Raw genomic sequence first — 470070 nt, 5'->3', positions numbered from 1 at the left:
TCATAATAATAATAATAATAATAATAATAATAATAATAATAATAATAATAATAACATCGATAATATTGGTTAATCTTACAATGATTACGCGAAAAATCTGAGTAACAGTAACGATGATGATGATAATAATAATAATTACCTTAGCAGTGATATAAAACTCCTAAATTTATTGCTCTTTTTATGATAAAACGAGAAAGGGAGGAAGAGTAGATGAGTTTTTTTTTTTATCATCAGTTGCTTTTTTAATACAATCAACTTGTGATAAACTCAAATTGGCAACTACTCTTTGAATTTACAATTTTTATACGGCATTATACATAATAACGATGATCGTTTCGATCATTAATTTACAATTGTCTCCTCCTTACAAAGTTTTTCGTAGGATTTTTCAAAAAATGTTTGTTTTTAGTCTGGTAATTAAAAAAGCAATAACAACAACAGAGAGAGAAGTCGAGTCAATTAATGCGTTTTTTCACGACAGCAACTCAGCAAAAGGTCTCGGTTTTTTTGTTTTATTAATAATTTTTTTTTAGACGTTCCCAACAATACAAGTGTAATATTATAAACGTCGGAATAATCATATTTTCGAAGCCTTAAGATTATAATATCATGTGATTAGATAACATTGAATTCAACTGCCGTTAAAAATGGTCCTATGGGTGAAAATTACACTCAAACACGTAGTCTATAATATAATGAAGTGGTACATATTATTATTATTACTATGAACACTGTGAGTGTCCGTATGAGCGTTTTATAAAACGAAAAATCTAATGCAACAACGAAGCTGATGCTTGGGAGAACATGGCACTTGGGAAAATCTCTACGCGCTGAGAAGACTAAATTGTTGTCGTTTTCTTCTTTATGCTATCGCTAAGCTCTTTTTTTTTGTATATGAATACTATATACTTTAAATTCGAAAACTCACTGAAATCTCAAAAGTCAAACGAGTATATTTCGAAACTATGTTCATTTCAGCACTTAATCTATACTTTATTCAATATTGTTACGTCATTTCGAAAAAAAGATTTTGAGATTTCATTGAGACACAACTTATTGACATTAATTTCGCATTTGTTGAAAATACGTCTTCTTTTGTCACTTGAGATTAGCAAAGTTCTACCATAGTAAAATATTATCATTATTATTCCTGTTGTCAATGTCTGAGATTTAGAATATAGATATTTTCGACGCTATAACAATGATAGATATATTATGTGTAAGAAAATAAAATTATAAATATAGTGGAACTCGGACCAATTTTCTTATTGTTCATGTTTTCATTATTTCTCCTTCGTACATTTTTTAGGCTTTCAAACTTACTTATCTACACTGATTACTCGACATTATTGGCTGTTTGTAATAATATTCATTAGCATTGTACGGACCAATGTCCACTTTGATTTCAACGCTGCTTTTGCGTGCACTTTGTTCTTGTCCCATTTTACGTAATATACGTATTTAGTTTACACTTAAAGATTGATTTTTATTCGTTTTCTCTAAACACATCGTAAACGCTATTCCACCGATAAGAAAAGAAAAAGGGTACACATTGTATGGTTTGTATAATTTTTTGAAATGTATACAGACTCATTTTTCAATGTAATTTTCCTAAAGATAATTAATAATATCCACAAGTAGATTGGTAATTTACAGATAATTTTTTTTTTCCTAATTTTTCTTATTTATTTTTTTTTTATTTAATTTTTTTTTTTTTTTTTTTCTTTAAGCAAACGATATTTTTCACGGAATATTATAACAGTTTGGTTTAATTCAGTTCAAATTAACAATAACACAACCATGTACATGAATTATCTTTTTTACCTGCACATAGTAATGCTGACAACAACGTACGTAAATAGTTTCCTAACATATTCAAGGTTCATCTTTCCCAACAATCCTTCGTATCGTCAATTATTTTGTCAAACATCATAAATATAACGATAAATTTGTTCTTTTACTTATCACCGACACTAATGTAATAAATTTTAAATAATACATTTTTTATTAGTAATAATTTTAGTAAATAATTACTGATAAAAAAATACGAGCTAAACATATGCATTACTTTTGACTGCGTGGTTTTTAAAACCATTCAGTGTTTTCCCTATACGTATTTTTATAATTACGGAATGATCGTAATAACAATAGTATTGATAATATTGATTCCAAAGTTAGTTTTGGTAAGTGATTGTGACGTGTAAAATGTTGAATTTCTCCGTAGTTGTCTGTGACACAGAATCACGGCTCCCGGCGCACAAAATTCAATGCACTATTGCTAAGTAAAAATTTAATTGATACTTGTATTTTGTTTATACCTTCGGTGCACCTACGTAATTGCTGTGTTGTCTTATTTTTTAACTATCACACTTGTTTGATTAGCATTCTCTCGTTAATTTAAAAATACTGTAACAACTTGCTGTGCTTTCTAAACTCTCTTTTTGTGATGTCTACGTCGCCATCATCGCTTTTTCAACTTTATAATTTTTTCTTTTAAAAAATAAGGCTGGCTGCCATGTAACTTATATCCTTACTTATGGTCTTGTAGTTTTTTTTTTTTTTCTTCACATTTTATCCATACGTATATTTATATGTCGGTAATTTTTAAAATATTTTCAACACTTATGCTGTACTGATTGTTTATATATATGTTACAGTCTAAACTATTTTCAAAGTTTGCACATTTTTTTTTATTTAAAAAATTTTTCAGTATCGTCATCAATACATAAAGAAATTACGTGATCCAAAAAAAAACCAATCTGCAATTTTTGTTAGCTAGAAACTTTTTAGTTTACGATTTTCTTTATTGCAACTTTCCGCACCGTTTTAATAACTTATTATTTAACAATGTAAATAAGTTGCCGATATTACTTGTAACACCTGTACATGGTGAAACAGCATATTTTTTCAATTATTTTTTAAACTTATTTTTTCGTTAAAAAATGTACTTTATCCTTTATGAATTCTTCGAAACTCAACAAATTTATTGTTTTTCAATATTTATTTTGTTGTTCTAGTCAAACGGTGTTAAAGAGAAATGCAATATTGAGATACAATATTATGATAGATATTATTATTATAATGTAGGTATTTGTAAGTATGAATTTCGTGGGGGTTTCAAAGTTATTCGTTTATTTTATCCTGCCGTACAAATGTGAAACCAGATTTGTTTAAATTATCAAATTCTTGTTGACTATAAGTACACCCAAGTACATGTACAGGTACGTTTATTTGGATGCATGTAGGTATTAATGTTATATGTAACGTATTTAATAAATATCATACAAACTTAACAGTTGTGTGACAAAAACATTTCACTAACGTGCATCATATAGTTATTGGAATTTTAATTACTAATCATTTAACATTAATTTTTTATTCTTTCTTTTGTTTTTTACACTTTTTTAAACATATACCACATTTTATAACGATTGAATTACTTTGTTTTATTTGTAAAAATAAAAATGACATCAATATTAAAATGCTAAAGAATTTCTTTTGTCATCAAAATAATAAACAGTTAAGATGAACCGAACAAAAGTTTAATACAAGTTATAATTCTAAAAAAAACATTTTCTAATAAAGTATTATCAACTTGTACCTATTTATAAAAGTAAATATAAGTATATACTGTAAAATGTACACAAAGACAAAGAAAAAATTTATCAAAATAAAATTAGTTTCAGTAGGCCATTTCTTGTACAGAACAGTGAAACTTTACATAGTTCGATGCACGTTCTTTTTTTGCACACCTTTGTTTCACATGCTACACCTCTACCTTTTTGTTTAGCCACTTTTCTGTTTTCAACAATTTTTGATAACATAATTAAAATATTCGAAAAAAATTAACTTACCGCGAATACTTTACAAAAACGATTTTTTTTTTTTTTTGAACAACGCGAATAATGTATTTTTTTTGAAATCATACGAAATGAGGGTTCACAATACATCTCACAAAGATTGGCCTCTTTGACGTCTTAAAAAAGGGGCAGTCCGCTCTCTGAGAAAGCCTCTCTTCGTCGGTGGCAGTTTGATCTTTCATTTTGTCTGGTTTTGTTTATTTATTTATTAAATTTTCTCGTGAATTTACCGCAATATCATCGATTACAAAATACTCGCGACACGTATTTTTTGTGCATTAACCTTAAATTAGTTAGGCTGTAGCTCACGTCTCGAGGTTAAAAAAGTGCACACCCGTAAAATTGCAACCAAACAGTTAGGCCTCACCGTTAGAGAGCACCAGGTCAAACGAAAAGTCACCCTTTCGTTCGAAAAAAAAAAAAAAAAAAAAAAGTGAAACCAGCGATAATCGTAAAATAACGAGAAAACAAAAAAAAATTAAAAAATCTCGCGCAGCTTACATTGTAATCGAGAGATACCAAGAGTTTGCCGGTGGAATCACAATCACTCGTATTCAACGATACATAACGACGGAAACAATAGCGCGGTGTACATAAACACGCATCACGGCGTTAATCGATCGCTCGTCTCCCGCGCGGATTTTCAGCTCGAGAAAATGCCGGTGAGCTTTTTTTTTTGGCACTCAGCCCCGAAGGCCCTGTAAGTCGAATTTCCCGTGTTAGTCAAGACACACACGCGCACGCACATACACACACACACGCGTACAATCGATTGATTATTCCCGCTATACACCATCGCCTCGGAATCGCGCAAAAAAATGGCATGTCACGACCTCCCCCCCCCATCCCAGTAATGCCGTGCACCGCCCTATACTATCGTGTAATCGTCCTCGCTTCGCCGGGCGCAGCTTGCTTCGACCGACACGGATATCATTCCCTTCGACGCGCTCGGAGGTGCCGACGAGTGGCTGGACTCGGTCGAGCAATCACAAAACGACTTGAGCAGTAGTTTTCTCGGCCGGCGCCAATCCACGGTGTCCTCGTCAGCCAAAAGGAGCAAGCGCACGCGGGAGGTGGTTGTCGCGCGACGTGGAGCTGCGTTGTACTAGACGAGGATCGCGCGCGGTAGTTACGTCGAGTTTTGCAGATAATGCTCCGGCTGGTAGTAGTTCGTGCCGTTTATCTGTAACGAGCGGCAAGTGTTTGTTGATATGTTAAAATAATTGTGCTCTCGCAAATGTATACACGCAAATCGTGATTGTTACCGTCATGTCGTATTCCGTGACATAAGCGGGGACCTCGAGTTGATCGGGTGACATGATTTCAAAGAGGTACTCCATGCCCGGTAGATTGTGGACTTTTTCCTTGATCGCCGGAGCCATGAATGTCGTGAACCACCAGGTCATCATCTGAAGCATTATGAGGCAACTTTGTTACAGTGGGTCTAATATGTACGTATTGTATGGTATGAAAAAGTGTAGATATAGACGCGCAAACGGTGAAGGTTGAACCGAAGGAGGGAAAAAAAAAAAAAACGCTTGATGGACTGCTGATGGGAATGAGTTCAGGCTGGGAAGCCGGGAAGATAATTGTAAACTCGCGGCCGAGAAAAACGATTGTTGCAGAGCTCGTTGAATAATAGATCAGACCAGTGAGGTGAGAAAAGAAATAAGGCAAAGGATTTCAAGAGAAAATTAGGTACTCGCTCTACCAGGCCGAATCGTTACACAATATGTTACCAGTTTTTTCTATCCTTACCTTAGTCCAAATCGTCGGGTGAACAATGTAAAAGTGCTTCAGATTCTTTTTATACCTGAAACATTGGAGAAAAAGACGTCGAATGATCAATTGTTAGAATTGGGTGTCGCAGTTACAAAAAAAAAAAAAAAAAAAAAAAAATTCGCTCACTTGTAAGGAAGTATGTTGTAGACTTCTCTGAGCCACCTTAAGCTCGGATAATTACGACTGAGCGTCATAGTGTGGAAGTAAATAATGACATAGTCTCCTCGAACTATCGGATCCATCAAATGGATGAGATACAATAAGGCCTGGAAACAAACGAAATATACGTATACAGATACATCCTACTACAAAAAAAAAAAAAAAAAAAAAATATATGCGTATTTATAAGTGTACCCGAGGATTCGTGTTCAACAAAACAAATTAAGCTCTAGTGCCGATAAAAGACACGTTCCTCGATCTCTTATTATTCGGTGATTAATCATCGGGGAATTGGTGATTCGGGTAACAAAAAGCATTTAAAGATCAACCTCATAAGTACGAAAGCAACAAGCTTTGAAAAAAAAAAAAAAAAAAAAAAAAAAAAAAAAAAAAAAAATTTGCAATTCCAATGAAACAAATGCACGAGAATCGGTCGCGAGAGCCAACCTTGCGCAGACTGCTCTAGTTTCAAGGTAGCGGCGAATCGATCTGTGTGTTGGTACCTTCCCCCCCTCTCCCGGTCGCTTCTCGTCCATCCCCCTTTTTTTCACAAACGCAGCGCGCGCTTGCTCGCAATTATCTCGGTTATTTTCGCACTTGCACCGATGTATAGATACTCTGGATTTTTTTTTTTTTTTTTCACCCGAGCAACGCACGTCAGTGCATTACTTACTGTGGGTTTAAAAATATTTATTTGCCACGTAACAACGCGTAAGCGGCGAAAACCCGATCTATAGGCGAATCGTTGAAAACTCAAGAGTTGGTATCTTTCGCATCTTATCTTGAACTTGCAAAGCTTTCGAGGTAGCGGTAAACAACACAAACGACAATTGGCCCAGTTACCTTGTCGAGATTGAGGTCATTGGCTGGAAACCACTTGCCCAAGAACACAATGACTGGCCGTCCCTGGCGGTCGACTCCGCTCTGGTAGAGGCATCCGATACCCGAGACTTCCGTCAGATCCTCCACATTGGCACGTCTCAGTAGACGCTCGTACCTGTCGTAAAACAAAAAAAACAAAAAAAAAAAAACAATTCTCATTACAAGATCCACTTTTGCACCTGTATATAATACATGCGCATGCTGTGCATGACCATAAATAATGTCATTGAAGATCTTTTCGCTCAATTAAAACCTAGGGCCTGCGTACCACCTATTTTGTTACATCGCAGCATTTTTGTTTTTTCCTGTTTCTGAGCATTTGCTCGAGGATATCAGAAATTTTAAAAAATTACATCCACGCATCGCGGCCAATGACTCATACAGTCGGCGCAGCGCCTCTGAATATACCGCCAGCATTGCGGTGGTGCTAATATTTGGTTTTGATTATTACTCAAGGTAATAAGCGGATAAAACGAGTTGAGAAAAAAAAAAAAAAAAAAAAAAAAAAACTGAGAAAAATCAAGCTAATGGACGCTTTGGGGAGCAGTGGAGAACAAAGAGGAGCCGGTATAGACGATCTGTACGTGCTTTTTTGCGAGTTGATGCCGATGAAACTCGGGATATCAATGCATACATTGTACAAAGTAACTATACTGAGATGGCCTATAAATTCTTACGACGCCCCTTTAGTGTCGAGGCACGTACCTGTGCTCTCGATATAATCCTATACCTACACGGTAAATGAGTCACAACAGATGCTGCTGTTGTTAGGTCTGTAGAAAAAAGGATCTCAAAAGACGAAAACAAGTAGGTATAATTACAACAATACTTATTTAGTGCAGGGTAATTACGATTTCAAACTTTGCAGGACGTCGATTAATTTTTTTTTTTTTTTTCTAAATTATGTTTTCCAATTACATTATTACAACAATGTTATGTTGCGAACAACGTTAAAGTCATTAGAGCCCTCTAACTGTGATTAAACTTGCTATAAAAAACGCCACTCACGCGAATTTGGTTGTACATTGTTTGTGTGTGTAAAAAGAAGTGTACAATTATCCCGACTGTCACGAAAAGTAGACACTTCCTTGGGCTTTTGTACAGTTGAGAAAAAGTGTAGATCTCGAAGAAATACAATGTTTTATCAAATTAATAATAGTGGACTTTGTCACAACCCTAGCCAACATTTTTATGGTTTATTAATTGAAGAAAACCTTTTAATTGCATTGACAAAATTATGACAACCCACGCTCAATCTCTTATGTGATAAAAATTTACTTGTAGATTTCGATTTTTAACGTACAAATTTTTTCTATTCCATACTTTTTGTGTGCTAATCACGAAGAAAAGTAAATTATCCATTACTTCAGCATTTGTTTTGAAAAAAAAGCTCACTATATACATTTTAAAGAAAATTACCATTGAGATTACGGGAAAAAAAAAAGTAAATGACAAATTGATCGTGAATAACGACTAATGCAGTAAAACGTCTGTAATTCCATACACACGCGCGCGAGCATGCTATTACTGCCATGTCAACTTTGACAGGACGCGATATATTGTTACCGGAGTTATAACGATGCGGACTTTTTTTTTTTTGCATTTGCGTCGCTCGTGTGAGCACGAAACACTGGTAAGTACGTGCGTAATACGAGATTCTTGGGAAAAACAAACATTGTCAATCTGGTTATTTAACGTGAAATTTCTCGGAGAGGTTTAGCCACGTCAAAAATCACCAAATACCCACTTCCCTCTCTGCTCCCACAAGACAATATGGTACAAACCGTACTCAACGTTATCGATTCTTTTCCTCCTCCTCCTACCCCCCCGACCCCCAAGTTGTTATATACTCGGACACTCGCCCCTTTTCCCTTTCGAGCTCCACTTCGGCCAATCAATTATTCAAATTGCTTCCTCGTACAACCTACCCACCTTTCGAGCATCACGTTGTACGTTCACATCGATTATTCATAAGACATCGAATGATCGTAAAACCAGCATAACATATAATATGTTGATATATATATATATATGATCCAAAAAACACGTAACTCGCGGAACATCGAGAATAGATAAAATGTGTTAAAATGACGAATCAATAAGCCCGAGCAGGACAATGACGACATGCATCATAAAGTCGACAGTCAACAAAAGCGTATACGTGTGTATGACAGGCGAGCGAAGAAGATGTATGAGTAAGCATTTACTCAGTGACGCACGCACGTCTCGATGAGGGTAGGGTAGGGCAGTAAGGGGGGGGGGGTGTAGGGAGAGCTTGCAAAGCTCGTTCGGCCCCATACAATAGGTGTGCGGGCTGTTTTACAGCGGGAAAGTGTACATTTTATACAAACTCGGGCCAAATGGAGGACAACGCCTCTCGTCGCACGAGTGGCAAAAAATTGGTTCGTTCAATTCGACCGCGTGTGCTGCTGTTGCGACACAAGTACAGGAATATACTTTGGTTCCCCAGCAGCGCCAAGGAGGATGAAGTCGAAGGGTGGAAGGAAAGCAAATTTTTTTTTTAAATCTTACATATCCGCAAAAAAGGGGCATCTTATAGCAGCGATAACGAAACAACACGTATATACACGGTAATGTGGCATAAATACGCACTGGTCCTCCTCGTCGACAACGGCATCGGCCATGTCTATCATCACCATTCCGCTCTTCTGTTTTCTAGTCTAGCGAAAACACACAGACGCGGGGGCGCGCGCGCGCACACACTGCACCAACAGAGCTAGATTTATCCGGCTTCGATGTAAAAGCTCGTGGTTTTTGCGTTTGTATAATACGCTGGTTGTTGGTTGCAAGCGCTGTTTTGCCTCGTTTGCCGATAATTTGGTACAGACGAGATATAGAAAGCGTCAGGATGTACAAAGGAGCAAAAGTCGTATCGAGCGCGCGTCAAACGGTACAACCACGACGGTGACGGTGACACCGCGAGTCCTCGCGTGCGACTGACATACCCACACGCGGGCCTGAAATAGCCGCGCTTGCTTTCCGTACCCCCGCGCCCTCGCTCTCAGTGGTAGGTATACATATAGCGCGTTTTCCCCCTCGTGAGAGTCCCTCTATATATATATATATATATGTTGTGCTGTACTTGCAAGCTCGCGGAGGAACTTTTCCAAGCGACTACTGCTACCATCTATCAGCGGCGACTGATTCGACCCACCGCGCCTGCGAGTTTTTCTTAGCGCGCCGCGCCACCTACATCGGGCTTTTTTCCGATTTTTATTTTTTCCTCGTCATGTGATTGAGCTTTTTTTTGGGGGGGGGGGGGAAATTTTCCCTTGTCTGCTACTTTTGAACGTCGTTGGCTCTGCTTTACTCTGATTTTTCATTCGCCGGGGTGCATATTACAACGCCCTCTGGTCGAATTCGGTCCAAGTTCTACAGTTTTAAGAGTTGGTGGATAAAACAATTTTTTTTTTTTTGTTCTCGATCATTACGGAAAAATTACAGAACGGTCGGTTTGACTCGAACAATGCATGTAATAGTCTTTTTACCACGTATACATTGAAAAAAGAAGTAGGTGATGCTAATCGCTATTTTTTATTTTTTCATTGATAAGTAATTTTTTCTTTTTCTTCTTAAATTTTCGATACATTATATCGCGATCGGTAAAGATTACGCATGTTAAAAACGACTCTTTGCCGATTTACCGAATACCTCTTGTAGGTATACAACAATCCTGCACGTTGTTGCTAGATAAGTACGTATACTACCGTTCACGGAAGCTGACAAAGTTAGCGAACGGGGCCTCGGGCACCAGGTACTTTTCGTTCCGTGGTATGTGGTACACGTATAGGCTCTCTTTGTTAATAACATTGCTCCCCATTATCTCTCAGTTATAATGATCGTACAGTTATAACATTGTTACACCTCGACTCTACAACGTTCGCTCGTTTGCTCGCCAAACTTTCGGACCAGCGCTTGTAATCGAATTTTCGCGTGTACCACAATACACCTATACGTGTATATATACAGTAATGGCTCACTCGTGCATGAATGTACTCGAGGTAAAAGTATAATTGCGAAATCGAGCTTTTTCCACGTTTACTTTGCCCAATGGCAATTTCAACGGCGATCGGCTCGAATGGTAAAAATAACTCGACAGTTTTTCCAATTCCATTCGAGTTTTGTCAAGGCTAGGCTATTTCTGGTAAATTACCGACTATTTTCGTCGCGTGCCACTGTCCACCAGAATTTTTACGACTTTTTGCTGAATCGATACTTCATCAGCGAGCCCCGGATAACACCGTTGTCGGCTCGGGTATACGTGCACGAACCTATATATATATATGTCTATTGTATACGAGCTATCCACGGAAAACAAGTTAGCTCATTCCCAATATTGGAAAGAAAAATGATAGCACCTTCGTCGTAAAGATTTTTATTTTCCGTTTTCAGAAATATGTTTTCGTAAATATTTAACGAAAACTTTTGTCGATACTTGTTGGGATTTTTTGTTCAACTTTCCGCTAGTTTTAGGTAAAATTTTCAGTTTTTTTATAATTTCTAGAAAAATTAGAGACAAAATTGTTTTTCGTCGGTTTTTAATCTAAATAGAAAATGGATTTACTAATATTTTCCTTATATAAACTGTTGTTATTGACAAATCTCGCAGCTAAATAATTTTAAGAGCGCCTTAAGCAAAATTCTGCGATTGATTTTTCACTCAACACTTGGGTAAGTGAATTTCCAAGCTAACAAGGGTACAATTCTTACATACTCCCGGGACAACTCAGTTGAAAAAAAAAAAAAAAAAAAAAAAAAAAAAAGAAAGAAAGAAAGAAAGAAAAAAAGATCGAGATAATATTAATAAGCACGTAAGTAGACGAGGTCAGTGACTGCTCAAAGCCGTCGATAAGCCGTGCACAAGCCGAAACAAACACATCGTTGCAAGTTTGGTCGATAAGCAGCGAGAGTTAGCTGGCTATATATATACGACGAGCCGAACCCCACGAGGCTCGGGGTCGTCGAGAATGAGTGACGAAGCTGCAACAACTTACCGTTCCTTATGCTGCATCTGCTTGTACGCGTACTCCTCCTGGGGGTCGGTGGTGGTTCGTTCGCCGAGAAGCCGCTGCCGGTCGAGATCCCCTTGCATCTGGGTGAACGCGTGCTCCCCGAGATTCACCGACGCCTCCAGGTGGCTGCCTAAATCCACGCTCTCGTCGCCTACAAAATTTTTTTTTTCCAATCAGTTTTACTTCATTTCAATACGATTCCATCGTGGGCTATTTGCTAAACGTTTAAAGCATGTGTGTTTTGCCTTGCTCCATCGTTTTACAAGTTTCGTGATTTGTTTGTGGCAGAGTGAAAAAACAAAAACAAAAACAGTTAAAAACGTATTAAATACATCGGTAGGATTTCAAACATCGGTTTACGTATAACAATAATAACTATTGGTACTTGAAAAGTGGGACTATTGGAAAAAAAACCATTGGTTTCTTCGAAAGTGATTGAAAAACAATGTATTGCATGAAACTTTTTCAAAATGAGAATATTACTAATATAAGATCAGTTCTTTCCAAAACATTTACTGATAACTATATAAGTTCAATAGGTATAGCAAATGATTAAGTTTGAGACAAAATTGACCAGATTAAAATCGGAAAATAAAAATAAAAAATAGTTCCTTTCCAAACTGCTTCGTGGAAGGAAGCGATAACAAAAACTTTGAGCCTCAAATTATAAGAATTAGTCGTCGTGAGCTTGAGATGTAATTTGTTACGTATACGTAAATGACATAGACCTTCATTTTTTCTAAACGACGTATCGACAACTGCGAGTAAGAAAATACGAGTTCATATATTTTTTTTTTTTTTCAAGTTTCTAGTTCGGGTAATCTAGAGAGTATTTTTCTAAGCTTCACAGTGACAAATCCACGGTCCCTTGTATCATGGAAACAAAAAAAAAATTACTACCTGCTCTCATGTATTAATTGTCACTGTAAAATTTGTGAAAAAAAAAAAAGAATAAACACTTTTCTACCCACAGAGCCTGATTTCGAGTCCCTTTTAATAAAAGCCTAAAGCTTTCATATACCGGAAAACATTATGTTTCAGCAAAACGGTATTTTCAACAGATTTGTTTACGAGGAGGTAAAAAAAAAGAAAAAAAAGAAAAAAAAGGTAGTAAAGCAAAGCAACCGACCGAGCCAACACTCACCGTGCAAAGTGTGCTGGGGATTGTCGATGATGCGAATCTGTCTGTCGGGCAACTGAGGCTCGCCATCAATTCCACCGACGTCGCTCGGCAACTGCCAACACGCGTCGTCCTCCTCAGCCATGGTCCTCGGAAAGTACAACGGCAACAATAGCTGGTAGACCTCGAGGTCCCGCGGATCGAGCACGAATATCACGCAGCCGAACGATTCGCTGTACTGCTCCAAAAATCGGCGCACCGTCCCTGAAAAACCCGCCGTCGTCTTTCTGGTTATCACATCGTTATCACCACCGCCCATCAGATAATCCGTTTTATTATTATCTCGTGCAAGATTGCCTTTTTTTTTTTTTCATATCGCATATACGTTTTTGTTACGTCACTTTATCGATTGTTCATTCAGTTGATGGCTTTGCCGTTTCATACATTGCTTTTTCCTCGTTTCACTTTATATTGTATACTCTCGATCGGCAAAGCAATACAACAATGAAACAACTATCGAATGAGCGCGCAACATGCAAGCAGATTGGAAAAAAAAAAAAAAAAAAAAAATTACAAGTATATCAAGTTATGTTCGTACTTAGGGCTATGTGTGCTCCGGCTTCTGGTGGGTAACTGCGGCGAACGGAGTTGACGACGGGCAAGGCGACGCTTCGTAGTCCCAATTCTCGAGCCTTTTGCAAAATATTCCTGAAACGAAGAAAATTTTTGTTTGTCTCTCGCTCGTACGTACACACGCACACCCATCCATATATTATGCATCTTGTATTATCGCAGTTGGGCGAAAAAAAAAAATTTTTTACCATCACAATGTGCAGGTATATAGCTCATGACTAACCTGTAACAACAGTGGAGCGTATTCTCCGCCGCGGTCTGGTATTTAATGTTGTAAACGGGTCCGACGGTGTGGATGATGAAACGAGCGGGCAAATTGTGGCCTTGCGTCGTCTTCACCTCGCCGGTTTTACACTCTGCAAAATAAAATTTTTGTCGCTCGCATTATCTCTATTAAAAAAAAAAAATAATAATCACATTCTTTTACCATTTTACTGCTGTTTTTTTTTTTTTTTTTTTTTTTTTTTTTTCATACGTATTGGCGCGTTGTACAAATGACACACATTTATTTATCAAGGCATTATTCATCGCTCTTGCTCACTTATCGACGAGACTAGGAATTTAGTGCAGATAAGATAAACACACTCTTGAAACGTTTTACACATCGATCGCATCGAGCGAAGCCCTTACGCTTCGACGTTTCACGTAACCTGGATTTTCGCGAATCCTTACCTTATGCACTCACTGTGCGTATAGATGCCATATTTTTCACACACGATTTTCACACTTTGACAAAACGATTGCACTTCCTCACGGGCTATAGATATATATTTTCGTTCCCTGGATGATTATCTGCACACTTATCGCGACGACACAACGGACACGCGTTAATTGCTCGTTAAAAAATACGTACCTACACTCGTATATTATTTTTTAATTTTTTTTAATGACTCTGAAAAGAGCATACAAAGCCGTAAGTTATTTCAAAGTTTAATTACCACGTACGAGCAGTTGGTTTTTCATTTTTTTTCAAACAAAAATTTGTCGCGAATTCACCGGTAAGGATAAATAAAACAAGTATATTCAATTATTTCCTCCAAATCGTTACATTTTTCGATCGCCAGTTACGCGTTACCTAAATAATTGAGGGCTCTTTTTTTTTTTTATCAGTAACAGCGTCGAGTAAACAAAATGTAGATTTGGACGAATGTCGTACACCTACCCTTGATTTCGTTGTAAATTTCTTTGGTGAGGCCCGGCCCGGCGCGATGAAAAATTCTTTGGCACACAGGACTGTTGTCATCCATAGTCTCGTTCGTCGAATTGACGATCGCGTCGACTCGCAGAGACGTCAAATCCCCAGTCCTAGGAGAGAGAGAGAGGAGCATAAAAACAATTAAACCGACAATATTCACCGAGTGAAAAAAAGTAAAGGTATCTGTTAGGCTTACCATAACGCGATTTTATTGTTGAGCAGGGGCTGACACGGGAACGGACTGGCCGAGTATTGGGCCGCATTGCCAAGGGCCCTCGAGTAATCGCTGAATCGGTGCTGCGTCGGAAAATCGGCCCATCGTTTGAGCGCTGATACCTCGATTACCTCCAGATCGACCCCAAGCGGTTCCATCAGCCTCATTTAGCTGCAACAGGAGACATTATGCACTTTCCGCATATATGTACGATTCATTATATACCGATTTTTTTTTTTTTTTTTTTTTTTTTTCCAACATGCACACCTAGTACAAAGAACTACGAAGAATAACGATAAAAGTGTGTTGAGATATCGGGTGACAATGAAGAGATTATTAATAATAAATAACAAAGTGTCAATTGGACGGAGCGAGGGATCGTTCATGAACAAAGTACATTGGATAGGCATCATCATAGCCGGGGAAATCGGCAAAAGTGAATCACCGATGTCGCAACTTGAGCGGAGCAGAGGGGGAGGATAAGAGGCACGTCGAATGAAAGTTGCACATTTTATTCCGGCTCGTGATGTCACGCGTCCGAATCACGGATCGCGTGCATTGTATACATATACAATATGTATACGAAGAAAAAAGAAAAACTGTAAATTAATATGAGTTGCACATAGTTGTGTACAGCTACCACCAATTTGATTTAAATTTTGCGAGCCACCCGACATATATTATGTTAGTGTATCGTACGTTGGTCAATCGCCACTCGATCAAGTACCTACTTACAGCGAGTACACGTATAGGTGTATACACCTGTATTATAATTATGTCGATGACGAGATTGCGGTCGGATACCAATACAGCCCTATCGCGTGGACGAGGGTACCTGTACCTATAGGCTATATACACATTTGCGTGTGGGTGGGTGGACGGAGCGTGTATAACGTGGCGCATTCGCAAACAGGGCAGATATACAGGCCGCGATGATGTCAGGCAATCCTAGAGAAACGCTGATCAGGGGAAGCCTCTGCGGTACTCGATAGTAGGTGTGCCGGGGCTTTCCGAGCGAAGCCCAAGACAGCTGTGCCGGGAGATTTGCGCCGCGAAGAGGAGAAGACCGCCGTTACGAAAGATCCTAGCGGCGCAATGTATATATACATACGTATACATTATAATTATTGTAGAGGGCCGGTTGCGTGATTTGACCATCTCGTAGGTGACACCTCAATCGACGTTGCCGTGGTTAAATATCATAATCGTTGATACATCGGACGATGGGGTTCGAACAATTCGATGGGTGAAACACGCGTGACAAGCTACATATAATATCACATGGAGGGACTTTTTTTTTTTTTTACCCATACTTATATACGACATGGTTGAATATACCTACGGAGGTACGAGCGAATAAGATTCACCGACTCGCACCTTTACTTATTGAAATAAGACCGAAATGGGGTCATGCATCAGCGAATAAGCGAATAAAAAAAAAGGATAAAAAGTCTACGTAGCAATGGATCGGTAAATATTTGACCGCGGATGATCAGGGATGAAGCAAAAATCACCGAGACTAGTGAGAGTCACGTTAGTATCTGTAAAGAAAATAGGAACAACAAAAAAAAAGAAATCGCGAGACGCATGCAAATATATGTATACAGTCGATACGGTAGAGCAAGAGGAGATCGAGCAAAGAGCTGCAAAAGGAACGAGGGGGGTAATAAATCGGTGCCGTACCGGCGACGGACCAGCGTATATATATATAATTTAAAGTCGTTGACGTCGCACACCCATAATATGTATATACATACCTACACGTGTTCATGTAACGCACATGTATGTAAGCTCCCCCCCCCCGGAGAGAGAGAGAGAGAGAGAGAAGAGAGTCACCGGTCACGCGAGGTGCAGTCCGTAACGCGGCGTTAAGTATATAAAATCCGTCTATGTCCATCGTTACGAGGCTGCATGCGCCACGCTTGGGCTTCCTTCCAACATTTGGGATGCATATATACGAGCACCGGGGCCGTTCTCTCCTCTTCAAAGTAACGATTTAGTTTGGACCGCCGTTAACATATTACATACACCGACGAGCGTCCATGCACGCCCCAAGGGAAACGACCTTGACTCCCGTTGTTATAATTTTAATCGCTACTCTTGCCAAACACGTGCCTCTTTTAACGTTCGTTTCGTTGGCCCTTTTACTTTCCTCCCCTTTCCTCCACTCCGATCGACACTCGTATTACAGGTGTCCCGCCTCCGCGTGCACTTTGTGCCGTTGAAATCTTTGAAAAATGTATCTCTATACCCTGTATACGTTACTTCTCTCAAAATGGACGAATCATCAATTGCTCGTATAATATCGTCGTACATTTGGACATCGGCTCTACAATCTCTCTTTGGGTGCAACATTTTGTCGTATACGCCCCGGTGTACATGTATATCCGTACATTATCGAAAAACCCGATTGTTTTATCAATAACTCTTTTAATATAAATAGTCGTGTGTACATTACGCGGAGGTATACATTGAAATTAAGAGATTTCCACGCGATCTATTTTTTTTTTTTTTTCTTTTTCTTTTCGGTGCAATGTAAAAAAGAACAAAAAAAACAATGTGCGATGAAAAGAAAAAGGGCACCTGTACACACAGAACGCGATGAGGTAGAGGTTTTTTTTTTTTCACCAGTAAGTAAGTTTCAAGTTCCGCGCCAGCGGCTTACGGTATAGGTATATATGATACATACATGTATATCGGTAAGCAGAGATAGAGGTACAGGCCCTCGTGTGCAAGCTCTCGAGAAATACAGATAAAGGGCAAAAAAGCAGAAGAATGGAAGAAAAGATAAAAGACGCGATCGAGGCAAACGTCAAGGAGAAAGCGGATGACAGAGGGGGGTGGAGAAGGCATTATGCGCACACATAAAATATAAAAGAAAGAAAGTAAGTTGGGTCAGAAGAGAGTTTTTTGCGGCCATCGGGAGGAGGAGAACCGCACAGCACAGGTATAGGTATACATATATACATGTACGTATGTATGATAAACCACCGATGCCTGCAGGCACACCGGCAGTGAGCAGATCGATACGTAAAGTATAAGTATTGTGCATCGAGGACTGACTTGAACATGTAATATAAGTATATTATGTGCAGGTATATATGAAATGTCGCGTCGATCGGGTCTTCTTCTTGCCTCTCTTTTGATGATGTGCATCGTGCACCATCGCCGTGCGCGCCAATGCAATTAAGAGAGAAGAGCACACCGTCAAAGTTTTATATAAATATGTATATACTTGATTACCTTCTCTTTTTTTATAAATTCTCCGCTGCTGCATCTCGGGCTGGAATCTTTTTTTCCTCTTTTTTTTCATATCATCGCTCAACTCAAGATATACAGCGGCAACAACAAAATACCGATGCAATTGTTTTTTTTTTTTTTTTTTTTTTTTTTCTTGGGACTTTTTGTGCGCAAACAATACAATATACGCGACCATCCACATGCCCTCCCGTGCTAATAAGAATATGGATGTGAAGTAAATTCGACCACACCACCATATAGGGTTTAGCTGTGAGTTTTCGACTTGGACTGTCCTTCGGTACTCTTTCATGTGGGTAGTACATTTTTTTTCTCTTTACGGGCAAAAGATTGTACATACGCAATCGCACGCGAGAGACAACACACCGTTTTGTACACATATACGTATAGGGGATAAAGAGTTCACGGCTCGTGTGTAATGTTACAACACCGCCCCCGACCGCCGCGGCACAATTGCCTCATTGTTCTGCCTTTCTTTTTTTTTCCCTTCCTCTGATGCGTATAATATGCGTAGTTATACCTTGTACTCTCTCTCGCGCGCCAAACAGCGCCGCGATTCGTACTTATTTCTTTGTCAAATCTGCGTCGATTGTCCATTTCGTGCGAGACGCCCTTCCTTCGTGGACGTTTTTTTTTTTTTCTCTTTTGCTGCGCATGGAAAGGCAAAAAAAATAAAAATAAATTTTATATTTACCGTGCGACAAAAAAACCTAAAGAACAAAAGTACGGAGAGATAAAAAGGAAGGAGGAGCGGCTCGGGAGCTCTTCCGTACGGGGGTATCTATTATTTGTCAACCGACGCAACCGATCCTCTAGTCTCTATCTCTCTCTCTCGTCGTTGGGCGCATAATGAAACGAAGGCCGCGCGTGTGCATCCATACACGTGCATATATGTGCGTGATTCGGCACGATGACGGTGGGAAAAAAAAATAAAATAAAATAAAATTGCCCGAAACACTCTCGTGTGTGTGTTGTCACTTCCACCGTGACATTATACTTTTTTACGCAACGATATAAAATATATATACATGCAAGTACACACACATACGTGTCGAGTGTTTCATTGACGCGTGTCGCCGTGTGTATATGGCATCCTTCGTGTGAAAAATCAATGGGCTGTAGGCTTAAAATTGAATAAGTCATGGCGATTAAAATAAAAAGGAATATTTAATATAATATGATACTATAGCTGCCGCGAAGGTGTACATGGAACGCAAAAATCGATGCATCTTTTATGTATACATATAAGGGGATAGAGAAAAAAAAGAGGGTTCGTTACATGTGTAGCTACAAGCACTTCTCTCGGGCCTAAATAAAAAGATTGGCGGGTGCAAGGTACTTTGAATAATGCATAAAACGCAGACGGGAGCCACCAAAGCTCGTCGCTGATGTATAAATTGGTTTGACTCGATGATTGCGAACAAAGGGGAGAATGCATGATTTTTCGTGGTGATTGGACGGAAAAAAAAAGAAGAAGAAAAAGAAGATGATGTATCCAGTGGAGTACTTTATTGACTCATCGTTACAAGGCTCGAATTGTTTTTCTGAGAAAAATATAATTATCGAGGAAAGAAAAAAAATAATACAACAAGCACTGCAAGATCCCGCGCGTCGCTAATCGGCGCGCGGGTTATTGCGTCAGCGGCGATGGGCCGTTTTCTCTTATTGAAACGGCAAATAAAAGTGACGCACGCACGTTGTGTCGTTCCAGCGTTTTCTCCGCCGAGTACATAATATATTATTGTGCCTCGGCTCGAAAAAAAATTATCATAGCTGCATGTTTTGTAAATACGTACGCCCGATTGCGTGAAAAAAAAAAAATGTGATGTGCTACTTATTTTTAGGTATCAAAACGCACGTGTTCTATATTTACGCCTCTGTGGTTTATTAATTGTCGAATGTATGGTGAATATACTTATCCTCAAGTGAAACGAGAGTAGTTTATGTACATACTGAATAATAATTGTAATTATGATGATTATCGGCCAGTAGCAAGTATACGTATATAATATATATATATATAATTTACACAGCTTGGACGGGAGCAAATATCGCGATGGTATAAAGCTGACGAGACTAAACGTTCGATGTAATTGATTACTCGAATAATCAAACGCGCGTCCTCGTATACCTGATGAGCCGGTAATTCTCATAGCTAGTCTCTGTTTTGTATAGTAACCGACCCAACGCCACCATTGACGTTTATGGTTGATATATATATATCTCGTAGGATTCACTTATAGTTTCGGAGACTCGTAAGGAAAAAAAAAAAAGGTCCCACTCTCTCTGTCTTTATCGGAAAAAGTTGGCAATTGGCAAACTTGAAAGTAATGGGTATACGACTGCACGTATAGGCGACGAGATCGTAAAGCAATCAATTTATCGTCGTAAAAGGGAAATATCGGCCCGGCGGTGCTTTCAACGGGGGGAGGGAGGGATCGATTAAATTTCCCGCACGCGCTCCAACGCAATATACGTATACATCGCACGTGTACCGACGTGTACGTACACATTGGATGTGCAAGAAACAACAACGTATAATAAAGGGAAACAGCGGTGATGCAGGGGCATAAATAAATGGACACAAACAAATAAGCGGAACAATAAGTAAAGAGGACGAGGGGGAGAGAGAAAAAGGGAAAAAAAAAAAAAAACGAGTCCCGTGACTATAACATGTACACACGTAAACTTGGCGCGCGCGCGAGGATCCGTAAGGATTTCGTTCAGTGGATGAGGGAACGGAAGAGTTGTGGGCACTGCGGATAAACCACGAGCAAGGGGGGGGATGTATTTCTTTACGTCGAGTCGTACAAAAAAAAAAAAAAAAAAAAAAAAAAACACCTACCGTAAGTATGGTCTTCTCGCTCTCGCGAAGGAAAAAATAAAACTGCCAGGGTATATATACCCGAATGACGTACACTACTCCGCGGGCATGCACTTTTCCCAACTGCTAGGACCGGAGACTCTCTTACCGATATCTACCAACTGAACACCGACTCGGTTTTACCGCTTATATTATATATTATATACACCCACGCACGTATACGCACCCGATAAGTATAGTTATTTTGCGAGATAATATACGAAACGCAACTTGATATGATAATATGCTACTATCTGTTGACCGTTGACCAATTCAACCGTAAGACATACTACGCGGAGTCTATCAGTAGCGCATTAATCAGCGCGACGATGAAATTCGACACAGAGATTTAATCGTTGGAGGGAAGAGGGGGATGGGGGAGAGATAAATTTGTATACACGCTTGTGAGAGCACGCACCCGCATATATATATATATATACATATAGAATCAGTCATTTGCCAGGGGGGACTAATCGGTCGAGAGCTCGACACATGCATGTATAATATACAAATACACCTATCTATCCACCACATATACATATACACGTAGCACAGATAAAGATAAGAGAGGGAGAAAGTTGGTGCCGTATACATTGTTCCGTCGGTACGGTATGGAATATACATCTATAATAGCTGTGTCGGTCCATAATTCGAGGAAGAAAGACTTTGCTTCCGTGCCACACATCCGCTATACGTCTGGCTCTCTTGGGACTCACCGTATAGTAATTCGTGCTTATAGTTTTTCTGTGACCTCGTGTTTTGCTCACGTAGATTACGTTTAACCAACGCCGTGCTTTCTTGTGTGCTCTTTCTCAATCTCGGTTTCTGTGTGGCCCAGCCACCCGCGACATCGTCGCTCTCGCATCAGCGCGAACGACCAGGCGCTGACCACCAGGTCAGCGACGCGCCGTCAACGAGCAGCTCTGAGTTGCATTCACATACACACACGTTGGCTCACATCTTTGTATTGTATTTTTTGTTCTTAGTTTATTCAGTGTATCATTTAACGTTCGTAGTATTCAATTTTATTCAGTTGCATTTAAATCCGGATTGTATTTGTTTTCTATTTCATTAATAAATTGGGTTTTTTTTTTATGCCTCCCGGCTTTTTTCCCTAAGTGCAGTTTTTTTTTTTTTTTCTTTCTTTCTTTATCCTCTTCCCATGAAACATAACTACGAAGCCTAGTCAAACCGACAAGGTTTCGAGCGTACATACAATGTATACGTGTGTATATATTTATACGCATGCTTCGTAATTCTCTCGACGGGATGTATAATATACGCATGTGTAAGTATATAACGTACACCTACGAGGAAGTAATCGAAAAGCGAAAGCGAGGCCTGTAGGGTGTTTGTGTACAATGGGAGGGGGGGGGTTGAGAGATAATAGTACGTATGTATATAGGGGTAGTACACGAAGCGCGTCACGGCGTTGCTCGCTCGCCACGCATGTATAATGCATGAAATTTGCTCCTCGCAAATTAGTCCAATCTCGTGTATGTGTGTGTGTGCGTGTACGTTGGACACGTAGGTATATATGTTGGTGTATACCACGTATGCGTGGGCGTACGTAAAAGTATGTTCCAAGATATATCAGCCCCCCCCCTCTCAAAAAAAGGCCAGTTGCGTGGATGCTCCGAAAAAGGTGGTGGGTGGGCGCTTGCAATATGATCGACAGTGAGGTAATGACAGCTGCACTATAACGTGGGGCCTATGGCTGCGGATACAATGTAACACACATTATACGGGCCGATGGGACAAAGTCAGGGTGAGATAGCGTGGAAGAAGGGCTGCATCAGGATCGAGCGGTGACGATGAGAGCAAACTGATTATTCGACGGTGGTGGTGGTGGGGGATGGGGGAGGATGGTTGAAAAGGAACGAAGAAGAAAAGAAAAAAAAAAAAAAAAAAAAGGGGCGACACGGGCGTGTGTGGGAGGAAATAGAGAAATTGTCACCTGGATGTGTACTTGCTGCTCCGCGACTCCTAGTTTTTGTTGTCGTGGTGCGTTGGCTGGGGTTCATTCGTCGCTGGGCCTAGACAGCCGCTGCACACGAGCACACCTTCACGGGGCACGAGGGGACTCTTTTTCTCTGGCTGCACGGAGAAATAAATGCGTTCAAGGAGGAAAAGAAAAAAACAAAAAGTAGAAAAGAAAATACGAGAAATTGACTCTGGGGGGGGGGGGGGGAGAGACGAACGAAAACGCGCGAGAGGACACACTCAGCTCCCCTTTAGCTCCGTGCTCAACAGTACACTACCGAGCATATAAGCCTTGGCATCGGCGCGTCGGCCAATACAGCGAGTGCACTAGTCAGCCACTGCTGCTCCGCTCGCTCGATTTCCCTCGTCAGCTTTTGCCTCTCTCTCTCTGCTTTTCTTCCTTTTCTTGCGTATATACACGTTTGTTTTGACTCTCCAATGACGACGCGCTCGCTCCCCCTCTGCGTCGACGAGTTTGTGTTGCGCAAGCTTTCGCCGCGCCGCGGTTCCACCAATGGGGGCTGAGCGCTCGCGACTGGCGCCAAGCGGTTCGAACGGCCGAGCTTTACCGTCTGCTGGGACGAAAGCTTCCAGGTCCGTTTTTGGCCGTTTCGAGCTTTTACAACGACTTTTTCGTTGATTGTACGTTTTATTTTGGTGAAAAAAAAAAATAGCTGCCTCTCTCTGTGATGAACATACGAGGGATGTTTATTGAGTCAAGATAAACTTGTTCTTCTACAATGTGATTCGAAATTTTTCCTTGACTAGTCCACGCATTTGGTTCTTACGTCGTAAAGTTGCAAAAAACGTTCTCGAAAGTTTATCAATAGTCTTGCACTTGAATGTTTGAAAATCGTTTCAGGAGTGACAACAACACGAGCCTTGGAGGATCGCAGTGTGAAAAATGTGCGGGCATCTGGTGATGACGAATGAAAATATAAACGCGTGAAAAGCACTGCAGAGTTTTGACGAGGTAAGTTACCATCAACCGATAAAGCAGCGATTCCTTGGTCATTTTGCGGAAAATGTTAAAATTTATACTTATGTATACTTTTGTACAGATAAACAGAAATGGAATTAATCAATTTAAACAAAATGAACTTATTGATCATCGACACCTACGTTCGACACGGTAGGCACTTAATTTCAGTCAACCTGTTCCACCCTACGAATAAAAAGAAAGCTAAAAACTTGTTTGTTCATTAATCTTTATTTTTTTTTCCAATACATCGACGTACAAAATTAACGACCAATTCCTGCTAGAGTCCCTCAACGCGATTAAATACGACTTTCGGTCAACAAAGAAGAAACAAAGAAAGAAGGTGGATATACACAGGGAGAGGAGCTTTATTTTTAGAGCAAAAGCGAACGGTGGTGTCGGCGGCCGCGCCGAGCTTTTGGCCCTCGGCCAAGGGCCCATCAGTTTGCCGAGCGACTGGCTATCGTCAGCGTCGATCCCCCTTGTGCTTCCCTTCTTCTTCTTTGCTTTGGGCAAAAAAATTTGGAACAAAAGAATAACGAACAACAAAGAAAGCACCACCGGACACGCAACGGAGGAGGGGAATGACGAGGAAAACCGGGATACCAGGTAGGCAAAACGGCCCTTTGGCTCTTCCCGAGGGAGAAAGCTTCGATCCCCAGCTCGCGGTCCAGGCTATTTCGAGCGGAACACTACACGTATCGCACGCAAGCTCCTTTGTTTTCCTCCTCCCCGTGTCATCGTCTCCCGGCTAACGGACATTTTTCCATACGACATCTAATTACTTGGTTTCTCCACACGGGACTCGCGCATATTATATACAACTCGAGCTTTCGTTGAACGAGCCTATTTATAAATGCGCGTATCACAAACTCCGCGGTCCGTATTTTTTTGGTCGATTCAGCGCCACGCGCGAGTCGATGATTCGTGCGGTTCGGAATTGTATGGCCACCCCCTCCCCGCCGCGATTCCGCTTGCTTTCCGCGAAAAGTGCAATCGGCAAACTTTCCGGCTTTGTCTCGTACACGAGCCAAATATTAAAACTGGCGCATCGGGTATTACGACTAATTGTCTACGAGGCTGCAGCTGTGAAATTGAGTATTTACGATATTCTCCGCGTGTGTGATTTCAGTCGATCGAGCGAGTTTGGCCAAGAAGTATAACGAGGGAGCACCGGCGGGGAGTCATATACGCAGCAGCTCTGGCTATAGCCACCAGCAATATGGGACTCGTCAACGGTAGACCCTCGTCGAACCACGATCCCGACTCACCAGTGACCTGCGACTCGGCACATCTCGATGATTCACCGCAGGAGCCCGTGGAGCCTTACCGATCGCCGAGAAAATCGGCTCCCAGCCAGGCATGTATACATTTCAAACTCGACGCCAAAGTGACAAACCCGCGTTCGAAAGAAAAAAAAAAAAAAAAAAAAAAAAACAGAAAATCGCCACACTCCAACAAAAGAACGCATGCTACTCTTTGGCCGCGGTCCAGCTCCTCGGCGCTTTTGGCGCTCGTCTTTAAATCCCAAAGCTCGCGCGTCTCCATTGTGCGATGCACTTCACTCCCGGTCTTAAAATACACCCTTGGGCTTTGTTTTTTTTTTTTTTTTCTTTTTCCTCTCGCTAATTTTCCGATACCCCCCTGCGCTATTGCAGCGGCATATCTATTTATAAGCCCATCGCACACCGCATCATCGGCTCTCGCCCCCGATAAAACGCTCCGATCGGCGAACAAAGCAAAATAAGGCTCAGTCGATCGCGGACTCCAAAGCGCGTCCGTTTTTTTGTTTTTTTTTGCATACGTATACACCAGCGCGGGAAAAACCGAGCGTTGAGAAAAAATCCCTCAGATGCAGGCTCCGGACGATGATGGTGGTCAGCCAAAGGGCGCCTGGGACACGATATCTCAACTGGCGGTGGCCAACCGACAACTCGCTGCATCCCACGGCCTCGTCCTCGAGCAGTGCCGGGTCCTCGTGGCCGGGGCACTCGGCGGCACTGGTGAGGAATTACCTATTATTAATCGACGTGGTGGTGGTGGTGGTGGTTATTGACGCGTTTCTCCGACACACACACACAGGCAAACCGCAGAGTCGCAGAGTGTCGGGGAAGAGACCGAGAAGAGCGGCCACGAGACAGGGGGAGTCAAAGCCACGGGAGAGGAGGACGAGCGAGGGGCTGGCGCGGGACCTGGAGCACCAGAGGCTGCTCGTCGAGCGACTGACGCGGGACTTGGAGGTTGAGAGTATCACACGGAAAAAAAAAAAAAAAACCTTCGTCCATCCGGCGACTGACGTGTGCGACGTTTGTAGGAGTCGGAGCGGCAGTGCAGGGAGAAGGACGAGAGCTTGGAGGAGCTGAGGAGGTCGGGGCTCGAGAGGGCGAGGCTGCTCGAGACATTCCAATGCGAGGAGGAGAAGAGGCAGCGGGACGAGGAAGCTAGAAGCAACAGCGGCACAGCGAACGAGGAGTTCAGGAGGGAGCTGGCCCTGAAGCGCGAGGCGAGGCAACGCGCCATCGCCAAGATATCCTCGGACATGGAGGGCATCAGGAGCGAGTTGGAGGCCGAGAGGCAAGCCCACTCGGAGACCACGAGGCTACTCGAGCAGGCCAACTTGGCCGAGGCCGAGGCCACGGAGCACGTGGAAGTTCTCAGGCTACTCGACCTCCTGAAGGTAGGACCCAGTTGAGTCATCCTACGGATGAGCAGGTATACATATGATGAACGGTGTAGGTGTCGGACGAGGTGAGCTTGAACTTGCGTCTGCAGCTGGAGCGCACGGACGACCTGCGCTTCCGGTTGGAGAGCGATGCCGAGGGGAACGAGGATCGCATAGGGATTCTGGGCCGGATGGGGGAGGAGGGCCGGGAGAGGTTGCGGGAGCGCAGGCGTCAGACGGCAGGGCTGAAGGACCGGCTGGCACAGCTGCTCACCAGGTTGGCCGAGGCGCCGAGGTTGCGGCTGCTCGCCGAGACGGACGAGATACGCCGCGAGGCCGAGTCCCAATTGGGCGACATTGCCCGGGCGCGGCAGCTCTGCGACGAGAGGTCCCGCGTGCTCATGGACTTGAGGGAGGAGTGCTCGCGACAGGTGGCCGAGCTCAGGGCCGAGAACGCGAGTCTCGCCCAGGACAAACGAAGCCTGGAGGAGGAGCTCGGGAAGACCGAGGACAAGGTTCTTTCTTCTCTTATCCCATACGTTTTTTCTCCGTTAACACTCTCGTTATTTTAACAAAAAATAACAGGTCGACAGCCAGGACAGCGAGATACTGAGCCTCGAGTCCCAACTGGGGCTCGCAAAGGCCGACTGCCGGGACCTGCAGAACCAGATGACCCTCATAAACAGCCTCTTTAGCCAGATGCTGCTCGGCGCCTCGTCCCTCGACCTCGACCGGCTGACTCGTCTACTACAGGTACAACAACCCCCTTCCCTTTTATACAATATCACAAATCGGTAACCACGTCCCGCAGGAGAACCACGACCTGATAACCGGCATGGCCAAGGAAAAGGGCACCGAAGCCGCAGCCCTGCCCAAACTGCTGCTCGACATTGTCGAACAGGTGGACGGACGGGATCGCGACGACTGCGACGACGGGCGCAAGGGCGAGGACGAGCTGCAGGAGGAAAGCATCGCCGACAACCTCCCAAAGGTACACGTACCTTGCAACCCCATTATAATCTAATCTCGAGAAAAACACAAAAATGATGATAATCTCGGTCGATGTACTTACCGACAGGTGTGGCGCATCCTGCTGGAGTTGCTGAGCTGCCAGCAAGCCACGGACACCCCAGAGCACGGGGCGGCCAACTCGTTGTTGGAGTCGTCGCCCGACAGCTGCTACAAGTCCGTGGACACGCCGACCGGCCCGCAGCTCGTCATATCGGTCAGCAAGACATACATCCGGCTCAAGGAGCTCATACTCGAGAAGAAGCTCGTCGAGAAGGAGATGAACCGCATGAAGCAGCTCAACAGCCACCTCGAGACAAAGCTCTCCGAGCAGGTATACATATAAATATGCGCTTTATTGTACGTGATGTTTACCACACATCGTCCGACTATAAACCGATTTGAATGAAAAAAAAAAAAAAAAAAAAAGGAGCAAAGGCTGTCGATCGTGTCGTCCGAGCTGAGCAAGACGTGGAACGTGGTCGGGCGAATGCAGGCGCAGCACCAGCAGTTGCACACCCACGAGAAGATATTGCGCTACGAGCTCCAGCAAAAGAGGAAGATATTGCAGGAGTTGAAGCAAGAGCTCGAGTATTGCAGGGTCAAGTGGGAATCGGCCCGCCAAAAGAACACCAACACCGAGATCGAGTGGAACAGCTTGCGCAGGGAGTTTGCCGCAAGGAAGGCCCTGGTGTCGCACGCGAGCGCCTTCAGCAACAGGTAAACATGATAATTATTATATAGGTCGTGTACAACTTACCCGTTACGATTAACCCATCCCATGTATCTCGCAGCGGTGAGAGCGGATTCAGCGACGAGAGGGAGGAAGAGTCCGACGAGGAGGACGACAGAGATATGATCGGCAAGCGAGTCAGGCCGCGCAGGCGATCGAAAAAGGTTTTTTTTTTTTTTTTTTTCAGCGGCAGTACCGTCTGTTTTAACCACCGTGGGAAAGCAAAAATTAAAAATAAAGCAAAAGTTTTTACTAATTGCACAGGAACAAACGAAAGATCACCCGAACGAGCAGTAATGTGTATAAATCAACATCTTCAAAGTGCAATGAAACAGACGGTACTGCCCCTACAAAATTACAAGGAAAAAAGAAGGCGTCGATTTTACTTGAATATATATACATATGTATTAATTGTTCCACGATAAAGGACGGCGCGAGGGTCATGTCACCCGACACGGAGTCCGAGCTGCCAACCGACACGGAATTCTCCGAGTCCAAGGTAACTTCGCCGTCGACCACGTCGGGACAGCAGACCCCGGCACCCGCGGAGTCAGATCCCACTGGTGCTACGACGATCGGCGTAAGCGTCTGACTTTGAGCTCGGCTGGAAATTGCCAACGTACGTTATTTCTTTATTTACCGTGTAGACCGTAGATGCGCCGATCGACCCGCTGGACAAGGCCCTCGCCGAGGTGATAGAGGACCTCCTGGAGACGGACGAGGTGGCGACACCGGTGTTCAGCATAGGCCCGATTCCCGTGCGACCGGCAGTCGCGAGCGGTGAAACGTCCCAGTTTGGCTCGGCGCTGCCGGTGCGAGAGGGGACGACGGCACTCGACGCCAGGGCGGCTCGGCTCAAGAGCCTCGAGGAGCAGGCGGAGTGGCTGGTCAGGAAAGTTAACGACACGAACCGACGGGGCTCGGCTCTGAGTACGAGGCTGGAGGAGCTCCACGAGGCGTACGGGCCCGCCCCAGTGGCTCCCCCGATGCCGGACGTTCTGCCCGTCGTTAGGCTGCAGTCGGAGCTGGTGGACGCCGCTGCTCAAAACGGGGATGGCCCAAGGGAGGCTCCAGCCGACGATTGATATGATTTACCTCGCGATACGTTTTTCTTACTTGCATAGCCCTCCTTCCGTCCGACTTTACTGCGCGAGTAATGTGTGCGATCGATTTTTAACCGACTGTATTTTTTACATCGTACCATCGCCGCGACCCGTTGACGAAAGAACGAACCGATAATATTATCAATACCCGTTGCAGCGATGTTTTTCTGGAAACGAAGAAACAAATCGTTTCTCGCTGGGTACATTGTATTTAACGCATATTTGAATAAAAAAATCATCGAGCGATCATTGCTATTCAATTGGGTTTTTATTTGTTTGTCTTAACAATGTAGTACTCGTCTTATTTCCAAAGTAAATCGTTTGGATTGTAAAAAGGCACTCTTTATTGTTCAGCTTAAAAAATATTACAAACGCTGCGATCGAGCGATTCGTTCATTACAATTACAATAGTCAGTCGTATTCAATAATATCATGTACAAATATACTGCTGGTTCTCTTAATTTGTTTTTTTTTTTTTTTTAATTGTCAAAATACTAAGTGTCGAAAACGAAATACAGAACATAATACAATAATCTTCGTAACAAAACAAATACGTTAAATTTAAGTCCCTATAGGCGTTTTTTCGTTACTTACGAGAAATTTTCATCAGCCACCGCGTATATTATATAGCTTTTGTTGTACATACAGATCGAGTATATTAATTAAATTTCACTTAATGTCGATACAGCTATATGTACACGTATAATGCACAAACGAGTCTTTATTTTTACTTAAAATTATCATCGCTACATATGGACAGTTATCTACAAATTTTCTTAACAACTAATATTGGCCACTTTGAAGAAACTACTTGATTGCCTCTTCATTGATCGACTAATACTTACAATTATGTGCAGGCATCGCGCCGCTCTTGAGAAAAAAAAAAACAAAAAAAACAAAAAAAAACAAAAAAAAACACAAAAAAGAAACATCTATTTTTCAGCTATATCACAGTTTGTCTCGTCGCTTTATTAAAGGTAGTCCAAAAAATAGATATGATGACGACGGCAGTAGTAGTCGAAAACGACCCCCACTCGTCATCGTATACTTCTCGTTAATAATCGGTTCAACAATCTTTCCAAAAGACTTAACAATTAATCAACAGAGAAGTTACTTTACTTGATTAATCATAATTTCAACGATTTCCCTTAAAATACACATATACTCATTTATGTACATTATTATATACTTGTCTAATGTATACGTGAGATGCTTCTCCGTCTTGTTGTAAAACGCTTTTTTTCCTTTAAATTTATACTAAGTATGGACGAAAAATCATCAAATAGTCCCACAGCTGAATTTATTTCGTCGAGCGTTACAAAAACTATCGCAAAATTTGAACTTTGAATTAACAAGTTATACAGTTGCAAAGAGCACAGTCGAAGGTACTAGTAGTTGCGAAAGGCAATTGGCACTTGGGGGTGGGAGAAAAAAAAAAAAAAAAAAAAAAAAAAAAAAAAAAACCGACAGCTACGGTGCCGTTCTTGTATATTATATAGACTCAGTCTGGCGATCGATAAACTATACAAGTTATGGTGTTGGAGGAGAGTCCACAGTGAGACATATAATAAATAAACGCAATGAGATCACTGGATCATCTGAAGGTACCTGTTCTCCTCGAGCAACGAGCTCAAGGAGGAGGTCATGTCGTTGACGATCATATTGGCGCTGGCCGGCAGCGGTTGGGGCAAGGACAGCGGATGCGTCGAACTCGAGACGCTAGTCTCCGGCACCTGGGCTATACCACTGCCCGACCAATTTCTACACTGCTGCACGTACTCGAGCGTACGACGGTACGAGTCCTGGCGCATGCCCTGGGGCGGCTTGGCCGGCGAGCCTTGCGACTGGCTTATGTCCCGGCACTGGATTTCTAAAGGACTCGTCGGCCCGATCGCCGCAGCCGCCCCCGCTCCCACCGCGTTACAACACTGCTCGGCCCCGTAGGTCCACTGGCAATCGTTGCCACATCCGTTGAATCGCTGCTGTTGATGCTGGTGCTGGTGATGATGAAGAGGTTGTTGTTGCGTCTGCTGTGGCTGCTGCAACTGACAACAGTACTGGGAGCACGGCCTCGTCGTCGCCGTCGTCGTCGTCGTCGTCGTCGTCTCCTTCGAGATCGCGTTCTGCATGCTTTGTACGTTTTGCAGGTTGAGGTTGCAGTGGGGAGTTGGGTGGGTGCAGCCGGTGGATATTTGAGAGCACGGGCTCTGCACCTGCATGTCCATGGTCTTCTGGCTGGCGGGACTAGGCTGGGAGCAGTAGGAGGCCACCGAGCGCGGGCACTGATCGGCCACGAGGGGACTCAACAGTGGGCTCATCACGCCTGGTTTGACGGTGTTCATCTGCGCGCCGCACTGATTGTGCTGCATGACGTTCCCGGTGCCGAGGTGCCCTCCGGCAGGTGCCATTTGCTGCTGTTGACAGAGAGTTGGCTGTGCGAGGGCTTGGCAGGAGCCACCGCCCGGGCGCATGGCGTGCCCGGCGCTGCACGTCTGCTGCACGGGTTGCATTGGGTGCGCCGCGCAGTTGCCGGCGAGCTGGTTCGCCTGGCACGGGCCGTAGTTCGGATTGTAGTAATTGGCGTGGTCCAGCTGTTGAGGTTGCGCTTGGGCGCAGTTTCTGCTCATCTGAGCGCCATTTTGCTGGATGCCCTGCATGGGCTGAGCGAGAGCTACCGGGGCAAGGGCACCCGCTGCCGGTGAAGTCATGGGCTGCTCGCTAAAGTGTCCACTCGGGGCGAATTGCTGCTGCTGGGGCTGGTTGTAGTAGCCGGTGACGGTAGCCTGGGCCGGCCGGGCATTCGGACACTGTCCAAAGGACGGCTGGTTGTGCAAAGGCCCGTAATTTGCATCTTGCACCTGCTGGCCGTAACACTGGGCTTGGTGCTGTTGTGGCTGCTGCTGCAGAGGGGCGGAATTATTGTAGCCGCACTGGGCATTGGTGACGTTGGCGGCCGGCTTCTGGCTGCAGTGCTGGGGATTCGTGCAGATGGGCGAGTGGCAGCTGCTCAGCATGGGACTCGTTCGATAGCCAGTGATTCCTGCCTGCACCTGGTTCAGGTACTGCATCATCTCGTCGGGAATGACGAGCTTGTTCTCGACCATTTCGCCCTCCCCGACCTCGTCGAGGACTACCTCCTGGTTAGGATGGAACTCGGGCAGCTGAGCGGACCTAGGCCGAGGTGGCATGGGCGGCGAGCCCCGTTGGCCGTGCAGCGCCCGCGCCGGCTCGGACATACGTCGGTCACCTGCCGCCGCGAGCTCCGGGCACTGGCTCACCAGATCCGACCAATCGTTAGCCGTGAGGCCGTGAGCTCCCTGCAAAGTAACAGCACAAAATTCATCATTGGTACGGAACGTGATAGGCACCCGCGGAGCTGAACGCGCAATTGCATCGGTGACGTTACCCACCTGTAGGGACATGTTTTGCGTTTGGACAACGAGATTGCTCGAGTAGGGAACTTGCAGCGCGCCTGAAACATTAACCCGTGCTGAGGCAGTGCTCATTTGGCTGCTTCGCCGGGACGTACCGGGACTTATGGGATCGTAGAAGCTGCCCGGGCCAAGGGGCCCGATCCTCGGGGCCCCGACGGCACTCGCCTGACTGCTGCGCCGGCTACTGCCAAAGTCCGTGGACTTCATGCTGCCGTAGTAAGTGCTGACGGTACTGTTGCTGTCGCGCCTCGGCTCGCTAAGCGGCTGTAGCCGCAGCTGGAGATCCGCGAGGCTGGTCTGCCGGGGCTGCGAGCTCACGCCACTCTCCATCTTGAGATCGGTGATGCGCCGATTTATCTCGCCGATGTTGCCCGCCTGGGACGAGGGCGCGGCCCTTCCGAGGCGCCCGGACAGCGGCGACAAGCTCGGGCCTAGCTGCTGCTTGCCGGACAACCGGTTCTTCAAGCGGCCACGGGAACCGGCAGGCATCTGTTGTAGCTGCGGCTGTTGCTGCTGCGCGTCCATACCACCGACCTGTGGACGAGGAAGGAATGTCATATACACAAAAGGACTCATCGTTGCTGTTAACTGCCGGGCGCTCGAAGCTCGGGGCATACCATGGCACGGATGGCGACCGGCAGATCGGCGATGTCAAGGTCGTCGGGCTCTTCGGGCCAGGCCTCGTCCGCGAGTGCAACACCGATGTCGCCGGTGACGCTCATGGCCGTGGGCTCGTCCGAGCAGCCGGCCGTCGCGTGCAGGGGACTGCCCTGCTGGTTCATTATCATGCCCGGTGGACTGTTGGCCTCGCTCTCCGACTTGATGCTCGGGCTCGAGAGGCTGGGCGTCTTCGGGTGCATGTCCTCGCTGCGGCTGGGACTGCTCTGGCCGCCGTGACCGGCTTCGTCGCTGCCGTCGTGGCCGGTGCCGGGCCCGTTGTGGCCACCGCCTCCGCTGCCGCCCTTGTGCTTCTTGTTCGCGTAGAACTCGGCGCCGTGGACCGTCTTGACGTGCTTGCGCAACGAGGACGGATCGGTGTACCTCTTGGTGCAGCCTGGCGCCTTGCACACGTACGGTTTCTGCGAAAATCGACCAAATACTTGTACGTCCCGTCCAAATGATATATATGGAAATATACGAAACTCACCTCGTTCGAGTGCGTCCTGTTCTGGTGTTTGGCCCGATCGCTGGCGTTGCTGAAGGCCTTGCTGCAGCCCGGGTACTCGCACGTGTACGGTTTTTCGCCGGTGTGCGATCGCAAGTGCGTCTTTAGGTTCTCCAATCTCGAGTAAGCTTTGAAGCAGCCCTCGAACTACAAAGTAGGCGAAACCACTTGATTTATGCATTTATGATACATATTATATTGAATGATCGAATGGAAGGAAGATAACATCAACTGACCGTGCACTTGTGGGGCTTTTCACCGGTGTGCCTGCGCATGTGCACGACGAGCATGTACTGGGCCTTGAACGGCTTTTCCTCGCGCGAGCACTGCTCCCAACCGCAAACGAAGCTCTTCTTGTTCGCGTGGATGTGGTCGTTGTTGATGTGCTTGACGAGATCGTCCTGTGGGGAAAAAAAGATGGAATACGTGAGAGCGTGTATTATGTACTCGAAGAAAGAATGAAAAAAAATAAAAAAAATAAAAATAGGAAAAACGATGTAAGCCAATAAGAAACGTACCTGGGTCGGAAACTCGAGGCCGCACTCTTTCCAGTGGCAATTGGTCTCGATAAAGTCGCCGGGCTCGTCGCGCATATCCTCGCTCGGACTGAGGCCCTGTGGATGGTGGTGGCTGGCCGGTGTCGTGCTACTCGCCAGGGCCGTCGTGCTCGCCGGCTCGCGCTTCACCTTGTTCGAGCCACGGCGCGTCGAGGTGTCCGCCTCCGCGGTTACCGATCTCCTCGACGACTCCTCGGCCTTCCTACACGAGCCCTCGGTCGTCGTCGTCTGTTGTTGCTGCTGTGCAGTCTGGATCGCTGCTGCTGTCTGTTGTTGGTGTTGGTGCAGCTGCTGCACAAGTGTCGATTGTGTTTAGTTTCGTGGGTGATGGGCAAATCGGCAAGGGCATCGGTATAACATCATATATCAGAGGGAACCCGCGGGTGTCGAGTAAACAGTTACATAGGTATACATTGAAAGGCACATAATATAGACACGGTGCAAGGATATCGTATACAGCGAGGCATATATATGCATCACGGGTATATATAGAAGAAGAAGAGGAGGACAGTCGCGGGGAGGGGGATCAGGTGAGCTCTGCGGGTGGGAGCTTGGTCGCGGGGGGACTGCCCTTCTCCGGCCGGTGGGGCTCCCACTCGGTTTCCGGCACCCCTCCACGCGGGATGACCTATCAGGGCTCGGTGCCCAGCGGCCGGCCGCGAGAGAACGAGCCAACTACAGCGGCCCGAGCGCGCGGGAGGACTTGCGCGCAGGGTTTATAGGTGGACCCCTTACGTTTATATATATATATCTGGATCATCGGAGTCTGGGATGGATGCTGCGTCCACCACCCCACGCCACGCGATTACTTCGTCCGGAGATGCCATTTTGGTGAATTCGTATACTAACCGGATTAACGGAGCACTAGTAACCGTATATACATATTATATAGGTGTACGTATGGATAACGTTTTCAGTCCCGAGATGACGGATCATCGAGTCTCGAGTCAGTTTTTTCAGGGATATGAAGTTGTCCAATAATGGCCAGGTGCCTATATACACTACCTACCTATTCGATATCGGCTAACTTTCACGGTTCGTACAATGTGTGAAAAACGGCTCCATCAAACGTGCCCGTGTACTTATTTCTCAATCGTCGAATTTCACGTTCGCTAAACGGCTCGATTGAAACTTGTCCCGCCTCGGGCCTAAGGGACAAGGTTACTCCGAGACCTCGATGTTCGTGTGAAATCCTTTCTTTGCAAATATACCTAAGGTCCAAGTCTTGGAGAAAAGGGGAGAGACGAGAAACGATGGAATCGTCGGATCGACTGCTCCAGACACGGGAAACGACCGCATCCTCGACTCGGCAAGTATAATCAGTTTCAGGGAGAAAAGAAAGAAGCGAAGCAAAGTATTATAGAGGGAACGAGGAATGAAAAGGTAGGTATAAACAAAACAACAACGTACCTCTGATTTGGATGCCGGGAGGGCCGCTGGATGGTCCAGGTGGGCGGCTGCCGCAGCGGCAGCGGTGGCGTGCGGCGAGACCGGGTAGACTAGGCCGTGCGCGTGCACGTGCGCGTGGGAATGGCCGTGAGTGTGCGCGTGGGGGTGGGCCAAGGGGTGGGCCTCCGATTGCTGTTGGGGCTGCTGCAGGGGATGAGGCGCTGGCGGGGCGTGCGGCAGGAGGCCAGCAGCGGCCGCCGCGGCACTGCGCAACAGGTGGGCCTGGAGCTGCTGCAGATGCGGCGGCATGCCCGGGTGCATACCGAGGGCCGGGCTCATCGCTGAAACGCGCAAACCGATTGTTTTTGTAAGTAACATGCATGTACTTATATACATACATCTTACATATATATTTTTGTATCTATGTGGTAAATTGAACGAGCCACGATTATATAAAAGGCTCCGGTCTTGAATGATAATAGACGCTGCAGTAGTTGCTCTTCTCATTTGGCAAACGAGTCGCGCACGGCTCGCGCCTCACTTCCGCCAGATCGGCGCGGCTTGCATGCTGATGATGACGCATCCATTCGGTAATTTTAGTACCAATAAGTAAGTATAGGTAAGATACGCGGCTACTGTGCAAATTTCTCAAGCTCACGAGTTGACAACATTTCTTTTCGCCCAGCCAACATCACAGAACAGTATACCCTAAGTACTCCGAACGCAACAACGAGCGAGACTCCTGCAGTGAATGACAATAGTACATGGTTTTGTTGGCGCCCGTGCGGTATGTATAAGAGTATGTGATTGTTTTTAAAGTGACTAATTAGAAACGCTACAGCGTGTGTGTACGCATAGTATAGTCTTGAATAGAGACATTATTAATAGGAGCGAATAACCCTACAACTTGAATTGAGGTTATGGCACGGCGAGAGTATAGTAATCGTAGGATTAGTCGGATTTATCGATTCGCGAAGCTTGTGCTTACACGTTTGGATTACAAATCGTCTGCTCAACGCGGCATTAACTTTTTCGCGTCGCCGGAGACAGAACTATACATATACATACACGCGCGCATCAGGAAAAAAGCATCAGATAAACGATAATATACCTATGGAATAACAATATAAATGTCATTAAATACCTGCAGATAGATGGCCGTAGCTGCCGCTGGCGCTGCTGCTCCTGGACCCGTTGACGATGGAGGCCAGGCTGTTGGGACTGAAGCGTATCATGCTGTCGATGTCGAGCCGGTCCGAGTAGGGCGAGCTGCTCAGAGCCCGCTTGCGGCTCGCCCTGATTGCCGACGCCCGGGGACTTCCCAACCGAGAACCTGCAAACAATTCGATGGATGACCCCGTGAAAATCTTCATATTATATGCATTGCCGACGATTTTCAAGCTGACGAGGTATGTACATCTCGCTGTTTAAGTTATACCGATAATCCTAACAGTTGCCCACCAAGTAGGTATACATGAATCCCTGAAAGGGTGAAGGTAAATAAAGAGGGGGGAAAAAAAGCGTACTTGTTCGGTGTACAAGTGCCGCGGTCGACGTTGCTGCTGCTGCGGTAACATCGTTTTGGGCGCCGATTTGCTAGAAACCGCAGCTCTTGGGTCTCAACTTCCCCCTATATGGAGTTTCTCCCCTATACACCACGTTCTCTACTCGAGTTGCACTTGGCTTGCGCGCCGGTACAAATGGCCCGTCAGGGCTCGTCTGCCCTTCGCATTTTTTTTACTCTGTGCGTTTTCAAGTTTTTTTTTTTTTTTTTTCCTTCCTTCCTTCTCCCTCTCCCCTCGCGATTCCAACTAAATAAGAGAGTAAGTATGTATACACGAGGGTGGAGCACGTCGCTTGGTTCATCGTTCTCCAAAAGTATTTGGTATACGTCGCGAGGAGAGAGAAGAAAAAAAAAAAGATTAGAGAGGATGTCGAGAGGACGGCGGCTGTACGATAAAATCTCGGCTTTCATGCGGTCCGTCGAGCCGAGTATAAGGTTACTCGTACATATTATATACGTACACACACGTATTGTATATAATACGCATAATCTCGAATGACAGGACTAATTTGCGGTAGTCTGTACAATTTATTCCCCTTTTTGTTTGACGACTCGTGGCAAATTCGTCACTTGCACCTGATACGTCTGCACCACGTTCTTTCTTTCTTTTTTTTCCCTCTCTCTTCACGACATGCTTGACAATGTTACTACTACTGGTCGCTGTCAAAGGTGTTTTTTGGTAGTTTTTCACGTATATACCAAAATCCAAAGAGTATACCCCTATATAACCCCTTAGGTTCGCCAATTTCGCGGCGAGCGAAGCCAGAATCGAAAAGACCAAGTGATCGAGGGTCGCTTAAGCCGTGAGGAGCTTAACTCGGAGGGGGGGAGAGACTTTGGTGCTAGAGTGCGAATCAAGGATCAAGCGGCCTTATAAGAAGCAGCCTTAGGGTGAGGGGGGGTGGGTGTAGGAGAAGAAAAGTGACGGAGCGCCAATTTTTACGGCTGCCGGATTATACTCGGATTTCACGAAATTACGCCGCAACGGGCCATTTATATTCCCTCCACCCCCCCCCCTTATAAACGATGTTCCTTCGTTTTTCAAGCTCTCGCGCCCGCATCCACATGCACAACCTACGACTCGTCACAAGCGCAGCATAAAAAAAAGGAGGAAAAAGAAAAAAGAAAAAGAGTCACGCAACCAAGGAAGGTACCAATTCTCGCGAATAAAGGACGGGCGCGTGGGGGTGCCTCGAATGAAAATGCAAATCTCGACATGTCGCGGCAGGCGCCCCGGTTAATCCAATTCGTTAGAGAGCGAGGGGCTTCTTCATTTTGTTTATTTTTCTCGGACGCGTATACGCGTTATAATTGTGTACATGTATGGCTCGAGGCTCTAGTTTCCGACGCGCGAGACGAGGAAAAGAAAAAAACAAAGAGAGACACCACGAGAGGGTGGATGGTCCGCGGAAAGCTGTTGCTGCGCTCTCGATGCTCGCATGGGACATGTAAATTGCCATAGAGTATATCGCGAGGCCCGATCGCATCGAGAAGAAGAGGGGGGGACTCGAGCGACTTGAATGAGCGTGAGACGACGTAGGCCACCTTATATATATATATGTATATATGCATACACCCGTGCAAAAGAGGTCTCGGTGGTGCTGGTCCGAGGTGTTAATGAGGTCGTGTCGCTCTATCGAGCCAGTCGATTCAATTATGCGCGCCAGAGTGCTCTAACGAGCTGTTTTCTCCCTCTTTGTCCGGCCCTCCTCTCTCTCTCTCTCCCTCGCTACACCACCAGACTTTTGCTGCGCCTGCAGATGCCGTCTCTCTCTCTCTCTCTCTCTCTCTCTCTGGACCGACCATGCACCTATAATATACTCCTTGTACTTCTCACCCGTGCGTTGCAGCGCATGTATACATATACACACACATATATATATATTGTGGCTCCCGTTGTTGTTCCTGAGCTTATCGCGATGCTTTACCTCCCACCCCCTTCGATGCTCTCTCTCTCTCTCTCAAACTCTCTTACCCAACACATGTATACCTTTACCACGTTTTTCTCGGTCTCTCTCTCTCATATTCTTCCTGGCCATCTCTCAATCCAAGCCCGAGACAAACAGAGAGAAAAACAAGGCTACACGGGATATTATAATGGGGAAAAGCTGTTCCACTTCCCCATGCATACAACTATACCCTTAGCAGCGATGCATGTACCATCGAATGCCAAATTATAATTACTTCCTTGAAATTAAGTGAGGAAAAAGTTTTAGTCTTCATATTTGATGGGTATAATTAGACTTTCAGTTTCATTTTTTCGCATCCTTATAAATATGTAAACCTCGTGGACGCGAACGAAGGATAAAATTAGAGGAAAAAAAAAAAGAAAAATCGTGTAAAGTAACTCACCATCTATCGAGAAGGGCAACTCGGCCGAGGCGAGGGTGCTCCCGGGGCCAGCCGTGTGCAGTAGGTACTCCGGCCCCAAGCCTGAAACACGAAACGATAATACATATATAAATTTCCCCGTGCGAGCTACCGATCAACGATGCCAGATAAGTGTTTGCAAGGTATAATAACAAAAAAAAAAAAAAAAAAAAAATATTGCGTAATCGGTATATACTTGCACACCGCAGGGCGTGCAGTGATACTTATATAAATGTGCATGCAGTGCGCGGCGATACACGATACACTCCACCACCCCCTCGTCAGGTATATACACCATATATCTATTATACTGCGGGGGTTATATTATATACATATTGTATACACGCGTGTAACACTTATACCTAGCGCGAAGAGAGGAAATACGGGCGCTCTGTCGCTCTCGTATGAGGTACCTATACGTATATAATATATATATGTACACGTTGTATATCCGCCCGCATGGGGGGTTTGTTATACGAATGGATCCCACACTCACCGTGCAAGGATGCGCTGGGGCTGTGAGTCGAGGCCTGGAGCTGGTGGTACAAGTGATCCATGTAGTTGAGCCGATAGGCAGGATGTAGGGCAGCGGCGGATAGCTGGCTCCTCCTGAGGAAGTCGTTGGTGGCCGCAGCCGCCGCCGCCGCCGCTGCCGCAGCTGCGCTACTCTCGGCACCGCTTTGCTGTTGTTGCTGGACCGCCTCCGGGTCGCTCGTACTGCCGCTGCTCGCGCTACTGCTCCCGTTGCTCACGCCGTTTGCACCCGGGCTACCGAGGCTCGTGCTACCAGCTGGCAACCTGTGACAAAAAAAAAAAAAAAAAACAAGCCGCATCGTGTGAATATATACGTTGTACACGTTCAAGTACTATTGTGAATGTGATATATATGGATAAGAGTGAACGAGTAGACATGCACCGGGGGATATATTATAAGTGCTGAGGATGACGGTGAGAGATTGCACATGGTGAGGAAGATGGAGGAGGAAGAGGCCAATAAGCGAAAATTGGGCGCCAGCGACTATACCGGCGCGCCGTTCTATTTTAGACAAAAGCCAGAAGAACAGATGGGATCCGGGAGTATATATATATATTCCTATAGGAGGACGAGAGATGTGTACCAGCCCTTCTTTGTGGTATATACGTATATCATAGCTGCGCTCGAACAGACAAAAAAAAAAACCCCACTGTATCTTTATATATGTACACGCGTATGTATATTATTGTTGTGTTGATGGTGTGCAAATTAACGATGATCGAGTGATGCACTCGCTCATATATATATATATATGTATGTATATAGGTACACCTCGTATACCCAACAATGTCGAAAATTAAAACTAGCCAGGGTCTCGGCTTCTGCACCGATGACTCGAGTTTCGAGGCACTCGACTATTTTCAGCGCGCACGTTCATACACTCCCCGCGTTTCTCCGTAACAATTAATCGAGCTTTCCTATTGGGATCGCGGAGCTTGCAGGCATATACATTATAACACCGATGTATGTGCACCTTGTACCCTCGTGGGTGGGTATCCTTGGGGGAGGGGGGCTCGGTGTGAGAAAAGGAGGAGGAAAAAAAAAAAAGTAAAAATGCGGGGTATAGGTGTATGGCAGTCAAGTGTTTTTTTTTTACACGCCGATCTCGCCGGGAGGAAGGACGATGATAATATTTGGGCGCGGCTAAAAGTGGCGCAAGTGGCCGAGAAAATAAGCGAGCCCAGCAGAATGGAAGAGAAAAAAAAAAAAAGAAATCGTACACGCTCGTAGGGAGACAGTGCACAGACAGACAGTGTGTATATATACATGATGGCAAAAGTGTCGACTCTTGAGCTGCAGGAAATGAAACTGCAGGCAGTGCGGTATGGGAACGCTCGCGCGAACCATCTGGCGGAGGATACACCATGACGACGCGGATACACGTATATACTATACTCACATGTGCGCGCCACGACGCGAGTTTTTCCTCCTCGTCCCTATATACATGCGATGGCTCCTGTACCCGCGTCGAGATGATAGATCCTAAATACTTGTGTGTGCTGATGCGACATCGGGGCGGACAGCACAGGGAGCATGTTTATATACACAACAGCGCAGAGGGAAAAACTTGGGGGAAACGAAAGGCGGGCCAGAGTCTTTTGAAAACCGATACCCGATGGATAGTACGGCCGAGTCGGCGATAACTCTATAAGCGACTGTATAATATACACACGCGAGAAGCCCAACAGCTAAGCGGAAGAAAAGACGTTTCCCTCCTCTTCCTCCTTTGAAAAACAGTAGCAGCAGTAAAAGCCAGCGAACGTACCGGCAGTAAAATCCATCGGACAAACGCGTAAAGCTCGGCAAAAAAAAAAAAAAAAAAAAAAAAAAAAAATCGCGGGGGCCAAAGTTAAATGAGAGAGAGAAACGCGTATACATGCATATATATACCGATGATGATTGCGAGACGAGAGGAAAAAAAAAAGGCTGGCCCGAGAGTCCTCCTCTCTATACGGAGCCGGCTCTGGCGTCTTTAATGTCGCGCGTCGCCTCGTTTTCCAATGCTCCCTTTGCCGGCGCGCGATCGTATAACTTTATATATAGCGTTTCGTATATACATCACCATCAGGTCTGGGAGGCTGATGTGCGTGCGGATATACGTACACACGCGTAATAGTCCTGGGACTGTGTGTTTTTTACACGTGTATATATATATATTATGTATATACGAATAACGCCTCTGCGCGCGGTAGAGGGACATTAACGACAGCAGCAGCTCTTTGATCGCCAAAGCTGAAAAGCCAGCCCTTTTCTTTTCCTTCTTTTTTTCTTTTTTTTTTTTTTTCTCAGATTTTTCTGCCTTTGTCTCTCTTCTCTTTCGCGCCGAGTGTGTTCGCTACGGCTATATATGTGTGCAGTGCAACTATTTTTAAAACCCCGCGGTGGAAGGTTTAAGCCTAATTTACCATCGGCTAGCTGATGCGAAACTGCACCGACGCGACTCGCCGAGTTTTATTTCGCGAGCCCCCTCCCCGTGTACCTATATATCCATGCCGATGTGCGCGTGTCCGTCACGGTGCTTTTGGCACCTTGTACGTGAATATACGTGTATACTTTTAGTTGGGGAATTTCGTTCATCTGGGGTGGTATCTTTCGTACATCGAGCCTTGGAATATTTCAATTTACCTACAAGCTTTTTAGTTTGGTTCCAACCCCCTCTTTGGGCTCTACTCGTGTGCACGTACACGTGATTAGCTTGAAAAAGCTCTCGAGATGTGCTTTTCGGCCAATCGAGATATATTCCTACGAATTCACAAGTATTTTTAGGTATCCTCACTCGACTCTAACTTCGGAGGACTGGTTTCATCCCTCGATCGATTTCAAATCGGGTTATCGGGACAAATCATACTTACTAATAAGCAAAATTTTACACATTGTTCTCGTATCTTTGTACAAACGATTGTTGTGAAAAACTGTTGTCAACGCTGATGTCTTTTGAGCAAAAAAAATCTACAAAGATCTACAAGGATGAAGCGAGTCTATATATGATAATTTCGATTAAAATCAAACAAATGACATGTGGATTTGTAAGACATTTTTATAAGAGTTGAATTAACATTTTACCAAACCAACAAAAAAAAAACTTTCTATCTTTTTGATGATTATGAAACAAATAAACTCATGGAAGCACCTTAATTTTGGAATCATTTGTGTCACACAGTGGCGCAGCATTTTTTATTCACAGAAAATAAAATCATTTTCGTTTGATAACGGAATTTACCTGTACATCACTGTTACTTTATCTGTAAAGTTTTCGTAGATCTTTGTGATTTTTTTTTTTTTTTTTTTTTTTTGAAAATATCAAAATCGGCTACGTATAGAAAAAACAATCTTTGCATAATAGCGTTCATAGTATTGACCAAATAATCAAACAACGCAACTTTTCACCTCGAAAGTAACTATTCAATTTGCCAGTGCCCACCAACAGACTGCATTACATACTTTAGTGTTCAATCACCGGCAGCTACTTGGAAACTTTGTGTATAAGCACAATTTTTAGAATGAAAATCACGTATGTACAAATTATTTCGTGTATTCTATATTTTTGCTCACCACTTGGATTCTATATACATGCGCATATAATATAATAGTGAGAAACACGATCTTCGCAGGTGATGCGTAATGTAACGCGATTGATGCCAAACAGTGCTAATTACTTGTTAAAAAATCCGTCAAATAACGTGTTGATTGAAGTAAAAAAAAAAAAAAAAAAAAAAAAAAAAAAGCAAGTCATCTTCACTGTAAATATATGCTTTTCGCGATCAATCACGAAACCAGTAATTTTCACGTATTGCTTCAAACTCTTGGTCAATTTATTATTATTTTTTTTCTTCAACAGCGATGTGTCGACACGCTCCCACAGATGTATAAATGTTGTATATACATAGGCACAAAAGATACATCGTTCACGAGCGTAAAACTCGAAAAGTATCACATGTGTAGGTAGCCCCAAAGCACCGAAGCGCCACAGCACCGGGCGCGTATATATTCCGTTAATGAAGTTATTTACAGGTCCCTCTATATACTCTCTCTCTCGATGCTCGACCTCTCTCTCCTCTTTCTTCCAGTGCTTCTTTTTTGCCACCCTCCCCCCCCCCTTCCTTTCCTTTCTCTTTGCCCACCTTCCGCCCATGTACACACACATAAATCCACGCACCGCGAAACTCGTAACGCGTAAAAGACGAGTCGGCCAACTACCGAGTCCCCGATGGGCAATCCGATCTTCTTTCTTCGCCGCGTGACCAAATAAACGTGTATATATATACGGCCAACAACCATCGGGCCATCGCTGACGTGTTAATGCCCCACGCTGGATTTATTTTCGCTCCGTCGTAAAAGTTGCCGATTTTCGGAGCCTCGCATATACATATTTATATACCCATTACCCGAGAAACTCTCCCTGTTACGGCACAAACGTATATATACCCACGTGCAACAATCCCCTTTTACAATACAAAACGACTCAAACGGCTGTATGCACGAAATTTAAAAAAAAATAAATAAATAATCCTCGTGTGTTGTGTCACGTTTTCGAGTGCACCAAAAGGCTGTGCTGCTGTATAGTATACAGGGTCCCTGTCTTATTTTTTTTTATACTCTTGCGCTCCCGGTCGGCTGGTAGGTAGCCATCTACGTTAAACCTGTTTGCTCCCCGAGCCGGCACGCAGGATTGGTCGGTCGCATCAATTGCCTTTTGAAGTCGATTTTCTCTCTCAATTCCTTCCTTCCTCCTCCTCCTCCTCTTTTTCAACGCAATCGTCAATGGTCTCGTTTTTTCGGTTTTTTTTTTCTCTTCTCCAGGACTCGGGCAACGCCAGCCTATGGACAGCACACATACGCGAGCGATCGGATGAACAAATCGTCACCTGCATATTACCTATGGATTGCGCTAAATACAGTCAAATAATGCCTACCCGTAAAATAATATCAAAAGGTTACAATATCGCGTACACAGAGAGGGACGAATACGTATGGTATGCACGTATAGGTACACGGGTGTGTGTACACATTGTATACACGCATGCATGCATGATCGTCTCGCGGCAAAAGCTCGCGGGGCGGCTTTAAAATTCGAGACGATAGAGATGAAAGAGGAGAGGAGGAAAATAAAGGGAGCGAAGGTGGAAGAGAGTCGTCCGAGGAGGTGGAGACCCGCAGGATTTATGAAGGACTGCGAAAAAGGAACAGGAGTAGAGAGAGAGAGCGAGCGCAGCCGGCCTCAATCTTGTGTACATATATTATATACATGTATTCACGCATACACATTCTCTCACATGTATACACGTTTTACTTACAGGGGCAACAGCAGCATCCACACATACAGGGCTCGCCTCTCTCTCTCTCTGACTCGTTTTATTTTATTTTTTCCAACTTTTCGTCCTTCCCTGCCGTTCCCTTCTCTATGCCGATTTTTCTCTCCCTCTGTCTCAATTTATCTAAGATACAAAGGGAGCTATACCCCCAGCTGACCCACCACATGCAGGAGCAGCATTGCCCAGCTTTCGAAAAGCACGCCAATATATATATATATATATAGGTGCAATGCGAAGCGATGATTGTTAACAACCGGTAATACGCGCGATCGAGCGCGCGAAGAGCAAGTTGGCGCGTTGCGTGCAGCCCGATGAGCTGATAAAATCGAGGAAACACTTTGTACGTGTACATAATACATGTATATACGTGTGTGTGTGTGTGTGTGTGTGTACGTATAAGGTTAAAAGAGAGAGAGAGAAAGAGATCGCAGAACAAGAAAAGAAAAGCACTGCGGGGATAAATAAAGGACGAGGGGACGCGCGCGTTCCTCCCACCGTAATGTAACTGCATTGCGTGCATCTTGCATATACCTGCAGGTATATATATACGTGTGTGTGTGTGTACATGTGTGGATATCGGGTCGCGATAGTGCAATGCGCACACACGTGTAAGAGAGAGGCCCTTGGGGGATAAAGACGCGAGAATCGCACGAGGTGGGTACAACACACACACACACATACACACAACATGGGCAAGCTCGCCCGGTTATAAGCAGCGAAACTGCGGGGAGACGGAATGAGCCTGTACCGAGACGCCCACGTGTATATTATTATAATCTTGTTCCTTTCTTTCCTCCTCCTCCTCCTCCTCTTCTACCTTTTACTCTTTCTCCAGCAATACCAATACCACTTCACCGGCTATACATAGATCCTGCCCGACTCTCTTCTTCCTCTCTCCTCCACTTTATCATCATCATCATCATCATCATCATCTTCGTCTCTTCTTTTGCTCCTCCTTCTTATATTCCTTTTCCTCTTCTCGTTCGTCGTCGTTTCGGGCGCTTTCTTCCCGCAAACAGATATTATACAGTTGTGTGCATACACGTATAATGTATGTATATATATACATATAGGGTATATACGTGCAGTAAGTCTTCCAGGCAGCTCATCGTCGATTGCCCCGCGCGCGCAACCCAGCGCACCCCGATTAAGTTATTACCGCGCAAAGATAACATCGATGAGTCGTCCTTCGCATGCGATGCGGCCCTCCAGCGTGTGTACGTATATGTATGTACCATTATAATGCGCTTTTTTATTTATATATATATATATATACATACATTAAAGCTTGCAATTATACAACACGTTCGGGGGTGAGTTTTGTGCTGACTTTTCTCTGAAAAATAATAGCTTTGTTTTCTTGCTTTTATACCGGGGAAACGCGAAATGTTTTCTTTCTTTTCAAGTGCCAAATAAATATTTATCATATCGATGCAAATGAAATGGTTTGTTTGTTCGTTAGTCAAAAAGATCGAGCTTTTATATAATTGTCGTTTGGCGCCGTCGAGGCTAAGGTAAAAAATAAAAAGAAAAGAAAAACGAAAAGTGCATGTAGCTCGATGTATCGACTCGATAATTGAGTATTTATAAGGAAGCAGGAGCAAAAAAAAAGAAGAAAAAAGAATTGGAAGGTGCACAACAAAAATGATGCACGTGGGTTCAGTGTGTATTATATATATACGCATACGTACGCAGTGGGCGAAAAAGAAGAAGAGAGGAGCAATGCAAGAGAGAACGAGAGAAGGGAAGAGCCCTGCCAGGCGTATATGTATAGATGAAAAAAAGTCTTCGCATCGAGCGAAATAATCATCCTGTTTCTTTCGTTCCGTTGGTGGTGCTGTTGTTGCTGCTGGCGAGAGGTCTTTATTCCATTGTGAAGGCGAATCACGTCCACACGGGGCATAGGAGAGGCAGACAGCGCCCCGTAACAAATATGTAACTTCCCTCGATCGGAGTGCATGCGCGCTCTTTAGCCGGACACAAGTCTTTTTTACCTCCCCCCCTCCCCCCGCCTATTCTTATTCCATTCCTTTCTTTCTTTCTCGTCTGTCCATCTCTCTCTTCCTCCCTTTTCGTGTTCTTTTTCGCCTTCATTCCTCCAGTTTGCTCAGCCGCAGCGTCTCTTCTTCTTCTTCTTCTTCTTCTCGACTCTTCCTTGTACCTATGTAGGTAGGTATGTATATAATGTACACGCAAGCAAGTAGGTATACAAACGAAATGAACAAAAACCGTATACGTGTTTTCCCCCATTATTTTCCCTTTTTGCTCTCTCCCTTGGCGCATTCCTTGCCCTCGAGTGTGTATACACGCAACCCCCCTATACCTCCATTTCCAATAAGTAGCCGCAATAACAGTGACAATAATAGTACAGCGACGTTGATTGTACGGCATATTGATTCATGGAAAGCGATGATGACAGAGGCGATCGGTTAATTTAATGATTGGAGCCTTGTTTTTTTTTTTTTTTTTTCTCTCTCTCTCTCTCTCCTCCCCGGGATTCCCCTGTAATGAAACGAGTTTCTGCGGGGCCCGGGATTGATTGGACGTTGTGTGTGTGCGTGTGTATAAATGCAAGCGTATAGGTAGCGCATCGGTGAAAAATTGAGCGGCGCATCTGCTTCGAATATCAAAAAGATAGGATACATATGTATATATGCTGACAAATGGCATTTTAGTGAGTTCATTCGGTTTTTTCGAAAGAAGACGGGAGTCCGATCGAGTGAGTCGCCACGGCACTTTTTGCGCCCCGTTTATTTTCATTTTTTTTTCTCTCCCCTTTTTTCCTCAATATCATCACCGCCTCGCATATAACATATACACCTATATACGTGCAGTGTATACGCGCACCGCAGAGTCCCCAAAGTTGTTATTCCCATATGGATCTCCGCAGCGCCGTCGACTCGGGCCGTTTAGTTGCGAATGCCGTTCCGTCGTCGTCGCGAAGGGCGCGCGGCCAATGCGGGTATTTTTTTGCCGCCTCCTGCGGCCGGCTCCCTCCTTCAATTAGCGACGAAATCTCGTCGTCGAGTTTAATTGTTTCGATTATTGCCGCTGTCGTCGCTGCAGCCGCGCACACTATACAGTGACGATAATAACTTTCTTTTTTCTTTTTTTTTTTTTTTTTCCCAAGGTATAATATCTATCCATGTACGTGTAACATACAATTGGTGTACATGAGCATCGATACAAAGCTCGCGAGTATGAGCTTGCAACGTCGTACAGTTTGGCTCTCCTTCGTTTCTCGCGACCCCCGGTATATTATGTCGGCAACGAACGAGGAGAGGAGAGAGCGCGCCACCATAAGAGAGAGAGAGAGGAGAAGAAGAAGAAAACTGGTCGTGGCTAACAAAGAGATGTCTGCAGCGAGTCCCGGGATACATATACACGGGCACACACACACACACCTAGGGAGGGGGAGGGGGGGAAAGGCCGAGAGAGAGACGTTGTCCTCGTGACCGCGGTGTGTGCTCGCTTTCTTTTCGCCCTCTCTCTCTCTCTCTCGCGTGTGTGCATACAACATATTTTTATGTGTAACGCGTGCACATGGTTATTGTTCCGGACTCTGTGTATATGCTGAACGACAAAAGCCCTTACTTACATATATTATGTGGTCTCTCGGGGCATACGAGTGCGCTGGCCGTGGGTGAATTTTCAAATTTACCGCTCCGGTTGATACGTCGGTGTGGATTAATACCCGCAAATTGAAGCCAAGTACCCTCTCGAATCAATTGTGTTCAACATCACGCCTCGATATACAAATTACAAGCACAGCACGAGAGCAGAAAGGGGTGGGACCGTACCAAAGTCGCAAGGGTTGACTTTTCATTTGATTATATGTGTACACACACAGGGGCTTTGTCTCTTTTTTTTTCCCCCCCTCCACTGTTTACCCTCGTAGGACCCCCACTTGATTCGACAAGCTATATCATATCATGTGAAAGAAGTGGGTATATACGTATATATGTTATTATTCCGCGGGCAGGCCGAACAACGCCGATGATGAATTGCTCGTTCGTGCGTGACAAGTCGTTGTGGGTCGCCCGGCACTGCCCCGATCGGGAGAGTCGCCGCCTCAACTGCTGCGGCACACGACAGCTTTATTACATTGGCAGCGAAATTTGTATTTTGTCAACTCGGGCTTGACAGTCGGATAAGTATATACATACACACGGCAACACAGGGTGAAACTGCGGTGTACGTGTATACAATTATATCCGGTCGCCAGGTGACAAATACTCCACCGCACATCATATCGGTTTTCATTTGTGTTGTAGGTATGGGTTCGGCGAAGCGCGAAATCGGCACTACGTGCTATATATAGGGGGGGACAAAGGAGAAACACCGATGGGCTGAAGGAATCAAGCTCGAGTAAAAGAGTCAACTCGGATCGGGACACGCACCGGTGAGCCCTTTATTTCCCTATTAAGCACAATAATGTACTTCTTCGGGATCGTTACACCGAGTATATAGGTATATACCATACCGCTGTGGTTATGCGAGCTCACGCGCCCGCAGCCCCTCCGTGTACACGTATATACAAGACAATCGTCCCGGCACGAACAATACGCATATGTATTTCTTTCGCTCCCTTCTTGATCCTTATTCGCTGTTACAATTATTTTATTCTTGTACCGTATATCTGTACATGTAAACACAAGTCCTTTATGATATAGATAGGACACGTACTAAAAATTGTTTTTCTTTTCTATGATTTTTTTTTGAATCGTTTCGCGTTCAACTCGATCGCGTGTCTTGTCTATATAGTCTAGCGTTGCGTTGGGTGGGGGGAGGGGGGGCTGGCTCTTTTACATTTATAAACGTGTATTTGCATACAATCAGGAGGTATCACTGTGGCCCTATAGCTTCGCCCTTTCGTCGCTCGAGCTCATTGTACAACAAAAGCGTCGATTTCGTAACTCGTTGCGTCGATCGGTTCGTGAGATTTTTCACAACTGTGGTTTTTGCACGTATACATATGACCAAAGACTCGTGCGTTTGATCGGCAAACCCCTGAAAATCGCCTGTTCAAAGATCTATACGTGTAGCCCGATAAGTGCATACATATACGCACGAGAGAAAAATGAGGCTGGAAGCTGTACGAGCAAAATATTCTATTCGCAGTTCTCTTTTCCGGCATATGTCGCGTCGAGCTATATATATAAATGTACAACACACGCGTATATGGTTCTCTGGAGGATCGGCGATGATCGGCCGTGGCGCGCTTAGCGGATCATTATCGGACAACGAACGCAACGAAACGAGGGAACTGGTTCTCTCTCCGACCGGCCGGCCGGCGCAGTTCGTGTTAGTTCCCTCTTGATCGCTTGTTTGCCCGCTTGTTCGGCACCCCCTCCTCCATCCCTCCCTTTGCTCCGTCCTCCTCCGCTCCTTGGTCGTTTTCTCGAGTTTGTTCAGTCTCACATGGCCACTCAATCGTACCGATCTGTCGGCGACATTCCTGCCGCCGCCTCTCCTCCTCGACACGCACGCTTATCGGCCTTTTTACGCTCTTTTCCTCCTCGACCGAGCGCACATCGGATCCCTACGGGCGCTGTTGTTTTTTTTTTTTTTTTTTTTTTTTTTTTCCTTTCCCCATACCTCCGATCTATCTTTGCGCTCTGCTCGTTCCTACGCGCGTGCACTCGTAATTCAATTGCGTGGCAAACATTGACCCGACAACCATAAAACCGACCTTGCTTTTGCACGATTAGCGAAAAAAAAAAAAAAAAAAAAAAAAGATAAAATCACGGCAGGATACCCACGGCTGATTGTCCACGCGGTAAATTGTAACGTGAATACTTTTCAGCGAATTTTCAACACGAGTCGTTTGGGCAGGATAATAAAATGAACGCGAATGAAGGAGAGAGAGGGAGAGAAAAAAAAGGAAAGAAAGAGAGAGTCAAAAGAACGAGCGAAGGAGCAGGTTCAGTAAACTTGGCGAGGTGGAGGGGAGTGAGAGAGAAATCATCTCCATAAGAATAATAGAGATATTTTGTGGAACTCCGCCTCGTGAATTTAAAGGTCGCGAAGGGAGAGATAGAGGGAATGCGCGCGAGACAAGCGGACCGTATCTATATATGTGTGTACCTATTGGGGGAGGGGGGCCCCAACTCTCCCATGTACATGCTGCGTCGTAGTCTTCGTGATGGTCCGAAAGTCCAGGGGAATCCCGTGCACACGCGGCGCGCGAGGAGAATGAAAAGAGGATACGCTGGACCATCTCTCTCTCTCTCTCTCTTTTCTGCCTGCCTGGCCGCCAGCCTCTTTTTTTTTTTTCTCCTCTGCAGCTCCGAGGAAATATTCGAAGCCCTCGTTCGCGTCTCTTCCTTTCACACAGTCCGCAAGTATATTTACACACACAGGTACGCGATGTGTATATATTTATATATAAATACACGTACAGGCAAAACGCGCGCGCGCGAGAAAAAGAGGGAGACACAGCAGCCGAGAGAGAGAGAGAGCGGGCGCTGAGAATGGGAATTAGGAATTTCGAGCCCCCGTCGATCCGAGCGAAGAGGGCCCCTTGGGCCCTTCCTTTTCTTTCTCGCTCGGTCGCTTGGGCACGCCACACGGGGCCCCCAAAAGCCTCGGAGAACGAGAAAAAACACTCTCCCTCGTTCGCTCGCTTGTTCCCTCTCTCTCGGCTTGGCAGTGTGTGTCTCTATATCTCCTCTCGCTCGTTGTCTGCAGGATAGTTCCTTTCTTTCCCCGTGTGCCTTTCTTTATACATACGTCTCTCTTTTTTTTCCTTTTCTCCATTTATACACACACACACACACACACACACGACTGAGCGAGAGTGTTGGTTGTTCCATGGGTATTGCGTGTATACGTGTATAAACATACACTGCGACAAGCATAGGTATCTCACCGTACCTGCGAAAGAAAGAAAAAGAAGAAAGAAAAAAAAAGGAAGAAAAGGGAACGTCGACGTGCCACTTGGTCCCGACGTTAACAAGCCCTCTGCGGCCAGCGCAGCTTCTCTCTTTTTGTACCCGTATAGTGTATATGTTGTAGGCACCTATGTGTCCTGCATTGTATAAAGATATATATATATATATATATATACCCCATGCACGATCCAGTTGTATATAATACACACATACTTACGGCTATTAGGCATCGCCACATGTTGTGTACACACGAGTTTATTATTATGATTGTTGGTGTACAAGTTGTACGAGCTGCTCCGATTTTCGCGCGAGTCTCCTGCTACGAAGCCGATCCTTTCAGTCGCCCTGTACCTACTTATTTCGTTATTATATACACTCACGAGGCGTGCGTGCGTGCTCGCGTGCACGCGAGATGAATGAAAAGTAACAAAAGCCGTGTAGCCAGCAACAAAATACATCCTCGTTTGCGGAGGAGCCTCATCGTGCTGGGGTGTATTGAGAGGTTCGTCCTCTCTTTTCGCATCTTTGTCGACAACAACGACGAGAATCGGTAATCGGCTGGCTTACCGATCTCACGCCGGAAATACAACCACACGATACTAACAAAACAACTCTCTCTCTCTCGAAAAAAACATATTCGCTTAGCGACAGCACTCAGAAATCGTGGTCTTACCGATCTTGCCAACGCTCCAACTTTTAATTATCAAACAAGTATTGCGATCAACCGTTTGGATTCATTATTGGGTGATGGTGGTGGTGGTGGTGGTGGTTGGAGGATAGTAAAACCCAGCTCGGCTGAATAATAGACAGTGTTGCAGATGGGGAAGAAGGAAAGAAGGAAAAAGAACAAGGGTCGATTGAGCGATCGAAGGTGAAAAAAAGATAAAGAAGAAGAAGAGGAAGACACTCACACGAATGAGAACCAGCGGCATCAGTTCACGTGACAAGATAGGTGTGTAACACCCAGTGCAGGAGCCGAGAAGAGCCACGTAGAGAGGGGCGTATACAATGGGAATCACAGAGTTCCTCGCGATCGATTGAATCGTTGTCGGCATGAGCGGTGGCGGCGTCGGGTGCGCACGTGCGTGCATCGGCAGCGATCGTTCTCCTCTTCTCCCCGTCCGTTGCGCACACCGGCCGGCCGGCGGCTTGGCTGGCCGCCAGCTGCCCCACCACCCCCTCTCCTTCCTTCGTGGCCGCTGATTTCTCTCTGATGTGTAGATATACTGTATCCAACTGCACTATTAGGTACACAATGTATATATACGGGTGTTGCACGCGGTTGACCGGTAGCGAAGATCGGTACTGCTCGCGGCTCGTTACAACTACCACCCGCGATTTTTGTTATCCTCCACTGGCATCACTGTCACGATCACCTATTATCACTTTGATGATTAGCACCAACACAGGCAACACTCGTTATCTTATCTCCTTCTCGGTCTGCGCTCGGCTGTGTGTGTGTGTGTGTTGCACCTCGCGTATGGCACAGCAGACGACGCGGCGAATTACCGATTTTTAGGCACTTTTCCGGCGTGTTCTCGCGACCGCGCGAACGTGTGCCGTATCGTCTTTGCCAGGGACGCGCCGGAGAAGAACTGAGGCAGGGTATATGTACGTATAACGATCGGGCACAGCAGCCGGGGACCACCCAAGAGTGCGAGTGAGAGAAAGAGAGCGTGTATATGCGAGAAGAAGGCTCGCCTGGCTGTAAGGTATATAAATATATGAGCAGCTTTGTAGTTGGTTGGTAGGTACCACGACACGGGGCACCATGGAAACAGAGAACTCGTCGCGAGGAGCCAGCAGGGGAAGGACTGACTGCTCGCTTAGCTCCTCGCTCGCTAGCTCGCCTGCCTGCCTGCTTGCTCCCACTACCCACTACCTACCTACCTACCTACCTACCATATACTCTCCGTGGAACACGAGAGCCATGTGGTGGACCCCGCGCGCGTCCAACATAATATATATATATATACACGTAGCTGCAACAGCCAGGTTGGTTGTTGGTAGGTGTATATATATATATACTTACGTTTATATACCTGTATACGCGTAATACCGATCTCAGCCTCAACTCGCGCGCTCTGTTGCTGCTGTACAGGTGTAACCCTCCCTTTTCCTCCCTCTATCCGTTCTTCCTTCCAATGTCTCACTTACTCACTTGTTTATCCTCCTCGGCTCCCATTCCTCAATCCTCCCTGTCTCGACGCGCGACTTTGTATCGTGTGAACACGTACATTGGCCCAATGGATGAGCTCGACCTGCATCGTCGAATCTTTTGCTCGTCTATATTTCTGCGTTTGCTCGTGTGGTAAACGAAAAAAAAAAAAAAAAAAAAAAAAAAAAAAAAAAAAAAAAAAAAAAAAGAGGTTTTGTTCTACTAATCGATACCTATACCAACTGCGAAGGGTGGAAACGGAAAAAAAAGTCATCAATCGAGGCTCGGAGAACAGCTGCAGCAACTTTCGCTCTATTCGTGCCTAATTGTCGCACTTACGCTGTGTGAAACAAGAGCACATCGTATAAGGATGTTTGGAAGAAGCTCAGAGAAAGGGAGATCGGTAAGGCCGATAAGCCGATTATTCTGTTTCGCGGCGATCTATTAACGAATAGCGTCAGTCGGTCAGCGGCTTTTTTCATCGCTCAACGTGGTGTTTACACCAACACATGCTTATACAGAGGTGTGTCGACAGGACGCGTATACACACATATATATGCATATGTACAGGTATATCTGCGATGGCGCGTTGCAAGCGGCGAGGGGTCGAGATGAGAGGAGAGAAAGAGATTGAGCAAAAGAGGAGTCGCTCACGGTCCCCCTGTGAGTGTATGTATATACGTATAGCAAACCACCCTCCTTCCCCCCCCCCGCCTTCCTCGAGTCTTTTCGTCCCAATCGAGGGCCCGGAGAGGATAATTGAGTTATTACTGCAATTGTAGACCACCTTGGAGGCCGCGAGCAAGCAAAACTTCTCGGTCCTCTCTCTCTCTCTCTCTCTCTCCCCCGAGAGCATAACAGGTTCTTGAAAATCACCCTGATGCGGTGTGCCTCTCTCTCTCTCTCTCTGTTCTCCGAGCCATTCACAGCTTCCTCACCCCCCTGCACCTCTCGCGTACACACCGCCTCCTTAGCCGATAAAAGATTATCGTAAACGCGTACGCGCGGCGAAAAACAGCTTGTGTGTGTGTGTTGTCTGATGCCTCTCTTTTCTCTCACCCCCCCCCCCCCAGCCCCTTCTTTCGACGCCTCAATCGGCCGCAAATTGTAAACAACCGCAACTTTTACCGCGATCTCCCCTCGATCGCTTTATTCGCGTGCTATGCATAATATATGATCGAAGGTATGTATATACATATATGTCTTACAGGACGAAGGTACATTATAATATGTGAAATCATAATTGAAATTACGAAAAATCGCGATGATCGGTAGATTGGCGTAACATCACGATGATGACTCAATTATATCATATTATTATGTATACCCCTTTGCGAGCGAAGAAACTGGCGCGCGCGTGCGGAAACGTCAAAAGTGCGACGATAATTAACAAGCTCGTGTACGTTATACACTCGATATATATATATTTATGAGGTGGATTGTAAGCGAAGCTCATCACCACCTGCAGGAGTTGCGATATAACGATGATAATAAAGTGTGCATACACACACGGGTATGTATATAATATGAGGGAAAAGGTGAAGCACCGCTGAGAAGAGGGAAGTGCGGAAAAAACTGCTCAATCGAAAGTAAACGGGGGAAGGGTGGGAGGGATGTACAGCCTCGCGAGACAAACGCGTAATGGAGCTGTAATACGGAGGCGCGTACACCTCGGTAATTATTCCGTTGGGCGTCGGTGGTGGCGGCAATAGCTCTATACACCACAACCGATGTACACATATATTATATAGGTATGAGTATACGGGTGCCCTCTGTGTGTTTATGTATACCTATGTGTAGTAAGGGGGAGGGGGCCCTTCATCGCGATTCTCTGGAGTTTGAAGGTCGCGGAGGAGCAAACGAGTCCTTCCAAGGACAGAGCGCGTGCATGCGCCGAGTGTTTCTCTCCCTCGTGCCCCTATGTTCACTGTGTACGTATGGCTCCTCTATATACGTTTATTTTCTGGCCAGAACCCCCCGCCATCGCTATATACATGCCCACAGAGTTCATCCTCGCGCGAGAGCCGTAGGGCCATATATAGGCGGGAAAAAGGATCTCATATATATATATATATTATATGGTCGTCGTATATATACAAGCTTTTCTGCACTTTAGTTTTTTGTTTTTTTTTGCAGCTTTCCGATGGGTATGTAATATGGTCCCGTGTTCCCGGAATCGGCGCTCCCGGTGCACACACTCGGCTCCCCCTCTGCAGTCTTAATTTCACCACCGGTCCCCCTGCAACTTTCGGCCACCTCCTCCTTCTCTTCTCATCTCTTCCTCGGCGCTCCTCCTGCACTTCTTCCTCTTCTCCTTTCTCCTCGTCGTTGTCGTCCTCGTCTCTCGATCTCGCTTCGGGGCCTCTAGCCGCGAATTAAGTCGTTATTTCGGCAGGTGGCTGGCACGCTCGTCTCGAAAGAGAGACGGAAGGAGCTCCGATGGAGCGTCGACCCTTTGCATCATCGTACCCACACCCATATACGCGTGCGTGTGCAAGAAACTCGGGGTAAAAAATACACGCTTTACCCCTCGCACCTGATTTCGGCCCTGGCAATCACGCACCCCCATCCACTCGCCGGCTTGTTCAGGTGGCCCCAAGTGCATGCATATATATATATACCTCTCAACTTTTGCAATTAGATCAAGTTATAGGTCGTTATGTACGTATACGCGTCTTAAACGAGGCGGTTGCAGGTCCGTCGGCTAATCAGTCACGGGGCCGCTGCTGCCCTGGTTTACCCGAAATTGGCCGCGGGAAACGAGTTCCGCGAAGATGCAACAAATTGGGAAGCTTCATAATATACGTATCTCGGAGGTGCAGTTTTTTACGGGTTGTACATATATATGTATACAACACGCACACACGTATTATAATTATATTGTGTAGAGCCGTATGGAAACAGAAGGAGAAAGGGCGATATGAGTACTCGTGAGTATAATATACAAGTGCCCGTGTCTCATCCCCGGTGTGGATTATACTTGAGGAGGAAAGGGAGCAAAACGAGGATATACTCGAATGCAGAAATGGAGGAGGTGAAAGAGGCGCAGCTAGCCCCCGTTGTGCATATGCGTGCATATATTTCGAGCACGGACACTCCACTGGTGATATACAGGTATATACATTCATATATACACACGTGGGCCCTCCGATGCTCGGGATCGTATAAGAGGGGCAAGTAAGTTACACGTTGGCTGCTGCTCTTATCTGTAAAGATCGAAAAAGAGAGAGAGAGAGAGAGAGTTGGGTTGGAGGGCCCACGCCATATTATACACCTCTATACGTATATAGGTATACGAGGTACCCAACACATGCATCGCAACAACGTCCCCGGGCCTGCCTCCTCCCCTTCGCATGCACGATACCTAACTCGAATGCCCAGCTCTTTCGAATAACTTTACTACCGGTTTCCACCACCCCTCCCTTGGCCCCTTACTCCTGCAGCTCCTCTCGTATACACGGCCCTTTTCTCTCTCTCTCTCTCTCACTTCTGATATGATTCTCTCGTTGCTCTGCTGACTCTCTCTCTCTGTATGTATGTGTACAGCATGACCATCCGAGCATTCGGATAACTCACCTCCCACGCCTGATGCGCATGCATGTACACCAGTATGTGTAATATGAGCACCGGTGCAACTGCTCTGCAACCCCGTTCCTTTCCTCCCCCGACTTGCGGGCACTTGCGTTATATTCGCATTAAGTATTTGGTGTATGCATATGCACAAAACTACACCGTACTGCTCTCTGCACCAGCTTAGCGAGGAATTTCCTAGGGATTGAGTTATTTGCGCCGCAGAAGGGGGCAAGAGAGTTACGAAGGAGAAAAGAAGAAGAGGAGGAGGAGGTGGAGGCCCCGCAAGGCATTAAGCTCGGCTTAATTTCTCCCGAGTTGTTGCTCCTTGGCTTTTTTTCCTTTTTTTCCTTCTTTTTTCCCGTCCCTGATGTGCGTGTTGCGCTCTGCCACCGTTGAGTTACACTGCTACTGCTTTTGCTGCCGATGATGATTACAGGGAAGAACCGCAAGGGTAAAAAAGATAGCCGCCGCTGCAGCCGCTCGCTCATCGCATATATTGATTTAATGATTCGTGTAAAACGAGCAATCATTTGCGTGCCGGCCACATTTTTCCACCTTTTTACAACCTTACGTGTATACATATATTATATACTAGGTACACGCGTGATGCCGAACCCTTGGATCATACATGCCGCGTGTATACATCTCCTCTTCCACGGCCCCTTTACTTTTTAGCTTCTTCCTCGACGACTCGCTATTTGCTTCGGGAATAATTAAAGAGCCAACAGCTTATTTATCATACACGTACATATAAGTACACGTATGCATGTGCTCACTTGTAATCCAATTCAACGGTGACATAACAACGCGACGGTACAACGACTCCGTTTTTTTTTTGTATTCTTAAAAAAATGGCACATAATGGCACGATGCGAAGATAAGACGAAAAAAAGGAAAAATTACTAAAAATACCGTGGGTTAACGAGTGTCCAATATACAGTATAGTACTTCACAGAAGGAAAATATGTTGTGATGAAGAAGCACAGCACGGGACATCAAGTGGATTGCACAAACAAATGTGCGGGCGCTGCTTCGCGCATCGTAAGTACTTGGGCCTGTTGCAATAAGTATCTTATACATATATATGTATTTATACACCATCAGTCAATGAAGAGACCGATTGAACTCGTCTCCTCCCTCGTCATCGGGCATCATTGGGTCATTGACCATCGGCTGTTTGTCCACCACCGCTATGATATCTATACGTACATACATATGTGTGGCATAATCTGCCACTACAGCGAGATTTATACCGCCTAATACTCGAAGAGACGAGAGGCAAATTTTTCTCGAGAACAACGACTCTGCTTGTTCGAATTTGACGCTCGTGCGATCCATCGATTTTTTTTTCTTTTTTTTCTTTTCGTGACCGTTGATAATTATTTTCATTGCGCCTATACGCCGAACAATTTAATTACCGTCCCCGGAATCGTCGTTTGCCCCGCTTTCTGCGGCTATTACGAGAGTTGAAATTCTTCATCATCGTCGGGGCATGAGGGGCGCTCGATTGGTAGGTAATAATCGTAACTGACAATAGCGACGTTTTAAACGAACGATGTCAATGTGCGCAAGTACCTTTTTTTTTTTTCTCTCTCTCTCTTCCTTTTGCGCGTCCAACTGCAGCGTATTCAATTTCAACAGTGATTGAGAGAAAAAGAGGGAGGAAAAAAAAGAAAAGAAAAAAAGAGAGTGATAAAAAGCAAAACAAACGCCGGCAGCTGATTGATAGCACATATTGAAATTAGCACGTCGAAGGGAGCGAGAAGATGGAGGGGAGGCTGCATTATTGGGAGTTTGTTAGCGGCTCTCTCGGCGAGGAAGAACGAGGAGAACGAGGAAGATTCTCTCTCGGTGTGGTGTGTGTGTGTGTGTGTTTGCACGCAGCAGCAACATCGACCGGACTACAGCTCAATCACTCTTCGTCTCTCTCTTCTCTTCTCTTCCTCCTTTGAGCTCTTCTTTCCTTCTTCCTTTTTTTGTTTCTCCACTCCTCCTCCTCCTCCTCCTCTTTCTTCGTTGTCTCTCTACCCCTCGACTTTATCATGGTCCTCTGGTGCTGTGTTGCTTCCTCTCCTTCTTTGTCGTCGTCGTCGTCGACTCTTTCTTTTATTTCGTCTTGGTGCAGTTTTCTTTTTCTCATTTTTTCATCGGCAATCGATGTCCCTCGTCGCTCCGGGCGAGTTTTATCTTGCATGATCTTGGCCTCTCCTCCCGGCTGCTGCTCCCGCAGGCCTCATGTGGCGTGCTCTAATGACGTCGGGCCCCAAACTCTTGGCACTGCGCTGATGCACAAGTCGACGACGACGCAAGGACAGGCAGCAAGAAGGAGTCGTCTAACAAGAAGAGCTGCCCTTTTCTACATGTATATTTATGCTTCTCCTTGCCTCCAATCTTCCTTCGTTTGTGCTTCGGTTCAGCTAAGGGTACCCCGTGCTCTTTTATTTTCTGATTTGCGTCGGAGCCCGCTTGTGTTTCACCTTGTACGTATACCTATACGTGTACATTGGTGTGGCGTGTTGTTAATTCGCGCGCGCAAAAGTTACTTCAACACTTATTACCATGTGGCCGCTCGATTGATACTTGTTGCGTCGACGACTGCGTCTGTATAATATATATATATATAGGCTCGGTCGGACGATTCAATTTCATTTTATACATGGAATATTTTACGCATCGGTTATGGGTGGGTATACGAAGCAAACTTTTGTCGCTTTGTACATTTAAAAAAATTGTTGCTCCGTTCTCAGAGGGAGACAATGTTGCCACAAGGATAACAATGCCTTACGACATGTATATTTATTTATTTGGTTTAAAATTTTTTGCAACTAATGTTGATTGTTATTTTGCCTCAAATTCAATGTTCAATCATATTTTTTAATATTATTTAATTACATAAGTGATTCGTTGTTAACTCTACAAAAACTAAGGGGACGAGACACAGTCGATTGTGAAAAAATCGGTAGACCAAATTCTGATAACATGCCTTTATTTATAAACTCTTATTATGCGGGCAGTGTAGTTAAGAAAATTGAAGTACTCTCAAATGCTTCGCTTCAATATCAATGCAAGTTATTTCATTTAAATAAATAGACTCGAGTCAACAATCACTCAATCAATCGAGTATAACATGTTTCGGTATAGTATCGATAAAAAATCAAAGTCTGGTGATCTGAAATATCAGCAGGTATTTTGTTTCAAACATTGTATTTAAATTAAAAATATAATTTTTCTATCTTGTAGCAAAATCTATACATCCATCAAAAATAAAGATTTTCAGAAAAATGTTCGTTCCTGTTAGTACGTGTGTGTGTGTATGTGCGCAGGCAATCAATCATGCCCTCAAGTTCCCTCCTTCAACGAATTTATTTCATTCGGATAACTATTTTTCCTTCGTAATTGTATCGCATCGAGCGTACTATATGTAAATTTACAGATTCGTAAGAAAAATTTTTATTGTTAACCTGATTTTTCTTTTCACTTACGATGGACACAATTTACAAATAGACATACTTGAAAAATCAACTTGAAATAATTTAACTGTAAAATAATTTTTTTCTATTACTCATCGTAGGTTTAAAATCTATTTAAGCATCGTAAGAATACATTATTCAAAAAAATGATTCTTTATAAAACATAATTACTTGTCAACTGCCGAATAACGGTTGCAACGTATTTTCGAACGAAACAAGATTCTACTGATCATATCCCAACATTTGAAGTGAAAAAAAAAAAACCCAATAACCTATACTAAAATTCCCCCATTGAGTCAAGTGTTTCCATTCTTATTGAATAAGTTTTATCGAATTGTCTCTGAGACAAGCGAACTACCAGAAAACCCCGAGAGAAAAAAAAAGGCCGGCGAAGGTCGCGGAGGGGAGACGCAGGGGATGATACTTCCCCTCCGGTGTCTGTATAGGCGCGCAGCTATAGAGAGAAGAGATGCAACAGGTACACATTAGTAACGCCCCTGCGAGCTCGAACCACCTGTTCTTGGCCTATCAAAACACACATATATGTGGAGCTGTGTAGCCCGGCACCGGCCCTAATAAAACGCCTGGTTTATTGCGCACCGCCGCCACGCTACTCACCCACGGCAGTCAAACAACTGTATTTAGGCGCGTTTTCGGTAATGGCCCAACGATTGACTCTTTTACCTGTCAATCTCTTGAAAAGGGGAAAAAAAGGCGAGAGCTTGCGACCTCCGAAACAATCGATGAGGATCCACACGCGTTCCCGAAATCACGAGCTTTCGGCCCCGAAATGATCGTACAGGTACGCGACCCTTCGTCTGTGACGTATACATATATACACTATTATCTCGGGGCTGAATAAAAGATAGTGCTGGCTCCGTGAGTGGCTGCATCTCCCTTCTCGACTTCCAAGGAGGCTGCAGCCAGAGAGTAGAGAGCCGATCTATACCTTCATCTTTCATTCGTTATCGGGCGGGCATCTTCCCCCGGATCTGGCTCCTCTTTCTCTCTCAATCGCCTCGCATCTCCCACAGCTCACACCATCGCCTTCCTCACCACCCTCCTCCTCCACTGCAGTCGATGCCTGTATTCCGTGCATACTTATATATATATAACGTGTGCTGGCTATTATTGGCTGGATGAGAGAGAAAGAAGACGCCTTCCGTCTATGTGTACTTAGTTATACATAACTTGTTGTCGCGCCAAAACACTCTCTCGAGGGCTCCGGTTGCTCAATGCGGCCGAGTGATCGGTAAATTACGGCACACGGGCGCCCATACTGTGAGATTGAAAAATTGACTTTCGAGAAGAAGAAGAAGTTGTTCGACATCCGCTGTATGGTTTTCCCGACAGCTTTCTCTCTCTCTCTCTCTCTCTCTCTCTCTCGGTGTCGGTTGCTGGCGTGGTTGTACAAATTACAGATAACACGTCCACGCGCTTCGAGCACTGCTCGCGTGTCTCCGGAATTCGTACGCCCTATACTACCCATATTTTTGTTTCCCCGATGTCATATATACATATACTTTTTATCAGGGGCGTTGTGTGTACGCGCTATTCCATCGCCTCCTCCGATGGAGTAACATCTCGGCGTGTGTGTACATATTTATACACATAAATGCGCTCCGAGCTGTCAAACACTTGAGATTTCGAGCTGCGCGTACCTTATAATATTAACCCAAGCGTCAATATTTTCGTACCCCAGGTCTCTCTCGCGCGCCTCGTACATCACTGCAGTGTACGCCTTGTTATTTCAATCTTGTTTTTTTTTTTTTCCATCTCATCATCGTTGTCTCGTCTAGCGTCTACTGCTACTGCCCGGCACGTTAAACCGTACGTTTTGGGCATTGCTTCTTCTTCTGTTTTTTTCATACTCCCGATCGTCCACGTATATATACGCCGGTGTTTATCTTGGCGATGCCAGGGCTTTTTAAAATTTTTTTATTTTTCGGGTGGCCCTGATTGTTCCGTTTGGAAACGAATGTACCTCCTCCCTCTCTGCGTATATAGCACATGAGTGTGATGGACCACTGGAACGAGAGCATGATTTTCTCTCGGTTTTAACGTTACAATATTTTGACCGCGTCGTGACTTACCCAACGGCTCGAAGCTAAAACAGCGTGTGTATATTATGTACACGGACAATAGCCCCGAAAATATATTACGCGTATTTTCCCCCAATGAAATGTTGAACCTCGGAATATTTCAGTCGAAAGTGGGCTCGAGGAGAAAAAAAAGGTGTACCTGTCGTAAGAAAAAGTAGCCGAAGTAAGAAAAAAAAACAAAAAAAAAAAAAAAACGGAGAAAACCCAAAAAGAAAAAAGAAATAAAAGAGAGATAAGTCGCGTGGGAGAAGCGAGGAGAGAGAGAGAGAGCGAACAAGCGAGCATAGAAAAATGATCGAGCGAGAAGGTATATAGAGGGGGAGAGGTGGAGGGGAGAAAAAAAAGGAGTAAGTATGGATCCGCGAGCTTAATCCTGATTAATAATATAACTGCGGGAGTCATGCCGAGCTAAAGGGGGACAACCGCCTCCTCCTTTTTCTATACGCTTACCTGTATATACATAATATAGGTGCGCGTGTTGGCCGGGCAACAATTTGAGTGACCGCTCTGCCGCAGTTTTGTGGGTTGTTTTGTTGCTGCATGCATTACAATGTGGTCGCATAGGCAATCGCATGAAAAAAAAAAAGGTGCGCGCGCGAGGCTCGGGTGAAAAATAAGGCGCATCTGTTGCACGTATGTTATGTACAGCTGCAACTTGTGTGTGGAAGAACACGACGCGGAATGCCTAAGCAGCTTAGCTTGGCGTGCATTATATATACGCATGTATGTATGCACCTGTGTGGTGTATAACAGGGGCCCATGATGCCCCGATGCCTAGATTGTATATACATATATGACTCTGCTGCTGGCCGAGAGACAGAGGCGCGACACTAATTCCTCAACTCAACTCCCCGTCGGCGACACTACTCCCGCGCGACGCTTGTCACATATTAACTTAACTTCTTAATACCCGAGCGTGTGTGTCCGCACGCTTATACGTCTGCCTACATCGTGTATTATATTGTAACGTTTAGACGCGCAAAGTCCCTCCTCCCCGGAGCCCTCTTCACTCTATATACACGATGTATGTATATATATATATATATGTATGTATGTATACGCGCATTCCTCTTTATCGCGCCCTGCTCTTGGGGTTATTTTTGGCCTCGTGCACCGCGAAACTGGTCGTCAGCGACCCGGTAGTCGTCATAATCTTTGGTAATCTCGTCCCAAAGTCATCCAAAACACGGCTCATGTTTTTTTTTTTTTTTTTCTTCCAACGGAATGAAGAAAAAAAAACAAAAAAAGTTTTGGCACGGATTAAAATTGCCAAAGCCATTTGTACGACACGTGCGTGAGAAAGAGATCGAGTTTCGATCGAGGTCTGGCCCTGGCGAATCCTTGCCCTCGGCCAAATAAATCTGCGTGCACGTATAACGAGAATCCAAGTGATACCGGTTAAAAGCGCAGCAGAGATGAAGCTAAAAGCTGCCGGCTGCCCTGTATACATATATACATACCTCCTCCTCTCTTCCTCCTCCCTCGTAAAGCACGCGAAACCGAGCAAATATAACCGAGGCTCCGGGGGCCCTCCCTTTTTTAGTGTAGATAAGTAAATATAGCAGCAGAAAAGGGAAAAGACGAAGCAGAAGAGGCAGCACTTTGTCAATGAGTCCTTTGCGTTGCTGCTGGCTTCCTCTCGGACCGGCAACCCCGATTACATATGGTATTATAAAGCTTGTTTGTCCAAGATAAACACATTTCGTTTACACGCGAGAGAAGGTAATCGCCGTGTCCTGCCTCTCTTTAACAAGCTACTGGCGATGCTTGTGTATGTACATACACCTACCGAAACTCATACGCCTACTTGATTGCTTGCTTGCTTTTTCAACCCCGCAGTGCAAATAATGTAATTAGGTATGCGCGTATACGGGGTCGGGGAAATAAACAAACTCTTTTATTCGCTCGCGATTCTAGTGCCATCGGTTAATCGCAGCTCCGGTAGAATCGGTCGCGGGGAAGAACTACTCGCTTGGAGGGGCGCTTGGGAATATTTGAGAGGGGGAAAAGGGGGGCGAGCTCGAGTAACCCGAGATGATGTTTGCGCGAGGACAACATTTGTCGTGTGTGTGACATCTCGTTGTTCGCGGATACTATATATATATGGCGCGTAGGTTACATTATATTATATATACACACACCGCGTGATGTGTACCTACTTTGGAAAAGGAGTAAGGTATACATGTGTGATACACGAGCAGGTGCAAAATCGGACACGTGGCGAGAGTATATAATGTATATATATAGTGTGTACAATATATATACAAATATACCATACACGGGGTGCGTGTGTGTGTTGGCCTTCGATCAACATTGCCACGTCGGTGCAGGCGCTTCCGAGGGAGCGCCGCCACTTGTTTCGCGCTGCCGTGTCTTTTGCCTCCTCTTTTTTCACTTCCCTGCCTCTGGTGTTGCACCAACGCCACCTTGTCCCTTCCTTCCGTCTCCCCCTTTGCTACCCTTCCCCGGACGACCTGCAGCCCCTTTGTACCTATATACTTTTATATAGCCTCTCTCGCTTCTCTCTAATAACTGTATTAACAGTGAGCTCGGGCGCGTCTTAACCATTGCTCCGACTTTGCGGCAATAATTGTGTTCTCCGACCCGAGGCTGACAATCGTGAATTTTTTTTCTTTTTTTTTCTTTCTTTTCAGGTTCAAGACAAGAGGGTCGATTGATCGAGTTGCCGAAAAACAATAGTCAACTTTTATTACATATAATAATCATTTTAGTTGACCTTCGTTGTTTCTGTATCAATAAGAACATCGCGAGTATCATTTTTTTTTTCTTTCGTTACGCGTGTCTCTGATGTTCACGTGAGTATATTCACCACATTTTTCCGTAAATGTTTACGTGCAGGACCTTTTTCACCCCCACACGATTTTTTTGAAGAGCAATTCTCAATTTCAAGCATACGAAAACGGGCCAACGATGCCTTCATAATGGCACTCTGTTGCATTTTCTTTTGGCCGTTTAATGGGTTGTTTCTTTTTCGTCTCTTTCCCACGACTTATTGTACAGATAGAATTTTTCTCTCAAAATTCCTAGTGGATTACCGTCATTATTGTTTTTTCAGCCATATTTTCCCTTTGCAATCAGTACATAATTATTCTCATTTCCATTTCAGGGTTTCTTTTTTTTCTTTCACTTTCCCCTACTTTGCAGTTTTCTTTGTCTTTTTTTTTTTTACCGTATAGCTACGGGAGGATTATCCGCTTGTCCCCTATTCAACTTTTTCGTCGTTCTACCCGTGCGCCAAGATTTCACCTGTAGAACCGAGGAAAAAGATTGCGAGGAAAATTCCGAGAAAACCCCGCCCTCAAACAGCTGGCGTCAAGGTTGCATTTTCCAGCGAAAACAGAGTGTATATATATATACGCACAGCAGAGAGATCGTGACCTTTTGAGCGAAATGCTTCCGTCACCACCACTCGGCTATAACGACTGTTTTGCCATTTTTTCTTTCTTTTTCCTTACTCTTCTTTTAAAGATTGTAACAGCGTAAAAATTATCATTGACAATTTTTTTTCTTCCTAGATTTCTTGCACACTGCAAGACACAACACTGCATCAATCATGCTCACAACTGTGTTACATTATAATTGCTTGTTTTACACGTTTGAGAAAATTAGTGGCCATTCAACATCGTAAATCAAACGAAAGCTTGAATCGTAGTAGTAGACGATAAAAAAAAATGTGTGAAAACCCATGAAAAGTTGACATTTAGTGTCAAAGCCACAATCACCGGGTCGACGATTGGTGGAGTTTCCGATTCGTCTTTGGTTTCAAAGTAAGGAGACGAAGATCGCCAAGCGAGAGAAGGAGGACGGAAAATGGGTATACCGCGCGCAGCTCGTGTCGCGTGTTTATAGCACCGTCGAGTATCCCTTTCCCCATAACAATACCGCATCGGGCGACGTTGCGTACGAGAGATAAAAATAGACGGTATCGAATGAAAGGCGATCAAACGAAGCGACATCGGAAACGCCAAAGCGAGACAAAACACAATTTCGCGGCTTCATCAACGACTGCTACATTCATTCCCGTCTGACTTTGGCTGCTCCGCAAAGCTCCGCGCACAAAAACGATCGACCTACCGATATACATGTACCCATGCCCACGAGCTCGCAAAATTATTGCCAATTGCAGCAAAAGGGGGGTAGGGGGCACCAGTGCTACACATACACAGAAGAACGGAATTTGAATGGCCGGGAGGTAAAATTGATGCTAGCGTCGCTGATTATCTCGGCGCGGGTATCTTATTACCCGCAGCTTATAATTCACTGATAGCGAACTACGGAGCTCTCGAGCGTGTGTGCATATACATAGACACGCATGCAGCGGCGGCGGACAATTAAAAAACCAAAGAAACCCGCGGGTTTTTCATTCTTTCCTTCCCGGCCACATGCACACATTGGAGCTTTTTTGCTCGATGAGCTTTCAGCCGCGGGTTCGAATTTGGGGGGGGGGGATGGAATGGGAGGTATTTTATTTTACAAGGAAGAGAAAAAAAGCGTTGTACTCACGAGTGGTGGTGTCCCGGGTGATGGTGGTGGTGGTGGTGGAGTTGCTGCTGCTGCGGCTGGTGGTGGTGGTGGTGGTGGGGCGGCGGTGGCGGTGGCGGGCCGAGGCTCTGGTGCGGGGGGTGGGCGGCGTGGAAGCCGGCAGCCAGAGCCGCGGCGGCGGCGTGGTGCTCCCAGGCGAGGGCGGCCGCGTGGTGGTGCGGGTGGAAAGCCGAGGCGGCCGGCTGGTGCGGGTGAAAGCCGGCCGCCGCGTGAAAGTGCGGATGCGGTCCCGGGTGGTGGGGCGGTGGGGGCGGCGGCGCCAATAGGGAGAACACCTCCTGGTGGTAAGCCACTTCCTTCTCCGGCATGGCGCTCCTGTTCGGCGCTCTTCGATCAGGACCCCCTCCGACGGTGGCTCCACATAACAACTATGTACTTACATGTACAACAACTGCGCGGATCGAAACGATTGATTGAGTATCACGCGGAACCCCACGTCGATCGTATAGCACTTTTTTCACCGATTGCCGATCTCTCACTGCTTTTTGACGATTAAATGACGATACCCCCTACGGATCTCTCTCGTACGCGAGTACACCACCGTATTATATTTATACGTATAACAATGTACAATAATATTTTGCACTTGACGGTCCAGGCTCGCTTGCTCAACGCGAAATAAGTACCAATGTAAATCTCACTATAATATTATTCGATGGAAAAAAATCGTCTAAGGTATGAAGAACAGAAATGGAAACGACGATGGTAACGGGCACTAAGTACTTATTGCTGGTCCCGCGATCGCCGACGACTATATTGCGGCTGCTGGGGCGCTACTGAGGCGAAAACACACAAGAGCGACATAGAGCGCGAGTGCGCGCCGCTCTCTCTCTCTCACTCACTTTGTGTGAGCTTGAGCTTACCCTCCCCTCCCTTAGCGCTGCTGGTGGTGGTGCTGCTGGTGGGCGTGCAATTGCCGCGGTGGCGGCAGCATGGAGGAGAGTCGAGACGAGAGGCTTGGTGATGCAGCCGGGGCCGGCCATCGCTGAGCCTCTCCCTCGAGGGTGCGGGTAAAGGTGGGGCGGAGGAGAGGGCGATCGGAGGACTCTGGACTCCCACGTGTATAGTTATACTCGGTGTGGGTACCCCGGAGTAAGCGAGGCGAGGGGAAGAGCGCGTGTCAGTTCGACAACTCAACTAGCCGCCAGAGGAGGCTATCCCCACCGCTATGTCGCTTTTACCGCCCCTCCCGCGCTCTCGCACGCTCGGTGTATACACAATGTATACGTATATATATGTGCCAATGGAGTCCTCCGTGCACCTTAAAATCCTTGCCGATCTAGCTTCGCGACCCTGCGTGCACACAGTCACGAAGCTCCTATACCGATCAACCGATATATATATATAGGATGATCGGTGGTACAAGGTGTACCTATATAAATATTCTCTCTCTCTCTCTCTCTTTTTTTCTTTCCCTCCGTATTACATATACCTGATGTCTACCTGATGTAAGCTTATATATACATAGCTCCCTCGGAGGTGTAATCGTGTAGGCATTATATTATATTATGCACAGACTCGCCGTGTTTTTCACAGTTGTTCTACCTGCTAATAGCCCCCCGAGACCGCGGAGCGCTGTAAAAGTGTAATTAAAAGCGATTATCTGAGCCGTAAAAATTCCAACGGCTTCTCCGTCGTTAAGTCATATATATTATATATACATCAGTATTCCCATCAAAGTAACACTTTCGTCAAAATAAAAAAATGTCTTTCAACAGCGGTAATACGTTGCACGAATATACGTACAAATATATTTACCCGGAGGGTAACGTTTCGTTATGTTTGGAGACAAAAATGTTAAACAAACAATCGGATTATTCGAGCAACGACAAAGACGCACGCGAAAAGTATGCGCGTTGGATTTACAACCGGCGAGAAGAATGAAGCCGATTAGCAACATTTACCTGTTAAGCCGTGGCCTGAGAGTACTTGTATTATATTGTCGGAGTGACGATTTTTCGGTAAGCCGTGCATAGGTACACGGGATATAAGGACGGTTATTGTTTCGCAGAATTCGAAAGTATAGACGCGAAACCTATGTATAATACATTCTGCTGCATAATGTATACCTGCGCATAGGGATGCAAACGCCGAGAGTGTATGTATATACACGGGGATGCCCCCGCTGGGTTCGGGGGTATTGTTCCCTTCTCCTCGGCCCTTTTGGAAGGTAGATTTTTGAATACCCAATATATGGGCGTGCACCCGTAACCGGGTATATACCTTGTAAAGGAGCGCATTGTCGCGTTAAAAAGGTGCGTCAATCGGATTTGCCTCGAATTTTCCGGTGCTCCATTGTTGGTGGTAATCGGCACGATCATTGCCAGTTGACGCGTCGATTTTTTTTTTTTTTTTTTTTTTTTTTTCCCTACATTTGGGGGAAAAGCGAAAAATCAGAGAAATCCGAACCCCCACACATGTGGCTCATCCGCGCAACCCACCGCTAGTTATAATATTACACTTACGAGCAATGTGGCGATGGGCATGATGTTATTACTTCCCCCCTCGATGCCACCCGAGATTTTGAGGCCCCGAAAGCCCTTAAGTAGCAACTTCCGTTCCCCCCCCCTCCCACCCCCGGTCCTCGACGAGCTTTCTACGAAGCGCAGCGAAGACAGCCAGAATCTCGGTAAGTGTACCCATCACGCGCATCCCTCCTTGCACCGACGACCGGTCGCTGTCACTTGGTTGTATTTTTTCTTCTTTTTTTAATCTCATTTGTTTTTTCCTCCCTCCCCCGATTCTTCCTACTCCCGTTTCTCACGACACCATCGACTCTCGTTGCTCGAGCGGATTTATCAATTTGTATATACATATTATATACTCGTGTACCATTGCAATGGACACTAAGTTTGACGAGCGCACTGTATGTAAGTACAAGAGCAAACAGAAGAAGGACAAAGGAAGAAGAAAAAGAAGAAGAAGAAGGGATGAAATTAAGAAAAGGAGGAAGTACGAATTGCTACGTGGGAGGGAGGGAGGGAGCTTTGCTGGAGTTCGCATTATAGAGCCATTAAGTGGTCGCTGGCTCGTTGCGGTTGTCCTCGGCGGCGGCCGAGATATCTTCCCCTACTTTTCTCTCTCTCTCTCTCTCGACTCCCATGCAGAGTCCCATCAGCCGAGCCGATGCTCCCTCTCGTCGGCGCCTATATAGCACCTAATTACTCTATCCCGGCGACGACACACGTCCACACGTACGCACCTACCCCTCCGCAGCGCTTCTTCTATATATTATCTATACGTATACCTCGTACGTGTATATTTTTTACACGTATATATACCCACAATTCCCTCCCCGAAGCTGACGTTGGGCTTGCTTTTTTTTTTTTTTTTTTTTTTTTCATCGCGCGCGGACAGCATCGATTGGCCGGTCGGGCCGATCAAAGCGAATAGCTAAACCGCAGCTAAATCACACCCAGTTCGGACGATCATTATTCCTTTCTTTCTTCCTTACCCTCCCACCTCCGCACCCCCTTGGCTGCTCATCTTTTTTCATATATACACACACGGGAACTGTCCGCGCGTGCGATGCTTTTGGGTTTCGAGAATTCAAATCTATACGCGACTCTCTTTCGTGTATACGATGCGACGTACCCCGCGTAAGAGTAAAATGAACGAAAAATGAATAGACGAAAGAAGAAAAAAAAAAAAAAAAAAAAAAAAATCGGCCCGTAGTGCCCCCACATCGCACGAAGCCGTTAATTTCGCCGATATGCTCCGTTTTGCATATATAAGTGTGTGTGTATATAATATAAATATATAGACATGCCAAAAATACCATATATAGACGCCGGATGAGTTCTCGGAAACAACTGCTCGGCAGCACATAAATTAGCAGTCACCATCACCGGGCAACCCGGTTTTATTTCGACTATATATATATACATGTGTACGTAGGTATATGCTTGCGCGCGTGTATAGAGTTACCCCTCGAGAAGGAGAGCTTAGATCGTGAAAGCGACCGATGAGCGTTTCGCGGATATGTCCCGAAACCGCGCTCTCCCGTCCCATACTCCCGCGTATACATGGTACAATATAATACTGTCGTCGCAATAGCTGTATCCTGATGTATGTACGTAGTGTAACCTCGTATGGGTCCTTTTCTCTTTTGGTTTTATTCCGTTTGGTGTATATTATATAAGTATATACAAGACAAGCCATGATGCGACCGCGCGAGAAAACGTCCGGGCTTGTAATACTCTACCACCGTAGTCGTCGAGAACTCATCAACCCCGAGGCCGGTGGACTCGGCAAAAAGTGCTCGGGTACTTATAAGTACTTACCTGATGGGTGTGCACACAGGCATCATAGGTGATGCTTGTGTATATATATACGTATCAAGCGCGCTCGGGTCCGGCGTGCCGGGAGCACAAAAAAAAAAGCGCAAGATGCTGTGTCTCTGATGTGCAGTGTACGTATATACACATATATATATATATGTATACGCCGAAGCAACGCTCGGTACATACTTACACAGGGGTACTTATATATGTACTCAAGATGATGATGCTGCTGCACTACATGTGCGCACGTGTGTAATATGTGTGTGTACGTAGATATATATGTACGGGAGGCCAAGGGCCACGACATTATTATATATACCTACCCGAGGAGCATCAGCGACAGCCGAGCTGGCAACATCGCGCTTTTTCTCTTTTCTCCGTCTCTCATCTTCTTCTTGAGCTCGAGCTCCCGATGCTGATGGTGCAGCTTCTCCTTTGCTCCGTGTGGCTTGTACGCGATCATGCCGTGTATACAGCGGCACGGTAGGTACCTCTACGTATATGTAAGATACTTGCACAGCATCCAAACCCTCTCTCTCCCTCTCTCTCTCTCTCGATCGCGTGTAGGTACGCGCGATTCTCTTCACGCGAGAGTGCCTCTTATCTTTATCCTCCTCCTCCTCCTTTACTTCCTACTCCTTTTACTTCCTCTTTGCTACGTGTACATATACACAGATATATATATATATATATATATATATATATATATATATATATATATATATATATATGTGTACATATACTTAAACCTTACAACATCCCTGTACCAGCATATGTGCGTATATATATGGTGTATAGGCGTGTACTTACACGATCATGCCCTGCTATACCTACAAGCGCGATCGGCAAGCCGCACGCATCTTGTTCCCATCCTCTCCTCCTCTCGATATAAATTAAGTCGTCCCCCTGGTTATACGCTTATACATATACATATATATATATACGCGTTACCGTGTTTATATTCGTATAATATACAATTCGATTGCATTTTACCCTGGGTGTGTTTATTATTTATTGTTTATTTGCCTTTCGTGCAGGAGTATAATATTCATGATCGAAGCGCCGATTTATTTACCGATCCGACTACCGATTTTTCACGCTCAAAGTGGAGGGAACGTGGCCGTAACGAGCAAAGCGGTACTTTATGTATGTGTATACTTTCGTCGAGAGTAACTCAAATCTCTACACGAAATATCCTCGGCTGCCGTGTGTATCGTTGTTGTATACGGTGTCGCTCGTGCGTGAGGCGCGAACGAGGCCCGTCCAAGCAAGAGAGAAGACGATTTCGGAGGAGACCCCCCCCCCCACCCTTTTATACTTTCAGCTTTACTTGCAAATGAAGACATTATATCGAGCCCGAGACTTTTTTTTTTTTTTTCATCTCTTCCTCTCGCTCTCTGCCCCTCCCCCGCGTCCTTCCCTGCGCGTTCAACTCGTTCGCGCGCGGCTGCCTCAGACGAGATCTCTCCTTTTTTTTCTTTCTTTCTTCTTTCTCTCATTCCTCTGCTTCCTCCGATTCAACGCCACCTTTGGCATACCCGTGCTCACACACGCGCGCACTTTATGAATATTTATTTATACACCCATACATTTTACCCAACACCCATACACGTGTATATATGTATGAGTCGGGAGGCGCGATTGCTTGAACGCGCGCCGCTCTCGTCTCTGCGTTTTTCGTCGCCCAGTTGCCGTTATTCGGTTAGTGTGGGATTTTAGGAGCGAAAGAAGGACCCAAAAGGGGGGAGATGAGAGCCGAAGCAGGTTGCCGGTGTGTATCATCTCATCTCGGCCGGCCATGGTATATGCACACACACATGTATATAAATATATATATATAGAGAGGGACGGCCGAGAGTGAGTTAGCAAGTTCCCCTCTCGCTCCCTCCCCCCCCCTTGGTCCATTGGGTGGAAAAAATAATTGATGCTAGGATGACTTTATGGCTTTTCGATACTCACGCACAAAACAGACCGGATGACTTGTTAATTTAGATATTCTTCTCGCTGCCGCTGCCTCGCTCGCTCCCACTGGAATGTCGGAACGCCTCGATTATTTAAACACGTCTCTCGGTTTTTTTTTTTTTTTTTTCCTCTCTCTCTCTCTTTCACCGCGCACGCGAGCGCGTCCCAAAGTTTTCGTTCGCCACATTTTTTTTTATACAGGTATGGCCGTACATATACCGGTCCAGGGGGGCTTTCCTAAATGTATATATATCTACGCTTTTTACCGATTGCGTGCCGAGTAATTTGGTTTTCGGACAATACAAGCGTCTGACTGCCATTGAAGGATCGATCGACTGCGGCATCGATTCGTCACAACTCCTTGCGAGAACACATGACCCAGACAATCGCTTTTATTTCGTTTCGTTGGACCGTCATTATCTATGGTTATGGGAGATCAGGCAGATAATAGGAGTGAGGTATACGAGTACTCGAGTGCTCAAAAGATGGATGATGATTTTTCCACGTGTAATGTCGGTTCATGGCTGCATGACTGGTGTACGCAAAGTAAAAAGGTTCAAGTGTACGTAAAATATGATTTATAGTTTCGGTTTTCGTTTTTAAGTATAATTTTCGATAGTTACGTTGATGATTATGAATGGAGTGAGCCAACAGTGTACTAATGAGGCCTGGGTGACATTAGCAAGTTAAAATTGGCGAGATAAAATTACAACTGATCGATTGGCGCGTCTTTGGAAATCAAAGCTTTTTAGTGTGCGAGTGCCTTCGATCGCTTCAAAATTTTTAAGGTGCATTGATTTCGATTTTAAAGTCAAGTGGACGAACGAGAGTGAATGGTTACTTGACGATTAGTGGAAAAAAAAACGCATCGAAAAAAATTAAGAGAAATTCTCATAAATTTTCCATGGGATTTCAGCCCATCGGCGATCCCTTGAAAGTCTCTTTGGCTTAAAAGCTAGCGCAGTAACTTATGCGCCATCTAATTAATGCTTTCTTGGAACGATGAGATGATAAAAATTTAACGGAAAGGTTTCTTTCACGAAAAAAAGATTTGCATGTATTACAGAAATTGTGAATTCTTCTGAAACTTTGCAGACATCTTGTTCAAATCACCGAGTAGCCACTCATATTTTATGGAAAAAAAAGTATTAAAGTCTACTTGAAAACTTCATAATCAACTAGAGAGAAAATCAGTTAAAATAATTTATTTGTCGGACAAACTCTATTTTTCGTGGGAAACAACAATTTTTTGTGAATGTTCAGATGATTAGTTTTGTAATCGTATAGTCGTGGCTATGTGGATGCCATAAATTTGAAAGATCATATAGTTTTAACTGATATTCATAAAGTTTTTATACTCAACGTTATTTGGGGTATGCATTACAATTCTTTAACACCATAATATTTTTCATCCAAATTTTGCAGAGTTTTTAGTTGTAGGACTGTAAGGAATTGATCTATATTTTAAAAATTAGGTTCGTAAAAAAAAATTCATGGACTGAACGATAATTTTTGAGAGAAAATACTTGTGAAGCCTTAATTCGATGAAGAAAATTCGAGAAAAAATTTTTTGTTCTACTATCGTGTGCCCCCTTTACTCATCTTAGCTACTTGATGTATAAATAATTTTTTTAATGTTAAAACTTTGAAAACTCCAATTTTTATTTATCCACTCGACGATTATTTATTATTAGAATACAAAAACTGTATGGAATTCAAATGAGTATTTCTTTAAGAAAGTATACTACTTAGTAGCGTATTTTTAAGTGTGTTCGTAACGGGTCTTGTGTAAGCAGATAAAAAATTACTATGTCTATAAAATACAGAAAATTTCGAAGTAATTTTAATAACAATAATTAAAATTTGTGCTTTAATTTGTCGAATGAACAATGAACAAAAGTAAATTATTCATATTGTTTATTTATTGCCGCATACTACTTTGTACATATAAAAAAATAACATACTTTTCATTTTTATTTTTTCTAAAGTTATGCATGTACCCATTCGTTATAAATATATAAAAAACAAAAAAATTCTTATGAAATTCTTATTGCTGTTACTTTAGTCCCAGCCACAGTTGGAACGGTTTTTATTTTTTTCCACTCAAATACGTATTTACAATTCACCTTATCTATACCTGACTATCTGCCACACAATTTCAAGCAAACATTTAATGGCACCTTATTAAAATATTCATCCTAAAATGATTTATCACTATTTTTATAAATTAACATTTCGATATTCGCTCAAAAGTTTTATCAGATTTCAGTTAAGGCCATAATTTAAAATCTCTATAATTGGATTTTGCAAAATTCTCTCTCGAATAACACTCGTGCGATTTAAATAATCAGATTCCACTCGATTATTTCGTAACGTTAGTTTCATAGCCATAGCGCTACGTGAATAACGGAAATAAAAAAAGTTTCAGCACATATGAGCTCATGTCATTCAATATGACCATAATGTACGCCAAATGGTTAAATATGTATTGTTTTTGAATTTGTCGGTACTCGATGATTGTAGGTAATACATAGATATTATATAAATATGTAATATACTTATAGTTCCAATGTGGGCCAGGGGTTCTTTGAAATAGACTCATCATCGTGCAAAATAGAGTAAGAGGGGGAGAGAAGTGATGCTGGACAAAGAGGATGGAGGAGGTAGGCAGCGGCAGGAGGGAGGAGAAGAGATGAAAGGGAGAAGTGGGAGGAAAAAAAGGAATAAAGAAATGGACGGCCGGGCGAAATGAAACGAATAAGGGAAAGGGCGGTCGGTCGCGGCAGCTTTACTTGCAGCCTCCCGGGAGGGCTCTGGTGGGCATGAGCGCGGTGGGATGCTGCGCCACAACCGAGCGAGAGGTGCAAAAAGAGCGCAAAAAACGCCCGAGAGAGAGAGAGAGAGAAGGAAAAAAAAAAAAAAAAAAAAAGACGCGAAAGGAAACCCTTTCTCTCTCTCTCTCTCGCTCTTTCTGAATTTCCGTACCACCAGTAGGCACCTATAACCACCTGCAGTGGGGGTCCAACCAATAAGAGCGCCCTTTTCTTCTCTCTACAGACCTTTTATTCTCTTCAACATGGTGGTACTCTTTATACAACAACCTACATGCATACACATACAGCGCGTTGCTCAGGTGTGCTCTCCCCCACTCTGCGTTTCTCTTCTCATTCTACTCCTCCTTGCCCCTCCTGCTCTGATGGTCTCCTTCTCTCCCCTGTACTACCATATACCTTGAGCTTTTTTTTTTTTTTTTTTTTTTCTTTCATTTATTTTTATGTCTTTTTACTCGCTGCTTTGCGCAAGCAAGCCTGTCTTTGCCTCTCATCCTCCTCCTCTCTTCATCTTTTTCTTCACTCTTCAACGCCCATACGTCTCTATCGCCTATACCTAGCCATATTATAGGCTGCCCGCGTCTCTCTCTAGCTCTCGCAGCCCCGAGCCGGATATACACGAGAAATTGTTGTGTCTCCTCTTTTTTTTTCAAATTTATCGCTTCTTCTCATTTTTTTTTTTTTTTTTTGTGAGGGAATCACCAAGATTTCGGATATGCGCATATACATTGACGTTACTTTTTCCAGCAACTTTTCGATTCCCAGCTCTGCGGGAGCTATCGTATGTACGGTGGGGACGTTTCTTCCTTCAATTTGTTGGTATGGATACACGGGCAAAAGTCACGATTATTGCGCGTTAATTTGTCAGGGGGTTATTTTCGAGTGGACACGCGCAGGCTTAGGACGTCCCCGGGGGAGGGCGACAACGAGCAGAGGGTCTCGGCGGAGAATTAGCCAGGACAAATAGCGGCGGCAAACTTGGCACGTTGCGCGGCGCCTCTTGGTAATAGCCGTACAACACAACCTTCGTCGCTTCGGCGGGCCTCCCTCTTTCGTCCCCTCACTCGTGGACGGGTAAGCTCTCCCGAGCGCCCGTGGGAAAAAGGACACTTAGCCCCGTGCCGTTGGTTATACCTGTATATGTATATATACATACTGCCTCTCACCCACATCATCGCCGGTATAACCACCGAAGCATCATCCGTCTAATGCGTTATACGCTCTCTCTCTCTCTCTTTGATTTATCTACCTTAAAAATCGATTCGACTCTATCTTTCACGTTTTCGTTGGGTCGAAGTCACTTTTAATACGGGTGTACGAGTGTGATATTCTACGAAGAGATTCTTGGTTTCCACGCATGCTTTTGGGAATACTTTGATATTATAATTGAGTAGGTAACGCGCGACACACTTTTTTTTTTTTTTTTTAAGTATTTTCAAGTTTTTCGACGCATAATTTCACGCAAATGGCCGGATGTCTGGTTTTTTTTTTTTTTTGTTTTTCCCGAATTTCTGGACGGATTAATTATTTCACAGCGTTTGGCTCAACATGGGTTTTCTCCTTGGTTCGAGTTTAGAAAGGTTTGAATTAAGAAAGGTGTCGTTTCTACGGCCAACTTGTTGGCCGTTGAGCAAGAGTTCAACCGAGTACCAAAACAGCAGTGCGGATAACACCATTCAAATCAAATGAAGCGATGATTTACATATGATTGCATTTACATTGTTTTAAACACGTAGCAATCATCATTATTATAGTGCATCAATCTTCATCGTAGGCTTTATAAGTAGTTGTTTTGTTAACGGTTTTCAAATCTTTTTTACCACCTGTATATGTTTAGAAGATCGAAACCCTGTTTTCTTTTTCTTTTTCACCTTCTTTCTTTTTCTATAATAATACTAATCGATTTTTGTACAAAAATGATACTATGACTAAAGTAAATCTTCTTGACTAAAAAAACTCCTCTTCCAAGTTATACGAGTATTCCTCTACAGGATAGAAATGATTGGGAATTTTTTTTTTTTTAATAAGTAGTGGAAATAAGAGTATTTCATCAATTTTCTTTCACTTCTGAAATACATTTTTCTACTAAAAATTAAAGTACATCTATTTTCTACCAACAATTGAAACGCAATCTCATTGTACTCATAATTTAGGTCCCTACTAATTTTTTCACGGAAATTGAGATACCTGCTACTTTTTTCTTATAAAAATTACATACTTTTATTTTAAATCTAAGGTACGTTTGGGAATTGAAAAATAATGTAAATATATTTATAAATACTGTGTTTTTTGACTTCAAGTATCCTATAATATACACGTGAGTATCCTGTAACTCACATGTAACTAATAAAGTTCAATAAGAAAAATAGATAAAAAAATTTTCAGATAACCTCAAAAATATATTTTTACGATAAGTTAAGTAAAACATCAAAAGTGTTAGTTCTCACCTTCGTATGAAATAAACAGTTTTCTGTGTGAACTACCGCTTATAAAAAAATCTTTTTCTCCTCATGATTTATCGATTTACAAAAAATCGACTTAATTTGTAATCCCATATTTAAACAATTCAATTTTTTAATAAAAAAAAACTTGAATTCCAGAATTCCCTGGCCCCACATCGAAAGAAAACTGTTAAGTAGCCAATAATTGCCCTCAGCATCCATCATTCCAGGGAAACCTCCTCTACATCACCTGTTTCGAAGTTTATATTAATTTCCCCGAATTCCATGAAATAACTTCACACCATTTTTTTTTTCTTTTCCATAAGTAAATCACGCATCAATCTCCCCGAAAATCTCCTTTCTCTCGCTCGCCGTATCGTAATTTATCCCTAATCATTGAAGCAATAAAACCTTTTTTAAGTATACACCCGTATCTGATCGACGCAGAGTCATCCGAAATGGAGAGGCCAGCTCGGGATCTACCTTTACTCAATTCGTTCTCGCTTACATACACACACAAACACACACACTCGCGCGTTAACTCGGCTCACCCGAAACGAAGATAGAAGAGGGGGGAAGGGGGGTGGAACCAAACGTGTAAAGAAGAAGAAGAAGAAAATTGTACGCGGCGCGGAAAAGGCAGCTACAAACAACACACTGTTGCCCAAATAGATGGAACAGATTTCAGAGAATCGACGACGACAAGGCTGTATAGTATTGAAGGGAGAGAAAAATCGGTGGCAACAACAGCACGTTATACGAATGCGTGTGCCGTGGCACTTTTTCCCTCCGATCTCGTTTCGGCGTCGATTTTTCGGGGCCCCCGTAAAGGGCGTTACACACGGGGCCTGCACTGTATAGCTGTCGGTGCCGGCGCTGCTTTGGGCCCCTTGCTTTGCACGCGCGTATACACCCATAGGTGTGTGTGTGTGTGTATACTGAAAAACTGGACCGATTCGTCTTGGTCGAAAAATATAGAGAGGCCGTGCAGGGGGGCGGCGGCGTCTGCCTTTTTTCTTTTCGGCCCGACCGCGTTGGTTCTTCGCGCGCCCGCTTGCGGACGGGAAGTCAAAAACGGGCGAGTACACGGCACGTCCAAAGGAATTTCCAACTTTTTCGCAGAAGGGACCAACAACACCGACCGGCGGCTAACTGACTTGCACCGACAGCGCGTCTCGACACTTTTACACAAACGATTTTCTCGAATTTGCTCGCATTGTCCTCCCCTACTACACGCGCGGCTTTTGTCGTTTTTTTTCATCTTCTTCTTTTTACCCATACACACACACCATCGCACATACGTATAATACACTTAACTCCCGTCTCCTTTGCCAGATTAACTTTTTACGTTACACTCGACACAGGCCGCGCCATAATCGGTTCGAAAAATCTCAACGCGTATACACTATGCGTGCGCGTGTGTGTATATTGTTACACGTTCCATTCGCTACGCTCCTTTGGCTTTCATTTATGGACGGACACGAGTCGGAAACATTTTCCATCCCCATTGTCCCACATTTTTTCGTGTTTACGCGCATGCCTAATCGGTCACGCACATGCTTTATCGCCGTATTATAATACGTACCATGGGTGCGTGTGTATACTAGCCGCCGTATCTTTTTGAAACAGAAGCGACGCAAGGGGATGATTCAGTCGTATATGTGCGTGCACTATCATCGCCGCGTGCACCCCCTCAACTCATCGGCATCAACAACGATTATTGCAAAAGAGGAGTCGACGCTAATGACACGCCAGTCCGATGCGCCGACGAGGTTTACGTGTAATATAAATATACGCGCGATCGGCTGGGGAGTTTGAGGAACCTCGCTAATGAAGACATCTACAGCCTCGTGCGAAGAATCCCGAGAAGGAAGAAGAAACGAGGGGGAGATGGCCCAAGATCGCGTGGAGGGAGAAATCGTGGTGTGCCGATCGATCGAGCCAAATACCGCGATACTTTAGAGTGCACATGCGTACAGTTTAATAGCCCGAGATTTGTGTGTATAATACACGTGCATCACGCATTTCGGGGTACACCGGTCGGTTTATGGTTCACCCCAACTTGTACAACACGGGGCGCGCACAATGCGGCCTTGCCTTTTAAAAGTCGAAGCATTATACTTATTGTCCGGTCCGTCTCTGGCCGATCGCCGTTGTCGCACTACCTATTGCACAATGGAAATCGATGTCGACCTCGATGGCCCATCCCTCGGCAAGCTGCAGTAGCCCTCATATATATACATATATATACTCATCCTGACTCCCTAAACCAAAAATCCCCGGCATTGATCGTCGTCCTGAGAGTGCGCGCTTTTTTTTTCCCTCCCTCTCTCTCTTTGGGCCTTTTTCTTCACCTTTTCCTCTCCCCCGCCCGTGTACACCATGGGCGCTTTCTTCTTTTTCGTGCGCATGGGTGTGCGTCCCGGCTTTTCTTGGCTTTCCCATTTTTTTTTTTTTTTTTTCCTTCTTCCCAGCCCTGGCCGCCTTTCTGTCGGAAGGATTTCAAGGAAGGACGAACGCCGAGCCCGACGATATATAGGCCTCTGCGGCTGTATACCTGTTTTCTCGCCAACACATGATGCGAGAATGGAATCGTCCCCGACAACGAATAATACCTACACATAAAGACTGGCTTTCTTCTGCGTCTCCGTCGTGTACCTGCACTGTACCCTATACAGCTCGTTACTAGCATTTTCGGCCGCTGCATATCGGGTCAGGCCCCCTTTTCTCTCTGACTCGGCTAACACGGGCTTTCTCCGATTCTCTGCAGGCCCTCCCCGGTCTCTCCTCCTGACCTCTCTGCCAACAGTTGTACCAGCGTACAATGGCACTGTCGCTCTATTCTTTCGAAAAAAATCGTCCCTTCGTACGTATATATGTGCAAGTACAGCGAGGCTATTCGGTCTCTGCTCTCATCCGTTGCGGGGCCACGTTTTCACCTTTCATCTCGATAATCTCCGGCTCCTGCTTTCCTTTTTGGCTCCGTCACCAAATTGACCGGGGGGGCCCATTCATCGGCAACAACTGTACGTCTCACTTCGGCATCCACCTCGGTAAATACCTTCCGATACAATAATACATATATTTGTTTCTACGTTTCGTTGAATGGCCTTTCAATGTGTACAACTATGTGGCCTTTTTTTTTTTTTTTTTTTTTTTTTTTTCAACTGTGTATACAACCGAGCGTCTCTGGTTTTTTGTTTCTACACGAGTGAATTTAATTGAATTGTCGATTCAGTGCCCCCGGGTGCACGCGAAATAACTGAAGCTTGTTTGTGTATCAATCGGGGATTTCTTCAGTGCCGTGAAAGATTTTTTGATGTATTCAATTTACGTCAAAGCAACATGTCTCGGCGAGTCTCATTCATTTAGTCACGAAAAAATCGGAATCGACGAAATTTCGGAATGAGATGTTTCATTGATTATGATTACATGAGTCCATATATAATACGCGTGTTTGTTGACTTGTGCAAATATTGAATCGTTGAATTTTTCCAAATATTTTTTGTCCCATCTACATAAAAAATACCTGAGACTTGTAGAGTAGAGCATATATGATAAAAGTAATCCCTTTGAATTTTTACCACGATATATTTTACGATGGAAGGGTGGGTGGCGCTGACGTCAAAGGGTCTAGTTTCACGGCTTCTCAAATTGAACACGTTCAGTATATTTACATCAACATTTTTTGCTTCAACTAAGTAAAATCTCGATCCTACATTCACGACAGTGTTGTAGTAATAAATAACTCAAGAGTTATATGTTCATCAGATCAGATTTTATCATTCGAGCTGGAACGAAAACTCCGCTGCTAGCAACATAGGTAGCTGTAATAAAGTTCCCTTACAATGGTAGCAAAGAACACTGTATGTACATACTTGCGTAAGAATTACGAAATATATTGTAAAACATTTTAACATTAAGACTTGGGAGTTTAAATGAATTAGACTACCACATTAATTTTTTTTTTTTTTTCTAAGGTTGTGATTAAAATACAAAGATGAAACAGAATTTTGTTATATATATATATTTTTTTTTTTATTATTAAATTTATGTACGAAAGTACAAAGGCACTAAACCATAAACACTTATGAATACAAAAATATTGTATCTTAAAATATTATACTTGAGTAGGTTCTTAAAAAATAAATTTTATGTACAAAACTATGCTAGAATATAAAATTACACACTAATCGTGTTATATGAAACGATCGTTATTTTAAGGAAATACATATTATAAATACGTTTAATTTTTTCTAACAAACACTAAAAGTCTTTCATTAATTCATGGATGAAGAAAAAAATATTACGATATTTTTTCAAGAATAAATTCCCTCGTCATCGTGGCATTTGATTGTAACAATAAAACAACCTACGCATAAATCCTTTAAATTAAAAATCTGTTAATGAAACCAGTCCATTGTTACGCTTATCTTTTAACTAAAATAAAACTTGAACGATGATTTTTAACCGACACTAAACAGCGTGCCTCTTTTACTTATCATCTAAATCTTATTACCTCGAGTGAGAAATTTCACGACGTCGCGCAGCTTTGCTGCAAATAATCACTGCAACGGCATTTATACTAATTTAAATTGCACCGATTGTTCGTCAAATTTCTTCAAAAAGACAATCATTGTATAGACGAGTGTAGGCCTTTGTTACCCTGAATCCCAGCGATCACTGTGCACACCCAAAGCTGAGCGACGTGGCCTTGCGTACTTCCGGATTTCACGTTACTTATGACATTTATACTTTATAAACAAATAAACAACAACAACAATGGTAATAATAGTAATTATTTTTTTTACACGAGTAACGGTTAATCGTCACTTTTTTTTTTTTTTTTGTTTTTTTTTTTTTGTTTAATACGCAAGCAATAAAAAAGAAATTCGGAAAAGTTTGTTGCTCACGGTGCACGTGTTATCATTTGTGAGTACATGTATCTCCGTAAATGTTATCGATCTACAACTTGTATCGAATGGGTCGGATAACTATGTATAAATAAGTATACGTATGATCGTACAAAGGAAAAAAAGTAAAAAAGATGCGAAGAAAAGTTGTGGATGGGTCTCGGAACGACATGGTTTTTTTTTGCTTTGTTTTTTTTTTATCATTGGCTACATTTTGGCACGTTGAATGATGCGTGGAGTGAGTCCGAAGCTCGGAACATCCCGGCCGAGCTGCCGATCGGTAGGCATACCTCACAGCGAGTCGAAGTTTGATTCCCTGTCGGTGCTTGTCTGCGAAAAAATAAATAAAAAAGACGGGTGTACACGAAGAAATTTGCGATCATGAAATAAAACGTGACTTTTTTTTTATAATAATAATACTTTTACTTAAATCATTAAAAAAATACTGTGACTACGAAGGAGCTTCCGGCAAAAAATAAAAAATGTTAGAAATCGCTGGAAAAAAAACTTTTTTAAATATTTTTTCCAGGCGTATTTTCAAGAAAAAAAAAAAAAAATCATTTGATTCCACAATTTTAACATAGACTCTTATGGGGTGTTGGTAATTAAATTAGATCCAATCTACTATTTAAATAAATCAAAACTTTAATTAATAATAAATAGTCTGTAAAAAAAAGGATAAACGAGTAAAAAAAATCACGCGAGAAAAATCTTCAAAGAAATAAAATTTAATAAGTGACCCCTACATAAAAGCATATGTTAAATTGTGGGCGTAAATGATTTTTTTGTCCCCAAAAACATACGTATAATTTTTTCTCAGCGTCACTCACCCTATCCGGATGGTAGAGCGGGGCGTGTTGGGCTGGCAGCCGTAGCGTGCTCCCAAGCTCGCGCTCGGCCATGGTGTGCCCCTCGCTCGCGCTGTCGGGCACGAGTTTACTGGCCGTCTGGACGCTCGTCTCGGCGCACGACCTCGCCAGACTCGAGCTCGCCAACTCCACCAGCTCGAGCCGCAGGTGCTGCTGCTTCGTCGAGGCCTGCACGCTCGTCTCGGCGCACGAACGCACCAGGCTCGCCGTAGTCTCCTCGGGCGCGCTCTCTGCCCCACCGAGCGTCGACTCGGCGTCCAGTCCCCTCCTAACCTGCGCCGACACCTGCAATCATTTTTTTTTTTTTTTTTTTTACAACAACGATCGACCACGTATATGTAATCGTGCTTTTTGTTACGTGTGTGTACCTGAAAGCCCGCGCTAACGAGGGCCCCGCCCCCGGCGTAGGAGCCCTGCTGGTGCACCTTGTCCTCGGGCCCGGTAAGCCCAGCCTCCAGGTACTCCATCAATTTGTGCTCCTCCATGGCGAACGAGGGCCGGTAGTTCGCGGGGCCGGCCGGCTGGCCGCTCGACCGGTACTTTGCCCGGGGTATCATGACCGTGAGAGACCTATCCCGCTGCTCGCCTCCCCCCGACGCCGGACAGACTTTGGTCACCAGCATCGCTGCCGAAACAACCCCGAAATCAAAGATTATCGCCCAACTCGGAGTATACATGTATTATATCTTGGCAAGAGAAAGGTATTATACCTGGAGCGATGACGGGAGCCGGCTTCTTGGTGGGGCGCCTCGGTTTGCCCGACCTGGTTGGCTGGGGTTGTTGCTTCTTGCAGAGGGCGGGTGGTACGGGGGCGAGCATCTGCGGCGGCGGGGGCAGTACGTGCGGCACATGGTGGGGAATGGCGAGCTCCGCGAGGCTGCCCTCGCTGCTCGTGTCACCCGCGTTGCCCGGGATCATGGCCCTTCGGTCGGCCGAGGCGCGCCTCGTGATCCGCCTGGCTCTCCTCGGGCTCCTCAGGCAGGCCAAGCACAGGCACACCGACAATCCCCCGAGCACGCCCACCGCCAGCAGGGTGCTCACTATCAGGTAGGCTGCCGATCGTCAGTTTATTCACACGGTTAAACAGTCATAAACGGCGGTTGGAAGGGAGAAGCCGGGGATGTCATGTTATATGTATATGATGTACCTTTCAAGTTGACTTGGCAGTATTTGCCGCTGTGCCAGGGGAAGCACTCGCACGCGTCCTGCCCGTGGGTATTGGTCACGCAGTGGCCCCTGTTGTTGCACTGGGCGCAGCCGATGGGCGCCTGTGAGCACAGCCTGCCCGGGTAGGCCGGGTTCTCCGAGAGATCGGCCCAGCCCTCCTTGCACGAGCACTGGTAGGTGCCCCGCAGATTGAAGCACGCCGCGTGTTGGGAACAGTCGTGGTAGGGACCCCCCACCGAGCTGCACTCGTCGAAATCCGAGGCCTCTATCTGAAAGCGCCGACGTTGATCACACAAATTCCATGTATACTCGAGATCGGTGGATGGAGAGTGGACCTACCTGGGAGTGGTCGGTCGAGGCGAAGACTTCGGTGCCCCCTAGACTGTAGTTGCCCATGATGAGGTACTTGCGGATGACGCTCTTCAGGGTAGCCTCGTCCGTGTTGGAGCTGAATTGGACGTTGAAGAAAACTCGGATCGGCTTTGGCAGGAATTTGACGATGTTCAGGCCCCGATAGGCGTCGCGCAGGTCACTCTGCATCAGCGTGCGGTCCAGGGCTTCCTTGACCGGCTGGGCGGCGCGCTTGAAGGCCACGGATTCGGTGTCGTTCATCGAGGCCTCGTAGACGAAACGATCCCGCCCGAGCCTGTCCAGTCCAAGGCCCACGGTGAAAGTGTACGTCGCTGCAAATCATCATTGTGAACACACGTATACATGCACATATGCGATTGATTAAATATGTTTAACTTACGTTTGCACGGGCGCTCGGGGAATAGTCGCGCGAAGCCCGGCCTGCAGACGCAGAGGGTCTCGCCGTTCGTTTCGGCGCACACTTCGGACTTGGAGGCCTTGCACTCGGGGACGCACTGGATATGTGGAGGTCTCAGTGGGACCGAAGGGGCTCCCAGTATGCCACCCGAGAGCACGCGGTGGATCTCGTTGCCGCTCGTGTTCTGCTCGTCCCGGGAGACCACCTCCTCCACCTCCTCCTCCTCTTCTCCGTACTCGGCTTCGACCTTCAAAGTACGCGACGTGTCACCACATTGCTCATGGGGAAGAGTTTTATAGTTGGCACCTACCTCTTCGGCTCCCTCGGTCGGTGGCTTCTGGTCGCTCATCACCACGAATATCGACTCGTTGTCGTTGCTGTTTTCGTAAGTAGGGCCCCGGCTGACTGGCTGAAGGATCGTCGAGGTGATGGTCGAAATCACGCTTGTCGGATGCACCAGGGTTTCCGTCACCGTTTCAACTTGCAACGTTGTCAGGGTGCGCGTTATCAGGAGAGTCCGCGTGGTCGGTGGCGAGCCCAGTACCGACGTCTCGGTTCTCGTCACCGTCATCGTCTCGTAATGCGTCACCTGCGAATCGAACAATACTTTTAACCTTTTTTTTATTTTTTTTCATCCGTATGCATGTATATTTTTTAGCTACCTCCTGCGGCTTGGTCTTTGCTCTTTCGTTCGTCGAGTTTTGTATGAACTCGTGCACCACCGTGCCGATGATCTCCATCATCTTGGATGCCGATTCCTTGAACTTTGAGTCGTTGGTCCTACGCGAACCCCCACTTTTCACGCTTACGTCGACGATCGAACTCTCAACTGGTTTCGGTCTGCCGACATCCGAGGTCTTCAAAACCCTCACCGGCGCAGTTCTCAGCTTGGTTCTCCTGACGCTGCTACCGTTACCAGTTCCAGTAGAGGTTCTTCTGCCACTGCTGATACTGCTGCTCTCAACTTCGATGGTTAGCAGTTCCGTCGGTTCGATCATCGTGGTGGTAGCAACAGATACTTCAGAGCTCGGTTCGAGCACTACCACGGAATCGCGCAAGTCGCTCCTTGAACCGACTGTCTCGGATGATGTGGACCTGGTCGGGGAAATGGTGTTTGAGTGATGCTTCGAGTTTTGCGGTTCGTCGAGCTGCTGGTTGGCCAATGTCGAGCTTGATGCTCTCAAAGAGCTCGTGGGTTTTATGGAAATTCTGAAATCGATCGATTGAATGCTTAATAAAGGCTATACACGACAAAAGCACTTTCACACAAACTTACCTCTGTTTCGTTTCGAAAGGTCGAATGGTGTAGGTACTCGTGAGATCGGGTTTTTTAATGTCGATCGTTTTGATGAACAGAGGCACATCCACGGTCCCGTGAACTATCGGTATTTTAGATTCCACGTGATGTGCGACGGGTACGCGGGACGTGGTGAATTCCGTGCCGATTTGTATGGATCCGGACACGGCCACTCCCGGCCTAATGGTCGCTATTTCTATGGTTTGTCGATTTGTCTCTGCATCTCGAAGAGGTGGCACCATATCCTGGCAAAACAAACGCAGACATTCATAACGGTCATCGATCGAATTTCAAGAGAATAATAGTTGTAAGCGTATACCTGTGACAGGATATCGGCCAAGTACGGTCGGATGACTGATGCCTTCAAACTAGGTGGAACCATATTTGTACTCGGCAAAGGAAGCGTCGCGTTAGGTTCCTTCAAAGGAACGTAAATAGGCGGTGGTTTGAGTCCTGAAACGTTTGCCGTCGGTTTGGACAAGTTGACCACCGGTGAGGTTGGGGCTGTTGTCGTTATGTCGATCGGAGGTGGCGACAGTCCAAGCACGTCGGTCGGTAGAGGTGGTGGTTTTAGCCTGTTACTTATTTGTCCGGCTGTTTGAGTTGTCAACTTGTGCACTCGCTCCGACGAGAATGAGGTATCCGCCGTTGAATCAGCTTCGATGTTTTTTTCGTCGTTTATTTCGCCCTCGTAACTTGCGAAGTTGGTTTGGAAAGCGGTATCGAGGGCTTCCGTTCGATCGGTCGTTTTTTCATACTTGTTCATGCTACCTATACTGGGAGGTCGTTCGGTCTGCGTTTTACTCACATTTTCCTCACCCTTTGAATCTATGGGCAAGGAAAATTGTATCGAGGGAGTTTTGTGCTTTGGAATGTTACTATTTTTGTTGTTGTTGTTTTGTCTGTGTGCACCGACAGTCGAAATAACCACCGATTCCGCTGGTAGTTGGAATTTCGATTTAGTCACGATTTGAGGATTACGAGATATGGGAATGTCCTTGTGCAAATGTGTGCCAAACTCGTAAGTGATACCATCTTGACCTGGATTTTTTTTCTCGTTCAATTTGAACGCCACGTGATTAGCGTCCACTTTGTCTCGGCCGTATTGGTTGCCAAGACTTTCCTTTTGAGATCCAACCTTTGATAAATCCATTATACTATCCGTGGATGGCTTGGAAAATGGTCGGCTGTGGCCGTTTAGCTCGGAAAGCGAAATTTTTCCATGCGGCTTTGAATTATTCGTTTCGTCCAAGTTTGCGGATTCTTTTTCCTCATTCTTACCACTGTGGTCAGCTGCGTGATTATATTCATCAAAGTCATTTGCCGTGGAATTCTGGTTTCCAGCATCGTGACTGTCGTGATAAGTCGAGTCCTTTGATTTGTTCGAAGAATCATAGCTATCTTTTTTCGGATCAACGATGAAAGTCTGCGAGTCATGTTTGTCCTGCGACTCTGATATTATTTTAATGTCCTCCGAAGCATCAACAACGGAATCATAATTTTCATTGTTGGCAGATGGATGATTTTTATTTTCCGAATCAACTCTTGAGTGGTAATCGTTGGCCGCGTAATTTCCACCGACTTGCATTGTGTTGTTCTTCGTATTTTGTAGATAAAATGAATTTTCGTAATTCCCGTGGTTAAATATCTTATCCTTGCTGGGTCCCGTCTAGAATGGGAAAAAAAAAATCATTAAATTTCTTAGCGACTGTTCTGTATTTCTTATTGACGATTTATTTAAAACAAAGCGAGTAAAAAAATGTCTTAATATTGGGTGTATTTTCCAAGATATATTCTAGTCCGACTCACCTGCAGAGTATAAGTATCCGATGAATATATCTGATGTGGCAAGTCTGCGAAAGGAGGTGACGTTGGCGGCAACCTTACGGGCTTGTTATTAAACTCATTTTGATAAATATTGGAGGTTGTAACGTATGCGTGACCGAGCTGTGGCTGTCTAACCGGTTGCAGACCAAGAGGTCGTAAGGGCCTACCGTAAGAATGTCCTGGTGGTTGTTGAGGCCTTATTGGATACCGAGGCTTCAATGTCGGTCTTGATCGGCGCAATTGAGGAATTTGTAATGGTTTCTTTTCGTTTTTTCCATTGATGTCAAAGCTCGGCGAACCACCAATATTCAACGAGTGCCGATACGAGTGATCAGTCAAGGATGGCACTTCGGTTCTTCGCGGGGGCGTCGATGATTTTTGTGGAACATAGCCTTTCGCACGCTCCGTCGATGCAGCATCGGATAGCAATGGGTTCTGGTAATTTTGCAAAGGAATAGCCGGACGAGGCTGATTTTTCAAACCAATACCATCCACGCCCTGATGAACGAGTATTTCGGAATGAACGTGGCCTTGACCGGACGACGTCAAATCCAAATCGTCGTAGTATTTGTTTGGCTCTTTTGCATCGGGTTTGGACGAATCACCAAGTTTCTTATTGTTGTTGAAATTTTGAATAAATGTTATTTGTGATGCCTGACTGCTGGGAGCTATGAAAGTTGAACTTGGGGTCAACTTATAATTGAGAATTGGCGCTGATGGTGGGGTCATGTAGTCTGCAATATTCGCGTCGTTTTTCGAGTACTGAGAAATATGTTCCACCTAAAAGTAAATAGTTATATGAAAAATCGGTACAATTTATGATTTTTTAATTTGATCGGTGTATGAAATATCATACCTTATCGATTCCTATAAACCCAGGGCCAACTTCCGGTTCGGGGTAGGGCGAAGGATCGTCAAAGTACTGTCCGCTTATGTGCGGCTCGTTGGTATCTCCAAAGATCAGAGCTTGAGTACCTCCTTGAGGTATGACGACGTTGGCCACTTGACTAGGCTGTATGTTAACTAGAAGGGGCTGGCCCGTCGATCTGTCTATGACATGAGGCACTTGGTGAACGATAGGCTCTGGTACGCGCGATTTTATAAACGAATTTTTAATATTGGTGGAGCCGTGACTTTTCGTGTGCACAAATTCCTTTTGAAAATTGGCAACTCTGTTCTTGTCCCCGTCCAAAATATTGGGCAACGCGACACGAGGATCCTTTTGACTCCACGGGAATCTGTTGCTTTTATCGACATTGCGAATATTGGAATCGATCGTGCTTATTCTCGACGATATCGAAGGAGGCGTAAGTAGTGGATCGTTTTCTAAAATATCTTGTTTCGAGCTAATTTTTTTCGGCAGAAAACCCAAAACCGTCTGTTGCTGTTGGTGTTGCCGATTATGGTGGTTATGGTGATAATTTTTGACAGGTTGAACTTTTATGTGCTCCTCGTAAATTTGATGAGCTGGAATCAGCTCCAAATGTTGGGCACCTTTTTGAATTTTTACTACACCCTTCGGATAATCCTTCTCGACAGACTCGGAAATCGGGTGAGTAGGTACGTTAGGCACCGATACCGGTGGAGGCTTCATACCGATATTTTTATCATCGTTTAAAAAAGTTTGCGGTGGTCTAGGACCCATTTTTCCGGGCTTGCCGATAATAACGTCACTGTTGGCCGTTATCACTTCTCCCGGGGATATTGGTATTCCATCTGCCAAGCTTGAAGTTACTTTGTGCCTAGTTTCAAGCAGGTTGTTGTTGTTCGCTACCTGTTGGGCTGAAAAATTAAAATACTGTTGACAATTTTCTCTAAAGTAAATAACACATGATAAAAAAAAATTGCAGTTTCTATTACTGTATTACCAATATTTTGGCTTTCCGCAGTTTCAATGTCACCATCAACAAATTCTCCAACAGGTATGTAGATGGGTGATCTTTGCGTTGTTGTTGTCGTTAAGGAAGATTCAGTTACCGATTCTGTGTCGTTTCTACGAGCAGCTGAGGCCTTGCCTTGAAGTAAACCAGCCATTGCAGTTATAACTGGACCCAAGGCTGTCAAACTGTTTATACCCAAAGAGCCGAGGCTCAACAAATTGCTCACTTGCGAGGGCTTTTTGTTCAGAGGAGCATCCGTAGTATCTTTATTTGCTCCTTCCTAATAAAATAAAATTTTTTTTTTATCAGTCCATCTCATTGTTCCATGTAATATACATTCATTGAATATTCAATATACCTCACTGTACGAATTATCCGGCTCGACTGGTGGTGAGGTAGAATCGTTGCTTTCCGATCCCACAGAATCAGGCACCGACGACGCGGAAGAATTTTCATTCGCGTCTATTTTGTCGTTGATCGTTGTTGGAGCTGCATCGGCTGAACTTGTCGCCGTTGGACTTATCGATTCTTCATCGTCAAAAAAAATAATTGTCGATCCCGTGACGACGTTTTTCAACGAATCGGAATGATGAGAAGTTGTAAGTAACGCGTTCATATATCCGGCATCCAACAAACTCGGAGCAATAGATTCTGTTATTATGTTCTCTACTACTTGCGTACGCGACGAGATAGTTGTTGCAGTTTCTCCATCTGCCCCTGCCTTTAATACGATTCAATTTTAAATACTCATTTTATGTAGCACATAGATTCAATATCACCCTAATCGTTACATCACAAAAGAATGCACTAAAACAATTGATCAAACAACAATAGTACCTGCAGAAGCGTAGTGAAATACGTAAATGTAGTCAAGAAGGTTTTCGTTGCGAAAATTTGTATTGGCTCTGGCGTAGCACTCACGGAAGTTGGCAATGTGCTAGTTTTTTTAACAGGCGCTTTTTCATACACGATGTCGGATGAAGTCGCAATGTTGGTTTTGATGACAGTGCTGTCCTTTTCCAGATACGTATTGTAATAAGTATAGGTAACATAATAAGTTTTAGCTACGTCTGTGATCGACGTGACAGCGTCATCCGTTGCTGTTTTAGGTGGCGTCGTCACACTTGTAGGTCGCGACGGCTGAGCAGATTGTGTAATTATCAACTAAAACAAACATCAAGATATTTTAAAAAATAATTTGGATGAAAATTGACATTTTCGCGTTAAATGTATTTGCATTACTTGAGTGATTATATCGTTGGCCGTTTCTATTTTCGTTTTGCCATCTTCCAAGTAAGTTTTCTCGAGGAATCTTGTACTCAAATACGTATTTGTCTCGGGTCTTTGAGTCTCGGACGGCTCAATGATCATATCGAGATAATATTGCGGAGCAGTAACTGTATTTGCAATCACTCTTGTGCTGCTTCCCAATGCATGGTTTTCGTCCGGATGATCGGTGTTCAATGTTAAATAAGTATACGTGGTTTTGAAAATTTCCGTCTGCAATGTTGGCGACGCTTCGAGTATCACGGATGCAGCTTCAGGAACTGGTTTTCTATGCCTTTCTTCGGTTGCCGTGTTAGCAATCACCTATTGAAAATTAAGTGTATGTCACGTCTCAAATCCAGTGGTTCAATTTGTGCAAAAAAGCTACGGTTTTTGCATGTATGGCACGATCGTTGCACAATACGAAAAAAAAATTTTGTATTATCATGTTTAAGTTTTCGAATGATAATAAGTAAATGCAATTATTAATGAAAACAAAAAAAATGAGAAAATTCCGGTAAAACTTAGATAATTCTTTCAAAACTGTTAAATTGCACAAGTTGATTCATTTATAGGCAGTTAGAGGCATATTAGCCGATACTTGACTTCATTCTTTTGAAAACTATTTACTGAGTTACCTGTTGATCAGTGGATACGATTGTCGTTCCATCGCGTGTAATGGTATTGAGATAGGTGAAAGTTGTAGTGCAAGTTTTTGTGACAAATTCGTTTGGCTTGTCTTGTGGTAAAAGCATTAAAACTGCTTCCGAGAGTGTCAGGGTGGGCTGTGAATTTGAATTTTCCCATCTGTAGGCAGGTGTAGTGCCAGCGACAATGACCTCGACTCCATTAGACATCACTCTCGTGGCAAGATTGAACCTTCGTCCCTCATCTTCTCCTTCGTTGTTACTAACTAAATGCCCTGCTGCTTTGAAATATCGTTATATATTATTGAATTAAATTATTCGATATTCTAAATTTGTTTGAAACATTTACAAAACAATACGGATATGACAACATAGAGTTATAAATAAAAAAAATTTTTTTTTATCTAATCTCAAATTTTTCAACACTCTTACTAAATATACACAGAAATATCCATGCATCAATTTATTAATAACATTTGTAATTCAATTATGATATAATTTTTATTTACAATCGATATAATGATTCGACATGATATTAATTTAGAGTTTACCTAACATCTGATTGAAGATGTTATGCACTATAAAGAAAATCAGCAATTTTAGTTGGAAAAATATTTGCAATAAAAATATTTACACAAGATAATTAATAGAATGCAATATGTATATGTATTTACATGTTATACAATGAGAAATAATTTTTACAAATTACGTAAAAGTTTTCAATTTTGTACACGTAAGAAGCCAAAAACCATTTATGAAAATTAAACGTATTTCAACGAGTTCAGAAGGACTTAAAGTTTCGGTTAGAAAGATACTTACCTAAGGAAGAACTAAATACAACTGAAGATGAAGACTGTGTAGGAGACACAGTTACCGTTACAGGAATAGTTACTGTCAAAGTTGTTACCCTCGGTCTCACTGTCGTAGACGATGTTACTTCGGTTTCTTGACCGTTGAATTTAGTCACAACATACGTGTAAGTACGTAATCGTGTAGATGTTACAACTTGTTCGGAATAAACTATGCTAGTCAGAAGTGCGGGAGTTAATTGGTGAGAATCTACAGTTGATGAGATTTTTTCATCCTCCTCAACTTTTGATGGAATTATTGGTAAAAAATCAGGTCGAGATAACGACAGGTATACGTCATCTGCTAATCCAGCTTCAATATCTTCAGGCGTTAACGATGGAGTAGATGTATTTATTAATACGCTTGAAGTAGATGACTGCGTTGTTGTCCCAATCGTCTCCTCGTGTTTTAACGATATTTTCGTTTCCAAAGGTATGACTGTTGGTATTGAATTTTCATTCAATGGTACTGTACCATTCACGGAATTAGTGTGCGTTTTATTTAATGTTGCACTTTGCATGATATTTGTCATGGACGTTACAATAGGAGTAACTTTTAAATTATCTTCGTTTGCAGTATTCGGTTTTTCTGTAATTCTTTTGACATTTTGCACATGTGAGCTTGTAGTACTATTAATTAGATTGGAATTGTCCGTGTGTTGATTTTTGATTGCGTTCCTATCATTATTATAGAACTCGTTATTTTTTATAGTTTGAGTTTCATTTTCCAGTATTTGATTTTCGAGTGGAGTCATTAATTTTTTATTGACTGGATTTGTAGTTGTTTCGGTAACACTGGTTAAATCAGTGGTTAACACATCCATCTCCTTTTCCATTTCTAGTAAACTCGGAGTGGTCTCACTTTGGTCTTCCATTCTTTGCTCACTCGAGTCGTAATTTTCTAACTCATTTGGAGTGGTATTGAATTCGTAGGTAAAATTATTTATGTTATGATTTGTGCTAGATTCTTCGTCGCTTGCAGGTAAAAAGAAATTATCAGTTATAATAATTGGGTCATAAGCATTAGTACTTTTTTGGTGGATTTCAAAGTTCTCGTATGTTTCAAACGAAGAAGAAATTAATGAATTATGGTCGATAAACTGCGATCCTTGTAATAGTGGAGTAGGCAAAACGTTACTGTCACTGTCATCATATTCTTCACTTTCTTCGATGACAGGAGCTGTGTAAAATCCCGTTGTGATAATAGCCACCGTTGACGTCGGTTCAGGAATGGGTCTTACATTAACTAGTTTCTTGCGTGTTATCCTTTCTCTGAGATTGGACGAAGCCGTTTTGGTAGGTTTTATTCTTCTTCTACGAGTAACTGTGACCTTGTGAGCGTTTGTTTTAATTAGAAAATCATTTGGAACACTATTGGTGATGTTATAATTTATCGCATCACTTAAATCGATACTCCTGATTCTTGTTCGAATTATGGTTTTTCGTCTCTTTGAGGAAAATGTAGACTCAAGCGGTTGATCAGGCTCTGAATTTGTATGTGAAATTAGAGGGCGTCGTCTTACAACTGTATAAGCATGTCCCTTTGGAGTTCGCGTTCTCGTAATCGGTACCCTAATACGCACTCTCTTCCTACTGACATTGTCATTTACCACCGAATAATCATCGAATCCTTGTTTTTCATCGTCACGAATATGAGAATTTCTACTGGCATCAAAATAAGTTTCACTTGGATCCCAGGAAATTTCACCTGAAAGGCCATTTATATTTTTTTCTTGTTTTCGTTTGCTCTTTTTCGTTTGTTTTTTTTTTTTTTTCATTTCTTGTTCCTTGCTACCATCGCACAATACTCATATTTTATGATTCTATTTTCTTAATAAACAATTAAATCTTTGGAACCATTTTCAGCGTGTGGGCGCGCGTGCGACTCTTTCCGAAAGTGTTAGTTGGATACTTCAGGAAAGGAAATTCGGTGAGGGACAAGTAAACTAAATAAAAAAAAAAAAAAAAAAAATAGATTAAACAACAAAATTTACTAAATTATCTTAGTTATCATAAATATTTTTAAGTGTATCCGTTTTGTTAGATTATTCTGTGTATTATTGTTTAAGACTAGCACCTAAATTCTATGACTTGTTCGATACAATTAAAATAATTTTAAAGCAATAAAAAAAAAGAAAAATAATAAAAATTAAAAAAAAAAACTAATGACGAATGGAAAACAAATTTGAAAAATTTTATTTTCATACTTATAAACTAAAAAATAAAAAGTCTTAATGGACTTGTTGTTTTGTATCTATCATTAGGGTTATTTACTTCAATTAAAAATGAAAGATTTGCAATTGTATATAATAAAAACGTTTAAAACTCTTTTCAAGATAAGTAGAAAAAGTGAAGATGAGAATTTGAAGGGGCTGTATCGTGAAAATGGAATTAATGAAGAAAAACGGATGTGGAAATGTGCCGTCCGACATCGCCCACTACGCTCTCGAGACTCTGAGTAGGTGCGTGCGCGCCGATTGGCTCTTCACTCCCGTCCAACACAACCAACACTGGCTCGGAAGCTGCTTGCTGATAGAAAGATGGAGAGAGGGACGCAGTCACTGTTACTTCGTCTGCATGTCTTTTGACTCTAGTACTCGTAGCTTCCTCTTCAAGTGTAACGGTGCTGAGAATTGTACTGAATTCACCAGGTCTGCGCCCTGAGACGTATAAAGTTATGACACTCGATTCTGAGGACTCTGATGATCCTTTTCCTTTTGATGATTTTTCGACTTCTTCATCCGATAAATCTTCATAACTGTCTGGCTTGTAATCGGAATCTACGGGTTGGTTTCTTCTTTCAACCTCTCCAGGTAAAGTGTTACTTTGTGAAAAAAATGGAGCTGCTGCAAGTAATGGATCCAACAAAGGATTTGGTTGTTGCGGAGCTTGTGGTTGTTGGAGAAGAAGTAAAAGTGAATTGAGGTTTGCTGCTGGTAAAGCAAGAGTGGGCGTTGAAACAATTGTATCGGTGATGAATTCGGTAGCAGTAACTACATCGGTTGTAGTATCGACAAGAGTTGTTAAAATTTCTTTACCACGGAAAGTCAAGGGAATAATTGTACTTTGATGCTTAGTGATTGTAGTGACGTACGTTGTTGCGCGAGTATCATACCGCGTTGACGGTGTGGCAGTAGAGCCTGAGACTAATGGGTTTGGCTGTCCAAACTGGCCCCGCAACAATTGAGAGAGTATTATGTTCGCCAATGGTGCACTGTCCGATAAACGAGCCATTGAGGTAGAAACGACGTTCTCGATTGAATAGACTGTGGAAGGAACTACAATAGGCTGGGAAAATCGACGACCACCCGAAGATGTTAACACATGCGAAACTTTTGTCGTTGGAGTTTCATGAATGAAAAAACGAGTAACTTCTAGCTGGCCATGGAAATTGGTGCCTGATTTTTCACTTGCCAGAACAACTACATCCCGACCATCCGAATTCATAATGGTACTGTAACGATCGGGACCTATAACCTCCGTGCTTGCTTGAGCTGTGATAATATTTCGTTTTTCTGTAATACCATTGTTAACGACCGGAATTGTGACTTCAGTGGGTACGTAATGAGTAACAGTTATCGTACCATCAAAATCACTGTCATCACGATAATCCTCGTGAGAGCTCAATCTTCCTCTGGATGGTGTTATTCTACGATTACTATTTCTAGCTCCTCCTCTAGAGCCAGTTCGCGAGGAAGTCCGCCGAGAGTTGGTTGAGTCTTGATATCTATTTGTCCCAGTTCTCGATCTTGAAGTATTTCTCGTCCTAATGCTAGTTCCTCTCGTGGGTGTACTATTTCTTTTGTAACTTGGCTTTGCCGTTGCACCTTCTTTCTCCCGAAGTGTAAATTGTCTATTGGAATTATTTACATGCGATGGCTTTACTCGAGAACCTCTAACAGGACTAGTTGCTTTTGATCTTGTTCTTATTTGCGAGTTATCAAAATACTCTTCGGATGACTTGTCTTCTTTATTAGCACTATGATTCGGACGAGATGTCGCAGTCAAAATTCTGGCGCGAGTATTATATCTAGCATCGTTATTTGATACTTTGGAAATATCTTCTTTACTTGAAATTGAGTCACTATCCACTTCGTCTTCTACATTTGAAGTTTGAGAAATCGGTCTTCGAAAGCGAGAATTTAAAGGTCGTGTTTGGTTAGTTTGTCGACGTACTCTTCTGCCTCTCCCAACTCTAGTGAATGGCTTAATTTGCGTTGAATTTTTCGTTTCATTAGGAATAGTCTTCTGATTGGTCAATGGAGCATTTTCTTGCTGCTCAGATCCTTCATAGTCATTATCTGTTATTTCTTTAACTGGCTCGTCCTCAAAATTTTCATCTTCGACACTTTCGTTTTTAGTTTCTACGGGTGGCTCCGTTACGTCCGGCTTTCTGCCAAATAAGGTTCTTGGTGGAAAAAGATTGGATTGGCTTTGTCGTGATTTTGTCGTATGAGTAGCCACCGTAGGTCTTGCTCTGACGTTTGTAGTACGATTATTCACAGCCGGTCTTGATACGTTATTTGTTCGTTTTGGTGCCGTTGTAGTAGTCACTTTTGGAGTCGATGATTTTACTCCACTGCCAAAGGCATGTGGCCTTCTGAACCTCAAAAGTGGATTGTTCGATTTTCTTGATGACTCTGTTGTTGTTGAAGGAGGTGCAGTTTCATCTTCTGATTCCTCTTGGATGACTGGAGTTTCTTCGGTTATTAAAGTGGCAGTGGTATATTCATTTGCGTTATCTTCTTGGTCATCTTGTCGAATAGTCGATGTAACTTTCAAAAGGATGGAAGAAGGACGTATTCCTGGTCTATATCTAGTCGACTGCAATGTTGGAATTGTAGAACTACCTCGACTTGTTGGTCGTATCGAAGATCCTCTTACAGATGTAGATCCACGACGGCTTCCTGCATAAGTAGATGATGAAGTTCCTCTGATCGATCCTCTACTCCGTGCAGTACCAGACACTTGACTTGATGGTGATAAAGGCGTAGACGATAGAGAACTTTTTCTACCAGAAAAGCGCCTAGAACTTGAAGGATTAAGAGCTGCGGAACCCAAAGTAGGTATACTCCTGCCCCTGGAAGATGAAAATCGACTTCCTTTTCCTGCCAATGTAGCTGTTACCGTTGGAGTAATGTCACTTCTCGTAATAGTTGTCGCACCTTGAGGTTTTCTTTTCGGATTGAATGTTGGCCTGCTTCTTGATGCAAATGGCCTTATTGGGGGAGTGCTTGAAGTTCTTTTTCTGGAAGAAAATGTCAGCCTTGATTTTTTTTTCAATTTTTGTTCATCACTTTCATCATCCTCTTCATGATCCTCTTGTTCTGAATCATTGCTCAAGGTATCTTCGGATATTGATGATTGTATAACTGCAGGAGAAGGGGAAATATTTGTAATATCTGTCGCTGCATTTGGTGGTAACGTAGATGTCGGGTTTACATTCATAACTAATGTTGGTTTGGAAATAAGATAACTAGATGTACTTTCTATTATTTGAGCATATCTTCCATTTATACTCGTACCAATGACCTTTGATTCATAGTAAGTCGTTGTATCATTAGTTTCAATTAGACCCTTAATCAATCTCACGAGGCCAGTTTTGTGTCCTATAACTGGTGTATAGGTTATCAATTTATCATTATCGATTTCTGTTGAAGAGGTACTTTCTATAACCTTGACATAAAGATCATTTATCGAAGAACCAATTTGTTTGGTAGTATAATACACTGTTGTAATCTCGTCAGCATCTATTATGCTGCCTTTGTTCAGAGACAAAATACCAGTTGGCAGTACTGGAGTGGCTGATGGTGCGTATATAGGGGTTGGTTGTTCAACTTGCGTCGAAGTTTCAACAACTTGAGCATAAAGACCATCTATGTATGTACCATAAATATCAGTCATAAAATGAGTTGTGGTCCCATCGTTTACCTGACTTAAGCGAATAGTTGATAACAATCCAGTTTTAGGAGATTCGTCAACTTTACTTGGTTCAATTACTTTTTCCTCGGTATTCAATACTTGAGTCGAAGGCGGTTGTTTCCCGATGGCTCTAGGTGTAGCCTTGACTATAAAATCGTCTGGATAAGATACACTAGTTATTGTCTCTAATCTACTGTTTAATATTGTTGAATTTCCAACGTAAGAAGTTGTAAAATAAGTGTATGTGGTATAAAGAGTGACAGGTTCCGGTGATAGTGTCGAACGTAATTCGTTAACTTTGATGGTTGGAATTTCTTTCAATAAAACATTTTGCGATGTTGTTACTTCATTATCAGATGTGGCTTTTGACTGCTTTATTTCTGTAATACTATTGTGAACTGGAGTCGCCACCACGAAAGGTCTGTAAGTTTTCACAACATCTAATTGCACTGCTGAACTTTCTGACACACCAGGAGTCACAACATTACTCACAGTTTCTTCTCTACTTGTTGTCGCAGTTTCATCTCCTTTAATAAAAGTAGTCCAATACGTAAAAGTAGTAAAATACGTCAACGGTTGAAGAGTTTTCGATTCTGGCTGCAACACAGCTGTTGGCTTAATAGTTTCAGTCACTATATTTGTAACTGTATCTAAGCGACTAACAACATCAGTTGCGTCTCCATTATACATGGTTGTAAAATATGTGTAAGTAGTATAAGAAGTTTGCAACAGTAGAGTTGGCGCCGGTTCTACATCATGATGATTTGTCTCTGACAATTCTTGATCTTCTGGTACGCCGTTTCTTTTCTCTGCTACATCAATCACAGTACTTCCACCTGAGCTCGAAGAAAAGATGACATCTGTTTTCATTGATCCCAAAACTTCTCCATCATTGAGAATTTTTTCGGTACTACTTAGATCATCTAACATCGTCGTTGGCTCATCAGTATAAGATAATGGCAAATCTTCAGTTGTAATTTCATTCGCGATTTCTGTTGTACTTTTTGTTTGTTCTTGAACTTGTTTGGCGAGCAAACGAGCTTCCTCGGAAGATTTTTGATTTTTAAGCGCATTTAAATACGCTAAAATTTCAGGAGGTGGTTGTGACTGAGAAACCGTTGAACTGGTCGTTGGAGTGATAGACGATGCACTTGTAGGCTGAATGTCATCAGTCACAAAATTACTAAACACTTCAGTTCTTGTTTCAATTTCCGTTTCATCGTCGACAATTATTGTTGTGAAATAGGTATAAGTTGTATAATAAGTTTTTAATTGTTCACTTTGTGACTTTGCTGGTTCATTTATCATCGAGCTTGGCTCAAGTACGACTAATAACGAATCATCGGTAATTTCTTCAGGCTCTGGTGGCTCTGTAGTCGATTGTTCTTCTATCGTTGTCAACTGATCCGGAATATCAGTTGGTATATTTTCAGTTGTATCTTCGGTAACTGTAGTATAATAATCATCCTGAGCATCAGAGACAGCAGTGCTGGAAGTTATGAATGAAGTATCTGATACTTTGGTTGGTACTATTGTAGTTGATGTATCTTTTTCAATGTATCCATCTGTATCGACTAAAGTGCTAAAGGGGTCGATCGTTTGCGTAATCACGTTAGTGGCTGTTACTTTTCGGCTAGAAACGCTAGTTGTTGATTCATCATAAAACGTAGTCAAATAGGTAAAAGTTGTAAATATAGTTTTGAATATTAGCTGTATCTCTTCAACTTCTTGATGATTCTGATTATTTGTATTTTCGATCATTTTTGTATTGGACGAAATTTCAGTCTTATCACTTAGATCGGGAGTATTTGTTGTAGCAAGGGGTGTTGTTTGTGTACTTGTTGGTAATATTAATTCTGTTAAGTATGTTATTTCAGAAGAAACAACTTCCCTTGATTTCACGGACGTACTAGTTTCAGATTTGTTAGGAATAAAAAATGTTGTAAAATAGGTAAAAGTTTTGTAAATAGTCGATGGTAAAAGTCTCGTAGCTAATGATAATTTGTCATCGGAGTGGAGAACTTTTTGTTCTTTTATAACTGAAAACTGGTTTTTCGGAGATAAACCTTTGATGCTACGACCTCGATTCAAAGGAATCACGTCATTTCCGAGTTCATTTTCCGTTGGTTCTTCCGTGGTGCTGCTTTTACTTGGATGTCTCAAATTATTTTTTACCACAGAATCCTGAACTTCCTCGTTATTTGGCGGTACATTTTCATATAAAGATGTACTATCATCCGGATAAAAGTAGACGTTTGACGACGTGATTGTAATCTGGGCATAGTTAGTGCCAACGTAAGTACCGTAAATGGAGCTCATGTAATGTGTTGTCGTTCCTTTCGACGAAGTTGTAGAATCAATAACTTTGATCAATCCAGTTTTCTCGTCTGAAGTTAGAAGCAGAGGGCTAGTCGATTTATCAGAATGAGGAGCTTCTGGTTCCCCAATCGTACTCGGCTGAAGATCGAAAATGCTACTTAATTTTTCAGTATCCTTAACCTGCTCTTTATCGAGATACTGACTACGAGCTTGAGTTGTCGCGGTCGGTTTGTCTCCAGAATGAACACTAGTTGGCTTAATTTTCAAAATAGCAACCCCGTCGTCTGGGCGAAGCGTTGCATCACCTTTAATCGTTGTTGCCGGGCGTCCAACTGGTGCTGGAGCTGTACTTGGAGAAAAAACAATTACTGTATCGCTCACTGTTGTAGTGAAATCAGCGAATCCACGATACGTGACCGTAGATAATGGTTTAAGGTCCTGTTTTTTTGACGAAACTTTGGGCTGGGGTTTAAAAATCTTTGGCACTCGTGGACGATATGCCTTGTGCTGTTCGTCATCGAGAGCAATAATATCGACGTCTTTTGTTACGTAATCTTGCTTGACCGTATACGTCGGGAGATCTTCGTTTCTGACCTTGGCTGGCTTAAAATGTATCTCATTTTCAACTTTGCCGAAAATATCGTTGTTTTTTAGATCATTCAAATCTTCCTTCAAGCCTACAGATTGTTTGACACTTTCATCCTTTTTCCCGATTCCATCTGCCGAATTTTTGAGAAACGGATCATTTTGGATAGGTTTTGGATTTCTGTTTCCTTCGTACGGCGCTGATGGATAAACAACGAAAGGTGCTGACTCATCTGGCGATATGTCCTTGTCGTAAAAAACTCTGCTCGACGTGGACAAAATTTTAGCATAATAACGACCGTTGTCCAAAGTTGTACCCACCACTTGCGTGGCATATTCTGTACTTGCGCCATCTTGAACGAAAGTTCGTGCAGTTTTTGATAAAATTCCAACCGGGGGAGCAGATTTACCGGAACGAGCGGGTACCAACAGAAGAGTCGTAATATTTTCTAATCAAAAAAACGTTGTTCCATAAATCATTTTTAGAAATTCATTGTTTAATTAAAGGGGATTTTTTTTTTTTAATTATTCGTGATTATGTTAAAATAAAAATGCGTGTTACACCCAAAATGAGGCAGTGTTAAAAGTATCGAGATGTGTCAATGTTAAACAAAAAATGAATAGTTGGTTGTCCGTGTCGTTGAAGTTTGTCGTCAGTTTATTTAAAAATGTAGATTGTCAGAGAGACGAAGTGGCGAACGGACGTTGAAGGCAGACGGCATCCAGTTGTTCAGAAGAGTTGAAGGCAGGGAGCAGACGGGAGCAGTAACAGAAACAGAAAAAAAAGACAGAAACAATCTTAGTAGACTCTAAAATTAGTTGCTTGCTTGCGACTTGAGTTGCACCGCGAAAAAGCCTTCCTTACGTTAATAAACCCTTGTTTCAATTAACAATGTGGTTTGATTGTTGCAAAGATTTATAAAAGCCATTCAAATCGTGGTGAAGAAACACATTTGTTTTAAATATACACTTTAGAGAGCAAATGAATGTGCAAAGTTTTACAGTATTCCATAACACAGTGCAGTTTTTAATGTCAATAAAGAAGCATTAAGTGATTATGATAGTCGAGAAATTTATTGTTATTATTCTTTAAATTAGTAAAATGAAATTTTGCTGTCCAAATCAAAATTTCGCATGATAGTTATTAAGCATATGTGATTTAATTTGTTGTTGCAAAAGTAATTTTATCGTGCTGAATAAATCAATTTAATATGTTCAAAGAGCTAGCGATGAATAATCACTAGCTCGCAATATTATAGCATAATTTGGATTCCAATGATTTGAAAAGGCGTCTTCAAGTTGCTGGTAATGTGAGTATAAAATACAGCAATTTGTACAATGTGAAAAGAGTATATGTGATTAATAGTATATTTAAGCGTATGAATAACAATCATAATGATAATTAAAATAATCATAATAATGATAATAAAATTAAAGCACGATAAAAAAGCGTGAGTTTACTTTGAGTTCACGTGTAAGGCCGCACATCGCGTCAACTCGTGAAAATGTAAGGCTCCAGAAAAATTGTGAAACAGAACAAAGAAAGAAGAAGAATAATGATAAGGCTAGCTTTGTAATTACTGTACATGATTATGTTGTCGTTAAACATGCTTTTAATACATAGTTGCAGTGTGTCTTGTTACACTTTTTTTTCATCATGATAGCGTAAGTTGCACACGTTGTTATTTGTAAAATTAATACTTATAATGAAGACTATACAATATATTACAATTGCGAGACACACACAGACACACGTTTGTTATTTTATGAAAAGTGATTGATAATGTATGTACATAGACGCATAATGTTATTTTTGAATTACTTTGAAACTCAATTGGTTTCTTTTTGTTTTTTTTTGTTTTTTTTTTTTATTTTTTACAAGCAAAGCAACGAGCTTTGTAATATTTATCAGCAGCAGCGTTTATGTAGCAAATAAAATTTATTCTTTTTTTTCTTCTTTAAACTGCTAATAATCAAGACTTACCGTCCAAGTCCCTTCGAGTTCTCGAAGCCTTGAGTTCCTTTTGTAAAAAGTTTTTCTCTGAAATACAAACAAAAAGATCATCTCGAAAACTGAAAAATCGTCCTTTGCTAAAACCCTTATAAATGTAAAATTTAAAAAAAAAAAAAAAAACTAAACTATGTCTCCCGAAGGAGGTCAAACGTGCGATGATGAACCAAGGGACTGTATAAACAAACAAATTTAAAGAAATATACATCCGCGTGCGCGTATAACATAATTTAGAGATGTAAAAGAATCGTAAAATCGCGTACTTATGAACAGGCGCGCGCGGCCGAGCTGAGCATGTGGGGATTTTGTTTCGAGTTGACAAAATAATGGTCAACTAGCACATTTTACCGGTATACGGGTACGTGACGCAAGTGTTGAAATAAAACGTGTCAAGAGGATAAACACTATAGATCGTAGTAACTGGTGTGTATAAGTATACGGACGAGTAAAGGAAGAAGAAGAAGAAGTGCGTGCATAAGTACACAAATACGTATAAGTAAGTAGTCGCGATACTCTGACGCGAGCTGGAAACGTCGTTCACGGCCTCCGTGTATACAGTTATTTGACCGACTCTCTGAACCAGACGACGAGACTCCCAGTTCTTCCTCTCCTCCTCCTATATACTTCTTCCTTTCTGCGTCAAGCGACGCGCAGACATATCCTTCCATTCGCAACGTTCACCTGATGCAGCTATACTTATCCGTCGCGCATATGACCATACGTATATTCTCGCGAATGGTTTTTCTTCGATCCCCGAGTGTATCGAAGATGAGCAGGGGAGGAAAAAAAAAAAACTGTCGAGACCTACCGGTGCCACGAAACAAATAGAACAATGTAGCGCGGCATCCGGTAATTTGACCGCGATTGCAGACACAAGGGCTCGGGAAGAAGATACGAGGAAGAAAATCGGCTGGAGAATTAGAATCTGATGGCATGAGCGAGCGAGTCCACAGCAGGAGGTGACTGTCGCTTTCGCTACACCTACAAGTGCGTGCAGAACTCGGCATCGGTCGTAACAACTACCTGTAAGTGCAGAGTTGTAAAGTGCACATGTGGATATAACATACGTACTGCAAAACGCCTCATTGGCGTCGAATCGTTCGACTATGAAGTATCATATATTATATAGGTGCATAACGCGTGTGTAACAACCAACTTTCGCGTTGGCGGAAGAGAAATATACGGCCAGCGGCGGCTAAGGTTGTTGTCGCGAGGAGTCGACAGCGTACTATAAGCACGCGACCACACGGCAACAACCCACCTATCGCTCAATACACTCGTTCGGAGGTATCGGTATCTACAATATTAGTGCCTATATGTATTGTGCGATCGATGCGAAGGCTGCACCAGACGGTGAGGATGCTGGATGGGCCCGGAGCTGCTATGGTATATATACACGTATGTGCACATATGTATAAGAGATTCGAGCCGAGGGAGAAAGTTGGGAAACGTGGGAAAGAGCGATCGTCGATCGGCATTCGGCTCGGCCGCTCCGTATTGCATGCACATGGGGCCGCGCCACATGCATATATACATATAACACACACGTATAGCCGGCCCGACCTCTTCTTTATATATGTGTGCAGCTCTCTCGCGCGCGGGTCTCCTTGAAACCGAGACCCGACGAGGCACCTGCCGCTACACTGTCGCTTTTGCGAATAATTTGCCCCGAAACTATATACTCACCCGCGCCGATCGGCAACGATCTTTGGTGTGAGACTTTAACCGATCGCTCAGGTATGTAGCAATGATCGATCGAGGATCAAAAATAATGCGAGAGAGAACGAACGGAAGCTCATAATGCCTAATGTGCTCCATTACAATATAATAGCCGAGAAGTACCTCCATAATGTACATATACGACGGCCGAGCGAAATTAATATAAGAAAGTCGATCTCTCCAGAAGTTTGGTTTGGCGAGCTCGGCGGGATTTCACGCGCAAGCGTCGGGGGGGGAGGGCACACGCGCCAAGTGAGAGTTTATTCGAAAAGTCGCGGCTGGTCTCTCTTGTGTGTGCGTCTCGGGTGGTGGTGCCGGTGCAGATCCGGAATCCGGAAAAGAAGGAGCGTTTGGAATGTGGCACATAATGGTTGTGTGTTTGCCAGTACGTATAGCCCCCCCCCCCTCCTTCTCATCGGTATAGGTTCGCCGCTTTGCGTGTTTATTACATGTATATGTAAGTGGCCACGCATCGATACACACACACACACACTTGGCACGAGGAGTAAAAGTATCGAGGGTGAAAGCGCTGGCGCTTCTTTGAGGCTCCCCCCGATGCCTGGATACATAGCTATAGGATCGCCGACATCATTATCGTCGTCATCATCATCATCTCGGTAATGACGTAGGATGTACCTGATGTACACGCGACGCTCTGTGCGCTCTCGACACTGATTTTTGCTCTCGAATTGTAATTTCGCGAGGCTCGCTTCGACGACGAAACCCCGAGACACTTTTTTTTTTTTTCGCGGATTTCTCTGCTCCCGCATTTTGTTGGGGTGTCGCGTGTATAATCATATATATACAACGAGCGGAGCTTACTCGCCTTGATCGACTGATTGGCTTTACTCCCTTGAACGTTTGCACTCAAGGTATTCAACAATCACATTTTGTAGGAAAAAAAAAAAAAAGCATAACTTGTATATCCACGACACGCCTTTTTTGGCTCTGTCGATTAACATGGACACCGTACCGGGTGACGTTTATTGAGTTATTTCGTGGATTATGATGATGATGGTCCAAGAATAATCACGGAGTTTTTAAAATATCACGCGCTCGTTGGAGTAACCTGGAAATTATATGCGAGAACGAAATCGAATTTCTTTTTTCGTATGCTTCGTTGGAATGTGGCTCAAGTATAATTCGAGACTCAAGGAAACGTATGCGGCACCTATAAGCCCCTCATTTTTATACAGCGACAAACCCGGAAAGTATAATTTTGAGGAAAGAAAAAAAAAAGGGGGGGGAGAGAAATATTGAAGCGCGCAAGTGAAACTTTTTCACGGATCGTCGGACGTTTACGCAACGGGCGAAGCGTCGAAATCACCGCAGCTCTTCGAATTGGTATACCCTGCATGCGCCGGGTAACTTACACGCTCGCGTTGTTTGCACGCATGGTGAGAGCAAAAAGGAGAGGACTCGGGCAAAAAGGCAAAGCAGAGGGAATATAAGAAAGTACCGAGAGAGAGAGAAAAAAAATAAGGAAACAAGAAAAAACGAAGCATTATTGCTACAAGGCTCGGCGACATATTCAAATATACAACGTGTATTATTGCAAGTCAGTATAGGTATGATAAACCCATGCAAGAGCACGCTTGGGCGCTCTGCTAGCCAACTAGAACATTGCACGTAGGTATACCTATAATACACCCACTTATGCATGTGACCAAAAGTATAATGCTATACGTAGGCAGGCGCGTCGAGAACACAGTCCATATGTTGTACGAACACCATATAAATATCTGCATGGTTAGTCTATTAGGCTACTCGCGTTCGCATTATCAATTGATATATATATATATATATATATATATATGTATATACGCATTGCACGCGCGTTTGCACAACTATAAATATATGCGCCTATATATGCGTTTGAGTTTGCTTGACAAAAGCTCCTGCACTGACTCACCGCCATTGACTGCATTATTTATGCTCCTTATTTCTTTGCTACGTAAATATATATATATTATGTACATACGCATCTCCGATTCGTGCAGCGAGCAGTAATAACTCTCCTGCGCTTTTTTGCAGTCCCCTCGTGCGTAAAAAACCACTCAACCCCCCCGAAACTTTTTATTTTTCATCGCTAATATACTACGTTCAATCCCTGCAACTGTATATATACCATACGCATTATTTGATTGGTCAATCAGGCTATCGGCAAAACAATCATCTTGTTTTTTTTTTTTTCCTTTTTTTCTAGCAATCGCCTTGAAAAAAAAAAAAAAGATAAAAGCTCTCTTTCCCTCTAAGTTGGGATCTGTTGAGTTGCAGTCTATACTTATGCATATGTAGGCAGTGCGGTGACACAGCGGCATCAGTCAATCGCCTACTCTGTCTCCACCACTACCTATATACCCCTTCTAAACTACAATGTTACGTGTATGTATACACACGCATGTTATGTACATAATACCTGTTTCGCAAGAAGCTAGACCGCAGCATTGTCTAGTATTATTATACGGTAGCCGTATAGGCACATGGTGTCCTACGCCTTTCGAGCTCCCTGTGTCAGATATGTACTTTTTAAGCTTTGCTTTGTATGCACAACAACGCACGCATCGGCACACGCTATTTTACACATTATTATACGAGCTGATTGTGCAGACAGTCGCTATTAAATGCCTATGTATACGCATCCGAGCAGGTGAATTCTTATGTATGGCACAAAAGTGCCATTTGTCGCAGTTATGCGGGACGACACCTGTGTCAATTAAATCAGCGCGTATTGTACTTTAGCCCGATACTTACTTGGCTCACCGTATGCTAAACAATAACAACAATACGCGCAAGCCGAGCGTTCGTCCGTTCGCTGTTTAATTCACTTTCGCAAAGACTCGCGGCGTGCCAATTGGAGCACCACTTGCTCGCTGGAAGCTATATGATCTATTGTTCACAAGACACACCTACCGAAAAGATTCTCGAGTGCTGGTACTTTTTTTTTTTTTTTCCATACCGATTTTTCGATTCAAGGAGTTCGAAACCATTTCTGTAACGCATATATTATATTGTATGCCTACTTTATTCGTCCGTACGTGATGACGACGATAACGATCACCGAGACGACGAGATAATCAGGTACCCACCAATAGAGAAACTACGTACATAAGAAGAATCGCAAAGAGAGAGAGAGATAATAATAATATGTGGGCCAGCGGATCAACGAATTTCGAATGGCCTTCGGCTCACATAACGGACTGGCGGCACACACCGGCTACATGCTCCACTCAACTCTCACCCACTTTGGTAAATATACGTGGCCGGCCAAGGTGCAAGGTGAGAGCGGAAAGTGTATTATTATGATGTATAAGTGCGGGTGCTCCCGTGGAGTATACGTATATACATTGCAAAAGTGCCTATAGCCCGCGGGACCCGCGTACACAACACGTTGGCCCTCTTCTGGTGTTTTGTTAATTAACGCGGTATTAGCAGCGCTTAAGTGCTTTTACTTTGTAATCAAGGATTCGAGATTTTCCCAACTCCACTACTTAGTCCGAGAGAGCCGAGATTCAGGTTTCGGCAGTCGAAATCTTAGCGCCAAGCACTGCACGTGCGTATATAGTCCGAGGGTCGATGCTACTTTGCACGTGTAAGTGTGTTGCACCGAGAGGTAAGTACGCGTATATATATATATACCAGAGATAGGTAAGTTATATACTTGCCGTTGGAAGCTGGGGAATCGGGGGGGCGCAAAGCGAGAAGAGATGAGGCAAAGTAGAAAGGCGCGAGTCGCGGTATTCGTGCCAGTAGGCCGTCCGATAGACCAAGCCCTCTTCTTTCTCTTTCTGTATATAAGTATAAGTGTACACCTTGTGGATGGTGTGTAAGTGTATCCCCCATCCTCCTCAACCCCCTCCCCTTCACTTTTTGCGTCCAACAACCTGGCCAACTCTCGGCTCCTCTCTTTTGGTATACACCTACTCCCTGCCGATATATATATATTTATATTTGTACATTGTACTCGACGAAAATCGGTAAGTATACCTGAAGATTTCGCGCTGCGACACCAAAGACAGGCTTACATGACTTTTTGCGCATTCGCACGTACAATCCATGTTCCATACGAGGTAGGTACAGCGTGTTTGCATTTACATATGCCGTATATACACGAGCATGAGTACGTCTTCACCGAGAGGAATGGTACTATGGCCCGTGTACACCTTGAATAATTATACCCATCCGCTTTGCGATGTATAAGTGCTTGTACAACCTGCCGATGAAGCGCGCGGATACTTTCTCCAGCTAATGAATTTACTTTTTTTTTTTTTTTTTCTTTTCGCCCTTAGGCCATATCACGTGGATTTCGAGGAAGCGAGTTGCTCGCAACGTGTGTACCCATATATTACCTGCTGGACCATCCGTACGTGGGTACATTACATGTGTGTTCGCGGATACTGAAACGGCTTTCGAAATATCTTTCGGAGAAAAAAATAATAATAATAATAATAATTACAATTACTCCCATGGGTTGTAAACATAGATTTCGGATTAACATTGGCGGTATCAAATGTCGCTTTTACGCCCAATGATGATTATTGTCTCTGTCCTCGTCACTGCGCCTACATTGGTACCTATACATTATATCTGTATATATATATTTTGGTATCTGAAAACGAAGAGGGAAAGCCGAAGGTTATTACGTTGGCTCTTACGCACTCGCTCTCCCTGGGGTGTGTGGTGGTGCATTTTCTCATGCCACTTTCTAATGACTTTTTTTTTATCGGTAATTTTTTTTTTTTTTTTTTCTTCGTCTTCCTCTCAAACTCATAAGCCATTAAACCATTATATCTTATGAAATGTAATTAATCGCGATCTGTTAGAGGGTTGGGAAAAAACACTTGTTCCAACAGTATAATGGAGAAACGGGGATTCTATACGAAACCCATTGAATTCCAACGAGTAATTGGGATATTTGAACTTTGGAGGACGCAATCAATGTTATCTGATGTGTTTTATTGAAATATTTTAAGCTTTAGTGCCATGTACATTCGGAAGTATTAATTTCACAATCCACACGTATCAGTGTCGTTGTAAAAAAAGAAGAAGAAAAAAAGATTTTAAAATACACTCGGAGCGATTAGTACATATATTTATCGCGGAAACGAAACGAGAGAGACAACGAGTCGAATCGGCAAAATGATTAGATTTTGCGGCCAACCGATTGTCCGTTTGAGCCCAACAGATGTTGTACACCCAAACAAACACACCACAATGAAACGGGAGATGAAGATAACGGCAATAGGATAGATGTAATCCATGTAAGTATATAATTTGTACCTTATTTGTATAATATGTATTATGTTATGAGCCAATGATGGAGAATGAGAAATAAACGCTGCATCGTCAATCGAGAGGCAAGTTTACAATATACCCATGCAGGTACATCTAAATTATTGCTCGCCACCACCGAGTTTTTCCTGTATATACCTATACAGCAAGTATAAGTAAGTAAGAAGCCAAACGAGCGCGTCGACGTGTGCAAGTTAGCTTGCGTGTAAAGTCGCGTTTACATGGTTGGCGGGGCTCTCACTTGCAAAAGCGAGTATACAGCGTATGTACAACGGGCGATAATCATCTGCCGCTGGCTGCGTGCACTTCGTCATTATTATCATCATCATCAAACTAACGAACAGTGCAGGCAGCGCGTAACTTCTCTCTTTCTCTCTCTCCCTGTGTTGTGTATATTGTGGCGTGCCTGCCACTCTTCTTTTTTTTTTTCCTCCTTGTTGTTACCGCTGTTGGTATGCGCGTGAAGAATTTCACACGAAAAAAACACCGACAATCAGCGATGCGCGCGTTACCCTGATTTTTATTAATTATATTATTACGACTCGCGTGACATAACAGCAAATCTCTCTTTCTCTCTCTCAACCTGTACACCAACTCTTACATCCTCGTGATTTGTGTTGTAATGCAATTCTCTTCGCTAATTCAAGTCTGGTTCAAATGCGCATAGGTTTTTTTTTCGTTTTGGTAATGCGCGTGCCATTTGTTCACACTTTAATGGCTCGATAGAAGAATCAAAACAATAATTGAGCTGACGGGGATTTGGGTCGAAGGAGAACGATTATCAGCGAGTTATTTATTCCTTGTCGAAAACAACGAAGCGAATGAGATATGATGAATAAGCTAAAGAACTCACTTAACGACGGCTCAAAAAGAAAGTATAGGTGCCCGTGCACGCAGAAAACGCGCAAGCAGTTGAGCACACGCTGCCGGAGGAGGAGAGGAAGTGGAAGCAAAAAAAAAAAAAAAAAAAAAAATCAGCGCTTGGCCAAATATACCCTGAAATAAGGATGTTGGAACGATACCACATTACGTTAGTTTAGCACACGTGTACGCGAGTATACGAATGCACTCCGGTGTGCAGGTATAATAGATATATACGTGCGGCTGCAATGACCTCGTACGCGGTGCTCCTCATAGATGATGGGAAACACTTAACATTTTGGCCTGGTTCTCAGTACTGTCTCCCGGGGAGTGCATAGAACAGAACGTTGCTCGAGTTACGTGAACAGAGAGCATCATGCACGTATAGGTATACATAGATCCATACATATACACGTGTACATGGGGGAAAAGGTATACGTCAAGCAGCAAAGTGATGAGCATTTGATTTATAACATTTATAGCATCATACATCCCTGAATTTGTGAGTACAGTGTAATTACTGAGCGCATCCGATTTTGTAGCACCGATGATCGAATCGGCCCGTTACGTGTGTATTCTTCTCGAATGGTAAATAACCGTGTCTTTTGCACCGATATGGAAAAACCTCAGCGATCCCATCCATTAAAATAAAAATCTTTCGATCAAAAGCTACGGCTATACTATGACCGAGGATGCGAGTAGAAAAGTTTCGTTGGGTACGACGAGGCTCCAGTTTTGCGGAGGGTTGGTTTTTACTTCCGTACACGCATACCCGATGCCACGGACGACGAGTGCGAGTTAACGAAAAAAACAAGATCTGGAGAAGGAGACGGTGTGTACAAATACGTAGGGTGTCGTGGAAAGGACGGGAGGCCAAAAGAGAGAAAGATACAAGTACTCACTGGAGTACATCCATACATACAATATGTACAAGTATATATATAGGTACTGCACGTATAGCGCTTGGAGAGTTACAGTTAGATTAAACTCGAGCAGGTCGAGCAGCTCCGCGACTAGGTAGCGCAATTCAATCTTTTTCCTTGCTCGCTCTTTTTCAGCGTGTGTATCTCATGTACACGTGTGGGGAATCTCTGTATCTCTCGCGCTTACTGGGTCTCTAGCGGCAAACCGATCTTCTCGGATCTTGCGCCCCCCCCCCCTTTTTTTTTTCCTCCATACACCCATACCTGCACCGGCAGAAGCAGCACCGTCACAACAAACAACTATCATCCTCCTCGTTCTTTTTATGCTCGTTTCCCGTTTTCCTGCTCCCGATCGCGAGTCGCGATCATGCCCTTACGCATGCACCTGCGTCGCCGGCTCGTAACCGATTCTCTTTTGCTGCTCATTTTTATCCATACAGCTATCCCGTGTTCGTCACACAGGTACATAAGTATGTCTCAAATTCGATCAGAAACGAGGTCACCATGTACCGTGGATCGGTAAATCGTCCGATGCGATGAATGGCGATCGGTAAATGGAGACGACAAAAACCAACCGATTTTCCAACGATTCGACGATTACGTTACTACGATTCCTCAAAACGCGCTCGAAAGTACATCAGATCTGTAGTCTGTACCGCGTTTCTCGCTCTCTTACGAGCAACTCCATCAGGTGGAATTCTCCAACAAATGAGTACGATTTTTCTCGTCAAGTTATCCAACCCGAGTAGGTATACACACACATACCTAAACTTTTTCCAGAAGAAGAAGAATCAAAGTTCACCGAGTGTACCCACCTCGCAAGACATTCGCAACATCTTTTCTTCTTCTTCTTCTTGTCTCCCTCGGCTGAGGCAAGGATTGCGCTCGCTCATTAGCGTGCTCGAGTTTAGCGAAATTTCGAAAAGACAAAGAAAATTAAAGCCGCAATTTGCATGGTCGGGTGGTCTAGATTGCCAACACCACAGTGCATAGGGTACGTATAACGAGCGAACTAGGGTCCGAGAGGGAGAATGCATACGTATACAGATGGCGAGGACGAAAAGATGAAGAAGTGGCAGTATATATTATAATGTATACATACGTGTGGTATAGGTATATACAAGTACAACAGCCGCTGCAGCCGCAGGGAGAAGAAAAGAGAAGGGAAAAGAAGAGATAGGCGCATGCATGCATGCATGGGTAATATATAATAGAAGTGAAGGAAGACTTTCTAATATTGCATCACTCACGTAAGGGAACGACTTGTGTGTGCCTGTATTAATATATATATGTACTGGGGTACAAAACTCGCGAGTACTGCACACACACTTTTGGAAGGTATATACATTATGTATATATATGTGTATAATGTTATAACATTTGTGCTCTCCGCTCGGCTCTCCGAAGAAACTGCATCAGCCTCTCGCTGTACCTTCACATCTTGCGTTTCATCCAACAGCAGAGAGCGACCGGCGGCTCCTCCTCCGCCTTCTATTGTACATTATGATTTCATCCTCTCTATGCAAACTAATTCCATCCGCGAGTTCGGAAAATCTGTACTTGCGGTTCCCAGAACCCAGTGATGCCCCTTTTTGCCTCATCGACTTGCAATTAAACAACGAGTGGACCTTGGAGGGATGGAAACTGCGAGCACTCGATGCGTGGGATTTTTACTCGACAGTTGAAAAATAGGCCTCCCAGCGCAGTTGAACGATACGTATACGCGTCGAGAATTTCTGGTTGGGTATTATATATTTACGGACGAATCGTAAAAACGTAAACGCTCGCGTACTCCTATAACAAGTCGTAAGTATTCCGTACGTGTAAGCGCAAAGGAAGAAAATACATCGGAGCCTTGTCATGGTAATTTGACCACTTTGTTTTTCTTTTTTTTTTCCCCCCCCTCGCATCATACGTACATATGTATTTCTCAACTCGTCCCACGCGGATAATCATCGATAAATCCAAAGTTGAATGATATTCGGAGTGAGAGAGGGATCGTCCATTGGGATACATCTCGGGAAATTACTACCGCGAGACCTTTCACGGATATCGAACGTAAGTCCCGCCAATTAATCACGGTTTGCGCTGATGACGATCATTAATGAAAAAAACAAACTATTATACATCGATTCTCTGGTAGTTTATTGGAAAAGGGGGAAAAAAAACGAAAATTTTTCTTATTTTCTGGTTCGGAAGCCGAGATAATTTTTTTTTTTTTTTTACCCGAGTTCAAATTAAATCTCGAGAGATATACGTATATGTATTAAGGCAGGGAGGGTGTTTCGCAAGCGTATATACGGCGACCCAAACCGCCGGCTGGTTCTTCAATTAAGGCGGGATTTCGCAAAAGTGACTTTTTCAGGTTCTCCCATCACTACGATTAAAAGTACCCACGTTTATGCCAACGCGGGTTATCCATTCTTGGATTTTGACAAAAAATTCCTATTTTTCTTTTCTTTTTTTTTTTTTTTTACTCGCGGAGAGTTTAACTTTCTACGCGTTCTTCCTCTTCTTGTTTTTATTTTATTTTTTTTTTTTTTGGTAACCATCGCTCCTTCGTCCATCCAACTTGTATATAGGCCTACACTTTACGGCAGGCGCTTTCGTCCACGGCTATAATTTCATTATTGTCTTCTAACGGTTACGCGGGGAAAATTACACGCTCCGCGCACAGCGGTCGCCCGAGTAAACACTGGGATGTGCCCCTCGAACGTAAAACCATCGATATAAAAATTATTTATTATTATTTTCTTTCCGGCGGAAGATGTAAATACACATCGAGGAGCGCGTTGGCTTTTACCGCGGCGTTAAATTAAAATCAACGATCGCGATCAAAATGAATTGTTGCGCCAGCAAAAAAGTAGGCGCCCCCCCGTGGGAGGATATAAAATACAACCATCATCGGCAGCGATAAAATTACATCAAGGAGAATGGGAACGTTGATTTTTTTTTTTTTTTTTTTTTTTTTCATGACGAAAGTGAAGGTGTAAAAGGAAGATTGCTCACCTACCGCGGATTTGCTTGGGTCAAAGTGTTAACTTATACATGTATCTTTTCTCCCCTCCCTTATGCCCCAGCCCGCATACAGCAACGCGCCTTTGGAGTTTCGTATTTTCCCATGTCAATCAAATCGTTTGCTATTATTATTCCTCTTCAAAATGGTAATTCTCCTAGGCTTGGAATCGTACACGAATTACAATTCTCCTTTTTTTTTTTAACCATCGCTTTCCCAAAGTACAGCTGAATGGTTTAATTATTAGCGCGGTAATGAATTCACGGTCCAAGTTACGATCTGGACGATGAAAATGATTTCTTTTTTTTTTTTTCCCTTTTATTGATTAATTATTCATCGCTTGACCTCAAATTCGACAGAGGCGGCATATTTTTGGTGAAAGTAACCGCTATCGGATCACGGATTTTCGATGGAACCGGCGGATAAAACGTACGCTCCTTCTCGTTTTCGAGCCGTGGCGAAACCCAACGTGTTAGATCCCCGCGCGGACTTTCAAAAATTATATGGCCCATTAACTCATTAGTTTTCAAAAAAAAAATAAAAAAAAAAAGGCCAAATCAGTGGGTTCGGCATAAAGATACGACATAAAAGAGAAAGTTTCATCGAACCATGTACGACACTGCCGGAGGGCTATGTACGTACCATTGCTCGTCTCCCGATCGACAAAATGATTTACCTCAGCTTTTTATCCTCCGGCTGAGTTACACACCCCCGCTCTTTTCCACTCGGATAAACTTTCAGAAAAGCGTATACGTCTTGGGGAAAATTATTCAAACAATATCCAACGACACTCGGCGGACTTTCAATTTGCAGTATCGCCGCGGCGAGTGGGTAAAGGGGGTGGGGGGTGGAAAAAACCAGATTTCGGCTTTCTAATGGTGCGAAAACAGCGCCGCGAGGGAAATCGCAATGCCGTTGCGATGGAAAAGCTCAATCGCTTTGGTATACATAGATGTGCTCTGTAACCGATAGACAGATGTTTCCCGAAACGCGAGAAAAGAGGGGCCAGTGATACCTGAAATAATCGAGAGACGGTCGCAATTTTGCACGCACGCGCGCCCGTAACAGCTGTTATAGTTGGAAAGCCCACGCCTCGCATGGAGCTCAGCCGCGTACGAGTAAAAGTAAAAGTGGAAAATCGAATTGCGCGTGGTTGACCCCCGCGGGAGCATGTGGACGACGTGCAAAAGTCGCGTCGAACAGGTAAGCGTATACATTTATGTATCATATTGTATGTATATGTGGGTACGAGGGTTGGTAACTTACCGCGATCGGTGGGATCGGTAGTGGTAGCCGCGGAGACAGCGGCAAAGGCGAGGACGAGCAGGACGAGCCTGGCTGGCCCCGTCTTGGCACCCATGCCGAGGGCTGTGGAGCACGCGATAAGCGAATCAACTCTGGCTGCTGTCATGTAGCGCGGGGGCCCGGTTTTTGCAGCATGTGTCGGCCAGCCTGTGACCCTCAATCGTGCGGGTAACGAGCCTCGACGAGCATCTGAGACGGGCTTTTTTTTCTTTCTTTCTCTCACTGTATCGGTATGGATTTGTTTTTTTTTTTTTTTTTTTTTTTTTGTCCTTTTATTGCAATTTATCGGTGCACACTATTAACAATAACAACAATAACGGTAACAACAATAACAGTAACAACAACAGCAACAACAACAACAACAACAACAATAGTAACAACAGCAACAACAACGACTATAAAGACCGGTTGTACCGATTGTATGTATTTCACTCCCTTTTTTTTTTTTCTCTTTTAGCCGGTTCGATTTTTTTGTTTTCGTTATTCCCGATTGTCTCTTTAGCGATCGGCAACGAGCGTGGGTAAATTGGGCGGGCAAAGCTGCAGTGGATTATCGCGAGTCTCCCGGAGAAATGAAAATAAAGCTTTCTCCTGTGGACCGCGGGGGCTGTCTCTCGTTGGCTTCCCTCGGGTGTTGCACTGCGAACTGACTGGTTATCCGCGACGGCTCGCGACAGGCCGCCACCGCGCGAACCTCTTTCAGGTATACCGGGAGAAAGGTCCCTCTCTCTCTTTTGCCGTGAAGCCACGGCTAACTCGCTCCTGTGTGTACCACCACCTCCTACTTTTCCTCCTTTTACTTCTCCCTCTACTGGGTGCAGTGTGTGTGTGTACACGGGGTCTTCGAAGGTACGTCTCAAGCTCGACGCCGCTCGTCGTCGGACATCCAGGAGCCGACAGTGTTTGCGCTGATTTTTTTTTTCTCTTTTTAGGTGCACCGGCGATTAAACTTAATATTCAAACGCGTTCAGGAATCCCGGCTGATTTGTCGCTCGACCGACTATTTCAATGTATACTCTGGCGGGACTCGGTTTATTCTATTTTCGAAGCTCTTTTTTTTTTTGCTCGCAACAATATTTCGTTTGAAAAGAAAAAAAAGGAACTATTGAACGAGCGACCCCATATTAAAGGCGCATTAAAATTCATAGGCGACGCACCGAGCCGTTCAACATTGCATTATTCGTTCGTCGAACAGAGCCGTGTGAGTTGGAAAAAAAAAAAAAAAAAAAAAAAACTAGCCAACGGGCACTTAAAACCGTACAAAGTATGCGGTAATTAAAAAAAAATAAAACCCCGAGAAATGCGAAAAACGCTTAGAATGTGTGCAGTAGTCCGTAGTAGTATAGTACGCGGGGGGGATGCTGAAAGAACTCGAAACTAGGTATGTATATGATATATACGGTGGAGCGGCGACGGTGCAAATAATACACACTTGACTCGATCGAGCAACCTGTTGGACGTTAGAATCCCTCTCGAGTGTGTCCGCGTATATTCCGTATACCTACGGCTAAATTCCGAGGTCACACGCGCACGTGTACATACACCTTGTATACCCATGCACATGTGCATGTGTAAAACGATCGGTATCTCGCAGCGAGCCCGCAGATCGGTATAATTAAGCATTAAGGTTCTTAATTATGCGACACGACTCGCGTACAAAGTTGGCAGACAAGATACATCTATAATGTGTAACGATTGGTACGTGTATACCGAGCCGAGCCGATTTAGCTACAAGTACGGAAAATGGCCCGACAAGCGCTAAGTATCATCTACTGTACAAATTGACGAAACGCGAGATGATTTGCACAACCGATCCCCAACCGGTCATATGGACCAAACACCGGTAGCAGGTGCCGGGCCATGAGCTGTACTAAAAATAATTAACGATACATCGTTTGCACGATCGCGCGGTGTAAAAGACATCGGACTCGAAGAAAGAAACGAATCCAAAGACCCGGCGAGGATCAGTGGGTCGCCGTCGCATCGTACAAGCGCACGGGGGGACACAGGTGGATACGACCCGGGAACCTACATTCGCGGCGCTCGTCGCGATGCAGACTTTACGTACGTATATATATATACACACACTGAGAGCAAATGCCGCGAGCCATAGCCACTCTCCGCTCTCCTTTTCGTACGGTCGCCGTCACACCGGGTAAAAAGGGTACACGCGAGCGTGTAGGTATTATAAGCGAGCCATCGCGGACTCGTTGGAATTCCCGGTGGTAAAACGTTTTGCACCACATACCCGTAAGCTACTCGATCTCTTTTTCCGCGCTCCGCCTTTAATCCTCGATTTCTTGTGTATATACACGCGTATATGTACATACATTATATATTATATACTCTCGTGGTGTGCCTACTTACTTATTTGCGCTTTGCCGTGCCAGAGACGCGCGACCGCGAGGCTTGGCTCTCCCGAATTTCAACGTGCCGTCGCGCGGGCGCTTTTGTGGCCTGCGGCTACCGGATTTTTCAACCGTACCTATACATTTATATAGGCATTTACACTTTTATATATATACACGTATGCTTACCGTCGCCTCTGACCTACATTCATTCACCATTACCGCCACCTTTTTCTTCTCCTTCTTCTTCTTTGTTTTTTCATATTCTTTACTATTTTTATGTTCACACACTTACCGAGTACATGTACTGTGATTTTATTACGATATTATTTAAGTTCATCGCTTGAAAATCGACCGTTAAACTCTTTAGTGATGTACATGTATAATGATGGGGTTCATCACTGTAGGTATATATGTGTGGCATCAAACTTTATTAACCATTTTTGCGCTTCAGTATTTAATACGTAGGCAAAATTCTACGTAATACGTATACTATACAGTGAATTACCAGATCCATTCCCACATTAATAAACATTAAATTGAAGTATCGATGTGAAAGTCATAAGAGCGAATATTAGCAACCCCATTTTGAGGAATGCAATAAAAAAAAAAATATCCAAGTACTTACCAATTTGTATTGGGTGAATATTCATCAAAGCTCTAATTGAAACATTTTTATTTTATTTTCAAATCAATAAGAGTTTTTGTTTACTGGAGTAGTTAGATCTAGTCCAAACGGGTCAATCTATGGATTATTAGACAAAATTCATTTCATAAATTCACAATAATTGTGACACATATAATAGTGGAACTTTCAATTTAAAACATCGGTATGTACAGTCGGTATTGTCGGAAAGTTACTAAATTGGTAAGTAGCCAAGGGAGCAAACAATTGTGACAGCTGATATTGCAGATTCCGATCGTACCCAACTAACCCAACCTGTGACAAGCAACATAGTCACTGGCATTTGAGTAAAATCAAAACAACAGAACACGTGCATCAAGTCCGTTTCCCGCGAGTGTTAATAATTAATCAATCAATTAATAGGCTCGTTCGTTTAACCAGGTAAATATAATGTTCATCTCTTAATTCACGCAATAAGTATATCAAAACCTGTCAGGTATACATTATATACACAAGTTTTTTCCACATATCTCTATTTTTTATACTTTTTCGATTTACTTTACTTTACAAGTATACGATTATTCGGTTTTACATATCATTTGTAGGACTACTGTCAGCACGAGCTGAAAATTTGCTTTGGCTTGCTACAGCATGGGTGACTTTATACCAACTCTTGGCTCCAAAAACAAAAAAAATGCAGACCAGTTGGTCGAGGTTGTCAACTATGAAGAGCCCAAATGGGGTAAATCCGACAAACCAATGAAAATAGAGACAAATAATAACGGTGGTGGTGATCAGGACAGTGTACAAAGTGCAAAAAAACGACAAGAAAGTGAAATGAGAAAATTTAAACATGATATCATAAAGTTTAGTATGACTGGTTTTGAAAAGAGCAAGGCTCGCAAGGCTAAGGTTGCACTAGCTGTAAGCTTAGGTGCTGAGCCACCAAAAAATAAAAGGAAACACTACAAAAAATTGCTACGACAGAAAAAACAAGAAAAATTAAGGGAAACCGCATCTAAAGAATTACCATCTGGTTTTACATCCACTCAACTGGATAAGTTTAAAAGTAACATTAAGAAAAACAAAAAAGTTAAAAAGACGAAGGGAATCCTTGGAGTTTACGGTAAAGTGACTAAGAATCAATGAAAACTGTTTAATAGCTATTAAAAACCGTATTTAATAAATTTTACATATGTACAGTTACAACTTGTTTTGTGAATGAAAAATAAAGAAAATGTAATGAATGTTAATAACTTGCTGATACTTCAACTTTTATGCATCAACCTATCTCTTTACAAATTCATTCAACATCCATTTTATCTTCAGTTGTCTGACTAATACTGGTTGAAATTTCTGCATCAACAACTTTGCTTACATCACTTTGATTTTGAGTGGTAGCTTCTCCTGTACAATCATTTTGTGGCTCCTTACGACCTTTTTTGTGATTTGATTCTTGTTTTTTTTTCAATTTATCCTCAAGTTGTCTTTTTTTGAAATGACAGAATTTAAAAGCTGGTATAAGTTTCAAGTCTCCATTCCATTTTTGGAGCATACTGCATTGACTTATGTTTAAAATATCTGGAATTTCTAAAGAAAATGTAAAAATTATTTTCAGATTTCAATCAATGAACATTTTTTTTAGATTCTTACCTAATCCACAGCTTTCAAAATCATTTCTTTCTCTTTCCCTAGTCATATTAATAGCCTGTTCTCGACCAATGTGCTGCTTATTTCTGTGGACTCCGATGGAACGCTTTATATTGATTTGCTCCAATTCTTCATCATTACGTGCCATGTACCTTATTAACAAGTATAATTACAACTGCTGTTAATAATTAATATTTATTTTAATAATCTTTTAATATATATTTTCTACAGTACACCTACTTTTCAACTAATGCAGTAGTTAGTTCAACTGTGTATGGACATACACTTGAGTCCATGTTTTTCTGAAACCAAAGTAATTTGTCGGCAATCAGAGACTGTTTCAGTTTCGTTTCTTGTTTATTCCTTTCTTTCTTCGTATCTCTAAAACGAATTAATTCAAATTTGTTACAAGCACTAAATTACAATTAAGTAGTTGTTTATTTAAATGTTATTCAATACATCTTACTTGCGTAACTTTTTCACCACTGCTCGACATTTTCTGCTTTTGGGATGCAACAATAATGTTTCTTCAACACGTGCCGATTTACCTTTTGCCGATTTTTCAGAAGCTGAAGGCTAAAACATATTGACGTACCAACTCTTATTGAAAATCTTGCAAATGAATTAGCTTAAATGTAACAAAATATAAATAAACGTAAAATGAAACTAACCATTTTAATGATTTATCGACACAATAAAATATAATTATAACGGTACCCCTATTTGTTTCTCTGCTTCTTATAAATATACTCTTATTTATCCACCATCTGTATAAATGTCAAATAACGCGTGTATAAACGCTGAGGTTAGAGGGGACTGACACACCTATATAACACACACGTGCGCGCGCGCATACTTCCATAAATTTATAGTATGCGGTTTTCCTTTTTGAAATATCCTTATAATTTTAATAACATTTTTACGTTCCATTAGGTACTAACAATAGTACAGGAGGACACTAATACACCACACAATGATATATAATATTTTCTGATGATTATGTTTTATTTTTAATTAAAATTTTAGCTATTACATTCTCGAAAGTTGCATAAACTATCCGAAGACATTGCGTTTGTTAGGAGATGGTTTATCTTTCGAAATATGCGCAAGTTTCCGAAAAGTTTCATTTTTCCTGTACTTATTGCTTCTGGTACTTGCAAAATATCCCAATCACGTTCCTATGAGGAAAAAAAGAGTCACCTTCCCTGTTAGAGCTTAATCAGTTGAAAACTATGCTTGAGCTGATCTAAAAATTTACTCTCGATAAAATTAATTAGATTACATACCATACCCTTAACTTCTAATGACTTGAAAAAAAAAAATTGAATTTATTTGTGCTGACAATTTTTCTCATAATAAAAATCCTGCGGAACATTCGTGTTGAGCAATAATACTGTTTTTTCTTTCAATGTCTCTACGCACGCAAGTGTACATGCAAATAAAAAAATTTTCATACATGTATACATATTTGTGAAATTGTGAATGATTGAAAATTTGTCCACACATAGGTTTCGGTTCAAAAACAATTACGTTACAACATTTACAACGTTTGAAATTGTATCTGTACGTAAAAGCAATTATTTGAAATTTGTTACATTAAATTAAATTTATCAGTGTGTATCGACTAATTGTTTTTGAAAAATTATCATCCATTTAAGGTAACGAATTTATTAAACTTGAAACTGTTTTTCAAATTATTATCAAACAGCCAATTTACCTTGTAGATAATACTTAATTACGACCTTGCCAATTTGAAAATGATATTCTTGACAAACTTGGAAGACAATTTTTTTTTTTTACGAGCAAGAGGAAAAAAGTTGATTGTGGATATTTATGAGCAATTCCACGCAAAAACCCCTTTAACGAATTCTTTAAAATTAAATTAAATTTTGTTTCAGGTTTAAACTTTAAAGCCAACAATCTCCACCTACCGAATACTGTGAAGAATTCGTTACCACGAAATACATCACATGCATATATATTTGGCGTCAAATCGCGATTCGAGACCAAAAAATTTTTTATTATTACTCTGCTGTTTCATAAGAAAAAGGGTTCAAGAAGTTGAAAAAAAATTAAAATTTACTCAACTTATGTTCACAAATTGCTCTCCTTTTTAGCAAACATTCGTAAGATAAAACTCTGTATTCCAAAAACGGGCTAGAAAAAAAAAAGGTTTTTTTGCGGAATCGCTGACAGTATAATACACTTTTCGAGTAAAGTGCCTCAATTAAAAGTACACTTATCGCAGTTATCGGTAAAAACGTACCGCGTTTGAGTTTCGTGGAAACTCGTGCAAAATAAAATGATACATATCGCGCCGGTAAATAAAACAACTTCGGAAAATGTCGATCTATCGCGCCAACACGATTCCGGTGCTCACCAACAAAAAAAAAACCAAATAATCAAAATAAAATTGGGCAATACTATAAGAAACAAAGTAACATAAGAAATAGAAAAAAAATAGTAAAGCTGCACACAATTAAAGTATATACCTATGAGGAAAGTAGTGGGTGTCGTTGGTGTATTGCGCACAAACTCAGGTAAGTGCAAATATTTGTGATAACAAATAACGCAAAATAATGAGCTATGCGAGGTGGGGCGAGGGAAACGGAGGTGAGCCGTGAAATGTAATATGTGCTGATAGGGCATTTTAAGCGCGGAATGCCGAGTCGCCAGGAGACGTTTGCCAGTTTGGCAAAAACCATCGGCACTTTGGTGCACGAACAAAGCAGTTTTGCCAATTACTTACAACCCACTTGGTTGCATGTATACTCGGTGCCCGAAATAAATGTTGTGACTATGATAGCGCAATTGTTACGATAAATCCATCCGAACGAACATATTTTTGTTCGAGGGGAAAGTGAAGCTATTACGTATTGGTCAAAGTAACCACGTATCTTACACTTTACCGTAAACTGGAATCGCGATGCCGCCCAACGCCACCTGTGCCGATCCCGATTTGCGCACCAGACCCGGTGAAGCCGAGCTGACCGCGCGAAAGGCCCGCGAAGATGAGCCCGAGGACGGTGCAGTCCTCGCCGGAGACGACAAATACAATAGCCGCGAAAAGACTCGAGGACCCTTTGGCTTTAAAACGAGCATCAAGTGGTCCAACACGTTTTACCTGGTGGTACTGCACTCGCTGGGGTGCTACTACCTGCTGACCTTTCCATATCTCAGCCACTGGAGAACAGTAATGTGGGGTGAGTCCAGAGTATCAAATTTAGTTATGGCTTAACTTGTACAGAGCCCAGGTTGTACTCGAAATATCGTTGTTCCTCTCTCGGGGACAGGTATGCTTTTAGGTTTGGTGGGTGGATTCGGGGTGACCGGTGGCGCCCATCGCTACTGGACCCACCGATCGTACAAGGCCAATCTACCGATGCGCGTGCTGTTGATGCTCTGCTACTGCTCTGCCGGACAGGTGACTATATTATTATTCTTTTTTCTTTTTTCTTCCATTATTCACAATATATCACAATCGAATGCCATAATGGCACTTTTGTGTCGAGCATCGGCCAAAAACGAGTTCAACTTGTATAATTGTATTAATACAACAATGGACCCGTTGTGCGAAACGCTTGACACGCGCGTTCTCAAGAGCAATGATGTTTGTTGCAGAATAGCATTTACGATTGGGTGAGGGACCATCGCGTGCACCACCGATACAGCGAGACGGACGCCGATCCGCACAACAGCAACCGAGGCTTCTTCTTCGCTCACGTGGGCTGGCTCATGCTCCGAAAGCACCCCGAAGTCATCAGAAGGGGCAACGAGGTCGACATGAGCGACATCACCGGAGATCCCGTAGTCAAATTCGCACAAAAGTAAAGCGCCCCCCCGTTACGTATACGCACACATGTGTACACCCTCCTGTATGCTCCCCTGCGTGACTTTTTTTTTTTTTTTTTCAGGTATTTCGTGCCGTTGAAGTTACTTTTGGCCTTCGTGCTGCCGGTCGCCATACCGGTGTACCTATGGAACGAGAGCTGGTACCTGGCAGCCGTGTCGCAGTGCTTTATGCGCTACATGCTGTCGCTGAACTTCACGTGGAGCGTCAACAGCGCGGCCCACCTCTGGGGCAACAAGCCCTACGACAAGTAACAACGGCCGTTATTTTATTTACTTTTTTTTTTTTTTTTTTTCCTCATATGCATCACCGCACGCGTAAATGCGTGTATATACTAAAAAAAAAGGGGGGGTGGGTGTCGTTGATTGACGCAGGAGTATAGGGCCCGCGGAGAACAGGCTCGTGTCGTTCTTCGCCGTGGGGGAGGGCTGGCACAACTACCACCACGTTTTTCCCTGGGACTACAAGGCGGCGGAGGTGGGCTACGATTTCAACCTGACCACGGGGATCATTGATTTTTTCGCCCTCGTCGGCTGGGCCTACGACAGGAAGCAGCCGTCACGGGAGCTCGTCGAGTCCGTCGTGCAAAAGAGAGGTGACGGCTCGCAACGCGCCGGCACGAAGCATCGTTGATTGCGTGCATTGGTCTGCTGTTCACGCGCGCCGTTGTACCAACCAGTGGGTCATTTGTTTAATATTATGTATGACGTTCCTTTTTTTTTTTTTTTTTTTTTTTTTTTTTTCAATCGATTCGATACCCCTTTTTTTTCAAACAAAAAAATTGATAATAGTCATCATCTTTTGCTAGATTTTGTGATTAGAGAGGAAAAGTATTATTTTTTTTTTTTTATCACGTGTTCGGTCAAAAAGAGCAGTTATCCGCTTTAATGGCCAAGGTCTCATGACAAACCAGACGCGCTTCGGGGGAAGAGGTGTATAATCTCGCGATAAGATGTAGTCTTTATTTTCTTCTTTCTCCACAGTTTTATTTATTTCGTCCTAGTTAACAATTTCAAAAGCATGTTTTACTTATTACTTGGCTTTTTGCAATTTCATATCAAGTGCAGGTACAAATAATGACATATTATGTGTGGACATATGAAGAAAAAAAAAAAGAAAAAGAAAAGATTTTAATAAAGTTGAATTGTCTCATTATTTTTGCCTTTGGAAAAATAATCATTCCCGGAATTTTCATGAAATTTGTTAATTTCAGCATCGTTCGTCCTAGTTGTTACTCCGACCACTGCGATACTTACTGAATCACCAATGCCACGTGTTCGTAAAAAAACTATCGGATGCAGCTGAATTTCTACCATTCGAGCATCACGTGATCAGTACGAATTCGACTATTTTTTTTATTCACTTGCCAAATGGTATACCCCGTGATAACGATGTCCTTCTGCACTGCTTAAAAAAATATCTCCCGGAATTCGTCAAATGATTAAATATAAAATGAAATCGGCAAAAACAAGTTAACACATGACTCTCAAGATAGCTTTTTTCAAAACATTTTACAATTTTACGTAATCTTAGAGATTTCGCGATCACGTGAGTGAAAAGAGAAAGAAAAAACTCGCCGAGCGGAAAAGTTGGCGCGTGTGTCATCCAAACGCGGATAGCGTCAAAAAGTGACGCGCGACCTAAGCCAGTGCACGGGGTATGTATGTTTTATTCAAAGAAAGAAAAGGAAAAAAAAAAAAAAGTGGTACCCCGTATACGTAAACAAAACTCACGCAAGAAGAGAAGCAGCCCCGGAGTTAAGTATATGCTCACCGCAAAATTGCACACTGCAGCGCAAACGCGCGGATGTCGAAACGCGTCTTTAGCTCTCGCGAAGTGCAAGTATGAATGTATATATATGTATATATGCGCACGGAAAAGCGAAGAACGCACGACGATAATCGTGAGAACGCATCGACACCGGAGGAGTACATTATAACTGAGGAAGCGCCGACACGAGCGGGACACGTGCCGCTGGGTGTTGTTAATTTTTTTGTGTGCACGGATAAGACGCTCGCGTCTTCCACGATATTACATATCGTTGAGCATGTACATATACGATGGCCGTTATAATAATTATAATAATTTTTAACATGTAGAGTGTAAGCGTCTAGGTGGTTATCGTCAATTACAAGTACGGATCGGTGATTTATCGTGGGTGTGATACGTGCGGAGGGGGGAGAGGGTGGCTCATTCGAGTGGCGCGGCTATGTGTCCGATCACGCGACCACGTGGAGCACTTTGAGTCATATTCCCGTCCGCCACAGCCCCTCTCGCTGATTTTTTTTTTTTTTTTTTTCCCTCGCCATTCGTCATCTGACGATCGACCTCACGCGAATACCTTGCGTTTCGATTGACGTGGTATATTTTGGTTGCTTTATTGCGGGATGGACTTTTCTTACGTGTACATACGTGTGTGGGCACGTGTCACGCTACACATCGTTCGACCGATTGATTTTCAAACAAGAGTACTTTTCTAGATAAATCCGTCTCCGCCACAAGATAATATACTTACCGATACTCGGATAAAAAAAATCCTTCACCCCGTACTTCGTCTGATGAGTTTTTTTTTTTTTTTTTTTGATTTTTCGTTTCGGACGTTAAACATTCCAGCTCGAAAGTTGTAGGAATTACATACTTATCTCCTTTGCAATGATAATCGCGGTTTATCATAGAATCGCCTATTATAAGTTCTGAATATGCATGTGTGTACTTGCGTCTTCGGTAGCTCGAGGGACAAACAAAAATCACTCGGTCATAATTTATTGCATATTTTGATACATCCAGTGAATTATACGAAAAAAATACTCCAATGCCCCTGGTAATGTCACAGTACAATGGTATCAATAATACGAATTAATTTGGAATAATCAGTACATTTTATTATCTAGCAATATAGTGAGCGGGACCTTGACATTCGAGGTAAATTATTAAAATCGTATTTATTGAAATGAAAATTATAAGTATAATAACAACCCTCTCGTCACGTGTAGTGACATTTGAAATCGATGGCAATTTAAATGAGCTTTTATCCGTACGAAGAAGGTTAAAAGAAATGCGAAATGAAAGCTTAAAAAGTGGTTGAATTGTTCATGCAAAGTACCACGGGTTTTCCTGTACAAAGCACGATGCTATATTGTGCAAAAAGTATCATTAGTTAGTTGGTAACTGACGCTATGATATTTTTACAAATTCGTTTCGATTCTTATCGATTGATCATGTAATTTTTTTTTTTTTTTAAACTTCCGCATATACTGAACATCTTGTCCTAAAATTTCGAATAAGACTATCTCTACTGCACTATACCATTGAGGTCAACATCTTTATTTTTTAGGGTGAATGTAGTATGTATAAAATGTAGGCTATGTATTACATAAAACTGTTTTTATGTTTTTTTGAACGCTGTATTGTAAAAAAAATATTGCACGATGTCTAATGATGTGAGCTACTATAGTCCCCATTAGAAACTCAAAGTTACTCTCCAAATAATAATAGTCCGCAAACTAGTTGTGTATACATACATACACATTTATCAATTACAATAAATTATGTTATACGAGACCATCTCGGACTACACTAATTTTCGGTCGAAAAATTATTTTTACACTAGAAATAGTATTTCTACTATGGTTTAAGTACATACACTTTAACTGTGAGGCGCTTCCAACTACATTGACCGTGTCTAAAAAAAATAGTTACATCAGTTTGTGATAAGAAGTAATCTCTCAAATGTCGTTGACATATACAATGCAGTATCTCCGTGACAATGCGTGACTAATCTCTAGATAAAAAAAATTGAGGCTATTCCATATACCTACTAACATAATCTATTCTTATCACCGATTGATTTAGTTTTTTTTTTGTTTTGTTTTTTTTTTCACTTGGAAGAAAAAAACCGGCACGTAAGTATACAGTCAAGGAAAAAACATACACATAGGGGAACCATTCAGAGATAAATCCATGCTAATGTAAGTATGTTGGTACAAAGGCAAAAGCTAAGTAAAAGTAGTCAGAGTTGGAGGAGCAGGTTAAAAATATTGAATATTCAATGTACCATCGACTACAAGTGTGTAAGAAGATACCACGATTCTACAATTCTGTGGAGTATATGGGGAACATGAAGTGTATCTAGAAATGTACAGGCACACGTTGAAATCTACAAAAAAATCTCGTGACATTTATAAGCGAGGAGCGAAAATTTAGACAATTGTTTTGCCATTCACATCTACGGATAGTGTTACCGATAGTATCGTCTCTAGCTTTAATTCAATTATATACCCATTGAGAAAGAGTGCAAATGACACTTTGTTATTTTTTTATTTACAAAAGTTACGTGACCAATAGTTACTGTAATAATAATAAAAACAATCATGGAATATGTTGATCATTGCCGATTTCATAGGATAATAACGAAGTTTCTAAACAATCAGAGAACATTGCATTTGCTTGAAAATTTCGAGAAAAAACTACGTGTATATCTTACATCACATCGTGAAAAATAACTATTATTTTTTGAAAGGGAAAAAAGTAGGTACATTCACCTGTACAATGTATAATATGTGTAATGTAAAAAGGTACAATTATACATGTCACGCACAACCGCCGTGCGTTTACGAAAGTGTCTTTACTCATGTACACCGTATACAATTATTTGCGACAATTTAGTAAGTAATTTGGTTGTTTTTTTTTTTTTTTTTTTTTTTCGTACCGCGTTATATTTTACAGTAGAGTTACAAAGAGTTATTTTACAGTTAGAGTGAACAAACACTTTTCAAATCCGAATTAGAAAAAAAAAAAAAAAAAAAAAAAAAAAAAATCGTTTGTGCCTTTGCAAATTCATGAAAAGTATCTATGGTAGTTTGATTCATCATCGATGAAATCATCAAATTATCATACAGAAGGTAATTTTGAAATCGCCTTCTGAACTGATTAATTCAATAAAAATCATGCATATACACCACAAATATACACCACATCAAAGTACATATTATACGAGCTTTCGGGGTGATCTTGAGAACACATTTTTCGCAATTACAGTAACTAGTGGATTTTTCAAAGATTTTTACGTATAAAAATAGACTCGTATACACATGATGTATATTTTGTGGGGTATACCTTTTGCGTGCGTGTGTAGACGTAGATGTGGAAGTACGGATGGAGCATAGATATATTACATTATAAGCTCTCGCAGCGACGGCGCATAGCGACAGAAAACGCGTGGTGGGAGCATCTCTCTCCCGGACGAACGGAAAATTGATCCGCCGGTTCCATTGCTCTTTAGTATACATCCATACATACGTGTTGCGTGAAAACAGATTTCTTTTTTTTTTTCTTTTTTTTTTCCTCATTAACAACTTGAGTATATACATACGTACACGAATCGCGTACAGTGCCATTGATGCAGCTCTCTCGCGACTCTTTTACCTGTACGTATATACATACATATACATATATATATGTTGGCGCATGTTTACAGTATATAGGTGAACGCGTTCCGCAAGCGCGCGTTAGTTGTACCTACACCACCGAGTAGTGTACAAGTGCCGCTTAGTTGCTCTCTGCAGCTGCTGTTGTCGTTAAAGTATACACATATATATTTAATATTGTCGTGCGGTGCTCGTCAACGTTTCCATACAAAAGGAGTTTCCACGAGCAGCTATACATAATATATACCATCGCAGCTCCGATTTCAATTGGATTTCCTCTCAACTGCCCAACAATAATACTCCAAGTCTTTCCCGACAAGGTAATTTTTGGTTATTTTTACGCGCAGCTCACTTCCTTTGGACACCTCTTGGCTCCGCATCCTTTTTCTTCTCGTTCTCGTCTACCTCCTATCATTTCCCGACAATTTAAAGCTCCCCTGCACATCATGATGTATACAAGCATCTTTTAACAACGTTCGCACTGTATGACAATACATTCTACGTTAAACAAAATACGCGTGTATACCTGCATAGACAAAGCATACTTTACCCCCATCAATGTGAATATACATACATACTCAATCAAAATCACGATAAATGTATCATCTACTTTACAGGCTCTTTCGTGTATGCACATTTACGCACATAAAATACATTTTCACGGGTGTTGTACCTATATATATTTATGGAGATTAAGGTTTTCGCTATCGTATATACATACATATACGTGTGTTATTGTTTTCGTCGCGACTCATTTGCTCTGGCGTGCTCTTATAGATAATAGTTAATACGCATGAATCATTCACGGTGTGAACATTTCGATTAATTCGCATTAAAATCAATCCATTGCGTTATTGGGTTATAAAAACAATTGTTATTATTTTTATTATTTTTTTTTTTTCATGAACGAAGTATACTTAAGTTATAATAATTTAAATTTATGATTCAATAAATGCATGATAGTGTTCAACACACATGATGATGATAATTGCTTACTTGCGTTTTTGCGCGCATGCGAGCCCGACAGATGCACGGTGCACGGTGTATATATAATAATATATATGTCTATCAATCTACGCACATGTCCCCTGGCTCGTCCGCTTTTAAATTTACTAAGTATAATATGATACCTATTGCGTGTACCTCAGCTGTTCCGTCTAAGCTGCCACGTGAGCAATCTGGACCTAATAATACTATTAATCGACGCTCGTATATATAATTAACACGAATGATCCGTGGCCGAATTACGCGGATACTGCGTCTTTTCAACTCTGGTATATTGGTGTTTTCTGTCGCGTTAACGTAACAAGGGTATCATGTGTACCTATGGATTCGTCATTAAGAATATACCATGTTCTCAACTTGGGGAGGACAAACTTGCAACAAATTCACCATAGAAGCGCAGGTACTTCGCTGCGAAATTAACTTTTTTTTTTTTTTTTTTTTTTTTCATCACAAAGGGTGCAAACGGTTATTTACAACAATAACATGAATAATAATTGTATAAAAACAATGATGGAATATGTTGCTTATTACAGAGTTTATCGGAATACAACGAAATTTCTAAATAGAATTGCATCTAAAGAAAATTGCATTTGCTTGAAAATTTCGAGAAAAAACTACGTGTATATCTTACATCACATCGTGAAAAATAACTATTATTTTTTGAAAGGGAAAAAAGTAGGTACATTCACCTGTACAATGTATAATATGTGTAATGTAAAAAGGTACAATTATACATGTCACGCACAACCGCCGTGCGTTTACGAAAGTGTCTTTACTCATGTACACCGTAAGATCACTTATACAATTAGTTGCGACAATTTAGTAAGTAATTTGGTTGTTTTTTTTTTTTTTTTTTTTTTTTCGTACCGCGTTATATTTTACAGTAGAGTTTCTCCAGAAGTGAACAAATAATTTTCGAACCGGATTTGTCAATAATTTACGAGCGCATGTGTACATAATATAGTGTCGCATCTCTTTATACATGTATACGTGTAATGTATACTTTACTTCGACGACATAATACGTGTATTCGCTTGTAGTTGTTGGGTTATTTAAAGTACGTGTCGTATAGGTCTATAAGTGGTGTAAATTTGAGAACCAGAACCATCTGCTCCAATATTAATGATAATTTCACATACCCTTTTTTTTTTTTTTCCTCAATAATAGATGTGAACATGACATTAAAATAATTATTTAGAAGCATGAATTTAATAAAAAAGACTACTTTAGCCACTCCAACTTAATTTAGCTGTTGAAATGAATTTGTGAGAAAATAAAATGTACTGGTATAGGAAAAGTCTGGAAGGAGCAAGAGTATACAGTGAAAAATGGTATAGGCTGATATTCGGGAGGAAAAAAAAAAGTAAGGGGAAAAGCACGAAGGCGTGATGGGAAGCCTATATACAGCTTCTGCTTCTCTTAACTGTATACCACCATTAGATTTTGTACAAACGTGAGTGTTGTCACGTATAGGCACGATGGTTTCAAAATCTCGTGTAAATTCTTATCTGCATTAGATTTTAAAACCTATTTATAAATACAAAGCGGCTTTTCCGCGTAAGGAAATCATAGTTTGTATAAAATTCGATTGAACAGTTCATCGATTTTAGTAAATTGTGTCTCCGAGCCATTTCGAACGTTGATAACGCGTCGTTTCGGTCCGCGTATACAGAGGAATACAAAATTTTTATTTAATTAAAATCGATCGTTCGGTTTTATGATGTGAAACCCTGGAGGACACGTCAATCGAATAAATTTTAATGTTTAAATCCTTGGCTAGCCCGACACAACATTAATCGAATTTAGTGCTGAATTTCAATCGACCACAGCAGGCTTCGTACATTGATACTATCGCATTTGAATGCCAAAACCGGAATTAAAATTCACATTTGAATTGATCAATTTTGAAACCGTCACTTTTTTTTTTTTTTTTTTTTTTTTTTTTTTTTTTCTTAGCAGCGGATTCGCGGGTCATGAATAAACCATCACCAAAAATAAGTACACACGTGTAAAGGTTGTACATGCACAAGGACGTAAAATTCAACATTTCGAGTTTATAGGTATATAAGTACTGCTGATGTGTGAAAAATTAACCAAGTTCCTGTACAGTCGTATGCAGGTATATGACAAGCGAATCGTGTAAAACACAGAACCTGCAGTCTCTCGTAAACTTATTTTTATCACACGCGCGTATTGTGTAAATAATTATATATACGATAATATAGCCGCTTCATAGTGAAATGTTGCATTGAATTATTAGTGCCGATGCAAGCTCGCGAGCGCCGAAAGCACCAAAACTCTTTTTTTTTTTTTAAATGTTAAATTCAACATCCGAAAAATAATTCTTTAACAGTAGGTACATTTCCACGACGACTTGTACCCTCGAAACATGGGGATTTTCGTTGGTGACGCAATTTTTTTTGTACGTAAATGTATACATGTAGCGATACATTAGAGAACTACGTTGTGGAAAGGAAAGAGAAGAGAGAGGGGAAGGAACACGTGCTCGTGGCAAACGGGAATAAGGAATAGCTGGTTTCAGGTGGCGCGAGGGGCAACGGTGCCTCGCAATTGGTCGGAAGCGCCTCAGCTGACATAACGCGCCTAGAGCTAGGAGAGAGAATAGCGTCGACAACCGCCACCGGCTATACGTATATATACACATTATAGGTACTGCCACCACCACCAACTCACCGCGTTGCCTTTACCTCGCTGCCTCGGTTCTCTTTCATTCTTTTTTTCTCCATCAATCGCTAATTGCCAGCCCGGCTGAGTAGCCTCCGACAGCTTTTTCTTCCACCAAGTACGTTTTTTTTTTTTTTTTTATTCCTCTTCCGTGATGCAACAATTATACTAGTGTACGCGTGTTTCACACTTCAGTGCCGTGATAATTTTTTTAATACAAAAGTTTCTCTGTGTACGAACAATAACTGTCTAAAACGTTACTCGAAAATAAACTACCGAATCAATTGCGCGGATCAACAAATTGTTTGTAACGCCTGTCAAAGTCAGTATACCTCGCTAACTGTCTAACTCCGCATTGTCATGATGATAAAAAGTAAACAATGGATTTAGTAATTGTAATAATTTTTTTTTTTTTTTTTTTTTTTTTTTTTTCAGATTGGAGAGAAGCCATGGCACCAAATATTACGAGTGCACCGACAGGTGTGCTTTTCGAGGGTGAAAATCCGGATGAAACTCAAAGACCTGAATTGGTTAATGGAAAAATCATAAACGAAAAAAAGGAGTACAAATTGCAACTTGTTTGGAGGAATATCATTCTTTTCGCTGTACTTCACACTGGAGCTCTTTATGGTGTTTACCTCGCGTTTACATCAGCTAAAATAGCCACAACGATATTCGGTGAGTTCTTATTTATTTATTCTTTTCATTTGAACATTCAATCGACAATTTAAGTGTGTATAGCTGGACAAATAATAAATCATGTGTTGCACGAGTATTGCACATTCTGATGCGACTTTTTTATTTTCAGCGTTTTTACTCTATCAAATCAGTGGCTTTGGCATTACAGCTGGTGCACATAGACTTTGGGCTCACAGGTCGTACAAAGCAACTTGGCAACTTCGATTGCTTCTCGTCATTTTCAATACGCTGGCATTTCAGGTACGTAAAATAAAAACAATAAATGAAAACTATAACTGAATCAAGTTGTTATTGTTAACAAATGATTGTAGGATTCAGCCATTGATTGGGCTAGAGATCACCGGATGCACCATAAATACAGCGAAACAGATGCTGATCCACACAACGCAACAAGAGGCTTCTTTTTTTCGCATGTTGGCTGGTTGCTTTGCCGTAAGCATCCTCAAGTTAGAGAAAAAGGCAAAGGCCTTGATATGTCTGACCTTTACAGCGATCCCATCCTCCACTTTCAAAAAAAGTTTGTATTGAATATGATTGTATAGCACTTTATAGTTTATACGTTATTTTATTTTATTTTTTTAACGTTTTGTTGTAATGATTATATAGATACTACATCTATCTCATGCCGATAGTGTGCTTCGTTATCCCAATGCTGATTCCTGTCTACTTTTGGAACGAAACATGGACCAATGCTTACTTTATACCAACGATTCTCCGATATACGTTTACGCTTAATATGACGTGGTTGGTCAACTCTGCGGCTCATCTGTTTGGAAATAAACCATATGATAAGTAAGTCATCTCAATACAAGCGACAATATTATCGCAAAAGGTTTAAAACCTGCATCAAACGAATCATAAAATACTTTGCACTTTCGAGAGATAATAGATTATAGTCATTATGTAGTTATTATCTCTGAGGATTTTCCTGTATTATTTTATCCAATAACTTTTTTGTAAAACTTGATTTGAAAAATCATCACAAATAACAATGAAAATGAAAACGATTTCTTACAGATTTATTAACCCTGCGCAAAATAGAGGCGTTGCGATATTTGCTCTTGGTGAGGGATGGCACAACTATCATCACGTTTTTCCCTGGGATTATAAAACTTCTGAACTCGGTACCTACGGTTTCAACTTCACGACTGCTTTTATCGACTTCTTCTCACGCATTGGTTGGGCCTATGATCTCAAAACAGTTTCCATGGATATGGTGAAAAAACGAGTAGAGCGAACGGGCGATGGCAGTCACGAACTCTGGGGTTGGGGCGACAAAGATCAAACGCAAGAAGATCGTGAATCAGCCGTGATAATAAATCACAAAGATCAGTAGGTACAAACTGCCGTTAGCCATGTAAATTCCTCGTTTGTGACCGTTCTACACAAAAAATCGACTGAATTTACGTATTCACATGAGCTTTACTCTTGAACAAGAAATTGTTTGGAATTTTTTACCACTCAAACTGTTAAACCCATTACATCATTTAATAACATTACATGCTGGCCATTCTCAATTACCACAAAAGCCTGTTAAATATTAATTTTCATAAAGTATATCATGTGCTAAAAATTAGTTTTATCAATTTCATGGTTGTGTACACGAGCATTCCTATTTAAATAGCAAAGAATTATTGTTTTTACAATTGCACAAACAGTGTTAGTTATGAATGGAAAAATTTACTTGACTGTCATTTGTACAACAGTCAAGTTATCTTTACATTTTATTTACGCTAGTTACCGTTCCAACTTTCAATAAGTATCTTTCATTCACTACTTTTGGCCAATGCAACTGCTCAGTTAAAAAAAAAAGTTATATAATATAGAATAATCAATGAATAGTGGAACTTGATTTACCAGAAATTTTTATTACCATAATTTTAAAAAATTATTTAAATTTGTAATCAATTTTTCAAGTAATTTTTTAAGAAAAAAAAAAAAAAAAAAAAAAAAAAAAAAAATAAATAAAAATGATTCAAGTACTATAATATTCAAACCTATTTTTCACTGTTTAGTTAGATACGTAGATTTTTTAAAATAATTAACATTTTAATGTAAGGAATACGAGTGATTAAGTTCCTAAGATAAATAATTATTAATACTAAAGAGATAATACAAATCAAGTGAGAAATTGACTTTTTTACTTGTAATGTTAGCAAATTAAAGCAGATGCTTTTGATTGCAGGTATTAAAAAATAATGTTATTTCTATGCATTCATTAGTATAACTTAAACTACTAGGGACCTGTGTCAAGTATCAATTGATTAATTTATTTAAAGAAAACTTGCTGATGTAGTGCTCATTCATGAGAATTACAATAGAATTTTATAAGGTACAAACATTCAATGTATGTATACTAATTAGATATTGTTAATAACATTGTGTGGAAAAATAACAAAATTTTGCTATGCAATATAATTTTTACTGTATTTCAATACACAATGCAGTGCAGTGTTGTTTATAGACTTAAATATTTTTCATAAGTGTTTTTAAAATAATTCATCATGTGTAAATAAAATTAAAAAAATGCTGAATGATAATTATAATAAATATTAAAAAGTCTACAACTGATTATTTATTTGTATAACCTAATCCTTTGGAGCAGCAAAATATTTTTGTCTGTTTATTATATTTATTTATTGTGATGCAATTGTAGGTGCAAGTTGTGACAAAATAGAGAAATCTAGAATGTGTTGAACATTAATTGCCTGAATAATAAAAATCATTTATTTGATACATGTTTGTATATATAATACAGTATAGTTTACGAGCTTAGGGATGTAATTTACTTTAAATAACTTTCTTGAAAAGAGCCTCTTTCCATTATAAATATGACATAAACATGATTTTACTTAACATGACAGTATAAATAAAACCACAGTCACGCCGATTACAATATTATCTTTATCTCCAATCAAACTTAATTATCCCGAATAGAGTTAAGCAGATATGGAGCTGTTATATTAATATAGTATCTAATGAAAACAAGTGTAGCAAATGTAACTTGAGATGAGAGATGAGATATGTATGTACATACAAAAAAATAGCTTAGGTTGCATCGGAGGACGGTTCCAGGCCAAAGGCATCCCTCAACTTGGCATTTCTGTCTAGCTGGGCCTCGGCACTTTGGTGCGAGTCCCGCACGACCGGGCGTCCAAACTCGTTAAGCTCTGGCTGCTGCTGCTGACCACGCGATTTTTCGTAGGTTTCAAGCAGAATCTGCCGGTAGGAGTTCACCTTGGACTCGATCTCTTCCTCGTTTTCGTAACCCTGTTCCTCAAGAGTGTCCTGGTACATCAGGCACTTGACCTCGATTTCTCGCTTCCTGTTGTGCTCAAGTATTTCCTGATTAGGCTGGCGATTAATCTCGAGTTTGCTGTCATCAGAGTTTTGGTGCTTGGGTTTCTCCTTCTTGTAGAGCGCAGCGCAGTTACGCTGTACGTGTCCACTGGTACCCGAGCCCCGAGGAGTCTGCAAACCCACGCCGTTGTACATGATGTTTTTTTCTTCTTTATCACTTCCTCAGTACTTATCACTTCGCAAACAAACGAGAGACCACAAGACTTTTGATGATAAGCTACGGTTTCACTACTGCATCATTCTGTTGAAGTAAAGAGCAAAATAAAATCTTTGTAATTTTTTTCGTACTGCTCTCTGCATCAGTTCGGACTGTTTGATGCATAAGCACGTAAACTTTATTAATAATTATCAACATAAATACTCACGTACAAATATTCAATGATTGGTGTGATTATACTGTTGTTATAGTTTTTGACGCTGTTATGGCAGTTTTTCCTTTAACTAAAAACTGTAGATTCTCCTTACTTACATCAATTTTTACCTTATGTGTAAATTTGCAACTGTACCTACAATGCACACAACATGAAAATAAACATGTCAATTCATTGAAATGGATTAGCTGTGTTCAATTTACGAATCCTGTCCAAGTGGTCTAACCCCGGCTGTTCCGAAGTTCCGATCCTCTCACTATAAACAGTATGAACAGAACCATTTTACCACAATATTTCTTAATAAGTTAATAATTCAGCGATTTAGCATTGGATTGGATTTTGTTACTGCAAAAACATCAAAATTTTATTTTTCACAACGATTCGTTTATTTATTTATTAATGTTACGTTCAGGTTCCGTTTGTTCGGTACTTGGTTAACTGAACACACCTATTGAAAATATTAGATTCACACCTCTACTTTACCGACAAAATGTTCTGACCCGATGCAGGTTTTGTTTTGAGAATTTGGACTATTTGGAGAATGCATAAGTATGTTTACAGTCCGAAATCCGGAGTCATAGTTATATGCTTACTCATTAAACTTAATGATAAGAGATCATAATTTTTTTTCAATACTTTTAGGACAAACTGCTCTTAGCATGAAAATGAAAGACTGTTTGTAATATTTATCGACTATAATCGTTGAGCAAGTAAGAAAGTTATGACAAGCGTTAAGTTAGAAGTTCAGTGGTCTCCGATACATCCGAATAAGTTTATCACTTGGGGGACAGAAATATACCTCTACGAAATAGCACAGCTCAAGGAGAGCGTCAGACCATCGTGTAAGTCCTTTTAATTTCACATTTGATTGGCTCTTTGAAATTTGATCACTTAGTATATAACCATTTAATTATGTTCATGAGATCGTTGTTTACTTCATTTAAATAGGTATTAAAGTATCGGATGAAACAGTTGCACATCTCCTAGCGAGTAGTACAAGTTACCCTTATGTCAAGTGCATTGACATCTATCCTCATCCTGAGCCAGATATTTTGTTAGCTGTTGGACAGGCCAATGGAAAAATTGCACTAGCAACTTTTGGCCCCACTATTTTTGACGCCTTGGGTATAGCGGGCAAAGAATTTGGTACGTTTTAATTAAGAATAATAAGTTTTATAAAATTGCTGTGAATTCATGAATTGATTTTTCAGTTCCTAAACATGCTAGGCAGTGCAACGCTGTTGCTTGGAATCCTGTAGATACTAATATATTGGTCTCTGGGCTGGACAAGTATCGTACCGATCAGTCTTTACTTTTGTGGGATGTTTCAAAAAGTCCACTCAGCACAGAGAAAGCACACCATTACAATGCCAGTCAAGTGGAAATGCCTAAACCAATTGCCGAAACTGGCAATTCCGAGACAATACATTCACTATCTTGGTTCAAGAATGAGCCAAAGTGTTTGGTTGCTGGGGCCAACAATAAGCAGCTTAAAATCGTTGACTTTCGGGGTAAGATGTACAATTCGAGTCAATTTTTACTGACAATCAAGATGATGAAAAATCTAATCACAAAAAATTTACAGATTCGGTAAAAGTAGTAAATACAACGTCGACAAAGGCTGTCTTTAGTTTAGCAGTAAATCCCCACAATGATCATTATTTGGTGTCACAAGTTGACAATCAAATCATCATTTGGGATACACGTTCTTTTGAAAAACCACTTCTTACCCTCCTTCAGCAAAAACCAGTAACTAAAGTTTTGTGGTGCCCTACCAGACAAAGTTTACTAGGTTCACTACAAAAAGACTCTGGTATTTAAATTAGTCAATTATTTCTTTTTCATTGTAACACTACCATTTTTATTAATACTATCCTCTACATTTGTAAAGGATCTCTATATCTCCATGATATACAGCATTACGGAACTGTCAGAGAGGATGCAGAGCCTGGGGCTCTTGAGAGAACCATTGCACCTTCATGGGCCAATCCAACTAGTTTCTCATGGCATCCCACACATGTAAATAGATTTTTAGGAATTTCTCAACAAGGTATACTTTTGCCAATGCTTATGTATTTACAATTTATTTTTGTAGTATTTAATTAACAACTTTAATATTTCAGGTTTGACTGATTATACTGTTAATGAGAGAATAACTTTAAATTGGTCTGCCAGATCTCATCTTGTATGGAATCATTCTTCCAAAACTTTTAAATATATTTGTAGTAGCGATAAAATTTACAAAGACTTGGGTGATATTTCAATATTAACGAAGAAACGTGCAATGGCAGGCTATGGTCTATTGGTGAATATTTAAAAAATGTAAGTTACTTTAATGATTCAATTATATTTATTTTTTATTTAACCGTCTCAGCCTGAATTAGCACAAAACGGAGAACTAGCTGAAGACGAGACTTTAAAAAATTTGTGGCAATGGTTATACCTCAGTCGTTCTTTAGTAGAAGATGGCACAATAGCAACTGGAGTACTGAAACATCCTGGTATCAGGTTGGTAGTAAGATTAATCATTTCAAACTTTGAATGTCTATAATTCGTTATTTTATTGTAGGACTGTTCTCAAACTAGATGGACAAACAGGAGGTTTTGTAAAGTCGGAAATTGTCCACAGACCATGGGCAGATATTGGCTCCAATCACACTGCCAAAACTTATAGGTGAGCTTAATTATTTGTCACTGCAAATCACAAAACATAATATAACTTGTGCAGTTAATTAACGTTTGTAAAATTGTACAGATCACCTGATCGCGATAAGGCTCTACAATTATGCGGTTGGAGATTTGAGAAAGATTCAAATATGCCTTACAATAATTTATTTATAGAACGTCTAGAAAGAGAAGGCACTTATTCCAGAGCATCGGCAATATCTGTCTTCAATTTAGGTTTGCGACAAGCAATTGAAATTTTAAATAGAGGTGCTAGTAAAATGTCCCTAGCATCGAATTTACATATTGTTGCAATGGCACTATCTGGATTCTCGGAAGAAAAAAGTAGTATGTGGAGAGAATTGTGTTTAAAGTCACGAGCTCAACTGACTGATCCCTATCTCAGAGCGACTTTTGCGTTCCTCACTGCTGACAGTGATTCCTATGAAAATGTTCTTGTAAGTATACAAAATTTATATTATGCGATTTGTTAATTTTTAATTTTAGTTTCCTGATAATGACTTGAATTTCTTAGAATGAAAGTGGCGTGGCTGTGGAAGACAGAGTAGCATTTGCATTGATGTTTTTATCAGATGCAAAATTGTGTGATTACATAAATAAACTGACTCAAAGTTTACTCGATGAGGGATACTTGGCTGGATTTTTATTAACTGGTAAAACTATTCAACTATATAATTTTCTGAACAAAATGAATACTCACAGCAAACCATTTATTTATCTATAGGAGCCAACTCGGAAGGTATTCGGTTACTTCACAGATACTTGGATATCACTGGAGATGTACAAAGTTGTAGTTTAATTGCAGTGAGAGCTTTGGAAGAAAATCTATTGAAAGAGCCAGAAGTTCTACTTTGGATCGAAAGGTAAGTCAAAAGAAAAATTAATCAACTTTTTTCAATATAAATATCTAACAAAATTTTTATTTAGTTATAGGAATCTTTTAGATTCTTGGAAAATGTGGAATCAGAGAGCTCATTTCGACATAATAAGGGGAACAACAAAATCAGAAAAACCATCGCATCAAATGTACATTTCCTGTCATTTTTGTGGAAAGAGTATATCCACGTTTATGCAAGGATTCGCTCGAGTGAGAAATTATGGAAAACAAGGAAGTCAAGTTAAAGTGAGCCATATTTAAATTTTCTTGACAACTATTTTTGCTAAACTTCAAAAATCTCTAGTAATTTAAAATTAATTCTTCTTCTTTGCAGTCTACTTGTATAAATTGCAGAAAACCATTACCACGATGTGCTATTTGTTTAATGCACATGGGAACTATAACTGACTTACCATCTGGAAATAAAAATGACGACGAAAATAAAATAACAGAATTTAGCAGTTGGTTCACATGGTGTCAAACGTGTAGACATGGTGGTCATGCAAATCACATTATACATTGGTTTCAGTAAGTGAATGCAGGATCGATTTTTTACATCAAAGGCTTGAAAAATTATTAATTTTTTGTATAATGTTTACAGACAACATTCGGAATGTCCAGTGACTTCTTGTACTTGTAGATGTTTTTCTTTGGATGCGTCTTGTAAAACAGGTGCTGTGTAAATCATGAAGTATGAATTTTGTGTTTTTTTTATTGGAAAAGTGTCCTCATTTTAATAGAACTTTTTTATATTAATAAAATGATCTATACAATCAGATTTATAAAAATACCTAATATATTTACCAGCAGTGTGTAAAATACACTCTTATAAATACAAAAAAAAAAAAACTTACGGTTTATTGAACATTTAAAAAAAATACGGAGTAACAATGAGTGTTTAGTACGGTTCATCATCTGCACTTATTTTCCATTTTTTGCTGCCCATCATGTGTAGAGTAAGAAGAAATGAATTGTACTTTTCTGATTCTAAAATAAAATTTTTTTTTTTTTTTTTTTTTTTATCAAATAGTTATAATATTAAAATTCATTCACAAAGATGACAAACAACATTTACCAAAGTTATCAGATAATTCAGGTGGAAAATGCACGTATGATTTTCCTGAGACAGTTGATTTTGACACTGCAGTTCCGTGAACTTCTATGATACCTTCACAATTTCCGTCAATTGGTTCTGGAAGGTTGACATTGACAGAAACATTGTCTGTGGTCAACAGTTCAACACCCGTTCCATTTGAATTTACCTGAAAAAAATGAAGTACAGTTTTATATTAACAAGGTACAATAAAATGCCTAAAAATTACATTAAATACCTATGATGCCCCTAAAACTACATGGTAAAAACTTAATGTACCCATAAAACACTGGATAAAAAATCCATCACACATCAAGCAAATGTAGAATTACCTGATTTGAAAATTTATAAGAATTATGATATAAAATAAACAACGATTTGAATAAATTAAATGAAAATTAAAAAATGGTACAACAACCGTACCAACAGATATAAGGTTAAGAAACCAGATAATTGAAAAACTCACCTTTTTTACTTGACCGAGAAGAATTACATCTGAATTAATGTGCTGGGACAGATGCTGGCCGACAATACGTTTTGCTGGCATGATGCTTACTACCATTGTTTTCTTACAAATGTTATTGTTTGTTGCGACGTGACGATTCGAAACAAAATCCAAACCTCAATGACATTGCGCGCGAAAAGGCGGCAGGAAGTAAAGGAGAGACGATAAATTCAGGGATCTACATTATCGGAAAAGCCGCCTCGGGGAGAGAGAGGGCAATTTAAAAAAGAACTTTAATTTATTAAACAGTTTCGTATACCTAGTTTTATAGAGCGATGTACTATTGATTCACAAATAGTAACATTAAAGATAATTAATCTAAAAATTAAAAAAAAATTTCGAATTTCACAAATTCAATTTGAAAAAAAAAAAAAAAAAAAAAAATTAACAAAAATCATTATAGTTACTCGTTTTACTGTAATTCATCTCAAGGTATTAGCATCATAATGGTCTATTTCACTTAAACTCTAATCACTTGGAACTCGGTCGATGTAGACCTAGCTATTAACCAATTATTGTAAGTTACAGTGATGGATGATAATGGTTGAATGGCAGCTGTTAGTTTTTCAAACGATATTTACTGAAAACTAGTAATTCTTTCTGTATACAGTCGTGGACTTGTTTATAATAATTTTAAGTAGCACTTGAACAAGACACATTTTTTACTAAATTTTTTTACATATAATATGTATGTACAAACATAATAATTGTATTAAAATAACATTTTTTCACGAGTGATAAAAATATATGTATGCACGAATGACGATTTTAAATTTTTCTTCATTAAAATACGTTACAAAAATATATAGGTATTGGATTTGCACAATTGATTTTAAGTGATTGTAAATATTCACTAGCCATTGATAAATTTAACGGAGTTAAAAATTAATTTTCTTTCTTGTCAGCATTTTCTTCTACCGGAGTAGAAGGATATATTGCAAATAAAGATAATTGAGTAAAAGATAAGACAAAACCAACTGCGTTCTGGAACTGTAAATACAAAGATGATATAATACATTTTAGGTAATAATATTGGTTTCAGCAATAATATTGGAAGAAACTTACAATAATAAAAGCGTTGTTTATTATGAGCCCATACAAGAGCCATTGGAATGAAACAATTGTTCCCATAAAAATAAGCGGGAATGGAAGCATTGCGGTACTTTTGGTTCTAATGATTTCGCCCTAAAACACAAATTTAATTAGTAAAATTAGATTTAAACTTATGCGTGTTGAACAAATCTATAAGCCCTACCAAATTAAAGAGCGGTGATGCAATTAAAAGTAAAAATAATACTGTCGTTACGATTCCAAATCTGTATTCAATGTGTTCTTGGCTTTCAATTTTCGTATATCCTAAAACTACAGCAACAAAAGCCACTGCTTTGCTCAGAGTTATCAGACAGCTTATCTGAAAAGAAAAAGAAAAACGATGATAAGACATTTCCAACAATTTTAGTCCATTAGGATAACAATAATCGTAAATTCATTGACGATTTCGACATAATGACAGTTAATTACCTTGTCAGGCGAGTAAAAGTAATATATCAACGTGTAAACAAAATTTACGAAAAAACCAAACAAATTAATGTTAATCATTGTCGAATCTTGGACCAGATATCCATACTGCAACATGATAACGCCCCTGGAAAATTCAAAGGAATTCGCATTATAATTTAATTAAACGACTCAAGGTACTTGGAAAATTAAAATTCTGTCGATAGTAGTGCTACACCCATTAGAGATATAGAGATGAATGAATTCACATCAAGTAAGTATACCTATACGTGAATGGAACTTACATGGACAAGCCACCGATAAAAGGCATCGGATCGACTCCTTTCGCCGTTCCTTTTTTGCAAATGTCTTTGCACATCAACCTACGATGCAAAAAGCAATAAATTAACCAATGTTGCGGTAAACCGTCTAGTTTTTCAGTCAAGTCTAATTTATAATATTTACTCACGATGGAGACAGCATGTGGGCCATTGTTGTCACGAAGGCACAAGTGCCAACGATGTCTTTGTAATCCTCCATAGGCATGACGAGGAAAATAAACAAACAAACGAAAAAATAAGAACGAAGAAATGAAAAAAAAAAAAAAAAAAAAGTTAAAACACCGCGCCCGCACGAGAGATGTTAGAAGTGCGTGAAATCCTGGGTGAACTAACGTGCTCCACGTATAGTGGCCACGCCGACACTAAATTGCATTTGAAAGACCCTCTCTCGAGCAGCCGATCGACCCTGAAATATATATTCCTCCTCAGGCAGAGGGGGGGGGGAGGCCACCGTCGTGTGTGTGCAATGACGACAGAGAGACGCAGAGGATCGTGCTGGACGATAAGTATGTAATGAGATGACGGGGATTACTATATACGCGATTACAGCGAATCCCAACTCCGCAGAATGACTAATATAAATTATACTTATACGCTGCTCTTTTTTTTTTCTTCACTCCGTAATGTTTGTTTCTTCCTTTATTAGTAAACATTGCCGCTCCGCTTCGTTGCAATCACGAGGCACGTACTGCTTCCCTTGATTAATTTTGATCAGATTGCGTAAATTACTTAATTGCGGGAACTGAGCTGAGCATGAATTTATCACATTCGACAAAGCAAATAACTTTATTTATCTTATTTTTCAAAACGCAAGTTTTTTCAACTTTGAATATCATAAAAAAAAACTTAAACTCGATTAAAATTTGTAATAATAATTTATTTTTGACAGTAAAAAGTTTATGTTCAAGCTTTGCAGTGCTGTTTAGCGATAGTGTAAAATTAATAGTATTCGTTAAACAAAACTTTTTGATACGTTTTATGCTCACAACATTGAAAAATACAATATTTATGTCATAAAATTTGGGTACTTATTATCATTGCAAGGTAATTTGACTATTTGAACTATCACTCAAAAATACTAGTTTACAATAGTTTACTTAGTAGAAACGTTGCATCAATAAACGTGCGATTATTTAAATATTTTTCCTCAACCTTAAACCTCATCTGCTACAAATATAACTATATAAAGTAGCCGTCCCTTTTGCTTAACAGGAAGCTCTTGTTAAAGAGAGCTATAAATTGTTCTATTAAAAATATCTACGCAGCTTATGGTTTTGTCATCAACAGCGGTACCTTGTTTTCTTTTTATAGGAAAATGTAGATTTACCAATGTTAAAACACTAACAAAACAATAGGTTAAAGTTTTTTTTTTGTGATAAAATTGAAAGAAACTGATTTTATTGTATTGCTTCGAGTTACAGCTTACGATGAATATAAATTATGTATGTACACTGTGATAATTTCTGCATTTTTACAGAGGCAATATTATGCCATTTAATACAAATTTAACTAGTCATTATCAATTAACAATTATAAATTTTCACTTTGACCTAACGTTTTCCTGATTTTTCTGTGGTGGATGGTTTACTGCTTGCTGCTGATACATTTTGGGTGACTATGGAGTTAATTTCTTTTTGACAATTTGAATATGCCATACCTAAACCAAAACCTGCCCCTGTCACTATAGGCCATTTTTCTGCAAAGAAAATAAGCAATCTTTAAACAAAATTTTCTCATAATGCAAAACTTAAGATTAGAATATTAAATTCTCTAATCTGTGATGGTATATCTCAATCATGAATTGATTAAATTTAGTTCTCAAATCAATGGGTATGTATGTATATGCAAATGATGAAATGAAGATAAAAATAAAAGTTTTTTAATTTATCATATTAATTATATCATTAGCAGTGAACTACTTATCCCAAGATTTTACCAATGAGCTACAAGTTGTGTACGTATAATTAAGTACGTAGTTCAAGAGAAAATTTATTGCGAATTCATAAAAATATTCAAAAATCGTAAGTACCTTGTTTGGTTTTTACAAGGATTTTCGTGAAACAAATAAATTTTCGAGTAAGTAAATAAAATGTGAAAGATTTTTTAAACGCGTACGCCCACGTATCAATTAAAAAAAGGCCACGGTTCATTCATCGTTATCATCAGCATGAAAAAAATAAACATGAAACATCAGCTGTTGACAGTGTTGAGTTAACTCTAAAGAAAAGCTGTGAGGTTAAACACATACCACACACACACACTGTTTAAATAAAATAAAAAAATTCAAGTAAGAATAGTCAGCTGTATCTACTGTCTACTGATGACAAGAAATTAATATACACATGCACAAACATCAGCAGCAAAATAATCAAGCCAACTTACTCCTGAAGAAGAGCAGCGAGATGACGGAGCCGAGAAAAATGCCACCTCCTGAAAAACGTCAAAAATTAAAGCTATGGGTTAACACGCGACTCGGGGATGCAGGGTAAAGGAGGAGAAGGAAGTGGTGGTGGTAAAAAAAGCCAGATATAGCGTTGAAATCAAAGGGCACAGCGGGTACTTGGCACTTATACCTGCTTGATCTGATTCAACTCACCTAATTTAAAGACCGCGTCCGCAAAGCACCTGTCCCATTTTCTCCCAACTTCCTCCTCTGTCCAGACAGTAGGGGCCATTTTTCTGCAAAAACAAGGGCAAAAACGCGTGGCTCGTTACGTCACAAAATAGACAGACAGCTGCACCAAAACCAAAGCACTAATAGGACTATACACACTGCTGCAGGTCAGAGACGCGCCGGGTCTTGGATGTCTGCCCTGGTCTATCGTTTTAAATCGATCGCGTGACGCGTCACCTCGTTAACTTATTTTATGGGATGCATTATACTTTGCGGACTAATGGCTCGATTATTCACTGTCCGTCGAAGTGGATACGACTGATTTCGATGATTTTTAAGTTGCTTCCATTTGCTACTTTATCTCTTTTTTTGCTACACTAACAATTTTAGATGTGACACTGCGCGTGCGATACGGATGTATAAGTCGGAGTACTAAAATTGTCGTCTGCTGCTCTTGTTTGTGATGGTTGTCGGCAGTTTTGTTTATATAGAGTGACTATTGCGGTGTACGTTCATAGCAAGGTATTTTTTTAAATCATTACCAATAAACCGTATATTTATCATCATTATTTATACATAAGATAGTAACATGTACCTATGGCTATATACTCTCATAATTTAGTGTAAATACTTTAGATGAAATGGTAAATTTTTTCCTATGTGAATTACATAAGACGCGCTTGTAAATATTTTCCAAACATTACTAACTTCTTTAAATTCTTTTTTTTTCATTATTAAATGTATTTAAGTGATATAATATATGTTATGTCAGTTTTATGTGAATAAATTTCAAATTTTAGGTTTCATCCAAGAGCAAGGACATAGAAATCAATGACAAATCTAACCTGTTGTTTCGAATGTCATGATTGATTTTATGAAAACATAAACATTGAGATATTGCCAAATAATCATTTAATGTGTTCGATATGGCACATCGTGCACTCATGAGGCTAGGTAAACAATTACCCAAAAGAGTCAAGGAGTATAAACCATTTCAAAACTTTCTAGTATTGGATTTTGAAGCAACTTGTGAGGCCAACAAAATATTAAAACCACAAGAAATCATTGAAATCCCGTGTTTTGCCGTGTCTTCCGAAGATTGGCACATAACAGATGTTTTTCATGAGTACGTCAAACCTAGAGTGCATCCACAATTGTCTACATACTGCAGTACATTAACAGGACTAATGCAAGAGACGTTGGATGATGAAGACTTTTTTCCAGTAGTGTTTTCCAAATTTTGCGAGTGGATAAAAAATGGAAATTATTTTGATGAAGAGGGTAAAAGTGCTTTTGTGACTTGTGGTGATTGGGATTTGAAAGTAATGCTTCCAGAACAGTGCAAGCTCGATAACATTGAAGTGCCAAGTTATTTTAAAGAGTGGATTAACTTGAAAACAACATTTTGTTCAGCCACCAATTATTATCCACGTGGTATAAACGATATGTTGAAGCACTTTAACATGAAATTCCAAGGAAGAAACCATTGCGGTCTTGATGATGCTCATAATATTACTAGATTAATGAGAGTTTTAGCCGAGAGGAATAGGCCGCAATTCATTATTACATCAAATGTTAAGGACAAAAAATTTGACGTTAGTGTTGGTTTGTAATTTTGTTTATTAAAAATATAAAATATTTTACACTAATACTGTTGTATTCAATAAAACTCATTTATATTAGAAAAGTATAAAATCATTAAAACTTTTACACAAAATAATATAAATCTATACTCTTTTTCTTCACACAAGGCATCATGAGTTCATTGAAATATATATATGTAAATACAGTAGAATGATGTGCTTTATGTACACTTTAATTTTATATATGTATATATTCCTCTTTATTACTAGAGCACGTAAAAATCATTCAGGTGGTAAAAAACTTTCCCCACCAAAATACAATGTATTGTCTTGATTACTGCACAATGAATAAAACGTTTGAGAATCTTCCATATTATCTTGGAACATAGACATAGTTTCATCTGCTGGAATTTCTATAGTCATCTTTATATCATTTTGTACTATCCCCTTACACAAATCACCAAGATTTTGCTGAGTAACCAAAAAGTATTTTTATTAACGATTGTTCATGGAGCGTTAAAATTGATCAATTCAAAATTCTTACCTCTGAATCTTTAATTAGTTTTAGATCTTGAGTAAATGATTCATTAGGAAAGGCCTTAGATATTTGATGAACAACTTCTTTAAATTCATTGGCCAAATAGTCTATTTTAGGATTTAGTTGATCACTATCAGCTAACTTTTTGTACAACCTGTGATTTGTAATATGAATTTTAAATAGTTAGCTTGGTACAAAATAAATATCTGTGAATCTATATTATCAGTATCATGATTTACCTCCTTATTCGTAATCTTGTTGGTTCATCGCCATGTATAAGTCTTAATGTTCCTACATGTATTACACCAATTCGATGTGCATGGGGAAAATCATCCTTTTTCGGGCGAAACTCTATTAAAACTGATTGAGTTTGTTTTGGTGGAAGCAGAATTTCATTAGGTTTGACATACCAACTGGATATTGCAGATGGACACAGAGCTACGTAAAAATATTGTTAGTTTATTATTAATTTGAGTAAAAACAATATGTATGCATATAAAAACCTTTTGGAATAATTTTTGCTTTCACAAAACATGTCAAATCTCCTCTATTCATTAATCTGATTTTTGAGTGAAGAATTCCATCTGAATTTAAATGTCCCAGAGAAAGCCACATTTGTTCACTTATGTCTTTGATAGCTTCATAAATTTCAATTTTTCCGTATCCACCGTATCCAAACAGTGGCATCTAAATTAAGGACATAATAAAATTTTTTCGGTGCTATATACCATAAATAAAAGTTTTCAATAAACGACACTTACCGATTTCACGTAACCACTAATTGCGCTATTTTCTTTCACCGAGTTGTAGTGAGAAAAAAATATCTTTCCAGCCGCAGCTTTTGCAAAAGCAGGTGTAAAAACAACAAACAGTGTTTTGCTTTCCATGGCTTGAAGACATATTATCATTGACGTTGATAGTGAGCCTCTTTCTTTGGAAAACTAAAAGTTTCCGTATGATTTTAAAATGTAATCAACCAAAATCTCAAATAACACAAATTACCCTCCTACCTTGAAACACCGACCCTCTGATTTGATAGAAACAAAAAGTTTCAATTTGCTGTTACCAGTATTTCGAACTGTGAACTGTTGTGTGTCCGATTTCCCGATTTTAACACTGCCCCATACTAAAGACACGTGAGTAGCTCTAAGTGTTATGTTTTCTTTCACCACTGCAGAACTACCTGAAGCCGTACTGCATGGCGATTGCCGTCCTGAAGTACCAGACCTGTTGTAGTATGAACTCTGTGGTGACGTTGAAGAACCAACAGATTTTAAGTGCTGTGGAGTTTCGGAGCTTTGAAGGTGGTGTGAACTACTAATGGAGTCACAGTCATCTGAAAGTACTTTTTCTCCGATTACAGGATAAAATGAAGCTTTATTTCCTATCACGATCTTAATCATGGCTTGTCTGAAATTCATTAAAATGTGACAAATCCTGCATTTAAAACTGAAAACTTAATAGATTGTGAAAAATATTTTTTGATTACCTTTCAACGTCAGTCTTATTATCTTCAGGGCTATACGTAATTTGTAAAGCTAACTTATCACCTTCATTAAGTATAATGTTATTAGGATATATACAAAAGTCCCGGCATTCATTTTGATTTTCTTTAGATTTTACAACATTTATAATAGCTGTCACAACGATATTTCCTGAGTTTTTTATAATTATTGATTTTACTACTTTGGGTTGTAGAAGTAAAGGAAATTCAGTATCAATAATATCAAGTTTACAAGAACCTAGGAAACCCTTTAGTTTTATTTCCTTGATAGGATATTCCTCATTTTCTTTGAAGCAGACTGAGACACTTAACTTAGCTTCAGCACTGTATACACCTTTTTGATGTATTTTCTCTGTAAATATAAGAAAAAATGAGTAATATTTTTTCGCAAAATTTATTTTAAATGTTTATATGCTGTACCTATAAAAGATTCAAGAGATGTTCCTCTAAAATCAATATCTATTGTTGATGGCACTTTTGGCTTCAGTAGTAATTGTACTTGTTTCCTCGGATTATTTAGAGATTCGTTAAAACTACCATTAAAACTAAATAATTCAGGTTCATCCTGTTTAATAAGCAAAAACCATATTTTCACGATAAACCAGAATTTTTAATATCATTTTTAGATCTTTATGCAAATACCTACTTGATTTAAGCGCATTAAAACAGGTACATTGATACTATTTCTGTTTTCCAAAGTAATAGATACGCTATTACTTGTATCTTCTGTTATCATTTGAAAATTTACAACGTTGTCCTCTGACGGAGTAGATATTCTGATATCTGGTTCTTCTGGCATAAAGCACATTACATGCTTTAACAACCAATTATTTTTTGTTACCATATCTAAGCAAGGAATATGCAAGACTGAAACTATGAAGTTTCCTATACGCGGCATTTTCACACCAATCTAAATAATATTAAAACTGATAGTTAAAAGCTATTACTGGTGAAACGTGTTAGTTGACATTATATATACAATTACCTTGAAACATTTGTTTCCCTTGGGTTCAATTAATATGTCCTTGTTTGGTAGAGAAAGTTGAATATTATCCTTTTCTCCTTGAATTTGAAAAAGTTGTAATTTACAAACGATCCAACGATCTGTTCCATTACATAATTCAAAATCGGTTTCTTGCGGTATGCCTACCAAACAGGTACAGAGTTCTTGTGTCTTCTTCCCAACCTTTACTTTTCCTGCAAAAGCAATTCATTTGAAAAGTATTCAAATACTCGTTTGGAACAAAAATTGATTTAATTAAATTATGTACTTCTATCAAATGATTGGTCTTTTACTGGGGGTGATGTACGTAATGGTGTGAGTGTCTTTTCTTTCATTGATAAATCGTCCATTGCCAACGTTGGTTCACTATTATTAGGTTCGTTATTAAATGTCGCAGACTCTGTGTCATGAATCAAGCTCGATACTTCATTTCCAGAATTACTTTTAACAGAACCACTATTTGGGGTACATTGTAACTGTGATAGTTTCCATTTCAACGAAGGCATCCCACTACTGTCAGCACGAGGAATACTTAAATTTTCACCTAATAACACAACAAAATTTACAGGCTTAGAGCGTGTCGATGATTTTTGAGAGAAGAAAAAATTGTATACTTTTAGATGAATTTTGTTGTAATGAGAAACCATCGCTGCACTTTAAAGTAACGTCTTGTAAAACTTTGTAATCCTCCATTCCAAATAATTGTCTTAAGTTTTGATCCGTAACTTTTCTATTACTTAGTATGTCATCAAATATTTCATTGTCCATTTGTGAAACATTTTTACTGCCTAAAGATAATTTATGACCATAGTTTTGTCGTGTTTCAGTTGTGACGTTTAGGACAGGCAAAGATGGTCTATGATCCGGTAAAATATTATAAGTTTGACCAGCAGATGTTATTTTACCTTCCTGTTTCTTGGCTTTTTCATTTGCTTCCATGAGTTTATCAATTAATTTTGTTGGAGTTACATCTTCTTCTATATTCTGAAGTGCTTTAGCAATGCTGCTCAAACTCATAACACTCGGATCTTTAGTAGAATCAACAATGTTTTTTTCAGATTCATCTAAATTATTAACTAAAAATAAAATAAATGAGTAAGTGAAAATTAGTTGTTCATATGACGTTACTGTGATATTATATCACCTGCAGATGTTACTGTTTGGTCCACCAAGGCACGACATTTTCTTTGCTTCTTACAAGAATTTGTGTCTAAGCCAAGACTTGGCCTATCAGAAGCATTAATGGACAAGTGGCCCATAGTGCCGCATTTCCGTTGAAAAAATTCACCCACAGATATTCTCCCATCTTCTACCGTTAAATCACCAGATCCTATGACTCCAGAAAAACAAGAAAGTTCCAGTCTGTCATTTTCGATTTCACCAGTTGGCACGGATTCTAACTGATTTTTTCTCCAAGATATTTCATCAGCTAATATTTGATTGCCAACTTTTGATCCAGACATAAATTCTTCATTTCCAAACTGTTCCATCACTTCAGCTATATTACTATTATAACTGATACCACTGAAACTTTGTGCTGCAAATGTTTCATTTTTATCATTTTTAGATTTGTTTGGGCAATCCGACGTTATTTTATATGAATTTTGATATTCAGAAGACCGTCCAGTCATTTCACTTGGCTCAAAAATTATCTAAAAATTATATTCAATCTATAAGCAGTGCTACAAAAGTATTTTTTTAACATTTCATAAACTCACACTGGCACCATTAGTTGACTTTTTTTCATAATCTATTTTTCCATCCTTAGGTAGACTAGACCGGATGGTTTTAATACGTGCAAGATCATTATAATCAGGCAAATTTGTAGAATTCACATTATTTTCTTTGTCCGATTCTATAATGCAGCGTACGTATTATACAAGCGAAACTCGAAATCTAAAAGTTTCTTATGAGAAAATATAAATTATCTTACTTGAAAAAGTGCCAGCAAAAGGCTCAGCATATTTCTTTATCACCTTACGAGCAAGCTCGCGTTCGCAATTGCTGTCTAGAAAATCATTTTGGTTTTTCAACTGTGTCAAGGTAGAAGTAACGTCATTATCCAGCACTAAAAAAATAAAAAGTATAATCTTAGCCAATAGGTACAATTTTTCAACTTATAAATAGTATTGTCGGGTGATGACAGGAAATAATAATACTGACAATTTGTGCAATTGGACATATTATCAAATTGAAGAATCCCCAGTGAAGATTCATCATCGGTGTGACATTGTTTGAAATCATTGCTATTGTCGAAATTCAACTGTCTGTGCTTACTTGACGGTTCCTCGAGAGTCGATCTGCTGCTTTTCTCTACCATTCTAAACGTGAAAACATTATTTATATAAATGTATGTAAAAAAAAAAAAAAAAAAAATTACAACCGCATAGATCTGCGATTCACGATTCTCCGAATCGCAAGATAAAATTTGCGAGCGTAGAACAAAGGAAAGCGCGCTCGCTTTCTCTGTCACTCGCAACCGTAGGAGAAAAAAAAAAAAAACACAAGATACTTAAGAGCGGGAAAACTTACAAGGACCTCCGACCAACCGTCGAGGTGGCTTGGGGCAGGGGTGTGCTGACGATTGTCACATCCGTCATGTCGGCGACGAGGTCTGCAAGGAGCTTCTTGAGGTTGCTCGGCTCAACCGAGTCCTTGACGTTGTTGTTGTGATTCTTCCTGTTGTTATCCATGGCACCTCGCAGCAGCAGCTATACTTACTGCACGCCACCGTAACTCCGGCCAACTTCTTTGAGAAGGATCTCCTTATACGTATACACTTTTTTCACATCCAGAGTTCACTAATTCACTGTTCACTTAAACCTATTAAATAGTATAAACAAACGCTACCGATAAGTAACTTATACCTGCAGCGACTTTGAATTTGAAATTGTTCACGATCGAGCCTGAGATGATGTCCACAGGTGGGAAAGAGACGATATGGGAAAAGAGTTAAGTGCGACGTACACGACGCGCGGTTTTTCCAAGAGAGAATCACTGAAGATGAGATTGAGTAGGTACTTATGACTTTTTGCATGCGTTACCATTATAAGACGCCGCGCGTTGCGTCGCAAATACGAAAACAAACATTAAGTAACTGCGTTAATTATTGGGTATAAGTACAAACACCACTGACCATAAAACATAAGCAGGAGTTGCAGCAGACTCTCGAGCACAACAAAACACCCTAAGCCCCAATGCCCCCCAAACGTAACGCGCGCTCCGATACGTCCCTCTCCTCTCCCCTTCTCCCTCTCTTTTCTTTTCGTCCTATGTGTGCGGGGCGAGAGAGATCCCGAAATTCCCGACAGATTCGTTAAGGCTTTTTTTTTAGTTCAAGAGCCTGTTTGAAAAAATAGGGGTTTTTAAAAATAATCTATATTTACGGGAGGTTTTTTGGCATTGTAAACAAATAATAAATTAGTTATTTCCAAAACAAGTTTCGACGAGAAAATCGAGAAAAAACATGTTAAGTAAATCGGTTGAAAAGGAGTCAATGAAATGTCTACATGCAATTTTGAAAACCCCAAGTAAACTTTTATAATTACAGAAGAAATGCGTGGGTCCTTGCTCAATCGTGATCCGAGCAGTACCTGAATATAATCATACAGTTGATAACTTTCTATTGTGAAGAACACATATATTTTTATAGTGTAGCATCTACACATTTATCAATTATAATTTATTGAAATAATACAGTTAAGCACAGATTTTTATCGAATATTCACTCACGCACTGTTTTAAATTTATTGAAGTTTTTTAGCAACTGGAAATAAGTTCTTTTCTAAGGTATATATGTATACAGACACAAACTTTTTCAACTTACTAATTTATTTACTATTTTTTATATTAAAATAATTACAAATGTATCTTGAAAATATACTTGATCAGGTAAATACATAACTTCTTTTAAATAGTATATAAGGAACCCTTTATTTCTCAAAAATGTATATTTTCAGTGATAATTATACGGGTATTTAAGTATTTAAAAGTTTATTTTACGAGAAAAATACATTTGGTGTTAAGTATATATATATACAGAAGCAGAAAAATATATTATTATGCGTCTTTGCGGGATTGGATTGCGGGGCATAGAGAGCACATGTTTTTGATTGCAGAGTCGTCGTCAGAGTGTCGTCACTCTATTTGTCGGGGTTAAGTGCCTTGTAAATAACGCGATTTTCTAATAATTTTTAAATTAAAAACAATGAGCGAAACAGCTAGTGAAAAAATAGAAGAGAATAAAAAAGAGATAAAGGAAGTCAGTGTGGAGAATGAAGAACCAATAAATGTTGACTTTAAAGAAGATTTGAAGACGACAAATCAAAATAATGAAGCAGACCTCTATGCTTATTTGGATAGAGATGATAACACTACAGAAAAATTTAAAATCGAAGTCAGGGGGCTACCAAAGTTCTACGGTATTGGCGAGTTCAGGAGATTTTTAAATGAAAAGTTGCAATTGAATGCCAGTAAAATCAAGCCACCTAAAAAAGGAAGTGCCTGGGCATACGTTTCTTTTCATAATGAAGAAAATAGAGAGAAAGCCATTAGTATGCTTAATGGAGTGGAGTGGAAACGTGGCAAGTTGTCAGCTCACGTAAGTTGTTTAATTGCTTAGCTTGTTTTCTTTTTCAATTGTTTAAAACATACCAATTTTTTAATGTAGGTTGCCAGTCCTGCTCCTGATCCATTTGTGAAAAGGAAACTTGAAATGCAAAATGAATTAGATACCAAGAAAGCAAAAGTAGAAGTACAGGATGAATCTCTTTCTCCTGAAGAGAGAATAAGGATTATTACAATTCCACTTAACAACATGCCATATGAAGAACAAGTAAATGTGTAAAATGTTACTTTAAACGTTTATAGCTGTCAACTCACTCTGATTCAAATTTCTTACTTACAGTTGGAATTGAAACAAAAAGAAATGAAAAAAATCATTCATAAATTAGAAGAGCAAATTTCAAAAGTCAATAAAGAAGTTGGTCAGTGGATGAAAAAACAAAAAGACAAAAACAACGGGATTTCATGTGAATTAGGACAAATCATTCATACTGATGTGATAGAAGGGTACAGAAACAAGTGTGAATTCACTATTGGTAAGTAACATAATTACTTGCTTTTTACAATGAAAAAAAAAAAAATTTGTTTTCACTAGACAGTTGCCTTTAGGTCTCGATGTGTCTGGAAAAAAGAAAATGATTGGGTTTCGGCTTTCAAGTTATGCAGCTGGTTCTATTTCTGTAGGACCAATTGACCACCTCTGCCATATCCCCCAAAGAATGAAGACTGCTGTCAAGATTCTAGAAAAATTTGTTTGCGAATCAGAACTGGACACTTTCGATCCAGTGACTCACAAAGGTCACTGGAAGCAAGTAACCGCTAGGGCAACGACTTTGGATCATTTAATGTTGATAATAGGAATAAATCCTCAAAATATGAGTGATGAAGACCAAAAAAATTTGCAAAACAGTTTGAAAGAATATTTTCAACAAGAAAGTAATGCAGAAGCCAATGTGACTTCTTTGTACTTTCAAACTATTAAAAAAAAGTAAAAATAATCAACAACATTTATCATTAAATATCATATATAAAAACATATATCAAATCCGAAGTAATATTTATTACAGAGGAACAGGGGGAGAAGGTGGTGGTTCAATTGTACATCTCAGCGGAACTCCATATATAGAAGAAAAAATTCTCGGTATGACGTTCAGAATATCTCCAGAAGCATTTTTCCAAATAAATAGCCTAGGTGCTGAGGCCTTGTACAAAACGGCCATTGATTTAGCGAATCCTTCAAGCGATACGGCCTTGCTCGATGTTTGCTGTGGCACCGGAACCATAGGACTATCTTTTGCAAAAGTATGTCTTGTAGCTTAGAAAAAAAAAGACTACCATAAATATTTTTAATACTATTTAATTCAATTTATAGCACTGTGATGAAGTACTTGGCATTGAAATAGTGCCAAATGCAATCAAAGATGCCAAACAAAATGCCGAATTAAACGATGTAACGAATTGTGAATTTTTTACTGGAAAAGCAGAAGATATATTACAACCTGTCATTCATCGGACGACAAAGTCAAATATCATTGCAGTTGTTGATCCTCCAAGAGCTGGCCTACGTAAGTAATACTAATGTTGCTTTACTATCTTCAAAAAGTAATAACTGATATTTGTTTGCGTAGATCAAAAAGCCTTAGTATCGTTGCGTAAGGCCAAAAGGTTGAAAAAGTTGGTCTACATCTCCTGTGATCCAAACGCAGCAATAAAAAATCTAGTTGACTTGGCGAGACCAAATTCTAAGCAGTACTTTGGCGAGCCTCTAGTGCCCGTGAAAGCTGTTCCCGTGGATATGTTTCCCCACACAAAACACTGCGAACTGGTTTTGTATCTTGAAAGATTTTCTCTTTTGAAAGAGTCCAGCGATGCAACGTGATGTGTTTTACACGTGTAAAAAAAAAGATGTATAAAAATTTTTTATCGACATTAACTTGTTTTGATTTCATTTACAAATCCTGCTTAGTCAAACATTTTTTAAAGAGTTTAGACCGTTTGAGACAAAATTTAAACAAAACAACATTATTCATGCACGGATTTATGGACAAAAAAAAATCCGATAATCGAGCCCTCTCGGTGTAATGAAGCTATGTCTGGGCCATTTACCTCGCCTCGGGCACTTTGCCATTTAACTCTCGATCGCAACGATGGCGATTTAAAGGACGCAAGTATAGTAACGATCGCTCCGATATTTTGGCATCCGATTGTTAAAAGACTAAACATTTATGCAATGAGGACAAAAACGAACTTCCAAGTAATCCGATCTTTTCAGAAACGAGGAAAAAAATTGCGATCGCAACTCATGTGAATATTTTCCTTACAACGGACTCAATGAAGTAAAAAAAAAAAAAAAATATACAGCCAATGAAAACTTGAATAACTGTAATGTAACGTGTGCGAGAAAAGTACTAGGGGTGTTACAAATAAAGCAATAGAGACGATTCACGTAAAAATATAGAGAAAATGACCGATACTTATTATAGGTACTTATATATTGCTCATGTACAACCGCTGAGAATCTCTTACCGATTTTTCCCAAGCTAATCGCGGTAATATGTGACAACCGAACATGCGGCATGATTTTTTGCGCATAATGTATATATAATTGCTATAGTAGCCAACCGATCCTCCAAGTTAGCACACAGCTTGAGCTGCTTGAGTGTATATATACCATACAGAGGGGGATGGAACCGTTGCGACGACAATCGACAACCTGCACGTATGTGTATAAGCCAGAGAGAGGATCTCTCGCACACACAGCTGCACACCTGAGAGATGTATGTATATAGGTGTTCATATCTCCCTGCTGCCGGTGGTCCATATGCAGCAGCAGAGGGAGGTGAAAGAAGAGGAAGGGTCAGTAGAGGACCAAAGACGCTCGCCCGTGCACCATATCATATCGCTCACTCTCACCGCGGACTCTCTCGGGGGATCGATCTCTCCGTTCTCTCTCTTCCTTTCGCGCATATATAAATGTATACACACACACACAACAGTTTGGGTTGCTGCCGATGCTCTCCTCTTGTTGCGCGAACAAGTAAAGTACAGCTCGCAGAAAGTGGATAAAAAGGAGTAAAAAAATTTTTTTAAATAAGAAAAAAAAAAAGAAAAGAAAAAAGAGGCAGGAGGAGGAGAGGCCGCTGCTGCAGGAGCGCGGGTGTCGAGGGAAACGAGTTTGTACGTATAGGTACACACGCTACGAGTCGCGACAGGCTGCAGGCACGGCAAAAGGTGATCGGTCGGCAGGACACACGCGTATATACGTATATATTGCACGTATTATAATATAAACGTTGGTAAGGCACGGCAGCTTCGGACAGTACTGGATATCGTGGATGAGAATTTGTCGTTCCGGAGAGGTGATTGTTTTTTTTTTTTTTTTTTTTTTTTTTTACGGTGAAAACAAAGTGCCGCTGGGATGCGCTGAACAACGGGACCACCGACGCAAACTTCACCAGTAGTATACGATCTGCGACGTTGGCTGGATATCCCGAATTATTGGCGAGATGTAGGGGACATCAGAGAGTCGGTTTGTGCCAGGAGGACGACGAGCGGGATCATCGGCAGCCGCTGAGGGATGGCTTTCCTCTGCCCGGTGCGCATTCGCCGCGGCAGCAAGAAGAAACGTGAGTTTTCTCGTGAAAATTTACTTTATATTGTACATACTCGCAGTTATTGGAGCATTTTTTTTTTTTTTTTTTTCTTTTTTCCAATATAAATTCAACTCGTTTATTCGCATACACCTGTACCTGTGCTTTCAAAAATTTGATTCAAAGATCGTGATATTTGTAAAAAATATTATACCATTAATCAGCAGCTGGGTCGCACAACTTCGCCTTGGAGAAAGATGGCTTGGGTGGCTCGGGGATGGGTATGTCCTCGAGGGTGTCCCTGCCACCGGGTCGTATCACTGGGAGCGCCAGTATAGAGACCCTCGTCAGGGTCGGCATCGAGAAGGAAAACGGCCTTTCCCCTGACAGCAAAATGGTCATCATACACGACTTTACCCCTTGCGTTGACGACGAACTCCAGGTCAAGAGGGGCCAGGTATGATTTGATTATCGTGTATTTATATATTATGCCATGCAGTGTATCCTCTGTTGGATTCAAGTTGCAATCCCGTTTTGCAGATAGTCAACGTGCTGTACCGAGAAAACGACTGGGTGTACGTTATCGCAGCCGACACGCGGATGGAGGGTTTTGTTCCTCACTCGTATTGTGCGCCCTACACGTCCCAACTGGCGGAAACGACGCTGGCGCTCATGAACAACGTCAAGAAAAAATTGCCCCGATCGATGGATGACAACGACATCGTCAGCTTGAGAAGATCCCAGGGTATGGATCACCAGCAAATCGACACGGGCTCGGCATCCGATTGCGAAAGTTATGCCAGAAACGTCACGACTGCTGCCGATATAAACGTTAACCAGTCGAGTTCGCAGTCGCAGAACTCGATCCAAACCACGCAGTCACAGCAGCCGGATGTGCATCCGTTCTTTAAGGTAACTAACGCATATTTGACGGTTTATTTTTTTTTCTGTTGAGTACCAAGTATTTGAAAAGTATTGACTCGATTGTTGCGCGATTGGTGTTGAAGGATCCATCGGCTGGAAGGTACATCGTCTTGTACACCTTTGTGGCGAGAGACGAGAACGACGTCAGCGTGGAAAGGGGAGAATTCGTCACAGTGCTTAATCGAGACGACCCAGATTGGTTCTGGGTGCTTCGCCACTGTGACGGCAACGAGGGTTTTGTGCCATCTGGTTTCGTTTATCCAGGCCACGTTCTTCACTCGTACACGACTGCCGGCACAACGAACGCCTCGGTTTCCAGGGAATCTCACGATTTGGGTATTTTTTTGTGATTTCCCACAACTTTTGTGACTTTTGAATTTTTCCCCCAAATTCGATTCAAATTTTTGATGATAATTCGCAGGAATTGGCACTGGAAATCCGATGGGCAACGATCAGCTGCAGCAAAAAGACGCAAGAGACTTTCGAGACGATTTGACGGGGACGACGGAACTCGTGGTTTTATACGAATATAAAGCACAAGCACCGGACGACCTGTCGGTCAAAAGAGCCGATTGGATATACGCGGATCTCAGCAATCAAACTGTCGATGGATGGCTGTGGGCGTACGCTCCGAAAACGCGAAAATATGGCTTTATTCCTAAAGCGTACGCCCGTCCTCCCGCCATGACTAGCTTGTAACGCAGTCCTCGTAAATTTACAACTCATTAGCGTATAATATTTAACAAATGATAAGACGAAAGGTTTACACATGAAACGTTTGTTTTGCATACGAAATTTTACAATTGAGCACATGTGAATTTTTTTTATTCGAAAAGCGTGTATGCGTGTTTGTGTGTGTCGTCATAGTTGTTTGATAAATATCAGTGTATCGTAACGTTGACGTTTAAATTTTTACAACCGGAGGTAATGCGATTGATGAATCCGTCGTGTAGGATAACGCAATCTCCGATGACGAATACATCCCTGGGCTTCTGAGCTGTTCTCAAAGAATTAATCGGACCAGTGTACGTTAACGATCTGAAAGCCTCAGAGTCGATGCTGTCGATAGCCTAAACGATTGCGAAAATTTTTATTTGTTTCACTTTAAATGTACGATATTATTATTATAATAATTATTTTTTTATCCAATGTACAGTTTTTAAAATTATGAAATTTTATCGATTCGAATTTTTTATATTTTATAAATATATATATATATATATATATTATTGTAATAAATAAAAAATTTACAAGTTACTCGAGTGTTTGCAAATCATTCATCAATAAACCAAAACCAACGATACATAATAAACATTACTTCATGAGAGAAAAATGGAAAAAATTAAGTTTTTTAACCTGAATGCTGCAGCGAATAGGTTCAACATTGCCAATGTCCAAGCCTGCGACCCAGACGATAACGACGTCACGACTGGCCTCACCGTTCAATCGAGCTGACAGTATCGGCAGCGGCAGCCGATACTTGTACTGCGAGTTGCCGATGCTTCCATTAAACTTTTTAGCCGCTGGACCACTACCCGCATCACACACATACGTACGTTCATGATCAATGTATAATCTATCTATACACTCGGTAACTCCAAGTTAAGCAAAAATACACGCTCAGATGGGAACGAGTGAATAAAAAATAAAATGCACTAACGAGAGCTTGTCGGAAACGAGAAGAAGTCCCAGGCAGCGGCTCGAGTCGTAGACGAGACCATCAAAGTTGACGATGAATTTGCTCTTCTCACCGGGTTCGACGCTAAGTATCGGCACTTCCGGGTGATCGAATATAAAATGATTGGTGAGAGCGGAAAAGGCAACGTTGACCGCGCAATCCTGCCGAGGACACTGGATCGGCCGTCGCGAGCACTCGGCCATCAACATCGGGTCCTTTGCCTGCACCGCGACGATGCTGCAGTAACTGCGCTGCTTGTTACCTACGTGTGTACACATCGATCATCAGGTACCTATATATTATACACTTGCTGGTCATCCAGTCTCTTATAATTATTAGTCACACCACCCGGAATACGGTGCACGTGACCAACCAGAACGTCTCACGGGCCGTTTTTCCTCATCCCCCTCGTTGACGCGCCTGGTGTTCCATTCGTCGTCAGCTGAATTTTCGCCGCAACTCGTCGACGCGCCACTGGTGCAATCCGGGACTCGGTGGTAGTGCCGGTAGGGCTCGGCGGGGGTCGTATGCAGCTGTTGCCTTCGACGTTGCTCGATAGGTTCGTACCTGCACGGAACAGTGTCGGTAGTAGCCGGCGTCGGGGCTGCCGCTCGCCGGCTTCGTCGTTTAGTTCTCGCGTCGTTATGATAGTTGGGTACGCTGTTCGTCCTGGAGACGCTGGGAGTCGATTGCGAGGAATCGATCACCGCGCACAACACGCAGCTTGTGTCTGTGCAAAAACAAAAAAATCCACTACTTGTATTGTAAGCTGGTAAATTGATACAGGAATGTTTGTCAAACTTTTTGTCAAAATAAATAAAAAGCTAGCTAGGTCATAATAATGATAGCACATCACCTGACTTGACGGTAAACCGCTGAACGCAGCGATAACAGAGCAGATGGCCGTTGGCGCACAGGAGTGACCTCTCGAAATCGCTGGGGTCGGCGTCCTCGCCGGCCACGGGGCACTTGCACCCGCTGCAAATGCCCATCCTCGCGTCCGCGTAGCGCATCTCCTCCAAACGAAATTTACTCTCCTCCTCCTCACCATCGTCCTCGTTGTCCCCGTCGTCGTCGTCGTATTCTGCTCTCGTGTCGGTCGACGTGCAGCTGTGGTTGTCGCGAGCTTTCCCGCAGCTCAGCGGCTGATGGTTTATTTCTTTGCTGTCCGATTGCTGCTGCATACTGTAAAAATGTGATTCTCCGTCCTGTATGTGAGAGTATAACGCACATATAACTCCGGAAGGCAAAAAAAGAGTCGATAGGGCGGTTGTAGAGGGGTAATTATAACCTTTTTGTAACGAGAACTTCGGGGTATCGCGGCATCGCAATGGTCCAGCGCCTCGGAGTGGTCCATGCCGTCTGATCCTGATGGGGACTTTGATCGATCACGTACCGGAAACTTGGAGCCGAGACAGCACGCATTTTACTTACTCCAGCGGATCTCTGGCATGCATGTGGACCACGCTCTTATTTGTTTACCTCCTCTTTTTTTATACGTTGGAAAAGTGGCCAGAATCGAGAGTGTTGATATGGATACGCGCGAGAGGGGTTCGTGTGAAAAGTATAGATGGCCGATAGATTAATTTATTTGCGTGCGACGGCGGGGAAAGTTTTTTTTTATTTACGTATGTGTACATACACTGTGTGTTTTTAGGTGCAATTTGCAATATTGATATATTAAGACAGGTTTCGAGTGATGAAACAAAAAATTTGCGATCAGCTTCACGTTTATCACTTTAAGATTTCGGGCTAAGGTGATTTTTTTTGTTGCAGATTACGCGAAGAATAATCAAGCACCGATATTCGGGGCATCCACGTTTTACGTTTTTGCAATCGAGCCTTGATGTTTGTTTGTTTGTTTATTTTTAGCATAGGTAATTAGGTATAGGCTTAGATAATATGTATATTTTCTCTAAGGGTATACTTGAATAAAAAGGTTTACCAAAATTAGTCAAAAGAGATGTAATTGTTTATTTTTAACAGTTGTTAATGTTGTTATATCGATGAACCAAACATTGTATAGATATCGCCTGTCTCTCATGGAAAACTGCAAATCGACACCGAGTGAGACCTACTTGTATGTGATCTACATTAATTTATTCATCATTTGGTAATAAGTATATGGAATTTTTTAAATCTTGGTGGCAGAGGGGGTGGGTAAATGACACGCCATCGAATACATTTTATTTGTTGTATTTTCAAAAACCTACAAAAGTATAGTCATACACGTTTTAAAAGCACACTGACTGCTATTGCCTATTCACTAAAGTGTTTAAAATTAATACAATGAACATATCAAATTTCAAACCAAGTAAAAAATTCCTAGGAAATACGATCAACCTTAATTTTGTCATGTAAACTCTCCCGGTGCACTCAATAAATTTTTACAATTTTTTAATAAATAATAACCACGGGGTTAGAAAAAAAAGATATACAGTCTAATACATTAGTTAGTCTTTAAACGACTTATTCGAAAAATACTTTGTAGAAAACTTATTACATATTTGTAGTAGCATTACTTACATGAAAATTTGGCATTTTTCATTGAAAAATTCAAATTACGCGTTGATAAGCTAATTACATGGTTTTTTGTTTTTGTAACAGTAACAACATATTTTTTTATTAGTTCTTCTACGAGTATTTTTACTCATTTAGTCGTAAGGGTATTGTGAAGTAGTTATATTAAAATAAAAACAAAACAATGAAACTTAAAGCTAACTTTTCACAGTAATTTTGATTTTTTTACAGTGTTTCATTTTATCTACATGTAAAATCAATGTACATACATTACGTTTCCATACAACGATATAGTCACTCTTCCTGTACCGCCGTGGTGTGTATACATGATTTTACGCTTTGCTCGTGTACCGGTACTACCGGTAGTAAGTAATGACACACTTTTGGGTGTAGCGTAAATTTTTTAAATCTTCAATCAGTTCAATCTCTGTTGGAAAACATTTCTTAAATGTACTTACCAACTTTTATTCTGCAGAATATGCTTAAAAACGTTATGGGTTATTTTATTACATAATTACGTTAACTATAAAACATTAATGTTTTTTTTTTATAAATAATATTTTTGAAAAACTATTTCACCAAAAGTTGAACTTTTTACGTCGTTTTGATTACATAGTTTTTCAAACATGTACATAAAAAAAAAAAAAAAAAAAAAAAAAAAAAAAAAATTGATGCGGTGCCAAATATTTTAAGTTTATTAAACTAGTGTTTTAGACAAATTTTCTGAAAAAATATTCTATATTTTTACGTGGGTACAAAACACTAAAAACCTAATTTTCATTCATATTTTACAGAACTTAAATATTCGTTGCTAAAATGATAACACTATTGGCAAAGGAACTTTGTTTGCAATTTGTTCTTAATGAACACGATTAAATAAAAAATATTTATTCGGAAGAAATTCAGATAAATAGATTACTACTTTACAGTGCCATTGAAGCAGTTAATGTATTGGCAATAACGAAGTTATGAACTTTATACAAAAATTTTTGTTTAGAGATTAATTATATCACAATTCATGTCAAATTATTTATTCGAAAAATAAATTTAACTTAACCACCTCCAACTAATTTGTGCCTTGCATTTGCCAATTTCTCGATACTGACTGCTTGTATGTTACCCAAATCAGACTTATCAAGTAAAGTTTTCAAGTTTTGCTTTTCATTCAGATTTATCATGCTGCAGCTTTTATCCCTTGACGGTGTTGTATTTATTGATTTCTGAAAAAACGAGAGCAATGGCAGTTCCATTATTTTAGACGAGGAACAACTGGGTTGAATGTCGTTACACGCACTCTTCACTTTTCTATGTGAATCATTGCTTATAAAACTTGTGGACTTTGACGAAGGCAATGGCTTGGCTCTCACAGGCGTTGAATCTAAACTATGAGTTCCTTTAGGCATATTTCGTAAACGAGTATCGTCTACGGATGATCTGGAAGATCTATTTGGAGGTTCTATTGGTTTTAGAGAACTATCTCTCTTTTTTCGCTCTTTTTGAGTATTTTTTTGACCAGCTAAAATGTCACTTGTAGAATTCTTTTCATTTATACTTTTACTTACTTTTTGTTGTTCTTTGACTGCTGGCTCTTTCTCTAGTTGACTGATGGAATCATTTACCTTATTGCTATCAGTAGACTTTGGATCTTGTATACTACTAATACTTTGATCAGGTACAACTTGAGATTCTGTACTTTTAGATTTGCCAAATGAAAAAGCCCCCATATTAACAGGACTATTACTTAACGATTTGGAGAAACTGTCTCTCAAAGCTTTGGATTGACTTATTATCGAGTTAATAGGACTCTGAGTTAAAGATTGAGACCTTTGAAAAATGTTATCGAGCTTAATTAGCAGCTCATTCCGGTCGTTCTTTAAAATGTTTTCACCAGGTATGACTTTAACGTCATTTTCCATACACCTTGCCGTACCAGTGGACTTAACAGTAACATTATTTACACTATTAGTTTCATCACTTTCACACATTTTAAATGGTAAATGATTTAATTTTTCCACACTAGCTTGTAATTCCAACTCCCATTGATTAGAAGTGGACTCACTGCCGTCTACAGATCTCACACTCAAATGATCTACTCTTTCCTTTAAATTTTTCACATCCTGAAAAAGGCAAGTAAATTCATCAAACAAAGCTCTGGATGATTAAGAAATATGAACATGAATCAAGGTACATTCGTAACGCAAACTCACTTCAAAATCTTGAATCCTGTCTTCTAAGTCTTGGTCACTGCTTGCTATTGAATTCACTCTGCTAATTTTAAATTTATTCAGCTCTTCTTCATAATTAAAACACTCCTCTGGAGTTACAAGCTCAGCCCCTACACCAGGCTCTCGTGGTCCATTAGCTAAGATAGCTAGCATAATAAATTTTAATTTTAATTTAAAATCACTTTTACCACAAGTTTGATGTATAATGACTTATAATCACCATAATCTCTTCTTTTTTCATGAATCTCATTGCTGATATCTTCCAAGGCACGAAGACTCGCTGCGTAAGAACACTTTGTATCCTTGACTGCTTTTTTTAAACAATCAACAACCTCTTTCTGTATAGCTAACTTTTGATCAAATTGGGCTTTCAGATCGAAATAAGGCTGAGCCTTGTTTATTGATCTACGATATTTTTCTTCTAACTGCTGAACCTTTTTCTCTGCCTCGTGAAACAGGATTGTTGCTTTTTGGTGTTCTCTGGCACATTCTGTTTTTTGAGTTTCTGCTTCCATAACCTGTTGTCATACAATCAAATAATTCTTGAAGTAATTTTTGTAAAAAAAAATCACCCAGTGTTACCAAACGAATTGTTAGCCTAAAGCATTTCTCACCTTGAACGTTGCATGATTCAGCACGTCCTGCCATGCTTGGTCAAAGTTCCATTCATGCTGATGTGATATAAAACAGGCCTCTGCGAGGGCAACTGTTTCTTTGGCTGCTTCGTGCACTACATTCGCTCTCTGGTAAAGCTGAGCCTGCTGTTGACATTTGAGCTAAAAGTAAACAAAGGATGATTCTAAGATTCACAACAATACAGCTTTAAAGTTTTTAATTACTTCAAAGTGAAATATCTTACTCTGGCTTGATGCGCTACCCCACAGGCTTCAAAATAACATCTAGCTCTTTCTATGCAACTGCTGCCCAATTTGTTTACCAGCTCTTTAAGGCGGCTTGTAGTTTCAGATAACAGTTGGCCGTAGGCAGTATTTGCTTCCTGGTTATTTAAAAGAATTATATTGGTAAAAAATGTATTGTTTTGTTTTACCAAAAAAAGTTTGTAAGACAACTCACATCAAGCTCGATTTCAAGTTTATTTATATCATCTGTGGCATTGTTTAGATTCTCTAACTCGACCTGTAATGTACACATTGATTATTTTACTTGAATTGTATTTGTTTTCAGTGAGTGATTAAGGATTATCACAGTATTCATATAAAAAACGTGCCTCAAAATGCATAGACAAGTTAAAAAAAAGTTTTTAATCTTTAAACAATACATTCCGTACAGTCATGATTCACAAGTACACAACAAAACTCAATACTGCATTTTTAATCGTTGAATAACACAGTCCATTACTGGGAAATGAAACCGTAAGTGATTTCATACTTGGATTATATTTCAAGATAATGCATGTGTTGACTATACAGGTAAAAAAAATTTCAAAATACTGCAGTTGTAAATTAGATAATTCAAACAGAGTTGTTTTCGGTGAACCTATTAGAGATTACACTTGACCCAAATTAATTAGGTATAGAAATAAAACTTTGGTAAGGTAAGTTCAACTAACGCAGCAGATGTATCATTTGGAGAAAATTTATTTATTATTTAAATTAAGTGGGGCAATATATATAGAGTGGGGTCAAGTATATTATAAATGTATACGTATGTTTATATATACACACACAGAATCGGATGATCGTCGCTCGAACGAAAACAAGAATGGAATTCGACCCAACGCGTCGTCTGCATTGAATTACTCATAAGTGTCATAAATGTACAGGAGGCGGGGTGATGAAATAATACTTTCAAGACACGTTAAAGCGATTCTCATTTTTAAAAAATAAACTGAGTATTTATTAAATTTTTTACTGCATCGCAAAATGCACCGTTCGATTTTGAGTAATCATCCTGCATGTCCTCCTCGACAACTACAACTATACCCACGCCTTTTCATGTACATTTCGGCAGTTGTCATCCATTGACAAATAATTGTTAATAAGTAAAGGGAAGTTACCTGAATTCGGGGGTCCAGGGGCCCATCGGTGTCATCGACAATGTTCATGGTTTATTGTTACTCTATTCGACATCTAAGACGTGCAGTCCTTGTTTGCAAGTGCAGTTCTCTTCTCGCTCGAAATGAAGGCTCGGCACGAAGTTGTCCCAGCCAAGACAGGCCAAGAGCAGTGCAGCATCTCTTTGGCGTGATTCGGAAAGAAGATTTGCAGCGAGAAGCAGCATAACAACACTGGCTCTTGTTTGATGATTTATTACAGGCGAGTCGACTCCATTTTGATGTTTTTTTACAAGGAGAAAAGAAGGAACAGCTACAACATGCACACAACACCATCTACAGCCGAGTAGAGACTGTTGGGAGAGAGAGAGAGAGAGCAGTGTTTAGAGAGAGTCGAGAGAGAGAGTGTGTCAGGGAGGGGCGGGCAATATATGTGTGAACTGCGAAGGTGTGTAGGTGTGTGTAAATGCGCACGCGCAACTCATCGTTTCTAATTGCAATTCTTGCTATTTCAAATTTATTTATATTTTTGTGCAGCTCATTTTATGCACAAACCGTAGTCAGAGATAATAAATTAATTTTCAAAATATTTTAATCCCCAAATAACTTCATTGTCGTAGAATTTGGTAGATATAATTTATGGTAACGTAATCAATTTAACAAAAGCTACGACGGTCGAATTGGTAAACATTACATTTAACATACTTGGTGGCCAATTGCAATGGTGGTGTTGATATTGCAACACATTACAAAATATTTCAAATTCACTGACTTGTTCAAGTGTTCAAACTATTGTATAAAAATAATATTATGTACTTGTACCATTTTTTCTGGACCGAAACCGAAAAAATAAATTGTTATAAGAAAATTTTTACTTTCGTTTATAATTTTGATACAAATAACGTTGAAAAAAAAAAAAAAAAAATACCCACTTTATCACAAAAGACATTTAAATAAATTGACAAAGAGGAAAACTTTCAATTACAAATACAATTGAATTTACTGGCAATAATTTGGCAAACTTTCTTTCGTTTTTGGACTGACTTTCACGACGTGCTACCACTGTGGACCTATGCTAATGCGCGATCGACTTTACACTGGATACTCACTACTTACTTATACTTACTAAGTACGCATTCATGCAGATTTTAAGTCTCCAAAACTTTTCGCTATTGTTGAAGCTTGTGGGGCTCTGTGAGGATATTCATATTAGCGTTCAATCTTTTGCGGGATAATTTCAACATGAATAATTTAATTACATGGTTTTCGTATGACCAATAAATGTCAATGAAATCCATGACAAATGTTAATTAGATTTGAAAGTAAGAAAAATATTTTTAGCCAAACGTAAGACATGTGTTAAAAAATTAATTAATTGTGTATATTTTCTTAACGAAGGTCTACGTGAATTTGAAATAGTTAAAAGTAAAAATAGTACTTAATCGTTGAGAATGATGAAACTGAAATTAATTGCTCAGAGTGCAATTTTTTTCTCGTATTAAACGCAAAAAATTATATCGTGAAAGAGCGTCCATTTGAAGAATCGCCGATCAATCACTATACGAGGATTTTTACGATTTATTCCAGTGTCACAAAGTTTGCTCTGTCAAAATGAAGTACGGGCTTACTTTGTAACTGTCGCACCACTGGGTATTCATTTATATTTTTTTGCTGATAATCATACGTGCCAATCTTTAAAAAAATTTTTTTTTACAATGTGCCAGCTGTCGCGAGTTTTTCCTTTCTTTTTTTATTAAACTTTCTGAATAGCAAATGTACTTTAATACTGCTTGAACGCCCAAAATTTAAGCTGCAATTCGGAAAAGCATGAAAATACAACATCAAGCTTTAATAATCATTTTGCAACAAATAGGGAAGCTGCAGATACGATGCAAGAGACGAAATGCAAAACAAGAGCGTCTGTGACCTCGTTTTCTTCCTCTGTAGCCCACCAAAAGCGCCTTTATTTACCTCAGATAACAATCATCCTAATAACGAGTGTTTTCGTCGCATTTGTAATTCCTGACTCCGTTTGTTTGGGTCCAGGAATTTTTAAATGTCAATGGAGTCTTTGTATACGAGTAACCTCGCTGTTGTAGAATCGATTTCGCGTCGGTAAATATTGTACTCAAGTAATGGTATAGGTATCTTGTCAGATAGCTGATTTTTCTTTTTTTCTCTTCTTCTGAGCTCTATGTATAATACATGGCTTAGGTACACCGTAAAATTTTTTTTAGTAATTTTACTATTAGCGTTGGAAATATTGCGACATTCAACATTGGCTAATATATTTATACATACATTAGATTTTCCAACATCCAGTGTAGTAAAATTACAACAACTTTTTACTGTGTAGATGCAGTTACATATACACATACCTGTATACATTATATTTTTTCGCTCCCGCAAACTTTGCTGAAAATATTCACGTATGAGTAAAAAAAAATATTGTGCGTCTGCATCTCATTGCTGATGCACGATGCGATCTAGTACTACTTTGGATTGCAAAATTTTTTCATATTATTTATGGTAGATTATGTATAAGCTTTGCTTTTTTATATACGTGCAGTAGTGCGATGTATACCGTGATGTATCGTAAAGAAAGTTTGTGTGCAATAACTGTGCGATCAATATGTATACGATTTATGATATTTTAATGTTATTTGAAAAATTTGGGGAGTATGAATTTTCAGCTGAAAAAAAGTGTGAAGAAACTTTTTAATATAACATAATTTATTTCTTTCCCTTTTCGTAATAATTTTTACAATTTTTTTTCATGATTTCTCACTAAAACTAACTCTGAGTCGCTAATTTGTTGATATAATATCTAAAACGTAATATGCGTATCTCTAAATGAAACTTGACTACGTTACATAACAAAGTACTTAACGTCACTATACACTTTTTACTAAAAAATACAAATGATATAAATATTGTTCATCATTTAACGATACAAACATAATTTTTTTTTGGTTTTAGAAACAATATCGTTACTTGGTATTGAATCCTGTAAAAAGACATGGTACCAAAAAACTCTTATTGTTAACTTAGTTTGCATTTCTCGCGTCACTGGTAATCATTAAAAAAAAAAGTTGTACGACTATTTGCTTTTCATTGTACGACATGCTCATACGTCAATTTTACAAGTTTGTGTAAATTTCGCCACTTCCGTCGGATCGGTCATTGAGACGACTCCACTCGTTACAAAACAATTATATTTCATCTATACGTATGCAGTAATAACAATGATATAATTTGATTTCTTTTCGCACACACGCCGTATATTACTAATATTCGTATCATTGCTAATATATATCGTTCGTCCTTTAATTTTGCCCCTTTTCGGTATCACAATTATAATGTAAATTATAATCAATACACATGCACACATTAAATATTTATAAGAGTGATACATTAAGAATGTTATACAATTTAATATTGGTGTCCAACATCTCCGAGTATTAGTTATTATTATTATTATTATTATTTTATTCGCTAGTTTCAAACATACCACCAGATAAACCTTACGGAGAAAGATATATTTAAAAAATTGTCGCCTTATTCGATCCACGTTCGACATTTTTCGATGTTATTCAACAATCACACTTATCAATCGTGCATACATACATAGTGAATATTTTCGGACAAAAAAATTATTAGGAATAAAATTAAACGGGTCAATAAAATACAGGCACAATGTTCTGAAATGTTGTGTGATGAATCGCTCCGTCCTGAATTTTACTCTTCGAAAATTCAAACACTTCGTGTAAATTATCGATACAAAGAGAAAAAAAAATAGTAAAAATTACTGTGCCAGAATTGAGACTTTTTACTATTTGATAAATAATTTTTTTTTAAATGGAAATTACCATCCAGCCATAAAATGATAAAAATTAGGTTGGCCAAAGTAAAAAGTCCCTACCAAATTACCATTCTAGCACAGAAATTTTTATTATTTTTTTTCCTGCATCAAAGTATTCCGTTTCTCTCTAACTTTATTCAATAAAAATTTTAATACCCATGGATACATTAAGGATCTCTATTTCACCATGATCGATAAGTACATGAATAAGCAATGAAAAAAAAAAAAAAAAAAAAGAAAAAAAAATTACCTCACAGAGCCGAAAAGTGACTTTGTCATCACGCTCAGCAAAAAAAAGTACGTATATGTATACTCCGGGAAAACAAAATTGGAAAATCTCGCACAAGAAAAGTGCCGGGGAGGTGTTGGTTGCGCGAGTCGTTGATGTTGCGTATCGCGGCTCGAAATTAGAAAACGTCAAGCTGACGAGCGTGTCTAACGCAAGAGGCGCGCGATCGAGAAGAAACGGCCCGGGAATACCAGGCGAAAAGTGTCAAGGAGTGATCGAGAGAGTCGGACGGCGCGAGCGTATGCACAAACGGGATTACACGTGGAAATTCCTCGGGACGATATATATATGTACAGGGGGAGGGAGTTGTATCGAAGGGGAGTATCAAGTTTCCGGGCGAAATTGTATCTGTCTTGGGTATCGATGATCGAGTCGGTGGTGGAAAAAGAAGAGGAAGTAATTCAAATTTTTCCCATCCCTCTACTCGTGATTTCTATAGTTTTCTCGGTGATGTATTTTAAGTTTTATTCACGGGATGCATGAAACGGAGGAGATACTACGATGATCTTTTTTTTCTTCATTTTATCGTGTGTAGCTGATAACATGTGAAAAAAGTAATGACATATTACATTTTGGGGTGGATGAAAATTGACGCGCACACTCACACTACAAATGGACTTGGTCGTCTCACCTTGAGCCACTTTTATTTTTTTTTTAAAAAGCCTTTTCACATCAATCCATATTTTACATCCAACAGTGTAGTCAAATTGTATACCTAAACATGTAGATTCTGTTTGACTTTTTTGTCGAATCCATATATAGATCAGAGATTCAAGCGTGTAAAAATTTACATTATTTACATAGAGAATCATTTGATTTTGGATTTTTTTTTCTTTTATAAAGATATGCTTAATAAATTCATATGTATAATTGAACTATATAAATTTTATTTTCTTCAATATCCAAGTACGGGTATAAATTGCATTGTACGGTAGTTTTTTTTTTTTTTTTTTTGTTTTAATTATTTTTCTTCATAGAAAAAGTGTGAACAAGGGATGAACAAACGAACGAATTGACTTTTAATTTCGTAATGGCTTTGTCAAATTTTTGCTGGATTTTTTGTTTTTACATCTTTGAGATTGAAGTAATGGAAAAAGTGACACTAGTTTGTAATAAAAATACATCTCTACTTTGCAGTGAAGACATAAAGTGAGTGTATATTGTAAGTATAAATTTTACACACAGTGGGATAATCGTTATGTACATGTATGACGACGGTTATTGTAAGTAAATAGTAAGGCGCAGGTTTTTTTTTGAAGAACATCGTAGAAAAAACATCGATTGCCTTGCTTCGTTGCAAGTTTGTATTTTTTTTGTTTGACAATACAATATTTGATATACATAGGTACACGTTTTTGTTATGATTTATTAATGTACATTTATTTATTATTATTATTATTATTATTATTATTATTATCTACAGTGGAATACATTTACATCAGTCGTATCGGTGTGTATGCATTATTTATCGGCGTGTGATTCGAAATACGTAAAAGAAATTTTTTTTTGTTTTCTTCTTCTCCTCTTGTTTCGTACTGTCACGAGATAGTGAGATTGGCCAATGGTCACGCTCAACGAAATTTTTGGTTCGTGCTCTACGAGCTTTCGTTTTTATGTACACAATTTGGTATATAACTACTCTTTTGATTTTCTTTACAGCTACACAATGTGTCGATAATTCAACGTCTTCAATCAAAGTACACAATCGTTAAAAATACAATAAAAAATCTACTTAATGCACATAGATAATTATTAAAAATGAAAAAAAAAAGATACGGCAATAAAGGATACATTTGAAAGACACTGCTTTTGATTTTTCGACGATGACTCGCTACACTACACCTACAGCTCGTGCATACATATATATACCTACACGGGGTGGTTAGCGTTTGCTATTTTTATTTCCTCCATCAAATATTCATAACAAAACATTGTCTTTGTCACGTATAGTTTGGTATTCATATCTCAACCACCGGGAAGCACTTCTTTTTCTTCCCATCGACCCTTTAGCAATTTTTTATTTTAACGTCTCCGTGCACCGTGGAGTACTACAGTGAGTACACATACGTATGTATTCAAACTTCACTTTAATGCTGTGTTTTTTTTTTAGTTTTTCAAAAACCGGCGGAACTTGTGGAAAAAAAACAAAAAAAGAAAAAAAAGATGCAAAAACGTCAAAAGTCGAGAGAACGCAAAACGAAAATACACATACCTGTGCTTTAGACGCGTGGAGCAAAAGGAAGGAAACTCCGTCCGACTAATAGATTATTCTCGCGTACTATGTATAAGCACGCGCAACTGCGCGCAAGCGCGTTTCCGAATCACGACGTGCAAGTACCCATTTCTCTTTGGGACGAGTAAAAAGCGCCCATGCAAAGGCGTTTGAGGCACCGAGCGAGCGATGAGAGAGATGAGCCAAGAGAACGGCGTATATTATATAGTAACCCCACCGTGCTTTCCTCGTTACACAAAGTAAAGCTTGCGAGTCGAGTAAAAGGAATCTGGAATGAAAAAAAAAGAAAAAAAAAAAAAAAAAAACAACAACAACAATCCTTTCCCTCTTCTCCTTTTTGACTTATTTGCTGGTAAAACAAACTAGACGCGTACAAATGTTGAGTCTATGATTTCCCTTGTTATCTTTAGCTTTTGGGAGCACATAGCTGATAAGTAAGTCGCGTGCATGAAAAAACCTCGTGTCGCCATTCGGACATACGATGCAAGGCGGTATATTGCCACGAAAAAAAAAATGTAGGTACTTGACCGCAGTATGTATATGTATACACGAGTTGGATACGTAAGTTTGTGGGATACAGGGGCTGATACGATACATGGTACACAAAAAGGACGATAATTTTGTGACAGAAGCAGCTGCCGGGCTTAGACCCACTCCTACATGTGATGGCGAAGGCCTCGTCTGCGGTTAACGGCCCGCCGGTGCCTGCACAGCAGCTTTTTGAAGGCGTTTCGAAATTCCGGCGAAAATACCGTGTAAATCACTGGATTCAACGTCGAGTTGAAGTACCTGAAACACGTAAATTAATTTACATATACACGCATCGGGGTCGTGCTACACGTGGAAATAACTTACAACGGTTGTGCCAATATTTTGTAAATTCGGGGGTATACTTACATATAAGTAATCACGTTTAATGTGCCGCGTGTAATGTACGTACACATCGTTAGCTTATGTACTTTTTTTTATCGCGCGCGTAATTTAGTTTGCAATCAACACCTCCTCGACCGAGCAAATATAGAATCGTCCAACAAATGGTAATTGCGCTGCGCTGTTTAATTGAAACGAAATACAATTACCCAATACACCCTGCGCTGTTGGAAGTAAAACTCTTTTGTTGCACACGTGTCAAGGGTCGTTTCACGAATAATGAAACGTTTACGCGCGTAATGTACGCCATTTTCGACAAAACAAGCTGATGATACGACAGTATTTACTGAAAGTGCCATTTTTACTCATTTTCGCCGGATTTTTTTTGTTTTCGAAAAAAAAAGTTTCGATTCCAAAATAATGCAGTCCCTATGGTTTATTTAGCCGAAAAAAAAGTACCCAAGCCATTGGAAGAAGGCCACCAAGTAGTCGTTGACTTTGTAAACCGGTAGTACGACGGCGATGACGAAAAAGGGCAGCCAACATACGACAAAGGCACCGGTTATGATGACCAACGTTTTGGCGGCCTTGCGCTCGCGCTTCGAGTCGGCGGCGATTTTTTTCCGCCGCGTCGTTATCGGCCTCGGCGACGTCTCCATAGTCGACGGCTCGGGTTCCAGCCCGTTGTGGAACGACGTCTTCTCCGGCGACGTGTTGGTCGAGCTTACATTCGTGAACGCCGTCGTTGTGGTCTCTGTTGATATTGTAAAACATTTTGTTCATCAACAGACAGCAGCTTATACACGAGGTGTTGAAAAAAAAAAAAAACAACAACAATCGTTTAGTCGACAGCAAAGACGGACGAGATAATTTCCTCCATTGAGTAATAAATGGCAAAAGGGACACGACACACAAGCACGTACGTATATACACAAAGTGTGAAGCATGCACGGGGACAGCCACCAGCAACGGCAAGCAGCGTCGATTGCGTCAATGGGCGTGCAAGGCGTTTCTAAAGCACATTGTGTGCGTAATGTACTGTGCCATTACGAAGATGACGCGACGCACGTGCCCGGTGACGATGCAGGTACAAGTAATTAATGCATCAGAGTTTCGTCGGGAGAGGCTGCGGGCCCTCCAATTCATCCAATGTGGTAAGTATATGTATTTGTGAGGTATAGCGAATGACGCACGCGAATAGTACCTCCCGCTTGTGTATACACACACGGTATAGTTTTCGACTCAAAATTATTCACATTCACGGTATATAGTGTACAGGTGTACAATGGGTGCCGTAATACCACAATGACGACGGCACAGGAGGAATAATCGGCAAAGTGTGTATTGTGCATGCAGGCAATATATTGCGCGGAAGGGCAAAGGGGGTGTATGCCGAATTCAATTATAAAGTATAGACGCGGTGTCTATATTATGTAGTTCCGTATACAAGTATAGGTAAGTTCAATATTATTTTTCCTACAGGACCTCACGGCGAGCTTTGTCTATATTGAACTATATCAATAGAGGAGAAGAAAACGTCTGATCCAACGATAAAATTAAAATCTCGACTTGTGTAGAAAAAAAAAAAAAAAAAAAAAAAAAAAAAAAAAAAAAAGGGATATTTATAACGGTCGAGCAGTGCTGCTTCGTGCGCAATAAGGTTACATCGCACTTACCGGATATGGTGGGCAAGGGCCGGCCGATCACGGCGACGACGGCCGCGGCTATGCCACCGCTTACCTGGGCCTGGGCTAGCGCGCCTCCCACCGCGTGACTGCTGCCCATCTGTTTCGGCGGACCGCCCATCGGTCTCGTCGCTTTCAATCAGAGCAACACACGCTTTTACTCGCCATTTAGCGGTGCACGGCAACTGTGATGTACGAGCGTACATACCCGCAAAAAAACATCCCCACCCCCCCCCCCCCCCACAACCCTTCTTTCTCTCTCATTGAAAAAATAGTTATTTTTCGAGACCCAACGTAGGAAATATTTTGCCACGCGTCTCTTTACAAATATGGAGAATAAAGAGCTGCATGATTTTTTTCTTTTTTCTTTTAATTTTTAAAATTGTTAAAATTGTTATCCCGAAATTCGAGTAAATTGAACATTTTTCACTACCCGGGTGGAAAAAAAGTTATGGCAAAATAAAGCCCAATCAAGATGTAGACGAGAGGCACGATGTATGCGCATATAGATCCCTTATTAGACAAACAAAACACTTGCCGCGCTCGGGCCAGTTAAGTAGAACGATCAACGTATGGTCAGACGCTACATACCGCGTACAGGTGCGGGTAGCGTAGTCGAATCAAACGAACATATGTTGTGTAAAAGAGTTTTTTGAAATTGTAAATATAGGAGTGGTGGTGTCGTGTCTCACCTTGGGTATTGGCAGGCTGGCCCACTCTTTTTCGGATGCGTTTGCGGGCAGTTTGAAATATCCGCCAGTAGAGGATGATGATGACGAGAAACGGCAGGTAGAACGACGACACCGTAGCGAATACCTGGATCGAAAAAAAAAAAAGAAAAAAAAGATTACACCTCATGTAAAAAACCACAGCACTGTTAGCTATAGGTACATTAGATAGAATCAAAGTATTGGCCTTGTATAAATTTGCCACGTCCAGATTTATATACACTTTGAACCGGCGATGAAAACAAGTAGACCAAAGTATCAGTTGGGTGGAAAACAAAAAATAGTTGTTTCACGCAATGAAACTGAATTAAAAGCGCGGAGAGAGCTTTTTGCGGCTGGTGGTCAGGATCCCTCCAGCACAGACGGCAAACGTCGCTTTCGTGTTCCCGAAGGATTTCGCATATACGTATACATACGAACGAAAGAGACGAGGGAGGGCAACGAGAAGTTATACTCCGATTCCTGCAGCGCCGGCTGTTAACCCGCCCTCATAATTGGAATTTACGCGACAGCCTCTGCAAGTCTCCCCCTTCGGTTCTCGCGTGCGCGCGGCTGTTCCTGCCGTATACCCTCCACGCTGATGTTCAAGGCTGCGACCCATATTCAATACATGGTTTGTATGTGCACTTTTCACGAGTATATTTTAACAAAAACAACGTTGGGAGATAAATTTCCATCCCGATGGAATTTCGGGAGGCAGGATTTGCCTGCGATTATTAAAATGGATCCCCGTAAAAGGAGGGGGAAAGTGAAATAAATGTTTATGTCGAGGAGTGAGGGGAAAAAAACAAAAAATCACAGCGTCCCTAGATCAGCAGAGTACACGTGATATCTGTCTGTGTCCCTCATACAAAATTCACGGGTATCCCCGTGCACGTTGCGTTGTTACATCAAGACATGCCTACATGATAAGCCTCTCAAGATGCCCCATCCGCTATCGTATTAAGTGATATACGTGCGGTCCATAAAAATGTACATGGGCCAAAACTTCCCCGCACCCTCTTGTAATTACAGTGGCGGCTGTGACGGGCACGCCGTACACCCCGGCCGCGTCGGCGGCGTGCCAAAAACAAAGTCGGCCGGATCAAAAGTCGAAAAGTTGGAAATTGAAAGCGCAGCGGAAGCTGTCGAAATCGCGATTGTTGGAAAAGTTATATATACATGTATGTATACCCTCGCCGTATCGATTTCAAAGTGAAAAGTTATTACTGGTACCTGGTAGTAGATGTCCTGGCTGACGATGCAGTCCTGCTCGACGAGGACTCGGTCCTCCCAGTCTGGGTCCTTCCAGCCGAGTAGCGGGGCAATGCACACGAGGAGGGAGACAAGCCACACGACGGCTATCATCATTCCTATCCGCCTGGCCGTCCGGTGGTGGATGTAATCAATGTTCGTGACCGCCCAGTACCTGACAAACAATCGATTAGCTCAAACCCCTCGTGCTGATCAACCGATGCGTATAGTACACCCCCTTTTTTTATTATCCATTCGTTGCAAAATCGAAAAGCTTCAAGGAGACAAGTATTTCAGTCGGCAAGGGTGTCCCCCTTCCCCCCTCATCAGCGCACACATCTTCCCCGGCTTTAAGAGTGCAATTTGCGGGAACTACCAGTGCGGGGCAGTGGGGGATGCTCTCGGAAGTGTTTTCCCCCATTCGGCCCGTGATCACGTTTCCTCGGTCGCGCGTGACTTTGGATCCCTGGTGGTGGCGCGGTTCTCTTTTGGAGGGACCGGGGAGTAGACCCCCCCTATCGACTCCCAGTAGTGGTTGAACAGTCGTTTCGATACCCCTCGAATCGCGAGGTGGATGATGCACCACTGCCAAACTTTCGCGTGGACGACTCTAGCTGGTATAGGCCTCCCCTTGCCCCAGCGAGGAGCAAACTATCTACCCTTCCGGTCTACATACCCTACCAGTTCTCGTTTAGCGCGTGCCATTATAAATTATACACTGTCCTTTGAATCGATGATGCTTAGACGCCGGAGGAATAATGATTCTCTAAAATTTAATCACAGGATGAACGAGTGAAGAAAAAAAATATTCATTTGTAAAAGCAGCGAGAGAGTGGTCAAACGCACCTGTACACCTATGCATACATAATTGTATGAAACGACAGAGAGGATGGAAAATTCGTTTGTCGGCGAGCTTCTATAGCTCGTAAAATTCAAGGGTGAGGTGTATAGTACCTCATGTCAAACGGGGGTCGCAGGGGTGGGTCACGCCATAAGCTCGTGCCACTGAATATTTCCGTCATTATGCCGTGCGCCACGGGACTAAAACGCCTACGTATATTTCCAGTTTATAGATTCAAGTCCGAGGACCGTTAATCACCTTTTCTCCCATCCGCGTGCCGCTGAATTGAAATTGAATAGTCAGCTAGCCGAGCTCCATCACCGGGTATTATTATTATTATTATTATTATCCATGTATAATCGGATGGATCCCTCCCTTTGTGCGTTTTAGTTGTCCCGATCTCCTTCGCGCTATCGGGACCATTTATCGATACTGGTATTAATATTTTACCCCCCCCCCAGGCTGAAGGGGGGATCTGCACTCAATTATTTATTATATGTTGTTTCGGCGCGTGACTGAAGAGAAAAAACAAAAAAACAAAACAAAACAAAAATTTGATAACACCCCGAGCGAGCGTGTATAGTCGGCTCCTTTCATCCCGGGTATTATGACGTTTTTACGCGAAGTTCGCTTTACTGCCGCCCGCTGCTGCAGAACAGTATGGGTACACACGCGAGCAGAGTGATTGTTGTCTCCCCCCCCCCCGATGTGTTTTCGCCTCCTTTTTTTTTCTTTTGTTCTTTCTTTTCCGCTGCAGCTACGACGCAATCTCGCCTCCACTCGTACGTTGTCTAGGTACAATGATTCGGAAGCCCGCGGAGTAAGCGAGACGCGACAGGTGTTTCACTCTCCAGCCACCGAGATATCGTTTCTTTTTTTCCTGAGGTTGTGATTGTTTTTTTTTTTCCTTTTTCCTTTTTCATTCCTCTCGTGTACCAGCTCCTACATTTTGGGCAAGCATAATATACGCGATGGCATGTGCAACTGTATTTTGATTAAATCGCCGAAAAATTGTCGGTGGAGGGGCCGGAGGGAAATTGTGTGTTTTGTCAGCGAGTCTTTGTCATGCAAAACTATACCCCCCGTTGGAATTCAATTTCGTGTATAAATATGCATGTATACGTGTGTAACCTTTGCACGGGATAGATGATACGTTGAGAAAGGTCGTATACATTAGGTACACGTACACGAGAGAGAGAGAGCGTTGCGTAGCGTTGGTATATCGTCTTGTCTGCCTCGCGATTCGCGTAAAGAGCTGTTCTGTATGTATGGACCCAACAATGGAGTCACGGATGCGCGAACAAAGTTTTCACACGAGGACCCTTTATTTGCCTTCTCCGGTGTTGGTGCGTGCTATTTGACAACTCGACGTTTGTTGCAGGTGTTTTCGGCTCAATGACCTTCACCCGGATTATGTACTTGTTGTGCTTTATTTTATTTTTATTTTTTTTTCACTCGAAACGAAGGCAATATGTTGCCAAGTCGAGACTATGGCCTAATTTTGGACCTTAATGCCATCTATTTCGTATACAGCTGTAACTTGAAACTCAACTGTATAAGCTTTGTGTTGAAGTAACCCGACGCGCATCTCCATCGTCGGTAAATTAAACGAGAAAAGGGAGAGCGAAAACTCAATTCGAGGAGGATTTACTTGATCATCAAAATGAAAACGGCGGAATTGAATCGGCAATGAAACTTTTTCCATTGGCTCGGATCAATACTTACTCGAGCGGGGAGGGTAAGAGACCAGGACGGGACTAATCGAATGAAACGTCGCAAACCCTCCCCAACTTGCGTCAACTTATGGATTTTGGTAGCTTTTCCTTAGCCACGCGCGAACTCAATGCATCCCTCGCAATTACGCAATCTCAATCAAATCGAAGATAAAACTCATACAACCAACCTACATAGCACACAAGGTAGGGAAAAAATAGAGAATTAAATTCAACCCCCGATCTCATGTGAATTTCCCAGCAAAGTGTTTTTCCACTGCTCAAATGCCACCAAATAGTTTTCCGCAAACCCCGACCTGAGGGTACAATCCACCTTAGTGGACGTGGTAGGGGGTTACCCGCAGCCTGAGCGGGCAGGCTAATTTTATTACCGGGCCAAGGAAAATCAACCGGTGGCACGTTAAATTGAGTTAAACGCGCCCTTGGAAATTTATACACGCGCCTACGACCCGCATTAGGTAATTACCGTCGATGATTCGTCCTCTGGTCGGACCAACGTGGAAAAACCAACAAAGCCTTGCCCAACGGGGAGAGGGGGATACTCGATAATTTTCTAAACCCACGAATCCTCTAGCTATACACATTGCACCGTCGGCTCGTAACGCGCGTGGGCATGTATAAGCAATCAACACACACGGGCGCACGCGAGTCTTGTACGTATAACCAGCTTCGCGTTGTCCATGGTACATCATATCCCCCGAATCTCTGGGCGTTGATTAAGCTCTGACCCAGTTATCTCTCTCTCCCCCCCCCTTTCTATAATACACGGTTACACGCGAGAGAGAGAGCACTACCACTACCGTACACTTGGGGGGGGGGGGTGAGGGGTGGTCGTTGACGATGACACCGGACGTGTGAGCGACACCCCGGTGATTTCTTCTTATCGCATCTTGGCAGAATGGCAGAGGGGGTGTGGGTATTGAGCTATTTTTTTTTTTTTTTTTTTTTTTTTTTTCAACGGAGAGAAATGCGCATCCAGCGTCGTTGGCCAATCAAAGAGCGGAAATTAATGGATAAATCTCGTGGAGAGCGGACGACCCCTCCGCCTCTTTTTTTCCTCGCGCGTCCGTGCCATGTATATATGTGGAGGGAAAGGAAAAGTCGGACATTAATCTTTCGAAAGGATCGTCTCGCTATGTGTGTGTATATATTATAATGTCGAAGAAGGAGAAAGAAAAAATGCAGGAAAAGACTCGGTTCCGTCGTAAATTCACAGTTCTTTTTCTGCTTTAATTAAAGGGGATTTAGTTCCAGGGCACGTGTGTGTACATCAGCTGGGAAAAAGGGTATTAGGAGAAGCTTCATTTTGCCGGGGATCCTCTCGAACCGATGAGAAATTTATTAACGCTGAGTTGGATTTCCTCCCCCAGCTCTTTCTCTCTCTTTTGCTTCGATCGCTAACGAGAGAATTTCAGAGCCACCCTCTAACGAGTTATACATGTGTGTGTGTGTGTACGTAGTAAACTGGATACCCTTCGATCTCGGCGTGATGAATATTCGGAAAACTCAAGGGGCGAAAAGGGCTGGCTTTGACGCAAATTTCGCATTCATGAATATTAATTTCAATCTCGGGCTCCGGCGAGTCGTTTCTCCTTTTGAAAAACAAAAGCCATACGCAAAAGGGACCCTCGACGACAAATAACACATGGGCAGCGCACGGAACAAAAAAATAGATACGACGAGTTAGAATGTAGTAAAATAAAAATGAAGATACGCACATCGAGCGAAGCAAAGTACAGGTGTGTAAAAACGTTTGGAATGAAAACTGAAAAAAGTGGGCGCGTTGAATGAAAAATCGCAATGCCTGGAAAACATAAATCCCAGAACGTCAAACAACGACCAAATCGTTAGTAGTACGGGTGAAGAGAGAGAGAGAGGAAAAAAAACTCGCTCAAAGTGCGAATCGTCCAGTTGCCTGTACGACCCGTGTGCACCCCCCTCCCCTTTCGCCCCATGCTTTTAGAGAAAACCATACAGCTGTGTGTGTGTGTGTTTACTGCGGTGGCGCACGGCAGTAGGGGAGCGACGCGATTAACGCCGCATAAACAGCTCCGGGGTCTCGTAAAATTAATCGCGGGCTTCGCACTTGTACCCCGCCTGTGCTTTCTGCGCGATGAGCTTGCCCCCTGGCACGTTATATACTTATACGCGTGTGTTTTGCACACCCATTGGCTCTTTGGTTTTTTTTTTTTTTCCATCCTATTGAACTTTTAGAGTCGCTGGTACAGACTCGATGGTAAAAAAAAAGAAAAAAAAAACACTACTCGTGGCCTATATGTATGTATATACGTTCCCGCGGACACAGGATAATGAAGAAGGATATCACGCGTGTGTCTTTTGGGTAGCTAAAGGGTAGCACGGGTGAATGAAAAATTCATCCCCACGTAACGAGGACAAGATTTTCCTTTTGGCCCGCGCGGGACACCATCACCTACACGTGTACATGGAGGCTCTCTGGTGAAATTATTCATCGAGCTGACCGTCGGTCCATCCATCATATTGGACCCCCTCCCCCAGCCCTGAATCTTTGAGGGACTGACGTGAAAAAAGAATAAAATGAAAAAAAGTAAAGTGACAAATCTCCGCGCTTTTTTTCTCAACAACTTGAATTTAGCTGTACGTGTGTACAAATTCCAATCGTCCACACTCTCCTTTCATACCCTGGCCACGTGTATCAATTATATTTATGCTCTCAGGGGGGGGGGGTGGGAAACCCGTGCCGATGAAACTCAACACACGAGGAGGGATGATAATTGGCTATGATGTGTACATCTACGCCCTTAGCCTATACTCGTTCGCGGTCCGGTTACCCAAAACCTACGTACATACATGCAGCACGTATAAATCAATGTTCGCCCCCGTCAGGGCTGCCCGGGCCGATAACCGTGGTATATATACACACCGTAACGCAAACTTATTTGCAAAGCAAATACACCCCTCCCCCCTCCATGCACTCGCTTCGAGTGCTCCAAACTTGACTCTCTCTCTCTCTCGCGTACGCGCGCTCCCGTTGTCGAGTTGTTCAACTCGATAAATTAAAAGTTTCGCGCAGCCTTTCCCCCCCCATCCGCTTTTCAGCGCGTCCAACGTGTACACCAAGGGGGACGAGGAAGGAGGGGGCTCTCTCGCACAGCTCGCGGGAAAAACCTCAAAGCGCAACTTTTGCACTCAAAGTACGTATATAAATGCACCAGTAGCGGTACGCGGTGTAACCGGGGCAAAAATAATCTCGGCGAGTCAAACAAATCAAAACGGGAAGTGCATCTCGTATGAGTTGGGGTTGGGGGGGGGGGGGTGAGAGAAAGCCCTTGCAACAACGGATGCAGCACATATATACGTGCACAGGGGTGCGTATGTATATATATAGCTCGAGGATCATGCCCGGAAGTTTGGTGCATCTCGGGCCGGCAAACTTCTTCGAAGGAGGATTATTAAAGGTTGAATTATCCGGCTACGGGGAAGAGGAGGGACGAAGTGTACCGCTCGCCCCCTACTTGTATACACTCCAAGTATAGTTGTATAGTTTCGAGTACGTATCACATACATATATATATAATGTACTGCAGAGGAAAGGAGAGGGAGAGTTGAATTTCCACGCGCGCCTTCACGTCAAGTTCTCTCGTAACTGCTTATGTACGATGGGGGCCGAGGGGGGAGCATTTCAGTTTATCCGTTTTAAGCTTATACTCTTATATATATATATATATATATATATATATATATATATATATATGTATACCATCATCATCCTCCTTCTGTGCAGGAAAGACGCTGCTCAGTGTGTATCTACTATATATATATGTAGCCTTGGAGTTACCTAATGCGGATAATTCGCTCGATTATATATATATTATTTTTCTTCGGGAGGTAATTGATCGCGGCTCTAATTGGTTTCGCCGATCCGCTGCTTTGGCACTTGGGAATTCAGCGAAGGGGTCGAGCAGTGAACGACGGTGATAACTCGCGAAAAGGACGGGATCCATTGTTCTTTCAAGGGGAAATGTAAAAAAAAAAAAAAAAAAAAAAAAAAGAACTGTAGACGAAAGATCGACCGAAACTAATGTTGACGAGTCAAACGGTAAGTGATCATCGCATCAAACGTATTAACGTACGATTAATTAAACGCGTCATTTCTACTCCCATTGATTTATATTCCGTTTGTACTTTTCTCAATAAGCGAATGGGACGACACAGGGGGAATAACGAAACATTAATCCTTAATCCCATTTCAGTCGAGCCCAACACAAGTGCCGGTTTTGCGGGTGTCCATTACAACGTACGTATGAAAACAGACGCGTGCTCGAGAAACGGAAAACGCGGCTTTACTTTCCCTGGGTGCGCCTCTGCCTATACACAATATACATAGCCCCGGCTGTTGTTGGTACACACAGGATTCCTCACTATGCAGATTGTACGTATATATGGCCGTGGTAAATGAAGGAGTTGGAGGGTGGGGGTTGTAGCTCGTTACGGTTCCGCTGCGAGAGGATGGAATTTCGCGACGACGATACGCGGGGAATTCGTGGAGTCTTGTGTGCGGCGTATTATGTGTACGCGAATAGGTATAAATATATATATGTGTGGAGGATGGGGCCTCTCGATGTTGTTGTTGTGCAAATATTTTACTTCGCGCTCGGGTTATCGTGTACGGGAAGTCTCTGGAGTGCTCGTTTTCTCCGTCTCTGACGCGAGGAGGTTGTAGGAGGGAAGGGCAGGTGTAAAGCCTCTGTTGTTTTTTTTTATTTTTTTTTTTTGGAGTTGTAATCAACGCGATGCTCCAGAAAGATATTCATATCCGGGTGCTACCGAGCTCGAATTTTGCGGTGTTTTTTTCATTTGGTTAATTTTTTTTTTTGTTCTCAGGAACACATTGCAAAACGGTACACCTTTTTTTTTTTTTTTTATCTTTCAGCCTCGCGCTTTTTCGTATGGTGCACCGGAGCTTCTTTTATCTCTCTTTTTTCATTTGTGAAATTGAAAAAAATTTTTTTGTTTTTCAAAGTCTCTGAAAAATTGCATTTTTTTTCTTTTGTAGTTACGTTTTCATCGAAACGAAAAAATCGGTTGTGACGATTTTATGATAACTAACAAAAAGTTAGCTTTTAATGGAAAGACATATTGGTGATACACCATAGTATCACATACTTGGGAATTATACCAATATTTGTAAAATACACGAAATTGTTGTAAATCACATTGTTTCGTTCTAATTTTAGCCGGCCAATTTTACCAAGCGACTCTTTATTACATTCCTACTTACACTGCCAATAGGGGATAGATGGCCCAATCATCGAGGTTTTCTGTCAAAACTGTTAAACTAATAAGTAAAGTGTAATTTTGATTTTTCACTGGTTAAAGTACTAAACGACTCGATTTGTTGTTAAAAACATACATGTCTCATAGTTACACTGACTGAATTCATGTAATTATAATTAAGGACAGGGCTCGATAATCGGGTCGTTCACCCTGATTGAGCGGCAACACCACCGTGTGGATGTAATTTTTTTTTTTTTTTTTTTTTTGTCAAGCTCGATGAGACCTTTCATTCCGGTTAATGGCTAGATCGAGGGCGAAGCGACAGGGAATCAGGTGCAGATGGATCGAGACAAAAAAAAAAAAAAAAAAAAAAAAGAAAGTAGCTCGGAACAAAAGTAGCTGGGAAAGTAAAGCCGGCGCGTTACCCTCGGGAGTGGTGATCTGACGCGAGATGCGGAGAAATTTCCGAGTGACAGATAGCCGACTCGCAAAGGCAGCCGAGATGAGAAAGAAAGAGAACAAGGGCCTGCATTCATCAGAGATCATTTGCCAAATGAGCTTCGTCTTTGTCCTGCCTCGTCTTTTTTTTTTCTTCCCCCCCCCCCTCCCGACCTTTTATCCCTAATGGGCGGACTCATAAAGTGTACGGCCAATTTAGCGAGTGTCAAACGCTCTCGGGAGCTTTGTTTTTGCCGATGATGGATAAAAAAGCGCCTGCGATGATGATGATGATGATGGATCCTACAATTCCTACAATTAAACGACTGAGATCTGATTCTAAAATCAAGTGCGCGTTAAAGGACATTGAATTTCTTTTTGAAAGCTTCGACTTTTTTCATCTTCGTAACCCCACGTCTGACCATTCCTACCTTATACTACTTAAATGGGAGCAGACGCTCTCGGCAGAGGGACATGTAGAGATCAGGGGCGTGATAAATACGTAATATCGCGTGTGGGGCCCTGATGAGTTTTCTCCCTTGGGTGAATGCCATCACAGCATCAGCAGAGAGACCTAATTAACCGTTTCTTTCGCGTATCGTAGAATTGAACGTCCTCGGCGTGGGCGTCTGGTCTTGGACTGCGGTAAAAAGCGATGAATTAGCTGGACAAAAAATGTAAAGTTGGAATTTCACGCTTGGCATCATGCTCTCGTTGGTTAGATACTTTGTTAATAAATTAGGGTCGTCGCTTTGTTTGTTTTTGCGGTCGATTTTTTTTTTTTGTTTTTCTTTTTTTGTAAATAAAACAGCTGCACCAGATAACTCGTACACTCGAGTAAAGATGAAACAAATCGAAGGCACGACAGAAGGTATTCGAATTTCGTTTCTCCAATGTGTGCTTGATTCCTGCGCTCTTGGGGCCAATTTTATCCTTTTCTCGAGATTATATATAGCACACAATCGACGAATTCATCTCTTGTCAGGGTGTGTGCGTATGTATTAACCAAGTGTTGGATTAAAGTTGTTTTAACACTGTTTAACTGATTACTTTTATCAAGTTGTTGGAAAAAAGCAGAATCAAGAAAAAGAACAAGTTACCCACAGGCCAAGGTATCAAATTCCAACGCGAAGCGACATCGAGAGAGTTGAAGCCCTATATGCGGTTTCAATCCTGTACGTACGGAAAAGTCGCGTGGAGCGGATTATTTTTCACGGATCGAAAGCAAATATTTATTTGCAAAGAAAAAAAAAAAAAAAGAAAAATTGGTATCAAAGAAACACACGAAAGCAGCACGCGTGGGTCGTACACGTCGAAACAGCTTTTTTTTTTTCTTTTGTTTCTTCTGTCGAAAACCTATCAGATTCACCAAAGTAAGCCACGTGCGACCGTCACACCGCACCGGTCCTCGTTCACTTTCTTTGGGTACACACGGACTTATTTGATTGCACAGAAGGAAATTGAATCGTGGCTGGTTAGCTTACCCCCCCCCCCATACGTACGAGCCACAGGCTTATATGTATACTGACGAAACAAAAACGAAGATCCTTGTAATATGATACCCCGGGACAAGTCTTTTTTTTCAAAGGATCCTCTTGAGTAGGCGTAGTTGCTAACTTTTTGATAAAAAAAATTTCGCAGTATTTTTCTTTTTCTCCGTATCGATGATGACCAAAATGGATTTTTGTTGTTGTCACGGTTACTCGTGATTGTACGCATTTACAATGAGATTAACTTTGCTCGCTTCTACAAGATCTTCCAGTGGTTACACCTTCGCAAGTCACTGCTCATGAATTAGGGGCGGGGGGGCTTCGGGTGTCGTGATATATTACGCGCTTCCGAATCTACTTCCCGTGCGCAGTCATTAGGGGATGTGTTTTAGTCGCGAGCCGTGCACTGGTTCATTGTGATCGCGAGTCTTTGGAATTTGCTTTCCAGCTCTTGATTTTACTATTTTCAGGTACGCGCGAAATGGCCCGGGACAATTCATATTCCCGATTTTGATAATTTCAAAATGAATTGCTCGGCTATTGTGTTGCGCGCAAAGGTCTTTCCAAGCAATTTCGTTACGGGAAGTAATTTTCTTGGTCAAAGGGGCTCGTTTTATAGCGCGAGCATCCGCTTGGGACGGGGATTTAATTGCGAATTCACGGCGAAGAAGAGACGGACAACTTTTTTTTTTTTTTTTTTTTTTTGCTTATATTTATTTGCCATTTTGAATAGAACCTTCTCGTTGGTAAATATACGAAGGGATCTTCGGTTTGTAAAAAGCCAGTCTGTGAAATATACCAGCTATGGAGGAAAATGTCCTTGAGGACCTTCCTGTGGTAAGTACCTACGATAGCGGTGGAAAAGGAGCTATTGGACGAACGAAAACAGTAATGAGCTCGTTTATACACGCAAAGTAAATCTTCAAAGCGGACAAGTGTACGGCGGTAGAGGTAATTTTTTTTCTTATGGTGCTGAATATTATTACGGACAACTTTTCTTTACTCGAATCCCAAACAAAGTACGTACACCTCGAATCGATTCACCCGTAAGTGAAAAACTTTTCAAATCACGAAAATTCAAGTTTATGCGTATAATCCTGCCACGGGTCGTTTCGTTGGAAGTAACAAGGAGCCAGACTCTCGCTCAGCGCGGACAAACGAATTACGCAACGCTCGACTTTGACGCGTTTTTTCTCGTCCAACGACTCAAAGATACACACAAAGTATGAAAAAAAAAAAAATTTCATTTTTCCCCTATAATTCGGACACGGGCAAACGCACGGGCGTCCAATTGCTTACGCAAAGTCCCGAAGAAAGTTTGCGCGATATTGCGCGTAACAAGCGAGAAAAGCAAATTAAGATAATCAAAGCAAACGATGAACGCCCGTTAAAAGTTTGGGGCGCGTGTGCACTTTTTTTTCTTCTCACCCACACCCTATACATACCTTTGATTTTCATCCCTTCACCCCGTGTAAAACTTTTTCTTCGTCCCACGCGGAATAATGCGTCGCGGCGTTAAACAAATCACGCGCTACCGCTGTAACACACAATAGCTACAGCAAAGTTTTCGTCGCTCCACTTTTCCGTGTTTACCCCACACGCATATCTATTCTAGCCGTGGAAGTTTGACAAGGAGTTGTCGCGTACTCTTGTCTATACAAGTTATACCTTGCCCGTATTTGTACACATGGTACACAAAGCAGTAGCCGAGTCTACTACTTTGAACGTTCATGTAACGTATAAAGCAAGTATAATTTGAGTCCACGAAACAACTGTCGCGAGTCACGTTCAAGGTGCGCATAAAAACGTGATTTTGTTTATTATTGTAAAATGATGTATTCACCCTCCCACCTTTGCATTTAATGATTCCGTCCCTCTTCGTGCGATATCAGTTTAGGCTTAGGGACCCCTTAGCTCCAAAGTCTCGTACAAGCGACGATAACAGCAAGCAACCCTTCGAAATTACCGATCTTTTCGTTAACAGCCCGCATAGCTTGAATTCTATATGTCGTATCGACTAATTGAGCATCATTGTCTTTCTTTTTCCTTCCTTGTGGATAATAAACGTGTACCCGTAAACTGCGCTGCTGTTTTCCTTGAAACGTCAGCGATCGATGATGTATATACAATAGACGTCTTTCATCGCGACTCCTCCTCGTATGGACGGAAGCTCGTTAAGAGTTATCGATTGCCATCGGGCGGCAGGAGAAAAGAAGATTGCACAACCCGAGAGGGATGATAAGGCGCGGGGTCTGCTTATATTACGTGTCAACTACATCGGGGCGTTTATCGAAGATTCGGTGCTCTACTTTGGCGTCAACTCGTTATTATACCCTGATGCGCCAGCTTGAGTTTTTTTGCACTCGAGTATGCAAAAAAAAAAAAAAAAAAAAAAAATCCAACCAAATGACTGGCGAGAAGGGATCGGCTGTAACTTTTAAGGCACGGCTCTCGAGTGTCCGAAAAACGAAGGGGAGAAACAAGGAGGGCGAAGCCGGGAAGGGGAGCTTATACGCAAGTGCAGTGTATAAATATAGGGTGGAGGCGATGCCGGGTATTATTGGGCCAATGCATCTTTCGCGAGGTCGAGGCCAACGGCGCGGGATAAACAGGGGTAGGAGGGGATGATGGATTTCTCATACTCGCCGAGAATGAATTTTATCGAGTCGAGAGCAGTGAATAGATACAGCGAGAGAGAGGGAAGAAGAATAAAAAAACAAGTTTCGACTACTGCGTTCGGGGAATATACTGTGTATGACGCGCGACGCTGCTTCTTATTCCGCGTCAAGAGTCAGTGGATACGAATGTACGTTGTTACTCTCTCCCTCTCTCGTGGAGCTTCGAGTTTCACGGATTTTTGTATTCGCGGGTACACAATGCATAGGTTGTATATGTATACCTCGTTATTGTACCGATCGAACAAATGCCTCCCAATATTGGCGGCTTTTCAAAAATACCGAATAACCCGGCTCATCGGGATAGAGGGAACAAGTATACATATTGTTGTCATTGAAAAAGAGTAAATTTAGCAACTGCGTCTCTTGCGCTGGTAATATTTTTAAGACGTTAAACACCAAGTCACAGGCCGAACAGGCTTATTGCTCGTCTAACGTGTTCAACATACTATTTGAGAATGAAAATTTGTTAGCTTACCTCTGTTTGTTGGATCTCTTAAAGTTAGACTCTGAAGTGAAAAAAAAAAAAAAAAAATGAATAAATCGTCCTCCCTCCCCCAAGCATAACAGAAGCTACAGTGGAAAAAAATACAGTTAGGTCCGGCGCGTATCTCTTCACCGGGTAGAGCACGAGAACGACACACGCTACTACTTCCTATAGCAAAAAAAAAAAAAAAAAAAAAAAAAGAAACTTACTATGCGTATACAGAGGCAAGCCATTTTTTTTTTTTTTCGGGTCCACCGTTACCCCGCAGTCCTCGTACGGTGTACCAACAACACGTTATTCGAGCAACCCACGGCTGATCCGAAATCAAAACAACCGCGGCGGCCCGTGATTGCGGAATAATTCGCTGCTATGTGCACTGCTCGGCCGCGAATGGCCACCCATTAGCAATAAAATCCCTCCCTCTTGGCACTGTCGAGCTAATTACATCGGCTCGGTCGATTAGCCATCTGCTCCCGGCAACTTCCCGATCGGAGTCCGATGTACCCCTGGTCGCGTGGATACTCCGCCCACACGGCCAATTATCCGGCAGAGCTCCTCTTCTCCGACCCCCGCGATGGTCAGACACGTTCCGGTACAAAACAATAAGTAATCCAACTCCCTCGTTCTCGGCTCGTTCGATCGGTTTTTCCTCCCCACCCACCCTAAAAAAAGATAATCAGGAAATAAGACCGACAAGGGTCGTTGCGTCACCCGTTGGGGGGGTTTTTGCGACTGTAATTTGTGATACGCAACCGTAGCTCCGTTGACCACCTTTTCCATGTACACATACGTATTGCCATCGATTTCGCGTTTCGGAGCTCGAAAACTCGGGCGCGTTCCTTTACTGTTCACTCACACGTGCCCCCGTGTATTCTTGGAATCGCGCGAAAACGCTTATGGCGTTATATATGTGCACAATTTGCGGCGAGCGCGCACACCTTGTGTATCATACAACATATACACCCCACTTTGTCCCGAGTTATGGGTTCCTTTTACGAGTTGCCCTCTGCTGTCTTATGGCTTCTAACTTCCCACTGTCCCTTTCCCCCCTTGTAATAATCTTTGTGTGCCCTACACGGACATAATATATATGGGCCTCTCACTTAAAAACCGTTTCCTCCGAGCTTTCGAGGTGTACATGAAATAAAAGGCTCTTTGGCACTGATCTGCCAAGAGGGTGGGGGGGGGGGGTAAAAAGTAAGGAGAGTAAAAGTTGGTGCGAGGCAAGTGTGTACCAACCTGTCGAGCGCGATGGCCACCAAGTGGAGGATCGAAGCCGTACAGCACAGCACGTCGCTGCTGGTCCACATGTCACACAACTCCGGCCCGAGAGTCCATTTGTGGGCGACCTTGTACACGGCTCCTGCCAACAATGCCCCACTAAAACGTCTGGCCTCCTTATAATGTGTGTGTGTGTGTACGCGCGCGCTCCCGCATTCATAAATGCACGTATTGTGTAAGAGAGAGAGAGTTTGTGGATTCCGCGAGTGTGCGACCGAATTAAAGCTCGGAAAGCTCGAGCACTGGATCGGAGAGACGCGAGCACCGACCTTCCGCTCACTTGTCGAGTGGGCGCGGGTCTGAAAGGGCCGCTTTGAGTAACGCGTCAAAGAGTGTCTTATTCGCGCGTCGAGTGTTCTATTTTTTCCGTTTCTTTTGTTCCACCGGGGCTTACAGGTGCGAGCTCGTTTGGAGCCGATCGATTGCATTTAAGAAGAATGGGTAGCAGGTTATACCCGTTGATGCTCTATTGCAACGTGTTTCGAGCTCTCTCTCTCTCTCTCTAATTTTTTTAAATTTATTTTACGTTAGTGTGCGTGTAGATTGCGTGACACGGTGAGTCGAGGGAATTTACCCAGAGGCATGACGAGGCAGGCCACCAGGAGATCGGCGACGGCCAGCGAGAGGATCAGGTAGTTGGAGACGCTCTGCAGGGCGCGTTCCGACAGTATGGCCGCTATCACGAAGATGTTGCCTGGAACAGACGAAAAAAAAAAACATAAAAATTTATTGCTTCACATTTGGTTAGTTTTGTTCGTTTGTTGGAATATTCAAAGCCAGCTCGAACAAGATCTCCTTTGAAGACTAAACTATATGTAAAAGTCTCGAAAAGGTTTCTTGTAATAAAAATACTCCATAAATCTGAATGAAAGAATCTTGGTGTCCCTTAATTTTACCTCCATAGTTTTTCTTTACCGGTTAATTCGTTTATTTGACAGATCAACTGAACAATTCACCTTTCGGAGGGGAATAGGTACATAAATGCACACGTATACCTTTACTCTATATGTTTTTCATGAAATAGATTTCCACGAGCAAAGGGCGCGTCTTCTTCAAAGCCGTTCCAACCGCGTAATTTTCAAAAGGATTCACCGACAGGACGATGGTGTTGTTTTCTTTCTTTTTTCTCGATGCGCACGACGAAGAGTCAGACTTTTGCTCGACCGGGAGAAGAGGCAAAAGGGACGCTCTTGCGCCTCGGACGCGGGAGTTTTCGACCCAGCGATTTTCCCCATTGTCCGGGAGGGCGATGAAAAAACGCTCGGAGCGTGAACCCTGCACTCCCCTCCGCCGAGTTTTCGATCTTTTAGCTGCTACTGCTTTTTTTCGAGAGGGGCAGGTGAACACTTTTTCGTTGTTACACGTGTGCGATGCTACAGAGAATATAACGTGTTTAGAGTCAGTTGTTTTTCTTTTCGAGTTGATGGAAAATTTTCATCTCACCGTTGGATGTACTCGGCACCGCTCTATCCTTTTTATGGCTTTCATCTCGAAAAATCGACGCTTTTACCCAAGATTGTAATCGATTTTAACGGACTCGCAATTTTTTTTTTTTTTTTTTCATCCCAAGCTCGGCCGAGTGGTCGTTAATATTTCACAGCTCGATTTCATCAGTCCCCGAGAGTAATGATCGCAGAATCCAAGGGCTGCGCGGAGAGAAATAACCCATCGGGAAATGTATTATTTTTCGATTGCACGACGTTGGGGACTCCGTCACTTGGAATTTGATGTCGCACTGGTATAATTGAAGAGCTTTCCAAGCGCAGAGGCATCCATTCGAGTAGTATATATAATCCGTGGATAAGCGTTCGCCCTGATGAAGTAAAAAAAAAAAAAAAAAAAAAAGAGTACCACCAATTGGTACTTGCTTGAGTGAAACTGTGGAATGTGCTCATCGAACGGAGCTACCGAGGCCTCTTCTTGAGTACTCATATACTTAACTATACCCTCAAGTTTAAAGTGTGCGTGTTTCCGATGGTTCATTTAGTAGGTGCCTGCCCGCGGAGTCTTACCAACTGAGACGGCAATCGAGTCCGTTCCTAACGATGCAGATTGAAATGGTACGGTTATTAACTTTTGCCGAAATCGTTTGGTTGGTTTAGAACGATCTCGTTGAGGGGCAGGTCGGTATAGTGGGTATACGACCGTCTCTTTTATTTCTCCACAGTTGTACTAAGTGCCTTAAAAAAATCCGGAATCGCGGAACAGAAGGTACAATTTTTTTTCTTGGGCCTTTTCTAAAAACTGAAAAAGGCCGGAAAATAAGTATGTATCGCAGATAATAGTATATCGCGTAACGAGTGTCAAAAGCCTTGCGGTACTTATTTCAGAGAAGCAAGGCACAAGAAAATGAATTATACACACTTTTTTTTTAAAATTTTTTCATCCTCCTCTCGTTCCACGTCGGTATCTCTGGATGCACGCGTACAGCCAGCACCCCGATACTTCTCCTCGCAATTTTCGTCTTCATAAGCCGGCGTCTTCTTTTCATTTTGCATTCCCTCGCTCGCCGAGGAGTAATTTTCCACGTTCCTCCTCAACTGCGCAGCCGGCGCTTTCTCTCGATCCCTCCATTTTCACAGTTATATATATACATACAAGATCCGCTCTCGCTCTTTTTTCCCTCTTTCCTTTCTTCGGCTCAGCTCTCCCTTCCGCTCCTTTTTACGGTTATTTTCTCGGATATTCCCTCTCGGAACAAAGAAAGACCGAGGCGCGTGCGAATGCGCGATTTGTCGCCATCGTCGATCTCGCAGCGACTCACCCCGTGTTATCTCGAGATCGACTTTCTCTTCCGTTTCTTTTTTTTTTCCCCCTCCCCCTTCCGGGGAAAAACCTTACCCGGAAAAATCATCGTGAAATCCAACCGATTCCCGAGGACCGGTGAATTCCGATTGGAAAATTATAGCTATCGACGAGTGGTATCGGGAAACCTAAATAATACGGACGCGTCAACCCTTTTCTCCACTGTATCAAGCGATCCCAAAGACCATTCCTCGTCAGATTTAGTTTGGGAAACCTGATTACGTTGCTTTGCTCGCGTATTTGAATAAAAAACCAAACAATTAATCCCACCCACGTGTATTTTCCCCCCCCCTCTTGTTTCAGTAAAGTGTTTGAGCGTACAACGAAGCGATACAGAGGAGAAGGTTGTTTCTAACACTGCTTGTTTTTTTTTTTTTTTCCTTTCCTGCAAGACAAAGCCCGCAAAAAATAGATAGGAGAGACCGAGCGTGCAGTCATTTGCTAAAAGCCTCGGGTACGGAGGATATTAATGATGCTGTCGCGACTCGGTGCAAAGAGCCCTAAACTCATAAGCAATTACTCACGTGGGCTTAGACTCGTTACCCACACGCAGACCTACCTCCACGTAACACACGCGCTGCACTGTTATTATACCATGAATATTGCCAGCAATACTGTCGAGGAGGCCCTGCGGTGCTGGAGTTGACGGCCCCTATGTGAATGCACGCAGCGCTCGGTCTCGTAGGTATATACGGTGTACAAATTGGAAGAAAAAAGAGAAAAAAACTAGTTTAATCAACGAGAGACGAACGACTTATCCCCGGCTCAAGAGCGCAAATACGTATTTTGGTCGGAGGATGACACTCGTACCCGTGACCCAACGTATATGGGGGAGAACAAAGGTGTGTGTACCCTTCGCTCTCTCGTGTATAAGTACACAGGGTACCATCACCGGCTCGGGGATAATTCAATTGTTTGACCGATCGTCACGGGGGTAAAACTCGAGAGCCGCGGCGCTGGGCTAACGAGAAGAAAACAATTACAGGAGTAGAGGGGACGAGGAGGGAATACGAAGGAAATTCCACGCGACATCGTAACTTCGCGTCTTGCGGTCGGTGGGCCGAGAGCGATCATCCCTCCCCCTCCACTCAAGTTATATCCCATTCGAGGGTGGAAGGCAGTTCCAGGAGCAATTACAAGTTTCTCTCCCCCCATCTCTCTCTTCTGTATATATGTATGTGGCTTATTTTCATGCATATACCCCCCTTTTCTGCAATTGTACGGATGTGTGATTCTACCGGGGGTGCATGTCATATAAGTACCCATATAATGCGGTTCCAGCGAGGAATTTGAAAAATGTTGAGGGCCCTCTGCCGCGGAATCAGAGCACGTTCCGCGTATATATACTGCAGGCGTGGCCCTGGAATTAGCAAAGCTGCGATTATCGCGATTGCGACTAAACGTGACCGAGGAAGGTACGTATTTTTTTTTTTTTTTTTTTCGTTTTCGTGAATGAGTAAATGGTGGTTGCTACCGTAGTTCGGGCCAGCCGAGCAGTACTCGTGGATTGATTAATCACACATTAAATGGTTTTCTCGAAATGGTTTTGGTTATTAAAATTTTCACACCGATCGTCGCCCCCCAAAAAGTTTTTTACGCGTTGACGAAAGGAGCCACACACAAGAGTACATAATTATGTAGACAATTATGCACCGGATAGAGGGTTGGGCAGTGCATTAACAAAGGCCGTCACCGTAGCGGACAGTTGTCATCGGACAAAGAAGAAGAAGAGCCGTGGGAGGGATAATCGCACGAAAGCCGAGAGTCGAGGCGAACTGCCCCTCGGCGCTATACATCCCGTTATTGAAACATCCGGGCACGGCTGTATATTCATAGGTGTATGTGCGCTCTTGTGCGACGAGGCCGGGCTGAAGGTACGTATTTCGTGCAAAGGGCGTGGGACGTCAAGTCGACGCTGGTGCCGATAACACGGTTATATACGTGCACGTCGGCACGGGCACCCTATGAGGGATCGTCCCCGTCGATGTCACAATCATCGCTATTCGCTTTTTGCCCTCTGTCGAGTCTATGGGTGTCCGGGGGGGGGGGGCTTTAGATTTTTCGTTTTTTCGTGCTTCAATTTGACTTTCTGGAATATACACCTTATAGCGACTTTTACACGATGGAGGGCTGGAACGATAATTAACTCGTTTGGTAAGACAAAAGGGACGTTTGGTCCAACCTTTTTTTTTTCACAAAACGATGTTAGTACAGGTACGGCCAATTACAACGTGAATTCGTTATCTCTTGGAAAGTTGAAATGCGAAAGGGCCGGTGCTTGGGGGTGGATGTGTAAATTTTTGTTTGCTTTTGACTCTTCTATTTTTTTCAATTTATTCTGTACGTTAAATGTGCCGCTAACGGCGCGAATAACGAAAAGCACACACTTTTCAAAGCAAAGAGACATATTTCCTGGGCTGTGTGCGCGACTTTTTTAATAAAAAGCAAAAAAAAAAAGTGTACAAATTTTTTGAGCCAACTGGCAATCGTTGGATTGAATCAACGAGAGCTCCCAACCATACCGCGAATCACAAACCCTCGCACTTTTCAACGCGTCCAACACCCATCACCTCCAACCTCACATGTCATTATCTTTTGGACCTTGAGAAAACTGTCGCCGCAACAAAGCAATCCAGCATCGCGATGTACCCCATCGACTCCACGACCGCATTCGAATTACCGGCCCCGCAAATACATTCCGGAAGAAAAATCGCCAAACGGCTTCCCCTTCCCGAGAAAATGATTCAACCACATACAACAGAGGCGAAGGAAAAAAAAAGTCTCTATTTTATCAGACGTACGTGCCAGCGTCCCTGCCGCAGCTAATCTCGAGAAGGGACGCAAAGGTATTCCCGATCGAGCGCGCTTCCTGTCGTTAAAAAAGAACGCCGTAACTCGGAGCCTCGGGGAGGGGGGGAGGGGGTACATACTTCCTCCATCCTTTGACCAACGAACGTGACATCCGATTGTCGTGTTTCCGCGTATCGTACACAGGTACCCCGTGTTTTTACGTCCCCTCTGGAATTCTTCCTCCGCATCGCCGGACGTGATCGGTATTCCTCGGTTACCCTGCACCACCGACTTTTGATTTCCACTGTGCTTTTCTCTGTACGATTGCCAACAACCGAGTATTTCAATCGACCTACATCGTGTGGGTGGGGCTCGAGCTTGCGACTCACGCGTTTCCAACGCGAGACGCTGTTTGAGCTAACGAGCCTACATGTATACCTACGTGGGTACTCCTAATTTCCATACGCAACCGCTCGGTATACCCATCAGCGATTCTCTCGAGAAGACGTGTATACCATGACGTACAGCGCAGCTTAACCAAGAAACGCAAACACACGAGATAGTACAAGTGGAACAGCAGATTCTGCTGTTCTTTTTGAAGCTGAAACGGTAAATTGTGTTGTTTGAGTATGTACGTGAGACGCGAGGAGTTGGGTTCCTCCGACGCTTCGACGCGTGCAGAATCTTTCGTTTTCAGCAACTTATTTTATTTTATTTTTTTTTTGTTCACGAGTATATGTCGAAACGTCCGTCCCGGCTGGTCTCGCGCTTGAATATCCCATTTATATACACTTTGCCTCCCAATCGAATGAGGAGTCATCGCGCACTTTACTGCCGCTTGGTGATTTGATGTAAGTACACCTCCATTCGACAGGAGGGAAAACTTCCCAAAGTGCCGTTTATATCGTACCTAGACCCAACAACCGAGTTGAAATTTGTTTTTTACCCCCGGAAAACTTTACCCCCGGCAAATGATTAGCCCGTTCCTTCCTCTCTTCGGGACCGGGCTCAAATCACCCCCAAGTTTTATTATTTCTCTCTTCGATGTAGAAACTTCGTTGTGATCTTCTTTTAGTACTTAGTATGTTGATTTTCGGAAAAAGCTCTTCCGCCCGAGGATTCACCCCCCCCTTCCACCCGACCTTTCTTTTAAAACGTTATTAACTTTTTTTTTCTTTTCCCTTTACTCGCGGAAAATTGAAAAACGCATAGCAACGAGAGTTTGCTTCATCGAGAAAACTGAAAAAAGAAAAATAATAATAATAATAATATAGAGAATGGGGTATGAACCCCGCGAGCCCTTAATTAAAATGCGCTTCGCGGCTCTACAGCGCTTGAGCCATTTTAAGCGTTTGTTGGGGCAAGTCGAATCGTCCGCAAAGGTAAAATATACACTTCTTCCCAAATGTGATGCGTGAATTCTGCCATTCGAGTCACCTGCAGAGCCGAGGGAGAAAAAAAAAACTCTACCGGTTTTTGCGCGCTCATTAACGCAACCTTCTCCGTCTTTTGTCTTGGTATAGCACGGGGTTTCCGTTGTTGCAGAACTGGAGGCCAAGTTTTTAACGACCCCGCGGAATTTTTACACTGGGCCGACGTGAGAGGGGTACTCCTCTGCCACGCGTTGTGTGTACTTTTAATCAGTCACTACGATGCTTTTTTTTTTTTTTTTGTTCCCCTCTATAGCTCATTATTTTCCTCATCTTTTTTCTCCGATTTTTTTTTTCTCGCTTTTTCGACCTTGCGATAATGTGCGTGTGTATATGATATTCGTAACAACTATGTATTGAAATTTTTCAACTAAATCAAACCTTTAAAAAACCAAAATACAACTTTATCGCGCGTTTTGGAGAGACGAGAAAAATCGGCAATTCGAGCTCGAAATATACATTATATCCCGCGGGTTGGTAACGATCGGGCGCGCACAAAGAGAGCACCCAGTGTATACGGGAATCAGCAAAACTAATGAATCATCGTCAAAGAGGTGTATACGGCGTGCAGCGATTCTCATCAGCAAACAACAAGAACAAACTATGTACCGATGGACTCTTCGAGAGCCGAAACTTTGGTCCCATCGCGAGGGAGGAGGAAGGGGTGGATGATGGCCCGCCGCAACTCATACATACACGGAGCGTGCAATCAAATTCCAGAGGAACGTGGTTGGGACGACCCATTGGCCGTGGCTGGCTCGTTGGACGACACACCGTATGCACAAACTGAGTTGATTTGGTATGATTTTTACATGTTGCCAGTAACATTTTTTTTTTTTTTTTTTTTTTTTTTTTTTTTTTTTTCTAACCGAAAGTATGTGCTTGGTTTCCAGCGTGTAATAGTTCCCCTTGAAATACGCACCTCCAACATCTGTTATGGAAGAAAAAACAAAAAAAGGTAGGATCCAAAGAAACAGTATTCCACTCCTACACTCGATAGGTCTGCAAAAATTGTGGCCGAAACGACCGCGTCGACGCATCAAAACCTCGTTCCCACGTGAAAATAAGCTCATCGCGAAATTACCTCCACCACTCGGCCCGCGTATTATGTCGGCGGAGCTGTTCCAGAGGACGCGAGGAAACAAAATAAATAAAAAAAAAAAAAAAAAATGAAGAAGAGCCGGGGGTAAAAAAATTTTACGCGCCCCGAGAGAGAGGACATAAAGGGGTGGACGGGAAAAACCCACGCACGAGCCTAAAGTGGCCCATAAAACCCGGCGGAGAATCGCTTTTATGTACACGCGTCCAGAAAGCGGGGAAAAATAAGCTCCTCGCTCCTATACAGAGACGATGTTCAATTTCCATTTCGGTGCCGTTATCGCCACCGCGCGTCACACGGCTTTATTTCCATTATTGGCCATTTCTCTCTCTATTTCCAAAAAACACGTACTCCCCCCCCCCCGGCGAGTGATCCTTACCGCGGTGTCTTCGAAGTTTCAATTGGCTCCTCCCGCGGCCGAGCCCCACTTTAATCGGCACCTCCAATTAGTCTTCCGCCTCGATGGCACTTTGTAATCTGTTTCCCTGCGGTGCAGCTGTAGCCGTACAAGTCATACGCGTGCGTATGTATATAACATCCTCCGGATACCTAGTTGAAGCCGGTAGCGTCGTAATGGAGTAAGATTTTCGAGGGACGTCAACTCATTCTTCCTCCGACGGCGTGTCCTGTCCATCCCCACGTCATTAATCATCTCGTGAGATTTCGGGATCATCTGTAATATCGTCCTTCTCCGGCTATCGGGCATTCCGTGCGAGCAAAAAAAAGTCCTCGAGAGTTGACACCCGTACCTTCGTTCGTCTTTTTTTTTTTTTTTTTCATTTCCATCCCAGCCGGGTGCCATTTCGATATCGTACCTGTACACGATGGCTGTGTACCCCCCGATGGTGCTGGCACTCTGATTTATCCATCTTTCGCAGACCTTTGCGATAAATGAAAACCTGCACGCGCGCACAGTTGGAAGTGATGGTATTTCAAATAGTTGTTTGATTTTTTTTTTTTTTTTTTTTCTCTCTCCTCGCACTCGACGCGTCAGACTCCACGTTGTATTGTATGACGCGGTGTACTTTACTACGATCGATGGGATTTTGGCGTTGTCGAGTTTCCCAATAAAACTTTCCCGTCCGACGTCGAGGATGCAATAAACGGGTAAAAATACAGGAAAAAACGAAGAAAAAAAAAATGACGCCCACGACACTCGAGAATCAGGATGGATGGGGCAGGTGTGTCAGCGACAACAGAGCGCAGCATAAAGGAGGGATCAAAAGGGAATAGAAGAATAATAAATAAATAAATAAAAAGCACGCGATGAACTCGAGAGCGCCGATGTGAGAGTTTTTTTTTCTCCCACTGTAGTGTATACGCTATATGCGAGTTGATGAGGGTATATGTATATAGATACCGGAAACAGCAATAGGAATGATTATTATTGTATCTTTGTGTAAATATAGTATTTTCTTCCTCGTTGAAGAAGTTTTGCGATCACTTTCGAAAAAGGGGAGAAAAAAAAAAGAAGAAGAATTTTCTCAAATCGTAACAAGTACACCCGCGCGCGATGTAAGGAAGAAATAACGCTGCTACGGGACAAATATAGGAGCGAGTGACGCGCAAAGAACCCACAAAGCGGGTTGCAAGACTCGTCGACTCTCCCTGTACATGGTATGTATACGCCAAACAAAACACCAACAGCAATATAAATATATAAGCACAGGTATACCAGAGCGTCTCCCTCGGAAGAGCCACATCCAGCGCGAGACGAAGACAAACGCCGCAATTAAGGGAGCGTTGGTACATGTACATGTATATATATAATAATACACCCGTCGGGTGACTTTGCTGCGTAAACACACAGCGACTCTTCCGCGAAACGATGTACTTACGCGCGCGACTTTATACGTATTTTACCCTCGAGTTGACGCGTGGGACGGTGGATTTTTCCACGTTGTCCCTTTTATGCGTGAGAGCAATAAAGAAGCGGGGGTCGACTTACCTGAGAGATCGAGCATTTTTTCACGATACTTGCTACGTTTGGATCGACGATTCGTATGATAATGGTTAGTCGAGCGGCAAAAACAATCCCTCGGATATACCACCCCCCCAAGGAGCCAACAAAAATTTCACTCTCCGGCCGATTACAAACCCAAGTATATACACACCAGACACATGACCATTTGGCCGTATCGCCCGGTACACTCGGGCTCCAGCGCCGCTCTCCCATGAATCACTCGGTGCAAAAGATAGCGAATCTGCTAGCTCCCGTGCACGTATATATATATATAGGCCAAATTAATTACTCTCTCCTATCTCGCGTTGCACCGCTCGTTGTTTTTCGCTTATCGCCCCCTCCCCGTTCAACAACTATACGCCCCGTGCTTTTTCTTTGCTCGCACTTGGGGCCCTTCCACCCCACTTGGCCACCGAGTGATGTATATCATATGCTTTCGGCGTTACGGCCGCTCGTTAATTTTGCAAATTCAACCCCAAGGGCGTCCAAATGACTGTACTTCCCCAAACTATGTACACCTGCTACCTCTGTAAGTTTGCTGTACGAGTTATGTGTAGGAGCGATCTCGCATTTGCCATTCCATCGTAGGTATGACATTTTTTTTTCTTATAACACGCCCGAATAGAGAAACGAGGACGGGCCCGATGGTATATTATCATCTCTCGTTGCTTACGTATATGTACTGTGCATGGTTGTACACGTTGCACAAGTGTGACGAATACTTTCCCAAAGAGGAATATCAAATGGCTCTATCCTCCCTTTGTACACGCGAAAAACCCGCCGTTGCCGCGGTGTACCTTATACATATATACATGTACCGTACATCGATGACGAAAGAAATAAGCTACTGTGGTTGCTGCTGCGTGCAAGTAACGGCGGTCACGGATATATAAGGTATACGCGGATCCAAGAAGGGAGAGCCCCTGCTGTTATCGAGTACCACGTAAGAAGTTATTGACTTCTCTCTCTCTCTCTGTCTCTCTTGGGAAAAGCCAAGGGCGCGTAACTCCTCGTCCTTCCCCTTGCCTCGGATACTTTTGCGGTCCAAAAAAGACGAATCCAATATCCCCCTGCCGTCGTTTATTAAAAAAGCCCACCATTTTCCTACCGGGGGTGGTGTATATTTTTTTTTTTTTTTTTTTACTCCCTGGAGCCTGGTGTATGTGGTCCTCGCTCGGAAACAATAAAATAATAACTCGTCGCTCGCACTTATCGTGGGAGCCAAAAAAAAAAAAAAAAGAAAAAGTAACGTTTTTCTCTTCACTTCTCCAGCACCCGGACAACCGTAAAAAAAAAAAGGTTCCCCAAACCGAGCGCTGGTTCTTGATGACACATCTCTTATCGTCCAAAGGCGATCGCGGTTAAACACCCCGACGCGGCCATCAATTAACCAGAGCCCGAGGGGGAGGAAAAAAAGTCAGCCGCGCACTAGAGTGTATCCGACCTCTCGGAAGTGGGAGGGCGCGTTAGACGTGTCCGCTCTCGTTACGGCAGGTGTGCTCGCTCACCTCGGCAGTGACAAATGGCCACGCGCGTAGACACCCCGTGTAGTACAAACACGCTGCGGACCGGATGTCCTACCTGGACGTAAATACATGCAGGTTAGACGGATCCTTGTCCGGGTGGTGTGCATATATATATATATAAACTATACACCTGTCCCTGGTTTATCGATTCCTCCCAGAGGTAGGGGGTGTCGCGTGTAAATGGACGACCCGGCGACAATTGGCCCATAACGAAGGAGCTTTTTTCTCCTCGTTCGGAACCGCCAGGGACGGAGAATCAATCTCGCCACGGACGATCGGGAGTCCTATACATTGGCTCGGCAACTTTACGACTTGGCAAGGTCTCACCCCCGAACTCTCGCTGGAGTTTGCTTTCTTTTTCGTTTTACGGAGGCCTTTTTGTCGTCGGTAATTTCTCGGAAATTCCCGGAGCGCGAAAAGAGCATTTGTTTTATCGGTCCCCCCCCCCGTTATAGTTTTTTTTTTTTTTTTTTCCACGAAACATACCTGCACGGGTTACTTATTAATTTGTTTTTTTTTTTTTTTCTTACTCTCCCGAAGCGGAATCGCAGTTGGCAAGAAAGTAATGGCCGGCAATAAAAAATCAATTACAACGAAGGGCCACCGAGTTTCTAGATTGAAAAAAAAAACGAACAACTTAACCGGCAGGGATGTGTTTCACCCGCTCACGACTCTCTGTGATATTAATAACACACACACGAGGAACAAGAGAGAGGGTGGGGGGAGTTTTTCGTGGAAAAATCTCAGCTACTTTTGGGGGAAACGTAAAGATAAATAGCCCGTGACGTTCGGCCCTTCGTCAAAAAAAGAGATGAAAATCAGCGGCGTAACAAACGACGCCGCGCTCAATCTTCCCCGTATCTTTCCTCGTTCGAGTTGACTCGCTCGGCGAAAACGTTTAATACACCCTCTACCCGCAATATCGTGCCCCATATGAAAATTCTCGCTTTTTGTATTCCATAAAAATAGAAATTCGAGGGGGCAATATCACAACCTTTGTAAAAGTATAACCTCGAGTGCATATTATTTCATGAAGCATCGGCTGTATATACACAGCGAGCGTTGTACAGTGGCGTCAGTAGAGCAGCTCCGCGTACGGTCAGACGGGATGAGAAAAAGAGAGGCTCGCTCTGGTATATATAAACTGCTCGGGCACTCACCGCGAGAGCTGTATTTACATAGAGCGCGTCCGCATAATCTCGTGGTGAATGTATATACCTCGGAGGCGGCTCTCTGAGTTTACGCGCTCGTAGACGAGCGGCCCTTCTTCTTATTCTCTGACTTAACGAGCTGCTCGTCGCGTGGTGTGTGCGTATAAAGAGAACCAAAGGAGAAAAATAACGCCGTATACTTACGCGACCCAGTTGACGCAACCTCCGGCATTATCATTTTTGCGATTCATTGTTCCCGAGAGGTGCTTCTTCTTCTTCTTCCCCTCTGACATCTCGCGTGGCTCAAAAAAAACTGCTTTTTTACGCGCTTTCATTTATTCACCCTTTTTTTTTTTTTTTTTTTTTTTTTTTTTTTTTTTTTTTTTCCAAGCTTATATATTATGCGCGTTATCTTGTTATTAAATTTTTGGACCCTAACGTTTCGCTAATTTCTAATATATACACCGATGCATAATTCAAAGCATCACGTATATATACTCCCAAATCTTGACCCCATTCGCGTTTATATAGGTGCGTAGATGGAGAAATCCTCGGTACACACATAAATATACGTATATATTATGCGCCAACAAGGAACGAGCCAATAACAGCCGTTTATCATAACAAAGAAAATACGTGAGTCGATGTTTCTCCCCTCCCGGGGTCCCTCGTAATTTGTCAACGTATCTCGATTGTCCTGTTTCATACGCGCATTAAAGACCGTGGGGCTCATCGATAAGGCATCTTTTCCCGGACACTCGGACGCAAACGTCGCATTATTCATATCGATCGGGTGGGGGAATATCGGTGTACCTATATCACGGGAAGCCCGTGGCACAATGCGTAAGCGCCGCCCCAACAGATGGATAAACAAACGACTCCGGGAACGGCTGCTATTTGTTTTTACGATACAAGAAACGTGCACGGTTCATCCGTCGGAGCCAAGAGAGAAGAAATCGATGCTGCCGTAGGTGTATTGTCGGTGTGGCGGGTCTTACTTTTTTTCTTTTTTTTTTTTTTTCCTCTGCACGAATAACAAGCGTTCCTGGAACCACTTGTTTTTTTTTTTTTTTTTTTTTTTTTTTCCTGGTTCGATTACTTTGTGGCGTTGAACGATTCGTGGGGTTTTTCTTTTTTTTCGCTCAAATACACTGATCGACGCAATCACCCGTACAATTGAGTTCCCCCTTTGATTTTAATAAAAACGTGCAAAAAAAAAAAAAAAAAACAACAACTCCAATTCCCGGATTACCAGCTGAGATATCCGGATTTACTTATTCAATGCGCGGACATTATTCTCGAAAAAAGTAGGTATATACTACGAGCTTTCAACACCACGAAACGCAACATTATTACTTTTTAATGCAACAATTGGATTCGCAACTGTACTACCCGTACACGAACTTTATTTCACAAAATCCTTAAAAATACAATGCAGGATAAACAAAATACAAGTATACGCGTTCCAAGGCTATAAAAGCCACGCAAAAAGGTGTATATAGAGGAAAGACTGCGTGGCAGTGGTGATTTATCTGAGGGCGCGCGGTGGGGGTGGAAATAATAATTTCCGTGCGAGCGTGCAATCAAAGGGATACGCAAACAATAGGGAGGGGGGAAGACCAGTGGAGGAACGAAAGAGATTTATCCTGTCCGAGGGAAATAGCGTTACGAGGGGATGTAAAATTTCGCGTTCGGCCGCCCCTTTGTTGGTTGTACCTACAAATGCATACTGGGCGTGTAGCGCTTGACAATCGAATCAAGTTTCAAGAGTGAACGGATGAATGAAACAAAAGGAGAATATGAAAGGTAACAAGAACAAAAAAAAAAAAAAAAAAAAAAATAGGGGATAATGAAGGAGCTCCGGATCCGTGGATCCGATTTGAATTTGTGGAAAGTAGAGCAGAGCAAATTAACGGTCGCGGTCCTGAAACGAAGCTGGTATCGATATGGCATCGATCGATTGGGGCAATCTCTATATTACTTTGATTACCGAGAACTAAGGGAAAAGGTAAAAATGAAGCGGCAGCGGCTATGCACTTCTAGCGAGATTTGACTTATGTGTACGACAGCATCAGCTTAAATGGACAGCAATTCGAAAGGAGTTATTATGTATTTAAATATTTTTTTCTTCATTATTTTTTTTGTGTCGCGCTTAAAAGAGTCATTTAGTGGGCTCTGAGGAATTGGTCGTAAAACCTAAATTTATTTGCACGATGTAAAAAGTAAACTTTGCTCTTTAACTCGGCGCAATGGAAAATTCCGAACAAATTGCTGCAATACAATGATCCTCTTTGTAGTGAATTGGAGCACCGAAATTTAATTGCGTGCACATATATGTTTCGCGGTTCTATTGGATTTATTAGATTTCAGGGCCGCCGAGTTAACAGCACACAATTTTTATAAGAAATTGCTTTTTTTTCTCGATTCTCTAAAATATATAAAATCAATGGAGCAAAAGAAAAAAAAAAAAAAAAAATTGAAAAGCCTCATTTTACTTCCTGGTGTCGTGAAAAATGAAACTGTTGGGGTAGGACACAAGCTCGTAACACCAATTGAGCCACTTATTTTCCATGAAACACAAGGGAAACATCTTTTTCTGATTAAATTTTCACCGCAACATTGGCAAAAAAATCACTCTTCTTGATTAAAAAAAGTTTTAAAAACCTAATGCCTACAATTGGCGTTTCAATTAACTGGGCCATGGAAAATTCCGTTTCCAGCAAAATGATCCACATATATATATATACAGCTCGCTTTCACCGCTGACGCTTACTTCCGGTCAGCAGAGCGAGGCGTCTATGTGCATTCAAAGGCTGCCAGCTATGCTAATGTACCGCGGAGCGAAAGGGTGGCGGAAGGATATGATACCCAGAGCCGGCTGTGCGTTCGGTGAAATCTATTTGCTCGTCTAGTGGTGCGTTTTCCTCCGCCAAATACTCCATATAGGTATGCGATACCGATACCACAGGTATACCGGCTTCCGCAATGATTTTCTCCCATGTATACCTACACCCGACTGTTTCACGCTATTATCAGTGGGCCACGGGTGGCGGTGGACTTTGTATTACTCGCGGTCTAGTTTGACGGTCACTCTGCTCTTTATTTCCATGAAAATTCTCACTTACCCAGTAATCTTAAAAAAAAATCTGCGATTCGAGAACGGCGGTAATGTCTACGGATGAAAAAACATGCATATAGTATAAAAATAATCTGCATCACCTCCTCCCTTGTTTAGTCAACGACTACCGCTTGCCTGGACAAGAGGGCCACCTTTATTCGATTTTAAGCATCGGTGTTTTTTTTTGTTTTTTTTTTCCTCGCGCAATTTCGCAAGTAGATTTCGTGTCCGACTTTCGATCACCACGTATGTACTCACTATGGGTTCTCGCCCAAGTACAGTTTTTTTCCATCAACGTTTCGGACGCCGCTGCTTCGAAATCGACGACGGACTAGAGACAAAGAGGTACGGCACACCTCGTTGCACATTTAATTAAGCGATAAATCGCGTCGAACGGAGCCGTAGCCCAGAAAGGACAGATAATACACGAAACTCGATTGGGTGTGCATGCACAGGAGAGCCTACACGCAGATAACGGAGAGATTGATCGAGAGCGGCCTAGTTTGCGATTTTCTCGCCGATGCTCCCTCGCAGCCTTGTAGCTCGACGGGCAAAAGAGCAGGTTGGAAAGGCTTGGGTGGGGGTTCCAATATATCTTGAAATTTCATTATCTTTGTCTGGCGTGCACGTACGCCGGCTAATTCCGATACGGTGATGACGCCGCCGCGAGCAAAGTTTCGGGGGGGTGGGTTCGATCGTTAACCCTCCCGCTGTTGATTTGTTAATTTTGATGCTCGGCCGGGTCCCAAGAGTTTTTGGAGAAACGAGCCAACGGTTTTTTCGCACGCAGGTTCATCAAACCCGAGCTTACGAGAATAAGGGAGAAAAATGGGCGGGGGGTGGGGGGTGGGCACGTGACTCGGGAAAATAAACGCCGGCTCGTTTTTCTTTCTGGAGCGGCGCGCAATGTTTTTCATTAACCCAATATTCCTCCCGGGCTTACGTAATCATGAGCAATTTTTATCAAGATGAAAAAAACAATGTAACGCGACGACCCAGTTTAACAATAATATGGCGAGCGAGCTCGAGATATCGCCCAATTAGCCCTTGAACATTCATGAGAATTCCTGTTTTACTTTTTTTTTTTTTTTTTTTTTTTTTAATTGATAAACTCTGTACTTACCTTTACTTTTAAGATTTTTTTTTACCCCCCTATCTTTTCACCCCGATCTACATGTGGTGACTGGTGTGCGATTAATTGCTCGAGATCGGGTCGACCAGTATAAACAACGAGGGCTCTTTGAAGTTTTTGTAGTTTTTATACAATGTAAATTTTTTTTTTTTTTTTTTCATCTAGTGACTGTGGATCGCTGCAAAACAGAAACTTTGAACCGACATTCCCGCACTTTAAATTGAGTTTTAGTGCACGTCCGAACAAGTAGCAATCGGGGGAGCAGCCACAGGAGATAGAGTGTAGGTGACAAAGTATATGTTTTTCTTCCAACCTAAATCCTTTCCACGGAGTTTTTTTTTTTTTTCTGTTCCCTCGGCCCCTCGCGAAAATTGCATTTCCCCGCAGCAAAGAGACTCCAATTCGCGCGTTGACGCAAACTTGCCGTGAATAGACGCCTTTCGCGGTCGCCCCCCTTTGCAAGTACTCCAAGTGACGGCCCACAGTAGTGGCAGCGGGGGCAGCTCCGGGGAGATTTCGAATTGGCTTTTAAATGGTCTTCGTGACCGGACTGCAAGCGACGAGGCTGGTTATCCAACAGCCGGTCTCATTACCGTTGCATACGTATACATAAAACTCATCCTCCGGCTATCTCATTTAACCCCCGTTAAACGCGCCGTATACAGCCAACAACGTCGAACTTTCTTCCGTACCTACGAGGTCTTTAGGGGGGTGTGGAGTTATTGCTCAACTTGGCCCGGTCCTCCCACCCTATCCTAGAGTCGCACGATTTACGAACGATATGGGTATAGGTATACCATAGCTTTTACCACCGCAATCGTATACGTCTCCCTTTAAATTGCCCATCTCGTTAACCTCGCTCTTTTTTTTCCCCTTCCAAACGATTCGATGACAAATTAATTGCCCCTCAGCTCCGAAGCAATTGCAAATGACGCTGCAGATAACGCAATGGTGTATTTTCGTGGGAAAGTCCATATCTTGGGACTCAATTAACGGCGATCCCGCAGATTCGCGGAACTCGTGAAAAGATTAAAAGCTGCGGGGCAGTGCAACTCGAAGACGCTGGCAATGGCAAAGCTTTGTCGCGGGAGGGGGATACGATCGAGCTCCGTCGGGGCTGAGGGAAACTTGCTCGCACTCGATGAGATAAGCGGTGGTGCGGGGGGACACGAGCGCAACGCGAGAAAAACACACGAGCCGAGACGGCCTTGGAAATTAAAGTTCGATCTGCCCTCGACAATAACCCACGCTATATAACATCTCCCAAAGTTTGTCCCTCTTCTTTTTGGATATACATCTCATCCCCCGAGTTTCACCGGTTATTCTCATTTTTCTCTCGTCGTGGTGTCCCCCGAGCTTCTCTAGATTACGTTTCCAACTTTTTTAATTATTACGCCGCTCACCGAGGCATCGTCATTGTTAATGTCACTTTTTCTTTTTTTTTTTTTTTTTTTCTATTATGAAGCTTCTTACGACGAGCACCGCACCGACAAACTCCATGAAGCTGCAAACTACTCGAGTCCTCCGAAGAAAAGTTAATTACTGGTCCCAACATGTTGTGCCGACATAGCTTTCAAACTGGGCGAAACAACGTTCATTGAACGCACACGATGCACGCACGGAGCGTTAAACAGGAAAAAGCGAGAGTCGCAGTGAACGGGGAAGTCAAAAGAAGACGGTGGTGATTTGCACGCGCGACGGGATAAACCGTACGTACGTGCGCACCCCCGCTTGTAGTCTCGGGGAAATTCGGTAAAGTTGATGATGACGGGGAGGAGGACTTTTTAATGAGGAAAGTTGCTTCATCGCTCGCTCTACCGCGTCGTCATCTTAATTCTCCCGCTCTCGTCCGTGTACTTAATTTATCGCTCTTTCGGTGATGAACTCATCCACCCGCAGTCTTTTCTTCCCGTCAAAGATGAGACGTAGCTTTGGGTTGCGCGTGTCTCACCGCTCGCGCGTTAAATTGCAAAACTTGTCCCCATCGCGTTATATCCCGGGGGGCTGTGTAGAGTCCGGCCCCAATTTGGTAATACGCGTGTATGTAATGCCGTCATGCATTTTCCCAGAATTTGCATTGGTGGGTGATTCCTGGATGATTGTGATGACCTGATAGCTCCAAAGGGGATGAGAGAACCTTGTGAAAAATTTGGGAAGACTCGACGCGTGATCCGAGCTTAGCGATAAGTAAATTCAATGTCCAAGCACTTTTCTGCAAGACTTTGGTTTAAAAACGTAATTGCTGAAAGATTGAATAATAACGACCAATTTCATTTAACTGGTATAGGAAAAAAATGTATACAAAGCAGAGCATTGAAATGCGAGCTAGAGAAGGGTCATAAAAAAGTAGGTAGTAATTGATGAAGAAAACAACGGACAAAAAAGCGCACAAATTTAGTTTTCGTAAATTTTGTTAGATTTTTTTTCAAACTATATCAAGTTAATATCAAGAATTATACCGAAATACACGACCAAGCTGAAATTAATGTCGGTTAAATATTGAACCAATATTCAAGTCATTCTTTCAATGAAATTTTAATAACAGTACTAGAAATTTAATGATACATTGTTTCATCACCTGTAGATGTGTAAAGAAAAAAACCTTTGTTTATTTCTGTTCATACGTTGTTAATTACAATTTCGTCACTGATATTTTTACGCTACACAACTTCAGTTTTTCCTAGTTAGTAGCACAGGTGAGCTGCAGCTTTCATCTTCACTGTAAATACTCCGTTGGTACTTGTACTCAATCAATCAGTCTTTAAAGAATACAGTAACCTCTCCTACCTCGTAAAAATGTTTATCTTTAAAATTATTGCGGTGATTTTGGTGATTCAAGGTAAGAACTTTTAAATTTGATGTGAAATTTTGAAAACAATTTTTTAAAACTATTAACCATCATCATGTGGAAAATAACCCAAGTTTATGATCTACGGCTACTTCTATTTTAAAAAAATAATAATTTACAACAAAATTATAAAATCAATCTTATTGTATTTTTTAACAAGTTGCCAAGGCTTCATTGAAGATTGCTTCAAGAGGACAGTTTGCATTTCTTTCATTAATTGAAAGAACTAAAATTAAAATAGTAGTAATAGGTTGCCAAGCTGCTCTTATTAAGGAAGACTATCTCTTAGCAACTGCCAGTTGTCTAATGTACAGTGTTCGTGATCTGTCTCAGCTTAAGGCTTCGATTGGCCTTTATATCATCAACAAACGTACTAATATCAATCACGGGATTCCCATAAAAAACATTAAACTTCATGAAAAATTCAATGAACAGTAAGACATTTGTTTTTTATTTAAAGTACAATTTGTCATAAGTTAAGATCCAACTCTCAAATTACAAATACTTTCAGTGATACCAATTATGACGTGGCTCTTGTCCAGTTGGAGCGGAAAGTAGAGGTTAACGACGACATAAAGCTTGTGAAACTACCTGAGGCCAAGTCTATTGTGAACGAGGGAATGGAGTTAATAGATACTCGATATAGATGGATAACCGACGTTTTCAATGAGTTAGTAGTAAAGTATACGACGGTTCGTGTCATAAGCCAACAAACTTGTGCGGAGCAGTTGAACAAAACTAAATATCACAATGTCCTGCACAAGTCACAATTCTGCGTCAATACTGTTGGCAATGAAGATTCAGATTGGGTCAATATTGAAAATTACTAATAGTCTCGTGAAATTTCTAATAGAAACATTTACTAACATTTTTTTTACGTTTCGTAGACTCCTTGGTACGGTATTTTGGTTGAAAAAAACGGCTCTGATTTTGTGCTGAATGGATTCGTCACTGATAACAAACTTGCCGTCACTCGCGTTTCAGAGTATGTTGATTGGATAAAAATTAATATAAACAAGGACAACAAAACGAATGTATATAATATTGATCAACCATCAATAGCCACTGAGAATAAAACGATGACAAGCAACACCGACCAAGTGATGATGAACGAAGAAAATAAAACGGTGATAAATACTACCAATCAACCATTGATAGACATTGAAAATATAACAATGATAAAAAATACTGACCTTGTGATGATGAACAAGGAAAATAAGATGATAAATATTACCGATCTCACCAATGAACGGACGATGAAAAGTGACACTAAGATTGCAACGAATGGTAGTGTCGTACAGACAATAAATAGTGACAATAATCCAATCCTAAGCAATCCGAAGAATCAGGCATTGGGCAGTGCATTTAAAATCAAATGTTATGATTTCTTTCTTACTTTGGTAATTATTGTTGCAATACATTTTATACAATAGAAAATTATTGTAAAGAGTTATTACTTGAGATGGAAAAAAGTTGATTTCGTCACTCGTGGGCATCTCTTGTAATGCAACAGCGCTTAGTCCAAGGACCCTTTCATCAGTGGCGAACACTATTTTTCTTACCAATAACACAGTAACACAGCAAACTATTAAAGTCGAAAAAAATACTAACCTGCTACTTTAGTTGCTACAAAGTATGTACTTAAAAGTTCAGAGAAATACAAATCAAAGCATAAGCAACAAAATTACTATTTGAGTGAAAGCTCAAAGCTCATTTTGGTCCCTTCCTCCTGTATTATGAGAACCACACATTAATATAGTATCCGCATCAAGACAATTACTGGAAAAAAAAATTCTTTCAACCAGTATTTAAAATTACATTTGTCATCGACCTGCAATTATTTGAGCTAATATTTGCGATGCAAAAAGTACATGTGTGGATTAGAAACGTAAAATTTTCCATTTTTGCTTGATTTATTATTGTCGGGTATGTCACGAATGAAACGTAGCGAGTGCAAGGAAAAAAAAGTTCTCTCACTTTTGTTTAAAAATCACGAGCACCAGGTAAGCCTGACTGAAATTTTATGAAACGCGATTAATCGAGTTTCTTGAGCTAAGTATCGGGGAACAGGTAATACGATTCTTCTCTTTTTCTGTCTTGACTCAATTTCTGACTGGAAGCCAATCCTTTTATTTCCAACCAACTTTAGCATCGACGAATCAAATTGAATTTGTTTCATGGACTGAGAAGTCAGAGACGAGCTCAAAGGTTCTGTGGCTTGAAATAATTAAAACTCATAATACTGCGGAGGGCTAACGAATAACACACCCTTTACAACGAACCTCATATACACGGAGAATTCAACGTTAAAAAGGAGGGGCTAATAAAAGAGAGAAAGTGCAACACTTGAGTTTTTATTTATTTAATTTTTTTATTTTTCCCCGTCACCACCACTATTGGTCCACGCTCTGTTTTGCACCATCTTACCTCCACCATAACGTTCGAGAATTTTCTCGACGAATTAAAGGCAACCACATTACTTTAGCGCGCAGCAATTACCGAGCAGTTTTGAAAGCACATTAGGCAAGGCTTTCCATTGAGAGTGAGCAGAAAAAAGACAGCCAGAGGACAATAGACCCATGAGAAATCACGAGAAAGGGTGGAGTTCCCGGCTGAGGATTTTTCTAGCCCGATTAAGTACCCGAGAGAGAATTAAGCTTTTCCGGAAGCTTCATTACATTGTCGCGCATGGGCTGAATGACCTCTGTCTCCCTCAGTCTGCCATGCTCGGCGCAGCGCACCGCGAACTGTAAACGAAAGTTTCCTCCTCTCCACTTTCCTCGAGAAGGAAAAACCATGATCAAAATCGCGTTGCCAGGGCATACATGTGTGAGTAGAATTTTTTCTCTTTTCTTTACATTTCGAGTGCGTACTTTTCATTGCCGCTAAGGAAAATGATGGCCGCGTATCGATGCGTGGCTGCAGAGTACATATTGGGGTTAATGACGCCTTTTTACATACAGCGGCGATTAATTTGCGCGCGCTTATGTTGCACCACACATTTTATGGTATCTAAGATCGTTGAGAGAAAAAAAAAAAATAAAAAAAATAAAAAATAAGTGGAGCACAGGATACCTATATACGTACACCTCGTTGTACGGGTCAGAATTTATTCAGCTCTTTCTTGACTCGATCCAAACTACATCTGTTACTCCAAGGACTCGAGCCAGTACTGCACCACACAATTTCTCGAGAATTTTCGTAGTTTTTTTTTTTTTTTTTTTTCTTAATAACATCATAGCGTACGAGATCAGACCATCCCTCTCGCGCTCCGATAGTTTATGTCCTGCTTGTCAGGCTTGTTTTTTGTGCCACTTTGCTGCTAATTGCCTTTTTTTCATGCGACGTGGGGGACGAAATCTCCTGAATTCAGGTCTCAGCAACAAATAAGTTAAGCTTATTCAAAGAATTCTCTGATTGTTTTGGTAGTATTTAAACAAAGTACCGGAATTTATTTCGGTGCGAGCGTTATATTTTTCTTTTTCCTCCAAACGAGAGGCTCTGAATGAAAGCCCAAGGACTTTTATCACGAGGACAAAACACACGTATTTTTTGCTTCTCGTACGGTACGATTTCATTGAAATTTGAGATACGCCTCCGTTAACTCTCTCGCGGGGATACTTTGAAAAGACGCTCGGAAACTTTTCATTCCCTTAGCGTTGCATGTAAAGTAGAAACGCGCTGAAGTTCTTCACCATCTCGCTGTGTGTATTATATTCCAGCAGCAGCTCAAAATGTGGGCAACTTTTGGATACTTATACACGTACACGCGAAGCAAAAAGCAAAAAGATGCATCGGATCGACTGTATACCGTATGGCGAAAAGAATCTTTACGTCTCGACTGCACGCCCTGCAACCCTTCGTGTGTAATGTGCTGGGAACTTTCCCAACGGATTTCCTTTCGATTTTTTCTAACTTTGAAACTTACGGAGATGGCAAATGGTTGGCAGGAATGATTTTTCGTAACTTTTGCTCTTTTCCAAAATCGGAATATTATACCTTTCTCACGTGTATCGCGATACTATAGCTAAGCTTTTGCATGAACAAAAATTAAGTATCTTACTTATTCTACGCATGAATATAAAAGACGTATGTTTTCAAAAATCACCATAATATTTAAAATTCCACAAAAGATCTATGAGCATTGAATCACTCTTTTTTCGACGTTTACGAGCAAAAACAAATCGCTTGCTTGTCAATCCCAATTTTTATTGTCCTCTCTAAATTTTATTTCTCTGATGCATGTAAGCCTTACAATATGCCTCTGGCTAGCGCCGCCTGAAATTAGCAACTCGATACCTTAACAGTACAAAGCATTAAAGAAAAACGTGTTCAAAACCTTTTCAAGTCGTTTCAAACATTTTTCGCTGAAAATGACTAATTTATCACTTCAACTTATAAAATAAGCCTCGGTAAGTATTTATTACATTGCACAATCTACATACATAACGTTGACTTTTAAGGTCGAGTTAAAGCAGTAGTCAAGGTTGGTAAACGGCAAGAGTACATTGACGGGTAAAGGTAAAAAGTAGAACTTTGACACAGACACCGATACCACGGAGTTAAATTGGAAAAAAGTCACTGCACATTCCATGTTTCTTTGTTACGTATATGCATGCGAGTTTGTGCGTAACCGGTAGAAAAATCATTACGTTGACGATTAGCGTCAGGTAGCGGCAGTTTGGAGTATACGAGATTATAGGTAGATGGATCGTTCTGCCGATTAGGAGTGACGTGTGACAGAAAAAAATATTTCAAGATTCAGATACACCGTATATTATACTTGGTGTAACGATTTTTGACGAAACAACGATAATTGCGTACTTTTACTTTTGAATTTCCATTTCGTAAATACCCTTTGGCGAGAAAATACGATTAAAAAGCATATGCTGAACCCATAATAGACCAGCTGTCCGTGCCGTATGTAAATACTCTCTCAGTCGTACATTAGGTGGCCATTCAAACTCCCATTGTTCCTCGACGCAACGGGAATTGAAGAAAATTCGCGCGTCACGTGCCGCGCGCCGTATACATAACGTACACACATGCGTGTACGTAACAGCTCACGTACAGAAAAATATATGGGCGCACCACGTGCGCCCCAACTCAATCCGAGTTTACATGCAAATGTACAAAATATATACGTAAATATACGTGTACATGTGACCGTATACGGGCCATTACATTTGAATGAATGTCGGACCAAATTGTGCCGTATGCGCGCATTGTTTCATTTCGCGGCTGGACTGCTGAATTTAATTATTTGTGGATCGACGGAGCCAGAGAAACAAGGAAAGAAGATATGACATTTCATTCAATCTACCAATGTGGGACTATCATGCTTGGCTTCACCATTGCAGAAAAAAGAAATGCAGTATGGATGCTGCAGGAAGTTTCATGACGAAACTTAAGCTGTAAAAGTTTGATTAAACGTGCAAATCGTATACTTATGTCTATACGTATTTCGAGCTGATTGATACTTAGTGCTGTCAATAGCGTCAGGTTATTGATTCATCACAATATACATGTAAGTATATATTTGTCCAGACACGGAGTGATGGAAAAGTTACAAAATTTGTCAATAGTATACGCACAGTACATAATATACATATACACGTATAAACGATTTATGGCTTGGATGTATTCCAAATATATATTCTTCATTTATGCATACAAAGGTGGAGGGACGTCCTCTTGTAGACATATAGGCTTCAACTCCCTTGTTCGTACGAGTTTATTTGGTGGATGATTTATTTGTCTTGCCGTTGAGAGGAAGGGGAATAAAGTGGGTGCACTCTTTTACTCCCCTGGCTCGACATGTCGCATTGAATGTCCAGATTCATAAATTTATCGGGGAAAAAAAAGGGGGATTCCCCGAGTGGGAAAAACCCGCTGTGCATGAGAAGTCAAGCATTTTGGGCTCTCATTTTCAGCGGGAACGCTAATGATAATATAAATTTTTTCTGTGGTTTAATGATTTTTAAGCTTACCTCCTCTACAGATTGAGAATCTTTTCATGAAAACTTTATATTTCAAAAGGACATCAGGGGCACGTGAATTATAGCTCCAAAATTTCGAGGAAAAGAGAGCCATCGATCTTTTTTAAATCAAATTCAACGGTTCAGCCCTTATCTATAAATAAAATGGTCAGCTCTCGCTCTGACACACTCGCACTTTGAATTCACTTTGCACGTCACAAATCTTATGAATTTTTTATCAATCGATTTTTTTTTTTTTTTTTTTTTTTTCTTTCAATTTCGCACGCGCGTGTCTGTATTTCTGTTGTTGCCGTCACATAAAAACCCAGTGGAAAAACCCGCCCCAAGGCCCTTTGTGTCAGTGCTTTTTACAATCGACCCCCATTATCTTACAGGCTCCAAGGATTAAACTAAATATATTTTTTTTTATTTAGATGTAATCATTTGCAATCATTTTTTTATTGTAAAAAATACATCACTCCAACCACTGTTGTGACAAGACCAAAATTATAAGATTTTATTCGAAATGCACTGCCTATCGCGTGATTATCCTTATTGTTACTATGAATTGTACGTTCGATGCTACCATTTATTGCAATATTGTTGTCACTGTTCATCTTCCATTTATCAGTAAGGTTTACCATCGTTCTGTTGTCACTGTCCATCAATAGCTGATGAGTAGTTATTGTCACTGTTTTATTTTTCTTGTTCATCGCCCGTTCTTCAATATGATTTATTATCGTTATATTGTAACTGTTCACGATCTGGTGATTGGTAATTTTTATCAAAGTCTGATATTTCTTGTTGATCAGTTGATCGGAATTAGTTGTCATTGTTACATACTTACTGTTTATCAATAGCTGATCGGTAGTATTTATCATCGTTTTATTTCCGTTATTTATCATCAAGTGATCAGTGTCATTTATCATTGTCATATTTTCACTGTTTATCAACGATTGATCAGTATTGTACACAATCGTTTTGTTGTCACTGTTTATTTTGTTTTGTATCCAATTCACGTAGTCTGAAACACTAGTGGCTGCGAGATTATTTCGAGTAATAAATCCAATAAGCACAAAATCAGAATCTTTTCTTTCAACCAAAACATCTTGCCAACGAATCTATGGGACATAAATAAAAGTGTAAGTACACGTATTACTATTAGATCATTGAGGAAACCAACAGCCATTTTCAGTATTTACCAAATACGAATGTTCCTCTTTGACGCTTTCGACGCAGAATTGTGACTCGTGCAGTACTTTACGTTCATATTTTATTTTCAACATTTCTTCACAAGATCGTACATCTATGACACGAACTGTAAAGTATTGAAATTGCAAATATTGATTGTCATACTGTACATATAAAATATCCGTTAACTGCATTCCCTCGTTCACAATATAATTGGTCTCAGGCAGTTTTACGAATTTGGTATCGTCGTTAACCTCTACTTTCCGCTCCAATTGGACAAGAGCCACGTCATAATTAGTATCACTAAAAGTATTATTTGTAACATGAAGTTTAAATATTCATTAATAATAAATTATATTCAAAAAAGAAAAAAAAAACAAATGTCTTACTTTTCGACGAATTTTTCATGAATTGTAATAGTATTAATGGCAATCCCGTGATGGACATGATTATGTTCGTTGATGGTATGACTACCAATCAAAGCCTTGAGCTGAAGTCGATCATAAAAAATGTATTTTAGACAACTGGCAAGCGCTAGAAGGTAGTCTTCTCTAATAACTGCAGCTGGACAACCAGAATTTAGTACTATATTGTATTCAGTTTCTGTAATAAATGCAAAATACGGAAACTCTCCTTTTGACGCAATCTCCATCGAAGCCTTGGCAACTTGTTAAAAACAAAACAAAGTTGACTGTATAATGTCGTAGTACATTTGTATTTTAAAAGTATAGAATTAGCCATGGGTCATAATTTGGGATTATTTTCCACGACATGCTGACCGTTAACAGTTAAAAAAAAGTATCTTCAAAATTATACAGTAAAGTTGAATGTTCTAATACCTTGAATTGCCAATATCACCGAAAAAACTTTAACAATAACCATCTCAACAAGGAACAAGGTTAGTGTCCTTTTTGAAGTTTGTTTGTTCTTGTTTATGTACGACGAACGTATAAAAGTGAAGGTACGAGCTACAGCTTAACTAAGCTATAAACTAGGAATGAACGAAATCTAAAAACGACAGCGACAAAACTACAATGGACATCGCATGGACGGAAACTAAGTTTATTTTTTTCTTCTGCGCACGTACTGATGATGAAATAATCAGTCATTAAATTGAAATTATTGTTATTAAAATTTATTTTAAAAGCTAACGTCAACATTGCTTTGACATTTTTCTAGCGGCAGTTGCCGCTTGGCCGAGCATTCCAGTACAAATATCTAATGTTATTGTAGAGTTTCAAAAAATTCAATGTTTACGACTATTTAATCATCGCTCCTTCTTCGCTGCTCATGCGCGCATAATATTGTACATCCGTCAATAACATTTTTTACTGTCTTTCTTTGATTATTTTCATTCTTTAAATTATTACTCTAGGGTATTTAATCGTATCCATGCTGCCACCGAGCATTTGGAGTGGGCCACTTTTTTTGGAGTGACGTATCACATTAAACTATAGGACTGGTGAGAATCTTTGACACTAACAGCAGATATGTGTGTATTATATTCGGAACAAAGATTTTTAATCCAATTATACTTACCACTGAATCTCCTAAAAAACAATTTGACTGGGTACACAGTTACTCTTTAAACTTCCTTTTCGTAAATACTTTTCAGCAAAAAAATAAGATTTAAAAGCATACGTTAAACTCACGACGGACCAGCTGGCTGTGCCGCATGAAAATACTCTCTTAGTTGTATCTTATCTTTTTAAAATCAAATTCAACGGTTCAGCCCTTATCTATAAATAAAATGGTCAGCTCTCGCTCTGACACACTCGCACTTTGAATTCACTTTGCACGTCACAAATCTTATGAATTTTTTATCAATCGATTTTTTTTTTTTTTTTTTTTTCTTTCAATTTCGCACGCGCGTGTCTGTATTTCTGTTGTTGCCGTCACATAAAAACCCAGTGAAAAAACCCGCCCCAAGGCCCTTTGTGTAAGTGCTTTTTACAATCGACCCCCATTATCTTACAGGCTCCAAGGATTAAACTGAATGTATGCTTTTTTACTCAAGTTATGTAACTGCAAGAATATTCAAACCAACAAGACAATTTTTAATGCGTACTTACAAATTTTTAATTATAATCGTAACGATGAGACGGATTTTTTATATTTTTTTTAGTACAAAAGGTGCTCTATTCCAGAGGATGTCTGAAAGCAACTGTGTAGTTATTAGAACCGTATTGATTACTAGTATTTATTGCTTTCCAATAACTACAATGACTACACTTTTATAGTGATAATTGTAATTTATTGTATTCACTGCTTTTATTATTTTTTTTTCCTTTTTTTAACCGTCACCTAAATTATCAGGATGCAATTGGACGTGTCGATGTGGCTGCGGCCTCGGTGTTTAAGAAAGCTGACATCATGATTTACGGTGCAAATATCTTCCGTGATCAACTACCACCTCCTACTTACAGCCAATAACAAAGAGTTGGGTTGTTTTTTCTTTATTTTCTGATCTTCTCGATCGTTACATACTTATTGCCAATTATATATGTATACAGGTAATTATTTTTTTCTACTTTAAACGTTTGGTGGTAAAAATAGCAGTCGCCACTAATGCTCATCTGCTCGATCATAAAAGTCCTGAAGGTTATTGGCGGTATTCTCAGAGAAAATGTGTCGAAGAAAAGAAATTTCTTATTTATATCCTAATGATTAATTCTTTGCAACAATGTTTTTATTGCAAAAAGTACAATACTCCAACGATCATGAAGATAAGACCGAGATTAGCACATTTCAATCCAAATGCACCGCTGCTCATTTTTTTTTGTATCCAATCAACGTACTCCGAAATACGAGTTACCGCAACATTGTTTTCAGTGATAAATCCAATTAGCTCATAATCAGAGCCTTTTTTTTCAACCAAAACATCTTGCCAATAAATCTGTGGAACACGAAAAAAAGTAAGTAAATATTACTATGAAAAATTGTAAGAAACCAATCACCACTTTCAATGTTTACCAAATCTGAATCTTCATTGCCAACAGTATTGACGCAGAATTGTGACTCGTGCAGGACATCATTTTCAGTTTTATTTTTCAACAGTTCCTTACAAATTGGATGGCTTAAGACGTGGACCACCATATACTTTACTACTAACTCATTGACAACGTCGGTTATCCATCTATATTGAGTATCTATTAACTCCATTCCCTCGTTCACAATAGACTTGGCCTCGGGCAGTTTCACAAGCTTTATGTCGTCGTTAACCTCTACTTTCCGCTCCAACTGGACAAGAGCCACGTCATAATTGGTATCACTGGAGATATTATTTGTTACTTTAAGGTTACATCTTTACTTATGATGAATAACGTTTAAAATAAAAAAAAAGCAAATGTCTTACTTTTCGACGAATTTTTCATGAATTGTAATATTTTTGATGGGGATTCCATGATTGACATGATCATGTTCGTTGATGGTATGGACACCAACTAAAGCCTTGAGGTGCAACTCATTATTAAAATATAATTTTAGACAACTTGGACTCGTTAGAAGATAGTCCTCCTTGATGAGAGCAGCTGGACAACCAGACGTTAATTTATCGTTTCCAATGTTTGGAATGTAAGCCAAAAAAGGAAACTCCCCTTGTAATGCAACCTCTATTGCCTTGGCAACTAGTTAAAAACACGATAATATTGACTTTTTAATTTTGTTAGAAACTTGTCTATTAAAAATGTAGAAGTAGTCATAGATCACATCAATTTTGGATGTACTTAACGAAATAATGATGGATTTTTCAACGGAAGAAAGTTCGTAAAAGCTCATGTCAGTATTAAAAAAGTATATTCCAAATTTCACATCAAAAAAATTCTTACCTTGAATCACTAGAAGCACCGCAAGAACTTTAACAGTAAACATCTTGATCCAGGTACGACGTACTGTATTCTTTAGAGACTGATTGCTTTAGTTCACCTATCAATATAGTATTTATAGTGAGTATGAAGAGCACCTGTGCTACTGATTAGGAAAAACTGAAATCGTGTAGCGTAAAAATATCAGTGACGAAATTATAATCAACAGCGCATGAACAGAAATAAAGAAAGGTTTTTTTCTTCTACACATGTACAGATAAAAAAAAAAGTCATTAACTTCTCATTACCTCTATCAAAATTTATTTAAAATACTGACGCGAACGTAGTTTCAACATTTTTTCAGCGGCAATTGTATTTATTCATATCCGTGAATCTTCCATTTCGTGATTTATCGATGGCTCGCTGTTTATTTGCATTATTAACAAAATATCACGACCGCCCAGGTATGACTGTATTAAGTGTACCTACTCGCTTATAATATCTACAAACAATAATTGGTGAAATTTATGATCTCCACGTACTGTCATTCCATAATGTTTGTATTGTCTCTGTGCATCCCTACTAGCAAAAAAAAAAACCCGAAAATGTTGAATCTCTCCATTTGTTCCACTCGTTTTCTTTGCACTGTATCCTAGCACACTACGGTGGGTGTGAAACCTATGCCAACAAATGTATACAGCGTACCGAGAAAAAATTCATTCTCCTTCAACAGGATTTGAGCTAAAGTCCAGACATTAGTCCGCGAGGTGATGAAAAATAGTCGCAGCTGGTTTGGGAAGAATAGTGAGAGGAAAATTTTTTATCTTTCTCTCTCACTTTTGCAGGACTGATATTAGTCGAACAGGGGGGGGGGTACAACGATTCTCTTGCACATGAAAAAAAATAGCCATACCTGCGTGTCCGTGATACTTCGATCGATAAATAATTAACGAAGTATGGAAGATTCACGGATACGAATGGATACAATTGCCGCTGAAAAAATGTTGAAACTACTTTCGCATCAGTATTTTAAATAAATTTCGATAGAGGTAATGAGAAGTTAATGACTTTTTTTTTTATCTGTACATGTGTAGAAGAAAAAAACCTTTCCTTATTTCTGTTCATGCGCTGTTGATTATAATTTCGTCACTGATATTTTTAAGCTACACGATTTCAGTTTTTCCTGGTAAGTAGCATAGGTGAGCTGCAGCTTTCATCTTTACTGTAAATATTCCGTTGGTCCTTGTACTCAAGCAATTAGTCTTTAAAGAATACAGTAACGTCTCCTACCTCGTAAAAATGTTTATCTTTAAAGTTCTTGCGGTGCTTCTGGTGATTCAAGGTAAGAACTTTTAAATTTGATGTGAAATTTGGAAGATTTTTTTTCAATACTGTCATGAGCATTTACGGAGTTTCTTCCGTTGAAAAGACTATTATGAACCATTATTTCTTTAAGTACATCCAAAATTGATATGATCCAAAACTATTTTTACATTTTAAAATGCAAATGTAAAACGAAATTATATAGTCAATTTTATTGTGTTTTTAACTAGTTGCCAAAGCTTCGCTAAGTGTAGCTTCAGAAGGACAGTTCCCATTTTTTTCAGTAATTGCAAAAAGTCAATCCTCTCCAGGATTACCTTTGTTACAAGACAGTTGTACAGCTGTTTTGATTGGGGCAGACTATCTTCTAGCAACTGCAAGTTGTTTAAAAAAACTTTTGAGCCATCAACCTGGCCTCAAGGCTTTGATTGGTAATCATACCAACAACGTACGTGATCAAATCTACCATGGAATTTCTATCGATAACATTACAACTCACGAGAAATTCGTTGAAAAGTGAGATATTTGTTTTTAGTTTAAAACGAGTAATTTTTTATAAATTACTATGTATGTGACTCTAAAATTACTTATATTTCAGTGATACTAATTATGACGTGGGTCTTGTCAAACTGGAGCGAAAAGTACATCTTAATGACTATATCAAACTCGTGAAACTGCCTGAGGCTGATTCGGGAGTGAACGAGGGAACAAATTTAATGGAAATGGCATGTGTACATGAAAAAAATAACTTGAAATTTCAATACTTTACAGTTCACGTCATAGACGTAAAATCATGTATGGAGCAGTTACAGAGCAAAACTGAATATAAAGTACTACACAAGTCACAATTCTGCGTCGAAAGCGTCATAGAGGAACATTCGATTTTGGTAAATATTGAAAATTACTAATAATCTCGTAATATTTATAATAGAAACCTTTACTCACATTTATTTATCATCCATAGATTTCTTGGCAAGATGTTTTGGTTGAAAAAAAAGGCTCTGATTATGAGCTAATTGGATTTACCACTGAAAACGAAGTTGCGGTAACTCGTATTTCGGAGTACGTTGATTGGATACAAAAAAAAATGAGCAGCGGTGCATTTGGATTGAAATGTGCTAATCTCGGTCTTATCTTCATGATCGTTGGAGTATTGTACTTTTTGCAATAAAAACATCATTTTATCACTTGTTTAAGCATGTAACAGTCAAGAGAATAAAAAGTTACAGATAAAACAACACAACTCTTTGTTATTGGCTATAAGTGAGAGGTGGTAGTTGATCACGGAAAGATATTTGCACCGTAAAACAGAATGTCAGCCTTTTCATACTCTGAGATTTTAGACTACTATGTGCTAGACATGAAGATTCAATGTGTGCGCCTATAATTTTTCTATGTTTGTTCTTTTGGGTTTTAATATACGAATGAAAATACAAAAAAAAATAAAAAAAAAAAAAAAAAATCAGTGAATAAAATCAATTACAATTATCATCCCAAAAGATGTAAAAGTTTTCCATCATGTTGATGATTAAAAAAAAAATTGTTATCAAGTATTTAAAATTTTCTTGTTGGTTCCAATATTTTTGCAACTATCAAACTTGAGTAAAAAAAAAAAAAAAAACCGGCTCGTGAATCCTTCGACTTGCAATTGATTGTAAAAACGACGGTGACGGCATCAACATATATAATAATTGTATAGATGGATCGTTCACGGCATCTTCCTTTGGCCGCGAAAGATACGACTAATCGCAGTAATAGACGCAAGTAACGTTTTTTCGATTTGACATACACACACTACACAGTAGCAGTAGGTACAGCGTATGTTTTCGAGCAAAGGAGCATTGAAGGAAACCACGAAAAAAGGGCGGGGAAGATGTTTTTCCTCCATTTATTGAGACGAATGGGCCTTTTCGCGCGGAGAAACACACACTCTTCTGTTCCTTGGTAAACCGGCAAGAAGGTGTGTGATTAATGAAAGCAGTAGTCGACGACGATCAGCTGGAAAACGGAGGCATTCGCTTAGAGTGTACGTGGTATGGATAGTCCCTCTTCATTCCCATCAATGACTCTCGGCTTCGATCCTTTCGCCTCCCCGTTTGCCCTGCATTATCTGATTTACCGACGTGCCGTACTCTGCAGGGTGACGTTGCCTCCACTTTCTCGTATGTTTTTCCCCACTACACCTGACCATGTGTTACACGTACCTTTTCCTCCCATGGGCAGCCTCTTTTCATTACTTCTAGTTTCTCCCTCCTTTTCTCTTTCTTGTAGCTGCGCGATTGCCGAGAACATTTTCTACGGAAGAAAAGGACAGCCGGAGCTGCTTGTTTATTTACTTATTTTTCCATCAATTTTTTTTTTTACTCTCACGCACGACGACTCGAGGGAAATAGGTGTACCTACGTTGTACCGTCGACCCAGTCTCCGGTGGCTCTAGGCCGGTCTTTTTCCACCCCTGCGCCAAGAGTAAACATGATTTTTCCAACAATCGGCTTGGGACTTTACTCGGGAGAGCCCTACTTCTCTCGCGTGTTTTTACGGATTTATTAAATTTATACGTTGGTAATAGAGTTAAAAGCTCAACTTTAAAACCCTGTGATCATTTTTGCTTTAGTTTTTTTGCAAAAAAGTACGGGACAATTTACGTTGACTCGTACGTATGGTTCGAGTGGAAAAAAAAAAATGTGCTCGAGATTTCGGGCGAGAATGTCATCAAGGAAAAACATGCCTCTTACATGGGCAAACAGTTTAGCTGAAAAAGTAGCGCGTAATAGGAGGAAAGTTAGAAAAAAAAAAAAAAAAAAATCGAGGTTTTGTGACAAAGTGATTGGCCACGTTACCGATCACGTAATTTTTTTCTTTTTTTCCTCGTGAAGCCAATATCCCGAAATCAAATTAATACATTCATCACACAGAGAGAGAGATATATATCCATTACAAAGAAGAAGCAGCAACAGAAGTCGCTCGGTATTTTTTTTTCCTCTCTCACTTAAACATGAAAGCAGACAGAACCGACCTACCTGCTGGTACTTTTCGCTAATGACCCGCTCGACGTAATCAAAGGGAAGAAGAAGAAGAAGGTCGTACACACAAGGGAGAAGTGCGAGATGGAAGGGAAAGATCAAAGGGCCACAGGGGACGTCGTTCCCACATGGTCTGTCTATCAGAGTAAATATGGAGGGGTTCCACAGAGCGAGATGTTGCACAACAACTCGAGTTGAGTGGGAGAGAGAGGGAGTTCCGGAGCTTTGGCTCTGTATATGGCTTTGTTGTTGCGCCTTCGGTTGTCACTCACTCATATTTATCCTTGGGCTTTTAGTTTGTAGCCGCCAATGGTATTTCTTTGTAAACTTTTGGGAAAACTTTGTGGGACACCCGTAAAGTATACTCTCGATCCCGCGAAGAGAAAACAATCCATGCGAGTGTTTTCGGGCACCGTTTAATACAACCCCTCAAATTATCTCTTGTAGGAGCTACATACCTATCGGTGAATTTGTCATTGAACGCGACGCAAGTGTAGGAGGTCCACTCGCTTGTAAATTGAAAAATCCCATGACCAACGAAGGCATCAATCGTTGTTTGGAGCTCTGATTTATTCTTATTTTTTATTACCGAGACATAATCATAAGCTAAAGTAAGAGGTTAATATCAATTTGCCAACTTTTGGAGGAGCTGATTGGATAAATAGAGAAAAAAAATAATCGAATGATTAGAAAAAGGTAATCAAACAATGAGATTGACAAACTAGCGATTAGCTTATACGTGTGTGAGCATCGAAAATAGAGCGATGACTCGTTGTTCATTTTTATCTAGGTTTTTTGAAAATAAGTACCACTAGAAAAATGTCGAAACAATTTTAATATTATTTTTCCAAATAAATTTCGATAACAGTAATAGAAATTTAATGATCGATATTCGTCAGTACATGCGTAGATGGAAAAAAATTTTTATTTGTTTCCGTTCATGCGCTGTCCATTGTAGTTTCGTCACTTTTCAGATACCTAAGATTTCAGTTATTTCTAGTTCTTAGCATATAGTTGAGCTTAGCTAGTACCTTCACTTTTATACGTTCATCGCACATAAACAAGAGCTAACAAACTTAAAAAAAAATAGTAACCTCTTCTACCTTGTCAAGATGTTTACCTTTAAAATTATTGCAGTGCTTTTGTTGATTCAAGGTAAGAACTTTTGACTTTGATGTTAAATTTTAAAGAGATACTTTTTAGTGTTGTAAATAACTGTTACCACACATTTTTGAGTTGAGTATAAACTACAAACCGTCACACCATAATTGGTATCGTCTATTACTATTTTCACACATTTAATACACAAATTCACAACGCAACTAAATAATCCCTGTTGTGTTTTGAACAAGTTGCCAAGGCTTCCTGGAAATATGCTTCAGGAAGAGAGTTACCGTATCTTGCATACATTACAAAAATGGAAAACGGTACGTTAACGTACGGTTGTCAAGCTGCTCTTATTAGGGAAGACTATCTCTTATTACCTGCAAATTGTGTAAAAGATCTTTTGATTGATGAACTACAACTCAAAGCTTTGGTTGGTTACGATCTCGTCGACGAACCCAATTACGTCCATCATGCAATTCCCATAAAAAAAATTACGATTCACGAAAAATACGTCCAAAAGTGAGACATTTGTTTTTTTTATTTATAACTAAAAATTTGTTATAAATAAAGTACAATGTGCCCATCAAATTACAAATACTTTCAGAGATACTAATTATGACTTGGCTCTTGTCCAATTGGAGAGGAAAGTAGAGGTTAACGACGACATAAAGCTTGTGAAACTGCCTGAGGCCAATTCTGATGTCAACGAGGGAACTTATTTAAGGGACACTGCATACATATCGGACTGTGACAGTTGTTGGAAAGCAATGTATACGAGGGTTTTGGTCATAGACCGACAAGCTTGTGAAAAGGAGTTGGGAATATTCTATGGAGTACTGCACAAGTCACAATTCTGCGTCAAAAGCGTTGTGAATGTAAACGAGGTGAATAATATAAATAGCTATTGATCTTAAAATTTTTTCTAGTTACATTTACCTACATTTTTTTACGTCCCCTAGGTTTATCCGAATAGTATTTTGGTTGAAACAAATGGCTCAGACTTTGTGCTAATTGGATTGGTCACTAGAAACAATCTTGTGGCCGCTAGGATTTCAAACTACGTGGACTGGATACAAAACCAAATGAACAGTGACAACAAAACGATTGTGAACATAACCGATCACCCATTGATAAACAGTAAAAATATAACGATGATGAATCATACTGATCCCTTGATGATGCACAGGGACAAAGTACCGATGGTACATTATACCGATAAACAGACGATAAAAAGTCGCATCGAAGAGACAATAATTAGTAACAATAAGACAATCCCAAACAATTACTTGACAGGTGGTGGTGCTTCTGGAATGTGACAATTTCTTTTCTATTTTAGTGATTATTGAAACAATGTACTTAATAAAATGAAAAATTTAGAATAAAGAATCAGTTTCTGGTACTTATTCAACGATGACTCTATGATAAATTTATGCCTGAGAGAATTTCTGGAATCCCACAAGATCTCTTCGATTCGATGCAGTTGTTCAGTGCAGTCTCACTCGCAAACGCATGAAGAGAGATCATGTATTCTGGATTCTTTATTTGGAGCCTAAGAACTTGGAGTCCGTGATAGCCATGACCTTGGGCCAAACAGATAATTTTTCTTTAAAAAATCTTGTACGACTGTCTTACACCACGCGATCGGATAATACTTGAAACGTTGAATGATGCGAAATTAAATTTGGCCAAACAGGAGGAACCCCACACGGATTCCTATGCTAACCGCATACGTGTGCACTCAGTAAGGACCAAAGTGTAAAGCCGTTGTCTTTGTTTCGTTTTTCATCACAGATACACCGCCAGCCCAAGGAAAATACCGGAGATAGCTGTATAAAAGTTGAAAAAGAAACCTCTTCCTTTCGGCCGCAGCTTTTTACTTGTACACCTAGGGGAGGTGGGGACACACACCAAACAGTGGCCTCTGCTTTTTTAAGAGCCCTCGTATAGCGCTCCCGAGATTCCTCCGAGAGAAAAATTTAAAACAAAAGTCAGCAAACGAAAGTTCGCCATCGAGCGAAGTTAAAAAACTACTTTAACCGAGAGCTCGCTGGACTTCACGGAGTGGACAGTTTTTTTTTTTTTTTTTTTTTTTTTTTTTTTCTTTTCCCTCGTCGAGAGCTTCCAAAGTTCAGCCACGCAAAACTTGTTTTTAGATCGGATCGTCTATTTTATTGACCCCTCCCCCCTTCCACCCTGACCGGTATATTATAAAGATACGATCCGCGTCTATAATTTCGATTTACGTCTCCGATCGCCCGGAACTCCCACCCCATGCATATATACGTACAGAGGGGCAGATGTGAAAAAAAAAAAAAAAAAAAAAAAACCAAAAAGTTTTTTACAACCCATGCGCTCCGGAGGACACGCGCGTGCGTCCATCTGCCCGGAAAATGACATTCATAACGTTTCGTCCCCGCGGGGGTACAGTCGCAGCCGATCCGACCGGTTCGTATACACTCGAATGGCCCACGCGCCACACCCCCATATACACGCACATGTGTCAAGTTGCACACGCCAACGGAGGGACACAATCGTATACACACCGGGGCGTGAAACGTATCAAGCCTTGGTCGGACGAGTGGGGTCTGCGCTGATTGCCACTTGACGCGACACACGGTGTCGCGCACTTCGACCGTCTTGGTCCAATCGGACGTCAACCGCTGATGCCCCCGGACGCCCCTAATCAGCGTTGGCATGCAAATCTACGCTTCGGGTCTCAGCGGGGGTATCGAGGGCTCTGGTGCTCAACTGTATACGTATATCACTACTCGGTTCGATTTATTGTAGCCGTTGGGATTCGCGTTTTCGCGATTGAAGAATGAAAACAAATAAGAGAAGAAACTATTTCAAGTCTCGTGAATCCAATGGGCACTTTACTTTCTGCGTACGTAGATCACCTCGAGCTGGTAAGCCAGCGGCAGCCGTTTTCCCGTGAAATTTATGGTAATGCAGTTAGCAGCACGTACCTACCCCCCGGCGTAATGAATACCCGCGATCTTTCCGGATCAGACGGGATCGTTTGTTTCCGCGGAAGTTTTGGGTGCTTATCCGGTATTAATTGTTTTAAAGTGCCCGCGATTTTCGCCGACGGCCGGCGTATAAATTGCACCGATCGTTTGTCCCACCGAATGTCGATTAAAACTCCGGATGGCTAACGAGCGCCTCCCCCTCGTACGCTCGGGTTGATAACCCGCGGGAATGAAATATATATATACGTGTATCCAAACAAGTGCCATATCCTCCTTGTCCGTAATTTTTAACCCAAGTCCACGACTCAGTCGGAGGGTATACAATGGGCACATGAATCTATAGTTTATTTAAATACTGTAATTTTAGATAAAACATACCTTTAAGTGTACGTCTTATTCGATGTTTGTTTATTCATTTATTTACTTATTCCGTACAATCGTTGCGTGTGACATTTTCAAGGCTTCTTGCCGGTTTTTTTCGTCCGCCTTATTCGCGTGTAGCCGCCAGAATTAGCCGACGTGGCGTATACATAATTGCGGCTGTTTGAGCGTATGGTCTTTCTTTTCGTACACATGGTATAGAAACGATCGGATGGAAAAAAAAAAATAAAGAAAAAAATTTACACGCATCGCGGCTACTCGGCACAATGGTACGCCAGTGACAAATGACCATTAGCGCCCGCAATTAGCGTCCCTTTGTCCGTCATCGCGAGGATAAGTATACACATCTCGGCTTCGAGGCCTATATATATACGTGTGTATAGGCACACGCGTGCATTTTTGCTTTGAAATTCAAATTGAAAAAGGCTCGGACCGTTTAGCGTTGCCTTTTCGCACAGTCCGTGCAAAACGTTGTATCGCTCATACCTACCTACGCTCGGCTCCCCCACGGGACTATGTGTTATATGTGCGAACTTTTTCGGCACAGTAGCCAGTGTCGCTGGTCCTCCGGGGCTTCAGTGAATTCAGTGCTCGCGTTTGTTAAATTAGCGCGTCATCATATATAATCAGTGCAGGTATACGCGTGTCCCTTTGGCCGAGGTGGTGGATAAATAGCGTGTGAAAAGTAGGAGGAAACTGACCGACAATAGTCGCAATGATGAGGAAGACGAGGACGGTGCCCGTGACGATGGCGATGGCGAGCTCGTAGCCGTCCGAGTGGTCGGGCTCGGCGGGTCCGGGCCAACTGGCATTGCCGCTGGCGTTGAGGGCCTCGCGCACCACCGAGTCGTTCCAGCCGAAGGTGTACTCCGTCGTCGGGTCTATCGGGCTCGCGTCGGTCGCTGCGCCGCGGCTCGCCCACAGCCACCACAGCTTCTCGCTGGCCATCGACTCTGAAATTCATGGACACGGCTCGTGAGTACACCACAAATAGCTTTTTTTTTCACGCGATCACTCGATTTCCGCGATTCGGGCGCTTTGTAATCGTCAATAGTCCTTCGACCGAGGGAGTCTTCAGAGACAATAATAACGCTGTTAAAACTTTTCGCTCTGGAATACTTCAAAGTTGATCGTTATCGTCGGCATCATCGATTGCTTTGTCGTAAAAAAAAGTGTCGAGTGAATGTTCGTGGTTTTTTTTTCTCGCTGATCGCGTGGGGATTTAATTCGCGAAAGTGCACTCGAGCCAAAAGCTAAATCAAAGATTCAAATGGTGGAATGAGTTTCGCGACGACAATCCCACGGAGAGTCGAGCCGCGTGTCTCGAACAGTTCAACTACAACAAGCACCGGCGGAAATGACTTTGGATTAATGAGAACGGGGAGTTGAGTAAGTTTCTTTATTGGGAGTAAATTAAATTTCGAGGATGTAGCTGCGAAAGTAACAACAGGCTGCGACTGTCTCGTTCACAAACGCCTTTCCACTCGGACTTTGAAGAAAATTTCGTCTTACATTCAATTTAAGATTCAATTCAAAGAAAAAAAGAATCGAGCTCACGATAACTGTAAATTTGGGGTTTTTGATTTTTCGTGAATTTTAGATAAACCTTACCTTAAATGGTCCTGTGAAAATCCATGTGCGTTGACCACGCGGCCTTTAATTCTCTCTGATTATCTGTAACATAAATATTAAACGCATACAATGTGGAATATCATATATATTTTGATGTCGAATTTATTAAATCAAACATTAAAATCATGTTTTACGGTGTAATTATTCCGATTACGGCCTTCGATAAATATGATTGTAATTTTCAACACAAATATCAATGAAGCCATACGTTAAAAAACAACACATTATTAGTGAGCACCACCCGAACTTAAGCCACTATAATGAAATATCGATCCAATTGTTCCGATATTCGCGTGTCGTGGTACATTTGGAAGGATAATCCTCGAGATCCGTCGCTTCGCTTTTTCGACTATTCACATCCCGAATCCTCGCGCCCTTTTGGTATTGAAATCGATGCGATTGGGCAATCAAATTGATAGAATCTTTCCCATCGTCTTTTATCTTCGTAACTACTTGTGCTCGTGACTTTCGCGGAAAATTTTTTTAGCTCTCGCAGTATGACAGGCCAACTTCTCACGCGACGCACACGTACTAGATTTCAAAGCGATACATTTCCTGGATTCTCATTACATTTTTTTTTCAATCACTATCATCAAACAAAAAAAAAAATTTTTTTTACTTTCGTTACTTAAGCTCGTGAATATACACTTTGGTAGTGCTAAATGATTTCACATTCTCATAAATTACACTTTACATTTCAATGATAACTTTGTTGTTTTATTGTTCACGTGTGATCAACACCACGAATAAACATGACCGCTGTATTTGGGATTGGTGTTTGCTTTCCATGTACACGCGAGATAATAAACACACAAAAAACTGGCCATGATAAATATAGTTTTCATCAAACTGTAACTGCCCTCATAAATGTCAGCACCTAATGCGTCATGATTGTAAAAAGCAAATAAATCCCGCACCACCAACACGATAAAACTGTTGACAACAGCTTCGAATTAAACGAGCGCCGGTCACGATTTTATCAACGCCATGAAAAATGCGCCGCGGAAAGTTACTAACGCGGACATTGGCTCGCAAAACAGTGTACTTGTGGTTTTTTCATTACCCCCATCAACCTCTGATGAAAATATTAAAGCTTTATTAAACGAGAGACTGTATAGTTTGGTGTACAGCTGCAAACAATAAAACCTCTCGTGGTCCCGAACGAATTTCGCGTCGCAAATTTTTATGGATTCGGGCTCACACAAGGGGAAGCCCCTCGACGGTAATCACTCGCCATTGGGCGATATTCTCAGACTTGACCGTACATGTCGTGAAATTTTCCAATTTCGCGGGTTGGGTCTTACACATTGGCTGACTCGTTACTTATACCCCGTATCGGATCTGCTCTGATTAAAAATTTTCAGCATGGGAGGGGGGGATTGAAAACCATCTCGGATCGATACTACTTTCTTTTCCTTCCTTTCTTGTTGCCGTTATTAAATTTTTGTTTGAAACACTAAACTTCCAAAACTGCGGTACGATCAAAAAAGATTGCACGTAAAAAAAAAAAAAAAAAAAAAAGTCATTACTCGCGCATTGATTGAATTTAATCTCAGAAAGGACGGATTTCTCATTAACCCTGATTAATAGTGACAGCTGCACGCGCGCAAATCGCTCGATGAATTAAAGATGCACCAAAGAGTCATGCCCCTCGAGTAAAGAGCGGCATTTATTTAACAGAGCACACGCGATGGGCCAAACGTGTAAGTATACGTAGACGCAGCAACGCTCGACGATTGGTTCATTAGTATGGCTCGTCAATGAGGCTTTGATTGTGCGCTTGGGTCAGTTGTATAGCTACGGTAAGTATACACTCTCGGGTTTGGCTAACGAGGTGGTCCCAAATTCATTTTGCGCCATTGGTATACACTGTGTACACCGATGCCTGCGGTTCACCTTTTGCGCTGATGGTGGTATTGATTTTCCGTAAGGACCTCTACGAGGAAATCAACGCTTTTGTCGAAGGGAGTAAAGGGTGCTCCGCGCTTCGATGCACTCCTCCTGTTTTCCCAGGGGAATCCTCCACGTATCCTCGACAACTGCAGGTCATTTTATTCCTTTGTCAAAGTTGTACCTACGTCGGAAATTTTTTTTTTTTTTTTTTTTTTTTCTATTCGACAATACAATGATGAAGGATTTTCCGCTCAACCAACGATTATTTTTGGGCATTTTAATGGTTCAAGATATGGCAATATGATTGAAAGGGGGTGTTGATTCCCCATTGTGCGACGGAAAAGCGACGGAAAAGACGGGCTGGCGAGATGAAGAGACGCCGCGTCGAGGTAATTTCTCATCACCCCATCCCGAGCTCTGGCCGGCGCGTGAAATACGATTTTCGCGTTAATCCACTCCCAATGTATATCAAAGCGAGGCGTTAAAAGCGGGTGAGTAGGGATGGGCATTTAGGGTAATTTAATAAGATGTCGAGCGGGAGAATGGCATTATCTCGTTTAAACTTCATTGTGTTGTAATATGCATTATGATATCCCCGTGAATGGTGTAGCACTGAGCGAGCTCTGGGCTGGTCTATCTGTATATAATTATACTTGGTCTCGCAAAAACATCATGACGTATACAGCTTCAAAATCATGAATTTGTATTGTATATTATACGCGTCATCGATTACGTTCCCCGTGACGTGTAGCCGATATGCCTACCGCCTCCTATATACCTACAAATCGACGACGTCGCTGTACGTGACTTGCTGACTCTTTTTTTCAAGCGATCGCCTATAACAGCTCTTCACTTTTTTTTTCTAAACTTTATTTTGTATTTTCTGGCACGACGGAGAGAGGATGTGAAAATGTATCATTTTAAAGTTACACACGTATATATGTAAAGCTAAAAACGTAACATGAACGAATGCCATTGAATTATATGAGCCGGAGTTCACGAATATTGCCTTGAATGTCATCCTCGTAGTAATATCATACAATATCCGATCGTGTAGCTCTATGTGGTATAAATGTACGTAGCCCCTTGTTTTTCTTTGAATATTAGGCGATGACATACGTTTTCCTACGCACATTTAAAATTTTAAGGACTCGGTGCATCCACTTATAACTTTGGTGTACGAAAAAATGAAAAAAAAAAAAAAAAAAAAAAAAAAAAAAGAGTTCACCCCCAAAAAACGACTTCCGAAATCCGGAAATTCCGGCATCCGACTCGGTACACTCGGAGCGACCGGGAGAAAGGGCGCCAGGTGCGACAAGTGGCGAACCAAGTTTCCCCTTTCAATCTTTTTGGTCCTTTCTGCGGGGGTCGGGGGGGAAAAAAAAACCGACCTCGGCGGGAGTCGATTTTCGACTCCAATAGCAAAGAGGAGAAGCTCGTGAAACCAACATTACGGCGGAGAAGAGAGTGTTCTCGGGTCTCGTCCATACACATGATTTCCAGCTGCAACGGAAATAGGAGAAACATATCAGGTCGGGTCGTATTAGTCAGGTGGAACACACGTGACCGGATTTGGAGTCTCAGTGCAGTGTACGGTGCCTTTTTTACGCCGACATTGTGCACCACACGGGGTGTGTGATGTATTACATCGCCTTCCGAAAAGAAGCACACATCGGATGATTCATTTCGGCGAGATATTCGCCGAAACGCTATCGGATGTAACTTTAGGTATACGTATAGCAGCTCATCGTGGAACATCCACTTTAACGCCATTACGCTTTGGTATTCCGTAGCGTTGCGCGCATCAAATGGATCGCTAGGGTTTTATTCGTAAAGTTTATTCCACAGTAATACAACATATACCTCAAAGTTGAAGCTTTGCCTGTATGCTTTGTCGCTACGATTTTTACTCGCGTGTATTGTGAAAAGGAAAAAAAAAAAACGAGGTTCACTTTTTGCGCAGGACAACCGAGCAGCACTGATATTTTTTTTTTTATTTAAAACAAGATAAAGAAATTCCTCGCAAAACTATGTACAGCACTTTGAATTTCGTGTGGTAGGTATACGGGCGAATAAACAAGCAAGCTTATTGTACTTGCGTGAGTATTGAAAATTAATAAGGTCCAGACCACCCTTGTCCCCTGGTGCTTCAATACGAAGGTATGCTGCAAGCGGTGTTTCCCCTGTCGATACATTTTCCCCGAGGGGAAGTATATATAGTCGAGAGTATGCGCCGGCAGGAAAGTAACAATTTTGCGACGATACACATAGACGTCGGTGATTGCATTTCGCGGTTGACGCGAAGCTGCGTGATGTTACGTCCCCGCTAAAAGCCTCCCTTTCGCTATGTATGATGCGTGCAGTGTACAATATATGTATATACAGGCACGTGTAAGTGAGAAAACGCGTGGGTCGTATATATCTTTTATCGCGTGCTTCGATGTGGAAAATAGAGGTGAAAGATATAGATGCCCCGTTGGTTTGGTCAGGGGTATGGTATTGACCTTTTTTTTTTGCTTAAAGTGTTAGACGGGCAAGAAAAGGACTCAATTTTTTTGAGAAGATTATAAGGGTGTATGTTGGAGCCATCACGAGAGACGAGAGCTGATGGTCACATGAAAATTGAAAATTGCATACCGTAGTATCGTCTGCTCTCTCATCTGTGTAAATATACGCGCACGGGCGTGTGTCACAGGTAACAAGAGACTACTGTTGTCATTGTGCGGTTTTTCGCACTATTTCGAGGATTAATTTTGCTTGTTCCCCGGTCCGTTTGGATGGATGTGTAATTTTGTTTGGACGTTTTGTTCGTGGTTGGAGAATTTTTATCATTGAAGGAAAAAAAACCTTTTTTTTTCTCTCTGTAAACTCGACTCGATTGGTTTCCGGGATGTAAAAGAAAAAGGTCGTTGCGTGGGATGCACCGTGAAGTGTTGGAAAAATAAAATGTAAAATCAGCCGTAAAAATGACATCCGGGAAATATTATTAGTTTTCAGTTGGAGTAAGAAGAAAATCATCGAGCGAGCACTTTACGGTAAAGTCCATCGGGGGCACGATGAGTTGGCGCAAATGAGGTTTGCGAACGGGAGACATGTGCGCGTACGTGACCAAAGGACTTGGGAGCGCGACTCGAAAAGGACATACAATTTATTGAAAACTACGTGACAGTGGGAGTTTGGGTAATCCTTGATAAAATCGCAAGGTATACGTTTATTGAAGAAAAATGTCTGATGTACGTCATCAGTAGTAACAGACAAGTTGCCTCAGACAATAAGAGACTCTATGCTTGTTGAGCGGCTCATGAATACATTTTTTTTTGCACCCGTCACGATGAGAACTTTGGACGTACGAAAATACACAAATTCACAATATCGAGCAAATAAAAATTTCGTGCAAACAAAATACCATTAACCCCGCAAAGCTGCTGTTTTTTTCCGTTTAAATGTATATGTATATACTCGAACCTCGGTAAACACATATTCATTTGCATTTATCGGGAAATGTCAATACGCGTATAGAAGCAGGAAAATATTGCGAGATAAAGTGTGGCCAAATGATTGGTTAAGGCTTTTTTAGAATGTTATTAGTTTATTTGCAATATTATGGTTATTATTGTAACGTTATGATAAAAAGAAATTCGAAATACTTGATGCGCTCATTTTATTTTTTACTGTGAGAGAAAATTATTTTATATAAGTCATAAATTATCGATTTAAAATAAAGTTAAAAGTACAGTGAAATAAAATACGTATTTACCGCTCGAATGAAATACCACTGTTCATTTATCAATGTTTCAGAATGAAATCATGGTGATTGTTTTATTTTATTAATTTAAAAATAAGTATGATGAAGAAGCTCACTTGTAAGGCAATACTTGAAATTTTCGATTGCAATCGACCAATGGAAAAATTTAAGAAACCTACAGCTGTAACGTTAAAATAAAAGTATTTGTTCCAACCTCTTTTTTGTTTTTTCATTTGGGCTTGCCTGCAATTTTTCCTCACGTTCCACCCCAAACGTCAATCACACGTGGGCAGAGGATCCCCTCCGTAATGAGCTGTTGATTATTTGTCCAGAATAAATGAAAAAGCTTTGTCTATCGAGCGGAGTAATGAAGCTCAGCCGAGGGCAGCGATGGCCATGATAAAGAGAGAGAGAGAGAGAAAAAAAAGAAATAATAAATCACGCGCAGTAAGTAAAAAAACTGCCTCTCTCTCTCTCTCTCTATCTCCTCTTCCACTGCTCGTATAAATATATATTCATATTTTTCTTCCTTCTCCTCTGCATCCCGGCGCAAGCCCAAATGACAGCTTTTATCGGAAGAGAGAAGGCCTGCTGCTGCTTCGAAGGCCTCTTTTTGTGTTTGCGTGTTGGTGAAAATTTAGGTCGGGCGAGAATTATCGGCAAACTCTCGCGCACAGGGAGCTCCGGCCCAGGCAACCTCGACAGCACTTTTAAATATATTTTTCCAGCGTTTTGTTGCGCACTACTTCGGGCTTCCTCCGTCCCTCCTTCCCTCGCGGTCTTTTTTCCTTTTATTTTTTTCTCTTCACCAATAAAACTAATAAATCAAAGGTACTTTGCCATCCGGCGCTTCCTTCACCTCGACGGACGTACCATTATTCAAGTCTCATTGCTGCGCAACTACACCGGCCAATAACACTCACGCGAGGGGATATTACATTTTCCACTACTTTACGGACCTGCGCGCCCTGTGGCCCACTGTTCACAACATATGCGAAAGTTAATTAAAAAAAGTTCAAAATTCGCGTTTTTAATTAATTTTTCAAACAAACGTGACTCTCTCGCGCAAAGTTAAGGGGGGAAACAAAAAACGCGAGAACAATCAAATAACTTTAACAGCTCTCGAAAATTAATCAAGCCACACACCTGATACGCACAATCCCTATACATCCTTGGCGGAGAGCTCGAGTCGAAGCATATTTCGCAAATGCATCGCGCCGTGGTCGGTATACGGTAGATGTATGTGTATACGTAAAACACAAGCCCCCGGAAGTTTTGACGTCAAAAGCGAGCAGATGCGGGCAGGCCACGTGTATTATACACGTCGTGGGCACCAGAGGAACCATAGAGCCGCGGTGTAGGGGTGTGCGCGGTACACGTGCAATACACCCCATCAGCCAAAGTCGGTTGACGCCGGGCGTGCATGTACATCCCCCCCCCAACTTTGGCAGCTCGAGGAATCAGAAGCACCGGAAGGGAGGAGTATGTACATGGCACCGCTCGAACTCGCTTTACCCCTGCGATAAGGTCCTTCCAACGCAATGACCCCCGTATCTCCGCACGGGTCGAGTATAAGGCCGACCTGCATTAGGACGAGATCAGCTTAAAACGCCACGATCCTACCTTTGGGTGTATCGTCACCCAATCCGCTTTGGGGCCCCGAAGTATGGTTTCCCATGTACATATACCTGGGTGAAATTTGAATTAGTCAAAGCTGGAATTTTCTTTTGCTGCCAAATGACACCCCTATGGAGCCAAATCACGGATCAAAGCTCACGATCGGCAAGTATTTATTTATCTCGAGGCTCACCTGTGTAATTGTATGTATATGTATAATGTACCGTACGATGTTGTCGCGCTCGGGCCATTGGCTCGCTCGAGCCGTACATCAATCCCGCGACGCGACACGAGCAAATATTTGCCCGATCGGAAGGCGATACCGAACGTGATGGTATATATATATATATATGTATATGTACGTTGGCCTTTCGCGTGCAACCTATATATCAAATACCCGGGGAGATATCAGCCGTGCATTCATGTATACACGGGGTTTCCGACGTACCCCGATGGGAGGGTGCAGGTAAATATTTGGCCAACTATGCGATCCGATGGTAATTTACTGCCCTCTACAGTTTCCAAGGCTCAAGTATTTCCCTGGTCGAGCTGGCCGCGATAACTTGCATGCCAGTGATTTTTACGCCGATGCCCATCGTAATCGTCTTCGCCGGCGCGGACACGCGAATGGGTGGGTACCAAAGTGACCCCGCGAGGCCTCGGGATCTAAGGGAGGGTCCGTCCTCTCCGGATCAGGTAAAAGTTACGTCACCAGCTGGTGGCATGCAAATTGATCCTGCCATAGATCCCCGTGTCGAATTAGTATGCGGTATATATTATCCGGCTCTCGTCATGCGAACGGTTTGCGGATTTCCATAATCGCCGGGTACAGGGTAGATGTATATATATACGTATAGCGGTGTCGTAGTTGGTTGTGCCTGGAGGTACAAATACGCGAATGTAGGGAGACCTTAGCTGCTCTGGCCTTGAGTTTTGCATCGTTCGGTTGTCAAAGGGAAAAGTGAGGAGACGCATCGCAAGTGATTGTTTTTTTTCTCCGTCTCAAAGTTAATGAAAAAGAAGGACGAATCCCGTAGGAGGCAAAAGCTGTAGCGTAGTATTTTCTTACTCTTAGTTGTCTTTTTTTTTTTTTTTTCCCTCCCCCATGTTATTGCGTCTCCCGAGTATTGCATACATTTGAGTGTATGCGCGAGCTGGGAAAAGCTCGGTACTGCACACACGTCTCTCCCTTTGATGTTCCCTGTGCACGAACTTTTACACCATACAGGTATTACTCCGCACTCCAAAGCGAGAGAGAGCCAGTTTCTATAAATCACAGGGCACAAAGAGCCACCGCCGAAATTCATGAGCCGTGCATGCATTTACAGCGAGTGTACGTGTACTCGTCGCGTGGCAAAGCATACCATTTCACTTTTGGCACCGGGGAAACTCCGCAATTGCAGTGAAAAATTGAAAAAGAGGGAAAAAAAGGAACTTTTATCCAGTCTTCCACTGACAAGTGCATTTCAACGACTATACACTTTCCAAAAAAATGTATTTAGGATGCACAGCTTTAATCCGTGTGCAGTTGACCGCAGAGGGAAACTGTTTCAACGCTTCCATCATCGCGCGATGAGCGAAAGTGAACGCCAACGGAGAATTTGGTCGCGCGTGAAAAAAAAAAAAAAAAAAAAAAAAGACAAATAGACCCGTTCGTATATAGATGAGAGAGAGGGGTCGATTTGGCAGGGGTAAAAAGCGGGAGTGCTCGAGGCCGCGGGGGAGCAACAGGCGGAACGTATGCGCGAACACACGCTTGGAAGCTTAACCGTGGAGTGGGCCGTCAAATCCTCTCTCGGCGCGCGTTGATGCGTGGAAAAAGGGTCGCGAGACGGGGAAAGGCCGAGTGCGTCTCGGCGTCATCAATTACACTCTGGAATTTCGTTTAAAAACCCAGCGGTGCACTTGGGACTCCGTCCATCGTACACTCCTTCGCACTTTGGCCGAGAGAAAAGCCGGGGGCACATCCGATTTTATGAAAAGTCCATCGTAGCCGAGGTACGTGTGTGGAGCTAATGCTGCTTCTATACGTTTGACGCGATCCCTTCCCCCCCCCTTTTTCCATTTCCTCGACTGCAGCTGTATGGCCACGTGTATGTGTAACGTACCTATATCGCGAGGACACGCCGTATTCGAGAGATCGTCCTGCGAAACTACTTTCTCGAGAGACATTTTTTTTTTCTTCGCTCCCTCGCAGGTGTGCACACTGGAGTGCCGGTGACGTTGAGGGATATTTCAAGTGTCGATTGGTATCCATACAGTAGTCGCTGTGACGTCGATGAAATAAAAATCTGCGCAAGCTTTTACGGAGAGCACTTTTCGGGGGGTTTTTTTTTTCTTCCTTTTTTGGGCTAATTGATTTATTTTTGGATTTTTGGAACCGATGGCAGTATATTACTTTGCCACCAATAATTTGTTCGCTGAAAGTGATGTGCACAATTTGGGGCTATTTGTACCAGGGAACGTGTAAAAATCGTTGGGATATTTTTTGTTTCCAACATGTAAAATAGTTTGGGTAAAAATGTTTTTTCTTAGAGTCAATGATACCGTCTAAACGTCGAATATCCAGTTTGTCCGCAAAGTTGTTTGATGAAGCATGTAGGAATCGAGCATCACGCAAGTGGGTAACAACAACCACAACAGGGCAGCATCAGCAGCGGCAGAAGAGAGAAACGTGTGAGTTTTGCCTGCAGTGGTCGCGACAATGAGTCGATCGAGTATTGTGTCACGCAGCAGCGGTTGTGAGGCGTTTGTACCCGTTCATTTAGCGACTGTATCTCTGCGTGACGTACGTTTGGGATAAAGCGAACAATGCACGGTATATCGGGCATCCAGCGCAAATCGCCTTTTGGATGAAAGAGTTATAATACGTGCCGAAATCGAGTTTCTCTCACCACGAGTTTTTAATGATTTCAACTTTTAGATCTTTTCAGTTCTATACTAAAATATTTATTGTCACGTGACAGTGTCATTCGAAGGGATACAGTTGTAAATACTACGGAAGTGATCTAGATTAACACTTTTTCGTTCGTTTGTCCTTCCAAAAGAAACAACTAGATGAAAAAGTGTATTCATAATTTATTTATAAAAACTCGATTAAATGATCTGTTAGTGTTATGCCCGTTTTCTAAAACAAAAATAATTAGCGAAAAATTTTTAAAACTATTTTATTCTCTCTTACCAGCAAGGTGTGCTTAATGATGAATCATATAAATACATGTATAAGCGATTATGGCGATCACAATATAATGTTGATCGTCCAACATAACTGGTATCATTAAAACAAGAGGTGAGTGCGAGCAAATGCAACACGAAATATTATATTTGCAATGATGCTCGTCACCTCTGTTCGTTACCGTATACGGCACATTTAATTAAAAGTTATACCAAACAATGTCTGTTGGCTCAAAGGTTCGATCATACCGCGTTAAATGCATATTTGTTTCATAAGCGCGAATAAATGAAAATCAACTTTCCAAAGATATCCATCAAACACCTTGTCGATAAAAAGCACGAACAAATGCACCACCTCGTCAGACCAATACATATAGGTACATATCCAAAGAGATGATGAAATCAAGCAATTAATTAGATGTTAGTCGTCGAAACGATGATTGGGCAAACACGCAAGTGTGCATGTGAGACGGGGTTGATTAAACAACCCGGTATAGTTGGGCCAAATCAGATATGGGGTGCGTGAATATTATGTGCACAGCGTCTTTAATTAAAAGCAAGGCCAAAGCATACGCGCGTGGCTTGATTAAATTTCCAAATGCCAACTTGAATTTGCCCAACATCAGACCGTATAATGCACGTAATTACGTGTCGAGTGTTGCACCCCTCGGCACAACCTGTTACAATTGAAGATTAATTAACAAAGCGGCTCTCGATTGTTTAACAACCATTTTGTTAATCGTATGCCGAAACCGATGATTAATTTTGTAACAATTTATACGCCCACATTCTGTCACAATCATACAATTATTTATTAGCTCGTCAATTTTATTTTTTATTCTCAGATACTCCTGTATATGTATGTTTTTCCTTGTCCGTCTACGCTTCAGATAAACTGTAGGCAGTAAACTTCCAAAATCACCACAACACATTAACGTACGCATTAGCGTACCGATATATTTGTAGCCATTTCACATAAAAGTAAGCGCTGAAAAAAAAGGGTTCAACCAGAGTACAGCTGGATGCAGAATAGATAAAATGTCAATCGATGCGTTGAGGAAAAAAAGAAGATACGGAGGAAAAAAAAATGCATTAAACCTTTATCGCCAGCTGGATAACGTATTGGCTTTCCAAATGGATTTTGTTTGCATCTTGGTTTGGCGAAAGAGCGAGAGAAGAGGAAAAGAAAAGCACGCGTGTGTGTGTGTGTATACAGGGACTCTGCCTTCCCATAATCGGAGCACCGGATAATAGGAAAACGGAATCATCCCCTCGGCGTCTATTATCGACTTATCCGCACTGCGTTTTTCTCCTTCGCCTCGCCGCCACGAAAATCCAGTTTTCACGAGCTGCATGCGTTCGCGGGACAAACGATTTTTATCAAAATTATTGAAAGAGTCGAGGCACTCGATAAAATAGTATTCAAACGTATACTCGATTCAACGCGAGTAAAAATGTATCAGCTCTGCATACGTGCATACGGTAGGTACACATTGTAGATACCTTTTCAGCCCATCTTATCGTGCGAATGTTGCATTATTATTTTCATGACATTCAGAGCGAGCAAAGATACTGCGACGGCTTTAGGGTCGTCTCTGAATGAGCTTCGAATGAAATTTCTTTCCGCGAGTGCTGAAAAAAAAAAAAAAATTGCTCGGGCAAATTGAAAAAATGCCATTCACTCGAGATATTTCATTCCACAAATTGTGTTTCGCGCTCAATTTTCACGGGGGAAAATTTTTCACGCATCTTGAGCGGAATTTTTATCCATTTCGTAACTTATTCATTAAAAACTCTCTTTGGTGTACGTATACAAGCGCGATTGAGAAACTTATAAATGAATTTTGAATTTCCCGATAAGGTGGAGTTATAATTGAATAAGTTTGCCAAAGAAACAAAAATACGACGGATACTACAATGCACCTGCTGTCTCGACTCTGTTTTTTTAACTCCGTTGCCGTGCCAACGTTATCCCCGACTCTCGATGCGATTTTCATTTTATTTTTCTAGCCAAAGCTAACAACCGACATAAAGACGTGGCTATGGGGGCAAAAAATTCGAGTTTAAGAAAAAAAAAAAAAAAAAACCATGGAAGAGACGGCGGAAAAAAAAAATCAAATCTAGTGAGAACGCTTGCAGCGACCGGCTGCGCTTCGTCGGGACAGTTAAGACGAAAATTCGCCGTGAGCCTCGCAATGGAGACGTTTGTATTATAATTTGTTTTTCTGGTGGACCGCGTGCGCGCGTTACAGACATTGACCCAAATCGTCCCATTACCTTTATCCTTCTCTCTCCAAATTTTTTTTTTTTCCGTTCCATCCACTTCCCCCCCCCACACACCTCTCAATGCACACCCCACGATACTCGATATTCCATAGAAACTTTTTTATTCGGCTCCACGTACTTTTTAAAAAAAGCCCGTCTCTTTTTTTTCCCTCCTCCCCAACTCTTGCGACTCTTAAGCGCCCGTCATTTTTATCGGGTATTGGGTAATCCGTGCACGTCGAATACCCATTCATGGATAATTAATGACCATTTAATCAATCGCTCAAGGACGAATTTTGCTTTTTCCGCTCAACTGCAGCTCATGAGGGATCAAATTACTGAAATACTCGTGAGAACGAATGCAACGAGCCCCCTACATCAGATGTGGAAAAAGCAAAGGCTCCACCTCTCGTGGAAGCACATTCTCATTTTTTTCCATCAGTACTTGTAGTTGTACGAATGACTTAGTCAATCTGCTACGCATATATTTTTCCGTAAGAAAAGCCATGGTCCACCCCTCGCGTGCTCATCCGTGAGGGGGCCCAAACGAGAATCCCGGAAGGATATGGAGACGACAATTGTACACGAGCCGGCATTCCGGAAAATTCGACGCTCGTAATTTCTTCCGCCTACCGTATACGCACGTGTGTATCCATCCCTATTCTTATCGCTTTCCGCATTACCCGCGTGCTGACCCACGAGCACGTGTCATAATGCCTAACTTGTCGGACCGTACATGAGATAATGTGTAATCCATAAAAGTGCCCGTTAGCGTCAAAATCATAGCTTTATTTCCCGAGGAAAAAAACGCAAACGACAAAGAAGCAGGGAAATCACTGGACCACAGCGCCATCGGTGCGTATATGTGGGTTAGTTGAAACGTCCAACGCCGAAAGAGAAAACAAGCGCGTCCGCTCGCCCGTTAAAAGCTCAGGCACTAAAATCCGAAAAAGGGATGGGTATCGCGAAGCGCAACCTCCACGCCCGTACAATGCAGGAAGTCTCGCCACACCGGCCGTATGTGCTGATTTTACCTTTTTTTTTTTTTTTTTTTCCATTCAGCTGATTAATGGGTGCTACCGCGATGCTCGTGGTAAGAGGCGTGTGTAGTGGTGTTGTATGCATTGAAAGGGATGTAGGATTGAAAACACGAAAGGTTGGACCTGTTTGCGAAAGGGAGAGATGTATACGTGATTTATAGGACTGGTGATGTTTTTCAGACCACAAGCCTTGTTTCGCTGTTCCCAATCTTTTATCACTTCCTTTATCTATATATGTACCTACTTGTGTTAATTTACCGTGATGATGGTTTTCACGATTATGTATGCGAACGCATTACTGGGAAGTCTCGTCCGATTGGTCGTTCAAAGGCCCAGAAAGAACAAGAGCAAGTGCGCAAACCCCCTCTAAGCTCCGTTCTCGTTGACGATGCGACCAATAATCCACTCCAACGGTAACAACAACAAATGCACAGCGGTATAGATAAAATCGTAAATTTTTTACGTTGCACCCACCGCGCACTTCGCTTTGGCGTTTTATACCATCGCGAAATTTATGGACACCTGTTTCCATTAGTAATAAAAACCAGGGCACACAAGTTGCAGGCTGGGCTTCAAATTTATGTGTATACGCTCGCGCAAGCCCACCCCCCCGTGAAAGCGATAGATCCGCGTTGTAGTGCCCGAGCGTGCAGCCCAACAATTTACCGCGAATGGTATATCAAACGAGAGAGCCTGGATGTGTATCGCAACCCTCCCATCCCTCGCCCCGATCCTCGGTTATAAATAGGCACGCTGGGAGTGAGAGAGTTGCCCACGAGTGGACTCGTACGTAGGGCGAGATTAAACGCGCTTTCGGAAAATTCGCCCTCCCGTGGAACGCGTGAGCGGTACAGTATACGTATTCCATGCATTGGGAAGTTCCTTGGTCCGGCTTTGCAGGGCTTGCATCCGGCAGAAATGGAGTTTCGCCTTTTTCATTTTATTCTCGCGAGCCAATGACGTCGCTGGAAATTGCCAACAAGCCTTAGTACGCGTAGTTTCTTTTTTTCACCGTAAAATTTTATACTTTCATCGCACAACTGCCGCTACGAGTTTGAAAAATTCAACGGTCTCTCGTTACTGCCTTCGGTGCTCGTAAGGTGGATGAATTTTATTCGACGCTCCAAAAATAGCCGGCATGCGTACAGGCGGGGGGTGGCCTTTTACGCGCAAGTCGTGGTTTTACGGATGTGCCTTGGAATAACGTACCTTCGTTTTCTATAACTTTTATCCCGCGAAGCTGCGTATATATGACGAAAATCGCCCGGTAAACGATAAATTATACGGAGAGTAATAGAATGATGTACGCGTGGCACGTGAAAGTGGACGGCAAACTTTCCACCAACTCGGAATAAAAAATTAATCCCACGATATTTTGATGCGCGCCAACTTCACGAAAACAGGATTACGAGAAAACGACGTCAAATTAGTGACGCGGCTAATTGTTAATGATATTTTAACACCCCACATCCGAGTTTTACGGCGGACGCGGTCGCAGCGCTTTTAAAAACTTTTACGGTGAAACTATCTCGTGATTTTTCTCTCTCTCTCTCTCTCTCTCGTTCAAGAGTAATAAAAAACTGCGACGCTAACGTTGTTTTCATAGTTACGAAACACATGCTGCACACGACAAACGATACGGAGCGACATTTACGATGGCCAGTAGTGTAGGTCAACGTTACGTCAGACGCACCTACATAGAGGCGCTTGGATAAGTGGTATCGCCGAAAGAGTGAAAAAATCATCCAATCAAATTGATTCAAACAAAGTTGAATGATAAATGGCACCTGGCTCTTCTCAATTAACTGGTGTATAGACACAAAAAGGCCGAGCCGGAACAAAAGTAAAGGGCTCCGATGGCTCGCCGTGAAGTTGTCCCGTGTTGTACTAAACCGTGCTCCACTGGGGGGGGGGCGGGAAGTTGGGGGGTGATAGACGCGCTAGAGCTCCAAAGTCCCTGGGGCGTGAAGTTTTGAACTACTTTTGCTGCGAAGTTTGGGATGCGCGCAAAAGCATAGTTTCGCTTCCCCCGCTCACAAAAAGGGCTACTTCGAGTCGCGCCAAATGCGCTTGGATGCACGGGCTTGGTGATTAACATCCAAAGCCGGGGCACCCTTTGTTTACAATTGAAATTCGTATAGGCCAAAAGAATATGCCATTCGAAAGGGTTGAATCATCATTAATTTGAGTAAGAATATTTTTGATCAAACGCCGGATTGAATCCCAGAGCTGTCATCGCCAGCCAGAAAAGTAATAGCTGGTTGAGGTTTTCCGTTCCGTTGATAATAAATCTCGTTATCCGCGTGACTCGTAGTTCCGCCACCACACGTGTAGTTACCGGTTTCGGTCCGTGCAACGCCCGCGGCAAAGCATAAATCGCACGCGTGTCAATGTAGGGTGAGGGTCGACTCGAGAGGATGGAAAAGCGAAACGGGCATTTTTTTTTTCTTCAGGAACCCACTGGGTTGTTTTAAAGTACAAAGTGGGTCAAGTGCACGTGGGCTCGATGTAATATTGATGTACGTTTTAATTGTGGGATGATTAAAACGAGGTCTTCCCGGGAATAAAATACACGCGAGCTAAAACAGTACCGCATCGATTAATAATCCAATCCACTCTCCCGCTCCTCTAACGATGAAATAATGCACTCACGATCCCTTTTTTTAAATCATAAACTTGGCGAGCAAGAACAATTTTTTCCTTCTTTTTTCCAATTACACATTTAGACCCAACTGACTATAGATCGCCTCGTTTTTTCCATCTATTTTTCCCTTTCAATACGTTCCACCCGATGGTTATATTACACGTATCAGAGCGCGCCGTTGTGAAGTTGTAACCGAGAAATCGATGGAGAGCGAAACAACTCTCTCGAGCCTTTTTGCCGCGCGCTCGTTTGCCAATAACTGTTTTTCATCTCAACGCGCGCATCCCGTATCCGCTCGATGGGCCGCTGAAAAAGCCTGTTGCGTTTACCTCCCGGCACACACACGTGCACAAGTGCAACCCCTCCCTCCGTACCCGCGTGTAGGTGCATTGATTATTCCGGATATTTGAGCCCGAGTTACGAGTTTTGCTGCTTTTTTCGCGGCTGCTGAAAGTCACGGTGACGTAATAATACAACGCTCGTGGCTAAACAAGAGTGTACAAGATTCCACCTATTTTTCAGGGGAGAGGCAAACGCTAATCGTAAAATATATATCTTCCCCCGACTCCCCCATCCGTTATTTTGTTGCTATCTCTCGCGCTCAGCCGTTTAACGGGGGTGGTAATCCCCACCGCAAATTACTACCCTCGCTCTCATAAATACCGAATCGGGTGTTCGCCATGGGAGATAAAAAAAAAAAAAAACGTCGAGGTCGAATAAATTTTTCCAACCCACCCACCCTTGAATGGGAAACGAAACAAGAGACCGAAAGCTCATCGAAGGGCCATTTCTGTGGAGGGGCCAAAGCGGCATAACTTGGCTCTCGCTCGGAACTGAGCTGGCTTTTTGGGGTTAAACGAGGATCTTCGTGTCGCTTTTATCGCGTTATCACCTCTTCCTGCCACCCCCTCGTGAAAATACGCCATCCAAAGGAATTTAAAGAAATCTCGTGGAGGGCGACAACAGCGTCACCGCAAAGGATTCGAGATAGCGTTTTGTACGTACGATTTCGCGTTTAGTTTTTTTTCTTTATTAATACGCAGCTACCTCTGTCCATAAATACTCTCAACTCCAACACTTACCTACCACTCCACACGTGGATACACGACAAACCATATTTTCCTCCAGTTCCATACATGTTCACCCCAAAAGTGCTCGTCATCCCCTCGCAACAGCAGCACCTGTCACCCGGGGACAATTTAGTTAGCCGCTCGCGCCCCTGCTCAATTCACGCGCCGCATCCTCCCTCGGGGAAAAAAAAAAAACGGGTGGGGGGAAGAATCCATTTGTGGCGTACCCACAGCTGCAGAGAGAGAGAGAGAAAGGCGGTCAACGCGCGAGTGTAGTAAAACTCGTAAAACGCCGAGCCAGTGATTTACAACGGAACGAGCTGGTGTCCTTTTTTTTCTTCCTTTCCTCGGACAGCTGTTGTCTTCCCCTGGCTGCTGCTCCTCTACTTTTTCGTTGACTCGGAGAATAATTGCTCGAAACTGTTTCAGAGACGCGCACCCACTGACGAAAACAAAGAAGGAAGCTCTTTACGCCCGAGCACATAATTTACGGCCACTCCTACGGCTCGTTAACTCACTTTGCGGCTTGTTTTTCAAAAGGTCCTGCAACGGGGACGAGAGCTCGCGATGAATATTCACATGTTTCGCGTGTATAATGGGGAGCTGTTATTCTTTTTCAGGCACCGAAAGAGAGTATCAATCGGATGCTCGCACGCATAAGCCGAAACTTTGGGTAATTCCGAACTTTCCTCGGTGCCGACTTTATGATGGTTGAGCCGTGCCACGCGACGGAACCTCGGTCTCTCGTAATGCACGTGTATAATCTCTCGCTCCGGAGTTTACATGTCAAATGGCTGGGAAAAGTTGGGTAGAGTTTCCGAAGGTCGGAGGGGGCGATGCTTATGCTAAAATCTCGCGCGAGCAGCACGTAGCGTCGAAAAAAAAATCGTTGTTTTCGGTTGGGGAGGGGACCATTAAATAGAGATTCTTCGTCGGTGGATACGTGTTTTTCACAGCCACGATGGAAATGATAAGGATTTTCCGAGTCTCGGATGATTGATGGGCTCTGCCCGCTGAGGCCTCTCCATATATTTCGGTTACTCGATTGTCTTTGGCCGGCTACGGGAGGGATCATTTGAAAATGTTCGAATGATGACGGCACAATTTTGCTTCGGGCCATTATAATGTAGCTGCGATAATACCAACCAACGCGTTGTTGATTTGTATTATTTTCAAGAGACGATGAAATCGTGAGGGAATAAAATGATGAAACGTAAAAAAGACCCAAACAATTTTTTTCTTTTTTTTTCAAGCAACGTTTAACGCAAATCTGGCACTGTTCCCTGGTACCCTGTACGGTACGTCACACGCTCGATGAAACAAAAAAAAAATACTAGTGATGGACCACCCGAAAGTAAGCGATCGGTTCGAGCAAGAAACTCACGAGCAGGTCCCTCTCGCCCCCCATTCTCTCATCAACCAGCTGCTGAAATCAATAGACGCCCTCGTCACGTGCACGACGTCTCCACTACGTGCGCTCGCGTGAGCACACCGGATGTAAACAGACGGAAGAGTAGCAGCGGCAGCTGCTTCCCGAGCAAAGCTCGAAAATTGGATTTCTGGGCTGCTGCAGTGTACGTACGTGTACACGCGAGGAACCGCCCGCGTTTCCTTTGGATTCGATGCATAGAGATGAGCTGCTGGTGTCAACCTCCTCCCCCTCCTTTGAAATTCGTGGACTCTGGGATTTGCGGATCGGCCAAAAATCGGCGTTCATTTCCCGCTGAATGGGAAATAACTCGGCTCGTGATGGATCATTGTTGTTTTGAAAATCGATTTCAATGCGCTTGGCGGAAATTGAAGCGCGGCGTCCGACCAAATTTTGGTTCTACTACTCACGCGTTTCGATCGATTTTCCGGTTGGTATCGGTCTCGCAAAGTGCCCGTGACGCAAATACCAAGGGAAAAAAAAAAAAAAAAAGGGTCAATTTTTTTTCGGGTGCATCTCAAGCGTAAAACCGATCTACAACAATCCGTCTTCAGCGCTTTGCCTCTCAAAGTACCGAATCGCCAGCAAACCTGCTCCTTTAATCCTAAAAATTTCCAGCCCACGTAATTACTCCGTAAAAAAAAAAAAAAAAAAAAAAAAAAAAACATTCGGGACAAATGATGCGTCAAAGCTGGCATTGCAGCCCTGCATAAAAGCAAAGGTATATCTACACACACATAGAGGATTTTCCCACGAGTCACGGTGTATAGGTACTCGCCAGCTGGGCGCGAAGGGCACGCTCTTACTTTAGTGTGGTACAGAGGTGGAAGGGGGTGGTGTAGCTTTTACAAGCGCAGTCCTGGCCCCGGCACATACACGCGCGCCCATGCCATTGTCGAGGGCATTGACGTCATCGGGCGTGCGCATCTTCGCGAGAGGTGTTGCACTCCCGCCCTCCGACCTCCACGAGTGCGCGGTCGCTGCGATAGCCGAGAGCTTTTACGAACCCCTCTCGCCACTGCTCCCACGGGGGGGGGGGAGGCAAATGAAATCGCGTCAAGTTACGGGTCGAGCGCACCTTTGATCGGCTTTTATTTACCTATCCGATCACCAGCTATACGTTCTCGTGCGCAACAAAGGGTTGCTTTAGATGATCTGATTGTTTTTGCTTTTGTTTTCTGTTAGCATCGCTTCAAATATATTTATAATCCCTCAAAGCCAAAAGCTGTTGGGCGCAGATAGCCACGCTTGTGTGGTTGAAAGTTCGACGGTATACATGTATATGTATGGGCTACGCGTGCACTCGATAGCCCATGGGCGATCCATCACGGGACGGGGCTGGATTGTTTTCTCATTTTTCTCCCTCGACGTTGACGGTATTTTTACACATTGGGCAGAGAGTAGATTCCCCCCTTGCGCCCCCGTATACCCTCGTGTCAGAGACCGGAGCGGACGTGAAACTCAATCGCAGAGCTAAACCGTGGCGGCGCGCTTTCACGGGTCGTTAATCCTTCCTTATTTTTCTCTATTAATGGAAACACCGACGGACGTTGGGAAGGGAGTTACAAGTTTGTCAACAATAATCAACATCAAAAAAGGGTGTATGGAAAAAGCGTACCTCTACAGCAGTCGGACTGGGATGTCGAGCCCATCGTGGTCCCTATCGTGTAACGGAGACTGCGACCTGGGGTGTCTTGGCCGAACCGGGGAACCTCCAGCTCGTGCAGTCCAGCTCGATCTCGAATATCGGCAAGGCGCTTTGGTCATGCTTGTTCCTCGCGTGCACGTGTCTGCGAGTAATTCACGAAACTGTTTCGCCACGACGAGCCATCGAGGGGAAGAAAAACACCTGCAGCCACAAGAAATGGAGCATGGAAAAACAAAAAAAAAAAAAAACAAAAACAAAAGAACACGGGGATGTAGATCAAAAGGGGCGCGTGCGAAGGAAGGAGCGTGAGTTTCACGGCGCGTCTCGCGCTGAACAACTGAGCGAGCCGACCGAGAGCGGTTACAAGCTCCCGCGCACGCGCCTCGTTTGCCGCACGCAAGCCGGCCGACGACTGCCAAGCAGCCCTCGCTCCGCTCCTTGCTTCGGCCGGCCAAGCGCCGGCGAAATTCTTTCCCTCTATTGTATCAAGGGGGATGCAGGTGAGCGCCGCCCTTGTCCCTTCTTCGTGCGCGCGTCATAGAGCCCTTTCTCCTTCTTTCGTGTTGGCTCCTCTAATGGCTCGGGAGAGTCTCGACTGAGTGCACCTTTGTGTGTTTGGACAAGTTGGAAAGGGTCAGAGATAAATTGTTGGGTTTTTTTTTTTTTTTTTTTTTGTGGGTTAACGATTGAAAAATTCACTGAGCATTGGTTAATCCAATCGAGCGTGCCTTATCCTTCAAAGTGCTTGTTGAACGGTTTTTTTTTTTTTTTTTTTTTTCTACCAGTGGAAAATTAAATATCAAACTTGATTCCTTTTTCCGTTTCGAGCGAGTCCCAATTTCTGTTTGAGTTTTTTTACAGGGAAAGAAAGAAAAAAACGGGATGTACACATTAATATTGCAACGGACCGAAAGTACTTTTAGGTGGCAATATTACATTTTGAAAGGAACGAAGAAGTTTAATCACATCGGGTGTACGGTACGGAATTTCCAATAAATAGTATTTCGACAGAGAAATGAATGTACGCTCATCGAAATTATGCAACAGTAAAACATGCACTTCTGAAGATATCAATTTGCTAGAAAAAAAAAAAAAAAATACCTGAATTATTTATACGTTTGGAACATTTACGCCCACGTTCGAACCACCGAGCTCCAGCCAACATCCCTCGGTATAGGTATAAGAGCACTGAAACTTTAATCCTCTCTCTTTATTTTATTTTTTTCAATAAAAACGATATAAAAAATGCATCATCCCTTCCTTTTTTGTTCACCCTCTGCTCTTTCGGATCATCCCTAAAATCGAAGTACCTCCCCGAGCAGATGTTGTATGCCACTTCGTTCGAGCTCGACTGTCTAATTTATCGACGAGCCCCGGAGAATCGGCCAAGACCGATTTTTTGCACCCCCCGAAATCTACCGATTAAATCAAACGATCGTAAAAGGATGGGAAAACCCGGAGTTAAAAAAAAAAAAATGTACTGCAAGAGGAAAAATTTGCTCCTCTAATTACAACTTCGCACCCGTGAACCCCGAAATTCTCGAGTATACGCTGGTGTAATAATTCCCCGGCAGCTTCTTTTTTTCTTTTCCCTCCCCCCCTCGCCTATTCCCACCCAGTAGAGTGGAGTACGAGTGGCGTGCAATGGACACGAAATACATGATGCGACGTTTTTTCCCTACCCGGCTCGATGAAATTCCTCGCGTCATCGCGTACCAGTCACGTAGTAGCTGCTGCGCCGGCTGTGCGATACGTAGTTTTTTTTTTTTTTTTTTTTTTCTTCTCCGTCGAGAGGCGCCGTTTCAAAGGGACTCTTAATTGCACTCTATCTGGCCTGCTGATCGCGCGAATAACCAAGAGATCGGCTTCGTGCTTTATTTATGGAGGCTACTTTTGGTACAACGGCACGCTACTTTCGCCGGCTCGCCCTCCGATACACGCGTCGACTCTTTTTTTTTTTTTCCTCTCCCACATTTGCGATTAGAGTGCCCTCAACGAGGGAGTACATCATCTTTTGGGGGGGGGGGGGCGTCGGATTTTAATTACCCTGCAAAAAATTAATAACCTTTTTTGCACCTCGCTCCGTCGGCAAGTTATTAATTTTTTACGTGTCTTTTGGGCAAACAGTAGAGCAATTACGTGTTGTGTTGCGTTTACTTACCCAAAGCTGTAATTGCGAGCGATCGATAGCTCAGCTCTTAACGGGCGGAGAGATGATGTGTTTTCGGTCTCTACATTAATAATGATAAACTTGATCATTCAAGGCAATTTTTTTTTTGCGTACGATTCACCAAACTAATCATCATCCATGGAATTATTACCCGTGTAAAAAATCGTTAACAATTAAATCAGCCTGCACGGTCCACCTCAAGGATATACGTTTGCGAGTTTGGATAGGACAAGCAGGACGTATTTGTACTAATCATGCAGATGGATTCTGTTTAGCGTCTGATTGGGTCTCGGTCGATGCGAAATTCATACGGTTAATCGCCACGATAAATTCAATAGAGAACGACGAAGCCAGTCCAAATCAGAGTGGCGAGGAGATGGGTCAATTTTGATCTTTGGATCATCGTCATCATATGCCCTTCAACGAATATTACCAACCAAACACTTTGATTACCAAAAAAGTGGATGGGGGGGGGGGGGGATAAAACCCCCGAGAGTTTCGTTAAAATTCCGCAATATATCAAAAAAGCGCGTTTAGCTTTTAGTTGGACAAGCGGAAGAGCCACTCGATCGAGCTGTGGGTATACGGAGGAAGCAAACGCCGCGATGACACAGTCAACCAGCTTCCGGATAGATTAAAGAAAATAAGTGGCGAGAGGAAGGAGTGGCTAACAAATATTTGCCGTCCCCCGCTGAAAGTTTGGTTCTCCCTTGCTCTTCCACCCCCCGCTGTGACTCTGTTGCGCTGGCATGTGGTAAAAAATTCGCAAAGCGGGAGTCATCGTGCACCACGAGGGACTTTGCTTCCTCGGACCCGACCCTCCGTACAAGTGTGTGTATTTACGTCGGTGGGAACTTTTTTTACCCACCGTCCCGAGTTGGAGCGAGCAGATGAAAGCTCGTGGTTATTTAATGGAGGCCCCGACACGTACCGTCGTAAATTACACCAACTCGTTGATCGGTGCTTATCAATCGAAATAAACTTGACCCTCGTATTTGCGTGTCCGATCATTGATTTTTAATTCCCTGCCAGTTCGTAAAAAAATGGTGTTTCTTTTCAATGAAGAGAAAAAGAGAAAGAGCAAAAGAAGCCAGACAGGGATGGGTGTATTTTTTTTTTTTTTTTTTTTTTTACTCAATACCCTGCATCGCTTGATAGGTTCTATAGAACTAGGCAAATTGCTTTTTTCCCAATCAGACTGCGCACTTTTATTCCGCTCGCAGATTGTCCTCAGATTTTATAGGCGGGGAATATATATATATATGTGACTTACGAAGTATCATACGCGCGGAGCCTTGATTTACGCTTCGGAGAAATCAAACTGCTAAATGACGTCTTACAATCTAGTCTGTCTGATAAATTCTGGGGATTCCTGTACTGAGTTTTTTCGCTAAAAGCTTAGTTCACTTTATAAGCGTAAATCTCGTTTTTCGTATAACAAGGGGAAAAATGTCAATAAAAACTAAGTGGTACATATTGTAGGGGGCCCAAATTTTGTAATTAAATACATTTTTCATTTTATGCAGAAAAGAAAAAAAAATAAAGATATTAAATTACGTCCAACGCGGATCTTTGTACAAGCGAAAAGCTGAAAGTTCGTATTGTTTCTTTTTCACGGGACAATAAAAGTAGCTGCTCACTCGTCAACATCATAATCCCAAGCGTCCCCATATTACTGTCTCGTCAAAACAACTGGAACAAGAGTTGTTACCTCGACAAGTAAAACAAGACGAGTATTGAAAAAAAAAGCACGAGAAACTCGTGAAAATTAATTTGCACATGATGGTGCGTATAAAAATATGTCAAAGCTCCAAAAATGAGGGGTATAAACCGACCTTACAAGCAGGAATCCGACGTAAATATACGTGTAGCGCGACGGCGCCAAAGTCCAATACGAGGAAGCAATCAATTCATGACACAAGCTGCCCCTCGCATACATCCGCCAATTAATTCACGTCATGCCCGTCGTAACGGTATCGATGTCCCCTTGTATATATACACTTTTCCCCCAATCCCTTTGATCCCCCAAGATTTTATTAACCCCCGAGCTCTGCTCTATAATTGTTCTTTTTGGCTTATGCTGTACACAGTCACAGCAAGTGTAACAAAAGCGTGTGGCATCATCTCCCGAGTTTTATTGCCTCCCACGCCGAATGAACATATAGCTTGCTCTCTTTCATCCGGCTCGAGCCGATCGATTTCCTTTGAATCAATCTCGGTACGTGCGCACACGCTCGAGCGGAGCCCAACTTCGTAAATTATGCAGGACGCGTGCGTGCATCGGCTCTACCAAAAGAGAAACAGGCAGCTGGTGTACCTGACTCAGAAGCTAGGGGGGGGGTGTCTTTGCACTCCACCCTCCTGTACTTGTGTGGGCGGCCATTCCACGCGTGCTCTTTACGGGCCGACCTCACGGGATTGAAATGAGCTTGATGTACGGTGCTCCTGCATTACAGCCACTCCTCGCCTCTTTTGTCCTCCGGCGTCTCTTGTGTTGGATAACAATCGCGCTGGAACGTGTCAAAAAGCGATTCGACAACGTATTTTCCCTCCTACTTGTGGATTTCTCTGGTTATACGTACATGAGTACACCGTCGTGTTAGAATTTCACTTTCTTTCGACGAGCAGTTTAATTAATTCACCAGAAGGACGCGTTTGATCGATCGAGTCCATTATCGGGGTATTTATTGGCGAATGCCGAGTCATTGAGTAAAGCTAGCCAAGGACCCTCTGTGGCTTTGAAAATACATTCGTTGTGAAAATTTCTGTTGCGAAGCAACATTCAACGAAGCAATTAGTAGTTTTGCTTTATTATCATAACAAAACCTGTAATTGAAGTCGAGTATAATTTAGGAGTGATGGCAAGACCATACAAATTACGTATTTCGTTGTTTTTTGGGCGAAATTCCGAGAAACTTTCAGCCGAGGTTCTTTTAAAGTTCTTCGTGCATGCCCACTGCGTGTTGAAACAAGTATCGGCAATCAAGGAGGAACGCAAGGAAATCAAACAATACCGGGGCGTCGAAAAAACTTTCCGTTCGTACAACCACAGCGAAACAGATTTTTGGTTGGAATCTAAACGAATTACTGAAAAAAATGACTTGCCGAAAAAAGGTATTTAAACCACGTCTCAGTGCAATCGTGTTGGCTGTACAATCCACTGTTTGCACGAACATTGGGTATAAACCCGAGTAGTCGTTTTGCTTTACCTAAAATCATCCACGCCAGCAAAAAGGAAGCAAACAAAATTTCCCATTGTCGATCCGCCAAATAGTCTTGCAACGTGAAAATAAAACCGAGCAAAGGAAAATCGCGGCTGAATTGATTTTAGCAATGCGTTTTTCCCGAGTGCCGAGTGAATTTCATAAGTGGATTGTCCATCGCCGCTAAAAGCAAGCGCCGTCAATTTTCATCTGGTCATCGATCTACCAAAGTGCAGGAGGCAGCGAACGAGCCTCGAAAACACTGGTTTACCTCAGTTTTGCGGACGTAAAAGCTCTAGAGAAAAACGTCACGTCCTCGTAGAAATTGACGTCCAGCCCACGCTCGTGTGCATTTTATGCACATTGTTGATCTTAAACAGTGAAATCCTTTTTCCAATTTTTGTACATCACTCGTTGAGTACGTCATTTTTCAATACATTTGGCATACCATTGTAATTCCGAGAGTTAATAATACGATTCGCAAACGTGATGTGGCATAAAAACGAGCCAAAGTCAACGTTGCTGGGTGTGTCTGACCATTGGGTGACTTGTACTACTTAACCTCTTGCGTTTGATAATCACGACGCGTGACGAGTGAGACGATGTAAAGACCTTAATTTGAAGGTGATTTCGTGGTATCCACATTGGTATTTATGAATTTTATTCGATCTATCATTCCGAGAAAGAAATAATACGATGCAATGATAAGTGATGCATGCTAAGTCCATGGAAATCCAGATTAATTTGAGAGATCTCTTTTCTGACAAAAATGTACATCGTTCAATCATCATATAATTTCATGTTACCATTCACTATACCTTGTGTTTCTCCTTGCTTTGTCGTGTCCATACTCGAAACTGCCTTGTTCTAGATGTGTAACAGTACTCTTTTAGTGAAATGGCGCTTTCAATACGGAAGAACGAGTGTCGAATGTTCACGGTCGGCAAACCTGGTACCAACGTAAATAAAAAAAGCACGTCCTGCGGCTCTTACGAAATCCTTTGAAAAACTAACATCGACGTTTACTGGAAGTATTGCGTGTATTTTTTTTACCACTGTAAAAAATACAAATGGATTTTTCTGTTCTACGTACTACATAGCACGTTTACCGTGTCACAACAGTTGACTATGTGTTTTCTGGCATAATTACCCGAGAGCTGGCTTGTATCACCTACACGGTAAATTTATCACGAGAGCAGAGACGAAAAAGAAAGGGCTAACGTTTCCCGGGATGCATTTGGCGATTGTGTGTCACGTGCAAGAGGGCGAGAGCTTTACGCCTTTCCATTTAATCTTTGATTGCCCCTTGTTTTAAGCAGCCATTTACTTTATTTCTCTCTACTCCTCTGGTCTTGTATTTTCCGTTAACTGCACGCTCGCCTTTGTACAAATGGCTTTCCACTTCGCTTTTTACGGAGGAAGTAAAATAAAGGCTGATTGCGCTGTGCGAGATGTTGGGGGTTTAATGGGCATTTTTATGAATGATAAAGGATTTCGTTTTACAGATCAGTACTATCGTTGCGTATTAAATAACAATGGTCTTTTAAATACGTAATGTCACTACATATAAATTTTTCTTTCCTAAATTAATAATACAAAGTTAAAAAAAAAAATTAAAAAAAATTTTTTTGTGTCATTCTTTTGTGTGGTATAGTTCGTAAATGTACTCGTTTTTTTTTTCGCAATCAGCTCTGTTTCTGGCACGTCAGAGTAAAACCTTCCACGCAAAGTATGAACATCTTTTGGTATATCGTGTTTCAAACTGAATTTTCAAAGGGTTACCAGATGAAATGTTTTTTTTTCTCTCCAGCCACATAAATGCCATTTGCGCCATTTTATTCACGAAGGCCGACATTGTTCTGTAATCATGACAAATCAACAAAGATAATTTTCGAAAGTTTCTGGAAACTGCAACATTTTATTGAAAACTGCAGTTTTCCAATTTTCAAGTAAAGTGCCGTATATTCAATAATCTTTTTTTTTACGCCTCCCTAAAACTGTTCTTAAAAGACTTGATATTTTCGATAAACAGCTGGAAAAATGGTTGAAAATCTTCTTCGCTTTGTCAAATCCAAAAAAGATCTTGAAAGTATTGTAAGTCACGATGTACTATCTGCTTCAGGCTTTGCGAAAGGACATTATTATTCCTTTATTAGTACGTACAGGGCGGACATCTCAACTAATGTATCTGCCTCGCTAATTAAAATGGGTGTGCTTGCTAAGGTGAGCCGTGTCGAAATCGGTGTTAAATTCACTTTTATAACCTGTTGTGTTCCATTGTGCAATGAGATACACAGTGTTAATACCCCTTGATTCGACCAATGCAACCTGTTGGCAGCAAGGTAAGCTGTGCTCCGAAGCTTTACGGTTACCTGACTTTTGGCGAAAAAACATGTACTTGGGTGTTGTTGTTGTTCTTCTCGCCCTTCGCCAAGCGTCTCGAAAGATGTACCGCTTTATCGACTTGGGTTTCTTCGGTGGATCTGAAAAAAAAAAAAAAAATGTCTCTCCAGGGAAAAGACGCTTACGAAGACGTATGGCGCTAGAGTCGATAACGCCACCAGACGTAATGGAACGAGCATGTTCCCGCACTTTTTCAATAAAAACGCGTACCCTTCGATTCGCTTATTTTACAATAAATGGCTTATAGCCCATGTACCGATGCCATTGTTATCATTATACTGATAATTCTCACAAATATCTAAAAGCAAACCGACAATCCACTACTGCAGGGCATTAATTTGATTTACATCCGATGGGGCCACTACAGGACACACACTCCTAACTCCGCGTATACGCGTGTGCGATCGATTTATCAATGTACAGCAAGGCATCACTGAGAGGCGATTATGGGGGGGGGGGGGCACTTCGGTACTTACGCGTCAATCATACCTGAAATCCATTCGGAAGTCTCCTTGAGCGCTTCCAGCCAGTATAAGTTATCATTGCTGGAGTGTTGCAATTAAATTGTCCCCGAGTGCCCGGCTGCAAGTATCCGAAATCGATTTTCCGTTCTGCAGTTCGCAGAACCCACAGGATCGTGGGATTGATTACAATTCCATTTCCAATCTGGACAGTATTGGCCGCCAACTGGTCCCTCATTTGATGTAAATATCAATTGCCTTTTAAATGATCATTCGAATGAATTACAGTTATTTTTCAACCATACACATTCTCAAAGGTGCGAGTTTATTTACCCCAGATGTATTTATGTTGAGTGCGAGTATATCATAGGTATATACATATATATACGTGTGAGCTCCTTGGCTTCCTCAATGCATGTAGCTTGTGTTTATTTAGTCATATGCATACATTGAATCAAGACGCGCGTATTTACCAAGGACCAAAGTAAAATAATTATCACAGAACTTGCAACACGTACAAATTGGATATTTTTACTGTAAAGCGGAAAATATTTTTCATTTAATTATTTTTTCATACAATGCAAAAATAAGTAACTTTGATGCTGCATAAGTGTTGTACGAGTAGTTGCATGGTGGACAACAATCCCTGTAGAGCAGCTCTCGTTACCGAACTGATGAGGTCTTTGATTTTGCGTACCACCCTTGAAACTTATCTAGCCCCTTTTGTCTCTATGCCCCTCTGTCCTTCAACCCTTACTTGTGATAGTCGAGAACTCGCCCAAAGTTGACGCCCAAGCTGGATGCGAGCGAGCAAACAAGTTTGTTAATTTTCATAGCACCTACTCCACACCACCGTCGTCCCAAGATCATCAAACTGCGCGTGTAGTGCCACCTTGTCCCATTACACGGTGTGCTTGTACTGTCTTGTCTCGGTTATCCCTTATCTCGGCTCTCACTGCCGTATACAGGTTGAATATGATCCTTCGCTGTTTTGCGCTTACGATGATTATTGTTTCCCCTGTTCCATCCCTGACTTCCCTATGAATTTACCCCCCTACAATCAATCCGAATAAATTGAAAGTTTAAAAAAAGGCCCCATGGTACAAATGGGCCGTCTATACGACATTATTGGCCCATGAAAGCTCATATATGTACGTGGACGCGAAATGGATCGGCGATCGTGTGAAAACCACTGATTATACGGCGAATCTACTGCGCTGATCCTGGAAGGTCCCTTTTGGCTGGCTGCCAGTGCGTGTACTTGCTCGTCCCCTTCCTCCCGCAAAAAAAAAAAAAAAAAAAAAAAAATCTCCGAGAGGCAGTAAAAGTCCGCCTCTGCTGCCAATTATAACATGGCACGGTGCCATTTCCCGATAATACATCTCCGCAAGGACGGAATTTTGGGCCACTGGGGTTATTATTGTCTTTTATTAAATTTATTTCCCCCCCTCAGTCCTCGCTGATCGCGTTTTCAATGGGAGGAAAAACAATAACCACGCCGACTCGGGCCGTAAACAGCAAATTAGGTGCTCGTCCCTTCACCGTAATTGGGGGCGGGATCGCCACGGGGTAAAAGACTCGACGCAGCCCATTGTTGTACGTTTTTGCGATCGGAAATCGATTAGGCACACGTGCGATCGCCGAGCAGCGGAGCACACCCACGTTACATTACGCCCGGGGGAAAAAAAAACGAGACTGCAGCGGATGATGTATGGTCTTGTTAACGAGAGTACAGCGCAGCTGTAGGCTGTAGGATTTGCTCGGTGAGTGCACCCGAGGGCAAAGATTTGCGGCCGGGGTTTACCCGACAAAGTCGCAACAGCCGAGAGTCACGAGGAGGGGTAGGAAAAAGCGAATTCAAGAGGCAGCGGGTTCTTTTTTCGACGTTTCCAGTGCCGCATACTCTCGCGAGCACTTAAGCGTCGAGTGCAGTATCGCTTTTGACGCGCGGGATGCTTTTTTTGTCTTCCCACGTGTATAATTTGGTGGTGCTTCTGAACTTTGCTTTGATAAAAAAAAATGGGCATAACATATTACAGAGTATGCATTCATTTTTGGCTTGGAAACTAGTGGCGAGTAAACTCTTACTAAAATTGATACACAGGACCCGTGAAAGCATTGGGTTGATTCAATTATTTTTTATGGATGGTAATAATTTCACTTTTACTCATGGAGTTACTAATCCTAATGAAAGTGTTTTGAAATTATCTACGTTTAATTTGCTCGATTTTCCAATTTCTCGAGAGACATAGCTTGATGGGCTGTGAACAATGGAAATAACAGTCTGATAAAAAAATCATAGTGTTGAGATCAAAACTATTATTCTGTAAAATTAATAAAAAAAAAAAAAACACAATTTTATCTTCAAAGTCTTCTCTTTTCGTTTTGAACTTTATCAAGTGGAGGTCGTGAAAGTTCTTATTAGTATTTGTGAATTTCTCCTAATAATTTCTTACCAGTAGCCACTAAAAGCTGTTTTTACAACTATAACAATACGAATCTCATTGTCTGTGAGAAATCGACAAAATTAGCGGAATATCGAAATTTACGAGCATCTATGCGACCATCAAGCGAATTTATTAACTTTCTTCTGCTCTAAAAATTGCGCAGCAAAATTTATTCGAAAACACTTTTATCAGGATTTGAAATTGCGTCAGCGTGGAATAAACAAAAATTTTATATGTTCTAACGAAATATTGCAAATTGACCAAGTATATGAGGTATAAAAATGGCACCCTCTACAAAATGTCCACGTAATAGTATACGGTCACATAATTTTGTAAGGCACAAAGTTTCCCTGTAAAAATAACAATACCCCTCGAGATCAGAAAAAAACGTCTTAAAGAAATCGGTAGCGATCGCATACATCAGCCGAGCCATTTTCAAAGTGCTCGCGGCACGAGGAGAAAGACTTAGACACGGTCTTTGGCGGGCGTCTCCTCACGCGTATACACACCACGTATATCGTACCTTCGCCGTCGCGTCGAAAACTTTTTTTATCTCAAAAGTTCGTCCATCACAGCGGCACGTGTGCTCTCCGCGCGTCCCTCTTTTTTTTTCTTCCTTCTCCTGCGGTGCGTGATGTATACGCCACGCGCACATTCCCGCGCACTTCGGATTCCGGGGGTCCATCCTATTGTGCGAGTATAGTAACTGTACACCTACTTATGCGCCGCCACGTTGTTGTCCTTCGACCTCGAGAGAGTATTTGGGTCACGGTCGCACTGCCCTAAAAAACACTTCTCTGCGGCTATGCAGTGTATTAGCTGTCATTTACTGGTGACTTTTGTTCTTCCCAAACTAATTATTGCACGGAGCTCTAACGAGAGACACGTATCTAAACTTAATCAATAATTTGTTTTGGACCCCATGTTCGCAGCAAAAGTCACGTTTGGCTTGGAAAGTTTTTGCGATTAGGCACTCTCGCTGTCCTCTAAGCACTTGTACATACACGGGGTCCGATCGTGTCATTCGATACACTGGATTATAGTTGATTCTACTTATCGGAGCCCAAGCAAATTTTTTTTTCTTTTCACGAAGAAGGAAGAAAATGTGGAAAAGGTTTTTCATTCGCGAGGGGAAGGGACAAAACCGATAAGAGCGCGAGTAAAGGCGTTTCGCTCGAGCGGAGTGAGGGAATGAGAGGTCGACCACTATAACCGCGATGGGGAGGAAAAAAAAAAATAAAAGAGCCAAAGCCCGGTTGTTGGGACACTCTCGGGTGCCATGGACAACGGGAGGAGCGCGAACCGAGACAAGAGAGGATGAGCCCCACGTGTACATAGCCGAGAGGTAGAGGAGCCGGGAGACAGTGACGTGTATTTTTATAAGCCGCTGCAAGGGTGTGATGTGCGGGGGTGGGGGCGAAACAACCAGCCGGTAAGGGAAAAATCGCTCGGGAGTCGGTAATCGCGCGGGACTTACCGACGAGGCGAGAGAGGAGCGCCCGAGGATGCTTTGTCAGATATCTAATTCGACCTTTCTAAATGTAACACCGAGCGACGCTGCTGCTGCTACTCGGGGTTGGTTTTACTTTTCCAATAGCTTTTTTTTTTTTTTTTTTTTTTTTTTTTCTTTTTTTTTTTTTTTTTTCTTTTACCTCCATAGACCTACGATACTATAGTTGTTAATCCAAGTTAGGTACATCAGGCGAGTCATCCAAGTTTCCATCAATGATTTTTGGATGAGCGCGCAAGTACAGGGGATGCAAGAAGAGCTTGGCTAAGGGAATGATTAATGCACCCGTGCAATCTTCGCAAGTTGGGAGGCCCTTGCTTCGGTGGCTTGATCGGTGTTTCGCATGCATTTCCCGTCAACCAGATATACCGATCTTGTTGCCCATCGGCCTATACCTACCCGTTCTCCGTAACTTTGGTCAAACAAATACTGTCACATGATATGGGTAGCGTTGACACCACCATATACCCCTTTCCCCGAGGGTACCCCACCGTCTGCGTTGTTGTATACGAGCAGAGTGTGTTGTATGTGTACCTACACTCTGTCGTCGCGGCTTGCAGAAACAATACGTGTAGGTAGGCGTTAATGGCGTCTGTGTTTGACGATTTTGAAATTAATTTAATTCAACGAATCACCATGCAACGACGGTGCATTAAATATCGCTGCGAAAAGCATACATCACCTGATGGTGATCATGATATTGTGCTAATTTCAAGCTAATTCGAGATTTTTTGATGTGGATCCTGATGTAACATTGCGAATCATGAGGTGTCTTTCGTGAGGAAAGTTTCATTTTCAAATTGAAAAACATTTGGTAGTTTTTAGTTAACAACTCAATGAAAATGGAATCGTTTTGTTACCGAGTACAATGCGCCATCAGTGATTAACTTTTACAAAAAGTTATATCCGTATGGATAAATACATTTCACCTATAATCGTTGCACAATGGAATAAGTTGAATAATATAATCATCTTCCGCGTTTTCACTCTGCTCCACTTTATTCTGATGATTTTGTGTCCAATACTGCATGTACAACATTTTCGTTTATTTTTTTTTCTCTCTTAAGCTTGGGCACTTTTTTGTGCTGACACACAGTGAAGTAGATTTTTTTCCTCCACCAGCTTGCAGTGACAAGTATAATAGAGCACCTTTGGACACAATGACAATGCGTGACAAAAAAAAAAAAAAAAAAAAGAGGCATCAGCAGTTTTTTCGATGGGAAATTTGAATCGTGATCTATACGGCCCTCGAGTTTACCGCGCGTCGCTTTCGAGGACGGCGTTATCGATGGCGACGTGGTTTATTTTCTTCGCGCAGGGCTCGATGGCGATAAATATTTTGCCGGACTCGAGGACCCTTTTTTCCGTATTATAATTTTTCCCGAATCCATGCGAGTTACGGTCCGATAATTTTTAATCGTTTTATGGCGAAGAATCGGAGGTAGAGTACCAGCCGTTAATCTCGTCGTCAGTCCGCCCAATGTGCTTTTTTTCTCTGAAAAATTTGTGATAAATCTGAATTACGATTTCCGGAGCTATGCATAACTGTTTTTTCGAGCAATTCACTGCTGGCGAGAATGGCGTTTCCTGTTGTTTTTACTTGAGTAATATTTCAGAACACTTCATTTTATTAATCTTTCGATCCTCTAAACGGATGCGGGCTAATTGGTTTCGTTTCTCGTGATTAATTGCACCATCAATTAACGGCTAATCATCGACCGTGGAGGCGTTATTGATGAGAAAATCAGAAAAGATTGACATTAATATCACATTGCGAACAAGTTAACAATCCCTTTAATCTCGAAAATTGTTTTGAAAGGAAATACCTCAGGTGATAAGTAGTTACAGATCTTTGAAAATTCTCTAGATCCTTAAAATATTTATGAGACACATGCATGGCAATACATTATTGATAAAAAAATTTTTTTTTTATTATTATGAATGTCAATCTTCAAGTTTTTACCAAGATTCGTCATCTTGGCTTTGGAAATGTTTGAATATACCTATACTTTGAAAAATATGTTTTCAAACGAGCCTCGTTGTGTGACTTTTCAATAACAATAAAAAAAGGAATTCCAACTGCTGATGGCCAAGAGTCGAGCGCCGTTCTTTGTAAAACTGAAAAATAAACTAATTCCATATCTGAATGTCCGCGAGCTACGGTAAAATCAAACTTCCATCGAATTATACGAATTTGGTATACATTTTTTTAAATCAAATTACCCACAAGTGGCGAAAAAACCGGCTCATCATCCGATGCTCCATGCGTCTGTAGCACCGACAAAGCTCTCGAGGCCGTTCCCCTTTACTCTATAAAATCTAAATTTACCTTCCAGCCTATATACGCCACGTTTACCACCCCCGCACCTCTGCACTATAGCTTCTTTCGCCAAGGGTCACCCCCAATTGCCCTCTCGCGTCCAAGCATCTCTTTGTACTCCGTCGATGCAACCATCACGTTATACCTGTACTTTTCCGAGATCCCGAGTCCGTCCGGTCGCACCAACAAACTCCTAGCCGCCTCTTCGTTTGGGCATCTCAAATACATCCCGTATATGTATATTATATCCTCTTTTATCCAGTTATCTTTGCTGTTGGCTCTATTGCCCCTCTTCACGAGTAAATACGCTTCATGACTCTCATTCAACTTTTCACAATGTACATAAGTACGCGTACAAATATTTGTATGTACACATCATGGGTTCAAAGTAGTAACGGGCACGAGTTGGTACTCGCAAAAATTAATGCCATCGACAATTAACATTATCGTTGGTGCGTTTTAAATTTTCCACCCCAATTCCCATACTCTCGAGGGGCCGTGTGGAGATAAAAAATTAATCTCGTTGCAATGCACTTATCGTTCAAAGACGTATGGCTTATGCTAATTTGAATTTACATCCATACGCACGCGCCCTTGGTACACGCACATGTATTAGTTATGTACAACAAGTTAGCACCCCGAGAGTTGGATTCGTTTCCGAGCATCGATGGGACATTTGCGTATCTTCCGTGCCCTATATATTACCGCTATGGGGGGAGGCACACAAAGAGCAGAGACGTATCTGGATTACGATTGGCTATCTCGCATTATTATCGCGTTACACGACGCACACCGGCTACTGGTATACGACGGGCGTAATTCAAGATCGAAGTTATTTTTCTCTCTACTTCGCGGTGATCGTTTGCTCCGCTTTGTTTTTGTGCTCGTCTTTCATCCAAAGATTATATTTCAAGGAGATACCGTCCCTCTCGATTCTCCCGCTATTCCCTCGTTACACGGAGACGGATAAAAATCCTAATTGCCCCGGGAAATGATTTATTGCTACGAGCTTTTGATAACTGTATATACACACATACAACAAAATTGTATCATTTTCTCTGCGTCATCGATTTTTCCTCCTTCGTTACTTTTTTTTTTTTTTTTTTTTTTTTTTTCATTATTCTGGTGAGTACGTGGAAATCACTGTGTGTGTACCTCTGAATGTTGTATGTAATTATTTTGAAGAGGAATCAGTCTGATCCGGTAATTGAAAATTTATATTGATGAACTACCGGCTAATGAATCCGGAATATGAAAATTCATCAGATTGCGGTATTTCATGGGGTATAAAATTCATCTCGTAAAGCTTTCCTCGGGTACTACCCGTAATTTTTGCTTATCAGCGTTTCTTTGAGTTCGCGTGGCACCTCCGACTTCGTGCTGAGAATCATTACTCTCTGGATTAAGGAGGTGCAAGGCCGTTCGGAAGAGAAAAAAAATTTAAAATAGATAACCACGAAATTACGATTGAGAGCTCCCACGCCCGATAGTGATCAGACCTTAACTATACTTTTCATTGAATTATAGGTGTTTTTTAAAATTTTTTTAATTAGAAGATTAATCAATATGCTTACTCGATAACTTTACAAACTAATTACTATTTTTCTTTATTTTTTAACAAATCCTATTTATTTCGTAACCATCTCGTGCGTATAAAATCGAAATAACAAGAGTTAAGCGTCACACCACATTTCTCGAATACTTTTGAAAACAAACAACTCTAAAACAGTTTCACGTCCTTGACACATAACGAGTACACGTGTTTCATCAAAGTCCAAATTATAAATGCCAACTACAACTGACCCCCAAGAAGAAATATCCCCCAAATCTTTTTGCCAAGAATCGAGGTCTTCTTTAAAAATGTTTGCTCGAGTCAACGTACCATATAATATTTATAGTAAAAATAAAAGCTCAGGTACTAACAACACTCTCACAAATGGAAAATTCAATAAGCATTTTTCTTGTCGAAGGAATTTTTTCAAAATCCACCGAAAAAAACGAGATGCATATGTACACGCTATATTCTATATTATACTTGAACTTATTTTCATGGGTAACTTGTGGTGTGTGTGTGTGTTTGTGTGTGTGTGTGTGTGTGTGTGTGTGTCTGACTAATAATCAAAGGACAGTAAGAAATATGATTGCTGAGAAAACGACGGATACATTATGCGCGTATAAGCATAAAAATTGGAGCAATGGTTTAATGTTCATAAATTTTATTGGATTTTTTTGAATCTTTACGAAGAGAACAATCACACCACGTGCTGGAGTATGCGACCAATTAGTAATTGCTGTGATTGACAATGTCAACATTTTCCCAGTAAATTTAGATAGTTGTACTAGGAATTTAATCACTGATTGTTTCGTTATTTGTACATCCGTAGAAGAAACAAATGCTTAGTTTCTGTTCATGCGCTGTCGATTATCGTTTCCAAGCCGACTTTTTGAAGCCATTCGACATTAGTTGTTCCTAGTTAGAAGCACAGATAAGCTGCTGTAACTTTCTCCTTCACTATTAGTAACACGTTGCACGTAAGCAACGAATTTTACAGAAGACAGTACCTTTTTCCTCGTCAAGATGATTATTGCTAAAGTTTTTGCGGTTTTTTTGACTATTCAAGGTAAGAACTTTTGACTTTGGTGGAATTACTTTAAAGATACTTTTTTTTTTAACGCTGTAATTAGTTTTTATGTGATTACATCGTCATGTCGTTTAGTACAACTAAAGTTTACTATGTGACTTAACTTTTTTTTTACTTTTTTTAATACCAATGTACAACAAACCTATAACTAATCACTGTTGTTGTGTTTTGAACAAGTTGCCAGCGCGTGGCAGTATGCTTCTAAAGGCCAGTTTCCATATCTTGCATTTATTGCAAAATTTCTCAACGATGGAAAAGTAGTTGGTTGTGAAGCAACTCTTATTAGGGAAAACTATCTTTTAGCAACTTCAAGTTGTCTAGAAAGTCATTTGAGTGATAAACTTCAACTCAAGGTTTTGGTTGGTGACAATACTGTCAACAAACACATTTATGACGATTATGGAATTCCCATCAAAAACATAACAATTCACGAAAAATACGTCAAAAAGTGAGACATTTGTTTTTTATTTAAAATATAACTTATTGTCAACGAAGATTTAACTTTAATTTTACAAATGATACTTCTAGTGATACTAATTATGACGTGGCTCTTGTCCAATTGGAGTGGAAAATAGAGCTTAACGACAATACTAAACTCATAAAACTGCCTGAGGCCAATTCTGTTGTGAACGAGGGAACTTATTTAACGGACACTGCATTTGTATACAAAAAAAAAATCCATGTCAAATTAAATATGGAGGATTTAACAGTTCGCGTTTTAAACCATCAAACTTGTAAGGAGCAGTTGAAATATCAAACTAAATATAAAATCCTGCACGAGTCGTCACAATTCTGCGTCAAAAGTGTTGAAAAAGACGATTTACATGAGGTAAATATCGAAAATGGCTGTTAATCTCGTAAAACTTTTAATAGAAACATTGACTTACATTTTTTTATGTTCCGTAGATTATGTGGCAAAATGTTTTGGTTAAAAAAGACGGCTCTAATTTTGTGCTTGTTGGATATATTACTCGAAATCATCTTGTGGCCACTAGCATTTCAAACTACGTGGATTGGATAGAAAGAAATATAATTAGTGACAAAAAAACGATTATGTACAATATCGATCAACCATTGATAGACATTGACAACATAACGATGACAAGCAACGCTGACCAAGAGATGATAAACAACGGAGACAAAACGATAAAAAATACTACCGATCAACCATTAACAAAGAGTAATTATGAAACAATGACAATAAATCCCGATCAACTGATGACTAAAGAGAATAAAACTATGACAAATATTACCGATCACTTGATTATGAACAGTGACAATAAAACGATAGTATACAATACCGATCAACCATTGATAGACATTGACAACATAACGATGACAAGCAACGCTGACCAAGTGATGATAAACAACGGAGACAAAACGATAATAAATACTACCGATCAACCATCAACAAAGAGTAATTTTGAAACAATGACAATAAATCCCGATCAACTGATGACTAAAGAGAATAAAACTATGATAAATATTACCGATCACTCGATTATGAACAGTGACAACAGTGACAATAAAACGATAGTATACAATACCGATCAACCATTGATAGACATTGACAACATAACGATGACAAGCAACGCTGACCGAGTGATGATAAACAACGAAGACAAAACGATGAAAAATACTACCGATCAACCATTAACAAACAGTAATGATGAAACAATGACAATAAATCCCGATCAACTGATGACTAAAGAGAATAAAACTATGATAAATATTACCGATCACTTGATTATGAACAGTGACAATAAAACGATAGTATACAATACCGATCAACCATTGATAGACATTGAAAACATAACGACGACAAGCAACACTGACCAAGTAATGGTAAACAACGGAAACAAAACGATGAAAAATACTACCGATCAACCATTAACAAACATTAATGATGAAACAATGACAATAAATCCCGATCAACTGATGACTAAAGAGAATAAAACTATGATAAATATTACCGATCACTTGATTATGAACAGTGACAATAAAACGATAGTATACAATACCGATCAACCATTGATAGACATTGACAACATAACGATGACAAGCAACGCTGACCAAGTGATAATAAACAACGGAGACAAAACGATAAAAAATACTACCGATCAACCATTAACAAAGAGTAATTATGAAACAATGACAATAAATCCCGATCAACTGATGACTAAAGAGAATAAAACCATGATTAATATTACCGATCACTTGATTATGAACAGTGACAACAGTGACAATAAAACGATAGTATACAATACCGATCAACCATTGATAGGCATTGACAACATAACGATGACAAGCAACGCTGATCAAGTGATGATAAACAACGGAGACAAAACGATAGTAAATACTACCGATCAAACATTAACAAACAGTAATTATGAAACAATGACAATAAATCCCGATCAACTGATGACTAAAAAGAATAAAACTATGATAAATGTTACCGATCACTTGATTATGAACAGTGACAATAAAACGATAGTATACAATACCGATCAACCATTGATAGACATTGAAAACATAACGACGACAAGCAACACTGACCAAGTAATGGTAAACAACGGAAACAAAACGATGAAAAATACTACCGATCAACCATTAACAAACATTAATGATGAAACAATGACAATAAATCCCGATCAACTGATGACTAAAGAGAATAAAACTATGATAAATATTACCGATCACTTGATTATGAACAGTGACAATAAAACGATAGTATACAATACCGATCAACCATTGATAGACATTGACAACATAACGACGACAAGCATCACTGACCAAGTGATGGTAAACAACGGAGACAAAACGGTAATAAATACAACCGATCAACTATTAACAAACAGTAATTATAAAACAATGACAATAAATCCCGATCAACTGATGACCAAAAAGGATAAAACTATGATAAATATTACCGATCACTTGATTATGAACAGTGACAATAAAACGATAGTATACAATACCGATCAACCATTGATAGACATTGACAACATAACGATGACAAGCAACGCTGACCAAGTGATGATAAACAACGGAGACAAAACGATGAAAAATACTACCGATCAACCATTAACAAACAGTAATGATGAAACAATGACAATAAATCCCGATCAACTGATGACTAAAGAGAATAAAACTATGATAAATATTACCGATCACTTGATTATGAACAGTGACAATAAAACGATAGTATACAATACCGATCAACCATTGATAGACATTGACAACATAACGATGACAAGCAACGCTGACCAAGTGATGATAAACAACGGAGACAAAACGATAATAAATACTACCGATCAACCATCAACAAAGAGTAATTATGAAACAATGACAATCAATCCCGATCAACTGATGAACAAGGATAATAAAACTATGATAAATATTACCGATCACTTAATTATAAACAGTGACAATAAAACGATAGTATACAATACCGATCAACCATTGATAGACATTGACAATATAACGATGACAAGCAACGCTGACCAAATGATGATAAACAACGGAGACAAAACGATGAAAAATACTACCGATCAACCATTAACAAACAGTTATTATGAAACAATGACAATAAATCCTGATCTACTGATGACTAAAGAGAATAAAACTATGATAAATATTACCGATCACTTGATTATGAACAGTGACAATAAAACGATAGTATACAATACCAATCAACCATTGATAGACATTGACAACATAACGATGACAAGCAACGCTGACCAAGTGATAATAAACAACGGAGACAAAACGATAAAAAATACTACCGATCAACCATTAACAAACAGTAATTATGAAACAATGACAAAAAATCCCGATCAACTGATGACTAAAGAGAATAAAACTATGATAAATATTACCGATCACTTGATTATGAACAGTGACAATAAAACGATAGTATACAATACCGATCAACTATTGATAGACATTGACAACATAACGATGACAAGCAACGCTGACCAAGGGATGATAAACAACGGAGACAAAACGATGAAAAATACTACCGATCAACCATTAACAAAGAGTAATTATGAAACAATGACAATAAATCCCGATCAACTGATGACTAAAGAGAATAAAACCATGATTAATATTACCGATCACTTGATTATGAACAGTGACAACAGTGACAATAAAACGATAGTATACAATACCGATCAACCATTGATAGACATTGACAACATCACGATGACAAGCAACGCTGATCAAGTGATGATAAACAACGGAGACAAAACGATAGTAAATACTACCGATCAACCATTAACAAACATTAATTATGAAACAATGACAAAAAATTCCGATCAACTGATGACTAAAGAGAATAAAACTATGATAAATATTACCGATCACTTGATTATGAACAGTGACAATAAAACGATAGTATACAATACCGATCAACCATTGATAGACATTGACAACATAACGACGACAAGCATCACTGACCAAGTGATGGTAAACAACTTAGACAAAACGATAATAAATACTACCGATCAACTATTAACAAACAGTAATTATAAAACAATGACAATAAATCCCGATCAACTGATGACCAAAAAGGATAAAACTATGATAAATATTACCGATCACTTGATTATGAACAGTGACAATAAAACGATAGTATACAATACCGATCAACCATTGATAGACATTGACAACATAACGACGACAAGCAAAACTGACCAAGTGATGGTAAACAACGGAAATAAAACGATGATAAATACTACCGATCAACCATTAATAAACAGTAATTATGAAACAATGACAATCAATCCCGATCAACTGATGAACAAGGATAATAAAACTATGATAAATATTACCGATCACTTAATTATGAACAGTGACAATAAAACGATAGTATACAATACCGATCAACCATTGATAGACATTGACAACATTACGATGACAAGCAACGCTGATCAAGTGATGATAAACAAGGGAGACAAAACGATGAAAAATACTACCGATCAACCATTAACAAACAGTTATTATGAAACAATGACAATAAATCCTGATCAACTGATGACTAAAGAGAATAAAACTATGATAAATATTACCGATCACTTGATTATGAACAGTGACAATAAAACGATAGTATACAATACCAATCAACCATTGATAGACATTGACAACATAACGATGACAAGCAACGCTGACCAAGTGATGATAAACAACGGAGACAAAACGATAATAAATACTACCGATCAACCATTAACAAACAGTAATCATGAAACAATGACAATAAATCCCGATCAACTGATGACTAAAGAGAATAAAACTATGATAAATATTACCGATCACTTGATTATGAACAGTGACAATAAAACGATAGTATACAATACCGATCAACCATTGATAGACATTGACAACATAACGACGACAAGCATCACTGACCAAGTGATGGTAAATAACGGAGACAAAACGATAATAAATACTACCGATCAACCGTTAACAAACAGTAATTATGAAACAATGACAGTAAATCCCGATCAACTGATGAACAAGAAGTATAAAACTATGATAAATATTACCGATCACTTGATTATGAACAGTGACAATAAAACGATAGTATATAATACCGATCAACCATTGATAGACATTGACAACATAACGACGACAAGCAACACTGACCAAGTGATGATAAACAACGGAAATAAAACGATGATAAATACTACCGATCAACCATTAATAAACAGTAATTATGAAACAATGACAATCAATCCCGATCAACTGATGAATAAGGAAAATAAGACAGAGATAATATTTACTACCGATCAGCCATTAATGGAAAGTGACGATAGAACGATGGTAAACCATACCGATAAACAGACAATAAATAAAGAAAATAAAACAGTGATAATTACTACAGCTCAGCCATTGGCGGATAGTGACGATTATATTGTAACAAATAATAGCACCGAACAGACAAGTACTAATCGCGTGAATGGGACAATCGTAAACCATAAGCATAATCACGCGAAAGGCGGTGCTTTTGGAAACAGATGTGACAATTTCTTTTATATTTTAGTGATTGTTGAAATATTGTACTTAATAAAATGAAAAAGATAGTGAAAAGAATTATTTTTTGGGAAGGGAACAGTAGATTTTATTACTGGTGGGCATCTCTTGTAACGCAATAGCACTGCATCTGAGGACACTTGTACCAGTGGCGAACGCTATATTTTCCTTACCAATAACACAGCAAACTATAAAAACGAAAAAAATATAATAACTTGCTACTTTACCTAGTGAAAAGTGTGTACTTGACAGTCCAGAGAAATAAAAATTAAAGCATAACCAACAAAATTCTTTATTCTTTGAGTGAAAGCTCAAAGCTCATTTATGCCCCCTCCTCCCTTATTTCTAGGATATGTTATTGGTTCTGCGATTACGTGTATTATAAGTGCCACCAATAGTATCTGTTTCAAGATAAATACTTCGAAAAAAAAAAAATAAAAAAAAATAAAAAAAATCTCACGTCTAAATAAATAGTGCTACTAATGTAACTAAAAAATTACTCAGATAAGATCTTTTTCGGATCCGAAAGTGCGATTTCTCTTTCTTTCTATCTTGACTCAATTTCTGACTCTAAACTTATACATTTTTTTTTTTTTTTTTTAAACTAACTTTTGCATTGGCGACACTTACTCTTGTGACCTTCTCTGACAAGCTTTCAGCTGTTTTTTTTTTTTTTTTTTTTTTTTTTCCATGTACGCCCGCTCCCTCACTTCTATAGTCAGGAGTTATTTTTAAGAAACGTGAAAATTCCAAACTGAACAAAGTTAAGAAGTTTTCAGTTAACGATTTCAGAAAACTAGGATTATTTTTATCCCAAGTAAAATGTGCAAGTTTCATAAACCATCGTGTTTACTAACTAAAATTCGATAGGTATGTTTACCAATTATTTATTTCGAGATTTAAAAAATCAACAATTTAATGTAAACTGTTTGAAATACAAATAAAATTACAAGTTTCAAGTATCATCTTGAATTAGATTTATTAGTTTCACTCACTTGGCGGCGATCCAAGTTGAAATTGATAATAGTAAAACTTACGTAAATAGACGATCGATAAGAGCAAGAGTCAATGCACGAAATTATCAACAATAGAAGCAGAAAAATAGCCCCTGGGCAGGAGAGAAGGAGGGTTTGTTTTTACTTACTGCACTCGATATAAAAATCTTTTGCGGAATCACACGCGAAAGGACAAGGGAAAACGAAAAAGTTTTCTTAAACACATGACAAACACCTGCAAGCACTTCTTTCGTCGCTCGAACTTTTAATTGTTCCGTTCTCGACGCTTACTTTTCATGCAGTGTTTTTATAGCGCGTGCAAAAAGAGGCTTTTTTTATTTGTAGATATTATTAGCGTTCATTTTATCAACATTCACCTACCACGTTACAGCACACCCGAACCGGAATTTATGGTTTTCTCCCCTCAATTAAATACCAAGTAGCGAGCGAATACGGTAGCGTACACACATGGCGTGGAAAAAAAAGTCACGCGATCGAGAGGTCGCTGCTTCTCCGGCGCAATAAACTTTCTTCCCCCGCCCCCCATACACGTGCCTGTCCCTCGTGCCTAGTGTCCGCGTGTGACATAGAAAAACTCTCCCCGGGGGCTCCCGAGCTATTATACGATCACTGCCCGAGCGCCCCCCTCTGCAGTCGCTCGGGATCGTCTTTACAGATGAGAAGAACAAAGCTGGTCTTGCACGAGCTTCCGGCAACGTCTTTTTAATGAGGGTGGTAACGTGAGCTTGCAATTTCGAGGTTTACCACACGGACAGATTTTTGGGATTTATTGGCTTGTGCTGTACCAGTGTAGCCATCGATTGCACCTGCATCTCATGAATAACGCGCGAGTTCTTATTTGATTAACCAATTTTTCCACCTCCCGTGTGAAATTATCGCCCCACCAAAAATCTTCTTCGGTGCATCAGCTCCCAGAGCCAGGGAGGGGCTAATGAACGTAATGTCTTTTGTTTTTGTTTGACCTCTTTTTCCTCGCTCCGATACTTTCGATCAGTTTGACCTTCGGAGTGGCTGTTCGCCCTCGCGTTTTTCTTCCCTGCTCTCTTTAGCCATGGAACAAAGAATACGGGAACACGCCGAGGTGCCCTTTTTTTTTTTTCTTCCTTGGTCCAGTGAGTGGAAAGAAGAAAAGCAAGTGCCCCGAGGAAATTTAGACCACGCGTGGCTGTACTGCCCTTTCAAGTACCCATGAGCAAAAAGTTGGAGAAACTGTGCAAGAAAACGCCGCCACTGGACGTATAGCGCGCGTAGGAGAGTTTAAGAAAACATGATTCGCACGCGCATCGATAAAACACGCGAGGAAGGACGTGGCCCTTTTTTTTTCGTCCCTCGTAGGCTCAACATCGACTGTATCTCACGAAAAATTTACGACGCGTTTGTTGGAGCACATCAAGATCCTTCAGCCCTTACGTATCATCTCCTTGTGCTCTACCCGATGAGAAATAGGATTACTACGCGCAAGTTTTTACCGAGGACTGTACCAATCTAAATGAATAATCATCCTATTTTTCTTGTTTCGCTCGTCTGGGGATGTGTGTATCTCCGTCGCTGTGGATAAAACGTACGTGTCTTTGGTATGTGAAAAATTAGGATAAAGAGAAATTTTCGGGGAGGTTTTATCCATGGCAAGCCTGACTCAATTATTCCTATCGAGAGAAGGTAAGTGTTTATACGTGGGTGCAACGTTATTTTTGGGCGATCGGAGTCAGACGGGGCAAAAAGCGCTTCGAGATAAAAAAAAAAAACTAGAAAACACCACCGAAATAAAAAAAAGGGGGGGATACGTAAGCTGCGTCAAAGACGAGAACATTTGGAGTGAGAGAGAGAGAGAGAGGTATTCGACACGCGTTGCCGGGGAGAGAAAATTCAGCTGTCATGTGTAGCCGAAGAGGGATTTTCATCGTCTCGTAGGGCTCGATGATAAGGAGAGCAAGGTGGCTTGCTTGTTACCTCAGCCGCGATCTACCCTTACATGTGCGCCGGGTCGCAGCGTGAGCTGAATAAACTGGGCAATTTATCCGAGGCAACGAGTGGGATTCGACTCGCTCTTTCTCTCAATTTTCCACCCCCCCCCTTCAATGGGCTCTTATAAGCCAAGGTGTTATGAAAAGCGACCGGGTCAGGGCTTTTTAGCGATGATTCGCGCCCAAAAAAGTCTGTTGACTCGCGTTGGCGTGACAGTGGGTGAGTGTATTTTTAAAGGATTGCAAATTAGAACTTTTAATACAACTTTGTGTGAGATAAGGTATAACTGTGATACCGAAAGAGCTGGAACGCAGACTAAATACAACAAGCGAAGATTTATCAAAATTATACTTTGGTTCAGTCCAGGGGATAAACTTTTCTTCGAAAAGACACCCAGCTGTGGGGAGATACCCAAATTTCGAGTGGTGGCGTGGTCTTGTAGATTTCTTTTTTTTCCCTGATTCACCAGAACTTGTTTACACCAAAGTCGCGTCTCGTGAAAAACCCCAATTGCAGCAAAGTCACGATAGTTGAGCCGTACTCTAGCCTCGTTTGGCCGCCGGAGCTTTCAAAAGGCATGCATGACAATTAATTTCGTCCGAGTCGGCAAAACCAACAGCGACTAAAGTCTCCCTAGCTGGAATCCATTGTTTCCGGCTAAAGAGGCGAGCCGTGCCGAGGGTTCGAGTGGACCGGGGCGAGAGTAGGCCAGTGCGGCGTACAGTGGCCGATGGCACGCGTGGCTGAATCTCGAGGCTCTCTTCGGAATAGTTACAATTTTTTTTCCCCTTCCCCTTCCAAACGTTTCTGGTCTGAAGGAGCCCCGACGAAAATAAGAGCGAAGAGAACCCGAACGTGCCCCACTCCTCGGCTTGTCCGAGATACCGCCAAACCTCTTCCCGGCCCTTTCATTTGCTAATGGGGCATTCGTCTTTTTTTCCCCCCTCCCCGTTCTTACACTCATGCGAGTTTCATTTGGCTCTATTTTCGTGATAGCTTTTTTCTTCCATCCACCCCTTTTTTCTAGTGCGACTCTTGTGGGCAAATTCACTAATTCTATTTGGGTCGAAGGATTTTCCAGTTGGATTGTACGTTAAAGTTGGTTGCTTACCTGGACACTGAAAAAAAAAAAAAAAAGTTGACTGAGGGAAAATTGTACAAGGAGTGGGCGAGTAAATACACAACACTCTATTTTCATGGTGTATCTTCTTGATATTTGTTATTCTTTGAAACTCAACGATATATTATATATTACAATTTTTTGTTTTCACGCCCAGTCACTCGTTGTACACTTGCGCCATGCAGTAGCAAACACCATACGTGAGTTGGACGCCGTAAAATACTTAAATACAATATTTATAAGATTCAACGAAATGTCGTAATATTAAAATTCACGTCAATGCGGTACTGTTCGCGTACCTATAATAATTCAGTAACTCTTTCATTTAAAATTGTCCTCCAAAACAGCTCTTTCGTCTCGAGACTGATGAACACTTACTTTTGTTTTTTTTTGTCTCACTCCGCTTCGTGCGATTATTCTTTCACAAAATTGCTCTCCCTGGCTCGTCTGTTTAAAGCTTTTATAAATATTTATTCACTTGTACGTGTACTCATACATCATTGTATTACATAATTTACATAATAATAGCGTCGCTACATGTTTGATCATCACTTGAATCGCTACAACAATGCAATATTATCAACTAACTATTCCAACGATGCTTATCGCTTCAACAATTTTTCACTTTTTTTTTTTTTTTTTTTTTTTTGGTAAAAATAACGCTTGTCAATGTGTCTCACGTATTTATTATTTACAAGGAAATCACGACCCTGGCGTTGATGCTGCTACACATATTTTACGAACCTCTTATTTATATGCTTATACGCGTTAATCATTATTATTATGATTACTATTATTGTTATTATTATTATTATTATTATTATAATTATTATTATTATTATTATTATTATTATTATTATATAAAAAGCAACCCGTGACATTAACGGCTGATGTCTCATTAAAAGCGCTAATAAAATTACGCTCGATTACGTATGACATAATAATATATAGTACCAATCGGTGAATAATACAGTACCACGTCTGGCGTATGCATATAGTTACATTATTAATATTATTTTTTTTTTTTAATACTTTGCTCATTACGATAACAGTGGCATCGGGCGTGTTATATATATTTACACATTATTTTCTGCTAAACACTTTTTTGGCTATTTTTTTGTTAATAATTTAGGATTATTTAATAATACGTCGTCTGAATATCAGCAACGAAAAAGTTTGTTATTCTGACCACGCAGTCGTTTCGTTATTACTATTATTCAACAGTCATTTAATTCGAAACTAGCGATATCTATACATAGTCCCTGAAAATAATATTTACCTCTTTTTGCGTAGTTGTCGCGTAGCAGGTTTTGATAAAACTACGAGCTGTTCTTTGATATAAATTTTTTTTTTCCCTCACACTCGACATCTTTGTCCCACCCTCTCGACGTCTCGATCGATCGCGAAGCTCCTATATACCATCGCAGTGTTGTTGAACTGCTGTTTCATTTTCATTCTGGCACTTTACTTTGGAGTTAGTTTCGAAAAAACAAGCTATCTAAATAATTAATTATAACCGCTTATTTATGTATTTTTTGATCACACCTAAAGCATGACTTTCTTTTTCATCCAGATTTTTTTTCCATCACCAACTGCTCATCAAATATGTTTTCATTGATAATATTAATTACAGCTGGCCGTCGAGCGTTGGAAACGAGTAAACAAAAAAAAATCATAGCTGTTACTTTTTACAAAAAAGATAAGAAAATAAAAATAAAACACCAGCTTACGTTAATTTACGGCGTAAGAGCCAGTCAAAAATATGTTCTGGCTTCATTTTTAAAATAACAAAAAGTAAAAATTTACTTTTTAGGGTTGATACATACGTTACGAGATTGAAACTATGTGCTACAACAGCATACGGTTGGGTAAAAACTTTTAATTAATAATTTCAAATTCATCACGGCTGTAATAATTAGTCACGAACTTCTGCCGCACCATTCACGTGTTAATTCGGATAAAACCTGCGACGATTTTCAACAGAGATGCTGCAATGATGGCTCCAACAATTAATTACTTCAAGTTGAACTGTTGCTATGGTAATTTTTTTCATTTTACAAAATAGAATTTTTTTTTTACCTCATTTCTTCAAAAGCGCGAAGAAGACCTAAAAATTCTTCGAGTGACCGTCTTGTAGGTCTATCATGCCAAGGGTCATCGATCGGAACTTGGTGTAATTTTTATTTACAATCGCAACTTTCACAAAGAGGCAGTGCCGTGTAATACCTACGTCGCGAGTTTGAGTTACAAATTCACGCATCGCGGGCTCCACGTTACTTGGACAATTTTCTCGTCATAGGAGTACACTTCGTCGAGTACAACGAATCAATTTATTTTCACTTTCCTTTGTTCCGATGAGGTCCCACAGTGATATGTGTGAAAAATTTAAGTCGGCGTCAATCACACGTAGCCGATGCGATTAGGTATAGTAGAGTCTACTAATTGAAAATTTACTGCAAGTAGGTACATTACAAGAAGATGCACGCGTAATTCAATATTGGCGATGAATGTTATACTATCTTGTTTTTCATACCGTGAAAAATGTATCGGTCTCTTTTATGAGAATTTCCTTTCAATGACATCGTGCGTCACCTCGACTATCGATCGCCGTGTTTTTTTCTTCTCTTTCCCGCGGTATTTATTATCCGTCGCGTTAATATCCCCCGCGACTGCGCTTCATCTCCGATGAGTGAAAAAAAGAGGGGGGGCAAAAAAATTAAAGTGCAATGTAGACTCTACTTGAGCCCTATAGAAAAGTTTGTAGGGCACACTCGATGATGAGTAAAAATGAAAATCCGAACAAAAAAAAAAAAAAAAAATCAGGCCTCGGGATGATTTTTTATTTCTCACAAAAGAAAAAAAAAAAACACTATACGTATACTTAATGGCCAATCCCATGTCATTACACAGGAGCAAACTTACAAATTGAAAAAACAAAAAGCCCGAACAAGCGACAACTGTATGCGTATACAAGTAAAAGTGCATCCAAGCTGTAGCGCTCTACTCACCCGATCGATCAAAACGTCGAGAGGACTTCAGTATACCTGGACAAGAATATCAATAGTCCGCCTACCCTTGCACCACGGGGTAAGAAGGTGCACCAGTTTCTTACACTCAAACGCACCCGCGGGAGTGGCGCCGATTGAGCAGCATCCCCCGTTTGGCTCGTACACCCACCCGCGGCTCTTCGGTCCCGCAGTCGAGAGACTCACGGGAGATCAGCGCGCCGGCCGAGGAGGCGCGAGCCCGAGTATCCTCTTGAAGGCCTGGCGAAACTCGGGCGAGAAGACGGTGTAGATGACGGGGTTGAGGGTGCTGTTGAAGTAGCCCAGCCAGAGGAAGATACTGGCGACAAAGTCCGGGGGTGGCTGGCAGGGCTCGCAGAGGGCTTGTACGAGGGCGACGAGGAAGAAGGGCAGCCAACACGCGACGAAGGCCCCGGTTATTATGGCCAGGGTCTTGGCGGCCTTGCGCTCGCGCTTCGCCTCCATCGTCTCTCGGCCGCGGCGCGTCGACACCGACGTCTTGGCTGGCGCGGCTGTCGTCGTTGTCACAGCTGCCGAGGTCGCGCCACTCAGTGCGGTCACCAGGCCCACCGACGGTGGCTGGGCCCCGTTGTGCGAGGACGTCTTTTCCGGGGAGACGGACGAGGGCTCGGGCGTCGAACGGGTTATGGTGAAGGCGGTCGACTCCTCCCTCGGGCTGCGCGCCAGAACAACGGGATAACGTTACCTCGGATCATTCCAACCGCATCATCAGGAGTTTACCCGAGTTTAATAATAAAACAAAGTTTACCTAATACATATTTTGGAAATCGTCAATCATTGTTCGATTCATACGAATGTTAATTCGGTAATCCTCTGGTGGTCGATGATTAATTTCATTTTTCTTTTCGAGTTTTTTTTATGGCAAATTAATCAATGATTGGGAAAATACGTTTTTTGATTCATTTCTCAATCTTGTCCTCGTATTTATTGAATCGAGAATGTTCAGTGCGCTCCTCTGGATTCAATTAGTTAATAATCTCGAGAACGCGGTAGTTATTAATTTAATGCAAATCAATGCTTCTTTTGTGGTTTAATAATTACACGATATTCCGTAAAGATATTTCCGTTGCATAACTGTCCCCTCGAGTCTGTTGCCTAATCGTATCAGTGTAAAACCAGGGCAAGCGATGTTCCGGCGACTATTCACGGATGGAAACAGTATAAAATTAGTTTTTGAAGTTACAAGTGTCGCGGGCGCTTTGTTAGCGATTAATCGACACAAAAAGCAAACTCGCAATGAATGATAATAGATTCCACAACCGGCATAATGGAGTTCCTCCACCGAATGGTGTTGCAAAATCGACTGATCAAACGATTCTATGCAGGAACGAGCCGCTCGCGAATTTCGATGCGCGTCTGACCCAATACGGAGCTGTACTACTGAGACAGGCTAGACACGCGCGCGCTGACGATAATGACGTGGGGTGGGGTTTTCAAAAGGACTTACAACCTTCTCTGGACGAGCTTCAGGAGTCCCTTGCGCTCCCGGGGCGGCTGGATCGTCGTGCCGGGCCGCTTGCGAATCCGTCTCCTCGCGGCCTGGAATATCCTCCAGTAGAGGAAAAGGATGACCAGCAGCGGCAAGTAGAACGTCGCGCACGTCGCGAATATCTGTGGATTGGACAAGTGTTTTCTGTTAACTTTGTTATGCCTTACCAGCTGTTTTGATTGCTCCATCTCGTCTGATTGTGAAGCGCTTTGTCGGAAAATCGTAAACGCAACCGTGGATTACAAAAGCGTATGTTAATACAACGGAGGAAAAAAAAAAAATCGCCTCTCAGTCGAACTATCGTTTGGTTTTTCGATTTATTAACGATTTGTTCGGTATACTTGATGGTAATAAAGAAGCCAGAGACCAAACAATGTACTTTTTGCCACGCGATACTTTATCCTCAAAGTGCAGAATTTTGTTTCGTTTTTCCACGTTTGAAATCGGACAAAGCCAGAGAAAAATAAATCATTGCGAACAAAAATGTACAAAGAGTATACACGACGCTTCGTTACAACGAGGGAGAGTACCGTATAGTCGGGCCAGAGGCAACGGCCTCGAGAAACTCGGCAAAGTGGCAGAGAAAGAGGGGGAGGGCGAAGTAAGCCCAGATAGCGCTCAAACTCCCGCGAGTCGTCGACGTCACTTTGCGATCGAGATCTCGGGATTCGGAGCGCAGTGTCTCGCCAAACTCGATCTTCCATCACCGAACAAAAATCTAATTCACCCTTCCGTCACCCCCACCCGTTTCACCCCATTCACATGTACCTCTTCGTTTAGCTCCACTTTCCCTCTCCGCCAAAGCACTAGTTCTAACGCAGTTTGCTTTCTTTCGCTCCCTCTCCCCTCGATTAACAATTCAATTGGATCGGTCCTCCTTCCCGCTGTCTGCGTCTTATTCGCGCTCTCGTTTTAAACCTTGACACGCGATCCGTGTCCTCCCCTCCCTGCCCAAGATTTATTTCGACGATAGACAGTGGGTACATGTGTACGATAACCCACACCAGTGTTTTTAAACAAAACAAAAAAAAAAAGTTCCGACGCTAAGCGCGATACGGAAAACAAATCGGTAGAATTTTTTTTTCCTTTCATTTCGGGGAACAACCAAATCAAAGCTGTACAGCTCGTCCCCCTTGCATGTTTCTCCACCTTGGCCCCAATGGATGACAAATGTATCGAGTTTGGGCTCCCGCGTGAGATTTGTAAAACACCTACATTGCAACAGGTATCATAGGAAACCAGATCACCCGGTCGGGATCGCGATAACTCGATACCCCGGCGCGAGCGAGGCTCATATCGGGCGTAGTTACCCACGAGACTAATCCATTAGAGGCGCGGATGTATACGCGTACAGCACGAGAGAAAGGGGGTGGGTGGGGCCAATCAGGGAGTTTGTCCCAGGGAAGTAACCTCGTTTGCAGCCGCTTCGAAGGGGGAAAAACTTGGCGGGCGCCTTGATGCGATCTCAGCGTGCACGGGGGATATAGAGCGGAGCTGGTGCAAAATTAGCGGAGCGCGCGATTCGTATCGCGAGTCCATTGAATCGTGATTTCGAACTGCGCGAGGGCGGGCCTTTTTTTTCCCCCACGTATCTCGAGGCTGCTTGATAATTGAGTGGCAGGATTTGTCCATCTCCTTTTATTTTTCCTTCTTCTGTACTGATTGGAAATTCAATATCAGAGCGGAGGAATCCTGCTGTTCTGCGAGTGAAAGGAATAAGCGGCTTACGGGCGCCCGTCGCGATACAGGCGTTCATCGCGTCATTGGTGGGAAAAAGAAAAAGAAAAAAAAACAAAGTAGGCAGATTGATATAGCAAATTTTTCGAGCCCACGAGAATTTAGAGCGAGTCATATATATATGTACGTATGTTTGCAAAGCTTGGGTGAATACGAGCAGTGAGCCGTGTGTTTCTCTCCGCCGATGACGATAATACACAGCTTCGGGGAACAAAGCTTCAATCGGATTTTCCGGTACGCCGTGTGTACATATCCGTCAACTTTTCCCCCCAAAGCTTTGCCACGGTCGCTCGTTCCTCTGACGCGCTGGAGCTCCCCGCGTTGGGTACGGAAGTCTCGAGCAATACACAGAGACGTTTCCGATCGATGGGCGCTCCGGTACATTTTTTTTCCCCTTCGAATAATAATATATAGGGAAACAGTAAGGGAAAAAACAAAACGACTCGGTGGGCGCTTACCTGGTACGCCGAGTCTTGCGATACGAGGCACTTGCCCTCGGCGATGCGGTCCAGGTAGCCCGGGTCCTTCCAGCCGAGCTGAGGCGCCAAGGATACGCCGAGCGACACGACCCACACCGCAACCACAAGGAAGCCTATCCTCCGCGGATTGCGCGCCTGCAAGCAGAGCATAAATATTCATTCAAGGCCTTTGTACTGCAATGCAGTAAAACTTTCAATTTTTAATTTCCTCCTTTTATGGACCGTAGAGCCCAAGATAAACGTAAACGCGTGAGCAAGGGAGATTAGATTAGATTAGATTAATTCTTTATTCAAACCTTGTGGTATAACCACGTATGGTTCTCAAATAATTTACAGATAATTAATAGAATAATAGAATACATAACAATTAATCAACATAATTAATAACAATGGATTAAGAATACAGTGAAGTTGACAAAAGTAATAGTTCGCGATATACATATAATTAGAATTGACAAAATAATTAATAAAATTGGTTATAGTAATAATCGTGTAATTTGGCAGTAAATAAATTTAACGTTATTGATTAGACTTATTTTAACACTATTGTAAGATTGTATAAATTTGTTTTTATTAAAAATAATTTTAAAATGTTTTTAGAGTCGTGAGATAATGCCTTGTTAAATGGTAAATGACTACGAATAACAAGGTGTGCATATACCAGGCAATTTCGATAATTAAAAATTCAGGTGTGTTATCAAAAAATGAATCTGACTGAGCAAGCGATTTGACCTGGTAACAATTTCGTAAATAGATTCCGACGTCGCCACCTTTTTTGCCTAGACGATCGTTTCGAAGAAGTCGATGTCCAGCTATTTGAATGACTGAATCATCATCAAGATCCGAAAGAAATGTTTCTGTGATTGCTAATACATCAAAATCAGAATCGGTACACTTGAGTTCAATCTCATTAAAGTGCGTTTTTAAGTGGTTCGCATTAATATGTCCTATTTTTAAAAAGTTGGGGATAGGAATTTTGGTACTATTATTTAATTGGCGTCAATTTTGAGAATTATTCATACCATTAACGAGGGCCTTCAATTCAGAGCTCGCGGTGCAGTTTTATCTGTGGGCGTAGTGGATATGCGTACGTGAACTAGGGCTCCTGTGCGAGCACTGGCTGGCATATTATCGCATATTTTTTTTTTTTTTTTTTTTTTTTTTTTTTTTTTTTTTTTTTTTTTTTTCATCTCCCCTAGGATTGGTAGGAGCGAGAGTCCAGGGGATAAGTGTGTTTACTCGGGGGCGAGGATACGAGAAGAAAAAAAAGTGCTCGAGTGTAGATATTCGTGCAAGCACCGATGATTGGATACGCGCTTTAGATGTCACCGCGGATGAAACTGACGTGACGTCGAGGGTCGCTCTTTGCATGTTCGCTTGTACGACGGTCCCTCGGTCCTCGTGGCAGGAAAATTTTTCTTTTGCTTTTCTCGTGCTCAGCCAAGCTCTCGAATTCATCGGGCTGAGATTGAACGTGAATTCGAGTTTGTGTACAGAGCAAGCTTTGATGTCTCTAGATTATCAAGGCTTTGTTTTTATTTTCCTTCATGCGCAAAGAATCATTCAAGTCTTGTCTTTTGTAGGTAGTTTACATGAATTATTTTGGATAAAATACCGGATGCAGATGCCGATTTTTTATAAAAACAATAGCGATTCCGAGAAAATTTTACATTTACTTTGACAAATATTCTTTAACGGAATATGCAATGCCAAATGATAATGGGTCTCATTATCTCCACGTGCGTACAACTCATTCGTTTATTTTAAAAGTAAAAACATGAAACAAAAATATACTTGCTGAAAAAAAAAATAAAAAATAAATAACAGAGAAAAAAAAACACAGACACTATACATGTCTTGATCAAAGTTTACTCAACGCCAAGGCTCGAGGAGCGACGGGAAAAGGGACTTTTAACGAACTCCTTCGAACTTTTGCAGCCAGTGAAAACTAATTCAGCCGGCTCTTCCCGCGCCCTTTTCTCGTGATAATTCGACACGGCACTACCGAAGAGAAGAAGAGCAGCGTCGAATCGATTAACCCGTTGTGCTGCTCTCCAAAGCCGACACTGCAATTAAAGAGCGCGTCCTTCGGAAAACGGACCGATTCCGCGATCGACACCTTCCCTTTCCTGGGCGCCTCCACCCCTCTCTCTCTCTCTCTCTATTGAGCCGATCGAGGTCGACGTAATCATGCCTTTTGCCTGGCATTTCGTTTTTCTTTTCTCACGTAAAAAACTTTGAGCGCAAAAGAGTACGTATTCGCTTGCGGCGAAATTGGACATTTAACAAAAAAAAATCCACTCCTGTCACCTTATCGTAGCTCTGCATTTTGTTACTTTACTCTCCTCGACTCGTATTTTTCGTGCCCAAATAACCGATCAATTTTCACTTTTGTCCAAAGCTCATGGAAAAGTCATCTATTGCATCAATGTCGAATCAAAAAAATTATACAGCAATTATTTTTTAGCATCATCAACAACACTAACTTTTAAATGACCAACTAATTAACAAATCAAAAATAAAATTTCTAATTTTTTTCATTCTATTACCCAAGACTTTTTCTTTACTGTAGCAACATAACAAAGCATATTTGTAACGTGTTACTACATTCCTTAAAATAAATATTTTTATGTAACATTCAATTCAATTAAGTTACGAGCAGTCAAAATTACAGTCTCGGAAGGGCGGAGGGACGCGCTCCAAGGGCTTCGAGTTAATTAAACCTCGAGTTACATTTTTCGACCGTCGCCGGTGGAGGCGTCCGTGGTAATTTAATTTAAAATTTTGAATGTAAATTGCTCCCGGTGGGTATTACGCCGACTCTGGCAACGGAAAATTCAATTCATCGCGCGAATTTCAGTTGTTACTTGAAAAATAAATTGGTTTCCCGGCGATTCTTTCACAATGTACATATTTACAACTGTCGTGAAATGAATGCATTTTTCCCCACCCCCCTTCGATTTGAACTCGATAGGCATAGGGGAGGAAAACATAATTTCGCAGCACCCCGATTTTTTTACTCATTCGGCTATTGTTTGTTTATCCAATAAATAGCCGTTTAAAGCATCCCACGCCCATTTGTTGACCCGAAACAAACAAGTCCCGGGCGCCTCGTGTCCATTTTCTTTATCTTTTTTTATTTTTTCCTCTACTTTTTGTACAGCAGGTGTACAAGGTGGGCGCGCACGAGCCCGGTAAATGCAAGCAAATGCGCTCCGTTCGCGTGTATACATACGTCGGCGAAAAAAGCGATCGTCAATAAAAGAAATAAAACAAAAAGAAGAAAAAGTTATGTCCCCTTGTTAAGCTAGCTTCGGAAAGGACGTATAGTGCGCGTTCGAGGAAAGCCGGCCCCCTACGCTCTTATTTTCCCAGGGCGTCCAGATGCGGAGGTCCCCCGAGAAATGGATGTATTATATTATGAGCGATACCCTCTTTCGCTTAGACTCCGGCCTCGGCGTAAGGATCTCGTATACGTGTGTATTTTTTTCCTCTTTTCTTTCGTTCGGTCTCGCTCTGTGTATGGGTACGTCTAATCTTATTTCGTGATTTCTAGACGTATGTGTTCCCCGTGTCCAATTGTACACTATATACAGAGGAGAGGAAAGGAAAACAACTGAGGAGAGGAGATACACGTCGCTGCGCATTTATTCCATCTCGCCGTACTATTGGATTGTACGTAATGTGCAGTAAATTGTACTTCCATAATCGATAATTCGTGGCGAGAAGTTTCCCTGACAAAGCACATAAGATCTACGTGTGGGAGAAATGGAAGGAACGAGTGACCGACGGAAAACAAAGCCCGTATGGTATACACACTGTGAAAAATAATTATTATTCAATCGAGTAGGCGAATAATTTGTGTTACCAGGGAAGGAGTAAAAAAAAAAAAAAAAATGCACACGTAGAGTATCACTAGGGACGAGGGCATCACCTGTATGTAATTGATGTCCGTGACAGCCCAGTATCTGTCGACCGCGATGGCCACTAGGTGCAGTATCGAGGCCGTGCAGCAGAGTACGTCGAAGAAGGTCCACAGATCGCACAACATCGGCCCCAGCGTCCAACCGGACCTTATCTGCAACAGAGTTACGCACGTGTGTTGGTACATGTGTAAGCGAGTGACGAGTAAAGTTCAAACTTTGTTATTGTCTGGTCGCAAGCTTTTTCATATAAATATACATGTGTATGGTAGTATGTCCTAGATACAATGCCCGTAAAATACATTCAACAGTTTGTACCGCGTGTATATATAGCTTTCGCATGTGTGTCATTGGTTTCGTCATCGGTCCGCCGGATTTGCGGAAGTTTTTTGGTTGTCCTATCACGGATTACGCTGCAAAGCTCCATAATAGTCTGCATGTCCGACAGGCGTTGGCAAATTGACTTTTTCCAATTAGAAAAATCGGAGCCACCCGAACGCGGTGATTCTTGGCGCTACGGCGAAGGGCGTTTAATTTCGAGCAATTAAAATCACGCCACGGAAAAATTTATCTCGCGCGTCGTTCCGAAGTGATTAATTTCTCCAACTTTGTTTGTTTCACACGTTCAGGGTAGGGGGTGCCGATCAATCAGCTTGTATGAAAAAAAAAGAAAAAAAAAAAGAAAAAACTAGAGACTCGATTTGTGCAATAAACTAATTTATTGCTCCCATGGCACGATCGTTGTATTGCATAGAACTTGTGAGTGTTTATAATTTTACACAAATAACGATCTTGTTGGAAAGAAAAAAGCTGGTTGCGTGAAACGATTGAACAGATTTTGTTGCCAAAGTTTAGTAAAGCTATCCAACTCTACGTTTGTTCACATTTTATCGTAAAATTTATGCACTTCCGAGTGGTGGCACATTTTTCAACTAGACAAGCTACTTTACTTCACATACTTGGACGTAATTTTTTCACGCTATTTTCCACGTTATCTTTTTTTTTTGTACCATTGTAAAAACGTTGTTCTCTTCATGTCGCGTGAAAGTGTTAACGATCCCTCCATTAAAACCCAAGTAGCACCTCTTTCAACTTGAAAAAAAAAAAAAGGAAAAAAAAAAGTCAACCCCATACTTTACCCTTTTCCAAGGGGCCATTTTCAGCTCCAATCCCGTATCCCTGAACGAATAAACAACCGAGAGGAGATCGAAAGGAAAATCCAGCGCCAAGTCAGCGCTGCACCAAGCACCCGTAAATACCATCAACCACTTTCCACCACCATTCCTAAGCGCCACGGAGCACCTGCAACTACATATACTTGCACACCTCACGAATCTACGGCATTATTAATACGAGCTTCAGCAGCACATCCCCCGACATATATTACATCTACTCGTAGGAGCATAGGTGGGTAGAGTTATACCACCCCGCTGACTATCGATATCCACTTGGGGGTCCCTCCCTCCCAAACCTGGAAGCCGTCCAATAAGTTTTCTCGAGCGCCCTGAATAAGAGCACGCGGTTAATCAACACTCGAGAGCCCTGTAATAATAATCCCCGACTAATGTCTCCTCCTTTGTATAATATACTGCGGAAGAGCAGCCATCGTCTTACCTGTCTCGTGCACGTATGTGCGCGTAACTCGGCCGGGCGTGTCTTTAGCAGCCATCGAGTACGCGATGTACCTGCAAGTGCCCCCTCCCCCTAACCGAGGCCGCGGGTATTGATAACGGATACTCGTTAGCCCACGATCGCGAGAGTAGTTGAAAGAATGATTTTTCATGGGACTCGGCATCCACGTGGAATAATGTATGCATGCGAGTGACGTTGACTCCATATCCAACCAAATACACCAAGATGGGGTGGTAAAATATATCGATCGAGCGTGGGTGCGCATGTAACTGTAGTATAGGGGCCGTCAACCATGATGAGCCCGAAAGCTGCAGTTACATCCACGCGGACACGTGTAAAACTCTGGCGTCGTTGGATAATGATCAGCAAAATTCGGTCGATCTCGTATTGTTGCGCGAGCAATACGACCCTCGCTGGTGTGCGACTCCACCACCGTAGCACCCCAAAACGCGACATTCGCTACCGCGCAGCGTATATAGTTGGGCATGTTTCGCCGTATCGGGTTTTGCGCGAGCAAGTTCTTGCCGATACTCTGTACACGTCTCGGGATTTTCACCCCGTCCTACATACGTGTGCTCCCATATTTCCTTTTGGAGCTCGTGGTAATGGTCGTTTCGTCCTAATGCCCCGTCGACGCCTATACGTCGGACAAAGTGTATATACCTATACACGTTGTGTACAGGAAAGGACCAAATGGTTATTGTGATGGGATTTTCAATGCGGTACTTTTTACTCCTCCTCCCTACGGGCCTTTATGAAAATGGAGAATATTCGTGCTTACACGTACGTAACTATACCCTCCGCGCCCAGAAAAGTCGCTCATCTCTTGATAGCCAGCGGCAATCCAATCTATCGGATCAGCGGGACTTTCTCCACTCCCGGGGCCATTTGGCGCACTAATGTTGACGGTATCGCGCCTCCGCTAAACCATGGCACCTGAATTCTCGTTTTACGTGACTTTTTTTGCCAAACGAGTCTTTTATCCCCATTCACGCGAGACGATGATGATGATTACGCTATCGTCATCTTGTGGCTGTCATCAAGTGTTTGGGCCAATAGCTCGTCCCTTTTTTCCTTCTTCATTTTGTTTTACCATTTCATTTGGGATACAATTGTCGTCCATTGTATCTGTCACTCCCTAAAGCTCCCACCGATCCTTTGTCGATACCAATGCCCGAGTATTGTCAATGGGAGAATATTTATCAGAATGTGTGACTCATGAGTCGGATACCGAAGGAATACGTGGAGTACCATCGACCATGAAAAATGCATTTTCCCCTGTATGTACAATGCGATCGAGGTGTCTCCATCCAAGAGCAGTCAAGCAACCACACCGCGCCTCAATAATTCATCGAACAATTTACGGAGCCTACGTACAGTCACCTTGGACCTCTCGCTTACACGCGTCGTCGGCAAACTTTGCACTTGGATGAAAAGGCCTGCACCGGTCTAGTGATGACATCTGTCTACAACGCAATATGGACAGGAGATTTGCGGTGTTACTATACCCTGCGCGATCATCAAGATAACAAAAACAAATGTGAGGGACGACTCGGCGTGTCAAAATTAATACACGTTTCGGGTGGCCAACTCGCAATATCGTCGATGACCTCCGGATAAAGCTGCGGTCAGCGCCGTCAAATAGTCGAGTAAATAACAAGGAGAGGTGGAAAGGAAGAAAGAAAAAAAAAAGTCTTCTCCAAACCCTCTTCCACAGGCAGCATGTAATAATATAATACTTGTAGAATCTCCCTGGGGAGAAGCGCGTGCAAGGTAACGACATATTGTCCGCTCGTGCGATGTTTCCGTGCGATCGCTCGTCACAGTCCCCCGTGCGTATATACATAATATGTGTGTGTATTTATACACAGTCATGCAAGGATTGGATCCGTCCCCAGCACAAACAAGGAACAGTATAGTGATAGAGAGACACCCACATGTACCTCTATAAGCGCTCTCTGTGCGCGTTTCACGGATATACAGGTACCCCGTTCGCTCGTGTACCTATACCTTGGCTGAGTCGGGGGATGCCGCGTGCAGATTAATTTAGGCCTTTTTCACGTCTCGCTCGAGCCGAAATTCTTATATGTGTGGGTGTTTGTGTTGGCTTCGAGTGGAATGCCCCAAAGGATCGGCGCTTTTGACGCTCCGCTTGTTTCGCCGGTATTTATACACGTTAATGGACGAATTTTGAAAAAAACGTCCCCCCCCTCAGCCCCTATTTTTCAATATTATTATTGTTTTTTTTTTTTTTTGTTTTCGTTGGCAGTGAAACGAGAGGAGCCATGAACCGTGTGGGCCTGCAATTGGATAATCTTCATCAACCGGGGGGGTTGACGCGTTTATCATCACCCGAGAGAAAAACAAAGCCAAGCGACCCTGACAAATCGATTGTACGAACACATACACACACGCGCGCACCTTTAAAAACAGGCGGGGCGATTTCAAATTCAATTTGCCCCCGTGGCTATCCGGGAGGGAATTTAAATATTTATGAAAATTTAAGAACTGCGGGCGGTACGGTGAGCAGAGGAGGAGGAGAAGGGGTTTATCTCCCCGAGGGACGGTGCAGGGGCGAACGGAGGCCGCGCTGGTAATTTTCGCGACCCCGTACGTGCACTGGTGGCGGGGTCAATTGAAAACTCTGAATTTTGTACACCAAAGGAACGAGAGACTCTTTCCTGGGAGGCTATTGTTGTCAGGGGGTTGATACCAGCTGGGCACTGTGAATCGCCAGATGAAACACTCGAATTTTCTTTTTTTTTTTTAGAACTAGCCCAATGGACTTTGAAAAGAAAATCTAAATAATTCGCACGTTCCGGAGTAAAAGCTCGTGCCCCTAAAAATCTAATGTGCCCCAAGGAGATTTGTACTGATACCGGGCAAAACTGTGCTTCCGGCTGTGGGGGTAAAAATGGCTCGGTGGATTTGAAAAAAGTCGAGCCACCAATTACACGCCCTTTAGCTTCATAACTCTGCATATAGTTGTGAGAGGTATGTGTACATACCAAACGCACGAGTCCAAGTCACGAAGACGTCGTACATATACACGAGAAGAGATAAAGAGAAAAAGAAAAATTGCACGCACGTACGTAATAAATATCGTGCGCGTACGTAGGGCTGTAAAATATATGTAAGCGATTCCAGGTCCGAGCCGGAACCAACGTGACTCGATACGGGGAAACGAGCCCATATAAAAAGTGGACGTCCGGATAAAACGAAGCGCCCCCCCCCTTGGACAGGGACAAAAGAGCGACTAATGTACAAAACGGGCCATGAATGTCGTGGGGCACGTATAGGAGGAGGGAAGCAGCCGCGACAAAGAGACACGTGATGCTCTCATCCACTTGACTCGACGGAGCAGAAGAAGCGCGTTCCGAGGGGGAAAAAGTGACCACCAAAGAGGCTGTAAAGTAAAGCAGATGCGCCGAGGAGAGTTTGCAAAGTGGCTCCTTCGAGCCAGAGGGAGAATATATATACCGGAGGGTCGGCGGGGGAGAAGAGAAGGAACCAGTCCAATCCATGAATGGACTTTCAAGTAGGCGCGCATTCAAGGCCTCCGCCGTTGCTTCGTTTCCCCCTGTTCTTTCTTCCACTCGGCGTTGTCCACATATTTCACTTTCGCACGCGTATACATATATATGTGCTCCCATTTCTCGCTCCGTAGATATATATATATCCGGCTCTGTTATTTTTCATCATCACCCGATGCGTGCTCCTCTGCTCTTGTCATATTTTTATCGCGCCCTTGCCACTGTGCGGCTCATCACACGTGCACGAGGTTACACCGGTCCATGTGTCGTAGGATACGCAGGAAAGGAGCTATACGCAAAGGAGAAATAATGATGACAATCATCGTAGAGTACGGTCCCTTCGAGACTCGGAGCTCTAATGAGATTTGAGACCGGGGGCGTACACAATACATATGTAATTGTACTCGTTCCCCCATTCCCGGATCTCCGATGCCATTGAGTAAAATTATTGCTTGGGGAGTCGCGACGCACAATGCACCCCGTAATTCTCCCGTCCGCGGTCATTGGACACCAACGCGGTTTCGAATAACTGTTTTGGCTGCTCTGCACCTGTGTATACATATATATACGCTTAACCGCCGAGGATGTGGCGTCGAAAATATCTAAAGTTGGATCCCGCAAAACGGAAGGATGGAGTTTGGTTGTTAGGAGCGATCGGGTCTTCTTGTCGCGTTACACAAATAAATATCTCCGGGTTTATCCAATTTGGGGAGGTACATGGATCATTGGATTTGTTGAGAGGAAATTCGAAAATGAGCTTCGGTTGAGCCTCGCTCGGGATCGTCACGTATTGTATACGAGGCAGGGTGCAGCGCGTCCGAGTTTATTACGATGAATTGTCCTAGCTGGATCCAACGCAATTTTTTTTTCTCCCCCCCAAAAAAAAGCATGCGGTTTGATTTTTATTTGATTTATCTTCGTTACAACTGTACGTCAAAGTGTATTATATGGCTGCCCCGAGTGTATCAGGTGGCAAAAGCATCGCAACCTCGAGAAAAATGGCGCGCGTGAATATTACAGGCACGCGAGAGTCACAAGGTTGTAAAGGAATAGTATACACACGCGCGAGGTGCTTTACTTTCTCTTCTCCCGCAGTTGACTTCGGTGTATGTACGTATAGCATAGAATAGGGGGAGGGGTGGGATGGGGGTGGCTTCTGATGGGTGTCAGCTGTTCTGCTGCGAAAGTAGCAAAATTTGGCGAAAGAGCGTCCCCGTCGTCGAATAATCGCGCCAGCTACAAGACCGTGGCGCTTTCCATCCAACTTTGCAGCCTCCGTACTTTTTATCCCCCAAGAGCGTGTCTCTTTTTCTCCAACCCCTTTGTTTAACCTCTCTATATGTTGCTCCGCTTCAATTTTCTCGACGCTTTTGTTTTTCTCTCGTTTTGTCCGCTCGCGCCCATCCCCTCCCCCCCATCTGCGGGGTTCCTTTTTTTTCTTTCCTCTTCCTCTGCTACCGGCGTTTTCACCCTTTCTCGTTTTTACTTTTTTCTCCCCCCCCCCCCGCTGCCAACATACCTTCGCGTACTCATTCAACGAAATAACCCACTTTGGAGCGCGAAACACTGCGGGACCAACATCTTTTTTCGTGGTCGCCGTTCACCCACTTTTTTTTCTCTTTTCCCCCTTTGACTGCATGGAGGGGAGAAGGGCATTCGTACCTTTGATTTTCCAACGAATGGATCTTTCACTCGAGTAAATTCTTTCTTGTCGATTAATTAGGAGTTTGAAGAGGTCCAAGGGGGTCGCCTGCATATACGCAGTTCTCCAATAAATGCAAAGCTTTGCCAAATGGCAGTTTGTGCCAGCGAAAAGAGAAAAAATTCACGCACGAAGAAAAAAAAAAAAAAAATGGTAGCGAGAAAGCAATGCCGTAGAAGGGAAGAGTGAGAAGGTGAGATAAGTGCCCGAGTCCATCTGGTATAGTTCCTCGCAAGAGCGAGCACGCCGAGGGAAAAAAGGGGGGCACCGTGCGGCACTACTACACCGCAGATTGCGAGGCACAATGGGCCGTCTCTCCGCGACTCGGCGGGAGCTGACGCTCGCAAAAGTGTTTTATGCTCCAGCACAGCAGAAGCCTCCCCCTGGGCGATGACGAGGATAAAAGTACAGCAGCAGAACTAGACACCAAGACGCGCTCGCATCAAGAGTGAGCGGCCGAGCTTCTCAGTCCGATTCGGGCACACGCCAACCCCTCCCGACATATCAGTCGCATTACCCGGATAATTGCGATCGAGTCTATTAAGCACCGCCCTATGATGTGGGGCTTGCGTATAAGGAACACATCGGTGTCCATCCGTCGGTGAACTCTCACCAGTGGTTTTAATTGGCGCATTTCAATTTGCGGAACTTTGACCATTGAAAAACTGTATGGAGCTTCGTTTGGGCGTGCTCCGAGCAATGAGCTGCGCGTGTGCGAAAGGAATAAGTAGTATGGCTCTGAATTTAGTCAGACGTGACGTCACGACGTTGCCTCGTGCCGGGCCGTTTGTTTATACTTTCATGGGCTCGGGGGGATTAAGTTTGCTCGGCGCTCAATTTCCTTGACTTTGTTCCTCGTGTTACGACCTTTCGCGTCGCGGAAGAAACATCGGCTTTTACTTCCCTTGTGTCGCACACTTAGGTATTCGAGCTCAAAATATCGCGATCTTTTTTTTATTTTTTTCTTGTCGTTAAATATTTAAATGTAATTGATGTTTTTCCGCAAATGCACAATGTTTTACATTACCGATGTGAATTAGATTTTTTTAAAAAGATGTTTGTACACCGACGGATGGGGGGAGTAAAATTTGCTCCGTTGAAAAATGAAACGTCGTTTTCTTTCCAACACTTTTCGTAATACGATTACTTGACGCGTGAAACCGTACGTGTCTGAAAATACCAGAGTTGCGCAAAATTGTTGATTCATACCTTCGAAAGGGGGTAATGTGCTGTACTGTATTCAGGCCAAGTATCAACATAAACACGACGTTTATTCAGGTTACATCGTGTCCCCCCCCCCTCCCATTGTGCGCCGCAAGAGTGTTTTTTCCCATTCGGGGCACGAAACCGAATTCGTTGATATTAACACCCCGGCGATCCCCGTTATTTTATTTATTGCGCCCCACCACCGGAGCCCCGAAATATTATTGTCATTCGAAATTCAAACGAGCCCATTACACCCGAAAAACAATGAAATTTAATGGTCCGCGAGGGTTCCTCTTGTCGCTCGAGGACCGGCAAAAAGTTTCGTATCCCTACTGTGGGCCAATTTAATTGAAAACACCATCATTTTTATCGAGCGTAAAACTCTCGCTTGCAAACAAAAAGTTGTTTTTCCTCTACCAATATACTCACAAACGTACATGTCCTTTTTATTTTTACAGAAAAATGAAAGAGCGAGAGGGGCCTCCTTTATATCGCCTTTTACTTTCATGACGTGCTGTATACATATATACCCGTGAGCAGGCACTTTCTAGCGCCATAATATATATATACACGGGGGGGGGGTGTGAGGACACGATATTGGCTGCCGTTCGGTCTTTCCACGGGGGAAAAAAGAGAAGGACTAAAAAAAATAAAAGAGGGAATAAGAAGAAAGAGAGGGTTTTCCGAGTTTCGGTAGGGAGAAAGACAGAGGGACAATAAAAAAGGAGTTAATGAGAGAAAGGTCGCTCCGAGCAGCTGGGAAAAAGCGAAGGAAAAAATGAAGAAGGAATCTCTCCGGCGATATTGCGAGAGAGCCGGTAGGTATTTTTGATCTGTACGGCTTCCTATTCATTTCCCCTTCCCTTTCCGATCCCCACCCCCCATTGCCGTAAGCCTTAGCCCAGTAATTTACAATTTTATCTTGCACGTCGAATAAAATTAGACTCCCCACGGTCACCACTGATGCCGTAAATCTTGTTTTTTTTTTTCTTCCGCTCCTTTCCTTCGATACGACAGACACACATCTGGTTGTAATTTCCTGCGAATTTCCTCCTCGGCGGCGCACCACCCCCAAATGCAAGATCGACCCTTGCACGCGCAGTTTTAGTTTTTTTTTTTTTTTCCAATTCTTCCATCCACCTGGTTCCAATAACAAAACAAACACGGAACGGAGAGCGGCAATAATGGCGAAGCCGTGGGCAATCGGCGTTATTAATTTCCCAAAGTGTTGGTATCCGACTTACGTCCAGTTGGAAATGATTGGTCGCGCGCGTATACACGATCGGAACGTATATGGAAAGAATAATGGCCGGCGCGAGTGTCCTTTTTGTCCTGATGGTCTTGCGCGTGTACTTATTTTCTCGGGGCTGGCAAACGTTTCTAGGATATTTTAACGTGTTGGGAATGTTTTTGCAGTAACGAGATGAAAGAGCAAAAAGGAAGGTTTTTTTTTTTTTTTTTTTTTTTCAATGCGAAAAACATATGCATTTTTCATAACAAAAAGTGTATTTGGCTGTTGTAAAAACATGTAAGCTAAGTGTTACTTCGGTAGGAGAGAGAGAGAAAGAAAAAAAAAAAGGTAAAAGTTGAAAAAAAAAGTGGGGAGGAGAGGATAACTCTCACGCTCTTTCAGGCTTTTTACTCTCGCGAAGGCGCTTTTTTCTTACTTTTCAGGCACCAGCCGAGTGCTTTTAAGGTATGCATAATTTGCAAATATTTACTGGCTTATCGATAGCTTTTTGCGATGGCGTTAAAGAAAAGTATATGTACACACCTACATCGGGTGTCGGATGAAAAATAATATGCTAGTGTACCGTCACAAATTTGCCGATATTCAAGTTTCCAAGAAAGAGCTTGTATCATCTTCGGGTTTTAAAGTAATTTTCATGAGATTACTCCATTAGGTAATTTAGTTGAAACTTTTCATTTGTCGGCAAAAAATACTTAATTTCGAAAGTACAGTTTGTTCATTTTGACATAAATTTTGTTGAGATAGTTGAACGAAACATATGAGAAAATTTCACCATTTCAACCAATTTACCACAAGTTATCAAACGTTGTTTTTTCCAATCCGTAAATTACTTGGGTAATTTTTACGGGCACCCTCTACTGTCTCTGTTGGAAGGGTGTTGATTCTCATACCGCACTAGGACCCTCTTGCCCTATTTTCCATTACCCAACTAAACCCATTACCCCTGTCTCGACTACCCCAACTAACCATTCTAAACTTCTCTTTCCACCCATACACTGACCCTACAAGTTGAAAAAAGATATTCAAAAAATCTTACAAAGTAATTTTTCGGCCATTGCTGAAAAAGTTTAAGTCTTACAGTATACATTTGACTTTAGGAAAAATAATAATGGATCATAAAAAAATACATTTATTTGCTGGAAAAAAAAGAAAAAAACGTCGATCCTTACGCCTCAATAATTGGAAAAAAAATAACTTGAAAGTATCAGAAACTCCCTATTTTTCTTCAAAAGTTTTGCCGGAAGAACTTTTGCACCCAGGAGCGGTATAAAAAGAAATGTGGATCTCTGAAAAATAAAATATTTTTTTCTGTAACATAATCCTGATAGTCTGCACGACACAAAGTAGAACTTCACAACTTGATGAAATAAAACTTTTTTAGCGTTTGACTAAAGACAATTATTTGTCCCTCTCGATTCATCTCCTTTTCTCCACACTAGGACACCTCCAGTCGAGATAAGCATGAGCTATCCACCGCTCAGCTAAAACTTCGGGGAAGTTAATTTTTTCAATCACATTTAAAACGAACGAGAACACGTTCGATATCTTTAAAAAAAAAATGTACAAGACTATAAAAACGAAATTAAGTTAAAGTTTTTGTTTGGAAGCGCAAGACAGCGCTATAACAGTACATGCCCAAGGAGATAATCTCGAGGGAGGAGGAGTATGTCGATAAATTTCGACGGGACGCAATATACGTTTCGCATATTGACGTCGTATTTATTTATAATCGATTCCACCGCGGATAATATTCATCGGAATGAAATTACATTCCGTCACCCCCTCCTCCCCTCCTTTTTTCTTTCTCCCTCTTCCCGTGGAATCCGAATGAGTTATGGTTTCCAGATAATTTCCGGACGGAAAATCCACTTTGTAATAAAATTTCCGGGACGGACAAATAAAAGAAAATACGCCCCCGGAGATAAATGAAAGCGGGCCCCGTCGCTACAAGTAGCTCTGTTAAATGTACTGGATGGAACATACGAGAAGGGGGGGAAGTGCACACGCGTCGTCTTGACTTGAAGAAATTTCCTCGCGAGGAAAAAAAGTAGTCCAGGGGAAAAAAAAATAAAGGGGACAGCTCCGGATAGGATTCCTCTCTCGCTCTCTCCTTACCCGGTGAACTCACCGAGGGGTTGCTTAGCTGCGCCCACCCTCGTTTCCATATCTCTTTGTCTCCTGGGGTTCGAGTGGGAAACAATGCACATGCGTCATCTCAAAGTTAAAAAAAAAAAAAAAAAAAATGGGACTTTTTCCGATAAGAAGAGGATACAGCGCACAATTTTGTTCTGCCTAGGTACATAAAAACGCACGCGCAACATAAAGTCTACTCGCTCTTCTGCGTTTTAGATCCGTATCGGTGATTAAAGCGCCCCGAGTGTATTATGGAGCAGCTAAGCAGCAACTTTGTCGCCGATACTGCGGGAGTTACCGACTACATTATAACGGATATGTACAACCCCCCACGATCGCACAGTTCATTGGTACGTGTACATTAAACCGACATGAAATCAATATACATTTATAGACTTGTATTGATGGCGGTTCAATGATGGTTAGGTCGAGTTGATTTCCAGATAAAAAGTGACATTTTTTTTGCGTGAAAACTCGTTGAAAGAAGTCCTGCCAAACACCGGGCGTTCAAATTTTGTCGCACACTTCGCAACTTCAAAAAAAGCCGAATTAACTTCGGACCGCAGTTTTTTATAGATAGGACCCCGTGTATCATCACTTTATCGCCGGAGCTGCTCATTAATTTAATATGAATTTTCAAAGTTTCAAAGGACCACTTCGCTCGAAATCGACGCGATTCTTAACAACCCCTCCTCAAACGAATAGCTCGTGTGCCCTTGTAATTTAATTAGTACCAAACCAAACGAAATGCCGGGCGAATTCAGCCAAGAGCAGACCTAAAATTCCTCGGTTTTGGCTTGGCAAGAAATTTCCCGAAATTAACTCCCATCGTGCATCATCTTGAATGTTTGAAAATGCCAAACATAAAGATCCCCTCTCCTCTGTGTGGACTTACCTTTTGAAAGGGCACCGGCTGACAGCAGATCTTAAAAGCACGAAATACCTAACATTATATGCATGATTCTTAAAAAAAAAAAAACAGTAAATAAATGATGGAGAGAAGAAAAAAAAAAAAATCATTTTCAGTACATTTGGCGCTTTTCAGTGAATCCCCTTGGCCGAAGCTTGACCAACAGTACCGTCCTCAGCGTGTTTCGCCCACCCTCGAATAATCAATGCACGACTTGATCTACTCCTCCACGCCTGCATCGGAGAGCTTGCAAGCTCGCACACCGCGTCGCATAATATCCACAGGGAAGCGGTTCAATTGAGTGTCAACGGCAAGGGGGCAAGTGTAGTTGCAGAGCGGCGCTTTCGAATCCTGTGAATAACGGCGCGTCGCGAGCAAGGGGTGAGCCTGCGATTGTTGATGCACGAAACGACGCTGACCACCCAAGCTAATTACTCGGACAAAAGGGACGTGGAAGACCGCGAATCCCCTGGGGGAGGGGGGCATTAACTTTGTTCCGTGGAACTTTATAAGTGGTTTCCCGGTTTCAGGAGAAACAAAAGCCACGCCCCCCCCCCTCTTTCGTCCCTTTTTCCCCGACGGGGGTGGGTGGGGTATCGCCGTTTAGCCAACTTCCTTGTTTAGCCTTTCATTTCCCGTTCGGGTGCGGATGACTGCGAAATAAGATTTTCCCCTTCGCGCCCTCGTGGTTTTTCCAACGAGGAAGATTACCTTCGCCGCGTTGGGCGCCCAGTCATCGGATGGTTTTTTTCTTTCCTCGCTCGATCAGTGGAGTTCCTTTGTCTTCTTCTTCTTTGTTGTTAAATTATCTCGCGTTAATGGCTAATCGAGCAAAAAGTATGATCTAGACAAGTGGTACCGAAGTAAAAAAAAAAACAAAAAAATTATCAGGTCTGTAAGCCGTTAATCAGTTTTTTGTTTTAAATTTAAATGCTCGAGTTTCATTGTACTATCATTTGTGTTCCAAATTAGATTTTGTTGAGATGATTGAACGAAGTATGTGTGATTTCATGCTATTGGGTATTGCTTTTTATTTTACATGCTTTTCTTTAGGCAGTTGGAATAGTTTTTTTAACATTTTTATCCCTTGACCTTCGAGAGCTGTTAGGTACACACGGCTGCAGGTAATAATAAAAAAAAAAAAAAAAAAAAAAAAACGACACCCATTAAAAAACTCTCGTATGTATGATTATAGTCCCTAAAATTGTTAATCTCCCACTTGGATGTATTTAAAGAATGGAGCACGTGCAGGTGATGTCGCTCATAAAGTGATCACGTCGGTTTCGCAATTTTTCCAATAATTCACGGTAAAACGATTTCGAAGTACGCGAGGGATCATTTATAATGGTGTTGCAGGCTGCGGCCCCGTCTCCGCGTCGAAAATTGGTTCGAGCCGGCGCTTCGCAACATCCGCGCTGTAATGAAAAGCGAATCGTAAAATCGATATCCGAAATCGCTCGGCTACACGTGGCGCGTCGCGGACTCGTCACTCCATTATCCTGTTAAACCGAACGATATGCTGTCGCGTCGAATTTAACGACCAGCGCGTGTTGTATTATGTCACACGAAAATTTTACAATAGCCGAGCGCGCCCCTGTCTGTCTGTCTTTACACGCTCAACTGCAAAATATGCGAAACTCGGGTACGTGTTACGCACGAATCCGAGTTACTGACTTCATAGCCGTTGGGGAAAAAAAAATCACTTCAACCACCGGCTCGGGTACTTTTTTTTCGAAAATTGAGCACAGAGTGAAAAATAGTGACGGTAATTCGATTTTTGGTTGATAAGGGCACTCCAATGTTCATCCATACATCGGGGCAATGGTGTGCCCTACCACTGTCTACCTTCATACATATACCACCGAAACGACAGGCGTCTGACATTATCGCGCGATATGTAATTTGCCCGGGGTATATATACCTTATACGTTTCGCCAATTTAACCCGCGTAACGCGTAACGAGCTCGTGCAACATTGGCGCAGCCAGCCGTCTCGTAACGGCGCTCGGGAGGCTCGTTTGCCGCTTATTCGCCCAAATTGACACACATGCCCCCCTCGTTACTTTAAATTTCCCCGGACACGCGTACAATATGTGTATACAATATATATAGTATACGGATGTAAGGAGCAGCGTCCAGAAAGAGGAATGTGTATATATGGGGGTTTGTTTGTCCGTACGCACCTCGGAAACGGCTCCCAGGGGCATGACGAGACACGCCACCATGAGGTCGGCCACTGCTAGGCTCACAATCAGGTAGTTTGCCACCGACTGAAGATTTTTCTCCATCATTATTGCCACTATCACAAATATGTTGCCTGGAACATTAAGAAAAGTGTTAGTGAAAGAGGTAACTTGGGGGGGGACGAGCTGTTTTTCAAGTTACGAGCTGATTTTCGTGCACATCTCCATGAGCCCTGGCTAAAAACGCGCGACGAATTAATTTTGTAAGGTTTTTGTTTGTAAAAAATATATTTGCAATTCGATGTCAGAGGGAATGTAAATTTTGTTGAAACGGCTACTCAATTTCGTTTACTGCAAAAAAAAAAAAGACTGTATTACATTACCTTTGGACGAAAACGCAAAACGCCAGTCATCCATCTCGGTTCACGCAACAAAATTTGAATTACTCACCGTTTCGTTTATTATACAATTATAATACACTTTGCATACATCGTTCGCAGTAAATGGATAACTTGACGCAAATTATTTTCAACGAATGTCGAATAATGGTAACCCGAGCGAGTTAAATTAACATTAATACCAAGCAGTTTTCAAACGCAGGTGCATAAAATATTCATTGAAACACGCAATTTAACTTCGACTTGGTCCCATACTCGTTACTCATATACTTTATTTAACGATGCAATCGACTTACTTAATGTCATCACAAGCGACAGCCGTGAAATATTAATCGATGCCGGTAACTTGTTGCGTCCCTCTACTATGACATACTTATGTATATACAATACAAAATAATTTAATTTTGTAAAATCGACGTTCGTACGAAACAATGGAGAAGTTGAAAGCTAACGTGTTTCGCGACGTTGGGCGGAAAATCCCTGGCCTATATGTGAAAAAAAAAAAGAAAGAAAATGAGGGAGAAAGAAAACGTCGGGTTGACTGTGCGATACGTTATTACACTCGCGCATTCTTTTCTCATTAGTCTAAGTGATTTCCCTTGTTTCGGATGAAAGAAAAAAAAAAAGAAAAAACACAACCTGTTCCCCGCTTGCGATGGTAATGAAAAAACGCGGTAACTCATTTCGAAGGATAAATCAGTTTCACGTCGGTCTTTACGCTCGTGCCCCAACACGTGAAACGTATACTTAACAAAATACTTTTTTATTTATTTTTTTTTTTTATTTTTCATCGTAAAAGGCGCGCGTGCTCTTGTTCTACTCGAATTAACGCCGAGCCGTGCACTTCCGAACGCGATCCAATTCCCCATTCAAATCAAATTCCCGCGAAAAGGGAGTGTAAGAGTGGCGCGTGATTAAACTGTCGTTTTTGCCGAGCGTCGCCCTTTCATTCATTCCCTCCTGACCCGTTTTTTCTTTACGCAAAATAGCGCTGTATAGCATGTATATACACCAAGAGCCGCGGGCGGAAAAACAAAGGGATCCAAGCAGATGCTGGAGCAGATGGAGATAAGAGCCGTGTTTATCTCTAATCCGGGAGAACGCGATTCCAGGGTTTAAGGGCACACGTACGTACGTGAGCGCTGAAAACGTTATAACGAGGATTTTTTCTCGTTTCCAAGGGCTCGGAACGCTGTGGAAGCTTCATCCGATTATACCCGAGGGCCCTTTGCTACTGCGAATTACTTTTAATACTCGTCGGACAAGGAAACATTGTGTTTGGGTATTTTCTTCCACTTTTAGTCGGGAATTAGACCGGTTGTACTCGTAATTTCCTCTTGAATTTCAAGGTGTACCGTAACATTAGTTCATTAAAATAACGTGAAAAAGAAAAAAAAGGGGGGGAAAGTATGAGCTACTTCCAAGAGGAGCTACATGATCCGTAAATCACTCTCTCTCTTTTCCTGTATACAAGTCCTAGGGAGTTGCTCTCGCGCTATTCACCCCTTTTTAAAACCTTATTCCCAAAAGAACAGCGCGAGCGTGTGTTTTTCAAATTAAGCTCTGCGATTGATCACGCGCAGGGAGCGAAACATCCCAATGGCTGCACCATGTATTACGTAGTACCTATACCGGGGTAGCGAAGGGCCGTAAATGCGCCTTGGCAAAGTCATGCATCGTAAACTCCGAGTATATGCATCGTATAAGCGTATACTAAGTAGGCACATCAGGTAGTAGTACTAGACGGCTCATCGAGTCATCGAGAGCACCTCCCACGCCCTGCAATCGATTATATGCGACAGAGGGTCCTACTTCTCTTATACTAATATCCAGCCACGCGCATCCTCTCGAACCCTCTCTTCCTCTCCAATCAGAGCGCCGTCTTTCTTCCGATTTTTACCAACAAGTCGCACGAGTATCCATACAGTATATCGCGTCCAGGGACAACTTTTAAGTAGCTATAGCGGCATCAGCATCCTCGAGACATATTTGATGCCCGCCTATACGCGCGATCAGGTGGGAAAGATTATTGCTTGGATGGAAGGGGAAGGAGGTTTGATGGATGACAAGAGAGAATGAGCGCGTATAAATGCCAGAAGATCACTGCTGCGCCGCGTGAAATCGATGCGGAGGGAGGGGGAGGGGGGAGAAATTTCAATACCCCGGAAGCTTTTCGAATAACAGCGCGACACCGCGGCCTCTGCCGTGTTTCTCTCACTCTTTCCCTTCGCTGAGCCTATGTGTATATATGTTCGTGCGCGGTCTCCCGACCAATATTTGGAATCAAAGAAATTTCAATTTGTTACAATTTTATTTTCACTTTGTCTCTTTTTTTTCGTTTTTTGCATCCTGCGAATGCAACGGTAGAAAAAGATGTCAAGTAACGTTAGATCTCCAGTGTTTTTCCGGGACAAAGTAGAGGGAAAATATATATTTACGGACGTTACGATGATTTTTTTTTTCTAATTTTTTCATAAAAAAGCACATATATATCAGTTTTACGAATTATTTACCGAAAAACTGTAGTTTCTCGACGAGCATCATCATGCACATTTTTTGTACTCTACGTAAGGCTATAACAGATAAGTGGTTGTGCAGCAGGTTAGGCAGCAATTTCAGTACCAAACGAGGCCAACCCCTTCGTTTCCAATGTTACGGAAAAATTTTGGCAAAATGCAGACCGATTGCTTCTTCTTGGATGGTAACTTGTTTCGTCATCGGAGTCTTTAATTTGGCGTTCCAGGAAATATTGATGCCTAACTTATTTGAAACTTTCCGTATAGCGAGGGCTCGAATCTGATATTGGAAAATCGCTGGGATTCCGGCTTTCAAGTATTTAAATTATTTTCAAATGAGAAAAACCTTTCGATTATTTCAACTATGTACCACCAGCCTACAACTGTACACGTATTTATTCGTCATATACAATGTGTGTATATACTGTGGCCTGCAAATCGAGAAACTCGAGTTTTTTTTTAACTTTTACATTCATCTGAAGCCAAAAAAAAAAAAACGTTTTCATATCCAAACACAAATAATGCAAGGTTATTGTATGAAAGAAAAAAATCTTCTTAGAGGTTTTTACAAAAAAAAGCATGAAAAAGAAAAACGTTTCACAATTGAGATAATTGCCCATTTACCGCATGTAAATTTATAATCTAGAAACAACACAAAAGTCCATGCGACGGAATGTATTTGTCATCATTGGAGCGACATTGAGCTGTACTTATTACTTTCGATGTTTTTTTTTTTTTCGTCAAAAAAGCTGAATTGTATTTTTATTTTTTCATGCTAGAGTCTGCAAAGAAAAAGAGCAGCACAAAAAGTTGGAGTTCGCCCAAGGTCGATCGATGTTTTATTTCCAATGAAAATAGAACCCAAAGGGAATCTCACGGTTTGCGTACACACGAATGCAATTCCACTCGTAGAACTCGTAGAAAAAAAAAAGAGCAACAAGTGGGTTCGATTTGAATGGTAAACGAACGTATATTGTAAAACACCTGTTACCCACTATTCTGGTACAGTTCGCAGAACAGCTTCATTGGTCGAATAGAGTATAGCCTAGTATACATACGAAAAGCATATGCCCCCAAAAAAGAAACAAACTTCCCAAGTTTTACCGGAAAAAAAAAAAAAAAAGAAAAAAAAACTATATTCATCAGTAGTATAAGTGTATGACACAGCAGGCATGACGGTTAAGAAGAATAGGAGGGATGGAAACATCAGGCGCCGTGTAAAGTGTACGCGCTGGTACCAACAGTAGGGAGGGGGGGGGGGCAACACGAGAGGAGCAGAAGCCCGTGGAACCTGAAAACCCGAATACTCATACCACGCGAGCAAACACTTCGTTGCATATTTATACGTCAGGGTAGCAATCGCCTCCACCCTGTACCTTTTCATTTTTTGTTTTTGTTTTGTTTTCATGGCTCAGCCACGCCGAAGGTGTAGTTGTACACCGTATCGTGCGAGCGTACATGTAAGGCAGAGATGGTGTTACTGCCTTACCAATCATAATTTCAATTAAATTCAATTGGTATTCCGCAGTTGTAAAATGAGTGGAAAGCCTCGTAGAATGGAAGAAGAAGGAAAAACAGCTCGTCAATTAGTCAGACGACAATGAAAATACCCACCGACGACGGTGATGAGGATGAGAAAGCCGAGCACAAGGGCCGTGACGATGTCCGTAAAGTCTCGAAAAAAGGACGAGCCGTCAAGGCCAAAGTGGGCGGCGTCGGCCGGTTGTAGGCCATCACCGAGGCTCGCCGCGTCCATGATAAACGTCACGCCGAGAGCTCCTTGGATATTAGGGCTTCGGGGGCTCCCTTTGCGGGCCGCAGGGTATCTCCGCCCGCATCCCAAGCCCTCCACCCGCCACCTCCTCGATCCTCGTCCACCTCCTCTTCCTCCTCATCCCCGCATACCTCCTCCGTCGCTCCACCCTTGGATCGCTGCTCGGTGGACTGGTCGGCTGACTGAGTGCGACGCGGGGCCACCGAATCACGGACGATTAGCCCCAGCTGCAAAAATCATTGGGTTATTACGACTCCTCGTGCTCTGTACCTAAGATCTTTTTTTTTTTTTTTTTTTTTTTTTTTTTTTTTTTTCCAGGGACAGAGCTCTATGGTGTGCGAATTTATTGCCCACGATTTTTCTTAATCGCCAGATGGATGGTCTTGTTTTCCGGCCAACTGCTTGCCGAGCGGGTGTAGGAAAGTGTCTCCGATTCGGGGAGTTTACTGATTTTTATTTCCCTCGTCCCCCTCGTTTTCGTTTATCGCAATCTGCACACGGCCCTTTTTTTTTTTTTTTCATACTTCGAAGGATATTCTGTGTACAAATGACATATCCATAGGTGGCAAATGGTGTGGAAAAGGCCATTAGAGAAGTCTCGCGACAACACTCGTACAGCCAGTTGTTTTTGACTTTCAACGGGCGATAAATTACAGGTTTTGTCGTTACAATCGAGATAAGAGCAATGGGCTTTCGTGATCGCCTTTGTTTGCATAAGGTTTCACGACACCGATTATTGATCCTCGCCCTTAGTTATATTTTTTACCGTCTGGAAATCTCGAGCTGGACATGGAGGCTACCAATGATTTAAAAAAAATATTTTTTTTCTTTACGCGCCTAATATTAGTCCAGTTTTGCGAGACAAAAAATTGTTTATCCCCCGAAGCAAAAAGCATCACTGAAAAGTGTAGGTGCGCACAATCAATAACCACCTGTACCCGCACGACTGGCTGAAATTGTGAAAAATCATATCTCACGAAAAATTTTCCGTCCTTTCGACGCGTAGACGGACCCTTGGTATATCAGGAGGAAAAAAAAAACACCATCCTCTGGCTGGTGTTAAAAAGCCCTCGAAGCTCCATAAAAACTCCATAAATAACAGAGCACCCGAACCCAAGCGTGCCAACAAGATTAATCGTGCGCCCTTTGTTTACGCCCCAAGAAGGTCCAGACTCAGCCTCCGTTTAGCATGTCAGTGGGGTCCCCACGTGTCTCGACCCTCGCATCGAGGAAAAGAAAAAAAAAAAAAAAAGGATAATAAAAGAAAAAATAAAAAAAATCCAAAAACAAAACTCGAAGCGCCGCTCTCTGCTCGTTACCGGCTTCGCTTACCTCTGCGATCCACCTCCCCCCATAAATCCGCGAAATTAAAAGCTCTGTATCTCTTTTGCACCTGATTGTACGTGTGCCTGCGCGCGTGTGGCATCTATTTGAGAGCGAGATAGCGGAGCGCCGCTTCCCAGGAGTCATTCGATCAATGTCACGAGCCACCGCCCGCTGCTCTGTACTATATAGTCGACCGAGGGCAGATACTCTCTCTCTCCACCACGTCGTTTTGTCTCCCTTCGCTCGCCCTATTTTTTCCCCGACTCTGCTTCGGAAGAAGCTCGGTGGACGCTGTTCTCTATTGGATGGCTTTTTTTTTTTTTTTTTTTTTTAATTCGAGTGTTACATCTAAGCTCGTATCAACTGTCTGATCGTGTGTGAGGAGATCTTTCGATTCGAGGCTTGAATATGAAACGTCGCTGGAAATGTGTGACAAAAGTGTCTTAATTGTTTTATCCTCCTTCTCATTGCAATGCATTATTTTTGCTGCTTCAACAATTTTTTGCTAAGCACTGTGTGGTAATGAGTAATTGAAAAAAAATCATTCAAGCACAAATAATTAACTTTTCATCAAAAAATTACATTGCAAAAAATAAAAATTGAATTAAGTATCCGAGCCCAAGTTCGTATGTCAGTTAACGATATTGTTACAAACGGAAAATTCCACCAGAGCGAAAAAGAAAACGATATTTAATTATATCATTAACATGAACTGATATAAAAGATAAACTCCGTCTCTACAAGGTTGAGAGATACTTTGGTTGTGCTTATTGTAATTGTACGAGCGTAAGCTGTCCAAAGTATTCCGAGAAACGTATAATTGACATAAGTTTTTCTTCTCTTTATAAAGCTTTGCTGGCGTTGTTTTATCATCCCTTCTCTTTGCAAACTGACTTGCAAGTACTGTCCAATTAATGATCTCGTAATTAATTATCTCGTTTGACAATTAGCAGCATCGCCGGGTTTGACGAACGAAAAACACCAACGTAATCAAGATGCGCGACTCAAGGGGCAAAAAATTTTTGAAAAAAAGTCTACGGCAACGTGAAAAACTAAAAGCGCTGATTTAGCAAACAGGAGTCGCGCCTTATCGCACAGCCTGGCTCTTTCACTCGGAGCTCTCGTCGCGGCGACATTTCTCTCTCTCCCTCTTTCTCGTCGCCGGTCGTTTTCTCGTTCGCATACAATTCTGCACGAAACCACTCGTATCAAGGGCTTTTTATTTTCCTCTGTCCCTTCACCACCGGCTCATCTCTCACTCCCGTTTCGTGTCTCTATTTGCGCACGAGAATTTCATTCGGACGCGAAATCCGCGAAAGCTCTGGGCTTTCTCTCTTCCCCCCCCCCCCAAGATTCCTAAAGGGGAAATAAAATTCATTTTTGGCTTTCGTAACCAACGATAAACGCACGCCCATAAATATTCAAATATCTGGAAAGTGCCCTTTTTTGCATGGTCCGTCTGCTGTTTTTTTTTTTTTTTTTTTTTCTTTTTTTTTCACTCAATCATCCCACAAACGTTGCCTTCCATTTTTATTCCAACTTCTCACGCAGCCTCGGCAATTAAACTGTTTTCGGGGGTCGTTAGGGATTCACGAGCCTGTGAATATTTAAAAATGCTTATTACAATGTTGAAAAAGGCACATATAGTCTTCTTTTTTTTTTTTTACTATTATTTCAATAGCCATCTCGCCATGGTTTTGTTTTAAGGCCACAAAAAAAGTTTTCACTCTCTGTGGCCCAAAGTTAAAGCCCACCCTCGAACTTCCGAGATCCGTACTTTTGTAATATTGCTCGCTGAATGGAGGGCGCCCGGAGAAAAGTACAGAGGAAGACATGACAAATGGCTTGCTGATGACGGCATCTGGTGCTCTAGTAAGTACTTTTCCGACTTTCGCCAATAATGTTTACTAGGATACAGGATTGCCAGCGACCGAATTTCCTCGCTTGAAACACTTGAACTTTTGAGGAGCCTCTTGCTTTACGTAGTTATTTTCCTCAGTGAAATTGTCTTTCTATAAAAAATAACGTTGATTCTCGTACGTGTGTGCATTACCCAACAAGACTGTCGGCACAGTGAAGCTGGAGCATCCGCGTAATTGGCTCGACCTTTCGATGGACGCGTGTGCGTAGGTGAAATTACCTCCAAACGAAAACAATTTTCCAGCCAACGAAATAATTGAAGCAACTCGTTGGCTCGCAATCGCCCTCGCGAGTGGCGTAAAACCTGATTAAAATCGATAACTTTAAATTTTCAGGCCAAAGGCATCAAATTGCAACTCCCACCCCTGTGTTACCGCGCGCCTCGTAATTCTGTCTAGGATTTCCTCGTGCGCGTGAACGTATAGCCCATGGAACTGTCGAAGCTCCCGAGATATCGTATTCCCACCGATTTCCCCTGCATTACATCATTTAAACTAGCAACTGTTGGGACCATAAATTTCCTAAATCCGGATTAGTTTGTTGTTTATTTCGATCGCAATGTGGTACTTTATGGTTGGTCAAATACAATTTTACTACGTCAAAAGTGTCGTTGCAACAAAAAAAAGACAAGCCTGCGATGTAACCATTTCGATACCACCTGCACTACACCAGCGTGTATTCCGCCAGGTGCAGTGTGTGTATTGTTGTTGTTGCGCCATGATTTAAGAATATGGAGGCCGTAACTCTCGTAATCTGTTCTCAAATATTTGTTCTCACGTGCTCGGTCCGCCTTTGCTTTTCGGGGCTCGTAAACAATTCAGCGCGATCGCAAGGGGTTGGGGGGTGGGGGCTTTTGTGTTTTACGCGTGAGAGGTGGAATGAAAGTTTCAACAACAATCACTCGCGCAAATACGGGAAACAAATGAACAAAGTTTTCCTCTTGGCGCATTCACTAAACATTTCATGGTAGAAGGTTACCCCTTTCGAATACTGTGAGCGATAATCTATTATACCAAGGGTCCATACCCTTTTTGTTTTTTTTTTTTTTCAGAGAGTTTCACTGGATTATACAGAAAGCGAAATTTTTCCATCCTTTTTCTTCATCCACCTATTTTCTTTTACACAACGAAGCGGGCGCAGCGAAGGTCTGCTATTTTTTCGCGTCAGCTCCGGAGTAACGTTAATAAACGTGCTCTGCTGGGTTTTTTTTTTTTTTTTTTTTTTTTGTTTTTACCAAACGAAACAAACACACAGACGAAATTAGTTAGTTCAAGAAGAAAACTAATTCACACAGCGTTGAATAAACTCGTGGGATGATTTTGCTGGAATGTTTTTTTTGCGTCTGCAAAGCGATGGATTCAGTAGTACAAGCTGATGTTTGGTCAGACGGGCTTACTTATTTTGCTCGCAACAGGCAATTCCGAGTCAATGATTACAAGTGATCGTATAATTACGTCACCTGCCAAAGGTCAGTTGGTAGATGGTTTAGGTTCCAGAACTTAAAAATCATCTGGTCACGATTCCCAAGCAGTTGCATCTGAATGCAAAATGCAATGAAAATGGTTCGCATTGTCGAGCCCCACAAGATGACTCGAATAATTGAGAATTTGAAAAACTATGAGCTTAGTGAGTTATTAATCTATTTTTTTTTTTTTTTTTTTACTTTTAAGTCTCATTTTACTTGGAAAGTTTTCAAATCAACACCCCATCGATGGGCACGCAAACGGAATCTGCAGCATATAGACGCTGAATCCATTAAGCAGTGGATAAATGTTTGTCCGTATTATGTAAGCTTGCAGAAGCAAAGCGCCCGCTGCTACGTCATTATTATCTACGTACTAATGGAACTCGGATTAAATAATCAAACCATTGTTGCGTGAGAGGATTTTTCACAATCACCAGCGAACAATAGAAAAATATCATTGTCTCCCGTTGTCTGTTTTTTTCCCCCCCTACCCTTCATTAAAGCCTTGCAAAATAGTTGAACTCCCAGGAGGATATTATATAATGCATCGACGACGTATTAAATTCGTCCTTTTGTTTTCCACAACAATAATAAATCAACAATGGACCAACTCGACGTCGCGGGGGGAGTGTCATTGTGAAATTTTAATTGCCAAACCAAACAAGCCCGACGTAAACACAGCGATAAATGTACACGCCCCTGCTTGATCGTGAATAAAAAAAAAAAAATCTCATCTCGCAAAGAAAAAATGAGCTACAGCAAGACGAAAGTGGCCGGATCGTATTTTAAAGATAGCCTGGCATTCTGGGGCTTCCTCTTGGCACACAACTTATGCTAAGGAGCCTTGAGACGACGGCGACGAGGGACTCCCTCCCTTTTCCCGCCCTGCCTCGATTGAAATCGAAAAGTCACCGGGCAAACAGAGCCTCCTCAATGGACCGTCAATCCCTGCGCGGTCCTCTAAATGCTAAACAAAAGGATCCGAAGGATAAATGGAGGAGAGAGAGAGGGAGAGAAAAGAAGGTTCTTATTCTTTGCTCGTCCAGACATGGAGATCATTTATACGCGCGCAAACACGGAGCGGTGACTGAGCGACCAACGAAACAACAGCCGGGCAAATAAACACACGGGGCAATTTCCGAATGTTTGCTTTTGACGAGTTTTCACCCGCAAATGTAAATTTGCCGATCGCCAAGAGCACCATAATTTATACACACACGTATATAGGTATACGAAAGTGGCTCGGTTTCCCCGCGCGAGCGATCGCACGTGTCGATGGGCGAATAAATATCCGCGGTAACCGGCCGGAACACACAGAGAGACGGCCCCCTCGGCTTCGGAAAGGGAGGGTCCGAACACTTGTTGGTGCAAGTCTTTACTGGCACCGCGCCAAAGAGGGATGACGAGGTCTCTCGCCCACACCCCACGATACACTCGGAGGAGCACCAGCTTGGTGTACTTGCTCTCCCGATCGTACGATGCGGCGCGCCACGGGGAGCCTCGGAGGGGCTCTGCTGTCGCAAGCCAATCGCGCTAAACGGTTCCATCCCCGAGTTCGCTCCGAAGTTGCCAAGTAGGAGCAAACAGCAGCAATTGCCCGCTCTTGTTTTCCAAGTTTGGGTGTGCCGGTGGCTACAGGCAAAGTTGGCCACAATGCGTGTACACGGGAAAGTACTGCAAAACTCGGGCCGGCACTGGTCCCCAAGAGGGGGTGGGCTTATCCGGCGCGTATGCAAAACATCCGACTATCGCTTTCTCTCTTTTCTTTGCTCGGCTAATTTTCGCGGGAGGAACGGAAATAAATGTGCCGGCTAAACGAGCTCTGTATAATTAAATGTCACTCGTCGCCCTCCACCCCCTACTGCGTACATGTTCTGTTTTTTTTGTCTTACCCATGTTTTTTGGGGAGGGAGCCTTGTGTACACGTATCCTTTAGCCTCTTTATCGAGGGGCTATGAGCTGAATTGTTTGTTTGTCTGCCCCTTTTTTTGTGAAGGGGGGGGGGTGGGGTTGGCTCGATTCCTTCCACACGCTTAATTTCGTTTTCGTGGCTCGCATCAATACCGCTTATCCGGAGTGGAATCGACGGAGAGGGGGGGGGGGAAGAAAAAGTTTACTGTTGGAGGACAATTTAAGTGTACAGATGTATACCCTTCGTCGCGACGATTTTGTTGAAAGTACGAGTTGCGATGTGTATGTACGTGTAGGTTCAGTTTCGAGAATTCCGAGATTGATCCAATTTCGTGTTTGCGAAAGGTGATTCGAGGGGAGTTTTGTGCCTTGAATTTTAAGTGACAGGATTACATTCACTTCACCCCCCCCCCTTTCGCTCAGCAAATTTAACTAAAAGTTGTCCCAAGCGCATTGTTACTGCTTAATTCTCGAAAAATATAATTCCTCCCTCTCCGTTTCTCCAGACGTTCTCCCCAAATCTCAATCCAATTTGGAAGTTACGGCGTTAATCGCTTTCCGAAAAATTAAGTGGATTTTAAACTTTGTAATCTCAACGCGAAATGGTGAAACAAAAGTGCCATTTTTTTCTTGGCCCGGAGAGACCACTAGATTAAACACTTTTGGGGTGAAAGTCAACGGGAAGGAACGATAATCGTCAGCCTCCCGGATAATTAGAAAAATACAGTCCAAAGACAAAAAGCAGAGAACGGCCGAGAAGAGGCATCTACAGAGAGCAATCACACACCGTGTCATTTTCCAGGTACACTCCCGAAAGGTGGCAAAAAGCTGCAGGGACACTCGGGAATAGTCGTCGTTTGTCATTGGGTTTTTCGAACCATCTCTCGTGTGAGTCTGCCGCGATGTCCTGGATGCCACTTGGGAGCTGTACGCGGATGATAACGAGCCCCGGGATAAACAAGAGTTACGCAACAACCAAGGGAGAAGGACTTTGACGGTTCGAGTGGATAAAGAGAACGCGGTGTACCTTGTATTACGTATACGCAGGAGGGAAGGACCGTGTCCCGCAATAGACCAAAGTTGTCCTTGGGTACGTTGTCATCGTTGACACTGTATTGTTTTAATTGAAATAATTTATCGATCCCAGTTGATATCGATTTTTTTTTTTAGTAAAATACGTACTCACGAAGGAGTATGCAATTACCGGTAGAAAAATAACATGGTTATACATCTTATTTACTTTGAGCAGTGGGTATATACCCAAGCACGACTGAACGGAGCGCCCCTCAAAGTGGATTCAATTGCAGCCAACATATATACATATATATGTGGACCTGGTCACGTTGTACCGACAGACATGTGTACACATAATGTATTATGTTTGTGATGCTATCGCGTTTAAATACATGTATACCTACGACAGGTATGGAGTGAACGATAGGTGAGAAAAGTCAAATAATACAACCCTCGCGAAGTTAAGTGCATATAGGAGAGTCTTCGTTAAATTATACCAACAACAATACCTTGAGATGCAAGGAAAAAATGAGACAAAATCCTTTCATTAACGTAAAAAGCACTCCCATTAACCGCGAATTCGTCTTTTGAGCGCCTCGTTCCCGAGTCACACGAGTTGGTGTGAGCAAAGAGACAAGAGACAACAGTCTGTCGGGACAATGGGACCAATCCTCAAATGGTACAAACACGCAGTGATGAGTCCTGTTCATCCACTTTTCGGTATATACACGGCTCGCACTACGATTTCTCGCGTACCCTCCCATTTGGATTGTCTTGGCCAAGTTGCGGGGAGACAAACTTTTCATCACGGAGCTCTTGTTTCAACGGGTATTGCATTCCATGGAGTTTTTTAAATTTCCATTTATCTGATCAGTTATCCCCACCCCTGCCCCACTCGTCGCACCCCTTTCGCGCAGCCTCAAGTGTATTTGAGCGCAGTTTGTACATTAAATATTTGCTCGTCCCCCAAGCTGGCGGGGGGATGAATTATATTTTCTGTTTACTCGGTGTCTTCTCTTCGTTGTCTACCACGGAGTACGATGCTTGTTGAACTTTTTTCGTTTATTTTTCATAACTTTTTTGATTTCTTTCCACTCGCCGTTGCTTCGTTCGTTCGTCCTTTGACGTTTGACCAGTTGCGCTTTCTCTTCACCCGCTACTGTAAATATACTTTGTTCCCATCATTTTTATCCCAGATTTAATGTTTCGCATATTGTATCACTTTGAGAATAATTTGCCTTTGATGAGGTAGCTTCGATTGGGTTGCCGATAATTGGTCGACGCGCTAGCCCAACCGTCGTCCGTCTCAGCTGGCAACGAAGCGCGAACGAGCTTGTACACACTCGTGACGCGAAGTACAAATTTTGGCCAAACTTCCAATGTCCCGCTACTCGGGGAAAAATCTCGGGGTGCGAGAGGGTCCTCCGAGGGGCAATGGGGTCACTTTGTTCCGGACGACAAAGCTTCTTTGCCGTTCCAATTTCTAATGAATCCCTTGCCCCCGTCCATCGATGACCCTCCCGGAGAAATCGCCCGACAGCTCGCGCCCAAGGAAAACCTCTCCATTCTCGTGAGAAAGTGCCACCCGTGCCCCTCCCCGCCCCTTGAATTTCTCTTGCTTGGGCTGAAAATTTAATTTTCTTCCTCGGGAAAAAGTTCGTTCGGTCTTCCTTTTTTTTCAATTAAAAATTATCGATCGCCCACTGTATAATTTCGATTCGATTTCAATGAGCCATCTTTGATCAAGTTTTCACGAGTGGGAAAGGCGAGGCGTATATCATTTGCGAATAAACTTGCTCCAAGTGAACGAGTGAAATTATTGTTCGGCGAGAAATCCTCACGGGAATTCGTAAAATTTTAAGCTTCGGCTGCGAACCAAATTTTTTTGCCTCCTAACAATAGGTTCATTAAAATTAATTTTTCAAGATTACTTACGGTTCTTATACAAGTCACTCGTTTTATCTTATTTTGGGGCCTCTTTGAAAGTTATCTCTACAGAGTTCACGCACGTTCATGCGACTACATGGACGTAGATCGTCTCTCAAATTCGGTACTTCAAAAGGTTTTGTAAGTCTTTCAGCCATCCACCCCACGCGGACGAACATTAGCAAATTGGACTCTTACTGTAATGTCTACCATTAAAATGGCACAAGTACACCTAAAAATCCAGTTGTAATTTTGTAGATAGAACGACTCTTAATCCAAGTTTAATTTCAACTCATGGAATACAGCCACAATCATTTTAATAACAGCAGTGTAGAATACAAAGTCTCAGTCATTTCGGGATTGTGACTATTCTCATCCGATTCTGCTAACTACACTCTTTAGTCGACAGGAAGCTATAAGCGTTCCCGTAAATTAAAACTATGATAGCCTTTGCGAAATTTAATTTGCATTTGCTCGAATTTATAATACATGCACGAATCGCGATGAGTCTTGCGTTTGACGCTACAAAGCGAACCCTACTGGTATGACCCACGGCTTTTCTGATGAACCCTCCCTCTTTTTTTTTCTCTCCGAGCTCTAATGAATTTCCCATTCGTCATCGGGTGTATTGAGTTCCGTAAATACCGAGCGATTTATCGTCATTTCATCGCACTGCTTTGAATTACATTTTTTTTTTTTTTTTTTTTTTTTTTTCAACTCTCTACCCTCCATGCAACGGATATCCCGGGGGTTCATGAAATGTTTTTCAAAATATTCATTCGTGTGCGCATAGGTCGACAGAGTCTCGGTAAACGCGCTTTGAACCTTTGAATAAAAAAAAAAATTCCCTCTACATCTCCAAGCAAACACTCGGAAAATGTGTCAATTCGCGAAAAAGGAACCCTTTCACGCCCTCGACTATAAAACCCCGGGCACACCGGCAAATAGCACTTTTTTCCCTCCCCCAGTGCAGTTCCCTTACGTTGAAACCAGTAATTATTAACGTAACAAAAAAATCTAAAAAGAAAACTCACCTCTCAAGTGGAGGTGCCCGCTCGGTTCGCGGTTCACCGTGGCTCTCGGTAGGAAAAATCCCGACAAAAACAGCAGCACCACAACAACACGCCTCTGGAGCGCATTTTCGCCCTTTTCCTCTGCGACAGCATCTCACGGCACTCACAGGCCTCCTCGACGCATCCCTCGGCGATCATCCGGCCTGCACTCACCCCCACCAATACCTGCTAATGCATCCGCGTAATCTCGTTATTACCGAGATCAAGAGTACATAGGTGGTACAGGAAAAAGTACCCCTCCCCCCTTCTATGGGCCGGGTAATATTGCCATGCCACGACTGAACTCAATTAGCGCTCGAGGCGCGTGCCAACGGCTTTGAAGGCACGGCGGCGCGCCTCGGTCCTCCTCGTCTCTCGGGGCACATTTTTGCCGGGCCCTCTCATCGTTGCCACCCTCGCACCCGCGTCCCTTCCTCCCCGCGGCTTGTTCGCGTGCCAATGTTTACGACCCACGAAAAAGGGGGGAAACTTTCCACTCGTCCCCTGCCTCGTGAAACCGGTTTCCACTCGCGATCGGAGCCGCGAAAACAAAGCCAAAGTGGCGTATTGGCTCGGGAGCGTCTTCGGGAGCGAAGCAGAGATCCGGAGTACCGTGGCAGTACTGCGGCTTGGCCGAGCGCGCCTTTGCCGGAGGACTCGCCGGGCGGGTGGGCGCAGGCGCGCCGTTTCTCTCTCGAATTCACACCCTCATGGGTAGTGGAGCATGAGGTGCCGTATATCCAAAAGCTCCCCTTCGAGCTTACGGTAAAATCGTGCTTCGGACTGCGGGGGATTAGGGGCGAGTGCAGGTGCGCCCCCTTCGACGTTGTCATGCATCATCATCACCACCAGCACGGTTGGCTATTACGGATATTAGGAATGGAATTTTCGTGGCTGCGTGTACACACGGTGTCCTTATAATTTTTATCGGCCCGCGTACAAGTGGCGGGTGCATGGAAATTGGATTTGACGAGGGTGCTCGTTTTGTTGAGTGTTTTTCATTACACGTTGTACGTTACGGCTGTTTTGTCTGATTAAAGCCGATGATGGGCGGAAATCGATGTATCGGCCGCGTGCTCGTTCGAACTGGTGATAAATGAAGCTCGTTACCCCGCGAATTTAAATTCATTAGCACGTGTCGCTTACCGTGTGACTTTTTATTTCTTCGATGATTCCGGTCTGTTTGCAGATTTCGTGTTGTTTGACGCTTTTAATGAAGATGAAAAAAAAAAAAAAAAGAGTAAAAATGATGAGCAATTAAAAAACCGTTGAACGACCCATCATGGAGTGATTATTTTGTAATTGGGCGCTACTCGATGTTTCCGCTCCGATGATCCGTATAAAAACGAACGCACCAAGTTGCGCTGATAATTTGCAAGTAACGAAGCGAAAAAAAAAAAAAAAAAAAGAAAATGGATCCGACTTGGTATAACACAGCTAATTTTTCATCAACCCAATTCACGCGCCGTCCTATTAGTATTTATTGGATCGAGGCGTATAGCACCCGAGAGCAGGTTATTTTCTTTTCTTTTAGCATTTCTTCAAATTAAACTCTTCCACTCTTTGGACGCAAGTGGACTAGAAAGTTCATAGTTGATACGCAAACAAGTGCCAAAGAGTGAAAAAAAAAACAAAAAAAAAAAAAAAAACAACCCCCAAAGTTTGCCTAGAATATTTTATTACGGAATATACCGATACCTAGCGCGCGTTATTCCATCAGCCCGTACGAGCTCGCATGTAGGTGTGAACTTTGCAAGATGCACGTGGAAAATTATATACCGCACGTCGCCACGTATACGATCCACCACCGGCGCATCATCCCCAAGACGCACGGGGTGATAAATTTATTCAAATCGAGTTCCCGCGTGTGTACCTACTTACGTCACGACCGAGTTTTCATCGCAGACGGGTAATTTTCCATGCTAATTCGTCAAGGTGAAACCACGAGCTTGCGGCGTGCTCTCATGCATACCCCCGTCCCGCCTCGACATATTAATTTAACGTCTCTACGACTCGCGTGCTCGTAATACGATTGCTGGGTATTTTCAATGTACACACACGTAACAGCGTATAATTGTAGTCTTTTTTAAATTAAATGTTAGCTACTCTCTCTCTCTCCCTCTTACTTTGGTGAGATTTTTCACTACAAGCCTGATCGCACCACATTGGTTACGAGGACTAGTTCTCTTGATCTGGTTGTCCCCTGGGCTCGTACTGAATTATTTAGAAGCAGTTTTACTTTGTGAGCGGCTAAGCTGTGGAATGAAGTCCCTCCTATTATTCGAGCTAAATATGCTTCCAGCTCGTTTCATGGAGAGCTTTTTTACACACTTCAAGCGACTGGATCCTCGCCTCTCAAACTGACTTTATCTTTATTTTTAAGTGACTCAGTGATCATAAGTGCTGTGAATCGACACCTTTTGCTTGCAGTTATTACTTTGACTTTATTGTCCTCTTAATCTAGTATAATTATTAACCTTTGGTTTAATTAACTTATACGTTTTTCTATTATATTTTATTTTTTGTTTCGAAGAAGCTATAATAACACTAAGCTGCCTGTACTTAGTTATATATGTTTAGTGCTTGCAAGCACAAGTAGATTCCTCATATTTTGAGCTTTGTATAATGCTTAGGCTATTAAGGACCCCGAGTCCTTAGCCTTAAATAAATTTAATGTTTAATCTCTCGTATAGCTTCATACAAAGCGCCACGTCAACGTAAACGACTCTTAATAGCCGAGCTTTTAATTTCACTCCCGCAATTAATGTGTATTTTACGGGAGACGAGTGGGCTCTTTACACCTGTGTATACATAAGTACACGTGCACTGCTTATTATAACCGTGAATTTTCCAAGCTCCGCGTTCTCTCGCGCCGACGTTTCAATTATTCAGCGGTACTCGACTCTGCGTGTGTATATGAATATATGCACGCTTACTCAGCTATACCATGTGAGTAAGGTGCCTGGGGCTTATTCTTAATTTTACTCTGTATAAATGTACTTCTGCTGATCAATTTTAACAACACTCTACTTTTGGTCTTATACATATACACTTGTACATGTCTCTTGACTGTGCACAATTTTTTCGCTTGTTTATTGTTTTTTTCCGACAACCTTTTGTTAATAGCCGTTAATGTACATTTTTTTTTTTTTTTTTTTTTTTTCATACAATGAAAAATTGATTTTATGTAAAGAGAGGGAGGGGAAAAAAAGGATAAATCCATTACCACCGCGCTTGTGCTGAAAAAAAAATTTGTGCTCTTTTGTCCGCTCGTCACTTGAAAGCTTGGAAGCCATGTAGTTACGTGGTTTAAAATCAAAGCTTTATATTTCACCAAGTTGGTGTACACCTTTTTTTTTTTCATTCCTCCTCCGATATTTCCGAGGGATCGTTTTCCGCGGGAGTGACTTCCTCGGGGTCCGTCAGGTTGAAAAAGAGCTTGAAATTTTCGCAAGCAATACTTTCCAATCCACCCTCCTCCGCGCTCGACTCAATGCTGCCGTCGTCGCTCCCGACGTCAAACTCCTCCGTTTCGAGGAAAAATAACAAGCGGCTGCCCCCCGCTGCGGATTTCTCGACGATTTTCTCCATTACCTGGATCGAAGCGTACATGATATTTACCTTTCCCCGTGATTGCCGACGACGACTTTCGCGCCCAGCTGGAATTTTAACCATTAAATACCCTCTCGTACCTTTTCCGACGTTTTTTTCCAGTGTTTGTGCAGCGAGTGGTACTTTTTCGCCCGGACCTTGAATTCCCTTTGTAACTCGAGCATCTCGCACTTGTTCAAGGGTATCGGGATCATCTGGAAGGTTTTCGACACTTTTGGTTTTATTTTTACAGGGGAAAAAGAGAAGGAAAAAAAAATTAAATCCTCGTAAGGGGCGTATAATGCACTTTCACGAATAAATAAAGCATCGGGCAAAACAACTGTACCTGGACACTTGTTTCCTCCCCCGACTTGCTCCGATGGACGCCAACTTCCGACGGACAGGAAGATTTTTCAACTTTGCTCCCCGACTTTTGTCCCTCGGCACATTCTCCTCCTCCCCCGTCGGCCAAGTCTGAATAATTTACTTCCCTCTTTTTTCGCTCGCTGGCCTCCTCTGTGGAAACCAAACAAAATTCACCTACCAGTCGCCCCGAAAATTCCTGTGCCCCTTACATCCCGAAATCATCAAATCGCGTCTTTTCGCTCGTAATACACAGCTTGAGGGGAAAAAAAAAAAATGGGCCAACCGAGGCAGCATCTAACGAGATCCGTCGAGTGGGGCCACAAATCATTCAAAGGCTCCCGAGGACAAAACACGGGTACAAGGTAGGGGGGGAGATTACAGTGGCCCGCGTAATCCCCGGGTGTTTATCTTCGGCGGACGTAAATAAAATTACACACGGACACGCGGCTACGTGTGGGGCATATACATGTACACACACCTACCCCTTTTTCAGCCGCGAGTATGTCCCACCCCATGGAAGGAACGAGAGACGTGAAAGATTAAGCCGCAGCCAGCCAACGGAACGGGGCCGACACGCAGCTCGACTTGGATTTGACGCGGGCCCGCGAATTTCCATACACAGGCTTGACATTCAACCGAGCTGTAGCTAGTGGAAGAGAGGGGGATGGTTTTTTTTTTTTTTTTTTAATTTCCCACCCACCTACCGTCGTCGCACGAGCGGGGATGTTGCGCGTAAATCTTTGCCGGTGATTGCTCATTCGCGTGGATGGGGATCACTCGATGGTTATCTCGCGACTAGGGATTGCGGCTCGCACTTATCGCGCTTCGAGTGACATTATCCGGTGGTGTATGTATGCTTGAAATTTACAACGTCGGGTGCACGGGTGGAAATGTCGGTGGGAGAAGTTATCGCGCGAGGAGAGCCCCTATCGCTGAGATATTAATTTTTGTGTGGGGGGGGGGCATAGTCACACCCCGTCCGGGCTCCGCGTATCGGGGGATGGCATAAATTTTGCCCCCGTAAATACGCGCGTATGTGCATGCACCATCGATACCGTATCGGCGGGAATTTTCAGCTTTTCGAGGCAGTCGCGACTTTATCCTTTTTTTTCGCGAGCCTCGGTACTTTGAAAAATTCATATCCCGAAAACTCGAAGCCCCGGGGAGGGGATACAAACGACCTACACGTACGATAAACTTCGGCGCGCAAGAAAAAATCTGGCTCGCACCTTGTTATTTTCCCTCAATTTATCAATACGACACATCAGACGCGATACACCGAACAAAAGAGTCCGATACATACCGACACGAGTAACCCCTGATCGGGAGGTACGAGTTGCAAAGCTCAAACTTTTACCTCGGCGAAAACTCGAGCTTAAAGTCGAACAATTAATATTGACGTCGAGCAGTCCCCGTGTACGCGTGACCCCTTCGCGTGAAACCAGCCGAGGGGAATTATTCAAGATTGCTCAGCCCTTCCGGTGTATAACGCCGACATCGCGTTATTACTACTGTACCCCCGTGGCACGCACTTACTTTTTCCCCACCCCCTAGATTCACGTAATCTCCTTAATTTCAGGGACGCCCGAGCAAGTGGCTTTAAATACATAAGACCCTCGGCGAACTCACCGCACGTCCAAGCTTTGGCACCTTGACATCCCGCTTTGGCTTCCCCGTCATCGGTGGACTCGCGCGTCTGTGCATTAATAAACGATGGGCTGTTATTGCATGAAAAAAAAAAAAAAAAAAAAAAAAAAAAAAAACAATACATGGGTCACGTGTGTTATACCGTCTGCTCTTCCCGTTGGATGGCCTCCTCGGCCTCGTGCAGTTGCCCCAACACATCGAGCATGAGGTAGGTGTGGGCGAGCAGCCACTCGTCCCAATCGTCGACTGCCTTGTCCGCGACCTGTGTCAGCCAGTTGGACCAAATGTGCCATTCCTCGGGTGACAGGACGACCAGCTGACTGTGCGGGAGGTACATATCAATGACTCACTACGACCATAATGGTTTTTATTTTTACGCGGTGACGATGGGGTTTTTTTTTCTAAAGGTAGGGAAACTAAAAAAATCTCAAAGCAACGATTCGTCATTGAGCTTTTTTTGAACACTCGAGCGGGCTGGTTTACCGATGGCTTTTGTCAAATCATCGTAAATATTTTTTCTTTTTTTTTTTTCGACATTGCGTCACCAAAATATCACGTACACGTAATTTAAAAGGTCTATTGTAAATCGATCATTTCAAGGTACCGTGAAATTTGTCGAAACGCGAAAGAAATCGCGGAAGCTCACGGTCAACCAACTCGAGTGCGCAAGCTCGAGTGAGAGAGATAGCATCTTCTTCCTGTTTTTTTTGCAAGCTCGTGGCGTCTACGTCACAGATCGACTAAAATTACCGTTTTTATTTCGAGTGCCCGGTGTGCGTGGGGTGGTCTTAGCTTTGGTATATATAATACACGTATATTTTTCACGTGTAACAACCGAGCTCCTTGCGTTTGGCTGATGCTGCAATCGCGAGCAACGATGGACCGGAAAACAAACCGATTTAGCCGTTTACCTTTTTTTTTTTTTTTTTTAAGAGACGATTTGTTAAAGTGAAACGCGAAAAAACGAGCTCGACCTGCTCTATCGGTTTACATGGCTTCAACATTTTATAAAAACTTGAAACCAAATCTCGTTGCTTTTTTTTGTATTTGATAAAAAAAAAATGAAAAGATATTCATCGCGAACGGATAAAATAGTTTGTTTTGTTACAGAGAGTGAAAAAGCGATGGTCTGTTTGATATTTTGGAAACGCGATACCCCAAGTACGACACCCGATCCGTGTTTTTTTTTTTTTTTCAACAGCCACTCAGTCGCACCGAGTTGATTTCATACGTAATCTCTCATTTGTGCAAAAAAAAAAAAAAAAAGAAGAATCACCATCAGGAGTTTCTATTCGGGCAAATAAATAATTTAAAAAATCTTACGGGTTTTCTTGTAGTTGCAGCGCCGCTGTACCCATAGCCTCGTGGTTCGCCCCCTGCACAAGCAACAGGCACATATTTAATTGAACTGAAAAATTCCAGGAGCTTCGATGTAGGTGTTACACAATTTGTAGCAACTACAAACCCCTCGGAAAATATTTTTTTTCTTTTTTTCGGCAACTTGGTTTACCAAAAGTGTTGTCAACTACTCGCTTAATTTCGCTCTATATGCGATTGGTGTGAAAAAGTTTGAGTGAAGGTGAAAAAAAAAAAAAATAAATGAAATCTCGAATGGAGAATTAAGTAGCCTCGGCGCGAAACTTATTACCTCTCTACGAGCGAACCCTTTCGAAAGAAAGTTGCCTCGGACGTGAAAATAAACCGACTCACAAAGCATAGCCTCGTTATTTACGAATTCAGGCGGTCAAAAAAATTTTTCGTTCCTCCCCCGACGATCCTGAGGACGGATTTTTTTAAAAAGTTGGACCGGCTTTCTGGGTCAAGCGTAAAGTACGATGCAAATTTCCGGCAACGACCGAGCCGAGCTGTTGGGCAAAGAGCAAACTTATGTTTTCGAAAATTTCGGATTATTTGGTCTGTCATGAATGAGATCGGCTGGGTTGGCGCCCGCGCTCGGTTTGTTTGATGTTTGACGTGGATATTTGGAAATGCGAGGGCGTTACGATAATTAAGAACCGAGCATTGGTAACGATTGCCGAAAAACGTAAGGCCAACTAATTGGCCCAAGTTTCTTCCCGTTTGTTTTTTCTTTTTCACAAGGGTTTGATCATTTGTCTATTGCATTATGATTAAAAGTTGAAAAAATAATTAAATAAATAAACATGTTACAGTGAGTAATTAAATTTATCAACACGTCCCATCCGGTACGAGTTTGCTCGGGCAGCTGAAACTGAAAAATTAGATTAATTTCCAATAGTTGTGTGCATAAACATGTTACAAGTAGTCGTTTGGGATGAAATAAGCCTTAAACCTTTTACAGCGATACTTGGTGATTAAAAAAAAAGTTTTATGGAATAACAAAACATGGAGCAAGTAGGTGGATACAAATAAATATCTGGACTCTAATTTTAATTATAAAACGATCTTTGGATAAATCGCGGAAAAATTGGCCAAACAAACGCATAAAATTAAAATACAATTTGAATACGGTATCGTGAAAAAAAAAGGGCACCAAGTAAAAAAATGGTAAAGCTCAAAAAAGCGCTCGATGCAAAAAAGTTGGGCTGCAGCGGATCTCGGGAAAATAATTCACTGCGTCGAGTCCCCGCGTCGTAAAAAACGACCTACCGCGAGCGAGAAAAATACGATCAAAGTCCGATGAGAAAAACTCTCGTCAGCCAGGGTCATCGTCGTCCGACAGTCGGCGCGTGTGCGTGTGTCTACGTTACCTCTATATACGTTACCTCTGGGCCATGCAGAGGTGGAGCGTAGAGCGAAGCGCCCGCGTTTGCATGTATAAATAGATCGCAGTCCATCGAGAAAATAGCTACTTCGGCCCTTGATTGCCCTGCAGCTCGTACCTTACACTGCAGAGAGATAAAACTCGACTCGAGAGAAGATGAGGAGAAAGCGATATACCTGCTACCTATATATACATACGGGTGCACTCCCCGGCACGCGTCTCTGATTGGTATTGGGTAGGTATATACCTACCTATATTGCAATGCTTGAAAATTGCAAAATAAAATCGTATCTTTTTTTTTTTTTTTTTTCATTTTCATTCAACGCGAAAATATGTTTTTCTTCAGTTCCGTCCACTTTACACTCATTACCGCGAGGTTCGTTAGATCATTGGTTCGAGTTGTGTAGCGCATCTGCATTCATACGTTTGCTCTATAAATAAAAGACTCCTCATCACCAGCCACCAAGTGTATTATATACACAATGTATGCAGCGATTGCCGATCGTATATTGGTGGTGCATTTGTATATTTAGAGGGAAAGGGGAAAACAAAATTGTACACGAGTAAGGCCACGATTCCATCTTTGCGATGATGGTACTTAATAAATTTGGCGAGCGCAAACGTGCGATCGAGTGCTCGTTCGGTGGGGGGCATGATTTGTCGAATTTCGCGAAAATCATCGTCATCGAGGTCGCTACCGCGAAAACCCTGGCGCGCGACCAGCGCTACGACGCTCCTCCCTCGCTTTTTATGTCACACGCACCAGCAACAAACTAACGTCGTCCAACATCAAACAAAAAACTTTTTCTGTACAATGTGCGCGTGACTTGCTATTTGGCATCTGGTCTGCCGATATTGTTTTGTTTCACGAATATAGGTGTATATTTCATATAGATCAGTAAATATGAACTGCTCTTAATTTTTTTTTTCCTAATATACTCGCAAGATGACATTCGCGTGACCATGAAATCGTCATTAAATACTCGTGGGAAGGTAAAAATGCGAGCAACGAAGGTTTAAGCCTCTCAACAATGGTACCTTGGAGTAAAAAAAAATAAACATGTTTCTTCTTGCTCTTTTATACTCTCTTATCTCCTTTAACTCTCACTCCCTTCCTTCCTCTTTTTCCCCCACCCTCCGTTACATCTCACTTGCTTACTCACTCTTTAATTCCCTCTTGGCGTCAACCGAGCAATCGTTTCGGCACAGTCCCTACATTCCTTCCTTCCTTTTTTTTTTTTTTTTTTCCTCAAATGGCTTTACTGCGATTTTTCCGGAAGTTTTAAAGCCATTTACGCCCCAAATTCATTAACCACGCCCAACACACGCACAGGGTAATCTCTACCGAAGAGAGAACTCTTCCGTGTACTTTCAAGACTACCGTATCCGTGGGAGTTTCCGGTGTGTTTTCGGGGAGTATTAACGAGTTGCAGTAGTACCTACCGTTTTCACGAGTAACAAGATTCGTTGAAACGTACCAAGGGGTTGTAAACATCGTGTTGACAAACTTTTAATCCCAAACTTGCACGTTTAAGCGAAAACAATGATTGCGCCTGAAATGAATATATTTTTGTTTTTTCTCCCTTTATTAAATTATATTAATGTAATTTGCAGTGGTAAAAAAGTTTTTGCCTTTTATTTTTATACTTCAAGTTTTAGTGTACAACTATACATTGCTCAGAGAGATCCGTGGGAGGAACTTTGTTGACGAATTTGTGATTCATGTAAACCGTGACGCACGAGTTGAACATTTATTTATTTATTTATTTTTTTTTTTTTTTTTTTTTTTTTTAATACATAAAAATATCAACTGATACCATTTTATGAATCACGTGTATAGGTGTTTGTTGCTGTCTAGGACTTTTTAATCTACCAAAGAAGATGGAAAAAAAAAGAAAACTACTGATGGAGCCCCCACGTATTCATAAAAGTACAGCCAACACCTCAAGGAGAACACGCCCCAAAAGCGTCCCATTATGTATGCGAACGCCGAGGAGAATCGGGTCCACCGTCGACATTCAAGTCCCACAGTACTCCAGCAGCTCTCAAACGGAGCAGGTCGCGTTACACTTGCCTCCCTTAACGAAGTACAGTCATGCACGCGCGCAGCGTATACGAATAATCCCCAAGAGGACCTTGGTCCGACGATCCTTTTTCTAGAGAGACGTCGACGCTCACCCCGGGGAGAGAAAGGTACGTCTCCCTTTTTTCACTTCGTCTTCCAAAGTTACCCTGACGGATGCAACATGCGCGCTTTCCGCAGTCGCGATTGGCCGTGACGTAGACAATATCAAAATTGCACTGATTTCCCGTACAAAAAGTATAAGCCAAAGGACACGCAATTAAATTTAACGGTCCATAAAGGTAGTGGAGGATGGGGGCGTTAAAATTTCATCAGCTCTAAATTTGATAAAACCCAATCAGCCGTTAAAACGAAAGTTCAGCTCGTGTACATTTGAAACGAAGCTAATCCGAGGTGTATCTGGCGAGGGTCGCGCGGAGAGGACAATGTAATCTAAAATAGCTCGGGAGGAACTTTGTTCGCTTCGAAGAAAGAGCAAACGCGGTAAAAGTTAAACTTTGTTCTTCGCGGGCGGGCCGAGAAATCTCGCTCGGGCTGCTGTTTTTTTTTTTTTTTTTTTTTTTTTTTTTTTTCCTTTATACGTTGCTCGGTGTGGTCGCTGGTTGCGTGATGGAATTTGGAATTGGCTGAAAATCCGACTTGGGTGGCCTTAACTTGCGGGTCGTCGAAAAAAGCCAGTGGGTGCAGGAGTGATTGGATGTAATTCCGTGAAAAAGAGATTAGTCCCGTGAGTAATCCACCGAAGGACATGTGTGTTGATGCGCTTGGATTTATGTCTGTCCCCGAGGGAAAAAGACCAAAAAAAATGAGGGAAAAATGAAGAGTGACGTTGGTCTTTTGTTTTGCAAAAGAACGGGGGAAAAAGTACGAAAAAAGCGAAGAGCAGAGAGAGAAGGAAAAAGGTAAGACAGAGGAAGCTCATCAGAACTTCTTGGCGAGGGGGTGGAGGGTGAAAACGAGGCAAGAAGTAAAATTGAAAGCTGCAGAAAAAGAAGGAGGAGGGAAAAAAAAAGAAAAAAGCAAAGTGGGAGCGAAGGAAGGCTGCGGAGGCGAGAGGTGAGGCCGCCAGTGCGAGAGGAGCGCGCCAGAAATAACTAATAAGACATTCACTCTGAGACGGGCGGCCATCCGGCCCGGACGAGCGCGGTGCGTTCCCGATAATCACCCAAGTCATTTTCCACGTTTTTCGCGCTCAACCCTTTCTTTTTTTTCCTCGCTTTTGCTCCAGTAAATTCTTTCTTTTCTTTTCTTTTTTTTTCTTCACTCCACACGGTTCGCCAAAGTTCCTGGACGCGCGAAAAGTGCCTTTTGCCCGACAATTGCCAGCGTCGTCGTATCGTGTGCGCCAAAAGTGACAGTGAAAAGAGGAATATCTCCTGCGATTGATCAAGTGACAGTGCCGGTCCATCCCTTTTTCCATTATTGGTGCGCGAATCGCCTGCCACCGCTGCTGCTGCTCGCCGATAAGTAGACCGTAGTTTTCGAGCAACACTTGTTTACTCCTGTTCCACATAGAGTGTACAGTCGCGCAACCCAAATACACGAGCGTCCAAAATTAGCCCTTTTTTCCCGATCCCCGTCTATTTTCGCTCCCCCCCGTTTGTTTTAACGATTACACGCGCCCAGGTGGACTGTGCACGCCCACGCAATCACTTTCAACAAACAAATCGTTTCTCCTCGAGTTACTTCTTTGCAAAGTTTGCATTTTTTTTTGGTCCTTTTCTATGAAGGTGAATTCAATTTTTTTTTTTTTTCTTTTCCAAAAAAGAACTGCGGCGAGTAATGGTTGGAAGTCGGCGAGTCGTTGCACGCAGCGCGAGCAAAAGTCACGTAGGTCGTCGCCGATGGCGTTCCGTCCCTTCTAAATTTAAGTGTTAGATAATCCCGCACGTACACGCTAACTCCCGACGTTCGGCCACTAAAACGGTACGCTCGTAGCTCCGTAACACTTGCCACGGCGCACTTTGGTCATGACGCGAAAGATCCTTTGATTTTCATCGAAAAATAGTATGGATCGCGAAGCTAGGGAATTTTTGTTACATTCCTTGAGAAAATTGAGCCGCCAAAACCGAGTAGAAGATCCTAATTGAGCCGGTAAAATGGTCCCGACCGAGTTTATTAATAAGTACTCGATGCAATGTACCGATCACTCGTCGTGAATCTGGACTCTAATAATAATTAACATACGCGTAGTTCGTATATGTAAAAAAGGCTCGCGAGTGCCAAAAAAAAACCGATTTATCGGGCGAGCATCGTCTAATTTATTATTAACCGCGTAATCATAGGAATAAACACCGCTTCCTCGTCCGTCATGGAAGATTAATTATTCACGCTGGCGCGTATTTTTAGATCTAGTTCAAATATTCGGCCAATCCGCCGGGTTGCCCGGGAGGAAAAACTTTGCATTTCGCACGATGATGAAATGAAGAAAAAAAAAAAGGATAGGAATGAGACTCGTAGTTTCCGGAGGGAAAGACAGGAAGCGAAACAATCTCGAGCACAAGGGGGTCGTAAATTTTCGGACGGAGCGAGTCGGTACATGTGCGCGTAGGAAAATTTTCAGCTGCAACTCGAGAGCTGTGAGTGTATATAAATGCGCGCGCGAGAGGGCAAGGCACGGTCAGACATCTCCCTCTCTCGGACAGATGGGACATGGGAGTGAGGTGCAGGCGACCGGTGAGTCTAACATGGCTACCGGGTGTCCGTTTACCCGTCCATGGATTGTACCGAGTCGAGCTTGCGATTTCGGTTTCCTCGAGTCGAGCTTGACGAGCTTTTACAAAAATTACCTGATAATCGGTGTTTTCAACGATTTCGTACACCGTCCGGGTAAAGTGAGGCACGAGGTTCTCACGAGACGTACACTTACGTGGCTCTAAAACGTCCGCTCTCTCTCTACATTATTTGTGCTCAACTCCACGGTTCCCAATGTCGATAACATGTTTCGAAAAAATTAAAAAATTAACTTTAAGGGCCCAAATTTTTTACGGTCATCACCTAGTGTAAAAAAAAATGTTTAATGGATACGTCATTTTCGATTTTTTTGGCCAGTGCAGCTACCAATATCTTGACAATTGCCCGAGCTTTTGCAGAGTATGTTTTTTATTCTTTATCTCTGCATTTTTTTCACTTTTTTAAGCCACCGCGAGCTTAAATTTGTTGCTTTCTCTAGGAGCCTCGTGGTTTCACGCGTCAAAAACCACTTGGTGTAACGTATCAAAAAAATTAACAAAACGCTTTGACTAGTGATTTTTCAAGGTTTCAGCTAAGAGCTGGACACTCTTTACAATTTCTACAAGACACTTTGCGTGGCTGTTTTAGTTATTTTCAATAACTCCAAGACCAACACGGAGCCCCTTCGAGCCCCACTGCATCGAACCTCTTGGAAAAAACAATGAGACCCGCGCATCCGCTCCAATGCATTCGCGCTCGAAAGACTCCCGCAATTTTTCTCGCAGCACGCGTTACGCGGCAAAAACGCCGCGTCGTCCATGAAATTGATCGAGCACGCGCGCGCCCTCGGTTCGACAAACAGGTCCGTCCGAGCGGTGAAAAATGAAGCCCCGCGGCTGTTGAGCGGTGCGCGACACCATCGATAAGACCCTCTCGTTTTCCGATTCGTTAGGAAATCCTCCGAGCAGCTTGTAAAGAGGAAAAAAAAAAAAAAAAAAAAAGTTGGAGCCAAAGTAATGGGAGGAGAGTCGGGCCACGTGTTGCCTGCGATACCTATACGTGTGTACGCTCCTCCTTCGCCGCGGTCGATTTTTCAATTCCCCTTTCGCTTCTTCACCGCGGTCCCCGAGCTTCCCTGATAAACGAGCTGTGGCTCCGATATTTACCTATCAATTCGCCCCAGGTAGCGCATCGGCCGACCTTGGCACCTGCGCGAGGAGCGTCATTGTGATTTATAAAGAGCCCCGTGCCCGGAACAAAAAAAAAAGAAGAATAGTAGTACTTGTCGTCTCATCGTCGCCGTGGGAGTTGTCGAGCGCTTGTGCACTGATAAGGGCACTGAAACGGCTATACCCCCACGGTGGTTTTTGGCTCTGAAATTATTTTATGAAGTGTCATCGCTGAGCTTTTCAATTTTTTAAAAAAAGTTCAGAGACAGAGGTGTCCCAATTTATTTGCTATTGTTCACAAAATTATATGTTTTAAACTAAAAAAAAAAACGTGATGAAATCAAATATGGGCTGTACCATATTGATGTCATTCAAGTTTTTGGGGTGCCATTCGTGAATTAGCAATAGATCCAATTCATGTGACTACAATTATATTTCAAATAGCAAAGTCCAGTTAATCGTATCAAACGTACTCTTAATCTCCAGAGTGAAGCTGGGGGCACTTTAAACCAAACATTTAATCACATTGGTAGCCCCAAATTAGCAAAAACACTAAACAAAATGAAAAGCCCAACGATTCGCTTCCTTGATGAGCAATGCGTGTGACCATTTTCAAAAAGAGATAAAGCCCCGCAAAATTCAATAAAGAGACTCCTCCTCCTTTGTGCTCGCTCGGTGGGAAGATACCACAATAAAAATTTAGTCCGCGGGGGCGAAGCGGGAGAGCGACGAGCGAGAGATGAATCGCTTCGTGGCGTTTGCGAAATAAAAAAGCCACCGACTCGGCACAAAGGAGCGGGGGAGGATGAAACGGCCCAGGGAAATTCCTCCGCGGAGCCACACAATGGCAGATACAGTCGATCCGAGAGCCATTAAGGGCTCCTCCTCCCTTTCGGGTGCACCGTATCGATGGATGGAAATTGCCAGCGGCGCGGGATTCATCGACCAAGTGATTCCGCACAATGTGAGATGTGGATCCAGCGGTGCCAAAAAAATGTCTCACTTCTGTGACTCAACCTCGCCCGGTCGGCCCATCACTTTTGTTCAGCCCGACCCTCGGCACACGCGCTTCTTTGTTTCGGGTCCCTCCGTCGCAATACCGCGCGCACGGCACTGTCACCCGCGAACACGCGCTCGTTCACGTGCGAGTTTTCTCCTTTTCTCTCTGTCCGAGCGTGCACTGTACTCACAGCGCGTGTGCTCGTTTTTCCAGCTGATCCAGCGCGGGATTTTGGTGGACGCGCGGTGAAACAGACCGGGGCCCTTTCAAGAGGGCCCCCCCAACGAGGAGCACCCGCCGACAGGCGGCACACGAGGCGGGTAAGTGTGTACCAAGTTTCATTGTAAATTTTTCTGACGCGGCGGCAGTGTATGTGCTTTGAATTTAAAAATCTTTAAAACGCGGGATTCGTGGAAATAAAAAAAAAATAGAATCCCATATCGCGAACGCGGGGGTGAGCGTTTAAATTTATTGGGTCGTTCGTTACGAATGCACCGGACGTGCCCGAATACGTACAAAACGTGAACAACACCGGTGGTTTGAATAAAAATTTTGTGGCCCGTTTCGAATGTAATATCTACTCGTGGTGTCTGGGATGAAATTTTTCGTTATCTCCGCCATATAATGTGTGGTTTTGATTCATTTGGCCTTATCTTGGGGGACTTTTACCACGGGAATCGTTAAACAAAAGTTGTGCTATACGTAGGTAAGGGTTGGAACTGCACTTTGCAAAATGAAAATTACAAAAGATGTGAATAAATAAAAATACTATCTAGTTTTTCAATTTAAGTTTAATTAAATCAACACTATCACGAATTTTCAGTTTTTTAAATTATTGTAATTTGTACACGATAGAACCCCAATTGTCTACAAAATAACAACATACGTAGGTACTAATATGCGCATTCAAACGACTCATTAATAAAATTGAATGAATATTAAATAAAAATACACACACGACGATCGAGACAAGTCGGGGTTTCCATCATCCCGTCTCATTGTCACGTATCTCGCAAAAAAGCTCTTCTCCAAACACAAGCGATAAAAAACCAACACTTTAGAAAATCCTCCCAAACTCCTCCCGCTTTCGCAAAACAACCCTTTGAAGTAACCCGCAAGCTTCATCGATCTAAATGCGCACAAAGTCCGTTTAACCACTTTCGGTACTGTAGGCAGCTTACGCGCAAGCTCCCGGCTCTTTCCCCACCTACAGCCGCGCGCGCGGCAAGAAGCTTGCGGCCTTACCGACCAGCGTCCCCTTCCGCGTCGATAAGCGCACCACGCACCGCCAGCACAAGCGGAAGGTCGAGGCTCCCGAAAAAGCTCGGAGCACAGCCAAGAGAGAGTCAAAGTTCGCCGGCAGCTCGCGCCCCACATTCCCCTCTCTCTACGGGCCCCTTCCCACAACGGAGAGAAGCGAAATCGCGGCGTGTGCTTTTTCGCTGGTCCGGCCGTGCGTTCGAAATAAACGGCCGCTGGAAAATGGAAGCCGTGGCTGGGGAGCACGGGACGACGGAGAAATGGCCACCCGGGGCGACTAAAAATAAAAATCCAACGTCGCGCGCTTGCCGTCTCCCGCGTGAGCGTGTGCCAGAGGCTCCGGTTCGCCGCCTGGCTCCGGTCTTGGTATCAGTATCCGATTATCCGTCCGGCGACCGCGACCGGATCAGCTGAACGCGAGCGCCCCTTGTTTTTGTACACGCGCGCCGGACAATCAAAGTACCCGTGCTTGGAATTTTTCGGGGTGACAATTATCATTATTATTATTGTTTATTTGTTAGTACGAGCCAATAGGAAAGAACAGGACCAACAAACAAGGGAGACTCGCTACTTTTCCCCGACACATGTATACGCGGTAGCAAGCACAGAGGCGCACCGGTCATACATACATATACATTGTTGTGAAATAAGCAAACAGGTAAATAATATAACTACAGCACAGCGCGGTGTATATAGGACAAGGTGTTGGACGAAACAACCATGGGAGCTTTTGCAAGCTCGGGGGTGTCGAGCAATGCCCACTGATGCGCGAAATAAACTTTTTTTCCCACGCTCCTCTGAGCCATTTTTTTTTTTTTTTTGTTGCAAAAAAAGAAAAGTTTTTGGCGCGTGTGCAGGGTGTGTGTGTGTGTGTATTTGCGAGTTAAAACAGAGTCGGTGAATCACCGTGGACCGCACTCAAGAGCGAGGCTGTTTCTATTTCGCATCGGCGCTGGCGTTTCGCTCTATTTTCGTGAATCCGTGCACATCCATCGAACCGCCGTGAGCACTTAATCAAAAAACCTCCAACCGGATATCTCTTAATTATCCACGAGGGGATTAACAATCCAACCCTTTTTTGTTCGTATCGCAAATTCTTGGGGGGAAAAGCCGATTTTGAACATATGTACAGCCGATTTTGGAGCACCTCGAGTGTGTGATTTCGAGCTGTGTCCGTCGTTCCAACAGTGGGCTATAAATAACGCCGAGACCGTCGGGAGGGAAACACTTTGTTTGGATTCCGCAAAACGCGTAAAGTATCGAAAAGCCAAGAGTCGAGCTTTTCGCCCCGCGAAGGTCCGCTCGACTCTTTATGCCTGCCATCATTGTTGAGCTTTTATTTTGGTACGTGCAACGCGTCATGGTCGAGTGATTCGTTTGTTTTGCGTGTATTTATACGCTCATTTGGGCAGAGGAGGACAAAGGGCCGATGTGACCAGATAAACGACAAAGAGATCGATCCTCGCGGAAGGCACGGGGTAAAGATGGCCCGAAGAACGGGGCGCGTGTGTCGTTATTAATAACGCGAAATTTGGAAACGGAGGAAACTCGAGTCGTGGCGACGAAATAAGACTTCACGGGATCGCGCTCGGGCTTTCCGAAAACAGCGTCGTGGAAGCATAGAAAGGAGAGGAGAACTTATACGAAAACCCAGTGTCAAACCCAATTTCACGCGGTGTACCCGCTGGACGTGTATAGCAACAAGTGGTCCCTTTCCCTTTTAACGCGCTATACTGTATGCAGGGCTAGTGACGATGACGGAAAAAATCGTCGATGAATAAACGCAAAAGCAGCGCAGCGTAGCAGAGGTTGAGCCCAATTAAACAGAGCCATTCTCTCTCGCATCGGCGAAAATCTGTCGGATCGCGCAAATTGAATAAACGAAGCGAGAGCAGGGTAATAAAGCCAGCAGTGCGTGTGCGTCACGCGCCTCCCTCCTCCTCCTCAAAGCTCCCTTTGCTCCGCGACGCAAAAGACCCCGAGATCGCGTGAAAGCTCGCGAGCGCGTATTCCTCGCTTTCGCCGAGCGCCCGCAAGGCCAGCGGACCTCGAAATGTCACCCCGAGTGGGAATCGAGGCTTCTTCGTCCCTCCCCCTTCTCTTCACATGTTTTTTTTTTTTTTTTTTTTTCATCTCGTCCCGGCGCCATCACCCACGTATCCGCTCGCGAATAAATATTTTGCTGACAAATGCACAGATACAACACACACACTCGAGCTACTACTGCATCTATATATACATGCAGTTTTGCATTATCGTACGGCTGATTCGCAACCACTGTATCAATTCATCTCTACTTACTAAATTACCGTGTGGAGTACCTGATTGAGGAAAAATACTTTAATTCTATCTGATTATCACTTGATTTTTTTTTTTTTTTTTTCTATTTTTATAATGCATTATGCAAATTATAATAGAGAAAACATTCTAGTGATAATCAAGTAAAATTGAGGTAGTTTCACTTGACTACTCGAATTATATTATGGATTATCATCAAGAAATCACCAAATGAATAAAATATACCTATTATCTGTTTTGGATCGCTCGCACTTTATACTTTCACCATATGATACGTTGCCTCTATGAGGAAACTTTTTTTTTTTTTTTTTTTTATTAACGACGCGTCACAGTAAACATCATTTTCAAATAACCAAAAACAACATAAGCACATTGGCAACAAAATGTCCCTCGGCACCAGTGAAAAACACACATCGTACAACGCATTGTAAAAAGTATGTGTGTACAAATGACTAATCCTTATCTACAAGCCGCTTACATGTATACCTATTGTATACCCATCGGGCAGTAAAAGCGATATGGGATAATTAGTCGGTACTATCTCCAAGAAACATCGCACGCGCGCAGTCTTTTAATAATTGTTTGCGCAATGTGTATGCAACAGAAACGCGCTGCCGTTGCTGCTTCGAGTCAAAGTAGTGCATTAGTCACGCGAGAGATAGAGACGGGGAAAGCGATGATGCACTACTGGTGTTTAATGTACATTATACAGTATCACGAACGGGAGAAATTAAAACAGCAAAAAAAACGGTGGGAGGGGTTATAGTGAAAATAAATTTAAAAAAGTAACAAAAGGACGTTAATGACAGGGAGCATGGAGCAGTTCGAGCAGCTGCTGACATGCGCGATCTGCCTGGACCGGTACAGAAACCCAAAGCTACTGCCATGCCAGCACAGCTTTTGCATGGAGCCCTGCATGGACGGGCTGGTGGATTACGTCCGCCGACAGGTCAAGTGTCCGGAGTGCCGGGCCGAACACCGCATACCTTACCAGGTGCGTATAATATAACAACCGTACTCTCGTACGCGAGAAAAAAAAAAGGAAGGGAAAAAAAAAAAAAAAAAAAAATACGTTGCAGGGTGTGCAAGCTTTCCCAACGAACGTGACCCTCCAGCGATTCCTCGAGCTACATATCGAGATCACCGGCGAACTGCCGGACCCAACGAGTGGTCAGATAATGGAGCGCTGCAGCGTCTGTTCCGAGAAGAGCTACTGCAACTTGTGCGCCCATTGCGAAAAAAAGTGCTGTCCCGAGTGCAAGGAGGAACACATCAAGATACTCAGAAAAAACATCGTCAGCATCAACTCACAGGTATATTGGGTGTACCCTAATTTTACGTCTATAATATGATGCATGGAAAGTACCGGCAACAAAGTATAAACAAAAGGTATACCATATATATTATACCTTGACGGGGGGTAGAACGTTGTCAGCAAACTGGCCGATGATGTTGCCGGCCGGTTCGTAGTTGCACACGACGTATACCTTGCCGGACCGGGCGCTAGTTGCCTTGCCGACCCCTAGTTTCTTAGTAGCCTTCCAGACCAGTTGCGTAAAGTGGCCCACGGCAGCGATGCCCTCGGGACATGATGGTGCGGGCCCTCCAAACTCATAGGCCGATATCTCGTCGTACCTGCCTCACGTAACTTTGCATCGATTACGGCGTCCAAACTCACGGGTGTATAATGCCAATGTGGTACAATGCGCGTATAGTGTATAACCAGGCTTGGACGGGTACGCGGGCCTCGAGCTTCCTCGCGGGATCCCCATCCAATCCGACGTAAAGATTCTCCCCACAAGTACCTTCTTGCCGATGTTCAAGAGTATCCTTATCGGCGAGAGTGAGCGCCCAGTCTTGGGCAAAATCGTTTAACTTTACCGGGGAAGGCGGGAGAGAAAAAGAAAAAAAAACGTACTTTTTCTTGTTTCTCCTCGATTTCATACGCGCTCGAAGCTTTTTACCTTTATGTCGATCTGCAACTCCGGGGAATTGTGCAGGCTGCGCAGCGCGTTGTGGTACTTGAGACACTCGTCCACGAACTCTGGACTAATGGATTTTTTTTTTTTTTTTTTTTTTTTTTACGGTTAACGATTCAATGCACAAGTGTATACATATAGGTACAACCATTGTTGGGGAGGAAAGAAAAAATAAAAAACTCACTCGTCCATCGTTTTAAAAGATTGTAGCGCGAAGGGGGAAAAAAAAGGGGGTAGTTTATAGGTTACTTGGAAATTTTGGGCATGTTTGTTTTTGTTCTTTGCGTTGGAACATCCGAACGGCGACTGCACGGATGATAATATATAGCACACATTAAGCAGTGTACATAATATACATATATGTGTATGGTGTTCGAAACGGGCGTGTATTGTACCTGGAGGGGGTTGTTTCGTGGTTTGGCAGGTGCGGAGGGCCCTGCATAGACTCCAGGAGGCCCTGGCGCAGGTGGAGAAGAACACCCTGGCCCTGCAGACTAACGCGTCGACGGTGGGCGAGGAGGTGGACGAGATCTACAGGCGGCTGAACAAGGCGCTCAAGGACCGGACCGAGTTTTTGCGGAACGAGGTCGATCGTTACCTAAACACCGAGCTCCGGGGCCTCGTCCACCTCAAGGAGAACCTCGAGCTCGAGATCGCCAACATACAGAGCAACTGCGACCTCGCCGACGCGCACATCAACGAGAACGTGCCCTGGGACGACAACGAGCTACTCGACACCAAGGAACTCTTCCTCCGCACCCTCGAGTTCATCCGGTACCTATACGCATACTCATGGGGTAGGAGGGGGGTACTTTTTGGCGCCCACTTTTTTCACATTGTCGATTTAAATTCAAACGACCCCCAGGAACTTTGAGTACGAGGCGAGCGATTACAGTAGGCGGATGCGCTTCGTGATGGCGCACGACCCGAACCAGCTGGTCCTGCACGTGGCTGGGTACGGGGAGCTGAACATCAAGCCCGACGCAGGGGCCAACGCTCTGTTGGGCAGCACTAGTTGCCTGTCCGTCCCCGGCGCAACGCCTGGTGGGCTCATGCGCAGCAAGAGCGACCACCGACTCGCCTCCCAGTACAGACAGCAGGACGACGACCGCACCCATGGCCGTAACCGCTACGTCCCCGACTACGAGTGAGTCTTTAACTGTTTGTCATACCTATCTCTCTCTCTCTTACTTTTATTTTTCACAACTTCCTGTTTATTTATTCGTTTGTTTGTTTGTTGTCTGGTCTCGGTTTTTTCATTCGCTCGATCGAGAGTTGCGTCAAGCTTTTTCCAAGCGATCAACAAAAAGAGGGTTGACGCGGACTAGGGGGTGGTTAACATAACCTCAGCTGTTGGTTGTTTGTGTGTATATACAAAGGGGCGGGAGCTCGCCGATCGATAAGCGTTCCAATCAGCTGATGTATATTATGTTCTTCTTGGTTCGTGAAACGGTTGGAAATTTTTTGTTTTTTGTTTTATTTCCTTCTCTGTGGCATGTATATTGCATACATGCGACGGCCGAATATAGGGGAAGGTTAGTCTTGATGAAGTATAGCGTACTTATCCGTGCACTGTTGGTTTACGTAAAGGCAAGGACGGGCGTTCGAGCGGAAATCAATACTCTCATCCACTTTGCAATAAGTGCGCCGCGTCTGTGTGCGGATGCTAAATATGAACTCGACGCGCTCTCACCCTCCCGCGACGCGCTAGACGCAGTCGGAGAAATTATTAATCACGCGCTACCTGTACATACCACTTGCACGGCTATGGGGGATGCAAAGCGAAGTCGATGCATTGACGTGTTTTATTACTTTTTTTTTTTTTTCCACTCGTGATTACTTGTTTTTAAGGTCCCCACGTGGCTTTAACCTTGCGAGGAAGGGGGGAAAAAAAAGAAAAAAAAAAGATCGAATGCACAAAAATACGCACGAAAATAGATTTCGGTGTAGGTGTAGATACGCGTATAGCTTTGGTATTGGTCCAAAATCAATTCGAAGCGGAGGGAAGTCTCGCGTGTATACCTATAACACGGGATTATCATCATCATCGCCGTGTACACTTGGTATAAATTTAAATCTTCCATTCGACGTTGCGTCGTTTATTTGATTTTATTTCGGGCTCGCCGATCCTGCGCGTGTCCGTATCTTTTCGCGTTAAAAAGTAAAGTGTTGCAATCGGCGCGGCACTGGAAATGCAAACGATCCTCGTCATTTCGTAATTGTTCAGCGTCAAATCACCATGCACGACTCTGTTACTTTTCCGCCTTTTTTGTTCATCAGTCGGATCAAAGTTTTTTTTTTGCTGCTCCAACGGAAAAAGGAAGGGTACGACAGACAATAGGATCGAGCAAGGGCTTAGATCGCCTCTTAGTTCCTTGTCCACCGTGCGCATGTAAATACACATAAGTACGCGTATGACGGTGTGCAGAGTACGTATTATTTTGGCGCCTCGCCACAAGATGGTCCCTCTTTTTCCCTCGGTTGCGCGTGTGTGTGTGTGTGCGAGTACGTGGTGAGACGAGGCGGTACACACACGCTTTTTCAGAATGACCCACATATTCGGCCCGACTGACACACGTATACGAGCGCGCGCACGAACGAGGGTTATAAATACGGAGCTTTTGACGCTTATTTTTTCTGCCCGACCTTTTCGTCTTCGTTTCTCAACGCTTCTGGCTTCCACTCGCCGACTTTTTTTTTTTTTTTTTTTCAACAATATTGTTTCGTCGATATCAGCAGTTTTTGTTTTTTTTTTTTCATCCGTCGTATCGCAAGTCTTTGCCGAAGCCTCGCGAAGCTCGAGCTTTTTCGAGCTATTTACCGCGCAGTACTCTGACTACAAAAGACACCATCAGCGATGCACACCGATGACAGTACACCAACTTTTTTTATCGCGATTACACCGTCACACTCATACAAATGAAAAATTGTAACGCATACAACCCCGTTAATCACGATCCACGTGGTTGCGCTATCGCGAAGCGCCTTTTTGTTCCCATGTACCTATTACACGGTATAAATTGTGTCTCTCTCTCTCTCTCTCTCTCTCTCTATGTCCCCTATCCCACGGTGGTCCAGCTGTGCAAACTTGCACTTCCGTGCAATTTTTTTTTTCTCCCACCAGACATCAAACGCAAACACTGTGCTACACATATGTACGATACTTCATACGAGCACCGGTGCGCTACGTACTGCTCGGCAAACCGCGCCAATATAATTGCCAGTTGCGATAATACCTCGTCGGAGGCGACGACCGCTCCTACCAAACAACGCTATTAACTGGTAAAATGCAAACTAAATAACGCGCACATTATATACACCGCCGTGGTAGTTTTTTTTCTCCACGCGACAATGTATACACATGGGCTCTTACTTCAAGTCTGACTACTTTGGCTTACTCTACTTAATCCAACCTCTGACATTGAAATGACCAATTAGTTCGATGTAATTGATCGGTAATGTCCCTCCATTCGAGGGTGCGGCGATTCGAGCTCTGGTTTGAGACATCTAATGTCTAAAATATAATAGGTTGTTCCTGCTCCTTTTCCTTTTTGTTCAAGCCGCGGGAGCTTGGATAAGGGAAAAAATTTGTCATCGAGTAGGTTCATTGTCGACCGGCTGCAGCATAGCAATGAAGCTCGTTGAACTTGGTGCAACTCTCGAAAGGGGCGTTTAGAGCACATGTGTATAAAACATAACGTCCCCCGTCTCTCATTTGTCGCGTATAGGTACGAAGCCGGGGAGTACGAGGCACCTCGGTCGCGGTCGCGGTACCGGTCGCGCTTCATGCGCAACCGGGACGGCGAGGACTCGGACGGGGACAGTAGGTCGACGGTGCGCTTCAACGCGCCCCAGGAGTCCTCGGCCTTGAGGGAGCGCGAGCGCGTTCTCGACACCGAGGACGCCTCCAGGGGACCCCTGTCCGGTATATTCCGGCTGACGGACTCGCCCCGTGTTATGAACAAGCTCAACGAGTGCGAGAGGGCCGGTAAACGCAAGAAGGACGAGCCACCAGCATCCACGGCCGGACACCAGCAGAGCCAAGCCAAGAGCCAGGTGAGCCAACGACACAACCCTTCCTCTCTTACGCGATTGGCACATCACTCGATTTTTGTTTTTTTGTTTTTGTTTTTTTTTTTTTTCGTCACTGAAAGTTTCTCATTTTTTTTTGTCTTTGTTGTCTCATCGCTTACGATTAATTTCCGTTCGCTCTCACCCTCATTGGGGATTCACTCGGTCGCTTGTATGCAGCGAGGGATTGTTTTTTGCTCGAAAAAATGGGAAACTTTGGCAACGCGCCCCCTGTGTCTCTTTAATTTTGACTAAAGGAAGAAAAAATATGTTGACTCGTCCTACGAAACGACCGAGCACTGTAACGAGTTCCCGTTTGTTTTGCACGAAATAAGAAAAAAAAAAAAAAAAAAAAAAAAAAAAAAAAAAAAAAAGTCAAAGAAAAATCGTTTCGCAGCCCCCATCAGCCGAAAACGAGGCCGAAAGCGCGCGGCCCTTCAAGAAAGTAATAGCCGACGTGCTCGTGCGCAACTCCACTGTCAAGCATCTCGGTATCTTTCTTATATGTTGGATCTTCGTGTTGTGTGCCAAGCACTAGTGGCATTGTTGTACACGGACACAAATGCAATAGTCATACAATAATTATGGATTGTCATATAGTATATACATATGCCAGAGAGTTCTGAATAAATGAAAAGTTAAACTCAACTATGGACACGTTTATTGTTATTTCGAGGTTTTTTTTTTTTTTTTTTACAATAGCACGCAACGCCATTGCACTCTCACATGCATGTCACACACGAATCCCTTATCTCTCGAGCACGCCTATGCTATCGACGTAGCTTATTTGAGTAGCTTGTTATAGAAAAAAAAAAAAAAAAAAAATGACAACTCGTTTGTGTTTTCGACAGTGAAAGTGAAAGACCGGGAGTTCAAAAAAGGCCGAACGATATAGGATAAGTGCCAAACCACCGAGTAAAGAGCAGCGAAGAAAATAAGTTCGAAACGTTACTCAGTTTGGGTGTTTTTTTTACATCTTCTTCTACTTGGTGCCACACACACACACACACACATACACGCAGACACAAAAAAACATCGCAACACCATATTTCTTTTATTATTTCTGTCTTTTGTATTTATTCAATTTTTTTTTTGTATCTAATGCAATAAAGTAAGACTCGCTGTTGAATATCATAAACGCATAATAATAATAATTATTTGTACTCTTCTTCGCCTGATTTTGCCATTAAATACACATGACATGGCCAATTGGTTTTTTTCTCTGTCTTGTTTAGTTGAAAACAATAATTGAAATACATAATAATTATATTCACATTCCGTGTCTGATAGTTTATTTGAGAGAGTATTAAAACCTTGTTGGTTTGCGCAATTAATAATCGCATAATCATACCTTGTAGTGACAAAATAATACTTACTGTCAGAAAAATATCGCATGAGAAGAGCTAAACACAACCGGGCTGCCATTTTTTTTGCGAGATTGACACTAATAGCAAGTACATCTACAGATGACTTGGACCGTAAAGAGCCGCCGTAGGACTATTGTAATACTTTTGGATTGTACCAATGAATTGAGCAATCAATAAAAAAAAAAAATAAATAAAAAAAAACTTTGTTCCTTTGACAAACAGTACTTTTATTGTATACAGTAAACGGCAATTGGTGAACGCTATATGCTTTTGGCTCAGTATCTAGTTTGATTGACACGTAAAGCAAGAAAAAGTCAACGTAATAACAACGACAGACGCTAGCCTTTTCCATTAGATAAGAAATTAACCGCGTAATATAGAAAAAGCTGGCGATTGATTGACAATCTCTTTTTTTACCAACTCAAGTAGTAACAAATCGCTGCAACGCGCAATAATCACTAATCGTACAGCGGCGAGCAGCTGCAGTTCAGGCAGCCAGGAAGAAAAAAAAAAAAAAATTAACGCGAGCGAACCGCGCTCTTTTTCTGATTCTGTTTTCTCGAACCGACGGCTGCCCCGGGACGAGCGCAGGTCCAGCCGCAACAGCGAAAACTCGCACCGTCGACGGTGGGCCGCGGGGTCGGCGAGGACGACGAGATAACCCGGATCAAGAAGCAAAACAAGGGCCCTAGCGGGTCTTCGCCGACAGGCTCGGCTGCCTCGCCCGTCCAGGAACACCACGAGGTGCGCCAGTCGCCCCAGCCCTTCTCGGCGCACGCGGCTCATCGGGACCACGCGGACCTCCCCGAGGAGACGGCCCGCAGAACACCCATCTCCAGGTAAATTGCCTCTGACAAATTTTTTTTTTTTTTTTTTTTTTTTTTTTTTTTTTTTTTTTTTAATAAATTGTTTCAACGTAGTCACAGGACGTCGACGGAGCCGCACGGTCCGGGGGGTCGTAGTGGCTCCTCGGAGTCGAGCACGAGTTCCGAGAGCTCGACCGGCTCGGGCATCCGCAGCACCGGCGCTCCCTTCACGACCGAGGAAATGAAACAAAAGTACCTGTCCCGTGGACCCCAGAACAGCAGTGCCAACAACAACAGTATCGGCACGGCCAGCAGCCCCGCAGGTTCGCTTACCTCCAACCGAGACTCCCCCGTTTCAGCTGTCACACCCAGACCCTTCCAGAGCCGTTTTTTAGGTGCAGGTAATTCACCACTTTGTCACGATTAACTCGCACGCGCGCCTCTCTATATTTTCGCCTTTCTCTTCGCCATCGCTATCAGCTCATCCGTCACACGTGCCCATATCGGTAATGTAAGAGCACTTTGACAACCTGTTGACTACTTTGTGTAAAGTCATTATCAAAAAGAGAAAACCACGACGTTATAATGACCCCAAGTGATTTTTCCGAGTACAATGCCAATAAACGATTCCACTGTAATACCTCCGATGAGTCATGTAACAAACGCCTCGTGTCTCTGTATAACAACGCACGTGCGGTCAAGCATTACTCATTACTCCGATTTGAAAGGTGGGGGGGGGGGAAACACTCTCTCTTTAGCGTAACAAAAATTATTACTTTTAACTTCACCAATGTACAAATAACTTCGACGGCTACTCGTTGAACCACCGCATGCAGCGCTAGTACCGTAATCACATAGACAGAACTGATTCAGTCGGCGACTGTCCGTTGTCTTGTCTGTTTTCTCCCGCAAAGGTAACCGCGCGGCACCACCACCACCACCACCTCAGTCGTCGTCAAGCGCGGCATCGGTCACCAGCCGGGACGAGCCGGCCTCGAAGACGCTGAAGAAGGACGAGGCGGAGGACGAGGAGGACACGAGCAGCTCCTCGGAGGACAGCGACTCGGAGGAGAGCGAGGAGGAGTCCGAGCCCGAGCAGCCGAGCACCAGAGCCGCCAGCCAACCGTACCAGTACCCCGCGACCATGAGCGCCTCCCAACCGAGCCGCGAGTCCGCGACGATGGCGCGCACGGACATCGGGCCCCTACTGGCGCGCAGCGCCGAGGCCAGGCGGGGCAGCAAGGAGGACTCGCCCAGTACAAGGCAAGACTTGGACTCCCCGAGCTCCTTGGCCGAGGGGGTTGTCAGGGGCGCGGCGGTCGACGACGCGAGCGTCCTAAGGGACAACAGGAGAAACCACAGGCTCGAGTCGCGGCAGAACCACTCGAAGAGGCACGCGATCAAAAAAGCCGCCGGCCGGCTAGCCATTGGCGTCCTCGAGAACCTCTTCGGGTGACTGTTCGCTTGGGCCGCTCTCCTGGCTTTTTTCGCTTGCGCCCTGATTGTCGGCAGACGGGCTTACCGCTGTCGCTCGTAGAATCGGTGTTTCTTCTTAATACTTAATAATACTTATACCAGTACCTGTGCTGTGTCGCTGCGAGGCGCAACTCTATTGGATCGAGTCCCGATACATTATATACATATATATATACATATTAACGTTGTCGAGAGATTTTTATCGAGTGTTTTCACTGTGCTACAATGCGCGATTCACTTACGCTTACGTATAATAAACGTTGTTTACTGTAAAAACGCGAGGGCTACGACGCCCGTACGTTTTCACGGTAACTAAACAAATTGTCGAGGTGCAATATAGTATTACATAGATAACGTATAAAACAATATAAATAATACATATGATGGAGAAAGAAAAAAAAAAAAAAAAAAAAAAAAAGATTATAGGATCGCAAGCGAAGAGAAATCTCATTCCTGACGCAAATGGCTTTGAACTAACAAACTAATTGTAAGTGTGGTAATAATTACAATCGATCCCAATTTTGCACACGCGCATTTAACGTATTTGTAACAATATAAATAAATATGTATAGATGATCCATACTGTCCACGTCGAGAGATGCGTGGACTTTACACGTTTGTACAAAATGGCAATCCCTCGTAACGACACGTACCTTAATGATCGTCGTGATCACGAAACACGCATAAAAAGTATATGGGAGCCGATTGTAATTATTGCTCAGCGTTTTAACCAGAGCTTTTCATTTATTTTTTACGAGAGATGTTTGTTAACAAGATCGTTTGTTTAACGTATTTATTAACAAGACGATTACTAATCGATTGTTTTTAGCGTATACTAATTTGTTATTGTTGTTTTTTCCTTTTCTCTTATTTTTTTTATTTTTTTTGCATTGGAAAAAGAGATATTTGTTATTATTGTATATTTTTAGCACTAAAAGAAAAGAAAATTAATAACGGGCTGGCCCTAAAGTTGACAAAATGAACACAGTCTAATTATTTTGACGAAAATTGTAGGCTTAAGGAGCCTTTAAGGATGCTGTGCAGTAAAATTTTTCGCATTTCGGCAAATCGCATTTACATGCATCGTACCAACTAACGATATACACCTGAAACCTGTTGACATTGTCTTTATAGAGTTTATTTTATTTTTTCGCTATATACATAAACGGGTGGCTTTGACAGTCACCGGATATATATTTTATGAGAGTTGAACAATGTATATCTAAATATATATATACGATTTTGCTGCACAATAAATGTTTTATCGAAAAAATTGGCGTATTTATTTTGCCTTCAACAACCATTTCGATATTCATACGAGGGTAACGAAAGATAAAACTGTTACAGCTATCCTTTCGGGCGATATATATATAATATACAACACAAAAAGTGATAAAAATATACTTATAACTATATTAATCGTAAATATCCTTGTGTATGAGATATATACGAAATTCTTGCTGTGCAATATACGAATTTAGTGGAATTAGCAGATGTGCTAATTTTTCTATACAACAAAAAAAAAAGCTAGCTTAAATATTAACCCAATATACGTCGGAACATAATTATCTGCATCTAAACTGTTATTCGTAAACTGTTTCATATATATATGAATATTAAATATCATCTGTTGAGTGTATCTATGAAATATTTTCGACGAAACGAAAAGAAAATTCCTATTGGTAAATATATACATATAAATATATAATAGAGAATATAGAAAAATTTACTTGCCAAAATATATTGAAAAATTTATAAATTTATAATCGCCTTGCTGAAAACAGATATAGAAAAAAAAAAAAAAAAGTATTCTACCGAAATTGTGATAAATGTGATGGAAAGAAAATGTTTAAAACTGTGAAAGCTGTTGTAACAATGAATTAACATGTATTAATAATTCTGTATGAGAAGAAAAAGGTGAAAAATCATGAATAAACGTGACTTACGCTGTTGTGATACGAAACTTTGAGATTTGAAAAAATTCTTCACGTATCTCTCGTCAAACACTTAAACATCACTTTTTTTTCTCGTCTCGCCTCATATTATTTTCTTTTTTTCGCATCTTCGCAATCACGTGACATTTAAACACCCAAGAGCACGATTTTGTTTCAGTTTTAAACATTATTCTTGATTTGGCCATTATTTATGATTTAATTGAAAAAAAAAAAAAAAAAAAAAAAAAAATGCCCATCCAAAAACAAGGCAGTGTCGGTGCCAAGGATCCCCGTGCCACATCGAAATTAGACCACACGCACGTAACGTTTGCCTTGTCTGTCCGGAGCAGGTATGGGACACCGAGGGGCAGCCCCGCCCAGTCCGCGGCCTCGCCGACGAGCACGAGCACTCCTGCCACGACGACGCCCGGCGGCTACACCAGCAGGTTCGTAAAAAGCGATCACGACATTCACGACTTCGGTTCGAATTCCAGTAAGCCAGACGAGTCCCCGGGTGCCGAGCTCCCCTCTAGCGATCGCGACGACGACAATGACGATGACGACACGGGTGACAGCAACTACGACGACGACGACGACGACGCAGAGGGCGAGTCCGGGAAGGCGCGTTCCGCGGATCCAATCGCCGACGCCGGCCCATTGCCACAGCCGTCGTCGTCGTCGTCGTCGTCGTCATCGTCATCCGTGTCGCCCGGGCCCGCACTTGTCCCCAGCGACGACGACGACTGTCACAGTAGAGCGTTGCAAAGCACCGAGGCGAGCGAAAAGTTAGCGGGGCCCATCGTCGACGGCCAAAATGGCCACAAGAGCCCACCGGCCGGCGTCGAAATCTTTGTCGAGGGCAAGCCCTGGACTTCGCTCGAGGACGAGAAGACGACGACGACGACGACGACGGTGGTGAACGAGGAGCGCAAAAGCCCACGCGACAATGAGAGATTCGAGACTGAAAGCGACAATAGCCCCAACGGGTTTCGCAACGACGGCCACCAAAGAGAAGGTGGTGGTGATGGTGGTGATGACAGTGACAGTGGTGAAAGTGAGGACAACGAGAGCACGAGTTACGACAGCAGTAGCCGGGAGAACGGCCTCGGGGCCGAAAGTGAAACTCTAAACGGCGTGGCTACCGGTAACGACGACAGGGACGGTAACGACGGTGACGGCGACGACGACGACGAGAGTGCCGAGGGAAAAGGTAGTTTCGAGACGAACGGTACCAATGGCACCGATACGAATGACGTTAATGTAAGCAACGGGACTGGTGAAAACGGTCACGCGAGTGATAGTGACGACGCAATGGGTCAGTTGTCCGAAACGAGTGGGGAGATGGACAGTAGTAGTACCTCGGAGGAGGAGGAGGAGGAGGAGGACGGGGTCCCAGTGAAGCACCAGCAGCCCGAGAAGGAGGAGAACCTCTTCGACGACAATGGCTGGGTGGTGGCGGACGAGGTCGGGCACAAGTTGGGCGAGAACAGCTGGGTCGTGGCCAAAGAGAGCAAATTGAACGGCTGCGGTGGCAGGGAAGGGGAGATCAACAACAACGAGGTGCGGCTCGCGGGAGAGCTGCCGGCTAAGGTGGACGGCCAGTGGAGTATCGGGGAGAACGGTTGGGTCGTGGTCGGGCAGAACCACAACAACCACGAGGATCGAGGGGGTGGCTGCGAAGAGGATGAAAACGACGAGGCGGCCGCCGCTAACTTGGAGACGAGCGACCTCGTCGGTGCTTTGCTCCTACCTACTAGTACCGCTACGACTAAACGAGACCCGTCGGTCGAGGATCATAACTGTGCTAACGATACGAGTTCGATTCCCATGAGAATGGTAACCACCGTCTTCTGTGTTTCCGTACTGTGTTGTAGCGTCCTAATCAATTTTTTTATGTGACTCATGGTTATCCAAGATGAACACTTTTCTTCCGATCGATCAAGCATACACACGTCACGTTGTTTTTTTTTTCTTTTTTTTTTTCTCTCTCTCTTTACACGAGCAGATAAATTTTTTTTTCGATTGTCCTCTTCGTTATCGCGGTGGGGAGCGTGAGAGAGATGATGTGTAAAAGGTGGGAAGGGACAAGAGCATGCGGTAAACACTACTTGGGGAATTTTCGAGGATTTTCTGTTTGCAGTTGTTGTTGTTGGTGTTTCTCGTGTTTTGTTCTTTGAAACCAGAATTTTCCCTTCTAAATTGATCTCTCTCGCTCTTGTCTGCGTGTCTGTATGCATAGGGGACCTCTATACGATTCCACTCATCGTTGTCTCGTTTATAAGATCTGATGATGTTCGCGATACACAATTGCATGTGTACCCATGAGTACGTGTACTTATACACAATGTGATTATTATTTTTTTTTTTTTTGTTCTTGGTAGTGGCGCCATACAGCTATACATGTCTGACATTTATACGTATATTAATGGCCTTTAATGCATTTTTCGTCTTCTCTAATTAAGTTATTGTGATAATACGTGGTAGTTTATCGTAGAATCGCGAGAACCTATGATGATACGTTTATACGAACCAAACAATGAGTAAATTATCGTTCCTATTGGCGCATTACTTTGTAACTTTAAGTATTAAACAAAACTCTATTGATGATGCGTTGGTGTTGTTTTCTTTTCTTTTCTTTTTTTTTCCATCTCAAAATTCGTTTCGATGCATTGCGAGACAATATTATCTAAAATACGGTTTTTCGCGACTTCACATGACTGTCGAACCTCGCGTTTTCACAGACCGCTGTTGCTTGAGCCCATATTCTATTAGAAATAACGAGGAGAGCGTGTGTGAAAAAAGTGCCTTTTTTAGCTTTGTAGTTGATTTTTTACGTTGATATACGCATCACGATTAATACACATACATTATGTATTAGTATGTGCCCATATATGCCATACATGATTTATCAAGCCCACACGATGGGGTAATCACTATAGTTTTTAGATTTCCCTTCACGTACCCAGGTAGCTTTGTCCCTATGATATACCCAGCAATACAAAACAAAAAATAAGACGAAGGATAAGAAAAAAAAAAAAAAAAAAAAAAAAAAAAATGGAGAAGAGAGCTAAGAGTCTTGAACGTCGTTCGTGAATTAAAGAGAAGCTGCATCGCCGATAGAGCGATTGAAGAAGAACGGCCCAATGGGCAACATTTTTCAAGGCTCTATTGTCGAGGCGGCGACAAAACGAACCATAAGTCTATAGTTTATTATCAACCGCATAATCTGTAGTACTGCTACATTCAAGAGATTTGTACTTTTGTGGCTTCTTCAATTTATACGCATAGAAATGAGCTTCAATCAGTTTGTTGGTGTGGTAAATAAACGGCATTATCGTGTGACAAGTCGCATTATTTATTTACCTTTCAAATCTACTGTCAATTCCCCGATTCTATCGTTCTCTTCTTCTTTTTTTTTTTTTTTTTTTTTTTTTTTGTATTTGTCATCACTATAGTTGCATATTATACGCACACGTATAACAACATCATCAGAACACACACATGAACATTCACAATAATACTCGCAACGACGCATGTTTGGCTTTTTCTCTGTGTTTCTCTGACTTTTATTTCCCCACTTATGTATGTTACTATTGGTTAACTCTCTACTTTTTTTCCGCTTCAATAACTGCACTAAGTGTCACATAGAAATAAAATAATTCTTAAAAAAAAAAAAAAAAAAAAAAAAAAAAAAGAAATTGTACACCGATTACCTACTACGCACGCGTCATTCAGTACTGTTTATCCCGGAGACAAGGCCTGCTTTAATGGTGCACTAACAACATCACATGGCTTGCTATGATACATCATCATCAAAGCTCAACATTATTCTTCAGATAAACTTCAGATACTTAAACCACATATTATGTGCTTCTTCCTTGTCCAATTAAATTATAGTACGTTTTTTTTTTCTTTTGTTATATAACAAACAAATACAGGACCTTTCATGGTTTTGATCAGTACTATAAGTTTTTTAGTACTACGTAATAGCATTTCGTTGGCTTTACGAATTTTACTATGTGTTATTATGTCTTAAAAAGAAAAAAGGTTTTTGTACGTTCGTATTTTTTTCTTTTTTATGTTTAAATCATTTTTAAAAGGTAACTGTTGCGTCTATCCCAATCAAAGAAACATCTACAAGTAACGCATAACGACATCGAAAAAATCAACAAAAGATATTTCATTCGCCAATCAATTGATATCACATAGACAAACCACAGAGCATGGATTGATCAATTGCATCATTGCATACTTGAAATAAACGATACGTGTGTATTTCTAGTAAATTCTGTGATCTAGTGCAGCATTAAAAAAACGCAAGGTTGACCTCTCACCAAATTGAAAATGAACCAAAGAAAAAAATCGAAATATAATAATAAGTGGTTGTCGTCGATCGTACGGCTGTAGAGCAAAAACTGATGAGCAGCGGCGTGGGATAATCGGCGTATAACCCGCACTTGAAATAAATATAATCACTGCGACAGCTACAGAAAGAAAGGGCCCGTACAGTCTGTGATCCTCTGCGGGTGTATATGTATACGCGACGTGTATATACCAAGACCTCGATTCGAGAGCCCCCAGCTAACGTCGGGACTACCTCCCTCCCCGGGTGTTTGGCCACGTTTCAGGTTCCTGAACAAGAGCCGGAGCCAAGTGGCGCTGAACAACATCGGCAGCGACAGTCCCACCACCACCACCACCACCGCGGCCTCCTCGGCCAGGTCGGAGCAGCAAACGGCGAACAGCATGAGCAGCAACCCCCTGGAGTCGTTGGACGCAAGCCAGGACTCGAGCCTGTCGCCTCGTTCGCGCTACGCGGCCCTGAAGGAGCGCCGGCAGCGGCTCGCCCGGTCGCGCAGCAGCCACAACTTTGGGGGTCCGGACGAGCTCGACCTCGACGAGGACCCGCCCTCCCCGACGACCCAGTCGCCCAACGCCTACCTGGCGGCCAAGTACGGCGTGGGCTCGGAGTTGGCGAGGAGCCGCAGCACCCACGCCCTCAAGTCCCGGGAGGCAAGTCCAGATCGCGAGCGGCCCGGCGCCGAGAAAGACGGCGCCGCGCTCAGCTCTTGGGCCCGCTACCTCAAAAACAAGTACGGTAACCGCGCGGCCAAGGACAAGGAGCCGCCCTCCTCGGCCTCCGCTATCCCCTCATCCAGGTAAATTCTCCGCTCTTTCACTTTTTTTCTTTTTCTTTTTTTTTTTTTCTTTTTTTTTTTTTTTTTTTTTTTCTATTATTACTCGGTATGATGACGAACGATAATGAAAATAATGCCGTCATTCAATATTGTACATTATATGAAAAATATATACATTGTTGGAAAACGTGGTAGCCTCGTTGTAACGCCTGTTTTTTGTTTTGTTACTTTTCAGGCACAAAAGTTATTGAATTTTTAAGTAAAGCATCGTTGAGAGGTTGTGCGAAAACTGGTCTTGAAAAAAAAAAAACAAAAAAAAATAAATCAGCTACGATAGAACAATAGAGACGTTTACGTGCCGCTGTACCTCTCGTGTTAATCGAGTACGAGTGTATGTTAAAGATACATACTGTTAAAGATGCATACCACTGTTGAATAAATTGTTGCAAAAGGAGTAAACACTTTCAGTTATTTTTTTACTTGTCAACACCGCTGTTTTCAATATTATACGATATTTTTTTTCTTTTTTCTTTCTTTCAATTAACTTGAAATTTATTAACACGTTAACTAATTTTTTAATTTTTTTCGAAAAAATTTTTTTCAATAACTGGTGTAACGATTAACACGCTGAATGTTTTAGCAAAAATTAAAATACCGACTCAATAACTTTTAACACGTAACGGTTTGCGAAAGATTGTTATTACCTAACAAATGTTCATATTTTTCCAACAGTGTTATATATACACGATATTTATTTCAAATTGCTTTTTCCGTTTGGTCTAAACCATCGTCATGATAATATATATCGTACATGAATATTATAACACCCACACTTAACTGAACTTTAACAGCAGCTTTAGCCAAATACAAACACAAAAAGCTAATGCAACTTTTGAATAAAAGTACTTTTTTTGCATTTGGTAGTAAATAACATATTTAATACACGAGTAGTGCTACGTGCATTAGCTTAAAAATAAAACAAAAACAAAAAAAAAACTAAACACATTACAAAAACGATCGAAAACAGTCTTCCAGTCTCTTTACAGTTACATTTTATGCTGATAGATGTAGAAGTAAATTTTTTTTGTTCATACAAAAATGTACGTACATTTTCATCGAAGCGTCATTTTTATTCACATTACATCATGAAATGCAGTTATTAAAAAGAGTATATTTAAAAACAGTAATATTTCGTTCTAGACGCTTGGAAGAAAAAATCAATGCTGTAGCTAATTCATTGAAAGAAAACAAGTATCGCGCGGGCGGGTAAGAAAGTCCCCGAGTGTAACAGTGAAATTAAACAAAAAAAAATGTTATACGAACATTACAAGTAATCATCAATCACCACCACATTCCACCAGCATTACCAAAAAAAAAATAATAATCATAAAAGTTATAACCCGATGTTTATGTAACGTTTCACCAACACTCTGTCATTAACTAAATATAGTGGTCTAATAATTACACATGTGAGTGTACACACATACATGACTGTGTAAAACAATAATATTCAACATGACAATTTTAAAGAAACAGATATATTTCGTTTTAGACGATTGGGAGATAAAATCAATGCCGTGTCTAATTCATTGAATGAAAACAAGTACCGCGTGGGGTAAGATAATCCCCGGTGTACGAGAATTCAAGCTTTTTTGTTTTCCTATAAATTATCACGTTAACAAAGTCTTACCTTTTTTTTTTTATTTTAATGCTTTAACGTTTTCCCTTTTTGACGAAGAGTTGATTAAAAAACAATGTAAAAGTGTTGATTAAAATGTCAGAGTAATTGTTAAAATGTCTTGATTGTTCGAAAATAAAAAACGTAGAAATCTGGCGGAATTCTTTTTGAGATCGACAGGACGGTTGTAGAATTTTTCAACGCCAAGATTTCTACCATACAAGCTTTTCCCTTTTACTTTTTAATCCCTTAATTGAAGAGAAAACTAGAGGTGGATTTATAAAGTGGACCATTACTTGTTGTACCAAAGAAGGCACGATCGAAACAACAAAAAATACCTACTCATTGAATTTCATTCAAAAATCTTCTTGTTAATCTTAAATCTTTATAGTCAAATTTAAAATGTATTTTCTCAAATAAATGTTTTTTGAATTTTTATCATTACGTTGAAAAAAAAAATACCACGTAAATCTCTATGTGACGACCTTGCCTTGATAAAAGAGACAACATAATTGTTACATATATTATATTTGTAGTGGTGTTCCTTGGTTTGTGTTTATCATTAACATGTCGCCATCAGGATGTGTTGAGAGAGTAAGATTTTTGTGCGATTTGACGCTATATTAATATGCAATACTTTTACTTTTTGTCACGTAACAAAATAAATGTACAATCCTATAGAAGCAGTAATAATAACAATCATACCCTGATTACGTCTGGCGTGTGAGTACACATATAAATGTATGTGCGCGTGTGTTGTTACAGCAGTGCGAGTTCGGCCTCGCGAAGATTATCCTTGGGCTTGCCTCTGAGGCACACGGGACAGGCCTCCTTTGAATCCTCTGACGACGACCAAAAAAACCCGTCAGGCTCCCCCACGTCCCCTACAGCAGCTCCCGCTATACCCGCGGCAGTAGGTTCCTCCACTAGGTAAGTGAATCAAGTGACTTTTCTTACCTCTTGTGTAAAATTATACAAAATCAATGAAAAAAAAAAAAAAAAAAAAAAAAAAAAGAGAACCTCGTTATGAAACGCGTTTTGCGCTATATACGTAAGAAATCACTCGCTCGCAAAAAAACAAAAAAAAATGGTAGAAAAAGTCACGCAAAAAGCCTCGCGGGAGAGCTATGCCAAGGTGCGTTGGTGTGCCAACAAATTGTTCGTTCCCTTGAAGCGCACAAAAAGTAAAAAAAGAAAGAAAAAAAAGAAAATAAAATTGTAATGTATTTTCAAAGGGGTCAGTACCTGCTGAAGCGGCGGATGCTGTTCAAATGGGGGGTGCGGGGGAGCGAAGCCGGATGTTTTACGTGGCCGCGAGGCCTCGCGGTCGGCCCCGACAACTCGATCGTCGTGGCCGACAGCTCGAATCACCGTGTCCAGGTGGGTAAATCACCACGCAATTCCGCCAATTTCGACTCAAACGCACGGACACATAATTTGTTTACAGATGTGCATATATATGTATATCATACAATACAAATGGTATGAATGTAACAACAAATGTGTCGTGATGTTTGACCGTATATGCATATAATGCGTGTGTGTGTGGGGACACCTAATCTGTTGTGATTGCACTGAACAGGTGTTCGACGCTAACGGGAACTTCGTAAGAGAGATCGGATCGTATGGTAGTGGCCAGGGCCAATTCGATTGTTTGGCCGGGGTCGCGGTGAACCGTATCGGGCAGTTCATCATTGCGGACCGGTACAACCACCGTATCCAGGTGTTCGACCCGTCGGGCCGCTTCCTTCGCTCGTTCGGCTACCAAGGAAGCTCAGACGGAAAATTCAACTACCCGTGGGGAATAACCACGGACGCGCTGGGCTTCATCTACGTCTGCGACAAGGAGAACCACAGAGTCCAGGTCTTCCAGTCAGATGGAACGTTCGGTGCGTATCATCCTCCCTTTGTCTCCGTTAAAACGATCTATTAAAATAAAACTACTTCCTATATCTCTTCCTTTTTTTTCTTTTTCAACTCGCAATTGGGGTGATTATACGATCGATCCCTCCAACTTTTTTCCTCGTCTAGCTGTACGTTTTCCTAAAAGTTAGAAAAATACATACTTTGTGCTTCATTTCATTTTGTTTCCAATAATACACAATTTTGGGATCTGTCCGGTTTCTTTAACGAAATTCACACTCATACCCGACCGAGCTTCGTTGAAAGATTCCTGTAATTTGTGTACATTATATTCCTCAAAGTGAAAAAAAAAAAAAATAAATAAATAAATCTCGATGTTGTGGCCCAAACAGTTGGCAAAATCGGCAGCTGCGGTTCTGGGCGGGGCCAACTCGAGCACCCGCACTACATCGCCGTGAGCAGTACGAACCGTGTCATCGTCAGCGACAGCAACAACCATCGCATCCAAATATTCGACGTTAACGGGCGCGTCCAGAAGATCATAGGCTCCGAGGGTGCCGACCCGGGCCAGTTCAAGTTCCCACGTGGCGTCGCGGTCGACGACCAAGGCTACATCGTCGTCGCCGACTCGGGCAACAACCGCATACAGATCTTCACGCCCGAGGGTGCCTTCCTCCACTCGTTCGGCGAGTGGGGTTGCGCTGACGGCCAGTTCAAGGGCATCGAGGGCATTGCCGTCACCTCGGCCGGCAACATCTTGGTCTGCGATCGCGAGAACCACCGAGTTCAAGTCTTTTGAGCTCCCCTCTCTCTCTCTCTCTCTCTCTTTCTCTCTTTCTTCGCGACCGGGATTTCTTCATTGTCGTCTCTCCGTCGCGATTGTTATTTATTCTTACTATTTTGTTGATCGCCAGTGCCTATCATTATACAACTATACTCGTTCTCGTCAAAGGGGGCTTTGGCCCATCACCTCTGCCGATCTCGTGTGCCTCAAGTATATACATGCATCGCTATACTCTTGTACTGCAACAATATGATGTTTTCGCGAGAAGGAGTGTATACGAGGTGGAAAGTGTTTTATCGATTGTACTTTTAGGAAAATTTTACGAGGGACGAGCGGAAGGATATCATACATGTAGATATACGTATTGTAAACAAATCTTGTATTTTATGCTCTGTTGTTTGAAACAGGAGGTATTTCTTTTTTTTTTCTATAATTATAAGCCCTCCTTTTATCTTTTATCAACTATTACTACTACTGTTTAGAAAAAAAAAAAAAAAAATTGTTATTTAATTACGTTTTATTGCGATAAAGAAAATTGAAATTGGATTATATAAATTATACGAGGGGTAGGTTTTTGTTTTTCGACTATTGGGATTGGATTATTTATCAAACGAAATGTGGAAAATCAAGGACGCCACGAAGCGCCTCAGGAGCGACAATGATAACAATAAACAAGTAACTTAATTTTATTTGTACTTGAGGATGACGACTATCGTTTGTACTGTTTGTATGCTTTAAATAAATCGTTGCGGAAAAACATGTATTTTATTTTAATATTGAATGTTCGTTCTTACCTTTTCCAGCATCCATGTGAAGTCGTAAAAAATTCATCAGCAGCAGAGATAATCGAGGATGGAGAAGTACTGGGATGGTTGAAGCAAAAAATAAATGAGTCAATAAATATATAATTTATTAAATGCAATGATGAAATGGTGTAACAATGGGGGGCGCTGGACGAGTGGCGATACTCATGTGGCGCAACTGTAATTGATTAATTAATTCGTAAAGTAATTAATTAATTATGAGCGAAAAATCGGGTTACGGCCGGAGATAAATTGGCTCGTACCCACGTCCACGATACCCCCCGGATCGGAAATATATAGATAAAATATTTTCGTTATTTACAATATTAGTTCAAACGTTAGTCGTTAAATAAATATATAAATAAGTAAATAAATAATAAATAGTAGTAGAGTACTTTTTTTTTTTTTTTTACTTTTATTTTCTTTTTTTTTCTTCGTTCTTTAATAATATTACGTCTTTAGTTAATTTGATGAATTAATTTTTTTTTTAATGAACAGTTTACGCTTGCGATAATAAAAATATTAAAAGAGATAGAGCGTTGGTACTCGTATTTTTATGTATATATTTATATTAGTTACTCGCACTATAGAAATTAGCGCATACGTATTATCAAGTGATTTCATGACCGCACGCCTAGATGTTCGCGTCGACATTCGACTTTTTTTTTTATTTATACAGATTTTCCCTTTTTAACCGCTCGTTTTCCTCATGCGGAGGAGGTTCGCCCCTTTAAGGGCTTACAATTTTTTCTTCCCTCAATTTAGTATACATTTTTACACAAATTATTTACCACTCAATGTTTTACACTTGAAAGAATGTTTGTTTGGGAAAGTCGACGCAAAGGGGTGGCGAACATTCGATGCAGAAAGTGTCGAAATCGTCGCTGCATAAAAAAAGTTTGTCGTGTATTATACTTTATTTCAATTTCTCTCCTGACGTATGTCTATGTGTATACATCACTTGCACATCTCGTTGAGAAAATCCTCGAGTACAAAAAGGAAACAGATACGGAGGTAAGCGTGTCTACAAGTTTTTTTTTTCTCTCTAAAATACATGTTTCAAACTTTTTTTATGCGTATTATTCTCGCCGTTTTTGCACCTTGGAATCCTTCATACGAAAAAAGTGCGCGAGGCTTTTCTCGTCTCTTCGACTTTTTTTACCTTTGTTTCATCGTAAGGTTGGCTCCATGAGCTATTTTTTCATTTTTTTTATTTTTCAACGAGAGACGGAACCAGACGCAAGCGGACGGACAAGCGGATGTGAAGGGGTTCGCAACGACGAGTTTATTTATTCATTTACTTTTACACCCTTGCTCAGTTTTTTTTATTTTACATCATGTTTCATGAAAATATCACAATCTCGTTTTACAACGTATTTTTTTTTTTTTTTTTAATTTTTTTTTTTTTTTTTTTTCGTAGATTTTCAGCGCTGATGCGAGCCCATAATTGGGACAAGTGACGATTTCGACGCTCCGCAACGACCACGAGTCACATTTTATGCGCACCTATTACTTAAAAATTAAATCATCGGAAACTGGGCGTTGGAGATTTAAATTCTAGTTCGGATTATCAATTATTTTCCCCTTCTGCTCTGCTGCTGCGATTCGAAGAAATAGTGTGTAAATATAGTCGATCTCTACGCATATAATTTGTTTTCCCTCGCTACCTAAGATTCCTCTCTCTGGCTCTAAAATGCAAAGTTTACTTGAAAAGATGAAATACTCGTTCGCCTCCATTTGTCCTCCCGTTTATCACTTTTCTCATAACAATCGCGCCTCGATCGTCCTCTCTCTATTATTACATCCGTCTCGCCTTTGTGTTTTCGCATTTCCTTTCTCAGTTTTCCTCCATTAAGTAGCTTTAAGTGTACGTTATAGAAGTGGAGAGGTAATAAAATCTGATCTCTGGTCTATAAGTAGAGTAAATTCACGTAATTATTAATTAAAGTGGCAGCAATTAGGCCATGCGGCTTCTATGTCGTCGGCTTTGACTCTTGGCTTTCTCAAGTGTAGATTTAAAAATTTCCTTATTTTCAATCGGTCAAAGTGACTATTAAGAATTACGCGTCTTCGAAGCGCCTATAGTAGCAATTTTTTTTTTTTTTTTTTTTTCCTCGTTTACATTTTCAATATAACGAATGGACTTGTAGAACTCTCATTTCTCTCTGGCTTATCACTTCTAGCTTTTTTTCACTAAGCGTAAGGATAATGAGTTTTATTTACGAAAAAAACTATATTTTTATACTTTTTTTTTGTGTCACCGTTTATTTATCTTTTCTATCTTCATTTCCTTCTTTTTCTCTATATATATATATTTATTTATTTCCACGCTAACTGAGCACGAGTCTAGTTTCGGCCCGTAATCGAAAAATACTGCGTTATAATTATTTATCATTCATATAAATCTCGGAAAGATGACGGTATTTGCTTTATAATTTTTAATAGTAAAAATCGGGCTTAGTTTACACTTTTTTCCTAAAAGCCATACGTGCTCTAGCTGCGAATGGCGTCACGTATACGCGAGATTCAATAAATTTCGTAAGTGAACGTCGTACGTAATTTTTTTTGTTTTTAAGTAAAATTCATAATATATACAAATTTCAAATTAATTGGATGCATTATGTGTGCATTCAAACAAAATTTTTGTTACAAAAGCTTGTGAAGGTTAAACGGGGTCATTCGCAGCTCCAGAACGGAAAAATTGGCCAGCCTCTCCTATATGTTATTTCAAGTTGCTATATCTCATTGTTAGATTCTTAATCGTGTAATAAGCAAAAATATGAATATTAGTTTGTATTTGATAATAGTAACTATGCCTTTACTCATCTCTTATTTTCTTTTCAAGTTTATATTAATATAGGATCGAAGTTGATCGATTAATTTATTAACAATGATTGAAAATTTCTTTACTTACGCTTACCCTCGCTCTCCTGTCATCTCTTATGTAAAATTTTTAAAAATCTTTCTCACTACCTCGCGCTCTCTATATTTTTTTTATTTTTATTTTTTTTTATTTATTATTTTTTTTTTTTTTTCAATTCAAACAATTCGTTCATGCTCGTTCTCACATTCTTTTTTTGTTATTATGCACAATATAAACTAATAAAATCTTTAAGCTTACTGGCATGAAAATGCTCGTTGGAATTGACTCATGTGTACATATTATTACAGTTTTTTTTTTTTTTTTTTTTTTTTCAAGCCTCTACACCTCGTGTTACATCTGTTTCAGACGATGGGGGGAAAAAAAATCAAAACTACAGCAATTTCGTAAGTTTGTCAATCGTAATCCGCCACATAACCAGGACGAATTTAACTACCGCGAGGGATGAGTAACTGGAGCCAATAAAAATAATTCGTTAGGAGCCGGCATTGCCAAAAAATTCCGTCAAATCATCTTGACTTGCTGCCAGATTACTTCCGGCCTCGGGAAGAGTCTTCACAATTTTTTACCCCCTCTCGTACAGGCGGCCGAAAAAAAAAAAAATCCGTGACATTGATCTATGAAAATAAATTTTCGTTGCAAGCTCTTCCAATTCGCGGAATTGAGGAGGAGGGGTGTTACCAAATGAAAATTGATCGGTTCGAGTGTATCTCGGGATTCCGTTTGATATACGCGAATCGTAGAAATTTTATATGAGTTGCGTTAAGTTGCATTCAAAATAATCAGAAATTTTTTGCCCGATTTGTCAACTTTAATTAAATTAAATATTTGAAACAAAAAAAAAAAAAAAAAAAAAAAAAAAGCGAAAAGAAACAAATCTTCGTAGTCTTCACTTGATTCTCGGGAGTAAAAACCGACGTAAACACGAGGGTGTACGTAACTCCTCAAATTTTTTCCCTCATCCTGCCCATTTGCCCGGCCAGTTCCTCGTTTTTGCCCTCCATCGACTTATCCTCAACCGCACGACTCTCGCGCCCATCTCACCCTCGCGACGTGGCCAGAACAATATACTTTCTTGGATCACCATTGATTTATCACAATATAAATTACCTTCTTCCGAAACCAACGGGATCGCGAGGCTCTCGGCTGATGTGCCAAACCGTAAATTCCCTCCTCGCGAAATCTCAGCTGTACGTACAAATGCTTTTTTTTTTTTTTTCTCTCTAATAATCAATCACGAGCTTTCTCCTTTGTAGCGTATGTGCTAATGTACTTTTGTTCATTCACGATCCCTGATTTTTTTTTTTGTTTTTTTTTTTTGTTTATAAAGTCTCCAAGTGGAGGCGAAAATCTAGCGCTTAAAGTTTTTGCGCCTAAAGTAAATTTTTCCTCATTTATTTCACTTTTGGTAAGCTACGTATTGAAAATCTCTGTACAAGACTCCGAAACCTCTTCCTCCTCTCGCAGCTCATCCGGTCCACCCTTACATTAACTATTATTAAAAAGTTGCCCCGAAAACACGCTTTTTCGTTACACGTGACTTTAGAGCACACGTCTGGCTTCCTCCCTCGCCGTTCCAACGCGACTCGACTTGTCTGGGAGCGCTTATTTATTATTATTAAATTTTTTTTTTTCATATTGATTGCAAAAATATCGGAAAACTCGTAAATTTTTTTTTTTACGTGTATATACTTGACGCGAGTGCGTTTATATGATTTATAAAATGGTTTCTCGTTTTTTTTATTTTTTTTCTAAAGCTCGTTACTCTATATCTTTATACACTCTGTCCTTCCTTCTAACCTTAAGATGCAATATGTATAACTTTTGTTGAACTTGCGAAGAGACCTCATTTTACGAGGATGAAGAAAAAAAAAAAAGACTTAATTATGTTTATTTCGTTAGAATCAAGATTTTACAATGTACACTTGTCACCCACTCTCGTATTTATGTAAGTAAGAGGCGTATCATCTCTATGGACCGATGTAAAAATCGTAAGTTAAAATTCTGCTACTATTAAAAGTATCAAGCGCATAAATGCTACGACTCCTTTTATGAAAGTTTTCAATTTTACCATACGTCATGCACAAGTGATAAATGCACGTGAGATATCGAAAATTATTTCAGACTCATGTATCCGTGTCGTCGTACTGCACTGTACAAAAGCAACTTGTACGAAAAAATTTGTCTAAAAGTTTTGCTACGTCCTTTCGCCGATGAGCAATTAAATCGTAGTTACTTTATTCTTCCTTCGATACATGAGAAGCCCGCAAACGCAAAATATCCAGCCTCTGTCGAAAATTTGTGTACAAAGAACTTGTTTTCAGTGCCCGCTCGCTTAGCACCAATTTTTCGGACGCTCCATTTAATCTCGGGATGCCAAAGTAATAAAAAATACAAGCAACTTGGACGATTTGCGAAACAAAGTGGTTCACTTGTTTCCAGTCTCGTACGGTTTTTTATTGCACTTTTGCAACTTCGGAAAAATAAACACTTTTCAGCAGCTCTTTGGTATTACTTTTTTTCCAAGTACTTTGAGCCACGTGAACACATGGGTCTCATGCGCCGTATGAATTTAAAATGAAAACTCTATATCAATCCAATTTTCACACACTCGGTTCTGTACAATTTTCGTAATCTTAATTCTATAAAATCTCTCGAGACGAACGTATAAAAACAATGCTATTATTATTATTATTAATATTTTTTTTTCTAGTTTCTCCACTCAAGAGAAAACCACCCCATACATCAGGCACAACCTCGTAACAAAGTAATAATGAATCGTGCAGGTATAAATTACTCTTTAAATTCAACAATCGAACAATGTAAACGTCAAATTACACGCTAATTAACAATTAAACTATGCATCATATAAAATACCAACTGCTCGCTAACAATCGTCTGGACGTAAAAAACGAATGCATCACACTTACAAATGATAAAACACGACATTTTGCCTTTTCTGTAAGAATATCACTACACGCAAAGAAAAAACAAGTGTGTGTCAAGTCTTTCGACGACACAAAAAGTAGAAAAAAAAAAAAGAAAAAAAAAAACGTTTTGTCTTTCACATCGATTATCTTACAAACGTATTTTGAACACACTCGTTCGACTTGGATGTTACGCGACGTCAAGTGCCCTCGGCGCGATGTTTCTTCTCTTCACAGATCAAACTGCTCTTTGAAACATTTTTGACAAAAGCTACGAATCGGTTTTTCTTCGTCGCGTCACTTCCGTTCAAAGGGATGCGTCTTCGCACAGTATACAAATTACCTTTACTAAAATCGACTCCGCAAACCGAGCGACGACTGTAGTCGATTTTTTTCCACTCAACCAAAAAAAGAAAAGTCGAACCAAAGCAAAAGAAAAATCTGGCGACTCGCTCGCAATTATTTACACCGTAGCTCGCGGGAATAAAAAGAAAAAAGAAAGAAAAAAAACGATCGCGGCTTTGTTCCGCCCCAAGTCACTAAATTTGTCAGGTACTTGAATTACGCTTTTTTTTTTGTAAGTTTTATCATTATCCGCCTCGCCGACGAGGGTGCGAGAGTTTATTAGCTCGACGCGCGCCTGTTGGCTCGGTTGGGACTAACTACTTGAAGGATAATCGTGTAAAGAGTGACACCTACCGAAATTCCCTTTCACTCGACCCTCCCACCTTTGACGAAGGAGGAGGAAAAGAGTATAGGAACGTAGAAGACGAAGTAAGGGAGAAAAGTGTAATATATGACGTAGGTACTCTAGTGTCGTACGACAACATATATGGTCATACTACCGTCGTGCACGTGTGTATTGTTTTTTTTTTTTTTTTTTTTTTTTTTCCTTTTTTGTTTTAATCCGTATAAAAAAGTTACTATCCTCAAAAGTGCGGTCGATCTATCGGTTTTATCGCTTTATAGAAAAATACGAAGAGAAGAAAAAGTCGAAAATGATACGAGAAACAAAAGACTCATCCCTTTGATTAAAGCGGATCAATAAATAATGATACGAGCGCACATATTACGTCAACGTCGATGTTGATGTTTTCCAAGCTCAGCTATATTTATGTAATATTCGTTTCACCTATACAAACGCGCTGCTGCAGCAAAATACAAGGTACTCGAGCTAAAGCGCGATATAACTCGTTTAGTCGTTTTCATATAATATAATAAATTTATACAACGTTTCACGAGAGAAAGAGAGAGAAGATACGTTTAGTTGCAGTGATTGAAATTCAAGTGCGAGATAATGTTTGATCCTAATCAGTCTATTATTTATTTATTTATTTTTTTATTTTTCATTATAACCATTATTTGTTCTCTAGCGAGAATCGCGCGACTGCCGATCGATGGAAATAATTTACCCACGGATCGTATGAAAAAAAAAAATGGACCAATCAGCCCGAATTCGTAAACGAAATGAAGACGAACAATGGGGAGTATACGGAACAAGCGAGTGGGTATATATATATATATATAAAAAGACGGAAAAAGATCGAAAGAGAGAGAGAAAAGAGACGCATGGATTAGCGGTCCAAGCTGGGCCATCGGTCGACCGCAGCTGCTCGAGGATGACGCTGGTGGTGATCTCCGGTGGTAGCCGCATCATTGTGCCGGTGCAGGCAGTTAACTAGGAGGTGGTCGGCTCGGCTGCCAAGCTGGCACCTGGGCTAGATGAGCGCGAGCTTGGGGGGACAGCAGCCACCCTGGAAGTGGCACCCGGCGCCTGCCTCCCGCTCCCGTTTGCGACGGCCCTGGCGTTCTGCAGTCTGAAACGCACACGCGTAGATACATACATATGCATGACCGTGCCAACCTCCATGTGTGAAAAATACAAGAGCCCACCTATTATGGGAGGAGGAGGAGAAACTTTTGGGGTCCACCGGCTCGTGAGAGATGGATCAAACTGCTCCGGCTTTATTCTCGGCGCATTTCATGGTTTTTTTTTCGTTCGGATCGCGGAAGAGCTTTTCGTGACGCGCGCGGGAGAATTTATGCTGCACTTAGGGAGACGGAGCTCGGATTTCAAAATCAAATTTTCCCATTTATCTCTAGTGGAAGGTGGAATGTTAATTTTCCTTTTCAGCGGAGCGGGGGGGTTTCCTGTAAACAATTTCCGGGAGCTCGACCTCAATTTTCTCCGTTGCGATCGTTTATGTGGAAAAAAAAAAAAAAAAAAAAAAAAAAAAACACGAGAGGGGGAGGGAAAGAGCATCCAAAATTATTCGAAAGCCCGGGATGTTCCAATATCGCCGACCGTAGCACTTCTCTGATTACGCAAAGTGACGAAATATGAAAGCCCGAAAGTGTGCCGCGCCGCAGATACACAAAATCGAATAACCTTTTTTTTTTTTTTTTTCATTTGCTCCGCGATGTGCCTGCAACAGAGGAACGAGTATTTTTTTTTTTTTCTTCTTCCGATGTAAAACACGAGAGATTGCTATCGTCCTCTTGTTATTACCCAGAGTTCGGTGCGACGCGAAAAAACGCGACGTGAAATTACCTATTAATATTTTCTTTGGCAAACAAAACGCAGCCGAGTCTTTTATTTATTTATTAAAAAAAAAACATGCAGCTCCCGGAATGATACGTCAAAAACGTATGTGTACGTGCCGGCATGAGTTTCGATAAAAAGCGAATCAAGCATAATTTGTTCTTCGTTTCCGATACAGCTTTTATTCTTCCCCTCGTATACTCGCGCGTTTTATGTTTCGTGCTCACCGCCGGTGCTGGAGAGAGAGGGAGAGAAATGAGGGATGGAACGTAATTTTAAGCGCCACGCGATACGTGACTTTCGACTACTACGTATACACTATCCGCTCTCGTATCTATCTTCCTCCCCCGTGTGTTTCCATTCGGTTTTACATTAGTATTTTTATTATTCCTCGCTCTCCTATTCTATATACGTGTACTCTATTTTTTTTTTGTTCCTCCTCCGATATTTGCGTGGTCTTGTATTTGTCTTGGAGATTGAATTTTTATCTTTTTTTTTTTTTTTTTTTGTTTCTTCACTAGAGGGTATGGGGCGTGCAATTTTCTACATTGAAACGTGCAGCAAAGTGATGTTACTTACCGGTCGCGAGTCGTCCCACGACAGGCCGCTTTGTTAGAAAGGAAGCAAGGAACATTAGTATTTGTCAATGTCAAGTCAATTTTATTAGCTTGTGAGTTTTTTCTCTCATCTTTGAACTTTCAATTTTCAGTGTGTCTACATGCACGAGTGTACATGTATATAAAAAAAAATAAAATAAAATAACGGAGCCCCAAATCGAGGTAATTTCCTCGAAAATTGCTCCCACGGAGCGTAACAACTGGTCATTGCTTTTTTTTTTCTGGAGCGGCCAACCCAGCAAACGAGGATGGAATAAAAACGAAAAAAAAAGAGAAGAAGAAGACAACTCACTTGATTTTCGATTGGCGCATAAACTGCTGGATCGTGCGAGCGGCCTGGTGCGCCTTCTGCTGGTTCGCCGCCTGTTGTCGCGCGCTGCCGGCCGGACCCGGTCTCGCCCGGTAATTCCTGTAGTTGCTCTGTATCACCAGCGCGGCTTTTGTCGCTTGCCTGGAACATTGGACCATAAATAATTGCTCTCCGTCTCCTTGTCAGTTCAAAACATCAAAGGAGACACGCAAGCGATTGTCCGACCAACACCCGGCATAGATCTACTTAAATTAGGGCTTCGAAGCCTCGTCTTTTACTACTTTTTTGTACATACACGGAAAAGGAGAGAGTTAGATGGGGCAGGAGGGGGGGGGGGTCAAGTTGCATAATGAACAGTGTCATTTAATATTCCGTGCGAAAGAAAGCGTCCGAGATCTCCAGGTCGAGGAGCTCTCAAACGGGAAGGAGGAGCGAAAACTCGAGGCAGTCCGAAATGCAACGGAGGAGGGAAGAGGGCAAAAAGACATCAAGAGGTCGTACACGGGGGAGGGGTGGGGAGAGAGACAAGTAGCCCATCTTTCTCTCTCTCTCTCTCTTTCCCTGAGCGTTTCATTTCGCGCAACAACGGCCGCGACGGATCCCCGACGTCTCGCGCGGAGCTCGGAAGGTGCACCCAAAGTCGTATTAATTTAATGCCAGCTTAATTCCGTATTCGGCGCGTCGCGCGACGAGCAAGTCGTCTTCGCCGGGGGTATAAGGAAGGAAGGAAGGCCGGAGGAAGAGGAGGGCCACCCGCAAAGTTTCCGAATTATTTACGATGGCAATTAAAAGTTCAACGCTGTCGCTCCGGTCAGGGAGGGCATACATATACACCTACAGCCTACGGGGGCAAGCCGGAGGACACAGAAAGAACGAGGATGAGCCGAGCTGCGACGGTCGGATCGTTAAGTTGGCCTGTACCTACGTACGTAATCGTGACTTATTTCGGAACGAGACCGCCGAGACTCTACCTTCATTCGAATAACTGATGATCGAGCCCCTCCCCCCATTGGCCACGTGTATTAAATACCACGGACTCTGCTCTCGATTCCAAGCTTCAGGGAGCTTTTTCGCTAGGACGGGGTCACTTGGGCTTCTTTTCTAATCAAAGGAAACGGGAAGGTAGTTGAAAAAGCTCGGACACTACATACTCAATCATACATCGCGGATCATCATTTAACTCGTTGCTCGGAGTAACTATACTACCCCCTGCACTTTGGGGGTGATTTTCGTACCCCATGTATTTGATTTTTATAAACAAAAATAAAACGTGACATTTGTACATGTGCGACGAGCTCACCTGTTGTACGCGTACTGCTTGTGCCGCCTGTAAAACTGCTGTATGATGACCGCGGCGTTCCTCTTGAGCTCCTCTTGCCTCTGCCTGCCCTTGTAGTTGCGGTACGCCTTCTGTATCATGCGAGCCGCGTGGTACAACTCCCGCTGCTCCCGGTCCGAGAGGGTCAGCCGACTGAGGTCTGCCTCGCCACCCCCGGGGTCAGAGTCGCAGGCAGCGGATAGCCCATCGGTGCCCCCGGTGAGGGTGGCTGACGAGTCATCGTCGTCGTTGCGGTGGGCGAGGGCCGCGCTGCCGATGACCTTGTCGGTGGAGCAACTGCTGCCGACGGAGCTCGCCGAGCCGACGCCGCTATCGAGCTCGAGCTGCAGCTGGAGAAAGTCGCAAAAGTCCGCCGTGGTCGGGGGTGGCGAGGGCGAGTCCGGGGTCAAGCAGCTGCTGCTGTTCGACGGCGAGGACGGCGAGGCTTCGGCGTCGGCGTCGCTCACTGAAGCCGCGCCACCGCCGCACTCGCGGTACGAGTCGAACAGCTCGCCGGTGTCCAGGGGCTGCGGTCGATTACCCAAGGATTAGTCTATTTTTTTTTTTTTTTTTTTTTTTCGCGACTGATTTATAGGACGTGCATTCGCGGGCGTGTGAGTCCATCCAAAGGTGTGCAGGGTTAAAAGTACGGGTGAGTGTAAAGGAGGCGTGCTCTGTTATTTTTAACGACGCAGCGTAACTCACGCGCCCTTGTTCGACTGGTGGGCATGCACTTTATGCGCTGTCGTTTACCGGCAGGGGCGTGTATACAATTGAATGAAGACACGCGAAAAATGTTTGTATATGAAAACAAAACTTTGTCTCACCATCTGTTCCATGAGGGCGGCATCGAGCGGCGTTGGCGGCGGGGAAGGCGAGCGGGGATCGCACTGTTCCCGCTTGATCCTCTCGGGTAGGGCGGCTATTATTTGCTCGGCCAAGGTCAGGACCCTCGCGTCCTCCTCCCCTGCAAGCAACGAGTCGCAGCCAAGTTTGAACAACATACGTTTTTTTGTTTTTTTTTACTTTTGTTTTTACTTTTCCATCAAAATCCACACGAAATCGAGGAAGGACAGTGGGAGGGAAATCACAGCCAGGGGGTGGCTTCGTCTCAGCGAGGTGAGAGAGCCATACAACACGCATCACAAACATTGCCACACTTATTTTTCATTCCAATTTTTTATTGTAATTTCGTTGCAACGGTCATCTCTCTGTGCCGTTTGTAAATTGGCGTAGTCGTTGCCTCTCCGATGTTTGCTGGACTCGTCCACTTCCGTGCGTATATAGTTACTGTGAATGCAAGTGTTTAAGAAAATCAATACTCTTTTAGTGCTGCATCCGCTGGATCTTCTCACTTTGTGTACGTGTGCTGCTGTACAGCTGCGTAAAACGTGGACATCTAATTAAATCACATCGAATGCTTGTATGGACACGGATAAGGAAACAATCTCATATTATTTAAAAAAAAAAAAAAAACAATGTCTCAACATTTTAAACAAAACGCAATGCAACAATAAAGTCTAGTGTGCGTGTGTGCCATAGGTAAATAAGACAAAAGCACACCAAGTATACATAATTATAGTGGCAATAGCGCGGGCGTGGAACAAAAAGAGGCGGTAAGAAACTCCTCTCGTGGTAAATCCTCGATTGACTCGTATCTGGCTATGCAGGAACGTTCTGTTGTAGTTACATGTATACGTACATCCAACGCTGTATATGTATGCATCGAGATCGGGGACAGGAAGGTAGAAACAGGGGGCCGCGTACAGCTGACCGTAACTTGAATACCAGAGCCGTTTCTCAGTGGTGGCCGTGTGTACACATAATATGTATGTGTATATGTATATGCAATCAAAGGGGAGATACGTAGACTACGCTGTGTCACGCGCGAGAGTACGTGTACACATCAATCAATGCTAAGTCCAAGACATGATACAAGTGTATAGAGCTTACACACCAAAGGCCAAGCAACACCAAACCAATGTACAGTTACAGGTATATATATATATAAATCTACGTATATGTTATATGTATATTCTGCTTCCCCGTTGCTGCTTCGTGTACAGTGTACGTGCAATGCACGCGTGTTAATCACATCGAGCTGATATAATATAGGATTTGCAATCACACGCGTTAAATTAACCAAAGGCTCGCTTGTGTACGCGCGTGCCGAATCAGGCCTACTTATCGTCTTCCTTCTCGATTGGCTTATTGCTCGTTCCTTTCTTTTGTTTCGTTTTCAGTTTAACGATCGAAGACTTCGAGGGTACAGGTACACAATAGTGAGTATTGCAATCGAGAGAGAAAAAAAAAAAAAAAAAAAAAAGAATAAGGTGATACAAACATCAACGACATCGAAAAACACGCGCAAAAAGTTCGTGCAGTTGTAAAATAGAGCACCGTGAGGGAGTTTAGTAGTTTGGAAAGATACACAGCTATGTGTTACACGCACAGGCAACAGCGATAGGCATAAAAAAAAAAAATTCACTAAATGCTTAATAAACGAGGGGATGGAGATTGAGGTACGGACCTACGGACTCCGAAGGGCTTGGGGTGCTTTCCATGCCGAGGCCTAACGACGAATCGTCGTCCTGCAACAGCTCCATATTGTCCAGGAGCGGCGAACCACCTGCACAGTTTGTTCGTTTGTTTGTTTCTTTTTGTTTTTAGCTTTTATTTTTACTTTTTGTCGTTGCCAAAACAAAACAAATCATTTACTTTCAAATTGGCTCGTGGTTACTTGTAACAAGCTCTCCACTAACAATATTCCATTTTTTTTGAGCTAAAATTGTAGTTTTGTTAAAAATCAAAGGAAAAGGTCCGTGTAAACATTTAATCGATGACTTTGTAATATATGGTGCTACTTTTACCAATCTCTTGTACAAACTAATTACTAGTAGCAATGAAAAATATCTACATGATTAAACGTTATTGAAAAGAATAATAAAAACATGGGTTTTTCGGTGTTGTCACGTTTATAAATATTCACTGGAAATTAGCAGTTTCTTACCAACTAGGATTTAGAAAGAAAAAAAAAAAAAAAAAAAAAAAAGACTAAAACACCCATACGGTAACACCGAAGTTATTTGGTAAAGTACACATTAAAAAGGGGGTAAAAAAAGACGACGAAGGAAAAAATACAACAACGGAAAGAGATAAAAGTGAAAAGGGTTGTCATGTAAATATACGTATGCGAGTTCGAAAAAAAAAAAGAAGAAAAAAAAAAAAAAAGAAATAGTGATGATAAAAAGCGAGACACTAACAGAGAGCGAGATCGAGTCCGCTGTCCTGGGAGGGCCTCCTGGGACTGGGACTGGCCGGCTTCAAGAAAAGTCCCTCGTCCTGCCTGCGAGCCTCGAGCAGATTCAGCTCCTCGGCGATGTCGGCGTGCCCATTCTCCGCCGCCAGCTCCGTCGCGCTTCTGCTCCGGCAATCCCGCACCCGGAGCGCCATCGCGTTCCACCTGCGATCCACACAAGCACCGGCTATTTAGCTTTCAAGCTCCACCATCGATGTCCCTGCCTCGTTCGTCGGACGGGGTGTTAAATAGGGGTCGAATTTTCGTGTTTGACTACCCCCTGCCCGGTGACTGAACCCTTTTTTTTTGGCTCCCTGCAGTGTTATTTACACCCCTCCTCCCCCCCTTTTAATTGTCAATTATTTGAACACTCGCGTCTAAAGTTCGATGTGTGACGGAATCTCTCTTTGTGCCACCCTCCTTTAACGAGTAGGCAAATATGTTAAAGAAAAAAATTCGCCCAAAAGGTGAAAAAAATAATTCCCCTAGTTGAGCTAAGGTGTTGAAATTTTTTTAACTTTATAAATGAAAATCATTGCCTCGACCACGGTACTTTGCAATAATAATGAAAAAAAAAGGGCGTATAATGTTGGGGCATCAAAAATGTTTGCACTTGTTGCGGGCGAAGCTATAGTTGGCTAATTTCCACGGCGAGCAGCTCCGTACAATGTGCACACTCGTGCCGCGCGCGTGCAGAGAAAAAAAAAAAAAAAAAAAAAAAAAAAAAAAGTTTAGGGTGACTGTGCAGTCTTCACCGCGTGTCCCGAGCATTATCGAGTTAATAACGTTTCAATTTACTTGCCCCTCGGCCGTATGCACCAAAAATAGACCACACACACGCCAACTCTACAATATACAACGTAATGTATATTGGCTGCACAAAATAAACACCGAGTCTGATAACGTCGATCTCGCTTGTTATGCGTTTGCGTGAGTAGGAAACGCTCGTGTACCCCGTGATGTAATTTAGCCCGTGACAAGGCGCGTTTCGGATAAATACCGAGAGTTTCGTACGCCATAATCAGACACGCGCCCCTGACGGGGTGTATATAAACACCCCAAAGTTGTACCTTACGTATACGACAACGGATGTTATTTCTCGGTGATGACTCGCGATGGGGTTTATTGGTGTAGTGGTAACGCACGAAACCGTGTTAAATGAAGACTCACCGATAGAGTATCCTGGCGGTGTCGGCGTGGCCAGCGGCGCAGGCCCAGGCGAGGGGCGTGAGGCCAGCCGAGTCCTGGCGCAGAGCGTCAACCTCGGCGTCGAGGACGCGGCTGGGGTTCTCGGCGCTCCAGTGGAGCAGGGCGCAGGCCAGCCGCGAGTAGCCCAGGCCCGCGGCTAGGTGCAGCAGCGTCGGGCCCCCGGACTGCAAGGGCTCAGCGCTCGATCGCCACGGCCTCACCGTTGCGTCCTACAAGAGGGGTTTTTTTTTTTTTTTTTTTTTTTTTTTTTTCTTTGCTCTAGAAATCACGTCTTGGTTGTTCGTTCTGATGGTCTATCATTGCATTGCTCACTACTCGCTACTTATTACTTTTAAATACTATTTAAAATACTATTTACAAGCAAACAAACTAATTGAGGTAAAAAAAGCATGATGCCTTAAGGTGTATATTTGACAAATTTGTGGTAAACTTAAAATATTCTCATGCACGTCTCTCTATATTGTGCATGACAAAGCTGAGTGTCTTAATTAATACGAAAGGTGATTGAATAGATGGATGGGAGAATGTTGAGACAAAATGAAATTTTCTTGTGACTATGAGTATTTTTTTTTTTGTTTTTTTCTACGCAACTGTACGTGTATTAAGTGGGTACGTACACGAGGCCTCGAACATGCAGGAATTTTACAGGAAAGTTCTCCATGTACTCTCCAGGATAACAGTTGGTAATATGTATACATCGTGAAATTTTTCATGGCCCAAGTGTATATATTAAATAATAGCGGTAGCACTGATGCGAAAGGACTGTAGAAATGAAAAAAAAAGAGGTAAAAAAAGAATAGATTGAAATCAACAGTGTATGATGAGTATAATAAAAATATGTAGAGATAGAGATAGAGAAAATATAAGAGATTAAAAGAGAGAAATAGCAGGCTGTAAGATGTTGCTGTAGCAATAGGTATTCTTACTGATAATTGCGTAAACGACCGAAGGGAGGATGATCGGTATGGAAAATATACTGAGACGTATGGCTTATTTATCGGCCAGTCGGTCGGGCGTCTGCAACGACAACTCCAATAGGACGGTCGTTTGGGGATTTCACAAACCAGGCCTGGAGAGTACACGCGCAGGACTGGCTCTCATGTGAAATAACACGACTGGGTCTGTCGATTTCACAGGGATCCCTGTACACACAGACTTTTCGTCACGGGCCTTTGCCTCTTTTTTTTTTTTTCACATATATTTAGGTGTAAGTGTGCGACAATGATGATGCTAACGTGCGTACGATCATCGTAAACCACATCGACATTGCCAACATCAGCTACAACGGGGGCCACCCCTTCGATACCCGAACTGCCCTCTGTCCCGCTGTTTATTACACGGCTGTGGCACTTATACTCGACCCAGAAAGTTACCATAGCCTGAAGAAAGGTAAGCCAACCATGAAATCTCGCGTTTTATTAAATTTTTGCACGTCCGTATTGTACAATGCATCGCGTGAAATGAAACGTTGATGGATGATCGAATGGATGAAGTATATTTATACAGGTAAACATCGACACAACATATACAATAAATAAATATACACACAAATATTTGAAAAACAACACCAACATTGTTAATATTGTATAATACATGTGTAAACAAAGGACATTTATATATACTATAGTATAGACAACGAAAGGAAAAGAAGAAGAAGAAGAGAAAAAAAAAAAAGAAAGTTGATAAACAACACCAAAATAATGCAAGAGTCGACAAAGGTAGTAATATATACACATAGAGAGTAGGGAAAAGAGAGAGAGAGTGTCGGGCATCAAGGGGTCAACGCACACCGATAACGATATAATATCATAACACCCATTGTTCGACACACATGTGATATTGTGAAAAACAGTGTGAAACGTACCTGGCAGTAGGCCACGAGCCTCTCCTCGAGTTGGGCGGCGGGCGAGGGTGGCCCGGGCCCCTGTAGCCTCGTCTCGACGTCGGCCAGCCGGTCGAGCAGGGCTTTCTCGGGATTGGGCTCGCTCGGGGGTGGCCTGCGGTACTCGAAGGCCACGCTGTCCGAGACGACGAAGCCGTCGCAGGCCACCTGCAGCGAGGCCAGTCCGGCCGCGTGAGCCGGACAACGGCAGCGCAGCACTCCGGGCTGCACCAGGCACGCCTCGACCGGCTCGTTGTCGAACAGCACCGAGTACGACTGAGAGCCGCTGTTACCGGTCCACGGGCCCGCCACCAACACCTGACGACGACCCCATCATTTTATTTTCTTCCATCCCTTCCATCATTCCCATTGAGTCTCCGTTAATAACGGAGCTCTTGTAAACAGAGCCGTAACTCTAGCTCCGCGTCATGCTTACGGGTTATCAGTTTGTAAATTCTTACCCCCCTTTCCTTTGGTACACGTTGCTATATATGCTTAATTATGATTATTACCATCAAGTGGGTATAATATATCACCCGTGGGGAGAGAATTGAAATTCACAAAGTTCACGAGATACGCGTGTTGTGCGTATTTCATTCGGAGATGGCCGATGCAAATGGGCCATAAACTTTGGTCTTTTATATTTATGGGTGTAACTTATAACTCTGAAAATTATTCCATACAAGTATTTGCCGATCGATGTGGAAAATCACGTGCGGTTTTTGAAGAAAAGGTGTGGGGGGGAAAAAAAACGACCTCCAGCTATGAAGATTCAACGGGAAATGACAAATTGGCAAAGGTCGCGGTGGGGCTAAAACTGTAACAAATGGCCCTCGGCACGGAAAGAAAGTCGAAAACGCCCTCGCCACTTTAACGATATTAACGAGGCCGTTAATCACCGGCTTGCCGATAATTACCCCTTCCTTTACCCCCGGACGGCTGCTGACTAATGCGCGTATTACGGTCTTGTAAATTGTTTTCTCGCGCCACATCCCCCCCGCAACAAAAGTGTATGCGCGACGAGACCCGTGTAATTAATAGCGACTTTTTTTTGATTGTGCAAGCGTCGTATTGTTTGGGCTGAGGAAAAATATGGGCCCCCCCGTATTTCATCCCACCCGCACAAAGACCGACCTTGACGCCGCCCTCCGTGTAGCTCCACTCGGGACTGTACTCGGCGATGCGGGCCGCGCTCGTCTGCCGGCAGTGCCCGTCCCGCCCCGGCTCGGCGATCCTCGGGTCTTCGGGCTTATCGGGCTGCTCGGGCTCAAAGTCGTGGAGCTCGGGCAGGTCGCTGAACATGTCGAAGACGTCGAGGTTGACGAGCACGTCGTCCGACGAGTCGATAAAGTCCATCGGGTCGATCATGCTGTTGTCGGCGGGGGAGGGAGACGGCGACGGGTGGACCATGTTGGCCGAGAGGGTCCGTTGGATGTCCTCCTGGCTGCACAGCTCCAACGACTCGGCAAAGTCCGAAGCCGCGCAATTGCCAGCCCCTTGCGCCCCGCCCACCACCTGGGACCCACAGTCGGCGACTATACCGCTGCTCCTGAGAATTACACCCATGATATTACAAAGATCCGCCCAAGATGCATACACGTACGTGAATGCGCATATATGTACCCGTGGCTACTGCCATCCTTGGAGTCAATGTCGTGTTGCTGGCTCTGCTGCTCGTGGTCGATGCTCGCCTGCTGCTGAACGATGCCCCTCTGCTGCTGTTGGTGTTGTTGTTGTTGTTGGTGTTGGTGGTGGTGGTGGTGTTGGTCCTGGTGCATGTCCACCTGCTGGTTCTGGGCTTGGGCGCACTGCTGTTGTTGCTGGTGGTGGTAAGGCTGGCTGTTGAGAATGAGGAGGCCACCGCCGCCCTGGATCTGCTGCAAACTTAATACTAGAGGAGCCGGCTGCTGTTGGCCCGGAGTGCTAGTCGAGTGGGAATGTCTCGAGTAAACCCGCGGAGTCGTCGAGGCCGTCGTGCTCGGCTGTTGACCTCCGGTAGTCGAGGAGACCTGCGTATATTATAGTACGCGTATAATATACGCGCGAGAGGCTTTCATCTACTGCTACGAAAACTACCACTACTTTTCCAACAGTTGCTGCCAGAGCTCGGGGGGTGGGGGGGGTGCGAGTCAAAGGGAAACTGGAGGATGGTGTACCTGATTGTCGGGGGTGAGCCTCCGTGGGGCGAGTTGGGCAGCAGTGCTCGAGCCGGCCGACGAGGCGCGCTGCTGCCTGTCCAACAGTTGGGAGACTATCATGTCGACCGGGTGGGGCTGGTGTTGTTGTTGCTGGTGGTGATGGTGGAGTTGGCCGTTGGCGGGCTGCTCGGGCTCCTCGCTCCCGAGGAACATGGGCCGCAGTTGGGAGGCGAGCTCGTCGCGCGTCCACTCCTTTTTGTCGGGTGGCAAGGCCAGGCACGGGGGCAGGGCGGCCAGTTTCGCGTCACCATCCGGGTACGGCACGTTCAGGTAATGGACGAGCACAACATCCGGGTTCTGGAGGAGCCAGTAGCAGCGCCGATGAAACGTCGGCAGGATCGCCGAGTGCACGTAGCAGCCGTATATGCACTCCACGCCCTGGACCTGCTCATCGTAAATATACACGTTTTGGATGCTGTTTTTTATTTTATTACAGGAAATAAAGTAATTGGAACGGGGAGTAAAAAAATGCAAAGATAGAAAGGGGGGGGTGGTATAATGCACGGGAAACATCATCTAATTTTAGTAGGTTAACCCGAAGGGAGAGACTTTCTGTAGGACAACAGGATATTTCAAGTCCGAGAATCTCGGCTGGCTTGTGCGCGTAATCGAGTTCGATTTTATGCTAATGCCGAATTACGTAGTCCAAACATTTCATATAACTTTGGCCGGCTCCTTCTTTCTTCCTCCCTTTCTTCGTTGCTTTCTTTCGAGATATTATTTCAGCTAACCCCCTGTGTATCGGTGTATTATACTTACCAAGAGAGAAACTTTTGATTAACTCGAGATAAGCGTTTGAACCAACAAAAAACGCGATAGAGCTCGAGCTTCCATACATGTATATTTCAGCTCACACGAATCTCGGGATCGGGTTTACTCTCTGGGATCAAGTGTATACGGAGGAAGGGTGAAAAGTCACCTTTAGCTTCATGTGGTCCTCCCTCGTGGTTTTCCCGTCCTTTCGCTTCTTCCAGCAGTACCCGTCTCGCCGATAGCGAACCTTTTTCCTCGAGTAGAGCAGCATCGAGCCGCTCCTCGGTCTCACCTTCACCTCCCGGCTCTGCCATTCCGCGTGCCTCTGGAAGCTTATCAGTATCGCCGCGATCTCCTGCAAAAAAAAAATACTCATCGAATTGACGCGTGTCCCAACGAAAGCTGCACCAAAAAGATACGCGCTTTGAATAGGGACGGGTCCTTATTATTTTCCTATATTTTTATTATGAGCTTAACGGCGTGTTGTAGCGAAAGTAATCGAAGCAAACAATTTCTGGGGCAATTATCTCGATTTTCGCAGACGCACTCGAGCCCCTGGCAGTGGTCACCCGAACAACACACACTCGAGCCGGCTCGACGAGAGAAAATCCATAGCGGCCTAAGATTCCGCTTGGCGGGCGATTGCTCGAGTAGAGGCTAATGAAATTACGACCCCGTGCACGTGTATTCTCACCCCGTGAGTCTGTACGGGGCTTCGAGTACCTGGGGTAAGTACTTAAAGGAATGCAGTGAATTATTTTCCACGATGGAAGTCGGATTTTTTTTTTTTTCATTTGGAACACAAGTGCTCATCGTCAACGCGACTTTTTTGGATAAGCATACAGTGGTTCTTCTCTCTAGTTTGACGAAGGTGGTAGTATGCAGTGTTTCGTAAAAAAAAAAAAAAAAAAATTGCGTGGCGCCGTAAAACTTTTAAAATCCCCGTCCTCCGAGCTGAAACGCGGTTTTAAACAAAAGCCGGGAAACTTTATCCAATGTATTGCTCGACTCGCCATTAATATTTTCGCCCCTAAATTATACGATTCGACTTTGAGTTCAGGGATGCATCGATTAAAAAAAAAAAACAAGGTCACTCGCGCCCGCGGAGCAAGGGGGTGGAAAAGAAAGAAAAAAAAAAGAGTAAGGGGCTTTGAAAAGAGATAACTGAAGAGAACCGTGTGCACCTGAAAATCGAATGAGGAAGAAAAATTGGAGGGAGAAGCGGAAATAAAATAGAAGAAGATCTAGAGGAGGTGGAGGAATCCGAAGGACTCGACGTCGCGGTATTGATTGGCCCCTTCGGGTGGAGCGGTAGGTGGTGCGGCGCCCCGTTTCATCCGTTCGATTCATGCCACCGCGATGGGTTGTGCTCCGCTCGACGAATCTAAGGAACGAAATTGAAAGTTCCTCCTCGTCGATTCACTATATTTTGGACAGCTTTTCGGATAAATGTTCATCGTGCCTTCGGTTTTTTTTTTTTTGATTTTTTTTTGTTTTTTTGCGAAGTTTATCGCTGCAGTCAATTTAGCGAGTTGCAGGTCGCGGTCGGATGTTGTTTCAAGCTCCCGCGCCGGCGTAAAACAACGAAAATCGTCCAATGCATAAGTAGTATTCAGCCGTGCAGCTGCACGAACTTTTCGCGTCAACGCATTCTTCGCGTAACACCGTGCCGCATACGTGGGAATTACCACGTGTTATTTACATACATTAAAACCACCCATTAGCGCGTATTTTTTCATTTCCGCGCGTGTGTATAACACTATGGGATATGGAATTTTTATTCAAGTGGGGCACGCAAATTGTTTTACGGCCGTTCTACCAACGAGTGAAGGAAAACCAAAAAAAAAAAGACCGATGCCTATACGCTCTCCGCCGGCCTTAGCTCTTCTACTCTTCGGGACAAAGGCGACGGGTTTATTTTACTTCGGAGCGAGAGACAAAAGGGCCGCGTACACCGGTGTTTGAAGCTAATTAAAGGGCAGCCGCGTTTTTCTTTGACTCTTGGAGCTCTAACGAGTCCCTCGTGTGCCCACTTTGGCCGAGTCGCAGACGCGATAAAAATGAGAGGGGCCGCGCTTTGAATAACATTGTCTTTACTTTCATTGTTTTTTTTTTTTTTTTTAGTACGTATTTTTTAGTATCTCCGGGGAAGGGTAAATTGTTTTTTCCAATTCGCACTCGCGGCTTTGGCATCTTTCGTCACTGCGTGGATGTATGAGAAAAAATTACGAAACGAAATCGAAATGATGAAACTCCTTGCGGTAGGAAAAAAAAAAAAAAAAAAAAAAAAAAAAGAGTCTCCCCGCCCAAGTCGTATTCCGGCGCTGCAGAGCGACTCGCTCCATTTACTCGGAAATTTGGCCCCCGTCCTGCATACATCTCTATTCACTTTCTTCCCCCGGCAGAGCGAAACCTCCCTCCCTCTTTTGTACGTACCCACGCCTATTCCTTCCTCTTTTTTCCGTACAGCGTGTGCAGAGGATGAGGGGGAGGAAAATATTCTTAGCGGGGCCCATCGCTCAGGAGGGACTCGGCCTGTTATCGGAGCCTCGGCGAGCTGTCCTTCAGCCGGGAGAGACAAGCCTCGAGTTGGAAGAAGAGCCAGACGCGCGTCAGACCGGAGGGTGTGGGGTCCCGTGAGCTGGATCAAGCGACGCCTATGCACTGTCGCGCAGCTGATACATTTTGTGAGCCCTCGTAACAAGCGAAACCTAAGGACTCGAGTGCACTTAAACTCGTTGAAAGTATGGGATTCCGATATGGTAGCGGAGGGACATTTTTCCGCCCAAGTGACGCACCGTAGGTTGGAAGATATGCCTTTCCGGCCGTCGCTCTATATAATACACGTCCCGTTTCCCTATCAACTATAGATTGGTTTTTCGTTGTTGTAAGTCGCGATCTTTGCAAATTGGTCGGTTCGCATTTTCGAGTGTTGAATTTACAATTCCGTCACCAAAGTCCCCGCCTCTCCGAATGAAATAGGGCGTGATGGGGGGGGAAAAAAAAAAATTGCCGAAATACGGAATTCGACGAGTTCCTCCTTCTATACTCCCTCTGGAGCACTCCGTACGTGGCTTGCGTGTAAATATCTCCTTCCGAGGGAGGGTCCGAAAAAATTACACCGGAAACTCATAGTCGCTCGACGGGAGACGTCAGCCGCTCGGCAACAACAGTAGTAGTCGTTGGCGTACGGAAAAAATAAAAACGTTTTCTTCGGTTCCTCCTTTTTTTCTCTAATCTCCGCTCGTTTCGCGTATCGCAGCTGACTCCGTCCAAAGAGGCAAGTGTCAAAGACCCAAAAACTCCGATTTTCGAGGAGGAGCCCAAATACCCTTCGCTCCCGAGCTTGCTCGTAAAACGGGGTGACTCCAACATTTTGACCCCAGCGACAGCCGTGCACTGAAACATGTATAGGTGCAGCTTCCACCCCTTTTTCCCAGGCCGTATAAACTCGGGAAAACTTTTCGCGATCAGACGAAAGGCTCGTCGAATTAAATCGAATTACCTCCTCGCGAGGGAGAGTATAAGCGAAGTTGTCGACTACTCGGGGCGAGAAAAAAAAGCTCCCCCGTATCAAACCCCGAACGGAGTTGAGTGCAATAGCTGTCGCCCGACCCTCTGCTTGAAACATAGTTTGCATTATTGAAGATACCGAGCGCACCAAAGAGGAGACAATCGCCACCATCCGGCATTTCTTTCCCGAGCAAAGAGAGGCGGCATCCCAAACGTGCTCGGGGTGTAAATACGTGTGGGTACCCGAAGCAAAGGGAGACGCAACAGTGGCAGAGTCGCGTCACGGTGATTTACAACTGGTTGATTGATCATTTGCATTCCGGAGCGTCTCTCTTGTTGCAGGTCCCGAAGCTCGGTGCTCCGTCAAACAACGAAATTTCGCAGTTTCACCTGCGTTGCTTTCGTTTATTATTATTTTGCGCCGATTATCTTTTCAACCCCCGAAAATTCCGAGTAAGTCTTCAAACGATCACTATCTCGTGAACAGCACATAAATTTTCCGTGCACGTGTCAAGGGGAAGCACTCGAGCATCGTTGAGAAAAATTGCTAAAAAGTGTCAAAGGAAGCGCATCTGAGGGCTAAAGTGAAAAACTTGACGCCCCAGCTTTGTACGCCAAAGAAGCTGCAGTCGATCCCAGAAATGGGTCACGAGATGCGCGCTCGGAAGAGGGATCGAGAGAGTTTTAATGGATCATTTTTTTTTTCCATCCAAATAATCCCCATAAAGAGGAATTGCAAGAATATACGCTCAAAGTTAAACCAACGGCTATAGGCAGGGTGCGATTTCCCGATGGTTAATAATACACCCCGTGCGGGGGGGGAAGGGTTCAGGTGTAGCGCAAGGTATATAAATAGACTGAACGTAATACCATCGCTTAACGATCGTACCGGGCACGCGTTACGTATATGCTAAATACCCGGGAGAAACCGAAAGCAGGGGGAGAGAGAGAGAGAAGAAAATAACCAGCTGGACGCGCGAGAAATTCGCTAATTCACGTCCACCGACGGACGAGCACTAAATCACTCGCGCAAAGTGCCGCGGCGAAATTTAAATGCGAAAGTTATTTCTGCGAGGGACCGATTCCCTCGAACACACACACACACGCGTGTAAGCGAACGCGAGAAAATTCCAAAGCTACTTGATCTATGTGTATTACGCGACCCGCGTGTATTATATGCAGATTTCGCCCCGTTGTACTTTTTTTTTTTTTTTTTCATTTCTCCCGGACTTCTTGTGTGTATACGCAACGTGTACGAGTCTCGACTCGCTGTTGTCTCGGCGCCTTTCGTGATGATTGCGGGCACTCCCACAAGGGGGCAATTGTTATTTATGAGCCGCCGTTAGGGCTGGTTATGCAAATTAATTTTTCGGATGTGCAATAAGTATAACGAACGGCACCGGTGGTAATTGTTTCTCCGAGTCGTTTCTTATTCCTTCGGTTTCGCGGATTTGCATGCACGTGAGGAACGTGTACCCTCTTTTTTTTCCTTCTCCCTCCTCCTCCTCCTCCGCTTCCGTTACGTCGCAATTAGGTGAAAAACGCTTATCGTTACCAACTAACGCTCGAGCGCTCGTTTGTTGCCGTCAAACGTAGATATGACGTAATATCGGCGCACGAGTGTGTGTGCAGGTACATAAATCAGACTCGCCGTGATACTTTTGCGGATATGGTTAATGGAGTGCGCTAATAAGTGTACCACCCGCTGCCAGCTATTGCGCTGTTGAGGCAGTATCAATTAAAAAACGCGACGTTACAGGAGAAAGAGAGAGGCGGGGGGTGGGTCGCAAAAAACCATCATCAGCTATTGTTCTGAAATATCGAGCCCCGGGACACAAAATTTTTCTACTTCATTTTTTTTTTTTTTTTTTCATCCCTCCCCAAAAAAGATTGCAAGAGATGACACGTTTCCGAGAAAAAGGGGGAAAAAAATCACTGCCACTTGGCTTTAATCGCCCGGAAAAGGAGAGGGATCCACAGATGTGGGGAGGCTATAAGCTCCCGGGCGATCCCCAGGCGTCGGTCTCGTGTCCCCCGGTATCGGCCCTGACGATCTAGCTCTCGACGGCTGCGAATAAAACGGCTATATATACCCCCACACACACACGTATACGTGTATTTGGAGCGCCCCGGGAGTGGTAGAGGGACGATAAGCGTGCCAAAGCAATAGATTCAGCGGCTCAGCTTCCGGGAGCCTTGAGAAAGGGATGGTGTGTGTAGCGAGGCCTCGCGGGTGCGCGCCGAGCGTGAACCGGAAGCTATGTGTCCGGGGGGGGCTGATTTACACCCGAAGCCTCCGGGAAATCGGCAAATCCGGCCTTACACGGCTTCCTTGCGCCGCGCGAGACTGCATTGGTCGGTGTCTCGAGGAGCTGTCCTGTAGGCGCATAACCGAACGTCTACCATCCGTCTCGCGATTCGTTACAATTAGCATCGGGTGTAGTATATATACCCGGCGATGCGATCGCTCTCCCCGATAATCAGCGCAGTTTGCGCGCCGCGTGTGTAGTGTGTTTATATACGACGTGGGTAATCGGTTGCCTGATTTGTACTCCTGGCCTCTCTCGTAACGAGCTCGTGCGTATAGTATCGATTTCACGCCTCGTGTGTACAACATAATATATGTATGGGTTATCATTATGGCAACGGCCGTTAGTAGTGATCGGACACCCGAGGCCGGGAGATGGGATTAAAATTAGACGCACCTCTGGTGTGAAAAACGCGGGTCGAGCAAAAGAAAAACACCGAGTGTGGCTGGAAAATCGAAGGTTTGCTCTCTCGTTCCGTGCCCTCCCCCGGGGGTGTTTTTATCCGTGATAATACGCGAGCTGGATTCCCCCGAGGAAACAATAAGCCCTTCCGAAAGAACGTGGGGGGCGAGTTCGCTCGGACAGCTGTCACGGACGAAAAAGCAGCGCTCCGAAAGATTGTAGATTTCATTATTCGCGAGCGATACTTCGCCAGGAGTGAGATGTACGGCCCCCAACGTTAATGCACCGCGAATACCTATAGCTCATCCTTTTTTTTTTTTTTTTTTTTTTTCACCCTCATCGTTCAATCTAAGGGGTACAAATATACGCGGGCCGTGGCTCAAATTTATCGGGCGGGCGTGACAAATTTTTCATACTCCCGTTGAATTTTTACTGCCCCGGTGACACATTAAATCAGCCGTTTTCTGCATTTTTAACGCTACGCGCGCGGTCTCGGCTCGCGTATATTTCATCAATACTCGAGACTCCGCGCCCCTTGGTCGATCGGTAATGCTCCTCGTGAACGAGGGCTTGGATTTTTGCGTTTTGTCCGGAAAATCATACAGGGCTGAAGTGCAGTTACCTTTCCAACAGATAGAGTTGAAAATTCTGGGGTATGTGTAAAAAAAAAAAAAAAAAAAAAAATTCAGCCCGAATTTCAATCGTACATCAAGCGATGCGCCTCGTGTGTGTGTTTAGAGGGATGAAAAAACCGCGAAATTCGCTGGTCCAGCTGTTTGCAGGGAGGAGGCACGTGAAAAATGCATACAACCTAGCCGGAGAATGTCCGAATTCTTTGGTTCGAGGTCGCTTTGCTACGCGTATCGAGAGGAGGCCCCTTTTCATTATTCCGATGTGGGCTGCTCCCAGACCACCGCTGGCCTAATTTTTTTTTTTTTTTACGCGTGTGTGGGTACTCTCTCCTCTTGGCCCTAATTACGCAACCAAGCCGGAAACGGAGGGAGAAAAAAGTACGCACAACCGAACGAAAGGTTCGAGTTTATCGGAAAATGATCCAAGCTACATTATTTTTATGTGTCCGACTGTTTCTTGGAAAGGGTGCAACAGAGCCACTACTACGGCTTGGCCCCTCGGCGGTCGAGGTATGTCCTCTCCGACCTCCCCTCCTCTTCCTCACCAATATCGATCTAAATCTGGTCAACCGCGTTACATTAAGGTGATTTCGCCTCCCCCCTCGTCCTTCTCTGCCCGTCTGCTTTGCCACATCCATCACTGCACGAGAATATTGGCACTGGTATAGATGCGTATAGGTCTGCTCTTGCACCGCCGCGTGTACATTATGTACATCTACACGAATCTCGACTGGCGCTGATACGTGGAGATAAAAATAATTTAATCAATACCCTTTACTCTCCGTTTCTGTCATTGCTCAAAGTATTTTTTTAGTTTTATTTCGAAATTTCGTCGGCGTCTGACCAAAATCGACTTGTGCTACTGATTTTTCGAGCTGGTACGCAGAGATAAAAATTATTCAATCAAAACCCTTTACTCTCCGTTTCTGTCATTGCTCAAAGTATTTTTTTAGTTTTATTTCGAAATTTCGTCGGCGTCTGACCAAAATCGACTTGTACTACTGATTTTTGTTTGCAAGGCTGCACCGTTTCGGCATTAACATTTTGAAAGTTTTACACTGTAAGATGCATATCAGCTTGTAAAAATGTTAAGTATGGGTACGAACAAGGCGCGGGGTGAGGGGAGGGGGGTATGTATTTTGTTTGAAATATTACACTATAAAAATGTTAATGGCCAAATATTAAAGTGATGGATGGAGCCGCGCTGTCTGTGTCGCGAGATTTAAGGGAGTTTTTGGAAAATAAAACTGGAGATGAGAATTTTTGTGGGATACCATACGGATAAACTAATTCACAAATAAATGTATAGATGATGAGGTGCGTAAAAGGAAAAAAAAAAAAAAAAAAAAACAATTTTCGGGAGCATAAATATTTTGCAGTCACGATTTTGAATTTTTGAAAAACTCGGGGATAGACACTGTGCTACGACGAGCCGTTCCAAAGGATCAGGAAAAGCTCGAGGGACCCGTTGATGGAGTTTGCGTCGAGAATGTGCGAAACTTCTTCCGCTGCTACCTACAAGAAGCCCCTTGCCCACCAGATGCTAATAAAAAATGAAGCTCAAAAGTGCAGTTTTTTCTTTCTTTACATACAGTTCCAGGGAAAACGTAATACAAAAGCACTTTGAAAATTCAAAGACGCGATTTTTGAAAACAACAAGAGCCATCCTCTTGGCGCGTCCCTCGAGGCGTCACAACGATTCCAACAGAAGCGGTCAGAGTCGCAAAAAGCGCGACGAGAGAAAACAAAGTCGGACAAGGGATACATAAGCCAAAACATATTTTTCCGAGGGGGGAGGGCTATAAATCCCGGAGCAGACGCACGATATAAGAGAAGAGACGCTGGCTATCTCTCTTGCCATTCATTCGTACAACGAGCAGATCGGCAGAGCTCGGGAAAAATTAGCTGATTTCCGTCCCCGGCCTCGCGCCTCCACACCGAGCTCCGAGCGACGGAAGCAAAGGGGAGGGCGATAAATCTGTCGGTTTCTCCAAGGAGGAGCCCCCGGGCGCACGCTTATGTAAGGACGGGGCGATAAGAGCCCCGGGGGCGAGTGTACGGAAATATAGCGCGAGGGGAGGGGGAGAGACCAATTACGTCGGGTGGGGGGGGGAGCCTGCGCCGAATAGGTACGGAAATTGCCGGGAATCGATATCGCTCCGCGTGTGGTAGCTGCACGATTTTCGGCCGGTGATAATGAAGCCGACGGGGCGCAATTAGCTGTCGCTTTGTCCATCCGTACCCCGTAATTCTCGATCGATGCGTGCTCGATACACCCGAATCGCTGTGTCTACATGGAAACTGGTGCGATTGGAGCTTCCGAGCTGCGCTTTTGTGCTACACGGGATTTTTCACCGTATCGGTGGATCAATTTTCGGACAGTGATTGATTTTGTCGGAGCAACCCAGAAACGACGGCGTCCTAGCCCAGCACGTTAATTATGCCAGCACGAGTATATATTTCGGTAATTAACCGTAACGCGAGAGCATTTTAAATTATTACGGCGTCTTATCACGAAACGTATAGTAGTTAACCTTTTGGCGATACTTGGGAGTCGGCCCGGGTGTACGTGTATGTATATACGAATGACTTTGAACCACCGAGTGGAAGATGATTGAGAGCCGGGGCTCACGAATTTCGCTTTAAAATCCTCTCTTCGCGGCAACGCCGATGAAAATTTCACGCGATCGATGGGGTTGGATCGTCACGCGTGCAATAGTAATTTTTTTTACTCGTCTTGGCAAACGCAGCCTTGGTTTGAGGCCAATGTAAATTTTACGTTACGATATTCCGTAGCTCTTGTTGTCCCCTCGGTACCTCCTGCATGGCACTTTGCAGCCTGAAACAAAGGCTGGACCAAACGCGGGAACAAAGAGTCCCAATGTGCACCATACAACTAGCTGTACGAGCAAATTGGATCCACCGTATAGGCTCGTGTAATTCCACGGGCGATTAGAGCATACGCGATGAGCCTCACGGACAAGTGGAAGCAGAGGGGAGGATGACGGAACAAACGAGGGTCCCCTCTCCGGTCGGATTAACGAGACCCCCCTTTTTTTTATATCTCCTTCCGGATGAGACGTCGATTCTGCCGACTCGATCGCGCGTGTTGGCATACACCTGTAGACTCGATGGTACAGATATATCGCGCGCGGGCGGATACATAAATCAGCCTCTACTGCCGATGATGAATTTCCATCGTCCTCGAGGGTACATGTTTGTTTTGTCGTGTTTTTATCATCCCAGCCGTACGTGCGCGTGGCTCGGAATATTTTAAGGCGTGATGAGATGAAAAGAAAAACAATGCCTCGTTTTTGATGATTAAAATTTGAAATTCACTAGTCGAGTTTTGTAAAGTGTGCATGACTGGGGGAAAATTTCATAGGGGAGGGATGATGGAAAATCCGAGAGTCATCCCGGAGGAAGAGAGGGAGTCCTTGCTAATGGAGCAGGGAGAGCTGCCGGGGTGGTAAAGTAGCTCGACACTTTGGCTGACAAGCGCTTAAGCTCCGGCTCTTCCTCTTCGGGCAAAGTTTTCGCACGTATCTTATACGCGCGCGGGTGTGTGCTGGTCGCGCTCATAGGGTCGCACATATGCTCTCGAAAAAAATGGCGGTGAAGTCGGGCGACGCGATTTACACACGCGCGAGAAAGTGACGGACTTTAAAGTTGACGCGCGCGAATCCCCGGAGCCGCTGCCAAAAAATGCTGGAAATTATGAATCCACGGCGGAAGCCGCCGATGATTTACTGCACTTACAAACTCTTTCAATTTTTTTTTTTTTTTTTGTTTATACCGCTCTCAAGTGGGTACGAACTATCATTCATCTCTCGCTCGCTTTCGGGTATCAAAATGAAATTTTCGTCGTCCAGCAGTGGCGCACTGTTTTAGACAGGCCTCGCACGTATTTTCACCAGATGCACTCGCTTGCGCGTGTTCTACATTTACGCCGCGATCCACCAGAAATCGAGAAGATGCATTTTCCATTTTCACTCTTTGGGAAGTTACCGATTTTTCGACCCGAGCGATTTATGCACTGGTATTGTTTTTTTTTTTTTCACTGCTTTTCCACCGTTTTACATCCTTGAGCAGCCCATTCGTGTGTGGATAGCGATCTCTCGGCAATTAAAAGGTCCGTACAAAAGTTTTTAATTACAGAAATTGCACAATTACACGAGCCCAGCAACGTGGAATGAAAAAAAAGGAAAATCAAGTCTTATCGTGCTACAAGCCCTTCGAGGGTCTCCCGTTCTCGCACGTGACAAACTCCTCCCGAGTCGACGATGGCGCGAGAAGGAGGAGGGCGATAATTATCACTGTGTCAAACTACTAGGCGCTTCTTTTCTTCCCCGGCGAGCTTTTCAACGCCGACGACCTCGTTAGGGCAAACGGGTTGGGTCTTATCAAATTTTCAGCGGGAGAAGGATTCGTCGAGGAAAAAAAAAAAAACTTCATAATAATAATAAACACGTGCACGTCGCACGCGCTCGCCCCTTTTTTTTCCTTCGCACACGTGCGCACTTGAGGCTGGAAATTTTTTTCTTTTGACACGCGACGCGAAAACTCATCGACCTGATTTTCCTTTTTTTTTTCCCGCCTCCTTTCTTCTTTTATTCATTGCAAACAAGTTCTTGATAAATGCGGTTTAGAGTTGATTTTTCTCAGCATCGGTCGAGGGAAAAAGAAAACGAGATAACTTCGCACGAGAGTTTGATAAACTGCGTGCGATGAAAGTGTACACCCGAGAGCCCCAAAATGCAAGCCTTGCGAATGGAAGAATTATTCGAGGGGCATGAGAACTACTCGGAGGGATTTTTTCGCCCGTCAACAATACGCTGACGCGGAAGACCAACTCCACGTGAAAAGGATGTAAAAAAAAAAAAAAAAAAAAAAAAAAGTAGAGCCAGATGGAGAGATTTCTCGGCGAAAGCAGCTATTCAGAGCCTCACGTGTTTACCTTCCGAAGAAAGAAAGGGGGAGAGCTAGCTTGCTGCCACTGTACATAGTCGGGTATCTGCACTTGGTCTATTTCCTCATGCGTTTGTCTTATCAACCATCATATGTATACGTGTGAGCGCGAATACACACCCAGATCCATTAGCAGCTGTGGTATCGGCAGCACCTTCAAGCGATAAACCTATACGAAAAGCTTATTAATCTCACTCACAGGCTGTTGCCAGCTCATTTCTCCTTGTACTCTTATACCACGTGATTTTTCGACATTTCAAGTTTGCTGGCACATCGATACATCTCTAAAGTGTCAAGTGTAACATTGCATTCGTTTCGTTTTCCATTCGAAGACAAATAAAAAATAAAATGGACACAACGTGTTCTAGCATTTGATATTTTTTGGATCACCGAACATAATCCAAAGACCAAGCTGTTCTATAACTTTTTTTTTCTTTTTTTTTTTGTCGTTTTTGTAAATTTAAATTTCTTTGCGATCCTGTGCAATAATTAGAATAAATTGTTAAAGTCTAGCTCTCGATACCGAATCAATTATGGAGTGCTTCTTACCTCTTTTTACAAAAGCACGCACCAGACGCTACAATTTAATAAACTTTGTCATTTTGTACACTGAAAGGAAGAAAAAAAAAAAAAAAATCAATTCCAACAGCAAAAACCGCCGTAACATTAGCAAAACTTCAATCCGTAAAACTTCGGCCCTCGAGTAGAATATTCATAAAACTCGAGTCAGCGGAACGTCGTAAAATAAAAATTTATTCCCCAAAGTACATAATAGAGCCGGAACAAAAAGAACCCTCCCCACCGAGAAGAGGAGCGGGAGAGGAAAAACGGAGAGAAGTTTTAATTTGATTTTGCTCGAGCACGAGTCTTTGCATCAATCCAGTACATACACGGGGGTATAGGTATACGTCGAGCCGACCTCAAAAATAGGATCATCAAGATAGGCGAGATATCACTCGCGGGCCTCCACGGAGCAAAGTTCGAAAGCTAATTTTCGTCCCGAACAGACGGGACGAAACACTTACGGACAGGCACACAAAAAACCGACTAATGAGGTATAAACGGCACCCGGGCACGTGACGATCGTTTGGGTACCAAAAGAAGAAAAAGTAGACAAATGACCCAAGGGAGTAGTCCCAACTCAAGACGGGGTATCTATATTAATCGAAGTACTTGCGCACCGCAACTCCTGTACGGAGGATCATTCGCTCCGAATTAACTAGTCTCCGGCACTAAACCTCCACGGAACTCTAAAGTTCGAGGTAGGCAGGTATATACATCTATAGGTAACAGCAGGCGCTGCGTGACGAGTCGCATCATCGAACTTTGCCGATTTGTCGTCGTTTCCATTCGTGCTCGCGCGCACCCCACAATATACATGTGTATGTATACACCGACGAAACTTTGGCACAACTTTTGCACCTCCCGGCACCAACTTCCCCTCCCTTTCTCACACACAATCTCCGCTCTTCGTGATTCTCTTCGGTGTATACTCCAACTGTGCACACCTCCCAAGTGTCTTGTATTTCTCTCCTCGAACCGCCCGAAGACTTTATGCACTGCACCCGCTTGTATACTCCCTATCTCGCGCTCGTTGCTTCACCCCTTTGATTTATATTTTCTTGGTCAGATTTTTCTGTTCCTATTCTTCCTTGCTTCTTTGACTTTTAGGTCTGCGTCGGATCTTTTTATACAAGTAGAAAAAAAAAAATTATTTTTTCAAGGAAAACCCGTAGCAGTGAATGATGGGCGCGAGGACATAAAGTGCGTCCAATAGAAGGGAGAAATCGTCCAAGAGAAACAAATATGGGGGGATGCGTAAACACGGGGTAAACGTTGCCCGCGAAGCAAAGGGGGTACAAAAGTGAAATTTCACGGTTAATAAAACCCTTGGCGAAGGAGGAGGTGGAGAGGCCGCATTTCGGACGTTAATGTTTCCGGCGGTCCCCGACGGAATTCATCACGCGGGTCCTCCCCAATTGTGGGCACATCCCTTCGAGCGTGGCGATTGTTTGTCGATGCCCTTTGGCCGTTACCAAAGGAGAAAAGAAAGTTCCTATTTCTCGGTGCACGGCGTTCCAGCTCTTTCACTCTCGCGGCAGTGGCTCCAGCTATTGATCGGAGGCCGAGCGGGGTCAGAGAGTAGCACGGCACAGTGCATCCGGTACTGTGGAGGTGTGCGCCCTCCCTTTGCCACTTCCTCTCTCGCACTACTGCACCCCCTTTCCGTGCGATGCGAGAGGGGCACCACACGTGATTTTATTTTTTTATCATTTGTCCATACATACGTTTATAAGGGTGCAGTATACGGATGACACGAGGAGCCTGTTAAAATCCGATGTCGCACATTCCGAGCCATTTTACCCGAGGATGACGGACGTTGTCTCGATTCTTTACGCGGACGCATGTAGCTCTGGCTTTTTTCCCTCAAATCATACATTGGACTACAGTTACTAAAAAAAAAAAAAAAAAAAAAAAAAGAAGAAAATACAGAGAACCGAGTGGAGGAAACGATATCATCGACAAGGAGAAAGAATTTCAGCCACCAGAGCATCGGCCGTACTTTACGGGCCTCCCTTTGACCTCGCATGTAATATACCTACGCACTTGGTCCATTATATGCCCACGGCAGTAGAAAAGAGAGAGAAAGAACAAGGTGGGCGACCGCGAAACGGCGCGATACCATCTGCCCACTGGCGCGCCGTTAACCGGCCTTTTAAGCCCCTATACGCAAATATATTCATGTGCCGACCGTAGCGCACGTATATACCGTATCACGGGTAGAAAAAAAAAACAAAAAAAAAAAAAACCAGCTCCGCCTCGAGATAGGTGGTATATTTTATTAGGGAAAGAGAGCCAACGTAGCGCATATATGTTTACTAATTAAAAACGAGCCCGCCACTGCTACCCCCCCCCCCTCGCGCGGACACGCGTGCGTCGAAATTGCCCGGCTCGCGTATACTTAATAACACGCCGAGGCGCGATTTTTATACACGCGGGAGGCCTATACGCGACGTTTTTCTTTTTCCTCCTATTTATTCACTTCGTGCCGCTCTTTTGTATAATTATCCTTACGGCTCGCGCCACTGTATAACGTGATGGCCCGCTTTATTTGAAGAATATGTAATTGCATCGCATACACACGTGTTATAGGGGGCGTATACAAAATTATTGTGTATACCCTTATGCGTCGAAATTTTTTCCGACAAAGTCAAACCTCGTTGCCGTAATTCGTGTCAACGCGAAATGGAATGGTAGTTTTTTGAATAATTTGTATAGGCAGCCGCAGTCGAGGGTAAAAGAAAAAAAAAAAAAATCTTGGATTTAATTGCGCCGTTTAAAACTTTGCCAGGAGCACGACGCTTATTACGAGCGTGCCTAATCTGATGGAGATTTTTTTTTTTTTTTTTTCTCCACCTTCCGTTTGCATTACGATACAAAATCTGTATGAAAATGACTCATTTCCCCTGGTTATCTCGGATATACCCAGAGATACAAAAATGCGTACAGCACTCGTCCGGCAAAAAAATCATATGTATGGATGATAACCCATCGGTAAGCACTTACCTCGTTGGTGTTCCATCGATGCCTCTGCGTGGGAAAGTGCTCTGCGCGAGGTAGGGTCTCCAAATTCTCCGGCAGCTTAATCGGATCTCCGTCTAGGCGTGCAACAGAAAAAAACAAATTTTCTTTTCTTTTTCCACTCATGTATATAAAATATATGCGCGCGTGTGCTCTTTGGCAACTCGTTATCACCCCGATGGCGGGCATATAAGCCATCACGTGGAAGGGTGTTAACTCGATTTCAAACTCCGGGTGAGTTAATGTTCGTCGTGCGCGAAACAAAAAAGATCTTTCCTCTGGAGACGCGAAAGTTTGAGCGAGCGTTTACGTATAAGATATAAGCCACCCTCGGGAGAGGGGGGGGGGAAAGGAACTCGTCTCCGACGTGGACGAGGGAAATAAGGGGTCCGAGAGCGCACAACTTGGGGGAGTAGGGCGTCTAGCCTCTGACCCCGTTCCATAACACATCTCCGCGCGATCGGTGGACAGGGGCAAGGGGGGCAGATATTCGCTCGGCAACAGCGCGTGTATACACCAGCTCGTCGGGGCAGCTCTAATGACCGGTCGTGTGTTTTGTTGCTTCTCCCCCAAACAACGGCGGGTAGACGTGAACAGCTCCTGCGGCCAACAACTCGCGTTGCCGATTGAAATTCTTGGTAAATTATGCCGGGAGCCGAGCTAAATTGCGAGACGTCTCGACTTTTGGAATTCGACCGAGGCGTTTTACCTTACTTTTTTTGGTCTCATTTTTTTCCCATCGATCCAGCCGGTGTTGTTTGTACTATATACACTGGGTGAGCCGATGAATTTTGGAATCGCCTCGGGGACGTGTAACGGTTTTGTCCATCTTAGAGCCAGGGGCTATTGCGATGGTATAAAAGAAAACGGCAAAAACGTACGTACAATTTACGAGCCGAACTAGCGGGACAAAGAGCATTAAGAATGTCCCTGTGTGTATCGAGTGGCCAATAAAAACGATCGAAAGTCTCGACTTCAGGGGTCCTCGGAAGCAGCTCGGCTCGAGGATCGAAAAAAAAAAAAAATAGCCAAAGATAGAACGGGTGGGTTGGAGGGGGGGGCTGGGGTCACGCTCGCGCTGACCAGTGTAAGTACACTCTCTGATACCGCTGCCAACACTGTGTATATGTGTTTCGCCATTATCAATTCAAATGACGGAAACAAAGCAAGTGTGGCCGCCAGTGTTGCATGTGTGCCTATACGCGAGTGAGTGTCGATATTTGCATGTACGACAGGCATCATTGAGCAGACGAAGGGAGGACAAAGGGAGAGGGTGTATAAAAAGAAGAAGAAGAGCCGTGTAAGCACGTGATGAAATGGGGGGTCGGGGGAGCCAAGATTCATGTGCCGTCACACACATCGAGGGAGATAGGGACAGCACTTGTATGTATACGTACATACGAGGGGAACAGTAACGAGCCCGAGACACGGAAGAAAGTATTACAAAGCGCGAACGTCGCACGGCCATATCCTCCGTGTCTTGAGCACCATGTGCTCCTCGTGCCCCCTCCCCCCCCTCGTTGTGCCTCGGTGTGTATATATAGGTATGTGTGCATGGTTCCCTTGAGGCATGCGCAAATGGGCTTCCTCCCCCCCCCCTGGTATATGGTGCACGCGCCACCACTACTGGCACACATTCCCCGAGAGCAGCAAATCCACCCTCCCTCTCGTTGCTGCTTCCCCCCTGGTTGGATTGCGTGCGACGCCGTTTGTCCCCTTCCTCCCCCGTGGCAGGTGTATAATTTGCGATTCCAGTGGCCGGTTTATGGAACGCGCGCGATCGTTCTCCCTTGTGTTTATTGAGGATTACTCGACCACCGCCCGTTACTGTAGCTCTACTCTGGCCCACCGATGCCTCCTCGATGTATAAATCCCAGTCCTCGCCGGCCGAGGATCGGAGCTTGGGGATCGATCCGTGATGTCTCTCTCCTCCTCGTCACGTGTTGTGTGCACATGAGTTTTTTTTTTTTTTTTTTTTTTTTTCTTTTTTTTTCGCGCTCACACACATTGTGAATAATTCTTATTTCTACGCAATTTTACTATATACTATGTATTGTGAGGAGATAAAAAATATACTAGCAGAGTAAGCAAATTTTATTTTTATGCGTCATACATTACGAAGGTTTTTATTGATTTCCTCTAAAATGATAATTGTAATAATTGTTTGTACAAAAAAATATTACGTAAAAGCTCTCTATAAGTATAAATGCAACTACTGTGATCGTAATAATAATTTTGATCAAGGCTAAAATAATCTCCCTTAAGGAGTTCAAAATCGCATTGTCAACGTAACAAAAGAAACAAAATCATAAATAATAACGATTACTTTAGCATGTCAAACCTTAGAGTTATGATGTAAAACTTAATTCTAGAAATAATGTGAGTTTTTCTTTTAAGCGTTTCGGGAAGAGGATACATACGAAGGGATAATCATACATAATCTGTTGGATGAAAGGATCAAACTCTTTTATTCAAAATTGTTCTGGGTATATTTTTGAAAGGGGGGGGGAAAAAAGTTATTGGCAAGTATACAATACTACGAAGAACTTTTCAAGCATAATAATAATGATAAAAAAATTTCAGTGCAGCAAAAACCATACTTGTTTCTTTTTTTTTTTTTTTCAAATAATTTAATGTATCATACTAATGATAAAAGTAGTAGTACAAATCTGTAAAAAAACTTATATATTACATGAAGCATCTATAAACTATTCGAAAACAAACAAAATGATAATAAATTGTTATGCAGTGTGTGTGTGTTGAAAAACCAAAAAAAAAAAAAAAAAAGAAAAAAAAATCTACGAGTAAAGGTAGTGTCGTAATGAAAAACTCGTCGAATCGAGTGCGGATCGAAAGAATAAAAGACAAAAAAAAAAAAAAATAAATAAATAAAATAAAATGAATAAAAAAGTATAAAAAGTACAGCAGCCCAGAAGCTCTATTAGCATTGTCAGCCGGTGCAGCGCGGGAAGTCGCGCACTGATGAAAAAATGCAAAAGTGCCAGCAGCATGTCTGCGTATCAGCGAATAGATATAGGGAAAGAGAGATCGGCAGGCACAGCATCACCGTGGAGGATCCACCGACTCACTTGGTGCGAGGGGCGTCGGGTACGTCGCGTGGTAGACGACCCTCTGCTGGGCATGGTGACCTCCGCCCGCGCCGGGACCACCACCAGCGGCACCGTAGCCCGCCATCATCTGGCCGGCCGCGGCGCCCGCCTGCCCGCCAATCACCACGAGCTTGTTGCAATTGCGGCCACGCATCAAAACGACGTGCACGACGTCCTCCTGATCGCCACCGACGTGCCCCGGGTGCTGCTCTCCTCCTGACTCGCTCGGCTATCTGTTCTCCCCTCGGCGGACGGGGGCCGGTTCATCCTCGGGGCCGCGACGCCCCAGCCTCCTCGACAGCCGAAAAAACTCGCTGACCCGCGGCTGGTCCCCACCAACGATTGGCTGCTCTTGGTGATTGAGGCGCCGACGCTGGGGCACATCGCCGCGCAAGGACGGACCACCGGCCCACGTGGCCGAAGACGACGCTGACGACGACGAGCGCGGCAGTCTCCTCTTCCTCTTTCGACCGCCACCTCCTCCTCCCCCGCCGCCGCCACCACCACCTGTCCCCTCTTCCACCTCCACCTCCTCGCCACCTCCTCCACCTCCGGCGGCAGTTGTCGCCTGAGACCTCGTCGTGGGACGCGAGAGCCGAGACACGGTGATCCTGATTCCCCTTCGCCCCTCTTGCTCCTCGTTCCTCCTCGACTCGCGTCTTTTCGTTGTGCCAAAGGCTATTCTTCCTCCTCCTCCTCTTGCGATTAATTCTAAGTTACAACACCGAACCCGTCCCTTTTGCGCGCGTATGTACGCTCGCTCGGGACAAAATAATGTACCTTAAAGCTACAGAGTCCTGGACCCCCTCGGTGAAAAGAGAGAGTGAGAGCAAGGGACAACCAAATCATGCACCATTGGAAGAAAGAACAGGCCGAGAGAAGGGAAAGTCGTCGCGCACGTGATCAGTTTTTTATTTTTTCCCCTCGGTCACTTTTACCCCGCGTATCCTGTGATTTATCGATCACCAAAAAAAAAAAAAATTAAACTTATTTCACACGGATGTCACTTTTTTTTTCTTCTTTCTTCTCCGTTTGGTCGAGCCGTACGATGTACGCAACGTCCGTGCAAGTAGTAACAGACGAGCTATGGTCAGACAATCCCAACGTGAAGATGTGGTTTTTTTTTTTTTTTTTTTTTTTTTTGACAATTTGACTCTTCCTTCTTGGATGACTCTTGTTTTCGTTCTTTGTCGTACAAAAAGTGTTGTTTACAAACTCCTTGGGCTCCCTTTACTTCTGTTGCTCGGCGTCTTCGGACAGTAGAAGTAGTAGTAATAGACGAAACGGTCAGACAGCAAAGAGCTTACGTATACGACGGACGGGGCAGCGGATGGCGCGTGTCATTGCAATAAACAAACAACAGTAGTACACGGCAGAAGAGAAAGAGAAAGAGAGAGAGCGAGTGCGCGTGTTGTTGGTGCTGCTCGAGAGAGGCCCCGCGTGTCTGCTCCCGAGCGGCGGGAGCCGCAGAGTGAGCCAGTCCGCCAGCGAGGAGAGCGCGCGCCTGCCCGAACTACTCTCTCTCCTCCCCCCCGCTTCGCTTCGCGTGCGTGCTCCAGAGAACTCGAGCCCTCTCTCTCTTGGCTTGCAACTCGCGCACACCACCCCCTGTGCAGCTACCGCCCGGCTGGAGCAGCTTTCGAAAGAGCGATCCAGCCACAGCCCAGCGCCGCCCGTCCCCCTTCCTTCCCTTTTCCCTTCCAACTCCGTTTTCCTCTCGTTCGAGGCGCCCCCACCTCGGGGAGACATTTTCCCCGTTTCGAGCTCGCCCCGACTCTTCGGTACGCGCCAGAGAATTACACACACGTCCACGCCGTCTCGGGAAGTTTTCGACACCCCGCGTCCGTCCGTCTGTCTGCGGCTGTGTATATAGGTGGTGTAGCTTCACGGAGTAGAGTATAGAAATAGTCCTTGCGGCTCACTGGCGTGACGATTGGAAATTCTTTTTTCTCCCCCACCCCCGGTTTCCTTGTCTCGTGAAGCATGAATGCGAGCGGGGCTTGGAGGAGTCGACGAACGGGACTTTGAAAAATGCATCAAAGAGCCGAGACGGTCCCTCGCGGTGACGGCCCCAGACTCGTTTCCTCCGCGGCGCCTGCACATGTAGCACAGATGGCGAGTAGGTGCGGTAAATCAGGCGCTATGCATATATATCGACGGAGCCGATGTAGATCACGATCCTCCCCCGCGAACAGAGGCAAGTGGATATATATTCGGTTCGCACTTTGGGCGCACCTGGGGCACACGCGGGCACGTATTGGTACGGGGACACGTGGAAAAGCAATAAGTCAATCCGTTCTGCATGCAGGCCGTCTTAAGAATATTCGCGCGACCTGCCGGGTATGTATCGATGAATAATTCGATCGGCTCTCTCTCTCGGTGCTGAATTATTCCTCGTTGTCTCCGGGGGTGTATTCCGTGTGGTTTCCTCCGTCGCCCCATCTCCTGTTTTGCATTTTTCGAAACTGGCAAGACCACGTTTCTGCATCCCCACCGTTGTGTATACCCACGTTTTTCTTTGCACGTACGCAATATCGACCACTTTATTTGCTCGCTGTAACTTGTACTTTTTCTTTTCAGGCCAAGTTGTACAATCAATCGTACGCGCGAAAGGGTTTTGCAAAAAAAAAAAAAGAGAAAAAAAAAAAATGTATCCTCACGCCATTACCTAGTTTACAATTCGTAAGCGGATCGTCCATATTTCGTTGGAGGTTTCGCGATGGATGTGGGTACGCGCGCCACTTGGCCGAGCGCAGCCCGCGGGTAAATAGAAACACCGAGAAATGGAGGATTCGGAGTAGGCCGCGGCTTGCAATTAATAAAAAAAAAAAGTATTGGCCAAATTCTCTTGCTCGCAAAAGAAAAGTTGGCCGCGTTCTCGCGTCGCCAGGAGAAAAAAAGAAACCAGAAGCGAGTCTCTCGCGTGGAAGGGCAATAAGTCAATCCGTTGTTTTATACACGCTCGCGCGCATGGCTTGGCAACAGCGGCCCGCGACTCCTCTTATCGTGGAATCGATAAATAATTCGATCAAAAGGTCGCTTAATGCTAGCCCAATCTTGCGTGCTCTCCTTTTCCTCCCCTATCCCGAAAATTACGACTCAACTTACCGTGACTTACCCCCCCCCCCCTATCCAGAAATAAAAGCTCTTTCGATGCGCCCCCGCATATACACAAGCTTTAATCGCGCAAAACAAACGAGAGATTTATCGCGCGCAATATACAAAAAAAATAAATAAAAAAAAAAAAAAAAAAAAACTCTCTTTGCGCGATTGTTCACATGCTGTGGGGATTGACACAAAATGATGAAATTTTGAATCGCATCGGCGCGGGTATAGGCGTGGAAAACTCGTTGGCGAGAAAATAATAAATTGTGCCAGAGGCGCGGGGTATTAATCAGCCTCGGCCCATCTCCCGCGAATAAATTAAAACGAGGAAGAAATAAAAAAGGTCCTGACAAGGATAATTAATTAATTTGATCTCCGGGTTGATCGAGGGTTGGATGGCGGGGGGAGAGCTGCAGTTCCATGTCAAACGGCTAATCAGCGGATCATCGACGACACGTCGATGGAGAGGGGAGCTTTTGAAATTAAGCGTCGAGAGGGCAGGAGTAGCACGTGGACGTGTTGTGTATAGCCAAGCCCCTCTAGGGGTAGGAAGGGTATCGGAAAAAGCACGCGAACCCGGAGGTGGTCGGCTCTGGCTAGCGAGCGCTTGATAAATGGATTATTTACTTGAATAATGCAGAGTGGAAGTGGACGCCGCTCTCTCTCTCTCTCTCTCTCCTCGAATTTCAACGCTGTTGGCAAGTACAGCCTACAGAGTGTGTGTACGCGTGTAGTTTACCGGCGCCACCAGCCGGTCATTTCTCTCTCGTTTTCGCTCTCTGTCCCGACTACTGTGTATGCACTACAGCGAGGGCGCGAGTACAAATGCGACGGGGGGGCGAGAAATCGGTTTGTATACTCCGTTGGACCAACTAGTTTTGCCACCACCTGCTCGGGCATCTTGTTGCGCTTTTTTAATACTCGTACGACTTTTTTTTTTTTTTTTTTGTAAAATCTATTAAAAGTTAAGCGTCGATCGAGCGCAATCAAAGTCGAGGCGATCAATTGATCATTTATTGCGACTCCCGTCCTCTCCTCCCCAAACGCAAGACACGTGGCTCGGATCGCATTTTTTTGACCTCAACTTTTCCAAAGACTAACGAAAAAACACAGATAGGTCGCCTACTCGCGTTTTCGAAACCCAATTTTTCTCTGACCCACTTTCAACGATCGATTTATCTCGTGGACCGAAAAAAAATATATACACCATTGGAATTTACTGTTCCCCCTCTTCCGTGAGCCTGGCCTGGCTCCGGCATATTATTCTGCTGATTTTCAAAACGGGTTATTTGGTTTTCTAAAGGTGCAAAAAAAAAAAAAAAAAAAAAAAAAAATCTAGACTTCAACAACACGAGCTGGCAGTACAGAACACGGAAAAAAAGTGTCTTAATGCTCTTATCTCGGCAGGGTATAAACCCTATCGGCTCCACAAGCCCGGAGTTTTGCACGCGCGCCTTAATTAAAAGGAAGGATAAACAGAGCGCTCGCAGCTGCACCTCGCCCTTTCCCTCGACAAAGCGAGGGGAGGATGGAAAATTTAAGGGAGAACTCGGATTATCACGACAAGGTGCCTTTCCTCCTCCAGGTATAGGGCGCCCGCCTAGAATTTTAAGAACCACCTATACATGGATCTCTTTCGGCTCTATTTATTTTTGAAAACCAACTCTGTCGATCGAGCTCTCGAAAAAATTCTAATCGCAGGACGCGCGGGTGGAGAAATGGCAAGTAGTCGCGCTCCCATTTCAAAACGCGTTTCGGCTCGTACATGTCCCGTGAATGTTTCATCGAATCTCGGGAGCCATGGACGCTACGGTGACACGTTTGGAAATATTTTATAAAGACACGCCCGTCACCTTAAACAGACAATCTCCCTTTTGCCATTCGGGCTGGAAATTGTCGCGTTTTCGTCCCCTTTCGAGGACGAGCTTGGACGTTTTTTTTTTTTTTTTATTCCCACGGAGGCAAAAAAAAATAATAATAAAGTACAACCTTCGGCTCGCCCGAGAGGGAGAGGGCTAAAAATCACTTTATCCCTATCGAGGGAATCTGATTAATAGCCGGATTCGCGAGTGCACTGTTACCGTACGTATCGTGTATGTACGTATACACACACGGTGGGGATTTCCCGGGGATTAGGTGCACGTCCCTGAGATACAACACGTGTGCGCCCGTGAGTGCGTTACATTGTATTATGCAAAGCCCACCTTCCCTTCCTTCCTTGTTTCTCTCTCCCTCTCGCAATGGCTGCTATCTGTACATGCACCTATGTACATTGCCGATGACTATTTTTTCCAACTTTTTAACAAATGATTTAATCCCCCCTCCAAAGAGTTCCCGTGGGTTCTTTTTTGGCTCGACGCTTGACGTTTTAGCGCGTGTACAATGTCGGGAGAGGAGGGAAACACGGAAATCTCGCCCGTACCCGAGTAGAGAGAACGGGAGCATTAGACTTTGAAGTCGACGAGGCGACTGTACACACGTGCGCGTTGGGAAGAAGAAAAAATGGAAGGAGAGGCCCGAGAGCCACAGGGGAGCGGGTGGATTTTTTGCGATTCTCCACCTGGGGGATTCGACGTCCTTTGGTTGGAAAAAGAAGAGAGAGGAAATTTCGTCGTTGGATCCAAGGGGTTGGCAGAGTAGCGAGTCCGCCGCGTGGGGAGGGGGGGCGTTCGTTAATCGATTCCGGCACGCTCGGAGCTCGTTTGCCCCGAAGCTCCTCGTCGAGAGAGAGGGAGAATAACCTAAGGGGGTTGACACGTACACCCCCGGCAGGGATGCCCCGCTGGGACGAGGTCGTGTACATATAACGCCGGGGACGGTGTTAGCGCCTAATGTGGCAAAACTCGATGACGACGGACTAAGCCGAGGCTCGTAATTTTGATACGGCAATTCCCCCCCCCCCTCCCAAGCGAGCGTTTATCTCGGCTTGGTCGTGTCATCGTGTCCGAGTACATGTACCAGCACGCGTAGGTGCTTTTTATTTCAAATCGGGAACAAATCGATGCGTTAGATGGACAAACTCGAGCGTGGACGTTGAGGAGGTGAAGGAAACCACGGGCGGAATCACCTGTCGGTCTTTCAAGATCAATTTGCGTGTCGAACGTTGTTTTTTTTACCCCCCGTGCGTCTCTTTATTTTTTTTTTTTTAGGAGCGTCGATTCCTCGTAACTTTTCTTTTTCACGTTATGTCTCTCAACAGAGGACACTCTGTTGGCTCGGGCGCCTCATCTCCCATACTCGCGAAAACCCAAGCTTGGGGAAAAAAAAGAAACAAGGGTACGAAAAAATTCAAACTCCCTCAAATAATCTCAACGTACTGCAAACAGGGGAGCACTCGACCCGAGACGTGATCCCAATTCCTCCCGAATCTCTTTTCTCCCAAAAGGAGCTCGGACGTGCACAGGTCGCCGGTCGTTAGTCGTCCCAGCAGTTGTGGACGTATACATGGATACTCGATAAAAGAGAAACGAAGAGCTAGAGACAATCAATAGGGTTGCCACGACCCGTCACGGACCGTTTTCTTTTTTTTTACACGTTTCGGACAGCTCGTTCAAAACGCCCATTAGTTTACCTCGTTTCGTATCAAGATAATGACGTGTCGTTCAATTGAGCTCGAGACCGAGTTTACGCGCAATTTCAAAGTCTCATTACCCACGAAACGCAACGAGGAGCGTAACTTCCGTTTAAAAAAGTTTTTAACCAACCGTACCATCATCTCATTAGCTGTAAAGCTGGTTGTTTTGCGGCAATTGAATCTCAAAACGGGGTTAAAAACGCGTTTCGCGGGTCAAACGTCAATTGACGAGTAAAATAGCCCCGTTGGCTGAAAAACACGCGAAACCCATTGTGCAGCCCGCGGAGTCGGGCTTCCGAGAAGATTTTGGTTGCGAAGAGGAAGTAAGGAAAGAAAAACGGAGCGGTTGCGGCTCTCAAAGTTTTTCCATTCAGAGGGAGAAAAACCCACATCGAAAATGCACGAGTCGGGAAAAAGTGGACGAACTTCAAAAGGAAGCTCGCGGAGAGGGGGGGGGAGAGGCAAAAAGCGGCCCCGTTTGCCCGGATGGTTTTCAAAATTAGCCAAGAAAGGAAATACCCGCGCGGGGATGAGACCCGGAGGTGGAGAAAAGAGAACACGGTAACCCAGAAACCGGAGTTTGGGCCGGCGGCGGTGACTGCCGGGGCTGCTAAAGAACAGCCCCTCGTGGGACCCGAAGCTGGCCCGTCTCGTGACCTCATCTTATTTTTCCTTTTGAGAAGCCAACGCAGCTCACACCGATCGATCGGTTCTTCTTACTTCAGCGGGGGTATGTATGGGAGAGATGGAGAAACAAAGCCTAGCTTGGGTCTGCCCAAGGGGAAGAGGCCAAGTCCAAGAGAGACAAAAATGCCCAAGAGGGAAAAGAGTGGTGCTGGGTAGCGGTCGGGAGGGTCGATAGCACCACGGTCGCCTCCCTCTCGCTCGCTCTTCTGCTGTCACGGTCGTGCGCAATCGGATAGAGTCTCTCTCTCTCTCTCTCTCTCTCTCTGGGTTTAGTGATAGAGAGATAGAAAATGGTATACCTGTACACCTCTACGTACTCGTGTAGACTAGGCTCGGCGATGTACATGTACGGCTACTTTTAAGGGTTATCCGCGCTCTGAATGGCCTGCTCTTAAACGGGGCCGCCCCACCAGGTAGCAGCTAGTGATCTACGTTACACCGGTGCTAGAGTACGTGATTTTGCTTGTTTCTTCCCTTGTTTTTTTTTTTTTTTTTTTTTTTTTTTTTCCAAGCGTCCGAGCGTTCAACAGTGACGAAACGTCCTCTCAAAGTAGATACATGCGAGTTTGGTCAGACGCGTTTTTTTCCCGTTGAGTTTGGTATGCAGTTTGCAAGTTTATTTTTGTTTTCTGTTTCCCAAACTAAAGAGAAGCCGTGGGAAAATGGTCGAGTCTCCAGCTGTCCAACTTTATTGAAGAACACACCGATTGACAGATCGCTAAGCTACACATGCACAGGTTCGCGTTATCCACGCGAGGCGAGCCGATGAATTTTTATCGGCTACTTGGCTCGGATCCTGCCGCGTTAATATACCTCCTCTTCTTCCCCATCGCGCTCCAACTATTTCGGCTTTCCGCGAATAGAGTCGATCGATTATTGACTATATATTGTATGCACATTCGGTGTAAATTACACTTTTTTCCTCTTTTTTTTTTTCCTTCTTTACATAACATGTGTGCAAATCGATTTTACGTTTGATGAATTTCGTTCGCTGTACATCACGTATTTTTCCGCGCTAGATCCGAAAATAAAAAAAGAGAGGGATAAGGGGGAAGGGCTCCGAGTAAAGAATTCAATATGCCTCGGCCACGGAGAGCGGCCGGGGCTCCGAGGGGAAAAGGAAAGCTCAGCCGGACGAAATTAAATTAAAAGCACCGCACCCCCTCGCTCGTGTAGAAACGACAGAAAGAGAGAGATACCTAAACTTGGAGGTACTTGTCGCTTCGCGTACTCTGTAGGTAATCCTCGCTCGATCATTAGTCAGCATATATATATACATGCAAGGACTTTTTCTCGCGTCCCAGGAAGAAAAGAATCAAGTTGGGCGGGAGAAGAAAAAAGGCCCTCGGTTCTCGCGTGGAACGTGTCTGGCTGCCGTGTTGTACGCTACACGCGTATATCAGCTACTTGGAATGCAGGCCGGACTTCTGGGGCTCTGCCGGCGTAACGAATCAATATAGCCGATCGACTCTCCCTCCATCCTGCTGCTGTGCTGTGTATAGCTGTGTGTATGTGTGTACTGTATACTCCGAAATTGGGACTTTACTGGCCGGTTGATTGTTTTATCGCTCCTTATATACCCACACATACATACATACATACCTCGGTGTGAAAAAGGGCGAAATCAATGTGCAGTCGGTGTGCGCGTGATCGTTAAGCTTTTCCTCGCGTTTTTACCCATTTTTCAGTTTCTTACCTCCCCTTCCCTACGGCTATGATGATGATGATTGACCGATTTTTTTTTTTTTTTTTTTTTTTTTTTCTCTTTTACTCAGTTTTCAAGAGGAAATCAATAGGAAAACAACCAAAGCTATATCGTACAGGCGAATAAATTAAGCGTCCCGCGCGTGCTCGTTTGAGCGACTAATAATGTAATACGGGCACGCCTACTTGTTGGGCACAATTACACGTTGCGGAACTTGACAGCCCGAGTTACTTGTGTGTGTTATACTTACACTCGAGAAAATCTAAATGCCTTTTTATCGTGGCGTATATTAATAAACCAACAGCACTCGCGGCTCATTCGAGGAAAACTAGCGGCTGATAAATCACGTGAACTCGACGCGCGCATCGATCCGCGTACAAGCGTCATTTCGACCGGGGAAGAAAAAATAAATAAACAAATAAATAAATAAACAGCGCCGAGTGGTTTGATGGCGCCTGAGCGACTGAACTATTTACAAGTGACACTTGGGCCATACGGACAACGAATGTATATTCTAGTTTTACGCGTGTATAGGTACATAACACTCAGATGTAGGGGCTTTAATGCCACGCTGCACTCGAATTTTAACGCCGCGCCTCTGTACTCGTCGTTTCGTTGGTTGTTTTTCTCTTTGACTTCCCTTCTCTCGTTCGGGCGTCATAAACTGGGAGAGGTGAGTGTCGGCGACACGTATATGCGCTGCGGGAAAAATTCCCTCGGAAAAAAGGTCCGCGTCGGTACGGATCGATACTCAAATTACGCGCGCATTTCTCAAAAAAAGACATGCACGATGAAGGAGCGTCTCTCGTTTCTGGTGTACTCGGCGGCTTAAGATACAAAAGATGGCAAAACAGGCTTTTTCTCGTCCCACTGTCGCCGATCGACTTTGTTTAAAATTTAAATAATAGAGTCCAAGTAGTCTCGCGACACATGTCGTACTATACGAAATGCGGGAGGTAGGAGGGGTGGGGGTGCAAAAACTCGCGACTTCTTATTCCGAATAATATCCAGAAGTAGGCGCTTCACCTTGTTTCCCTCGCTTCTTCCACCGACTCGTATTTCTTTCTTTTTTCTTCCTCTTTTCCTCGTGCGCTGCTGACGAGTGGTGTACACGTCTCCGAGCTCCGTGTGTTATTACGTGCTATACTTGCGTAACACTTGTTCGAGCGATAAAAGCGGGGTAAGAGAAGGTGCTTTTTTTATGACGAGGATATAAAAAAAAAAAGAAAGAAAGAAAAAAAAGAGGGTGAGTGGCGGGTGCAGCTTGTATGATACCCGCGATTCGATTTGTTCAATACGTAATGAAAACGCGGTGGTGGTGGTGGTGGTGGTGGATCGGTGAGAAGGGCGACCTTTTATTTTACCGGCTTTTACGGTTTGCCTCTTTTTTTTACGTTTTATTTTTATTTATCTTTCTATTTTCGAGACTCGCGGCTCCTGATCCCGCGCCACGCCATAAAGCCCCCTCTTGAGTGCCTCTGTCTGTGAAAAATACAGTTTCTGGATGCCGAGCTGGTTGTGGGATCACTGCGAGATGTCAGAAAAATCAGTACGGTTCGTTTGGAAATTCGATGGGCAAACCAAAAAAAATTCACTCATCACTACCTTGATATAAGGAGCTTTTTCACGGATAAACCTACTTGCACTAAACCTAGGGATAAGTATATGTTGTTCCAAAGTCGTAGCAACAAACAGAAGATCATCCCAAAAGAGGGAATAAGTTGAAAAGTTTTATTCTGATTATTCTACGTAAATATACGTAAAAAAAAATAAGAAAAAAACTCTACTTTTTGGAGTCAAATCAAAGCTTTGCCTTTAAGAAAGCAAAAACGCAATCACCGCGAGCGCCTAAAACGTTCTCGAAACCCGAAAGGAAAAAAAAAAAAAACGCAACCTCTCGGGTGGTAAGGTAAGAGACATCAAGCCCAGCGAGGCAGCGCAGGCATAAAAGAGCACAGCGATAAAGCAACAATAAAGCAATGAAGCAATTTCGGGGAATAAAAATACCCAGCCACGTAAGGTGGGTACATGCACCAGCTGGTGTCCACAGGAAGGGCACACAAGACACGAGATAAGGGTCAGGCAATTGAAGAAAGAAAAAAAAAAAAAAACGCGAAGCCGTCGTAAAAGCCACCCACTCTGATACACCAGCGCCTTCTGTTCGAGACGATGTACACACACACACGGACAGCCAAGCGTGCAGAAGCTCCGCGCAATAAACGCCGAGTAAATCTCGCTCGCACACAGCACGATGGAGACAGAGATATAGCCAGTCGCATCCGGGCACGCGTATATCCCGGGGTGTACGGTTATAGTCGGTATAGGCTTCACCTGGTATACCTGTACGAGTGAACGGGCGTGCACCACCGTTATGTTGCGAGGATATGCGTGAGAGAGCGCGTAACGAAGCGACCAAATCCAAGCGACCCCTTCCCTACACCCCGCGGCAGTCGAGCACCGTAAACTATAATCCCAATTACAGCGAACGGAATTATCCGCGTAGAAACGTATATAGGCGCCGGCGGTGCCACACCGCAGCCGACGGCTTACGCACCCCCCCGACCGGTGCTGCTGGTTGTACGCGACGCGACAAAATGAATCGAGCTCTCTCTCTCTGGCCTAATATTTACGAAAGAACGAGCACCGGAGTTTGTGTATAGAGTAGGTAGAGGCTGCGCGGGCAACAGAGCGTACCGCTCCGATCGTGAAGTTGCGTCCAAGTTGGGTCGGGGCAGGGGCTCCCGCGCCCACTAATCCGAGGGGCTTCGCCCATGGAATTTAGTTCGCGTGTCTACGTACACATATATATATATATGGGAGTCTTGAGAATCCACGCTAATTGTACAACGTGGGTACAAGAGCTAAAAGAAAATTTGAAGAGTTTGAGCGAGGGGGAGAGAATCAGTAGTATAAGCCAAAACTGGTCAGACGGAGCTCTGTTCACGCACACCAAGTCACTCGTTCATTGGCGTGTAAAAGTGGAGTGGGACCAACGCGGAGCAAGACGAGAGACTTGTGCGCGTGAGAAAGTGACCTTGGGATGAGCGCGCGAGCTCGACCGGAACAAATAAAAAGAGACGGTTTGACGGGAATAAAAGGAAAAGTAGTCCGCTCCGCGGCAAACGTTTTTAAGGAGGAGACAACGGCACTGGCTCGCAACCAGAGAAATAAAGGAATATGAGCCTCTGTCCACACACTGTTGTACCCATGGCACACGAAGGGATGGCGGATGTAAATTGGCACTCGTTATAAATCGATTACCAACTTCGTATACGGGCACTACTTTGTGTCCCTGCACTTCCGTCTGCGCTGCCTTTTCCCAACGGTACACGGAAGTTACCTGTACAGAAGCGTACAGCATTAGAATATATACTATTCTCTCCGTGAAAAAGCTGGTGCGCGCAACTTGGCACACGATGCGCTCGTTCCTTTATTGATTCGGGCCATCGAAGAGTTCATTAGGTGTACGTACCCTCGCTCCATTTGCATTTTTGTCTCGATGAGAATTGCATAAACACTATTGTGTCGGTGTAAAACGGTACAGGCCGAGGGGTGGGTGGGCAATCAATACATTCCTTATTTTTTATATATACATGCATAGGGTGTATAGACTCACCAGTGCCGGGCACGTCCGTGGTGCCGGGGTCGTTCTTCTTCTCGGGGACGACGGTGACCTCGGTGCTCTTGCTCTGCTGTTGATCACCGCCCGCCGGCTCCTCGGTGCCGCTGTCGAACGACGCTTGTTTTTCCCCGACGCTCGGCTTGGCCGCGTCGCTTCCACCGAGGCTGTTGTTGTTGTTGTTGCTCTCGTCGCTCTTAGCCGTCGCACTCGCTGCCTTAACGGCAACGGGTTGCTGCAAGGGGGTCGTACACGGTATGTTATTCTAATGCAATTAAGCGCCGCCGGGGTTCTCTCGTTTGCGGAGCTTGAATTATGCCGGCGCGCGTACATCTCGAGATTTTACCTCCCACCCACCCTCGTTGAACTCAAAGTCGAAGGCTGCTTTCCCACCCTCTCTGTTTCGTTAAAACGACGGGGCTGAATTTTTCAGCCGTACGTCGTTGGCTGTTAATTTATAAATGAACAACCTCCCTCCCTTTGCCCCCGATGTTTCGGCCGAGCACTGCACGTCGAGTCGTTAAATCTCTCCTCTCCCAAAAAAAACCAAGCTCACTCCTCCGGAGACGTAAATAGTTGTATAGACGACAAGAATATTCTTAGAGAAAGACCCTCGCGTGCGCCCAGCAAGGATTGCGCAACCGTTTTATAAAACGCGGCAACGTTCTCTCGCGCAACAGTAAGAAATCGGCGGGTAGAAAATGGTGTACATATACCGGGGAGTGCGAGCGATGGAATATGCATATACATGCACGCCGACAAGACCTCGCGACGGACGCAAGGGAGCTTTACTTGCGTACATACCACCGTGACGGCGTGTAACCTCCCCCATTGACAGCTTCGCGTACACATGGTGTTACATCGTATATATACCTGTAGGCCAGTGGATGAGCGCACGACGACGATTCGGTTCTGATTGTGGTCGGTGGGGCTCGTGTTGGCCGTAGGAGGGCCAAGGGCATTGCAACGACGAGTGGTCGTAGTCGTGGTGGTCGTAGTCGTAGTTTGCGTCTTCGCGGCGATGGCCGGGTGGTGGTGGTGGTCATGGTGGTGGTGGTGGTGGTGATGGTGATGGGCCGAGCAGCCGTTTACCACCGGCGGTAGCCCGGCCAACGAGTGCTGCCTTATCACGAGGACGCTGCCCGCGGGCTCCAGCACCACCACCTGCCTCATGCCTCCTGCTGCTCGCCGATTATCCGTGAGCGCGTCCCACGAGGAGGTACATCTGGTTCGTCGCGCGCTCTGAAACAAAACAATGCCCGATCAATCAATATACTACAAGAGTCTTGTGCACTTAAAGTAAAAATACATGTACAACCGCATCTGGAAAAGTCAATCGCCCCCCACCCCTCCCTTTCCCCGAACGAAGAAAAGCAAATCCCAAACGGAATCGCTCGGTCTGTCCGGACTCGTCTGTTTCTACTTCCAGCGCCGTCGAGTGGGATCGTGATGAAAAAAAAGGAGGCGGGGGGTGGGGGGAGATATCGCCCGGGGGACTCTCTGGCCCCCGTGCGAGAGCCGGAAATATCGCACTCGCGCACACACGGGCCAAAATGCAATGAAAAATTCTGCTGACTGTGACGCGAGGGAGAAAGAGAGAGACGCACACACACACACAGGGATGTAGGGGAGGAGTCGCCGGGGGTGAATTTCGATGCTGCTCACGTGCGACTGAGCTAGCAATATAAAACAAAAAAAAAAAGGAACGGAAAGGAAGAATGGAGGAAGGCCAGCGAAAAATCGCGCAGACAGGGTCGGGGAGCAATCGCAATCGCGATGCACGAGCGGGCAGGAGGCTTCCTTTCTTTTCTTCGGTCGCAGCTATATAGCCCACGGAGAGAAAATGTATGTGTAGAGAGAGGGGCTGAAAAAGAAAAAAAAAAAAAAAAAAAAAAAAAAAGAAAAGTGCCGCACGCTTCACGAGGGAGCTCGCGAATTGTCGTCGCGGAAACGAAAGTGGGAGAGCAGCACCGCCCAGCACTTGTGCGCCCCATCCCTTCCTTCTTCTCCATCTTGACGAATCTCTGTAGGGCTACGCGCAAGCCCTTTTTGTGTACACAAATTCTGCACCGCTCGCATCAGACGAACGATTACTCGAGCGTGACTTTTTTTTTCCTTCGTATTTTCAATGAAACGTTTATCGGATACAGCTCGGCAGCGCGGGTTTCTTTTTTTTTTCCTCACACCTCGAGCTATTTTGCGAGGGAAAAGTGAAAAGAGATGCCCTTTGGCAAAGATTTTTCGAAAACCCATTTTATTACCCTCTTTTTATGACATCGCACTCTTTTTACCACTCAAAATAAAGGTAAACAGAAGCAGTTTCGTGAACGGTCGAGGGAGCAGAGCAAAAGAGTTATTGTTTTGAAAACGTGCCTTTTTCCTATCGTCAAATGAAACATCTGTTCATTTTCGTATATACAAGCCAAAAGGGGAGAAGGAAAGGGATGCGCAAACATCGCGGAATAAGGATGGGGTGGGGGGTCGGTTTTTCAATCACAGTCGGCAAAAATACGCTCGTATTACATATCCATCGGATTTCCATCCGATCCGCCCGTACAGCCGCAAATCAAACGGGAACGCTCGAGGAAATAAATATTTACGTGTGCGATAGTCGCGGACGGAAAACAAGCTCAACTTCTTGCTTGGGTCTGTGTGTACGTGTAGGGCCCTTAGCACGAGCGGGGGATCTTTTTTCGATACGGCGTCGGCGGTCTCTTTGACTCGCTGCCAGAGACGGGCCATATACTATGCTCCTTTGAACCACCTCCTCCTTTTTTTTGGTTTGCCGTTCCTTCGATTCGCGTATTAATTCCTCCGTACTCGATTATACAAGGGACGCTTTTTTTTTTATTTTACTCTCAGCTGGTTTCTGTCATTGGCGTGAAAATGCGCTCCACTGGCGCGCCCGATCGATCATCCCCCAGGTGAAAGAGTATCGTGTTTATTCGGTCGTAAACTGAGCTGGCCCAACTGGAGCTGTGCCGTTGATTGATCGCCGGTGATTCGTGACTGTGCGCCCGGAATCAAATATGGAAATTTTCGGTGTACCATCAGGGGCAACTATTCTCACTAGAGGATGATGAAACGCGTCGAAATGAACGTCAAATAAAAGCGAGGGATGGAAACGCCGGGTTGTGTCGTGGAGCGATGAAATTTAACAACTTCTTGTCTCATCGCTGACTGTTGTAATTGCGCGCTGCTCCAATGATGCATCGGTTGTTTGTAAGTTCCGCGAGTGTGTTTCTACTGAATCGCTGCCAGCTCTTGCTTCGTTGAAGTGACACTAGCCCGGGGGCTTTTTATAGCGACTTTTGTTGCTATTATTAACATTTTTATTTCCATTTCGTATACCGCTGCTGTGAGAATTTGCGTTCCCAGGCCCTGACGCAAGTGCGTGTTATGAAAATTAATTTGGTTCAGTCTAAAACTCACAAAATGTAAATTGTGTTTTTAAAAAATTTTTTTTTTCTTTTTTCATTTTACAAACTGATAGCACCCAGAAATGTGTCAAGAGTGTAGAGCACCATTTTGTGCATTTTCAAAGTATCAATGTATATGTTGAAAGTTTTTTGAATTTCTTGCCTTTCGTAACAGTTTTGTGAAATAAATTATATACTTAATATTTTATGTACATTCAATAATATTCTGAAATTACGGGAAAAAATGCAACGAAATGCGACAATCTCCTAAAAATAGACGGATTAGTTTTAATTAATTAATTAATAAAATGTGATTAATATGCGTACCGTCATTAACGTTGAAACCAAATTACGCCCGTAATTGTTACACATTATAAAAAAAAAAAAAAAAGAAAAGAAAGAAAAAAAAACAATGCATTTTTTTGGAGAAGCTCCCCCTCTCATTTTTATTACGCCAGCGCGACACATTTTCAATACACAATTAAAATTCCGAGCACGTGTTGCATTTGCATATAACTTGTTCAAAAACATGTACAAAAATAAAATTCATTATCTCGCGCGTAGCACCTTGTTTTTTTTTTTTTTTATTTTAGTTTTACTATACACAGGTAGGCACATGTAGATTTTTCTTTTTACGCGCTTGCCCGAAACTACCATAAAGTGCATAACTACAGAAATTAATCATTTTAAATCTAACGAGAAAAACTCCCTTGGACACTGTCGCGGAGGGCGACGATTGAAATTGTTTGTAAAGTGCACGGCGGCTGCTCGCGAACGCTACACTTTGACAGGCGTTGCCAACTAAAATTTGGCACTGACGAGCCGCCGTACCACACGCGAGCGACGTCCGATAAGCTCGGGGCGCATTTATCATACACACGAGTAGGGTACCACCGACGGCAAAGGCCCAAGCGAAAAAACGTTGTCAACGGGAAAGGAAAAAATCCCTTTGGTGTCGAAACTCCCGCCAGTTCCACTGTGACTACGTGGGCGAAAAATTTCTCACTTAAAGACCGACAGCCGTGCCATTACCCTAATTTACTCTCCGATCCAAGTTTTGGATTGCCGGTCAAAAGGTGCTCTCTTAAAAAAAAAAAATGCATCTAAAATTAGAGTGACCTCAAACACATCCCATCCTCGTACGTGTCGGGAGAACGAAAAAAAAAAACACCTGGAGAATGTTATTATTTTTAACTTGAAAGATGTTACAACGAATATCCTCGTTTTTTTTTACGAGCTCATTTGTCCGAAAAATACAAATCTTTCATTTTATATCATTTAAAAATACCACGAGCGAACGGAACTCGGGCACGGCGAATTCCTCTGAAGTATTCCCAAGATGCGAGCAAAAGATAGGTGGGGGGGGGGGGGCTGGAAATCCCGGATTTTACATCCCGGCGGCGCACGGTACAATGGCCAACCTACTTTGCGCGACAGAATGGAAAACGCGCCCATATAAAAATTGAAAAGCGCCCAGACGGACGAAGGTGAGAAGAAGAAAAAAAAAGGGGGGGGGTACCAGCACAAAGCGAGCCAGTACACGCGTTATGGGGGGCACGATTTATCGAAAATAAACCCACTGGCACGCCACCCCTCGAGGAGAAGTTTCGCGGACTTTCGCATGCACACGCGTAAAATACGGGAGGCATTCGCGCGACGACAGAGGAAAGTGTATAGAGGGAGCGAGTCCACCCGTCAGACCACCTCCTCCGAGTCCTGGAGCTATACGTGCCGTTGGCCTACTTTTCCGCCCCCGATTATCCTCACCTGTTTATTTCTCTTCCCTCCTCGTATGTTTCCCGGTTCGCCCGCGTTTGCGTGAAATGCGCCCTGGTTTTGTCCCGAGCTAATTGCGTGTGTTTTTTTTTTTTTTTTTTTCACCCTCTCCCTTACCCCCCTTTCGTGCCCGGAATCATGTGGGTATTGTACTTTGCCCCCCCCCTACTCTTTGAGTCGCGAAGATGGAAAATCTCGCGAAAAGGTCGTCGTGGATGTTATTATTTTCCCAACCGAGAAAAACACCACTCGGCCTCTCGTGTGCATAGGCGCGTATCGGTGGTAGGAGGGAGGGGGAGGGGCGCTCGAAGAAAATTAGATCGTAACTCCTTTTAAAGTTATAGCCGCGAGAAGTGCGCCCGTTTTCCACCGTTTGTGCAGCGGTGCGCCCCCTTCCCCCCCCCCGGAAAGGTAATAATAGTTTAAATTAGTTTGAGTCTAATTTTTAAGTCGCTGCCTAAGCTGCGCCGTGTAAATTTAAACCTATATACTTGTTAGTGCGTATACACTGTGTGGTACAACCAACTCTATTAAAAAAAAAAAAAAATAATTAATTATCAAGACAGTTTTTTGACGAATTATTTCAATTAATTTGATTAAATATCAGGGTATCAAATACTTCAATTATACACAATTAATTTTTATTTTAACTAAATTTTTTAAAGTTTGATCAAAACATAAAAATTTTGTTGAATCAATCTATAATTTTTTAATCATTTTAATTTAAAACAATACCCTTTCAATTTGTATTTTAAATTTATCAAGTAACAATGGATACGGATGTATTTTAAATCAATGAAAAGAGTGACCAAGTCGTGTAGGCGCTTACAATAGCCGCAGCGTGGGTTGTTATACACATAGCTCCAAATGTAAATTTAACTCGGCGCATCTCTGAAACATTAGCTCGGGCGCCGCCACACACATCGAGTCGATCTTTGAGCTAGAAAACGAGCGCCCAAAAATTCAAATTAAAGTCCATTCTCTGAGCATTCGCGTTAAAATAATGGCACGCGTCCAGAGCGTGTAACAGGAGGGGAGAAAATTATCATACACGCGGCTACACGGACCCGGAATTTCCACAAAAATAAATACCCTCTCTGCTTTATGTTTGTAAACATTAAAAATATACCTCGATTGAAAATAGAGCCTGCAATTACAGCAAAGCGTTCAAACTCGAGGCAAAAAAAGGACTCCCTACCGGCTTTTAATCCGCGATATCCTAGAAAATCGTCCCAACCGCCGCGTTTACCGTATCAGCCCAATAATCCCTCCCCCGTATACCCATGTACGTGCATGCACACGGGCGAGAAGCCTATAAATCGCTAACGCAAATATCAAAACGGCCTGGCCAAGAGCGCGCGAATAAGGGAGAAATCAAATTTACAAATTTACGTCCGGTCGGCCGTGGTACGATCGTGGTGGTAAGGCGGCCTCGCCGTGAGAATTCAGGCCACAGCATAAATAAACAGAGGAACAGAGAGAGAGAGAGAGAGAGAGTAGTGTGTGTGTGTATACCTGCCAGGGCGCTCGGACGTGCATAAATTTTGGAAAAGGGCCGCCCTTGCCCTCACCCGCCAACGTTGCGAGTTCCCTCCCTTTTTCTTCCGGTGCTCTCTCTCTCTCTCCTCCTCTGATGCATCCACCCGTCTCTTATATATACTGCAGCTGTTATTGTTTTAAATGTACATACCTATACAGGTGTACAAGCAAGGTTTGATCCATCGAGTACCAAATCGATGAGGGGATGATTTTCATTGATTATCCTCCGAATGATTCCACACGTAAATTCCATAGGGTCATCAAAATTAATGGATTCCAGTGAATCGCGTGGCCGCAAAAAAAAAAAAAAAAAAAAAAAAAAAAAACTAAACGGCCCATTTGCGTATAGCATCATGGGCTCGCGAATTTTCCTTGCATCTCAAGGCGCACATAGTACACCTCTACATATACATGATGGGAGCTTTTATTTGTATGCGACCGTACGTTTCCTCCGCGTCCTCCTCTTCTTCTTCATTTGACTCGAGGCTTGCGTACACGGTCCGGAAATCGAAGGGATACTTGGCAACGGAATCGCAAAGTTGCGGCGCGCGTGTACACGGTCTAGCCACGGGACGAAGAAAATAAAAAAAATAAAAAAAAAAGAGAGAGAAAAAAAACACGGGAGCCGAAAAATCAACCAGGACACGCATATATATATATATGTATCCGAGCTCGGCGGCGCTTAAAGATTAAAATCTGCAAGTGATGCTACCGGTGCACCCGCACACACGTACATGGTGCAACTCTCGGGAGGAGGATTGTATACGCTGGCTGGCGGTTTTTTCCTATGCGAGATAGACGCAAACGTCCTGGATTCGCTCGGTCGGAGGAGGCGGAGGATTAAAACCAACGACGATCCGATCTTTCGTTATTTTTCAGGTAATTGGATCCCGACGACAGAAGTTGGAACAACAGAGCAATAAAAACGAGATACGAAGAGCGGGTTAGCGACGCTCCATGTAACACACATCAGGGGGGGGGGAATAATTGCGGGAGGGGGGTGGTTATAAGACACCGGTAGCGACGATACGTCCCCGCGGGATGGACTGCACGTAACGGTCAAAAAGGATTTAATCGCAAAGTTTGTCCCGGAGAAGAGAGCCGGTAAATCAGCGAGGAGAAAAAAAAATACAGGGGGATGGCTTCGCGAGGGGGACGGAAGCTTTGCAAGCTGTGTACCTCTGCATACCTACACTCGTGGGAAGAGAGAAAAAGCTATGTATGTATGTACTCCTTACACGCTACAGCACGGCCGGAGAAAAGAGATCACGAAAGCAGAGCGCACACGCGCGTCCCACCGCACCTGTGTGCATAAGTATATGTACATACGTATATATATGTATTGTATCCCAGAGAGCGGGAGGAACTGAAAAATTGATCAAGCGGCCGCTTGGCAAGTGTACAGGGACTACTACTACTACTACTGCGACCATTGCCACTGGCTCTGTGTGTATGTATCGGAAGCTCGACAGGGGTCGAGGGGGGTAGCGAAAATTGTTGCACGCACCAGCGATTCCCGGCAATTTTCTCCCGCGAGAGCAAACACACGGCGCACGCGGCTGTATCGCCCCCCGCGTGCAGCAGCCACCGGGGAAAAAGCTCATAGGTGTAGGCGCGCGCATATTCCGCTCGGCTAATGAGACCGACTGATAAAGAGAACGAGAGGAGCTACCACTTTCCGGATTATAAATATACGTATATTATATAGCTCGCGTGGGTGTCGACGATCGATAGCCCTTTTTATTTTTTCTCTCGCTCTCGTCGTCGAGGGCGTGTTTAACAGGCAATTGATTAACAGCGGGGGTATAAGTGCGCGCCGAGGGGTCGTACAATAAACACGTAGAGCCGGGCTGGAGTCGACATGCACGACACGGACCTTATGTATTCCCCCCCTCTCCCCACGATGTTTATTTTATACTCGAGTGTTTGAACGCGCGGGCGACGGGGGCGACAATAACATCGGCGCGAGAGCTAATATTGGCAGAGGCGTTAAATTAAACGCCGATGCGTGTATTGATCCGCTCTCGCGTTCGAGGTGGTGATTTGAATACGAGCGATTGGACGGATGGTAATTATATATGTGCCGCGCCGGAGTTTGTTGGGTGTTGAAAAATCTCGGGATGAATCGAGGTTGCGTCTCTCCGCAAATGTTAATTGCTATACGCCGATTTTGATCGGTTCCCGTGTATATATTGTCTTTTTTTTTTTTTTTGAAGCAAGTTTTAATTGAACTTAATGTGTATTAAAATGAAGACTATACATATACGTACGGCTTGGCGCATAATTATACAAGTTTTAATTGCCAAGAGTCTAATTCTTCAACTTCGACGAAAGATTTTATATGAGTTAATCCGTCCGGATTAAAGTACTACTACTAACTTGTAATTTGATCGGCATCAAATGGGCAAAGATTTCTTTTCGTGGAAATTGACCGAAAAGGCAAAATAAAAGGATGAAACTAAGCACATGTGTATCTGACGCGTCACACGTGATATGTATAGCTCGTTGATCGGTAAGAGTGTATGTACGAGAGCAATCGATCCGTATTATCTTTCTCCTCTTATGCCCGGGGCTGATTATCATCATCATCCACCGAATCTTGTTTTTCCATCCGTAATAGCGATGCCGGAGAACGAGATTCGAAAGAATAAGGTGTACCTATAGGTGTCTACCACCAGTCCCTCTCACGCCGATCTGTCAAAAGGTATACCGATAACGATTTCAAGGAAAAAAAAAAAAAAAAAAAATATTCAGTCGAGGAAAACATATCAAGGCTGCGACTAGTGTACAGCTGCTGATGGGCTTCGTTAATAATGACCGACTGTTCGTCACACCTCGTTCTCAACCATCATCTTTTGCGCTGTGGGTACTTGTTATTCAGCAAAAATGATCGTAACGAGAGGGAAGCCTTTTCAACCAGAAATCGATACCCAGACGAATTTTCAAGAACACACTCTAGCTAGAGGTAAACAAGAAAAAAAATGTACATAATTCTCTCTCTAAAATAAAGAAAGAAAGGAGTATAATCACACGTGAGGGTGGGACTACACGTATATAAACTGAAAAAAAAAAAAAAAAAAAAAAAACGAAACTACCTTCCTTCATTTTTTTTCCTTTTTATCAACACCTTGAGAGGGAGGAAAAAGCAAGCGCCACAGAGCGCATATCAACGTGAAAGCACGAATGTTTGATCAATCCATTAGCCAGAGTCACGCAAGTAAGTACTACTACAGCTGCCCCGCGACCGGTGACGTAGATTCGTTTCAGCCACGAGGCCGTTCGTACACGTATACATACCTTCTGAAAGAGAAGGTGCGAAGTGCACCTTGCCCCCCTCGCATGACTGTTTGCCCCATACCCTCCCAACCCCCCCCCCCTTTTAACTGGCTTATTCTTGGACGGATATGGATGGATCCGCGTGGGTGTGTGCTTACGTGATTTCGACAATTGTTACGGCCTATTTTTGCTCCCCCGATCGTACGTTCGACCGAATTACCACTGGGGGGGGGGAGGTTCAAGCGTACTTTTCCTTCAAGTTTTTTTTCATCCAACAGAAATTGATCAGCCTACGTAACGCGCTGGTCGGCGAACGCGTGCCAATTGTATGTTTCCTTTTTTTTTCTCTTTTTTTTCTTTTTTTTTTTTTTTTTTTTTTCGTAACGAGCACACGAGCGTTGCCTGATACTCCTCAACCTTGGCGCTCGACGGAGAGCCGAGGAAGTAAGTGCACATAGTTTTATCTCGGAAGTACAATCGGTCGTATGCGCTGTTATGTTAATCCAAGCGAAGGGAATATTTTTCAAATAAAGAGAAAATATTGAATTACTTTCACGAGTAGGTACCAGCGAGTTGCTTTAATTACTCCCTCGTTTTAATTTCAATTGCACGAATACGATGAAAAATTGTGGCAACGGAGACAAGTTTTCCACTTTCAGGGAGGGGGAGAGAGGAAAAAAGCGTGTCCCAAAGCTTTTACAAATGTTGAAACAGGCACCGATATTGCTAATGTATCCGAAGGTGTATAATATGCGATGCCATTACGATATAGCTCATACGTATACGTAATATATATATATATGAGAGCGCGCGGTGGCTCGGTCGGCTATGTCGTGGATTGGCACGCGGGAGACCGTGGTTCAATTCCCGGCCATAGTGCGACTTTTTCGGGCAAGTACCTCTGTGATATTTCACATGTGCTTTTTCACCACGCAATGCTCCTCGAGGAGGGTTTAGGCGACCTTCTCGCAGCAAAATTGCCTAATTTCCCCCTACCCCCCTCCCAGTGATGGGAGGCCTCCCATCCCTCTTCCCTTCCTTCTCCCAAGTGCTAAGTGCCCATAGTAGTGCCCTTATTAAAAGGAGCCGGACGTAGAGCACTATAATATAAAAAAAAAAAAAAATATATATATATGCTTTTGAGAAAAGGCACAAATGACAAGCGCGTTCCGCTTCTCTGGATTTGCATATCAAAGAGCTCACGTGATGCCGGAAGCCGCGTTTATTAAAGGAAAAAAAAAAAAGAAGAAAAATAGCGATATCCGTATAGTATGGCGTGACTGGTGTGTGCCTTCCAGTTAACGACATCGAGCTGTTGTCGAGTTTTGCGTTTCACTCCCGCAATTGGGAAGGAAAAAAAGAAAAAGGAAAAATAAACTTGCAGCCCGTTTTGATTTCAAGCACTCGCATTTATGGCACGTGTGCACCCGTAAACGAGAGCGGGGCAGGGTTTCCTCGACGGGGGGATTACAGAGAGGCTTCTACACGTAAAACATAATACGAGATCGAGAGCCGTCGGCTGGCTCCTAAGACGCTTAACCTCTTCCCGGTCAAATTGCATTTGACTGCCCGCGAGAAGGAAAAGAGAGAGAAAAAAAGCAAGAGCTAAACTTGCTTTTTGACACGGCCAAGTATGTGGAAGAAAAAAAAATAAAATAAAAATACCCCCAAGCACATAATTAATTACCCACCGGAATGGACAGCCCATCCGCAATACAATATGTCCAGTTGCAGCCGAAACAAAAAGGTGATTAAGATCAAACGAGCGCCAGAGCTGTCAGACGCAAGCAATCTGCCAGCGGAATAATTAGCGCGCGGGCCCATATCGAATCATCATCATCATCATCCACGGTAACTGTATACACGTGTCGTTTTTTGTGGTGGCACAAGTGACGTTATCAATTTCACGGGACGATCGGTTTAGCGAGCTCGCGAAATTTGTTCCCGATACACGGTTATATACAATCGGCTGTATTTAGATAACGCGCGAGGGGGTGGACGAAAAATTACGCGACCCCGCGGTTCCCCGTTTATTGGGGGCCCTATCCACCTCTGCATGTTTCGTAACAATTTAACGAGCGGACGTTGTACACGTCGTGTGCGAATGTTTTCGCTTTCGTTTGATCGCTCGGCGAATTATTGAACGCACAACACGGGCCAACGTGTGTTAAACCGTCGATAACGAGGTCCGAGCGAGTGTATACATGCTTATGCTGTTGTTGTTGAAAAGTCATGGAAGCTCTTTGATTTCGAGGAGAAAGAGAGAGACGTTGATTTATTTGGCCAATAAAGAGGGGGGGGGGAAATTAGTACGATAGCGTCCCCAATGCAACGAAGGGGAAAATGAAGAAAAACCAAGCGCATTCGCATGGGAGAAAAGAACATGGTGGTCGAGGACATTTTTTTCTTTCAATGGTTTATGGATATTTGCGCATGAGCCCATGCATATTGAAAGGAGTTATAGAAATCCTTGACAGGTGGCAGTACACACAGGGTCAGGAAAAAGATGGGTCTAGGGGCTATAGATTCGCTTGGTTGAAAATACGACGTATTAACAGTAAAAATGAAAATAAATTGAAATCTGATGTATCCTTCCATTCCCGGGGACTCTCGAACTAAAAACGCAAGCCCCGCTCACGGAATCCAATACTTACAGTTTCCAATAAGCGCTCAAAGAGCCAAGTTTTAATTTAACTCTCGTAGCTCCTACGTGAAAAGCAACACGTGACACACGCGCATGTGTGTAGGTACACCAGAGCAACGTATCATCCCTTGGCCGATAATCGATCGAATCTCATCAGGAGCAGGGGTTCGAGCCAAAAAATGAAGGGCCGCTTGGCTGTCCAACCCCCAGCTAGTCAATTATCATCCCTCGAATCGTCACCCTCGCGCGTTGGCTAAAAAAGCACGCACCAGTATGGGTATTCGCGAGGAGGAGGAGGATGGAGGCTGGACGGAACGCGAAGAGAAAACAGCGCCTATGGAGGCGTACCATGAGCACGCGAGTACACGTACGTATAGTATACATATACACCAGGGGCTAAAAATAGCCGACGAGCTGAGAATAAAAGCAACGGCCACACAACGACGAAGGTGATACAAGTGTACATGGTGAGCTTGCGCTAACAACCCGTGGCTCCCTGTTTCCGCGCGAAATACGCATGTGGATGTACTTATGTTACGTCTAATGTATGTATGATCTAAAATAATAAGACAGCCACCTCTGATGTGCAGGAAAAATGGGGTAGGCCTCGATGCTAAACTAATGTACGGGCTGTTGTATTATACTTGATTCGTATATTACGTGGATCAGAGGGTTCCCGATTGTTGTATTGAAAAGTATAGTTTTGTTAAACTTCCGCTCCCTCGAGTCGGGTAATTACCTGCTTAGTATACACGCACCATACAGCAATGTGGGAGCCCGTTAGGGTACAATCACGAAAATACTTCTGTCAGAGAGACGCTTCGGCACTGCCTCTTTTACGCGCGCTCCCTTTACACTCTCGTTCGTAATCTCTTCTGTACGCGTATAGACCACCACAGCGCTCCGGGCGCTCGTTTCCACCGAAAATTTCGCAAAACGAAAATTCCAAATCGAATTTCGCCCTCGCTCGCTCGTATACATATAGCGTAGCTCTTTGGCAATTTAATTAGCGCGCACGCGAAAATGGAGCTGAAGTATACGCCCCCGACTCGCGGAAGTTTAATTGTTAATGTGAAAATTGCCCGGATGTAGTCTCCCCACCCCCCCCAGACGCGGGGGGTTCGTTATACTCGACGACGAAGGCGCGTACATCATATTTATATACAACTCGTCCGGAGTCAAATATCGTACCTGTGTAGTACCAGTCGTAGCGCATTCGTGACACGGAGCTTCGGTATAAATCAAAAAAATATGCGATAACGAAGAGTTTAAATCATCGCCGGCTGTGACACAGTTACCCTCCCCCTGTATGTATATATAACCACCGTTGCGAAAAAAAAAATAAAAAGGCACGCAACGGCGACGAGTTAAAAATGCAAGATGTGTATGTAGGCGTGGGGAGTTTGGGGGGAGGGTGTACTTTATTGTAGTGCCCAATAGGTACAAGATCCATCGCACGGCGCATATAAATTAAAAGGGACCGCTCTGAAATTGTGCAAGAGTTGCATCGAAGGGGAAATAAATAAGCCAGACAAGTTAAATTAATGTCTAATTGGTCACCCTCTTTCTCTCAAATGTTAATTTCACCCCCTCCCCCACACCCCTCGGTGGAGAACTTATTTTTAGTGGAGGAACCACTTTTTAATTACTTTCTCGGATGTGCCGACAACCCCCCGATGATTAATCGAATAAAAACACTTTGACGACTGTCCCCCCGTGAGGCACGCGGGAGGAAAAAATATTGTTGAATCACAGCCACTCATAAATTATGCGAACAACCCCCAACGTTAACAGTTGGGAGGAAAACAAACAAAAAAATAAATAAAAGAAAAAAAAAACAAATGGTACAAAGTATTCGGTTGTACGTCGTTGACAGAGAACACAAGTTGTCAAAATATATACGTGTACGTGTGTAAAATAAAAGAAAAGAAAAAAAAACAGAGCATGAAATATGGTGTAAGGTACTGCGGACGTGAACTTTCGAGCATTGAAACTTGAGGATTTCTCACGAGCGACTGATGTAACCATCACGAAATTTAAAGCATCGATGAAATATTGCGTCCGTTAATCTTAGGATCCATATACGTACGAAACTTTATATCGAGCCATGAAAGCGTACATGTTATAGCGTTGGAAAACGAATAAACAAAGATAAATGTGCTTTATGAAATTCGTACGGTGCAGTTGGCTAAATAAGATCACTAACTGGGAATGATTGATTTTATTGCTCAACAGTAATTTGTACAATTATTATATGTATACCTAGTGTATACAATGTACTTCCACGTGATTGACTAACATATTCCACTACATGTATAACAATTTATATACAACATCAAAGTCATGGTGGTTGACTATATGGGTATTTTTTGTTTTCTTTTTATTAACATCGATTACACATTTACATAAGAAGCATTTGTAGGACGTATTCGTGGCGTACAAAACTTTTTCCCCTACGAATACGTTCTACGTAACAGTAACAACAATTAGTCAGGATAGTTTGTCACTTATATACACACACACACAAGCTACGTGATTACATCGACGACGCAGATAAGGGAGTGAGAGAAAGGAAAGAAAAAAAAAACAAGGGGAGAACGGAAGATGTTGCGCTTCGTGACCCAGATAACACAAACTCGGAATTACGTATACGGTTGGCTACGCTAAATTTAATACTTGTCTTTTTTTTTTTTTTCTCGTTTTGGTTCGAAAGTTAGCGAAAGAAGGGCCATGAAAGCTCATTGAAATATCTGACGTAAATTTGTACGACGGAAGCAGCACACGTGTAGTCCGAAGGGAGATTCCCACAGGAGAGAAACGACGCGATAAATAACAATGAAAGAGAAAAGTCGCATTTGACAATATAAGGCAGAGAGATCGAATGAGCTGAAAGTTCACTGCTATGTACGGCTAATTCAGACGGAACGACGCGGCAAAAACTTTGCGCCCCCACCGGCACGTAAGACGCAAGTGAGTGTATATATCATAGGCACACGTAATAGTATAGTCACATTAAGAGACTCTATGTACACCTGTACCTGTACCATATAATTTAATTAGCGTGAAAAAGCAGCTACTCTCAATGTCAATTTGCCGAGTATAGTCTGCAGTGAGTGTGCCAACGTGTTGTATACCCATACAACCGACGGGCTAATTTAATCATCGACAAACACAATAGAATCAAACACCTATACGATCACCCAAATTATTGGAACTCCCGGCAATTACGAACTTGTGTGTTGTTACTTATACAACACAGGTATATATATACATATACATACATTTACGGTTATAGCAGATACGCGAGCGCAAAATCTTCCGTCAAACCAAGCCCCGCAAGCTACCAACAACATAACGAAAACAAAAATTGGGTTACAGATGAGGATGTTAAGGGGGTAGAAAACGAGCTGTTAGGAAAATAGAAACACATACATGTACTTTATATGTATATACCTACACATTATAGGAACAATGCCAAGGCAAACAAACAAACGTGAAACAACAGTCAAATGAACAAAGAGAGAGACACACTGTTATGGTTCCCGTTGTTCGTTGCAGTAGTAGTGGTAGGGCGGGCTACAGTGGCCCAACGAGCAGCTGATCGTCGTCCATAGCCGTCCATGCCGCCAGCTATTAGCGTATACACCGGGGTATCGGGAGGCGCGGCCTGCACAGTTGCTGTACCTCCCGACGACGACGATCGCAGCGTGTCCCACATTGTACACGCACACCCGCACACCCCCTGTCAGTCTCCCCCCCCCCCGTGTGTGTGTATATTACTATATTATCCAATGTGCCTCATCTGTTCTTCGGGTATCATATCTGTCGCACGGTGTGTGTTCCGGGCTGTCCAACGATATTCCTGACGAACGCGCCAGTAGTCGCCGTACACCTCCTCGGCCGCGGGTCCCGCTCACGCACTGGCATTTCTCGCTCGCGTGCAGGCTGCCTTAGACGTCCACGTCCGTTGGTACATGTATATACAGTATACAAACGCACCAGACACGTGTATAAAGATGTATATGTATACCATGCGACTACGTGTTCCCTATACTCTTTTGGTGCGCGTTATACTAACGTGTAAGTGTGCCCCTCCCCCCCCAGCCGCGATGATCGACTCGCGCGCACTCCTCCCCGAGCCCTCGACGCTGTAGGTATATATACATACAAATATAGCTTCTTATAAACACACGCGGCTCTCGCTTGGCCTCTTTAACCGTTTTTTCGTTGGGTTCAAACTATTTTTTCCATATAGTTATGAACTAAAGATTGGTACTTATACGTGGAATGTACAACCATGCTGAAAACTGCAAAAGAGAAAAACTGTCACGTACTATATGCGCGTCCGACGTGAACTGGACTGTTTTTACTCGTGAGCTCCGAAATCACTGAGACACGTCGGACAGGCCGCACTCCTCTCGGCTGTTTCTACTATTCCCGAGTCTGCGTATACAACATAATTGTTGTATTGTGTTTAAAAATAAAAGAAACCTACGGACCACCCTCGCGACCTATCATATAAATATACACACAACTGTACGCGCGTGTCACTGAAAAATACTATTTCCGGTAGAAGAGGAGGAGGAGGAGGAGCTCGAGCCCTCGAGTTTCACTGGGTGACCGAGGAGGTGTAGTATAGTCCCTCGGTAAATAGGGATTGAAAAATCGAACGGCCTCCGCAAGCTCGTGCGCGATAATTGATACACGGGTATTATACCAAAGGCACGTGTGTTGGAGGTCTCTTACGTATGCCAAGAAAGGGAATGTACCTATATGTAGATGAAAAGCCGGTCCGAGAGAGGGGAGGAAGGGAGGTGTAAGTAATACACTGCAGGGGTGCCTATACGCGGGCGAGGTTGTACTCACTTGTGACGCAGGCCGTGGAAAGCAAGTGCAGGAGGAACAGCGTCGTCGTCGTCGCGCAACAGGGCATCCTCGGCGGTTGGGCTGAGCAGCCGGGCACTGGTAGCTCGAAGGTATCAACAGCCGCGGAAGCTGTTGTTCCGCCGTTAGTCCCCGGGCCAGCTGACATTGTTATTTGTTCCGCCCGCGCCTGCGCCCCTCCCCCTGGCTCTCTTTATATATATAGCTGTCGAGACTTGAAATGTAGGTACAACCTATATTTTCCAGGGAGGGATCCAGGAACTGCAGTGCAGGGGACGAAGAGCACTTTAACCTCTTTGGACTTGTCAAACAACTCTTTTGATTGATTTTGCGGTCAGACCGAGATCCTCGCGCTTTTGTAAAGCTTGCGTTGCACATGGGAAAGATGAGGACGGGGCGAGCAGGGCGAGCTTGCGCCGAACGGAGAAGACCTCTTCTGAAGAGGAGGAAGAGGTCGTGGAAGTGAGGGTCTTTTTACAGTGCACCGCTCTCGCTCTGAGACACGCGCGCGGCCTTAGGGTGCATTTTTTTTTTTTTTGACGTACAAAAAGGCGACTGAACAGTGAACACATGAAACCACCCCCATAAGGAGTTCAACATTTCTTTCCTCTCTGCTTCTCCGTTCAAACGGACGATGTCATGCACTTGGATAACTTTCGACTGCCCGTCAAAATGCACCTTAAAATGGCCGAGGTCACTTCCTTCGTAATTTTACTTATGCTTCTTTTTTGCTCTTGTAGCTGTAGATTAATGGGATATACATATTTGGGATGAAAATCGTGGAAGAAAAACGCGATATCTTTCATATATTTTACAATTTTATTCAACCGTAAATTTTATTTGTTCGTTACACAGGTAAAGTAAAAAGAATAAAAAATGAAGATAAAATAAAATTAATGATTATTGTTTCAAGCCTAGATTCTTGGTAAATTAACATTGTTAAATTTGTGGTTCAACTTGATCTGCGTTTAAAAAATTTCATTGGATTTGACGTTTAAAATTCATATACATATATTAATTTATTTTCTCGATAAAAACAGGTATACTCGAATCTAATTGATCCTTTCTTTCAATTCCTTAAAATCATACATAATTTCTGAAATGTACATCAAATATTATCTGGAGAGTTCTCATCTAACCTTGTGTAGTATTTTTTATACTTTTTTTTTTTTTTTTTGTTCAAATAAACACGATATACTTGAGTTGCACATGTATTTCAACATACATTACTATGACTTTAACATACATACACAAGCCATAAATCTTTTTTACTCGATAAAACTCGAACAAAGAATGTTCCCATAACGAAATTGCTATCAATATGTTTTGGTACTTGGAAATCCAGCTACAGAGTTGCTGTTATAAAGTTGTTGTTATTAATAAATAATATGCAATGTCGATTATATGCAACAAATGGCCCAACAGTGATGTTGAAGAGACACGAGACTCGTCCTCCGATCTACAGAGAGTTACACTTTACACACCTTCACGTATCGAAAATACAGTAACAATCATCGCTACGGATATCTCGTTATTGGTCGATATTAACAAGTATTAACAATTGAAAAACCATCGCAAAATGGTAGTTGTAGTAAACTTTCACCCTAGATTTTTTGTTTTAATGATTGTTTATGACAGCAAGCTAAATTCCGGCTACCAAAGACAAGCTTTGCATCTCTAGCACATCAACATCAAGCTTAAATTCTGTTGGTTTAATAAAATTCAGTAACTTCAAATGACTTTGTCGCGTTTTCAAGTGTACATAATCATAACAGAACCATACTCTTCTTTTCATTGAGATTACTCGTTTACTATTTAACGAAAGAATCGGAGTATTATCATTAGCATCGTGTCTCATAGAGACCACTTCTTCCGATATACCTGACCCATTTTATAACATCGTGATCAGAGTAGTTCAGCTTTGATTCAAAGACTTTCAAATAACGAACTTTAAAGCCCGAAGGTGCGAAAGGTACTTCAAAATTCATGGAAATCGGAGGACGCGTCCACTTCTTTTTCGTGTCAGTCTCTAGCAGATCAATCTCGGCCGACAGCTGAGTTTCCTTCATGCCAGCCATACGCTTGATCTTCCAGACTATAGCGTTCTCAGAGGCCTTGTACTTGGCCTTGCCTTTCAAACAAATCAACTGAACTCCAGCTGTATTCAGTGGTGTCGGAACACGCACTTCTATCTTTTGTCCTAGTAGAGATGGCTTGAAATTGGATTTTAGCACGGCTTTGACTTCCATTTTAGTGCGCCCGACCTCACGAACCAGAGGAATAACGCGGAAAGGCAATGAAATATCCTTTGTTGTGCGGTACCTAAAAATTTATCGTTTAATTAATTTTTCTCAAAAATATATTGATAAATACTTCAACTCGAAGATTACATTGATATTTACCTCATCAATTCAAACTCTCCATCTGGCGGTATAAAACTAATGGAATGTTCCGTTTCAAACTTTGACAGCTTGACACACTGATGGAACTGGCAATCGTCAATCACAACTACGGGTTTACCAGAACGTGCTCCAGTTGGATCATCGCCTCCTACATTTCCTAAGCCTCCGCTACCTTTGCCTTTGGATTCCATTACGATTTTATCATTGATTCCAAATTTACACTCAGGCATACCAGACAAATAAGATTTCATAACGACCTGAACAAAGCAAAAGTTTGCGTGAGATCACAAGTACATGAAAACAAAAAAAAACAATTCAAGCGTAATAACCTTTCCAGCAACATGAGCACTGAGCACTTGACCCTGTGGACTCATTAATAAATTTACATATTCCAATACATCAAGGAAAAGCTCATTGCGCCTGTATTTGATGCCCTCTCTTCTCCAGCCAATCTGTCCAGTAACTTGTGAAGTTATTTGGGCTTGTTCTTCTTTAGTGGCAGATTTTACACCTTGTTGAGTGATAAAGGTCTTCAAAACTCCAGTGTCACAGTTTTGAGGGTAACCAAAATCCAAAATTTCTGCAAAATTGAATAATGAATGCACCAATTGAAGTATGCTGGTTAATTTTATAAAGCAAATCGCATTGTACCATCAAGCAGTTCATAGATTAAAACGAAATTATTTTTGATGTTTTCTTCAGAGATCTTTCCAAAGTACGATTGCATCACATCAATGATCTTGAGGAGAAATTCAAATACCATGGCAGCATTGACATTCTGCTTCGTGACAGCAGCAAGCCAAATGTTGGCTCTCTTTATATGGAAGAATGAGGTCCTGGCAATATTGGTCACTGGTGAGCGAACCTGCTGCCTTGCATGGATGACATTAACGCGAAATGCATCCACTGCATTGCGCCCAATGTCATCGCGGTAGACCCTCGAAATGAGAACCTCCCCCTTGTGGTTGTAGACAAATAATCCACCAATCATCTTGGTGGGTTAATTTTTTTCGGTCTGCTATCCTACATCTGAAAAAAATATAAGAATATTAAGTCAATGTGTAGCACCAGTCTCATAAAAGCCAATAGATCTAGTACAAATTAAAAGAAAAAACAAAATACCAATATGAGATGGTACAACTTGGAGTAAATAAAATTATTTGAGCAAATAAAAATGTCAAAGCCAATGTACAGCGCTCGTTGATAAATTATAAAAGTGATGACCCTCAGTTCACATGAGATAGGATTGTTTTATCATCTCTAACTGTTATCAGCAGCAATCCAGTGAATGGTGCATACAAACCACAACCTAATCTGAATCCCTTCTATTTTTTTTTTTTTGTCAAAGAAATGGAGACAAAAATAATTTATATTTTTGTGTCCACACTTTTATACGAACCATTATAAAGGTATTTATCAATACTTTTGTACTTTTATGTATCATACATATTATTGCGACCAGTATGTGGAGTGTAACCAGTGATATATTTTAGAGTATAAAATTAACAAAAATACCCGTACCTAAAAACAAATTAAACTATATACAGACTGACAATACTATCAATACTGTGCAAGTACGACACACGAGCTGGCTGCCAAATCCGACTTGTAATAATTATTAGGTATATACTAATAAGTATGCCCGTTATTGAAGTCATTGACGGAGGCGGTGACTATTGTAATCAAGTCAACACGCCCAATCCATAAGTACACCGAGAGAGCAGCAGTTATACACTGTGCACAACACAATCGTATTCATATCATCGTCCTCGTCATTTCTCTGATATTATATTGCCCAAACGGCTCGAGAGCTATTTTCTACTGTACAACTGATGCGAGTAGGTATCGATCTGCCGGAGAGAAACAGAAAGAGAGAGCTCGCATTCCACTATACCTCACTGAGAAACTATCTGTTAGCCACTATACTTAACGTCACCTACATGTTTCCCTTATCAGCCAAAATTCTCGTAATTAAAAAATAATGAGTACTTACGCATAATTGAGCAATGATGGTGTGAAAAGAGGTGGCGGCTACTGTACTTAGACACAAAAACCAGCAAAAGAGAGCAAGCGGGAGGAAGACAGCAGCAGAAAGTCGACACCAACGAAAAGGACTATATGCGTGAGCTGATGACTGAACACTTACAGCTCTAGCTTACCAACTCTCACGTTTCGTATGGATCGAATGTGTATACGGGTATAGGAGCGAGATAGAGAGAAAGAGTGACGTTGCGCTCGAAAGTGACACCCACTTTTGCAACGACTACGCTAGGCGGAATATATTTCTCGTTGCACTTCCTTACCGACAGAGATTTCGGAGCGACTTTGGGTTTTCACTTTTCACTCAAATTGAACAAGTACTTACTGGACACAATGACATTGGAGCGATTTTGCGTGAAAATTTTTATGTTGGACACGGGTAAGTTATATACTTGTAAGCAAGGAAAACGTGCACGAAAAAAGAGACGATGCGTATAATATATACTCGCTTGACTCTGCCCCAAAGTGGCGCGACTGCGCTGGCGCCGATTTGAATGCGGCTCGTGGCAGAAAAAACCGAGGAAGCCGAACGAGATGTTCTTCTCATCTCCTCGGAATCCGAGCTAGTCGCTGGTCAACCAGCTATCCGGTCGCGCTGATAAGCACTCGAAATCACTCGTGTTGCGGGTCCAATCATTGGACGAGACGTTAATTAGACACGATGACTCTTACGGTTGTTCGGAAAAACGTGATTGATTACGAAGATGCAATATCGAGTGTTTGGTCGGTTGTTTTTTGCTGAAATGCCCAACAGAGGAGAGAGCATCGAGACTGAAGATTAAATATTTTTCTAAAGTTTTTCTTTTTTTCTTTTTTTTTACAATCGGAAAGAAAGTTTGTAGTAATGTTCAGCGACGACAAAAAACAGCTCAACGAGGGCAGCTCGAGCATGTCGAAAAAAATTTTTCGAGCTGAAACTTTGGCCAAAATTAAATCCATAACTAGTCATGTGGGTCTGTTGGTCACGCTGATGATATACACGCTTATCGGAGGACTGGTGAGATTAGAATTTTTTTTTTTTTTTTTTTTACCATTTGCAGAAAAGCTCAAATTAATTATTTTCAATGAAAAATGGAAGAGAAGGACAATTTACACTACGCAGTTTCGGGTAAAATACAAAAATAATGCCTGATGGATGCGTCACTTTGGTTTTGTTTTTTTTTATATGTAACAGCTTTTTCATAAATAAAACTAAATTTCAAATCAAACGATCAAACGTAGCGTACAAGATCGCACATGGGGCAACAAAATAAATCATCGGCAAGAGAGACGCAGTTAGCAAAACGCATCTCGCGCATATGACCAAAACACGAAGTGACAAACATTTGGACTTTTTTTTCATTCTTTCGCGATATTTATACACACTGCACGCCCCAGTTCCACACGACTCCTCGGCTCTTCGCACACTCTCGACGCCACAAATCCTCGGAACATTTCCATTGCCACGTATACCTATTTCTGCCACTGCGAATTTTCAGCGAGACTGGAATATTGGACGCGGATAAGTAAGTCGCATCACGGAATAACAAAAAGTTACGAGGAGAAAACGCGAGTATTATTTTGAGGAAGCCAAGCGTGTGGATGATTTCTTTTTTTTTTTTTTTTTGACTCTTCCCCAACCGCTCTTAACTCTTCCTTCGCTTGTATACCCGCGCGCGCGTATATTAAAGCTATAAACATCGGGGATCTCGGAACGCGCCTCTCTCCCCCGAGCTTTCGAGCTTTGCTCCGGTGGAAGATTAAGACTTAATTATTTTCGCTAACTCGAAGCGACGCTCTGCAATTTGCTCGCCATGTTTTTTGTAATTGGAAAACCGCAATTTAATGAGAGATTTTATTCAACGTTTAAAAGCTTGAACAATTTTCGGTAAACATGATTGTTATTTGACGGCACACGCATGTTTTGGGGGGGTGAAATTAACACATAAGTATAAATTGAAAAAGTGACGATTTTGAAACAGATTTTAACTATTAAAATATGATCAAAAAAAGGGTGGTATTTGTCTGCGATCGAGGAAACTTGTACGGCTTGTAAATATTATTTCAGACGTGACCAAAGATCGGTTAATTAACTAATTTAAAAAATGTAACTTTAACCAAATCATGAATAATTAATATTAACTATTTCACAGTGAAAATTAAACCATAATTTCTGCAAGTTATGAGTATTCAACTGGGAAATTTCCTGACAAAAGAGAGTGAATGGTCACTATTCGAACAGTGTGTATAATGTGTACTCACAACCATTTGAAATTTAGAGAAAAGCAGTAAAATGTAAAACTAAAATACACCCATCAACGCGCGCATTTAAAAGTTCTCGGGCCGATTTCGGGGGTGGCGTTTGATAATATTCTCGGAGCTGTGCACGAGTTAAGAGTAAAACATAGCGAAACAAGGTACTTCTGGAAATCAGTTCTTTAACGAGCCGTAAACATTTTTTCCTTCAAACACACTCCCGCCGGGCGTACGTATAACGACGTGCTTAGCGCGAGCCATCCAAGATAAACAATCGCTCAATCGCCCAAACTTGCTCTCAACGGCTCTGGCTTTTTTTTTTTTTTTTTTTTTTTTTGCCAATTTCTCGATTGCTGGGAACACGGATTTTGAAATACCGATCGCTTGTCGACATTTGCCATTGTCCGAGTGGTCATTTGGCGGAATGCAAGGCAAAAAAATCTGGTGTATAATTAAAGTTGGCGCGACACGGCTCTCCCGGCGAAGACGCACGGGGTTATTAATGATCTGCGAGTGCGCGGGTGTTGGGGTCCAAGAAAGGCAAAAAAAAAAAAAAAAAAAAAAAGGAGTATAAACGGCGTACGAGTACGTGGTTTATGTGTTTTGTAAGCGAGAAGCGTACACATGGGGCAGCGATTTTTGTTTACCCAATGCGCCATGTAGGAGAAGGAGAAGAAGAAAAAACGTCGACAGATATTGAAATGTACAAGTGTTATGAAAAGTAAACTGGAAGGAAAAGCTCCGCGACATACATGTATTCTAGGAAAACACTAATGTCTTACCGATTTCCCTAAGTTCGTGTTACTTTGGTGGATCTATTTTGAAGTGGGCAATAAAATAGCCGAAAACCAAAAATAAAATTTTCCAAAATGATGTTCCACTCGGTAAGTAATAAATGTATATTTCACGTAGTCGTGACTTTGCAGGTGTTCCGAAGATTGGAGCTGCCAGTGGAGATGGAAAGATTGGGCAGATTGGAGGAGACGTTGTTGCTAAAGAGACAATATCTAATATCGTCTATAAATAACACGAACGTAACGGATTTGGCGCAATGGGTGAGTTGATGAGCGCAGGCGAGCCCTGCCGTTACGTAATCACAGCAAAGGCGTGCTCGATGTTGTGAAAAAAAATTTCAGGAGAGCGCGATACTTCGCCCCTACGAGTCGTCGATGCAAGAGGCGGCGCGATCCGGCTTCTCCGCGGAGCTCATTCCGAAGCTCACGGCCACGGACGAGGAGAGGCTAAATCCGGAGCCGATGTTTGCTGACCGATGGAGCGTGCTCCAGGCCGTGTTTTTCGCCAGCACGATTTTGACCACGATCGGTTGTTATCTCTGACAATAATCATCATCTTCATATCGCTGCTACTTCCTATTTTCCCATCCAAACGCCCAAAGTCGATTCGGAAAACGTATTGGGATTTTTGGTGATATTTTTTTCTTGAGTCACGTGTTTTCGTGTTCCACCTCCGAGGATTTTGATTTTTCCATCCAAAAACACGAATTTTCGACCAAAGTATCTATACAGTGCGTGCATGGATCAACGAACCCATCCCATTCCAACAATTGATTCACTTTTACCAAACTATTGACAAAAATTTTCGTAACTAATTGTGAAATCATACCGATCACGATAATATCAAGCATACACTTCGAGCTCAATATTTTTTTTAATGAGAAATTTTTATTAACGTTACGTGAATTTTGTAATTTTTATCGGTGCAGTTGCATACATTTATAGAGCAAAAATGTTTTTGCCCTTTCGCAGGCTACGGGAACGTCTTCCCAACAACTTTTCTCGGCAGGGTGTTTTGCATCCTGTTCGCTTTGATCGGCATACCCTTGACTCTGACTGTGATAGCCGACTACGGTAAACTGTTAGCCGGAGCCGTCAGTTCCGCAGCGCCAAAAATACGATCCAAACTCCCCAAAGGCTACAACTCCTGCATACCTACAAACCAGGCCGGGAGAAAATCTCTGGGTAAATATACTACCGGTTATTCATCCCTGAATACCGATATGACGATGGATAATTTTTTTTATACTTTCCTCACAGGTGCTCTCGCCGCTGTAGGTTTGTTGTTTTTGTACTTGGCTTGCGGGGCTGGTATATTCATGCTGTGGGAGACCCATTGGACGTTTTTTGAAGGATTTTACTTTTGCTTCGTGACGATGACTACCATCGGATTCGGTGACATCGTCCCAAGTGAGTCCAACTAATCTGCGAATGGGGAAAAAAACAAAAAAACAAATGTGATTTCAATGGTGTTTGGTTTCGTTGCAGCGAATACGAAATACATGCTGTTTTGCACCGGATACATACTCGTCGGTCTAGCTCTAACCAGCACGATCATCGAACTGGTGCGACGGCAGTACGCCCACTCTTGGAAAAGACTGCAAGCCCTGAGAGGGCCCCTGGCAGAAACGCTCAGGAGAATCGGAGAGCAGGCCGGTGGCGACATGTCTTCGTTGCAAACTGATCTCAAGTAGGTGAACTTTCCTTCTTTGTACAATCATACAACTGCACATGGTGGCCAAAGACGAGAAAAAAAAAAAAAATTTGCTTACAGGCGCGTGCTGAAAGTCATCTCGATGCCTCGTCGGAGAAAAAGTGGTGCTGAAAGTCACGACATGAAGGACAGCGAGTGGGAGGAGGCGGTGGAGCAAATTCTCCGGGACATCGCTGCGTCGTCCCAACCGGAGCCCGAGTTACCTCAGCAGCCGAGAAAATCCGTCGTGCAGATTATCATCTACGAATCGAGTGTCTGAATTTTCGAGTCCACCTCGATCACTTTTAACCCAACGATTAGGTTTTTTATTTAAATGTGTATCAAGAGTTTTTTTTTAATGCGAACAATAAATTTTAATAAAAAAAACTTACAGAACGTCGTTTACCGTTCGTTAACACATCACCAGGGATGGGTAAATAGTGCGACATTGAATTTACGACACGTCACATGTATAAAAATGTCGTACGTGTCGTAAATTGTATAATACGTCATATATGACACCAATTTTCGAACCAAAATAATTAGCGCGCGAAATTCAAACGAGCAAACAATTAACTAATCTCACTGAACCGAGACAAGCAAGGCAATCATGTGATCAATTCGTTAATCAAATAAATCAACTAATTATGCGGCTGAACAGGTAATACTGCTGAACCCAGTCCGATAACGTCAATTGATTCATCCATCTTTAACTATAAGCTCACTTGCAGACTTATGGGACTTAAGACTCTTGAGAGGGCTCATACTAAGTGTAAAATAAAGTAGGTACCTAGATCAATAACCTATATTTAGCTAGTAAATCGTAAATTATTTTTAGTTTCTCATACATTAAAACATCTATTTTTCATCAAACTCACATGGTTCGAATTTTATTAATACACTGCAGTTACGTTTTAATATTGGAATACACCCAATTATTACACTCAATTCTTGTAATGATTTAATTTTATATTTCGAGTTAGAAAATGGACGCTGAGAGGTAAAAAAAAATTTTCCCGTACTTTTATTTTAAATTACAAAAAATTGTTTATCGTTTATATGATAAGCACATAACTTTATAAACATAATTTATAAAAACATTATTATAATTAGGAAAAAACTTATTGATGAAGCTCTTGCTGCGTACTTTTTTGCCTGCAATATTTCTTATATAAGCGTGGAATCTGAGTTTTTCATCAATTTTGTCAGAGCATTGAATCCAGATTATACACCTCCAAGTAGGAAGACTTTAGCAGGTCCTATATTAAATAAAATGTACAATGATTATCGTGATTCGATTCGATCAGAAGAAAGAAATGATGGAATCCTAATGATCGATGGCTGGAAAAATAAAGTGGCAAACACTAAAAACGTTGTTGCAATTGTAAGGACAACAAATGGACACAATATGTTTCTTAATTCTTACAATTTCAGCGAGTTTAGAGAAACAGGAGAAGAACTCAGTGAAGTTGTAAATGACTGTGTTAACATTGCTTTGAATCAATTTAACATTAAAATCCAAGTTGTAATTACTGATAATGCTTCGAACATGATAAACATGGGAAGAAGACTAAACATCTGGCATTTAACTTGCAATAGTCACTCTGGGAATTTGCTTTTTCAGTCAATGACTAATATTGATTTTGATGAAGCAGTATCTCAAGTCATCAAAGACTTTAAAAGTGAAAATTTACAATCACAATTGATAAATTTAGGATGCCGTAAAATAGTCCTGCCTGGAACTACACGTTGGTGCAGTAAAAGAGATGCATATAGAAGGTGTTTACAAAATATTTATGCTATGAGAGAAATAATTAGAACAAACCAATTGAAAGGGCGTGAGGATCAATATACTTTTAAAGAAGGAGTTATAGAAACAGTTTTGGATGATGAATTTGGAGCAAAACTAACTGAAGCTTTAATAAATTATGATCCGGTTTGTCATCTAGTTAATTACTGTCAAAAAAGTAATTGTAGTATTGCCTATGCTATGGAATTGTGGTTGAATCTCAATTTGCCTTACAATGAAGATGGCCATTTTTATCAAGTGTTAAGAGATCGTTTAAAAAAGGTTGTTAATAAATACGGTCTTGCAGCTAATTATCTAAATCATCATTTTAAAGGTCGAGCATTCAGAAATAATAATGCTTATGTTGCTATGTGCAACGAATTTTTGACTGAAAATTTAGATGGAAACGGTCGAATGCAGTTAGAAGAGTATACTAACCAAACAGGAATTTTTCAAAGATTGTTCGAACGTCGATTCGAGACGTGGAAGGATTTCTGGCGCACTGCACGATGCTTTTATCCTGAACTTTCGAACTTGGCTGAGAAATTGCTTACCATTCCAGCATCCACAGGTGATTTAGAAAGATTGTTCAGTGAATGGTCACTTGTCCACAACAAAGTTAGAAATAGACTTAAAGAAGAAACTTCCAAGAAATTAATTGCACTTTATTATAAATTTAGACTAAGATATGCAAACTTGTTAGATCTAAATCATGAAAATAACAACGATGATAATGATAGTGAGAATGATGATTATTAAAAAATTTTATAGTTCATTTGCAAATGTTTTTTATAAAAATAATGAACAAGTACAACCCTTATACAAGTACTTATTTATTTTGTACAAAATTTATTACAAATACTTTTGTATTAACACAAGATATCTTAAAATTACAATAAATTTTTTTTGCAACAAGTAATCATATAAATTTTCCATTTGTACTATAGTGTAGTCAGTCATCTTATATTATAATTTAATGTTTGCAGACTAGTCATTTGATAATGTATACAAAATTTCATTCATTTATTTTTAAAGAGTAAAATAATTCTTTGAACTTTTCATTTGGAAAATTAATATTTTCAATGTCAATTTGAGTGGTAAATGAGAAAGCTGGTACTTTTAAAATTCTCAAAGCTAAATTATTCAAATTTTTATGGTGAGCTTCTACTAAACGCCAAAATATGTCTGGATCTTCCACTTTTTTTTTAAATATATTTTCAAATATACCTGCTTTGTCTTGATAATTATAAAAACTAGCGAGCAAAGTATTATCAGATGTAACATCAAGCATAAAAGTCGTAACTTTTTTAACAAATTCGATGTTATCAGCAAATAAAAGACCTCTGTAACGAGGATGCAAACAATTAGCTGTGAGAGATGCAGGATTACAAATTGACAAAGTATATTCATTTAAAATTTGTTTGAATGATTGATCTTCTGTAGACGATACTAATAACAACCAATCTTGTACTAAGTCAGCTTGATAATAATTTATATTTTTTTTTTGCAACAAATTATTAAGTTTTTTCAAACAAATTAATTTTGTTTTTAATTTTGCATCAAATTCATCTTCAAATAGTAAAGGAATGTACTTTGTGTTACAAGAATAAATTTTTTTACCTATAATTTCACAAAAAGTGGGTAGATTACGTAAACAAGTTTCTACTCCTTCATAATACGTTTTTAAATCTTTTTCTTCAATGTACAAAATTTGAAAATTATATTTCTCTTTTAAAGCATGAAGATCAAATTCTCTTTGAAATTCATTGATTAGTTCAATCAATTCTAAAGGTATGACAGATTTAAATATATTTTTTAATCTTAGCTCAAAGCAAACAAAATAAAAAAAAGAATATTCATTTAAACAATTTAATGAATCATAAAGATTAGCATTGTAATTTGATACGATTGAAAAACATTTGAAATTGTACTTATTTTGAAAATTTTTAATGGATCTTCCGACAAAGATTTCAAAACTTTCATAGCTGTTTTTATTACTTAAAAACTTATACTTTTCATTTTTATCGATGGTTACGCACAGTCCTGTATTCATATTATTGATGGCAGTTATGAAAACTACCTCAATTGGTTGAAAATCATTTAGTTTACTCACGTGTTCTTGATAAGCGTTGTCAAAAATTTGATTTTGCAACAAATTTGTGTCTGGTAAAAACTGTAGGTATGCAGGTCTTAAATGTTGTATGAGCTTAGAGAAATATTTGGACTTTACAGAGTTAATATCAATATTATTTGCTATCATATACTTAGGTAAGCATTCATTGATTTTATTTGCTTCGTCTTCAGTGATTTGGTCCACAAAAGATTTGATCTTATTTTTTGGTTTTGAAGCTTTTACAATCAAAAGTTTTTTTGTTGATGTGCAAGATGAAGGTTTTTTCTTAATAGCAATCTAAAAATTAAAAATTTTTTTCTCAAACAGATTTGAGAAATTTTTTGCATAAAAATTATGGTGAAGTGACGAATACCTCTTTCAATGGCTCAAAGTTGGGCACTTCAGCAAGACTTAAATTTGTTTCATTGTCAAGCATTTCATTTTCCATGCTGAAATCTTGATCAAAACTACTTTGTGAACAATCATCTGAGGATGTCACTACAGTACTCAAGCTTTCACGAGCTTTACGCTTGACTGTACTTGGATTTGAAGATTCTCGAAAAAGTGTTTCTTGTGTTTTTATTTTATTGAGATCTAATTTACAAACGTGTCTATAAACATGTCAAAGAAAAATAATATTTATTATTAAACTGTAGCTACTCTAAGGATGCTTAATAATATAATAATAAGAGAACAATAAATGTAAACAAAATAACTTTTGTTTTGAGGTGATGAAACTTAAATATTAAAAAATTATTTAACTAAATTTTTTTTTACCTGTGGCTTTCTAGTCTTTTAACAGCTGTGTTTTTCACTGTGTTTTCACATTGCCAACACACTGCAACATTAGTTGATTTTCCGTCTTTATTTTTGACAGTTTTAAGAGTGAATCCTAAAGTTTTGTAAGCGTCATGGCGAGGTCTTCCAACTCCATCCCCCATCATCAATTTATATAGAATTTTCTACAATTAACTGCTAGTCCGAAAAAATACTTAATTTATCATTCTAAGTTTCATTAATCGAAGTCAAATTAGATAACTTATAGTACTTACTTGAAAACAGCTGATCGACGGATGGCTATTTTTGATGTGTCGTAAACCCCAGTAACGTCAAAAATTATGGTCCAGGTTGGTGTCATTTATTACAATTTTTGACGTGTCGTAAATTCAATTTGCGACACGTAATAAATGACACGGCCATCCCTGCACATCACATTCAAACTCTCGAAAACAGTCGACTGGCGATCTATCGATTGTCGCTCCCGCTTGTGGCGCTCGTAAAAACAGACAGAAGAGGGCGTTAGCGGGCACTTTGTCGGTAACTGCCGTAACTGGGTAACTCGGGTAACTACTTCACCACAGTGCGCTGCAGCCATTTTATACAGCGTTCAAACTTGTGGCAATAAGTTAAAAATTGTGAACGACCGTTATCATAGGTTATGGTGAATTAGTGTCCCGGCCCAGCATCAACAAAGTTGCTTTCGCAAAAATCAATCTGCACCGTGCTGACAATAATCCTTAAAAAATAGGTAGATTACTAGGTATTCTGCATCCAAGTTCAGTTCTTTTAAGTCAAAGTGTCACACTTAAGTCAAGAACTCAAGACTAGTTTGTGTAGCTGAATTCACGTAGTTCTATCATTCATCTGGATTGCTGGGCACTTACTTTACGTATAGTAAGTACACAATATAGGTAATAATTGTCGACACAGTCCAGTGCCCACCCCAACTGGTGTCCATCAGGCCCATCAGCGGATCCAGCGGCGCCGCTCAAGAGGCGCGCCTCGCGCCAAATCACTTTCGAACGTATGTGTATGTCACATACATGCATGGATCTTGCGTATACTCTACTACTACCACTATTGCCACTGCTGCATCCCATATCCCATCAGATAAAAAAAGAGGCGTACAGAGTGGAGAACCTATACGATAAGCGCAGTGAAAATTTCCTGTGACTCGCCTATCGCGAGGGGTAGGAAAAGTTATTCCCGCCATGACGAGCGACAATTGCTTGGTGTGCGCAAGCGACGAAGGTGTTTTTCTGGATGTGGAAGAGCAGCCGGTGCTCAAAATCAAGGCCAAAAACTGCCGGCTCGACAAGGTAAGAACATTTCATTGTTTGGCTTTGAGTTGTACGTTTAGAGGTTAGGATGGTTTATTGGGTACTCTCTGATGCTCAAGACTTCTCGTGTGCAAGCAACAAACGTCCACGGATACATTGACCGGTTACTTAAGTATTGCTTTTATTTTTTTTTTCTCTAACGCCTCGAAATCGTACAATTGATCAACAGTTCGCTGATCCTTCAATTTTTTTTTTAATCATAGTTTTCATTCTTCAAGTTTTTTGATAAACAATTTTATAAATAGCAGTTGAATTCTTTGGTTTATTATTGTTTGTATAGAGTTTGTTCACTTGGTTCAATTAAAATATAGTTCATTTCACTTGATAAATTTCACTGTTTGTGTAAAGAAAAAGCAGTCAAAGTTTGTTTAATCTTATCTGAATTTATGACGTAATGCACAAAATGGAGTTTTCTTTATAGAATTACCCTTCAACATGATTTTCGGAGTATGATTACGTTTTGGAGCAAACATAGTTTTAAGAAGCCGGTCAGGTATTATTCAATTAAAATTATAATTTTTCTTCCTAAACCACACGTTGTAGTAATAAATAAACATAAATTTCTTTTTAGAATACTTCTCAGGTCCTCGGTAACTGTATAACTTAAGTTCTAACAGTTTACTGACAAAGTTGACGAAAAATAGCACGCATATAGACAGATAACAGCTTAAATGTCCAAGTTACCTACCTAACCGCGCGCTTTTCTATCTATCACAGACCGTTATGTATACACACATGTATGTATTTAAATATACCTATAAAGCATTAAATGTAAGAGTAAGATGCACACATAACCTGACTCTTGATGCATCTCGTCAGGGCTCCTCTGGGGTCCGGGGCCCTATACATTTTATGTGACAGCTGTAGTGAACATCTGGAAGCCCATGGAAAGCGTCATTGACGTCATATTACAGCTTGGAATACATAGTTAAGTAATGTTTTGTCAGTTGGAAAATGTCCAAAGTATCAATTACAATAGAAAAGTGATCTCTCAAGATGCTAAAAAAATTATCCTTATAGAGATCTCATACAAATCAATGTAAAATTGCAAATTACTTTTTACATTGATACTACTTATGTGATACTTTTTTCTTTTACTTGTACACTTTTTTTTTTTTTTTTTTCACCAGCACTGTGTAGTCTGCAATTCAAATTGATGCATAAGCCTGTGTATGAAAATATATATTTCTATTCAAGGAGCATGTAACTATGTATACATTTATAAATGAAATTCGATTAAATTAAAAATTTAACAAAACTTAACTGTTTATTATTAATTATTAAATGCAGCATTCCTTACTGTAATAGCCACCACAAAAGTGTTTACTTACAAATAATTACATAATTGAATAATCATTAAATAAGTAATGTTACTTCATGTGTATAACGGTCTTTTTCATTGACAATGTCGATGCTATTAAGTAGCAAGATCCACAGAACTCCTTATTATTTTATGCAGCGTTTCGATTACGTTATCAACGCACGCCTTTGACGTGTCCAGTGTTGTAGTATATGAAAACTGATCTTGATTAATCGCTCACCATCACCACCACATACAATACTCGTGTGCATTTTCTTCTCAACTTTTTTTTTTCGTCTCTTTTTCTCAATAGCGAAATACAAGCATTTCGACAAACCTTAAGGTGGTCAAAAACATTGAGGTATGTTTTCTTTTTCTTTTTTTTTTTCTTACTGTCCCTTGATGACTACAGATGAATGAAGAAGGATGTAAGAGAAACGAGCCGTTTCCATGGCTTGGGTGTCTCCCCTGTGACTGTATGTTTTTCTATATTTTCTGTAGGCAGGGACGTGGCTACGAATATGGCAAATTTCATAAATTTGCAGCCTACCCCTTGTACCATCAATTTTGACATTTCTATAAGATTAAGAATTAGAATGTGATGGAAAAGAGTTTTGCTCTTCACTTGAGATACTTATTTTATGTCAATAGTCGAAAAATTCTCTACATAAAGATAAATAATATTCAACTTGCACAAGGTTGCAATTACAAGATAACTTTTAATTACTTCCATGAACATCATAAATTGAAAATTATTGCAAATAAGTACTTTGAGTACCAGCAGTTTTGAAACCTCATGAAAAAAAGATCAAAAAATCGAAACACCATCCCAAAGTGGCGCTCTTGACGGTAGTTGGTCAGCCGTGCCGGGTATTATACATACATTGCTGCAGGAGTATCGTTTGTATGATATGGTGCACGGGGGGAAAGCTCAGAGGAACCCAACGGAGGATAGAACTCCATAGGGTACTAAAAAAAAAAAATCCTATAGTCTGCGCGCGCACGGAGCCGCCAGGCAGGCAAGCTATGGCAAACAAGCGGAGATCCGCGACAAGAGCTCTCGAGGCGTAGTTGCAATAAAATATAATTTGCGCAAATATTTCCGATACCTAGGTATACTTACACGCAGCAGTAACGCAACTTTAATACGAAGAAGCTGTAACGAGAAGTAGGAAAAAAAGTGAGAGGACTTACAATCGCCTTTTATCAACATATTTCACACCTAATTAAGTGTAGTAGCTTTTTAACCTCTTGGTGCGGTGATACGTTCTTCGGCGACGCGGGGGACTCCTGCACGTCTGCTCTCTTGTGTTCGACTTATCCAAACTTTTAAACTCCAGTGTGCTTTGTTGTATTTACGTTCTCGCCTACGTACCGTATAAATGTTGTATCTCTCTCGGAGCAGCATTGGCTTTTTTCCCGGCGCCGTCGCCCATATACCCTGTACTGCCGCCACTACCGCCGCCAACAGTGCTTGGTTTTGTTGCCATCGTAGTTTGGGTGATACTCGTCGTTACTGCGTTTGTCGATCTACCTTTGTAGGCTTGCCGTTTCCCGTATTCCTAACACTCGGTTATTTAAATTTTTGCTCATTTTAGAGATACCGCGAGTCAATATTGGCCTAATTGTCGGTAATATATTGATTGATCAAGAGTTGATGCCACTCGTAATTGGCATAATTTATTCATAAACATACATGCGTTCCAGGCAGACTAATTTAGCTTGATAAAATTCGTACATGAATAATAACTACTTGCTCAAGAGTTTTGGTTGTAAAAATTGATTGTGTCTGTTGCTTTTGTGTGCCAACAGGTAACGGATGGTCCAACTTCAAAGATTTGCCACAAGTGTGCATTTGAACTTGACCAATGCAATACGTTTGTTGAGAAAATCAAGGAAGCCAGCAAAAAACCAAGCAATGTAAAGCTTTCTTGTTACTTATGCTCGGACTTGCTGAGTAATTTGATTTACTTTGATTTGACGAACCATAAAAATGGAGCAGATAATTTATTGAAGCAAATTCAAGATTTGCTTTCAGAAGAGGTGTGTGGTCAATGTACTTTTATGTTGTTTAGTTTAATTGAATGCGCACTACTAATGATATAAATTTTTTCATTAGTTAAAGGATAAAAGTTTTCAAAAACAGCTCATTTGCCTATCGTGTAGATACTGCGTGGACTTATTACAGGATTTGAGAAATTTATCCAACGAAATAACTGGTAAACTCAAGAGTATTATTCAAAATGGCATTCACCCAGCTGATCTTCCAAAGGTAAAACAATTAATTTACCCTTAGTAAAAACATTTTCTCGAGATTTCTTGTAAGATGTCTTGTAGACTTCTAATGTCCATCTGAAAGATATCTTTAGGGAGTTTTGGAAGTAAAATTCCGTAAAGATGTCTTGCAGATGAACATTAGAAAATAAGAAAATTAAGAAATAATAAATTGATGTATTGACCAAATTTTTTTTTCAGACAAAGACGTTTATTGTGAACAGAAATACTACTCTTGTGCAAACTGCAAACTTTGATTTAAATACTCCCTCAGATACAGACAGTGAAATCAGCGATACAATGGGTAGCAAGAAAAAGAATAAATCCAACAAATCTACAGTGTCAAAATCACAACAGAATTGCAAACAGTGCAAGATATCGCTCAAAGATAAAAGCTCGTACCGATTTCATCGTACTGAAATTATTGTTTGTAAGGAATGTTGGCTCACCACAGATCCTGTCAAAACTCAGACCAAGAACCGCAAACAAGTCAATTATCCGTCGACAACACAGTGTTCTGTGCTCCTGAAAGATTTGTATCTATTGCAGGAGAAAGAATTTATAATTAAAGATGAAGAAAATGAAGCAAAATTCATTGTTATTAGTTCCAGTGCAGACAAAAGAACATTTCGATCCCCGGCAAGTAAAAAAACCGATGAAGATAAAAAAAATACCACATTTGAAGAGAGCGATGAAGAAATATTTGAAGTGAAAAAATCGCGATCTAGAAGCAAAGTAACTAAAGGGAAACCCAAGAAGAAAGGGTCATCTAATAAATCCAAGTCTAACGCAAAAAGTCGGCAAAAGGGAGAATCTGACAGTGAGTATGTAGAAGAACAAGGAGGAGGAGAAGAAGAATCGCCTAAACCTGCTAGAAACACAAGAATGAAGAAAAACATTGACCAAAATATTCAAGAAGTTATGGAAAGTAGGAGTACAAAAAAGAGTAGGAGACGGAAAGATTCGGAACTAAGTATGGAATCAGAGGATACTCAACCAAGTCGGTCCATTAAAAACAAAAAAAGTTTAGAAGAAGGTAGATCAATCAGAGCAACTAGGAAAAGAAAAGAGTCGGAACAAAGCGTTCAAGAGGAAGAGATCAAACTCATGAAAAGTTCTAGGAGTAGAAAAGATTCCGAACTAAGTGATATAAGCACTGCGGAATCTAAAAGTACAAGAACTAGAAGGAGAATAGATTCGGAGCAGAGCGTACACGAAGAGTCTGAGATAGAGGTGGATAACGATAGTGACAGTGGGCCAGTTTTAAAGAAAGCCAAACAGTCTGGCTCAAAGTCAGTAAAAAAAACAGTTTTAAAGTCAAAAAACAACCAGAATAGTCGTAAACGCGGGAGAAGTAGCTCTGTAGAGTCGACCGGTAGTATAAGAAAATCCGCGAGAAACGCACGGAAGAATATCGTTAACGATTTAGATGAAATAATTGAAGTCGATGATGATGATGTTCTGCCCCCTCAAACGGAAAAAGAAGATCTGTCGGAAAGTGAAGATTTCTCCAAATCTAAGAAAAAAAGAGTACAAGAAATGCACTCAGATGGCGATCACAGCGAAATTGAAGATCAGTTTAAGAAATCAACACCAAGTTCAAGTAAGGAGTCGACACCTACATCTAAATTGTCGCCTAAGCAAAAAAGAAATAGAAAGGAGCTACTTACCAAGACTAGAGTTACAGAAATTCTAACTGTATCTGAGAAGCCATCGGATAATTCAGAATCAGAAGAAATTGATGTCCTCAAGTCGACTGACGAGGAAACTAAAGATGACGAAAATGACAGAAAAATCAAGCGTGCAAGTTTTGAGAAAAAAACTGTTGATATTGATAACGACTTGGAAGGTGATGCATCCGATGAAGATGTACAAGCCCTTGTTGGTCAGAAAATTGATTCAGAATCCATAGTTGAAAAGTTGAACAAAGGGGAAATCATCAAGTCAACAGAAAATGATGTTACAAAAACAATGGATGAAAACGTTTCTATTGGTGATAAGTCTGACAAAAAAGATTCAGCTTTATCCGATAGAGAAGAAGATGAAGAAAAAGAAACAGATGTTTCCAGAAATGAAACTAAAGAAGATGAGAACGAAGGAAATGAGTCTGATACTTCAAAAAAGAGTAGTAGAGCCTCGTCAAGTAGACGCTCTTCTTTGAATTTGACTCGGCAATCGAAACAAAACAAAAAATCTGGAGGGAAGAAAAAGTCTCCAAAATCTGCAAAGTCTAAGAATAATATAATCATTGATGGTTCAGATAATGAATCCACGGTATCTACACCAAAAGCAAATCAAGACATTCAGCCAATTGACAAATCATACACCTGCACAGTGTGTAGTATGGTATATGAAAGTAGATTAACTGGCATTGAACACGAACTTACGCACATGAAAGTATTGCAACTTAAATTAGAAAGAGTTGTAGTACCCATAAAGGTTGATGAAGAACTACGAATAAGTTCGGAAAGAGAAATTCCTGAAGAAAACGGAAAAGAGAACGATGAAATGGAAGTGGATGAAGAGCTAGAAGAGAAAAATGAGGGTAATCAAGACAAAGGTGAGAAAATGTTGGTGGGCGAGGAAGAAAAAGAGCTGATCGAGGAAGATGTTCAAATGGTTGAAAAAGATGACGTCATCGAAAACGATATTGAAGAGATTACAGGTAAAGAAGATGAAGAGGTAATCGAAAATGATGTTTCGAAAAAATCCAAAATGACGAATGATGTAAGTTCAGATGATGAAAGTGAAAGAGAAACAAAGTCTCAACGTTCAACGAGGCAGTCTAAGCAAATGGTAGGAAAAGATGACGAAAAGCCAAAAGGTAGGAGAAGTAAAGCTGTCGAAGATGATAGCGAGTCTGAAAAGGAAGCTGAATCTCATTCGGATAAAATTGCAGAGGCCGTTCAAGAGACTCTTAACGACATTGCTGAATTGCACGAAAAACCCCAGGACAAATCCAAAGAAACTGAAGAAGAGGAACCAGCAGAAAGTGACAAAGCTCACGGAGAGTTAGCAAACGAAGAACGAGAGAATGAAAGCGAGAAAGAAGAAGAAATAACGGAGATTCGTAGTGAAAAAACTCTAGATAATGATGAAGAAAGAGATGAAAACGAACAAAACCAAGAAACTGTTGCTGAGAGTCCTGTAGAAATGGATAATGAAAACAATGACGAAGAAGAGGATGAGGTTGTAGAAACTGAAAATGTTAGAAGAGAAGTCCCTAACGAGTCTGATGAAATCATCGAATGTGACATGATAGATGAGGACAAAGACGAAGATGTCGAATGCATTGAAGCAACTCCTGTTGTAGATGTGGATGAATCGTCAAAAGACATCGACGAATCGTCGAAAGATGTGGTAGACGTCGAAAAAGAAGCTGAAAAACGTCAAGTGGACAATGAAATTGAAATAACCGAAATCGATGACGGTGATCAAGACGAAGATGAGCCCGTAGAAACCATGCAGTGCGAAAATATTGATTTAACAGAAAACGACGGATGCGAAGAGCTCAAAGATGATCATGGAGATGACGATGAAATTGAGGAAGTCGTAGATTCGAGCAAAATTACTCAAGATGACGAGAACACAGTTGACTCTATCACTGAAATAAACGTTAATGCATCAGAAGAACCAGATAGAGAAAACAATGATGGAAATACGAAGAAATCAGGTACAGATAACAACGAGGATGAAGAAAATATGACCGAAGATGAAGAGGCACTCGAGGAACACACCTTGGAAGAATTGCTGCAACGCAAAGGGCTTCAGGTAGTTGATGAGTTAGGATCAGTCACGGATGGCGATGAGGAAAGTGAAAAAGAAACCAACACAAGCATGGAGAAGGAAAATTGTTCTGGTAAGGATGGCCAACATGAGATCAAAATATCTGAATCTGAGTGCACGGATGTTTCGGAAATTAGAAACAACAAATCTAGCAGCAAGCAAAAAGACAATGGTGACGGAACCTTGGATGAGTGTCAAATAATTCAAGACGTCGATGTCGTAGAGGAAGTGGTGAACACCAATGAGCAACAACAGACCGAAGAGGTCCAGGAAGACGAGGTTGAAAACAATGGTAATTGCTTAGAAGTACCTAATAATGCTTGCAAAATATCGACGGAGTCAAGTTTTTCTACACAAAAATACTGTGACGTTTCAAAGCGTTTAGACTTGCAGGCTGAACCCATTTCTGATGATGAAACGGACTTTGCATCCTAAATTCTTGAAAAGTTTGTAAAAGTACACGTCCAGACTGCTTTCCTTTAATCCTATTGACGAATAATATTTGTATCCCATTTTCAAAGCTTGACCATAACGAATAAATTGTAATTTTTTATTTTTTATTATATTTTCATACAGTTTTTTGCTATCCATAAAATTCTTTTACTAACTTGTCCGAATCTCAGTTACAAATTTGTTTTTTGATACTCTTTAAATCTGTATAATTTGTTAGTTTATACATTAATTTTCATTCATAATTGCTTAAAATAACTCACAATAAAAAAAATTTACAGTCTGAGATTAAAAAAATTACCGAATAATATTGTTTTATTCTTAGTCTTGAAATTGTTTGAAAAGCACATATTTTTTGTACATACCCGTAAACATGTATATCTTTAAATTTAAATAAATTGTAAAAATTGAATTTAAATTAGTTGTGAGAATTTCAATGTAGATATGTCCAATGGTCCAAAATAATATTTTTTAGAAATATCTTATGTCCGTTACTTCTTAATTTTGAAAGTTTTATTCAGACATTATAAAATTATTTAAAAATTTCACAAGTATTTTATTTTAGTCTTATTTTAAAATTTAACATTTACACAAGTACCGAAGGCATAAACTCCAAAGACTCTTTGTTTCGTTCATTTTTATTAATCAGCAACATGTGTTAATCATCCCACTTCATTGTGTCATATAATCAATACATTTACAATTGTACTTTGTTTTCCAGTTTCTTTGAATATTGCGCTGTATTAATCTTGTAGCAGACTTCGACATTCAATCACACGGGCTGCCGAGTGAAAGTGCAAAGAGACAATTTAGATGATAATGAAGAAGAAACCGAGAGAGTGAAAACGAACTTCTTGTTTATTGTTCCCTCAGTTGAAATCTTCTCCCAATCAACCAGGAATATCACCGAGAAGATTCACTGCGTCGTCAATTCCACGATGCGTAAAGTCTAATGATAAAAGTTCGGCTTCTTTGGTAACGTTTGATTTAGAATCCAATTAACGTGTAACAACAATGAATAAGTGATGATGTGAGTTCTGCGTAACGTGAGATTGTAAAGAGTAGCTTACAATAATAACTTGAGTATATTGTATATCTTCAGGGAGTTTCTTTAGTTAAGATTGCTCAACGTTTTACTCTTTATTATTTATTCGACGTCTTCAAAATTGACTTGGTGTTTTTTTTTTAATGTACGTTGTTACTAAAATAATAATGGATTGAAAATAAAATTATAAGCATATATATTTATAAATATATATATATATATAACATTGATCAAATTGAAATCTAGTACAAACGATGAAAAATATTATGACAACGGCCAGATTATAAAATTATTTCGTAGTGAAGATTCAAACTTTTACTGAAAAATAGTATTTATATTGAAAATAATATTGTTAGTGATCTGAACTAAAGCAAAACCATGAAAATACACGTAAAAACGATGGTAAAGCGAGAAAAATATATAATAAATAAAATGGAATAAAAAATTGCGTTGGTTAGATCTAGTGAGATAATTTACCTTACCCACATGATCTAATCGAAGGGTTCACCGCGATCCTTCCAGAGAATAATTTTCAATAAAGCGTCCGAGACACCCTCAACGCTTTGCTCGATCAAGGCCTTATATTTGTCCATTATCTTCTGACCTCAAGTTAGAAAAAAAAAATCAAACAAGTAGCGCGAAAGCGCCAACGACTTACCTAATAATGGAAGAAACATAATCGCAATACGAAAATATTTCTTAGAGTGCAAGTTGAAAATGTAAATAGATTTTGTAGGCGGGAGACAAAGATGATGAATTCGGGCGCCTAAGATACTAAATTATTTATTGTTCTTAAACTTGAATTATAATTTTTTTTGCTTTATATATCATTTCAATTGTCTGTAATAATACAGAAACTTGCGGCATTGGGGTTTATTATGTCTAAAATCGTAAAGCGAATGGGTCTAAAAATTGTGTAAAGATCGATGAGTGGTATCTATCAATTAAGATGGTTCAAGTTTGAGATCATTAATACAAAAGAACACTGTTCGTTTCTCTTATAATTATGTAGTAAATTTCAACTTGTTGAGCTTTGAGATAGAATCGAAAACTTAATCCTTACTATTGATTACGTTACATTTCTCTTAGATATACATGTTGAGAGTTAAATAAAATTTAAAAAAAAATAAAAAATCATAAAAAAAAAAAAAAGATTTTTTATGTATCGCGAAATAAGTGTTAAGTTTAAGGATATTTGCAAGTACCAAGTGTACCCATGCAAGTACATATACTTTAAAGCTAATATTGTAATTATTAGATTACATTAAGTTTGCCGATACTTGACGATTGCTTAAGAATAATACACTTTTAGTCACTTAATAAAAACCCCATATTTACACAATTTTTACTTTTTAGAAATCGTGCACATTCTTGAGAATTAAGAGGTATTGATTATTTTATATGAAATTGGTATTAAGATGTAAAATAACTTTTAAAAATATTGTAACAAAAAAAAACAACTAAATAAAAATACAGTTTTTATGTAAATTGATGTAATCAGTAATAAAAAAAAAAAAACATCTATATATATGAAAAAAAATAAATAAATAAATAAAAATAGGTAAAAATTTCGGATATTTTTAATGCTCACCTTTCGATATTCCCAAAAAGCATCTAGCGCGATTGGCATCGTTTTTCGCACCAAGCCGATTGTACACCGCAAACGCAACTTGAAAATTCGTCGTTGCTTTCTCCGGATCGTTCTTCATTGAATTTTCCACTGAATAAGATATAACTTGAAAATGGAAAAAATGATAATACTCACTCTACGCAAATGATACTCCCCCGTGAAGTAATGAGCCTCCGCGTACTTGTACGGCAAACCACACTCCGACGCGACATCCTTGAGTTTACGAAAATGCTCCAAAACTTTTTCTCCATCGCCAATACGCTGCACAACACAAGTACAAAAATACCAATTTCCAACAATACCGTGGCAAATAAAATAATTTTCCCTTGAATTACTTCATAGGTGGATGCCAGTCTCGAGTGAACTCGACAAACACCCACGGGATCGTCGACTTCCTCCAAAATACCGAGACTCGCGAAATAGTGCTCGACAGCCCCGCTCAAGTTTCCAGCCGCCCTTTCGCTCTCGGCAAGCTCGTAGTGCGCTTCGGCCACGAGTTCTTTGCGCCAAGCTTGGCATACATATATTGTGGACAAAATAACACCAATCGATACGTTTCCAATCTCACGTGATGGATAATAATGTACATCACCTACATTCGCAGGCACAGTCGAGGGCCACCTTGCAAGAATTCACGGCTACCTCGGCGTCGTTTTCGCGCTCCTCGCGGGCTATGCTCACGAGGACTTTGTGCATGAGAACGCAGGACTCCGTGAACAAGCTCTCCTGCCTGCAGTCCAATAATTTCGAGGCGTTCCACGGCTGACCGCGCGACTCGTGCTGTGCCATTTTTACGTGCTCCAGGGCAAGGTCTGGCTTTTTCACTGAATTTTTGGGGCCATTTATTGGGAGTTGGTACGTGTACGTGGGTGCGTTGAATTGTACAAACGTTTGGAAAATAAAAATCTCGCGTAAAGAAAACGGAGGCTGTTGACGATCTCTCTGTCGTTGCTGTCGATCTCCTTCGCTATTTGAAGCGCAGTGCGGTAGAGGGTATCGGCGATCCACCACCACTCCCACTTTGAGTTCTCCACGCGCAGGGACATTTTGATCGTCAATGTGGTTCTCGTCTCTGCGGGCACTGAACAATTTCTTGGTTTTTTTTTTTTTTTTTTTTCAACTCGTCATTGTCGTTGGGTGCAAAAACACGATTACTCTTTTCGTCAAAGACAGAGACGAGAACTTGGCGGAGCTGGTCGACCAGTTCCTCGTTATCTTTCAACCGTGGGTTGTTCCAAATGACGGTGTCGGGCCCAGCTGCTGTTTTGATGTTCTCGTCGAGTCGAAATAGAAACTCGAAATACTCGGCAGCCTCGACGTGGCCATCTTCTCTCAATTCCAAAACCACGATTTGGCTGTGCGGGAGTTTGTATCTTTGTCGAAAAGAGCCATCGTTACGTTGTGGACGATATATAATTTTTTTTTTAATCAACAGCTAATATTTGGGATAACCTCCGTATGTCCTTTGCCCGTAGAGATGGCAGCTGGGCTTTGACTCGCTGTTTGAATTTTGGCAATTCGTGCAGAGCCGCTGCCGTCAGAGGCTTCATCATCGTTCGCGCTGACCTTACCGTATTAGCCATTTTTTCCCTGTCCTTCCGTTCACACAAGAGGTTTCGAAAAAATAAAACACATTGGCGTTTGGCGGTTTCGCAGTAAAGCCACTGCATGATTTATTGCACGGAATAAAAACCGGTAAACAAAATATATACTCTCGTACCTATGTATCGGGGCCTTCGAAAAAGCCGCGTATAAAAGCAACAGGGCGCAAGTTGGAGGAGTGAAAATTTACCAAGAAATTTCTCCTACGACCAAATACTCTCTGGCCCCGGTTGCTCGCACGAGGATTCTCGTACTAAAAACACCTAACGAACGATCGTATACGTATTTTTGAAGGTTAAAAAAAAAAAAATTAATAAATAAACTGATAATATAACAACAACAGAAACGGGACAAGTACGGTGTACTATTTGACACCAAATAGCCAAAGATTTAATAAAAAAACAATAATAATAATAATAAACAATACAAAGTCACGCACCTGAATACTCTCCCCTACACAACAACATTAACAACAAGAACGAAATAAATGGTAACAGAAATTAAGAAAAAAGAAAAGAAAAAAAACAGTAAACAAGCGTGCGTGATTTCGCGCGACTCTCGAGCATCGTGCACAATGTATTATATTATGTACTCTTGTTGTTACAATAACATTTTTCTTACGCGTAACAATCGATAAACAGGCGTCTCGTGATTTTGCTACTTTTGTTACGCAAATAAATAATAATTAAAACACACAGCAACTAATGAAAAAAAAAAAAAAAAAAAAAAAAAAAAATCGCAATGGCAGAAGGTTGTACGATATAACTACGTCGTCGCAACGAGGGATTTGGGGTGGGGGGAGAATAGCCTAAGCGGCGACCTTGACGCGTGCGTCCCCGGACTTTCTGGGCTCGAGCTTGACCTTGAAGCCCTCGGCGCGCTTGAGGATGATATCGGCCTGGAGCCTGAAGTCTTCCTCCTTGACGGTGGATTTGATGCGGAAGTTCCTCAGTATGGTCGACAGGAGGATCTTGAGCTTGAGCATGGCGTACTTGCGGCCGACGCAGGAACGCGGACCCGCGCTGAACGGCACGAAGGCGTAGTAGTGCCGGTTGGCCGTCTTCTCGGGCAGGAAGTTGTCCGGGTTGAAGACGTCCGGGTTCGGGTAGATGTGCGGCTGTCGGTGCAGCTTGAACGTCGCCACGACTACCGTAGCTCCCGATGGGATCGTGTAGTCGCCCGATGCTGCGAAAAATACAAACGCGATCAACACATGTATACTTAACTATACCGGTCAAGTTGTAAGAATCACTTTTGCTTACCGAGCTTCAGATCGGTCTTGATGTCGCGGGCAATGATGGGCACCGGTGGGTACATGCGGAGCGTCTCCATGAGACACCTCTCGAGGTACTTCATCTCGAGCGTGTCCTGGAAGGTCGCGGGTCTGTCGCTGTCGCCAAAGATCTCGTCCAGCTCTTGGATCACCTTCTCCTGGATCTCTGGGTGGCAGCCCATCATCGACAGGAAGAAACTGGATCCGGCAGCCGTGGTGTCGTGTCCCTTGAGGAAAAAAAAAAAACAATGAAAAAAAGACTCCACATTGTCACAAAGAAACAAAAGGTAGAAAGAGAGAGAAGCAACTCACCTCGAACATGATGGTGTCGACCTGTTCCTTGACCTCCTCGTCCGTGAGAACGACGCCGTTCTGGCTGGCTTCTACCAAAAGGTCCAAGAAGGCCTGTCTCTTCTTCTCGCCGACGTCGTTGTCGTCGACGTCCAAGTCATCCTTGAGGCCAGCCGATTGGCCAAAGGACAGGCCCTCGACGACGGTGGTGCTCTTGGCGCTGTCCTTGGCGGTGGCGCTCGTGTCGACAAAGTTGCGCTTGCCGCTCTTGTAGTCGTCCTTCTTGCGAGCGATGACCTTCTTGGTCAGGCCGTGGATGATGTCGAGCAGGGCGACCTGTTCCTTGCCGTACTTGGTGAGGTTGAACAGCCAGTCGGGCCGCAACCAAACGCGGGTGTGACGCAGGTGGAGGATGTCGCACATCCTTTAAAAAAAAAAAAAATAAAATCATTTTACCATGAATCAGAGGCAAAAAAAAAAAAAGTATGGCGAATGAAAGTGGATGATCCTCACTTCATGACGGCCATGGCGTACTCGAAGCCGCTCTTGTCCTGGGTGGTCTTGGACACTCCCATGGCGGTCTCGAGGAGGATCTCAACGGTCGTCTCGGACATGTACTCGTGGCAGTCGAACTCCTTGCCGTCCTCCTTGCGCATCTTCTCGACGACGGCGTTCGAGTTGGCGTTGAAGAGGTCGATGAAGCTCTTGAGCACGTTCAGGTGGAAGGTCGGGGCGATCAGCTTGCGGTGGGCGCGCCATTTCTGGCCTGCGAGTGCGTACAACGGGATCGGTCAGATCGGTCAAATTTGGCTTTTTAATCGGCTTGTCGGCGGGTTTATGCTTGCCTATGCTAATGATGTCTGGCAGGAAATGAAAAAAAAAGTGTTTGGCTGTGCTTCGATTGTATAAGTTTGCCGAGTTTCACGAATCGAGACAATGGCTGTTTAATTAAAATTCCTCTGTCTTTACTTCATATACCCCCCCCCCCCTTACATTTCCACCGACTTTCAAGTAGGGAAGAAAATACCGTACCGAGAAATGTATACGTTAATCACACGCGGTATTAGCATAAAGGCCTCGGCGATCTTCTATACTGCTCCGATTATTAAGTCGTTACGTACTTTACGTTACATCGTGTGATACATGTTTGTATGCAAGGGAAGACGAAGTTACTACGTGTAATGTGTATACGTATCTATAAATGTCTAAATACTGGAGTTTCATTGTAATTTTGGATTCAATGGAATGCAACGTATGATAAAATAACGGAGAAGAGAGGATTTGGTATAAGACAAGTATACGTCACCAGTGGAGATGAGGAGACCCTCGCCGAGCCAAGGCTGGAAGAACCTGTACTCGGTGGACTTGTCGATGTAGACGTGGCTCGAGAGGATGACCTCGACGTCGCGCGGGTCAATCAGGAAGACAACGAGCTTGGGCCCGATCCATAGTTTGACCACAGTGTCGAACTCGAAGGATCTCTTGTAGATGTTGCGGAATATTGCTGGAAATGGAAAAAAACAAAATAAAAACCTGATTTATCCGAGTCCCGCTGTTAATGACAGTTTACGATGGTGGTTGTACGTACTGTCGGACGAGCCGATGAGATCGAGGGCGTTGCCGATCACGGGCAGGCCCTTGGGTCCGGGGATTTTCTCGGCGAGCTCGAGCAGGTGGCGCCTCGAGATCCTGAAGTAGATGTAGAATAGCACGACGGCTGGCACGAGGAGGGTGAAGAAGACGCTGGTGGCGGAGAATCCGCCGGCTGAGGCCGCGGCCACCGAGCCGGCGACCACTTCCGGTCCGGCTACCGACATTATCGGGCTTACTCTGGTGGTTGGCGCTTTTTCGACTCCCTGCAACAACAACAACAACAACTTTAATACTTGGGTGCTAATTTTCTTTTTTTTTTTTTTTTTTTTTTTTTTTTTTTTTTTTTTCATTTCGATGTGCGGTAAAAAAAAACACGAGGAAATGCGCGCTAAACCTCGTGTGCCGTTAAATAGTAGCTGGGATGTGGTTTACTTGATTTTTACATTAAAAATACTTGTATAAAATTGTAAATAGATTCGGCGATCCTTTCAATAAGCTCCGGAAAGTAAATTTTTTTCGCCGCATCATCGCAGCCACGATTACCTGCACTCGAAAAATCGAAAACTCGCGTCGAGCGAAAGGGAAACAATAAAAAATAAAAAATTCAAGCACAAAAGTCCGTACGACGAGTAAAATAAGGCACACGCCCGCGAGTATAAATCGGCGCGAATCGAGTGGCGAAAAGCGCGCAATCACTGTCCGCGTTGTCACTTGTTCCCCGTGGAATGTTTTTTTTTTTTTTTTTTTTTTTTTTTTTTTTTTTTTTTTTTTTTTCACTTACGTTGAGAACACAAGATCTAAGGGTCGAGTCTTGCAGCCGATGTACAACCACCGAACTGTCTGGGCCGCAGCTCCGTTGGGTCTTTTATAACCGCAGTGGATGCACTTTGAGACTCCCACCACCGGTTGAGCATAACGTATATATGTATGCGATTCCGGCTGTACGCACGACGGCACGACGTGTGACCGATACACGTATGTATAGCAAACAAAGCCATTAGAATCGCTAATCAAGTACACGGTAAATGTACAGGTGTTGTCGGTACTTGCGATTTTGTACGCAAATGCTGTGACCAAAGTATGTTATCTGAAAACTACCCTGTCGCCTAAACACTTTTGGCCAAAAAAAAACAGTAGTTTTTGTTTTCTCTTAGCATCAGCGAATCATTCGGTGGATTATTTTTTTTTTTTTTTAGTGTTCCATAAAAAATGCCGATGTTCATCGAGTCCAACGTATTCGTTTAATATAATTTCCAAAAGTGAATACTTAAGCGAATGCTTTCGATCGCGCGTTCGGCCGATGAATATTCCAGAGCTTGCGTTTTTTTCTTTTCATAATCGCGCAACTTTTTCCTCAAAACACACGTATACGCATTGCATATGAGAACGAGAGCATTCGTTGGTTCGTTAAAAGATCAAAGGATTTTACCAATAGGCGATTACATCTAATACAACGAATAATAATAATAATAATAATAATGCTATGTATACTAGGGAGGTTCGAGAGAAAAATGACGTATCCAAAAAAAAGGTAAGCTGTATATAGGGTTACGGTGAGTCATCGACACGTGAACGTAATCTGTGACCCGAGATTCGATTAACAAACAATCGTCGTCGCGACTCTTTCGCGGCTTCTCTCCCCCACGACTCGTTTTTCTCGGCTCCTCAACTATTACGCGACGCCAGTGGCATAGAAAGAAAATCAAGCTTGCATTCTTCGCGCATCCTTTTCTTTTTCAATTCCCCGTGGATCTTTTACAATTGCCACGAAAAAAGTGGGTGCGAGAAATGTGCCAAATTTACCGGCAACCCGATGGAATCTTTGTCACGTATAAGCCCTCGTCAGCCACCGGAGCTTGCAACTGTAGGAAAAAAAAAAAAACCACCTTTGGAGCTTTGCCGCGTACGGGGTGGCGGGGAAAGCTCCCGAGTAGAAAAGTGAAAGTCGCCCCGGTGGTGCACGTCCCGCGGCGCGTATTCGCTCCTACCAGGGGCGAAAGAACCCGCTCGGGCGACTCTCCCTCGTACGTATACGTGTACAAAACGCGCCCCGGGGGTGGTTAGCTTGCAAGCTCTCGGCCTCCCGTCACCTTGGCGACGAAGCTCGCCGTTGGGCAACTTTACGTACTAGGAAAACATAGGCCAAGCCGCGCGCACGCACATGTGTCTATTTGCCGCGTGTGTGCCCAACCTACCACTATTAATATATGTAAGACCTCTATGTACACAACACGTGTGCGTA

At 42.4% G+C, this 470070-nt stretch overlaps 34 protein-coding genes across 53 annotated transcripts; 14 read left to right on the top strand and 20 right to left on the bottom strand.

Annotated features, from left to right (window-relative positions):
* Nucleotides 1-4698: 4698 nt before the first annotated feature.
* Nucleotides 4699-23296, bottom strand: Gdap2 (ganglioside induced differentiation associated protein 2). The gene is made up of 12 exons (XM_089596185.1): nt 22957-23296; nt 14861-15049; nt 14632-14774; nt 13693-13825; nt 13435-13544; nt 12861-13100; nt 11699-11867; nt 6645-6798; nt 5769-5908; nt 5619-5673; nt 5126-5269; nt 4699-5043 (listed from the first exon to the last, which is right to left on the bottom strand). Exons 2-12 carry the CDS (start codon nt 15043-15045, stop codon nt 4990-4992), a joined length of 1527 nt encoding a protein of 508 aa, XP_089452311.1. The 5' UTR covers nt 15046-15049; nt 22957-23296; the 3' UTR covers nt 4699-4989.
* A 2743-nt stretch (nt 23297-26039) lies between these two features.
* LOC106638744 (uncharacterized) lies at nt 26040-29714 on the top strand (the record flags this gene model as incomplete). Its single annotated transcript, XM_014352071.3, has 10 exons — nt 26040-26201; nt 26276-26638; nt 26698-27138; nt 27209-27376; nt 27435-27614; nt 27702-27965; nt 28062-28351; nt 28426-28528; nt 28792-28944; nt 29012-29714. Coding segments are annotated over 10 exons (2562 nt in total), but the record flags the coding sequence as incomplete, so codon positions are not given.
* Nucleotides 29715-31016: 1302 nt separating this feature from the next.
* Nucleotides 31017-40503, bottom strand: ci (transcriptional activator cubitus interruptus). The gene is made up of 11 exons (XM_089596331.1): nt 40443-40503; nt 39929-40018; nt 37157-37345; nt 36272-36353; nt 36034-36130; nt 34585-34914; nt 34303-34467; nt 34049-34213; nt 33519-33980; nt 32878-33435; nt 31017-32784 (listed from the first exon to the last, which is right to left on the bottom strand). The coding sequence occupies exons 1-11, from the start codon at nt 40501-40503 to the stop codon at nt 31054-31056; spliced, it is 3930 nt and encodes a 1309-aa protein (XP_089452457.1). The 3' UTR covers nt 31017-31053.
* Nucleotides 40504-85273: 44770 nt separating this feature from the next.
* On the bottom strand, nt 85274-97364 carry LOC149373436 (uncharacterized). Its single transcript, XM_089596330.1, has 20 exons — nt 97361-97364; nt 95496-97260; nt 94696-94966; nt 94034-94381; nt 93629-93955; nt 93150-93512; nt 92780-93071; nt 91768-92693; nt 90894-91691; nt 89404-90753; nt 89064-89329; nt 88450-88996; nt 88098-88376; nt 87770-88034; nt 87354-87701; nt 86999-87283; nt 86562-86903; nt 86220-86458; nt 85813-86136; nt 85274-85312 (listed from the first exon to the last, which is right to left on the bottom strand). Exons 1-20 carry the CDS (start codon nt 97362-97364, stop codon nt 85274-85276), a joined length of 9378 nt encoding a protein of 3125 aa, XP_089452456.1.
* A 579-nt stretch (nt 97365-97943) lies between these two features.
* On the bottom strand, nt 97944-119611 carry LOC106638729 (uncharacterized). The gene is made up of 3 exons (XM_014352052.2): nt 119467-119611; nt 106363-106419; nt 97944-104827 (listed from the first exon to the last, which is right to left on the bottom strand). Exons 1-3 carry the CDS (start codon nt 119609-119611, stop codon nt 97944-97946), a joined length of 7086 nt encoding a protein of 2361 aa, XP_014207538.2.
* A 3227-nt stretch (nt 119612-122838) lies between these two features.
* Nucleotides 122839-123691, top strand: LOC106638728 (uncharacterized). Its single transcript, XM_014352051.2, has 2 exons — nt 122839-122919; nt 123084-123691. Exon 2 carries the CDS (start codon nt 123130-123132, stop codon nt 123625-123627), a length of 498 nt encoding a protein of 165 aa, XP_014207537.2. The 5' UTR covers nt 122839-122919; nt 123084-123129; the 3' UTR covers nt 123628-123691.
* Nucleotides 123658-124905, bottom strand: LOC106638727 (translation machinery-associated protein 16). The gene is made up of 5 exons (XM_014352050.2): nt 124800-124905; nt 124595-124704; nt 124369-124509; nt 124132-124280; nt 123658-124068 (listed from the first exon to the last, which is right to left on the bottom strand). Exons 1-5 carry the CDS (start codon nt 124800-124802, stop codon nt 123782-123784), a joined length of 690 nt encoding a protein of 229 aa, XP_014207536.2. The 5' UTR covers nt 124803-124905; the 3' UTR covers nt 123658-123781.
* Nucleotides 124906-126661: 1756 nt separating this feature from the next.
* On the top strand, nt 126662-128715 carry LOC106638736 (acyl-CoA Delta-9 desaturase-like). The gene is made up of 5 exons (XM_014352060.2): nt 126662-127331; nt 127422-127552; nt 127750-127955; nt 128043-128228; nt 128353-128715. Exons 1-5 carry the CDS (start codon nt 127055-127057, stop codon nt 128609-128611), a joined length of 1059 nt encoding a protein of 352 aa, XP_014207546.2. The 5' UTR covers nt 126662-127054; the 3' UTR covers nt 128612-128715.
* Nucleotides 128716-133403: 4688 nt separating this feature from the next.
* On the top strand, nt 133404-139292 carry LOC106638784 (acyl-CoA Delta-9 desaturase-like). Of its 4 annotated transcripts, none has more exons than XM_014352132.2 (6): nt 133404-133724; nt 137530-137772; nt 137903-138033; nt 138105-138310; nt 138400-138585; nt 138811-139292. In XM_014352132.2, exons 2-6 carry the CDS (start codon nt 137544-137546, stop codon nt 139127-139129), a joined length of 1071 nt encoding a protein of 356 aa, XP_014207618.2. In that variant the 5' UTR covers nt 133404-133724; nt 137530-137543; the 3' UTR covers nt 139130-139292. The 4 variants fall into 4 exon arrangements, with proteins under 4 accessions (XP_014207618.2, XP_089453207.1, XP_014207620.2 ...); XM_089597081.1 differs by lacking the exon at nt 133404-133724 and adding an exon at nt 137011-137079; XM_014352134.2 differs by lacking the exon at nt 133404-133724 and adding an exon at nt 137116-137212.
* A 1205-nt stretch (nt 139293-140497) lies between these two features.
* Nucleotides 140498-141685, bottom strand: LOC106638765 (SRRM2 protein homolog rsr-2). Of its 2 annotated transcripts, none has more exons than XM_014352102.2 (2): nt 141519-141685; nt 140498-141394 (listed from the first exon to the last, which is right to left on the bottom strand). In XM_014352102.2, exon 2 carries the CDS (start codon nt 141286-141288, stop codon nt 140842-140844), a length of 447 nt encoding a protein of 148 aa, XP_014207588.1. In that variant the 5' UTR covers nt 141289-141394; nt 141519-141685; the 3' UTR covers nt 140498-140841. The 2 variants fall into 2 exon arrangements, with proteins under 2 accessions (XP_014207588.1, XP_014207587.1); XM_014352101.2 differs by having other exon boundaries at nt 141523-141685.
* Nucleotides 141686-142081: 396 nt separating this feature from the next.
* mio (GATOR complex protein mio) lies at nt 142082-145953 on the top strand. The gene is made up of 14 exons (XM_014352049.3): nt 142082-142366; nt 142473-142670; nt 142736-143035; nt 143110-143337; nt 143416-143574; nt 143648-143829; nt 143899-144032; nt 144094-144198; nt 144280-144646; nt 144724-144862; nt 144934-145072; nt 145137-145332; nt 145421-145614; nt 145688-145953. The coding sequence occupies exons 1-14, from the start codon at nt 142246-142248 to the stop codon at nt 145767-145769; spliced, it is 2544 nt and encodes an 847-aa protein (XP_014207535.3). The 5' UTR covers nt 142082-142245; the 3' UTR covers nt 145770-145953.
* On the bottom strand, nt 145692-146826 carry LOC106638725 (replication protein A 14 kDa subunit). Of its 2 annotated transcripts, XM_089597083.1 has the most exons (4): nt 146646-146826; nt 146162-146348; nt 145941-146073; nt 145692-145761 (listed from the first exon to the last, which is right to left on the bottom strand). In XM_089597083.1, the coding sequence occupies exons 1-3, from the start codon at nt 146739-146741 to the stop codon at nt 145985-145987; spliced, it is 372 nt and encodes a 123-aa protein (XP_089453209.1). In that variant the 5' UTR covers nt 146742-146826; the 3' UTR covers nt 145692-145761; nt 145941-145984. The 2 variants fall into 2 exon arrangements, with proteins under 2 accessions (XP_089453209.1, XP_089453208.1); XM_089597082.1 differs by lacking the exon at nt 145692-145761 and having other exon boundaries at nt 145790-146073; nt 146646-146825.
* Nucleotides 146827-147328: 502 nt separating this feature from the next.
* Nucleotides 147329-148872, bottom strand: LOC106638757 (sugar transporter SWEET1). Its single transcript, XM_014352095.2, has 6 exons — nt 148651-148872; nt 148487-148564; nt 148206-148329; nt 147940-148095; nt 147750-147869; nt 147329-147674 (listed from the first exon to the last, which is right to left on the bottom strand). The coding sequence occupies exons 1-6, from the start codon at nt 148725-148727 to the stop codon at nt 147570-147572; spliced, it is 660 nt and encodes a 219-aa protein (XP_014207581.2). The 5' UTR covers nt 148728-148872; the 3' UTR covers nt 147329-147569.
* Nucleotides 148873-149898: 1026 nt separating this feature from the next.
* On the bottom strand, nt 149899-151562 carry LOC106638758 (MICOS complex subunit Mic10). 2 transcript variants are annotated; one of them, XM_089597138.1, is made up of 4 exons: nt 151296-151562; nt 151119-151201; nt 150905-150952; nt 149899-150218 (listed from the first exon to the last, which is right to left on the bottom strand). In XM_089597138.1, exons 2-4 carry the CDS (start codon nt 151195-151197, stop codon nt 150073-150075), a joined length of 273 nt encoding a protein of 90 aa, XP_089453264.1. In that variant the 5' UTR covers nt 151198-151201; nt 151296-151562; the 3' UTR covers nt 149899-150072. The 2 variants fall into 2 exon arrangements, with proteins under 2 accessions (XP_089453264.1, XP_014207582.2); XM_014352096.2 differs by having other exon boundaries at nt 151119-151560.
* LOC106638743 (ERI1 exoribonuclease 3) lies at nt 151294-153046 on the top strand. Its single transcript, XM_014352069.2, has 2 exons — nt 151294-151658; nt 151937-153046. Exon 2 carries the CDS (start codon nt 152063-152065, stop codon nt 152747-152749), a length of 687 nt encoding a protein of 228 aa, XP_014207555.2. The 5' UTR covers nt 151294-151658; nt 151937-152062; the 3' UTR covers nt 152750-153046.
* spd-2 (spindle defective 2) lies at nt 152771-158987 on the bottom strand. The gene is made up of 17 exons (XM_014352068.2): nt 158297-158987; nt 157928-158085; nt 157698-157832; nt 157483-157619; nt 156909-157416; nt 156379-156840; nt 156033-156308; nt 155747-155958; nt 155408-155671; nt 155182-155326; nt 154747-155113; nt 154268-154667; nt 154019-154198; nt 153761-153944; nt 153497-153695; nt 153264-153411; nt 152771-153190 (listed from the first exon to the last, which is right to left on the bottom strand). Exons 1-17 carry the CDS (start codon nt 158455-158457, stop codon nt 153002-153004), a joined length of 4125 nt encoding a protein of 1374 aa, XP_014207554.2. The 5' UTR covers nt 158458-158987; the 3' UTR covers nt 152771-153001.
* An 833-nt stretch (nt 158988-159820) lies between these two features.
* On the top strand, nt 159821-162260 carry LOC106638724 (tRNA (uracil-5-)-methyltransferase homolog A). The gene is made up of 7 exons (XM_014352046.2): nt 159821-160364; nt 160434-160598; nt 160671-160863; nt 160937-161315; nt 161395-161629; nt 161700-161892; nt 161956-162260. The coding sequence occupies exons 1-7, from the start codon at nt 159972-159974 to the stop codon at nt 162204-162206; spliced, it is 1809 nt and encodes a 602-aa protein (XP_014207532.2). The 5' UTR covers nt 159821-159971; the 3' UTR covers nt 162207-162260.
* Nucleotides 162261-163746: 1486 nt separating this feature from the next.
* Nucleotides 163747-165982, top strand: LOC106638767 (Dachs ligand with SH3s). Of its 2 annotated transcripts, none has more exons than XM_014352104.2 (5): nt 163747-163953; nt 164145-164374; nt 164458-164829; nt 164925-165177; nt 165263-165982. In XM_014352104.2, exons 1-5 carry the CDS (start codon nt 163905-163907, stop codon nt 165538-165540), a joined length of 1182 nt encoding a protein of 393 aa, XP_014207590.2. In that variant the 5' UTR covers nt 163747-163904; the 3' UTR covers nt 165541-165982. The 2 variants fall into 2 exon arrangements, with proteins under 2 accessions (XP_014207590.2, XP_089452759.1); XM_089596633.1 differs by having other exon boundaries at nt 164142-164374.
* On the bottom strand, nt 165654-167876 carry LOC106638723 (uncharacterized). The gene is made up of 6 exons (XM_014352045.2): nt 167811-167876; nt 167376-167727; nt 166893-167249; nt 166502-166781; nt 166198-166372; nt 165654-165911 (listed from the first exon to the last, which is right to left on the bottom strand). The coding sequence occupies exons 1-6, from the start codon at nt 167874-167876 to the stop codon at nt 165723-165725; spliced, it is 1419 nt and encodes a 472-aa protein (XP_014207531.2). The 3' UTR covers nt 165654-165722.
* Nucleotides 167877-168699: 823 nt separating this feature from the next.
* Nucleotides 168700-173610, bottom strand: LOC106638747 (SH3 domain-binding protein 5 homolog). The gene is made up of 7 exons (XM_089596827.1): nt 173282-173610; nt 172339-172401; nt 172124-172261; nt 171879-172040; nt 171485-171782; nt 171247-171410; nt 168700-171156 (listed from the first exon to the last, which is right to left on the bottom strand). Exons 1-7 carry the CDS (start codon nt 173327-173329, stop codon nt 170092-170094), a joined length of 1938 nt encoding a protein of 645 aa, XP_089452953.1. The 5' UTR covers nt 173330-173610; the 3' UTR covers nt 168700-170091.
* Nucleotides 173611-180068: 6458 nt separating this feature from the next.
* Nucleotides 180069-238964, bottom strand: LOC106638752 (5-hydroxytryptamine receptor). Its single transcript, XM_023390314.2, has 8 exons — nt 238718-238964; nt 198954-199073; nt 198338-198461; nt 184161-184353; nt 182910-183033; nt 182209-182349; nt 180992-181286; nt 180069-180451 (listed from the first exon to the last, which is right to left on the bottom strand). The coding sequence occupies exons 1-8, from the start codon at nt 238962-238964 to the stop codon at nt 180319-180321; spliced, it is 1377 nt and encodes a 458-aa protein (XP_023246082.1). The 3' UTR covers nt 180069-180318.
* On the top strand, nt 213874-368673 carry tn (tripartite motif containing protein thin). 10 transcript variants are annotated; one of them, XM_014352135.2, is made up of 18 exons: nt 339483-339566; nt 343476-343582; nt 347630-347814; nt 347900-348133; nt 349224-349573; nt 349665-349946; nt 352528-352855; nt 354829-355076; nt 355158-355444; nt 355958-356306; nt 358804-358899; nt 363082-363612; nt 364792-364857; nt 365144-365206; nt 366035-366199; nt 366505-366649; nt 366852-367158; nt 367525-368673. In XM_014352135.2, the coding sequence occupies exons 3-18, from the start codon at nt 347635-347637 to the stop codon at nt 367929-367931; spliced, it is 4038 nt and encodes a 1345-aa protein (XP_014207621.2). In that variant the 5' UTR covers nt 339483-339566; nt 343476-343582; nt 347630-347634; the 3' UTR covers nt 367932-368673. The 10 variants fall into 10 exon arrangements, 4 of the variants coding, with proteins under 4 accessions (XP_014207621.2, XP_014207626.2, XP_014207627.2 ...); XM_014352140.2 differs by lacking the exon at nt 365144-365206; XM_014352141.2 differs by lacking the exons at nt 364792-364857; nt 365144-365206.
* Nucleotides 224705-226297, bottom strand: LOC149373435 (uncharacterized). The gene is made up of 5 exons (XM_089597050.1): nt 226250-226297; nt 225800-226076; nt 225422-225713; nt 225067-225340; nt 224705-224983 (listed from the first exon to the last, which is right to left on the bottom strand). The coding sequence occupies exons 1-5, from the start codon at nt 226290-226292 to the stop codon at nt 224943-224945; spliced, it is 927 nt and encodes a 308-aa protein (XP_089453176.1). The 5' UTR covers nt 226293-226297; the 3' UTR covers nt 224705-224942.
* On the bottom strand, nt 227680-229314 carry LOC149373434 (mast cell protease 2-like). Its single transcript, XM_089596997.1, has 4 exons — nt 229238-229314; nt 228766-229036; nt 228384-228681; nt 227680-228306 (listed from the first exon to the last, which is right to left on the bottom strand). Exons 1-4 carry the CDS (start codon nt 229278-229280, stop codon nt 228100-228102), a joined length of 819 nt encoding a protein of 272 aa, XP_089453123.1. The 5' UTR covers nt 229281-229314; the 3' UTR covers nt 227680-228099.
* LOC149373433 (uncharacterized) lies at nt 230513-231707 on the top strand. Its single transcript, XM_089596202.1, has 4 exons — nt 230513-230555; nt 230767-231052; nt 231135-231423; nt 231501-231707. Exons 1-4 carry the CDS (start codon nt 230513-230515, stop codon nt 231705-231707), a joined length of 825 nt encoding a protein of 274 aa, XP_089452328.1.
* Nucleotides 234621-236011, top strand: LOC149373432 (mast cell protease 3-like). 2 transcript variants are annotated; one of them, XM_089597014.1, is made up of 4 exons: nt 234621-234714; nt 234912-235185; nt 235271-235550; nt 235626-236011. In XM_089597014.1, exons 1-4 carry the CDS (start codon nt 234672-234674, stop codon nt 235980-235982), a joined length of 954 nt encoding a protein of 317 aa, XP_089453140.1. In that variant the 5' UTR covers nt 234621-234671; the 3' UTR covers nt 235983-236011. The 2 variants fall into 2 exon arrangements, with proteins under 2 accessions (XP_089453140.1, XP_089453141.1); XM_089597015.1 differs by lacking the exon at nt 234621-234714 and adding an exon at nt 234773-234830.
* 5-HT1 (serotonin receptor) lies at nt 290530-317414 on the bottom strand. Its single transcript, XM_014352087.2, has 6 exons — nt 317217-317414; nt 312689-312822; nt 298150-298293; nt 294195-294350; nt 291961-292121; nt 290530-291165 (listed from the first exon to the last, which is right to left on the bottom strand). The coding sequence occupies exons 1-6, from the start codon at nt 317356-317358 to the stop codon at nt 290682-290684; spliced, it is 1221 nt and encodes a 406-aa protein (XP_014207573.2). The 5' UTR covers nt 317359-317414; the 3' UTR covers nt 290530-290681.
* Nucleotides 368674-374938: 6265 nt separating the features above from the next.
* Nucleotides 374939-421096, bottom strand: Camta (Calmodulin-binding transcription activator). The gene is made up of 15 exons (XM_089596181.1): nt 420734-421096; nt 419858-420095; nt 404046-404137; nt 388821-389009; nt 387860-388285; nt 387327-387712; nt 386838-387252; nt 385686-386021; nt 383783-384030; nt 382578-382777; nt 381845-381943; nt 380142-380281; nt 379297-379841; nt 377979-378137; nt 374939-376344 (listed from the first exon to the last, which is right to left on the bottom strand). The coding sequence occupies exons 1-15, from the start codon at nt 421031-421033 to the stop codon at nt 376206-376208; spliced, it is 3912 nt and encodes a 1303-aa protein (XP_089452307.1). The 5' UTR covers nt 421034-421096; the 3' UTR covers nt 374939-376205.
* Nucleotides 421097-438198: 17102 nt separating this feature from the next.
* Nucleotides 438199-441981, bottom strand: AP-2mu (adaptor protein complex 2, mu subunit). Of its 2 annotated transcripts, none has more exons than XM_014352080.2 (5): nt 441794-441981; nt 440452-440829; nt 440130-440380; nt 439801-440057; nt 438199-439720 (listed from the first exon to the last, which is right to left on the bottom strand). In XM_014352080.2, the coding sequence occupies exons 2-5, from the start codon at nt 440789-440791 to the stop codon at nt 439240-439242; spliced, it is 1329 nt and encodes a 442-aa protein (XP_014207566.1). In that variant the 5' UTR covers nt 440792-440829; nt 441794-441981; the 3' UTR covers nt 438199-439239. The 2 variants fall into 2 exon arrangements, with proteins under 2 accessions (XP_014207566.1, XP_089452931.1); XM_089596805.1 differs by lacking the exon at nt 441794-441981 and adding an exon at nt 441322-441671.
* Nucleotides 441982-442684: 703 nt separating this feature from the next.
* On the top strand, nt 442685-446934 carry LOC106638762 (TWiK family of potassium channels protein 7-like). Its single transcript, XM_014352099.2, has 7 exons — nt 442685-442837; nt 445002-445130; nt 445212-445398; nt 445842-446054; nt 446130-446279; nt 446358-446559; nt 446644-446934. Exons 1-7 carry the CDS (start codon nt 442685-442687, stop codon nt 446840-446842), a joined length of 1233 nt encoding a protein of 410 aa, XP_014207585.2. The 3' UTR covers nt 446843-446934.
* A 614-nt stretch (nt 446935-447548) lies between these two features.
* Nucleotides 447549-449342, top strand: LOC149373431 (uncharacterized). Its single transcript, XM_089596325.1, has 3 exons — nt 447549-447562; nt 447676-449090; nt 449338-449342. Exons 1-3 carry the CDS (start codon nt 447549-447551, stop codon nt 449340-449342), a joined length of 1434 nt encoding a protein of 477 aa, XP_089452451.1.
* A 2484-nt stretch (nt 449343-451826) lies between these two features.
* On the top strand, nt 451827-462890 carry LOC106638718 (uncharacterized). Of its 2 annotated transcripts, XM_014352040.3 has the most exons (5): nt 451827-452563; nt 455697-455927; nt 456004-456156; nt 456360-460236; nt 461116-462890. In XM_014352040.3, the coding sequence occupies exons 1-5, from the start codon at nt 452456-452458 to the stop codon at nt 461139-461141; spliced, it is 4395 nt and encodes a 1464-aa protein (XP_014207526.2). In that variant the 5' UTR covers nt 451827-452455; the 3' UTR covers nt 461142-462890. The 2 variants fall into 2 exon arrangements, with proteins under 2 accessions (XP_014207526.2, XP_089452837.1); XM_089596711.1 differs by lacking the exon at nt 461116-462890 and having other exon boundaries at nt 456360-460812.
* Nucleotides 461931-464739, bottom strand: LOC106638717 (tetratricopeptide repeat protein 29). The gene is made up of 8 exons (XM_014352039.3): nt 464522-464739; nt 464225-464442; nt 463959-464150; nt 463666-463893; nt 463405-463580; nt 463205-463330; nt 463031-463142; nt 461931-462043 (listed from the first exon to the last, which is right to left on the bottom strand). Exons 1-8 carry the CDS (start codon nt 464737-464739, stop codon nt 461931-461933), a joined length of 1383 nt encoding a protein of 460 aa, XP_014207525.2.
* Cyp4g15 (Cytochrome P450 4g15) lies at nt 464710-468715 on the bottom strand. Its single transcript, XM_014352120.2, has 7 exons — nt 468610-468715; nt 467824-468091; nt 467542-467739; nt 466749-467001; nt 466257-466659; nt 465934-466171; nt 464710-465856 (listed from the first exon to the last, which is right to left on the bottom strand). The coding sequence occupies exons 2-7, from the start codon at nt 468050-468052 to the stop codon at nt 465480-465482; spliced, it is 1698 nt and encodes a 565-aa protein (XP_014207606.1). The 5' UTR covers nt 468053-468091; nt 468610-468715; the 3' UTR covers nt 464710-465479.
* Nucleotides 468716-470070: the final 1355 nt, after the last annotated feature.

This window comes from Copidosoma floridanum, unplaced genomic scaffold, assembly GCF_036245765.1.
Source record: "Copidosoma floridanum isolate Cflo_tuat_1 unplaced genomic scaffold, Cflo_Japanese_pri ptg000030l, whole genome shotgun sequence".
In the NCBI taxonomy this organism is placed as follows: domain Eukaryota; kingdom Metazoa; phylum Arthropoda; class Insecta; order Hymenoptera; family Encyrtidae; genus Copidosoma; species Copidosoma floridanum.
This window is presented reverse-complemented; position numbering and strand designations above follow the sequence as displayed.

Bases quoted from the DNA above. Each gene is read 5' to 3' on its own strand.
- Gdap2 (XM_089596185.1), bottom strand. From the start codon at position 15,045: ATGAGGCTGATGGAACCGCTTGGGGTCGATCTGGAGGTAATCGAGGTA. The intron at 13,826-14,631 runs GTAGGTGTACGA...TTTATTTTGCAG, and splicing joins AATTTACAACGAAATCAAGG to AGTGTAAAACCGGCGAGGTG. The intron at 11,868-12,860 runs GTGAGTGTTGGC...AAAATTTTGTAG, and splicing joins TCCCCAGCACACTTTGCACG to GCGACGAGAGCGTGGATTTA.
- ci (XM_089596331.1), bottom strand. From the start codon at position 40,503: ATGGATCACTTGTACCACCAGCTCCAGGCCTCGACTCACAGCCCCAGC. The intron at 34,915-36,033 runs GTACGTTGTTGT...ACACTTGTGCAG, and splicing joins TCCCGGCATCCAAATCAGAG to CAGCTGCACCAACACCAACA. The intron at 34,468-34,584 runs GTACGTTTCTTA...TTTTCCCCACAG, and splicing joins GCCTCGAGTTTCCGACCCAG to GACGATCTCGTCAAGCACAT.
- LOC149373436 (XM_089596330.1), bottom strand. The intron at 93,956-94,033 runs GTAATGCAAATA...TGTTTGTTTTAG, and splicing joins CCAACGATATAATCACTCAA to TTGATAATTACACAATCTGC. The intron at 85,313-85,812 runs GTGAGTGACGCT...ATTTTTTCGCAG, and splicing joins CGCTCTACCATCCGGATAGG to ACAAGCACCGACAGGGAATC.
- LOC106638729 (XM_014352052.2), bottom strand. From the start codon at position 119,611: ATGACAGCAGCCAGAGTTGATTCGCTTATCGCGTGCTCCACAGCCCTC. The intron at 106,420-119,466 runs GTAAGTTACCAA...TTTGTATTTCAG, and splicing joins TACCGATCCCACCGATCGCG to AGAAAAACTTTTTACAAAAG. The intron at 104,828-106,362 runs GTAAGTCTTGAT...TTTTTTGATTAG, and splicing joins AACTCGAAGGGACTTGGACG to AAAATATTACGACTCTTCTG.
- LOC106638728 (XM_014352051.2), top strand. From the start codon at position 123,130: ATGGGTGACTTTATACCAACTCTTGGCTCCAAAAACAAAAAAAATGCA.
- LOC106638727 (XM_014352050.2), bottom strand. The intron at 124,510-124,594 runs GTAAGATGTATT...AATTCGTTTTAG, and splicing joins GTGGTGAAAAAGTTACGCAA to AGATACGAAGAAAGAAAGGA. The intron at 124,069-124,131 runs GTAAGAATCTAA...CATTTTCTTTAG, and splicing joins TTTTGAAAGCTGTGGATTAG to AAATTCCAGATATTTTAAAC.
- LOC106638736 (XM_014352060.2), top strand. From the start codon at position 127,055: ATGCCGCCCAACGCCACCTGTGCCGATCCCGATTTGCGCACCAGACCC. The intron at 127,332-127,421 runs GTGAGTCCAGAG...TCTCGGGGACAG, and splicing joins CTGGAGAACAGTAATGTGGG to GTATGCTTTTAGGTTTGGTG. The intron at 127,553-127,749 runs GTGACTATATTA...TGTTTGTTGCAG, and splicing joins GCTACTGCTCTGCCGGACAG to AATAGCATTTACGATTGGGT.
- LOC106638784 (XM_014352132.2), top strand. From the start codon at position 137,544: ATGGCACCAAATATTACGAGTGCACCGACAGGTGTGCTTTTCGAGGGT. The intron at 137,773-137,902 runs GTGAGTTCTTAT...TTTTATTTTCAG, and splicing joins AATAGCCACAACGATATTCG to CGTTTTTACTCTATCAAATC. The intron at 138,034-138,104 runs GTACGTAAAATA...AAATGATTGTAG, and splicing joins TCAATACGCTGGCATTTCAG to GATTCAGCCATTGATTGGGC.
- LOC106638765 (XM_014352102.2), bottom strand. From the start codon at position 141,288: ATGTACAACGGCGTGGGTTTGCAGACTCCTCGGGGCTCGGGTACCAGT.
- mio (XM_014352049.3), top strand. From the start codon at position 142,246: ATGACAAGCGTTAAGTTAGAAGTTCAGTGGTCTCCGATACATCCGAAT. The intron at 143,036-143,109 runs GTAAGATGTACA...AAAAATTTACAG, and splicing joins TAAAATCGTTGACTTTCGGG to ATTCGGTAAAAGTAGTAAAT. The intron at 145,073-145,136 runs GTAAGTCAAAAG...ATTTTTATTTAG, and splicing joins GTTCTACTTTGGATCGAAAG to TTATAGGAATCTTTTAGATT.
- LOC106638725 (XM_089597083.1), bottom strand. From the start codon at position 146,741: ATGGTAGTAAGCATCATGCCAGCAAAACGTATTGTCGGCCAGCATCTG. The intron at 146,349-146,645 runs GTGAGTTTTTCA...CATTTTTTTCAG, and splicing joins TTCTCGGTCAAGTAAAAAAG to GTAAATTCAAATGGAACGGG. The intron at 146,074-146,161 runs GTAAATGTTGTT...ATTTTATTTTAG, and splicing joins TGAATTATCTGATAACTTTG to AATCAGAAAAGTACAATTCA.
- LOC106638757 (XM_014352095.2), bottom strand. From the start codon at position 148,727: ATGCCTATGGAGGATTACAAAGACATCGTTGGCACTTGTGCCTTCGTG. The intron at 148,565-148,650 runs GTGAGTAAATAT...TTTGCATCGTAG, and splicing joins GCCCACATGCTGTCTCCATC to GTTGATGTGCAAAGACATTT. The intron at 148,096-148,205 runs GTAATTAACTGT...TTTTCTTTTCAG, and splicing joins ACTTTTACTCGCCTGACAAG to ATAAGCTGTCTGATAACTCT.
- LOC106638758 (XM_089597138.1), bottom strand. From the start codon at position 151,197: ATGGCCCCTACTGTCTGGACAGAGGAGGAAGTTGGGAGAAAATGGGAC. The intron at 150,953-151,118 runs GTGAGTTGAATC...GACGTTTTTCAG, and splicing joins GGACGCGGTCTTTAAATTAG to GAGGTGGCATTTTTCTCGGC. The intron at 150,219-150,904 runs GTAAGTTGGCTT...TTTTCTTTGCAG, and splicing joins CTCGCTGCTCTTCTTCAGGA to AAAAATGGCCTATAGTGACA.
- LOC106638743 (XM_014352069.2), top strand. From the start codon at position 152,063: ATGGCACATCGTGCACTCATGAGGCTAGGTAAACAATTACCCAAAAGA.
- spd-2 (XM_014352068.2), bottom strand. From the start codon at position 158,457: ATGGATAACAACAGGAAGAATCACAACAACAACGTCAAGGACTCGGTT. The intron at 158,086-158,296 runs GTAAGTTTTCCC...TTTCACGTTTAG, and splicing joins ACGGTTGGTCGGAGGTCCTT to AATGGTAGAGAAAAGCAGCA. The intron at 157,833-157,927 runs GTCAGTATTATT...TTATTTTTTTAG, and splicing joins TATGTCCAATTGCACAAATT to TGCTGGATAATGACGTTACT.
- LOC106638724 (XM_014352046.2), top strand. From the start codon at position 159,972: ATGAGCGAAACAGCTAGTGAAAAAATAGAAGAGAATAAAAAAGAGATA. The intron at 161,630-161,699 runs GTATGTCTTGTA...TTCAATTTATAG, and splicing joins TAGGACTATCTTTTGCAAAA to CACTGTGATGAAGTACTTGG. The intron at 161,893-161,955 runs GTAAGTAATACT...TTGTTTGCGTAG, and splicing joins TCCTCCAAGAGCTGGCCTAC to ATCAAAAAGCCTTAGTATCG.
- LOC106638767 (XM_089596633.1), top strand. From the start codon at position 163,905: ATGGCTTTCCTCTGCCCGGTGCGCATTCGCCGCGGCAGCAAGAAGAAA. The intron at 163,954-164,141 runs GTGAGTTTTCTC...ACCATTAATCAG, and splicing joins CCGCGGCAGCAAGAAGAAAC to CAGCTGGGTCGCACAACTTC. The intron at 165,178-165,262 runs GTATTTTTTTGT...GATAATTCGCAG, and splicing joins CAGGGAATCTCACGATTTGG to GAATTGGCACTGGAAATCCG.
- LOC106638723 (XM_014352045.2), bottom strand. From the start codon at position 167,876: ATGGACCACTCCGAGGCGCTGGACCATTGCGATGCCGCGATACCCCGA. The intron at 166,782-166,892 runs GTTGGTCACGTG...GTACACACGTAG, and splicing joins ACGGCCCGTGAGACGTTCTG to GTAACAAGCAGCGCAGTTAC. The intron at 166,373-166,501 runs GTTAGTGCATTT...TGATGCGGGTAG, and splicing joins CTCGTTTCCGACAAGCTCTC to TGGTCCAGCGGCTAAAAAGT.
- LOC106638747 (XM_089596827.1), bottom strand. From the start codon at position 173,329: ATGAACATTGTCGATGACACCGATGGGCCCCTGGACCCCCGAATTCAG. The intron at 172,041-172,123 runs GTAAGATATTTC...GTTTACTTTTAG, and splicing joins GGGTAGCGCATCAAGCCAGA to CTCAAATGTCAACAGCAGGC. The intron at 171,411-171,484 runs GTGATTATAAGT...TTATTATGCTAG, and splicing joins TGAAAAAAGAAGAGATTATG to CTATCTTAGCTAATGGACCA.
- LOC149373435 (XM_089597050.1), bottom strand. From the start codon at position 226,292: ATGGTTATTGTTAAAGTTTTTTCGGTGATATTGGCAATTCAAG. The intron at 225,714-225,799 runs GTAAGACATTTG...TAATACTTTTAG, and splicing joins CATGAAAAATTCGTCGAAAA to TGATACTAATTATGACGTGG. The intron at 224,984-225,066 runs GTAAGTATGTAA...ACCAATCACCAG, and splicing joins CGATCAGCTATTGATAAACA to ATCGTGAACAGTTACAATAT.
- LOC149373434 (XM_089596997.1), bottom strand. From the start codon at position 229,280: ATGTTTACTGTTAAAGTTCTTGCGGTGCTTCTAGTGATTCAAG. The intron at 229,037-229,237 runs GTAAGAATTTTT...GTTTTTAACTAG, and splicing joins GGTGCTTCTAGTGATTCAAG to TTGCCAAGGCAATAGAGGTT. The intron at 228,307-228,383 runs GTAAACATTGAA...CGTGTTCCACAG, and splicing joins GCAATGAAGATTCAGATTTG to ATTTATTGGCAAGATGTTTT.
- LOC149373433 (XM_089596202.1), top strand. From the start codon at position 230,513: ATGTTTATCTTTAAAGTTCTTGCGGTGCTTCTGGTGATTCAAG. The intron at 230,556-230,766 runs GTAAGAACTTTT...GTTTTTAACTAG, and splicing joins GGTGCTTCTGGTGATTCAAG to TTGCCAAAGCTTCGCTAAGT. The intron at 231,424-231,500 runs GTAAATATTGAA...TATCATCCATAG, and splicing joins TAGAGGAACATTCGATTTTG to ATTTCTTGGCAAGATGTTTT.
- LOC149373432 (XM_089597014.1), top strand. From the start codon at position 234,672: ATGTTTACCTTTAAAATTATTGCAGTGCTTTTGTTGATTCAAG. The intron at 234,715-234,911 runs GTAAGAACTTTT...GTTTTGAACAAG, and splicing joins AGTGCTTTTGTTGATTCAAG to TTGCCAAGGCTTCCTGGAAA. The intron at 235,186-235,270 runs GTGAGACATTTG...AAATACTTTCAG, and splicing joins CACGAAAAATACGTCCAAAA to AGATACTAATTATGACTTGG.
- LOC106638752 (XM_023390314.2), bottom strand. From the start codon at position 238,964: ATGGCCAGCGAGAAGCTGTGGTGGCTGTGGGCGAGCCGCGGCGCAGCG. The intron at 184,354-198,337 runs GTTGGTACACAC...ATTGTTTGTCAG, and splicing joins GTGGCCATCGCGCTCGACAG to GTACTGGGCGGTCACGAACA. The intron at 183,034-184,160 runs GTACCAGTAATA...TTTTCGATCCAG, and splicing joins GCCAGGACATCTACTACCAG to GTATTCGCTACGGTGTCGTC.
- 5-HT1 (XM_014352087.2), bottom strand. From the start codon at position 317,358: ATGGACGCGGCGAGCCTCGGTGATGGCCTACAACCGGCCGACGCCGCC. The intron at 298,294-312,688 runs GTGCGTACGGAC...ACTCTGTTGCAG, and splicing joins CCCTGGGAGCCGTTTCCGAG to ATAAGGTCCGGTTGGACGCT. The intron at 292,122-294,194 runs GTAAGCGCCCAC...TCCAATCCACAG, and splicing joins CGCAAGACTCGGCGTACCAG to ATATTCGCGACGTGCGCGAC.
- tn (XM_014352135.2), top strand. From the start codon at position 347,635: ATGGAGCAGTTCGAGCAGCTGCTGACATGCGCGATCTGCCTGGACCGG. The intron at 349,947-352,527 runs GTGAGTCTTTAA...TGTCGCGTATAG, and splicing joins CGCTACGTCCCCGACTACGA to GTACGAAGCCGGGGAGTACG. The intron at 366,200-366,504 runs GTAAGTGAATCA...GTATTTTCAAAG, and splicing joins GCAGTAGGTTCCTCCACTAG to GGGTCAGTACCTGCTGAAGC.
- Camta (XM_089596181.1), bottom strand. From the start codon at position 421,033: ATGAGGCAGGTGGTGGTGCTGGAGCCCGCGGGCAGCGTCCTCGTGATA. The intron at 420,096-420,733 runs GTATATATACGA...ACCCCCTTGCAG, and splicing joins GCTCATCCACTGGCCTACAG to CAACCCGTTGCCGTTAAGGC. The intron at 381,944-382,577 runs GTTAGTGTCTCG...CAAACTGTGCAG, and splicing joins CGGACTCGATCTCGCTCTCT to GTGGTTCGCCGCTCCTGGAC.
- AP-2mu (XM_014352080.2), bottom strand. From the start codon at position 440,791: ATGATTGGTGGATTATTTGTCTACAACCACAAGGGGGAGGTTCTCATT. The intron at 440,058-440,129 runs GTTATTACGCTT...TGCTTTGTTCAG, and splicing joins GTGCTCATGTTGCTGGAAAG to GTCGTTATGAAATCTTATTT. The intron at 439,721-439,800 runs GTAAATATCAAT...ATAAATTTTTAG, and splicing joins GGAGAGTTTGAATTGATGAG to GTACCGCACAACAAAGGATA.
- LOC106638762 (XM_014352099.2), top strand. From the start codon at position 442,685: ATGTTCAGCGACGACAAAAAACAGCTCAACGAGGGCAGCTCGAGCATG. The intron at 445,131-445,211 runs GTGAGTTGATGA...AAAAAATTTCAG, and splicing joins TAACGGATTTGGCGCAATGG to GAGAGCGCGATACTTCGCCC. The intron at 446,560-446,643 runs GTAGGTGAACTT...ATTTGCTTACAG, and splicing joins TCGTTGCAAACTGATCTCAA to GCGCGTGCTGAAAGTCATCT.
- LOC106638718 (XM_089596711.1), top strand. From the start codon at position 452,456: ATGACGAGCGACAATTGCTTGGTGTGCGCAAGCGACGAAGGTGTTTTT. The intron at 452,564-455,696 runs GTAAGAACATTT...GTGTGCCAACAG, and splicing joins AAAACTGCCGGCTCGACAAG to GTAACGGATGGTCCAACTTC. The intron at 455,928-456,003 runs GTGTGTGGTCAA...TTTTTTCATTAG, and splicing joins AAGATTTGCTTTCAGAAGAG to TTAAAGGATAAAAGTTTTCA.
- LOC106638717 (XM_014352039.3), bottom strand. From the start codon at position 464,739: ATGCAGTGGCTTTACTGCGAAACCGCCAAACGCCAATGTGTTTTATTT. The intron at 464,151-464,224 runs GTAATCGTGTTT...GAAATTGTTCAG, and splicing joins CTCTGTCTTTGACGAAAAGA to TGCCCGCAGAGACGAGAACC. The intron at 463,581-463,665 runs GTAGGTGATGTA...ATGTATGCCAAG, and splicing joins CCTCGACTGTGCCTGCGAAT to CTTGGCGCAAAGAACTCGTG.
- Cyp4g15 (XM_014352120.2), bottom strand. From the start codon at position 468,052: ATGTCGGTAGCCGGACCGGAAGTGGTCGCCGGCTCGGTGGCCGCGGCC. The intron at 466,172-466,256 runs GTGAGTTGCTTC...TTTTTCCTCAAG, and splicing joins TCGACACCATCATGTTCGAG to GGACACGACACCACGGCTGC. The intron at 465,857-465,933 runs GTAAGCAAAAGT...TATTTTTCGCAG, and splicing joins CAAGACCGATCTGAAGCTCG to CATCGGGCGACTACACGATC.